Source organism: Mauremys mutica, chromosome 12, assembly GCF_020497125.1.
Source record: "Mauremys mutica isolate MM-2020 ecotype Southern chromosome 12, ASM2049712v1, whole genome shotgun sequence".
Taxonomy (NCBI): domain Eukaryota; kingdom Metazoa; phylum Chordata; order Testudines; family Geoemydidae; genus Mauremys; species Mauremys mutica.
The window spans coordinates 72,581,662-73,158,377 of NC_059083.1; the positions used below are offsets into that span (position 1 = coordinate 72,581,662).

Consider the following 576,716-nt stretch of genomic DNA (forward strand, 5'->3'; position numbering starts at 1 on the left):
GCACACCACTTCTGAAAGGTTGCCGACCCCTGGTGTAGACATACCTTAGTTTTATGTCAGTAGAGTTACTCCTAACTTTAACTAGGGAAGCATGACTAGGGTGAGTGGATGGGTTTGTGTGTAGAGACGTGGGCATTCCTGAAAACGCATGCACATATATCTACTCACATACGTGTTTTTGTTGTTGGTAGTATTATTTGTATTATGCTGGTTCCTCTGCAGGGTTGGAGCTTCTGTGTGTGGAAAACTGTTTTCTTCCAAGAGCAATATTCCCCTCCCATGGTATTCTTCCAGCATCGCCCCCTTTCCTAACGCCTGCTTGCCAATGCAGATGTCATTTTGACATGTTCTGGAGCAAAACAAATGATAAAATCCTTCTGGCAAGCCCCATGTCGTTTTATTTGTCTGACTGTAAACTTCCGTGCACACAGTACTGGTATAGAAATAATAATTTGTAAAATGCAGATCTATTTAAAACTAGACATGCTTTTCACTGAAAATAAATAGATTTCAGCTTTGATCCTGCAAGAGTTTATGCAGGTGAGTAACTGTAGTCGCAGCTTTTTAAGAAAAGGTTGGACAAACACCTGTCAGGAATAGTGTAGGTTGACTTTGTCCTCCCTCAATGCAGGGGGCTGGTATTGGTGACTTCTTGTGGTCCTTTTGAGCCCTACATTTCTATGATTCTATGTGTTGGCTGACTGAATGCAAAGCTGTGCATCTGCATAAATGTTTGCAGGACCGAGGTCTTTGTCATCAAGAATTCAGAAAGCACTAGTGAGGGATCTTGCCAGCATCCTGTCTGCTGACGTCGACTTTCTTCCCTCTCCAGATGCATTGATTTAATTTATGGCACAATATGTTCAAATAGGGTAATGATGAAATAATTTTTCAAGTGTTATGTCCTTATTCCTGTGTCCTGGGTTTAAAGTATTCTGTGCATGCTACATCAAGGACAGAATTAACATGAAGCTTATTTCATTACAGATCTGTCTGTAAGTATTTTCAAATGTGCAGTTATAAGATTTCTACTCAAAACTATTCAACTTTCACCTCTCGTTATTTGATTTTTCTTAGGCAAAATGAGAATGTTTCCATATTTGATTTTCCCCCTCCCCCTCCCATTCTTTTCTTTGAAGAACTAGGGAGGAAAAAAATCAAAGAATGGTCCTTTATGTTATAAAAATTTATTTCTGCCTCCAGTAATCTCCAAGCAAACTGTTTTTAAAATGTTCTAACCAGCTTCTTTAAAAGAGGTAACAGCAAATGCAAAGTATGCTGGGCCAAATTCTGAAGAGTTGAGGGAAGGGGGTCAGTTAGACTTCACCCCCAACGTGCTTTAAAATGGTACGAGACAAAGAAAGTGAGGGTGAGCCTATGACAGCCACAGATTACCTGAGTCTCCTACATCCCAGGGAGATGCCCTAAATCCTGGACAATAAGAGTCGCTCTCTCTCTCTCAAGCTCTCCTTTTTGAACAGTCGTTGGGGGAGAGAGCTGGTGAATCTGCATTTTCCAGTGAAAAATGTTTCATCGGAAAATTGACAACCAGCTCCAGTCCCCAACCATCCGGCCCACGTGCATTCCGAACGTTAGCCATATGACTGGCAGTTTGTAAGCGAGGGATAGCTGTGGTCAGCAGAGGCATTAGCGCTGACTCCCCCGATTATAAAAGAGGAGGCGGCAGGTAGGATATTCTCTGTGAGGGCTCCTGAACGCTTGAACTTGTTCCATCCACTTTAGTCCAAAATAGCCCAGATTTGGTGATGACCTGGGCATGTTGCAAAAGACTTTTGTTTGATAGAAGGCTGACGGTATCTTTCTCATAACTATTAGTGTGGAAAAGAGCTTTCTTGGAGTGGCAGGCTAGCAAACATCCTCTAATTATTTATTGGGAGAGCAGTATGGACTAGCATTAGGGCAGTGGGTAATGGGACTTTGGTAACGGGGGTTTCCTGGCTTTGCCACTGACTTGATGGATGATCTTGGCCAAGTCATTTAACCTCTTTGTGTATCAGTTTCCCCATCTGTAAAATGAGGATCATAATTACTGCCCTCCTTTGTAAAACACTCTAAGAGTGAGTGATGAAAGAGCTAAGTGGTGGTGTTTAATGCTTCTGGGGGTTGGGTTGGTTTTAATTCTAATTATGTGCCAAGCTGCCTAAAATGTTTTAATTATGATTCAAACTGAAATAAATCAATAGGTAGCAGTGGCTGCAGAAAACAGGTGCCCGACATGTAAAGTTCTTTTTTAATTCTACCTTTTTTCTCTCTCTCTGCTTGAAGCAAGTGGGTGGATCTGAAGCAGTGTCAGTGCTTGGGATGACAGCTGCACTGGCACTTTATCCTGTTGTTCTGCCACATTTGTTTACGACCTCAGAGGAGAGCTACAGGAAGGAGTGGAGCTCACTGGTTCGAGCAGGGAGATAAGGCTCAGGATGCCTTGCTTTTTTTTCCTGATTCTGGCACTGACTTGTTGTCTGTGACTTGCTGGGCAATAATTACAGTAAAGAATAATACTTTTAACTTCTCTGTACTTTAGTTTACAATCCTGCCGTCAAATCAGTAGAGCATTCACCTAACCGTATGAGGCTGCTGTGAAATTTTATTAATATTTATAAATTCCTTTGTTGTTTTCTGATAAAAGGGCTATATGCCAGTACAATGGTCATTCCTAACATTTTTTCAGTTGTTCCTTCAGTAGTTCGATAGTCTGACTGCGATATTCTCTAGAGATATCCGGATACCATGGTAACCTCATTTAATTGCATAAACAACTGGAAGATTTTTAAGGATGACTCCTGTAAAAACAGAATAGTGTTATGGCTTGTTCAAATGGTCTGTCTCTCCTTTCAGTGACACCAGAGTTATTTCATGGAAGTCAGTAGTGTTTCAGGCAAAAATATATCATGAAGGTTGAAATTATATGATCTAGTGTTATATGCAGGTAGTAGAAAATTAGAGTAATTTTAAATTCTTATCAACTTCAAATTTAAAAAAAAAAAGGAAAGAAAAGCAAGCTTCCAAATGTAAATTGAACAAACCGATCATGCTGATTGTGTCATGGTTTGTGATGCCTGAGAAATGTCATCCTGAAACACAGTTCTAAAGAAAAGCACAACAATAGGAGCCTGCTTCTGCTTCCCTTAACATAACAGCAGAAGTTCCACTGCGGGCAAGTGAGAGCTCATACAGTACTTTATATGGTATTATTGAATAGAACAATTGGGATTAAAATATTACGTGCACACATTGCTGCTGTTGGTTGGATGTGAGTAGCTCGCATTAGCATCAGATACCTCACTCAGTGGTGATTCCTTTGTGTTTCTCTCTCTTTCTGGCAAAAAAGCAGGCCACGATGATAATTTTTGTTTTATTTATCATTGCTGAGGCTGAAAAATTGTTATATCAATAATTTGCGTAGGCTTCTTTTCTTCCTCTGGACGTGAATCACCCCTCCCAATTAGGTAGATATGTGTATACATTGACACGTTCCAAAAACATTCAAGCTGAGAAAGAGCTGGGAAATTTCAGTCCAAGTGGTTTATTTTGCCAAAGTTACACTGAAAATGACGTCTTATTATGAAACTGTCAGGCAACCTTAATGATAGGCATGGCTACTTCTACTTTCTTTTTTTTTTTTTAAGTCCAAATACCAAGACATCCAGTTATTTTTCTTTCTATGCCACTCTTCAATAGCCCTGATGTAACAGCAAGAGCCATATGACGCAAACTCTTGGCAGTTTCAAATCTTTAGAAATGTAATTGAACAGGTTTGGGAAAGAAAAAGAGAGGGGCCTGTTTCCACCGGCTCTGTGGAGTATTTTTCAAGGGGCTATTTTTTCTTTATTCCATCTGTATCTCAGCAATCGTTCTTGTATTCAGAGCACTCCAGCTCTTCTCATGCCTCTCCTGGTCTCACGCCCAGAACATCCTGTTACTTCAGACATGCTGGGACTTCTCCTCCTAACTAAAGTAGCTTTTTATTTGAAGTTTTCATCCAACTGGATGCCCAATGATATGTGGTGGGGGTTGCGGGAGACTGCCATTCTTATCCCCATGTTTCATTTTATGCAGGCCCGGCCTCCCTGCTCATCATTTTTTAATCTGACCCTGATCTGACCCTGTATAATTCAGCAAGAACATACGCAGCACCTTACTCTGCAGTTCTCCATATGGCACAGTGAGCGAAGGAAGCCTGTGCCAACTTCAAATCCAATTATAGCTTAGAAAGGTTGCTCCATTATTGCATTTCAAACCAGCATTACATTTGCTAACCATGAAAGGGTGCCAAACCTGCCATTTCTTTGGAATGTGGGACATCTGTTAGCCTCAATAGGCTATGTCAAAACTTGCATTAGAATCTGCCGCTTTAAAAAAAAAATCTGCCTGCCGGTAGCTTGTTTTACATTTTTCATTTCTCATTCCCTTTTCCGATCATGACTCTTTACTAAGCATTGGAACACAAGGGTTGGTACAATTAGAATTGGACTAATGTTGTCTCCTTTGTTAACATTCCTCCCCTCAATGCTATCAGAATTAGCAGAATATGCAGAAATTAAAGATACAGTATGTGAGATAGGTGCCAGTGCAGGGTTTCTACTGACAGGCTGTTGAATCACTTAAATTGTGTGGGCCTATTCCTGCGGTCAATGACATTGGGGTGAATCTGGAGAAACTCCATCAACAAACCCTTGTGTAACTGAGGGCAGAATTTCTCTCTATGCAGGGCCATAACTGGGGCAGGGCGAGTGGGGCAGCCGCCCAGGGGACAGAAATATTATGAAAAAAAAATAGTAAGGGGCGCAAAGAGGCTTGCTTGGTTTTGGAAAGTGTAAAAAATGCCTAGTTACGGCTTTGCCCTTGCATCAGATAGTTTGCTTTGTGTGAGCGATGTGTGTTGGACATCCTGGGCCAAAGTGAGCACTGACTTAGTCTCGGTGTAGTCCATTGATTCCAATGGAGTATCGCAAGATGTACATTTTTGCTGAGTTCAGCCCATGCTGAGGCTGCTGAGTGACATGAAGAGAGCTGAAACATCTACATTGTAGTGGAGACCAGTGTGTCTGGTGCTCAGCAAGGTGAGCAAACCGCAGCCACGCAGTGATCTGAGACCTGGGGAGCACAGCAGGGTGGGAAAGTGGCTTCATGGGGACAGATACAGGGCACAGCTGGCATGTAAGAGCTTTAAATGCCATTCAGTGAGCGCAAGTGATGTGAATAGCAGCCGTTTTTAGGATTTTCGGTTTCCCGGCAGGCACAGTGGTGATTGGAGTGCTGTTAAGAGCTGCACTTAGAAGGGACTGAAAGCAGGAGCAGCACCAAGGGCTGGCCAGGGCCATAGAAATGTGTACAAAAAGGTTCTAAAAAATCGGTATCGCTCACAGATGTTCAATGACGTGTGCTGGGCTCCGTGTTGGTGCCAACCCTCTAACCTGTAGCAGCCTTTCCCTTCATCCAGTGCACCGCATTGGGTCAGGACTAGGAATGCCCCATGCTCAGCAGCCCTTCTGGTAGCTCAGTGCCTGCTCTCTCGTTTCTGGAGGACTGAACTCTGTGCTTTGACACCGAATTCTGGTGTCATTTTAAACTTGCTGTGTCTCTCTGTTTTCAATCCTTATTTCACATAGTCCACTTCCATATATTTCATTCCTGCCCCAAGGTTGTTCAGAGCCAGAAAATATGGGCTCTTAAAATGATCGGCAGTTCACCTAATGAAATAGCAAAATACACATAGCAGTCTGATGCATTGGAAATAATGTATTTGATATATATGTTTCAAAACTGGTTTCCTGAGTTAATGTTCCTATTGTTAATATATAGCCTGGTAATGCAAAATGAAAATACAGCAAGTCTATTAGGAAGAAGGCAAGGCTTAGGTAAAATGTGCCTAGAGGATCAATTGCAAAAAGAATGATGTACTCAACCTCTCATTCCCAAGATATAAAGCAGCTGCAAGAAGAGGCACTGAAAATATTAGAAATTAAAATGTGGATTTTATTATTTCATTCAAATAGCAATTGAGAAACTTGTGAGATTTAGGGCTTGAAGCATGTTCATTATGGTGTGTCCTACAAGAAATTCATTTGCTTCTAAATGACAAGTACTAAGGCGCAATGTATTTATACTTGTGTGTTTATAATTATATTTATCGTGCTTCCAAATGTATTTTTCCCCAGCATTTTGCATATAGAAAGATACAATGTAAGGCTTAGTCTACACTTAAAAGTGAAAAAACCACATCCCAACCCACATAGTTATGCCAACAAAACCCCAGTGGAAACACAGGTATGCCAACAGAAGAGCATTTCCGAGAGGTGGTGTTCCTACAGTTGCAAAAAAGCTCATTCAGTCAGTGTAGGATGCATCCACACTAAGACACTATGTCAACATACCTGTGTCAGCGTAGGCTCTATAGTATAGTTTTCGCCATACGGCTTGCGTTCATTTAGTTTGCGGCAAGTTAGACTGTGAATCTACCCCATGCTAGCCAGCTGCAGATCAACTGTCTGGGTGGCCCCTGGTGATGTGTATTGATTCATTAATTCACAATTCACTTTGATCTACTCCTGTTTCAAAGAAGACTAGATCAAAGCACACTAACAAACCATCAATATGCATCAGCAGGGTCCATGTGGGTCCAGGGTCCATGTTAATCCGTGGCAGTCCAGTGGGTAGATTCACATCCCAGCTTGCCATGAATCAGTTGTTCATGTAGTCAAGCCCTAAAACTTTAGAGACTGCAGAACAAACATATTAGTCCTTCTAAGCAATTGTTTGACTGGCAACCTGGAAATGGAGAAAAAGCAGCATCTGGTGGTTTGGAGGCACCAGGCTGGAAGCAAAGCTTTTGTGATTCTGTTTACATCTCTTCCACTGTGACCTTAGGCATGTCACTTAACCTCTGTCTCAGTCTGTTCACTGGCTAAAGGAAATACTAATTACTGCAAGGGTATTATGAGTAGAACCGGTTGAACAGTATTCTGTGAATGTGCAAAACTTGATGAATTTTGGCTTTGTGAATAATTCACAAACCCATGCTGTTGTCCGCATCTCTATTCGGTGTTTGAAAGTATTCAGAGAGTAGCGTAAGCAACCAAATGCCACTCAGTGGATTATTTGTGAATCACTGAATGCTGGAGGTAGGTGGCTACTGCATAGGTCTTCCCTAAATATTGAGCCGGCCACTTCTGCAGCAATTTCAGCCTGAATGGCAGCTCAAGGGCGTGAACGTTCAAAACCTACTCTCAGGAGCATTCCGTACACAGTGGGATCATGAGAGTGTCTGTCTGGAGGATTGGGCCCTCAGGCTCCAAATCAGCAGAGCACTTAAATACATGTGTCAGTTTAAGCGGGTGAGTCATCCCAATCAGTTAGTATGTGAATACTAGTCGGTGAATAAATCAGTGAATCACTCACATTCTTAAAGCACTTGCTTCTATCTATCAAAAGTACTTAGGGCCTATTACCATGGTATCTGGGCACCTTACAACCATCCCATGAGGTAGGGGAGTACTATTGTCCCCATTTTACAGATCAGGAAATGAGGTAGCCACTAAGGCCACATGGGAAATCTGTGATAGAGCAGGGAATTGAACCTGGATCTCCCAAGTCCTTAGCCAGTGCTCTAACCAGCACCCATTCCTCCTCCTACTGCTGCTTAAGAGCTTTGCTGGATCAGAGCTTTGGTGAGCATATGACTCTGACCATAACTTTAAACCTAGACCTGTGATTACTCTCTCTTCTCTTATCACTTCCTTCCAAGATGATAGTTAGAACAGTGAAAATATATTGGGGCCTATGCTATATTTCCACTTAGTGCAGAGACCTAGATCACTGAAAGAATACTGCAAAAGGCACAGAAGTTAAAAGTTTTATTCTCAGTAGCAGCCTCCCCTATCCTTAAATTAGCTAATCTGGGTTTATAACAAAACCTTTGCAACCGATCTTTAATTTACAATAGTTTCAGGTTTCCTTTTCCGCTTTTTTTTTTTTTTTTTTTTTTTGGTAAATATCTTCCTCATGCTCAGGCATACATGTGGATTTTAAGTAGTACGATTCCATGGAGAGAAACACCTATGCTGTAACACCCCAATAGTCAAGCCCTTTGTCCTCTTACTGGGAATGGCTTATTTTGGTGCATTCCAACTGGACTGGACTGAAGGTCTGTCATGGGTCTTTTCGTGTTATTTTGTCTTTTCAGGCATAGCTGTGTGCTCCCAGGCAGATGGAGTGTCCAACTGACCAACTGGAATGGATTATTTTAATCAGGAACAATGATTTGATGCCAATCAGGAATTATTATATGATAAGGGCAGAGTCAGTGTTGTTTGTAACAGATGGAAATCATCTTGCCATTGTTAAAGCTCTGAATACCTTCTTGATGGGCTTATCTTCAAAGCAGACGCTATTATCAAAGGGGATATTCTAATGATCTTGGTGAAAAGCATTACAAATCCACCAATAATTCTGCCTTTTTCCCCCTATTTTGATGATTTTTGTTGTTCTCAGGCCTAGAGTGAAATGTCAGGATGAACCTGCATCCGAACATATTGCAGAGAGTGGGTTTCATTTTATATCTATCATATAAATAGCTGCAAAAATTATAACTTGAGCTTATTAACTTCCTTTGGCTAGTCACTGATTTACCAAGGGTCATGGTGAATTCTCCATGATGGACAATTTTTAAATCAGGACTGGGTGTTTTTGTAAAAAAATCTGCTCTAGGAATTATTTTGGGGAGTTCTATGACCTGTGTTCTACAGGAGGTCAGGCTCGATGATCACAGTGGTACCTTCTGGACTTGGAAGCTATACATTTGCAGCATACATCCTTTAAAGGGGCTTTAATATTGTGTTAAATACCCTGCCATTCCATTGAGACTAGCCAACCCTACCGTCAAGTGGCATATCCCTGGATGTGACTAATGATTATGATTTTTTTTTATTGAGATGGGTTCTTTCTATCCACTCTTTCCCTTCTCACTGCCATAAAAACCCTGTGTTATGGTGACCTCTCGAGAAAAAGATCTGGGCCACAGTTCCCTCTGGAGAACACGCGTGCTGCTCTTTCACTCAACTGGTTAACTAAGGCATTTATCAATAATAATTTCCTGCATTCCTGGAGCATCTTTCATCTGTGAATCTGAAAGTGTTTTACAAGCATGAATTAAGTCTCAACACAGCACTAAGTATTACACCTGCTTTCTAAAGTCTGTGACACAGAAATGGGGTTGTTAGGAAGAATCTTGCTTTGGTAATAGAGATGGACTAGATGACATAATACTGTAGGTCTTTTTAACCTCTAGTTTCATGGACACTTGAAAAGCCACTGTAAGTCTCCTTAACCCCTTTGGCTAGCTTTAAATACTTTGTGTGAAGGAGCCCTGTTTGGTTCACTCCTCTTTTTCCATTTCCAGTAGAGGTTTTATTCTTAACCTCAACTGTGAGCTACTATAGACTAAATGACTCCTCAGACAAGCTGGGCTACATTGTTGATGCCTATATGCCAATGAATGCCCAACCATCTGTTACTTAGATAAGCAGAGATGGTCTCAGCATCTGTGGTATGAGTGAGATGGACCGCTGTGGTCATCAGCAATAACATGTGGTAACTAACGGCAGTTGGCTTGTCCCAGAGCAACATCCACTTCATTACCTATTTTGGGAGGAACTGTCAAAGGAGACAGAAAAGCACAAATAAGAAACTACAACCATTTCTTAGGCATGTGCCTGAAGCAGGCAGCATAAAGCATCACAAACGTTGAGATCCTCTGATGGGCAAGGCATTCGGTTCAGGATAAAGAGCCTGCTGCAGTGTCCTAATTTAAGTCTTTAACTATTAACCAGCACATATATGTTACACAAATAGGCACACCACACTAATAGGTATGATGCATATAGTATTAATATTGTATATAGGCGTTGGGAAGTTGTTAACTGAATGTATTATGCTCTTACAGTAATTCTGTTCACCCACGCTAAGTGTCCTATAACACTCTGCAAAGCTAAAGTCAGATCTGGCACTGGAAAATACAAAACTTGTCAAAGACAAGATACATTGGTACCATGTCCCAGTACAAGCTGGGAGGTACTTTCCCAGGCAACTAGTGCATGAAATGTAGTATCCAAAATAAAGGAAGGTACTGACTGATGTGAAGAAAACAAGACCAAAAAAGGGTGATTGGTGAATATTAGTCCTGGGTGACATACAGAGTGCTTTTTAGCCTGTAAACAGGTCTGCTATAAATATATGTAGTCTCAGAAGCACAGCTTCTGTGTAAGGTGAACTGGCACTGCGAGAGAAGTGCTTCCTGGGAGAACTGGTATGGTATTAACTCCTCCCTTTCTGTATTGTACTGCTTTGTCTTTAGGCAATTTGGCTAAACTTGGTTATTTGGCATCTTGAACATTTTTAATATTGTGTAGTCAAGCAATTGCCTATATGTTAAACAAAAGTAACACACAAGATCTAGACCCTATTTTATTAATTCAAAGGGGACTACATTTGAACTTAATGCGACTAAGGTCTGGTCTACACGTAAACATTCTGCAGGCATAGCTATATAGGTTTGAAGTGTGAAAAAAATCACAGCCCTAACTGACAGCTGTGACAGCAAAAGCCCTGGCATAGATGCAGTTATACTGGTGCGCAAAAAAAAAAAAAAAAAATCCTTGGGCTGATATATCTTATTTTGTACAGGGAACTGGTATAAGCTATGCAGGCATAAACATTCATTTGCCAGTATAAACTGTGTCTCAACTAGGATTGTTTGCCAGCAAATCCATACTGAAATACCTTAACTGGCAAACCCTTTTTAGCGCAGACAAGGCCAAAGGCATCCTGGTAATCCTACCACCACTGCAGAGAGAGATGCGGAGTGTAGTTTCTTTGGAAATTCAATCGACGGGCCTTGGAGAGCCAGCAGCTCAAAAAGAATACACTCTGAGCTGATACACAGCACTGATCTACAACAGCAGGGAAGGACACTGACAATTATTTTTTATGTTGTCGTTTTATTAATAAAACTTTTTATGAGGTGTAAAATAACATGCTAGGCTAACGGCCAGAGAATGGCAAGAAATACAGCCTTGCTCCATGATTAAGGTGCAGGGAAAAAAGAAAACCACCTGCCCTGTCAATATACAGGGTGGATGCTCCCATTCAGCTGGATGTGCCTCATACTTGTGGCATTTCCGCATCATTACTTTACAACCTATTTCTTTACGACTTCTCAAACTGTATTACCAGGAATTTGCACCATTCTGCAAATGTTGACAGGGCTGTGAGGTTAGGATGGCTGTGAGGATAGGCTGTGAGTTTCTTACCCTGACCCTGCACAATTTTAAGAGAGGCATTCATTGTAAAACATCCAAAGCTGACTCCAGCCAAACAAAAACCTGCTTCTGCACAGGGCAAAACACTGCACAATGCTTGAAAGCATTCCAAATGCTTGGGATGTGAAGTACTCGATCTGAATTGTTGAACTACCTTTTACCTATATGTTTCCAAAAGATAATATAATGCTGCTCTTTGCATTTTGCAAGACAGTTGCAATAGGACGGATTCTTCAGAACAGAATCTATAATTCAGTTAGATTGTCAATGGGATGATAAACCAAGGTCAACACTTCTCCTCATGCATTTGAAATATTGAATGTTTTTCTACATTTCAGAGTTCAGAGGAACATTGTTAGGGGACAAAACATGCTCAAACACAGTTGGATGTGAGCTCTGGTACAAGGACATCTTCTAAATTGGTAAAGCTCCGTTATCGTGCTGAAGACCAGGGAGGGATTGTCAGGTGAGCAGCTAATCTCTGCCAGGCATTCTTCTGTTTCTTTAAGGATGTTGAGCAGCTCATGATCCTGAGATGACATTCATCCCATCAGATTAAAGCTGTCTGACTCCTCTGAGCTCCACTGTCAAAGACCTTGTCTCTTAACTTCATTCTCAAACAGAAGAATGTTTCTCTTTAACAGAGGCAATGTAAACACTTTAATATAATAGAACTTCCAACCAGGAGAATAGGCCTTTCTCACATAAAGATAACATGAATTAGTTGTATGAGCATGTCCACCTGTTTAGCTAGCATTTCCTTAGCCTGTCATGACTTTAGCGGGTTTCACTAAATCAACCTTGTCTATAAACCTCAGTATATTACACAACTCAGTTATGACCCTGCATTATCACTTATCTTCTAATGAATACAAACCTCATTTTCTTAGCCTCTTGCCATAACTACAGCACTGTAAGATTCTTTATTGTTCTAGCTGCTGTCTTTATATACTTTTTACCAGTTCTTCCATAACCTTTCTGTCATACATTATGGCATTTTCATATGAGCTGGTGAGGCGCTAATCAAAGGTAGTAAAATGTCTATGGCCAATTCATTTGCACAATTGCAAGGAGGTAAAAATAATGGTCTAATAACATAATCATATTACAATCCTCTGGGGACATTGCAGTCTAGTATTTTTTTCTTGTAGCTTGGACTGCTGCGTGAACAGAAAATAATTTTGTTATAGCTTTATAGAGTTCCTTTCATTCTAATGTGCTTCAAACCACATACAAACAACATGAGGGAAGGTCCTCTCAGGCTCAGAAACTGGTTAAATGATGGGAAACAAAGGGTAGAAATAAATAGTAAGTCTTCACAATGGAAAGTGGAACATAGTGGGGTCCCCCAAACAGGGGCGGCTCTAGAAAATAGGCTGCCCCAAGCAGCCGTGCGCAGCGCCGCCCCTTCCCCGGTCTCGCGGCGGGTCCCCTCTTCCCGCGGCACCTGTTGAGCTCCCGCAGGCATGCCTGCGGCAGGTCAACCGGAGCCCGGGACCAGCGGACCTGCCGCAGGCGTGCCTGCGGGAGCTCAGCCGGAGCCGCGGGAAGAGGGGACCCGCCGCAGTCATGCCTGCGGCAGGTCCGCTCCTCCCGGGCTCCGGTTGACCTGCCGCAGGCACGCCTGCGGGAGCTCAGCCGGAGCCAAATGCCGCCCCCCAGGGAAAGGGCCGCCCCACGCGCCTGCTTGGCGCGCTGGGGTCTAGAGCCGGCCCTGCCCCCAAAGATCGGTATTGGGACCAGTGCTCTTCAACATATTCATAAATGATCGGAAAAGGGGGTAAACAGTGAGGTGGCAACATTTGCAGATGATAGTAAATTACTGAAGATAGTTAAGACTGAAGCTGCCTGTGAGAAATTACAAAGGGATCACACAAAACTGGGCGACCAGGCAACAAAATGACAGATGAAATTCAGAGTTGATAAGTGCAAAGTAATGCATAATGGGGGCAAAAATCCTAACTATACTTACAAAATGTTGGAGTCTAAATTAGGTGTTACCACTCAAGAAAGAGATCTTGGAGTTATCACGGATAGTTCTCTAAAAACATCTGCTCAGTATGCAATGATAGTCAAAAAGGCTAATAGTATGTAAGGAACCATTAGGAAAGTGATAAATATCCTAATACCCCTATATAAATCCATTGTATGCCCACTCCTTGAACACTGCATGCATGGTTGCAGCATCTCAAGCAAAGATATATTGGAAAAGGAGATGGGCAACAAAAATGTTTAGGGGTGTGGAACAGCTTCCATATAAGGAGAGATTAAAAAGCCTGGGACTCTTCAGTTTAGAAGAGAGACAACTAAGGGGATCTATGATAGAGGTCTATAAAATCATGAATGGTGTGGGGAAAGTGAATCGGGAAATGTTATTTGCCCCTCCACATAACACAAAAACCAGGGGTCACCTAATGAAATTAATAGGCAGCAGGTTTAAAACAAATATGAGGAAGTACTTCTTCACACACTGCATGGTCAACGTGTGAAACTCCATGCCAGGGAATGTTCTGAAGGCCAAAAATATAACTGGGTTAAAAAAAAAGATAAATTCATAAAGAATAGCTCCATCAATGGATGGTCAAGGACGCAACCCCATGCTCTGAATATCCCTAAGCCTCTAACTGCCAGAAGCTGGAACTGGACATCAGGCGGTAGATGACTCAATAATTGCCCTGTTCTGTTCATTGCAGCTGAAGCACCCGGCACTGGCCACTGTCAGAAGACAGGATACTAGCGGGTTAGATGGATTATTGGTCTGACTCAGTATGGCCATTTGTATGTTCTTTGAATGAACATACAAACTTCAATGAAGTGCTGTGATGCCTGGAAACGTGGGCAGCCTTTTGGTGTTCAAAGCACACTGAACAACAAAGGGCAGAGGGGAACTTTTGGCCAAAGACCGAGGCAACCAGAACTATTATGAAAAGAACTGTTTTTAAGGTCCCTGTTGAGAAGATAGACACGTGGGTTTTCATCTCTTGTCCATAAGACTTGCACTTAGTAAACTGCAGGAAACTAAACTGATCTACCTCAGAAGGCTGAGATGCAGAATCAGCACTCCCAAGGTTAGATCTGTGGTTCTACCTAGAGAACCAAAGTATTTTAAACCTGGTATATAGCCTGTTAAGACATTACGGCTAGTGCACTGTTACAGACTTTATTGGGTCACATACCACCTATTTAAATAATGATTGTGAAGTAAATTGGTAAAACATCAAGCTCATGTAGCACCAGTAGTACATGTATCACAGTCTGGGAAGCCCTACGTAGAAAGCCCATTTTTCTTACCACGACGGTCATGGGAATAGCAGGTGGCACTAGAGTATGTATCTTCTTAACAGTCCTAAAAACCCCATAGTGAATCAGTTTTTCATTACTTTTAACTGCTAGAATAGCTCAGTCCACTATTCCAAGGGTTGCTTTGGAAAACTCATTCTTCTTGTAATCAGGATGTAATCTCACGGTCCCTTTCCTAAATCACTGTGTGCTAGATGACCAGCACATCCCAAAAAAATGGCCTTCATGGTTTAGCCATCTTGGAACACTGGAACGAAGAAATGAAATTTGTAGTGGCAGCAAGTTCTATCATGGCAGTGGATTTATTACATGAAAATGAACTCTACAAAAATGCTAATTTCTTATACGGCTCTCACACCAACGCCATATTACTTTAAAAAAGTCACTATTAACAGGTCCCTCTAGTTGGAATGTAGCTTTGATTGGCATCTACACAGCAGAAAGATGATCCGCAAAAAATCCTGGAGGAATTGTAGGTGATAAAATGCATCCTCCTTTTTTGGCAGCATCATTACCACATACAAAAAAGCAGTAATTTACCTAAACTGCTGCTCTTCCTAGGAATGAGGGAACTGTTGGGAATATGTTGGATAACTTTGCCTCTCCTTGTAAGACTGCTAATGAGTTGGCCTGAGAAATATTTGGTATGATAAAGTATTTTGAAATCAAGATGCTGTATTTCACACTCAGGCCTAATGAGTCTTTCACCACCAGCCAGTCAAAAAGTAGAGATTTACTACCTCTTAATCACAGCTCCAGGTATGTTTTTTTTCCAGCAAAGCCCAGTCCACGGTGCAGCCCAGTTCATCATGTTTGTTAACTACCTTCAGATGTGGTTGGGGCTGGCTTGTTTTTGTTGCTCTAGTGTCACAGGATGTTAACTGTCAAAGGCAGTCATTATGCTGCCTATACAAGTGTACCAAGTCCCATACGTTGTCTTTGTATGCGCCCCTGAGCCTCCCCCTGCACCCCAACCCCCTGCCCCAACCATCCTCCAAACCCCTCTGTCCCAGCCCAGACCACTCTCCTACACCCCAAACACCTCATCCCCAGCCCCACCGTAGAGCCCTCACCCCCTCCCACATCCCAACCCCAATTTTGTGAGTATTCATGGCCCACTATACAATTTCTATTCTCAGATGTGGCCGTTAGGCCAAAAAGTTTGCCCACCCCTAATTTAGCTGGAGGGTCAAGTCACTGGAGCAACCAAACCAGACTCTGGGTATGTTTAAGAACCTGTGAAAAAGGGAAACTGAGGCAGGGTCACTGCAGGCAGCCACCTGGTAACAGCTTTTAAAAATACCTCTGTAAATTCATTTGATTTTTACCTTAGAATCATAGACTATCAGGGCTGGAAGGGACCTCAGGAGATCATCTAGTCCACCACCCCTGCTCAAAGCAGGCCCAATCCCCAATTAAATAATCCCAACCAATTTTTGCCCCATATCCCTAAAAGGCCCCCTCAAGGGTTGAACTCACAACCCTGGGTTTATCAGGCCAGTGATCAAACCACTGAGCTTTCCCTCCCACCATGTTTCCTTCCATTTTATATCTATCAGCTGTTTTAGTCTGAGCCATTTGATGTTGTGACTGTCTCTGGCCCACAGAGATGAAAACAAGTGAGCAGCAGCAGGAAAAGAACAAAAAAGAGGCCAAAGCAAAAAACGAGGCTTCACAGTTCTTATTGCTTCATTTTACTTATATTTAAGCCAAAACTGATACAGAAAAAAACTAGAGATAGCCTGCCCCGAACCCTGGATGCAGAGCTCAGTTATGGCTAAGACTCTATTATGGGCCTTTGAATAACAGTTCCTGAATTTTGGCCTGTTCAGAATCTAGATATGAGACTGAACGTTGCACCACGCACACATCTGTCTAAAAGTTTAGTGATTCTGATGCATCCAAGCATGTGATGTCCGTGTGTCAGTTTTCCTGGAGCATGCTGCAGTCACCAAAATCCTTCTATTCTGTTGGTCTTTCTCTGTAAGTGACTCCACAGACAGGAAGGAAAATAGGTGAACTCATTGGGAAGAAACACTCTGGGGTCACATGGGATAATGTGGTGACTGCACAACTAATTCTTGGCTCTCTACAGAGAAGAGTTTTTGGCATGACAACAGGTGGAGGAGGGGGGTTGGGATTTTCTAAAGTATTTCTAAGAATAAATGACTTAAGAACATGAATCCTGTGTTCCTAAATCCTTGGAAGCGATCATGCTGGTGCTGTCTGGCTACAGGGAAACGTAGTCATGGATCCATTTATCCTAGCGAGCAAGTCAATGTGTAGTGGTTCAAGTTCTGCAAAATAGCTGCCTGCTTATAATTCCTTTCTAAAGAGATTAGACTCAAAGCAGTGTCGGAGCCAGCAGATAAAAATGGAGTGTTCATAAGAAAAATGAACCTGTATGAATTATGCAGTACTGAATGGTGGCTGTCTTAATGGTTTTTAGCACGGCGATTAAAAACTGGCAGAGATGCTGTAATTAATTGTGCTTAGTTAGCAGTCAATCACTATCTGGTGGAGGGCAGCTACAATGGGTCTTGTTGGCATTAAGGATTTGATCTTTTTTAAAATAACTTTTTAAAAGAAAAAGTTATTCTTCAGTTTATTGCCCTCTCTGTTCAGTGCCACTTGCCCCCTGATGCTGGGAAAATGAAGGGGTACATGGGACCATCAGGTGTCATTGGAATGAAACAGTTGGTAGCTGATAGCTTCACCACTTGGGTTGTGTACTCTGCCAGATTCTCCTCTCTGGGAGCTTGAATTGAATAGAATGAAATGGTGAAAAGGGGAGTTTTGGGGTTGTTGGGTTTTTTGTCCATGTTTGTTTGTTTACCAGTGAGATAGAATGCACTAAACAATGGACCAATGAGACAGTGTGCTAAACAGTGGCCCAATGAGAACATAGGTGGCCAGCTCTTCAGGCGGTGTAAATGGGTGCAGAAGACCCATTGATTTCTGTGTCACTGGAAACTGTAACATCAGTGGAGCTGTACCCATTTATGGTAGTTGAGGCTCATACCCAACATACTCTGTGCCAATGCTCCCTGAAGTAATATAGCACAAACATTATATAGTGATTATAAATACCCCGTATTGTTCCGAGTATAGGCCGCTCCTGATTATAAGCCGCACCCTTAAAGTTTGGTGCTATTTTAAAAAAATTAAATTTTTAACTTTTTTTAACTTAAAGAAAATAACTTTAACTTTTTTTTTTTTTTACTGTTACCCATTGGCAATGAGAGAACAGAAATGAATAGACTTACTGGAGCTTCAGCAGGAATAACTGAATCCTGGTGAACGTGTATACACTTGACTCTCCTAAGTGTAGACTCATATTGGTGGTACATCTGTGAATCTTGGCTAAATGGATTGCTCAGACTTTTGCATTTCATTTATCTGCCTTACCTGGAGAAAAAAATCTGGGGCAAACCAGAACAGATTACCACCCTTAATGCCACATCAAATTACCTTAGAATTAAAATTAACAAAATGAATGAAATCAAGAACTGATCATTAGTCTTCAGACTGATTTTCCAAATAAGGACCTTCTGAGCATTATCATAGTACATTTCTTGGGAGCCCATTAGCACAAGCTACTTTCCCATACTGAATTTCTTTAATTTAATTAGGACAAGCTTTTCAAATGCTCACTACCCTTAACTGGGGCTAGTTTTTCAAAGAGTTCAGTTTCCATTTCAGCACCTAGAATCCGGTCACTTCGGTGCTTAACACCCAGCAACTCTCATTGTTTTCATTCCCAAATAGCTCTTGCTTCATTAGACAGAACTGCATGTTTTTTTCCTAGACCTGTTGATATTCCCAGGATGCTCACAGGGCCGGATTTTCAAGGGTTTAGCCCTGCCTACTGAAATGGGAGAATCACAAATTTTCCCCACTCATTTTCAATTAGCAATACCGCGTGAATTGTTTATTGCATTTTCTGCACCCACGCATATCCTGTCTCTGGAAGAGTAAGCATTGATGGTGTCACTCAAAATGAACTTCTACTGCACACACCAACCTATTTCTGTACAAAGGTCAGAATTGTTGTCTATCAAGATAGCGCAGAATAGTCGAATAATGAGTTGCCTCAATGCACTGGCCTTTTTCCCTTCAGAATGAGCTTCTGCATCAAGCAGAGCAGGCATTGACTGAAAATCATTTGGGGCTGTCTTCTGTAAAGGTCAGAGTCTGAAATACTATACGATAATTTCACCCTAGTTTATAGTGTGGAGCTCTCTCTATCGTGGAAACCCAACTAACACCACTTGTTCAGCTGCCTGGCTCCTTTAGAGATCCAGGTTGTGATGGGAACCAGGAAAGCCTAACTGGTGCTGTCACTGAACTAAATTAATCAAGAAAATACAGGTAACAATAAGGATGCAAATAAAGTCTGGGATGGTTTCCCCTAGTGGGGAAGTTGTCATCGCGTAGAATATTTTTTCTCAAGGCAAGCAACCTGCATCCTGGAAGTTCTAGTGGTGATGTCTTTATTGTCAAAGTGGAGGCATGCCACAGAATGATCATTGGTTGTACATCTTTCCGTGTCTTCCCTTCCAGATGAGGATCAGTTGCTTTCTCTCCCTCTCAGCCTCTAGTTTAAGCAAACTTCCTTTCTGCTTCTAGTTCCAAGGCACTACTGTTTGCACTCACCATTCAGGTAATGGCATTTCTTAAGGCTACAGAGCTATGTTCTGCCACTCGACCCTTGTCTACAATTCCATCTGAAGCCAATGGGAGTTGTGGCGCTATCATCTGATCACAGATATGCCTCACATCATTCTGTTGGCCAGTAATGTTAGCTGTCTTTCCTTTGTTCGCCAGCTGAAGTCAAACACTCAGCAGCTTTGTCACATGTAAGTGGTACAAACGCAGGAACATAAAATCAATACACTCCATTAAACTGTTTAAAAATAAATTACAGCGAGTGGTGTATGAAGCCATCAGGACATAACATTGCAACTTTATCTGTACTGGAAGGGCTCCTTTTACCTCTTAGTATACAAATTAGTATCAGACTTTTGGTAAATGAGGTGTTACATCTTTTTTTTCCTCCCACTTCTGTTTCTTCTCCAGATGTGTAAACATAAGGTTGTGGTCAGTGGTATAAAAAAAATCTGCTGGTAAATTTAGTAAAATCACCATAGACACAAAAGGCCCAATTTCCCTCTCTCTGACACCAGATTTATACTGGTATGACTCCGCTGACTTCAGTAGTTACTCTTGACTTGCACTGGTGTGAGAAGTACAAGCACACTTCTCTCTGTTCATAATTCAAGAAATAAAGTTCAGACAAACTGTGAAATTATTAATAAGCTTAAGGACAAATGGGAGCTTTTCTGTGGACTTCAATGGGCTTTTGATCAGGGCCTAATTGCTCAATTGATGGAAACTCCAAAGGATTCTCAAACCTTAACTCAGAATCTTTTTTTTTTTTAATGCATTAGAAAGGAGACTGACTGGCATTCAAAAGCTTGTGCATCTACTTTCAATGAACTTTTTTGTGAACAAAATGTAATACACAAAGGTTCTATGAAAACAAATGCTGTTAAACGAATTCACTTTAGAATTCACTGGAATATTCATGGGAACATTTTTTTGCAGTATTTACCCAGCTCTGATTGTGATCCTGTTTTAGGCACTCTGTAGGAAGACAGGGTGGCTTCCCTCCGAACCTGAGGGTGAAGAGCCACTCTCTCAGCCTAGGGGGCGGGGCCAGACCCAGCTTACTCCGCCCCCCGGGAGGGGAGGGGTGGAAGAGGAAGTATAAAGGGCAGAGCCCTTAGCCCAGTCAGGGCAGCACCAGGTAGGGAGGCAGATGCAGACCACTGGCTGCTCCCTTCAGACCCTGCTGCTGGTCCAGGGGAGGCCCTGGACCAGGAGAAACCTGACCTGGAGGAAGGACAGGGGCTACCAGGGCTGCCCGCCGCCAAGTACCCGGAGGAACTGGAGGAGCCTGAGGCAGAGGGGGAGCCGGAGCTGCCAGCAGCAGAATACCCGGACGAGCTGGATGGACCAGAGGGACTTGCTCAAGGGACCGGGTAGGAAGGAGCCCAGGGACAGAACTGCACAGTGTGGTGAGTCTATTTGGTCAGCGTGTTGCGGAGGAACCCCACTGACCCGGTGGCGGGACCCTCACCCGTCCCCGCCACTGTCAGGGCCCTGGGCTGGAACACAGTGGAGTTGGGTGGGCCTGTGTTTCCCTCCCCCGGCCAACCCACCTTGGGTAGCAAAATCCCGATAGCCCTATAGACCCTTGCCGGCGCTCCCCTGCCTGAGGGGGGCGCCGTAGACCCTTGCCGGCGCTCCCCTGCCTGAGGGGGGCGCCGTAGACCCTTGCCGGCGCTCCCCTGCCTGAGGGGGGTGCCGTAGACCCTTGCCGGCGCTCCCCTGCCTGAGGGGGGCGCCATAGACCTTTGCCGGCGTCCCTCCCTCTGCTAATTCCCTAGTGACAGACAGCCTGATGCAGGCCAGCCAGTGGGACAGTAGCAACCCACCGCCCCCTAGCGGCTCGGTGGGCCAACCGACACGGGTCACACACTCAGATACCATAATGAAAGGTGCAGAATAAGAATGTAGGTAGATGGCCCTGTATCGGTAATGAGGTTTGGAACAATCACGGTTATACTCTCTGATCACTTGTCAGACTTTGCAGAGATATGCACAGCCTTGAATTACTAGCTCAAATATACAAATATTAGGTACTATTTTTTTTCCACTGTGAAGGGAAACTAAGTATGTACCATCCATTATCTGTATTTTGGATATGAGTTTCAGTGAATGTAATTAATGATTACGCTGTTGTATTTTAAAATATCAGAGAGGTAGCCATGTTAGTCTGTAGCCACAAAAACAACAAGGAGTCCGGTGGCACCTTAAAGACTAACAGATTTATTTGGGCATAAGTGGGTAAAAAACCCACTTCTTCAGATGCATGGAGTGCCAATATAGCTATGCCCGCATCTGTAATTTTCACTCCCTGCATCTGTAGAAGTGGGGTTTTTACCCACAAAAGCTTATGCCCAAATAAATCTGTTATATTTGTGATCTCACCTGGAGTTTAGTTTAATGCTTAACAATTAGCAATGCTTGTTTTAACTCATTAGTGATCTCTGCAAACACAGGGTAATCTGAACCAGCGTTTACGATGGCTGAGTGTTGAGTACCTGTTTATTATCCGATATGTCCTTTATAAGGGAACGACATGCTGCATGGGGGATGGACTCAATGATCCGAGTTTCCTTTTCCATCTTTAACTAACCATGATCTGCTGAGAATATGTGACGCTGGCAAACCAGGTGCCAGCTCATGCTTAGCCCCGCCCTTATCTCAACTGCACACTGACAAATACATAGCTGGAATTAGCCTGGCTCACCTGTCTGTTAATATAGGTATTGGAATTACAAAAATGTGCTTGGTGTTTAGACATTACTGAACGCTTGTAAACTGCTGCGTGCATTTAATCTCACTTATAACATCTGTAGCCCATGTTATAAGGTAATATTTAAGTGTCTGCATTGTCCACCTCTGTAACTGTGTAAATCACCAGACAGGAAAGAGGTATGAACTAGTATGAAATGCTGGCTTCCAAAAGGGAGGTGCCATGTCCTACCCAACTGAGAAGGCCCATTAACACCAAGGTGAACTAGTATGGAATCTTAAAGAGGAAAAAAGACTTTGTTTGCTCTCCCCCAGCACCCATGGAGATGAATTACAAGTAAATGTGCTCATTGGCTGAGAGCACTGAGGGGAACACAATAAAAAGCCCTAACAAGAAGAAACTGGATCTCTTTGCTGCTTGGACTCTAGTGGGGCAAGATTTCTAGGCATAAGCAAGGGATCCCCAGCTTCTTAGCCTGGGTTAGCCCTAGAGGACAGATATAGTTTATCATAAAAACTTCTATGACCTTTTGAAACTTAAGACTGAAACTCATTTGTGTGTGTATATATGCTTTAACCTTGTAAATAATGCTCATTTCTTTTTCCTATGTAATAAATCTTTATACAATTGGCTACAAGCATTGTCTTTGGTCTGAGATCTAAGGTGCAGTTGACCTGAGGTAAGAGACTGGTCCTTTAAATATTGCTCTGATCCTTGGTTTAAGGGACCATCTATCACAAAAGTAAGCTTACCTGGATGGCAAGACAGAGGGAGTACCCCAGGGGTCCATCTGTGACTCCATGTTTCGCTGTTATAGTGCCTAAGGAGTTTACACTTGACAATTGGTCAGTGAAATTTAAGTATAGAATCTGGGGGGTTGAGCCCTGTTTTCAAACAGTCTACCACTTAATGCACTACTGGAAAGTGCTCAGATACTGCAGTGTAAGAACTGATATCAAGTGAAAGGCAGGGGAACGGAAAACTCCATGAACTTCATCACAGTTATTTTAAGAAAAATTGTCCCCCTTGTTGGAGGAGATTTGTGGGGCTACCACATGTGCAGGTGCAATACCTCCCACCTTCACAGATCCATCTGAAGGGCATCCCCAGATCTATGGAGTTGTTCCTCTGTGTACAGCAGCCATCATGTGATAATGTGCTAACCCACCTTCCGCACCATCAGCACACTGCCAACAGGAGTTATGCTTATAGCATATCAGGGTTGGAAGGGACCTCAGGAGGTCATCTAGTCCAACCCCCTGCTTGGTTGATTCCCCCTGCATGGTTGATTCCCCCTGCAACTGCTCAGGAACAGCCTCTGGGGAGGGGGTGGGGAGAATGGTGGGCCCAGCACAGCATCAACTCTTGATCAGATTTTGGAATTGAAATCTACAAGCTTAGCTAGGGGAAGCAGCTGGTTTTTGCTCCATTCCCTCCCCAAACACCACTGAAGCAGCTCTCCAGGGAGTTTGGATGATGCTGCAGAACTGTGGCTGTCTCCTCAGCGTTCCCCGAGAAGAGATTCTTTAAATCAGTGGTTCTCAACCAGGGGTACATGTACCCCTGGGGGTGTACAGAAGCTTTCCAGGGAGTACGTCAACTCATCTAGATATTTGCCTACTTATACAACAAGCTACATAAAAAGCACTAATGAAGTCAGTACGAACTAAAATTTGATGCAGACAATTACTTGTTTATTCTGCTCTATAGACTATACACTGAAATGTAAGTACAATAATTATATTCCAATTGATTTATTTTATAATTATATGGTAAAAATGAAAACATGCAATTTTTCAGTACTAGTGTGCTGCGACACTTCTGTATTTTATGCCTGATTTTGTAAGCAATCAGTTTTTAAGTGAGGTGAAACTTGGGGTACGCAAGACAAATCAGACTGAAAGGGGTACAGTAGTCTGGAAAGGTTGAGAGCCACTGCTTTAGATCTGTCCCTTCTCCTTGGAGATGTGTAGGCCAGCGACATGAGCCATTGTTGCTTGAAACACCTCAAAGGTTGGGTCACAGCTTTACTTGGCCACTTTGAATGGGATTCTGTATTTTCTGCAGCCCAGTTCTGCCTTGTCTTCCATCACCCAGAGAGATGGTGATAGTCGAACATATTACATCTGAAATAAATATTAGCAGAAATAAAATATTAAAACGAAATGTTAGATCCATAATCCCCCGATGAGTCGTGCAGCAATAGAGAGATGTGTGCAGCAGGTAGAATGACCACTTAAAGCAAGAAGTAGAGGGAACTTGCTGACTAGCAGCCTCAAGATTTATTCCACATTATTATATTAAGTTCAGGATTTAAATCTGGCTTTTGTTCCAAGTAGAGCCCTTCAGGGATTGTGGGTAATTTTCAACATATTTAAGAGAGTACACTGAGTCCTCCCAAAAGAGCAGTTTCATTAATTGCTTGGTACTGCTGCTGCTTGGACTCATAATCCTTTTCTTAAATTACAAAGTGCACTTGAGCCAAGACATCTCCCCTACATGCAGCAGCATGAAGGAAAATACCCTCTCCATGGTTCGGCTGCTATTGTTGACATAATGTTCCTCTGTAAATTTCATGGTATTTCTGGAAAGGGATCTGTTTATCTTAATATTAACATGCACATGGTCCCTACCAGCCCTCACCATAATCTTAGTTACATAGCTGAGTTATTAAATAGTAATTCCTAACACTGAAGGAGAATTGTCTACCCGGGAGGGGAAACAGGAAGAGGGAATGTCTAAGGCATTGGCATGATAAAGCTAATTTCAGAAGGATTTATCACAATCAGGAAAAGAGATCATGAGGGACAGATGTGAAATGGTTGGCTAATAATGAACCAGATTCGGCCGCCCTTTGCCATACTGAGTGGTGACTTACTCCGTGAGTAAGGGACTACTCGGAGTGAGTAAGAGTGGCCGAAGCTGGACCCCTGCGTGGGTGCCTCTGAAGGTGGGAACACCTCCCACTTAGGGCTGCCATTGTGACAGATAACTTCCTCCATCCTGACCGATCGCTCCTAGAGCAGTAGACAGAGTGGAATTCAATACCACAAGAAAAGTTTAACACTGAAATAATAATAGGAAGAATAAGAGCATTTCCAAGGTCTGGATGTTTGTAGCAGAGTAACTGACCTTATCTTAGCCTCTGGCCATGTAAACAAGATTTTCTGCATTTCCCAGTTGTACAAGCTATGAATAGAAAAACTGAAGGCAGCAGATGTGGGCTGAGCCCGTGGTTTCTGCTAGGGAAAGGCATATTTGTTCAAAAGAATTCAGCACAGGCCCAGATGTCTTGCTTGTGAATTCTAAATGCCCTTTTGGGGTTCAATTCGGTCCCTTTCTCAATCAGCTCTCGGTGATTCTCTATACATTATTTCTGCGCAGCCTAAGATCAGGTCTCCCTGGACTCTGGAAGGATATGTGTGTGTCACCATAAGTGATGCATATCAGGGAAGCCACTAGCAGACTTCCATCCTGAGCTGAATCTAAAAGTGGTACCAGCATTAGGTAAGAATAGCAGCTATGCCTGGCAAGAGCTGAATTAAAAATTGGGATCAATGTTGGAGCAGGAAAAGAGGATTGGACCATGACAAAATAAGTCATCTGATGTATGTGAGGGTGACGAGGTACTTGGGCAGGTTAATTCTAAACAGGTGGGGCCAGTTCTGCCTCGGGCAGCAAAGTGTGTAATGCACTCTCACACTGTCAAAGATGTGAATCACTGCATCTTCCTAACAAAAAAACAAACAAAACAAAATCCTCTTTGTTCAAGGGGAGCAGGACTAAAAGTTCAGCAAGCAAAACAACATCCCATTCCGGAAGCAGCCCTTTTGGCAAAATAGAACTAACAAGGAGACCTCAGGAACACACATCTTCAGCTGAACCCCGAGCAAATTGAAGCCCAAAATACATTTGGGTGCCAAAGAATTATTCCAATCCCCTCTGCTGCCCATTGGATTGCCGGGAAGGGGGAGAGGCTTCCTTTCTCAGGCTCTAACCAAGAACCCCAATGCTACCAGCTAGCTTTTCATGATTAATCAGGATAATCCTCTAATTAAGAATTTGTTGTATATTTCAATATTTGGCCTGCGATCAAGAAAGGAATTGTTGGGTGACGGCAAAGGGACATCAAGATAAGGCTTGCACCTTGCATCATCCATTAGAGGAGCTGGTATTTTATTTTGGTCCTTAATTTGGAAGGCCAATAGATTTGTCAATAGCTAATGGATGTTATAATAAAAATAAAGTTAATCCGATTAAACGTGAGAGCCGGACACCTTGCCAGTGCTCCTGTCAAAGAAAACTCTACCATCTACTCATTGAAACAGCAGGCTGGGTTCCCATTTGCATTGCTTATGAGATGAGCATTCTTTAGCACTCACAATATTAGCAAGCTGGCAGCCGTGACAAACCTCTGAGCCACTGCGGATAAATCCAAATAGATCAGCCTGTGTTTTTGTATTCCCTTTCGGAAGACAGAAAACCATGGATTCGTCATCTTCTGAGCAAAGAGTTGAAAGGCCTTTGTAATTATGGGGGTGCTTGCTTAAACAAATTCTGCACAAAGCCATTTACTGCTTGCTTGGATGCTCTCTGCAGAGGTTATGTGCCATGAACCCTTTAAAGTAATGGCTGATAAGAGCTCAAAGAATCTTACTGAAAAGAATTTTCTGAATCAAAACGGCAGATGTGATGGTTTAGCAGATGTATCAAGTGAATTAATTGGCTGGGCACTAAACTCTCCCCGAGTTACAGGCATGACCAACCGGTCCATTAAAGGAATGAAGAGACACCACACTAAATGCATTTTAAACGCATTCATTTGCCATGCTCTTCCATCTTCATGCTTTAGATGGTTGTTTTACACTCGCTCGTCAACAGAATAATCACTTAGTAAAGCAGGTGATACATAAAAACCAGCGTAAGGAGAAAGAGCTATTGCAGGCCCCATGTGAAGTTGTGTCAGCAGCGGAAAGTTAGTCAAGCTGGCTAAGACACTGACCGGTAGTTGGACCACAGGACTGGGTGGCGGGAATGCTGGTCTCAGCTCAGCAGTGTACCTCAGACTTTTGGGGGGACTTTGAAAAGTTATTTACACTTTCTGTGCTTTCCTTTGTCCATCTGCACAGTGAGCGGAGCTATAGATCTAAAGTTAGCCCCTCTTTTGCGGAACAAATAATTCACAAATAGATCCTGTTTATTGGTTTTTAATCAGTTCATCATTAATCTTAAGGATACACCAAACCCTTTGGACAAGTAACTGTCAGCCTGTGGGGGGAATGATGGGGTGCACTCAGCTGGTGCAGAGAACTGGCCTCCATGGTGTGTTGGGGATGTATGGACTCCCAGAATCCTGTCACTCTCCCCACTTTTACCCATGTGGGAGCGCAACAGTTGTACGGCAAGTGGGGTTGAGCTTGCAGGGCTGAGAATTATGAAAAAAACCTTTTCAATTTCAAAACATCTTTTTTACTTGTGAACTGGCCCCATTTGGTATGGAGTTAATGAAAAATGGCCAACTTGTGATTCCCCGATGCCTCTTTTGCACAGTTATTTTCCAGTGCAGGATACATTTTAAATAGGGAATAAATGGTGCACAGAGCCTTGTGTGGTGTCTCTGCATGGGGGTGAACTTTATCCACTGAGCACAGGTCGTACAGATCGTATGCAGAGAATGTAGCACATACCTCCTGTGCCATGTGCCTTGGTCAGCCCAGTTCATTTTCACTTTGTCACAACATTTTAGCTGTAGCCCTTGAGGCCACTGGCCTACCCTCTTCCTTTGATCTTCCCTTAACATCTAGCAAGAGGTAGCATGATCCAGTGGGCAGGGCACTGGATTGAGACTTGAGTTATACCTGGCCATGCCGCGGATCAGCATGTGAACGTCACCACGCTGAGCCTCCCTCATGTCCTCCAACCCTTCATCTCTATTTAGACTGTAGGATCTTTGACACAAACAATCTCTTACTTTGCAGAGCACCTAGCAGAATAGGGCAGCTAGGCGTTTCTAGGGGCTACTGTAATACCAATAATACATTCAGCACTTTCCAAATATTCCCCCACTGAGATTTGGTCTTACATGGTTAAATCATCAGAGCATCTTTTATAAGCACTGAGACTAGGGGCTGAAATAAAACATTGGTCAGGTTGCGGCACGATTCAGTTAAACCCTTTTTTTTTTCTTTCAAAAAAAAATAAGAAATGGAAAAGTTCCAACCCACCAAGATCATGATCAGCCCCTCTGATGAATCATGGGAACAAAATCATTTGCTCCAGCTCTTCTCCTCTAAGCCGTACGTTACTTATAGCCCCACTGATTTAGTCATAAATTTTTTTTAATATAAATTGTTGGTCACGGCTGATAAGCAGTTTAGTGGGATTCACACTGTGACTATTCGGCATCCCAGTGTACTTGCTGCTATAAAAACTGCCTTGGTTTAAACTTAAACCCAAGCTGTCAATACAGCCTGCTAGCAGAACAGCCTCCTGGGGATGTGTAGAGAGGGAAAGCACGATGGATTGAAGCAAGTTGATCTGAAATCAAATGGAGGTGCTGCTGGTCTTCATTATGGAATCAAGAGATGGTTCATTTCAGCTTCGAATTCTCAACTTCTCAAGATGTTTCCAACTTGATTTTTCTCCCATTGGTCTTAAATAGTTAACTATTTGGAAGGACTTATCTGTGCAGATCTCTTGTAAATATTTCAGGACAGCTTGGGTTGGGTTTGTGGTGTATCCCAGCTTCGATATGATAAAAATCAGAGCCTAGGAAAATATTAGAACTATGTTTTATGATCCCTTTCCTTCTCCCCTTACATCAAGTCTCCTGCTCAGCACTCCTGCCTTTTCCTCACTGTCTCCACAGTGAAACCCAGAGGCTAAAAGCAGAGGAGAGCCCTACTCTTCTCCTTGGGTTGGGTAAGCTGAGGTCCCCAGCAGGTGGTCCTCCTCTTGGTCGGTGTGGTGAATGCTTCCACTCCTGTTTCAATCTACTTTACCTACTGGCTTAAAACAGCGGTCACCTCTGTGATGATGATGATTTTCTCTTATCTGGCTTCGTAATCTCTCCCCGTTTCTCCCTAGTCAATTTAAAAAATGCAGCTGCTATTCTGTACAGGTTATTGGACTGCCTTTTTCATCATAGCCCCTTCCAGGAGTACTTTATGCAATGTACCTACATCTCTCACAGGTAGTTCTTTCTCTCATCCTTGTGTGGGTAGTGTAGTGTTTTTGTTTTTGTTTTTTATGTGCTGCTCTGTGTTTGTTAGAGAGAGACAAGGTCAAAGAAGTGTACCTTGCACTTGGAGCAGTGGAGGTTTGTGGTAGTCCTTAGTTCCTGTGCGAAGTTGGTCCATACTCTCAGCTCAGCCCCAAACAGCCCTGTCTTGCACAGAGATGCTTTACCCTCTCCCCTCTAGTATCTTCCTCTGCTAACCCCACGGTACATCCCCCTCTTGGTCTGATGTCTCTTATTCAATTCAAGCTCCTTGTCCTTATCGATAAAGTGCTACAGATGCTTGCTCTCACCTAGCTCTGTGCTACCCTTCCCCTATGCTTATGTCTGTTCCCTATACACAATTTCCTAACTACGGGCTGGTCTACACTGGGGCGGGCGGGGGGTGGGTGATCTAAGATACGCAACTTCAGCTATGTAGCTGAAGTCAAAGTGTCTTAGTTCAACTTACCTGGCCATCCTCACAGCGGCAAGTCGACCGCCGTGGCTCCCCTGTCAACTCCGCTTACTCCTCCTGCCAAGGTGGAGTATGGGCGTCGATTCGGGGATCGATTACTACCTGCCAATCCGGTGGGTAGTGTAGACGTGGCCTACTTCTCTTCAGCCATCCCTTCATCTCCTGCTCTGATACACGTCTTCTGCCAGGGGCTTTCCCTGAACAAGCGGCGGCCCTAGTTTGAGAACCACTGATCTGGAGGACTCACTGAGGATCAGGGCCCTTGTGCTAGGCACAGAGTGCAGCTCTTGCCCCTAAATACTTAACAGTCTAATTAAAACAAGACAAACAAGTGTAACCAACAGTCGGAAAGAGTGGGACAAATGTAACCATAATAAGGATGAGTTTCCATAGGGCAGTTGCGTGCACAGCCAAATGGCTTTGAGATGATTACATTTGAAAATCATTTATCATATAAATGAGATACATCTCAGAAATCTCTGTTGGCAGTATACCTAGGGTCTGTCTCTCATATACATTTGTATAACTATCTGTCTTCTAAACTTGCCATCTAAATTGACAAGTCAGACAAAGGGTGGGAAGGGAAAAGGGGCAACAGGCAGAACTGGAAATGGAATCCAGGTCCTGTGAATCCCACTCCAGTGCCCCATCCATTAAACCACGCTGCTCTGCAACACGTGTTGGATTCCTTCGAAATAAGGGGTTTTATTCTCCGGTGCGATATGGTGTATTGACTTGGCTACTGAGATTTCATAGCCAGCAGTCATCTCCTTGGATAAAATTTCATTACAATATCCCAACTTTCTGCCAAGCTGAACGTTCTGGCTACACTCTATAAAACTGTAACACATACAGTACAGTAGGTCAATGATTGCAATTGTGAAATTATTGTTAACTTTCCCAGCTGAAGGTTATCAGCTCTGACAGCATGAGCTGATGTCCGGTGAACCATAAGCCTTATTCTGAGAGTACTTATCAGTCGGCTGACTTATCTGCCAAGGCAATTCACAAGCAGTTTGTGAGGAAGAAATAAGACACAGCACTGAGGGGGACACATGAAACTTTAGAGCAATAAAAGAATTATTAGATAATGCTAACTCATCAGAATAGGCCATGAAATAGGCCATAAAAGAGATGAAAACAATATGAGAGGCTTCATAATGGAAATAACTACAGTATCAGGCAGATATTGATTGGCTCCCAAATCTGTCAGTTTCAAAGCCATTTCACAGCACTTCTCATCCAAAGATCTCCAAGATGTCTCGCAACATGACTGTGAGGGAGATCAGGAGCATTATCTCATTGTACAGATAAGCAAGCTAAGCTATAGAGAAGTAAGTGACTTTCTTGAGATCACAGCAAGCCAGCATCAGATTCCCCAAAAGTTCCAGCTCCCTTCTCCTTGCTCGAGAACCTACACTAAGTAAGTGTGTGTAAGTAAGATCCAGCAGCTATTTTACCAAAGCCCTGGTGAATAACTCTGGTACTAAATATCATCTTTGATTATGAATCAGACATGCCTTTTCTTGGTTGTACAGGTACCTGGTAGCCTATATTTAATAAAACAGGAGGAAGAGGAGGCACTGCTCAGCAGGATAACAGACATGCCAAACCCGCAAAGAAAAACAACGCAGAAATTGGGCTTGTTTTTGGCTTAATTGGCTTGTGAGTTGCTTGTTGGCTAGTTTTTGGCTTACAGCTTGTTTGGCTTGTAGCTTGTTGCTGCTGCTTTTTTTTTTTTTTTTTATCAGCTCCCGGCCAGCAGGCGCAAGGCAGGAGAGAGTCAGGGGTGCACAGCAGGCCCACCACCGTCCCAGACTGCACACAGATCTAGTCACAGAGTGTTGGGGTTCTTAGGGATTGGCTTGTTTTGGCCTTGTTTTTGAAATGGGATTAGCTTGATTTTTGGTTTATTGTGAAAGTCGGGGAGCTTATATACCGCGTGAAAGTTGGCAACTGTGCAGGATAACACAGTTTCTAATGTTTTACCAACAAACCTGCACGAAATACTCGTTAGTAGTCAGTATGTACTGTTCTAATCTTATCTCAATGTTCCATTGTAGGAGTTTAGGGGAGAATGTTTGGGACAATGTCCCAACACTCCAAAGAGTTAAAACAAGAAATTGTTCTTGTGTTACCTCTACTATTGTATGTCCAGGGAAGAAAGAGTCCTGAGCTGAATCCCCACCAGTATTTGCTACTGAAGTAGAACATTGATTACTTCGCCCTTGTATAGTGCCTTCCAGCTGAGAGGCCAAAGGTTTTGGCAACCCCTACTTTGGCCTCACAATACCATCTGTCAGGTAAGTAAAGATAATTACCTGCATTCCACAGCATATTTTGATTGCACGCTCATCATATCAGGGACTATATTCTTCTTTTGTGTCTTGTAGAGTGCGGAGTCCACTGTCAGTCCTTAAAAAAAAAAAATTTAAATTCTAGATGAAGAAATGAGTAGAGCTGGCTGGAAAAAATGTTTTGTTGGAATTTGCCAATTTATCAAAATTAAACTGTATCATGGGAATGGTTTGATTATGACTGTGATGGGTTCCCCCCCGCAGGGTGCCACCTGGAACTGGGGTACCACTGAGCCCCCCTGACCCACCAGCCTAGGCTCCCTTTTACACTGTACTGCTGTGACAAGCTGCCAAGCCCTTTCTAGGCTCCAGTCTGCACTTCCACCAGCACACATACAGGTAGGGACACACCCAGCTGCAGGTACATGTGGACACTCTGACCAGCCCCTGCATGGGAAGGCTCCAGCTAGGGCACCTCCCAGTTCCTAAGCCATACACCCCCTCTGGAGTGTAAATCCAAAATTATACCATCTTGTGCTGCACAGGGAACTGTATAGCATAAGCTCATAAAATTCACCACCACCCCCCTCAATGTGGAGAGGAATATGCAACAGCTTTCTGCCCTGAGTTAGAACTCCCACACACTGGTTTTAGATAAAGCAAAACCAAGTTTAACTGCAAAAGAGATTTTAAGTAATTACAAGGGATAGCAAACAGATCAAGGCAGATTACCTAGCAAATAAACAAAGAACGCAAACTAAGCTTAATATACTACATAGATTGGATATGAATAGCAAATTCTCACCCTAAGTGATGGTATAAGCAGGCTGCAGATTCTTAAGGGGCAAGGTGCACTTGCTTACATCTTGGAATCCCCAGCTCTTCCATTCACAGGCTAAAAATCCCTTTAGCCTGGGTCCAGCACTTCCCCCAGTTCAGTCTCTGTTCCTTAGGTGTTTCCACAAGTCTTCTTGGGTGGGGAGTCAGTGAAGAACCATGATGCTGTCACTCACCTGCCTTATATAGCTTTTGCGTATGGCAGGAATCCTTTGTTTCAAAGCTTGGCTCCCACTCCAGTCAGTGGAAAAATACTGACATCCCAAGATGGAGTCCAGCACCAGGTGAACTGGTCACATGTCCCTGTAGTGTCACAGCAGCCATTACTTGGAGGCTGTCCTCAGGAAAGCTCCCCAGGTGGGAGATAAGCTTCTCCTAAGGTCTATTGTTCTCTCTGATGGCTCATTAATTTGAATTGGCCCTTCCCAGCCAGCCATTTAGACTGAGAGCCTTTTGCCTAGTGGGCACTGCCCAGGAACAGTGACATGTGAAATAGATACATAGTTAATATTCATAACTTTGGAAACACAAATGATACAGGCATACAAACAGGATAATCATAATCCGCAAATCATAACCTTTCCAGTGACATCTCACAATACTTATCTGCATAAAATACAGGAGAATTTAAGCATAATCATATCATAATATCACTGAAGAATTTGGGGTGCAGTGTCCCAATGACCACCTTCTGCTGGATCACAGGCAGGTTGCAAAACTGGTTTCCTGCCAGCTTGCCCACTTGGCTGCTCAACCGCCTGCTAAGCAAGGGACCATAGAGCTTGGGAGCTGGCACTCCCAGGGCATCCAGGCTCCCTTTCAGCCCTCCAGGAGGGCTACCAAAGACCCAGGGCTTCCAGGTTCCCCAGATCCCTGGCAGCCTGCCATGGAACCTGGAACCTCAGGCAGCTGTGGACTGAAATTGACATAATTCCTGTCAGTTTCACTAACCACCACCAATAGCAGCAGCAAAACTGACTAGAACCATGTTAACTTGAGAGCTTCAATGAGCTGCCCAAAGTCAAATAGTGAAGAGCCATGGACCTTCCTTTTATCATTCTGGAATTAAAAATTCCTGGACATAAGGCGCTGTAGTTCTGCACAAGATGTTTGCATCCCTTACAAATATTATTTGTTTTCACTTTGAATTGAAATATGAATCAAAACTACATTCTCTCCCTTGTTAAGCGTTTCTCTCCTGCTGTAGGTGAGAGAGTTTTAAAATCTGCTGTATATTTTCTGCAGGTATTTCTGTAGCAGTGTCCCTCTAGCTTTCAGAAAGTATTTGTTGAAGGTAGCATTTGAATTAGTGATGTGTCACCTGCCACTGCCTTTGCAAGAGTCATATCCTGCCCCCCAAAAAGTCATACCCAAACTGCCTATAGAATGCTAATGAGTACAGGGCAAGATAAGATCTGCCTTGCCTAGCTTATCTTCTCCTATATAATATGAGAACAGGTCTTTGCTGATCCAGGACTCACTCAGACAAGTTCCTCGCTCTTGCCTAATCAGTTATGTCTTTAGCAATATAGTGCAGGAAAAATTGGAAAAGAAATAAACAAGACCAAGTTATTTACATAGCAAGCATTTGAAGGGATAAACCAGTAACATACAGTATGTATAGAAAGTATAAAATAATCTGATGTTTATGCATTAGTTTCCTTTACATTAATGATTTGGTTCTACACTAAAGCTGGTTGGGATTTTTTTGTCAAAATGTTTTTCAACTGAAAATGTGATTTCCAAAATAATGCAATTTTCCATGGGGAAAATGTTGATTGTTGCTGAGTTTTTTTTTTCTAGTTTCCATCATGAAAATAAAAATAAACATGTTTCTTTTTTGGTTGATTCAACATATTCTCTGCAGATGCCTCATGCCCACATTTTCCCCTGTGAATTGGGCTCCCTAGTCAGACTACCACTCCCAGGGTGCAGTCTGGTTGTGTAACTCCCATGATGCACTGCAACAGCTCAGCAAAAGGGAGAGACCACTGTACATCATGGAAAATGTAGTCAAGTCAGGAAGACTGATCCATAGAGGAGAATGGGAACATGAGGCACCTGAACCAAACTCCATTAGGCACTGCTGAAATAGTAGCAGTGAGGGCAGAATTTAAAGTCCTGTTTAGATGTAGAATACAGGTCTATAGCATAGAATATGTGACTGAAATGTGGCACCATGGCTCTGATCTTCCTGGGAAAGTTGTTCTGAAAAACTACAAAACTCCAGTGGAAAATGTGCTTGTCCAAAAACACACCATCAACACACTAAGTTCCCTCTCATAAAACAAATGGCAAAGTAGCAAGCTTTGCTAGCTTTAAAAAAATACAATCAGTCATTCTGGAAAAATGTGTGATTTAAAAATGTAGCTGGAACAGAGAAAATATCACAAGGGATGGCAGATCGACTCTACTGATGGCTAGGTATTAAATATTAACTGTTTTCATAAGACAGGTGGAATTACAAAAGACTTGCCAAACTAGGAATTGCCCAAAATGACTGATTGCATCAAGACATTAAACATCCCCAGGCAAAGAAAACGAGGTACTGGGAAAGGTCAATGATATTCCCTCATAGGGTTTAGTTATTATGATTTGCTATTGAGCTGGTGGTTGAAAAATATTTTTTCAGTATTCATACTTGAAGGTCTTGGTCTGCATTAAACAAAGAGACTTTGAAACATAATTCCCCATAACTGGTGTTTCTGAATGTTAATAGATTTTCAGTATGTTGATTGCAGCATGTTCACAGTTTGTGTGTGTGTGTGCGCGCGCACGCATGCGTGTGAACAGCATATAGATCAAGGATAAAATTTTCAAGAGCACTTAAGTGGCTTCTGAGTCTAACTCCTGTTTAAGAGACTTAAGTGCTTTTGAAAATTTTTCCCAAAGAGAATATTATATGAATCAGAACATGAGATCAGAACACACTTCCACCTCAGAAGTCTGGATCCAAAGTCAGATCCAAATTTTGATGCTTGCCCATCTGACTGTTGTTAAGGCACTACATATTGGCCATTGGTTTTCAGACCTTACTCCCTGCTGTAACCTTAGTTGATATAAATTGGTGTAGTCCAATGAAGCCATGTGGATTTACACCAGCTGAGGATCCAGCCTTGTCTGGTTACCTAGAGTGCATAAATATAAATACAGTACATGTATTGGGCCAGATTTCAAAGCAGACTATGATTAAGAGGCAAAATACCTTTTCTACCTATTAACATGTATAGAGACAATGTGGGGAGGGAGTCCTGTCTGGTTAAAGACATTTTCTTTGTTGCTTTTGCTGAAAATTCCTCTTTCCTCAGTATGTGTAATTACCAGCATGATATATTTTTGACACAGAAGAATTGGTCTTGTGATTATTATTGCCCAGACCTGACATTAGGGCTTCTCTCAGGTGTTCTTAATTGCTTCTCTCATAATAACACCAGTGGCTTTCATCCCAAAGGACCACAGAGTAAATTACAAACTAACTTGCAAATCGTGTTTCCTACCGCTGAGGCCAAGCCAGCTCTTGGATGAAATGCAACAGCTGTTTTTTAACAGCACACAGCAACATAATTCAGAGGTGGAGGGAGTGAAGAGCAATGCCATGTCCAATTAAAAATTCAAGCAAGGTCTAATTACCCAAGGTAGAATTAGATCAGGACACCAATATTACAATCCAGACCCTTCCAAAAAGGGCCATGGAACTTAAGAGACTCTAGCTCTGTCCTGCTGCTTTGGTCCTGTACTGACTTAAAGGTAAGACTGCCACCTAGTGGAACACAACAACACTTCAGCAGCACCCATTAGTTCCTCAGAAAATACTGACCCAGCCTGTCTGCTTTGCTTGTAAAATCTGATGGGACTTGAGCACCGGGTAGGTAAGCTACATATGATCAATTTCTATCTTCCTGTCTACTGTTTTTCTTAAGCTTCTATAATCGCACCCATACTCTTTGCTTACTTACATTTTATTAAGAGATAAAGTGAACTGCTGGCAGCACAACTTATTTTTTTCCGTGAGTATTAAGAGATGGTGATGGAATATAGCTGAGCTGAGATAGGTTATGAGTTATAGTACAGATACCTAGTGTTATCTTAATACTAAAGATGCAGACCAAATTCTGTCATGGCTTGTTAAACAAGTAAGTGGTCCAGATAAGATAAACGCCTGCCTCTATTATTCTTAAAAAAAAAAAATTGTTCAGTAGAATTTTCTCTGGCAACTCATTTCAAAGAAATTATATCTTAGCTGTAACTGATAAAACAATAACAGCAAGTATCGAACACTGAATCTTCTTGGTTCCAATAAAGTCACTGCTGCTTCTAATGCACTGATATAAGGGTTATCGTTCATGAAGTCTGCTGGTGACTTGGGCTGAATTGAATGTTTTCTGCAATAGACTGGGCAACAAAAGCAGCAGGAGTTCAACCAAAGCTCTAGTACCACATTTGAAGGACAGTGATGTGCTGTTAACTCAAAATCAAGAATGAGCACTGGTTGCGGTATATTGCCATTCAAATGAGAAGAGGCCAGTCAAACCAGAATACTGATTTAAAGCTAGTGACCTTGATTTGAATGCGTTGTATTATCAGGTGCAATTGGATACGGATTTGGCTCAATTGAGCCAAATTAAGGATAGGCATGAACTCACAATGAAGAAATTATGAGTAACAAGCCTTTGCCAGAGTCTCTGTGCTCGCAGCCTTGTTCCCCAGGGAATCAGAAAATTGATGATAGATGCACAATATCTTGTTGTCCATGGGTGGTTAGAGAATTCCAGATTGAAAGGGGTAGGGGGTACTTCTGCCTTCCAGATGAAAGGTTAGCTATAGCTCAGTACATTTGTGTGTAGTGGTGGAAAACATGATTTATCTGTGACATCAGGAATAACATTGCTTTGCGTTAACCTTATTGGTGTTATGAGGTTAGGCTCTACTACTGTGTAGATGCATGTACTGCATATTTCTGTGTCTACGTACGGTAACAAAACTACAATAGTTGCTAACTCCTTAAAACCTTGCTAGGAGAAACTTTTAAAAGCCCACCGTAAAAGTTTAGTTTATATTTAAAAAGCTCACTTGGCCCTGGTGAATCTGCATTCTGATAAACCCCAGAATGAGTGAACCAGAGTCTCAGGTAATGTAAACTGGTGTAGCGCTACGTAAATCAATAAGGACAACCCAGTGATTAGGCTGCTAATCTGGGATGTGGGCGACCTAAGTGCAATTTGCTGCACCCCACTGGCTTCTTGGGTGACCATGGGCAAGGTCACTTAGATCTGGCTCCTCCAAGGTATTTAGCTGCCTAACACTAACTAAATAACTTTGAAGATTGGACGTTAGTCTCTAATTCCCTGCATCGCAGGGGTGTTCTGAAGGATAAATACATTAAAGATTATGAGGCACTTGGATACAGCAGTAATGGAGGCCATATAAGTACCGAAGGGAAACAGATGCTCTTATTTATACCCGCTTAGGATCTGGGCCATTGTATGTTTGGAATCTCCAAAGTGTATTAGAAATTAATAAGTGCATTAGAAATTAATAAAGTGGAAAGGTCCCTGTTCTTTGTTTACAACCTACAATCTGATCCACGCAGACAGACCTGTGAAGAGCCCCACTGACTTCAGTGGGAATCTGTAGGGACAGAAAGGTTTGCTGTACAGATCAGACTGCAGAATTGTCACCCTAATAGTCACCAAGCAGATGGGGGAATAGGATGCCATGTAAGTAAGTGACATGATGTTCAGCACTAATCCTGTAGTTCCATATATTAGTAAATGTGTGTGTTTGCAGTGGGGTACAGGACAAGGGATTAATAGGTGTTACGGACGAAGACTAGATCTCGTTCCATTTATAGGACACCATGTGAGGGGATCAAAATAAATGAGAAATCACTAGTGGCCTTTCTTTGGAAAAAGAAGAAATAAACATAAGTAGTACAGTGTCTCTCCATAACATTTCGGAATTCTCACATACAATTCCCATGCTTTGTACTTGTGGGATAAGAAAGTACTCTACGAGAACTGAAAGTCATATGCTTTCTGTTATCCTTGATGTTGAAATCTACTTTCTCCAATCTACTTTTCTTCTAGAGTTTGGGTCTGTATCCAAGGCCAGGAATTGATATTCATTCTAGCTAGCCAGAAATATCTTGTAACATGAAACTTGTAACTTTGAGGAAAGTGTGACAATTTACAGTTGAGTTACTTATTGTCAAATATCTCAAAAGCTCCTCGAAGTAGGACAGCTGCAGGACAAGTTATTTATCAACAGTGAGCTTGTCTGCACAGCACCTTAGTGAAGTCCACACTTCCAGGGGTAAATAGTAAATTCTATTGGGCATCGGTGCGTTGTGCACCATCTGGCCCATGTGGATCCTGCTGATGGGCACTAAAAGTTCCCTTATGTGCATTCATGTAGTCCCTTTTCAAACCATACTGCATTAACCCTTCACAGTGTCAGTGACATTTCAGAAAGCATCAGTGCAAGGCCAAGGAAGATGATCCTTCCAAGCTGAGAAAGGTCAGGAGTAAAGAGTTGCTCTGAGTTGCCTGTTTCTCTCTGAGAACAGGATGCTAGCACGTTTCAATAGTCTGTCTGCTCACAAGACTGAGTAGATAAGCTCAGTAGAGAGAGCGCTGCATGGGTGTGCCTGTGATTGTATGAAGAATGAGTGCCCTGAAACAGTGGGATCACAGGCGCATAAGGGAGGCTGAAGAATTCTAGTGCTCATGTTTAGGCTTAAGCAGGTTGCTTAACTGGTTACAAACTCAGCTAACAGGTCTAGTGAAGACAGATTCTTCACATTGTCAAACTCAGTGCAAAGCAAGCCAACAGATCAAGCAATTCTGATAGGCCCTTGCTCACTACCAACTTCCCAACATACAGTTCAACTAGGGTGACCAGATGTCCTGATTTTATAGGGACAGTCCCGATTTTTGGGTCTTTTTCTTATATAGGCGCCTATTACCCCCCCACCCCTTGTCCCGATTTTTCACCCTTGCTATCTGGTCACCCTACGTTCAACTCATCTTGGTCGTCAATTACTGATCACCGCAAGGTCTTGTATATGCTACTTAGTTTTTCAGCAAAGATTTCCCATGGTTGCTAACACAAGAGATGAGATTTCCAAAGCTGCCTACAGGATCTGGACAAAACCACTAAGGCCCGGTCTACACTGGGGGGGTGGGAATCGATTTAAGTTACATAACTTCAGCTACATGAATAATGTAGCTGAAGTTGACGTACTTAGAACTACTCACCGCGGTGTCTTCATGTAGTGAGTCAACTGCTGCCACTCCCCCGTCTACTCTGGCTGCGCCTCTCGCAGCGCTGGAATACAGGAGTTGATGGGAAAGCGTTCGGGTGTCGATTTATCGTGTCTAGACTAGACATGATAAATCAACCCCCGCTGGATCGATCGCTGCCCGCCGATCCGGTGGGTAGTATAGACATACCCTGAGTAATTGTGGAAATAGCCACCATGTTTCCTGCAGTATTTAACACTGTGCTATTTAGATCTAAGGAGGGTTAGATGACAGAGTTAAAAAATACTGGCAGCCACAGGAGTCTCGTGTATTCCTGCACTCCCTATGTTAATACCCCCCAGGGGGATTGCACTGGTGGGAAATGTTTGCCAAAAACTTTACTGTGGAGAGACAGACAGAGTAGCACATACAGTGTGAGAAATGCACTGAACTGAGAGCCACTGAACCCTCTGCCTTGAATTTCATCACAGCCACAGAAAGTATTTTCTTAGTGCTCTACCCCTAGTATCAGCGCATGGCATCATCTGCAGGTTTCATTCCTCACAGAACTTACTTTGCAAAGGGCTTACACTCAAGAATGCAGGCAGCTGTGCAAACCAGTCAGCTGTATGGATGATACAGGCATCCAGCAAGCTGCAGTGCAAAGTTAGAGGCTGTGTGCACCCTGGGAAATATCTGAGTTCCCCTGCTACAGGCTAGTTCAGGCTTAGCATGTCATGGAAGTGACACTGCCATAAATCTCCATTAAGGTGACATGCATTAATCTATTAACACCAACCCTGTGGAACCCCACAAGCCAGAGTAAAGTGCTGGACAGAGAGAGCGAACAAGGGAGAAATGTGGTCGAAGGAAGATGGAATCCTAATATTTCCTCCCCTATAAAGAATGCTTTGCCCCAAATCTGAACAGACTTTGGTTCTTTGTTTTTTCTAGGAAGCCAGTAGATTAATGGTTGCCTCACTTCGGGAGAGGGGAAGAAGGAAATTCAGTGCCTTTTTTTATCGATGTCACAGTATGAGGTTGCTGCTGCACTCACTTCCTTTGTCTCCTCTGCCGGCGCAGTACAGCAGACAACTGATGGATCAGTCATATAAATACTGGAGAAGAGAGAAGCCTCCAGGCAGCATAGAATCAGAGAAAGGTGGGGCTGGAAGGAGATCCTGTGCTGAGGGAGGACCAAGTGTACCCAAACCATCCCTGACAGGTCTTTGTGTAACCAGGGCTTAAAAATCTCCAGTGAAAGGGATTCCACCACCTCCTTAGGAAGCCTATTCCAGAGCTTAAATACCCTTATGTTTTTTTCTAATATTTAACTTAAATCTCCCTTGCTGCAAACTAAGCCAGTCACTGCTTGTCCTCTCTTTGGTAGACTTGCACTCGGGTTTTTTATATCTGATGGGTCAAGGCGTCAATGGGGTGGGGGCGGACTAAATGTTGTCTATTGTGGGCTGTTCTGGTTAGTCTTTTAAAAGTTCCACAGTGCAGCGTGAACCCAGGTACAGTAACAATGGCCAAAAAATAGATGGCTGATTATTTTGCTTATCTCTGCTCTGTACAAGGTTTTGCAAAACTAAAAGGACCTATGAAAATATTGGAACTTTTTCTTGTCTAGAAGTGAGATGGGCACAAAATTTCAAAAAATACATTGTGGCTCCTTTAAGAGTATAAACTCATGGACCTCTTTATCTTTAAAAAGTGTGTGAGAGAGAATCTATGTTAATATTCTGGATGGCTAGTTAAGCTTGATTTTCTGAAGAAATGTCACCCTGCCCTCTTCTGCGCAGTACACTGAATGGTACGATGTACACTATTCATTTCAGACCAGCTAAACATGCATGAGTTATTTGTTTGATCGTTTCTGAGTTTTTATGCCAGGCACCTGCCTTTTAATTTGCTCCGACCAACCTGAAACATCTGTCAACTTTTTCCCCGTGGATTAATAACTCTGTAATTAAAATCCTGCAGACAGCTCAGCTGAGACTTTTGGTTAATTAGGACAGGATAGAGCCCCTGGAGCTGCAAGGCATTACGTTAACTAGAGAGGGCATGGATTTGAACTGGGGTTCGAAAGGTGACAAGGAGCTACCGGTACGTAACTTAACCACCCAGCTCTCTCGGTTTTGTCAATTTTCTCAAATATCCAATATGATGTTTTCATGGGCAGCCAGAGAATCTGTTTAATGAGGACACAGTGCTTGAGAATTATTTCCCTTAACGTTTCCTTTAAAAAATACTAGTGTGGGTTTTTTTTATTTTCCCAAATCTGACATAAAAAAGACGAGAAATCATTAGTGCTAACCTAAGCTCTTGCCTGGAGCTGCTCTGCAAGGTGGTTGAAGTATTACTGATAGCACCATGACCTTCTCAATATAAGGCCATACCTCCTGCTGCTGTATAGGGTTTATGAGGATTTCAGTCTCTTTCAGGGCTGTTTTCCAAACTGATAATTACAGGGAATATCACAATAATAAAGTCCCTTGTTGGAATTGAAAATTGTATGTAGACTCCTTCAGTTCCTAAAGGTCTTTAGAGGATTCCTAAACTATGTGCTTGGCAAAGGAGTTAACAAAATATTGAAAAAGAGGCAGACAGCTGTATCAGGCTTCAGGAAAACTGTAGATGTCAAGGTCTATCTAAAGACTTCATCTCTGGTCCAGCATAACTGGAATAAAAAGCCATGCTGATTAATAATACAATGTCTCTTTAAGGCTGTTCATGGGAGGTGAGGAAATCTGTACAGCAGCAAGGAATGAGATGTGAAAGGTTTTCATCATTAACTTTAATAGAGCTGACAACCAGATTAAACTAGACTTGTAGCACTTGGAGTTATATATACACCATATGGAATCTTGATGTCTTGCTGTGTGGCCCAGTGGAACTCCTGAGAGAGACTTTGTAGGTGGGATTAGATAAAGCTAGTATAATTTAGAAAGGAGTTCCTCTTTAAATTGGACAATTGCATTTTGTTTAAAATTTTATTTTACCACTGGCCAAATTTACCCAGGATCTCCCTGGAATGAAAACTTTGTAATAGCTTCTAATTTAAAAGGCTCCTTCGCCAATTCAGACGTTCCCTTTGACAATTTAAAAAGGTACCAGTTATCTGCTGTTTTCCTCCACAGACAAGATGACAGAAAAAGGCAAGAACTGTCTGGTATTAGTATTTGCACACTACCTAGTCCAGTGGGGCCATGATCTGGGTTACATCATCTCTGCTACAAATATGCCATCAATGCTTCCCGTCCCTTTCAGGGCTGGTCTACACTAAGGGGAAAAATCGATATAAGATACGCAACTTCAGCTACGTGAATAACGTAGCTGAAGTCGAAGTATCTTATATCGATAACTTACCCGTCCTCACGGCGCGGGATCGATCTCCGGGGCTCTCCATATCGACGCCGCCACCGCCGTTCGCGGTGGTGGAGTTCCGGAATCGATATAAGCGCGTTCGGGGATCGATATATCGCGTCTAGATGAGACGCGATATATCGATCCCTGAAAAATCGATCGCTACCCGCCGATACGGCGGGTAGTGTAGACGTAGCCTCAGTCCCGAAAGACTTCACAGCCCCCAGTGCTGTATTCTGTGCCCTCCCTTACAGAGTGCTTTTTACTGGATAACACTGAGTTCCTTCCTTCCAGCTAGGCAGGCAGCATTTTTGAGGCTCAAGAGCTGTGCCTGAGCCAGAATATTTAAATGATAAACTCCAGCATGCCTGGGATGCGGCTTCCCTACTGGATCCCCTTTTCCGTAAATCAGATGCATCAATAAAGGTGACTAAGTTCAGTTAGTTAAGCAAGACTGCCCTCTACTGGGCATAACTAAACATAACCATCACTTTATCCCACAAAACATTTTGTCCTCTTCCTATACAGCAAATTAAATGTGCCATTAATTAATTTTAAAAATATATTAACAGACAGACACTCAGGGACTGCTCCACAGTCTGAGAGATTGGATCCCAAATCAGACAAACATTAATTTACCCAAAGGCCTCCTGATTAGGCTTGCTATTACCTGAATGCAATGAGCTAATGGAGATTATGCAAAGGGGATTTGATCTAGTCCTTTAGCTGTTTGTTGGAGTTCAGCTACCAGCAGAGACCATAACAAGCCTCTGTCTTAGCTACAGTGAGATTTCTGCTGATCGTATCCTTGTTGCACTTTATAACAAGGAAGAAATAGAAACTGACTTTCAATGAAGACAATGTGGGTAAAGGCTGCTCTTGGGGAGTGGGGTGGGGAATATCTGTGACCCCAGCAAATCTCAGTTTAAAAATGGATCCCTCCCAAAATATCAGGCTTAATCCTGTTGTAAACAGTGCCACAAATCATCCTTGTGATTTATTTATTTTCATATAAAATATCACTAGTTGTTCAAGTAAACAACCTAATGTGTTGGGTTTTTTTTCCCTTTTATCAGGGTTGGAACCTCAGGAGGTCATCTAGTCCAACCCCCTGCTCAAAGTGTGTGTGTGTGTGTAAGCATTTGGGAAGTGGCTTGAAGATTAAATCAGATAAAGGCATTTCTCATTAATTTATTTAAAAATCAGAGATATTATTCTAAACTGCTAGGCCTCGTCTCCACTTGAACCTTTTGTTGACACAGCTCTGTCATTTAGGGGTGTGATTATTTTTACTCACATAGCAATGCCAGTAAAAGCCGAAATGTAAATGCCGTTATACCACCAAAACTGCACATATGCTGGTACAGCTTATGCCAGCTCAGGGAATCGCAATAAACTGTAGCAGCATAAGCACATTTTTGCCAATATAGCTGTGTTCACACACAAGAGTGCTTTACTGATATACTAGCAAAGTACTCCTAGTGTAGACAAGGTCATTTTATCCAGCGACTCTCAACCTTTCCAGACTAATGTACCCCTTTCAGGAGTCTGATTTCTCTTGCGTACCCCAAGTTACACTTAAAAACGATTTGCTTAAAAAAATCAGACAAAAATACAGAAGTGTCACAGCACACTATTACTGAAAAATTGCTGACTTTCTCATTTTTACCATATAATTATAAAATAAATCAACTGGAATATAAATATTGTACTTACATTTCAATGTATAGTATACAGAGCAGTATAAACAAGTCATGTGAAATTTTAGTTTGTACAGACTTCACTAGTGCTTTTTATATCGCCTATTGTAAAACTAGGTAAAAATCTAGATGAGTTGATGTACCTCCTGGAAGGCCTCTGTGTACCCCGAGAGGTACGTGTATGACACTGCACCCTATATTCTTCAGTTATATTATTATGGTATGATTATGGCATAATTATGATGCATTTTGTATAAGATGGGTCATGTAGGATGTCATTGGAAAAGTTATGATTTGCTGAATATTATTATCCTATTTTTATGCATGTTTCATTTTTGTATTTGAAGTTATGAATACTGACTATATCTGTCTTTCAAATGTAGTTATATCTGTGTGACACCCACTAGGCAAGATGCTTTTTTCAGTCTAGATTAGTGGTTCCCAAACTTTAACAACCTGTGAACCCCTTTCACTAAAATGTCAAGTCTTGCAAAGCCCCTCCTAAAAATGAATATTTCCAGGGATTTTCTCCTTTACCTGAGTATAAATTAGAAAAGCAGTGATCTTGGAAATATAACATTTGTTTTTAGGACATGCTTATTACACACTATTTATTATTATTATTTATCTTTACAGTATTTTTATTATATTAAGAAAACAGCAACACTCTTCCAAGATCTCACTTTCGTAGCTTGTATCACTTTGAATAAGCCTGTTATAAAACAAGGCTCTTATGTTTCATCAAGGAGTATCAGATGTGAAACAGCATGAAGGTATTTAAGAACCCAACTCATAGAGTTCCTCCTACAGAAGCATTCAGGTCTTGAGCAGTCCAGGCAAACAACACATGTTACAACAAAGCTTAAATTTGTTCTTCATAATAATTTAAAAAACAATACTAGCTGCCTATTTCATTTTAAAAACAGCAAAAAATAACCACTTCCCTTTCCATTTCTTATAAGAAATCTTGACCCATTCAGTGTCAATTCACTTAAGGGCCACTGGTTAGGTTTAAAATGTTAATGTACATTCTTACTTTGTTCCTAACTCTTGAATACAATTGAAACAACTGTAGAAAAATCCAGATTACTTTCTATCACTTTTTTTTGCAGTTCCTCAAGTTTGAAATGGATCATTTAGCTTTTGGAAACATCCTACTAGGGCAAGCCCCCATGAGTTTATACTGCACCTGCCTGAGGCTCTACGGCTGATACCCCACTACAAATAATAGACTAGAAACTGACTTTAAACAGCAGTGAAACTGACACTTTCAAGTCACTTTAATAGTATTGTGAACCCCAAATGTTCAAAAATCATGAATCAGGATCACCAAAAATCATGAGATTGGCTTTAAAATAATGAGATTATGTAAAAATAATAGATGCGGTGTTCTTTTTATTTGCCTTCTGCTTTTTGAGCCTTTAAGGTGCACTGGGGTCACATTTTGAAGCTTTCACCACAGCCACAAGGACTAGAAAGGTCATTTTTCTTTAAGAATGAAGGCTGAAATCATCACATCTCCACTTGACTCCAGGAGCTGGGGCTTTAAGAAAAACAGTAATTATCATGAGATTCATGACAAAAGGGTGAGAGTTGACAACACTGCTGTTTCACTTCTGTTTAAAAGCTAGTTACTTTCCAGGAGGGTCTTAAAGACAACACTACAGTGATTGGTTTAAAATACTCTCCTGTGAAAACTGCAATTCAAATACCAAGAAAATCCCCACATTTTAAAGTTGAGAAAAAAGCTGAGACTTCTGAGGTATATCAGGGCCACTGCAGGCAGGAAAGGAAAATAAACAGGCCCAGGAGCTCTGGGCAGCTCTCCCTCTTGAAAGAAAGTTGGAGGGTCAAATCTTCTAGCCCTTAATCAAGTAAAACCTTCTATTGCCATCAGTGCCTCCGCTCATAGATATTAACAACCCAGTGAACATCTGATAACATGTGTGGTCAGTAACTATACACTTCAGACTTATACATCTGAGCCATCTTATCCAGAGTTACACATCTTATATCCATAGGTTCAGGGACTACATTTTCTGGCATATTCTGAACAGTGCTGAGCACACAGATGGTGCCCAGTGAATAACATAAATCATGACAATAATGGTTGACTTTGTGGATGCGATTTCTGTTCTTTGTTCTGGAATTGGCCTGAATACAGCTGAAACCCTCAGAATTTGAGGTATAATCACATCTATGCTCATACAACACTTTCTCATTCCTTCCTTTTCTCAAACTCAGAACAAAAAACGACAAAACAAAATGGTTTTCAGTTAAAATCTAAAATTGCACAGCAGCCATTGCTGTACAACCCAGCCTGGGGCAGAACCCGCCACCCCTTGGCGGTTATGTGCTCTCCTGTCACCTGACTCATTCTCTTTCTTTCTTCATCCTTCCTGACCTCTGTGCTGCTTTTGATCCTGTCAACCATGACATCGTTCCCAATCATCTCGGACCAATTGCTGGAGTCTCAGAGAACTGGCCTTCTTGGTTTTGCTCCCATCTAAATCAGAGTTCGCTTTTTTTGCAGCATGCAACAGAGAGAAAGGCTGGCCCAGTGGATGGGGAGCTAGTCCTGAGAGACCTGGGTTCTACTTCCCTGATATGGACTTCTTCTATGACCTCAGGTCAATGCATTAGGGACAGAGTTTCAGAGGTTTTTAGGCACTCAACGATTCAGTTAGGCATCTGGTGGGGTTCACAAAGCACCTAACCTTCTAGGCACTTTTGAAAATCCCACTAGGTGCCTAAATACCTTTGAAAATGTGGCCTTTAGTCTGTGTGTGCCTCAGTGCCCCATCTGTGAAACGGGGATAACAGCACTGCTCTACTTCAGCAAGGGGCTGTGATGTGAGGCCCTCAAATACTAAGGTGACGGGGCCACATAAGTACCACAGGTAGAATGGGAACTTCTCGATCCCACTGGGTTTTGGCCCCTTTTCACCTATGCCCCTCACATCCCCCTCTTTTCTGAATGTAAACTTGGCTCGGAAGGCTTAGCAGTATTTCTTCTGAGTCCCCTACAGACTCAACATCCCCCATCCCCTGCAGTGGGATTCCTGTTTTACAGGTTCATCTAACAACTTCCAGACCCTTAATTTAATTACCAGCCTTTCCGTATCTTAATCACCCCGCCTCTGTTTGTAAACAAAACACTGACTCCCTGCCCCAGGGGCACAGGCTGGGAGAAGCGCCTCGCTGCCGAACTCACATTCCTCACCAATGTGATGTAGCTAAGAGCTCCACCTGGGAGCACACCTCCTGTATGAAACTTGGGGGAGGGAGCCCCGCCCCCCCTTTTCCGGTCATCTCTTATCAGCAGTCACTCTTGCATAGCAAGATAACCACCTACCTTTTCAAAGGGACCATGAAACGTGCCCAGATCATCTCATCTCATCTCATCTCTCTGGCTTGCTTTAAGCATCTGCCCCCTAGCAAGAGTCTATAAACCCACAGTTCCAGGCTGTAGGTATGTGCTAGGAAATGCATCTATGGTGCCACATGGGAGTTGTAGTTTGGGTGCAGTTTGTCCCTACTGTCTATGGACTGAGCTCACTGTCTGCACTACATCTCCCATGATGCTCTACCTCCCCATGGAACAGCCTAGGGCAGTGGTTCTCGATCAGGGGTACATGTACCATTGGGGCTACACAGAGGTTTTCCAGGGGATTCATCAACTCATCTAGATAGTTGCTTAGTTTTACAACAGGCTACATAAAAAGCACTAGAAAAATCAAACTAAAATTGTATACCATGACTTGTTTATAACGCTCTATATGCTATACACTGTACAATATTTATAGTCCAATTGATCTATTTTAAAATTATATGAGAAAAATGAGCAATTTTTCTGTAAGAGTGGGCCATGCCACTTTTGTATTATGTCTGATTTTGTAAGCAATCAGTTTTTAAGTGAGGTGAAACTTGGGGGTATGCAAGACAAATCAGACTCCTGAAAGGGGTACAGTAGTCTCGAAAGGTTGAGAACCACTAGCCTAGGAGATGTAGTCCTCAGGGAGCCCATGGAGGAAGAGAGCAGGAGGCACCTGAACTACAAATCCCGTGAGGCACCACAGCAGCATTTCCAAATTTAATTTTTTCTGCTGAAATTATTTAGTTTTTAGCTGAAATTTTTCATGGGGGAAAAATACACGTTCTGACCAGCTTCACTAGATTCACTGGAAAAGGCCCAATCCTATAAACAGTTGCATACTTAATTGTTCTTGTAAGTAGTTCCATTCATTAACTTCACTGGGATTATGCACATGAGTGACGAGCCTCACATCATATATATTTGGACCATCAGTCTGGGAGTTTACAGGAGCTGCATACTGTGCCCCAACGTGATAGGGAAAACAGTGCAAATATCAGTCTAACCGTATGAACCTATCCTGGCACATGTCATTTTGGGCATAATCTGGAATCAGCTAATTAGTGGCTACCACCCTTGTGGGGGAAAGTAGCACTCTGCCAGCTCGATAGAGTGCTTTGCCCCTTCTCTGATCCCTCACTGAATGAGCAACTGAGATGAGCTGCTTTAGATATAGGGATAATGAAAGAACTTTCCATCAGGTGGCACATTAGGATTAAAGTGACAGACCAGCAACTACCTGGGTAAACTGAGAGGCAGCATGATCAATAAGCAGAGTATTGCCTATGACAAAGGAAACCTGGGGTCCCTGGGTTCTAGTCTTGGCACTGCTGGTGACCCTTTTTCTCTCAGGACCTCTGTTTCCCCCTCACTCTTTGTCCCCCTTATCTATTTACACTGTATAGAGCTGGGTGAGAAACATTTTTCCCATCTCGGAAAAAAATTGAGATTTTGACATTTTTCCCCATCCCTAATTAGGGTAAAGAGTCAAAAATTCAAAAATGTTCAGAAATCCCACAATATTTTGCTTTAGAAACCCCAAAATGTGATGCTTCCAAAATGACATATGCTCTCTGGGATCCTCAGCTTGTCAAACTAACAAGTCTGGTTAGGTTCACCACTGCTATTCAGTGATGGACAGCAGTGAAACTAACACAAATTATGTCAACTTCAGACAGCAGCTGCCAGGTTTTCAGGCTCCCTGGCTCCAGTGTCCTAAATAGCTTGCCTGGGAGCATCAACTCCCGAGCCTGGGGATTCTCGTTCAGCTGGTAGAATCCTGCCTGGGGTCCTTTGGAAGCTCATCAGAATTGAACCAGTCCTGCAAAATGTTCCAAATTCAAATCAGCAAATTTCAAAGAAAAAATGGTTTATCAGAATTCTTCTGATCCTAACATTGTAAGCTTTCCAGGACAAAGTCTAGCTCTTGCTAGCTGTTTGTAAAGGGCCTAGCATAATAAGTTCAGCTGGGGCCTCTAGGAGCTACCATAAATAAAATAAGAAGATCTGAATGAAATTAATGGGCAGCAGGTTTAAAACAAATAAAAGGAACTACTTCTTCACACAACACACAGTCAACCTGTGGAGCTCCTTGCCTAAGGAGGTTGTGAAGGCTAGGACTATAACAGGGTTTAAAAGAGAACTGGATAAATTCATGGAGGTTAAGTCCATTAATGGCTATTAGCCAGGATGGGTAAGGAATGGTGTCCCTAGCCTCTGTTTGTCAGAAGGTGGTGATGGATGGCAGGAGAGAGATCACTTGATCATTACCTGTTAGGTTCAATCCCTCTGGGGCACCTGGCATTGGCCACTGTTGGTAGACAGGATACTGGGCTGGATGGACCTTTGGTCTGTCCCAGTATGGCCATTCTTATGTTCTTATCCTAAATTTGTATTTCAAACAAGGGATCTGTAACTAAGAAATTAAATAAGATTCTATATGATGTTGAGACTCTAAATGAAAAGCCCCCTACATAATCAAACAACAAGTAAAATATAGGTATACAAAATTGGGAATCAACTGATCAACTCTAATCTGGAATGAAATCACAAGGACATGTAATTAGCACCACCCACTTATAATAAATGTGTTGAGGGAGATGCAAACAGCTGGCACGTGATCTCATTAAAAATGTATACAGATAATTTTCAGCAGTAGATCATTCTAGTGACAATAAATCCTACACTTATTTTCTAACAACTATACTTAATGTAATCCATACAGAAAATGTATGCCCTTCTGCAGTCCTCATGTTAAGGTTATCCAGCAGATGGAGCCACCAAGTAACACAAAATGCAAAAAAAAGTCAAATCAGAAGTCTACAGAGATAGCTAGCAATCAGGTCAAGATGGCTTTGTTTATTAATGAAATTCTGATGTCAAGTGAATCATTTATTTGCATATATTATTATATTTTGATGATATGGCTAATTATACCATATTGAAACACTTGTTAATAAAAGAGTGCATATTTATTTTACACTGACATAGCTAGACCTTCCAGTCAGCAAATACAAAGATATTTAGAGTTGACTTTCATTTTGACAAAATTCATCTCACCTTTCTGCCCAAGAATTAAAGAAGTCTGAGTCACAGCTTAGTTTGTGAAGCAGTGACACTACTGTAGCCATCAACAGCAATTGTATCAATCCTAAAGAGAATATCCCTGTCTCTGGAAGAATTTGTGTGGAAAGAGATAGTGGTTGTTACAAAGCACCATGGGATGAGACTACATCTGCAACCCTTGTGCTCTGTTTTGTCTGCCTCTTTTCACTCATACATCTGTTTTCCTTCAAGCCATGGGATATAGAGGGGAACATATGGCCTAAGGAAACATTTCACCTGATTTGGTGTCAAGAATGTCGCAAGAGCAAACAGTAAGTTCCGGTGATTTCACAGTGGTGGAGGCTAAAGTAAACGTTTTAAATTTGACATTCTACAATGCAGCAGAAGCTGACATTCCCATTGTATTTGTTATATTTCTGATTGTATGCAAGGGAAATACAGCAGTACATTTAATTAGCAAGTGTAATTTTAATTTTACTGCATATGAAGGTGCAATTTTCTGTGGCCTTTACCCAGATCAAAGCTCTAGACACTTATCCTGGTAAACCAACTAACACCATAAAGTCAATAAAAGAAAACCAAAGGAAGAAATCAGTAACAGGGCTAGTTTGTCACAGGCTGCTGAATGGGAGACCTTCTAGGTAAGTTCTTATAATCTTTAATGCCTCCTCACTGTAGCTGGTGTTGAAAGGGAAGAGCGATTTATCCTTCCTCCCTGTACAGGTGAAATGGGGACTGAAGTCTAAAGTCCATGAGACAGGAGCCACTGGGAGTTTTGAGCAGAATAACAGGGTGTGGGGATTTGGCCTAATGTGTGTTAATTGATAGTCTCACACAAAAGGTTGTTAAGTAAACTGTGAAATCAGGTGTTGGGAGAGAAAGTCCCCTCCTGTACTAAAGTCTGGTTCAGGAATATGAAAAAGGGAGTGGGAGTAACAGCCTAATTCTCACCATGGAAAACACTGGGGTGTTGGAGTGCTGAGAGCCCAGTATTAGGAATGGAGTTGTTCTGGGTTGATCAGTGACCAAGAGGAGGGTTCAATGCCCAGAGCACTGGAGTGGGACTCAGGAGATGTGTGTGTTTTCTGTTTAGTTACCTTGCTCTTTGGAGCAGGGACTGTCTCTTAACATATGTATGTACAGCACCTAGCACAATCAGGGGCTTCTAGGTGTGACTGTAACATGCAGGTGGGAAACTGATGGATGGCACAAAATGCTCTAGTTTACACCTAGCTGTGAAAAGAGTAACTTTGCCTTCATATTTATCCTCTGGTAGCACCCAGGGTCCTCACCAAGTGGGCAGTGCCATTGTGCTAGGGACCGTGCCTGAAGAGACACATTCCCTGCCCCGATGCTGTGCAGCTGAATCCCCAAGGCTGATGTGGCTCCATCCTTTATTTATAGGGTTGAGAGGCTGGGACCATTGAGAGAAGGAGGTTCAGAAGATCTCTGCTGGAAACACACCTTGTGAAACCCTTCCTCACTGGGGAAGGAAATGTCTAAGCGAGCCAGCCAGTCTGCTCAGCTTTGGCAGATGAGCTCTGCCTTTGGATCCATCCCAGTCTCTCAGGAGAGCTGATTCTTCCCTAAACCTCTCTCCACTCCTGGAGGGAGGGCGCTCAGGTTGCGCTGTGCACGTCCGCCATGGAGCGGAGCAGAGCAGCCCGCTCTCCGTGTGCCCCAGCTGGCAGGGCCGGGCTACAGGCCAGATCCCCCGAGACTGCGGCAAGCAGCTGCTGCTGCTGCTGTGGGTTTGTCTATGGCATTTTCGGTGGCTAGTAGCCCAGGCAGGGCAGGTCTGCTGGCTCCCGGGCGGCACGTGACGCTGGAGCAACGAGCTGCATTGCTCGGTACCTGCAGGCAGCTGGGCAGCTCCTCCCTACGAGCCAGTCACCAGGGCAGGAGGGGAGCTGGCAGCCAGCTCCCTGCTGCGGCCGGGAGTCGCGGGGCGGGGCGGGGCTCCGAGCTCCCCCGGGGGAGGCGGAGGGCGCTTGGCCGGGCCGGGCCGGGGAAGGAAGGAAGGAGCCGGCTTGGCCGGGCTTGGGAGCGCGGAAGCAGCATGGCTTTTGGGAAGAGCCAGAAAGATCCCTTCGGCACAGCCGTGGGGCACCTGATAGGTGAGTACCTGAGACCCCAGCCCACCTGTGCCACCCCGATCTGGGGTGACCCGGGGTGGGGCTGGGAGAGGAACCCGGGGCCCCTCCAACGCCCTCGGAGAGGACAGAGGAGACGCTGGGCTGTTTGCTGGAGGCGGCGACCCCCGACCTGGCTTCCCACAGGGCCACCCAGCGGGGGCCGGCTTTGCAGCCGCAAGTGTGGCCAGCCTGGGGATTAGCCCAAGGTCGCTGCCATCCGATGCATTAATAGATCGGCCATTCAAGGCGGAGGAGCAAAGAGGCCAGGTGAGCACTTTGGACCGGAATAAAGGATTGATCGCTTCTAGCCACCCTGCAGTGCGTGTGATGCAGCGGCTCGGGGAGGAAGTCTCGTAAAGTCACAGCACCCGCCTTTAATGTAGTCTGCAGGTAACTCTGACTTTTTTCCTTCCAGAGAGAGCAACGGTCGGTGTGCTGCCCGCTGAGGAGTGGGGTCAGTTTATGCACATCTGTGACTTTATTAACACAACGGATGAGGGGTAAGTAGGCCAATGCTCGGGAGCCAGGTTTGGAAAGTCATTTACCAGGTGATACAACTGGAACTGGCCGGAGTGGATAACAGAGATCTCAAAAAATGGCTGCAGTGCCTATTTCACTGCTCCGGTTTAAAAGAGCCATGGGGGTGTGTGTGTATGCAGGTGCGGGATAGATGCGTGCACACACTAAAATATCTCTCCTTTTTGTGGCTAATAAAAATAGCCAAAGTTACGCTTTGCTATTCAGAAGTAGGACCAGCTTCTTCAGAGTAGGCCAGTGTTCCTTATAGTTGCATATTCATCATGTCAGCTACTTAAGGTCACATCTAATTAAGTCATTACTAGGGACTGGATCCTTGGGTGACCAGATGTCCCGATTTGATAGGGACAGTCCCAATTTTTGGGTCTTTTTCCTATATAGGCTCCTATTACCCCCCCCTCCCAACCCAATTTTTCACACTTGCTGTCTGCTCACCCTACTGGATCCTGAGGCCCTTAGTCGGTTTTTATTCAGCCTTTTCTCAGGAGAAAGGTTCATTTGAGTTACTGGGAGTCTTGGTTGAGTAAGAAATCAGTGAAGATGTCAAGATTTGACCATTAATTGTAGCAGTTCCTGCTATATAGAGCGGAGAATCCCAAGTTTACAATATTCGAGACATCTGTTAGCTAATGCTACATGACTATGGTTTGGGGTTTATAACTTGACCAGGGTTCCTGATTAGATATTTTTTATGCCCACCTCTATTAAATTTATCATCAGAAAAGTCAAGAGACATCACATTTTGTATCCCAATATATTTTAATGTACCTAGGTAGGACCCCCTTGGGAGGCAGTGTGACCTAGTGGGTAGAGCACTGAAGACCTAGGTTCTAGTCCCATTTTGGCCAAATGCCTGCTGGGTAACCTTGGGCAAGTCACTTCACTTTTCTGTGCCTCCGTTTCCCCATCTGTAAAATGGGATAATGATCCTGATCTTTTTAAAGTCCTTTGAGATCTACTGGTGAAAAATGCTATATAAGACCCTCATGGCATTATTTACCAAAGAGGTTTCAGACCTGAGATGATACATAATGACTGGAAAAAAGTCATCTGTTCTATGCACTTCCATTCCTTGCTCTAACCCCATGCTCTTGTTTATGGCTACAGCCATTTGCCTATAGCTCCATGTCCAGCCATTGGCAAGGGGATGGTTTAGCTATGAACATTGTTTTTTATGTATAGTATCTACCCAGTGCCTCTTTTTTTAGGAAATAACTTTCCCTTGTGAGCAGTTTATTCCATAACTGTCCATTCCAAAACATCTTGTGATTTCCTCTTCAACATCTGCTACTGACCACAGCCTGAGACACAATACTAGGAACAAAGGAATTGCCAAACCTGATCAGATGAGTGGCCCATCTAGCCCGGTATTCTGGCTCTGATAGTGATTAGCCCCTCAGAGGAAGGTCTTAGAAACCCCAAAGTGGGGAATTATGGAATAATTTAACTACAGGGGAATTTTTTTTCCTAATCCCCCTTCTCCTGTTTTAGGCTTTGTCTACACTGACAAGTGAAAGACAAAACTTTTGTTGTTCAGAGGTGTTAAAAAAACACACCCCTGAAAGACAAAAGTTTTGTCCATAGCAAGCCAATACTAATGCCACCTGTTGGGGGTGGAAGTTTTTGTCGGCAGGAGAGCTCTCTCCTGCTGACAAACAGCGGCTACACTGCGCACCTCTTAGCGGCACGGCTGTAGCCGCACAGCCGTGTCGCTAAAAACTGCATAGTGTAGACAAAGCCTTCAATTCTCCACTATTTTGATCTGCTATTGCAATTACTATGTTCACAACTTACAATGGTATTAAAAAAAGAGAGAAATCTTGATCTTAGTGGAGTTTTACAAGACATACATTAGGACAGTCAAGCTACAGTGTTTACAAAGGTGAGCACTGAATTAGGGCTTTATTGGCATTGAATGTTTGTTCCAGTAAGATTTTTTTTTTCTTAACCAAGGTTTTTGATGGATTGCATTAATATAGTGCTAGGTCATCTTGAAGGATATTGGTTTTGTTTATCACATTCACAAGCAGTCCCGGGGCACCGGTTACTGTAATACCTGGGTGCATTATACACAAAGTATGTTAAGAAACAAAACTATTTTCCATATATAATGAGCTAACACCTAATCCCAGCCCTTCACTCCCACACAGCTATATATAGAAATACAGGAAATATATGAAAATCACAATGCCATGATGGATATGCGGAATGCAGTGTCTGTTTACCAGCACACAGCAATTACTAGGGTTGTTTAGAAGCATCCTGCAATTACCAGGATTGAAATTTAACCGGGACACTGATGCCAACACGTCTAGTCTTGCGAAAACTCCCACAAGGTCTCTAATTCCAACGTATTTGAAAAATGGGCTCTAGTTGGCCAATGCATCAAGAGCTATTTAAGCTTTTATATTAATGACAGTTGCACAGGTAACTCTCTCGCATGACGATAAGAGAAAATAATTTTGGAGAGGAAACTCTGCACTGGGGAATTATGTTTATTCATCTACACGGGACTCTGGAGTACAGTCTGTAGTGATGACCCCGGTTCACCACCACATTACTGCAGTTTAATACCAAAGTGACTCTGTTGAAATCAGTGGAACCATCACACTGGTGTGAACCAGCATAAAATTAGAGTAACACTGGGAGCTGATTCATTCCTTATTTCATGTCAGTATTTTCAGATCTTGGATAATTTTTATAAAACAGCCACCCTATTTCATTGGTACCTTTCTCTGTGTAATTTCTTGTTATCACAGGCCTAAAGATGCAGTAAAAGCACTAAAGAAAAGGATTTCCAAAAACTGTAACCATAAGGAGATTAGATTCACCTTATCTGTAAGTACAACTGTACTACTGCTATTCATTAGATACTGAGAAGGAAGCCATATTTTAAGAAATAAGTCAGCGTGTGATTGACATGTAGGTTGTGAGCTCTCTGAGGCACTTTGTTATATATACTAGGTGCACTGCACCTAGTACAATGCAACCTTGATCCTTTACTGCAGTTCCTAAATGCTACTGTAATATAAATAATAATCCTGTGTCACCTTTACACTTAAGGCTTGTCCAAGACGGTTGTCATATGACTCCCATTGGCTGTCCCACAGATTATACCCCACCAATCTCTGAAAGATACAGGGGTTAGAATACTGTACAAAGGCTGAACTCATGACCAATTTTCCTAACAACACGTCTGGTAGCCTTATTACTCATGGCCTGTTACACAGCATGATGGAATGTGTGGTATAAGTTTTGCAAAAGCATGCCTTATTGCCAGCGAGGAAGTCATTAGGGTGAAGACATGACTGATGTTGTTTTGTTTGGAGGTAAGACCTTCAAAGTTCAGCTCTGAATCTAAATTGTTCCAGAGTTTGGGGGTGTTGGGATTTGGTCCCATTACAGATGGTTCTGAGTCTGCCTCTGAACTTTCCCAAGCTGTGGGGCAGTCTGGTTTAGGCCCATTTCTGGGTTTACTGGAGCACAGTTCTCCTCTCTCCTCTGCACTGATATTGTGGGTCAGATTCTGATCTTTTTTACACTGCTAGGTGCGGTGCAGTTCCCAGTGTAACTGAGACCAGGATCAAGGCTCTATATCCTTGTTAGCTGTCCTGGTCTTAAGGTATAAATGATTTCCCTGAGGATTTCATTTTCTTTACTGTTTCCATTATTTGGATGCAGAAATTTCCCTTTATCACGCAAGCATCAACACTGTTAAGTCACAGGACGGCCAGCAGTGCCCAAGTGTCAGCTGGTGAGTTAGGGATGCAGCTAAAGTTATCTAAACACATCAGTTATATGGTTAGCGTGTCCCGTTTCCACTCCCTTATGCTCCCTTCCTTCTTCAGTTACTTAGCTGAGTCACCTTTTTGCTCCACAGGTTTGCATAGCAGAAATGCTCTGCTTCCGCTCTGAGTGCACTCTCTGTATCAGGCTTGCTTTCTCCTCCAGGCCGTTGTTTACCTTAACCCTACACTGAATGTGCAGGCTGGAGTTTTGATAATAAACACTCCCAAAGCTCTGAGCTGTATCTGGAGATTTGCTCTGCAGATATGGCTGGGGTTCTGTTATTGTTCAGCCTTGTAGAAAAAAGACCTTATGTTCATGTTCCTGGTGTGTCCCGGGTGAAACCGGATAACAACACTGACTTGCTGAAAATGGATTCTATTTGCTTGCAGATAGGGCTAATAACCAACCGTTAGGTTTCAGATCCAAGCAGCATGACTGCAAAATAAATGCCATCTCGCCCTTTCCAGGGTTTCAGTTGTGCTCCCAAGCTCCTAGCACTGGCTCATAGTCTCTCATGGATTTCAGCTCCTACCTTCTCCGTCTCTGTTCCCACGTACTCACATGCAACTATAACCTGCTAGGCAATTTCAACCTTTCAGTCCCAGATCTTTTTCTGGGTTTCCAAGCTCTCTCTGCCTCAATTTCCCAACCTTCCTTCATTTGGCAAGCCCTACTCTTTCCGCTAAATCCCCCTTTCTCTCCTCCTCCTCTTCTTTATTCTTTCAGTCTTCTTTCTGCAAGCCTCTTGTGTCTGCCAGTGTCTCTTCCTCTGTTGCTGGCTTCTTTCCATTTTCCAGTACCTCCTGGCCTCAGCTTGCCACTCTCCTTAGCCCCAGTAAAACCTCCCCTGCAATACCTCCAGTGCTAGCCATGTTTAATGTTACTTTCTTGGCTTCCAAAACCACGTAGTCTTGGTGCAAGAGCTGGTTGAATATTTTCTGTCTGTCATTTTGTGACAGGAAAGGGCCTTTTTTGCTGAATGAAAAGTTTCCATGGACAATTTTTGTTTCTTATGAAATAGTTTGGTTTTTTGACAAATCATTCCCCCCGTACTCCCCCCTCTTTTCCTATTTTGCCCCTGGAAAAGAGGGCTGGGGGGAGAGACAAAAATATGAAACACTTCTCAGTTTTTGATAACTTTTTTTCAAATGTCAAGTTTTTAAAAACTCTCCTGCAAAAAGCAGTTGGTGGTTTTGACCAGCTCTTCCCCTTATCTGTCCCCCTCGTGCCAATTACCTTGCTTCTCCGCCACCCGTTGAGAATCTCCATCCAATCCCCTTGCCCGGCTACTTTACATACAGTTAAGAAAAGAACAAATAAAGGAACCACTTTCTTTTATATGTATTTTGCTCTGGTTTCGATTACTCCACCTCATGTCAGTGGACTTAATCTTTGTATACACAAAGCTTAGGTTACTCCTATGAGAAGCATAAGCAGCACTCAGAAAAATGTGCTGAAAGTTCTTGTTTTGCCTTGAACTAGCAGAGTCATACCTGTAGGCCCCAGTCCTGCTGGAGACACTAGCACGCACACAAGTAACTTTACGCACCTAAGTGTTTCCATTGAGTTTTATGGTGCTGCTCGTGTACAGATTTTATCTTGGGTGTAGATTTTGCAGGATCAAGGCCTTAGTTAACTCAGTTGACCTGGCATTAATCAATATGCTAACATTAGAGCACGGCTTTTACTTTATTGCTGTTTCCTTGTGCCTGTTCTGTGTATTTTCCCTGTGTGCGTGTTGATTTAGAGGAACATGGGTGACAATCAGGTGTATAAAACCATCCTGGAAGTGACTTAGTTTCATGCACTCTGGCCTGCTGAAGTCAACTGTTGCTTACAAAGTTACTTGGAGAAGATTTTGCATGCTTGGCCCTGTACTAGTTTCAAAAAGTATCTTTATTAAAGGCAAGAGCTCAGACTCAGCACTGCAAGTTTCACAATCAGATGTCCCGGAGATTATGACTTTTAGGCAGGCAGCCAGCAGTGTGTGTTTGTTACTTGACTCTTTATTATTTGTAGATAGTGGGTGTGTCAAACCTGTTTGCATGCTCCCTTCCTGTTTTTAAAAATGACACCTATTCAGCTTACTAGAACTCGTTAGCTTTTTTTACATTTGTAAATACCAATGTCCCAATTCTTACTGGGGCTTCAGGTTGCAACAGCGGTATTAGGGATGGCCAAAACGTGAAACAATAATTTCACAATAAATGGTTTAAAAAAAAGTGTTTTTTCTATTGTGCAGAATTAAAAATGGGCAGAGGAGGGAGAGAAATTGATTTCTGCATTTTTTTTTCTTAAAATATTTTTGGGAAAAATTAGAAGTTTGAGTAAATTCTGGGATTGGGGTAAAGCTATGGAATTTAAATTGTACTTTTGCAACTTTGAAACTTTTTGCAAAGCTGAGGATTTGGAAAAGTTATGGGATGGAAAAATGAAGAAGTATGTGTGAGAGAGAACCCCGGAACATCATTCTATTGCAATGTAGGGCAAACAAGGCGATGAGAGGTGAAAAAAAGTTGGAGAAGGTGGAGAACTGTGGTTTTGCCTTCCAAAGCAAATGGTGGAACCCCGATCACTGAGGACATTAAAAACTAGACTGTGAAAAACACTAATAAATGTACATAATCCATTCCCAGAATGAATGGCCTAACAGACTCTACGCTGTGACACTTTGGAGAATGCTAAAGCTACAAACTGGTACCCACTGACTGAGATGTATGAGGAGCCAAAATATCTACCCATGATCCTTATCAGCCTCCTGTGGCTAAGGCCTGGTCTACACTGGGATCGATCTAAGTTACGCAACTTCAGCTACGTGAATAACGTAGCTGAAGTCGACGTACTTAGATCGACTTACCGTGGTGTCTTCACCACGGTGGTGTCTTCACCGCGGTGAGTCGACTGCTGCTGCTCCCCCGTCAACTCCGCTTGTGCCTCTCACCGAGCTGGAGTACAGGAATCGATGGGAGAGCACTCTAGATGCGATAAATCGACCCCTGCTGGATCAATCGCTGCCTGCCGATTTGGTGGGTAATGTAGACATACCCTTAGAGGCTTCCGCTGTAAAATGAAACTGTTCGTTCCAACTCTGCGGACCAAATCCCGGTTACCTTCCTCACATTATTAGTCCCACTGAACTTAGTGAATAGAATCTGGCTTTCAATGGAAAATACTTTTCTTTCCTTCTACCACTTTTCCCCTTCCCCCACCCTTTTCTCTTTTCATTTAACATTTTGTAACAATTTTGCTTCTGCCTTTTAACAAAGGGCTGGGGTGCCCTTTTATTAGCTGAGTCTGGTTTGTGAATCTGAGAGCTTGGATTGCACAAACAAACACGCAACTCCCTTCCTGTTGACACGGAACTCCTCCCACCTGGGCTGTAGAAACTGTGCCAGCTTCTAAATTCATCCGATCCCGCCCCCTAATTATGGAAAGTCTAACGGGACAGTTGAAAATACGTTTGCTAATGCTTTGATTTGAACCTTCTCAAGAGCGAGTTTCTGGGGATGTCAGTACAGCAAGCAGGAGATGGGATTGCAGCACAGGGCGGGGGCTACCCGGGCTAGCTTTGATTGAATTAGCTCACTAAAAATAGCAGCGTAGCCGCGGCAGCACAAACAGTGGGATGGGCTAGCTGCCCGAATACAGTCTCACCTGGGATACTAGTCATATTTGGGCTGCAAGCCCAGGCTGCTGCACCTACATTGACTGATCTAGCTCACTAAAAATAGCAAAGCTAGGGCACGTGCTGTCCCGGTTGCAGAGTAGACATACCCTCTGGAATACTTACCCATGCTGGGTAGCACCTTACTTCACCACTATGCCCCATTGATTCCGATGGAACTGCTTAGGGAGGTAGGATACTACTCTCAACAGTCAATAAGGGTATTAGAATCCTAATAAAAGTATAAGTATCAAAGTAGCTCATTCCTGATTGCTCCAGAATTAATCGGGGCCAAGTTCGCCTTGCAGTTGCACTGGAGCACCTCATTCAAGTCAATTGGGTTGCACTGGCATAAATTGAGTGGCGGGTCTGGCCCAGTAGCCACAGTAGCCTTACTCAGAAGGGTAAGCGTTCAGTCTCAGGGTGTGAGGAATTCATAATGGGAGTTGTACACCATGCACTGGGTTGAAAATGTTTTACACAAACCACAGCATTTATTTCCTGGACCCTTTCAAATAGAAAAGTAATTAGTCAAGCTAAGACTCTCTGGTTATTGTCTTTTACTTGGCTTTTTGCACAGCAGTCTGCCTCTTTGTTCCACGCTCGCTTTATTTCTGCAGGTTATTTTCTGCTGCTCTTGTACCTCCCTTCCCGTAAGGCCCTGTTCGCACTAGAGAAAAGTCCCTCTGTCTCCAAGCTAGAAAATGAGTTTTTTAACACACCTTTGTGTAGCCTACACTGAACAGGGAAAGCATGTTTAATCCACTTCAGCTCCATGGGGCAGCTATTGTGGTGCCACTTAGAAGGTTGGTTCTACTTTGAGGAATGTTTCCCAATACTTGTAATGAGGGAATACTGATAGAATTGACAGAGTTTGTAAACTGGTCTAAACTTTTCCCTCCTGTCTGGGTGGGGCTTAGTAAAGAGAGAGACCCTCTTCCCCTCTGCTTGGGGCACCATAGTCAAGGGGTTAGGGCTCCGAAACGTTGAACCAGGAGAGCTGGATTGTAATCCTGCCTGTACCCACAGATGTTCTATGGGCAGGATTCCCTTCAAGCCAATGACAAGACTTTATATTGGCTTGATTTCAATGGATTGGGCCCTCTGGGACAGGTTAATGCTTCTGATTTCCCCATCTGTAGAATGGGGATGAGGAGCACCTGCCTTTGAAAGAGCTTTGAGATCTGTGGGTGAAAATTGTTAGATAACTAGCAAGTATGGGGAGGTTCAATGCTTTGTGGATCTGTCATCTCTTTGAGGCTCTAGCTGCATATCCAAAGCCCACTTTTGAAGGTAGATATTTCATAAAGATGATTCTGATGATCAAAGTAATTGGCCTACTTTATTTCTGGTCTCTGTGTTCCCTGTCTCACAGCTCTCACAACTGGAGAGCTTCAGTTTGGTTTTTGGTTTTGATTACATTTCACTTCTAGGCGATATGAGGAAAAAGAAAATGGTAGCTGTTCCTATTATGATTGATTCATATTGTGACTGTGCCTAGCAGCGCTAGTCATGGACAGGACCCCACTGTGTTAGGTGCTGTACAAACACTACTGTCTAATCTCGTCTTTCCAAGGTGACCATCACAATGCCATCCAGGCATGAATTGAAGTGGGAGAGGGTGGAAGGGCTCAAGTTATTTTTAACCAGTGTGTCATAGAAATGCCTTCTCTGTACAGCTTCTCGACATGTGCATGAAAAACTGTGGCCCCAGCTTCCAGTCTTTAGTTGTGAAGAAAGACTTCTGCAAGGACAAGCTGGTGAAACTGCTGCAGCCAAGATACAATCTGCCAGCTGATACACAGGACAAAATCTTGGCCTTTATCAGGGTAAGTCAACTGTAAATAGAGGGATCTATACATAGTAAATATTTAATGATACAACCTGGTGATGGGCTGGAAGGGGGTGCGTGCAAGCCGCTTGTGAAAATGTCCTTTGACTTTTGCAAGTGCAGCCGGGCGTGGGAGGGAGAGGAGCAGAAAGGGGGCATGGAAAGGCCCCTTTGGATGCCCCCTACCCTGACTGCTGGATGTGTTCCTTCCCTAGCTGCACGGAAGGAGAAAAGTGAAAGGGCGCTTTAGAGCTTTCTCTGTCTTGTTCCCGCTGCTTAGAGTGCAGGCCAGGGGAGGAGGTAGCTCATGTGGAGGGCTTCAGGCGCATGTATCGTAGAACCACCCCTCTAGAAGGAGGTTATTTTCTTCCCTGACCCACTGACATCATCTTCAGCCTTGGAACCAATTCCTCCAACCAACAGAAATCCTGCATTTTTCAAGGAGTCTAGTAGGTGGGTGGACAAGGAAAGGAGAGGCAGCCACCAGGGCCGGCTCCAGGCACCAGCGCAGGAAGCAGATGGTTGGGGCGGCCAATGGAAAGGGGCGACACGTCTGGGTCTTCGGTGGCAATTCGGCAGTGGGTCCCTCAGTCCCTCTCGGAGGGAAGGACCGGCTGCCAAATTGCCACCGAAGAATGAAGTGGGGCAGCAAAAAACCTGGAGCTGGCCCTGGCAGCCACCTGGGGAGTGGAGGTTCAAGCCATGTGGCTTCTCCCAGCGAAGAATTCTGGGTCTCAAACATAAAAACATTTTGATTTCTGTCACCAATGATTTTTCAAAAACAGACCTGGGCCTATGGGTTCCAAGGAACCGTGGATGTGAGTGAAGTGAAGGAAGTGTACCTGGAACTGCTAAAGAAAGGCGTGCAGTTTCCATCCTCTGATGCCAACCCAGAGACACACAAGGTCAGCACAACATTCGTCACTGTTAATCAGAGTTAATGGCGAGAGCTTTATGTACAAAGAAGGTGTGTTGATTGTCATTAGTTATTATGTCTGAAACCACGAAAATCCTGCTCACATACTCAGGAAATCAGTCACACATTCTGCCCTGAAGTGTGTATATATTTTTTTAAATTAGATAATAGTGCTTTTATTATAAAAATCACAGTTTGGGGGATCTGTTGTCTCAGACAGGAAGGATAAATCTCTGAGATTTTTTTAAAGCTAGCTAAGAGATTTGGGCACTCAGTTCCCATCAAAATGCATGGCAATTGAGTGTCCAAATCTCTTAGGCATTTTGGAAAGTCTGAGCCAAAATGTATATGATTAGCATGAAAGCGCCCAATGATTCAGAATGTGAGCATTACCTGGGTTCAATTTGGAATTGGGAGAGGTAGGGATGTCTAATAAAAAGGTCTGTATAAGACTCTACCCACTTGTTTGTACAGTCTACAAAATAATTTGCAACCTTGTGGATAAAGGCTCTGTCTTTACTATTTAAGTTGATCAAAGGTATTGTGTAGATCTGGAAAATGACACTCTGTCGATATGGCTTGAGTAGTCTATACCAGCTCCACTTGCAGCAAGTTTCTTAGATCCATTCCTTCAAATTTCCTATGCCTTGGAAGAGCTTTCACAAGACTTTTGAGACACGTGAAACCATCAGGTGGAACATTGCAGTTATGGATTTAGAATCTTCTAGTCAGCCCAGGCAGAAGTGATTTCAAAACTATTGTGAGTCTGGCCTGATGATTAGATAGTGGAGTATAGGAAAGGCAGTGTGTTTTGACTAAGGCTGCTCAGACGAGGCTGTGTACTGAATCTTTTGACTAGATAATTATTTCTTCCCCCACCCAGATGTAACTGTGGGAATGAATGTCTTCTAAAGCTCTGGTCCTGTGCCCACTGAAGTCAATGGCAAAGCGCCAATGACTTCAATAGTGCAGGAACAGGACCTATATTCAGAATTTGGCCCAGAGTGCCTAAGGTGGAAAGGGCTTAAGCATAGTGTCTGATGCAGGCCTTCAGTTTAACCCAAAATGCACACGAGGCTTCTTGCACCCAGAGCTTTCCAGCTCTAGGATCCAGAAGCACCTATTCCCCTCTCAGCTCATCTCCCAGACAAGGATTCCTAGAGCCTTTCTTCTTACGGCTTCTGCTTTCCTAGTGTGGCGCCATCACCAGCCACACCTAATTCTTTTTTCCCAGAGCAGGGTTCTTGTGCCGTGAGGTCTGACACCTGTTAATTCCTGTTCCAAAGAAAGGAATAGAATTCTCTCACCAAAGATGGGCTGATCTCTGTGCCCAGTCACAGAGGCATAACTCATGCTTCCTCTGATGGATTCATTTGCTAACAAACCAGCTGAAAGGAAACCTGGATCCCAAGTCTGATTTTTATTCCAAAATGGTTATTAGTTTTACTGTAGTGAATGGAACTCACTCAGATAACTCCATCTAAGCCTTCCTCCCTGGTAGCGTTGCAGCACTGATTATGAGGAAGCTAATGCACTGTTGTTTAGTCTGATAATGATGCTTTGTAGTGCTGTCATCTGGACGTCTGTGTCAATTCCCAAGTTAAACCAAAACTCTTTTCATGTTGTATAGCAGCGAGCTTCGTCTTGGCCCTCTGAAAAGGCACCACCTCCTTTTGCTGCCTCTGTGAAAAGTACTCCAGTACCTCGTCCCCCAGCTCCAACAATTACATTGACTCCTGAACAGGTACAGTACGACCTTTCTTTTGAAATATGCTGACTAAGCATCTGTCATCATGATTCCCTGGCCTGTATAGGATATAATATTAGAGGCTGCTGCAAGGAAAATCTCCATTACTTCAAGCAGTATAGGCTTTTGTTGACAGTCCGGGGCTGAATCCCTGCTCCATTACCATAGTGTTTTTATTTTGTTAGAAAATTTGACACATTCATGTGCCAGATCTTAGTAGAGGCCAGGAAAGGAGATTGCACAAGTGCCAGGGAGCTGCTCGTTTGGAAAGTAGAAATCTTTGCTTGAGTATGTGTATTTCTAATGCTCTTACAAGGGTACTGTGGTGCAAATTAGTAAGAAAAGAGTGCAATTCAAAGACAGAAGGAAAGGCTAAAGAGAACTTTTGCATGACACCAGTGTGAAGAAATTATTTTTAAAAGTCAGAAAGAAATGGACAAGCCAGTTCCACACCTGCCTGTGGATAAATGAAAAGTTTGTCTGCTTAATAGTAATAGGACTTAACTGTAAAGGAGAGAAATAGCAGTACTGCACTCCACAGAGCTCAGGTTTGAGACCCACTGCCTTATAGTGATATAAAACTGGATTAACTCCGTTAACGTCCATGGATAGGGCCCTACCAAATTCACTGTCCATTTTGATCAATTTCACAGCCAGGGTTTTAAAATTGGTCAATTTCACATTTTCAGCTGTTTACACCTGAAATTTCATGGTCTTGTAACCGTGGGGGTCCCAACCCAAAAGGTACCCGGAGGTGGGTGTGATCTCTAATCCCATTATTCCACCCCCAGCAGCCCCGCAGAAGGGCAAGTCCTGTCCCTTTTCAGCCCCGTGGGGACTTGCAGCTCGGAGCCCCCTGGCTGGGGGGGGTGGGTTATTTCACGGTCTGTGACACATTTTTTACGTGAAATTGGTAGGACCCTATCCATGGAAAAAGTGACAAAGAGTCCTGTGGCACCTTATCGACTAACAGATGTATTGGAGCATAAGCTTTCGTGGGTGAATACCCACTTCGTCAGATGCATGGAGCTTATGCTCCAGTACAAGCTCCATGTGTCTGATGAAGTGGGCATTCACCCATGAAAGATTATGTTCCAATACATCTGTTAGTCTATAAGGTGCCACAGGACTCTTTGTCGCTTTTGACAGATCCAGACTAACACGGCTCCCCCTCTGATACCTATCCATGGAGTATCATCTGTGTAAGGGCTGGAGTAAGGCAGTGCTGATCAGGTCCATAGTATATCTGATAAAAGAGCAAGCAGGACCATAGATGTGGAAAACATGTTTTCTGTCCTTGCACATATAACATTCCATTCCATTGCACTGAACAGATTGGGAAGCTGTACAGCGAACTGGATATGGCGAAAATGAATACGAAAGTCATGTCAGCGATATTAACGGAAAATGTTCCTGGGTCTGAGAATCTTGACGATATGGAGCTCTTACAGGTGCAGTACAACATTTTTGCTAGGAGTTTGTTGATGGTTTGGTTATGGTTTATTTTAAAAATGTACGTTGTGCCCATTCTTGTTACATCTGGGTTCATATCGCAAAGTGAAAACCAACCTCTGTTTTCAATCTTTGGGGTTGCTCTAGCTTTCTCTTGCCTCTGTTGTCTCCCCCTGCTAGGAAGAAGGGCAGGAAAGGACAAGTTCATCTTGCAGTGAAAACTGTAGCTCTAATGGATTGCTCGGGAATGAATTACAGAGTGGAGGGTCCTCTCTCAAGAATGCCCTGCCACTCAGACCCAGGTGTTCAATTCAGAGAGCAAGAACATGGCGGCTGAATGCAACTGCCCCATGGGAAAACAGATGGTGATACGGTCACTGTAACAGTAGGGTCCCAGGCCTTTCAGGGCTCTGGGTGTCATCGCCAATACTTTGAAGGCAGACCAAGAGCCAGTGCAGAATACGCAGTGCTGGTTTTAAGTGCTCACTTAAAAGATGAACAGTTGTGTTATGCATTAGCTGAAATTACACATAGGTTTCAAGTTCCATTAATCCAGCCTGGAGATGACGAAGCTGATGCATTGTCTCCAGTTTCTTCTTTTCCCAGTACTGGTTTTTCTATGTATACACTGCATTTTTAAATGCTCACTCTAGGAGCAAAATCCTAGTGCCTCAGCAATATAATTATTATCTGCCCATGGAAACTCGTGATTCAGCCATATGTTTCACAAGGATCATGTAAACCTCGTTCTCATGTAGTTCCCCTGTGTTTTAAACTTCTCTTCAAATGCTGGGGTGGGGAAATGTTCTGTCAATGAGACGCCTTCACTAGGTTTGGCTAATCTACCTTCCAGCAACTTGTAGAATGGACATGCCTTAAGCATAGCTTCAGTTGGCCAATGGATAATTCTCCCTAAGCCAAGGGAATCCTCCACTGGTATGGGCTGGTGTACTGACTCTTATGCCACCCTGCCTACCCTTGGCCTCCAGTGCAGGATGCATGGCAGGGAAATAGAGGTCTCTGGCTGCAATATGTTGTACTGGGGAACCAGTTCCAGAATTGGGGGTGACCAAAGTAGTGTAAAGCCACCAGATGCCAGGATGTGGCCTAAATTCATTTAAAAAATTGGAAGAAAATCCACTCAAAGTAAAATCTGTAACAAAGTAATTTCACAACGGCAAAGAGTAGTTCTCCATCTGCTCATTACTGAACTTTTTTTTTAAGTCCCATGTCATATACTTATGCTCTAATATTTATGAGCTGCTACATTCAAACACTAAAACAATATCATTTTTAAAAACTTCACAATTCATTCTGTCCCCAGCACAATAGATTGTGGATTTTTCAAGGTTTGAGTTGCAAGAGAAGCCGTTACAAACCTCTCTGGTAAATAATACACTTTATAAAAAAAAAGGTTGTCTGCCTAAATATTTACTGTACACAATAGACTTAATGGCTTCTCTGAAATGAGGAAGGGTTTAAAAATTCCCTTGGTGTGCATTTTAAAATGATCTTAGTGCACATTGACTGTACGCTGTAATTATGACTGCAAAGCAGCAGAGGACTCTACCCAGTAAATAAGACTCATTTAAAAAATTATCTCAACTTTCATGTTCTTCAAGTTAATTTTCTCCCCCAGCTAACATAAAAATATTGAAAAAAACTTATTTAAAACCAGTGCAAACGGATTGGCTTAGCCTAATAAACACCAGGGATCTGGAGCTAAGTTCTTCACTCATCTTAAGGGAAAACAAAGCAAACGGAAAGAAAGTTGGATAGCCCACAAAAGTATGAGGACTGCAAAACTCTATCAGCAATGGTTTAGGCCTCGAGTCCCTCACTTATTGTACACACAGCAATCTGCACTGGGGTTTTAGCGAGGGTGAAGTGTGGTCTAGGGATACAGCAAGGCAATGAGAGTCAGGCCTTCTGGATTCTCTTCCTGTTTCACCATGAACAAGTAATATGATCTCTCTTTGTGCTTCAGTTTACCCAGCTGCAGAATGGATATTACAATGCTTCCCAGCCTCGCGGGAATGCTGGCTAGACACTTGGGGTACAGCTACAAAGCAAGCAGAAATCCACGTCACAGAGCCCAGGCTTACAGATCGGGGCGTGTCCTACAGTGCTAGAAATAGCTGTCTAGATATTTGGGTTGAGACTGGAGCTTAGGCTCTGAAGCCCATAAGCCCGGCTCTGAGACTCGCTGCTTTGAGTTTCTGCTTGCCGTGTAGACGTACCCTTAGTTCTGCTGCCCTAGAGCTGCAAAGTAGCCTTCCTTCTGGTTTAACCAGCCAGTGGAAGATTTCCTCTGTGCAGGGGAATCCTTGCGTGGCATAGAACAGGCAGCTCCCTTCCTGACCCCAGGTGTGATACATGTTACTGTGGGGAAAGACAATAAAGTCGGGATGTGCCTGAGCCTTGTTGCTTCCTAGCTGCTACAATGGACCTTCAAGGCCAGAGGCAGATGGGTGAGCATTAGACTGGCTCCAGGATCCAGTAAGCACAAAGGTCACCTCTTCACAGAATCCTCCTCTCGAACTGCGTCCACTTAGCTGTTTGGCCTGCGCCCATAATCGAGGCCCTGGTGTCTAATTTAATTCGTTCTTTGAGAACCTTGGGCAAAGACCCCTGCAAAGGATTATTAGAATGTCTCTGCTTATTTTAAATCGATTTCTGGTAGTGGTTTTGAAGTATATTTTGTAAAAGGAAGAATGCCATCACAAAATCTGAGGAAGTGCGAGCAGATCTGCCTGCTGGCACTCAAATAGTTAAATTATTGGTCGGGGTAGGGGCAGGGAGTGAATTTCACTATTCATGAAGAAGTGAGTAGAAGCTCATTCCTTTTATATGTCTTTTATGACTGTATTTTCTGTTCCTTCCTGCAACACCCTGAGATCCTTATCACAGCACAAAGTGGCTAGAGAAACAAATGCGAGTTGCTTTTACAAGAATGAAATATGTTCTTTTCTTTGCATCTCAGCCTAGGTCACTCAGGTCAAGGGACTGTGTCCTTGTACAGTCGTAGTTTCATTGAAATTGGTGTAGAACCGAACCCTTTGCTGAAAGAGCTGCATGCTTTAGGACTTCAAAGGAGATTTTTTTTTTTTAACTATGTGTCACCAGAGATTCAGGCTAGTCAGATTAACTGAAACTTAATAATGGGCAAAGTACAGCAATGCAAGTCCTGGCTTACGCCGGTGTGGCATATCTCCACTCAGGGTTTGCACTTGCGTAGATGCATCTGTGGCTAAAAACCCCATTGTAGACAAGACTAAGACACCTGAAAACAATAACCCCCAAAATATTAAACTGGCTGAAATTAGCAGTAGCAGTAGTAGTAGTAATTAATAGAGCAGTTCAAGTTCTTGTATCAACTCTCGCAGCCAGTAAGAATAGGGAACAAGCAAAGCTACTTGATACAGACCCCTCGTGGGGACACTGGAATGTGAGGCCAATTCCTCAGCTGATGTTAAATGGTCACAGTTCTATTGACATCACTGTTTTTACACCAGCTGATGATCTGGCTCTTGGAATGCATAATAAACAACTCTAGTTTCAAGGTATCAAGAGTGCATGCATCTTTTCCTGAGCAAAATCTGGCAAATTTGTGATTGAGATCAGAAATAAAAAGGGCTGTGTCTAAATTCTTGTCGAATTTCCCTTTGTTAGCAGGTCGAAAATCACCTCTGGGCTGAGACCCTATACATTGATTAGAGCCCAGTTTTCAGGACTTGATTAGAACTTCTGGTGTTGCATCGTACTTGTGCTGCAATTCTGAACAGAGATTAATTCCACCCTGAGAAATGTAGTTGGGTGTACACACTTTTGGAGCAAAAATGGGCCAGTTTTACAACAAAACCCTCCAGACTCCGTTTGGGTACTGGACTATGCCCAGGACTCTAGGCTTCAAAATTTATGCTTCCTGCCTGCAATCCTTCTCGGTTAGCATGGGTGGTTGTTGCTGGCTGAGAAGGATCCCAGGAAGGTGCAGTATCTGCTGTTTGTTCCCCAGCCGTACCCAAGAAGAGTGGGAACTTCGCCTTAGGAAGCCTAATGGAAAAGTGCATGAGGCCACAGCTTGACCCAGGCCAGGGGATCCTCCCCACTTATACGTTGGCCTGACTTAGTAAGGAGTGCACCTCCAAATCAGAAGCAAAGGTGTCTACCCCCACAGATCCCTCGAGGGGTCTTGTTGGGAGAGCAGGGAGCATTCTCATAAGCATGAGGCCAAGTCTTCCTCCAAATGATCTTTGAAGAAGTCAGATCCAGGCCAGCCTAAACTGAGCAGTTGCTCAGCCCAAGAGAACTTAGTATGTCCAGAGTCTCTTAGGGTTAGGGTGTACTTACCAAACCAGCAATCAATGAGCACCATAGTGACTGTTCCCACCAAAGTGATATCAGCCCTGTCATGGTGGAAGAATTCCCGTCAGGTTTGCATCCGTGTTTCCTTTCTTGCTTCTGCACAGACAGGATGATCACTGGCAATGCATCCCTGTTAGGTTGAGGCGCTCACGTGGACAACGGTACATTGCAGGACACCTGGACATCTCAAATGTCCAGGATGTACATCAAGAGCCACGAGCAGTTTGAAGGGCTTGCAAAACCTTTCTCCTGTTCACTCAAGGTCACCATGCCTTCATTATGTCAGACAACATCACAATCGACTCTTACATAATGAACAGGCAGAAGTGTGATCTGTCCCCCTGTGTGCAGAAACGTTGAGTCTGTGGAACTGGTGTGTCAGCAATCAGATTACCCTGTTGGCCGTCTACCTCCCAGGCAACCAGAATGTGCTGAGAATGGCTCTCTCAGCAGCCACTTTGTGGTCAATCATGAGTGGGAGCTTCACGACACTGGTAAACAATATTTTTGCTCTGTGGGGAATGCCCCACCAAAGACCTGTATTTCTCTCAAACAGGAAATGTAACATGTACTGTTCTGGAGGAGCCCTGGGTCACCACTCGCAGAGCAACACTCTACTTCTTCCATGGTCAGATCATCTGAACTATGCCTTCCCTCCACTACCACCCCTACCTCGAGTCTTGTGCAAGATTTGGCACGCATTATTCTCAATGCCCCAACTGGCCCAGACAGTTTAGGTTCCTAAACCTCCTATGCTTGTCATCTCAAGCACCAATCATTATTCCTACATTTCCCAATCTCCTGACTCAAAGGAGCAGCAAAATCAGGCATCCCAACCCATGGGCACTTTATCTCAGAGCCTAGTTTTGTCCTTAGAGCAATTGTGTTCTGAAACTGTATAGAACATCCTTTCTAGTAGTGGGAAGGAGTCCACTAGGAGATGCTATCTAGCCAAGTGCAAACATTTCTCTGTTTGGGTGCATCAAAGGCGTATTTCTCCAGAAGCCACAGATATTCCTCTCATTCTGGATTATATTCTTTCCTTGAAGACAGCAGGCTTGCTCATCAGTTCCTTATGGGTCCACATGGCAGCAATCGGTGCATACCATCTGCCTATACAGGGCTACTCAATCGTCACGCACCCTCTGACTAGCAAATTCTGGAAAGGCCTAATCAGAATTTTTTGCACCTATAAAAAAAGGCCTACTCTTCAATGGGATTTGCACTTCGTTCTCTCACTAGGCCTCCTTTTGAATAATTAACCTCCTGCTCCATGTCTCTCCTATCCATGAAGGTTGCATTCCTGGTAGCCACCGCCTCAACCAGGAAGGCTGATGAGCTTGGGGTGTTGATGGCAGATCCCCCTTACACTATAGTGCATAAGGACAAGATTTCATTATGTTTACACACTAAATTCACCTCCACAGTAGTCTGAGTTTCACCTGAACCAGTCTATCCACTTACCAGTGTTCTTCCCAAATCCTCACCCATCCTCAGAAGAAAGGAGGTTCCATTCTCTTGACATTTGATGAGCCGCAGCCTTTTACCTGCGGACAATGAAAACAGGCGGGAAATACCATAGACTATTTGTCGCCATATTGGAAGGGGTCTGGTTATATCCTCTGAAAGAATCTCAAAATGGATCTGGGGCTGTGTTTTGCTCTGCTAGACGATTAGACAGCTGATCTTTCCACAAGAGATCAAGCAGCGTCTACAGTACTGCTTCAAGGGTTGCCTCTTCTTGATATTTGTGAGACAGCTACATGGAGTTCAGTCCATGTGTTTGTGAGACACTCTGTATTGGTACAGGACTCCTCTACTGCTGCATCTTCTGGAATAGCAGTCCTTCATACAGCTCTGCCATCTATGACCTCACACCCTCCTCCTATTTAAGTACTGCTTGTCAGTCACCCACATTGGAATACACATAGGGACTAGCACTTGAGAAAGTTACTTGCCTTATAGTAACTGGAGGTTCTTGGAGATGTGTGGTTCCTGTCTGTATTCCACTACCTTGACCTCCTTCCACTAAAACAACAAGGAGTCCGGTGGCACCTTAAAGACTAACAGATTTATTTGGGCATAAGCTTTCATGGATAAAAAACCTATTTCTTCAGATGCAAGGGTTTTTTACCCATGAAAGCTTATGCCCAAATAAATCTGTTAATCTAAAAGGTGCCACCAGACTCCTTGTTGTTTTTTGTGGATACAGGCTAACATGGCTACCCCCTGATACTTGACCTCCTTCCACTGCGCTTCAGATCTTCTCTGATTTGCAGTGAAGAAGGAACTGGAGAGGCGATTGGTCTGCCCCACCCTTTATCTCCTCAGTCGAAGGCATGAGTAAGCCAGAGCAGATGTGCAGGCTAATGGACACTGCTTTCAAAATTCTCTGGCTCCAGGCACGTAGAATCCATCCATACCCACAGTGGAACATGAATAGGGACCACACCTCTCGAGGAACCTCCAGTTACTATAAAGTACATTACTTTCTCTTTATGGAGGAGGATGACTTTCCAGAAATGAGGCTGGGTTATGAGTTGGGGTAGGAGTGCTGGTCATGGTGATAGCAATTATCAGCTGCATTTTGTAAGAAGTTGTAGGGGATCAAATATAAGGGATTTGCGGCTCACCCTTTAAACTGTATGTGGTCATGTGAATTAGACAATGCATTATCCTTGTGTCTCCAGCACCCAAAAGTTTTATAATTCTCCTCCCAAACTGACAAGTGTGAGAAACCACAATGATGATGGTTTTGGTTTTTTTCCTGGAAAGAAACTGTACAAGATATGTCGAGTGATGCAGGAGAGGATCGTGGAACTGCTGGTGGCAGTGCAGAATGAAGATGTGATAGCTGAATTAATACAAGTGAATGAAGATCTGAATAACGTCCTCCTGGGCCACGAAAGGTAAATTTATTAGTGAAACCAGAACCTGTCATTTCCACTTTGGTCTCAGTAACAGGTTCTCCTGACTGGGCTGACCAAATCTGTTAAAAAATGTAACACTCGGGTACGATGTTTATGTCATGGTGCAGGGAAGCTGCACCTGTATTCCCCCTCCAAGGTCCAGCAAGGGCGCCCACTCTCAGGCATCCAGCTCCCCAGCGATCATCTCCCTTGGGTGGAAACACATGTCTTTCTCCCTTCTGACCAGTTCCCTGCCTGCCCTGTGAATTCCCCAGCAAGCTCCTAAGACACTTAAACTTAATTCAATTAGGTTTGTCCGGGATATTGCAGGAAATTTTTATATCTATTGCGGTTTAATCTGCTCTTTCAGGGTGAAATTCACCCCTCTGCAGAGGACTAACATGAGGCAAATGGGCCATTTAAGTGCCACTTGAGCTCTAAGGGGCTTAAATGGTCCATCTGACTGGTGCTGGCTGTCTCCAGAGAGATGAATTTCATCCTCCCTCAACAAGAAAGGAACAGCTCTTTCCTTTTTGTGTTGTACTTATATTTGTCTGCTGATCTTGTCTCTCCAGGCACTTGAGAAGCAGCAGACAGGTTAAAATTAGTAGAAGGGTCCCTAGAATACCAGCTTGCAGGGTAAACCAAAGTACTAGCGTAGCTGGGAATAATAAAGCATGAGGAAAGAAACAGGCTCTGAGTCCTTCCGTTAGCATGGGACTCAGATACAGTGGATTTGGCTTCAGTCAATTATGAGCTCTCTTTGTTCCTTTAGTTACCCACATGCTGAGCTTAACTGCAGCGTGCACATGCTCCTAGGGAAGACAGACAGTTTTACTGCCGGCATCAGCCAAAGGGTGGAGTTCCTGCTTCCTTAAAAGGATCACATGCCACTCTCCACAGTAGGAAACAAATACAGGCACAAATATATGTATTATTTCACACAAGGAAATCCTGGATGCTTGTGGTGTTGACATCTGCATTTATTTACTTATTGCTTTCATCAGTGGGATAACTAGGGCTTAGAAAATACCAGAATTTCCGCATTTCCCAAGCAACAAATAACCGAGAACATCCTGGTAGATCAGGATTAGTCTTAGCTGTGAATGGATGGCTTTCCTAACCAGAGGTGAGATGACCGTGTTCTAAAAACCATTCTACAGCACCATGTGGGTTGGGGAACAAATTGAAGCATTGTGCTTCCCACATAGGGAAAATTAAGCCTTTCAAGGAACATTGCACTCCTTGGTTTTGAGTGGAGTGCACTGATGAGACCACACTCTGCTTCATCCATCAGCTCTGAAGTAGATTGTCATCAAGAAGACCAACTTCTCGCGTATTTAACACTGCACAGGACACCACACATTTCTGACAGGCCTTGGAGACATGTTGTCCTGCCACATACTCTGTTCAGTCACTCACTGCTGAGGAACTGGCAAAGGGGGGCATATTAGAGGACAGTGGGGTGACCTGGGAGAAGGAGAGTAGAATAAAGAGGAGTTGCAGTGACCAGGAAAGGGAAGAGGAACAGAGTGGGGGTCAGGGAGGGGAGGAGAGCTCCAATTAATGCCTCGTCCTTGTTTGCCTTCTGTCAGTTCCAGTTTATTTGAGAAGAACGTTGATTAACTTCTTCACGCCACAATCCCTAGCGCTGTAACACTTGGAACGTGGGCTCCAGGCATATATCACAAGATTGGTTTTCCATTGTGTGCCTTTTTGATACAGGAGCAATTTTTGTGGAAACTCTGAGGCTGCTAATAGCATGAAGTGAGAGGCTCTTAAAAGCTGCTTTAGGTGCTGTTAAATCTGTGCAGGTATTGCTGTTCTGTCCCTGTAGTGGGTCTTGGGAAAATCCCAATAAAATGTGTTCCCTCTGGAAAATAACCCTGACCTCTGAGAATTTGCACAGTGAGCTTTTGGTTGTAGCAGGGATGACAGCATATAGACAGTCAGTAGCGGGCATGATGAAACAAAGCTATTAATAAGTAAAATAGATGGACTTTGTTTTTGGGGGGGGAGAAAGAGGGAGTTAAAGACAAAACAAGAACCCATCTGTAATGGCTCAGTCTGGCTTACAATTTTGGCTTTGGGACTCTCATTCAAGTGCCATGAATATGTTTGGTTCTGTGTTTGTACAGCCCCTAGCACAATGGGTTCATGATTGGCATTCCTAGGCACTACTGCTATACAAATAATTATCATAATAACAGTATATATATGTTCAGAATAATAACATAGAAGTTAATGAGCATCGTGTGGCTTGCACTTACAGTTAATACTTCAAAATTCCTTGATTTTCTGGTTTTAATTTGGATTATTATTATTATTGTTTGTTGGTATTATTATTATTTTATCATTAACTGAGTCTATCCAGAAGAATGCCAGAACATTTTTCAGACTACATAATAGCTTCCTTTTTTTTTTTTATACAGTGTTTTTTCATCAGAGGACCAAAGCATTCTGCAGAGATGGGTGACTTTAATTCATCCACCTGAAATACCTATTAGGTGAATCAGTAAATATCATTGTCCCTATGTTTACAGCTGCAGAAACTAGTGTCACTCTGAGTTAGTTTCCCAGACCACAGAAGAGCTCTGTGTAAGCTCAAAAGCTTATCTCTCTCACCAACAGAAGTTGGTCCAATAAAAGATATTCCTTGCCCTCCTTGGCTCATTGATTATAATGGCATTTAGTCAGGGAAGCAGGTTTAGACTCCTGCTGTTGCAAAGAATGCAGTGGGATCTCTCATGATCAGGAGTCAGTACTCCTGTGCAACATCATCTACACTAGCAGTTTCCAGACCTGTAATTTGCATTGGGTGCAACTCCATCAGTGGCAGCCCTGGTGGAAGTTGCGGTGTAGATAGGGGCGGCTCCAGACCCCAGCATGCCAAGCGCGTGCTTGGGGCGGCATGCCACGGGGGGCGCTCTGCCAGTCCCGGGAGGGCGGCAGGCGGCTCCGGTGGACCTCCCGCAGGCACGCCTGCAGGAGGTCCACCGGAGCCGCGGGACCAGGGGACCCTCCACAGGCACGTCCGCGGGACCGGCGACCGACAGAGCACCCCCCGCGGCGTGCCGCCATGCTTGGGGCGGCAAAATGGCTAGAGCCACCCCTGGGTGTAGAAAAGGCTCAGGCAGGTTCAGATATTTTTATCCCTGTGTAATTTAACTTAAAGATTCAAGGATTCCAAGCTTGTTCAATACACCCACTTCTAAATAACAGCGCTGCAGAACACCATCCCAAAGGCCAGAGCAGACTTGTCTCTGTGTCACTGTGGATTTACTGACTTGGAAAAACATGGTGATTTCTACACTGAGCAATTACGGCATCCCTTCAACTGTAGCCTGGGATCTGTCTCAGTTGAAACAAATATTCTGTTATGTATTACACAGCTGCATGATTAATACATACTCACCCCTAGTATGTTTTCTTTTAGGCCTATCCATGAGGGATTGTGAACAGAAAGCTTTGCAATTTTAAAAAATAAAATGTTGCATTAGTGGCATCTGGAAGGTTACGGACTGTATTTTGCACTGACCACTGCTCTGGCAACATCTTAGTTACTATGGCGTATGAAGTAAAGAATGACCACATTAAAAGCAACAACTTACCAATTACATTGCAAGCCTTGTGTCTCCTTCCCACCAGACAACCAGCCTTCAGAGAGTGTTATCACTTTTGCAAATGCTTCAGTGTGTATAACTTGCATTTAGTTTTTGCACAAATGTCTTATCTCTGTCATGCAGATGCTCTAACGAGTGGAACCAGTGGGTATGCAGTAAACAACGACCATCTTGCCCCATCCTTCCTTTTTTTATTTGACCATCAAATCTCTTCCAAACGCTTCAGCCAAACTGTCATTGTATCTTCCCAGTGTCGTTCTAGCAAACTTTCATGCTATTCTTCACAATATTTCATTCAGTTTGATTCGTAAGTTTAGTGTTTGCAGCTGCGGGTTATGTTTTACAATTCACTCTTTAAAGAGGGTTTTTCACTTCTCACCTAAGGAAGTTCGTCGCGTTAGTAAAATACAAATGAGTTTCCCTTTTGGTTTCTGTAAATTCTATTTATCCAAATGTTGACCTAGAATCAGGGGCGGCTCCAGGCCCCAGCATGCCAAGCGCGTGCTTGGGGCGGCATGCCCTGGGGGGCGCTCTGCCGGTCACCGGGAGGGCGGCAGGCAGCTCCGGTGGACCTCCCGCAGGCACGCCTGTGGAGGGTCCGCTGGTCCCACGGCTCCGGTGGTCCACCAAAGCCGCAGGACCAGCAGACCCTCCGCAGGCACGCCTGCGGGAGGTCCACCGAAGCCGCCTGCCGCCCTCCCGGTGACCGGCAGAGCACCCCCCGCGGCATGCCGCCCTGCTTGGGGCGGCAAAATGTCTAGAGCCGCCCCTGCCTAGAATCTTCTTAATACTGACAATTAACATTTTTCTTGGAAAGCTGAAACTTCCCCTTGAATTATGAATAATAGCTTGTGGGTATGGCTCAACAAATCCCCAGTGAAACAGTTCACCCGTTGATTGAAAGGGCAGATAATTGCTCATGGGAGTGTGAAATTGATCAAAGACTGTTTTAGCATTCTCATGCAGTAGTACTGTATCCTTATTTAACTGTCATTTCTGGTTGCAGTTGCATTGTACCTCAAAGCTGCTATACATGTTATTTGCAGTGGTTTCTACTGGCTTGGTTAATATTTGCTACATAAGGATTTATTATTTAGTATAGGAAATCCTCAGTATGCCCTTGAACACACTGGTGTGTGAGATGCTAAACATTATATAGGTATGTTTTAACTAGTTGCAGCTGTTTGCATACATTTGAGTGGCAGTATGACTGCTTTGAGGCAAGTCACATTGCATTTCCTGTATCTGATTATCAACAAAGATTCTGGGCAGAGTCCCGATGAAGTCAAGGACAATGGTCTCTGCGTGTGTAGTCTACTGGCCTGCTGCACGTAACCATGGCTTTAGTGGTTTTGATAACTCTACCATAGTAGTTCTTCCTTATGTCCTGTGACTCAGAGCTGTGGTTCTGGTTCTAATATTCCTACAGAGGACATTAGTGTCTGTATGTGCATTTGGCTGGGGCTTGTTAAATACTTTTCTAGATCCTTTTGTAGGATCAGACCTTTGCAGGAACTGCTGGATTCTTATGAATGACCCTTTTTTTTTGAGTGATGCACCTGAGACGTTTAAGACTCAGTTATTGACAATGTGCCCTTTCCAACAGGTTTTCTCGGAACAGAGTGCGTTTCTTGGAGAATCAGCGAATCCAGCGTGAGCAAGCAGAGGTGAGTAGTTAAGGACAAATCCCATCAACTTCAGGGTAAGAATCTGGCTAAGATTTTATGAACCAGAGCTTTTCCTCTTTTGTTGCAACAAATGTGCTTTTGTGACCTAAGGAATTCTAGTTGCTTGCTATCCTCTGTTGGATTCAATATTCTGTCTCCAACAGAGGATAATGTTGCTCTATTAATTTGCAAGAGTTCCACTTACAGAATCTCATTTTGTAGCACAAGTATCAAATTACCTTCAAATATAACATGGAGAATAGGAAAAGACAACTGAAAAAGAGAGAAAATCTATTCAAATGCAGTTTTATTACCTCTATTGCTGCGTATTAGATTCAATTCTAATCTCTCACATGATGTGAAGAGATTTGTTTCTTTTCATCTATAGTCTTATTTTTCACTTATTGTCTCTAGGGGCGTTTATGAAGCTGGAAAATGAATTTTTAAAGGCTACTTTTCTCCCATCACTGCTCCTATTTTATTAATCATGCTGGCCCTAGTAGTGATACACACGTTTCACCTTGTACAAAGCCAAAATTAACTCCGTTTCCTTTGCATCCTGCATGAGGCTGATTACATTGTGACTGAAATATAGTCCGTAATTATTACAGGAAGGTAGTAATCAATTTGGGTTTTTCGATGAAACACTCCTATAACTGGCTTTTTTTTGTAGTCAGATAGTCCATTTGTAGTTTCTGACTGTTGGATGGGTTAATAGTCCAAAATGATCCAGTCTGCAGATCATGTAGCTCATTCACAAGTCCCCAAGTTTAAAATAAATTTATTTTCGCTAGTGCTAACAAAACACTTTTATATCACCATGTGATATAGTTAATTCCCTTCTGATTTCATTCTTAACTCTATTAAGACACATCTGGGCTTAAATTGCAGCAAGGGAGGTTCAGGTTGGACATTAGGAAAATCTTCCCAAGTGTCAGGAATAAATTGCCTAGGGAGGTTGTGGAATCTCCATCATTGGAGATTTTAGGAGCAGCTTATACAAACACCTGTCAGGGATGGTCTAGATAATACTTAGTCCCACTATGAGTGCAAAGGACTGGACTAGGACATAAAGTGTTTAAAAAAAAAAAAAAATTGGGTCAATCAAAACATTTCAGTTTTATTTTTAAATACTATGAATTAATTAAAATTCTGAAACACAAATTTTGAGCCACTTTTTAATTTTGCAAATGTCAAAATGGGATGTTTTGACAACTGCAGAACTTTTCTTTTTAAAAATTTTCAAAAGGGGAAATTCAAAACCAACTTATTCCTGCAAACAGTTTTGGTTTTGATTAAACTGCCATTTAAAAAAATCATAGAAAAATTCCCGACCAGCTCTACTGGTCACCTTTCCTCAGTAATATTCAGATTCTGATTTCAAATGTTTGTATTAAGTGAAAATAGCAACTTAAGTTTACTTTTTAAACTCTTTTTCTTCTTAGATCTATCGCAAACAACCATCTGCTCCGTCATGTGATCTACTTGACGTCAATTCAAGTTCTTCAATTCCTGTGCCAGCATTGGGGGGAACTGGCATCGAGACGCCTCAGTTTTCAGAATTAAGTGAGTGAAATATTTGTATTTTCTCTGAACTGTTAGGAAGTTTGATATAAAGTAGTTCTAACCTTGTGGAGCTGGAGCCTACGCAGATGGAAATGACAGTATGCTGAGTCACATCACGTGGATGTGGGACTAGGGGGCCTCAAAACTAATGAAGACATTTCTGAAAGTAAGAGTTGCTTGCCCCTGTCCCGCTGCTGCTATGGTTCAAGCGTGTTTCCTCAGATGAATTTCAAATACATGTGGAAGGAAACAAAACGTAGGCCCTGAAGAGAGAGTTTGTGAATGTGCACAGTATCAAACAGAACACTGGCCCCAACACGATACACTATTGCAGGCGTGTACATGTGATGTTGGATAAATGAACTACCATAACAAACCATATAAAGATGAGCTTTTTTGTATACATCTCCTGAACGTCATTTTGGAATGGCTCACAATCAATGAGAGCGGTGTTATTCCTTTGTAGTAGTCTTTCCTAAAACAAAGAACCACTGTGGCCAGAACAAGAAATTCCTTGCAAGAGACAAATGTGTATCCAAATGAAAACAAGAGAGCTCTGATTTGAACCTTTAAGGGAAAGTAGAGCTGATTTACTATTGTATACTTAAGGTACGTTGTACCAAAATCTGTTGATGTGAGAGGTTGTGTATTGAAATAATCTGCCTCCTCTGTTATTAAGTGGGGGATCATTAATAATTTACAAGGAAGCAATCTCAGTCATCCATGCCCAAGAATGTCCATATAACCCTGCACCTACGTAACAGCTCTTGCTGGCACAAGTTGCTTGTTCTGTAGGTTCAGAAGGGAAAGGCATACTTATCCTTTCTGAACTTCCTACAGGTGTTCAAGGAGCCCCTTCAAATCTGCAACATGTTACCTAGGTTGGGAGAAGTAAGAACTCAGAGTAAATGTATTGTTTTCCTATTAGAATAAGAAATGGGTGGTCCTCCCCCCCGCTCCGGGCAATTTAAAATATCAGGCAGAAGTACAATGCATTTCTGAAATCAACTCGACATTTCTTACCACTTCAAATTTACCTCTAAATTGAATAGCAGCATCTTCAGTATGTATTTCAAAGCAATTGCACAACACTGCAACTTCTTCACTGCAACTTTATACCCCCTCCAAAAAAAACAACCCATTGATAAATAATAACCCAGTAAAGACTTAATTGTTTGTCAAATAAGTTATGCAAGTTTTAATACCAGCTTGAATTTTAGATTGCAGATCTACAAGTGCTGCAGATCCAAGCATCCACCATCCTTTGCTCTACCCTCAGCTTGATTTACTAGCTATAGCAAATGCTCAACAGCCCTCGTAAGTAATATGTTACCAAGAAACTGTAGCATAATGTTTTCAGAGATGTTTGTTCTTTATATTCCTGCTCTGCCACATACTTTTGGAAGGATCTGTGAATGATTGGAACTACTTATGATTTGCACACTCGTTCAATAAAGCAGGAATTCCTATCTTTTGCTCTAGATGCATCCTGTCACACTTTAAAAATAGGCTGCTTTTGTAATACCCTTTGACCAATAATTAACACATTCAATAACCCAGCAGCCAAAAGTATTTTTAAGATTTCCTACCCGTCCTCCCAACCCTCCCTGTCCGGGAGAAACACATGAGCCTTGCAGAATGCCTTACAGGTCAATAAACTAAGCCCTGGTCTACACTACGAGTTTAGGTCGAATTTAGCAATGTTACATCGATTTAACCCTGCACCCGTCCACGCGACGAAGCCATTTTTTCAGACTTAAAGGGCTTTTAAAATCGATTTCTGTACTCCTCCCCCGACGAGGGGATTAACGCTGAAATCGACCTTGCAGGGAGAGGGGAGCAAATGAATACAAAACAAATCTGGTCTCTTTCTTGTTTTGATCCACTCCATCTCTCTTATACATCTTAGGCTGGCAGCAGACGGTGCAGTATGACTGCTAGCCATCGTCATCTCCTGGCTGCTTGCCAGAAGACGGTGCAGTATGACTGCAGGCAGGACTGAATCTCCAGGAGACAAAACTTAAAAAGAGAATGACCTGGAGTCACTCCCATTTATGTCCATGTGCCCCTGACAGATCTCACCGAGGTCTGCCAGGAGCACCCATGTCTGCCCAGGCGCCCCTGACCGACCTCACTGAGGTCGGCTAAAAGAGCACCCAGGAGACGACAACAATGGCTACCAATCGTAATGCACCGTCTGCTGCCAAAAGGCAATGAGCTGCTGCTGTGTAGCCATGCAGCACCACGTCTGCCAGCACCCAGGAGTTGTACGGTGACGGTGAGCTGAGCGGGCTCCATGCTTGGCATTGTATGGCATCTGCACGGGTAACCCAGGAAAAAAGGCTTGAAACGATTGTCTGCCATTGCTTTCATGGGGGGATGGGGCTGATTACATGAACCCAGAACCACCCGTGACAATGTTTTTGACCCATCAGGCATTGGGATCTCAACCCAGAATTCCAATGGGCGGCAGAGACTGCAGGAACTGTGGGATAGCTACCACAGTGCAATGCTCCAGAAGTTGACGCTAGCCTCCGTACTGTGGATGCACTCCGCCGAGTTAATGGTCTTAAGTGGGGACACACAGAATTGACTGTATAAAATCGATTTCTAAAAAATCGACTTCTATAAATTCGACTTAATTTCATAGTGTAGCCATACCCTAGAAAGCTTAGGACCTAGGAGATCAAGTTCCAAACCTTGCAGAGACCGTCCTGGCAGCTGTCCCCTATCGGTGACCCTAGTGATCTCAGCTCTGGCACAAGGTGACAGTCAGCCAGTAGAGAAAAAAAATCAAGTTGTATGAGTTCATGTTCTTCTGTTCGTTTCTCAGTGACCACCTATGTGTTAATCGTTACCTAGGTTTGCAACTGAAGCACAAAGCAAAAGCCAAAGCGTCCCTGATGGTCATCTCTATACCAACGTGAGTAACAAGGAGACTCAGAATCGCATTCTTCCAGGGCAAGTGTTAAAACGGAGGTCTCCTCCCTCTTGTTCTGCTAGCTGTCCAGATGGAAGTAAAAGATCCATCCCACAGCACTTTTGCAAGGCAATAGGGAACAACCTCAATGTGCAGGCCTCAATCCCATTCTTGATACAACACGTTCTGTTCTGAAAGGTTGTGTGTGAGATGCGCACTGTGACCAGTTGGGTCACTGCAGTTTGCCTAGGCCTTTACTGTATGAGTAGTATTTAGATAATGGATGTATACTGCGCATTGAGATTGCTGTATCAGAGAGCCACTATTCAGTATGTTTACCCAGCTATAAGTTTCCTGTTGCAGACCATCTAGGCACTGTAAGTTTAAAAAAAAAAAAAAACAACAAAAAAAAAACTTATAAGAAAAGAACCAACCAGCTAAACACAATGTAGGATAAACGGTGTATGGGCAAAATATCCCACCACAAAGGGATGCAGTCTCTGCTTAATATGAGGAATGTGTATGGTGGAGGGAAAGACGATTGGATATAAAAGCAAAGGGATTGGGGACCCAAATAAGCCAAATTAAATAAATGACTTTTGTATCAAACTCTGAAAACAGCCAGAGAGGAGGTTGCTCATCTGTTCTTCAGCAGACCCTTTGGATGGGAGTTCACCATGTCCAAGAAAGACTTGCTGTATTATCTATATTCTAGCAGCACCTAGAGATCAGGGCTATGTCGTGCTAGGTTGAATCTAGTGACTGAGGTGAGATCAACCCTGACCAACCATAGCTGCAAAGCAGGGTTATAAGGAGAGAGGCAGTTAGGAAGTTACTCCTGTGATTCTTGCCAAGATTATGAAGGGCTTTCTGTGATCACATAAGAACTTGCATTGTATTCTTTGCAAGCAGTACAAGTCTTGGGAGGCTGGCATCACCCACTCCTTCACCCCTGCTGTCAAAGAGCAAGTTAACAGCCATGTACAAATCTCACAGCCTCTGGCTCAATGTATCAGAATAGAATATATACAAGTAAATTATACTGATGTACACTACAGTAATAGAAATATGGGCTCTAGCAGTTGCACATGGAGAACAACAGTAGATTGTTTTGTGCTGCCTGACCTGATCTGTAGACTTTGTCTGTTTTTGCCACCTTACGAAATAAACAGTATAAAAACGTTGTCTACCAGCATACAAATTTAAACAATTTTTTGTTTGCACTGCTTGCTTACATACTAACTTGATTATGATTGATTTCCTTAGCTTGCCACTGTTTTAAACCCAGTGCCTTTGCAGACCGTAAACCTCCAACCTGTTAATGCCTCATCACTGAATGAGACAACACCAGGTGCATCACCAGCAGGTAATAAAGTCATTTTACACTTCAGACCTAACCTTCACATTATGCATCTGTTTTCCCGGTGTCCCACAAGGACCTTGCATAGTGGATCTGAAGGATCACAGCGAAAAATCAGTAGCAAAAACTAACATGGTCCAGGGCTCTGTGTGATGACTTTGAGAAGTATGCATATGTTTAATATTTAGAGCGTGAAAATGTATTGGGGATAATCAGTTGTTGTCTTATGTCAATTCAAGATGCAAAAGAAAGCAAACACTCATCAAGCATGTTATTTGCTTACTTTAATATATGTATTAATTTGTCTTTTTCCCCCCACACCTCCTTTCAGACGTATCAAAGAGCAGTTCACAGACACCTCATTATTATGAGATAATGGAATTTGATCCTTTAGCACCAAGCTACAGCACAGAGTGAGTAATTCTGAAAATTACTAATCTGCAGTTTCTCACTGCTTTTTAGTAGTGTATGATGGAATGATTTATTGGACTATCAATTAGCGGCCTTTAATGCGTGTGATTAATGTGGGTTAATCGCAGACCCTCTGGGCGGGAGGGCAGCATGAGCTGCTCCAGAGAACCTGTCTGGTCAGGCACAGTAACAGAAGCCGCCACCAGAGGGTGGGAAGAGAAGAGGCTCTCTTTAGAGTTTAGAGAAAGTAATGTGGTTTTCATCTCGGCGTTTTTAAAGTAAAAACAGGATGGCTAGGGGCTTGCCGGAGTGCCCCTCTCTCCCCCACTTGCAGAGCTGGCCCAAGCCACTCTCCCTATGCCTCCTGGGGCTGCCCCACCCCCATCCTGTGCCACCCGCAGCCGAGGCTGCCGCCCCCCCAGCTCCACACTGCTCACGGTGGGGTGTCCCCGTCTCAGCCCCGTGTTGCCTGCAGCAGGGACTGACCCCCCTCCCCTGTGCTGCCCGAGGCTGAGACTAACCCCCACCCTGAGCTGACCCCCTCCCCCATCCCCTGAGTCCCGTGCTACCCGGGGTTGGGGCTGACCCCCGCCACCTCCCTCCTCCCCGCTCCAGACTGCCCATGACTGGGGCTCAATCCCCCCATCCAGTCCTGTGCCACCCACAGCTGGGGCTAATCTCCACCCCCATCCCCACCCCACAGCTGGGGCTGATCTTTCTCCCCCCTGAGCTCCATGCCTCCCCTGGCTGAAGCTGATCTCTCCCCCCCACCCCAGCTCCGTGCCTCCCCCGCTGAGGGATTCTCCCCCCCCAGCTCTGCGTCTCCCCCAGCTGAGGCTGATTTCTCCCCGACCCCCCTCACTGCAGCTCTGTGCCACCAAGGGGTCAGCTCTGAAGCCAGCACTGCCTGCCAGCAGCAAATTTCCCCACTTTCCTGCTGGTGGGCAGGGGCAATGCTGAGCCGCCTCTCTCTGCTCTGCCTTACAGCCGGGACAAATGCCCAGGTTTGGTGAAAAAGTAGGGCCGGCCGGGACAGAGCTGAAAAAGGACTGTCCTGGCCAAAACGGGATGGATCGGCACCCTAGCCAGCCCGGGCCCTATTGTTCCCAGCTGGCCCCTCACGCCCGGGACCAACCTCCCTATGTCATGTCCCATTGCCCCTAGCTGGCTGCTCACTCCAGGGATACCCCACAGAGAACATGGGTCTGACAAGCTCAGCCTCCCTGCACCAACCTCTCCACCCCTGCAGTATGATGAGTCCCTGAGGTAAAATCCACCCTCCCTTGCAAACAAGGGCTCACTCAGAGGAAGGGAGCCCACCTAGCTCCATAAAAGTAGGTGAGCCTGGTGAGCCCAGTACCAGAAACCACCCTTGCAGAAGCAGCAGCAAGACACCTTCCTCACCCTCCTCCTGCACAGGTTATTGCCTGGTCCTCCCCATTGTCACCCTCTGTCATCCCAGGCCCTCCTCCTGCACAAGTCATTGCTTATTTCCCCTCTCCCCTGTCCTCCCCCAACACTGAATGCTTGAGTGATTGGCTGAACAAGAAGTAGGACTGAATTGACTTGTAGGCTCTAAAGTTTTACATCGTTTCATTGTTAAGTGCAGTTATTCCTTTTTACATAATTCTACATTTACAAGTTCAATTTTCATGATAGAGATTGTGATACAGTACTTCAATGGGGTGAACTGAAGTTTCTTTTATACAGTGCAAATGTTTAATAAAAAATAAACGTAAAGTGAGCACTGTACACTTTGTATTCTGTGTTGTAATTGAAATCAAAATATTTGAAAATGTAGAAAACATCCAAAAGTATTTAAATAAATGATATTCTATTATTAACAGCGCAATTAACAGCGATTAATTTTTTAATCACTTGACAGCCCTACTTTTATTGTATGAAATTAATCAAATTGACGTAGGTATCAGGTGAAGGTGATTAACATTAATAGGAGTGGCTAAATTCTGTGCAGTTCTTTGAACGTTCCTGGGTTAGCTACTTAAGCAATAAACCTGTGGAGGGGGGTTTATTAATAGGTAACTGGAAAAATAGCGAACCACCTATGTGCTGAAAAATAATCTAGTTAACTCTTGTTCAATGGCATGAAAAGCTGAACATACCAGGACTGATCTTGGTGAGGACAGGCCGCTATAGCCTCACAGTATATATTAGCTCAGAACCAAAATCCTATTTCATTCAAAACTGAAAACAAGTTTAGTGGTGTCTCCTAGTGTCCCAGTTGGAGATGTACAGTATCTTCGCAAATTCACCACAATTAGCAGTGTGCTCAATTTTGAATGCTGGCTGTCCTGCCACTTCAGCTGCTGAATAGTAGCTATTTTAAACACTTAAGAGAAATATTCACAATTGAGCAGGATTTCACTGGCAAATTTTTGCTGAATAAAATGAAATGAGCATGACCTAGTATTTACCCTACTCTTCTTCTTCTTCCAGAGCTATTTATGAAGAAATTGATGATTATATCTCCAAATCAGAAGTTAAAAAGCATACAGATTGCTAAGAGTGGAAGGTGAACTCTCTTAATGAACACAAAAGTTATTCTCTGATGCCAACACTAGACTGCTTTCTATAACTGACGAGTGAATACAAGGATAAGTCTTGTTTGCTATTTTGAACATAGCAACAAATAAGCATTGGGGTCTTATGGGTTACCCACTTCCATGTGTTATGTTTGGATCTGCTTTCAATTCTGATCGACACTTTTTATATAAGCGAAGTAAGGCCCCCAAGTCTGCACACACTTATTTTTCAAGGGGACTATTATTGTATGTATTTTTTGCAGGACTGGGGCCTGGAACAGTTTTGTGTGTTTGCAGAATTGGGGCCTGAAACAAACTTGTCTACAGAATAATGCACTCTGACGCTAACTGAAGCAGAACACAAGCAGTCTTCAATTACAGAGGAAATCTTGGCTTCAAAATTAACTAACGTGCTGAACTGCTTTGTTCTTTATGTAGCAAACAAAATTAAACTACTATTCATCTATGGGAACTGAAAAACTCAATCTGTTTTTTAGCATTAGTACTCTTAGTTGGGCAACTCATGTGAGTGACACCATCCAAAAACCTAGGAGAAGTTCTGTATCTAGGATTCTCCTATATTAGATCTATCGACTGTTGTGTGAATATACTCACTGTGGAACCCTTTTGCCTTTATATTTTGACTGCAGATGTTACTTCATTCTAAAACCTGATTGAAGTGTCTATTGTAAAACAAAGGAGGAAAAAACACACCTACATTTTACACAAGCTTTTGTTCAATGCACAAGTTAATGGGTTTTGCCTTAATAAGGACCCGCTCTGAGTTGGAGCCCGAGCTCTTTCTTCCGGGCTTGTCAGAATAGGAAGTTGTTTTTTGTTTTTTAAACCTCTCTGCTTACTTGTATCACACCACATCCTCACTTTTAATGTTAATGTGCCTCTTTAAGAACTGGATATGAACCAATCAAAACTTTCCTAAGTGTTGTTTTTATTTTTCAGTTTTTAATCCTATAAGGAAAAAAAAATACACCTCTACCCCGATATAACGTGACCCGATATAACACGAATTGGGATATAACGTGGTAAAGCAGCACTCTGGGGCGGGGCTGCGCACTGAGGCGGATCAAACCAAGTTTGATATAACGTGGTTTCACCTATAACATGGTAAGATTTTTTGGCTGCCGAGAACAGCATTATATCGAGGTAGAGGTGTATCTGTAGTGATGGAAAAAGAGCAATATGGAAAAGTTACTTTGGTTATCAAATTATTTTAAATAAGTACCTTGAGCATTAAAATGTGCTACTTTTATTAGCAGGGTTAAAGTGCCTTCCATGTTTATGTTGAATGTAAAATTTGCACTTTCATGAAAGACGTAATAGTGCTCTGAATTGAAAGCTGTGATATAAAACTTAAATAGGTTTTTGCGGCTAGCAAGTCAGATTAAGATTTTTTGAATCTGTATGTTTAAAGTTAAAATTTATTATTTTAACTTCCAAAATGTAAGCAATATTAAATTATATTAAGTTCTCTAACTGTTATACTGTCTTTTATAAGACAAAACCAGGGGAAAACCGATTTGTGGAAAACTACCACCTTACCAGACTTCTTACCAGTTGTCATTCATAAAGGGTGAAATACCCATCATGTAACACCACCCCACAAATACTTACACCAGTGGGAATACTTGTGTGTATCAGGTGTCACAGGTACATGGGTGGGGATGAGCCTTCACAATGGCCAACATGCCGAATTGCTCTAGAGACGAACTAAAAAGCTTCTCTCTCACCAACAGAAGTTGGTCCAATAAAAGATATAACCTCATCCACCTTGTCTCGAATATTCTGGGACTGACATGGCTACAACATGCATGTAAGTTGCTCTAGTGCAGACAAAGGCCTTACAGTCAAATCACAGACCCATTAAGAAACATCTTGTCTTTAGCCCGATGTGGTCTACAGCTTCAGAATCAGGAATGATTTACACTTGTTTGTCAGTAATCTGGCCAGAACACAGAATTTCTCTCCCCTGAACATTTTTTCCTGAATTGGGCCAGAGAAACAAAATTTTTCACTAGGCGAAGTCTCAAAATTCCATTTTAGAAGAAATGAAATGGAATTTTCCAGCTTGCTGCTCAACTCACTCCAATGGAAAATTCCCAGCCAACTCGATGCGTGCTTGGATTTTGTTGTTGTTGTTGCAGCATAGCTATGCCAGTAAAAGCCCTAATGTAGATAGTTATATAAGTGCTTTATGGGGGGACATAAACTGGAATAAGCTATACTCATAACTGCATTGATAGTAGGGGTGGGGAGGCTCTGTGGCTTAACTATGCTGGCACAGATAAAATGGCAAATCTTAAGTGTAGACAAGGCTTAAGAGAGGGGATGCATGGCAGAGTGTTCTCGGATAGGGCCCCTATACCTCTGGTATTTGCATGGTATGTAATAGTCTGAGTTCTTTATTTATAAGGCATATATAATGTATCACTGGCCCAGAGAACTGGGTGAAGTTGGTGGAGGACTCAGGGGCAATTTTATTATTGGTATTTATTCAATGTTTGTTTGTGCTGCTATGGCAATATGATCGGAGGGAAAAAAGTGTTTATTTGGAGTTTCTAACAGTCTGTCTAAAGCACCCAGCGCTCCAAAGGAAGCTCGTGTTTGTTATAGTCTATATATTTTGAAGAAATAAGTCAATAGCTACATTTCCATACACTTCTCTGGGGCCAAGATTGGGCCTTCATTCTGGAATTTACAATCCTGCACAGGGCAGGGCTTTGCTCAGACTCTCCACCCCGAGTAAAAATCATTTTATGCAGCAGAACAGTGTAACACTCAGCATAAAACTGTAATATTTTTAATCAGTCTAGTTCAGATTTCACATTGTGTTATTACAAAAGATACACTGGATGCCAGTAAATACAGAGTACAATAATGTTCTTTGTTTTGAAAGAGACTTCCAAAAACAACCAATAATTTGGATATATGTAAGAGATGCACCAAAAATAGAGACAGAGGAACAAGAGCTTCTCTGCATAGCACTGTTCTTAAATCATATGCAAATGTAATTTGCAGAGACCTAAATGAGAGCAATTAGATATTTTGTCATGATTTCTAATGTGCCCCTCATGGTGATGTCTGTACTATGAAACAGTACTTTTGGTATTACTTTTATCACAGTCCATGCACTAACGCGAGGGTAGGAGGGATGGTCTAGGGGGAAAAGGATACTAAAGTAGGATTTGAGTCCCGAGTTCAATGTGTGAGAGAGCTTGGGCATAACACTTCTTCCACCCTTTGCCTCGGTTCCCCCATACATAAAATGGGAATAACTGCCTATGTTACAGGGCTCTTGTGAGAATAAAATCCATTAATGATTAAGATAGCGTGGAAAGCCATATTAATACCTAGATAGAAGGGCAGGTAGGTAAGAACCATTCTGATCTAGTATTTCCTCACAGCTTTTGAGATAAGCTACATCGCTCTTCCTTTGAGAGTCTTCTGTAAACACTTTTGCTACTTTCTTTGGGGCTTAGGTAGAAACCAGCAATGCAAAACATTAAGTTCTGCTTCAAAACTGCTATGTTACAATAAAAAATAACCCATTAAGAGCTTCTATACCATCTTTCATTCAAAGATATCTAAGTACTTCACAAATCAGCCTAATTCTCCTATAAGATATTTATGGAGAAATTATTTTCGTCTACCACCAAAATGCAGTCACATCTGAGGTGAACAGCAGCTCTAACAGTACACAACACTGTACTGCTGTTTACCAAAACTGAACACCAATACCTACTGGAACTGTAAGAGAAATGCTTGTCTAACTAATAGCTTTTTTTTTTTTAAATAACCATAAGTAGTCAGGACCTCTGTTGTGCATAACATCCAAAACACACACTACCTCTAGCAGCAGTGACCATTGGTCTATGTCAGACTATTAATTCAGTACAATCTTCAAAGGGAAAGTCCTAATGAATCATCAATGTCTTTTCCTGTACCACATAAGTATTCTTTAGTGACCCAGACTGATTTTGTTTCCTCTCATCAAGTCTAACAAGATTAAGTAGAATATTTGCTGGTAAGGGGTATTCCTTTTCACCTAAAACACAGGATCAATGAAAGTTGTCTTTCTTCTGAAGTACCATAAGCTCTTAATCATTTTCAGGCATTAACAGTTTTCTTATCCGGTTTCCATCAACAGAGAAGATTATTAACTCCATACGCTCAGAGATTTAGTGGACAAATCTGTTCCTATCAACTGAATGTAAAGCTAAATCTGATAATTGTTTTGAAGATTTCCATTTGCACTTAGCTACAAAGATTTCCCTTTTCCTGTGTGTTCAGACACATCATTGGTCCTTGTATGGAAAGTAGAATAAAATTCACACCTTAAGAGCATCTGTCATGGTTTAATAATTTAAAATACAAATTCATATTGTACAGTAGTTCCATGTGGTGTTTCATATCCTTCTTGTGTCTTTGGAAGAATGTGTTTTGCTGCCAGGTACCAGAGAAACTACTCATTCGTTGTATAGATAGTATATTATTGATAACCTGGGAGTGGCAATTTGTGTCCTCCTTTTGCTTCAAAAAAAGTATAAGAAAGAGTGATCAGATCAACATTGGCCATTCTTGGGTCTTCAGCAAATTCAGGATCTATGAAGAAAAATACAGGCATGTCCACTTCCTCTTGGGGATTAAGCCGCTGTTCTTCAAAACAAAAGCACTGTAAATAGTGGAAAGTGGGAACAATTACAAAACAAATATGTACAGACTGCATGTTAAGAACAGCCTTTAAGTGTACTGTTTTTTCTAGTGCTCCTATTTTGATAAATTTAAATGTCTAATGGACAGCGGCAGCTCCAGGCACCAGCGCTCCAAGAGCGTGCCTGGGGTGGCAAGCCGCGGGGGGGCACCCTGCTGGTCCCTGCAAGGGCGGCAGTCAGGCTGCCTTCGGTGGCTTGCCTGTGGGAGGTCCACCGAAACTGCGGGACTGGCAGACCTCCTGCAGGCAGGCCGCCGCAGGCAGCCTGACTGCCATGCTTGGGACAGCAAAAAAGCTAGAGCCGCCCCTTCTAATGGAACAAGATCTGTGATTGTGATGGGATAGCAGGTTCTCTTTTTTCAATTGTTAAAACAGAGATATGGTCCATGACACAAACTTCTCCCCTATTCGTGATTCATAGATCATCTCCCCTCTCTGGTGAATGAATACCAAGTGGCAATTACAGCAACTGCTTAAATTGAAAAGTTCTATTAGGAAAGTATTTAATAGTTTTGAAGTGAACAATCAATACCTTATGACTATTCAACCCACAAGTAAGTGCCTACAAGATTGTTAGTGGTCCATCTCCTATACTCTGGGAGCCACTCTACTGGGACTTTTAGAACCCGCCTTCTATGATTTAGCCTAGGCTAAATAGATGAATTGATGCAGGCCCATTTGGAAAAGGATAATGTCTGAAATACTGAATTTTGCCAGTCTAGATTGCCTCACGCGCCTTGGAGTTACACACTTCACCTACTTGTATTTTATTGAAATATTGTCCTGCTTCAAATGGAACCACATTATATGTAGAGATTCCAATTACTGGTTTGTCTGTAGAATTCTTTGCTTTGTAAAATGCCAGTGCAGTCTCTCCTGGTACAACCTGTTTAAAAAAACAAAAACTATTATTGTATTTAATTTATGTTCATTACACCACTCTCACAAAGTTCTGTAGGACTTAAGTTGCTAAATTTATTCCAGTGATAATTTTTTTAGCTGCCTTAACTTGCAGTGAATCTGCCGTTATCTATTTCCTATATTTCCAACATTAGTGAATCTGGAAAAGTGATTGTAAATTAAAAACAGTATTGAGAACTAGCTTTAATATCCACACACACAATTAATCATAATACGGATGCATTTTGGATCTTATCCTACAAGATATTGGACTTCAAGGGTATATCTACACAGCCCCTGTGGTAGACTGTGTTTGAAGTTGTCGCTTTGGATGGAACTTGGGCTCTGAAGCCTTTTTCTTGGGGGGGGCGAGGGGGCTCGACTAGAGCCCAAGCTGAAACTTCAAAGTGCCATCTATACAGCATGCTGGGAGCTATGTAGACATACTCCCATTGACTTCAGTAGTTTAGCATCTTTTTGGAGCCTTATGACACCATATAGAATTGGGTCTTTGTAGATGTCAGATTACAGGTCTGTCGCATCTTACCTGCATTTAACATGTGCGAATTCAGCTTTACGCGGTTGGCAAAAACAAAACAAAAAGAAAAAATAATTTAAATACTGTTCCTGTAGTGCGGGCAATTCCGTCTGCCATTCAACTCGATGTAAGTTTGACTATACGCGGTTTTCGCTTTACGCGCTGACCGCGGAACGTAACCCCAGCGTAAGAGACAGACCTGTAATACACTTTGGTATATAAAGTCCAATAACCCCGTTGAAAAAAAATATCAAAACAGTAATTTCAATAATGAATTCAAACAAACTGATCAAGGAACATAACTGACCTCAGAAGAGCCTGTGTTGGTAACTAGTTTTAAACAGTAGCAATATTATTAAAGGTGTAAAAAACAAAAAACAAAAAAAATACAAAAATAAGTGCCCTACTTGACCTAAGCCCCAGTGCTGTAATTTACAATGCGGAGGTGGACTGCTTTGCCCTGCCAGGGTGAGCCCTGCAGACTTCAATGCCCACCTGCACTGTAAATTGCAAGACTGGGTCTCAACTTGCGTTTTTGCCCTTGCTTGCAGCCCGTGCAACTTTTATTAACCTTTTCTAAAACGTTCTAAGAAACTAATCTACAAACCAATGTGTATAGCAGCAACCAAGACAAATATTTGGTAAGTAAAAATATTTCAATCATTGTTTTTGCCCCTTAAATTGAAATAATAAACCTACAATTATTTTTAAAATTGTGCAAAATCCCTTTGACGGTATCCTTTAAATCTGTGGCATTAACATTTATGAATTCAAATGAAAGCTTCAATAATATTATTTGAGTGAGTGCTGAAATGTAAGACTCCCATACTGTAAATACTTGAGTAGTCCATGAATAGGCCTATCTATAGCCTTGATCCCGAAAAGGCTCATATCCATGTTTAAATCTTTTCAAAATCAGAACTAATGTATGTATTAGAAGCTAAATAGAACAAGTTTTAAACAGTTAAGATTTGAAGCCTCAATTTTTCAGTTTTGTAAGGTTTTTTTGTAGCTTTGATAATCATTCTATAATGTCTAACTGAATTGTTGTGAAAGTTTCTTACGTATATTTCTGTTTGCTGAGGTCTAAAATTCCAGTGTAGACTTGCATGCACATCAGCATTGAAAGTGACCTTAATGATACGATCTTTAACAGGTTCCATAGTCTCAATCTGGTCTGAATCATGGCCTGCTACTGCTGACCCACCTAATCCAGTAGCCTTTAGAAAAAGAAAAGTTGTAGTTAGCAGTATTAAAGTTGAAAACTTGATGGTATGTGAGATACCAGAAAGTAAACAATTTCAACCTCTGTAGAAAGAAGGTTAAAGGTAACACTACCCCCTTAAGAACTAGTCAATTTCAGGAAGCACTGAAAGTAGTGTCAGGTAGTACTCTTCCCTAGGAGGCCCCGCTCAAGTTTTTTCTTTTTCATTGATTTTTTTTTCTTTCCCCCTTTAGAAAAGGTTCCACCCAAATACCAGACCATAGTGGGAAAAGTGAAAATTACCATACACACAGTAAACAAACTAGGGCAAAAGGGAACATGTAATTTTGTTACACTGCCCCTTTGAAACAACAAATAAAAATAACCAGGCAGGTGCATAGCAGGGTCTTAGCCACTGACTAGGCTCCTAGGTGCTATGGTAATACAATCAATAAACAACAGCAAGTGGATGGCACTGATTTAAAATATATGGAGCAAAAGGCTGCAGCAAGGAGAGGGAAGTGAGAACCCTGGGCGCAGGTAGAGCCTGATCTTTAGGGTACAGCTATGCTTATGGCAGGGGGAAGAGTATGTAGGCTGTACGCCCACCCGGCCTAGGTCTACCGAACCGTGTAGACAGAGTCAGGGTTTAGGTGGGAGAGGGCCCTGCCCCCCTGAACCCTAGGCTATGCACCCTACACCGATCTCGACATGCCCGCCGCCTCCACACTGGTATTCTGAGCCAGCCTGGCGTCCTGCTGCTCGAGCTTCCCCTGCCGCCAGACCCAGCAGGGACACGGGCGGGCGCGGGCTGCCTGTCCCTGCAGCGCACAGGGACGCGGGCAGTGGGTGAACTCGACACCGCCTGGACGGCAGCCTTAGAACAGAGGCGGGGGAAAGAGGGAAGGGGGCAGCATCCCTAACCCGCTCCGGGCGTCGCTTAGGGGCCCCGGGGGGCGGGGGAGTCCCGGGCGGGGGGTCCCTCGTCCCGGCCCTGACCTGGCAGTAGAGGCGGTAGAGCGGCACGGCCGCGTAGGACATGCCCACCATGCCCACGGCCGCGGCGGCCACGTAGGTCAGGACGGTCCTGTTCCGGCGTCTCCACTCCTGCTGCTGGCCCCGCGTGAAGGGGTTGGGGCGCGCCGCCCCTCGCGCCGGCTGGAGGCCGGGCCAGGGCTGGCGGCGGGGGGCGCTGCCCGGCCCGCGGGGGGGGGGCTCCCCAGCGCCTCGGGCCCAGACACTGAGCAGGCGGGGGCCCGATCCGGCAGCCCCGCCCGGCAGCCGCAGGACCCCGAGGCACCTCCAGCCCCGCCCGCACAGCCCCATCCTCCCCTCTCACGTGATGACCCGGGTCCGTCGGGCAGGGCGGCACTTCACACACGTGATTCGCTATTCTCGCGAGACCCGGGGCTCAGGTGGCTGCGCGGCAGGGACCGGGCAGTCTCCAGACTCGGTGGCGCACAGTCTACGGCGGCCGCAGGGGGTAAGTTCGCGTTCTCGTTGCCCCGCCCCCTCCCGGCCGGGAGCTGCGGGGAGTCCCGTGGGCTGGCGCGTGTGGCTCAGCGCGGTTTCTCTGTCACTTTCATCAGGGCTTTGCCCTGACACCTCGCCCACCTCCTGGGAGGAAAGGGGCCACGGTGCCTCCCCTCGCAGAGCTCCCAGGGGCGGGGGGAGCGCTCCCAATGGGGGCACGGCGGGGGGGGGGCAGCATCCTCACTAGGAGCTTGGTGGGGGAGCATCCTCACTGGGGACAGGGCGGGGGGCGGGGGGAGCGCTCCCAATGGGGGCTTGGTGGGGGGTAGGGGGAGCGCTCCTGTTGGGGGCATGGGGAGTGCTGCCATTGGGGACATGGTAGGGAAGGGGGAGGTCTCCCAATGGGGGCAGGGGTAGTGGGGGCACTGCCAATGGCGACAGCTCAAAGTTGGCAAGAGCACTTCCAATGGGAGCCCTCTGAATGGGGCTGGCCTAGGGGCAGCAGGAGCGCTCTGAATGGGGACATGGCAGTGGGCCTGCTCTCTCAGTGGGGCTGCCCCAGGGAAGGGGAGCAGGCTGCTTCTCCCAAAGGTCTGATCTTGCATTAGTGTCACCCCACAAAACCCTTCTACCCACAGGGTTGTACCCAGCAAAAATGTTTTTTCTCTGCAGGGTCATCCAGTGAAGCACTGTGAGCATTCCCCAGGCTTCCAGGGTGTCCCAGCACAGGGAAGGCTCATAGCCGTTGCTCTAATGTCTAATGCTCTAATGGCCCTTTTGCTGCAGAGACATTTCTTGGGGGCTACATACAATTAGACTCCTGTGGCCTGCAGCGCTTCTGGGGCCATTCAGAACCTCACCATAGCCTCGTGTCAGATTGTTTGCATTGGACCAAGCAAGCAGCCTGCCATGGATTGCCATGCTATGGTTTTAGGGAGTCTTGATGCAGCACAGTCAACGTTATAACATGGCACAACGGTGCTTGGTTGCAGTGTTTCACTGTAGTGCCTTGGTTTTTTAGCCAAGTCCATCCTATTGCATTACAAAACTTTCATGCAGCACACTGGTGTTTTCAGGCAGTGTCCTTCTGTGAAGTCATGCATAACAGAGAGTTGATGAAGTTCAGAGTTGTTGTAATGGCATCTTCATACAGAGTGGTGGATGTAATGATGCAATTCCATTTATTTGAACAAATGCTTGCAAATGGCATGGCCTGGGACGCAAGCCAAATTTTTGAACAGCACATCCCTACGCTGTGTCCTGACCTGATGACTTTTTGCAGTGGGATCAAGTTTGGGTCAGTGGGTTATATTTTGCTGCATTGTCACCCCATTGTATATTGATTTGTCTATATTTTGATAGAGAACATTGACAGGTTATGTAACATGCCAGTGTGACGTTAACAGTAATGATTTCATGGCAATCAAGTTCACACAAATTCACAAAGGTAGCTAATCCTAACTATACTGGCCCCACACACTATAGGTGACAATAGCATTATCAAGAGAAGATGAATGAATAGTGACACCTTGAGCAAAAATTCCTGGGGAAGCTTAGTCTCTCTTTTAAAAAATTTAAATATATAAATATTTTTATTTACTTTTTTGCAAACATATGGACAGAAAGAACAAATTGGACTGTGTCTTTAAAAAGAAACTTTACTTTATACATCCAACAATTGATGGAAAATGTGAAAGTGGTGCAAAGTGTTTGTCATTATTTAGGATGTGTGGTGGGGAATTGGAAGTATCAAACTGTAACATTGGGGGAAGCTATGCTACAATCATTATATTAGTTGATGAGTTTGAAAGAATACCAATACTTTTCACTTTTATGTACAACTTCATCCAAAGAACTCAAGAGTTTTGCAAATGTTATTAGGCTAACTTCAGGACACCTCTTGTGAATGTAGGTACTTATCGCTACTGATTGGTAAATGATGCATGGAGAAGTCAAGTTATTACTCATGCATTTGTTTTCTGAGAATTGGTTTTTGTTTTAGATTTTCAAAAGGCTTCAGAGTTGCAGAACAAGCTCTACCTGATTTTGTTTTTGTAATTACTTGGATTTGTCTAATTTATGAGTTCTTTTTTTACATCGCTTTAAGTCAAAACCCACACAACTGAAACCTTAAGCTTTGGATCCTGTAGTTGGGCTGCATTTTCAGAATGTGTGGCACATCTTGTTTTCATGTGCTGCTCTACAGGGTGACAAGCAACTACACCAAATGAATTTATTGCCTTCTAAAATGAGGTATACCAACCCATCCTTGTAACACTGGTTGCACAAGTCATTGAATGACTCTTGTTACAATCAAGGACCCTTGTTTCTTCAGCCAAAAGGGGTGAAAATAATATTTATAATTCTCCTTGTCAAGAAAAGGGGAAGAGATAGTAAAAGCAAGGGAGGATGAAGTAAGTCATGTACTCATGTTCATTTAAAACCAACATGTTTGAACTAGACGTTAAATGAACTGGTAGGATATTTTCATGCTGGTAATGTTCCAGCAGTTTATCAGATGACTATAACCTAAATACATTCAGGAATGTTTCTCATGGACTTACAGTTTTGGTGAGGCTATTATAAGAGTGACCCTTTTGCATAGTTTCATTAATAATATTTAATTGCACCTTATATCCCATACCTGTATATCTGACTTTCTTAAAGGCTATAAAGCAAGACTGTGCTTTATAGCAAGTCCCAGAATTTGAAAAGCTATGGTATCAGGTCCTTTACTGTATATGAAACAAGATGGGAAAACTCTATAATCAATATTGGAAGAAAATCAGAGTTCATATTCTCTTCTTTAGGATTGTATTGGGGTTCTTCTTACAGAGTAATCATGACTACTGTATTGGGTTTATGGACAGACAAGGGGTCTAAATCTGTGTAAATTTTCAGTAAATCTGGAGGAGCTCCATTTACGCCAGTGGAGTTACTCTGGATTTATAGTAGTAGTACAACAAAGAACTGAGCTGAGGATGTTAGGCTTTTGGTACTTTTCTCCTCAGCAGTCAATTCATGAACCAGTTATGCCCAGAAGTGAACTCTTCCCACTTATCTTCAGGCAAACAGTCTTAAAAAAATTGGTATGGTGAGAATTTAAAAATAAACATGTCTGCAAGTTTCTAAAAGTGATTTCTCCTTTTTTACAGCTATCTTTAATCTTGGTTGTGGGTCTGTCATTTATCTTTCAGAATCTTCTATTCCGACCATTTAACAGTTCATCTAAGAAGATGGCCTTTACAGAGTCCCTACGTTTACATAATAGGTTAGTTTTTGTTTGTTTGGTTTTTTGTTTTAACAAGAATGTAGTAAATGCTGGGTTACTGGATCAAGTTCTTATTGTTAGCATTGGTGGTGATGGTGTGTTGTTTCAATAAGTTCTTAAAGGTAAACACAGTCCAAAGCAGGTTCTTACAAATGTAAATATTTTAATTTTGTTAATTTCTTGTTCACAATGGCCCTAGAGATTGAAGGCCTCTGTCTTTCCATTGAAAAAGCTTCCCCATATCGCCACACAGTCCTGGAGAATAATTCAGTCACCAAGTCCATTCATTCCTCTATCTCCCTACTGAGACTGCCTTAAGGTTGCAAAATAGTACCAACTGTGGTTTTTTTTTTTTTTTTAATGTAGACACATGTTCACTTGGTAGTAGAGGGAGACCACCAAACTCCAAATAAAAACAACTTTTAAATCTTTCAGTCATTTTAACCTGCACTGGTTGCAAACCGATGCCCTTGAGATGAAAAGCTGCATATATTATAATTACAACTAATATTCCCTTGAAAACTTTCCTGTTGTAGAATATCATACTATAAGTTTACTGAAGATGTGTATTTAATGAGCTTCTCTTAGGAATGAGCCAGCTACAATAAGGTCATGCAAAATACGGAGTTTATATGTTATGGCACACTACTTCTCTGCATAATAATGTTTGCATTTGTCTTGTATTTTTCATGCAAAAATCTCAGTGTTCTAGAAACATTAATTAATTAGCTTCCTAACAACTCTGTGTCAGAAGTAAGTGTTATGTTAATTTTACAAGTGGTTATAGTTAAGAGCCTTAAATCAACTGTTACTGAACCTTTGTTATTTAAATCAGCTTCTTACTGAACCAATGGAACCTTTCCATGATTAGCTCAAAATAAATGGTATTCAAGAAGCCTAACTCCCAGATCCTTCTCAAACCACTAGATAACCATGCCAAGCATGTCAGCAAAAATGATAATTTAAAACATACATAAACAGTTTGCAGAATTGAATCATGACTGTTGTGCTCATGCACAACTTGCTGGGTTCTGCTCTCAGTACTGGCAAACTAACTTATCATATTCACAAATTTGTAATGATACTGGCAAAAGATGAGCAAATTAATAGCCATCTTAATTTCAGTTGTAGTGGAAACTGAAAGAAGAAAACAGTATATTTGCCAGATGGAAAAGTACAACATCAGTAAAGAAATCAATTGTCTTCACGTTTCTTACAAACAATTAAAAATTAAAAACAAATGTCCTATGCAGCACTTGGCTGTATCCTTTAAATGGGCCAAAGAAACGTAGCTAAATATTCTTCATAGTTAGCTGCATTGTCACTGATACCAGATCATGGTTCTTCAGAAAGCTTGATTATTATTTTTTTGATCAGTGGGTGTGTACATGAAAAACATGCACACAATTGCATTCCTCATTTGGGTGTGCTGTGCAAGGATGATGGTCGTGCATGACTGGTCATTTGTAGATGTAATTTACCCAGTTTCTCTATGCAAACACAGGCACATGCAAATTAGGCACAATCTTTGTGTGTGAAGCTGCACAATTTTCCAATATATTTAGGTAATATGATATATCAGTAATGCACATGTTCAGGTGCTAATTGAAATTTACAGGAAGTTTAAACACTACATTCCTTGTGTTTAAAATAGCTATGTACAAGGGAATAGAAAAAAACAATTAACATTAACAACGAGGAGTCTGGTGGCACTTTAAAGTCTAACAGATTTGTGTTAGATAATCTATTAGTCTTTAAAATGCCACCGGACTCCTCGTTGTTTTTGTGGATACAGACTAACACGGCTACCCCTCTGATACTTGGTACAATTCACATTGTTGCACTTTGTTGCTTGTGCCTATTTTCTTATATTTTTTCTAAATTAAACAAGTGCCATTTAATGGAATATATGTTTTACTCTTTCCAATGACATAGTCTGTAATTTTTTTAATTAATTACTATTTTATGATATCAAGTATCAGAGGGGTAGCCGTGTTAGTCTGGTTCTGTAGAAGCAGCAAAGAATCCTGTGGCACCTTATAGACTAACAGACATTTTGCAGCATGAAGAAGTGGGCATTCACCCACGAAAGCTCATGCTGCAAAACGTCTGTTAGTCTATAAGGTGCCACAGGATTCTTTGCTGCTATTTTATGATAGACCAGATGAAGTATTTTTCCATATTATATAACAAAGCATTCACCTGGCTAAGGGCCATAACATCTTAATGAATTTTCACCCTTTAAGGTTTTCAACCTGAAAGGTTACTGTTATATAATTGACTTTTGTAGGATTTTTTTTCACGATTTAATTTATCATTGACTTTTTTTTTTTTTATGAAATCATTCCATGATTCTTGCTACCAAGGATTACAGGATTATTTAGCAGATGATAAGTTACCTGAATATTTCTAACCTCAGTTACTAACTGGTAATAAAATATGATTCTAGAAAAGTCATCACATAATGATACCATCATTATAATTTATATCTGTTCAAAGAAGAATCTTAATCTCTTTGTCTAACATGTAGTGTGTTCTTATCTATACATCCTGGAATAACAGGAAACATCTATTGAAATTTCATTTTCCTCAGTATTATCATCATCACTTTATGCATTATTTGTTTGGGGGTAGTGCCCAATTATATGCTAGGTTTTTTCCAGACATACAACAAGGGATGTCATGCCCCGGAGGAGTTTGTCTGAAAGAGAGATGCAGACAGGTAGACAGAGGTTGGGCAAGGGAAGCAACAAAAGAGATTTTCTCTGTTAATCAAAAAGATTCACTAAAGGTGGCAAAAGGGGGACTGAAACGTGGAGAAGGTCAAGCCTTGCAGATGAGTTCAGGGAGGCTGAACAATGCAGAAGTGCTAACTGGAAGAAGGTATGAATGTAATTGTTTGAGAGACTGACAAAAAGATGAACAAGGGTGGGACCAAGTTGATTGTAGGGAACTGTAATGTATTTAATAAACTAAGAATGCTTAAAAGATATACCGGTAAATATTTTCTGATGGAGTTTTTATAGCATGAACCAACTTCTCTGATTTTTAGAAAAGACCTTTCTCCGATTTTTAGGATTAATTTCCACAGAAAAAACCTAAAGGTGAAATTCTTCCTATCTGGTTATATATTACAAGGAAATCTCTTATCTATGGTTAAGAAAAATGGACGTCTGTCTGTGATTTGATTTGATTTTTTTATGAGTACATAAAGCCTTGAATGACATTTTTACTGGTTAAATACAAAACATGACCCTAAATAACAACAAAGCCTTGTCTATACAAGGGATATTTTTGCAGAAAATTCCCACTGTCGAGACAACTGATTCAACTCCATTGGTTTTATTAATATTGGGAGCTTTACTGTAGAAAGCACCATGTCAATTAGACATGGTCTGAGCAAGGTTACATGACATGGTGCTTAAAACACTAACAGCCTGTCTACTGCAAAGCTCCTAATGTTGCTAACAGTGACGGAGCTAAACTGAAATAAGTAAGTCTGTACACTGCCAAATCCAGGTCACTGAAGTTATGAGAGTAGTCTCGTTGACCCCTGTGGAACTCCTCACATGAGTATGGTGGGAGTCAGGAGATCTGGCTTCTGTTTCAGCTCTGCCAGTGATCTTCTGTGTAACCTTGGGCAAGTCACTTTACCTCTCTGAACCCCTATCTCTATTCCCATAATCTCATCATGTCAGGGACTGTTTCTTCATATGTGCTTGTACACAGTGCAGTGCTTACAGTGAATTTTTTTAAAAAAAGTCTTACCTGATAAAGATGAAATATCAGCCGAATGGGTGCACTACAACTTTAAGAAGGAGTACTCGCTGGCATGTGCTCCCATTTCTAGGATAGCCACCACGGCACCCTGCTGTGCAGTTCCAGACATTGGCAGATGCTGTCTTGTCACAGTGCTGTTCCCTACTTGAGAGGGGATTCATTTGCTGTTGAAACAAACCTCTCAGAGGTGAGAGAAACACAGCAACTGAGTATTTCATTTTACAAAGAAACGAAAGACAGGCAAATTAGCTCTTTAGTCAAGTGTTTTATTTTTTTTGTAGGGAAAGGAGGGATGATGCAAATTTACATATTCATTTCCTACCTCCACAAGAAACATTTGTGAAATGTTAAAATGGTATGATATAATATTTTGCCAAAAAATTAGAAGTTCAGTATCTTAAAAATAATACGCGTCTAGCTCTAGACTAGAGAGTATGCCTGATTGCAGACAGGTCTTCTGTTAGACTAAGTACAACAGGTTCCTTCTAGTCCGTTTCCCTCCTTGTAATCCAGATGAGGCTGTTTACATAGTACATTCCTTCAAGTATGCTTGCTGTAGGCCAGTGGTTCTCAAACTCAGGCCGCCACTTGTGTAGGGAAAGCCCTGGGGGTCGTGAGGTTATTACATGGGGGGTCGTGAGCTGTCAACCTCCACCCCAAACCCCGCTTTGCCTCCAGCATTTATAATGGTGTTAAATATATTTTAAAGTGTTTTTAATTCATAAGGAGGGGTCGCTCTCAGAGACTTGTTATGTGAAAGGGGTCACCAATAAAAAAGTTTGAGAGCCACTGAGGTAAACAAACCAGCCCGGCCTGCCAGGGGCTTTCCCTACACTAGCGGCATCCCCAGTTTGAGAACCACTGCTGTAGGCTCATTAGATTTTTATCTAGAGTGGACAGACACTGAAAATATATTTGGCTTTAGTAATTCGTTAAAAGAACCGTCTCAAGATATTGGCACTGAAAATTGTTGGACAGCTTCTGGGAATCCTTTGCATGGTTTTATGAAAGCTCCTCATCTCACTGTTACTTGGTTCTGTAAATTGAGATGTATTCTGACTATTCTGTGGGGATCTCAGTCAGAGACCACCTCTACTCTCTATCAATTTGTCTGTTGCTTTAAGAAAACAAAGTAAAAGGCAGGATTACTAAAATGAATTGGAGAGAAAGAGAGGACTATTGGAAAGAGTGTTTGAGATAGTTTTGAAATGTGACTTAAAAAGGAATTTTATTTTCTGCTTACCTGATCATAGGAAAAAAAGTAAGAACAACAGGAAAATCTTCTTCACATTTTGTTATCAATTTTCCATAGAAAGAGCATACATTAAAATATTATCTACAGCATTTACTTTGGTCTGTATAAAAATAATAAATTGTCAAAGTAATAATCCTGGTTCTGCATTAACCCTTTTCTGCTGTGGATGAAAACACTTTTTTTTTTTAAACTTGGCTTTAAGTCACTGCCATGACTGAGAGTGCACAATAGTTGGTGTAATGAAAACTTCTGATGGTCTGTTTCTTTCATGGGTGGCTTATCTGTCTGTTGCTTAGTTGGCTTTCTTTTTGTGTGTGTAATCCACTCTATTAGGAAGATTGCTTTAAAAAGATCAAAGAGAGGGAGTTAGATGTGTATTGTACTTGACCCTATCTGGAGGATCACAGGGGGTAAATTCTAGGATATGTAAAAAAGATGTATCTTATCAGTGACCTGTCTGCTGCCAGATGGATATGCAGTATCATCATATCATATTTGAGGCTAATGCAAGTAATTTTTATCACATTTGCATTTTATGAGACTTGAAGGTTGCTACAAATTCGTATCCCATACAGGGAAAAAAGTAAACATTGCTTTGATAGGTGAATTAGCCCATGTGACGCACAGGATTTCAGAGGAGATTAAATAGAAAGAGACACCCACCTCAGTCTCTGTCTGTTGAGATTTTTTTAGTTGGTAACAGAAATTGACCTGCATGTAATTGTTGTCCTACTGAATTGGAAATATTGAGTGTCTTTTGGATGCTTTTGTTCTTCTTTTCACTGGTGTCTTGAAGAATGTCCCTGCTTTCACTGATGGATGAAGATGAACCAGAGCATTTTGATGGGCTCTCTCTCTTGTACTGGTATGCCAAATCATTAGGTTTTAATAGCATTTTTATAGTGTATGAACTAACAAAAGTACAGTAAGGGTATTTTAAAAGCTGTGACTCCTTTTGGTTTTGTTTCAGTACACTAGAATATCAAGATTTTAACCCTCCTAAAATATTGTAGGTCACAAAACAACAGAACAAAGTACTCAAGGGTTAGTTTTAATAGCCATTATTAGGCTCTTATCCCAATATTAGCTCTCAGAATCTGTTCTGGCACTAAATATTTTACTTGGAGTGTGAGGTTTTAATGGTTTTTTTTGTTTGTTTGTTTCTTCTGAGAAATTTCAGCATCACTCAATTATACCTATAGCACAGATGTTCTGTTTTCTCACCTGGGTATTACTTGGTGTCAAGAGTCACTATTTTTACTTGCTTTTTCTCAATAAGTAAAACTATTTAATAGTATTTCTGACAAGATTTTGTAGGAGTAAAGAGAATGATATATCAAATATTGTTTGATTTATATTAGTGATCAGATTTCATCTATTTTTTTTTCTTCTGCAAAGTACACTAAAATGTGTTTTTAGTTATTTTTATTACTGCTACTGGTTACTCTTAGCACAGTTCAGGAACCGTTTTTCTTTTCCATATCATTTTACTATTATTGGGCAGGGCACTAACATTTTTAGATGTTAAATAATCAAGGTTAATTGATTATTCCGATGACATGAAAAATACTGGGGGCAAGAATTTCAAAAGCATCTTAAGGCCAGATTCTCAGCTGGTGTGAATAATCATAGATCCATTCTCTTCAGTAGAGCAATGATAATTTACACAAGTTAAGGATCCGGCCCTAAGTGATGCTGAAAGTCAGAAAGTCTTGTACTTCTAGGTCACTTGGAGAACTTTTGAAAATTCCACTCTTAGATTTTTTGAGTCACAAAGTCATTTTAAAATTCATGCATTGCTGAGACTCTTGTGATATGTTAATTGCAAAGATTGTGCTCCGAATTGGCAATAAGTTACATATCATATTAAAATGACAGCCATAATTAATACTCTACAAAGTAATTCATCCAATCTCATTTGTAATTATTGTATTTTGAATTGCCAGCAGTTTTCTTCAGAATTTTATGAGCAATCATTTCCATTCCAACCTTCCCCCATATTTTACGTACCTCAGGGAGACTTCATAAGTTTAGTATTTGTATCCGTTGTGTTACCATGGTTTCAGTACCACATACCCACAGAATAGTTTGGGTAATTTTTAGTGAAAGTAGTACAGAAACAACTCAATGCCCTAATGTTAATTCATATTTTGTGCTGTTCTTGAATCTCAGTCTTACATAATATAGGTTTGCAGATGGCATTATATATATATATATATATATGTGACATCTTATTCTCCTCCCTGCAGAGGGTTGTTTCTTATCCTCGTGTGTATTCTTTTCACTGCAGCAGCATCTTCTTGTAGATCATATAACTCCTTTGAAAAGATGTTTCCAGTATTCAGTTTGCTGTTAGATATTTAAAAGAATATTTTTATTGGAAGTGTCCCATACCAAAGTTAGATTATTCTTTATTATTTTGTAGTGCTGCAATGTGTGTCTTAGGCTCTGTTATTCTTGATGTTACGCTGTTTCCTTTCAATACTGAAAAGTTAGCCTAAATTCCAATCCTGTAAATCCTTATGGAAACAAAATTCCCTTACATAGGAACTTCAGGATTGAACTCCAAAGTTTGTTCTTTCATTTTTATATGCTAATATTTAAAAAATTATTATTGTGGTGAAATTGACTTTAATAATATTCCAGGCTTCTTGTTAATTAAGTTATTTATAACCAAAGACCTGTCTATTGACACAACCAGATTTACCACCTTTCAGCCTATGTTTGGATTAGCATTAAAAGATCAGGAGAAAGTAAGTGTTCTTTATGGCTATTCTAGTGTATTGGAAGCAATTACTTAGAAAAAGATCAAGTGGAGTTCAGATATTTATTCCTTTTTCTTTATTTTTTAGTAAATAAAATACAGAGTGTCTCTGGCTTTGCAATATGTGAAGCAGTGGGTGCTCTGTTACAATTAAAGGTGTTTGAGAGCACTACAGAGCATTATACTATATGTGACTAGTACAAAAAGCCATAAGATGAGAATGTAAAAGGAAAAATGCTCTAACTTGAAAGTGATGTGATTCTTATTTTTTTAGCTTTTCAATGATAAAAACACACATCTAAGGCAGACCTGTAAATGATAATTACTACTCACCTTCTTTATATATTACTTTTCACCTTCTAAGCCCTTTACAAATATTAATTAATGAATCCATTAAGAAAATTCTGTATGGGGAAAAATTGAGAGAGGAGTCATAAAAATGTCTTCTTCCAGAATAAATATTTCCTGGCTTCCCAATTTATCACCATGTAATCATAGTTTTGCTCAATTGTGCACAGCTTACAAAATTTTCAATCAGCAACGCTAGAATAAATTACTCCAACAAATACATTTTCATTTCTGATCATGATAAAATATACTAATTAGGTTTCATAATTTTGTTTGAACTTTCAGAGAAAATACTGGGGTGAAAGTGAGTTCTCAGGAGCATCTGAGGCATAGTTCTTTTAAAAAAAAAAAAAAAAAAAGGTATTCCCTTCTAGTTCCTTCTTGTGACTTGGGGTAAAAGGCCCATTTAGCAAGTTTTAAGGACCTACAAACCAGAGAAAAGCTTGCTTGTCTACTAGGTTGGCTGTCTTTTCTCTCTTGGTGAGTATTTTTTTAAGCTAAGGCTTTCAGGTTACTTAAGGATATGTACCTTGATAGTGCAGACAGACCTCAGTACCACTTATCTTGCATATGACAGCATTATGGGTACTATGAAGTTAATAATTCCTCCTCTTCTGTAGATGCTGAGGCCCCTGACAGCAGAATTGATTCAGTTCTGTTGTGCAAAAAGGAGAGAGCAGAATTTGGAGTGTTGTATTGGATATATACACCCCAGTATGTTCCAGGATGTTACCTTGCACCTGGATTCTTCTGTCCTCCCTCTTTCCTCTGGCTCTTCAGCTTGCCCTGACACCAGCTCCAGCCCTGGCTGAAATACCCAGCATATGGCGTGGTATAGTGGTTGTGTGCTGGCTGGAAGGCTTTGAGTGTGTGTCCTCCACTTTGATCTTCTTTTGCTTCATTGTTCATGTATTGTAGTTGTTCTGCTTCACTTTGCCATCATGATGTAGAAAATAGACGTAATCATCCAATTTAGAACATTATTTATGGCATACCAGAAAATCTAAGCAGTGCTGCTGCTTTCTTGTTTGTTGAGGCTGGCAGATCCTCCCTAAAAATTGAACAACTGAGTGAGGGTGTTTTTGTAATGCAAGTTTGGATTTGTTTCAATAGCCTGCATTTGAATGAAAATATAAATGGATAAATCATGCTTGGCTAGCTAATACCAATTTATACCCAGATTTTTAACGCTTTGTCTGTTAGATTAGCCTTGGAAATATTTTCTCTGGGATTATACATTCAGGTCCCAAGATTATCATTTTATTTTGTGATTTTTTTTCCTTAATTCTTTACATCATGATTTGCAAGAGCATTAAAAAAAAAAATCCTCTGCTGTTTGACAGCTCAGACAGTCTGCCCTTATTCTCACCTCTGGCATTCTGTGTTTGGAGGTGGAGTTAAGAGTGAGGCTTTCATAAATCAAGAGAGAACGAATATTATTTGATGAGAAAAAGAGAGATGATAGGAAGAACACCCCCAACGAACGTCTAGAGAGTTGTGCTCTCTCCCCTTACTTAACTTTGGAAACATTTTCGTGGAGACCACTACAGCCATCAGTATTTTCATCTTAAATACTTTAACAAATCGTTTCCTGGTTGCCAGCTGTCCTGTTCTAAATAGGACCACAGTTTTTTATTATTATTATTAACCCTCTTTTCTGTTATCCTGAGTAAGGACTTCAGGATTTGGTCAGAAATACTTTGTTTAAAAAAAAAAAAAAACCCAAAACCTCCACTGTATTTTAGATAGTACTACTTTACCATCTGTTTTTGATATTCAAATGCCAGAGCATATCATCTTGTCTTTTCATTTTTTCATCTGCCCAGTATTTACAATACCCAGTGAAGAAAATGTTTGCTTTTTTTTTTACTAGAAGTATAATAGCAACTGCTGTAGTTTGCATACATGTATATTTCTCCGAGTGCAGCAGCTCTGATTTTATTTATTTATTTTAGGACTATTATGGGACCTCATGGAATCAATCGAACTGTTCACCGCATTACTTTTTCTGACTGTCAAAATGGATTAGGTAATTAGAGTACATATTTGACTCTACCAGAGCGAAATCTTGAGAGGTGCTGGGCACCTGCTCTGCATTTGCAGTTCACACTGATATCAGTGGGAGTTGAAGTTTCTCAATCTGTTGTGATATTTGACTGAATGTGTTTGGTGCAATGGAGGGAATGACCAGTTTCTTGCTTTTATCTGTTTTTCAACAGGGGTTAAAATTATTGGAGGTTATCGGGAGCAAACTGAAGAAGACTATGGAATTTTCATAAAGAAAATTTTGCCAGGAGGGATGGCTGCCATAGATAGTAAATAATTACTTTTATGTATTCTGTAGAATCCTACATTACACAGGAAGCCTGTCAAGAAAACAAACTGTCTTTTTACATTTTATTTTCAGTATGTACATACAAAGTAATGTTTAGTTCAGCAAAGATTCATCGTTTTCCAAAGGGAGGATGTGGAGGAGTCACAGTAATGGACATCCGTTCAAATCAAGATTAGGCCAGTGTGAAATCAGTTTTTTGATCTGTCCACATTGTCAACTTTCCAAACTGTGAGATGCTGAAAGCTCTCAACTCCCAGTGACTTCAGTGGGAGATAAGGGCATTCAGCACCTCACATGATCAGCTCCTGTGTTTATACATTGTTCTAATTAATTCAGATTAATGTTTATGATCATGTTTTAGGTGATTTATATGGAAGGACCAAACTGTGTTGTGCAGAGAAATTGTGTTGTACAGAGAAATGGGGAAAAAATTCCAGTGTAAACTAGGTCCAACCAGGTTTCTAAACTTGGTCTGGTCTTGTCCACACTAGCCATTGGGGTGGAGGGGGAAACAAAAACAACCTTTACCCAAGTTTGTATTTAAAACTGCTCAGCAAACACATTTCCTACTCTCATGTAGACAGAGCCATTGAGTGGTTCAAACTAAGAACTGTTTTAAAAGCTATTAGAAACATCAAGAAACACAAAATATTTAATGTATATATGATAACCTACATGTAGTCATCCGTTCAAAGCTCAGCTGACAGCTAATTCCACACCTGTGGAGCATAATCCTACAAATATGCACATGGTGTGAATAGCCCCGTTAGGATCAATGGAACTACTCACGATAGTAAAGTTAAGCATATGCTTAAGTGTTTGCACGATCAGGGCCTAAGGTGATGAAATCATTCTTACATTAGATTAGATTAAAGCAAAAGTAATAGCAGTATATTTTCCATTTTTCCCTGTTAATTCATGTAGACTTTTACATTATATTTTGTTAATCTCTTTATCAGGCCGATTGCTCACTGGCGACCTAATTTTAGATGTCAATGGAGAAAACTTAGTTGGTGTAACCAGTGAAAGGTATGTTCATAAAGATGACTAAATGTTTATCTAGTGCTTAGGAAAATGTTACTAATACTGGAGTTATACAGTCAAAGACTTGGACCAAATTAAACCCCTGTTAAAAGGGTATAACTGCACCAAGTCCATGGAGTTGCACCTGCAGATTGTCCCAGAGAGCTCAATATAGCTGTCCTTACTCAACAAAACTATCATTGACATTAATGGGAGTTTTGCCTGCATAAGATCCGATTAAAGAGATTTCATGTTGTTGTGTAGGTTACAGAATGCATGTGTAAATTCATATCAAAATAGTTATTAAGACAGTATAATATTTAACATTACTGTAATTATCATGGTATTTGGCTGGATATCCATTAAAGCAAGTGATTTGGTTATATATTGCTAATAATTGGCACTTCTTGTTCTCTCAGGTGGGGTAGTTAAGGCAGAGAAGTTGCCTGTATTGTTTATGTAGTGTGATATATAGGGTCTGAGGTGGAAACACTGACTATCACTATAGAGCCCAAAACAGTGGTAGAGTTAGGATTTATGTTAAAAATAACCTTCTCCCCCCAAATAAAACTACTATAGTACAGATTAAAAAATAAACAAACCAGAGCGGAATGGTACAAAATTAAAAGCCAACTTCTACCCCATACAAACTTTTTGTGCCGTATGATAACCCAAGACTTAAATGGAATGATGAATCAAAGGTATATTTCCAAAATGGTTTGTCTGTTAAGATAAGAAATTGTTCAGTTTTCTGCCATTTTAATACTGTGTAGTGGATGCAGAGCTCTTGCATTCAAACAGTGAAAATAGGTAGATTTACTTTTTTAATTGTTGTTGGTTTTTTTTTCCCTTCCAGAGCTGTTGACATTTTGCGAATGGCATCAGCGACTAATCACATGTCTTTGCTGATTACTAGAGATGAAGAAGCAAAGTAAGAGAGTTAAAATGTTTATATTAAAATTACCACTACAGCATCCCTCTTCCTCAATAAACCCCAAGACTTTCACTAAAATACGTCATGTGTTAATATACAGATGTTTTATAAATTGGGAATCAGTCATAAGATATCCACAGTGTAATTTGGTTTTGTGTTTTGCTTAAACATTTTTATCGCATAATCCATTTTGTCAGAGTATGATACAGAGTTTTTATGATAATTTCCCCCCAACATATGCACGTGTAGTATACCCCAAGCTATGATACCAAGATTCCTATGAAGAATGATGGCAGCAGTGAATTGAAAGTGCATCAATATATTTTATATCTGACTTTCAGGGCCATGCTGTCTACATTCCATGAATATATGAAAGCTGGTCTATAAATCAAACAGAAAATATTAATCCTGCTCACCATAGTCAAACAATCAGTCCCAGTTAGTTCAGTGGGACTACTCACATTAGTAAAGGCTGCAAGTTCTGACCCATTTATATTTCATGAACAAAGTCTAAATGTTACAATTAATAATACTATAAAGTATTTGCTGTCATCATAAGCATGATTTCCTGACTGTTTGTTGTCTCTTTAAAATATAAGAGAAATGGAATTAAAAAGTGATTAGTATTTGACAGTAGAACTACTTTAACTAGTGCCAGGCATCTGAAAATAAAGCCCTTGCAGTTGTCTTTTTTTCAGAATTGACTTTTCAATCTCTTACTTACGAGCTCTGAATTAGTTGCGATAAGTAGGTTAAACTATTCAGTGCAGCAGATAGTCCAAAATTCCTACAGTATAAGGACAGTTACACTAAAATATCCCTTTAATCTTGTTATCTACAGATAATCATATAAACCGACATTGGCATAAGAAATGTTGGGATGGAAAGAAGCCAGGAAGCCCATCCAGGTCTATCCCCCCCCTTTTGAGTTAGCAGGTGTTTCCGCCAAATATTTATGTAACTATATTTGAAAATCATTGAAGACTTGCTACTCTTGTTGCCTTTCCTAGGCTCTTCCATTTATTAACTGCCTTCTATGTAAAGAAAGTCCACCTCAATTCCTTTAGAACATGGCCTTTCTTAATCTTATGCCTGTGCCTCTTTATTCCTGTATTTGACAGTAGTTCAAATGGCTTTGTAGCTTCTATCCTCTCTCTCTTCTTCAGACTGTTTTAGATATCTCTGAAGTTCACTCTTAATCTGCTTTTATCCAAAGCATACTGACCTAGTTCCTCTAACCTTCTTGAATAATTAAAATCCGTGAGCCCCTTTATCATTCGGGTGGTTTGTCCAGTGACAAGATCTCCATTAGCTATTCTAAATGTGTCCTCACTCCCTAACAGAACTCTCAGTTAATTTCCTACCATTGTACATACTTATTATATTAAATACTTAATTTATACATAAGTTTTTGTGAACGTGACTAGAACCTTGTGATAGATAAGCACCAGTTAAACAAGTGTATTTGTATTGCTATTAAGCAATGTACCAAACTGATTTGAGTCAGGGCCGCCCAGAGGATTCAGGGGGCCTGGGGCAAAGCGGGGGAGCTGTGGCCCTTGTACTCACCTGGCGGTGGTCCGGGTCTTCGGCAGCATTTTGGCGGCAGGGGGCCCTTCAGTCGCTCCGCATCTTCGGCAGCACTGAAGGGCCCCCCCGTCGCCGAAATGCCGGCCGAAGACCCGGACCGCCGCTGGGCCAGGACTTGTGGGGCCCCTTTGGGGCCTGGGACAAATTGCCCCACTTGCCCCCTCCTCTAGGTGGCCCTGTTTTGAGTTGCCCCTGGGTAGTCAGTAGAATTACTCTGGAGTTATGCTGCTGTAACTGATACCACAATCTTGCCATTTATGTTACCTCCACCCTAACTCTGTGATATTAGTTTTCTGGTGTTCGTGGTTAACATCCTTTTAGATATAGGTCTCTCCCCGCCCCCATTTTTTTTCTTTTTTACTTTTACCTTTATTCCTGCGATGATAATAATGACTACATTTTACAATCTGATTTCTCTAAAATGAGGGTATAATCAGTGCTTGATTAGTAGGGATTTTTTTTTAATTGAATAAATAATGTTTAATAATAGATTTGCAGAGTCAGCTTTAATTATTTCTTTGCTAATTAATCCAAGAACTATTTCTGAAACTTCCAGAAAAGTTTGGAAATAGTAATTAGTTGATTTCTACAGAGCCAATCATGTAAATATTTTTAATACAAAGGAGGATTCACAGTTTCATGAGATTCATTCTGCAGTCAGCTGTATATTCAAATTGTGTATCCCTCTAGGGGGGAGAATCCAAAACATACCTGTAGGCCAGGGGTCGGCAACCTTTCAGAAGTGGTGTGCCGAGGCTTCATTTATTCACTCTAATTTAAGGTTTCACGTGCCAGTAATACATTTTAACATTTTTAGAAGGTCTCTTTCTATAAGTCTATAACATATAACTAAACTATTGTTGTATGTAAAGTAAATAAGGTTTTTAAAATGTTTAAGAAGCTTAATTTAAAATTAAAATGCAGAGCTCCCCGGACCAGTGGCCAGGACCCGGGCAGTGCGAGTGCCAATGAAAATCAGCTTGCGTGCCGCCTTCGGCACACGTGCCATAGGTTGCCTACCCCTGCTGTAGGCATATAGCACTAAGTATATGAATCTTGGACACTAATGTCCAGGGTTTGATTTATGAAGTTTCCAAAGAGGAAAGGAGACACACAAAGATGAAGCTGTGGATTGAGCCAGAGGCCTAGATTTTGGGAGCTAACACTGAAAGAGATATGGGGTCATGGTGGATAATCAGCTGAACAAGAGTTTCCAGTGTGATGATGTGTCCAAAAGGGCTAATGCATAAATGTGGCATCTCGAGTAGGAATAAAAAGGTATTTCACCTCTGTATTTGGCACTGATGTAACTGCTGTTGGAATACTGTGTCAGGTTTTGGTATCCACAATTCAAGAAGGATGTTGATAAATTGGAGAGGGTTCAGAGAAGAGCCACAAGCATGATTCAAGGATTAGAAAAAACATGCCTTATAGTGATAGACTTAATGAGCTCAATGTATTAAAGTTTAACAAAGAAAAGGTTTAAAGGGGTAATTTGATTACAGTCTATAAGAACCTACAGGGGGGACAAATATTTGATAATGGGCTCATTGTGGATTCTCTATAACTGGCAATTTTTAAATCAAGATTAGATGTGTTTCTAAATGATCTGCTCTAAGAATTATTGTAGGGAAGTTCTATGGTCTGTATTATACAGGAGGTCAGACAAGATGATCACAATGGTCCCTTCTGGCCTTGGAATTTATGAATCTATGAATTCATAAATGGCCAGTGTTCAGAGGTGTCTCAGGGAGTTTAGGTAGTTACGTGCAGCTCAGTCTATTAAGGCCCAGCACCTTAAAAGAAAGGTATGCTTCTCTCAGAAGAGTGAGGTAAATTGTTTGTGCTGACTGGAAACCAGGACAGAGAACTCTGTGGAAACATAAGATCTATCTTGTGTGATTTCTACTTGCCAAATTTTTTTTTGAATATTCTGCTTATACAACTGCCTGGGACAAAGGCAGCAGGAGACTGTTAGAAAATTGGTGTCAGTTTGAATCCTGAAACCCCAACAAATAATTTCTACCCATTGAGGCTGACTGTGTGGTCAAATCTGTATCTCTGGGAATGTTTTCTTTCTTTTTGGTGCACAAGAGCCCTGAAACAAGGCCATAGAAGGATTTCTGATGCTACCTACATTCTAGATGTAAAGAAAACTCTATCACACATTTGTTCCAAATGCAGTGTCAACTCTCCCTCTTGTGTTCTCATCCTTTGTTGGACTGTGTAAGCAATTTATTAAATTAGACAACTACTTGCTGAATAAGACCATTTCAGTTGCTAATATAATATTGTAGAAAATCGCTACCTTTCCTGTAGTGTCTTTTGTACAAATTGCATCCCGCAATACTCTACAGAATTAATTCAGTTGCAGAGGTAAAAAATTGCAGGAGAAAGAAACTGAAGAGGTGTGTGCAAGGGAGGAAGATATTCAGCTAATATTTGGAGTTAGAGGGAGGAATAAAAACGTCTGCCGAGGGCAGGAGCTGATGTGGAAAAGGATCTTTCACCATCAGTAGCAAGGTTGTATGGTGGGATAGAGAAGAAAGTAGTGCTAGATGAGCAGAAGGGAAAGTAATGTGGGGTATGATTCCCGAGGTGTGGTAGAAGGAGTCCACAGAATGTTTTTAAGTTACCCAATGCAACTTTAACTGGATCCTGAAACAAGTGGAGAGCCAATGACCACTTGGGTGAAGTGGCTCTGCTTCTTTGGACATGTTAGAAGGTGGTCGAAGAGGAAAAAGCAGCACTATTCTTTCTCTGCCAGCTTGCTCTGTTATGACAGGCTTGTTGCAGGAGGGCTGCCCTCCCTCCTTTTTTTAAAACAGGATACATAACAATGTTTGCCCTTATATGAGAACAGAAGCAAGCTGTAGCTGTTAATGGCCAGTGGCTAGCTTTCCTTGTTTGATCTGTGTTTTCAAATAAAATTACCAGAATCTCTCTCAAAAACCCACAAAAAATATTTTGTAAGCTTCACAGGTATCTTTCATCTTTATATGTAGAGAGTTATTAATCAAATGTATAGTGCTGCAACAAAGAGAAAGAAATGGGGACTATCCATTATGTGAAATTTCTTTCCCCTCATTACTGTTGTAGTTTGGAATTAAAGAAAGGGATAGCCTGGAAAGAATTTGAATAGAAAATCTGGGATTGAATCTAATCTTATGCTGTTGTAAATCAGCAATTATTCTGGTGAAGTCAATTACGCTGGTGTAAAACTTGTGAAGGTGAGGTGAGAATTAGGCTCTCTGTTCCTAAATATTTGTAAGACAAATAAGTCAGCTGATATTTAAAACAATGCAGAAAAATAGACATTGTCACATTTCGTGTTTCAAAGTAGTGCACTTGATCAGACAAAATGTTGAGAGCAACAATCAGAAAAGCTAGTAGGAGCTCACTGGCTTTTCCAGTGGAGCAAGCAAAGAAAAGGCTGTCTTTATAATGCAGAATCCCTGAATAGACATGAGAGAATTCAGATATATATAAATCCTATGAATGTAATCTGATTTATTATTGTGCAGGAAAAGCAAAAACAGGTTCCAAGTGCTTTCCATCCTTCTATTATGTATCAAATATTGTGTCTCAAAATAAATAACAAAGCTAGAACAAAAGCTTTCTACCCTTGTGCTATGCATAGAATTTCTGTTAGTGAATAACTCCTTTTGGAATCAAGCAGCACCACTCTCTCATCATCCAGAGGGGTCACTGTTGAGCCGTTCCAGAGGCACTTGCAAACCAGGGTGAATAAAGCTAGTAATTAAACCTCTGTACCTTGTGGTAACCGGCCCATCTTATTTATAGACTGTCATCAGCCTCTGTGCTTGTCCTTCAATATCATGCTACTCTTTCACTTATCTGTTCTCAGTATTTTTATATCTGACAAAAACGTCATTTTTCATCTGGTGTTGAGCCATCTGACCTTTAGTACACTGTGGTCTGGGGAAATTGGGTGTTCAGAGGAAAATGTGAGAGACGCATTCTAAACAAGTGGCATCCTATGTGGTCTCCAAGGGTGCATTTCTAACTGAAGTCAAATAAATAAAAAACAAAGGTATTTTTAATTATTATAGGAAAGAATTTCTAGACCTGATGGATAAATATGGATCATGCAGTAACACAGGCTCTGGAAGATGTTCACCAACACAAGTGCTAGCTGGTGAGGCGTTAAATATTTCTACATTTTGCACTATAAAGAAGTAGTAGAGGATGCTTGATAGCTTGAAATAATGTTGGAGAACACTGTAGTCATCCTTGTATGAAATGTAAATCGGCACTTCAAAGATGTAGGTTTGGGGGGTATGGTTTAGTGAGTAGAGCAGGTGACTAGGAGTTTGGCAGGACTCCTATGTTCATTAATTACTTGAGCATTAACTCACTTTGTGATCTTGGGAAAGTCACTTACCTTCTCCATGTCTATTTCCCCATCTATATTGTATCACCTACCTCAAAGGGTTTTAATTAATGAATGGTTTATAAAATGTTATGAAATTCTCTGATGAAAGGTGTATTAACATTGCAAATTGTTGATACCTGAGAGATTGTAACTCTTCACACTCCATTTGGGGTTGCTGCACCGGTAAGGATGATTTATGTCAGGCCTGCACAACTCGTAAAGCGGCGAGGGCCATATTACTCCAAAGAAAACAGCTGAGGGCTGAAACCCCCCACAGCGCCACTGAACCCCCCCAGCGCCGCCGAAACACACACACACCCAGCACCGCCCAGCCCCCCGAAACACAACCCCTCCCCCAGCACCGCCCGCCCTGCGAAAACAAACCCTCCTTCCCCAGCGCCGCCCCGCCAAAACAGCGGTATTGAACCTTGGTAATATGTTATAGCGAGCCCCTAAGGTAGTATAATTAAGGTAAAAGAAAAATGTCTTTTTGCTAGAAGTAGAATAAGATCTTCCCCCTACTTTGTAACCAATTGCCCTGTTGAATGAATGAGGTGTGACTGAGGAAGGCATGGAAGGCAGCACCTCCAGACAGCTGCAACCCTTGGAGAGGGGCTGGGAGCCAGACCAGATCAGTAGAATAGGTCCTCTCCTCAGCCTCGCTCCCTGCCGCCGGCTCACCCGTCCCCCGCCACTGCCTGCCCGCTCGCCTCCTCAGCCCCCCTCCCTCACCTGCCGCTTGCCTACTCACCCCCCCCCCCGCAGGCCGCACAGTGAGCCCACGCGGGCCGCATATTGTGCAGGCCTGATGCATATATTGCATCTACCTTCTTCTTTAAGAAAGGTAGATACAAGATTATTTTGCTTCACTCACTCTTTTCATTTGAACGGCCAGTCGTCACGTGTCAGCAAGTGATGGCTGTTTCTGAAAACCTGAGTGCTTGGCTTAGCTTCCACTCTGAAGCTGTGTAGCCTCAGGCTTCTTTGTGGGTTTGTTTGTCCTTTTGACAAAAGGTTTCTTTTATGGGCTCCTCTCTAAGGATGGAAACAAGGGAAGTCCGGGAAAGTGGGGTGAAACACATGAGCTGTTGATTTAGGAGTATGAGAGGGCAGAGGGGATAAATTCAGCACTGCAAGGATAAATTATTTTCAGCAGCTGATACAGTGTATTGTATCTGCTCTCAACTCCAGCGTCCTATTGCTCTGATTTTTCAAATCAAGTGCATATGTTATAAAATGAACCTGGGTGCTAAATATTGCCTTCCTAGAGCCAAAAGGAGGGGGTCAGATCACACTCATTCCTTCCCAGGAGTAGGTTTAGAGCCTTCACATCTTTTCCTATTATCCAGAAAGCTGGATATGGCTGATTGCAAGACTTCCAAATGCTGGATCTTGTGACAAGCTGAATATTACACAGAAGCCTGAAATGCTTGCTTGTGGAAGCACTCGATACCACAGACACTTTTATTATATTCAATATCAAAATTAGTAATAAAAGACTTGGTCATAATGGTTCAGTTTACCCGAACTAGAACAGTTTATTAGCTTAAGTTCATGGGGAAAACTCATGCTCCTCTTCCTGACATGTACTGAACTATTTGCCTGAGCAAGACTCGCAGAAATTGATGTTGTATGTCAATGAAACACTTTGCCTTCCCTGAATGTGGTTTTTATTTCTCTTTTCTCACTATTTCTTTCATTAAGGAAAACCTGTTGACAGCCTTTCTTCTGGATCATCCTCAAGGTCACAAAGTCCTCAGCTTCTACGTCCAAAGGAGATTGTCATCAGCTACAATGGAAATAATTCTGTTACCACAACATCCCCGCAACTCTCAAAGTAATTCCTGAAACTGACTCTAGCTATCTTCTCTGAACTCCCTTGGTCAAAAGTAGTTGGGTTTAGGTGCTTATGAATATTTTGGGTGGAGCTCACTAAAGGGCTACCAAGATTGTATTTTTTAAAATCATGTTACTAATCACACCGTTGATTATTAAAACTGAAAGAATTTTTAAAGCTAACTTTTTTTGGCCATTTTGTGCCATTTGTTTACTTTTTGTGTTTTGCTCATTTTGGTGAAATTAGGCTGATCAGATTTACTGTAATTTCTACCCAGCTCCTAGTTAGTTTTTGGTTCTGATTCACGTACACTAGCAGATTGCCACAATGCTTGGGTTGCAAACACTGCAGAAGGGCTGCCAATCCAATAATAATAATTTTTTAGAAAGCCAAAAAAGAGAAAAACATGAAAATATATTTGTTGCCTATTCAGTTGAAGTCACTAGAAGCTAGAAAGGTAGGCATGGCATACATGTCCTAAATTCACAAGCTCAGCACCTTGGAATGCCAGGCCATATTTATTTTGCTGCTTCATTTTAGACATCCAGCTTTGAAAATTTTGGCCAACTTATTCAAGGTCACGCTGTGAGTCAGTGACAGAACCAGGGCTAGAATTCAGGAGTCCTAACACCCAGCACTTTGCTCTAACAACTTTTGAAACAAGTTCTATCTTAATATATATAGAAACAGCTTTATAAAAATGCTTGTGTTGAACTGAGGCAGTTGAAAAATATTTATACCAAGTTTCTGGAAAACCGTAAGCAGTAAAAATGCTGTAAGTTTTGTGGATGGTGTGATAGCACCACCTCCTGGCAGTTCTGGGAATTAGCTCTGCCAGGTCAATGCCCCTTCCAGTGGTTGCACTCCTCTCTTTCTCAGTCTGCAGGCTCCAGGACCTCCTGCTTCCTCTTTATGACTTAGCCTTCTGGCACGTTTCCCCCTTCCGGGATATTAAAACCTTCCAGCTCAAATTGTCCCAGGCTGTCCACTGCCTTGTCTATGAACCTGTTCCCGCCCTCTGATTAATACCTGTTTCCTGGCTGCTCCTCCAGGTACAGCCCAGGCAGTTAATTGGCCTACCTAGCTACTTCACTCCCTTCTGGCCTTATGTGGAGTGGACAGCCCGTCATGGTGTGGGGCGGGAGAGGACTTTAGATGGAATAGACACACAGCAAGACAGCCTTGCAGTTTGATTTACTCAAGAACACAAAATACTTTTATTTAAAGTGATTTTAAAAAGAGAAAGGTGACGTGAAACTTTCCAGATGAATGCATTTTTATGATTACTTTCAGATCCCTAGAAATATAGTTATGTCTCTAATGAAAGTAGAGAATTAGACACACTTTAATTCTATCAGTGTATATAGCACTGCATTAATGCTTAGTTTAACTTGACTTCCTATTTGTAATTGCTTAAATTAGTATTGAAATTAGTAATTTTGTATTGAGTAGAATGTGGACAGTATGATTAAATGTCAGCCATTTATGTCAAACTAATTGTTGCAACACAAGAGAAATATTGCACATGGGTCTTCATTGCTGCTTTATTCAAGCTCCATAGACTGTGTAACTGATCTTTTAATGCTAATTTTCTTTTCTTTTTTTTTTCTCTTAGTGATAGTGCATTTCAGATTATCACTGTTTCCAAGGGAACAGGCCTGGGTTTGAACATTGTGGGAGGAATTAACAGAAATGAAGGTCCCTTGGTATATATCCAAGAAGTTATCCCTGGAGGTGACTGTCATAAGGTGGATATTATAAAGTCCTCTTTTATTCATGGTTCCTTCCCATGCAGCTCTATTTTTTTCTTTATTTATTACCAACCTCAGTATAAATGCTCTCCTACATCAAGACTGATCTACTTTGACTTGCTATGCTAGCAGCACGCCAGATCTAAAAAACAGTGTTCTGATAGGCGACACTAGATTTTTTTTAGACAATGGCATCGCCTTTAGTAGAGCATCCTGTCAAGTGTCAAATCTTGCCTTGTGTTGACGATCCTGTATGGGAAGGAGGAGGCAAGTGTGTGGCTATCTTCTTTCCTTCTCCTCCTCCATGCATCCATGTGGTAGTCAGAAGGCTTACAGGGCACTCAGGAGAAAACTAGGAAAGGAATCCAGTTGTTCCTGCTGGCATGCCACAGCTGGCCCAGGGGTATAGGATTGGGACTAGTTGGTGGCCAAGGTAAAAGTTGGGGCTGGCTGGTGGTCAGGATCCCAGGCAGCTACATACTAGTTGGGAGCATATGCTTGATCTTCTTTAAAGGAGCTTAGTGGTCATAGGCACAAACTTCTGCACTTCTTTCCTTCTCCCATTTCCTATGCCATTTTATATCAGTAGAATGGCCCTTTTAACCATCCTGCACTCATCACCACTGCAGTTGATTGCCACTTAGGTGAACTAAGGTATGATGTACATAGGAATCATTATGCACATCTTCTACATGAGAAGACTGAGACACAGAAAAGTTGTGATTTGCTCACCCAAGGTCACACACGTATGTGGCAGAGCTGCAATTAGAACTCGGATCTCCTGATACCCTATCATTTTCCTTGATCACAAAATCCTATCAGTTTTTTCCCAGTTGAGACTCAAACAGTAGCTATTGCCAGGCCAGAATAAAGGGGATATCCTATAGGCCAGATAATTAAGAGTTATACTAAACTCTTTAAATATATATCTTGCATCACTGAAAGTATGTAATGGACAAGGGGAACTAATAAATCACAAAAAAAATCAGTTTTCAGAGCTAGATTTTCTAAACATAGCCTCTCTTTTTGAACCCAGGGCTATTTATAAGTGTGATATGGGTCATTTTAGAAACAAGGAGGGTGAGGTAATACCTTTTATTGGACCAACATCTGTTGGTATGAGAGATAAGCTTTCGCAGAGCTCTTCTTCAGGTCTGGGAAACTTAGGTCTGGTCTACATTACAGAGTTAGGTCAATGCAAGGCAGCTTATGTTGACCTAACTATGGAAGCATCTACACTTAAATTTTGGTCCAGACAATGTAACTGCCCCACTACGCCAACTTAACTTTACTCCATGAGCAGCGTAGAGTCGAGGCTGATGTGTTTAGGTCAGTGCAGTGTCAGTGTAGACACTACATTGCTTATGTAATTACTGCGGTGGCAGTATGCCGATGTAAGTTAGGTCGACTTCATTTTGTAGTGTAGACACAACCTTAATCAGAATATAACAGCTAAATACCAAGTGGAATAGATTGTTTAGCATAAGTAGTGAACATACATTTCAAGGGACCATTCCAGGTGAACACCCCTCCAGTCATAAGGAGGAACAGAAACGGGTGCGGGGGGAAGCAGTTGGGCGGGAAGGGTTTTTAGTGGCTTATAGATTGTTGTAATAAGTCATAAATCCAGTGCCTCTGCTCAGTCCATGATTTTTAGCGTCTAGCAAAGTTATGAATTTAAGCCCCTGGCTTGTGTTTTGAAAGTGTTCTGCAGGTTTCCTTTCAGAATGAGGATTGAGAGAGTTTTCCAGACCACAAGAAGAGCTTTGTGTAAACTCAAAAGCTTGTCTCTCTCACCAACAGAAGCTGATTCAAAAAAAGATATTATTTCACCTACCTTATCTCTTTAATATCCTGGAACTGACACAGCTACAACACTGTATACAATAGTGGGACATTTTGACATGTAAATATTAATTGTGTCTGCAAAGCAAAGGCATGAATGTTTAACAACATTAATTGCACCTGCAATGATTTGTGCCCTCAAAATTCTGCCTGTGGTTATTTGTGACCACAGATTTGTAGGTACAGAAAGGGAGGGCAGGTTAAGGCCAGACTGCAGATCAGGGAGCAAATTGGAATGCTACCTTAAAACTGCTTATTTATGGATAACAGTGATTTTTCTTTTTTCAGTCTTATTTTGTTATAGCTACCAAAAACATTTTACGGTCTTAACCTATGTAATTTAGTGCCCATTCCTTCACCGTTGTGGTCAGTGGGAGCAAGACTAGGTCATTTATTTTCAAACTGTACTGTAACACTAAAACAGTTCAAACGGTCAACATTGGAGGCTGTATTTAAATCCTCATCTTCTTGAAATTTCTCAATTTAAAATGTGATGTTTGTCATGTGAGCCACCAGAGGGCAGCATTGTAGTTGGTATTTTTGTACACTGGCGGCAAATGAAAAAACAAGCTTTTTTTGTTTGTGGTCAAAGACAAATATTAAACAACACAATATGGTGTGTTATAAAATCATAGTGTTCAAGCAGCTAAACTATAAGTATATGTATATTATAAAATTGTATATATTTGTTCCTTGTCAGGCCAGCATATTTAGGTTTACTATTTTCAAATGTTTATTTTTTCTGGGGATTTTTTATTAAATATTAAAAAATTGAATGAAGGTAGAATTTTGTATTTCAGATCTTCCAAATATTCCATGCAATTAATTACGTATAGATTCAGAAACACAGGTGCATCTTGAATGTATATATATTTTTTGCCATATACTAATGAAATATAGTAATTTTACAATCTATAAGCATAAGCTAGAAAAAAGTATGACAATATATAGAATGATTAATAATTCTCAATTCTCAACTGAATTCTCAACTACGCTGTGATTTATGCCCACTCGAAGGCCCATTTACACAGCCAGAAGAAAGTAAAAAGACCTCAGTGTAAATGAGAATTCAGGCCCCCTTTTTTAAAGTGTTGTCTTATGACTGTCTGTAACAGAAATGTGGTATGTCTCTATGTTTGCAGAAAGTTGCAAATCAATCCACTTCTCCCATCGACATAATACTGCCTCTTGCGGAGATGGAGTTATTAAGCCAACAGGAAAGCTCTCCCCCATCGACTAAGAGCGTCTTCACCAGACGCACTACAGCTGCATAGGTGCATCTGTGCTGATTTAAATTTGTAAACCTGCCCTCAGTATCACAGCTAAATACACGGTGGAAGAGATTGTTTAACATAACTAGTTAACATATATTAGAATGGACAACTCAAGCCGAAGAGGCCCATTAAAACCTCTTCAATAATAGGAGAAAAAAGGGTTAGAGATTGTTGTAATAAGCCATAAACCCAGTGTTTTTATTAAGACCATGATTTTTAGCATCTAGTAAAGTTATGAATTTCAGCACCTAGGCTTGTCTTTTGAAGGTGTTGTGCAGGTTTCCTTTGAGCATGAGGACAGAGAGGTCAGAGTGATCGCTTTGTAAAAAGTGTTCACCCATAGGTGATACGGTGTTTTTGTCTTGTAATTTTTCTGTGACAGTTCATTCAAGAGCATAATGATTGTCTGTTTTCACCCCTTTGTTGGGGCATATAGTGCACTGGCTGAAGTACACCTCATGTTGTGATAGGCATAGGACCCGTGGATCTTGAAAAGCGTGTTGTGGGAGGTATTGATCATTGTAGCAGTGGAGATACATCTACAGGTTTTGTGTTCAGTTATTAGCATTTGTTATTCAGGCAGAGTCTGGTGCTGCTTTGAGTTAGTGTGTCCTGATCTGTGAGGAGCTTGCTTCTGATGATGAGCTTGGAGAGGTTGGGCGGGGCGGGGGGTGTTTGAAGGCCAAAAGAGGGGGTTAGGAAAGATTTCTTGCAGGGTATAGTCCCTCATTGAGTAAGGGCTGGAATTGCTAAATGATACCCTGTATGGGTTTCAGTGTGAGATAGTACGTGACAATTAGGGTTGTGTGATTGGCGAGGGGTTTTTGGGGTTCCCCCCCGATCATAAGTGAAAAGCTAAACAAGTGACTGACTGAGGTTCTCATGCTCACTCAAGCCATCATGGAAATCAGACATATAGTGGCTATGTTATCCTTTGACTTACTTGCATGGTAGCAAAGCAAAAAGTCTGAATCTAAAAACAAACAGCCTGCAGCACAGGCAAACAAATCGGACAGAATGGGGTGGTCGGCTTCTCTCACAACTGAAAAAAATATATATATAAAAATGGAACAGCTAGACCTGTAGAGCTATGCTTGAGATTCCTGTAGGACAGGACAAGAAATAATGGGCTGAAATTGCAGCAAGAGAGATTTAGGTTAGACATTAGGAAAAATTCCTAACTGTAAGGGTAGTTAAGCACAGGAACAAATTGCCTAGGGAGGTTGTGGAATCTGTTACTAGAGGTTTTTAAGAACAGGTTAGACAAAGACCTGTCAAGGATGGTCTAGTTAATATTTAGTTCCCTGCACTGAGGCAGGACTGGACTAGATGACTTTGAATCCTACATTTCTATGATTCTGTGGTTGACAGGCAATTAATAATATAGCGTTTATTAAAAATGAATAGTATATAGTTGAGTGGTTGGAAAAATTGGTCAGCATATTTTTCCCTCAAAGCAGTTATAATAGTGAGTCTGGTGCATTCATACCTTTTCTGCACGGTAACAATTTTTGAATGTTTGATACTGATTTATAGAACCAAATAGTTGAATATAGTATTGATTGTTTCTTTGTGCCTTTTGACATCTAGTACATACAACACGTTCTTTCATTGCATAGTTATTCTACTAAGCAGCAGCACAGAAGATGTATATTACCAATGGAAACTACTAATTTACAGATTAAACATATTGGTCCAGGCAGAAAGTCTGGCCAACCTTGACTGTTTCTTAAATTCATAGGTTCAAAAGTACATGTTAAACTGTTGCAATTAGAAACTTGTTTCAGTTGCATCTTCAGCAACAATCAATACAGAATGCCACACTTGGATTCTTTATTGTTACTGTTAGGATGGACGACTCAAGCCTGGAGACCAGCTTGTATCCATAAACAAGGAGTCAATGATTGGAGTCTCCTATGAAGAAGCAAAAAGTATAATCAACAGAACAAAGCTGAGGTAATTATTGTACTACAACAGCTAAACCCCAAAAGTGAAATTTGTACAAGTTTTCTTTTGAGTAGTTTGAAATATTTTGTGAAACGTGTTTGAAGTAAGAAGACAAGTTCATGCGTCTGAAATATTAAATACTCATTACTATAAAAAAGTTCAAATATGTTACTAATCTAAGTGATGCAAAATTAAGAAAATTTACTAGCTCTGTCACAAATGCTACACACCTGTCCTTCACCGTCATAACTGATTATGAGGAATGAAATAAAAACAAATGTCAAAAAAATTCTCACCCCATGAAGCTTGGACAAGTAGAATTTTGCAAGGCTGCTTTATTATTTTATGAACAGTGTTGCATATAATATATGTAAACCATTTATTTTTAAATTTAGATCTGAATCTGCCTGGGAGATCGCTTTTATCAGACAAAGAGTTTTTCCCAGTTACTTTGAAAATCCTCAAAGTCCTGGCAGTCTCTTGACATCTGCTGGATGTGGACAGCAACAGACACTACTCGCATTTAATCTTCTTTCACCGCCTAATGAGAATCTGACTTCAAAGGTGTCCACACCCTACACTGTGAGTACAGTCTTGTCTTCTTGTTTTAAGAAAAGCCAAATAAGAGATGAATTTTCTAAATTAAAGAAATCCTATTGCAACTTTTTTCCATATTTCAGTATTAGATTAATGGCATGTAGTTACCATTCCAGTATGTAAGTGATTGTATGTAATGGTCTCAAGTTGCAGAGGGGGAGGTTTAGGTTGGATATTAGGAAAAACTTTTTCACTAGTAGGGTGGTGAAGAACTGGAATGGGTTACCTAGGGAGGTAGTGGAATCTCCTTCCTTAGAGGCTTTTAAGGTCAGGCTTGACAAAGCCCTGGCTGGGATGATTTAGTTGGGTTTGGTCCTGCTTTGAGCAGGGGGTTGGACTAGATGACCTCCTGAGGTCCCTTCCAACCCTGAGATTCTATGATTCTATGATTGGACCCCGCCTCAGAACATGAACTTTCCTAGGGTATTCCTGGGAGCTTTCTGGTAGATGTATAAGATCTCTCTAGAATCAACAGTACTGGCCAATGGAATGAGAATATTATCTGAAATCATTAGTTGATCTCACTTCTCAATTAAATCTTAATTGAGATCCTAGGTTGTCAAATTCTTCTTTTGAAAAAATAAACAATATCTAACCATTTCCATTTTATATTTCAGATATGGAGGAGATTTTGAATATTAGTAAATAGTGAAGAATAATAATCTATTATTTAAAGATTTTTTTTACAGTGCTTATTACCATAACATAGGGGTTTATATACAACTTAAACCGCAAAATGAGAATTATGTGACGCCATGTACAATCGTTGAAATTAGAAAACACTGTCATTTTTTCAGGGCTAAAATCAAACAGAAAATAAGCTCCTTACACCATACCAGAACAAAGCCAAAAAACCTAAACCATATAAAAAAAGACTTCAAACCTTGTTCCTTGCTGGGCTGCCAGCTACCTGTGACTATTTGGTTTATTTGCTTTATTTGCACGTATCCTTTCTGGTACATGGTATATCTGTATCGCTTGCTAGTGTGGAGTTGCACACTAACTTGTGTTAGTGGACGTTTCTCCTCTGTGTGAAATGTGTTTCTCTCCCTGACTTTAGGAGACTCTTGACAAGTTCCTTCAATAAAAAAGAAGTTTTTTTAAATAATAAATTTTTACACCTTATGATAATAATAGAGTTTGGAGAGAGAATATAGACTACTATAAAATCTTTGTTTAGAACTATGTTGTTTTATCACACTGAAGGAAAAATATAAACATTTTAATGAATGTAGCACATCGTTAGTGCAGACGAAACTATTTTAGTGTGTGATGGTGTGAAAGTTTTGAAGACCAGGGATAGCTAACTATTTTAGAACAGCCCTCTGTTTTCTGTCTTTTTTTAAAAAATATATTTAATTTATAGTTCTTTTTAGAGGTGAACAAAATATTCTATTTGAATAAACTGGAATTATACATTATAAATATATATATTATTTTTTAGACTATGTAGTCAAAGGAGTTGGTTCCCCTGTGTCCATATTTGAAACCGATGCCTTTGTATTCCTTTTCAGAAACATCCTGTGTAGGGTGCAGCCACACTTTTTTGGTGTTCATTGTCATGGTTATTCTGCAGATAATGAACCTCAGACGCTAGAAAATATTACCACGTTTGTTATATTGCTATTGTGTAATGCTAAATTTGTATACACTTACAGCTCTGCCAGAGGGACAGAGCCTTTCAACTATAGCTTACCAGGTCAAGTTCAGCTGTGGTCCGTAATGACCCACTGTGATTTGATAGTTGTTCAGCAGCCCATACCTAATTACTTTGGTATCAGTCCATTTCCCTGTTCCATTTTGAACTAATGCTCCATCTGCCAATAGTCTTGGCAAAGAGGCAAAAATTGGATACACCATGAAAGACAGTCACTTTTGCAACTTTCACCAGCATTAAAATTCAGATGCAGAAAACAAGATGAGGGGAAAACAAGCCCTGTAAAACAACCAGAGCAAGTTTTTCACTGCTATAGAAGTTATTCTAGTATGTTACATGATTTACAGTATACTGCACCCTATTAAATATGTGGCAAAGTGGCCCTCTTCTGTTTCAGCACTAGGTTTAACACTTTTAATACAAACCTAATCAATAATGATCTATAATAAGTTTTCTAATAGAATGTCTCATTTATGGGCTTTTTATTAAAATATTTATGTAATAAAAATAACACATGCTTTCTGAATTGAAAAATAACTCTTTAAAAGCTGTAAAATCATCAGTGTGGGCTACACCTCAGACAGAGCAAGTTTACATTGGCTTCAATTACTTTTTAAATAGTACCATATAAAAAGTACTCTGTAGTGCTTAGGCACAGTGGGTATGCCACAGTAGCCTTTACATTCTGAATATCATTGCTTTTTATGGTCCCTGTAAGAGTTTAAATGTAACATTGGGTTTTGGCTTCAGTGTTCTTCCAGTATTGTTTTAATCTACTCAGCCACCCATTTTTTTAAAGGTTAACATATGTTTCTAGTCTTGTCTTTGACCTACTTTAGCAAATGTCATTTCATGACTTGTGATTTTCTTTCATAGATGAAAACAGGATTCAAGAAAAGAGAACAATCTCCAATTACTTCTGCAGACAGCAGCCCTGCTAATGTGTCTGCTACTGGTAAATGCTTATTTAATTTTTTTCCCCTTATTTTTTGCAATTACTCTTCCACAGAAAGTAGTACACAATGTGATTTACTAGGCTTTAAGGAAGGGTGTATGGGCCATTTTTCTAGCAGTGAATAAAAAGCTAAGATGAATGGATTGTTCAACAATCCCTGTCAAATATAATTTACGTTGGACAGTTTCTTGGACAAATAGTTGAAACTAAACAAAGACGAATGATCATAACGTTTCAGTACAGCAATAATAATCAATAGATTCAGTTGAAGCCAGGTAATGAAGACTCACATATAAATCAAGACTAGGTTGCCATAGAAACAGGGCTATCTCAGTTTGATAAAATGCTGTAGAAGTATATATACTTCTGGCAGGTTTTTTTTTTTAATTTTAGGAACAAAAATAATTGTTAAAGGGGCTTATATGTAATAACCATATTGATCATATCTCTAGATATATATTTTGGAGGCGCTGAAGGAAAAATAATCAGATCTGATCTTTCACAACAACTATATCTGACTTGACAGTAATAAATCCCTCAGTGAGATTATGTGTGTAGTATTTATGAACAATGAAAATGCACAGGCATGACATACACACTTACATTGGTGTCAAGTATGGCTACACTAATGGTTGTGCTCTGTACTGCTATGCAGTAGACCTGGAGCCCTCTTACCACTCAGTTGGTACAAATGGAAGCAGTATGTTCATTACATCTGCCTCTCTAATTGATCAGTCCACATGACCAAGAACCCCAATCTAATTTGTCAAGAGAGGAAGGACCAACCCAGAGGACCATAGTGTCACTCCACTGACATCAGCTAAATTGCGCTAGGGATTAACGTGGCCCATAATAGATACCCTAATTCCAAATGAAGCAGTCTGATTGGGATCGTGACCAACTTTGCATAAGTAGAGAGATTCCCTAAGGGGTTAACTGGCTGAATAGCAGCTTTTGGAATTGGAGCGGTCACAGTATTTCATACAGCCTGAGTTAAATAATCAGCCCTCTTGATCATCTTGCTCATGAAAACTACCATGACTAGATTAGATCAGAAGCATTACAAGACAAAGGCTCCTCTGACCAACCATTTAGGGCTTCTTATTTAGTTAAAAGGAGGGGGTACATGTGAGCTGAGCCACATCTTTTCAGGATCCAGACTTCTCAAACCAATGTATTTTTAAATGACAGATCTATGTAAGAGACAAAATACAGTGGTTGGGGGCTTAATAGGGATGGAAATATCCCCTTCCCTCCCTGCTTGAAACGGTGGGGCCCTATATCTGTTTTGATCACAGTTAAAGATTTTGGACATATGTGGTAAAGTCATCCTTCCCCTACCCCATTCATACAATATGGGGGGAAAATGCAGCCATCCCAAGGGGTTGGCTTAGTCAGCATAATGAGTAATTATGAGTCGAAGTGCCCATTCTTCAGGATTGACACATGCAGTTTAGTTGTAGCCATGTTGGTCCCAGGATATTAGAGAGACAAGGTGGATGAGATAATCTTTTATCAGATCAACTTCTGTTGGTGAGAGAGACAAGTTTTCGAGTTTACAAAGAACTTCTTCACTGAAGAACAGCCCTGTGGGAGCTTGTCCTCTCACCAGCAGAAGTTGGTTCAGTAAAAGATATTACCTCACCCACTTTGTGGCTCTCTACCATGCAGTTTAGTGAGAGCCAGATGCTCAGCTGGTGAAACTTCATTGGCTTCAATCCACAAATAGAATTGAATTCATTGGATTAGATCAGATGAAGTTAGTGACACTACATCAGTTTATACCAGCTGTGAATCTAGACCTCAGTTTTGGACATTTGTCCCTGTGTCTCCACCACAAAAAATTAATTTGCCAAAGACAGTCCCCGTGGGAACTGATTCCCAATGATATTTTATAAGGGACTAAGACGGCTACAGTGTATTGCAACATAAACAAGGTGGTTCTACCAGTTCTTGTACAATCTATATTATACTATCCTGTATGCTATCTCTGGGCTTCCTTCGTTCCATTCTCATTTGACAACATGTCCTTGACTGAAACTGCTACTTCTGTCACACACCTCTTCTTCAACGCTGACGTGAGGCAAAGATCCAAGCTCTTGGATCGAAAAATCAGCATAACTTTGAGACGTGCTTGAGAAAATTCATGCATAAAGCCAATGACCCAATAGTTTTGTGAGCTTAGTATCCACACACTGACTTCAGGGGAGCTATACCGATTTACTCTAGCTTAGGATGTAGCCTGCTGTCTTTAGAATTTAATATAGCATGCCAACAGTATTAGTGTTACAGGTTTCCAAAAAGATGTTTTGTTGAGCACATATGGAGAATATAAATTAGTTTAAGCTTGGAAACAGATGTTTTGTGAATTACAAAATCCAGTTTTGTTTGTTTGTTTTTTGTTTTGTTTTTGTTTTGATTCTGTGTTTTGGAGATGGTCCCAAGCTGCAGAGTCCTGAGGTTTTCAGATGCACATTTTGGTTTGAGCCCATCTCAGTCTCCTCCTTGATGAAATAATAAAATAGGAAGAACTAATTAAGAACACTAGTTAATATGTGGTTGTTCCTCAGAATTTCAGCCTTTTAATGAGAAGTGTTTTGAATTCCTTTCCAAATTAGGGAATTTAATAACTTCACATTGATGAGCCTGTCCCTCTTTGAACCTGGCCTCTGCAAAAACTCAGCCAGTGGATGTATTGTTTGTTCTATTTTAAATAAAATGTTAGTGCATCTAAAATCTAAGTGAAGCTACAAGTTTGCTGGAGTGCATATACCCAGTAGTCAAAGGCCCTGAAGAGCCTCCTGCTATTTTCCTGGTGTACTGAGATGTTTCTCCAGAGAAAGCCAGAGCACTCTGGCAAAGCTATAGTTGATTTTTCCTGTATTGTTTTCCCTGCAAAAGAAATCTGTAGGTGTGAAATCTTTTGTGTTGGCTGCTTATAATTTTGGACTCAGTTTTCCCCAGAATTTATAATTTGCACGTAAGAGAAAATAAACAACTGCATCCAAATCTTAATGTATTAAGGCATTGCTTAAATTATGGAAAATTGTTACACTCTTATCTGAAAGGAGGGGCACAGTGGGTGGACAGGCCCTGGAGAAGAGGACTTTCCCATTCCCACTTAGGCAAGAGGAGAAGCCAGAAGGGATTCACTCCAGGCAAGATCCCTAATTCACCTCTGCCCCTCAGTGTCAAGAGATAATCCCTCCTCTTGACACAGTGCCTCCTGCTATTTCCTCAGAACCGACCAGTTCCTTAAATTAAACACCTGGAATTGACAGTTGTGGAAAAGCTAACAAATGAGTGACATCTCTGAATTAATAAATGTTTTTCCCAACCTATTTCCAAAAGCACTCTGTATGTATTCCATGACAGAAGGTAGTGTCAGCCATGTTTTTCTGTTCCGACATGACCTCATGCTACATACTTTTGTTAATCTTCGCTCTCATTGTGATGATAATTATAAAATGGCTTAACAGTGTCTATATTTCCCCTTTTGGGTATTTAATGAATATTTTAGTAATGTATCTTTTAGCATTTAAGAAAAACATCATAATAAACATTAGAGTTCATTCCTGCAATCAGGTGATTAGCTGGAATTATTTTGAACAGCAGGACTTCAGAATACATTCTTCAAAGGGAAAAATCCAATTAAAATTCCAGTGAATGTACAATCTACTGTCTCTTAGCTGTTGCTTACAACTGGACTGAAAATTATGGACCTCAAGAAAGGAAGATTTCTCTGAACCCCACTGTTCGTCTCAAAGCAGAGAAACTGGAGATGGTAAATAGCGCTTAATATTGTTTTCCATTTTTTCCATAATCGGTGAATGTAAAAAGTCTAAAGAAAATGTCTAGCTTGACTACTGCATAAATAGGTAAAAAAGAACTGATAACTTCGCAAACGTATAGCTCTTTCAGGCTCTGTATACATATCTGACTTTACTTATTGGGCAAATAGTTAAATGGCTGGTTGGGTCAACCCATTTAATTTTTAACCCATTTAATTTTTAACTGCATTATTTGCTGAGCATCCTTTTGAAAGAGGATATTGAAAAGGAATTTCACTCATTTCTATCCATCCTTCCTTCCTTAGGGTTTTATACTGCCACCCATCCCTGTAGTTTCTGAGTGCCTCCCACATAAAATTGATAGCAATAGCAAAGTCCCTAGTGAACTTTGTGGAGTCTCTGGCACAAAATTGTAGCCAAAACATTAAGAATATAAACAGTGTGAAATAAAAGCTAGGTACGGAGGAAAGAACAAAGTGCCAAAGGCTCATAAATAGAAAAAATAAATGCATACATAAGTCTTTTTTATTATTATTATTATTATTATTATTATTATTATTTTAAAAAGGCAGGGAGCTAAAATTTAAGGAGAGAAATACTGAGATACCCACAAGGGTACATGAAGATATGATAGATGAAAGAAGCCAAAGAAATTGTGCCTACAGAGAAGTAACATCCTGGAGAAGATTCATGTGGGAAAAGTAAAAAAACAGATGAGCGGGATGCAGAAGGAAATAAGATGCACAGAAGTACTGTGGAAGGGCAGATTGCAGTTACATACATTTTTGCTGAAACATGCAGTACATATTTAAATGGATTCTTTCATTTTCCCTAGCACTGTCAGCATGCAATAGTTTGATCTATCATTTTTATTTATCTTTCTTGCATGACATAGTATATTTCAGAAGGAAATACAAATGGGCATATTTTTACGAACATTTTTATTTGTTTCTTGTTTTGATCATAAAAAACAAGTGTCAATAAGGGGGTAAAAGATAAGGAACAGTGTTCAAAGTAACAAAAAGATCTTCTAATTATTGTTTGGAGTTCATTTGAGAATGCGAGACTGCATTATAAGTTCAGTTGATCCCTTTCAACATTCCATGAGAGACTGCAGTAGAGGAGTCTGCAGTGTTTAGCATTACTTTATCTTAAATAATACTCAGGTCATTGGAGCAAGAGGATCTAAGTGTGAGTTGGAGGAAGTGTAGCTATACAGTGAAAACTGTCTTCAGGTGATCAGCCAGGAGACCATTAAAATCATCTAGCTAATAATACATGGTAAAGATGAGGGGGAAAAAATCTCTTGGGTCCTCTTGTCCATGTCTCTACCACTGCAGAATTGAAGTTGATAGGTCAATATTAAGTGCATAAGTAGGTCCTATTGATACGCTTAAAGTTAAGCACCTGCCTAGACATCTGGTACCCTGGCCTTTGAAGTGGAGCGCCATCTTGCATGTTTCCCATATAAATTGATGGCCAGTTGACAGCTTGTAATTTATGCATCAAGTTGAAAGATAACAGATTATAAGGATGAAGTGCATGAGTCTTCCTTATTCCAACCAACCTCTCTCCCTGTTTTAGTCTCTCTTCCATTTAAAGATGCCTGATCCATCTTCTGTCTCAGGGGTGGGCAAACTTTTTGGCCCGAGGGCCACATCGGGGTTGCAAAACGGTATGGAGGGTCGGGTAGGGAAGGCTGTGCCCCCCCAAACAGCCCGCCCTCTGCCCCCTCCCATTTCCTGCCCCGCGAACATGGGCGGAGACTCAGGAGGAGCAGGGGCAGCCGTACAGCCGGAGAGTAGCGACGGTTTCCCCTTCAAAACACCGCTTCTCTCTGGCCGGCTGCGCAGCTGCCCAGTGCTCCTCCTGAGTCCTCCGCCTGCGTTCCCCATGCTCCCGCCACCCACACCGCCTGCTCCCCTGCCCTCGCAGTGCAGCCCCTCCCCCCTGCGGGGGGTGCGCCAGTGCTGAGTTGCCTGAGTGCCTGGCCCTGGGTCCCCCTGTTGTTGGAGGGCCTGTGTCAGGGCACCCTCTGTTCACTGGTAAATCTCCCCCTGAGCTGCGCCGCATGGCTGGAGGCAGCCATGCGAGCTGAGGCTGCGGGGGAGAGAGGACAGCAGGGGAGGGGCCAGGGCCAGCCGGGAGCTCAGGGGCCAGGCAGGACGGCCCCATGTGCCGGATGTGGCCCGCAGGCCGTAGTTTACCCACCTCTGTTCTCTCTTATCCCTCCATACCTGAAAATATTCTGGAGAAATGAACGTGTGATGAATGTGGAAGTGCTCAGTAATAATTATTGGCCTGTAACGCAAAATCTGATTATATGCCCCAAGTTAGATGGCATGCTAAAATGGTGTGATAGATTTCCACTACTAGAAGAGTTCCAGATGGTTTCAACACTCTCACCTATAGGGGGAGACAGTAAGCAGACAAGGGATTACAAGCCATTGAGACAGAATGGGTCTACCTACCAAACAAGGAAGTAGCTGTCAAACAGTCTGAGGCCAAAGGAAAACTTCATACATGGATTCTGAAACAAAGAAATTATCAAGCAATATAGAAATTGAACCCATGCACACAGAGAGTAGGTGGGGACGTTTAAAAACGCGCTGCCCTAGAGAGAAAAATCTGAAACAGTCCCAAGGCAGGTGGTCTGAGAAAAGCAGTGAGGCATGCTGTCATTTGAAAGTTCCACTTTGGTCCTCAGTCCAGCCAGAGCACTTACATGCATTTTTTACTTTAAGCACAAGCACAAGAAGTCCCTTTTTTATGCAGTAGGATTGCTCGCATGTTTAAAGTATGCATGATCTTGAGTGTATTGTTGGGCCAGGCTTTAACCAGCAGGTTTTTTTCTTGAGCATTTTGCTTTTATCATAAATTATTGTCTTGTGCTACTATCCAGAAACTATTTCCATGGTATTTACTTTATCTCAGCGATTTTTAATAACATTTAAAGGAAAACAAGTATGAGCAATGGGCTGTCCATTTAATGATGATTTATGATGATAAACATCTTTGTGTGCAATATTCAAAAATTTTGAAGAAATGTCTTTAGAATATGAGATTTTTTTTATCATTCATTAATTGAGAAGTCCAAGCTTCAGTACAATCTAAAGGATTTAACTGATTATATTTCTGTCTTGAAAAAATAGTCACTCGTTTTCATGTTTTGAAACCGGTATGTCTTTTTGGTTCAGTTAACTACTTCTGCATATAACTTAATTTACATTAATATTTGGTTCTTTATTGCATAGTTTGTCTTTGATACAGCATTTGTAGACTGTTTACATGCCATTGAATGGTTTGTTTTGCAAATTATTATATTTATATGCAATTTTCAGGTGTACTCTACCACTCCATTATGTTTAGTCCTCCCTACTTCCATTAGCACTATAAAGAAACCATTACCAGTTATATATATCGGCATTATCTTGTATGCTGTGTAATGTGTGCTGGGTTATTTACTTCTTTTTATTAAACTCAGTCTTGTAAAAGCTATTTGAGGTACACAAACTAATAATTCCGCATGACTCAAAAATACTAGCACCAGATTTCATTTAACTTGACAAAAAATAAATAAATACAAAAATCTGTGAGTGAAAGCAAATGCTGAAACTTGATATGAAATAATTCTTTGTGCTGAAGAGCCGAGTGAGTCAAAATAGGGATATTGTGTGGAACCATGGGCATAAGTGTGGCAATTGATTCCCGTTTTCCTTCATAGTCAAAGTTTCTTCAGCGTCAGGTAGCTTCTGATAGTTTTGTAAACCAACACTCACATACGATGGTGATGACAATAATATAAACGTGGTGATAGTTCTAACCTTAATGTTTTCAGTCCAAAATATGATGATCATGGAAAAATTGTACTGAGCCACAAGTAGTATATATTAATAAAGACAGCTACACCCGGGAGTCACCAGAGCCCATTCTGTCATCTTTCTTATTTATCTGTCTTTGAGGAAGTTAAAGAAACAGTGACCACACAAGACACAACTTGTTAGTGAAGGAGAGCTATAATGAAAAGGCCTTTTTCCCCATTTGAGGCAGAGATGCCTAATCCCCATTTAAAAAAACAAAAACAAAAAAAAACACCTCTTTGTCTTCTAGGCATTAAATTATCTTGGGATTCAGCCCACAGACGAACAGCAGCGAGTCCTGAGGCACCAACTACAGAAAGATTCTAAAGGGACAGTGTCTTTTGGAGGTAACCTTTTGCAGAGTGCCCTGGAAAGTAATGTAACATAGAAGCAGAGAGCTTATAATATCAATTATAATATCCTTCCCATCAATGTGAGTTATTACTATAATAAAAACAATTATCCGTGGTGAGGCAAGATCGTGATTCTACTATTTAACAATGAACTTGCAATTCTGGAACTAGCCATCTGTAATGGAAATCAGATTTCTCCTTTATGAAGAGCAGTTTTAGCTCACTAGCCCTTAAGTGCACTGTGCTCTCACTTATACTAATGAATTTTCAACTTTGCCTTGAAAATAGGGTATTATTATTAAGTCTGAGGGTTTTTTTAAATGAAAATGGTCTTAGTCTTTAAGAAATCACTGCTTTCTTTAAAAAATAAAAGCACAAAGTATCTATAGCAAATTCATTTTTACAGACTACTTAATTCTAAACAATATTTCTTGTACAATAGTTTCCTAAGAAATAGTCATGAGATTGAAGCATGCAGTGTCATTTTAGCTGCTACTAATTTAGGCATCACAAACCTTAGAAGTTAACCATTTTTCTTCTCTAAATTTCTTAAAAATTAAAGTGGGCTTCAAATCAATAAATAAAAATATAGGTATACATTTCTTTATTTTTAAATTGCATAATAAATCAAAGGAATTCTGTGTCAGGTCTCCAGTTTATGTCATCCAGCTGTTCTATAAAATGATCTCTTGAAGAACCTAAAACAAAATTAGTTTCTTTCTAATTCTTGATCTCAGCAACTGAATTGTAGAATTTCTAGTATCTTATTTATTTAATATTTGTCCAATCCATGGGACTGAAACTAAACCACAAGTCGAGAAAATAGTAGCAAGTTCCTGGCTACCTCATCCTGGTTAAGATTTTCCAGTTAAGATTTGGAGAGAGTGGTGTCACTTATAATTAATGTCACTTGCTACCAGCAACTAGAGAGCTCAGAAGTTGTCCACGCATTTACCCGGCCTATTTTGTGTAGCTCATGAGAACTGAGAGCAGTAGGGCCGAAGGCTACAATGAGAGACTCCACATGAAGACCTTCCCCTGCCCCATTGAAGGCTCAACATGATGTAGCTTCTGACCAAAGCTAATTCTAGCAGAGGCGGGTGAGCTCATCAAATTGATAGTATCAGTCACCCACTGTGAGAGGCTTGATATTTGTTATGGTGAAAATTCATGTTTTTTACGGAATTGGTGAAAACAACAAAAAAGATGTTTTTGTGCTAAATTTTTCTCTATAGTGAAAGTCCCCCCCTCCCCCGCCTTAGCCATCCAAAAACCGTACAAGTTCTGAGTTTGACAGACCAACTTTTCTTTGACTTCCTTTATGTTCCCAAATCCCGGGAAGTTTTATATGGTGTCATCTCAGTTGTTGGTATGGTTTGGACAGAACTGAACTACAGTTCAGTTACTGAACTCCAGTAACCATTGCAACAGTGAACTCTGTTTTTTCATTCTGGCTAAACAGATAGCTCAGAGAAAGGTCATTGATACTGCAGTGACTTTTGTGTTTCAGCTCCATCCTAGGTAGACAGCTGGCCAAAAAACATGCAACAGAATATGTGCAGTACCCCATCAGGGGTTTGGGAGCTTACATAGAAAAAGGTAAAACTCAGAGTGGTACAAAGCTTTGCCCTTTTCCTGTAGCGTCAGTGTATCTGGCCCCTGAAGGATCAGTCTCCTCCAGAGGTGATCCTTTGCTGGTATAGTATGAGTATAGGCTGCTCTAATTTACACCAGGGACCTTCCAAGCATAAATCATCTCTAGAATTGGGAACAGCAGAGATGTGGTTTACATCACCTTTTTCTCCCTCCCCAACAAAACTTTCCCAATTGCAGTTCAGTCACATACCAAGGCCTCAGCATATGTTTTTAAAACTCCATTTTCTGATTTTGTTTACAAACTTCTTCAAAAGAACTTTGTGCTGATATAAGAAGCTGCAGACAAAATTGCAGGTAGATTGTTTCATCTTTCAGGAAGTTAATGGAGGAGTTGAAAATTCATACTTAAAGGGGAGCTCAACAGTGAATATGGAGAGGCTGCTGCTACTCCATAATTTAGGCTGTCAGACCAGCACCTTACACAAACACTGCATTCATTTTTAATAGTAGTTGCAAGCAGTTTTAAACTAGGGGAAAACAAACTGACTCCTATAAAATTGGTGCCACAGACTACAGTAACTAAACTCTGTTTTAGATTTTGTTCAGGTTGCAAGAAATCTGTTCTGTTTGCAGTTGGATGAAGCAGGTGGTGGCCAAAGACCTATAACATTTGGTGCCAGTGAAATTGCCAATTTATTAGATTCACAGGTAAAGTATCTGCTGGAGCTCAGTAGTATTTATCTATTGTGAAGAATAAGTTAACAAAGGTTAATATACTTAAAACTATTCCAATCCTTGGACAAATTTTTGAAAAAGTTTCATATCATGGTTTTCTTTAAAGTAACCTAGTTCCTAAGAAGCCTTGTTAAAGCAACCTAGTTTGCAGGAAGCAATTCACATAAATATGTTGTGAATTGGTATGAGTGGATAACAGTCTTTTATTGACGAGACTGCTGATTGCTTCCTGCAGTGTGAGTAATAAACAGTTATGTGGCACGGTGATTTGGACCTCTATTGCACTTGGAAATCACTTTATTTTAGAGGTAATTTTAAAGAATGAAGGCCTACATATAACCCCGATGGGATAGAAATACTGAATGTCATTTATTCCTTATCTGAGATAAAATAGGAGGGGAAGGTAGTCAGATTTATTGACACTGTTTTCTCAGAAATTTTTGTGGATAATTTTTGTTAATCCATTTTAGCAAAGCAAGTTATTATTTTTCATTGCTGGAAAACCTGTGACTAGAGCTGGTCAGAAAATGTCAGTTAAAAATTATTATTTTTTTTGTTCCAAACTGAAAGTTTTCATATTTGGTTGCCGAAAACCTACAATATTTTGGAGAAACAAATTGCATTGTCATTAATTTTTAATGGCTAAAAAAAGTTCATCAATTCTACTTGTGATTTTCTTTTAACAAGACTGTGTTGTTAAAGAGATCAAGCATTGTGATAGATGCATTTAACCAAATATTAGTTTCTATTAATTTGCCCCTTTTTTCATATTTTAATTCATACAGCTTGTATCCTGTGATTCTTTGGAAATGGATGATGTGGAAAGACTTAAAAGAGAAAGAAATGAAGCTTTAAAAGAAATAAGTAAATTGAAGGTAATATTTAATTCTGATCACTTTAAAAAAATGAAATAATCCATTTAAGGAAAGATAGCATTTAACCTGAATTTGAATTGTATGGGTATAGCATAAAAAGTATCGGTACAAGAGAGAATCGTATTCACGGTATCCATAGAGCATATGCATATAATGTGTTTATACAGAAATTGACTTTTACTCCCTATACTGAATGCCTGTGCTTTTTTTCTAGCCTGAATGTCAGGGGAAATTAGACTAGAGACATTTCACAGAGGTACATTGTGTGTATGTGATTTATCTGATCTATTTAGAAATTTATGTGGCCCCAGTCATCACAATATCTGATCACCTTTTAGTTTTTATAAAATATGCCAGATTGGCAGAACTGGAGACTTAAAGTCATCTATCCTCAAAACAAATACAGCAAAGAGGCAGTAGCAGTGCAAACTTCCCCCAGTCATGACCTGCCAGTATACCTTAACCTAACCTGGAAATCCCATCTGTGCAGTAAAAGACAAGGTCAATCTCCATACTCATTCTCAGTTATGACTACTATATAGTGTGACAACTAGTGCGAGTTGTGGTGGTTTTTGTGATGTAGACAAATGTCCATTGGTAAGTGAACCAGACTCATTCCACATAGGACAATGAGCATTTCTCAATTTGTAGCCACTAGTTACTTGACCTGGATTGGAATTAGCAATCTAAGAATATAGAGAATCTTTCAAGCTATCCAAATGCCATAACACCATATTTCTTAAATATGTGAACATTTTTTCTAATCTCTCAATAAAAGTCTGTGTCAACAAATAAAAAGCCCTCACTTATCAGATGAACAAGTAATTTATGTTTATTTTGGTTTTAAGTCTTAGATTGAATCAGTACAAAGTAAATAATGTTTTGGAGATTTATCATTCAGGCTTCAGGTCAAGAAAGCATTCCCATTCCTGCCAGCATATAAGCATGTGCTTAACTTCCATTGAAGTCAATGGGATTTAAGCACATACTTCAAGAAAAATATGTGCTTAAGAGTTTTCCTGAATCAAGGCATGTGCTAGCATTACCAGCTTTCCTTCTAAAACCAGCAGGTGTTGAGTGCTACCCTTAATCAGTCATCCAAAACTCACCTAGCATTTGATCCTGAATGATACCAAGGACTTCTTGGGATGGGAGCTGAGGATTCTCAGTGCCTTACAGGAATCTCTCAGCACCTTACCCTTTTAGTGCGAAGATCTTCAGATTTGTTTGACTGTCATGTCACCCTCACTTGCCTCCCACACATACACACCATAAAATAATTCATCACATTACTAAATTAATCTTAAAGCTGTTTGTTTGTTCCATTCTCTTCTATTTGTTGTGTTTAACCTCAGCCTTAAAAGGCTTTTTGTGGTAGCAAGATGGCACCTTACGTCAAAATTTATCTTATTTGATCATCTCTGGAAGCGCTTTGCTCTTCTTCCTATTTAATTAGTCTAAAAATGAAATACCTGTCTGGGATGTCATCATCTCTATTTTTAAAAATAGGTGGTGCTCATTTTAGCATATGTATTAGCTGGAAATAATTTTTGTTTTGCTATTTCTATAATATTCCGTTTTTAAAGGTATGTCAAGGGCACACAGAGCTTTATTTTAGACCAAAATAAAAATAAATAAATAACATAAATTTGAAATAGCCAGTCTGTTCGGGAAGCACATTCCTCTTTTAATCCAGTTTAATCAACAGATCTTATTTCCTAGATACTAAGGATATAAGTAACTGAGCAATACTTGAGATATTTTCATTTCTAATCTTAAATCAGCATTAAAAAAAAAACCTACCGTTAATTGTTTCTTACTGTGAACTTTTATTGGCATATTGTTTCCCATTCAGTAATTTAAATTTCAGTATTTCCCAGCCAACCTGGTAGTATAATTGATGTTCCTGAATGACTGACAGTGAGTAGTCTTAATTTGCTCAATAATAGGCAACATACTGCTGATGTCCCTTTTAGAACATTAGACATAAAGTGTCCCCTGGACTTCTACAATCAATTCCTGAGTTATTGTCTTTACTGTATACTAATACTCTGGTATTTTAATTTGTCTCTCTAACTGGTTTCAACCTTTGTAATTTTTTCAATTTAGTTACACTCATGTTGGATACTACAGAAAAGTTCGGATTGGGTATACTTAAGAGAAAATACTCAGATGGTTACAGATTCTTAGAAATCAGAGAAAGAAATTAACTCTAGTATTTAGGATACCATCCTACAAAGTGCTGAGTGTTTTTAACTGCCCATTAACTTCTGTGTTGAAGGCACTCAGCAAGTTGTAGTATCCCAGATATTCAGCATATATTCTCCTTTTCTTAAAAAAAAAAATCTTGATTATTCTTAGTAATACCACTTTTTTGCACTAATAATCCCTCTTCCTTCAAGTATTTATAGACTGTTATGATATCCCCACCCCCCACTAAATTGTTAGTTTTTTTAATCTTTACTCAATGCCAGTCTCCCCGGGTTTTTGATAATTTTTGCTACCTTTTTCAGGTTCAGTTAGTGATCTGATTTTTCATATATGCTGAGTCACAGTACTGTGGAATTCAGTGGGATGGGAAGGATGTTCTAATGGTTAGGACTCTGAACTGGAACTCATGAAACCAGAGTTCAGTTCCCAGCTTGGCTACAGAATTCCTGTGTGACTTTGGACAAACACTTAGTCTGCCCTGTGACTCAGTTCTCCATCTGGAAAATGGAGATTATCCCTTCCTACTTCAGAGTTGTGTTGTGAGGATAAAATCCATTAATGATTGCGAGGCATTTTGTTATGATGATGGCCATACAAATAGTTAGATTTTGAAGATCCTCATCTCTGAAAATCAGTCCGTTTACCTTGCTTGTAATGAGGTGCCCACAATTACAGGTGTGGCTTCAGTGGGAGTTCTGTGCACAAACGGTTTGCTGGACCAGGCCCCATGTTTACTACTTTTAATAACTTCTGCCATGATTTCCATATTGTTGCCATTACTCTTCCACAACTTTCCATGACAAAACTACTGTCCTCGTTATTCCACTAGGGGCCTGATCCTGAGAGGTGCCAAGTACTTGAAATTCATTTAGGAAGTCTCACATTGGGAGTTACAAATGCTCAATATCTCTGAGGGTCATTTCCCATCTGTAAAATGGGGATAATACTACACACAAAATGGGAGGGTGGTATGTTGCCTCATTAGAAAGACACTGTAAGTTCTACAGTGCTTAGTACGTTGGACCCCTGTCCCATTTGATGCTTATTGGTGCTACCAGCTACCACAATACAGAAAATATTATAATAGAACACACACTTTTTTAAAACAGATTTGAATGAAGTTTTTGAAAGCTTTCCATCAGGATGATGTCAGGCTATTAGCATATAGTTTTTAGATGTCAGTGGGCAGGAACGACAACCAAAGAAACCATTGTCCTTGAAGTGTTGGCCTCATTTGTAAGATTGTGCAGTAAACTAGGTCTGTTTAATATTTATTCATTTGACCGCCACATAAATGAAATGCAAAGAAGGTACTAATAGCTAAAGGGTTTCCTGAAGGGGGAAAGAGAGGCATTTCAGTGTATATTCATCATAGGCGTTACAGGCTATACAGTATGTGACTACTACTACTAAAAATACGTAATGTTCTAACCACTTCATTTTATTTCTTCTTTTTAATTATTTTAAGTGCACCACTGCATGTGGAAGGTGCTCTATTGGCAGCCCAAGAGACTGAAGTTCTGGCACTGTATAGGAAGTGACCTCATCCTTGTTTGTGGGGACCACTGGTAGGCTAGAAAAAGTGGATCGTTCTCTTTGCTGAACCTACCAATGCCTGCTAATTTGAAGACAGATTTTTTTTATGACAGGCACCGTGCAATAGGAACTGAGTGGAACTACCAGTTCGTTTCCCACAAGCCACATAAAAACTGTCAGATAGGACCAAATCTCATTACTTACTTATCTGATCTGAATTTCAACCAGTTAGCTATAGGCCAATCAATTAGTAGCCTGATAGCAGTCTCCTGAATCATCTGTTCTTGCTCACCTTACCTTTTCAAGTGTTTCTGTGCGATCCCAGATAAAACTTTGTGTGTATAGGCCAGTTCCTCACTGGTGTAAATCATCATAGTTCTATTAACTTTATTGGAGCAAAACTGATTTACGCTAACCCAGGATCTTATAGCCATCATGGCTCAACACCGAAAATTATTAAGAGTCTGAATAATAGTCCATTTGGTCAGTAAATGAATGGAAGACTTCTGTGAGCTTTGGATCATGCCCTTAGCTACTCCCTTTGGTGCATTGCAGACATTACTAGATCTCTGTACACTTACCACTGTCCTTTAAAAGAGAATTTTTTATTAAGTACAAGTTGAGGTGAATTTCTACTAACACTTTTCAAATTCAATATTCAATCTCACATGGGAAAACTCAAAAGTGTTTAATTCACAGTACAGACAAATATTAAAAACATTTGGATACAAAAACAAATCTATACAGGAAAAGATTTAATTTCTACTGATGCATTAGGTTCCTTCCATTTCTTACCACATTTTTTACAGATTACCACATAGTTATATAACAGCTGCTATTATTAGATAATGGAAAAATGCCTCCATTAGAGGATTTTTTGAGATGTTTGCTGATGATAATAAGGGCATCTTTCAGGCTACATATACCTATGGCTTAATATTTATGATAAAGAATGTTGATTTATATATATATTATCGGCAAAAGAATATTGGGTAAAGATATGGCAGAATATCAGAAATATATCCAGCTCATCATCTTTATGATTTCTACACAACAAAGTCTTTAAAAGATTTTACCTGACACCAGAGTGCCTACAGAAAAGCTGTTTTTGCTAACCATAGCAAATGCTGGAGATACACAAATTACAGTTAATATTGGTGCAATATATCCAAAGGTCTCTTCACAGTTCTGAACACAAAGATATGTTCATCTGCAAAAATCTCTCTACTGGAATTGGTAGAAGAACAGTTTCACTGAGAAAAGCAAGAAAATGGAGACTGACATCTCTGTTAGTGGCAAAACATCTAATTCTCTGAAAATGGAAATCTAACACACCTCCAGTGTTTTCAGAATGGTTGAAAAAATGGTCAAAGATTTAATGGAAAAATAACTTTACATATATTACACAATAGTGGTAAATGAAGTAAAATTTGAAGGATGTTTGTATTGTTTTCTTGAAAAATTAAATAGAGTTTTAAAACAATGTCTACAAATTAATACAATAAATTACATTGTGTTTTCTAAATATAGTCTTATGCCTCACAGAGGTTTGCCAAAGCTATAAAAAAAACATTGTCTAAAAGAATAAATGAACAACAAAATCACTAGACTATCTAAAAAATTAACCTCTAGAGCGGTGATACTCAATTAGATCTACCCGTAGGCCAATTTTAGATTTTTTGGCATAGAAGGCTAACAAAATAAAAAATTCAGTTGCTACTCAATAAAGGACTGATTGCAACATAAGTATTAGTGTTTCTATCTTTTAACAAAGTTTTTAAATCAACATTATTACCTGTGCTTTGGTTTCCAAATGGGCAGGGGACATGGGAGAGCAGCGCTGCCCCCCCAACTATCTCCATTGTTCTCTTGGTGCCAGTGCGATGGGGAGAGTGTTAATTTTCTCCCCTGCCTGAAGCATCATTGCTCCTGTACAAAGAGGAGGTGATCCCTACCATCTGAACCTGGATCGCTCTGCTCTATGCCCAGGTTGGGGTACCTGCCTGACTGGAATCCCGGGGGGTGGGGGAGAGCACCCCACCCTCCATGGAAGGGGGTCCAGGATCAAGGTCAGTTCTCACCTCCTCCTGGGACAGGTCCACTGCATGGGACAGAATAAGCAGGGGGCTGCAGCAGCTGGGATCGCAGGCATCATGGCGGGGTCAGCACCCTCTGGCCGGAGCGCAGAGCTGATGCATCTTGAGCACCCCACTCAGACTGCTCTGTGCACCTGATCTGCCTCCCATGGTGGAGCTCTGCCAGAGGGCCTGGCCTCCCTTCTGCCCCAGTGCCCAGGTCTCCCTGCTGTGCCCTGGCTGCACAGTCACTTCCCCAGTTCCTGATGCCTCACCTCTCTCCTCGCTGCCAGGAATGGGGAGTCTCTGGGCCTTCCAGGGCACTGTGGATTTCTCATGGGAGCCCCCCAAGGAGCCAAGTGGGCACTGCCAGGTGGTGGTGGCCCCAACCCCAAAGGACTCACTGCCCAGGAAGCAGGAGCTCAGCTTGTGCCTGTTTAGCCATAGCTGCACCCGCTGGTCATTGGGCAGGCTCAGCATGCCGCTGGCCTTGCACAAGGGCATAGCGAAGCAGGGGTGCTGGAGCGTGTGGGTGAAGCAGCTGCAGCCCCAGCACTGAAAGGCTGCACTGTGGTCAGCATGAGTCTCCTGCAGCCCACGCCAGGAGCGGTAACTGATGCATCAAGCCCAGATGTGCCAGGACTATGAACTGCCAAGCCCCAGTGCAAATTAAGCACTGTCTGGTGGGCCCACATAGGAAGGCTTGGTGGGCCATATTTGGCCCATGGGGCCACCTGTTCTGGATCGCTGCTCTAGAGATTAAGATTTGGTCTGGTCCCAGCCTTTACTAAGGTAGTCGTTTATTTGTGTTGAATGTTGTAGCTAGAACATAGTACCTGTCCATATTCCATGGATATCATTTTGCTGCTGCATAACTAATTAGTCACTGTTTTTATTAACAGGAAGAATTATCTGAATCTGTAGGTCTACGAAAGCAGTTAACAGAGGAGCTACAAACTGTTAAACAAGTATGTTGTGGGATTTTCTAATGTGATTCTGAAGAGGTTTTTTTTTAAATAATAGCTTCTTTTTTGTGCAGGGGAGAGGGTGGAATTCTTTGTGCACTTTATGGTTTTCCCCTCTGCTACACTGATTTCACTTCATTGGAGTTGCACTAACATAAAAGTAATACGATTGAGTGAAGAATCAGCCCCTGTAGATGGAAATATTTTTGCCTGAGCAAATGAGGGATACTGGGGCAGATTTTCACAGCACATCTCCCATTATCTTCAAATAGTGATTGAGCAGGTAATTCCCAGAGTGTCACACTGAGTATTAGCCCTTTATGTTTTCGATCTGCTTTTTCATGAACTTTGGTGAAGATAGTTAAAATGTAATTTAAAGTGCAGCAAAAATTCCACTGGTCAACGCCACATTAATTCCCTCTGATTTATATATGAGATTTGCTCAGTTTTCTCAAGTTATAAAATAATCTCTAATTGCAAGTGCTAAATATTCAACCTGAGGTATGAAAATCCAGCTATATTTTTGTGAGTCGTACAGACGATTGTTAGTAGAAATAAGAATTCTGCAATGAGAACTTTGGTCATCATAAAAAGCAAAATTGTAAGCTAAGCCAGAAAGAACCCTCTCCCATAGCTGTATTGATTCTTCAGTGGTAGCAGTAATGACAAAATTTTCATAAAATACAAAAATAGACTCAGAAGCGTAGAGGGTTACGTTGGCTTAAAAGGTGCTGTCCTTCAAACGTCTGAACATAGCCTTTCTTCAAGTGATCTTATCCTTTCTTGCTAATGCTGTACAAATAAAAATCTTAAGTACGGTACTGTTAAAAATCTTGTAGGTAAACATGATTAATATGTACATTATTGCAAAAGGAAGTGTTTGTGTTTAGGTGTAGCTTTTGAATCTGCTAAAATGAATGTAAATGTTTCTCATTCTGCCATCAGACCTCTGCTTTTAATTATGGGTGGGAGTGTGTGTGGAGAAAGACCATTTCTTAATTGATTTAGTCTTTTCATTCCTCTTAAAATAAATTATGTTTTAAATTCACATTTGTACATAAAACAATTACTCTGATGGAATTTTTTTACAAATTTATTTTATTGCATTCAAATAATTTATATACAGTACTATCATGAATTTATGTGAATTTTTATAACCGCACGGTCATGTTCTGTACTGTTCTTTTTGGGAGGCTGAGGAGAGAAGATGATTCTGAGGCAGGGAGGGGACAGATGTAGCTTTATACCACCTTTTGTTCCTCCCAGATTCTGGGCTGTTGTGGACTGCTCTACAGGCCTGAATACCTGGAGTTCATAGTGCTTCAGCCACTCTCTCTCCCACCGTACTGCTACACCAGAGTGTAAATGCGAGGGACAACTCATGGCTACATACACATAAAGGGGCCATAGTGAAGACCAGCATCTTGCCCAAAGTGTAAGAAGATCTCTACCCCAAGAGCATACAAAAAATAAGACATTGCACAAAGTCCAGCCAAGGGAGAATGCGGAGGGCGTGACAGGTGGGAGGAGAACAAGATAGGAAAGGTTCTGTGGTCTGCAGTGTGCAGGTGGTCAAACTTAGATGATTACAGTGGTCCCTTCTGACCTTAAAGTCTATGAGATTCCTGGAAAGACCCAATGTTTAAGGAGGGAGATAATGAGGAGAGAGAGAGGAGGCCCTGGTAGCCACGTACAGGCAATGCAAAGACATGCACAGTGCTGAGCAAAGTGAGCAAAACTCTGCTCACACATGAGCACTGATGTGTAGGGGACAGATGGGCAGGGAGGTCATGGCTAGGCCATAGCTACTCCAGTGAACTCTGGTGATGCCGTTTTTAGGATTTCTAGTACTGCTGTTTCCAGTTAGAAGTACTGACTCCTGGACCTTGCTTATATTGACATTTAGGGAAATCTCTCTGTTGCTGCAGCACTCGTGCTAGCAACAGTGAAAGTTCTACTGTGGACATGCCACTGGCATCCTTACCTTCATAGCATCTAAGAGAATGTCTATGTTGCAGCTGTGAATGAGTCTCCCAGCCCAAGTAGGCAGACTTGAACTAGTGGGGCTCGAGCTAGCACGCTAGAAATAGCAATGTGGATGTTTCAGCTCGGGTGGAAATTTGGGCTCTCAAGCCCATCAGACGCTCTAGGCTTTAGAGCCAGAGCTGGAATGTCCACATTAGCTCAAGCCCTACTACTGCTAGCTCTAGCCCTTCTAGTGCGAGTCTCTATGTGTGATCTGGGAGTAGGGTGACCAGCCAGCAAGTGTGAAAAATCAGGACGGGGGTGCGGGCTAATAGGAGCCTATATAACAAAAAGACCCAAAAATCGGGACTGTCCCTATAAAATCGGGACATCTGGTCACCCTATTGGGGAGGCTTGCTCACAGCTATCCGTGTAAACCAATGGTTCTCAACCTGTGGTCCAATCAGCACAGAGCTGCGGCCCACGTGACATCCTCAGGCCATACTGCTTACTTGCATGCTGCTTGCATGCCTGCTGACTGCAGCAGATGTTCTGTTCCAAATGCCAAATGAAGAGTTTAAACCTTTCTCTTCTGTTCTTATTTTGAGATTAGATTTATACTTTTGACTTTACTATTTGTTAGGGTTTTTTGTTTGTTTGTTTTAGTGCTACCCTTCAGTACTCAGTTAGAATATAATTGCTATTTCTGGTATTGCTATGTTGCTATACTTTACATGACAATCATTGTTCAATTAAGGCATTGTGTACAAGCTACAGAAATGCATGTGCTTGGTATTTTTAGTGATAGCAATGCCCATTGCCACCACATGAGGCCCTCATGTATTTATTTCTCTGTCTGCATTGTCATCATGTAATTTTGAAGGTCAGCTTTGCAGTGAAAAGTTCAGGCCTCCTGGTGCTGAACAATAGGGTTTTCCCAGCTGTACTTTAAGTAATGACTACTGAAAAGGACACAGCTAGTGAAATCAAAGAGCAATAATTAAATCATGGAAAGTTTCAACATATTTGAAATATTTACTTACAGAAATGTTTACTTCTGTTTATATTTTATATTATTTTATGTATTTTTCCATTATATGTATTCTAAGCAAACACACGGATGTGCATTTCAATTAATATTGAGATTCATTGTTTGAGATTCACTGAGACCCACACTGTAAAAAACCAGGCTACTCACAGATCTGGTTAACACTCTGTTCAACCTTCACTTTTGGACTTTGTAGCTGAGTACCCAAATTGATGCTTACCCATCTAAACATGTATTTGGATGCTTAAGTGTCTGATCCTGCAAGCTGCAGAATACTTTCTGACCCTAAATCAGCAAAGCACTTAGTGCATGCTTAACTTTAAGTATGCGTTTAGGTGCTTTGCTGAATACAGATGGACTTAAGCATGTGGTTGAGTGCTTTGCTGAATCAAGGCGCTTATGAGGTATTGTGCAGTGAGGATGCTCAGAACTTCACAAGAGGTGCTCAGTATGTTTTAGGACTGGGCGGGCTCTAACTAACAATTTGAACACTGAAATGTACAATTTGGATGCCAGATTTAAGTGCAGAAGATTGAAAACTAAGCACCCACCCTAGAACTCTATGGCGAGGTCTTCAGTGGGGAAAAAAGGTGTGAGGTATCTTGATGTAAAACGATCTCGAGATAGCTTTTTAAATGTAAAATCCTATTGGAGCCAATGGACACAGGCACTTTGTACCTTGATGTAATTAATCGAGGTCAACCCTCTACTCTTCATCTGGTTTTCACCTTGAAGTAAACACATTGAAGTAAACCTAGGGTGCCTTGTCTTCACTAGGATTTTACATCAAGAAACACATCTTTTTTGAAATGAAGCCATAGTCTAAAAATGCTGCATAGTTTAGGCTTATCAGTTGGGTATTATCAATTCAACATGAGACTCCTGCAATAGGTAGCTACAAAGGGATTATAAAGGAAGGTGTTTCCATATTATAATGAAATCTATGTATCTTTAAAAAAAAAAGTCACAACTTGAATGCTCATTAAGCATTTGGTGTGTGTCCATTTCCTTTTGTCAAAGGCAACTAAAGAACAGTCCCTAGCTATTAAACCATTCTTAGCATATGAGCTGTGTATGTATATATTTAAGGACTTCTAAAAATCCGTGAGATGTGGCAGCTTTTCCCTTGACCTTTTGGTCTGTTATGCCCTCCAAAGTTTTTCAGTCAACAAGCTCAAAGAGCAATAATTAAACGATGGAAACCCTGATGTTCAGAGAAATGCTATTGTCTTAAATCATCGATGTAATCGGTGTTCAGTTGAGCTGGTCATTTATCATAAAGAATATACCTAAAACATACCTCATTAATTGCCTCCCTGGCTGAGGGAAGGCTCCGATATTCAGTTATTCTGTATCTGTATATAGAATGTTTGTGTGTAGCACAGAATGACTGAAGATTATAGTTTTCCTATAGATAATATAAGATTAGAGTCTTCCTATAATATCTTTCCATGAATAAATAAAACATCACAGTTGTGGGTATAGATGCTATAAATGCTTGCCTACGGTTAAGTAGTGCCCTGGTGAGTATATATAATTTGGGAGCACTGAGAATAGCCATCCAGATACTTAAATTAATTATTTTCAGAAACAGGTATTTAGCAGGCAGGTCTCTGTGCTATCACAACTACCTTTGATCTTTCACTTGCTAAAACTTTCTCCCAGGCTGAGTTTATAAAAGTTATTTTAAGCATCGTTAAAAGTTCAGTGTTATGACCTGAAACAGTAAAGTAGTGATCAATCCAAAACTGAAATGTTTTAACCTGTCTTGGCCAATCGTTGACTTGTAGGAGGACGGCAAATCATTCACTTGAGTAAATTCTAGGCTATCATAATACCTGATTATCCTCTGGGTGCAGGTATAGATAATTGTACCAGTATGTATCAGGTGTTAGAAGAGACATTGTAGATAGAATACCAGTGTTGGAAGGGACCTCAGGAGGTCATCTAGTCCAGCCCCCTGCTCAAAGCAGGGCCAATCCTCAGACACATTTTTGCCCCAGATCCCTAAATGGCCCCCTCAAGGATTGAACTCACAACCCTGGGTTTAGCAGGCCAATGCTCAAACCACTGAGACTTTTTGATTTTTTGTAAAATATATTTTCAAACCCTTTTCTTCTGGGCACTTAAAAAAATCTTTTAACAGTTGAATCATTACATCTGCCCCTTATCACCTTTTGTTCCTTATTGCTAACCAAGCTATTTCAAACCCCTGCCATCTGAAGATGTTAATCAGAGGCTGCAGGGCAGAAAAGGAGCTTTTAACTGTACCCATTGAGCTGTGTAGGGAAATAAGGGCAGCTTTTATTGATTCAAGAATCGCCCTCTTTGCAGTGTGTTACTGCCTTTATAGAATTGCTTATTACTCTCATTTTTAAAAACAAGAAGGAAAACAAGTTTTTCTTATTTTTACTGTTGAGAACTTAAATAGTTATTTTCTGAGGAAAACCAAGGAATTTTGAAATGTTTAAATTGTTAAAACTTGTTCCCAAACTTTTAATGATAGAACTTTTGATGTATTTTAATGTACGTTAGTTATTGGCTAAGAAAGGCCTGACTCCAGTTAAAGTGACAGGTTTAAAGTGGTAGCTGTGTGAGTCTGTATCAGCAAAAAGGATGAGGAGTACTTGTGGCACCTTAGAGACTCCTTATTAATTATGCTAATATCCATATGTCTATATATGTAAAGACGTAGGGATGAGATTAAAGCACAGCATAGAACTGATAGCCCAGTGGGAGAGGGAGGTAACGTGCCTTTAAGTTGCCATTATGCCCTTCTGATCCCAATTTGCTTCAAGGGCTCCGGAAACTCTCCAGGATAATTTAGACAGCCCTAGAGGCCTGTGTAAATTATGGCAATCTGTCCTTTGCTGTCCCACAGCCCTTAATGCTGTTTGGAATCTGAGTACTATATGCTGCAACCCTACTCCTGACACTTCCCCTTCTGCACACGGCTCCAGCATACCCAGGGCTTGTGAAGGGATGGAAGCCATACGGTTATCTTCAACATAATCCTCACCCCTCCCATCAGAAATGTGGCTTTAGGGCTACGTTATGCCATGCTGGCCCTTTTACATGTGTAAAGGGGTTGGAGCCGTAGTGAGGATCTCACCCTAAATAGTTAATGTACATCAACATAGCTCCATGGGGTTCAGTGGAACTGTCATAACTTATACTCGCTGAGGACCTGGGCCAGTATAGTACAATACATAAAAAGTATCTAAAAGGGAGCTGCCTCTAGGATTCTGACTTTCAAGCCACACAGTAGCAAAAAACTCTGTGAACTTTGTAAACAGCCCCAAAAGGTCCAGGTATATATGTATATACAAACATCAGCAGTGCTTGTGAGTACAGAAACAAGCACTGCCCTGAAGTTGCCAGACCTGTAATATAATTCTGATTACTGGCAGCCAGATGAACACATCAGCTACTTAAAAGTCCTAATTCCAGTGTTCACTGATCAAATAATTAGCTTTTTAAACTGGGTTAAGATTTACCCAGGCCAACGTGGCTATGTTTTACGTTGCTAGGTCTGCTTATCGTCATTCGGGAAGGTGGCTTGGTATAGATTAAGTTGGTTATACAGTCAAACCCATGCTGGTCTGAAAATTGGGCGGGGGATTGCAAGGATGCAGAAACTTACCGGAAAACTTTTTTCCAGTGCCACTAACCAAGGCATAAGGACCCATCACGGGGTTTCAGAGCTCAGGCTCCAGCCTGAGCCTGAACATCTACACAGCAATGTTTAGCCCCACAGTCCGAGCCCTGTGAACCTGACCTGGTACAACCTGGTACAAACTCTGCTGCGAGTTTTTTATTCCAGTTTGGACATACCCTTAATGGCCTGGGACCTACCTGCCTGAGGGACCACATCTTTCACGGTGATATGTTGCCGCAGTTGAGAAAGCAGAGGCACTTAAGCTGGCGCACCCTCGGTAGATGAGAGGGTTGACAGCTTGTTCTCTATGACTGCCCTCAGTTCTGGAATTTTGTCCAAAATGGACCAGATTTGGCATGCTGCAAAGCTCTTGTCTTTTCCTGGGCAGGGTGGTGGTGCTTTGAAGGTTGGGACTTGTGTGCCTGAGATTTGGGAGCTGGGACATGATTTATTTTCCCCCCTGTCTTCAAGGAAGTTGTTGGGTTTATTTTTGTTTTCATTAGTGTTTGTATTTTTAATGCATGACAAAAAAGACTAAAGACGTGTATAGATGCTTTTTTGTGTATGATTTGTATAAAGCCAAATAAATAAACAAACATACTTGAATATTATCTGCCAGCTTTTTATTGAATCACATTTGTAGTTAGATTAGAGGAACATCTTCCTTTTACAAGGAAGAGTGTTCAGTGTTAGTTATACTGTTTTTGGAAGCTGGAGTACTAAACAGATTAATTCAGCTGTCAAACAGGAAGATTTTATCTAAGGAAGAAATAGAACATGGTTCACAATGTTGTCAGGCCACTTCACCTTGGCAACTACAATATCAGAAGCCTACGTGCTCCCTCTTCACCATGCACCTCATTAATTGGTCAGCATAGCTTGTTACCAGAAACTGATGTTACCATGCTAGAACCAAAATGTAAATACTTGCAAGCTGTGAATATGCAAACAGTGGACAGAATACAGTATATACAAAAAGACATTGGACCAAATTCTATGCCCTGCTACTTCCTCTTTGCACTGCTGTGATGGCACAAAGGGGTTGGAAATTGCCAAGTCTTCCCTGAAAGAAATCTCCCAGGCACTGGGGAGACACCAGCAGCTGTAGAGTCAGATGTAGATTCTCCCTTCCTTCACAAAACCAACTCAGGAGCCAGGAGAAGGGGTGACTAGAGCAAGCTGCTCTCCAGTTATCCCCATCATTGGGGACCACTGCCAGAAGCACCGGTTAAAGCAGCTCCAAAGATGCTCTAATCTGCACTGTGGTGGATATAGAATTGGGAAGATAGTGAGCTACTTGATGGCACTGCAAAGTAATGGGATTTGGAGCACTGTGTTGTCAAAAGGTGCTATCTGCACATATTGCTTTGCAGGATTTGGGCCTCACAGAGCAAATACAGTCCCCATTGCATGTAGTAGAGAAGGGTTTTTGCTAGGTGAACCTTTAAGGTACTGAGCTAAGCATCCTAGATAAATGTTTCTTTGAAGAATTTTTACCTGGATGTCTTAATTTAAAAAGCAGGGAAAGTATTCTAGTGGTTCTGACCTTTAATAAGGGTGTTCAGTAAATGCATATAAATTGGGAATATTTTCCAGATTAATAAGAAGCTAAGGAGAACTATGGGTGGCTGCTTTGGTTCAAGTGAACCACAAAATACAGTGTATATCTTTCTTTTTGATCAGCAACTTATTTGATCTAAAGCTGACACTTTGAAGGATATACTGACTAACCTGGGAGTTCTAAAACGTAAGGGAGCAGATTAACTGATGTAGATAACGGTGTGTTGAACTAATTAGAAACTTGTCTCTGATAAAACTGCATGTTTCTTTCTTTCTCTGGGAGTGTCTGTTTTGTTATGAAACTTAGAAGGAAGTTAAAATTTTTAAGTTTTAACGGCATTGGTATAGCACGGTGAATGCCATTTGCTTGTTTTTGTTTTTTAATTCTACTGACAGCTGTACAAAGAATTTGGGGAAGAGCATTGCAATATCTTCAGTAAATTTCATTACATTAAGGTCCACTATACCAGTGATGCTGCATATATATATAATATATATAATATAAAGTATCATTTGATACATATTTTTGTAGGAGGAGGTTCTTCAAGAAGAATTTTCAGAGGAATTAGAGCATTCAATGGGAATTTCATCCCAAAGCCCGTTGCAGACTGATCCACAGATTAATATTCTCATAGAAGTCAATGAGAAAACTCCAGCAGAAATAGAACTCAGATCTTGTACTGTATAATATATTGGAATCTATTTACTCACCACTGTGGTGGGAAGGATCATGGCTGATGAATAGTCCACAGCAACACAGCACAGCAGTTTAGGATTGGAAGTGAAGAAGAGTATTGAATCCACTTGAAAAGTCATAGAAACTTTTTGATGGAATACTATTATTGCCATAAACAGGACACCAAGGTTTACACAACTATTTTGCACCAGATTTAGCCACAAAACTAGATATAGATTTACAATCTCCTCTCTCTCTCTCTCTCTCTGATTTATCCCTTTTGTTATATCTGTATTTTTGTAAAGCTGGTTTACTTTAAATGAAGAGCTAATGTATATATTTAGCTAGGTAATTTTTGTTCTGAATATGATTCACTGAACTGCCTATTTCATCTACACATGCTGCACAAAATGCTCAAGTTTAATTAGGAACAGCCCACAACAGCATGAAATTCTTCATTGCATTTGAAGGCTTGATTCAGTAGCAGACTACATCTGTGGCCACTGATCTGTGAAGTGAACATCAGACAATCACAGAGTTAATCCTAATTCCTTAAGGGAAATTTTCAAGGATTCACTCATTGGAAGCCTCAAAATACCACATTGGATGTTTCATTTTTTGTTTACAGCACAAAAACTGTGATTCTGCCAACTTGATTGAGAATGGGGGACTGAGGGTCTGATCCAGCTCCCATGGAACTCAGTGGAAAGGCCTGGATCTGGTTCTAAAAAGGGACTCCTTTGAGAGAGCTTTGACTCTGAATGGAATCTTCATTTATTACCTCACCAGTTTGTTCCTGGCCTCAGCCAGAAAGATAGACACAGAGCCTGATTCTTTTCTCACTGACCATGGTTTTCATGTTGGTGTAGCTCCAATCACTTCAGTGTAACTGCTGATTTCCACCAATATAAGAGGAGAAGAGGGTTTGTGGTTCTATGGGGTGGTGGCGAATATAGAAAAAAATGTTTAAATACTTAGGGGCCACATTAATGTATAATTTGTAAATTAGGGCACAATCCTTCAAACAGTTAATCATGTGAGTACGAAAGTAGTCCCGCTCAAGTCTGAAAGGCTACTTGCATGAGTAAAGATTTGCAGGATCAGGCCCTTAATTTAACAATACTCAATTTACAAATTAACAGACGTTAATGCGAATTAATATTCAGTGACAAACTTAACTGAGAATCTCCACACTTTTCTCTGTGTTTAAGTTTTGTAACTGTTACATTCTTTCACAGCTGTTTTTGTAAGCAGGGAATAATTTATCTACCTTGATTTTAAAAAGTTCACAAATGTTTTTTATTTGGAAAAATACCATAAAATTTCCCTTGCCTTCTCCTATGTCTACTTTCCTCTTTTTTCCTATGGCTCCTATATAGAAAGCTCTCCTTAAATAATACAGGAGTAAAGAGTTGAATACAAGAACTGGAAGGAAACAACAAGCAATACATTTTTAAAGGAATTTAATTTGGCCAGGACACCAAGGTTAATAATTCATACAAAAAATGCTGTGGAAACTGTGGGCTGATTCATTGGATTCAGGCAATAATAAGAAAGCCAGATACCTGTAATTAATTGGAGGCTTTCCTCTGGTGTGGAGATGGTGGGCTTCATTATGAATGTCAGATATGCTGGTGTTAAATCACTTTCACCTCCATTGGATTTATATCAGTGTACTAGAACTCAGAACCTGGTTTGGTGGTCATGATTTCTTTAGATTTTGTTGGTCTCCTTTGCTGTAGAAACTGAACATTATTTTTTGTTGAATACAGTCCATTAAAATGTTAAATGTCAAGGAAAGGGCTGTCTTACTTTACAGTTGTTAAAATTCTCTCTTTTTTAAAAAAAAAAAATCTTTTCCCCTTATTTTCACACCACAAATTTTAAAAAGAAAAAAATGGAACTTTCTAATCATCAGTCCCAAAATTTAAGTCCTATGCCAAAAGCAACATTTTACCTAAATCAGAGAATTGTTCACTTTGTCTGTATTTTATAGGAAGCCAAGGCAGCAGTGGAAGAGGCAAGAGCCCTGCGAAGTAGGATTCATCTTGCAGAAGCTGCACAGAGGCAGGCTCGTGGAATGGAGATGGATTATGAAGAAATAATCCGCCTATTAGAGGCTGAAATTACAGAGCTGAAGGCTCAGCTCACTGATCATTCTGGCCAAAATAAAGTAAGCGGAACAGTCATCTCTCATAGTTACCATGGTTTCCTTGCTGTTGTCATGTATCCTGTTTTCATTTTCTTTTCATCTGCTCTTCTAAAGTAGGTCACTGTTTTGCCTTGTATTATTCAATAACTGGAATGATGCGTAGTGAAGGGGGCAATGTGAAGGCTACGAGCCTTCCTTTATCTAGATATCTTTAGGTTGGAAAAACAAGAGCCAGCAGCTTATTTGGGTCATTGGTCAATATGGCACATCTCAAGCCTTAAAGTATAAAACACTGAATATTTTGGTTTTCTGTTTTGTTTTAAAATTTACTAATATATGTCCTAAAAGTTGAGGCAAAGAAAAATCATTTTTGTGGTTGATTAGAACTTTCAAGGAAGTGTGAGAGATTGAAAGATATTTTAGATTCCTAAGCAAATTCACACATGTTCAGTTTCAGCTTTTGCCTGGTTTCTGTTTTAAATCAGTGCAGATGTATCTTCAGTGAGTGTGTTTGTTGTTTACACTTGGCGTATTGTTAGTATTTCTAACCTGTTTCTCAGTGATGCACAAATAATAAAATAAAAGTCAGGACTATTCTTGAATACATTCAGATTTACTCAAGTTAATTATTTGAAAGAGACAAACAACATTAGTGTGACCTAAATCTGATTATTTTTTTAAATGAAAAAGGTTATACAAATGAGCCTCACACTCGAGGCCACCATATTATGATTTTTAGAGACCAATTTAGAATAAAACAGTTTGGGACAATTTTTAATGAACCTCCATAACTGGGAATCCATTTTTCATGCTGACATATATTGTGCATTGTTTTTTTGTACTTCCCTGTTGTCTGTCTATATCCATCTCGTCTCTCTTTTCTTGAACTTAGATTGTAAGCTCTTTGGGACAGAGGCTTCCTTTTTGTTCTGTTTATTCGTTCAGCTCCTAGAACAGTGGTGTCCTGGACCATGAGTAGGGCTCTTAGGCTTTACAATAATACAGATTAAAAACCAGTAACAATAATAATTGGAATTTGTGTGTGTGTGTGTGTGTAGTTACCTAGTTTACCCATGGAAAAATGGATATGCCCAATAATTTAAAATAAGGGTGGCCTGCTGAAATTTTCAGTGTGAAAATTAGTTCAGTATTAAAAAAGCAAAACCTGTGTTACAAGAGCTATAAAGTGCATGGACCTAATACTTCACTGCTTTGTGCACTCTTTGTGTGATCACTTAGGCCCAGATTTTCAAAAGAGCGCAGCTCCCATTTAAGCACAAAATCAGTGTCCAGATTTTCAGTTACGCTCAGCACATTGATGCATGTTGGGTGCTAAACTTTCGTGAAAATCTGGTCACAGACATGAATGCTTGAAAATCTGGACTTGAGTGCTTTCAAAAATCTGACCTGGGACCTGATCCTCACCCATCTTGTTTAGTGGTAACACTCCCATTGACTGCAACAGGTGCAGGATTAAACCCTTGTACTTGTGCGAAGTTGGAAGCTCTTCAGGGCTGGGACTGTCTACTAGTCTGTTTTGGTACAGTACCTAGCACAAGTAAGCCTCATTCTTGGCTGGTCCTTAGGCATTACCATAATAAACCTGATCGATTTAAAAAAATAAGTTGGTGTAAAATGTTACTATTCCAGTTTGGTAGCCTTTTACTCCCACTTTGTGTGAGTGGTTGTACAGCAGCAAGGCAGTAGAGAATAAGGCCTCTTAAGTAGCATACTTTGAAGTGCTCTTCTAAATTTAATTTATGCAACTGGTAGTGTAAGCAAGAGATATTGATCAGTTCACCTTGTTTCTTTAGGTACAGTACATGAAGAAGAGGTTTGCTCCACTTTGCCTATTGATAACATCTGTAAGCCAGGGAAACCAAAACTGTATTTAGTAAAGCAGCAACAGTTGGCTGTATTTAATAAAATCCTCCCTAAGTAGGCTTAGCATCTCCTTTTCCAGTAGTGAACAGTGTGATATACATTACAGAAAAGAAACTTTCTAATCAAGCAGACTTTCTGATAGTCAGAATAATGGGGATTCTGCCACATAAAACTGTGTGTGTGTGTGTGTGTTTGCTTTTAATAAAGATATAGTTATTAGTAACAGCACTTTTTAGTAGTTGCATATCTTATAGTAGGTTGTATTCAGGTGATGGGCTTCAAGAGAAGTGCACCTACAGTAATGTCAACCGTTGTCTTTGTAGAGATTGGCATTTTCTTTCCCTTTTACTGGGAGGTATTTTGTGCCTAATCCTCTGCCTAGCACACAGATCAAGCAAACAAATGTGCCCATGTATACATAGTGGCCTCCATCTTGTCCAACACCACCAGAGACTGAACACTTTCGAGCTAAAGAGCCAGCCTCTGTTGATGGGGCTGTACCAGACTCTCATCCTCTGTGGATCAGGCACAAAGGGGGACATGTAACAAATACTGAACGATGGGTTACACATACGCATGTAGAAAAATCTGAGCGGTTTAACTCTATTCAAGACCTGCCACAGAGTTACTAGTTGCTTTGGTGAGATCCTAATGTAGTAATTAAACATTGAACAAAAAACTATGTAATTCAGAGTTCTAAAATAATTCAAAAAAGGAATGGAGACCTGGGCTTCCCACCATGATCAAATCAGCACTGTGGACTGCTGGGGGATCCAGCCCCAGGCTGATGCCCTTTCTAAAAGAACAAAAAAAAAAAGTTGTAAAAAGAGAAGTGGTGGCTGCAGTCTGTTGACAGCACCTCGATCGCAGCAGGAGCCTGATTCCCAACATGCATGTCCCATGAACAACTGAACCAGATGAAGGATATGGCTGCACTTGCAGCTGTACAGCACTGCCGCGGGAGCGCTCCCGTGGCATAGATAAGCCCTCAGTTACTTGGACATGGAGGAGATAAAGAGTGCTAGGCTAGGGATGCAAGGAAAGCATTGCTGAGATGACATTTTAAAATCTACAGTATCTCTCAAGTTCTGAATTCAGATTTTATTTTAAACATCATGTGCATTTTTAAAGCAATATTAGGGCCTTCAAGATCCTTTTGGTAAAACAGTATTTGCTTCCTCTTCCCTTAAAATTTGGAGAGAGAACCCCCATCACCTTCACTGTTCACTCAAAAAGTTTGAAAAATAACAAATAGGATAAATAAAATTAAGTCTTGAAATGAATTAGATAGTGTTAACTGAATTTCTTCCACAGGATAGTGTTCAAGATTTAAGAAAGAGAATTACTGTGCTTGACTGCCAGCTGCGGAAATCAGAATCGGCTAGGAAAACCTTTGAGGTGGCCACTGCAAAACTGCTGCAGTTTGTAGAGGTAACTTTTTTGCACTGTTGTTCCCAGCAGCGTTTTATTTGGGAAAAGATGTGTGTTGTTATATCTAAGGAAATAGGATAAATTAAGCATGAACGTGTAAAACTGTAGTTTGAAAAAAACATTCACAGCTTATACAACCTGCTGAAATACGGGTTAAGGCAGAATTTCATGTCGGGATTTTTGAGTCCTTCGATTGTTGCTGTGTGCCTAATTGTAACAAACGTTCTTTTGTTTGTGCATTAAAACCTATGATCTTAGCATTTAGAGATCAAGTTTCTTTATCTGGAAATGGTAAAATTAATGCCCATTTGCAAAATTAAGAGGCAGATATACATCGGTAAACAGAGGTTATGTTGAAAACGTTAAAAAAAACAGAATTTTAGGTTGCTGTATGCTTAATCCAACTCAGCCTGTTCTGCACCATTTTATACTGAGCCAGTTAGTCAGTGTTGCTGTGTCACTTTATACTAGCTGAGGATATGGTCTACTCATATATTTATTTCACATAGTAGAAAGGTTTATAACATGGACGTATAGATCATAAACACACAACACGGATGTGTTTTAATTAATTTTGTCCAATTCGTGTTTGTCTCCTCCATATGGTGGACCTCAGTTGCTCCTTGCTGTGAAAATAGGGTGATTTTGTATGTTATAATTTTCAAGCAGCTTAAAATTGTTGTTGCTTCTTCCCCTATGCTGACTGCCAATATAAGAAAATCTCCCAGACTTTGTTTTTGAATGTCAGATATGGGGGAAAGGTATCGCAGGCTTATACAAAAGAGTTCCTTGGGGGGGAAATTATGTCATTTGAAGTGTTATCTTTTATATCTCAGCAATATACCTTATTTGCCTCTACAATTTTACTTCCATGGAGACTGAGAAATTTCTCATTTTATAATCCTTACATTATGGGCTGCCCATAGGAAAATGTTTTTTGATTTAGCAAACTAGCCTTTCTGCAAGAAGATCTGTGGCTAGGGAGATAGAGTAAAATCCATATGAAAAGTGTCTTACAATATATTGTTCATATTTGCATAAATTTTGCTGAGATGCTTTGGGTTGATAGAATATTGTCCACATGAAAAATTATTTAGGGTCCATTAGAAGAAAACTGAGACCCCAGCTCATTCCCTGTGGCTAGGAATACAAATTGTGTGTACAAAGTTTTCAGGGAGACAGAAGATCTTTAAGTAGATGCCAAAGCAACAAAAATAGTATGTGAAGCTTATAAAACATTAACTATTCATTTCTTTGATTGTTTGCCAACAGGTTGTGCATGAAGTACTAGCAGACAACTCCATCCCCTTGTCAAATTTAAGGTAAGAAAACCTAAACTTAACTTGTTTTATTGAAGGTAATGTGGTGAAATGATTGACAAAGCCCTGGCTGGGATGATTTAGTTGGGGATTGGTCCTGCTTTCAGCAGGGGGTTGGACTAGATGACCTCCTGAGGTCCCTTCCAACCCTGATATTCTATGATTCTATGAATACATGTTATCATTGAAAACATTTTGTGACAGGGTTAGAAGCGCCAAACAACTCACCCTAAGTCTTAGCTGTTTTCTTTCTATACTCCCATGCGTTTCTGAATGCCACTTTTATGAACAGTGGAAATAAAACCACAACACTGGTTTCAGGGCTGCAAATTACATTAACAATTTGAAGATAAAACAATTAACCAGCACAGACCCAGCACACCTGTGGGCATCTCCATGCTTCCATCAACCAAAGACACTATATCCCTTGGTACAGCTTTCCACCTTATTCTTTCCCCATGCAAAGAGTAAGGCTCTTTGGTAGAGACTGCCTCTCGCCTATGTCCAGTAAGAAGTAGCATCACCACTGTTAGTACCACCAACATTTATCTAGTTCCGTTTCTTCTGAGAGTTTAAATTTTGGTTAGGAGGACTTTCAAGGTTACTTCCTGCACCATTTATGTGGTGAACGACCCTGCCAACAAAGGTGGAATAAAAGAAAAATGTGCATATTCGCATATGTCAGAACATCATCAAACCACCCCCAACAGGGCTATGGAGAAAACGCTTGGCCCACTGCATCAAACAGCTTACGAATGAGATAATCAGCTACCTGCCACATAGTGCCTGAAATAAGGGAGAGGGAATAGCCTCTTGCCACTGGCTAGGGCTGTCTGCCAGAGGGAAAAATTCCTTCCTGAGCCTAAATATGGCAACTGGTATAACCTTGTGTACCATGAGGATTGTACTAGCAAACTCCAGTAGCACTACCTGCTTTTATTACACAGCAAGAAGCATTCAAGCCTGTAATCAGAGAAACCATATTTATCTAAACTGTATGAAAGTAAACTCAATTACGTTAATTAAAAAATGCTGCAGCTCAGATATATTTAACAGGATTTAGAGAAGTCTTTGGCCTCTTAAAATACCAATAAAATTCTATCCTGTCTCACAAAGCAGATTTCTCCTTGTTCATGTTCAAGACTAGGACCCTATCCTGAAAACCTTATTCACGCAAAATTCCTAGTAAAATCAGATCTGTTTAACTGAAATTATCAGGGGTTTTGTCTCACTGACAGTTTCAGGATCAAGCTCTGAGGCTGTAATGGATGCCTGTTAAGTAGCAAACAAATTCTACCCTTATGTATTTATGCATTAATCCCAGTCAGGTCAATGGGAATTGTATTTGACTAACAGAGATAGTAACATTTCATTCTTTACAAAGTTGATATACCCTGTTTTCATAGGAGATTCTGAGTACAGAAGCCAGTATAATCTTTGGGTAAGTGTAACACACTGCTGGGGATATCCAGAGCTGTGAACCACTGTTTTAACTCTGCCTCAGCTAGAGTGAGCTTTGCTAGAGATTAGACTGTGTGTCAGCTCCCTACCATATCACTCTGTCTTCCTCACCAGTCAAAATTCTCAAGGCTCCACTGGTCCAAACCTTGCCTAGCTGATAACAATCAGTGAATTCAAGCTTCCGAGCTCTTCAGAGATGTTTCCCTGTACTCAAAGCCCCTACCACTGTGCATTCACAGAAGATATTAAGTTTGCTGCTCTTTTAAAGAGACAGTACATTACAGCTTATTAACTTAACTGGGTAAACATACCCTTCCCTTCAAACACAGCACTGAGACATTTTATAGTAAAAATAAAACAAATTTATTAACAAAAGGGCACAAGTTAAGTGATACCACATAAAAGGGATAAAGGTAGAAATGGCGACAAGCAAATAAAAGTCAAAACATGCATCTAAATGACTAAAACTTAATCTAGTAAAATACAGTCTTTGTTAAAGATGATTTCTCTGACCCAGGTCTCCTTTCCAACTTTTACTGGTCAGGATCCATCACAAGATCACATTGCTTAGTTTCTTTGTCTCCTAAGGTGAAGCATAACATAAAGGTGCTTTACTCTCTCTTTTATAGTTCAATGAACCTTTGAAACATATTCTTCTGAAGGGTGCACCACCAGATAAAGTTCATGCCAAGTAAAGGAGTCATGGGTCTGGAGGATAAGACTCCGACTGGTGATTGCTACAATGCAAGTTGCTCTGTTCCTGCAACCTCCGATATACAAATGAATAACCCATTGATTATGATTGCACCTGGATGGAGGCTTCAGCCTTTCCTTTGTCTGGGAAAAACCTGTGTACCAAGTCCCCATTTGTCTGATTTGAAAACATTTTAGTCCCATATTTCCAGCACAACTGTGTGGTCCTTTGTGGTTTACCGTACATACACTATGCAAGAATATTAACAGTCAGTGTGTTATTAGTTTTCCAATGATACCTGACCCTACAGCTGTTAGATATAGATTATGACATTAGTGAGTTGGGGTACACTGAATTGTTCTGCTGAAACTCACAGCTAGATACTGGGGAGCTCCTTGCCCTCTGACACTGGGGTGCTGTTAGGGTCACAGTAAGTCTCCTGAATTTGGTAGCATAATTCTTTTTGTTTGTTTGTTACTGGAATGAGACTAAAATCAACCAAGAGATGTGTTCTACAAGGTGAAAGGATGCCTGTTTTATTTTATTAAAAGGAACATTTTCCCTTGTAATCTTAGACAATTGATCTCTTTGCTGTGTGTTCCTTCCAGTGACCAAAGAGGCACATTATCTACCAAAACACTCCTGGCACGACTGGGGAGGAATGGACGTACTGTCACAGCAACCCTTGCAGCAGAAGCCAAAGATCTTACTAAATCTGTCCGTGCCATTCTGGAAGTAGATTGTGAGTGTGTATATATATATATATTCTACCCGCCACTCCCGCTCTCCCTTTCACCTTTTGACTGGCAATTCAGAGTGGAATATTTCAGCAGTTATCAACTGAACAATAAATCTAATCAGTCATTACCGTAGGTTCATCAGAAGAAAGCACATTTGAGCATAACAGCCACTAGGAAAAGCCTCAGTGTAGTTCAGATAGTTGTAGCATTTACACTTAGTCTAGAATCATGAGCTGGAAGGGTGATTTAGGTTTATGATTTATGAGGTTTATTATCAGCCCTTATCCAGGCACCTTTATTAATGTGCCAAACCCATATTTCATAATGGCAACTAACCTACACTGCGGGTATGGTTCCAGGAAAACACTAATTACACCTCTACCCCAATATAACGTGACCTGATATAACACAAATTTGGATATAACGTGGTAAAGCAGTGCTTTGGGGGGGGGGGGCTGCACACTCCGGTGGATCAAAGCAAGTTCGATATAACGCGGTTTCACCTATAACGCGGTAAGATTTTTTGGCTCCCGAGGACAGCATTGTATCGGGGTAGAGGTGTATAATACTGACAGTCAGGTGGTAGGAAGAAAAAGGGACCTTTTAACAAGCAGGTCTCAGAAACAGACTCCTACAGCCTGCTTCCTATTCTAGTCCGGAAAGAAAGGCAATTCACAGAGTCCAGCCTGTGAACAATGTAAGCATATTGGTCCTGATTTTTCTATCAATTGCACTGATACAAATTGATATGCATAATCATCAAAAGAGTTACACTGGTGTAAAACTGAAGTGAAAGGAGAATCAGATCGAATGTAAAGATAAAAGAAAAAATTACAATCCATCAGAAAGCTTTGCTTTTTCTTTGACCAAAATGAGATTTGGATTTTTTTTTCAGATCATTATATCATTTTGTAGTTGGAATGATCTGTCTTTTCAGAATGGACTAGAAAGAATTTTATGGATTAAGAAATGAGCATTGGCCAATATTACATTACAACTGTCTGAAAGAAAAGCCTGTCAGCCAGCAGTTTTACAAATGCTATAATCAGTTAACACAACAGCTGGTTAATTGGTCATTTCACAAGAAGGGTTCATATACTAATGCAATCCTTCTGGAGTCTTTTCATTAACATTATACCAGTATGTTTAATATCTCAGTTCACAATTAACTGTCATGATTCAAGGAACCCAGAATTGTAAGTGAACACAGAGTTCGGGTAGCAGAGACAAGGTATTTGATGGCAGAGGACAGAGCTGACTGTATCACTCCTTCCCAATTATAATTTATGAAGAAGTCATCAAGGAGTCTACAGTCCTGTTTCCCATTTACACTTAAGGTCCCTTTACACTTCTCTGGTACTGCAAAAGTCATCTTCAGCAACAGCATGATATAATTAGATGAAAATATTATTCAGATCAGTAGCCAAGGAGCACATAGCACAGCTCAAAGGAGCAAAAATAGTTTGAAGCATGGTTATTTTTCTCAGAGTCTCTTCTCTCCCCCATACGCTCTGCACCAGGAGCAGAGAGGGGATGGCATAGATGCCAGTTCTGTGAATTGGTACCACTTAAAGGTTTCCCTGAGCTGAGAGAATCATCAAGGGCTGGTTAAGTCAGCTTTATGGCTACTTTTTAATCATCAGAGCAGCACAGAGCTCCTGGAGTAGAGGCCAGGGTCTGGCCCAGATTGGGGAGTCAGGAATCTTCTGCATAGTAATCCCAGCTCTGCTGCTGATTTGACCTCTGCCCTCTGCCTCATTTCCCCCTTTTCTAAAAGGAGACTAATGCCTGCCTTACATGTGGGTCCTCCCAAGGATTAACTAGTTGTTTGTACAGGACTTTGAACTTGTACAGGACTTTGTAGTGTGATGTGAGTAAAATTTTTGAAAGTGCCTAAGGGCCAGATTTAGACACCTAGTGGGATTTTCAAAACCACCTGGGTGCCTATTTTCCATTGATTTCAGTGAGATTTCACTTCAGCTCTCACTTGTAAATCTTTGCACAAAGAAGGTTATGCAGTTGGAGGCTAGGGGGTCTGATCCTGAAATGTTTTTATGAATGTGAGTTGGTGCACTGATGACAGTAGACCTACTCACATGAGTAGGGGCTGCAAGTCCAGGGCCTGATAGAAAATTATCACGTTTCTACTCTGTTAAACTGATTTGGAGAATTTTTAGTGCTGTTTGTTACTATATCCACTCTTCTGTTTATTTCACTGTCTAGAGTACCTATCCTGAGCAGTACTGAGCACTCTCCATTCTGGCTGCTCAGGAGGTGCTCAGTATCTCATAGGACTGGGGCATAGATAATTATATCTTCAGAGCAAGAAGCTAGTTTCTGCCTTTAAAATTAGCAGTGTTTTTCCTTTCCTGGTGCACTCATAATAGTAATTATCTATCTCCTTAGCTTTAGGCAGATATGCCAGAATAGTTTATTACATACATATTCCACTGTTCACTGAGAGAAATAATAATTGATCTCAGTTATGTGGCTGGGATGTGTTCTCCAATTAATTGAATGTCCTGTAATAAATCATAGCTAGCCTTTTACAGAATGCTTGTAGGCTACATGAAACAATCCCTTATTACTGCCAATATTTTGAATTAAAACTAGGCCATAGAAGAATGTGACCACTAATATTCCCTTATGAAAATTAATTAGCTATTGCCTTGAATTATTTCTAACAAAATGTTATTTTCAGTTTGGAATTTCTGACATCTGTATTAACCTAAAGAGAGAGAGAGAACCTGCTGTCCCTTTTCTCCTAGCTAGACCAGCTTTCATTCACAGCATAGCAGTTTAATAAACAAAGAAAATATTTCTTCTGAGGTTTAAACTAGCAACATGTAGACATTTCTGATCAGTACGTCGCATTCTTCAAATGTTTGCTGGGCAAATAAGTGCCTTGAAAGTTTCTTACATTAGATGCCTGTAATGAAGTGCAGCAAAACGAGAGTATTATAGTGGTGATTGCAGCAATTTGGTGCCACGCAGCAAATCATTTAAAGAGCTGCAGTGGTATCTAAGGGACCAAGTTTCTCATTTTAGTTTTGTACGTCCACCTTCCCTTCTCTTTTGCACACTGCCTTTCCTCCTAGGTGGTTCATGAGCAGGCACTCCAATGCCAAAGAGATCATGAAGGTAGAAAATGCCAGTTTAGTACATGGAAATTATTTTAATCCTGTTCAGTAATATCCATCACTCTTCTTAAAACACATGCCAGGGACTTCAGATAATTTGACTGCCCTAGCCTGTGAAAGTACAGGAGGACAAGCTCAATTACTCAGACTGAAGTACCATAGGGATTCCAGAAAGTTGGGGTACTCCTTTCACTAGGCCTGAACCACAGCTCACTGAAGTCGAGCTTTAAGGACTCGAGTACTTATGCCACACTGTCCCAGTTTTTCCATCCAAGATGCCAAAGTTCCATCAGAATGGGTGTGTGTTCTTTAAGATCTTTGAATATTGTCTTTCATAATTTTTAATCTGTAGTGATTAAGTGATATAATGTCTAAGGGAACAAATGCTCTACAAGCTTCTAAATCTATTAGCAGTCCATCATAGGAGCATGGGGGTGTTTTATTTAATACTGACTCTCAGCTGGTGAAAGGGAACCATTAGTGGGGCAGTTGTACCAGAGACTATTTTGGTTTGATACTATATAAAACGCATCCTAAATCTCTAATATGTTTTTATTTATGGAGAGACAGACACTCAACTATTGTTAAGGCTTAAACTAGTTTTCTCTTATAAGCCCCTGTAGGCGTGCGGGGCTCACCCCTGCGGCGCCTCCTGCTGGTTGTCTTGGGAATTAGCTTTTTCAGCCTCTGGAGTGCCTTCTGCAGGCCAGTGTCCCACTGCCACTGGCCCCCCGTGTACCTCCCAGGACCCGGTGCCCCTTTACCATGGGGCTGCCCCCTGGCAATAACCCCACCAGTCTCTATGGGTCTCCCCTCTCTGGGAAACCCCCAACCCTCTATCCCCACCTTGCCTCCGTCTATGGGCCACTGCCAATCACCATCTAGCCCCCTTTCACTGGGCCGACTGCAGTCTGTGTAAGCCAGTCATCACAGGCAAGGGAGGTTTTGACCTGCTTCCTTTCCCTGCAACCCAGTGCCTCCAGGGCCTTGGACCAGGCCCTGCAGCCTGGGGAGTTGCCAGCCTGGAGCTCCCCAGTGCCTCTGGCCTTCCCCAGCCCTGCTTCACTCCAGTACCCGTTAGCACTCAGGCAGCTAGGCCCATCTCTCTCCTCAGCTAGAGGGAGACTCTTGGGCCTCTGGCTCCCAGCCTTGTTATACAGGCCAGCTGTGGCCTGATTGGGGCGTGGCCCAGCTGTGGCTCCTTCCCCAATCAGCCCAGCTTTTCCCCTTCCACAGCCCTCTCCCAGGGCTGTTTTAAGACCTTCAGGGCAGGAGCGGTGTAACCACCCCGCTACAGCCCCATTTGACTATTCAAACACACCTTTGTTAAAGTACAATCAATGCACCTGATATGTCACAGTTGTGAATTTATCCGAGGATAGAACTTGCCAGGACAGTTCAAGGCAGATTGGATGAGGAATTTAGGTGTTTTAGAGGTTCCGGAATTGCATAAAATGAGCTGAATTTCCTAACTTTATAATGCATTACTTTTATGTAATTTACTGTGATATATTTTTTGCATCTTAATCCCATGTTAATGAAGGGGTTGTTGTGGTTTTTTTGTTAGTGTTGCTAGGGAATGAGCATAGACTAGTTGTATTCTTGAGATAAATTTAACAAGTTTTACAATATTTGTGTATTTCTAGGTTGCCTCTGTAAATCCATTGATACCTGACGTCTCTGTCCAAATGCAAAAGTCTTTCCAGTTTGACTAGAGATTGTACTAGACTGCACGAGAGTGCAAAGCTAAGAGATTATGGTGGTTTATGACAGGATCCTCAGTAGAGAGCATCCAAATGGCTGTCTATTTTGATCAGATGTACCTATAGTTGAGGGGATGTGTCAATGATAATCTAGGTCAGCTAATTTAACTTTTAAAAATAAAACAAAAATGGCCCTACAGATACATTACAGGATTTTTTCGTTTGCCTTTTCATCCCTTTATGGAAAACATGAAGAATTTTGGTGGGAACAGCCATTACAACAAACATTTATTTTGTCTGTCTGCTACCTGCCTTTTAGACTGGTACTAAATAAGTTTCTTTGGCCGGGTTATGTTTCATGTACATACATTCATGTGAATGCTTACATTGTCAGGAACTGAAAACCTCTTCTCCTACCTTCTCTATACAGGAGTGCATAAAATGTTGTGTGAGAAAGGCTTCTGAATAAGTAGATACTGAAATTGCACAAAATTGCTGTGAGAGCTGGAATTAGAGTAGCTGAAATAGGGGAGCAGAATAATTGTGACGGGCTCATTTGATTTATCATAGCATTATTTATTGTTGCAAAGCCATGGTATGTTGCATGTTAAATAATTGTATCTAATTTATATTTATGGTCTAAATCGAGCTACCAATAATGTCTCTTTCAGCAAGCAAAAATATTGTCCGACAAGTAAAGATTTGGGGGGGGAGGAATGTTGGGGGAGGGAGAATCAGGTTGCACCATTGGGGATGGAAATGTTGTGTCACATTAAATTATTTCTGTCAGACTACACAGGAAATCATGCAAGAGAAACCTTTAGACCTAAATGCAATTGAAGACTAACATCTGGTTGTGTCAAATATAATAGGTAGGATTCAGTTAGAAAGCTCTAGAGCCATAGTATGGATCCGTTTTGTGAACCTGAGAGTTAAAAATAGCTCTGCAGAGAAGGATTTAAAGATTGAACGTCATCCTTCTGAGTTCATTCTGATTTGGAGAGCATTACAGATAGACTCAGGCTCTGCTGAGTTTGTATATGAGATTAAAGCATTAAAGCTCTCCAAGCTTAACAAAAAAAAAAAAACAGGCACAAAGTAAATATTCAACAGTACTCAGCAGTCCTCTGAACCAGATTTTCACAGAATGTTTCCCACGTGTTCTACCAGAGTGGTTGATTTAAAGAGGGACATTAGTGCCTGCACCAGTTCATAAAAGGTGTACCAAAGAATAATGTTTAGTGAATGTTGCAGTGAAGAGTGAGTGGTTTTACTCTTTTCAGCATGAAGCATCCCACATAGTAGTTTGTTAATGATATATTTTTAGAGTTGAAGCAAAAATTGCTGAGTTGATAACTTCGATATTCATTTTGCATACGATGTAGTTGAAGAAACATACCCAGATTGAAACTGTTTTTCTGAAGAAGGCTATTAATTTACTTATAAGAAATGTGTCATGAAAGTCTAACTTTGTGAACTCTGCTTTGTGAAGAGCTGTTTCAGAAGAATCTTGATAAAACAGGATGGCATCCAGAAAGTATGGATTTATCCCCACAAAGAGCTGTCTTCCTGCATGGGGAAGATAATTTAAAAAAAAATGTATTCCTCACAATCTCCCAGCACGCGCTGCCTCCTCTCTGATGGTATTGCAAATCCATGATTGTGTAGGTGGTACTGCTGCTGAAGGACAGTGCCCTGCAGAGGAGAATAGGGCCCCAGTGAAATACTAAAACATTTGAAAGTAGTCTGCTGGCTGCACTTACTAACTCATATGATGAAAATCACGTTGGTAGTGTTCAGGAAATCATAATCCTCTCTTCCAATATAAGCAAACTTAAAAAAATCCAGCTAGACATTGGCGATGTCCAAAATCCAGTTATCCTTTGGAACATGCTTATCTCGTCATGGTATAGTGATCCTTAGGCACTGAGTTATCAAGTTTTCTGACTCTTTATTTCACACTCCACCTCCCAGGTATCTACCCAAAATACAGTCCTACTATTGTTGATGTAATCCCATTATGTCAGTAGTAAACCATTAAACGTTATGAAGTCTGCTCCTCTGCACAGCAGGAAACTTCGAAATGCATCCTAAAACATTTTCTCACTCATAGATTTCAGGGCCAGAAGAGATCATTGTGATCATGAAGTCTGACTTCCTGCATAATACCGGTCACAGAACTTCCCCGGAATAATTCCTAGAGCATAGTTTTTAGACACCGTGTGTCTTTAATCTGAAATTTGACATATGGCAGTCATGCTGAAGTTTACTAAAAGCTTCTTTCCAAATAACTATATCTCCTCTAAAAGGACCTGTTCACCTAATAAAACGTTGCAGCCTTCTAGATGCTGCCAGTCACCATGCATAAATATGTTTTCTTGGGATAGTCCTACAGGCAAAAGTTTAGCAGACCAAGTGTTGCTTGTGTTTGTTTCAAAGTAATTTTGATTGTCTATTGTGTTGTATGTATCACATCACTACTACATTTTTGGCCTGATCCTGAGAGGTGCTGAGTACCCACAACTCCAGATGAAGTCAGAGAACATTGCAGATGCTCAGCACTAGTCAGCCCCGTCTCTCTTGACAATCTACAAAGTGCTGATTTAGACCAATTCTGTGCTCCAGAAGTCTCTGACAACTGACAGACTCTTTACCAGCTGAAATATGGAGACAACACTTTTTTCAGTTTCACTTGTCTTCACTCCTTTATGGTAACTTCCTGTATAGCTACCCTGTACTCTTAGGGTTGTCGGCTATCTAATCTAATCTAATAATTGGAGATATACCAATCTCCTAGAACTGGAAGGGACCTTGAAAGGTCATCGAGTCCAGCCCCCTGCCTTCACTAGCAGGACCAATTTTTGCCCCAGATCCCTAAGTGGCCCCCTCAAGGATTGAACTCACAACCCTGGGTTTAGCAGGCCAATGCGCAAACCACTGAGCTATCCCATCCCTCCGTCTGCCAATCAGTACTACAAGTACGAGACCCTAAGACAGACAAGGCAGCAATTCTCCCCAAGTAACAGATTTGATGCCTGAGCCTGCATGCTCTTGTCTACATCAAGGGTCAATAGTATCACTCCCCAGAGAAAAAGAAGGAAGCACATTTGTTGAATTTCAGCAAACTTGCAAAAAGCATGAAGATTTATTAGCACAAACCATTATCAGTAACATGATCTAGACAGGGAAAAAAACGTCAAGTATGTTGCAGAGATTAGACATTACATTGACCCATGTACCGCATCATTACCACCTTTGCAATAAAACACAATTGGAAGATGAAATGCAAATGTTGTAGATCTTAATTAGAAGATTTGGGCTTTTTAAGAATCGGAATCGTAATTGCCACTATTGGAAGCTTGGGTGGGGCTCAGGGAACAAACTAGAAGCTGACCTTCAGCATGTAAAGGAATGTGTGAAGATATGTGGTATATTAACATCTCTTTATCCTAATGGCTAAAAGAAATGTGTGATAATATTCAGCAACTGAATGATCAGTTTAATTTCTTTAACAGTTAACGAGGACAAATTAACAAAACTAAAGGCAGAACAGGAGTATCAGGTGCAAGATCACTGGAAAACAAGTTTGCCCTGATATTTTTTAACGTTGATTATAAAATACAATGAATTACTATTGCACATTTGGGGGAGGGGTTGGTTACTTTTGGTCATTTGGTGAAGAAAGAAATTATGTTACCCTGCACTGAGAAAGAATATAAATTCTTCGGTTGAATTGTTCAGAAAGGTTTGTCCTCATAGTGATTTCGTTAATGAATTGTTTAAATTGGAAAAAGGTTTTATGTTGACCTGTCCTAGTCTCTTAGCACAGTTATTCAGAACGTGATCCAGTGGTTCCCAGAGCAGCTACTGAGGGGTCTATGGAATACTGGCTGGTCAGATAAGACCTGATCTGAAGCCCATTGAAATCAGTGGAGAGATTCCCATTGTTTTCAATGGGCTTTGGATCAAACCTATACTGGTAGCATCTCTCCTTGATTTCAGCTGCTACACTGCATAAAAGACAGCTTAAAAATACAGTGAATTCTTTCCTAATGTTACTTATTCATGTAAGCAATTGATAGCTGCCTGGATCCAAAAGGATCCGACTGGCAGGGCTTTTTGGACAGGCCTGAGGCTATGCTTCCTATAATAATGAGGAGGCTGGAAAAACGTAGGTGTCTGGTTGGCTGAATTCCTGTTGAATGATTATTTTAATGCTGCTGGGATTTTTATTGTAGTATTAATTATGTATTAGGGTCTCTAGAGCTTTGTGTAGGCATCTTTTTATTATTTAAATCTAAAATAGTTCTTACAAAGATGTGATCACAAATGGTAGGGAAGGTGGCTTGCATAATTATGATTGAGAGCTGACTGAATAATTGATTTTTTTCAGTTCGGTAGCTGACTCAAAAAAATGGAAAAAAAAATTCATTCATTTTGAACCCAAACTTATTATTTTTTTTATTTTGGGGGTGTGGAGATTGGGGGGGTGGGCAGGAGAGGGAAGAGTTCTTACCAAAATTAAAAACTGTGTCTGGGGGGAGGGGGATTGTTTTGAGTCAAAGGAAATGTTTCATTCGACCCAAAACAAATTTCTTTTGTTTACATGAGGTGTATTTTACCCTTTTCATTTTAAAAAAAAAAATCTAGCTAAATTTCAAAACAAAATGTCATTTTGAAACAAAATAGTCAAAACATATTGTTTCCAAAATGTCAGACTGAACTGTTTTGATTTTTTTCAAATTTTTTGAGTTCAGCTGAAGCTATTCACCAAGTTCAACCCACATTCAAATAGATTTGATTGCTCCAAAGCTGCATGTTTTGGTGAATATAGCATCCAATAGAAAAATGTCACCGTGCTCCAATGAGGCTGTCCGCAAGACAAATCTTTATGACAGGTTCAAACAGTAGGATAAGTTTGAGAACCTTCCTCAGCTCAGTCGATATACTACAGCTCCATTCCATATTCAACCAGGCTATATAATTTCTGCTGTACTCTAGAAGAGAAACCTATGTCATTATCTCTGTTTATACATACAGCTTACCTAGAGTGCACAGATTTATAGAAGTTGAATGAGTATGCTTCAAGGTTAGTTTAAAAAGTAGCTGAAAGAACATGCAGGTCAGTTCATTGTATTCTGTTTTCGAGAAATGTCTCCCTTAAGAATGACAGAGACAAGACTGAGAAGGTGAATGGAATTTGTTTTATTTCCTGGGGTCAGGCTCCATCACAGTCACAGCTTGTTGCTGAAAGACATAATATAGTGTACCTTAAATATTTACAGCCACATGTACATAAATATGTAAGCACAGAGGTGCTCTGTGCTTTAGGTGTCGATCTTCCTCCCACTGACACGCGTGTACATTGTTTTTCCCACTCCATTCTGTTGTACTATTGTATTACACAGGTTCATTTATTAAACATCTGAGCAGTTCTGCCAATTAACTGTAACAGAGATCTGTATGGCATTACACCACTAATACTGAGGTATTTGTTATACTTAATATTATATGGATTTATATTTGTTAATCGTTTCTATGGGTTTTTTTAATAATAGAATTTTGTATATGTGTGAATTTTATGCTGATGAAAAGTGCCGGACTGACATTCCTGGAAGCAAGTCCTCTCATAATCCCCAGGATAGTTGCAGCAGAAGCAGCAATAACATAAGCTTCCCCTCATTACCCTGGCAACATACCTCATACGTAACCAGCACAGGAGGCCAAAGTGGTTTTATGAATCTTCTCAGTGGGTTTGATTATGCTCTCATTGAAGTCAGTGGCAAAACTGTCATTGATTTCAATGGGACTGGGATTGGATCCCATGCATATTCAATCCTTGGCTTTTCTGGTGAGACTGTTAATTAGGGTACAAATTAGTGACAATGGGAGCGGGGTATTATTATGTGGATGCTCATCCACTAAGAACTGGACTGAGACCAGCAAACTAATTTCACACAAATAGCCATGAAATGAAAATGAAGTACAGCCATGCTGACTTGGGCCAGATTTGGACTAGTGACCCACTTTTCTTTATTAATTTATTTCTAATCTTGCCCAGTTCCCTTTATATTTTTCTCTGCCAGCTTTATATATTTTTCTCTGCCAGATGATCCACTGTGGGCTTTCATTCAAGTCATGTGTGCTGCTTCTTGGGAGATAGTCAAGGTTTATAAATGCCTGAAACTTGGTAAGATGGCAGAGAATAATACTGAGGTCTGAGGGTAGATTGCTATTGTATCTGCCCGAGATTTATCTCATAGTGATGTAATTATTTTCGATGATTTTTTTATGGCAGTGTCTCAACATGACTCAGACTTTAGGTATTATTCTTACTGGACATGAGAGACACACAATTCCAAGACTTGATTGTAATCTGTAACTTCTGTATCATTCACAACTATGATCTAAAATGAAAATTTTAGAGGAAGATTATTATAAAGGTGCTGATTAGGCCTGGATCCTCACCTATGAAGAGGCAGCAAGCAGTTATCTTTGTGCTGGGCCAGTATCCTGGTGAAACATAAAGCACCCCGAGGACCATTCTGATTTATGCTGGCTGCCAGTGGTACCACCCAGGCCTACTTTTCCCAGACCTGGCCTTCTACACTAACAGCAGGGTGGGGGCTGGCCCAGGAGCTGCAGTTGTCTTTCCAATGTTGGCTGTGCATCGAAGTGGCCACTCCACCCCACAAAATCTGGGCCTAATTTTATAGTTAAAGAACATTCAGTAACTTTTTAATTTTAACTGGCAAATTGTTGTTCCTGTGGATCCACCTCTTGGTTTTTCGGAACATGTGAGCAAAATGATTGACATAAAGGTCTAAACTGAGCAAAGAGAAACTTTTTAGGTTGATGTATCCAGAGGTTTTCAACTTTAAAAATATAGAAAGATAAATTCATCTCTGGTGTAAAGTCATTGAACCAGCAGGGATGAATTTGTCCCTGTCTTTTTTTATTGAGTAGATTTTCATACTGCTGGAATATCCTTGTGGAAACTATACAAGTGCTGTATTAATATATAACTGTCTTGAAAGTCTAGAATAATCATTTAGTTGCTGCACTTGTGTATCAGGATGGAGAACTGATATAGAACCCCCTTGAGTATGAATGAATAAATGGAATTGCATGCATGTGACATAAAACCAAGACCTATCACAAGGTAACTGAGAATTCAGCTCTTCAAATTAAGCTGAATTCCTGAGTTAGGACTGCTATCGGATTGTAACAGAGCTATACTGCTTCAGCTTTCTTCTAAGATTCTTGAGTACTTTATCCACATTTCCCCCTTTAGGTTCAATGCAGATTCCTCTCAGGAAGCAGCATAGCATTGACCGGTAGACCAGTCTAGCTCTCTTAGAAGGCAGATTTATTATTATCCTTCTCTGTCCTTGTTGTGACTTTTATTTTTGCATTCCTTGCTTAGCTAGCATGTGAGATAAATGTCTGTTTTCATGTTAAAGCAGCAAAGAATCCTGTGGCACCTTATAGACTAACAGCCGTTTTGCAGCATGAGCTTTGGTGGGTGAATACCCACTTCGTCGGATGCAAGTCATGTTTTCATGTTCAGTCTTAACACCTATCAGTTATCTGCAGCATATAATATTCACTATAATAACACTGTTGAGATGATCCTGGGTTTAAAAATTGTCAAATTTCATCATCTTAGTGGGCAAAGGCTGTAGTAATAACTGAATGGAGGGCTATGTAAATAAATCTCATAACCTCATGTTAACCAGTTTAAAGTGATGACTTATTCCTCAGACCAAGAACTCTAAGTGCATATGTTAGGGATAAATCTGATGTGAGTAGTATCAACAACCCACACTGTTAGTACCAATCTCCTTAATGGCAGAGCTTAGCTTCTAACTTTTGCTAGCAATTCATTGTTGTGCTAAACTGAAAACACCAAACAGTAGCAAGCTACGGGTATTATTGTGATGGCATCAAGGTCCAAAGGATGCATTTCTATACATGAGTATTTTATCAGTTGAGATGATAAAGCAAGCAACCTACTTTAAAACATGAGCTTTTAGGTGAAGTTTTGTGTGTCAATAAATCAAAAATAAGAATTCAGTTGTATTAATTGAAATCATGTTGACAAGATACAAATGTTGATATAGATCAGAGGTCGGCAACCTTCAGCACGCAGCTCACCAGGGTAAGCACATCCTTCGGCCCACACCGCTTCCCGCCGCCCCCATTGGCCTGGAGCGGTGAACCGCAGCCAGTGAGAGCCATGATTGGCCAAACCTGCAGACGCAGCAGGTAAACAAACCGGCCCGGCCCGCCAGGGTGCTTACCCTGGCGAGCCACGTGCCAAAGGTTGCCGACCCCTGATATAGATAAACGTACCGTAAGACCAAGAGTGCATGAAATATGGAAAATGAAGCAAGCATGTAGAATGCTTAATAGGCATTTGCCATTTCGCAGAGCAGAGTTACATTGTTAAGCATTACATTCCTTTCTTGAAATACTGCACCTTTGATTTTTTTATTCTTACAACAGAATTATTAAAGCTGTTTATATAGCACATTACGCTTGCAAGGCTAGTTTAAAAAGCATTCATCTGGGGGTTCTGAAGAAGCAGATGCTTAAGAGTGAGCTTCTAGCCCATTTTACAGGATGCAGCATGTGCTCTACCATACCTGCTGGCTTCTGTAAGGAATGGAGGCCAGGGGGGTACCCCTTTAAAGAGTCTCTCATCAGTGCTAGGCTAGCTCAGTGCTTGTAATCCCTGGTGCTAGGCTAGCTCAATGCTTGTAATCGCTGGTACAAGTAGGATGAGGGAGATCTTGCAAAATCTGATCCAGGCCAGCTACAAATTGGCCAGTAGATTAAGACCAAGCATATTCCTTGCCCTGAAAAGTTTACAATCTGAGGCCCCAATCCTGCAAAGATTTAAAGTTAAGTACATTCATAAGTCTGTGCAGGGTCAGAGCCTGGGATAGACAGGACAGTATGCACAAGACAAAAATTCAGGGAAGGTGAGGGTAAGGAAGGGTTTCTCATAGTGCGGGGGGGAAAAAAAGGAAAGATTTCTGAAATAATTGGGGTTTAAAGATAACAGGAAGAGGTGAACGAGGAATGTTGGCTGTAGAGCTCACAAACTGTCTGAAACATGGATAGGGGGAAGAGCACGATAGAAGGCGTTAAGTTGGAATAAATGATCGGAAGTCATCATAGAAATATTGGGAGGTAAGTATATCCCATAAAATAATAAGCTGGTTAAAGCTTCCTAAAAGTGTTTCAGTATTGTTACTGACATAGGGACTTCGTGCTTAAAAATATGTAAGTACAATCATTGTAGTCTTATCAAAAAAGAAAAAAACACCACTGTTTTGGGTTTTCGTTCATTGGCTGTGCAACATCTGGTTATATGTCTGGGTCTGCTCTGCCAAAACTTTTATTAAACTTGCTGACACATACTAATATTATGCCATTCACATAATATAAAAACAACCTCAGGCCCTCTATTTTAGTCCAGTTACTCTCGAAGTATATATCAGTCAAGCTGTACTGGCAAAGGTTAAGATGTTCTGATTTTGTTGTACAGGTGGGTTAGAAAAAAACTGTTTCAGCAATTGCTAATTTCCTAAGGACTGTTCTTCACTGGTTAATCACACTTAGGTGAAACCCATGCATTCAGCCATCTCTCATTCATCACTCACTTGAGGGGGTCAGCTTTTCTCACTTGGAATTATACCTGTGAATTTAATTCCCTGTTGGAAGCTTGTGCCAACTCTTGAACAACAGATTAAGTTTACTGATGACTTACAAACCACAAATACATCCTTTAGCCTGCATGAAAGAAATCTGAGACTTTTATATGTTGGCTCTAATCAATATAATATTTAATTCTTGATAAGGACTACAGTACTAACAAACTGGAGGAAAGCTTATAAGTGGCAAAATATCAGAAATTTTATCTCTGCATCCCATCCTGAGGTTCCCAGTCAATGTGGAGATAGTTAAATTCCCTCATTATTTTTGGATTTTCTAATTTTGTAGCCTCGCTAATCCTCCTGAGAATTTCACAGTTGCTGGCTCATTGGGGGAACAGCCTGGGGCCACCACGAGTGCTGGGGAGGGGCAGCCCGTGGCCCGGACCCCTGCTGGTGCTGGGGGGAGGGCGGTGGCGGGGGCTGGCGGGGCTGGCAGGGTCCCTACCTGCCTCCACCCCGAGCGCCAGCTCCTCAGCTCTCATTGGCTGGGAACCACGGCCAGTGGGAGTTGCAGGATGGTGCTTGTGGGCAGAGGCAGCGTGCAGAGCTGCCTGCTAGGAGCTGGGGTGCGGGGGATGTCACCACTTCCAGGGAGCCCCCTGAGGCAAGCACCACCCAGAGCCCTCACCCCCTCCCATGCCCCAACCCCCTGCCCTGAGCCCCCTCCCACATCCAAACTCCTGCTGCAGCTGGGGCAGAGGGGCACAGTGGCCTGAGATTGCCCCAGCAGTGGCTGATGCGGCTGGCCCAGGGGTGCCCAAGCTGCTCAGGTGGCCTCCAGGCCAGCCGCACCAGCCCCTGCAGAAGTCATGGAGGTCCTGGAAAGTCACCAGTGATGCCTTTTATATCAATATCCTCATTTTATACCAGACACTCAAGTTCACTAATCTTAGTATTTAGACTTCTTGCATTTGTATACAAGCACTTAGAAATTTGACATTATTGAGTTGTCTGCCTGCATTTATGTAATTGAATGGGACTCTATCATTGGACGGTTTCTCTTCAGTTCCTACCTGTACTTTATCAACTTCTATCCTCTTCTTTTTACTAGGATATAGTGTATCCCTTATCATAAATCCTCCCAAAATGACCGTGTGCACCAGGTGCTCCTAATTATGTTCACCAAAAAAGAGGTCTGGTTTGAAATATGAGACCACGTTCTTTTGAGCTAGCAAAATATCCAGCAATATATCCAGCTGCCTTATCTTTTCACTATCAGAAGGAAAATATAATTTCTTCCAAGGGTTAGGGGCCATGTCTTCATTAGGAAAAATGTATATTTTTTTACTATATGTTAGCTAATGTGTTAAAAATGCAATTTTTCCTAGTGTAAAAATGACTTGGGAAGGAGCAGCATGATGATAGCTACAATTATAGTTTTGTGTATTCATTGGCCTAGTAAATCCATGAACAATTGAGTCAATCATTGAAATCAAATATTACATTACGTAGTGCAACACCTGCCAATTGGTATAGCTGCCTTTTAAAAAGATCTCAAACAAAAGCAGCAAAAATCTACAAACATACTGTATCATACTGTATCATTTATGGATCGTGAGTGTATAAACTACAAAATGAGCTTTTTTCCTGTTAGATTTTTTTTCTCTGAACCAGTAGAGCATGTTAAAATGCAATTTGGAAGATCAGAATTCAGATTCTGAAGTCCAAGGTATAACCTAATTCCGTATAAAATGCTAAATTCTGTTATATTCTACTTCACTAATCTCATTTTGTGCCACAACTTTTGCCACATTACTGTTTACACTCCACTTCCCCATAGGCCTGTGATTGCTATGAGAGCAGTGCTTCATAGAAAATCAAGTAAAATATTAAATTGTATATAATTGTAAATTGTTCAAGAATTGATTTAAGTGAGCAATAGTACTTAGGTAATTTTTGTCTGAATCGACAATGGATCCACACTTCCGTACTGCTGTGACAGTAGCACAGAGTTAATGGTTAAAGCTAGCTGATGTAGCAAAATAATGCTCATTAGGAGTTAAATTCAAACCTTGGGTTTGATTCTCCTCACACACTTATACTGATGTAAATCAAGAATAACTCTATTTATTTCATTTGAGTTGCACTGGTATAAAATGGGTGTGAAAGGAGAATCAGGCTCCTTATGTCCATGAAATGTGGGCATCATTGAATTGCTGCCTTAAACTGAAAAGAATAATATTATTTATAAAACCACCTCCTCAACCCTGGGGCACTGTACAGCATAACAGAAAACAATCTACAAGCAGTAAAATTGTGATGAAGAACAGTCTATCCTTTCGGAATGATTGTGTAATCCTAGATGGAAGCTGAAAATTCAAGGCTAGATCCTAAGCTGGTGTAAATCAGTGTAGCTCTAGTGATTTTTAATGGCATTAGCCATAATGATTTTTCCAGAGATATGTGTCATCTTAAAGAGCTACAATCTTTCATTTGGAAAGGACAAAATAATTACAATTTAAAATAAAATTTTAAATGCATCTTCTTTAATAATTCAGGTCAAATTCTGATTGCAGTTATTCTTCTGGAAATCTGGAGTAACTTCACTGAAATAAAGTTACTTCAGGTTTCCACCAGTGTTTCCGAGTGCATAATTTGTCTCTTTTCTGTAAACTTATAAAATATGGAAATAAATTAAGCCTTTTAATCACATTTTAAATCATGTTTATTTTTTGTACATAATATAACCAGGGTTTACTGAGGCATGTGAGTAAAGGCAGTTAATAAATTAATAATAATACTTAAACTTTGTCTTTTGCTACTAATTTGCACACATAATTGATACCTTGTTTGTATTCATTAGGTACACTGAACACCAGGTCATAACAACAAAGCCAGAGGGGAACAGCGTCTACTTTTTTATTTATAGAAAAACAAATAACTCAAAATTACAAGTCGAACCACAATAACATTAGAGATAAAAACAGTAGTTTCCTCGGTCTTCAGGATAAATTCAAATATTATTATCTGTATTTTTATAGGGAGATAGCATAGAAACTGCAAGCATGTTTTTGCATGTCTGATTGTTGAACCAAGACTTCAGTTAAATATTTATGGGAAATTAAGTGCTCATTGAGTTAATACTGACACACATCTTGAGAATTGGGCCAGATCCTAGGTAAGTGGTGGATATTCAGTACAAACACAGTGTTAGATTATTCAAGCTATGCTGTGATGCTCATCACACATCACAGGATAAAACCTGATCTGATGTCTCTATGGTGTTGTCTAGTTGGGCAAATTTTAGTAATTGTTGCACTGTTTTGCTACCATCAGTGCAGCTCCACCTGTGTGCAGGGTGGGTTGTGGAGCTCCACTGTAGGTGTCAGTTGGAGATTTGGAGATTTTAGATAGTAATGTCAGTTCAGCCCACACATGCGCGCTCCCTCCCTCATGGTCTGCCTTGAGGCTATCTAGCACAGTGCAGGTGAACCCTCTCTCCCCCACTCAGTTCCTTCTTTTTGCAGAGCCCATTATGGAGCCCTCTGAAATAGAGGGGAGGAGGGTGGGTTGTGGACCATCCATAGGGGGACACATCTCGAAGAACTATCATTACTGCACAAGGTGAGTAACTTCCTCTTAAACATCAAATTAGAACAACTGTAACATCATCATGGTTCAATAAACAGCTGAATGTGCCAAGAAAACCTTTTATTTTTGGCCAGGATTTTAATTGATTTTAAAATAGGGAATTAGGAATGGAAGGACATGGGGTTGTTTGAAATACAGGGAGGTTCTAATTAATTGCTTCAATCGATGTAAGGCTCATATGTGCTTTGGAAATTGGAAGCAGTAGAAACTTCTAGGTAAATTCAATACATTCATGTGAAAGTTAACAAAAACAAAGCTCAAGTAATACCCTGTCACCATATCAACGTCAAGCTTTGATCCCAACAGGTCTCATAAGGTAATTGGGGTTAGCCAGAGCCAGATTGTACCTTCCCACAAGAGGACTCCATGGGAGAAGGAGGGAGGGAAACTTTCCAATGTTCCCCTCCTAAAGTTTCCTCCAAATTCTTCCATGGAGGTTAGGATTCTTCTCTCCCATCTCCTTCCTATAGAGGGATAGGCTATTTGACTCCCAAATACTACAGACCACATCATAGTCCAGATCACCCGAGTGAACCGTCTTTGTTTGAATCTGTTTTAGTCTTTATGGAATGGGAGGGGGAGTCATTCACCTCTATGGCATCATCTTCCCTCTTCTTGGACCTTGTGGTGCTATGGTCCATACTCAGCAAGGGAGATGGAACTGGATAGACCTGAGACAGGGGAGAGGAGGCCAGATTTGGAAGGGGTAGTCTGGGAGGACACATTAAGACTGCTGCATGGAACCAGGTATGGTCCGTATTGTCTGTCTGCACAGCTACCCCTTTAAGCTGGAAGCAGCTGCAGTCAGGTTAAGTGGCACTGCCAGGGATTAGAGGGGGGGACAAGAATTATTGCATATGTGTGAGCCCCCACCTCCAAATGGTTCTGGTACTGTAGGACTTTCCTGAGCTACTATTGACTTTGGGTCAGAACTAGGGCTCATTCCGTGTGTGTGTTGGGGAGTTGAGGGGGAAAGCAATAACAGCCTGTCAGCTGAATGATTGTGGAGAGCCTCATATGTTGTTGTTGTTTTTCCCTTTTTTTTTGTACCAGATTGTTCCTCTGGGTATTCCCACAGGAGCTGGGCATCAGGCCCATACATTTGATTTCACCTCTGAGATTCAGAAAATAAATTCTGTTAGGGATGCACAAAGTAGGGAAGCTGGATAAATGGTCAAAGATATAGATAAACAGAATCATTTTATATTAAGCTAATCAAGGAGTTGCTTAATTTCAGTTAAGTATACACTAATTGATTGATGCTTAAACATGTTTGTTTTTCCTCGTTTCACAGCAAGGAAAAGAAAATTCAGTATTTAAATCCCATGTGTGATGGGAGAGTTCTCTATTGTGACCTAGATTTCAAATCTCTGTATTGTCACCTGTAGAAACCCATTTACTCCCTCTCCATTCAGCTCCCTCTAATATGAAAGATGAGTCAGCTATTGAGCAGGCATTGTCTGTACTGAGTTTTTAATCAAAACATTTTAATAATGAACTCCATGTACATGAAGTTATTATACCTTAAAATGCAGATGAGCAAATAAGAGTAGTACAGATTGGTTAGCTGCTTTTTCAGCGTTCTGGTAGAAGAGTTTATTAAAGAACAGACTTTTAAAAGCCTAAAGTCAAATCCTGAGGATTTTATTCAGTTTTTATTCTGTCCTTACTGTAGTAAAATTAGACCGACTTTGTGAAACTTCCCCTGAAAGCTGTGCTTGTTCTTGGTAACTATGGAAACAGAAATTCACAGTCCATAAACTCAGCAATGCAAGCTTCCTACGCTGTCCTTGTTATTAATTTATATTGTGCTAGTGCCTAGGAGGCCCCAGCTGAGATCAAGGTCCCTTTGTGCTAGGTGCTAATAAAAAAGGTAATAATTGGAGATATACCAATCTCCTAGAACTGGAAGGGACCTTGAAAGGTCATCAAGTCCACTCTATAGAATATAGTATGAGAGTCCCTGCCCCAACGAGCGTACAGTCTAAATAAATGAGATATACCCAGGGTAGGGGAAAGGAAGTATTATCTGCATTTTGCAGAGAGGGAGATGAGCCACAGAAACTATGAATTGTCCAGTCACATAGGAAGCCTATAGCAGAGGCAGGACTTGAACCCAGTTCTCATTAGTGTCAGGCCACTGCCTTAACAACAAGATCATTCTTCCAGGAATATCATGCCAACCTGGTTTAGCCATGGCCTCAGGAGGCAAGAAAGTAGCTCTCTGTCTAAGGCATTCAGTGCTCATTTTGGATAAAAGGGATTGTATGTTCCTTCTGCCATTTACTTCATATGTCACTTTTTTCACCTTTTTTTCAATAGGTAAGAGTGAGACACTAAGGACTGTCACTCAGACCCATGCGATGCACATGTACGATAGTTCAGAGGCAAAGCAGTTAAAGAAAGCTGGTTGAGGAGAGCAAAGTAGGAAAGCTTTAAAAGCAGTATGTTTAAAGAGGGATTTGGAGAAGGAAAGTGGCAATGTCTTAGGCACAAGAAGGAGGCCTTACATGGAATTTAAATGGGTCATAGATGCTGTGCTAACTCTCTGCACAGGACTGAATTTTACACAATAGTGTAAAACATAAATAAGTGAATATTAATGAGGGTTTTTTCCTCACATCCCTGACTGCTATTAGTATTTAATTTGACCCTTTTAATTAAATTGGGAAGTAACTATGCTGAGACATTTGTGTCTGGAATGAAATTGTAATGCAGACACTGTTTTTATTTTTATTTAGATTTATAAGACAAAAAAATTTAAAGCGTGTCTCCTGGACTCTAAGCACCTTTGACATAATTTTAAAAATAGGTTATTAGAAAAAGCATGTCTACATGTAAATCACACCCTTATTGACCCTTTAGATGCAGCTACAGAAGCTTTTTTCATAGCCTCCAGGGATATTTTGTGTTTGTGCATTTTAAAAAAGATGTACATTCTTGTATCAAATGAAAAACAACAAAAACTGATATTATGCATTAAGCTGTGTGCTGGGCATGAAATGAACTCCAATGATGGCCTGTATCTTTTCAGTGTAGGTGGTTCACTCCAGTCCTAGGCACTGAATTTAATGTCACTCCAGGCATGAAAGGAAGGTTTTACTTAGAGAGCAAGGCATATCATTTAATGCTATTACTGTTAAAATCTCAGTCAGTTTCTGCTCAATTCTAATTTTAGACCCAGTCATTTTGATTAGTTGCCAATAAATGCTTTTTAATTAAACTTATATTTAACAGTCACATGCGTCAGTGAGGCTGTGCGCTGACAGTGATGGAAGTGGGTGGATAGCACAGTTGAATGTGACAAGAGAAGTGGATCCACTAAAGAAAGGAGACTACTGAATTCCAAGATAGAGACAGCAATCAAGGGAACACGAGAGAACAGGAAAAATGAGACTTGTAGTTTAGGAGCTCAGTTTAAGACTTAGTGTGTATGGAATACATGTTTAGGTTTCTCCAGTTATGGATTATTCAGATTTCACTTCATTTTCCTGCTACTCTACAATACAGAATGTGTTCCCTGCCTTCCAGCTTCCCCCCATCCCACCCCCATTTTGACAAGACTGATAGCTTTAACCAAAATAAAATTTCAAATTCACCCATGGAAGTACTCTCAGAAACCACATTTTAAATTTCCATATATGAATATCACAGTTGCCAACTTTCACGCGGTAAATAAGCACCCCGACTTTCATAATAAGCCAAAAATCAAGCTCATCCCATTTCAAAACAAGCCGGTCCCTAAGAACCCCAACATTCTATGTGACTAGATCCCCCCAACATGCAGTCTGGGACTGTGGTGGGCCCACTGTGCACCCCTGACTCTCTCTCTCCCCCCTTGCCCCTGCTTTGCCGGGAGCCAATCAAAAAAAAGAAGCAACAAGCTACAAGCCAGTTAAGCCAAAAACAAGCCCAATTTCTGCATTTTTTTCACGGGTTTGACGTCTGATGAATATATATGCCAAAAGGCCTTGCACGTTTATCCAATCAGAAACACAAACAGTAGTGTGCAACTTCCCTGACCAATCACAAAAAGTCATCTGCCGTTTGAACAACAAATATTGACCGCTTGCAATTCACAGACTCAAAGGAAAAATCACAAAAAATGTTGTGACTGTGAATAGCACCAGGCCCAGATTAACCAATGCGCACTTGGTGCATTTTTACAGGTCCCCCTTTTCAGGGGGGAAAAACAAACACCACCCCCATACACACACACACACAAAATCAACTTGGGGCAAAGAAGGGGGAGGGGCATCACGTGGAGGGCCCCATCTGCACGCTGTGGCAAGAGCCAAAGGGGTGGAGCAGGGAGCCGGGCCAATCTGCAGGATAGGAAATGCTGCAGGGTAAGTGTGAGGTAGGTTCACTGTACAGCGCATATCCCTGGGGCCTCCTACTCTCCTCCATGGGCAGGGAAGATGGGGGAGCCCTCAATTGCCATAGTGCACAGGGCCCCAAAATTCTTTAATTCAGCACAGAATAGCACATACATTTGAAGAAATCTCCCAGTATAGAGTGTGCCTTATAGCTGTTCTCAAGAGTTCAGCATAGGGCACTGCTAGCTACATGGTCCCAGAGAACCACAGTTGTCTCCGTGAGAGGCTGTTTCTGGTGTAGCTGTTGAGGGCCTGGAATTGGCAGCCTTAGGGAGATGCAAGCCTGTGGAGGATGAGGAGCACTGATATGATATGGTCTTTGCAGCTTTCCCTGTGAAAGAGGCAGGTTTCTATGTTCCGCCGAAATCTGATGTTCCGGGTTGTATCCACTTTTAGCTCAAGTTTTTTTTCCGACTGAAACATCTGTAGAAAAGGTATAAAAAAGGGCTGTTTGCTATACTGTTATCGTACCTCCGCTGGAAAGCCAGCAGCACTTGAGTACGAAGCAGTGTAAATTAAAACCACAAGAAATAATTCTCAAACAATTGGTTTCTTAAATGCAGTTCCAGAAGGAAATATTAATTGCCAAATTGACCCAGCAAAATTCCATATTTGTTCAGAATAAGCTGAGAATCTCTGGCTTTACGTTTCTCTCTGCTTTAAGTATTCTGCATCTATCTGACAGCTTATATTTGAACAATTTACTGGCAGAGTTTAGGTATACCACTCGCCACCAGCTATCCACAGCTTTGATGGAAATATTACTACGCTCTTAGGCTCATCCTTCCCAGAACTGCGTGTTGAAACTGGCAACTGTTTCACAAATACCTGGTACTTTAAAAGACAATGCAAGCTAAAGTATTGATGGCAACCTAAAAATGCTTATATGATATACTTTACCCTCCTATTATAGCATGTTAATATTTGATTTTTTTTTCCTCTAAAGACTAAGGGCTTGTCTACACTACAACTTAAGTCAATGTAACTTACATCACTAATAGGATTTAATATTTATTAACCTGTTGTTAACAAATGCTTGAATTACTTATGCCATGTACTTCAGAAGGAGAGCAACTCTGTTTGGCAACAGAAACAATATGGTAGTTAATTTACATTCTGCTCTTCCCTTAAAATATAGTCAGAATGTTTTATAGCAGTATTATTTTTAAGTACACTCGGCAAGCTCTGTTGACTTCAGCTATTTGTGGGTAATTAGTTAGACACATTTGATTGCCATCAGCTAAGCAAGAGAAGGTGTTTTATTGCTCAGATTCAGTGTAGTGTGTTTATTTCTTTCTTCCACTACTAAATTCCTGCTTGAGTAAAAACGAATCTCAGCTGAGCTTTTCCCTTCTGATTTTAATAACCGATCAGAGCAATGAAGATTGTCTGTGATCTTATAGTATGAAAAGCTTTTATCTGAAATTACCATATCAATATTTTATCACTAATAGAATTGTATATTCTCTTCCAATAGTTTTCCAGAGGTGTTTTTCAGAACACTAGAGTTATCACTGAAAGTTATATATTTCTCTAAAAAATAAACCAGTATTTTATGAGGTGACATCTTTACCAGTCTTTGCCATTCAGAGGACCAAATTCAGTCCTTGGGTAGATGCATGCAACTCCCATTAACTGCTGAAGGACTTTAGTGTACATACAAATGTAGTCAAGAGTTTGGTCTAAATGTGGATTTCTTCATTTTATAAGTTTGGAGAACAAAGGGCTGCTGAAATCTGTGATGACTAGCGTAATCACATGTACTATTCAGATTATTATGTCACTAGATAAATCAGCTGGTTGAGCAGTTCTATTAATATATTTCAATTTGCTGTTTTTGAGTACTTAATTTCAGCAAGCTATTCCCAGACCAGTATTAGAGTAAGGTGAATTGGAGAATGTTAGCTGTAACATTCATAATTTATAAATGGTAATAAAAGACTTTAAAATGTATCACTGTCAGATGGTCTAACAAATCCAGATCTCTCCCCAACCCCACACCCCCAAAAAGTTTTTTTTTCCGTTGAGTTGATAGGTTTTGTATCTTTTTTTATACCAATCTTTATCAACTGTGCAATAGTTGTTTAACTGGCTGATAGGACGCGAATGAGATTGTTCTCTAACATGGTTGGATCAAATTAATATCTTATCATTAATCATAGAAATGTCGAGCTACTAGGGACCTCGAGAAGTTCTCAAGTCCAGCCCCTGCACAGAGGAAGGCCCAAGTAAACCTAGAGCATCCCTGACAGGTGTTTGCCCAACGTGTTCTTAAAAACCTTCAGTGATGGGGATTTCACAACCTCCTTTGGAAGCCTATTCTAGAGCTTAACAACACTTGTAGTTAGAAATGGGAAGATATGTGAGACATGTTCGTGAGCCCTGACCATTAGAAGTAAGGAAAACAGCCTGAAGCGCAGTTTCTAGGAACCGAAATATGTGGAGAGAAAAGCAAGCGGAAAAGCCAGCCATACTGTAAGTTAACACAAGCTTCTGTTGATTTTATTTGACTGATTCCGTCTCTGTTTTATTAAATCAACAACAAGAGAAGATCCAGTCCTTAGAATGGAATTTGATTTGTAGAAGATAGGAATGGAATGTCCCCTTAGCAGAGCATTATTCATAAGATGAAAACACATAGTTGTTTCTGGGGCGAGCCTTGAGAGAGCCTAAAGAATGGAGTGGCACACAAACACATTCATTTCTGAAAGCTATTTCTTTCTACCTACATTTTACAGTCAGTTCAGGCATTAGCAATAGACAATACGATATATATGCTGAGAGCATCAAAAAATAAATGGCCAGTTCCCCGGGTATGCTGACCTCTGCTTGGCACACATGAGGATAAGGTACATGCCTCAAGCTATGCCAGCTTGTACAGCCCTTAGGGGTCTGTTCTGCCAGCCCTGAGTCACCATAGCACATTTCACTATGTATGACTGGCATGTCCCCATCACTCATTAGTTATCAAGGTCCAGAACCAGGTTGCATCGAGCCATCAAATGGAATATCCAGCTCTTCTTCTCTTCCACTGTGCCAGAATGGCATAAAGGGAGAATGAGCAGGGACTGAGGATCTGATCCAAAGATTTTAATCTTGTTGACAAATGAATTTTGGATGCATAGGTCATGTTGAGAAGGTATAACAGCTGATAATAGCATGCATGGATATATCACATGCATTGGTGGATGTTGAGATGAGCTCTATTCAAAACCTCTTTTATTAAAAGAATTTGATGTTTAGGGCCCTGTTTTCCAACACGCATTAACAATACTTTTAGATCATGAATTTGGACAATTACTTAAGCATGTCTAGGTCCTGACCCAAAGCCCATTGAAGTCAATGAAGATTCCCACTGACTTCAGTGGGCTGTGGATCAGGGCCTTATTGATTTAGAGCTAGATTGTGAACACTTCAGTCCCAGTCGTGAGCAATTACTCCTGACGAGTCCTTTTGAATTCAGTGAGACTATTTATTGCAGTAACTGCTCACCAGTGGGAGTAAGAGGTTCACCTTAACCCACAATCCAGCAAAGCACTTAAGGCCATGCTTAACTTTAAGCAGGTAAGTATTCCCCCCTGTGGTCAAATGAAGTCTAGACTGGGGCCTTTGTGAATTGTAAATTAAATTTGGTACTAAATAGTTTTATGCGCCAAGGGGAAGTTGGTGTGTCCAGATACGGGATTTGGAAGATCTATAAATGTCCCCACATTTGAAAATTGAGGGCAAGGCATTGAACACTGTGGACTGATCCAGCAAAGATATTGAGCCATGTGCTAAACTTTAAGCACATGAATACAGCAATTGACAAGTGGTGCTAGGTTGGGGCCATTGCCTCTCTTTAGTTACTGAACACTAGAAGCATTCAGCAAATGATTAAATGAGTGTCTAGAATCCACTAGACTGTACCCAAACCACAAGGTACGAAATAAAACAATATTCACACTCCAGTTAACGTTAATTGCATTTTATTTTTTTATTTTAATTCTCATTCAGCAGTAGGCCATAGAAAGAACTTCACAAGCTCTGCAGTCTATCGGATTGTCAACGGGACTGCTCATGTGCTTAAAGTTAAGCATGAGCTTAAGAACTTCCCCGGATGAAGCCGAAGTGTTCAGGGCCTTGCATCACTGAGCCCTTCAGTTTTCAAATGTAAGACCCTGTTTAGGACATCCAAATCCCATAACGGAACACAGACTTCCCCCCTATATACATAAGACTATTTTGTGCCTAAGATGCTATTCACGAAGGCCCCAATCTAGACTTGACCACAGTGGAACTACTCACATGTTTAAAGTTGAGCCATGTGCTTAAGTGGTTTGCTGGATTGTGACTTAAGGGCCAGACTCTGTGTCCCTTACTCCCATTGGGAAAATGTGTCAGAATATATGAAAAATGGGACGACTTGGGCCTAGATTTGTTGTATTTAGCCCTTATTCAGGCAAATCAGTGGCAGTTTTGCTTGAGCATAAACTGAATAAGAACTTAGTTTGGTATCCTGCATGTATATCTGATCAGCAATTCTATTGCATCTCTATTTTGAAAATATTTTTGAAAATATTTTTTTAAATTAATTTATTTGAAAAGAGCTGCATTACTTAGCTATTTTTAGGTCATGATGACTGCCCCGTGAAACTAGGCACTTTTCTACATAAGGAAACACAATCAAGACCAAAGATCAAGTGTAGTACCTGTTCTTATCAGTTTAATTACTGAGGCAGAAACTATACCTTCTAGAAGACTCGACCTCCTATTCTGAAGAAGACTACTGCTTTGAAGATGGATTCTACTGCTTCAAAAGAAAATCTTCATGCTGCTTTGGAGGTTCCAGGATAGACGAAGAAGATGATAGCTCCCTCGCTGATTCTACAGAAATCTTCAACTGCTGATCAGACCACTGCTGCTGCATGGAACACCCATGGGGAAACAGCCTCTAAGAAGATCCTCAGCTCTTCCAGGACATTGCAGATGAGCAGCATCAATGGGACAAGCAGCGCTTCCTTGAAGAAAACCCATGGAGATGCTGCTGCAGGGATATTTGCACCTCAAGGACAACCTTCTGGGACATCACAGCCAGGACAAACATCATCTCGACCATTTTTCCGGAGAAGGATGCTACAGGGAGAACTTCTTCCATCTCCTCTATTTCCCAGGATCCTGATGATGATGATTGTTCTACTGTACAAGAAGGTACCTCAGCAAGCAGGACCAGCCTCTCCTCAAAGACTGGCCTCTCCTTAGCGGGACCTCAACACCTCACTAGAGGCTTGCTCCATTGGACCTCTCTATAGTTGAACCATCTAGCAAGTCCACTGATACGACTGAAGCCCATCCAGCAGAGGGAGAAGAAAAGGAGAATGATTGCATCTACCTCCAGTATCCCCTCCCTACGGACATCCTCCTCTGCCCCTTCTTCTATCTGGCCGAGGATTCCAGTACTTTGACGGTCTCAGCAGACACCTCAAAAAAATCCATAGCAAACAGATCACCTTCCGGTGTGCCCTCTGTGACTTGCCTTTGAGACGCAGAAGAAACATAAGTTGCATCAAGTACCTGCAAAGGACTTCTCACACCAGAAGAGTTAAACTTTACCAGTCTGTGTTGCCGACACCCCATCTCTGCTCTGAATGCAGAAACACCACATGCTCCAGCTCTGGCTGCACAAATACTCCGGCCACTGCATCCCAGACAACTCCTCCAGAGCCACAGCACGAAAAGGTAGTCCAACAATCTACTGAGGGAAGGACAACTCCTGTCCCCGGGATCACCCAACAAGATACTGCCATTGAAAGAGTATGTGCTGCCTCAAATATCCCTAAGCTGGACCCTGCCAAGAGTAGGATTGACACTCCCTTGTAGTTTATACAAGGCAATGCCATCTCCAGACAACTTAGTTCTTCCTCACAGAACGACCAGCACGGTGCCATCATCAGAAGGGTCAGTGCCCCCCCACAGGTAACTTCACAGGACCCTGTCCTCAGAAGAGCTAGTGTCACTGCACAGCTACCCAGCAAGACCCAGACAGTGGAGGAGCTATTGCTGCTGTTAGGACCACGCAACAGGCCTCACCCCTAGGCGGACCAGCATGGCCTCCAAAACCACCCAACGGGATCTTGCCCCAAGAAGGTCTCATACTACATCAAAGATGCACACACACCCCCACCCCACCCCAGACAGAACTCACCCACAGAAGGACCAGCATCTCTCTGGAAACTCCCAAGCAAGACCACATCCTTAAAATGGCCAGCACCGCTGCCTCAAAAACTGTCCTTCCAAAAAGCACAAGTGCTGCCCTAAAATCTGTAAGGGAAGACACTTCCCTCGTTCCAGAGATCATTCCTCAAGAGCCAGTCAAACAGAATAATCAACACAGGGAGGAAAATAGGCAACAGGCTAATCCCACAGCAATTTTCCAGCCTGAACCTGTGGAGATTAAGCAACCAGAGAAGCAGCAGCCCACAGCGAGGGCCGCCACACCATGGCAAGCCGCTTGGATAGAGGAGATGGCGAGGACAGCCTCCTTCGATGACTTTGACCTCTTTGTAGACGGACTCACTAAAGACCTGTCTGCAGAAGAATCGTATCTGGGAGGAAGGGAACTCAGGAGAACACATCAACTGTTCACAGAACTCCTGCATGGAGACACAACCACCACCACCACCACCACAGGAGAGAAGCCATCAGTTGCTGGTATGACCCAGCAGCAGCTTCTTGGATCCAGAAGCTCTACCAGTCAAACGGCCCTATGGCTATGAGAGAGATCCTCAACGGGCCCTCATTTTACTGTGCAATCCCATCCGAGAGACTATTCTCATACTTCAAGGGTGTGTTTGAGCATCTAGATCAGAACGACACGCCTAATTCTCAATTACAATTACTGAGGGACAGTCTCCACTCATTGATATATTTTGCTTTCCACAACCAACTTTCTGTACAACTCTTCATGAGTGATGTACCTGAGTATTTGGATTCTAATATCTAAATTGTATTGTTAAATTTATTCTCCTAACTTTGGGTTATTGCTGTTTATGTACTCTATGTATCATATGACTTTTAAAAACAAACTCTGTATTTGTGGATAATCTGAGCACTATACCCAGATGTACAGGCACTCTTTTCTCAACCTATGTAGAACATAATTTTTTTAACATTAGCTTTAATAAAAAATTTAAATCTCTCCTAGGTCTAATTTCTAATATGTCCTCTATCGAAACGATTCTGCTACAATGAGGAGTTCACTAAATCATAAAATAGGTCTTTTCCAACTGTAGGTACCATTATGCTACTCTACTTTTATTTGGAAACTTCAAATATATGTAACAAAAAATCAGCACAGTACTGCATTTTGTTTGCTGCAAAGAAATTCATCTTTGAACTACTGTATGTATTTTATTTTTTTGAAAGAGGGAATTTGCAGCCACCCACAACCAAGATGTATTATTTATGCAATTCCACAAATGAATATAGCGCTTTACAAAGCAAATAGGAAACGCATAAGAAGTATAAGACTCAGTGAGTTTATACTATGTAGGCCAGATTATGTGGGTTGCAGAACACAGTCCTGAGTGTCATCGAGCACCTTCAACTCCCATTAACAATTGGAAATGGAAGTGCTTAATGAGTTTCAGCCATATATGGGGCAACAGTTCTGACCCAAGAGGGTGTGGAGATAGCACTGGTAAGTAGATCAGCTTATGAATGATTCCATGTAACAAGTGGGTTTGAAGGAGATGAACGCTATATCCAGGGGCAATGGATGCAAAGGAAACAACTAACAAGACATGGGAGCTCTTTTCTAACAGCCGGAGCAATGAGAAAAGGAAGCACAAAACTGAGGGCTGGTCAATACTAGAAAATTGGGTTGACATAATTACATTCCTTGGGAGTGTGAAAAATCCACTCCCCTGAGTGGCATAGTTAAGTACTCATGTAGACAGCACCAGGTCAACAGAAGAAATCGTCCATCGCCCTAGCTACCACCTCTCCTGGACAGGGCTGGCTCCAGGGGTTTTGTCGCCCCAAGCAGCCAAAAAGAAAAAAAGCCATGATTGCGATCTGCGGCGATTCAGCGGGAGGTCCTTCGCTCCAACCGGGAGTGAGGGACCCTCCGCCAAATAGCTGGACATGCCGCCCCTCTCCGAAGTGGCCGCCCCAAGCACCTGCTTGGTAAGCTGGTGCCTGGAGCCGGCCCTTCTCCGGGAGATAGATTACCTATGCTGATGGGAGAACTCTTCCTGGTAGTGTCTGCACTGAAGTGCAGTACTGACACAGCTGCATCAGCGCTGTTGTAGCGTTTTAAGTGTAGACAAAGCCCCAAGAGTGGAGAAAAAGAATAAAGGGGGCAGTAACAACAGAGGAATCAGAGGAGATTAAGGAGCTAAAAGGTGAAAAATAGGAAATGAAACTAGCAGTGCTGGGTTAAGAGGAGCTTTAACCTGATGCAGTAGAAGTCAGGAAGCCAAATTAGAATAGATTGCTACAGCAATAGCAAATGTCTCAAAAGCTTCTTTTACAAGTGACATGCAATCATAAATAATGATAATTAATGCTCAAGTGCTCCCTTGTCAAGAATTTTCTTCATTAAAACTTTATGGTTTCTTTAAAATTTTGAATAAGTCACCTGCTTATAATTTTCATTTACAAGAATGAAATGAAACAGCTTGGTCAAACCCCCAGTGTATCAGACAAAATCCAGTTCTTGGAGTTTGCATTCCTTTGCTGTAATCAAAAATATCATAGTTATAAATGGCATTAAGACAGAAAGGGGGGTGGAGAGGCTCTGCAAATTTGTGAAGTTCAATTTCTCTTCAATTTGCTTCTTATGCTTGGCTGACCAGAGATCTTAAGAATTCTGAACATTCTGTCATGAAGGCAACTGCTTGTATCTAAACAGAGAGGTTGTCACTGACAAATGAAGAGGTTGACATAGAGGACTTTAAAAAGTGTGAAAGTAAATCCATCACTGACGTTTCATCAGTGATTGTGCAGAAACTTTTTATCTAATGTTCGAGCAGACACGTGAAGGGTCAGAGAAGGCAGAAGTACATAAGGGATGAAATCCTGGACTCACTGATTTCAGTGGGGCCAAGATTTTTCCTTTAGTATCACAAGGGCTCTATCTTTTCTGGTTTTGTTTAGATCACACTAGTCCCGGAGAAAGATTGTCTCTCTCAAAAACTTACTCTGATTTCAGAAAATGATTCTCCATATTTAAAAACAATAGTATGACTACAGTTTTAAGGAACTATATAGAGAGGTTAGAATTTCATCCTTATTCCTCCTCACAAGCTATAATATGTGTAATAAACTATTCTCAAAGAAAATTTGGAAGATTAATATGTACAAATTTTATATGTATAAAATGTATAATACTTATAAATTTTCAACCAGTTTATAATCAGATGTTCACAGAAGGACTGAATCTACTTCCTCTCACAATAGTTGAACGCCAGGGTAAATTCACTGACAACACGTTAATAACTTACTACAGCCTTCTCTTCCCCCCCTCCTTTATGGGAGTCAGATTCTGGAGGCTGTCATGCATCAATAACCCTCTATAGGGATGTTTTTGTTTTCCCCCATGAATAGTATGTGAAATTGTTTTTAGGTGTGGATTGTGAGGATTTATAATAGATACAATGGGCATATGGGTAGTGCCATATGCAATTCCAAATCTCAGAGAGATTGCTAGTTAGAGCTGGTTGGAAAATGTCCATCAGAACTTTTCTTTAGTTAAAGCTCTCCTAAATAGCACTGAGGCCACTGGGGTTGTTCAGCATATGCCAACTCAGGACTTCTCTTCACCAGCTCTGTAGTTTCTGCCCAGCCAGTGGCACACCTTGTTGCTTTTCTGTTGTGTTCTGTTAGTTGCATTTGGGCCTCAGATATGTCCAAAAAAATCATTTACACCTGCAGCCTCAGTTACACCCTTTGAAAGCAGTGCCTCTGCAGGTGCAAAGAACGCTGGTCCTGCCTGAGAACTCAAGGCTAGAGCTGGTTGACAATTTTTTACAGGAAAATACCGATTTCTCAAAACCAGAACTTTTAATGGAAACGTTATCGTTTTTGTCAGGAAGGTTTCTCAGGTCCAGGATGACATTTTTGCAAAGAGCGAGCATGTGCACCCTCACCTGGGGTATGGGAGACCCGAGTTTAAGTCTATGATCTACCTGATTCAGAGCATAGCCTTGAACCTGCATTTCCCATATCCCAGGTGAGTGCCCAGAACATCAGGCAGTAGAGTCCACCCCCCAAAGAATAGTTATTTATACAAAGCGAATCAGCTCCAATAGGAGAGATTGGGCGGCTTCCCATCCCAGATAGCTAAGCAGAAACACTGGAAGCCTTTGGAATGAAGGAATGGCAAAGCTAGAGATCCTGTTGGATTGCTGTCCTGGGTAGGCTTGTGGGAGGAAGAAAGCTGGACGTGTTAGGGGAAGGGTATCTAATGCCTGTGCTCTTGCGGCCTGCCTTGGTATGGAGAATTTCTCAGACACTGTATGCTGCGTGCATTCCAGCAAGCTCACAGATAGTTCTGATGAGCTGCTTTTTGAGATACTGTGGGGCTTGAACAAAAACATTTTAATTCCTAGCTCGCTAAGATTCCAGATCCCTTCCAAATCCAAGCGCACACAGAACAATATACATGCTTGTCTGTATGCCTCCAATCTCCAAAGGGTTGTTTCTCAGGTCCTTACACTTTGATTTATCTAAGTTAGTATAAACTACTGCTCAAACGCAGGATCACCTTTGCATACTGACTTTTGCTACTTTCTCCAGCATTTTTCAGTGTCTACTAAGAGCGTGATCCTGGCTTTAATCCACATCATCTATTGCTATGGCATTTTTTTCCTTAACTTTTCCTTTATCCACTGAATTTTCAAAGAGAAAAAGAGAAGTGTAGCGCAGCACAAGTAAAAGTCAAGTTGAAAAGCTTTCCTGAAACATCTCACCCACATCAACAGTCTTTCACACAGGGTCACATTCAAAATAAAACCCAGTATTTATAGCCAAAGTTCTGTCTCAGAAAGTAGTGCTTCTAATAATTACCTGTGGAGAAAAGAGCAGGTAGCTTAGTTATTATATATAACAACTCCATCTTCTCAGAAGTTTTCTTTCACTATGTTAAGTGCTATGGCATTAAGTCCGTGACTCCCATTGACTAGTCGCACATCTGAAAACTCCATGTAGCACTTTGTAAATTGTACTTAGCATGGAAACATCTATACCTTTTCTCTGAAGCTAGCTCTTAGTGTCTCAGAAAGGTTTGCTAGTAAATTTCCAAGGAGTTTCAGGGTTGTAAAGGCCACAAAAAGCCTGATTCTGCTCAGCTTCCCGCCTGGTGGAGTCACTTACACCTGTGCAAAGTAGGTGTCAAACACTAGCAAATCAGAGTGGTTGTTTTTACACTTTTGCCTATGTGTAAATGATAACACAAAGTTCAAGCCTGTTAAGAATCAGACCCTAAAATTCTACCAGACTATCAGTTTACTTGCAAATAAGACTAATAATGATTCAGGTTTTAGTTAACTGGTAATACTTTTGTGACATAGTTTTTTTTTATATATATAATACAGTAATACTTATGTCCAATGAAGCTTAATGGTTTTAAACTAACAGGCTTTTGAAAGTAATATTTGTATGCCCTGATTGAAGGCTATAGTATTCTAATCATTACCATACCAAAATGTAATTTCATGGGTCTTCCAAGCTTTGGGAGTAATTTTATTTCTTTATTTCACCTTAGGCTTACCTTATGGATGGGAAGAAGCTTACACAGCAGATGGAATCAAGTACTTTATCAAGTGAGTACCGGCATCAAAGCTATGTAAGCAGTTTCTATCACATCTGGAGGATGATAGGGAAAGAGTCAGATAATCGGGGTAAAAAGATCTAAACTTTCTAGGAGGAACATTAAAATCAGTAACATGACAAGAAACATCATCCCTCTTATATACAGCTTGTTAGTGACATCATTTACAGACTTTTTAGGGACAAACATATAATGAGACTGGACTTTTCAAAGAATTCCAAGGGAATTAGGTACCCAAATCCTATTGAAATTCACTGGTAGTCAGGTGACTAACTTCCAACCTCATCTTGTTTTGGTTACTTCAAAAGTCTTTGAGCCTTTGAGTGTTGCGAATAGGCAGGGCTGGCTCTAGACCCCAGCGCGCCAAGCGCGCGCTTGGGGTGGCGTCCCGCGGGAGGGCGGCAGGCGTCTCCGGTGGACCGCCCGCAGGCATGCCTGCGGAGGGTCCGCTGGTCCCACGGCTCCGGTGGAGCATCCGCAGGTGGGACCAGCGGACCCTCCCCAGGCACGTCTGCAGGAGGTCCACCGGAGACGCGGGACCGGCAACCGCCAGAGCGCCCCCCGCGGCCTGCCGCCCTGCTTGGGGCGGCGCAAATCCTAGAGCCGCCCCTGCGAATAGGAATGAGAAAATCCCAACCCCTAAAAAGTTCACGGGCCCGAACATTCAAATGCTAAAATGAAAAAATCAGTGTTAAAACTGGTTGGGAGCCTCAATGCTGGGGAACCATGAGACAGTACTCAGTGCTTTGGGAGCTGTAGCTCTGGCTCCGACCCTAGGAGCTCTTCCCGTAGTAATACACAAATCTGAGGGCTCTCTAGATGCACTGACACCTTTGTTGAATCTGGGATATGGCACCTGTGCCCCATACATTACTTAAGCAAAACTCCAGAATCCTTTGCACTGTCTGCCGTTTTTCCTGGGCAGCCAGATAGACAACTCAGGGACACAGCTTGGTGTCTGTGCATCATTTTATTCTAGTCTGAGCAGATAGTATCTGAGCACCTCCCAGTAATACTTTTTTTTCATCTCTTTTTATGGTTTCCTTTTTAGCGTTTCTATTCTTTTTTTTCCCTCTCCCCTCCCTTTTTGCTCTTTTTGTCTTCCTTTATCATCTTGTCCTCTGTCATCTATACATATTGGCACCCATCACAGTTTCTATAGGGCCAGAAAGCTTTGCACATGCAGAAAGCAGAGGAAAATGAATAGGATGCTAATCAGTTTCCTTCTGCAGTCTCTTCTTTGTGTAAAGTCTTCAATCCACTATGTAGACCAGTCAGTTACCTTCTGTATCTTGTACTTCGTCAAGAACTGGCTGTGAAGGAGTACTGGCTAGCTTGGTACAAAACTAATAAGTTTTTCTTTGTATCCAGACAAGTGTTAAAGAGCCTAGATGCTGACAGACACTGACTAAACCTAATCAACTTCCATCTGCAATCTTTTCACCCAGAAAACTGCACAAGGAAAAGGACTAACGTGTTAGTTTCTCTTTGTAACTAGTCCCAGCAGAATGTCTTTTACCATGTGATTACCCTCTGTAGCTGCCCAGTCAGACTATATCTAAAACCATTCCTGTTGTGTCAGAAAGTCATGTTCTTGTTTTGTAGAAAATGGATTTTGTAGCCAGCTTTGTATCTGGAATTAGGTAATAATTGGAGATATACCAATCTCCTAGAACTGGAAGGGACCTTGAAAGGTCATTGAGTCCAGCGCCCTGCCTTCACTAGCAGGACCAATTTTTGCCCCAGATCCCTAAGTGGCCCCCTCAAGGATTGAACTCACAACCCTGGGTTTAGCAGGCCAATGCTCAAACCACTGAGCTATCCCTCCCTAAGTTGTTCTGTTGTTGTAATGGGTTGAAGGAGCAGAGTGGTAGGCATTTCATCATAATTATAAAGTAAACAAGAGACTCCCAAGTTTCCTGCCATTGATTTAAAAGAGAAGTTATTACTTGCTAAGCTTTCCACTTAAGATGTTAATCATAGGGTCACTAACTTAAAATCACAGAGTTCTGACAAGTCAAATTTTCACTGCCTTTAGGTTAGCCTACCCTTACTCAGTGAATATTGCCATTGAAATTGGGCCTGTTACCAAGATCTTTTGTCATATTCTTTGTGCATTTCAGTGCTTGTCCATGCAAATATTTTAGCTATACTAAAAACTTCTGCTGTCAGTATGCATCTTGAGTATTTTAAGCCAAAGAAAAATAAATAATCTGATTCAATTTCTGTTGTTTTAAGAAAAATACATATATGGCTATCTCCTCACTGTCATGTTTTGCTCTGTGTATAGTAAAACTACCATTGTCTCAACAGCCAAGGTGCTTGTCATCTCAGTTGTATTAGTGTTACCAAAGATGAGAGGAGATTGGGGAAAAAAAAATGTGCTCCTGGTGATTACTGGTTAGTTAAATCTATTCATTATGTTAGTCAGTAATGCATCATCATTTCAGCATGTGCAGTATAGCGTAGATGTTATAATAGCAAACAAACTTATGTCACCAAAAATAATATTAAGGAAAAATCTGTGTGGCCAAATGTCACCTGCAGTTGAATGAATTTTCTGACAACCCTCCCAAGACTAGAGGAGAGGTGACATTGAGATGATACAATAAAATGCGGTATAAATTACAATGACAAGCTCTACAAAGCTTTAAAAGTAATCACCCTCAGGGGGGAGACTAGAAAATACAAAGCACTAAGATCAGGCCCTTTTTGTCATGTGCTCTTGGGTTTTTCTTAATTAAAGGATTTCCTTCATAATTTTTTTCTGAAAGATTTAAAGAAAAAAGTCAGCAGTGCAAGTTCAATATTTTCAACAAATGAAGGAAAGGTGATAATATCTTTAAACTTAAGGCGAAAGCATCCAGTATGATACATATACAGATGCATGGCACAGAGAAAGAATTACAAAATACCTTCTAGATCTAGGATACCAGCATGATTATAAACCATCTGAACCTGAGCCAAAGCCCATCGATGTTAATGGAAAGATTTCCACTGATGTTAAAGTGGGCTTTGGATCAAGACCCCCCTGTCTTGTTGTTTGTACCCTAATATATAAAGGTCTGCTTTTTGCTGTGAAAGATCATGGCTGATTATTTAAGACTGACCTGCCTGCCAGCAGGGGTTTGTGAGTTTGATTTATGTTTGCAAAGTGTTTTGAGATCTTTCGGTGGAAGACACTAGCAAGCAAAGTTAGCATTATTATGAAACAGTTGAGTTGTTGTTATATTGAGTCTGAATGAGAACTGAGCATCCAAATACCCCTGCACTCTGTAAGACTTCGGATCCAGTTTTAGATGCAAACTTTGCATCCCCAGGCCCGTCTCTAGTAACTCTTTATTTAGTTAATATCAGGTATCCCTTACACCTGTATTCTCATTATTTTCTAAAATGCTGTAAAGTCAAACAGCAGGGAACAGTCACGTGTCAGATATGCCCTGTGGAGAGCAATGTGTAATATGCTCCTTGTGTCTATGAATATTTTATTGTTGACCTACCTGAGTTAAGGTCTGATCCTGCTCTGTTGAAGTTAATAGCCAGAGTTTCATTGATTTTAATGGGAGCAACATTGACCCCCAAAAGTAAAAACTCAGTTTTATCTGTTCACTACCTGCACAAAGTGAGATACTGATGCATGTAATTTGGGGTTCAGGCAAAGAAACCTTAGGGTGAGTGAAGGTTCCTAGGTATCAGAATAAGATATAGTGCCTCCAGATTCCCTTGCCTAGAGAAGTCTCTGTGTAATCAGTTAAGCTGGCTCTTGGGCTCCTGTGTGTTGCTGCAGTGGCACAAAGCAGCCTTATCACGGAACAGGATCCAGTTCACCATCTTTTATACTAGAGTGATCTTGAAAATGGAATTGTTACTTCTGAGGGAATTCAAATGGGCAGTGAAATGAACATAAAGTTGCTTGATATCCTGCGAGTAGCTAGACATATATTGTTCATGTAAATCATTCCTATTCATTCACATTGCAGTGCTGTACCTGTTATTTTATAGGACAAGCAAATTGCTCTTAATCCTGACCCAAATGAGAAGATACTGTATATCTGCAAAGTGCTAAGTACTCTGGTCCTGATCCAGCTGAGCACTTAGGCACGTGGTTAACGTTAAGCCCAAGAGCAGGCCCATTGTATAATCGAACTATTCATGTGCCTAAAGTTAAGTACATACTTAAGTGCTCTGCTGGGTCAGGGCCAGAGTGCTTAGTACCTGACAGGATCAAGCCCAGTATTCTTACTATATTCATCATACTGGGATAGAATCCATGTATTTACTGTGCAAAGCATAGTGGCCCTACCTGTGCAACCCTTATTCGTGGTAATTACCACTTACTCATTCGCCACCCCCCACTGACAACTAGTATGAGTAAATGTTCCCCAATCTGAGTGAGAGTTGCACAGTTCAGATCGATGCTTTTGAACTGGTACTGTGGACACCCTGGACTCAAATCCCAGACACACTCGAAGCCAGCTTTAGTTAGACTTAAACTTGCAATTCCCTATCCATCACATTTTGTTCATATCTGTAAACTTTTCATTGAAGCTGGATGGAAATTTGTTGTTCTGCCTAAGCCTGTCAAGGCTGCTGTTCACGTATGAACCATGTTATCTAGAAAATGGCATATGGGGGCAAGTTGTGTTGTATTTCCCTTGCCTTCCTGGTCTAATCAGCTGAGATGCCTCCTTGTGATCGGATTCCACTTGATTTCTCAGTGAGTGACAGCAAGATTATGTTTTAGCTGAATTCTCTGATCCTATTGGAAAAATCTAGGAAAAGCAAACAGTTTAGTGTGTGTGTGTGTGTCACTTTGTCAGGAAGTGATTTAAATTAGCATATTATTCTTCCATCAGGTGGGTGAAACACAGCTGTGTTAATATTAAGGGCTTATTCACAGAGCAACATTATCTTGCCTCTTACCAGTTAGGAGAACAGTCAGCTAAAAGTATGGTTGATGCCCATTCAGTACATTGTTAAGTTAATAACCAGTGAATCTTAATCATGTGCTGCTTCTGCTAGCTGGCTAATCTGGCAAATTGTTCAATTCCTATGAGTGATTAGGCACACATTATTTTGCTTGTGGAGAGGACTTCCACAAAGGCACATAAGAGATGAAGAGGGTGGTGAGTGAGGCCTCTGCAGTGGGGTGAAAATGATTTTCCCCTGGACCGTTGTGGAAGTTATATGTAAAGTAGTGTATTTAACTTTCTGTGCCAGCCAGCAAAAGCAAGAACTTTTTTTTTTTACTTACTACTACATTGTCTTTAATTCATCGCTGGTGCCTGCAGCTAGATATATTAGAGCTGACACAGTATTCTCACAGTGATTCAGAACATACCATATATGCTGCAGCACTCAAGTTCTGCTTGAGCCATTGTGTTTAATATGCTGATTATTTTCAGATGTAGGTTACTGCAGGAGATGTATACCAAGGAATGTGGTGAAGAAAAAACTTAGGAGATTAAAACAAGTAGTGTTTTCCAATACAATTTTACATACGCTGCAGTTTCCGCAAATAAAACCAATAAAGTAAAAGACTCATTTTGTGGAGATGTACGCAAATTGAATTTTACATGAAACATTGAAAATAGGGTATTGCCACTTTTGGCCTATAAATGAATTGGTTGGTTTGCTCAGTCAGTCAGGCTGAAGCAAGGTTCTGTTCCGTGTAAATCTGAGGTCCTTGCTCCATTTGCTACAGTCTTGTTACCCTGCATTTATACCAGTGTGACTGAAAGCCAAACCGGGGCCTAAAGAAATGACAACAGCTGTAGCAGCTGGCAAAATCCATGGTTGCTTAAATATCTATAATAGCAACAAAACAACTGGTCTCACACAGTAGAAAAAATGTCACATTTCACTGTTCATCTAATTTCTTTTCATTTGGGTTCTGTGACCAGTAGAAAGTCACAAATGCAGCTTCTCGTTTATCTTGCTGCCTCAGTGAAATGCTGGACCTGCTGAATATGCTTGAGAGGATTCTATTGAGAGCTGCACTTTGAAGTTAAACTTTTGCTGATGTGGTAATAAGGTGCAGATCAGTAGAGGATGAACCTCCTGTGGCAGGAGTTCAGCAGAGAAAAAGCCTCAGATGTTCAGCTGCTTTCCACACCATCCTCACTGGTTGAGTGTGCAAATTTGGGCTGGAAATCTCACAAGAACAGGCTTTCTTATGAGATTTTCCACACTTCCAATCCTTATCTAGAAATCAACAATGGCAGCTGTTTCTTAATACAGTCCTTACCCAGGATGCTAGGGCCTCTGGATCTCTATCATCACAACCCCCTGTGGCATATCCCAGACTCCATTGTCCACATCTGCCTTTGCAAGATTGGCATAGAGACACCCTCCTTGATATGTGAAGGAAAAGAGTGCAAAGTTCCCGGGCATGACCGCTGTCTGAAATCTCTCACTCTCAAGAGCTCCCCCCACTACTGGGATTAAAGTGGTGCAACGGTTCTTGCTCCAGATGTAATTGGATATTGTTTCTTGTGGACAAAGTCAGACTTTGCTTATACCATTGGCTCCAAGGAGCTTGCACAGAGTGCAAGCCTGCCCAAAACTGGCTCTTTGCAGGACAGCCTTATAAGAGAATGGTGAAGCCCTTTGTGTAAAGTCAATCTGAAAGTTAACTATTCACAGCAAGAAGCAAGTGCCACAGAAGTCCCCTACCTCTAACAAAGTGTGATACAAATTTCCAGAAGAGTTTACATAAGGTTAAAAGGTATCCTTTTCTGGAAGGAACATACCCTGAGGTGCTTCTAATCAGCTGATCCTGTTCAGTAGGATTTAATCTAATTGTTGTATGTTTAAATAGGGATTATGCTTGGTACTTAGAGCACTAGCACTAATTCTGTAGCCCTCTTGTACTGTTTGGCTGTGAATTTCAATCCTTTCTTTCTCTTTGGTATTTAGAACAGCTAAAGTCCTGAGGTACTCAGAACTATTTTACCACTCCAGTGGGTACAACCAGACATTGAAACATGGCTTGGTTGTCATGACAGTTGTAATTCCCCAAATGTTGTCACATGTAAACTCACCTTAAATTTGAATTCCATCATCTTCTTAACATGTTGTTAAGCTGTGGAGTGAACAGAAACTACAATGACTATGTTTGAATTAATTAAGATTTTACAGTTTGTTAAAGATAATTATTTTTAATTAATAAGCTGCTTCACATGCAAGGTACTTTATTGGGCTGTCAGGTAGTTGGGGCTCTTAATTCTATCTCTTGTGGATCTCATGCAATAAACACACTCCAGGACGGAAGCTGAATATCACATAACATTGAGGTAGCTTGCTGTGAAATTTCTATAAATATCTTTGAAGGGGGGTGAAACAGTATGAAGTGCATGAGAAATCAGAGTTTAAAAGAAGTAAACCAGCTGGCTTCTGTTACATACTACAGTGAAACCCACTTATATGAATAACTGACACAAATAAAACATGTACATGGATGTATTTTTGTATACATGTCATTGAGAGTTAGAGCTGGAACATGAATAAAATGTTTGAGAATTTTTTTAATCTCCCCCATTAGGGCACTTTAGTGCCTCGTTTATTCATTTTTGATCAGCCACATTGTTAAGCATCCAATGGTCAAGCACGAGCAAGCATGGAGAAATTACCTTCCAAACTTCAGTAGGGCCTCATGATTGGAGCTGAAGCTGTTATAGGCAGTAAGGCCATGTCTGCGGGGTATTTGGTTGCCGGGAAAAGTTCAGAAGTGATGTAAATGGTGCTGTGGGTTACACACTAGGACGCTGGTGGAAAAAGTGAGCATAATTCGCACTGACTTGACTTTCAGGGGTCTAAAATGAATATAAATCCTACCAATAGAGTGGTGAGTGGGGGTCAGATAGGGTCCCTGACATACGTGAGTGTGCCTCCAGCTGATCTCAGTGAGGGCTGAACTTGGTCCCAAGAGAGTCTGAAGTAATATGATGCAACTTCAAGTAATGTGAAGGGAAAGTTTAATTTTATCTTTTACCTTCCTGCTACAACCAACAAAGTCATGTAAGTGGCACTCATTTTTCATAACCGCTGGTACAGATTGCACTGCTTTGCCACTGACACTCATTTTCTGACCAATTTAACCTGATATGTAAGTAGTGGGGTAACCTACATCCGTGAATTTGGTCCAGTGGTTTCTGAAAAGTTTTACCAACTTACTCTAGGTGACGCTTAGTTGATGCTTTGGCCCATGTGTCTTAGCAGCCAAGAGCACTTCAGGAGCATTTGGGAGTTTCCTACATAACAGAATACAGAATTGGGTATTGAAAACCCTTTTCCCTTCTATATGATTAGATCCATAATTCTCCTCTCAGTGCTGTGGAAGGAGAAGGGAATGGCCTTTACTTCCCAACTGATAAAGGTTCAGAGATCTCTAAGGCACGTAAACACTGGCATTTTTAAAAGCAATCCCATAAGAAGTTTCCAACCTGGCTGGCACATACGTAAATACCTTCTCTTTTTTTTCTGAATTCATGGCATATCTTCAGATCTTCTGGTACTTAGGAGAAGATGGTTCGGGCTTTTAAAAATTGTGCCCGTCATCTGCCGTTTACGGTGTATGGTGAATTGATCACCTTCAGAGAGGAGGTGGCATCTCTGCACTACAGTCTAAAAGCAGTGCAGCAGTTAATGCTATTTGGCAAGAAGCAGGAGTATGGAAGCTTCTCTCACAGGCCTCTCTGCAATTCAGACCCCAGGTGACTTAATCTTGTTCCCCAGCAGTTCAGCCTATCTGATACATTCACCTTGTTGCCATTTTTGAGGGGAATAAAAAATCCTGTGCAGGACGTGATTCAGCATCAATCTGGTTATGAGCATGAGAAATCCAATTACTCAGATTCCAAAAGGATTTATAATTCCCCCATGGGAATTTCCTCTCTGAAACCTAGGGCCTTGGGCGCAGTTCATGTGATCTCATGGGAGCCATCACATGCATTCAGAAATGCGTATATAGTGATCAGTTGGGAGACATTCATATGGAAATACCATTTCATCTTGATAAGAGCAAGTTCACTTTCAACCACTCTTGATAGTTAGACACATGGGACAAATTCTGCCCAGATTTTCTTCAGATGCAATCCCCATTGACCTAATTGGGGGTTGTAACTAATGTAAATCGGGGCATAATTTGACGCAGTCATATGATCTGGCAGTAAAAGACTTCAGAGGAGAGTCATAGCATTCCGTTAGTACAGCCTGTGAGACAATACATGCTTTCATTGGCAGGCTGTATTTTGATGCCATGTAATATCCCATTAGTTGCTGTTGCTTGGGAAGAATCATAGTGGAAGAACAACATAGAAAAGGACATTAATTTTCTTCAAAAGCAACCTACTCCAGTTAATCTCCTCTGTCTTCCTACTTTGTTTCACCTTTAACATATGGAAGCTCTGCATCATGGGACTAGCACCTAAAATTAGGTATGGCCTTGCTATTCTCCCTCCCACTGCCACCCACTTCTTGCATATGTGTAAAATTTGTAAGTAGCAGCTGGGGATTTTGCCCCCTATAAACACCATTTTCTTGCCGCTTAACAGAAGCAAGTTCCTACGCTTTGACATACGCTATATTCTGTCTTAGACAGTGAAAGCACAACTTGTACTTTAAATAAGTCTTTCCTGGAGAACAGGATGTGAATTCCCAAATATTTCAATCTTCTGGAATGCTTAGGTAGACTGAGGCCAGTGTTTGTTTGTCTATTTTATGGCAAAGGAAGGGATAGTACTTCTATTTTTTTTCCCATAATTCACCCAAGAACCAGAAGTTTTCCTTGTGTGCTTAAATGCCCTAGAGTGCTGCCAAGGAAGAATATTTCCTATTGCTGTAACGGCAAAAGGTTTTGTGAATACGTTGAGACATTAGTCTCTTTTTGTCCACCCCATTGCTCTGTAAACCTATTCTGTTCCATCTATCAGTGGTTCTGTAGCAAATACATGCAGGAGTAGAGACAGCTCACAGGCAGAATGCTAAGATATTTTAAAGACTTCTTAGTACTTTCTGACACCTTAAAAGCAGTAAAAATCGCTCAAACCATTTAAAAATCAAAAGACAAGGATATTTATCTAAAAGATCTGCTCTAGTTCAAATAGGATTGAATTTAGGGAATTCCTATGGCCTGTGTTATGCAAGAGGTCGGATAAGATGATCACAATGGTTCCGGCTGGCCCTATAATCTATGAATCGGACCAGCCTGCTTTTTGACATTTGAAGGAACTAATATCTTGTGAACTGAGACATCCTTTTAAAAATCCCTCTCTGTCGTGCAATGAGGAGAAAATGGTGGGAACAGATGGCTGAGGCCTGTCACATTCTCTTTGACCATTCATTGTATCTGTAGGAAACAATAGAGACACATGAGTCTATGCCCACTATGAGTCTATGTCCTGCTGTCTTTTATACCATCGTAAATACCGAGAGACTTCATGGAAGGCAGTGTAGTTACTCCGAATATCCACCAGTGTAGCTGAGAAGAGAAGGTGCTCTATGGTAGGTAACCAAGTAGTCTGCGATAATACTCAGAAAAACAGACAGACCATTAAAGCACAGAAAAAATGTTATAGTGGGTTTTGTAATCAAGCTGCTAAATCATGCATCCACCTTGAAAGCATGGCTTGTCACACCCTTTAGAGTCCTATAATTAATGGGTGACATCAAATAGATCATAAATGTTCAGTATATTTGTGTCTGGGGGGAGGAAGAACCACAACTGATTTTATTGAAAGCTGGATATTTACAGAAATCTATTTATGATCTAATGACTGAATTTAAGAATAACAAAGCACTGATCATAGCTGGACAACCTCTATAGCAGGGGTAGCCAACCTGAGCCTGAGAAGGAGCCAATGTACATTGCCAAAGAGCCCCAGTAATACGTCAGCAGTCCCCCTGCTCCCAGCACCTCCCACCCACCGGCAGCCCCACCAATCAGCACCTCCCTCCTCCCTCCCCGCACCTCCCAAACAGCTGTTTTGTGGGGTGCAGGAGGCTGTAGGGGAAACGGGGAGGAACGAGGGCACGGCAGACTCAGGGGAGGGGGCGGGAAGGGGTGGAGTGGGGGCAGAGCCAGGGGTTGAGCAGTGAGCACCCCTTGGCACATTGGAAAGTTGGTGCCTGTAGCTCCAGCCCTGGAGTCGGTGCCTATACAAGGAGCCGCATATTAACTTCTGAAGAGCCACATGTCACTCCGGAGCCACAGGTTGGCCACCCCTGTTCTATAGTATAAATGTAAATGTTTACAGCAGTAGGGCTAAATGTATCATCTTAAAAGGAAAACAAATGTCACTTGCATTTACCTACTGAATGCTAAATAGAAACTGTAAAGCTATAGGCTGACCAAGCCTACCCCTACACATTTCCACTCCATTACAAAGTTGGAACTCTTCTTAGTTCCTTAGACCCAGATCCTGCTCCATCCCTTCGTGGATTCAGAGGCCTCTGAGCACAGCTGCACCTTTGCAGTACCACTGCATATGGTGGGTGGCAGAAAGGATCCGCATCTTGTATTTTATAATCGGCAGGTTATTTTGATACTAGCCACAGTGTCTAAATGTCTGTGAAATCTTCTTTCTAGTTCAAATCTTAGTAAATCCATGGTAGTTCTCATTAGGAGTAGACTTCTACACTCAACATCAAGGCTCCTGTTTAAGTGAGTTCACAGTGGTATAATGAGAGACAGCACGATCTGCTGGATTGAGTTTGGCATTTGCAATCCAGTATCTCCTGAACCGGTCTCCCTGTATAACTTAGGACAAGGCATTTACACCATAATTTTCAAACTGTCGTCAGTTTTTGAGTGCTGAATTTAGCATCTACCAGTAGGGCTGATTTTCATAGGTGCTGAGTACTGAGCCCAGTTGGAGTTGCTAGTGCTCAGCACCTCTGAAAATCATGCCTTTGTCATAAATTTGGCACTCAAAATTAGAGGCCACTTTTGAAAATATTTGCTTTAATGTCTCATCCTCAATTTTTCCATCTGTAAAATACAAATAATAATAGCTACATAGTTCACACAGGTGTTGTAAGAGTTTGTCAGGTAAGGTTGGTAGAGGACTGTATGTGCTAAGTATCGTTGCTATAAAGCCTTTCATTCAAAGGGTTTAGCAAACTTAAACTAACAATGGTCAGATCAAGATTTTCAAGTGACCCATAATTTTGAGTTCTTATTTTTTTTTGACCCAATTTGAGACATCTTCAATGTGTCTGATTTTCTGAAAGTGCTATGGGGCAGCTCTCTGAAACTCAGGCCCCTTAGAGGTGTCTCATGTTGGACAGTTAAAAATGGAGGCACCTAGAATCACTTGTCACTTCTGAAAATCATGTCCAGAGATTACTTGCATCTACCAATGGCACAGAGTGAGGTGGGGCTTCTGATTAACAGCACACAACAACAGTTTAGCATGGGACATGGAGAATACTTTTGCCAATGGAAACTACATGAAGAAGTCTGGATAAGCAGAATGGAATTACTTGAAAAATGAAAAATATATTAAAGTTTTTAAAATAGTTCAACTCCCAGCATATGTGGTTACAGTGAATTCATCTGTTCTGATTTTCAGTGAATTCATTTTGTATTGTTGTAAGGGAAATGACCTTAGAGGTAATACAAGGGAACTTGGCACTGGCTTTTATGATAACATGAGTTTGTAATACAAGAATGTTAAGACTTTAAGCAGCTTCTGGCTGGGTTGGAGCTTTTTTGAAGGGGGTGGGGCAGGAAATTTTTTTTTTTCCAATATCAGGCACCAGAATGCAGAAACATTCTTTTGTCCTCTGCAGAAACTGTGCTTCCCAATCAGGTTCTGGCATAGCAAGTCATGTACCAGTTTACATTTCCTCCCTGTGAGCAGAACCCTAGAGCTAAATTCTCTCTCCCTTATATTTGCATCCGAAGAAGCGGGTATTCACCCACGAAAGCTCATGCTGCAAAACGTCTGTTAGTCTATAAGGTGCCACAGGATTCTTTGCTGCTCTCCCTTATATGCTCATCAATCCCACCAAAGTGACTGGAACTAGTTCTGATCTCTGTTTACTGCAGTAGAGTTACTCCAGCTTTACACCGGTGTGACTGAGGGCCAAATTCTCCACTACTGGGTCATTTCCATGTAGGGACTGGAAACTTGGTGAGTTCAAAATCCTGTTAATTCTTCCATTCTTGGAGCAGGGTTTGCCACTTTGTGGAAGAGGCCACTACTCATCTTTACAGTCCTTGGTGTCTGCTGAGACTGTCAAGAAGTTACCACACAGGAAGTTGTTTTTTTGTGATGTAGTCACATGTCCACTGGGAACCTCTGACCCCTTGCACGCAGGCTACTGAACTACCCTCACATGGTGGTAACACTCAATCACTTCTGACCCAGGGAGATTTGAATTGTAAGTGAATGATCATGTACCCCATCACCAATTCCAAGTGTTTACTCAGCACCGGGTCAGTTTACTCAGCACTGGATCCCACTATTATTATTGTTGTTTTGTTTCCAGACCAGGCCATTTGTGTATTGCTGCACCTTCTTATTAATACCACTAGTAGTACCACTATCTGGACAAAGAAAAGATCTTTTCAGTGATGGTTACCTCTTATGAACCTGCCCCTAGACTTTTAATACACTGCTGTTTAATGGGTGTAATCAAGGAATAAATTGGACTCTCTTGGGCTTTCATTTTATATTATTTAACTACTAAACCCACAGCCCCTTCAGAGAAACACAGCAAGATTGGGGGTTTTGTGTGTCACAATGGGACCAGAGCTGGGAAGGTGATCAGTGCCCTCAGTCTCACTGAAGCCAATGGGCACTAAGGGCACTAACCATCTTCCAGAAGCTGCTCAGCACCTCAGGTCCTTAATCTGCAACTCCTATGCGATGCGCCTTCCCTACAGGTGTTTCTTATAAAATGTAATCCTGGGAGAGAGTCAAGCAGCTAAAAACTAAACAGAAGTTATTTTTAAAAAATGTTTATTTTAAGTTCAGATCATCCGGTTTTGATGAATACAAAACACGTTATTTCCCAAAGTGCTTGTAGGTTCTGAGTTCTGGAAATTGTCTTCACCAGCTGTTCTCAAGATTGATTTACTATACTTACCCAGTTTTACCCAATTACTTCTTTGATCTAATCCCCCTATAAAGTTGAACAATTGAGAATAATTCCCTCTTTGCAGATCTCATCAACACTAGCGTAAGCATAAGATGGCAACGGCATGTTTTCAGCTTCATTCGGTTAACTGAGAATCTCCATATAATTAACATCTGGCTTCCAAATACTGACATTTTAAAAGAGGCTACAGAAGCATATAGGATGGTTTTTGAGTCAGAAATCTTGACTGGGTCAGCGGTGTACAATGGCCACAAGAGTTGATGGCCACACTGCTGTTTCATCATAATCAGAGCTGATTTCACTGAAAAGACAAAGCCAAGGTTAAGTCAAAATGATAAGAGCAGAGGGGTAAAAGTGCTGTCTCCTAAAAGCCAAGGGATAGTTTTGATCTCATAAAATGTGATCATAGATATATAAAAGTGGGTGCGGGCTGCATTATTTTACTGCACCATTAACTATACATTGGCTGCAACCTGTATGTTGGCTTTGTGAAATACTCCATACGTGCCATATTCTGCACAGCCTTCCAGGCAATAGAACTGATACAATCTGCTGCACAGGGGATCCCAACCACCAGGGGCGGCTCTAGGATTTGTGCCGCCCCAAGCAGGGCGGCACGCCGCGGGGGACGCTCTGGTGGTCGCCGGTCCCGCGGCTCCCGTGGACCTCCTGCAGATGTGCCTGCGGAGGGTCCGCTGGTCCCGTGGCTCTGGTGGACCTCTCGCAGGTACGCCTGCGGATGCTCCACTGGAGCCACAGGACCAGCGGACCCTCCGCAGGCACGTCTGCGGGATGTCCAGCGGAGCCCCGGGACCAGCGGACCCTCCGCAGCCATGCCTGCGGGAGGTCCGCCGGAGCCGCCTGCCGCCCTCCCGCGGGACGCCACCCCAAGCGCGCACTTGGCGCGCTGGGGTCTGGAGCCGGACCTGCCAACCACAAAGCACTGCAGCATGGGATTTCTCTCTGTGCCACCATGCAAGGAGTGAACTGGGCCATAGCCAGTAAATCTACAGTTACTGGATCCACTGGCCAAAAGTTCTGGTCCTGGGGAATTCAGAAACAATAGATTCTTCTGCAGTTGTAAGAGTCTTTGGTTCCTTTGCTACTCCGCTGCCACCCGGTGGTAGGGGGAAGGATCCCACATCTCACCACCAGCACCACTGCAAAGCAAAAGTCATGGTTACTCTGGCTTTGTGCAGGACTCCTGTTATTATTTATTATTACCCAGCCCTTTACAAAACACTTAAAGACAGTATTGATCGAGGTCCAAGGGACTTGAAGAGAAACTCAGAGAAACAGGAAATACAGGGAAGCAGTTGGATGCAAGGAGGCAAAGAGAGGCATTGTGGTTGAGCAGTTAGAAGGCTTCCTGAAAGAAGTGGGTTTAAAGGAGAAGGGAAGTGTTGGGTGCATGGAAAGCAAAAGGCCATTCAAAGCATTAGGGGAAGCATGAAAGGAAGAGGCAGAGCAAGAGACAAAGGAGCAGTTAGGGCAAATCCTACAAAGCTGTGGGCAGCTCAGCAAACAGGGCTGTGCACTGAAATTCCATGCAGGAGAAAGGGAAAGGACTTGTATTGGGGCTAGGGTTGCCAACCCTCCAGGATTGTCCTGGAGTCTCCAGGAATTAAAGATTACTCTTTAATTAAAGATTATGTCATGTGATGAAACCTCCAGGAACACGTTCAGCCAAAATTGGCAACCCTAACTGGGGCTTGGGTTCCTGTTAGGGTTCCTGAACCTTCACCCTATGCAGGACAATCCACCTAATATTGAATCCACAGGCCCCAGCTCCACTTCTCCCATAGCCTGGCCCTACCCCACCTCCAAGCCCCCACTGAATGGCAGTGCACAGGAAGTCCCCACAGTGATTTCCTCCTGGCAGGTGGTGTGCACCCTGCGTGGCATCCCTAATTCATCTGGGGATCTCTGCACCCAGGTGTTTCTGCAGCTAGAGGGGGAGAATGGCAGGATTTGCGCCTGGGAGCATACGAGTATGTAAAGGGACCTAGTATAAAATATGGGGGAAGAAAATCAGTGTAACATGACAGGTGTATTACTGGTGTAGCCATAAGGTGTATTACTGGGTGTAGCCTTGTGATCATGCAGTTGCTGCTAGCAACAACTTTTGCTACATCCTGTTTTCGTTGCAGGCTGTTTCAGCAGCAACATTGAAAGTACAAAAGGTTACAGTTTTGATAGTAAGGGATTTGACATCCTCAGTCCTTTGCCTTAAAGCAGTCAGCAAAAGTTAGTGATTTTTGCAATAATTTTCATTTATGCACAGATCATTTAAAGTTTTATTAAGCACCAATAATCTTGAATTAAGCATTATTGTATTTCGCATTGCCAGTTAGATTTGGGAGATCCAAAATCAAGGATACAAAAAATTAACAGCTCAGTAAAATGACTGATGCAAGTTCAACAGAGTAGGTTGCTAGGATATCAGTTTAGAAAAACCCCAGCTACCATCGTCATTGCATTTGTGCATTTGATTTTAAATGTGACACATTCTGCCTTCTCTTACATTGTGTACAACATCACTCTATTCAGAGGGTCAGCACAGGCTTCACATGAGGTCAGAACCTGGCTTTCTTTATTCAAATAGGGCTGAATCCTGGTCCCATTGAAGTCAATAGCAGAACTCTTTTGGCCCATAATGAATCTTTATATGGTGGGAGTTTGGTTGATTATTGGTTTGGAGAGACATCCAGACTCCCCCAAAAATCTCAAACAGGACTTGCACAGGATTTCTTCTCTTGCAAGTTGCAGGTCACTCATACAATCATGCAGTGGAGAATTTTGGCCAGTTAATCCACGGGAAATGGCCCCGGTTCACATTGGCCACGCCCATTCAGTCTCCCAGCACAATAGCATGGAAAAAACCTCCATGGGGCATTACATGGACTCTGTGCAAAAGGGGAAACCCTACAAAGTGACCTGCACCAGTTCTGCTGCCCACAAGGCTTTCCATGACTCTCTGTGAGGTTACAGAACTTGGCTCTGTACAAATTAATGTAATGTAAATGGGAGATTTTTTATCACTTAAAGTGAAAAACACAATTTGCCAATTCTCAAAATCTAGCAAAGATGTGCAAGCTATTTTTCATCAGGTTATCCCTCTGTCTTTGAACCATTCTTTCCTTAAGATAATGTCCTAAATTCTCTTATTGAAATAAACCATTTTGCATGCTAGGAAGTAAGAACCATAAGGAGAGTAATTATAATAGGATTTAAATAATTCGCTACTGTTTCTTTGCCAATAAAATAAAGACTATGTTCTCTTGTTTTGTTTGTACAAGCAATAAAATTTGTCTTATAATTTACAACTCTTTAAAAAAAAAAAAAAGCAAACAACAACAAAATGCTGACATATTCCCAGCTCAAATATTTGTTTTCCAACAATAAACTTGGCTATCTTCCAATAACGCGGACTTGTTTGTAAACTAAAAAGCTTTAAATATAGCTAACACATAGTTGATTGCTCCTAAAATGTGGTCAAATGAATCGTTTCCACAAGAACATTTGCCAAGGGATGCTGCACAGTTGAAATGGAAAATGTTTTGCAGTTATGAATTTGTGTTGTGTTGCTGCCTTTTCAAAACTCTGCAATATTGGCAGTAGTGTCTCACTTTAAAAAAACATGGTCCTTCAGTTAAACAAAGCCTAGAGGTAGATTTGAACTCTTTCTTACTTCTATTGATGCCCCTACCACACAAATCATAGAGGATGTATTTCTAATACGAGAATGTTCCGCAAATCAGTAAATCTGGGATTATCTCATTGGACTGATTATGTCCAAGCTCTTTAGCCACAGCACTTGATGAGGACTAAAAATAAATAGCAGGGCAGCATACAATTATTTTGTCCCTAAATAATCTGTGCTTATTGTTTGTGTCTTTCTCTGATGTGAGACGCAGTATCTGGACTTAATGTTTATTTGTCAGAGTTCTTCTAATAAGGGTGTTTGGAAAAGGGTTGTAGAGAGAAAATGGCCCATTGCACTTATCAGTTGTAAGGGGCAAAGCCTGCTCTTACACCAGTGCAAATCCAGCATCACTCCATCGAAGTCAGTGGAATTTATTCCAGATGCACGCTAGCCCAGAATTTGGCCTCAAGTACTTTAAAATGGAGGGGCCTGATTCTGTTCTTCCTTATACCATTTTTTCCACCAGTGTAACTCCACTGATGTCAGATTTTACTGCTGACTGAAGGCCTGATCCTGCACTGTGGGAATTTTTGCATTGACTGCACTATAGAAGCAGAATCAAGCGCTCATAGTGGTAGGGGAAAATCAGATCCACTGTTAGTTGTTCCCCAGCTCTAAAGTTTATAGAAAAAGGCAACTTATTAAAATAGATAAATAAATAGAAAATGAAGTCTATGTTGGGTGGGGGTAGGGTAGGCCCACCCTATCACCTGTGGACCTTTATTCACATCATCGTTAAACCAGCCCACAATTTGTTCTAATTCACATGTTTGGCAGCGTGTGCTCATGGTTCATAGATTCATTGATTATAAGGCCACTGTGGTTATGTCTGACTCCCTGTACAATGTAGGCCATAGAACTTTCCTGAATTAATTCCTGTTTGAACTGGAGCAGATCTGTTAGAAAAAACATCCAATCTTGCTTGAAAAATTACCACTGATGGAAAATCCACCACAGCCCTTGGTAAGTTGTTCCAATGAATAATTACCCTCGCTGTTAAAAATTTGCAGCTTATTTCCACTCTGATTTTGTCTAGCTTCAGTTTCCAGCCATAGGATTTAGTTATACCTTTGGCTGCTAGCTCAGACTTGATATAGCTTTGTGATAGATCAGGATTTAGGCATGTTGGACAGGACTGTGCAGGGACACAAGTAAAAATGTTTCCATTATTAATTAAAGTCAGTAAGGGAAAAATGGATGACTGTGTAAAACTAGGCAGAACAAAGTACTTCAGACAGTGCTGTAGGAAACAAATACTGTATTAGCAGGGTGAGACATCTGACGCCATGATTCTACAGGTAATCGAAATCAGGTAAGTAATTCAGAAAATGTACTAAATAATCAACATGTTTAAGGTTCAGTCCTTCAGCCGTTACACAGGCAAGTGGAATTTCAGGCCACAGAATTTTAGAGGTTGATAGACAGTTTTAAAACACAGTGATTTAACTTGTCAACTAGAGAAAAAAGTCTCTTTGGGGAGCTACTAACAGCTCCGAAAACTTATTTTAGAAAATACGGCAAATATTTTTTTCTGTTGAAAACTAGATTTGTAAATATATAAACACACACATACTTGATATGTAATGTATATACACACATCTATAATTTAATATATATCATTTTAACAGTGAGTAGCTTGATTTGTTAAATTGTCATGTTATTCATAAATCCCATATAAAAAGTGATATTAGAACTCTCTTTTCAGTGTCTGTGCATGATAGCTATAAAACTGTTCCCTTTGAAATGTGCACACATGTTACTCTAATAATTAAAGAGCTCACTGAAGGCTCAATTTGCGTCTCCTATTCTTGTAAATCGTCCCATGGCTTAACTGGGGCTATTTGTGAGCATAAAGGTTGCTAAATCTATATGCCAAATCTTGCTGTTCTTACTCAGTCCGTCTACAGGCATCAGCCCATTGAAGGATTTGGCCATGTACTAAGTAATGGATACATTGACAGGCTACCAGCTCAGAAGATGGAGGTAATCTAGTTAAAGCAGCTCAAGTTTTAACTTAAATTAGCTTTGTGGTCCAGCTTTACCTCATGATTGGCAGCAGTACAGTCCTCATCACACTTTATTTAGTGCTAGCTCAGTACATCCGAGTAAAAGGCGTGAGTATGAGGTAACGGCATAGCTCATTCATCTCATCAGAACAGCATAATCCCTGTACCAGTAAGCCAGTGCTGCGAGACACTGACGCAAAACCTAACCTTCAGGTATTAAAATGAGACCACAATCAAATGGTGCAGGAAAAGAAAGAGCAAAATTTGCTCCCACTTACAGTGGTTTAACTCCAGAGTGGCCCCATTGTTCACTCAGAAGTTAGAACTGAGCTGAAATTGCACCCGAGTTTAGGCTGCAGCTCTGTGTTAGAACAAGGCATGAGACTTACTGTAAATAATGTAGCTGCATTATATCTGTGTTCTAGCCCACAAACATGGCCTTGTTCCACAAGGCATTGTAAAGGTGAGTGAGTGTAATTACAGTCACAGGGACTGTGGGCCAGTACCTCAGCTGGTGTAAATTGGCCTAGTTCTGTTGGTTTCCATGGAGCTCTCCCAATTCAGGCCAGTCGAGGATCTGGCCTTATGTTTATTGCTGCATAAGCCAACTGTACTTGAAGAAACTGTTCAGAGACTGCTCAGCAGACAGCGTGCAATGCAAATACATGGAGGGCAGGGCGGGAATAGAGAAGGAGCAAAGCTGCAGCAGGTATTAAGAGAAGAGAATGAAGTGAAGGGGAAAAATCTAGATGAGAAATGTCTTATATGAAGATCTTTATACACTAATAAAACTTAGTCAGATTCAACCCACACTTACACCCCATGAAATCAGTGGGTCAGATTCTGCTCTGTGTTCCACCTGTGTAAATGCAGAATGTGTCCATTAACTTCCATAGAATTACAGTCGTTTACCTGGGAAAAACTGAGCGGTGAATTTGGCCCAGTGGATTTGCAAAACGAAGTGTAAACCAGGCCAGCAATGGGGCAGATGCTTTTCCCTCTAGCCACGAGGTAATACTCCCTATTTATGGGACCACTGACCCCAGAGCTGTGTTTTTAAATTCACTTCTGAATACATATTCACACTCCTTTTTGCTGTGTATGCTACACCACAGCTCATAACTAACTGAAGAATAAAACCACTCACCTTATTACTAGGCTTGGCAGGATTTGATTTAAATCACTAGTCATCGGTAAACATTAATTACATCAGATACACAGAAATAGATGCCAAAAATATCCATTGCTTGCAGTCGGCAAGTGCAGCCTGCCCTGCACCTAGCACCCTCAGGCATCTAGATCTCAGGAGGCACCAGGTGTGGGGAAGACTGCGATCCTGGTGGGGCAGAGCAGAGATCCCAGCCAGGACCACAAGGAGAATGACGAGTTCCCAGCTGCAGGGCTCCTGCCCCGGGACAGTCCCTGCTTTTGCAGTAGGTGAAGTGAGTGGGGCAGTGATGGCAGGAATGCAGGGGCTCCCTTCGTGGACTTGGGGTTGTTGACAGTGGGGTGGCTTCCCCTGTGGCCAGGGGCTTGTCCTCCTCCTTGCATTCCTGGCCAGGGATCTCTGCTCTGCCCTGCCAGAACCGCAGCCTCCATGCACCTTGCGCCTGCAGCCTGCAGGGTTTGGGTGTCACTAAATAATTGTGTTCTCTCTCTCTCGCTCTCACACACACACACACACACACACACACAAACACACACTCAATTTTGCACAACTGTGAAAATTCAAATAGAAAAAAATGTTAAAAAGGGCTTTAAAAACCCATAATCTCACTCAACCAAAAACATTAAATCGATAAAAATCGGTATCTGAGTGAAACAACAAAATGAAAATCAAATTCTCCCAAAACTACTACTTATACATTCCACCCTTGTTGTTTCTTTCCTATGAACTTTTTCTGTTGTGGAGTGGCTTGCATTATGTATGTTATTTGCAGTGTTGTAGCCATGTTGGCTCCAGGATTTTAAAGAGACAAGGTAGGTGAGGAAATATCTTTTATGGGACCAACGTCTTTTGGTGGCAGGGACAAACTTTCAAGCTTCATAGAGCTCTTCCTCAGGTCTGGAGAAGGTAACCAGAGTGTCACAGCTAAATACAAGGTGGGACAGATGGTTAAGCATAAGGGGTTCACACATGCTGTTGGAGACCACTTAAAATGAAGGGGTCTTGAATGTACTCACACAGAAAAATGATAAAAGACAAAAATACCCTTTCACCCATGGGTGAACACTTTTCACCCGCTCCATCTCTGACCTCTCTGGGCTTGTCCTCAAAGGAAACCTGCACAACACCTTCCCAAGATGAGCCTCAGAACTTAAATTCATAACTTTGCTGGACTTAACATAAAAAACATGAGACACACTGGTTTTATAGCTCATTACAACAATTTGTAATGCTGCTGTCTGCTAACCCTTAATTGCCCACTTAGGTGGTCTCCTACAGCATGTTTGAACACTTTATGCTTAACAATCTGTCCCACCTTGTATTCAGCTTGGAGACGCTGATTACCTCCTCCAGACCTGAGAAAGAGCTCTGTGACGCTTGTCCCTTCAACCAACAGAAGTTGGTCCAATAAAAGATATTCTCACTTGCTTTGTCGCTCTCATTATGTACACAAGTTTACAGTATTCTCAGCCTGACCCATTTGTCTGCACTCACTAAATCTGAGAAACTTTCAGAGCAGAGTCTTTTTAGCCATTCATATTGTTGGGAATGCAGTTAGTGATAGCAGACCAGGATGATGCAAGCAGCTTAGGGTGGTATTTCAAACGCAGGGCCTGAGCCTGTAACCCTTACACAAGTAGGGGCGACTCACGTGAGTCAGGTTAGTTGCATGAGCACCGGACGCCTAGAATTTGTCCCAGAGGACGACTAAGAATACTCCCGTTTGGGTTTATGTACCTTTCTCACCTTCAAGAGGAGAAGCCTCTTAATGATTCTACACCTCTGTAGTCCATGCTCTAGTATCTGAGCATGGGACTGTGAACCAGAATCTCCTGGGTCCAGCTCTGGCTGATTCCTTCTCTGACCTCATCAGGTCACTTGGCCACTCTGCTCTCAGCTTGCTGGAAGGTTGGGAGACTTAGTTCATTCCGTTTGTAGGGTGTTGCTGTATTAGTGGCCAGTAACCGTGGTCATTCATGAGACACCACCTCCAGGGTATTTTCAGTATACCAAGATTCCTTTGCTGCAAGAGCACTTTTTTTCTTAGCTTTCAATTAAATCAAGGGGGACTGTTTGAGGCAGGGAACTTGACTTGGGGTTCTCACATCCTAAAGGTACCTCCTTTTGCCTACAGAATGGGAAATAAATGTATGTGAAGTTTCATGTTTAATGAAAGAGACACGCCTATGCTGGAAATATTTTAATGAACAGTTCTTAGGCTCTGATCCTGTGAGACACTGGGGACCTCCAGAGAGGGGCTAAGCATCCTTAGGACTTTGCCTGTTTTTATGATCTGAAATAAGCCCTTTGGGGATGGTAATGGCATTTCTTGTTTCCATTTAGCCATGTAACACAGACGACATCATGGATCCATCCAGTGACCAGTGCACTGAACTTGTCCTGCTCCGAGGAGAATGAGGAAGACCACACCAGAGAGCTTCCAGACCCCAAAAGCTGAGACTGGCCAGTGGTGGAGAGTAGTTTCAGTCTCATTTCTGCACCAGAATAAGAAGATGTACACCTTCCAATAGTTGAATGTAATAGCGCCTGATCTTACGCCCACTGACGTCAATAGGAGCTTTGCCACTGATTTAGGTAGGATCATTTTCAAGGCTGAAGTTCACCCTGGCAAAATTTCCACTTAAAACCTTAAGAACTTAGGTGGTGCACAGGACCTGGATAAGTCCTGTGCACAGGGGTCACTCTCATCCTCGTACCTTAGGATTTGATCCTGACCTTTCACCATTTATACACTGGTATAACTTCATTGGCTGGAATGGAGTTAATCCTGCTCCTAGTATGAGAACAGAATTGGGCCTAGTGGGTGTAATTCTCACAGTGGCTTCAAGCTGCTTGTAGAGCCATAACGTACAAGCTGAGCTTTTTTACCAGTGCTAGTAGTTGTAATAGAGATGCCTTTTCTGTAATTACTGAGTTAGTCTATTTTTATAGCAGAAACGTTCAGTGTATTTTGCTAGCAAAAGTTTATGACAATTTGTTATAAGTATTGCAGCCTAGATGACTTTTTTACAACTATTTTAAGATGAATGATTAGGCCTTAGGAAGACACGGCCTTGATGAGTTGTCAAGTATAAAGACACAATTTTGGTTGAGAAAGCCATACTCTGTCAGCATAATCATGCAATGAAGATGATTTCCCTTTTGTACTTTGCTAAACCTATAGACACATGCAAATATTTCAGTAGAAGCTGTGAAGTTTCAAGTACGATGAAACCTGTGAAAGCACCTCTGGGATCAGCAGAATTCGGTCACCTCCTAGAAGTAGGTCTTTACGTAGATGCAAAACAAAATCATCTGGAGACCTTGAGGATGTTTTAAAGGGGTTACTCAAAATGAGGCGCTGCTGAGGCCCTACAAACAGGTTTCACTGTGCATCAGCAGCATGCGATATTTAAGATAATGTTACACTCAGCACAAAAGCTGACTTCTGCTTTGAGTGCCTGATTCTACAATAGGTCACTTTTCTTTTTTTTATCTGTGACGGTGACAGGTATTGACCAATGAATGAAATAAGGAACACTAGAAGCACTGATGAATATGCCAAAGAAAAACAGTGGTTCAGACCTTTAGGACCGGGCATGACAAACCGCCATCCCTTACGGTAATTATTAGTTGATTTATGGTAGTGCCCAGAGGTCCAACTTGCAACTGAGGACCCACATTGTGCTACACACTGTACAACCACAGAGTGAGACACAGGCCTGGCCCCAAAGACCCTTACACAAGTAGGGGCGACTCACGTGAGTCAGGTTAGTTGCATGAGCTACCGCCTGAATTCCTTTTGGGAGCATAGGAGTGTGACGCTCTGAAAAGATCCAGCTTAGCTCCACTGGTCAATTCAAAGCCAGTTCCCCATCCCTGACACCCTCAATGGGGAGTCTCTGACAAGTGGTGCGCTAGGTTTACAAGCCTTTGTACTAGAGAAAAAGGACCTGACTTGTTTACAGCTCCTATGCCTGCTGAAACTCTCCCTGCCGCCTTCCCCTCACACCCGGTGCAGAGCCAGGCACAGGGGAGCTCTTAGGCCTTCAACGTTTCATTTGCTTTACAGAGCAAAACTCCGAGGAAGTCTCCTTTCTGAGTCACAGGATGGTCCTTTATCACACATGCTCTGTGTGTGATAGTGTCACACCCGGGATAGCCCCTCCCAGGGAATCTGTACTGCGGCACAGAGAAGTTAGTTTTGCCCAGTCTCTCCTGGAAGCAGATGTCATTCCTAGTGCTGGACAATGTCGTACTCACTCGGGAGGCTGGTAGGAGACTTTGTTGTGTTCTTTTAACTGGGTCAGGGCCAATTATCCATGCATGTGGAGTCCGTGCCCCTTCATGTAGCTGGTAGAGGGAGGACGTTATGGAAGGAGCTTGACCAGCAGATCCACTGAACAAACCCTCCATATGACAGCAGCCCGGAAAGCTCCCATGCTGCAGCCATGATCTACAATGGCCTCAGAGGGAGGATTTTGCCCCCATCCCTCAAACCACCACAAAGAACCACTGAGCAAAACCCATTAGCAGGGGCTTTGTGTCGAGCTATAATGATGCCGTTCTTCTCTAAACGCCTTTAAAAACTGGCACAGACTCCTGCTGCATGCAGGACCTTGTACGGGGGTTTTTCTGAAGTTTCCTTAGTCCTAGGAGTCATGTAAGTGCTTTGTTTATTACAGAGCCAAGGTGGGTGAGGTAATTTCTTTTCTTGGACCAACTTTTGCTTTCTTTCCAGTGTGTGGGAGTTACATGATGGTATCTTGTTTGAGATGGTCCCTTCTGGAGTATGTGATGTTTATTCCAGGAACTTTCCAGCTCTAATCAGGGATTTCCAAGAATTCTGTTTAGTTAGGGCATATATAGACTGTGCCACTCTGATTTCTTTGTGAGAGAGTTGAATCAGATGGTGGCTACGCTATCCTCCCAGGGCTTGATTCAGCCATGGGTTATGCTATCTCAAAGTAAAGACAGGTGGTCACAACTCCACTCTGCCAGTAGCTTCCAGCCAGCCAGCCCAACCCTGAAAGTTGGAGATGGCGGGGGAGAACCCAAGATAAAATGTTGGCATTCTGCCTGCCGTGCTTGCTTGGAGAATGTTGCTCTTTTATTTTGACTTGATAATTAAAGACTTCTTAGAAACAGAGCATTGCATTCATCTAGTTTCTTCTCTATTCTAGTGTTGTCTCATCAGTCAGGTAAGCTACTATAGCTCATATTCTCCAGCACTGAGACTGTTTTGAAACCTGGGATCTCCAAATGTTCTCATCTATTTTTGTAAGTTGGCATACTTGTTTCCTAGGTTATTTTTTTTTCTCTCACTGAAGCAGTTTGCAAAACAATTTTGATTACACTGAATCCTGTAAAGTGGGAAAATGGCTCTGGAATAACGTAATGAGACTTTGTAAAGAGCAGTTGTCAAAACACGCAACTCTGTAATGGCTGCTTTACATTTTTACTGCACAACGAAATGTACCAAGTGGAAGAGCAATGGCAGTACAACTTTGTAGCCGTTAAGAGAACGAAACAAAAGCGTTGCCAGAAAACAGATACTGGAGCCCTTTGTTCAGTTGACACCATTATAAATAGACTTCTGCAACACTCCGGTGTTTACCTTTGCAATAGGACCTGTAGTACACTGCACCCTTCGAATTGGCAATACTGCAAGTACCAGTGTTAGCAGCTCAGGTGTTTCAGTGACTGGAATAAACAGGCAGATTAGACACAAAGATATTCAGGCGCCTAAAACTCTTACTGACTTCAGTGGGAGTTAGGCACCTAAATACTTCTGAGGCTGTGGGTCAAACTGCAGCTGCGAAGTGTCTTCCTTTTAATGCAGCCCAATGTATCACTTAAAAAAAACCAGGGTAGAGCTCTCCCCACACCACACTCACACAGAGAAACTACCCTGAGCATCCCACTGTATGTTTAAATAAGTCACTACAGATGCTTGTTTCACACCCTCTGACATACCACACAAAACCATCCTTCTTTAGCGTGAACCCACCAACACAAGGCCTATGCACCACTCAGGCCCTCCAGGGCCCAATTCTGCAGGACTAAAGTCCGTGGGAATTTTGCTATAGATTTCAGTGGGAGCCTTGAGGGTAGAAGTGGGATTGAAGTGGTGCATAGCCCTTGTGTTGTCCTCTACACAGGGCTGAATTTCACTATAACATCTTACTTAAGTAAAGCCGTTTTCAAAGGATGACCCTGCTCACACTTGGCTTTAGAAAGCCCTTTGTACTATCCTAATCTTATGGCGTGAATGGCCACTCCTCCTTGTATTTAAAAAAACACCTAAAGTGATGTAAAGCTCTGATGCGCCTTTCACAATAAAGATCTCAGTGATAAAAATCACTTGTGTCTCTTTTATCATTAACACCCGCAGCTTTGTGATATTATCCACGACAGATTATGCAGCTGATCGAATCCAGGTCTCGCGCATGTTATAGAATTGTAATGAATTAAATCTTTTAGACTAGAAAAGGGGGTAAATCCTGTCCCATTACTTTAACCTTCTTTTTACAAAGGTGACTCAAAATGCACCTTTGGAAAGGAATCTAGAAAACAGACAGGCCTTTCGAAAAAGCAAATCCTGTGTTCCAACCCTACAATGATTTCCACACACACTCCCCCCCTCCCCCCCCCAACCTCCCATGGAGCTCCAGTGACTTCCTTCAGGGTCCACTCACAAAGATTCAATTGCAGAGTGAGGCTCATGTTTGTAGTCACCTGCTTACAAGGAGGCAGCCTAGTACAGTAGGGCATTGGCCCAGGCGTCCTGTTCCCAGCTCTGCCGCTGACCTGCAAGATCCTGGGCAAGTCACCTCAGCCCAGATCCTCAAAGGTATTTAGGCATCTAGCCCCCACCGATTTCAATGGCACTTAAATACCTGGGAGGATCTGCACCTCTCTATGCATCCGTTTCCCATCCCACCCTCTAGCTGTCTTGTTCGTTTAGACTGGAGGGTCTTTGGGGCCAGGCCTGTGTCTCACTCTGTGGTTGTACAGTGTGTAGCACAATGTGGGTCCTCAGTTGCAAGTTGGACCTCTGGGCACTACCATAAATCAACTAATAATTACCATAAGGGATGGCGGTTTGTCATGCCCTGAAACACACACGCCATTGCTGCCGGGGCGTGTGCATTAGCTGGTTTACTTCAGAGTGTGTTTGGCTCATGGGAGCTATGTATTGCCTGGCTACATCTACGCCACAGGCCCAGGCCTTGTCTCCTAGGTAACCATGCCTGCCGGAGAGCGTGTATTGCTATTATAGAATGGGTCTTTGCTGGGGGGAAACGGCAACCTTATTTTGCTAGGGAAGGATAAATGTGTCAGGCCAGTGATGAGAGGCCAGTTCGAGCTAAGCAGCTCATGCTGATCCACCCCGTGTAATGTTCACCAGCCCTTCAGTGCTTCTCGTGCCAAGTAGTTTTATAACTCAAGCAAGCGATTTCTTATTTTACATTAAGCCAGTTTCTGACAGACAAAAGTAGGGGGGGAAGGTCAGTCGTCGCTGAGGTGGGGAAAACCCTCATCTGGAAGATCGTTAGTGAGTCAGTTAATATGAGCAGCAAATAGGAGAAGCATCAAGATTATGCTGTGAGAGGCCAATGAAAAGAAAGTTGGTCTCGTTGTCTATCCCATACTTAAGACAGAGCCAAGTTCTGTTCTCACACCCTTAACTCTTCCCTCTTCCGGGTGATGGTTGTAGCCATATTACTAGGGTTGCTCAACACTCAGAACTGCAGATGAAACTACTCAGCACCCCTCGGTGTCCCTCATTGGGCATCCAAAATCGGTGGCCCCCTGCCTTTGAAAATGTTGGCCTATGTGGCTTGTCCAACATGACACACTGACTCAGTGGCAACATTTGGTGTAGACCCAAGAATCCTTATTCTAAATCCTATGGTCTAACCCCAAGACAACTCCTTCTTCCCAGATCATTTACCCACCAGGTAATTTTGAGTAGCATGTTGTTCTGATGCTTCAGAGCCAGAGCCCTGTCTGGTGTAACTGCATTGGGTTAAATGGAGATACACAGATCTACAGGAGCTAAGGATCTGGAGCAAGCTTCACAGAAGTATTTAGACATCTAAAGATGCAGACTAAGTCAATGGAAGTTAGGTGCCTAATCTATTTCAGTGCGTTTGAAAAGCCAACTGAGCACCTAGCTGCACCTTTAGGTGCTGTGGCCTGGTCTTAACCGTCAGATGGGTGGAATGATACTATGCCAAAAATTAAATGTCAGTGAATGAAGCCTAACCACTGTTCTCAATAACCAGCTTTTTGTTTTCATGTAATGCTGAAAATGCCGGCCATTTAACAGGTTGTACAATCCAGATTCTTTTTCATATTTTTTGCAGTTTGATCTTTTGCCACTTACTCAGGATTCTTCTCCAAACACAGGCTGAAGCTGCCACTGATTTAATAAGTTGACTTTTTTTTTCTTTTACATTATTTTGGGAGGACCTGCTTTATTACACAATAAAGATATTGACGTTTCTACTAAAATTTGATCAGACAGAATTTTTCATCACTTACCAGACAGCCAAGTGCTTTAACATAAATGGCTCTAAAGACACAGAAATGATACTGTTAATTTTTAATCAGTTACAAATCAAAATAGACCCACATCAGACCCCTCACTCTTCCCCCATGCCCATGAACATTGGTGTACAGTTTGGAAATGAATCTGTCCTACTGTATTTTCCACTGCATGCATCCAATGAAGTGGGTTTTAGCCCACAAAAGCTTATGCTGAAATAAATTTGTTAGTCTCTCAGGTGCCACAAGGACTCCTCGTTCTTTTTGCAGATACAGACTGACATGGCTACCGCTCTGAAACCTGTCACCAGGAGCCTGGATTTGGGTCAGAGCCGAACAATAAAGTGCTTGTTTTTGTGACGATTTCAAAACAAACTATTACTGAGGTTTGAGCATCAGCTTCTCCAAATGCTAACTCTGGATTGAGCTTGGACCTCAGCCCAAACCCACCGTAGCGCTCAGCACCAGTTCAGCTACCTGGCCTGTGTCTAGTTCCAAGTCTAAGGATTAATCAACTCTAAATAAGCGTATGCTTAAGTGCAGCCTGAACAGTGATGATTTCCTGAATCAGGCCCTGAGTCTCCTATCTCTACACGTGCAGCCGTCATTCACCTTAGGGGAGGGAATGGCAATGTAGGCAAGGGTTAGAGAAGGAAGCTCGGAGTCAAGACTTTGGGACGCTATTCCTGGCTCTGCCACTGACTTGCTACATGACCTAGGGCAAGCTCCTTAATAGCCATGTTCTGTAGTTTGCTCATTTGTAAAATGGACCTGGTGCATAAGCCCATCTTTTAAAAGTTTTTAGTGTCAAAGCTGATCCACCTTCCAAGTTAGTCAGGAAAGTGTTTACTAGGAAAATAAAAGTCACATCAGCAGAGAATTTGGCCCAGCGTCTTCCCCAAATGTGAAACATTCCATTTTTTGTCTTGACAATTACAGGAAGCTAAGAATGCTGCAACACTGGACAATTGTGCTTAGGTGACAACACATTACTCATTGGGGGAACTTCGGTTTATGGGACTGAACTGACAGGAAGCTTCTATTGACGTGAATGATGAGGGGAGTTGTATGATGATTGATTGTGACTAGAGAGAGACTGGATATTACTGGGTTGTGTTTAGGTTGAATTTGCCTGGAGACGTGCAGCTTCTGTCGCCTCTGAAGGGAAAACTTGATGCCAGAGTTGAGACATGAGATCACTTTTCAATCATCCTGAATCCCTCGTTCAGTTTTACTGCCTAGAGGTCACAGGGTTTGCTCACTCCAACATGGGCGATTATTTTCCAGTTCAAAGGGAGACTGTAAAGTCTTCACTAATGGCATCACAGACGAGTTGGTACAGACTGAAACAGCTGGGATCCCTTAGACTGTGGGATTTGTGTTGGGGGGGAGGCAATCTGCTGCTGAAAAAAGCGAACCCTGTAGCTGCTAACTAACACATGAGGCACTGGGTGTTTTTTAAACTCCCACCATGCTGGGAAAAAACATCAGTGCAGGAATGATCTAGAGTGAAATCCGCCCCCGAAATCAACAGTTTTGCCACTGATTTCAAAGTGGCCAGGATTTCATCCTCTGGCCTCCTGAGCTGTAAAAGGATCAGCAACAGTGTGCTATGCTGGTTCGCTGTTATGGCACAAACACCTCCAGCTGCTCTGGCTTTCTTCAGAAACGAGTCTGTGGTCATCAACTTTGCTGATGCACAAATGCCAGCCAGAACATTACAGAGCTTGTTAAGATGCATGTGATTTTAAGGGACAAGAAGCAAAATGGCCATCAGGTGTAACACCGTAAGAGTGCAGGGATGTGGAGCAGGGGCTTGGAAAGCCGGAGGGTTGAGATTCTTTTTACCATGAGCCTAATGGGAGGAGTCTTAATCCAGAAAATTGAAAAAACATTCCAGCTACTTTCCAATCCCCTTGGCAAGATAAAGCCAAGAGCATTGAGCCCTCCAGGAATAGTAAAGGAGTCAGTCTCCAAACACCATGCTGAGCTGCATTTATTAAGCGCTATTCCATGTCACTGTGGACTATTAGGTACTGTAATTAGTCACCATGGGAGTTATACATCCCAAGTCAAAGGCAACTGTACATAATTGATCTCATGGTCTATTACTAGGGGCAGACAAGCCCATTAAGAAGGCAGCCTGTTGCTCTCAGAACTTATTACCTGAGGGGGGAAAAGGTAATTTGAAATTAATAAAACTTGATCTAATAGAATAGGAAATAGGACACAAAACAGAGAGAGGCAGAGTACAGTGAAATTGCTACTTGGCTAATGAAAGCTGAGCCCAAAAAGGGACAATATTATCATTAAAGAAGGCAGCGTAAGTGTAATTAACTTCATCTTAATCATGTCTCCATCTGTTTGTCTGGGTGCATGCACTCTAGTCAGATTTCAATGGAGGTAGGTGCCTAAATAGCTTTGAGCCCTATGGATCCTACTTACCTGGGCCTTGGTGGTCTCACGTTAACCATTTGGATCCCCTCCCCCTGAAAATGGGCAGGTTTCAAACCAAACTAGCTAATTACTAGTAAGTCTGCAACAGGACCCAATCCTTTCCAGCTCTGAAATCTAGGATTGTTTGGCACTGAACTCGTACTTATGCCTGTTTCAAGCCTGGTTTGTTATAACTGCTTGCCCTGAGTGTGTATTATTCACAGACCAGTGCTGCTACTGAGAGGGACGGCGGGTACCAAGAGGTGGACTGGAAGGCCCCAGTTGTTTCTCTGCATTCCAGTGAACTCCTTGTAAGGGAACTAGGGGTTATTGTCCCATTAGAGGGAAGTTTTGTTGCAACGTAAGTGGGTTTCACAGGACTAATCCTCTAGGCCGGGAGCAATTATCAGCTCCTGGAGAGGTGTTAAATACAACCAAGGAGGGTGATTAGCACTTTGGTCTCCTCCTCCAAGGTGGCTGAGCAAAGGTTACTCCGAGGGAGGTGAGCGGAAATGGCCGGCTCCCTGTCCTGCTACAGCCAGAGGGAAGAGAAGCTGGAGTTGGTCCCAGGCAGTGTGTCTCACAGTTACAGGGGATGAGCTGTGCCCCTGCCCCCACTCCCACAGTAGGGGAGGAGAAGGAGATTTCACCAGGTAAGCTCTCCCCTCCTCCCCTCAAACTCTGCTGAAATTCAGTTTATTGTGAAGTTTGATGGTGACAAACAACTGAAACCAGGACAGGAGTCCTCCTGTTCTTTTGGCGGATACAGACTAACACAGCTACTACTCTGAAACCTGTTAACTGGAACCATTTCACTCCTCTGTGTAAACTGTGATCCACCCCAGCCCTGGGTAGGGCAGATGAAGGGAGATATTTTTCCCCCCAGAACTGCTTATAATATATAACAAAAAAAGTGCTACACCTCCTCTAGGGGCTCTGCCTTGTGGCAGTGGTGGGCTAGGGTAGCTATTCCTACATATGCCCATCTTGTTTCTAATTGGTCTCTTACCTATCCCCAGGTTAGTTAGTCTCTCATTTCAAGTTCTTGCATATACATCCTGCTGCCTATGGGTCCCTGCCCCCACTCCCCCAATTATTGCTCTCTTCCTCCAGGTAAGGAGGGGACAGAAGCTGTGAAACCGCCACAGCACAAGCAGATGAATTAGCAAACTCAGCCCCATCACAGCCAGGCTAGAAGCCTCTGTGACAGGGAGGGACAGGCACAGGTGAGGAAGTGAGGCTGCTGGAGCCTCTATAGGTCTATCCTGTGAGAAACAATCTGCCACACTGACCCTGGGTCAGTTGGCTTGGGATTATGGGGTTTGGGCTGTGGGGCTAGAAACTGCAATGTAGGGTTGGGCTCTGAGACACACAATCCTCTCCCCCCACCCTCCCATGGGGGTTTAAAATCCAGACTCCAGCCTGAATATCTACACTGCAGTTTTTAGCCCTGTGAGCCTGAGTCAGCTGACCTGGACCAGCCGTGGCCAGGCTGCTGGTCTTTTATTGCAGTGTAGACATACCCCCTGTGTCACCTCGCGTAGCCCTGCCGGAGCCAGGACCGGTGTTTGGTTGGCTGCACAAAAGCAAATTAAACCTCAGGAAGCTTCAAACAAAATCCTCAAAGGAAACCTCAGCCCCAAAACAAGCAACCGATCCAGAGCTCAGGAATCCTTGGTGAGTTAAACCCCAAAACCAAACTCCACTGTTATGAAGCCGCTGGAAGCAAAGCTACCAAAATGGTATGTGGAGGGTTCCTGCACAATGCAAAAAACCCCCCCCACACACACACATTCTGCCCCCGCCCAGTTACGGAGAAGAAAGCTGAGACTGGCTAGAACAGGATTTGCAGCCAGAGGCAGATCCTCTGCTGGTGTAACGTGTCCTAGCACCGCTGAAGTCAGATCTACAGAGCTTGATGTCAACAGGGCTATGACAATGTACAATAACTGAAGATCTGCCCCCAGGCTTTGCTAGGGGGGAGGGGATATTTAAACAGTGACCATGACGTAGAAATCTTGAGCAGAGAAACTTGGATTAAAAGACCATCAGCATTAAATAATGATTATTAATACTTAGCATCTTCTTAGCAGCAGATCTGAAAGAGCTTTAGAAAGATGGTTAAACATTATTATCCCCATTTTACAGAGAGGAAAAACTGAAGTGCAGAGGCCCAGATCCTGAAAGGTATTTAGGCTCCTACCTTCCACTGAAATCAATGAAAGTTAGGAATCTAAATACCCTCTGAGAGCTGGCCAGAAGAGTTTACATGACTGGCACAGTTCCATGGGTAGTCTACAGCAGAGAGGGGGAAAATAAGCCTGCTAATTCTCCTTCGGGTGCCCTCCCCCCATTAGGCCACATTGCTCTAAACCTGTACAGTTCAGTCACTAGAATGAATTTGCATCAGTTGAACCAGTTTTGAACATTGATATAAGAGGGGAAAGTGGTGTCTGGTAAGAGGGAAGGTCCCAAAGCTCAGTTTCCTTCCAATCTGAATGTTGTCTACACAGCCATTTTAAGCTCCCCAGCCTGAGTCTACTATGGCCAGGCCATGCATCCCTTATCCCTGTGTAGACATACCCAAAGGCTGCTGGGATTTATACAAGACAGGGTGCTGAGAAAATAAAGAGGCTGTTCGAAGATCTCTTGCTGGAGCTACCAGCTGCTTGGCAGCTGGATTAGTGCAAGGTCCTCTGCGATGCCTCTGCCACTTGCATGATTTGGCTGCCATTAATGAAAGGTAGTCATTTCTCAGCCCTATAGCTCTCAAAGTGGGTGAGCAGCATTATCCCTATTGACAGATGGGGATTGCTGAGATACTGAGAGGAGGGGAAGTGACTTGCCAAAGGTGAGCTGAGTCAGAGCGAGGAACAGGAATCAAAACAGCTGGGGTGAAATCCTCCTAGCTCTCTAGAATGAACTGAATGGCTCTCTTGCCACTGGTTTCCTTGAGGCCAGGATTTCACCCCTGATTTCCCAGTCCAGTCCCCTCAATCACAATTGGCAGCTATAAAATTTCAGCTGAAGCATGATTAGAAGAGAAATGTGGGCTTAGCCTCTCTGTGTGGAATTGGCAAAACAAATTAATGCTGTGTGCCTGGGGAACTCGGCTGACGTCTCCTGGTGTAACAGGAGATGACAAAGGTTATCAGAGCAGAAGAAACACATTTGGGTGAAAGTAAATACACCTGGTAGGGAAAACTATTTTAAATAGCTCCCAGTGACCTTTGACAATTTGCCTCCCTAGTGTAACAGCAACTGAGGATGGCTAATGACAGTTTATCAAAGAGCTGTCCATTTTCTGTGTTCAGTTTTCTGCTTTCTCTTCCCCCAGGAATTAGAGAGTCATACTAATAACGTATGTTATATTGGCGGGGAAAGTAATCTCTGGAATCTCAGTAACAAAATCCTGGTAGATTGAAGTCAAAGGGCTCTTACTGCTTAATGAGAGGTGACTGCAATGTACATATTCAATTCAAGGCAGGCTGGGCCCCCCATTATCTGTACAACATCTAGCGCAATAAACGGCAGTCCTTGCCCCAAAGACCTTACAGTCAAAAAGACAAGACCTCCTGGGGGTGTGGGGCTAAATGTGGCCGGGATTGGGACAGAAAGGGTAACTACAATAAAACCATGTGTGAGATTCTTAGCCAGCTGGGATCAGAGATTACGATTTGTTATCTGGATTAATTAGAGCAGGTGATAGTTTTGGATTTCTCACCACGATTAATGTTTTGTGACCCTTCCAAGTTTGTTTTAGAATAAGTGGGTTGTATTTTGATTTTTCTGCTTATATAGGGATGCTAGGTGCTAACAGTGACCTCCTAGCAAAATTCCAACTCTCTGGTAATTATCTTTCACCTAGCTAAACACTTGTGGTTTCAATTAAATAAAATACCTTCACTTCATATCATAAACCATTGGGCATTGTTGTTAAGCAGCTGCCACACTTCCCCCGGAGTTAGCTGCATTTCAGTAGTAAGATCAGGCGATCCCTTTGTATATTTTGGCATCTTTGTAAAGCTCTTTAAGATGAAAAGCGTTAAATCAATTTAAGATTGCAGTACTTCAATGAGCAAGATGATGAGTTACTCCTGTGCTAGTCACCGGCCAATCCACAAGCCAGGAACTGGTCTGGTGACTTTCAGGGCAGGTATATAAGTCTCACAGGTAGCCCAGAAGCTCAGTTTGCTCCAGGTCACCTGAGGGCTTGAAACTCCCTGTGGCCTGATAGTGCCAACAGAATCACCAAGCCTTGGCCTGCTCCTGCTCCAGCCTTGTTCTAACACCGGCCTTGCTCCAATCCTGCTCTGGACGCCTGATTCCGGCTCTGACCAGCCCTATCACAGTTTCTGACCGTATTGAAAGAAGTGTCCAAAAAAAAAAAAGAGTAAGCTATTCAAACCTCAAAATCACCGTGATCTTCCCATTGTAGCCCAGTAGAGGTTTGAAATTTAACATGTGTTCTTAATCAATGATAACTTTCCCCTGCCATTCTGTAGATTGGTTTATTATTGTCGGGTTGCACGTAGGTGCTGAAATGTGTGCAATAATGTTGCTTTGTGGGGAAGGGGGTTCTTAATCATATACAAAGCTACTAGTACTTCAAAACACACATGCCTGCCTGAAGTTGCAAACACCACTGGTTCGGGGGCTTGAGCCAAAGCCTTCTGGAGTCAATGAGGCACTCAGTAATAAGCAATATGCCAATTCAGACCCCAAGGGAACACCTTACAGAGGTATTTGTAACACAGCGTCTCTTACTGTAAAGCAAATACAGTAGGTCAGTGTAGCTCTGCGTTGTCTGAGGGCTCTCTAGCGAGCAAAGTGTTACTGCACCTTTAAGTGCATGCTAATACGTGAGTTGGGGAACCTCTGAACTCCGGCAGGTCTGTCTCTTGGCTTAAGTTAAAAGCAATTTAAGGTGAAAGAGAACTTAATTTTAACAAACTGAATTTTAATCAAAACTCTGTCTTCACGGAAAAGCCAAATGCATTTAAAAAATGGGCCTCGTTCTGATCTCACTTACATCAGTTTTACAGTGGGTTAATTAACTCCACTGATTTCATTGTAGTTACTCTTGTGATTTATCCCATTGTGAGATCAGAATCGGGCCCCACGGGAGTGATCTATTGTACACAACAAACTGCATTATTTCAGGAGCGATTATCCTGAGAGCACTTTAAAGACTTCTGAGTTATTTATCTTGGCATAGTAGAGCCTTGGCATAATTTCTAAACGATGAGCTGTATCTTAGACTGCAGTGAAATCTGTAAGTAAACGAGGCCTTTTCAGTTGTTAGGACAAGAAAATGCCTATGTGTGAGATGACCCCATGCACAGATTTACTGCACAACCAGACCACAACGCTACAGGCTTAATCCTGCACAGTGCTGAGTGCTCTCAAATCCTACTGCCATCATGAGGGCTTGAGCATGCTCGGCAACTGGTAGGATCAGGCCCTTAAAATCTAATTAGAATCCAAGGAGTGTGTTCATTGCTCGTTTACAAGGTCCTCTCAAATCACTGCTAACACAAACTACATGGATCTGTAATGACCATAATCAATATTGACTTAGTTATTAGACAAAGGCTGTTTTCCCCAATCTCTCAGTATCGCAATAAGGAGGTTTGCAAGAGGAAAGGTTTTAAAATGTATATTTGCAACTACAGAATATATTACAGGAAAATATAGTTCCAGGCTGTCAGGTGCAGGAGACGTACAATCCTTCAAAACTCTAAGAGAACAAAGCACTTCATTATATGTAAATCATTGACAGGTAAACACTTTAGCTGGGGCTAGTGGATTTGTTTAATTTGTTAGCTGAAAAATCAAAGGATGAGGTTCAAGGGAGGGGGAAGGGAGAAATGTACAGGAACTGATGTCTGGATTTCAAGCAGTGAATAATTTACAACAGAACTATGGCCCAATTCTGCAATGTTAACTCAAGCGAATAGTCCCATTGGCTTTGGGGGAGCTATTCCTGTTATCCCTGTCACTGTCCTGAAGAGCTTGCAACCTAGATATGCAAGACGCACACAGGGTGGGAGAGAAAACGGAAGGAAAGAAGTAATTTTGTCCAAGGTCACACAGGAGATGAATGACATCAACAGACCTCCTGACTCCCAGCTTCGTGCCTTCCCCGCTGGATACGCTATGTCTTGGTAAATGAAGGATGTGGGATTGGGCCCCAAGTATCCAAATCTAAATATGACGCCTACAAGAGAAACAGTCCTACAAATGGATGTTATGAAACACAAAGGTTCAATACTTGCCCTCCCGATGGTACCAAAGGAAGGAGTCCGTTTCCAGTAACGAAACCTCTTGTACTAGAAATAGGGTGGTAACCCGGAGTTTGATTCTGGGTTGTACCTTTAAGAGAGTCAGCCAGGAACTCCCATCCCAAGGGGAAGGGACCCAATGGTGGCTTTAAGCCATCCTTTGTGCCCTTCCCATCCTGTTGTACTACCTGGGATTTCCACAGGGCTGTGGCCCTGTCTCCATCACACCCCTTCCTTGCCCTGCCAGTCCCCCATCCCCCTGGAGCTGGTGAAGTGGTCCTCAGAAGTCAGCCTTTTAGGACCCCTTTACACTCTCCCACTCATCACAAGCTATCTTCTTCAATTGTCTCAACAACCGTATGAAATTAACGCTAAGAAACGACTCGGAATTTTGCGACTAGCCTGGATCCGGTCTCTACAATGGCCCATCTCACAGTATGGAGCCGTCAACGGGAGCAGCTTTTCCAAGGAAGAATGAATAGCCTTCCAAGCTGACAAGTCAGTTAGTCCATGCCCAGAATAACGATGTTGGTCAGATGTGCAAGGCACCAGAGATGTCATCAAGATGGCTTCTCTAGCAGAGTGTGGATACAGTAGCGGATTTCTTTTATCGTGTACTGAAGCTGTCCAGCTGTGGAAGTGTATCCAATGATGGTTGGCTTGGCTGGAATTGTTGCCTGGATGGTGATGGAGTGCCCAAAGGAATAAAGTTGGCTGTACAACCACAAGAGATCATGAAAAGCCCATTGTACTTAATGGAGTCAGTGGATGAAATGCGGTATCTGATGGAATCTAAGAAAATGACTCGTGTCACTGTTATAAACACCAGCCCACTTTCTAGGGAACTTATTCTCCTGGGATCTGCATTTGCATTGAATTTGCACCAGGCATCCTCACACCCAAGACTCCAACCCCTTCTCAGCCTCAAGGATACACCGTGCCTGACCTACCCTCTACTCCAGAACAGCAAGGGGGAGCCCATAATGAGGCCAGCTATCACCCACCGTAGTTCTCCTCTTCCTTTTTCCAGTGCACAGCAACACAGCATGCAAGCCTGACGCTCTAGCTATTGAACGCATAGCTTGTAGGTTTCTCTTGCCTGAGACATCCTAGTACATCACTGCGAGAAATGAGGAAGTGGAGCTGGCATTCCTCACTCATATGAGGAGAAATGACATCTTCCCGTCAAATCTTAGAGGAACATCGTACCATGGAAGCTGCAACTCCAGGCTTACGCTCTGGGAAAAAAAGCAAGTGAGTGTGATGCCATCTGGAAAGAAGCGTAGCTGATAAATGAAAGAAATGTTTTAAAAAAGAGCTGTGTTCCATGCCGACTTATTGTTCATGGGCAGTCAGACGCTCTATGCTATATTTGATTAAAATAATAAAAATGAGTTCTGTTGGGAGGAAGAGAGGGAAAGCATAATTAAGAGACATCAGTACAAACTCAAGTGTAAATCTGAAGTAATTCCACTGATTCAGTGAGTGCCTCAGTTTATGAAGGTGGAAATGGGTATAATTTGTCCCACTGGGAAAAATGACGCGCCCTACTGAAAACAGAGGTCCTGATCCTGCTCCCATTGAAGCCAATGCAGAGAGACTTCCACTGGCCTCCAGAGGCATTGGATAAGACTGATCAGTTACAAATGGGCACAGAGCATGAATTCCCTTCTTGCTTCAGGAATGGCCTTTCTGGGCAAGAGCTGAAGGACAGTGGTAAATCAGTGAGGGGAAATATGAGCAGCAGCAGCAGCTGCTCATTTATACCTGTTCTGTGGCTGGCGCTCTTTAGGGATATCAGTTTTGCACTCTTCCCCAGTACTGAAGTCTTACCCATTTTAAAAGTGACTTGTTAATTCTCCAGGCAAGTCTAATACCCTTGTCATTACAGTCGTTTTTCACTTTCAATTAAAAATGTGTTAGCTGGGAGAAGAAGAGCAGAGGTTAGGAAGTGGGACTGGTTCAAGTGTGAAGGGAAAAGAATGAAAAGCTTTTGAAAGAACAGCTTGTATGAAACCCACTGGTGAGATCCAGATTCTGCGTCCTGTGTGTAGCTCTCACAGGACTGATAAAATCAGATTGTTTTGATACTTTTACCAGTATAAAAATGTCTTTAATTCCATTTTTATAAGCACTGAGATCTTTGCAAGACTGAAGTCTCACGAAGATTGATTTCAGCAACCTTTTTTTAAATTATTTTTGCACCATATTCCCACACCCCCTCCACAGATGACTGATTTACAACAAGTCTATTAAATTCCAGATTAAACTAACCTAGGAGTAGATGACAAATGTAGAGCACAAGGTGGTTCAAGAGACAAGCTACAAGCAGACAATGTTCATCCGTGAACCAGAACATCAGTTCCAAGTTGCCAAGACGCCAACTGAAAAAAAAATATTTCCACTGTAAAACAACCAAACAATCGTCCTGAGTGTTGCAACAGATGTAAAAGATTCTGGCTCAACCAGCCCTGTGGCTTGGCTTTTGTTTACAATGGCTCAGAACGTATTTATTTACACATTTCAAGGAATACACACTTAAGCATATTTACAATTTGTCTAATGTTCAAAGTCCAAGGTCATGTGATATGCTACTTTAACCACATCTGCTCCTATTTAGCATAAATTCTATCCACAGCTGGCCAGATCCGTAGTGATATATTTCTCAATTGCATAGTGTGTGGGGGTGTGGTTTATTCGCCTTCTTTAAATTAGGAGAGATTAGATCAGTCTTGTTCCCACTCAACAGGTACAAATGCTTAGTGCTCAAACTCATCCTCACTAGTGTTTCTGGTTCTCACATTCATTCTATTTTTCCTTCAGAAAGGGATCCATTATATGCAATTTTCTCTATCCCTCAAGAAACTGATACCGTCAGAGAGAATACCAGTGGTCCTTGGGGAAACAATGGGGAAGCTAATAACTGGGGAATGGCCCTGGCTGGCAAGGTTTACTCTTCCCAGACCTGAGCCCAGGATCAAAGGGGAAAGACCCTTAAAAGATGCTGGCCTATGGAGGGATTGCATAGCTTGTCAGCAGCAGCTGGTGGTTAGCCTACTTGCTGTGCTGCAGGTTGTGTCTGTCTTTCTCCCAGCCCACAGACTAAGGTAACTGGGCTGAATGGCACTTACTGAAGCTTGCAGGGGAAGATTAAGTCTTAGGTTAGGCATATAGACTTTTTTTGTTTTATCCCTTTAGTTTGGAAGAAGCTGTTCTTGAGTCACTTTAACTTCTATCACAGGCTCCTGGATGAAAAGCACTTTCAGGCATGGAACACAGTGGGTCTCTTGGGTTAATATGGTTGGTAAATAGCACTGCACCCAGTGATCCAATCTGAGTGGTAGGATTATATGGTTACACCCAGAGAGGGTGAAAGGAGTGAAACCTGCATTCAAGAGGGAATGAAAGGAGTCTAAAGTGTAACTCACTTTGTAACCATGACAGTGATGTATATTGGGTTTGCGCCTTGTGATCCCCATTAGTCAATGGGAGTTGTGGCCTCACTTGAAATGTTTACTCTTCAGAGATCCAAACCGAATTACAAAAACATAGGTCCCTGTTTTCTAAAGGCACTTTGTTCATTAAGGCATAAAAGTCAAAAGTCTGCATATATTAAAAAGAGAATGTTTTGTTTTGAATTTCCTCTGATAAAGAAATTCAGATTCTACATAAGAGAGACTGTGTGTTTATTCCCTTTTATGGCACAGTATGTTTGCTTTGTATACTGTTAATTGGGCCTAAATTAGGCCTCAAAAGAAAAACTCTCATTAAAATTCTGAGTAGTGATGTTGGCAAGCAGCTATTGAGAAGGCCCTTTCTTCCTTTGATAAGGTTTGAAACAGCAATAACAAATAGTAAAAATAAGATCACAGCCTGTTTTCCCTTGCCAATCAAAATAATGTATTCTCCAGGTTAAGGCCCTAAAATACAGAAAGACCCATCTTGTAATGACAACTGTCTCTATGTCTCAGAGGTCTACAAACATGCACAAGTGTTTATGCTCTAATGATAAAAGCTGACTATAAAAAAAAAAAGGTTTGTGTTCTCAAAGAGACCCTTACATACAGATTCTCCCAGTCAGTTCACTAGTTTTACAGTAAGAATAAAAATGTGAGAAATTAATGGCACTAGAAGTATAGTCATAGCTAAGTTAACAGTCAAGTCCTGATCCTGCAAATACTTAAACACAGGAATACCTTTACCAATATAAGTAGTCCTATTAAAGTCACTTGCATATACCCAATTAAGTATGTGCATATAGGTGCTATTCATTTAGGTGTCTGACTGCAACTTCAGGTGCTGAAGCCCAATGCAGCACACATGGCATTCACAAAATCCCTGCTCATCTGCCACCCAATTCTGTAGGTCCCTAAGTTTCCACTCTTTAAATCCCTTAAATTTCAGCTGTTTGGCATGTGCGCAGCCCCTTAAGTCCTGACACCACCTCGCAGCTCAGGGTCTAAATCAGTGGTGCCCAACCTTTTCCAGGTGGCGGGCTCTGGACAACGAGCCACCGAGGACCGTGGCTGGCGGACAAGCATCCGCCAAAATGCCGCCAAGAAGCGGCAACGTCAAGAGGTGTTGCTGCCAAAATTCCACCTAAGTAGCGTCATCAAGAGGCATTGCTGCCAAAAATCAGCAGCTTTTCGGTGGCGGCGCCTCTTGACAACACCGCTTTTTGGTGGCATTTCGGTGGATGCTTGTCTGCGTTGGGGACCACTGGTCTAAATCATACCACAGCTAACCCCCAGAATTCACAGGCAGGGAACACCTCGTTTATCTTGCCCCAACCCCCAGCCCTGATCCCCCTCCCACCCTCCGAAACCCTCGGTCCTACACCCCAAACACCTCATCCCCAGCCCCACCCCAGAGCCCTCGCCCCCTCCCGCACCCCAACCCCAATTTTGTGAGTATTCATGGCTCACCATACAATTTCTAATCCCAGAAGTTTGCCCACCCCTGGTCTAGATAATACTTAGTCCTGCCACAAGTGCAGGGAACTGGACTAGATGGCCTCTCAAGGTCCCTTCCAGTTCTGATTTCTATGAATGAGATTTGATAAATGCAAAACTTGAGCCAATTAGATGTCATGTAACTGACAAAAGGACCTAAATAAACAAACTCCAAGCACAGGCAGACTTCCTTTGAAGAGTCTGAACCTGGGTGTTGAAGTCCAACTGAATGTGAGGGAGAATGTAGTTGTTCAATAGCAAGCCTTAAATGCTCAGTTGCAGCATCTTATGCAGGCAAACCTCCCTTTGGGCTAACTTCTGCTCTGACCTCCACCCGCTGTGCAATCTTGCTGAATACCTCACTCTGAAGTTAGTAGAATTTGGGTTATCAACTGCCATGGGGATTATGCTTGCCTGAGAGTGATGTGGTTAGGTCCTACAGCTTTCACTTCTCTGCAACTGCTTTAGTATGGCCCTGATCCAGGATGGGGATTTCTGTAACTAATTTGGGTTGGGTTTGTTTGGGGAGAGTGGTCTTTTGTCTCTTTACAGGGTCCCTGTAAAAAAAGCCTATCAATTTAGCATTCTGTCATCCCACTTCACTGGCAATACTCCAGTTTTACTCCTGGATCCAAATAGCACCTCTGCTAATTCCACACAGTGGTGGAGGACACTGAAGATTTAGTGTCCTTACTCCACTTTGCTCTCTAATAGGTCAGTTACTGGTTTACAGGGTTAGGCATCGTGCCAGTAAGGGGCTACCTCAGAAGAATAGCATGGCAGTAGTTTTTTAAAACTTTCTTGCTCTGCATCATTATTGCTCAGTTCAAATCAGGTCAGCCACCCCCATGCAAATACATGTCCTCACTTTACTGTTGTGTCAAGGGCTGCCTGTAAACTTTGGCAGAGAAAACATTAATCTTTCAACACATAGGCATTTAAGCAATGATTAGTACTACCTATTTTTCTGAGAACTGGAATGCCATTTGGAACTGGCCCAGATCTCTTAAGAGAAGTCCCTCTGCCATCACCTAGGAGCAGGTCCAAACCTGTCTCTCCTGCACTCAATCAATCCTAAATATAGGTGAGGCAGGGCATGGTTCATTCAACAAACATTTTTCTTCTTGTGAGAAATCGTGTCAGTTTGCTCACTTGCGTGCCAAGTGGAAAACCAAGTATCAATTAAAATGTAATCCAAGGCTGTCAGTAAGGACTTTCACTTCAAAAGCCAAGCTATGACTAGTTCCAGGATTTCTGCCAGGGCAAGGGGAGACTCCATCCCAGATGCACCTCCACTGCTTTGCACTGCGAGGGTCTGATCATCTAAACATATGGCTTCAAAATTAGAGTTAGGCAAAACATTTTGGACAAAATTGTCTTGTCAAAAAATGCAGATTTGGGCCGACCAAAACATTTCATGAATTCTTGTCTATTTTGGCAAACTGTTTCAGTCAAAATGAAAAGTTTTGAATTATCAAAACAATTTTTTTTCAGGCTAGATTCACAAGGAGAATTAAGCACCACTGTCAAACATGGTGGATGCCTCTTATAACCTTTAGCCCAGTGATTTAAGCATTTACCTGGGGTGTGGGAAATCCATACTCCAATCCCCACTATGGAGCTGGGACTGGAACCCCAATGATGGCCCTAACTCTGGCTATAGAGTCACTGTCTCTCTCACGCATGCACGCCCCAGCGACTACTCAGGTACTTTAAGCAAAGTGGAACAGCTTCAACGGGAGACAGTGAGAAAGACCTGCCTCAGAATACCCCCCAGCCTGCAGGTTAAGGAACTCTTCCAGGAAACAGGAGACCCAAATTTAAATTATGCTTCAGGTTAAAGCACACCTAGATGAGTGCACTACCTGGAGGGGGTAGCTCAGTGGTTTGAGCCTGCTAAACCCAGGGTTGTGAGTTCAATCCTTAAGGGGGCCAGTTAGGGATCTGGGGCAAAAATTGGTCCTGCTAGTGAAGGCAGGGGGCTGGACTCAATGACCTTTCAAGGTCCCTTCCAGTTCTAGGAGATTGGTATATCTCCAATTATTATTTAACCACTTGGCTACTGGTTAAGGGAACATCCTCCTTTGCCCGTGTAGAGCTTCTTTTGAGCAGAAACAACTTTGTCAAAGAGCACAACTCCTCTGGCTTTTTCACTCACCAAAATATTTCAGTTTGGGTCAAACCAAGTGTTTGTCTCTCTTGTTTTTTTGTTTGGAACTGCCATCAAACTGAAAATCAGTTATGCGCCCAGCTCTACTGAAAAACCACCAGCAGGCTGGCATTTGGCGACTTAAATGCACCTCTGAACTATGCCTGGCTATAACGGCCTCACTTATTATAGTCCCAAATTTGCCTCCACTCCATGCTGACCTGGCAGCTTCTCTGGTTCTTGTCATATCAGAAGTAAACATTAATCATGAAGTGATTTGAAACTTATCTCCCAGCTTCCTCCTCTTCTAGTTCACTCTGGAACAGAGACTGCAAATGAGGTGAACATTTGGCTCTTGGAGGGCAGAGAGACTGAGGTGGAGATAAGGCTATAAACCCATATATATTTGTTAACTTGTTTGGAAATCAGCATCTGCTTTTCCATCCTGCACTTTACCTTGACTCATAATCTAGTTCTCCTGGGTTTTTAAGTGTCACCTCCCTTCATTTGGTGGCCTGTCATTTTCCCACTTTGCACCCAACCCATCCTTTCCCAAGACAGCATGGAAGACAAATGAGGAAAAAAATGCTTTTTAAAAAAGAGAACGTGAGATATGGACAGCCCATCTGTGCTCATCTATGCATATTTGATCATTGGGAGAGCTCCATCTGAACATGAAAAGCTTGTCCATGTCAGTGTTGTAGCTACTTTCTTGTATGAACCTGAATAAAATGACATGGTCAGATAAATTAATTTAGCAGTTAGGTCTTGTAAAAATAACTGTTAGCCTGGTTCTCCTATGACATGGTTATGGTTAACTTGGGCTGTCTTATAGCCTAGACAGGACCACATCATGTTTCCAGCAGCACCCACAACAGTGCTAAATCCTGTTCCCGGCTTAGTTGCTTCACCTTAGCAAGGCTTGTCCTAACTATAGCCAGGAACCAACTGTTATGAACAGGTCCCCTGACAGGTATTTTGACCGTGTAGATGTGCCTGAAAGGTGTGTGTGATCGCTAAAACAGGAAGAAAAAAATATATCCTTGAATTTCCCTAGCACCTTTCATGTCATAGAGTCCCAAAGATCGTCATTACTAAGTAAATGTAAAACCACTGAAACAGTCACCTCTTGGGCACAACGGTGTCAGGAGAGCAAACTGTGGCAAGACAGCAGAGGAAAGCCCTATTCATAAGAAGAGTACCAAGGGATTTTTAATGTCCATAAAGAGCTAGCAGGACTGTCTGTTCTTAAATATTTAGAAATACTTTCACTGAAAAATCTGTAGTTTATTACAAAATCATCCTATGGGTAGGGGGAGCTTTAGAAATACGGTTAGAATAATCAGAATTGATCTATGACAAGGAAAAAATGTAAATAGCAATTCAAATTGTTCCTCTATCAGCAGTTCTCAAATGCTGGGTTGGGACCCCAAAATGGGTTGCTAGCCTGTTTTAATGGGGTTGCCAGGACTGGCATTAGATTTGCTGGGGCCCGAGGGTTTCAGTCCTATGTGGTGGGGCTCAGGGTTACAGGCCCTCTGCCTGGGGCGGAAGCCCTTGGGCTTTGGCCCCCTCACTCAGGGCGGTGGGCCTCTGGCAGGCTCAGGCTTCAGCCCCCCCCCTTCCTCCTGGGGTCATGTAATATTTTTTGTTGTCAGAAGAGGGTTGCAGTACAATGAAGTTTGAGAACCCCTCTAACTGGAAGACAGGAAAAGAACCTAAAGCCAATTTTTTTTTTGAAACCCGTCTATTTAACATAAGCTGCTTAATTTTCAAAGATGGTGGATACCCCAAATCCACAAACCACCCTGGGGGGGGGCATCCCAAAACATAGGAATTGCTGTACAATTACTGACCCCTGCTGCATCTATTCCAGTATCCTCTCGCCAACAGCAGCCAGCACTAGATATAATACTTCAGGGGAGCCCACCACAGCTGGTAGACACAACAAATATTGGTGGAAAATAGTTTAAACTTTTTTTTTAAACTTTAAACTGGGTAACTTTTTTAAAATAAGCATATTCTGTAGTGGCTTCCTTCTCATTCCTAACATGGAATGCAGTATTCCACATTCATATTATGTTTTATCAAGCCCAAAATCACTGAGTACCTGAACAGAGTTTGCAAAAATTAGGCAAGTGTAAATACTGTAACTATACATTAAGTGGTACAACACCACATAGGGGTGTGATAGAAGCAAATATTGGTATGGAATCAGGGACAGACTTGCTATCTTTTCCTGTTTTATCCTACAGGACTCCAATTAAGATTTTGTAAAAGTCATCACAATTTTGCAAAGTTGATTCCCTTCCCTGAAGTGAATTCCACATTTTTCCCCCAATCAAACATGCCCTTAACTTTTGGGCAGGTGACAATTATATGGGAATGCTTCAAAATGCATATGGGGTGGGGGGAGTTGCTAGGCAACAGGTCCATAATGCTATAAAAGGAGCTCAGGAATAAGTGATCTCCCCCTCCAGTCCCAGTGCTAGAGGGGGAGGCTGGGTTGTATTGTGTGTTGCTGTCAGTACAGGATTGCAGAACCCCCCCCCAGCCCCATTTCAATATGGACACATAGCCCTGCCTGTTACAGAGCATGAGCTGTGGGGAGGGGGAAAGCACAAGCTACAGAAGAAGCCAAGACCTAATGCTTTGCTTTGAACCATTGCTCCCATTAGAGGTACAGGTGCTTGGCCTGAGTTCTGGAGCCGGTGCCCTGGCAACACCTCGTTCTCACTGCAATGTGCCTGGTTGTGACTAGTTGCTTTTCTGAGCTTAAGTAAGGGCAGCCCCCTCTCCCAAAAGCCATCCCCACTTTCACCAGCCCCTTCCTCCCCCAATGCCATCCTCTGCTGTTGCCTAGAGCCCCCCTCCTCCCCAGACCTCTGGAACCTCTCCTGCTCCCTAAACGCCAACCATTGCTGTCCCCGGCCTCCAAGCACCTACCCCTGCTGCCCCCCAAACATCATCCCTGGCTGTCCCCTGGAACCCCCTGCTCCCCAAACACCATCCCCCCGCTGTACCCCTGCTCCCCAAACATCTACCCCTGCTGCCCCCCTGCCCCCGAAACATCATCCCTGGCTGTCCCCTATCCCCAACACCATCTCCCCGCTGTCCCCTGGAACCCCCATCTCCCCAAACACTTACCCCTGCTACTCCCCCTGCCCCCCAAACACCATCTTCCCGCTGTCCCCTGGAACCCTCATCTCCCCAAACACCATCCCCCTGCTGTCCCTCCTTCCCCCCAAACACCATCCCCCTGCTGTCCCCTGGAACTCCCATCTCCCCAAACACCATCCCCGCTGTTCCCTGCTCCCCAAACACCATCCCCCTGCTGACCCCTGGACCCCCCTTCCCCCCAAACACCATCCCCCTGCTGACTCCCCTTGCCCCCAAACACCATCCTCCCGCTGTCCCCTGCCCCCCAAACACTATCCCCCCGCTGTCCCCTGGAACCCCCTGCTCCCCAAACACCATCCCCCCGCTGTACCCCTGCTCCCCAAACATCATCCCTGGCTGTCCCCTACCCCAACACCATCTCCTCGCTGTCCCCTGGAACCCCCATCTCCCCAAACACTTACCCTTGCTACTCCCCCTGCCCCCCAAACACCATCTTCCCGCTGTCCCCTGGAACCCCACCGCTGTCCCCTACTCCGCAGCCCCCCCACGCCAGGCTGGAACCCTCCCCCCGCCGCGTTGGAGTTTCCCCCCCTCGGGGGCCCCCCGCAGACGAGCGCAGCCCCGACCGGGCCCCTCGCCATTGGCCCAAAGTAGGTCACTGCGCGCTCCCACGTGATCCCTGCCGAGCGCCGCCGCCTGGACGCAGGCGGGGCTCCAATGTGACGGGGGCGCGCGCGGGCGCGGGCTGGGCTGGCAACCAGAGCGCGACTCTCGGGTTCGCCTCTGCCCGAGCCGGTCCAACGTGCTTCGGGCGGGTAGCTGCGAGCAGCCTGGTGGGAAGGCTAACTTCCTGCTCCTGCAGGAATCCTGCCTCCACCAGCCAGCGGGGTCCCCTGCCCCGGGACCCCCCTCAACGCTCAGTGGTCTCCCTTCCTCCATGGGAGCGTCAGATACTGATTTCATTTCTAATTCGGACATGCATCCAATGAAGTGGGTATTCACCCACGAAAGCTCATGCTCCCAAACGTCTGTTAGTCTATAAGGTGCCACAGGACTCTTTGCTGCATTTACAGATCCAGACTAACACGGCTACCCCTCTGATACTTGACACTTCTAATTATCTAGGGGCTTTGCAGGGTGGGTAAAGAAACATCAGCCCGTCTAATTCTATGGCCACCAATGACATTGCCCTTGTTTCACGAGAGACGAAGGCTTGCGTCTCAAGTGTGTCCGCTTTCACTTTGACAGTAAGGTGGTGGGCTGCTGCAACCTCGTGACTTTTTAAAGAGACACTCAGGACCCAGCATTTACTGAATTATTAGTGTCAGGCCTGCTAGGTAGAATTAGGTGTATCTGCATTTGGAAATGAGTAATGTGGTATTTGTATAACCTGAGCTGTTGAAAGACACGTCTATTGAGAGCGAAAGCAAAGGCCAAATAGGTTTGACTCTGGAACATCGTCTAGTTATTGCAGAAGATACGAAATCCTGGTGGTCAACTCAGGCAACCTGTTCACACCAGGCTGTTGCCCAGCTCGATCTCCGCAGCCTCTCTTCAGCTTTGTGGTGGAAGACGGCACCAGTTTGTCCAGCAAAGACTCAGGATTTCAGCCGCCAGCTGCAAGAGCAGTTGTATCAGTGGGATGCTCATTTCAAGACACTCCTTGATTGTCTGCTGCCAAGTATCCCTCTGCCGCTCGAAGTGGGGCAAGAAATTCCGGCAGAGTCACTTTCCTTCAACCAAGAAGAGACTCATATCGTGGTCTGTGAGTTGAAGTCTGGGAAAGGGCCCCCGAGTTGCTGAAGTCAGGGGAAAGTATTGTGATAGGACAGCTGCACGGGCTCTTCCAGACCATCTGCTGCATTAGTGTAATCTGTTATGACAGGAGGAAGGATGTTATTCTGCTTGCGTTCAAAAAGGCCAATAAGGCCGAATATAGCAACCACAGAGGTATTATGCTCCTTTCAGTCCCTGCCCTGGGATACTCTTCTCTTCCATGTTCCATGTTCGTATCTTGAATCAGTGAAAAGCCAGGCTAGTCAGTGCAGCCTTAGTACTGATCAGTCCAGTTTCAACCAGATCTTCGCCTTGAGACAGCTTTTTGAGAAGATGGCTGTATTCAAGAAGCCACGCACAACACTTTTTATCGAGTTCTTTGATTCAGTGCATCAAGCAAGCTTGTAGGATCTGATAAGGCAACCTGGTGTCCCTGGGAAGCTTGTGTTATTGATAGAACAGCTCTGTAATGGAATGGAAAGCTGTGTTTTGAGTTAATGGTAGATACAAGGCATGGTTTTCTATTTCCGTGGGAATTTGGCAAGATTGCATCTTGTCACCATCATTCAATATTGGCACTGGTTGGCTGATGGATAAACTTGAGGAGGCATCCGTCAGTATTGAGCTGAGCACCATATTGCTTCAAGATCTTGAATATGCCAATGATATTGTCTTGTTGGCTCAGTCTGGTAAATCATTGCAGCTGAGGGCCAGTATGTTCAGGCAAGAAACAGCCTGCATTAGTCTGGTTATTAATCCCGATAAAACGAAATCCCTGGCTATTACCATCAAGCAACTGCCAACTCTAGAATACAACCAGCTCAGCATTAATCTATCCAGATGGTCACTGTCAAATACTTGATAAGTGTCATAGCCAGTTTTGAGAATGATCAAAGGAAGTAGACACTTGTATAGCAGCAGCTGCTGCCACGGTCCAGGCCTTTTATTGGCCTCTGTGGAGATGACCTGACATCATGTTTACTCCAAAGCTTTGGATCTATAGAACAATGGTTGATTTACTTACTTATGCCTCTTCATTCCAGACAGAACATAGGGCCTTTCACCACTGCCTTCCATCTTTGACAGGCTCTCGCTGCTTCTGCCCATGTCATTTTGGTAGCCTTCAGTTCCACTGTTATTTTGCATTTCCTTGTTAACCTTGGTCTTTCTGATCACCTCTTGCCCAGGAGATTCCAGTCCAGTGCTTGTCTTGTTATGTTATTCAGGTTTTTCCTCCCTCTATGTTCTAGCCATCTCCATTTTCATTCCGTAATTTTCTGTCCTATCGGTTTCAGTTTTATCCTCCTCCAGAGTCCTTTGTTTGTGATTTTCTTCTGGCCATCTATATTTAGGATTTGTCTATGGGAGCTGTTTATGAAAACTGGTTGTTTAGATAGTAAGGTCTTAATAAGTCTCCAAGTTTCAGCCCCATATAGTAAGACAGACTTTACAATGGTTTTATATATTCAAAGGTTAGTTTTGGAGGGCAAATTTTCTGTTTCTCCAGAGAAGCTTTACTGTTGTCAAGGCATGTCTGGCTTTTGTGCCTTCATCTGTTCCACCGTTTTACTTACAGTGCTGCCAAGATATGTGAAATATCAGACCTCTTCTGTGTCAGTCCCGGAAAGTGTTATTGGTGTTTTCTGTTGTATGTTGATTCCCATGGTTTTAGTTTTCTTGGTGTTGACTTTCAACCCTATTTATTGTGCCTAGGCCGGAAGATCATTTGGTCTGGTCTGCATGTCTCTATAGGTATGGGATTGGATAGCAAGCTGATGTCATCTGCAAAGTCAAGGTCTTCCAACTTCTGCATGACACTCTACTGTATGCCCCTGGGTTGTTCTGTGATCTTTCTCATTACCCAATTTACTACCAGTAAAAAGATCATGGGTGACATAAGACATCCTTATCTGATGCCAGTAGTAACCTTGAACAGCTTAATCAGTTCAGTTTTTATGTATTATTTGGAATGTCATATTTTCATAGAAGCTCTGAAGGAGGTTCACACATTTCTGGGGAATTCCAAAGTGGTGTAACAAGTTCCATGACATAAAAAGCTTTTTTTAAATCTATACCATTTGTGTAAAGTGGTGACTGCCATTCAATCAACAGTTCGGGGTTGATTCATAGGGTTACTATGTGATCTATACAGGATTTATCCTGTCTGAACCTTCGTCTATTCTTGTCTAACCTTGAATCTACTGCTTTTTTTATTCTGTAAAGAATAATGCAAACTTTACTTGGGACTGACGTCATTTGAATGCCCCTCCAGTTTGTGCACTGACTGAGGTCTCCTTTCTTTGGCAGATTCACTATATGACCCTTTTCCCACTCATTTGGTTTTTTTTTTTCCTTCTTCCCATATCTTTTGTAAGAGGCCTATCAAAATGTCTATTGTGTTCTTCAAGTCTGGCTTGAGAACCTCCACTGGGATGTTACCTGGACATTGTGCCTTTCCACTGCCCTCTCTACTTCTACTCTGGGGATAAATCTTAGTTTGACATCCAGATCTTCTCCTCCTTCTGTGTCTGGGGGATTGACCACTGGCTTGCCATTCAATAGTTGACAAATATTCTCCCCATATATTTAATTGTCCTTCTTGTCTTGGGCTGGTCGTTTGGTATTTGTTTTTCTTCCAGAAAGTATGCATTATTCAATGTTATGCTCGAACAAATCAAGCTAGCCAAAAGGGAAAAGAAAACTTCTTTTTTCGGGATGTCATCTACTATACTGTGTAGCTGCTCAAAGAAGTCTTCCTAGTAATGGAAGGCATAAATGCTAAAGTCGGGAGCTACTACACTGGCAGGAAGAAATTATGGGGAAACAAGGCCATGGTGAAATTAACAAAAATGGTGTACTGATTGATGACTCTTGTGGCATGAATGATCTGGGCATTGGAGGAAATATCTTCCCTCAACATACTAATTATAAGATAACCTGGAGGTGATCAGATCACACAACTGAGATCCAAATTGATCACATTACAATTCAGCACAAATGGAGAAGAACTTTAGATGTACATAACAGGAACAGGGCAGATGTGGACCACACTAGCGAGAACGAAATTGAGAATAAAAATAAGAACAAAAAAGAGATCTGAACAACAGAGATGCCCATGTTATAACATCAGCAAGCTAAACCAGATGACAATACAACAAGAGTTTAGAATTGTGCAAGCAAATAGATATCAGGTACAAAAGATGAAGATTATGGAACAGTAGACAGCAAATTAAAACAGGTAAAGGAAGCTCTCACCGAAACTTGCAAAGAAGTGCTGGGATTCAGGAAGAAACACCATAAGGAATGGTTATCTGAGGATACACAGCCGAAAATAGATGAAAGATGCAAAATTAAACTGAAAGTAAATCAAGCAAGAACAAGAACACACAGTGACTCCAGGAGGAAAATGCTGTAAAGAACAAAGAGGTCCCAAAAAGTGCTAGGGAAGACGAATGAGAATGTATGGACAAAACTGCAATGGATGCACAGACCTCAGCAGCATAGAATGACACAAAGACATTGTACAACATCATTGGACAGTTTGTCAGGAAGAAAAACAAATACCAACCAAGCAGAACCATAGCTACTGTACCATATTCATTGTATGGCAGTGAAACATGGGCACTGAGGAATGCTGAAGAGCCGCATTGACATTTTCAATTCTTCTTGTCTTTGTCAACAGCTCTGTATTAAGTGGCAGGACAAGAGCAGCAATGAGGATTTTCATAGCTGACCCCAGCAACTGCCTCCAGGTTTGGCAGCTCTCAGAGTATGGATATATTAGTATGGAAGACAAACAACTCTCAAAGCGCATTTACAAAGGAACACCGCTAAATGGCTAGCGAGCACATGGTCATGGAAAAACTTTGGTGGCACAATAAGATAGTCTCCTCAGCTCAGGTACAAAGAACAGTGTATGTGAAGATATTACTGAAGCATTGAGTATTATGCTCGACCATATTAGGATTGGAAATGGGCCTTACTTTTATTATCATCAGAGACAAATCCTAAAGAGATTTAGCCTTTTTGCAGGTCAAATGGCACCTGGATCAATCTCTAGCTAGGTCCTTAGTCTGAACAGTAAGACTATCGCCCGTTTCTGATTGCTCCTGTTCTTACCACGAATTAATGGTGACAGAGACAGCAGACAGATACAGAAAGAAGAGGAAATAACAGAGGGCATTTCCACCAGGAGGAATATGGGGAGAAAGGTGAACAGAATCAAACTCTGGACCAGAAACTGTGGAACTGGAAATGTCTACATGTAAAATCCTGTTGATACTGCAGCGTTTAGTCCATGTAAAGTGGATAATGTGGTTTGCAAGATTTTAAAATGGCTACAGATTTATTAGAACCCATTTACACTAACACCTGTATGGGGCCTTGTCTAGCACAGGTAAAATAATCTGTGTTCTGAGATGTTGGTATAGTAGTTGGGAGTTACAGGATTGTGTTATAACTTAGGTCATTAGTCCTCAGCACAGGTCTATAGCTATGTTGTCCCACCTACATGCAAAAGAAAACCTTAGGTTAAAAGCTGGCCGTGTCTTAGGTGTGAACTGGTATGGTTAGACGTGTAGTATAGATGGGTTCTTCGTGAGAAGTGGAAAGCTTCATGTGTTTAATTTTTTCAAATCGCCTAAATGAGAGAAGGGAAAGAGTTATCAGAAAGCAGAGCATGAAAAAAATATGGATTTATACTAACTTGGCTGGAGTCAGTTTGAAAAATAGCATCCTTGAACACTTCTATGCTGACCCAAGATTTTGTGATGCAAACACCTGGAAAAGGAACATAAACATTCACTAACTGAGTTAATTTTTACCTGGGAAGCAAACAAAGTTTTCTATATGGAAAAATAGTGATCTGCCGTGGTCTTCTGTCATTACGTACAAATAAGTTTTTTTTCTCTTGGTGACTCTGGTAGGAATAAATATTCAAAACAAGCTGCCTTTTGACTGTATGTAGAATGCAGAAATCCAGCTAGCTTATTGCATAATTAGTTTTAAAGCTTCCTATGCAGCATCTGGCAATAACCACTGTTGGAAATAGGATATGGTCTGACTAGAGATGAACTATAGCTGGTAAGCATGTGGCAACTTCTGCGTACCTATGACCCTTACTGAATAATTCTGAAAAGCATCTCAGTGTTTTGGCAGTGTAAGGAGGCTGTCTGTGCGATATAAATAACCTTTGTGGCAGAACTGTTGCTTTAAGTTATTACCTTTGTTAAGATACATCTACACGATGAGCTAGGGCTGTGATTCCTGGTTCGTGTGGCCATATTCTCACTAGCTCTCATCTGAGCTAGCATACTAAAAAGAGTAGCATAGCCGCAGTAGCCCGGCAGTGGCAGCCTGGGCTAACCATCCCGAGTACAAACCCACCTGAACTGCATGGGTGTATATTTGGAGTGACTAGCCCGTGCCACTGCTGCCCGTGGTACTGTGGCTTCACTACTATTTATACCATGCTAGCTCAGCTGAGAGCTAGCACAAGTATAGCTATGCAAGCTTGGAATTGCACCCCTCGCTTGGAGCGTAGACATATCCTAAAACAGGGGAGAAGATTATTTATCTGGAAGCACAGGACGAAGTGCTACATACTTGTGCAGCATGTTTTCCCTGAATGCTGGCCCAGCTCTGCTGGCAAGTCCATAGATGGGAGGGAATGACTTTTCCCTTCCCCTGTCCCTTTGAGTTAATTTCCAGTCCCTGCATGCTGGGAACTCAAAGACTGGGATTATACATGGCCCCTGGACCGTTTTGTTGCTACTCTTTGTCCTACACGTATGCAGGTCCAGACACAATTTGTTCCTAGGAGTTTTTCACGCTTCATGATGTCAAATAATGAAAGAGACAAGCTTGGGTCTTATTATATTGAATTCAATATCCTATTTCATCAGATTTTACTGAGTATATTTTGCACTTGGTGGATAATAACCATAACAAGTTCAATAGATTTTCTCTTCCTTTTTGACCTTTTATATCCTAATTCCAAATGAATATTGTCTGTTATTGGTGGTTCCCAGTTTCTCCATTACCTTTGCATCTTATATTTCTGTCTATCCTCATTGTTGCTTAATACCAAATCTCATAAAGGTTCCCTTTCTTATTTATGCACATACTGAATAGAAAATCATTCCTGTACCAGATATATGCATGCAACACTGCCAATCATTTCCCTCCTCTTAATGTCATTTACTCTGTACATATGTAATTAAAGTCTCCAGTAACTAGCAATTTGGCCATTTTACGCACTAGTGCCATGTGTGCAATCATTTAATAATCCAGTCGTTCTGTCTCGTTGGGTGGCCTGTAATATGCTGTGCTGCTATTATCATGTTACTCCTTAAAACATCTCTAATCTCAGACCGTGGCTTTGTGCCATGTCATGGTTCTTTCATATCCTCTTTTTAATTGTTTTCCTTGATTATGTTAATGCTACACTTTCTCTTTCTCTGAAACACCAGACGATCACTTTAAATCCCTAGGTTTTGTCTAGGCCAATGCTCTCATACTCTTGGTTCAAGGTTGAGATTTATTGAGAGCTTGTGGGTTACTGCTAATTTTAGCTGGACTGTTTGTATAAATACCCATCAAAGTGCCTAGAGTAATAGATAGACACCCATTTAATAGGTTTTTTTAAATAATGGCCATTCAAAAGCAAAGAGGTTATGAAAATGTGATGTGTAAATCTTTAAAAGCAGCAAAGAGTCATGTGGCACCTTATAGACTAACAGACGTTTTGGAGCATGAGCTTTCGTGGGTGAATACCCACTTCGTCGGATGCATGTAGTGGAAATTTCCAGGGGCAGGTATATATATGCAAGCAAGAAGCAGGCTAGAGATGTGTAAATCTTTGTAAAGAAATGACTAGATCAGGGCGAATATATTTTTTATTTTTTTAGGTATATAACAAATGTGAAATAATTAAGGGACTGAGTCTGAGGAAAGTTTAATAGAGCTAAATAAGGGAAAGTACAACTTGTCTAAGTGATAATCAACCAGGATGAGATATAAAAGATATAAGTGATTACAGGTATTTGAAGGGTATAAACACCAAGGGTGGAGTGGAACTGTTTAAAAGGGGCAAACATAGTGAGTGCTCTGATCCAGTGATGAGGGGGGAAAACCTACGTGGGCAAAAACAAGGGGGGGGGTATGTAACCAGGGCCGACGAGAGGGGGTACAAATTACCAGGACCCGGCGGTCCGGAAGGGGGCCCGGCTTCCCTGGCCCTGTTTAGCCAGTCCGCCCTTGCTGGGGGGCCCGAACCCACTCTCGGTGGCCCTGTATGTAACTGAGAGTAGGATCACAGAAATTAAAGATGGAAAAGCCCCATCAGGAAAATATAGATAGGAGATCAAGAAACCTTCCTAATGGTGAAATCTGTGGACTAGTCTTCCACGGTATGTGCTGTAAGTAGCAATCCTTTACTGGCAGCCAGATGAACTAAAAGATCTGTTAGGTTTCTTTCATCTCTAATTATATGAAAGCTACAAAATAAAAAAGCTGTAGTGTGAAACTGTGAAGCTAGATACCATGGTTAGTACCTAGATACCAGAATGATTTGGGTGCTTCATAAATAGACTAGATAAATATAATGTCACTTCACCCACACCTCCCCTAGTATTTTCTTGTGTCATCAAAATGAGGCCCCAGGGCAAAAAATATTGGGGTTTTTTGGGGGGGAGGGAGGAAGGGGTGGTGTTCACTGTAAAAATGTATTTCAGTCCATTGACCTAAACTTTGTTACAAACAAGAACTTTTAGGTTTGTTACTGACTTTGGGGTGGAGGGAGGGACTCGCTTAGCTGCACAGACAGAATTCGAAGGTGCTGTTATACTGGCAACTGCCAAGAGCTAGATATACTTGCTTCTTCAAATTCCCCAACCAGGAGTGAAGCCCTGGTTGGAGTGTGAACCAACCGGTACAAGAATGTTCCCAGGTAGGAATAATTCATGACAAAGGAATCACCTGCTTCCAAATCAGCAGCATTTTGTTCTGTCCCAGCTATGAGCTGATCTCATCTGCAACTGCTCCAGATGCTTTCACTTATCTTTTCATGTTTCCAGCTCTTTCAGTGGTCTCCTGAGTCCTGCAATATTTGCTATTTTTCCTTTCGTGTTGCAGATAAAAGCTTGGAGGAAAAAAAAAAGACCCTAACAAAAACCTAGACAAATAAAGAGTATCCAAAATGTATTTTTAAGCTCATAAATTTTAAGCCTCCTGTTGTTTTTGTTTGGGTATTTCTGGTAGCCTGACTCATGATTTTTGGATGCTTGGGGTTGACAATACTATATATTTTTCTCTTTGAATGCAGTGGAAGTAGAGTGACCAGATGTCCCGATTTTGGGGACGTTTTCTTATCTAGGCTCCTATTACCCACCACCCCACCCTGTCTCGATTTTTCACACTTGCAGTCTGGTCACCCTAAGTGGAAGCTTGGGGAAGGAGGGTGTCAACACCTCATGGGATAGGAACCTAAATAATCCTCTGACCCTTGTCTGATTAGTCCCATTGCAATGTTGATATTTGCATTGAAGCTTCTGTGCGCGGGTGAAAGTTTGTTGTTGTTGTTCCAGGTGCGCTCTGGGCATGTTCTGATGCACCCGGATAGGTCAAACTCATTCAAACGCTGGTTACTGTGGAAACTAACTGAGCACCCGCTTGAACCCCAGAGAGTCACAAAGTAATAAACAGCCGGTGGGCTGGAGGTAACATTATTGCAGCCCCGGGGCGCTCTCCCTGCTGCAGCCGCAGCAAGCGGGGCATGGCCCGCGGGAGGGGTGTTGTCCTGGTGTCCCCGCGAGCAGACCCGGGCTCGACGCCCCCTCAACAAGCACAGCGCGGTTCGCGCACACGCGTGGAAACGGCATCAAGGTGGTGACAGGAAACGCAATTCCATGGCCACGCTCCGCGGGGACTCAGCGGGCAGCTCCTCCCCCGGGCGCTGACGTCATTCTTGCCCGGGTCTGCACATGGCTGCGCGAGTGAGCTGAGCGGAGCGGAGCAGAGCGGGGCTGGGCGGAGGACGCGGCTGCCTGGTTCGTGGTGGTGCTTGGGTCGGTGTGGGGGCGAGGGGAGCTCCGGCCAGACCTGACCGAGCGCGCTCAGCTGGCTCCAGCTTCACGGAGGAGTCCAGGAGATTTTTTATTATTATTATTATTATTATTATTATTATTTTAAGCGATAGAGAAAATGGCTCGACCTCTCCCTTTGAACCCAACTTTCCTACCTCCGACTTACGGGGTGCTGAAATCCCTGCTGGAAAACCCTCTCAAGCTGCCGCTAAATCACGAAGACGGTGAGGCGCAGAAAGTTGCTGATCTATAAATTTGGGGGGGGGTGCGAGTCGAATGAATGTTAAATGCAACTTAATATTGTAACGGGTTAGTCCCAAGCAGGGTGACCAGACAGCAAGTGTGAAAAATCGGGATGGGGTGGGGGATTATAGGAGCCTATATAAGAAAAAGACCCCAAAATCGGGACTGTCCCTATAGAATCAGGACATCTGGTCACCCTAGTCCCAAGTGCATGCATATCAGGATGATTGTACCAAACCGCTGCCTTTCCAGTGCAGAATTCCACTCTTTCATCTGTTCAATACATTTCCCTTGAGTGTTCTGCAGAGTTAGAAAAGCAGATATAAATAGGAAGAAAACTGCCTGCTGTTCAGCTGTGAACCCCAGCAAAATTTAGCTTTTGCAAGACTCGAATACTTTTATTCTTTAGATACAGACAGTATGATACGAACGATAAACATGATCAATAAGTAATGAAAGACAACTGTCTTTCTTTTGAATCAATGCATAGCAATCACTTTCTAGTTAGGCGATGGGTACTAAACAGCGTTTCTTCAGAAAATAAATAAATTCCATCTGTACTGAATGAAGATGGACTTATTAGGAAAGAGCAGGCAGCACATCTTCAAAATTTCCTTCCAGAAATGAGTATAAATTCTGGGTGACTGAAGTTTGAGCATTTTTTTTTTTTTTTGGTTTTGTGGCAATTTTACTTCCTGATTTTGCACCCTTTTTTTTTTAATGAACATGTGTAAAACGTATTTGGGTGAATGGTAACTAATAAGAATTTTAAAGCTGAAAAATTGCAACTTACACTTTTGGGGGATGATAAGATAATGCAATCATAATAGGATTTTAACAGGTGTGTTTTTATTACAAAAATGTGTGTTACTTAGAAAACATACAAACTTCCTGCAACATCTATGGATTCTGTTCATAATGGTAATATAACTAGGAAAAAAAACTATAATAATTTAGACTCTAGCAAATCAAGGGGCTAAATCTTCTTAAAATGCATGGTATAATTGTGTCTTGTTAATTTTTAGTAGGAGTTAAAGCGTTTTCCTAAGTAAGAGTGAATAAGAGCACTTTAAGTTGTTTAACAATTAGTGGATTCTTAATATTTTAGTCTGGGCATTTTTCTTAATTTTTTTACCTGTTTTTACATCTCCTGAGTATATTTATCCCAAAATATTTTAATCTTTATTGTAAACATATACAGCAGAAAATGAAGTAGCTTAACGTTATTTTTAATTCTACAGATTATAGATATACGGTGTTATTACTTATTATGGGCCCGATTCTGCCACCTCAAAGCAAGCAAAACAACTTAAGCTCAATAGCTGATTTGTTGTTTAAGGACTGCAAGATCGGGTCCTTTTATTTAATAATGTTAAGGTATTTGGGGTTTTTAGATGACAACTGTTCCTTTCAAACTCAATAAAATACCTGGCAACATCTGCCCCATAACTTGCTTGGTCGATTAGTTCAGACATTCTCAAGAAATCTGTGAGCATTTATTTAAAGCCGCAGTGAATGCTGCTGAATTAACTAAAAATAGACAGAACTGATGAAAATATGCCTACATTCAGTTCATGGTCACTTGGTTGGACCTTTTAATTCTGTGCCAGATGAAAAGAATCAAAGGACTTATGTATGTGATGAGATGTTAGGCTCTTACAATAGGAGAAAGTGGAAAATATCTTCTTGAAAATAATAAGTATTAACTACTCAGCACTTACATCTTTATTGTGTTTTTTACAAGCATTTGGTAAAGAAAAAGACAAAGAAAAGAAGCTAGATGATGACAGCACCAGCACCTCAGTCCCCCAGTCAGCTTTCTTGGGGCCAACGTTATGGGACAAGACGCTGCCATATGATGGAGACACTTTCCAGTTGGAATACATGGACCTGGAAGAATTCCTCTCGGAAAATGGAATTCCACCCAGCCCAGCCCAACATGACCACAGTCCACACCAGCCAAATCTCCAGCAGGCTACCTCAGCAGCACCCTCTGTCATGGACCTCAGCAGCAGGGCGTCTACATCAGTCCATCCGGGCATGGTGTCTCAAAACTGCATGCAGAGCCCAGTCAGACCAGGTAATCAGCCATAAGACCTTCCCTGGAGGTTCTTAAATGAGCCCCGCAAACAAATGAAAGAAGTAGATAATTATTTCTGACTGGCAACATAGAGAAGTCCAACTTGAAGCAAGTCATTGGCAGGGCCAATAATAATAATGAGGGCTGTCACGTGATTAAAAAAATTAATCATGATTAATTGCACGATTAAAAAGATTAATCGCTTGATTAATCACACTGTTAAACAATAATAGAATACCATTTATTTAAATATTTTTGGATGTTTTCTACATTTTCAAATATTTTGATTTCATTTACAACACAGAATACAATGTGTACAGTGCTCACCTTATATTTATTTTTGCTTACAAGTATTTGCACTGTAAAAAAACAAAATAAATAGTATTTTTCAGTTCACCTAATACAAGTACTGTAGTGCAATGTCTTTATGATGAAAGTTGAACTTACAAATGTAGAATTACGTTTAAAAAAAAAAAACCAAACTGCATTCAAAAATAAAACAATGTAAAATTTTAGAGCCTGGAAGTCCACTCAGTCCTACTTCTTGTTCAGCCAATCACTCAAACAAACAAGTTTGTTTACATTTCCAGGAGATAATGCTACCCGCTTCTTGTTTATAATGTCACCTGAAAGTGAGAACAGGCGTTCTCATGGCACTGTTGTAGCCGGCATCGCAAGATATTAGGTGCCAGGTGTGCTAAAGATTCATATGTCCCTTTATGCTTCAGCCACCAATCCAGGGTACATGCGTCTATGCTGATGACGGGTTCTGCTCAATAACAGTCCAAAGCAGTGAGGTCCGACAGATGTTCATTTTCATTATCTGAGTCAGATGCCACCCACAGAAGGTTGATTTTCTTTATTGGTGCTTCGGGTTTTGAAGTTTCAGCATTGGAGCGTTGCTCTTTTAAGACTTCTGAAAACATGCTCCACACCTCATCCCTCTCAGATTTTGGGAGGCACTTCAGATTCTTAAACCTTGGGTCGAGTGCCATAGCTGTCTTTAGAAATCTCACATTGGTACCTTCTTTGTGTTTTTTGTGAAATCTGCAGTGAAAGTGTTCTTAAAATGAACAACGTGTGCTGAGTCATCATCCGAGACTGCTATAAGATGAAATATGTGACAAAATGCAGGTAAAATAGAGAAGGGGATATACAATTCTCCCCCAAGGAGTTCAGTCACAAATGTAATTAACACATTATTTTTTTTAATGAGCATCATCAGCATGTCCTCTGCAATGGTGGCCGAAGCATTAAGGGGCATGCGCATGTTTAGCATATCTGTCGAGTAAATACCTTGCAGTGCCGGCTACAAAATTGCCATGCAAATGCCTGTTCTCACTTTCTGGTGACATTGTAAATAAGAAGCAGGCAGCATTATCTCCTGTAAATGTAAACAAACATGTTTCTTTTAGCGACTGGCTGAACAAGAAATAGGACTGAGTGGACTTGTAGGTGCTGAAGTTTTACATTGTTTTGTTTTTGAGTGCAGTTATGTAACAAACAAAAATCTACATTTGTAAGTTACACTTTCACAGTAGAGATTGCAATACAGTACTTGTATGAAGTGAATTGAAAAATACTATTTCTTTTGTTTATCGTTTTTACAGTGCAAATATTTGTAATAAAAAATAATATACACTTTGATTTCAATTACAACACAGAATACAATATATAGGAAAATGCAGAAAAACATCCAAAATATGTAATACATTTCAATTGGTATTCTATTTTGTTTAACAGTATGATTAAAACTGATTAATTTCAATTATTTTTTTTTAGTTGAGTTAACCGCGATTAATCGACAGTTCTAATAATAATCTGGAGAAATGCTAACCAGCTCTGCAGGAATTTTTGCTTAAATCGTGTCAAGAATCTGTTGGAATTCCATGGAAAATTGCCTGTCATCTTTTTCCTACTGGTAACCTAGCTATTAACAGGCTAAAACTACAAACAGAAGTAAAAATAGTAATACACAGATGCCACAATGTAAAATGATCAGGGGAAGAAAAAGGGAGAAAGCGCGAAAGAGAATTCGTACAGTCAACAGGACCATATTCTTTAAGACAGATGAGAATTCAGGGCCCCAGCTGTCATTTCAGTGGTAATAGTAGGGAGGAAGGTTCTTGTTTGTAATGTTGGCCGTATCATTGTATGTCCTATAACCCTGTAACATACCAGGCAAAAAGCACACACAATAAAAACGGAGAAGTAATAGTTAAACATCAGGCAAGAAATAAAACTCAAAAATTTACATCAGATTCTGATCTGTTACACTAGTGTAAACCCAGAGTATAATTATTGACTTCAGTTGAGTTACATGAGACTCAAAGCTACAGAAGAACAGCCATACTGGGTCAGACCAGTGGCCCATCTAGACCAGTATCCTGTCTTCCGACCCTGGCCAATGCCAGGTGCTTCAGCGGGAATGAACAGAACAGGCAATCATCAAGTGATCCATCCCCTGTCATCCACTCCCAGCTTCTGGCAAAAAGAGGCTAGGGATATTCAGAGCATGGGGTTGCATTCCTGCCCATCCTGGTTAATAGTCATTGATGGACCTATCCTCTATGAACTTATCTAATTCTGCCCTAAGCAATAGGCAGAGGAGGAAACACCTTAAGGCCGGATTTTGATCATAGAGCCTAATTCAAAACCATTTGATGCCAATGGGAATTTTTCACTGAGTTCAGGGGACTTTAAATCAGTCCCTTAGTATCTCTAATGGAGTTATGCCAGTGTCCGAGATGATAACCCTGTGCATAATATCAACAGTTTGGCAGAAACGGAGCAATAAGAAACCTTATGCTTTCAAATAAAGGGGCATATTCTTACTAAACTTTGATTGTGACCCTACACTCATACAACATTTGAGAAAGCAAACTTTGCAGCTGGGAGCAGGAAACCACTCCTCTCCCCTCTGGTTGATCACTTGCCATGCACAGCATGTAATGCCATTGTCAGAACCATTTGATAAAGAAGCAAAATAAATAAATAGAATGACAATAGTTAGGGAGGAAAAATAATGTGCAAAAATCACATGAATTGGCAAAATTCATTTATTTAAAAAAATATAAAGCTATGAACAGTGTTTTGGGCCCAAGCTGGGAAGTTATTCTGTGATTTTTTTATTTACTCGCCTTGACACTGGCTAGTTCTTGTGAAACTGTTTTTTCCCTCAGTTTTAAGGGGCCTCAGAGTTTAGAGTGAACAGTAATTGATACCATTCTCCCAAATTAAATAACACTTCGAGTTGGCAAGAGGAAAAAACACCCCTACTTTTCTTGAGATATTTTTAACAAGCCATTGTGCACATATGTGATTCTCTATCTCTCTCTCTCTCTCTCTCACACGTGCGCGCACACAAAATTAAGATGTGATTTTCCCTTGCCATTCTTTTTTCAGAAGCTCCTGAAAGGGAGCCAGCCTTTTAATGATCACCTGTCAGAATGTATTTGTAATCTGAGTTATGGGGTCAGCTGTTTGCATGTTTTTTGCAGCCCATTGATTTTTAGTGTTTTTTTTTCCCTGAGCTGTTTGCAACATTCTTGGGGCTCATAACCTTTTTTCACAAATGCAGTTATACTTTTTTTTACTGTTGCAAAAGAAATCCAGATCTCGATGTGTGGGGTGGAAAGGGGGAAATAGCCGTGAGTGCAGTTTTTAAAATTTCATGGCACCTTCTATTGCCGAACAATCATGTAGTTTATTTTTCTCTAGATGAAGAGTTGAGTTCATGTTTGTAAGTCACAATATTTTTTCTGTGCTATAACTGGATGCAGAGTAAAACCAAGAAAATTTTTAAGCAGCAACTTTCTTAAAGACAGTGCAAATTCACTGTGTCAATAGATTTTAACATGCATCATTTTATAAATATCTCTATTTTCACGCACTCTGTTTTGAGGGAACATCAGAATTCCAACATGGACTTTAGTATTTGATCTACTTTTAAAATCAGACTGCAAATATATTTTAAACATATCAAACTCCTTAATATTTAAAAAATAGCAATTAAAACTGCTATGAAAAGACTTAAACAAATGTCCCGTTCTGAAATATAGAAGACATGAGCTGCAGCTAAATTATTATTCATAATGTAAAAAAGCATTACAGTGGAGGCATGCTATTTACACATTCCATGTGGATTTTATAGTCTGTTTTAAAAATTGTGCCTTGAGAAAGAAGTCTTGGTTTGATAGTTGTGGGTTTCCTTTTTTAAGTTACCAAAACGACTTCTGCTTGGTTGTCATGATTTATTTTATTATGCCAAGGCACAGAACCAATTAGAATTCAAAAAAGTATTACAATACCAATACAAATGCGATTCATATGGGCTTATTAGTGTTGGCAAAATTAAGATGCCAGGGTGATGACTCTATCGCAGTTATAGTAAAATGTTTGTATTCTTTTGTGTTCAGCATGCATCCTCTGAGTTTCATCCTGCTTAATGTTACTAGTGCTGCCTGTCTTGCCGTGTGGCAGTTAATATATATAGGACCAAATCTTGCTCACCTCCCATCAGATGGTATTGGTTTAAGTGGGTCTGTTCCCATGAATAAGACAAACGGAATGTGGCCCATAGTATGTGATACATTGATGTTAAAATTATGTGCATGCATACGTGTGTGAGTACTGTGTGTGTGTGTGGGGGGGGGATATATACATGTTTGTGTGGTGCAACAGGGGCTCAGAGACGTGTATGTTTACAACTAGGGTGACCAGACAGCAAGTGTGAAAAATCAGGACAGGGGGTGGGGGGTAATAGGAGCCTATATAAGAAAAAGACCCCAAAATCAGGACTGTCCCTATAAAATTGGGACATCTGGTCACCCTATTTACAACATTCATATGCAAGCAACCTAAAATGCATTGTTGAAATTATGATATTGCATATCACACGTATGTGTACTGAAATTTACCCATTGTTTGAATGACACAATTAGCTCCTAAGTACTAACTTATTTTACCACTACTGGAAATTATCCAGAAACATGCAGTGACATTTGCTCAGCAAAGCTAATCTGGCCTGAATTGTAAATATGACATTACAGAATTATAATGGATTGGTTTTCCTTTAGGAAAAATGCCCCCTTCCCCTCTCCCCCCTTTTTTTTGTATTGGACTGTATCGTTACATTGTGGTTGACAAAAAGATAGGTTCATCAATTTATCATTTGTTCTTTGAGTGAAGAATGAATAAAATAATATACCACTCAGAGTAAGTGGAGGCTGGATATAACAGATACAGATTTTATTTGGATCAAGAGCTATCCAATATAGCGAGTGCTGCAAGATTAGATTCTGGTTGTGATTTTGTTTAATAATGAGGCATAGTGACTGTTCAACTCACCAGTGCAATGTTACATCCTTCGCTAATGTGTAGATGGACTTGGAAATGTTTTCTCTTTGCTATCAGGAGCACTTACCTCCGATTAGTTGGTTTAAATCCATAGTCATCTTAAGGAAAATGTTTCACAAAGTTAGTTTTTTAAATTAACTTGTTCACTATGAACGCATTTTGTTGATGCTCCATATTATGTGTTTTCCATCTTTGCAGACCTTGTGTTGTCTTTGTCTGTTCTGCAGTAGGAACACAGACCTGGATTTGGCTATGGAGCTCGTTAAAGAATCTTTCACTGCACTTTGCTGTTTTTGTGTGACGAATGTTGAGTGTAATACTTTGCCGTCATCAAATGATACCTAGTTGGTGATCGCAGGCATCTGTTTAACATCTGGCTTTTTATCCGTCATCTTCGTAATTTAAATGGATAGTGCAGCTGTCATGACAGAGAGTGGGAAGGGCCACGGGGGCTCAGTTGAAGCTGGGGTAGGAAGAATTTCCTTACATTTTGCTCATTCGGGGTATGAATACAGCAGGAGTGGAGTGCTGTCCTGCACAGTGCATGACATAGTTCTTCCCCTTTATTTGCCAAAAAGATCCTGAACCGAACTGAGAGAAATGAGTTACCACTGGGAATTTTCCAGTTCTTCCTCGGGGCTTTGGATCCGGCCCGCAGGATTGCCCCCCGTGGCGCTGTGGGCCCCGGGCCACTCTCAGAAGCGGCCGGCATCATGTCCCTGTGGCCCCCGGGCAGGGGGGGCAGAGGGCTCCGTGTGTTGCCCTTGCCTCCAGGCACCGCCCCCCATGGCTCCCATTGGCCGGGAACAGGGAACCACGGCCAGTGGGAGCTTCGGGGGAGGTACCGGGAGGCGCAGAAAGGGCAGCGCACGCGGAGCCCTCCTCCCCCAGGGGCCGCAGCGCTTCCTGGAGCGGCGCGGGGCAGGGGACAGGGCAGGCATGCAGGGAGCCTGGCCCTAGCCCCGGTGCACGCTGCTGCCACCCTGGAGCCGCTTTAGGCAAGCGGCGCCGGGCCGGAGCCTGATCCCCTCCTGCACCCCACCCCCCCAGCTCCCTGCCCTAAGCCTCCTTGTACACCCCAACCCCATGCCCTGAGCCCCCTGCACCTCTCCTGCACCCCTCCTGCACCCCTGCCCTGAGCCCCCTCCTGCACTCTGCACCCCAACCCCCTTCCCTGAGCCCCCTCATACACCCCACTCCCCTCCTCTGCCCCAACCCCTTGCCCTGAGCCCATTCCTGCACACCCCACACTCCCTCCCACACCCTCTCCCAACCCCCTGCCCTGGCCCTGCATACAATTTCCCCACCCAGATGAGGCCCTCGGCCCAAAAAGTTTGCCCACCCCTGATCTAGCCTCTCAGCACCATATACAGAGTGACTTAATCTGTGGCCTAGTCCAAGGAGGGGTGTGTTTTAACACCCCTTAATTCTGGTTTGCCTTTTCCCTCCCATATATCTTAATATTCCCCCCTCTTCCAGAACAATTTTCACAATCCAAGGACTTGCGTATTCCCAGCAGCCAGATATGCACGCAAACTCCTCCTAAGCTGTAATGCTTCCTTCAAGCAACTACTAGGTGCATGGTCCATGCCATGGTCCATGCCTCTTACTGAGAGGCTGAGGACACCACCTCCCTGTGGATTTCTTGAACCTTGGACTGCCACGTGGAAGTGACCAGCAGAGCCATCAAGCAGGCCCATACCGAGTGCTGCTGCTTCACATTGACTCTCCCGTGAAGGCTCCTCTGAGTGGCTGTTGCCTGCAAGACCATGTGTTTTAGGCACGTGGCACTGCCCTGTGCAGCCTGCTCAGCATGACTTTTGCTAGAACAGCAGCAAGCACACGTTGGGCTGTTTGTTCCTGCCATGACCAACTGATAGTGAAATCACAGCGAAATGGAAAGGTTTAACTGCCTGGGCTTCATGTGCCAGGGAAATGTGATATGCAGAAGCTCCTCACCAAACTGTGTTTTGGATCAAAGAAAAAAGATACAGAGTATGTTTTGGCCAGTATAAAAATAGACTCTCTTGCATTACAAGGAAAAAAAAAAAAGGAAAGTTCTAAATGCACAAGCGTAGCTAATGCTGGAAGCAAGCACATTGTGTACCCTCCTCACTCAGTAGATTTAGTTTTAATATTTGCTGTTAAATTGTAATTATTGGTTAATAGATTCTTTTTTATGTGACCAAGCAATTTAACATATTTAGAGGTTAAAAAGTAAACAAGAAAGATGTTCTCCTTTTTGTGTGATAATTTGGCAATATACAGGGCCGGATTCGGCAAACCTCACATGGAGTAGCTTTTACCAAATGAATGAGACCACTTGGGTGAGTAAGTGCGACTCGAGGTGGTAGGTAAGAGTTGCCCAGTGGGCAACAAGGGTGATTTACTTCTGGAGAGACGTTTCAAGGGTGAGCAACCTGTATGTGTCATGATCATCTGAGTAAGGAGCTGTGGTGAAGTTCTAAGAGCCTTCTTTCACATCTCTAAATGTGGGGCCGTGTTTGACTAGTTCAGTTATTTGACCGTTTAAGAAGCCGGGGTATCCTGAAGTCTTCACATTTTGTTTCATGATATGGTTAGGAGAGGGGACACCATCAGCTATACGCGAAGGAGACATGGATGTCTGTTTAGATGGAGCTCCGAGTAAACATTAAATTGTTCAATTTTCATTTATTTATTTGGCAGTAGACTGGCAAAGTGGGAGATAGCTATGGCCAGATTCTGCCCAGTTAATCACACTGATGAATAGTTCACTCCTCAAGTAATCCTATTGATGTCGATGAGGCCATGTATAGTGACATAGCTATGGCCCTGTAGCTGTGCTGGCATAACCTCATAGGGTAGTGTAGCCTACAGCGACAGAAGGGGTATTTTCCATCACTGTAGGAACACCACCTCACTGAGCAGTGGGCGACAGAAACATTCTTCCACCAACCTAGCTGTGTCCACACTGGGGGTGAGTTCAGCCTGACTATGGCACGTATGGGTGTGGATTTTTCATGCCCTTGAGTGCCGTAGCTATTGCAATCTAAGTTTTAAGTGTAGACCAGGCCTGAGGTGCTGCACCGCAGGAGAAAGAGGTTGAGCAATCTAGAACTTTGTTTGACCCCGATCAACTCTAAGGGGTGTGGGAGAATGGAAGGGTTCTCCTGTCTTCCTGGATTTTCTGAGAGGTGGTAGCCAATGGTAATTTCTCTATGTGAAAAGACACTCATGCTCAGGGGGGTGGGATAGCTCAGTGGTTTGAGCATTGGCCTGCTAAATCCAGGATTGTGAGTTCAGTCCTTGAGGGGGCCATTTAGGGATCTGGGGCAAAATCAGTAGTTGGTCCTGCTAGTGAAGGCAGGGAGCTGGACTTGATGACCTTTCAAGGTCCTTTCCAGTTCTATGGGATAGGTATATCTCCATATATTATATTATTAAAGAGTGCTTTGGAGCATTGTATAATCAGAAGCTCTCATTGGCTGGTGGTGCCTTGCCAGGGATATATTTAACAGGCATATTAGTAACTAAAAATGATGTTTTTAAAAAATAAACATTTCATTAAAACGGTCTCACTTTCATCAGTGGTTAAAATGTTATGAGTTCCAGACAAGTTCCAGAAAAGCCTGGGATGGATAGAAAAGCAGCATTTTAGCCAACCAGTACCCGAAGACACACATGCTGTGATCTTTAGCATATAAAATATTTTGGACAGTGCAAGAGCTGGAAAACCACAAATTGAAAAATATTCAGTGCATCAGCTTCAGTGGTGTTCAGTGGAGTAAATTACACTTTACTTCTATTGGTTGTTTTTCCTACTGGATTCCGCTCTTTGTCATGGAATTTACAATATGCCCATTGAATTCCAGATTGGTGCAAATTACATATTTTGCCACTTACTCCCGTGGTCTGCCAAATGTACACCCTGGTTGACATCACCGCTGTTACTGGCCCAGAGCCATCACAGGAGTTGCACCTGTTACTCTGGGCTGCATTTGAGCCAAAAATTTGAAGGGCCAAATTCTGCCTGGACTTACATCACGTGCGAACCCATTGTTTAGCCGGTTTGACACTGAGCCCTCTTCCATTGCATCAGGTTTCCATTCGTAGCTGTGTCTTAATCTTTTGCTTTTAAAGTTGTTAATTTCATCCAAACAGAAGAACATTTCATTTACTATTCACAAGCATACCGGAGCGGTAGCATTTGCTCATATGCTACCATTTGTGATTTTTTTTTCCTGTTTAGAATGGTAAAACCCCAATCTTAATAGGGCCAGGGAAAAATCTCTTAGATCTTCAGTGCTTAATTGGAGATGAAACACAGATAATTACTGAAACAAAATGTACCCGGTGCCTACAAATCAGCATGTTCCTTCAATTAGTGTACATTTGTCATAAACAGATGCCAGAATGAGCTACAGCAGTAAATCATCTGTGACAAAATGACCTCCTAAAAATGTATATGCATAAATGGACAGGCACAAATATATTGTTTGGCTCAGGTTTGGTAGTAGGGATGGCAATGACTTCTTTTCCAATTAGCCATAGGGATCTCAGTCTGCAATAAATTCTTTATTCGGGAACACAGCTGTGGACAATAGGTCGGAGATTAAGTAGTTCATTGCAAAATTGGTTGGTGCTCCTGAATTTACTAAACAAATAGATAAACATGTCTCTTAATTCATAGCAAATCCATTACTTCGTATGGCATGCATTGGACCACATGCTTTCTAAAGTGCTCAAAGGCTCCACTACTGGTTCAGTACCTGCCTATGAAAATGACTGTATTTTACATAGCGTGGTCACTCTGTAATTGCAATACAGATGAAAACATTAAAACCAAACACCAAGTGCTGTCTAAACAGAATCCCAGTAGTGATTGCTTTCATGGTTTTATTTTCTAAGGGGGAAAAGAGACTGTAACTCTTTTTTCCTCCCCTTTTTTTTCCAAATGGAAGAAACAAACATGATGTGAAACAGATTCTAAACATAGCATAGCTCATTTGCAGGGCTGCCCAGAGGATTCCAGGGGCCCGGGGTCTTCGGCGGCGGGGGGCCCTTCTGTTCCAGGACCCGCCGCCGAAGTGCCCCGAAGACCCGCGGTGGGGCCCCCCGCCGCCGAATTACCGCCGAAGCGGGACCCGCCACTGAAGTGGAGCCCCGTCATAGGCGGGTATTAGGCGGCAGGGGGGGGGGCCCCCCCCCGGGGCTTCGGGGCACTTCGGCGGCAGGTCCCGGAACGGAAGGGGCCCCCCGCCGCCGAAGACCGGGCTGCGCTTCGGCGGCGGGTCCCGCTTCCCCCCCGCCCCGGCCCCAGCCTCTTACCCCCGGCTCCCTCCTCACCCGGAGTCTCAGTGCCTCGCCGGAACAGCCGCAGCGTGTCCCTGGTGGGGCCTGAGCTCCGTCCCGCTCAGAGCCGCATGGTGGGGGGGCGGGGCTGGGAGCTCCACGCCGAGCGGAGGGAGCGGAGCTCCCAGCCCCGCCCCCTCACCACGCGGCTCTGAGCAGGGCGGGGCTCAGGGGCTCCGCCGGAGACATCAAGCGCTGAGGCTCCAGGAGAGGGGCGGAGGCGGGAGCCTCCGCTGTTCTCTTGGGGGCCCCTGCGGAGCCCGGGGCAAATTGCCCCCTTTGCCCCCCCCCCTCTGGGCGGCCCTGCTCATTTGAAGGAGTAGCCGATGAAGTTACCAAAGTCATAGTGCTCAATCCTCCAAGAGCAGAATGTTGCACTGGCCTTCGAAATGTATAATACAGAGAGTCAGTCAAAAAAGAAAAAGAGAGAGAGAGAGAGGAGAAATCTTGAAATAGTTTGATCTTAAATTCTGCAACATGCAATTTCAAGATCTCACGTCTAACAATGTGCAAAAGAGTAACACCAGGTGTAAGTATGACAGAGGTAAATGTGGGTCTCAAATGAGTGATGCAGCATCGAGAAGTGCAATGATAAAATCAAGCGATTAAATTCTAACTCTTGCTACATATGAGCTAGCACTTCCTAAGGGTAAATCCTGTTCCTTGTCAAAGCTGGGGTGGTAACTGGCGTAGTTCCAGGGACAATTCAGGGATCAGACAAATGGAATATTCCCTCTTTCAGCTGTTACTGAGGTCTCAAGGAGTCTGTCTCTACAGCTGCTGTACCTCCATGCAAGAGGGGTATTTGATGTACACAGTGTTGCTAACTCTTGCAATCCTATCACAAGTTTCACGGTATATGGTGGTGGTTTGTTTGTTTTTTTTCCTCCTGGAGTCTTGTGATGATATGAGAATCTTGGCTTCCTTTTTTAAATGTCAGTTTCTAGTCCTCGTGGCTGTGGAGAAAATCTTCAAAACATTGAACTCTAAAAGCTAAAAAGATCCCAACACTTTTTTTTTTTTAAAGTCTCATTGTTTTCAAGCCAACTGCATGACTTCTTGAGGCCTGACTCACAGTTTATAATGCTTTGAAGTGGCAATATTGTCCACATATTGTAAGATTCAGCAGCTGCAGCTTGTCCTGTCTCCCCTCTGCACTCGGGCAGCGGGAGCCCTTACATAGGATAGCTTTGGCCTGTCTACACAGGCTTTTTGCATCCTGTTTCCTGCTTTGTGAAGCAGAACCACCCCAGTTCTGTAGTCAAGGGCACCTTGCTGAAATGGCTCTGTTCTCAGCCATGTCCCATTTCAGTTTGGTGCCTGCGATCTTGAGCACCTCATCTTATCACAGCCGTTGCAATATCAGTTGTGGGGAAATGTTGGCAGGGAGGTGTCTGAGTGACCTTGTGTATACGTCTTGCCATCCAATCTCCAAAGTATACGTCTACCAGCCCTTTCCACCTTATGCAGCATGTTTTAATCAATGTAACTTTCCGTTCATAGGCTGGGGCATGGAGGGGATCAGTTAGGAATCAATAAGAAACATGGTGGAAGTGGGCTAGGAACAGTCAGGGATTGAGGAAAGCTAAGTTTTTAGGGGGATAAAGTAGAGAGGAGAGAGAGAGATTTGTTTTCTTGTGGGTTTTAAGAAATTGAGTAATTGAAGGATTGGATTAACCTGATATGACTTTTTGTTTTTTCTGCCAGATTAGATATGTTGAGTTTCTTGGCATGGTGCATTGTACAGTACATCGTGTGCTGTAAATATGGGTGTGTCGGTAGAAAGCTTTAATGACACAACCGCCTTGCAGCATAATGTAGTACATCAGTATAGTACTGGGCAGATTTTTTTTTTTCCTCTTGCTTGCTAATCTACTCTGTATTACGTTTCCAACGTATAATAAAGTGACTTGAAGACCACCTTTTGACATAAAAAAAATCTTTGGATCTAGTGATGGTATCATAAAAGGGCATGTGAAGTGAGGAAGACTGGTGTATAAAAAGTAATGCTTTGAAAGAGAGTTGGGACTGTTCCATGGACACTAAGCTACAGTTTACTGGGAAATGTGAATGTTTGTTTTTTGTTTTTATAATTGTGTCTTAAGATGTTGCCTACTCCCGGGGGAATTCTGCACCAAAAAATTAAAAATTCTGTGCACAGTATTTTAAAATTCTGCAAAATTCTGCATATTTTATTCGTTAAAATAACGCAGTATAACCTCGCTGATTTCAATTATTTTGGTAATTTATTTATGCTGCAATACAATGAATGATGAATGGGGAGCACTGGAGGAAATCCCCCTCTGTCTAATAGTAATGTAGCTAGTATTGACCCTTACTTCGAGTTATTTAGTCAACAAATATATGCTCAGTGTTACATCGTAGGCAACTGAAGAGCAGGCGAGGGCTAGGGACTCAAACTCACAATTTATATTGGCTACTGCCCATCTCCAGAAAGTTCAGTAGCAAAGAGTTCATGGAGCACATTTTGTTTTCAGTCCAAAAATTTAGACCAGTTCTAATCACTAAAGCACCATAAGCATTTATAAGGCTACAGAGTGTGACACTGTGACAGTGTGTGTTTGACACAGATAATCCAAGCACCCGCATTCTGAAAAGGTTCAGCTGAAAACTTTCAAAAGTGTTTCAAAAGCGTTTAAAAGAGTACTGGATAAATTCATGGTGGTTAAGTCCATAAATGGCTATTAGCCAGGATGCGTAAGGAATGGTGTCCCTAGCCTTTGTTTGTCAGAGGATAGAGATGGATGGTAGGAGAGAGATCACTTGATCATTGCCTGTTAGGTTCACTCCCTCTGGGGCACCTGGCATTGGCCACTGTTGGTAGACAGGATACTGGGCTAGATGGACCTTTGGTCTGACCCAGTACGGCCGTTCTTATGTTCTTAAAAGTGGCCACGGATGTTGGGTGCCTGTATTTTGGGTGCCAGCTTGAAACACCTCAGGCCTTGGTGCTGATTGGAGTTGTTTGGCCCATCTGAAAACCAGACCACAGGTGTCACAACGAAGGGACCCCCAAAACTGAGGCACCCAGAAGTCAGTGGTCACTTTTGAAAAAAACAGGCCTTTCTACTGTATTGGGCCCCTACTGCAGTTTTTGCTGTGTTAGAAAACGTTTGGAAAACTGTCTGGTCACTCAGTTGTGTCAGCCACAAGGCTGTTAAAAACCATTCTCAAGACTAGTAGTCTCCGGCAGTCATGTCATCCTTGGGTCCTGCCTGCACCCACTCATCAATTAGGGTTGTAAATGGTTTGCTTGCTAAAAAGACTGAGCCAAGACATTTTCAATATCCATTGTCGAAAGCCCTGCTAGTTTTCCAGGATAGAACCTAGGCAGTATCTAGTCTCAAAAAAGTTTTTTGTTTTGTTTTTAAACAAACTTATGACCCATAACACTAGTTGGGAAAACTGTGTTAGCAGAAACCATATTAAAAAAAATGTTTCCCAAGGGGGAAAACTGCTGGTTAGATGGGGCTTTGATAACAGATTTTGTGGATTTTCAGTTCCAGAATAGTTAATCTGATTCCTAGAAGGACATTAAAAATTTGAGTAGTCTATACAAAACAGCACAGAGAGATGAAACACATGCTTCGTACTCTGTCAAATCCCATTGGAAGTTTGCTTGAGTGAGGTTTGCAAAATTAAGTCATCTATATAGTTTAACGTATGAAATCATAAAAAAAATTAAATGTGCAAATGGGTCACTAATATGGAAAGATTCCCCCCTTTTTATAAAAAAAAAGTCCCATCTTCAGGGTTGTTTTTACTTGTCTAAATGCATCAGATTTTGCATTAGATGACTCACGTGTGGCTAAAGCTGGCAGTGGTTCTGTGGTTGCTCAATGCATTTTGTTTTCTGATCTAAAAATCAGCAATCACAATGTAAATATCTTTTCATAGTAAAGTTTTATGAGTTAGAAAAAGCTGATAATTCCACTTCTCATGGCTTAATTCCTTGCACGCATCCAAGGAGACAAGAAAACCAAAAGAGTAAGTGCACTCCATTAACTACTGAGAGAAAATCAAACACGTGAAAAGGAATCATCGGTCAAATAAAAGGAGAGAACTTGCCCATGTCTTTCTGTGATTTCAGGAGCTTCTGCACGTGTCTTGATTATCCTCTCATTTCTGTAGTAAGTAAACAGATATATTTTCATTCTGTACCCCTGCTTCTGTTTTATCCTTCGTCGTCATTCTCTGCAGCAGGGATATATTTCCTGTGCTCTGGTGCTGGAGGCTTTCTGTTGTCTTATACCTGTAACATGCTCTCAGGTGTAAGAGAGTGAATCAGTCACATGCTGATATGGATACTGGCAGTGGCTGCCCCTTGTTGTTACTTAGGTCCATTAGTTAAATGCATTACTGCCATTAATATCATCATAACAATAGGACCTTACATTTGTAGCATCGTTTATCCTAGGGGGGGTTAAATTGTGCCCCGCTTACTTTGTGAGTAGTCTCCTATATTTCAGTGCGGCTGCTTGGGGACGACTTTAAGGAAAGGTATTGGAACTGTGAGCCATGTGGCCCATCATCAGATATGGACTTTTATCATTCTTATACTGGGCCAGATCCTGAGAGGTGATGGGCACTTTTAGCTCTCGCTGACTTTGGGATTTGAGGGCACTCAGCACTTTGCAAGATTGAGTCCATTTTTAGTCCACTCCTGTGAGGTGCTCAGAATCCTCGTCCGTTGGCAGTTCTCAGTCCCTTTCAGGATTAGAGCCTGTGTGCTGGTGTGACGGTCCCAAGCCCGAGAGGTGCTGATCATCTGTAACTCCCATTTAAATCCATGAGAGTGAATGGTGCTCGGCACACTTCACAGGACTGGACCTAGCTAATCTACAGTTCAGCAAACCCCTAAACAATTTCTGAAGTTGCTTCTCCTTTTTCTGCTGCATGCCAGGTCATAGCCTCTGGCTTGTTCTTTCCCACTTTCTCACGTTTTCCCAGAGCCGCTGCTGTGTACAGTCTGAAGATCACATTTAACCAACACAAGGAAATCGGCTTCGCCGTCACGTGGATTAGAATGTGTTCACTCTGTTCTGCCAGATTGTGGCTAGCTGAGCAAAATACAGCAAAGTGCTGGGCTCCTGGCCAAGCTTTTATTTCAGTTTGGAGCACGCAATCACACATATGCTGTTTGGCAGGACATCCACGCTAGGGTATATTTGGATAGTAATCAGTCTCTCTTTCCTTCTTTCTTTCCATCATATAACACCACCACTGGTGTTTAGCCAGCCGACTTGAGAGTCCCAGTTCAGTGTTTACACTCTATATACATGTTCAGAACATGTTACAGCCATGACATGGGATGCATTTAGGATGAGGCTATAATTCTACAGCTTGAAAACCAAACTTCTTAACTACGCCCCCACCCTCCCCACTGCCAGGGTGCTGATGACACAGTTACGCTGTTACTCTTTCAGAGATCAAAAGCTTCTCCAGGATGGATTGAAGGCCAAATATGGAAGGAAGTAGCTTTGCTGGAGCTCTGAAAATAGCAAGACTTGTTAAACTAATAAAGTCTGTCCTTGTCGCTAATCTTTTAACCTTTTTTTAAAGTTTATTGTTTGTGCCTCCAGCTATAAGTGGAAAATACAGATTGTCAGTGAAAATATTAGTAAATGTCTTGGGAAATAGGAGGGTGCAGTTAGAATTTTGGAGATGGATGCTTGTTCCTCTTAAGGTCTCTCTCTCCTGCCCCCAACTTGCCTGCCTCTGAAGCTGTTTGCATGCAATCTGACTCACCCATGAAAATAAAGCTGGATTTGATTTTAGCAGTCTAGGAGGCTTTTGGATTCTTGGGAGATAAATGAGTTTGCATCATAAAGCCTTTATTTCTCTGTGAATCCAAAATTGACTTTTCAAAATCCAGTGTGTGTTTTGGAAAGTTGGCATTGTGGTCAAAACCCCAACATTTCTGATGATGCCCTTATTAAAAAAAATACCACAGCCATCCAAAACATGGGTTGGTAGCACTGCTCTGGCATTTGGGGCTGCTATGAGAGAACTCTGTAGTATTTTATAAGGGACTATTTCTTGTGATGTGTTTTTTTTTAATATATACATAAAAAATAGTTGTCCTAGACAACTTTTGTGATTGCTTTATGTGAAACTATAGGCTGTGTCTGAATAGATCAACAGACTGAAATAGCTAGTCCCACAATAGCTATTTAGCAGCCTTTCTAAAATCTATGTAGAGGGGTCTTGAGAATATATAGCAACCGTCACCTCTGTTGGACTCTCCTAAGTTCACAAATGTGTAGAAGAAAGGAAATAGTGGGCCAGACCCTCAGCTGATGTAAATCAGCAAAATTGTATTCAAGTCAGTGGAGCTACGCTGCTATACACTAAGGACACAGCAGCATGGTAGGAGCCCCTCCAGCTCTAGAGATCTCAGAAAATGGGCCTTCTTTGTAAGGTCAGATTTAGGTTAAAATACTATGTCAAGCTGTGTCGCTACAGATCACCTACAATACATGTGGTATCTCCATGTCTTCTAGTGATTTATGGTTTGTTTAGTGTATGGTGGGAAAGCCTTGAAGCCTTAAATTCACTGTCATTAGAAGCATTTCAGGTGTGTTTACTTAAAAATCAGGGGTTCACAGCCTGTTCCACAAAAAATCAGAGCCTCCCACTGACTTCATCAGACCTTTGATGGAGTGATGGAGAGGGTCAGGGTTGGCCCTTTCTAAACTCATTAAATTTCACTGAACTTGAAATTTCAAGAATTGACTTTCAAAGGGTCACCCCCTCTTTATAACACGTCCTATTCAATCCTGTGTGTATTGAGAAGTGTCTGTTCCTGGTCCACCAAGCCCAAGTAAAAGAGTTTGGAGCAAAGGTTGGGGCAGCTGGAATTCCCGTCCTGGAGACTGTATGCAGAGCAGCTGCACAGCACCATTGTAGTCTCCAGACAGCAAGTTATCCTCTATGGGAGGGTTTTGTTCAGAGGATCTGGGTTCCCTGGACCCACTCTGGACACAGTCTGTAGCTTAGCCTGATTCGCTGCACCTGCTTCTCAGTGTCTTTACAACCCAGCACTGCAGGGGCTAAACTATGTTCCCGTTCCTACCAATGATGAATTTCACTTAATTACATTCACTTTGGTGGAGCTCGTACAGATTGAAACTAGAGGAGGTTTTGGTCCCAAAAAGCCCTCAAGGATTCAGTTGCTTTTTCAGGTCTTGCAAGCCTGTGCAAGGGTCTGGGCTGGATTTGGCTCCTAAACTGGTTCATTATGGGGTGGGCAATAATCACCTCTGATCTGATTATAAGTACATGGAACGACGCCTATTACAACTGGGCTATGTACTGTGATTTTGATTTTAAAACGCATGTGCTCACACACACGCGCGCACTTAAGGGCTTTAAAGATTCAGGTTGAGATTTCTACAGGAATTAGGTGTGCACTGAATTTTAAGAGGATCTAGGCACCTTACTTCCTTAGCTGCTTTTTGAGAGATCCCAGTTGTAAACAGTAATCTTAGAGAGCTGCGGGCCACTGGTGGCAGTTAGCAGCTTCAGCCCTTCTCAAAAGTGCCCTCAGATGATCTCCTGGAGCTGCTGAAACTCACCAGACAGGTTCTTGTTAAACCATTAGCCAGTTAAGCAGAAAGAGTAATGGTGTGTCTCCTCTCCTGAGATTAATTTTTCCTTTGCAATTCCCAGCCTTCAGGAATTGTGTACATTTGCCCGCATTGACAAACAGCAATGGGACATTAGGGTGGTAAGAAAGGTGTTGCTCTTACGAACTTATTAATTGGTACCATGGGACCACTCGTGTGTAAAGACTGATGACATGAGTAAGGGCATGCAGGCTCACAGGTGTGTAGCTTGAGTTCTCGCATCCTTGGCCTGCCTACAAGCTTCACCCTGTTCCTCAGCTAATGTTTTGTACTGTTCAAAGTTTTTCCTTTTAAAGAAATCTTTGCAAAATCCAAGTGATGTTTCATTGCTGCCAGTGCGAGCAGATGATTCTGCAGTACAGATGCCGTGCCTTGGAAGGGAGACGCCAATATGTAGTTACTTAAATGCTTTGTAGGCACTTGAAGGTAATGTCAAAAATTTCAGTTGAAATGAAACTGTTTTTACTACGTTCTGTAAGAGCCTGCCCAGTGCCCCATTGTTGTACAGTAACTGTAATCTGGGGTCAGGGTTGCTTGTTTTGGGCAGAGTCTGGAAATCCTTCATAAGAAACAGCTATACATACGTTTGACTTGAGCTGCGGCAAAGACCTGGCAATAAATCTGAGCTTTGGCTGCAGCTGACTTGTTTGTAAGATCACCTTTGGTGGTAGGCAGGTCTTTCTCCAGTTTCCTGAGTAACCTGAAATGAATTACAGAGAGAGAGAGAGAGAGTGTGTGTGTGTGTGTGTGTGTGTGTGTGTGTAAAAAGAAATAACAAGGAAAAAGCTAAATGCAAGAACCAGATGGTAAGATAGTCAGTGCTGCTCTTTTCTCCTGAGCTGTATGATGATGTGTGTTAATAACAACCACGCCTTCTTTCATTTATAGATATCACCGTGTTTTACAAACAGCAATTTAATGAGACTTTAGCAGGAGGTATTATACCCATTTTACGGATCACAAAGCTGAGGCACAGAGAGTTAAACCAACTTACTAGGCTCACACAGCAAGTAAGCGGCAAAGCCAAAATTAGCTGTCCTCATTTCTAGCCATTAGAACAAACACTCGAAATAGGTGTGAAGATATTGTCTCTTATTTCAATAGAATTATTTTTAGAATGCAAGTTAGGTCAGTGAAGTATGCCAGACAAACAAAGCGAACCGTGAATGTGCAGTATTGTTTGGGGGAGTGTATGCACATAAATAGATCTGGGTATGAGGAAGCATACTTTTTTCACCACTAAATAGATTATTAAGGTGTACCAGAACACTGAATTGTATTCTTTGTAAAGCCCAAATAAACAGTGGCACAGAATACCTTCCTCATCGTGAGACAGACTCCTAATAGATCTCATTACGCTGTAACTCCTTAAGTCTGTTCAGTGCAGTTTTCATTGTTCCTTATTCATTTGTAAAATGAAGATTAAGAAAAAAATGTGGCATAAGCCTAGCCATTAAAAAATAAACACCATTTTAAATTAAGCCTCTTCGTTACCCACATTTTCTTATATCCAAAACGCAGAGGACATTTAAAAACATGAAAATCCATGTGCCTGAATTTACAAAAAAAAAAAAAAAATTATCTTAATGTCAGACTGCAGAAGTGATCTGATATGACAGTTGCTGTGGCAACACCACCTACTTCATGAAAATTGGAGTTAATAGGAGTGTAAAAGGTAAAACCCACATAATTTTCCAAGCACATGAATTTTCACTGCCCTCAGCTGCAGGGCTTTCCAAACCGTCAGACGTTTCTTCTCCTGTTTGGGGGGTGCACGTACCTGTTTCCTCAGGGTCAAATATGGAGGCTTCACTCTAGGAATGTCTGTCGATAAGATTTGGTCCTATAAGTATGGACTATCTGATTAGAAGCATACACAACTCCTGCACTGAAAGGGGCTGAACCAAGATGAACAGTAGCCAGGTGCACAAGAGCCTTAATTTACTGTGGTCACCGTTAAAAACTTGTCAGTTGCCTTAGGTAGCTAAATACCCGTATCTCTGTATTTACAGTGTCCCCTACAGAATATATAAGGACAGGTGCAACTAGGGCCCAATCCAGTCAACTGAAAGACTCCCATTGATTTTGGAGCAGGCTCATACTAAGAAAATATCCAAGTATGTAAATCAAATATTTGAGGGTGATCACTAGTGTAGAAATTGATAAAACTCTTAAAGAAAAATACATGGTCACTTTTTGGCCTCATTAATGATCCCAAAGCAGTGGTGTTGCATAGCGATGATTAACTGTACGGTTAGCTGAGGCTAGGAAAATATATTGTTTTCTAATCGGAGCAACATTTAGCTTGTTTTGGATGTTGGGAAGTACAGAGTAAAATGCACCACACAACATTTTGATCGTTTTAAATTGGTATGGTAGATATATTGAACTGTGTTCTGAAAGGTTTCAGTGGTTTTTGGTATCAGCCAAAAAACCGAGGAGTCCTTGTGGCACCTAAGGCCATGGCTACACTTGCAAATTTGCAGCGCTTTGAAGCGCTAAGTGTAGTCAAAGCGCCAGCGCTGGGAGAGAGCTCTCCCAGCGCTGTCCGTACTCCACCTCCCTGTGGGGAATAACGTACAGCGCTGGGAGCCGCGCTCCCAGTGCTGGGGCTTTGACCACACTGGCGCTTTGCAGCACCGTAATTTGCAGCGCTGGAGAGGGTGTGTTTTCACACCCTGCTGCAGCGCTGCAAATTTTTAAGTGTAGCCATGGCCTTAGTCTCTAAGGTGCCACAAGGACTCCTTGGTTTTGTGTGTGTGTGTGTGTGTGTGTGTGTGTTCTGAAAGGTGTTCTTTCAAACATCTGGCTGGGTGATTTATTTTGAGATCCCCAGCTCTGATTGGTTGGAGAAAAGTGACATTAAAGTACACCTCCAGCTGGTGACCGACATTTTCTTTATTTCTCAGTGAACAAAGTCATACATGCCTGTGTATGTCTGTATGATGCAGGCATTTGTGTTTAAAAGCGCCTAAGCTCAATGAATGGATAATGACCTTTGCTAATTACAGCTGGCCTGATAATCATCAATTATGGTATAATAGAACCTCAGAGTTACGAACACCAGAGTTACGAACTAACCAGTCAACGACACACCTCATTTGGAACCAGAAGTATGCAATCAGGCAGCAGCAGAGACCCCCCCCTCCCCCCAAAGCAAATACAGTACAGTATTGTTTTAAACATAAACTACTAAAAAAAATGGGAAAGCAGCATTTTTCTTCTGCATAGTAAAGTTTCAAAGCTATATTAAGTCAGTTGTAAACTTTTGAAAGAACAACCATAACGTTACGTTCAGCGTGGTAAACATTTCAGAGGTGTTTGTAACTCTGAGGTTCTATTGTGTTCAGTTTGCTAATCTCTTTTTGGCAGCTATGTGGGGGAGGGTGGCAAGATTTGAGTGTGTAGCTTCTACTCGCCTACTTGTACTTTTTAAAGAAAGCAAGCTTTAATGGTAATCATAAGCAATTCCCATCCGCTGTGACACTTCCTGAGGGCATCATGATAAATAAACTTTTACTAATAGACAGAAGGGGAATTACACACTGAGTAGACTCTTTAATCTCAACATTCAATAAGCGGTGTGTATGTTATATGCCATGTATGTACTAACACATGGGTTCTCAACATGGGGTCGTGAACAGGTTTCAGAGGATTGGAACTACACCACTGCCCCAATATAACGCGACCTGCTATAACACGAATTCGGATATAATGTGGTAAAGCAGTGCTCTGGGGGGGGCGGGGCTGCGCACTCAGGTGGATCAAAGCAAGCTCGCTATAACGTGGTAAGATTTTTTTGGCTCCCGAGGGCAGCTTTGTATCGGGGTAGAGGTGTATCTTCATTTTCTTCAGTTAGACATGAAGAGGGCCCCACAACTTTCTTCTGGTATATTATGAGGTTGCAATGTAGAAAAGGTTGAGAATGAACATGAACAGTGGGATTTGCTCAAGAAATAATTCCACAGGCATGTGGATTTTTGGATTTTTCTACCTTTTTAAAGATGATGCCTCAAACTGAGAAGAACACAAAATTTCAACACAAGTGCCTTTATTTGCATTATTAATTTTAATTGGAATTTTTGTTGCTCTGCTAAACATGATTTTTAAGTGCAGCAGAAACCACTGGCCCTTGTTACTGTTTCTTAAAAGCCTTTAATCCAAAACATGGTATGTCTTCACACTTTTGATGCTAGATGGCTCTTCCAGTAGGAGAAAGAGGGAATGTCTCCCCCAATATTCAGTAACATAGTAGTTCCTTTTTCTTAGACTTCCTGTGTATGGCTGCCCATTTTCTTCTGCATTTGATGTACCATCAAGGTCCACATTAAGCAGCCACGTGCGGAATAATTTCTTTCTGGAACAGTCTGGTTTTTTGGAATTTGGCCTAAACATCATTATGTGTTCCAGCTAATCCCAAACCCCTCTCAGCCTACTGTGCTATTAACGCACTTGTGTAAATTGTGGGCAAAGACAGAGAGATACTAGATACATACCCTCTCTCATGCTTTGCTTACAAAGTGCAAAATAAGAATATACGGACAAATTCTGCTTCTCCAGCTATCCTGTGGGATGTAATTGGTGGCAGAATTTGGCCCATTACAAATATATATTTTTTTCTACGCATCAGCAGCCCTTAATTTAAATGGGAGGAAATGAAATTTACTGAGCCACAGATTATTCATTATTTGGAAGATATGTGATCACCACTATTTACTCCTTTTGTAATTTGATAACCATTTCTTACAAATAATCGTGTGTAAAGTATCTATTTGTTTATGGCAATGTAACAAACACACTATGTTTTAATGAATAACAATCCTTAAACTAAAGCCAGAACGGTTGCTAATAGTTAGATGTGCAGATCAAGGAAAGGAAAGGAAAGGTCTGCAGGGATTTGTCATTCTCTACAGTGGTTCCCCCTTGCTTAAAGGACTCTCCGGTACAGCATCTCTTAGCAACTGTCAGTGATTTTAAGAAGGGGATGGAAAATGCGCTCATTTTGTTGGCTTTGCCATAGTGACCGTGTGGGGTTTTTCCATGTCGCTGGACATCTCACGCTGCAGACTGTCGAGCACACGCAGCTAGTGAGATGACAAGATGGGCTTGGGTACCATGATTCGGGAATAGACACATGAGGCAGGGGCAGCACATGCTGTCTTTGCATGAGATGTGTTGCTCCGTGCGAGACACCTGTCCTGGATGTTCATTAGCCAGTCACTGCAATTAGACACCCGCGGCTGGCCCGTGCCAGTTGATTCGAACTCTCGGGGCTTGGGCTGTGGGGCTGCTGAATTACCATGTAGACGTTCAGGCTTGGGCTGGAGACCAGGCTGTAGGACCCTGCGAGGGGGGAGGGTCTCAGAGCTGGGGCTGGGGCCGAAGACGGAACATCTACACCACAATTAAACAGCCCGGAGAGCTCGAATCAACTGGCACAGGCCAGCCACGGGTGTCTGCTTGCAGTTCAGACTCCCCACGGCAGGGTTTTCTTTCTAGTGTAAACATAGACTTTGAGGCCTCAATCAATGAACAGCGCCCCATTCAGCCAAGTACTGTATATGCACATAATAAAAAGACAGTGGGTAAGATTTTCAGACGTGCCTAATCCCCTTTTTCAAAAGTAATTTAGGACTCCAAGTCTAAGTGAAAGCCAGTGGGGCTTAGGCTGATAAGTCACCTGGGCATTTTCGAGAATTTTATCTCGTCGCGGTCCCTAAAAGCTTACAGTCTATGTGAAACGCCTTGTACATGTGCCTGGGATGTTCTTTTGCAAGGCAATGTCGTATAGTATAGGCATAGTGTATATATACTACACACACACTGTTAAAAGAACACTATTAAGCTTACAAAGTCAAGCACTCAAAAGTGAAGTTGCCTCTTGGAGCCTATAGAGTAATGTTTGCTTATGCTAATTGAAAATGTGCTGAACTGCAAGTAGGGAGTAGGCCTTTAGGCCTACAGTTTAAGCTTTGCATTAGCTAAAGCTCCGTTTGCTAGCATGAGTGAATGAGGTATTAATAGGAATGAAGCAAAGCACAATCTTGGGTCATGTATTAAATATGTTTGTGTTTTCACTGCTGTTAGCAGGTATTGTAGGGGAACAATATTGGTAATCACAGACTTTGCATTGACGCAAATGATAATTGGAATGACGTTTGACATTAATAGCCAATAAATGATATTTGGGTTTTGGGATTAAATCTGGTAGCAGAAATACAGATATGGTAAAAGGTAAATTTAAGTAAATAAGGGGTATTATTATAAGTGATTATAAAAAGGGTAGTATGCCAATTTTAGATTAGCGTGTCATTCACCATCAAGGTACCATTAGAGAAAGGGTTATACACCCATTCTTCTCATCCAGGGACTAATCACCCCTGAATGCACCATTTCATCTTGGAGTGTGAGTATAGATGCAGTGTGTGGCATAATGCCGGTTTGCTTTAACTAATATTTTATTTTATGTTTTATTTTGAATAGTCTTTAAATCTATCATGCATGTCATTCCCAGTCCTCCAGGCAATTACATGATCTGTAAGTGCTCTGGAGGCTCAACCCTTAAAGAGTTCAGTTTATGGCTGTTCCTTATACTTGAACTATTAATTGGGAACACAAAAATCAAAGTTTGATTCAGTCCCCACCCCACCCCCCCGCCTTATGCTATGAATTATTGTACAATATTTTCATACAGGGCCCAAGCAGGAATGCCCACAATGTCTGGAGACGAAACATCCTGTCTGGTGATTCCTTTAGAACTCAAATGCAATTTATAAACAATACTTTTGTCTTAAGGCTTTTTTGTTTTGTTTTGTTTTTTTTAACTCACCAGTCTTTTATCATAATGCTTTAGGAGCCATTAATTTACCAGAGCGGTTGCATTGGCCATTCAAAGATATTCTTCCTTCAGAAAATTTGACTGCTCAGCCCACAAATGCGTATTATAGAATCCAGTTTGTATAGGACTGGGACATAAAAACGGCCACACTGGATCAGACTAATGGTCCAGATACACTGGTCTCCTGTCACTGACAATTGCCAGCATCAGATGTTCCAGAGGAAACTATAAAATCCCGATCATAATTATTTGCAATAACACACCCAAGGGTGAAGTTTCTTCCTAACCCCAGCAGCTAGTGGTTGGTATTGTCCTGAAGTATAAAGGTTGATATCTCATATACTGTGTGTTTTTATTCTGTTTTAGTGTAAGCACAGGTTATGTTCTTAGTCTCCACATAATTGTCTCCATTTCAGTAAAGCACTATTAGTGCTAATAATGTAAATGTGAAGATAAAGTTTAGTTTCTGTTAACATAATCACATTTCTAGCTAGCAGTTGCATTAGTTAGTGGGAGATTGCCCTAAAATAATTACCAAGCTCTTACGAGCTCCTTTTACTTCCCCTCTACATTCTGCCAGTCTACTAGCTTTGTCCTGATTGCTGCGCTGGTGATCTGTGCACAGATGTGCTTATCTGGATGAAAGAGTTAATGTAAAAGTAGATCACAGATTAGGCAGGGACTGTCTGTGATTTTTGGGTCAGAGAACTACCCCCAATGGCTAAACAGCTGCCAAAGGGAAAGACTTGGAAAGCATATTGACACTGCAGTGTTGTTTTCTAGGGCAACTCTGGGAGAAGATTGTATGTCAGTTTAACTGACAGACTGTATTAGAATTGACAAACCTGAAGTACATTTTAGTTTGCATAAGAAAGTTCGTTAACTGACAGTACATAATCTGTTTCTGCTGGGCTCCTAACAATTGCATCAAACCCCGTGTACAAATGTACAAAAACTACTAGATCAACAGAAAAAAAAATTCAAGACAATGTTCTCCCCTCCCCTCCCTGTCATTTTTGTGTACATTTTTCAATCAGTTTTAGACCGAGGTGAAAAATGGGGATGGGAAGAGAGAATTTCCAGGAAACGAAGTGAATTTATTTTTGATTGATTGCAAATTTGAATTATATAAAATTTTCTGACCAGCTGTACCAACGTAATTCAGCATCCTGGTCCTGCTTGGGACCTAGGGGCTCGACTCCATCACCAAGAGACACCTCTGAAAAGGTTCTTGTGTATAATGCTGGTAGTAAATGTTTCTTAGTGGTTAGACAAGGGGCCTGTGACTCAGGACACTTGTTACTGAGTCACATTGTGACCATGAGCGTTGCACATTATCATTTTTGGCCTCAGTTTCCCACTCTCTAAAATGGGGGTATAAAAATACTCTCCTGTCTGACGGGTTTGTGAAGCTTCATTAATGTTGGCAGTGACAAAAGTTGTTGCTTTTGAACACCTGTTTGGTGACGTAGGTGACATAAGTTGCTGGCCTAGGTCCAGTTCTCAGTGTACAAGTATCCGCGTTGCCACCACATTTGCTTTCCTACTGGCAACCGTAGCAGAGAGGCTAAGGGCCAAACAGCTCATGACTGCTGATCTGTTCACCTGCTCCCAAGCCTACCACCCGCCTACCATTGCCAACACCTGGTATGGCAACATCAGAAGCATTAATGAAGACAAGGGCCACTATAGGTGTGCGTCATGTGTGGACCTGCTGGGAGCAAGATGCCATGGTTAAAAGGCCAGGAGCCACCCGGAGCCCTGTTTACACTAGCACGTTGAGTGGGGCTCTGTACGAGCGGGAAGGCTGACCCAGTTCTTTTCCTTTTAGGTCAGGGTTGAGGCACGTCGCTTGGGCTGCATACAGGGAAACTTCCGCAGCTTCCTTTAACCGCTGTCCCCAGCTTGCGTCCGTCATAGGGCTGGATTTCCGAGCCGTCAGTGCTCCTCAGCTCCCATTTATGAAGCTGCTTGATTTTCCAAAACACTCCGGACCCCCACTGACAACAAAAGCTGGGCGTGTGTGAGAACCTGGCCACTTCACTGAGGTGCCCAAACGGAAGCTGATGTTCTTTTTTGAAATTTGGCCCCAGTTGCCAGTGCTGAGTGCTTAAAAAAAAGACTCTGGCTCCTCATGTCCAACAGCGAGATGCCTTATGGTTGCCCGGCCTTTGCAACAGGTACCATTGGCTTTCTTCGTGCACCACAGCCTCTCTGGTCTGTTGACCGACGCTCTCGCTGGATGTTGTGACAGCTGCAGAGCTCGCTGAGGCGGAGATTAGCTGGCCACTAGGCACGTGACCTTTCGATCGCTGTTCTCTATTGACCTGTCCCTGATTGGGAGGAATTTAGTGCATAAAAATAGCACCCTGCACAAACTCTGCAGAAGGAGCTAAGTCTCAAGTGCTGAACAAATAGAGACAAGAAGGTTGTAATGACAAGGTAATATGAGCCCACTTACAGTAATATCTGCACTGGATCCAAAGCTGCCCACGCGATCGTGTTAGGTTACAACAAGTTCCAGCACTGCGTAGCTGCAATGGCCATTAGCCAGTCAACTAACAAAGACAGGTTGCTGGCTAATGTTATTGGCAACAGCAGACAGAATAAATACAAAGATGCAGAGCGCCAAGAGTTGCCTAATATTGGACAAAGAAGAATAGATTTTCTTCTCTCTTGCACATTCCTGTTCATTCCATTGACTTCAGTGGTGTTACTAATTTACACCAAATGTAAGGGAGTGCAGAACAGGGTCCTATGTAGTGGTAAACATTTCAAAAGCAAGTGGCCTGTGGGATCTTAGATGATTTATGGACATCTAAGGGCATCTGGACAGCTTTATGAATGAGCTGTGCATTGACACATGCGTCCACCTGTGTGAAGTTGAAGGATCAGGGCCTTGGTGTTTGGATCCTCTGGATCAATTTGTGTGTGTGTGTGTGTGTGTGTGTGTGTGTGTAAGCAGAGAGGAAGTAGCTTAACTCAAGCTGGTCTAAAAGGTTTTTTTGTCCCATGAAGTTTTCACCTCAAAATGTTGAATGAAAGCCAAACTTTTTGGCCACAATATTTTGATGAAAAAGCTAAATTTTCTGTGAAACCCAGACACTTCTTGCAAAATAATTCATTTTGTCAAAACCCCATTTTTTTCTGCTGAAAAACAATTTTGATGGGAAAAATATTTACTTGTGTGTCACAACAACACATAAGGAATTTTATTTTATTTATTCACACGATGTTTCCAAATCTCTGCTAGAATTATGTGGGGTTATTATCAAATATATGCATTATAAACATAGAGAAATACATTTTTTATATGAGAGATTTGTTAAGGAAGGTCCAGTGATTCAGATGCCAACCTGGGACATTGGATATTCAGCTTCAGTTCCCTGCTCTGCCACAGATTCCTATGTGACCTTGGTCAAGTAATTTAATCTCTGTGCCTCAGTTCCCCATCTGTAAAATGGGGGCAAATAGCACTGGAGTGCTGTGAGTTTAAGACTAGGAGACGCTTAGATGCTATGGTAATGGAGTCTATACAAGTACCACAGATAGATATCAATCTTTAATCCAGATATTGAACATTTCAGAGTTCAGAATTATTGAGAACCAGGTTTTTGGTTCAGATCCATTAGAAAGCGAGGGGCCATTTTCAAAATCCACTCTGTTCTTTGAACACCCCTCTTCCCCACAAAAAATAAATATGTAAGAATATTCACAGCTATGGTTTTGCTTCGTTTCTACCCTTAATATAAAATTTACAAGATCTATTAGTGTGTGTTAGAAAATATCTGGCAGCTCTGTTCTGACAGATACAAATGTACTAACATCAAAGGAAGATGCCTCTATTTAATCATTTAAATGGGCCTGTTTCTGCCCCCACCTCATATAGCTGAAATGAGATTAGCCATCCATTTACAATAAAACTACAAACAATTGCCTTTGGTTTACTGAGTTCATAAGCTGGCTTTTTTCCCCCACCTTAAAAAAGATATAAAATGTGTTAGGCACAAATGATTTCATCAAAGCTGTTTCAAACTACATCCGGTGTGTCCAGGGGAACGGAACATCTTTTTTCATGCAATTCTTTCAAGCAGACAAAAAAACTAGTGTGCCTTGTTTCTTCCATTAAGCTTTCAACTTCATTTTGCTTCACTTGCTAAAATACATCTGACTTGCGTTTTCATTGCTATGTAAAGTATAAAGAGATCTACTAACCATGCATCACAGTGAAAAGTCAACTACCAATGGCGTTCTGAAACAGAATAGGTAACTTCTCCATAGCAGCATGCATGCTGCGTGCGCCCCCTCAGGATTTTCACACTGTAACTGCAGTTATTACTGGTAGATATGTCTGCTAGGTTACTGTCACCCATGTGGTTATGTGCTGGGATAAATTCTTTTTTCTGGTTTTGTTAATGAACCACAACAGGAAATGTCCAGTTTTTAACAATGGGATCTTGGCAGCAGCGTGCCACATCCTGAGGGAGAAAAGGAAACACTCCACTGTTGGTACAACACTAGTAACTGAATTGTCTCAGATTTCTTTTTCTTTTTTTGGGGAAAAACATTACTTTGATCCACCTTTTTCTTCTCCTGCATCCGTCCCAGCCTTTCCTAGAATCTGATGTTATTGGTGCTATTTTAAAATGGGTGTTACTGAAGCCATGATTTCTGAGACCAAAACCTTGTCTTATGCAATTTCCCCACAATGTTGTTTATCTAGAATAATAAAAAACGATGCTTCAGATAAATCCCTTGAGTTGCAGTTAGAAACAACCTTTAAAATAGTGATGATTTTAGGTATTAATTTGCACAGTAAACATTACAATTGTGTATAGAAATATGAAGATGTTATGAAAAGTAACAGTATGTTAGTAAAGTTATTATGAAAGCCATCGAATCTCTAAAGTGATAATGAACTTACTGCCATAGTAAGTGTAATAATGATGGCCAACATTTTCTAAAATAGAAGTCCCTTAAATTAGGCTAAGTCTGAAATCAATGAGACTTGCATTCCTAAATCACTGAGGTGCGTGTGAAAAATCTTACCCATAGCACCTAAACATTTTTGGAAACATTGGCCTGTGTTATTAAAATAGATTTCAATAGGAATACTGCCCAGGTGGTGACTGCAAGATTGGCCCAGGATGAACGGAAGTCCATAACATTTCTTTTTGCATGTGTAATAGTTTTCATATTAGTAAAAGATGTGGACAAATTGGAGAAAGGCCAGAAAAGAGCAACAAAAATTATTAAAGGTCTAGGAAACATGACCTGTGAGGGAAGATTGAAAAAATTGGGTTTGTTTAGTCTGGAGAAGAGAAGACTGAGAAGGGACATAACAGCTTTCAAGTACATAAAAGGTTGTTACAAGGAGGAGGGAGAAAAATTGTTCTCATTTACCTCTGAGGATAGTTCAAGAAGCAATGGGCTTAAATTGCAGCAGGGACGGTTTAAGTTGGACATTTGGAAAAAATTCCTAATTGTCAGAGTAGTTAAGTGCTGGAATAAATTGCCTAAGGAGGTTGTGGAATCTCCATCATTGGAGATTTTTAAGAGCAGGTTAGACAAACACCTCTTAGGGATGGTCTAGATAATACGTAGTCCTGCCAGAAGTGCAGAGGACTGGATAGAGACCTCTCTAAGTCCCTTCCAGTCCTATGATTCTATAAAAATGCAGTTTACACCTGTACAGTTCCATTGGTGTGGCTACAGTGGTGCAAATTTCCCTAATCTAAATAGAACTGAAGAGAATGAAACCCAAGCAGTGGAAATGGGAAAAGATTTTTTCAGTCAGATTGTTTAAAACTCTGTTTTTTATACCTATTAAACGCCATAAAAACACTTGGGAGGAAAAACCTCTTTCTGTTAAAGATTCAGGCATTCCCCTACACCTCTGCAAAGAAGCAGTTATCTGGTTCTCAGAGAAGCCATCAAAAACAGGGAAGATGAGAATCACTATTTACTAAGATAAAAACAAGAAGTTAAAACCTCTGTTGGGTACAGGCCCTTTTCATACATTATAAAACCATAAAAAGGGCATAAACCCATGTTCTTTCCCCTTTGCAGGTTCTTTTTAAGCGGTCGCCATAGTTCTTAATATTTCTAGTTACTTGCAGTGTCTTTCAGAATATCACTAATAGAATTTCATGATGGAAGTAGAATTTGCACAGTCGTATTTTGCGCTCATGGATGAGGTATTTTAACAAAGCAAAATAGCTTTTACACCAGTCATTGTATGTGCTGCTGGAAACATGATATATTGTTTGATTCCAAATCAAGTTTACCCTTTACTTAAAAGCGGCACGTAAACAAATGTGTTTATAAGAAGAGTGAGGAAGACTGTTTAGTCAAGTGCATAGAGCAGGGGACTGGTAGTCAGAGGCTATGGTTCTATTTCTAATTCTGTGACCTTGGCTAAGTAACATAGGCCAACGTGTTCAATGTCCATACATTTTAGGAACCTTAAATTTTATGTCCTCAACTTGAGATGTCTCTCTGGGGCTATATAACCCTCTTTAAAATGGATAGTCTTATGCTTAATAAACAGAGTTCCTCTCAGGTGTGTTTGGATGCTTAATGAATTATTGCTTGTAATGTATTTTGAGACCCTCTAAAATCCAAATGCAAAGAGCCTGCTTGCTTTTTATTTTATAACACATCTTGAACCCATCTTCTATTGCTATAGGTCAGATCTTGCCAACAAATCGTAACACACCAAGTCCCATCGACCCTGAGACAATCCAAGTTCCCGTGGGTTATGAACCTGACCCTGCAGATCTTGCTCTCTCCAGCATTCCTGGCCAGGAGATGTTTGACCCTCGTAAACGCAAGTTCTCAGAGGAAGAGCTCAAACCACAGCCGATGATTAAAAAAGCCCGTAAAGTCTTCATTCCAGAAGATCTGAAGGTAAATTGGAACTGGTGACCAGGCGGTTAGGGAAAAAAATGCGGAAGCTCTTTTCTCAAATGAAGATTTGGAGTCTGAATCTATTCTCATACACTGACTTAAATCAGGAGTGACTCCTTTGACGCCAGTGGAAATAGGCAAATGAAAAAATTGGTGTGAGATTGGGATCTGATCAGGTCTGAGGGGAAGGAAGTCTTTATGGTTAAGGCACCAGGCTGAAATTTAGGAGATCAGGATACCATTCCCCAGATCTGTCAGAAACTTCCTGTGTGACCTTGAACAAGTCTCTTTTCACTCTCTGAGCCTCATTTTCCCTGTATAAAATGAGCTAATGATGTTTCCTTTCTCCTTTCCTCCCTGTCTGTCTATCTTGTCTACTTAAATTGTAATCACTTTGAGGCACAAACCATCTCTTACTGTAAATCTGTACAATGTCTAATCCGGTGAGGTCCCTGTTCTCAGTTGGGATCTCCATTATTCTTTATTCCCATAAGGGGGAATTGATCCCATGACAGAGGCACGAGGCACTACATATTCCCCACTAATCCCTTAAGTAAGTGTGGCATAAAGCTACCTGCGCCTGGATGAAATTCACCCAGAATGAATGAATACTGAGCAGTTATCTGATAGATGATGAGTGAAGCTCTCTCTGCGGTGCACCAGTTATTTGTACAATGCAGCTTCCGTGAGGACATAGCGCCGTGCAGCATTGCATGGCATTGAGCTGCTGCTCTTTCCCCTGAGACAGATCCTTAGCCAAGTGACGTTAATGGGAATCTTTCCAACGACTGCAGTGGGCTTTGGATAAGGCCCCATGTAGACAGAGAACTGGTATGTGTTTACAGTAGGCTGATGGCAGTAGAGGACAAGTCTGTCATCATTTGCTATTTTTATCTCTCAGGAAAGTGTTGTCAGGAGCAGGTGTCATCATAGTCAAAGTGTAAAAAAAAATAAGTCACATGTCAAGTGGTAACCAAATGATTTGTTACTGTCTTTCTCCATAGTATCCCCGGCCTTCCTTTATACATATTTCCTGATAACATGTGATTACTACGCCAAATTCTGCTTGTGGGGACACCCTTAAAAGTCCACTGAGATCACTCATGTTTGGGCTGAGGGGGCCTCTCTATGTAAAAGGTGCTCAAAATCAAAAGGGTTACCAGATGTAAGGAAAGTGGGAATTTGACCCAGGTTTGTGTTATCTCCAAAGAATCGTTATGTGCCAGGTTATATTTACAGTATATGGAGGAAGAAAAGAAAATTATCAGCGGAGGTGCTCTTGGAGTATTTCATATCAACAACTGAAGGCTGGTCTACACTAAGGGGAAAAATCGATATAAGATACGCAACTTCAGCTACGTGAATAACGTAGCTGAAGTCGAAGTATCTTATATCGATAACTTACCCGTCCTCACGGCGCGGGATCGATCTCCGGGGCTCTCCATATCGACGCCGCCACCGCCGTTCGCGGTGGTGGAGTTCCGGAATCGATATAAGCGCGTTCGGGGATCGATATATCGCGTCTAGATGAGACGCGATATATCGATCCCTGAAAAATCGATCGCTACCCGCCGATACGGCGGGTAGTGTAGACGTAGCCTGTAAACGTAGTATCCTCTATGCATGGAGGCTTTGTGTTTTCAGAGTGTGATTGAATGGGGACTCAGGGTCCTGGTTCCCATCTAAGATAATCACATTTGGTCGCCCTTGGCTGTTAACTGAGTGCTTGACCCAAGCTCTGTTTCTGTCCTGGCGTGAGGATTGGCTGTTGGGAAGGGAAGGGTAAACGGATTAGGCCAGTCAATTGTCTCTGGACTGCACGTGTTTCTGAAACGCCAGCCTGGCCTCTCTCAGGCTGGATTAAGGGATTTGCCATTGCAGTTTGTTAAAATAAAGATGCATGAGGTCTAGATGGCACAATAATAAATTGGCTAAAGCTGATTTTTGTGGAGAGGAATGAGATGGGAAATTGTAAACCAAGATTTAGGATCGTGGCTTTTTGCTTTTTTTAAGGGGCTTTTTGGGGGTCCCATCTAAGAACAGGTGAATGGAGATTTTGATACACCGGGCCCAACTTACCCTTGCCCTGCACTTGGTATAGTCACTTACACCAGTGCAAAGTGAATGTAATGGGGGTATAAAATGCAACCAAACAAAATGGGAAGTGTTTTCCTCTTGCTTTGCACTATTGTGTTACAAGGTGCAGAACAGCCGTACAGCAGGCCTAGTGTGCTGACTGATGGCGGAGGGCAATTGCAGTGTTTCAAATATTTGCCTCTTCTGTTTCCAACCATCGGAATTTGGGAGAAAATATTTCATAAGAGGTACCTGAATAGTTCAATGCAGCCTAAGGACAGAATTCGCCTCTCAGCGTAAAGCTCGGGACTGATACGCTATTCTGCTCCCAATTTGTGTGCAATGGGGAATCCACCCTTGGAAGGGAGGCAGAACATGAGAGCTGATATGGGCTGTGTGGATCTGAGAGAATTTTGACCGACATTGTTCTTGCCAGGCGGTATTCTGAGTGTGGCATAATTAGCGTACAGGCCTTGTGCTGCAGATGCATGAAGTTCACTTTTTGGACCCTGTCAGCATGTGGCCAGAGGCGTGCTTCCAATTTGCAAAGATCAAAGTAACGCCAAAACTACCAAATGCTTATTTCATTGAAGTCTGTTTAACACTAAAGTGAGGGGAAAAATCCAGTACAATTAATTGATCATTTGTCTCCTTTGATGCCCAACAAGGCTGAACTCCTGAAGGCAACACAAGTTCTATGAATAATACTTTTAGTACATGTTAACCTAGGAAACCTACTGAGGCACTTTGGGACAAATGCTGGCAGGCATTCTGCATAGGCACGTGACTAAAAGCGTATGTGCAGTTGTGAGGCAAAAGCAGTCCACCCCTAGTCCCCCGCTCCCCCCCCGTCTCAAACCCAGCACAGTGGCCTCTCCAAGGACATCTGTTCCAGGGGCCTAGTATTATTACTTGTATTTTGGAAGTGCCTTAGAGGCCGGTGACTGATAACTGGGCTTCATTGTGCTAGGCATTGTGTATACAGAGTAGAAGAGAGTCATTGCCCTGTAGCGTTTACAATCTGATTAGACAAGATAGACAAATGGTAGGGGAAGGAGATGCACCATACGAGCGGATCGAACAATGTGATGGCAAACCACATGTGAGTGCCAGGGTTCCGTGACTACTAATATTTTTTTAAAGGAGGAGGGTAATAAGCTAAACAAAAGGCAAAGGAAGGGAGAAGCGGCAAGTTGGATAGGGGTGTGGAGGGAAGGGTGGAGAGCAAGTGAAGTGAGGCTGAGGAGTAGAAACTCTGGCTCAGACAGCCAATCGGCACAGGGGAGAGCACGCCCAGCCAGGGTGGGGCATTCCAGGCCAGGGCACGTGCTTCACAAATGGATATGCTCTAGGACCTGATCTTCCTCCATTGAAGTCAATGGAGATTTGGTCTTTGCTTTCATTGGATCAGGTTTTGTCCCTTAGCTCCAGTGAAATCCCCAGTTACTTCAGTGGAAGTGGGTTGGGGCCCTTAATCCCTTGACTTGGCAATGACTCCCATACATAGTCCCCATTTCAGATTGATTCTGCTCCTCACTGGGGTAATCAGGGTGAGTGGTATCCTGCTGCCAGTGAGGCTGCAGGTGCTTATTAATTATTCTTTGGAAATCTTCAGAACCAAGATATCATGATGGTGAGCTTAGTGCAGACATTTAGCTAAATAGGCAGGCCTACATGTATGCCCATTTGAGAGGCTATTGCACATAGATTTAGTAGTTGCCCCAAGAATTTCGGATATTGTCACTGTTCAGTGGGATGTGCAAATGAAAGCAGCAGTGGCCAGTGAAATATCAAAGTTAAAGTCCCCTCGGAGCTGAGAGACAGCAGCGTGGTTAACAGCGAAACCTTGTGCCTTAAGGAGTTCTTAGTTTACTGAAATCTAATATCTTGTCTCTTTCTTTATGTACTTAATGAGCAGGATGACAAATACTGGGCAAGACGTAGAAAGAACAATATGGCTGCCAAGCGATCGAGAGACGCCCGGAGGCTGAAGGAAAACCAGATTGCCATCCGCGCCTCTTTCCTGGAGAAAGAGAACTCAGCCCTCCGCCAAGAGGTGGCTGACTTACGGAAAGAGCTGGGCAAATGCAAGAACGTGCTGGCGAAGTATGAAGCTCGTCATGGGCCCCTGTAAATGGCGATTTTTATTCCTTCTTTTTTGTTGTGGGTTGGCATTTTAATAGATGGACAATGTGTTTCCTGTTTGATAGCACCACACCCAAACCAACCTGTCTGTCATCAGCACTTTACCCGAAGCAGAAACAAAACTGACTTACTATTATTATTTTTCATTTGTGTATGCGTGTGCGTGCACATCTCAGCACTTCCCGTTTTTATGAAACCTTCTTCAAAGGGTGACACATTTTTACCTGGACTATTAAGAACTGCCATAGTACGCTTTTCATTTTTTTGTTGTTGTCAGTGCTGCTTCTGATTTGGATTTTTATGTTGTTCTAAACAGTTTCATCCTCACCATTTACTTGCAAAGATCCCAGTAAAAATAAACCATAACAATTAAAAAAAGGTAGATCTCAGTTTTCAAGAGTAACAAGCTATTGTTTAATTATGTCTAATCAGAAAAGTTAACATGCTAATGAAGTGCACAAACAATAATTCAGTACAACACTACAGAAATATTAATTTATAGATTGCTTTTGTTGTATTTTAAGTTTTGGTGATAGCTGTCGTCAGATTTAAAGTGCTGTTAGACTGAGTTAGCTCTGCTCGTTATAGATCCCATTATGACTTATCTATATCTACTAAGCTTCCTTTTATTTCCACAAACACCAGATAGATAGGAATACTATTAATAGAATACAGAGTGTGTATTTTGCACTGTCTGTACCTAAAGCAATAATCCTATTGTACACTAGCGCATGCTGCCTGGGTGTTCCTAGTGGACGTAGGATGACTTCCCTACTTAATACGAGTTTTAATGTCTTATAAATAAAAGACCCATTGATATGAGCATGGTGAAAGCATCCCTCGAACAGAATGTGTGTATGAAAGAGAGAGGACAATTAGTCGATACAAGAACAAAATTAAAAAGTATCAAATCAGATTTGATGTTGAAATTAGAGGAGTTTTTCTTTTAGTTCTCATTTAATTTTGAATTGCGTAGAGTCCCATTTTGTGATTAATTAACTATTCATTTTTCCACTTTTTGTAATATATTTTCTGAGGATTGTATCTTGCTGTTTTTAAAATCATTTTTATTCAGTTAGAAGAGTCAGTGTTTTGCAAACCCCACTTTTTCTGGTGATGCTATTTTGAGCATGTCTTGAACTGATTGTTCTGAACTTTATTCTGTTTTCTCTCTACCTGCTTTTGAACATATGTTCTGTTACAAAGTGGACTTCTGAAAACGAATGTAAGAAACACTGGTGAATTTCAGAAGGCAATGGTGTTGTCATATACTGTGGTTAATCCAATCAATTTGTATGTTTACTATAGACCAAAAGAATAGATATTATAAAATGTATAAAGTTTATACAGAATAATTATAGTATGGGGTGTTTTGTACAGTATTTTTCAAATACAAATACTGACAGTGTATTTTGAAAGACATATTATATATAGCAAAGAAAAAGAAAAAGCTATTCCATGTTTAAAATATATAGCAAAGATATATATTCACCAATATTGTACAGAGAGGAAGTGATGTAGGTTTTTTGAGGTCTTTAATATTTTAAACCTACCACTGACACATCAGCATATGTTGTGCTTTAAATTAAAATTTTCTGAAGGTAATATGGCTTGACAGGGTGATTCATATAACTAAAATATTAAAAGGCTTTATAATTTTCCATCAGAAACATATAAAGAATGTGTTTGACACAGACAAAGCACAACATGGAGTTTAGGCAAATATATATTGGACAATGCAATATTTTGTAGAGGCAGAAAAATAATGTAGACTACAAAAAAACTCACACTCATTTCAAATCTGCTGCTGCTAGAATTTGTTTCCATCTGAAATCTTAATAAATAGCCTTGGTCATTTATACACTTTTATGTATTGCATACATTTATTTACCTGTGAGGAAAATACGGTGCTACATGTCTGGCTCACACAGTTTTCTAGGGTTTTGTGCCCCATTTTTTTTTTTTAAATAAAAATGGTTGTTCATTCCAGTAAATCATATTACTGCATAAGGAAGTTGTTACAAAGGACTAAACATTTTTTTCTACATTAAGCATATTCTTTCATCAATGGGATTTTTCCATTTTGTTCCCCTTCAAAATCCACAGGGTCCCTTAATACTCAGTAGTTTCCTGTGGACCATTAATTCTGTGGATTGCATGTGCATGAGCTTCAGGAAGGGTCAGAGCATAGAAAGTCAATTATTGTCCAGTATAACCCAGATGGGCTGTGTGAAATATGTATTGGTTGGATACATGTTAATATAGCCACTGACCAGAAAACAAACTGATGTTTTAAAAAAGTTCTTTGGTAGTGGCAGGGTTCTAGAAGATGCCAGTAACGTGGACACAAAGTGGCAAATTGCAACAGTGTTGGAATGCCATCTTTTGTGACATCCTGCAGCTGAAGTTTGAAATAGCAGAAACCGTGGGTTGCAAATTCAGCTGGGAATTATTAGTAGTTTGCATTGTTGTCACAATCATTCATCCAAATGTACACAGACAGCTGAAACAATTTATAAATGAGCACTTTTGACATTTTTTTTTAGTGGGGTAAAGGGGTGAGTAGACACACTTGTTTTTGTAGGGTGGCTATCTCAGACTTATTTATTGGGGGGGTGGGGGAGAAGGAACAAGGTAGGCTTTCCACCGTGTTCCAGCAGAGGTTTCTAGCAGCTACCTCATCCACCATCACAAACACTTCTGAGTCTGTTCAGGTGCCTTATATCTATAGGTCATGCATACTGTTGTCATGGTATGAAGGTTTGACAAATGCACCCTGCACAACAAAACCAAACCATGTTGTTTGACTTGGAGAGACTCAGAATAATTAGGAAGGGCTGTGGAAGTCCAGTAGCTAATAATATTAAAGTAACGCCCAGGAGCGCTGCTATCTAGAGTTGTGTCAACTTTTCCATAAAAGCCACCATTGGCGCCATCATTTTTAGGGGTTTATAACTAGGGCCTTTATGCTAGGATTGTCTGAGGCACCTAAAGGAGTCAAGGACTCCTCTCTTACAGTGGGATTTGGGTACCTAACTCATTTAAAATAACGATCTGGGATAAACCTTGAAATAGAAATTCTCAGCCTAAGACACTTTCCCAAAAGAAAAACAATTTTTAAAACATTCTTTTACCTTGTATTCAACTTCTAAGGACACTGTATCAGGGATACTCAAGATTCTGAGGGGCCTTATTGACTCTAAAAGAATTCTTAGGTCTGTCAAATTATATGGCCCTTAATAAGGATCTAACAATGTATTTACATGATAATCCACTGAAATCTAATAAGTAAACAATAAGCATTGGCTAAATGTTTGCTTTATGGTAGCCCTTAAGTCAATTATTTCAACTTTAAAAAATAATACCACTGTTTAAAAAATAAATCATTTTCAATTTCAATTCTAGGTTTTATTGCCTTAGGAATCGGGGGTCTTTTGATGCTGTTGGCACTTAAATAACCAGCATCATGGAATGAAAGTGCTGACTTTAATCCACAAAAGCAAGGAATTCAGAGCTACAGGACAACATTCTGGGCTCACATTTCACACTTAATTCATTCTGCTGTGCCTATCCATTGCAGCGTCAATATGCTACATAACATCACAGACACTGAGGCCGCTGCAAAATGGGATGAATTAAGGATTGAATTATCTTGCCTTTGTGGGTTTGTCAGCTATTAATGTCACTTTAAAAATGATTGTTGTGTGTGGTTTATTGGAGAGAGAAGCGTGGTTTAATTTTTGTTTTTTAAAACTTGGAAAAAAATATTTAAAAATTACAAGTGATCAACCATTGTATTTTGGGCAACACCACAAGACAGCATCTGTTTAAATACAAGTTTATAAGATCAAATTAAATGTACGTCATGAATTGGATTGCATCCTGTATGCTGTTCAGCCCAGATCTTTTTGTCTGTTCTTCTTAATGTTTAATAAACTTTTAAATTTTTCTGCTCTCAGCTGTATATTTGCTTTAGTGGGTCAGAGAGTAGGAAGGTCTTTTCTCAGCCCATACACTTGAAGGTCTATTAGTAGTTATCATTAGGCCTGAAGAAACGACCCATAATATAGCACATCTCTGAGGGCCCCTCTTCAGTTAGTCTCAGGTCCATACCCCAAGTAAATCACATGAAAATACCCCTGTCCATAAAACACTTGCCGCTGCAATTACGTAATACCAGACTACCTTTGCTCATGAAGCTACTTTCCAAAACACCCAATTTTTACAGGGGACTGAAAGTTACTTAAATAAAGCCATCAGTTCCTGGGTGCTCTAATGAAGTAGATACACATCCTAAGTTCTTTGTGTTCCTCAGTATGGCTCCTAACACTCGCTCCCTGCTGCCCCCGGGAAAAACAAACAGGCCTGGTAGACTGCAAACTGTTTATAACCCCTATAGTTTCCACTGTCCCAGTCGTAGTACAATCAACAAATAAAAAAATGTCCCTCTTGCCATGACAGACTGAGGAAAAAGCTAAGGGAGCCTTACTAATCTCCTTACTATATGTTCCATTCTATGCATTTGAAGAAGTGGGCTGGAGCCCACAAAACTTATGCTCAGATAAATTTGTTAGTCTCTAAGGTGCCACACATACTCTTGTTCTTTTTAAGGGAGCCTAGTTTTCTTCCTTATCTTAGTATATCTGTTCTTTCTCATCTACAATAGTGATCAAATTACCATGACTTGCAAGCCTAGGGGCCTAAGGAGACAGCTTTGCAGATGACCAGTAACTTATGGATTGAGCAACAGCTAGAAGGTTTAGGGACAGGACTTAACGCACCCATGTGCTACTCCTTTACAATAGAGGCCCTGATAAGCAAGCTACTGTCTACTGGCAACATGGTCGCAGCAGCTCTGGTTCACTTTAGATGGCAGTAGATACATGGGATGTGCTTCAGATCTCACACCGGTTTTCAGACTAGTTTAAATGCATTGTTTTCACCCTGCTCTACATTCTGCTCTCACGCTGGGGTAAATGCTGAGTACCTCCACTGACGCCATCAGCATCACACGGGGGTAAAATTATAGGTGAAGATACCACAAGGCCCTTCAAGTCTGTGCAAATGCACAGGGAGAAACGATTATCATTCAATATTTTGAAAAGATATTAGGGGTTTGGGGTTCCAAATTGGCCACTATAAAAGGGCTTGATTTTCAGTGGGCAGATGCTCGGTGTGGTCTGAAAATTGTGCTCCTAAATATTAAGGCATCGGTCACTTTTTTGGGGGGAGGGGGGGAACCTTACCTCACCTCATAACCTTTGAGTCCACAGTCGCATGGTGGTGACGTGAGAACATTAGCGCGTAACAAGCTACGTCTACATTTCCTGGGAAAGACCAGCACTAGAGTGGGTGGGTCACTGTTCGACCACACTTGCCAATCTGTTGCAACCAAAAATGTTTATGGAAACAGGTCATGTGCAACAAACCTTTTGTCTGGGAAGGTTTCTGAGGTCCAGGATGGAATCGGGAGAGGAGGGGAAGGAGCGGAAGGAAAAGAGCAAATGGAATAGCGAATAGCCTGGTGATTAGAGCACTCACCTGGGACCTGCTTGACTCAGAGCAGCAAATTGACCCTGGTCACCTGCATTCCAAGTGAGTGGCCTAACCAGGAAGCTATTGGCTATAATGGTTCGCGCTCTTGCTTCGCCATGACAAATTTCAAAAGGTCTCAGTTTCAGCCCCATGCAGACCAAGATCAATTTGTGAAAGCTTGAAAATTTCCAGCAAATCTGTTTCCAGCCAGCCATACCCAGGGCATACATTGTACTGACTGCTCTCATGGCTTTTGAAATGCACTCTTAGGTCAATGAGAAAGAATTTGGGTTTTGTCCCTTCCCCAGCAACTTATAGCAAGGCTAGATTTGAAGAGGACAGACTAGGCCATGGAATTTTATTGAGCCTGGCAAGCCAAAGACTAATAATTTAAAATTACTAAATAATTTTAAAAAGTGTGCTCATCCGGGCAGGGACTGTCAGCTATTCTACGTTTGTACCGTGCCTAGCACTGTGCATTCTAGACCTGTATGAGCCCTCTGGGTCCTACCACACTATATGTTATAGGGAGAAATAAACCAGCTAAAAAGATGATTTTTAATCAGGAATTTGGAGTTACATAATGGGAAAGCAGAGCCACTCATTTAGGGTGTGGAAACACTCTTGCATTCTTGTGACTCAGAAGTGGTGTATGACATAAACCTAAATTCCAGGCTGTCTGTTTTCATTTACATCATCTACTGCTCACTGCTAGACATACCATGGATGACAGCCACAACTAGAAACTGCTTCTGTTTTGCTGAGTCAGCACTAAACATGCACAACCCCCAACGTCATCCCTACCGTTAGAACCATGGTTCTGTTCCGATTTTGCCGTCCTACCACTGGGGGCGAGCCAGGCGGCTCACGTGCCCAGGCTGGTGGAGCCATTCAGTTTTGGGGCATACGAGGAGTAGGTCACCTTTCCCTACAACAGGGGGTTCCCCAAACGTTTCCTCTCAAACCCCGCCCTGTGTACCAGGAATAGACTGTGTCCCTGCCCCCGCACCACAGGCCAGTAGTGGAGCCGCAGCCATGAGCAGAACCATGGCTGAGAGCGGGGCCTGGACCTGGGCCAGAGCCAGGAGCAGGGCTGGGAGGTGCACTAGCCCTTGCCCCTCCTGGGGGGGGTAATGCCCCCCCCCCACAGTTTGGGGCCCACTGCCCTAGAATGGTGGTTTCAACATTTTTTTAAATTTGTGGCACCCCCTGCCTCCCCCCCATGTCAAATGGCAGCATGGACACACACATCCCCCTTTGGAAATCTTAGACATGGGCTGCAGCCCCCCTTCAAGGGGGGTGGTGGTCTGCAAAGCACAGGCTGTAAACTACTGCCCTAGAACAACTGTTAGGGAAACGCAGGGGTGCGCTATACCTGGGTCAGCGTCAGCATCCTAAAGGCCCATTGCGCAGTACCTTATTCTGCAGCTACTCAGCCCAACCGCTGAGTCGCGATGGGGCTGGGTGGCAGACCCTGCTCCATGGTGTGGCAGGGGATTTGAGAATTATACTGAGCACGTTTTCCCAAGAGTTATGCATGGATGGAAGCTGTATAATCTTTGTTAAGGGTTGGCCCAGCCGTTACCTTTCTAACAGTTATGCAGCACCTAGTATCACAGCAGCTCAACATGCTTCATTAAAAACGGCATCCAGCAATTCCAACTCGTGACCATATAAACTGTCCCAATGAAGTCACTGGGACGCCTCATATGTGCACTATGCTTATGAATAAGGGTTGAGCCGGCTAATTTATTAAATTGCTGCACACCAATGAGACAGGTATTATGTCCATTTTACAGATGGAAAAACTGAAGCACAAGAGTGGTTAAATGACACATCCAAGGTTTCAGCCAAAGCTTATTAAAGTCAATGGAAGCTTTTCCATTGAGGGTAATTGGACATGGGCTCAGAGCACTCCTGAAATAGTGGCAGGGCTGGATCTGGACTTAGGTGTCCTGGCCTCCAGCTGTGACCCTTGGGGAAGAAATGGCTTGGCAATGAGTGGAAGAGCCAGCATTGGAGGCCTGTCTCTCTCATTCAATTTAATCACACACTAGAAAATAGCCTTTTCTGTCAATAACTGTTTTACCCGCAGCGAACATTGAAAGACACTTAGTGAGAAAAGGTGGGCGAGGGAATATCTTTTATTGAACCAACTTATGTTGGTGAGCGATACACAGTTGGCATTCAGTAATTTCATTCCCCCCCCCCAAGCAAAAGTCTTTGCCTTTCAAAGACTTGCTTGCTGTCTTAAAAAAACAGCATGTCCTTGACATCGATTTAGCTGTTCACGCTCTTGCTTGTTCAAATAATGTCCTTGATCAGCTACACTAGCTTAACAACTTACCGTGCTTCCAGTATACCACTGTAGCTGTCGCTTTAGCGAGCATATGGCAATTTAAGTCACCGTGTCTTGATTTGTTTGAGCGTTACCATTTAAGAGGGATGAAACGTTGCCTCTAGTGTGCGCTGGATGAGGTTAATTGCTACAGCATGGGCCATTTGATTTGTAGCCAGGGCCTCCCTTTCAGGTTGCAAGCTGAAAGCCTGTTGAGACTGTGTAGTTTCAGTGGAGATAGCTGATTCTTTGTGAAATTAGCATTGGGGGGTCCCTGGGTATCGTCTGTCTGTGGGTGACAGGACATCAATTGGCAGTCAAAATACTGTCTTCACAGAAGCACTATGGCAAAGGTAAATGCTTCTTACTGGCTTAAGTCCAAGAGAGGTTGCCACCACGCCTAAAACCGTTAGCCCTTCGCTTTTGATGTGCAATTAATGCTGAATGTACAGTACATAGCTACATGTCTGCAACTGGGGTGTTCTTTTCTCGCCCATAACTGTTACCAGTCCTCTTCTGCCTGCAAGCTAGAGAAAGTCATCTGATTGCAGCCTGCCTCCCTGCTGATTAACCCAGCTCTGTGGTATGGTCGGTGCCTTACAGCAGCACATGTTTTTGCAGGTTTCTTCTAATGGGCATTAAGACGGCTCGTTCCTGCATGCAAAAATAAATAAATAAATCCCAACGCCATCATATTAACAACAGAAGCTGCTACTTCATTTCCAGCTAAATGGAGGGATGATCAAGGCCGAGAAAAGCTGTAATTCTTGAGCCACTGCAGCTGCAAATAAAAGCCAAAAGTGGTTGCTTTAAAATGAAAGTGGAAAGGGATTTAAAAGTCCTTTGGAAGCACAGACTTTTAAAATGGTGCCATAGGGCTAGAGCGTGCCTTGGACAGTGGACTACATGCCAGCACAGGGAAGTAAGAAATATCTTAGGATTTACTTAGCCTGTAGCTTTAGACGTGCATGGGTAAATGGGTGCCATCAACAGAGGAAGTGGGCAGAGTGTGGAGGGGCTGAACCTGAACGCCACCGTTAGCATCCATAATATGCCTGTCTGTTAGACAGCCACAGACTGGTGAATGGGCTGATGTTATTTTTCCATGAGGTTGGAATTAAGGTTTCGCATTAGAGAGAGAGAGAGTGTTGTGTTGTTTTACTGTACGTGCTGGATACGGATGGGACTTGTTGACAGAGGGTAGTGTCTGAGTGCACATTGTAAAAGTGCTGTAGTGGGCAGGGCATCGTTCAGGTGCCTGCTTACCGTAATTGCCCATTTTCCTGCTCGTGTGGATTGCTGTGGATGGATGGTCCCCTGAAGCACGTGGGACTACACATACACACGTCTGTATGTTGTATGTCGTTCCCCTACCCTCTATCTGTCTTTAGCCTGTGATCCCGTTGGGCCAGGAGTGTGAGGTCGCACTTTGGAGAGTTTGGGCTCTATCAGAAACAGACATATTATAACAAGTTGTGCTGTTCTGGGCTGTAGTTACTCTGCCTTTGCAGCATGTCCTGTGCAGGGTCTGTCTTGGCGAGACCCAGCTGTGCAATGAAGTGCCCCATCCGGGGGAACGCAGCCAACGTGGAAGAAGGAAGAGGCAGGGGAATCCATCAGCGTTTCACCTTCACCTCCCAGTCTCTCCTGGCCCAGAAGTCTCTCCCCAAATTGCACTGGCTATTTTCACTGCCACATCTCACGTCTGACTTATGTATACTTTCCTATCAGCCCCTCTTGTACTGGTAAAATATTACATTGCACTGTATAATCGGATTTGCAAACTCCTGAGTTGTTAGTAGCTTTGCCATTAGCTCAGTATTCTGTATGTAACCCACATTAATTCTGTATAGCTCTTTGTCCCCCTCTAGTGGCTACACCATGACTAAAGTTTTATTTATGCTTCAGATCAAGAGGTTCTGGACTCTCTTCTGGTTCCTGCAGACCACTCAGCCCTTGGGGTATCGTTAGAAGAATCAGCCACCAACCCACCTTTCCTGCCCCAAACTAAATAGGGTAGTGTTACATGCACACAGAGTACAATAAAACATTTTGTAGCACTATCTTCTAAGAAGACTAATCGGCACTGAGATTTGCCTGCAAGCAATACTTGTCTTGGGTATGCAGCAATCACACGTTTGCTCAGCAGCCACTGGTCCCTCGAAAGCTGTTCAATGTGTAATTGTGAGTCTTAGATACTGGAATATCCCATGACATGCCACAGTTTCCTCTTAGTTATTCTCTCCCATTACTGGAAGGCAAAGGAACTACTGAAAGGGCCGATAGCAACAATTGGCTGTGCTGGCTGAGTAGCTCACAAGAGACACTGAATCCCAGAAGGAACTCATGTGAAATTCATGCTAACTGGCCATCACATGATTCTGTGATAATGGTATTATCACAGTGGTCATTTGATGGCTAGATGTAGTGGCAGTCCCAGTCCAGGCTAAACTTCATGTAAGTTATGTTGTAAGTACAGCAGCTTGTTGCACAAAGAGAAACAGCAAAAAGTGCATGTTAGCCCATAAGTGAAGTCAAAGTGACAGGCCTACAACATGATCAGCTGCTGTGGATCTGCTCTTACGACCAAACAGGCTGAGCGACTGGCCTGGGCTGGGTGACTTAACTGAATCTTCAATGAAATGTGCCAACGTAGCTGCTTTCAGTACCATTGTTTGAGCGTATCTATGTTTCAGTCACTGTTGTCCTTGCACTAATGCAAACCCCAAGTTCAGGCACAATTTATACAAGTGTACGCTGGTCTTCACCAGTGTCGTTTACCTTCTTTTCAAACAGGGCCAGCTGCACTGGCTCCGATCACACTGCCGCAGTGTAAATCATGGCTACACCATTGCAGCTTAAGTCCTACATTTCGCCCTACTGCAGTGCCAGAGGGAATGGTCTGCAAAGTGGGTGAGCCAATGCAAAATAGGCACCTAAATACCTTTCAGTATCTGGTCCTTAGTCTCTCTGTGACTCTGTCTTCCCTCTGTAAAATGAGATTAGCACTGCCCTACCTCACAGGGGTGCTGGGAGGATGGCTACATTAAAGACTGTGAGATGCAGAGATATTACATGGAGGGTCCCTACAATAGAGGCAGCAGACCTACTGGCTTTGGGAGAGGTGTAATTTGCACTCTTTGCACCAGCCCATACTAGTAATTTGGAAAAGCCCTGTACACCTCTGCCCTTTGCGCTTGTATCTACTAGTTGGAAACGTATTTTCTATATAAACACCACCCATCCACCTTAGGCAGCAGCTCCAAGTAGAACTGGTTACCGATGCCAACCCGTAATGCAGCAAGCAGGAACGTAATTTTCAATTATGTTTTCCAGCTGCCTTCCTGGAAATCAGCAGCAGGCTCCAGGCTTGTCAACACACCTCAGGCTTCCTGTTGATACTGGCTTCTAGCAAACCTTTTCTGGTTTAATTTTTAAGTTGGTCAGTAGTTATTTACACTCAGTTTCTTCTTCTGTAAACCCAGATCTTTCAAATTAGCATGTTACTTACTAAATATGCAAAGCAGCGGCAATCCCAAAATACTTGTGAGTTTTATTAACATCTGCCGCCTCTTATTTTATTTATCTATTTCAGGGCAGGGAGGAGAAAAGGAAAGGTGGATTTTGTTTTAATGGATTCATTTTTGCCACAAGTATTTGAAACACCTCTGTGGCAAAGCCCTTTTGGGTTGAGTTTTAATTAGAAAAGTGGCAGCTTTTCAATTATATTTTATTGCTTTTACTTGCATGCGGAGGCTGCGGATTGAATGAGAACTCATAGGAGGTTTGAGCCAATGTTTGTAATGGGTTTGGTTTGTAAAGGAAAATAGCCACAAACTGGTTTATGATCCTCCAAGGCATTTAGACAGTGAACAATAAAAGTCCCCTGGGTTTAAGCAGATGGCCAAATTCTGTTCCAAATGTTGCTAGTGTATGTCTGGACTAACTCCACTGGCATCGATGGAAAGATTCCAGATTTACATCTGTATAACTGAAAGCAGAATTTGGCCCAGCATGTGACGACAAACTTTTTACAATTTAGGGAACCAAAACTGTGATCTTGTAAGGAACAGACGAGCCCCTTCAGAGCGTATTAAAGATGACATGTGATTTCATTCATAAACCTCCCAATAGCTAGCACTACAGGCTGCTGTTTGGAGTGCACAGGCATTAGCACAGCAAGCTGGACACTCTTCAGATTTTCAAAGCTACACAGGTCCTTGTCCAAGTCAGGAATTGTCCAGGGGCCTGCAGGGTAGTGGCACGGGTGGTGCAGTAGGGGGCAGTCTTTGCTCAGAGTCAGTATTGAACGGTGTCTGTTCTGTTCCCTGGTTTTCCCTCTGCTCTGGTACACCTGGGCTGGGTTAGTCCACAGTAGGCTGACCAGATGTCCCAATTTCATAGGGACAGTCCCGATTTTTGGGTCTTTTTCTTATATAGGCTCCTATTACCCCCCACCCTCTGTCCCGATTTTTCACATTTGCTGTCTGGTCACCCTGTTCCACAGCTGTGGAGGGGACTGAAAGGGAGCCTAACTTGCTTCAAGCTGTTTTACCTACCACCACACAGACATCTGGGGACTGTGCCACTGAACGTGGGTGGGTGCCTGCTCTCACACCCCAGCGAAGTCCCCGCCAACAGGGCTGGCTTTATGAATGGCGGGGCCCGATTCGAATACCCAGCGGTGGTCCAGGGCTTTGGCGGCGGGGGTGGGGTCCGCTCCGGGTCTTCCGCGGCACTGAAGGAACCCCCGCCATGGAAATGCCGCCGAAGACCCGGAGCAGACACACACACACACACACCCGCCGCCGAAATGCCTCCGAAGACCCGGAGCGGACACACACACACACCCCCGCTGCCAAAATGCCGCCGAAGACCCGGAGCGGACACACACACACACCCGCTGCCAAAATGCCACCGAAGACCCGGAGTGGACACACACACACATACACACCCGCCGCCGAAATGCCTCCGAAGACCCGGAGCGGACACACACACATCCGCTGCCGAAATGCCGCCGAAGACCCAGAGCGGACACACACACACACACACACACACACACACCCGCCGCCGAAATGCTGCCGAAGACCCGGAGCGGACACACACACACATACACACCTGCCGCCGAAATGCCGCCGAAGACCCGGAGCAGATACACACAACACACACACACCCGCTGCCGAAATGCCGCCGAAGACCCGGAGCGGACACACACACACACCCGCTGCCAAAATGCCACCGAAGACCCGGAGTGGACACACACACACATACACACCTGCCGCCGAAATGCCGCCGAAGACCCGGAGCAGATACACACAACACACACACACCCGCTGCCGAAATGCCGCCGAAGACCCGGAGCGGACCCCGCCCTCCGCTGCCGGGTGAGTAAAAAAAATTTAAAAGACGCCTAAGGCGCAGGGCCATCCTAGGCGCGGGTGCGGGGCCCTCTTAGGCGTGGGGCCCAATTCTGGGGAATCGGGGGGTTCGGCTTAAAGCCGGCCCTGCCCTCCATGCAAACCTCCACTTCCAACTGTGCTAGGCCCCCAGTATGTATGTCCACGGTGGCCCATACTCACCAATACTCTAGGGGGCGCTGTATACTAGTGGCCTAAACATTACCACAATAAACCCAACAGCATCAGAACCACACCCCTAAAGCTACAAATTAAAAAGATCTGATTGACCAGAATTGTACCCAGGAAGAAAGGGGAATAAGGATGGGCGAGACACTGGCAGAGAGAAAGGCTGACCTTGTGGGTAAGGCATTGGACTGTTGCTCTGCCTCAGACTCCGTATGAGAGTTTGGACCAGTCACGCATCTCTCTAGTCTTCAGTTCCATATCAGTATAATAGGAAAATAACCCTTCCCTTCCCTGGCTTAACAGCTGTAAGCTCTTTGGGGAAGGGTTTGCCTCTTACTATCTGTATGTACAGTGCCTAGCACTCTGGGCCTTCTTGGCACTCCTGTAATTTAAACAATGATTTATAGACAGTCCATTCTTACAAGCTTTGGCACTCTGTCAAGCTTTTAGCTCCGCAAGGCCGCAGTTCAATTCCTGGGGTGTCCGCCGAGATGACAGCCATCACACCAAAATATAAGGGGCTGTTTCAAAAGGAGAAAAACTTCCACTCCTGTTCCTAGTTTGACTTCTCATTGGTCAGCAGCACACAGAGACGTCGGTGGGAGCAGAAGTTCGGCCAACACCAAGCGTTTTCAAGATGCCACCTTTACACATGTGCTTCTCTTTACACATGTGAGCTTCAACAGGGCTCCTTTTATGAGTCAGGTTAAGTGCGTGTGCAAACTCTGTAGGGTCGGGTCCTTGGAGGATAAGGAAACCGACATTCCCTTTCTTTGCCTCCTTTCCCAGTCTTCCTTCCCATTAATCATTGACATTAACTTGCCTGTCTTAGTGCAACCCCCTTCAGGTTATAGTCATCGCAGGAGAAATGCTGATACTTAATTGAATCCTATTGTCAGTTGCTAGGCAGGAAATACACGACACAGTTTGCTTCACAATGGCAAGGTTATTTCTCAGCACATGTAACACTTCTGTCAGATACTGCGGAGAGCAAAAAGGGCTGGGTCCAGTTTTTTAGGGATTCCTTTCAAAAACTTAAACAACACTGGCTGGAGCCCGCACCCAGAAACCTGGGAAACTATAGACACTGCCCTGGGCACCCTGGATGGGCTTCTCCACTCGCAAGCACTGAGTCCAAGGGTTTGAACAAAGAGACAACAAAATAAACTTGGACAATCCAGCAATTAATCCATCTATCTACTAGGTACGATGCCAACCGCCAGGGTTATCTTACGACCTCTGTCATCGTCCTGCAGTTGTGAGTATTCTAGACACTTCCCTCTTTCCCAGATCCCCATTCATACTTTGTTGTCCAGGGTCGGTGAAGTCCAAGGATTCTTTCTGGCAGCTCAGTTTCCAGCCCCTAAGGAAAGTGCTGGGAGGCTTTACCACCTTTATTTCAGCTTTGATTGCTGGTGAGGGAGAAGTGCACTAGAATCCTGCAGGTAGGCAGTTAGTTACTCTCTGTGGCTTCAGCCCTAGTTACTTCAGTGTCATCCACTGCCAGCCTAGACGCCACATCAGCTCAGCTTCACCTCTTAGGTAGGCTAGTCTATCCGCTCACTCAACACTGTGTCTGTGCTGAGTCTTTGGAGAAGAATCAGTCTTGCAGTGGATCTTTGCAGGATTTCTCCTGCCTTAACCTTGTCCAGGCGCCCTTACCCAGCTTTGCCATCTCAGTCAGGGAGACCCCTCATCCCAGTCACATTAGATGTAGTTCTCATGTCCCGTCATTTCCAAACAGGCATAATAGCACTTTAATGTGCACAAACTCAAAACGTACCTATCTTTGAACCAGAAATGACCCAAACTGCCACATAACTGAAATGCAAATGAGGCCCAGCCCATTCACTCATTTCCCTTTGCACACCAAGAGGTGCCAGCAGAGGGCTCCCTCCTCTCTGGACCCCCCTGTCTATCTGAAGTTCTCAAACAGGACTGGGCCGCTTTTGTCCGTGTTCACCTACAGGAGTCAATGGGGAGTGAGCTCCCCACTTAAAGGCTTCAGGCCCCAGGAGTTACACATGGACAGTCTGTAGATTGCACTTGGACAAGCTAGTAATGGCCCATAGCCAATCTGAGTGCAGTGTAGTGACAGTATGGTGATGTCACAATAGCCGAATGCTCATTATGAAAATACCTCCACTCTGGCTCCTGCTCACAGAACTCCCTGGCCACATGCCCACAACAGACAGAGCTCACTCCCCACTCCCTTCTTACTCTTTGACCATTTGCCAAATAGTGAGCTGAATCCCCCCCACCCCCAATATGCACACACGTCTGTTGCAGACAATAGTAGTTTACCTTAGTCTGGAATGAGTGAAAAGTGAGTGGGAGTCTAAGGGCTTGGGAAGCTATTTGGATCATCGTTTCTCTTTTTGTTTTCTAGTATTCCTGGGAGATGGTGCCCTCTTGTGGCAAATGGTCACTCTGCTGCGATTATGTGTATATCACTAATATCAGTGGCCCTAGGCTCTCCTTCCAGCTAGAGGGGATTAAGGTGAAGGAAATTTCCATGAGGTTATCCTTGGGGCTCTTTCCCCATGACCGTTTTTTTATATGGTACTTCTCTAGCAGAACAGGGCTGTTGGGCTACCCACAATCTCTTGGGATCGTGCAGGGAGGGGGATGATAAATGAGCAGGGAAGCCACAGTTCTCCTACAATGACCATATATCCCAGTTTTACTGGGGCAGGCCCAGTTATTCATATAGCATGCCCGGAACTTCTTCTGGGACTCCTGGAATAACCTGGGTTTTCACTGAATCAGTCAAACCATTCTGGGTTTTTTATACCTGCAAAATATTGATTCAAGATGTGTCATTATACTGAAGGCCAATGGTCAGGAAGGAAGGGCTGCCTAGGAGTTGGGGTACTAACCTAGAACTCAGGAGATGTGGGTTCAATTCCCTGCTCCACTGTGAGGCTCCGTCTGTGACTTTGGTCAAGTCAGTCTGAGCCTCTGCCCGCTACCGGTAAAATGAGCCTAACAATACCTCACAGAGGTGTAGTAAGATTTAAATGCACTGGAGATTGTGAGGCGCTCGGAAATCACAGCAGTTGGGACCTCAGGGGTACCTAGGAACAAACAGTCCATTGGAAGGCACGTTCAGGTTGCTGAACAGCCTTTGGGATGAAGAGAAACGTCAAATGGCACAGATATAGTCAGAGCTGTTCTTTCACTGCCAGTGAAGGTTACAGACAGTTGTTTAGAGTTCTGTGATAGACTTAATTACTGGAAGAAATCCCCCATACTGAGAAACAGGACCATGTTGCTGCTGAATCGGAAGCTGGTGGTAACCGGCGCATGTTTATGAAGTGGAGAGGGCTAGGCAGGGCCGGCTCCAGACCCCAGCGCGCCAAGCAGGCGCGTGGGGCGGCATTGTCCTGGCAGGGCGGCATTTGGCTCCGGCGGACCTTCCGCAGTCATGCCTGCCGGAGGTCCACAGGAGCCCCGGGAGGAGCGGACCTGCCGCAGGCATGACTGTGGATGCTCCCCCGGAGCCGCGGGACCACGGGACCGTCCGCAGGCACTTCTGCCCCGGCCGCGGGACCGGGGAAGGGCGGCGCAAGCGGCGCGGCGCGCTGCCCTGCTTGGGGCGGCGGAATTTCTAGAGCCGCCCCTGGGGCTAGGGTAGCTGCAGGGGATGATGTCTAATGCCCATTTGTTAACTGTAGTGGTTGCTAGGGCCCAGTGGAAAGGAGTCACGTGGTTCCCAGAGGCAGGGGCAGACTCCCGATTGGCTCCTGTATGACTCTTGAGGCACCATCAAATCGGCTGCCCCTGGAAGATGGGCATCTCTTGGAGAACCTGGGCTTCTTTCTTTGAGAGTGCTCTTGTTGTGAGCCCTGGGAGTAGGACAGTGCCCTCTCCTGGGGCTGATACTTGTATGATTTTCTTCATGGGCTGGTGTCTAAATCCCTCAGGACTTGAGGGTTATGGTACTATCCTTGAGGGAAAAGCTTTGTCTGTCATGTGGCTGAAGAACTCCATTACCTCCAAGGGCAAGTCCACCAGTGCCCCTTGAGCATGTTGTCAGCTCTCCTGAAAGCTTGGCGCCTGATTGTAGAACATTTTCTGAATAAACACAACATGAGGCTTCCCATCTGCACTATAACTCCCCAAGGCCTTTTTTCATTCTTTTATTCTTTAATTTTGTCATTTTACGGCAGGGTTCTCAAACTGGGGGTGAGGACCCCTCAAAGGGTTGCAAGGTTATTACATGGGGGGTTGCGAGCTGTCAGCCTCCACCCCAAAGCCCGCTTTGCCTCCAGCATTTATAATGGTGTTAACTATATTTAAAAGTGTTTTTAATTTATAAGAGGGGTCGGACTCAGAGGATTGCTCTGTGAAATGGGTCATCAGTACAAAAGTTTGAGAACCACTGTTCTACAGTGACTGACCGTCCTGCTGTGCCGGACAGGATTCTTGCTACATTTCAGAACTGCTGAGCTGAATTGTTACTAGAACTAGGAACCATAACTTCAGATCTAGAGGCCCTAGCACACTGGGGGATGTTAGTATTTGGATCCTTTGCTTCTTAAACTTTCCTTAAAAATCTATGCCGCCAGTGAGATGGCTTTTTCAGAGTTTTGAGTGTGCTAAGAATGTTGCAGTGTCAGCACTTTAATGTCCCAGAGGCAAAGTAATGAACTCTTAAGTGGAAACAAATCCCAATTTTATGCAAACAGAATAGTTCTCAAATCCCAGAAACTATCTGGCTGAATAGGCATGGAGACTGATGTGCCTTAAAAAGGTCTGTATGAATTAAGGTGGGGGCACACTGAATCAATGAGGAGAAGAAGGTAGCAGTGACACTGCCCAATCTGTACATATTGTGTGGATTAAGCACATGAATACTCGCACTGGAATAAATGCGCCTATTCGTGTGCTTATGTATATAGACCTCAATCCTGTAAGTGCCTAACAGAAGCTGTCAGATTTTGAGCTGTCAGTCAAGCATTTTGCAGGAGTCCAAAACTGACTGAAAAAGCACAAAATAAAAAGAATGAACAAATGAATACTTTGGCATTGCATCCATCATCTCTGAAAGAAGCGTAGGGGAAAATCCTTCAGGCAAGATAACAGAGCTGTAAATCTCTGGAGAGACTGAGAGAGGCCTTATTCTTCCTTAATAAAGGATAACATGCATTATTACAGTCTTGGACCTGGTTATATTTATAGTTTAACTCCTGTTCTTATCAAGCCAAACAATCATGCATAGAGGAGTTCATTCATCCACTTGATTTATAACTGGAATATGAGCCATATTTTGGCACATCATTTTCCGGTTGGGAACTGCTTAGGTACCAGTCCATGAGCGCCATCACCTGGACAGGATCCAGCCAAACATCTGGTATCCATGAAGCTTGGAAATTCTGGGCTCTAGCCACCAAAAAATAGTGCTAGAAGTTCCCTGTCAGACTCCTCCCCGAGCTGAAGAGGGACATCCTCAGAATATATATAGGATATGGCCATTATTGATTGCATCAACAAATTCCCCTCAATCCAAGTACATAATTTGTTCAGGGTGTTGCATACTCTGGCTGACTGGCAGTTAGCCTTTTAGGCCCTTAGGAACATTTGAAAATCCTATGCGATAACATAGTTGTGCATTGAAGAGTAAGGAAGGACATTGAAAGAGAATAAAATGGATTGGCACACTGGAAGGGCTTATGGTCATGAACAATGAAACAAACGAAAAACCCATGTAGATCCCAAGTATGTGTCTTTTAAAATATAAGTACATTAATGATGATAGTGTTTCTTTCTTTTTTTCAATGGGCAATTTTAGTCACAGACACTGAACACAGGTCAAAAGTTTAACTCTCTTGAGATTCTTATATGGCTCATTAGTCTAGTATCTGCGTGCACATTATAACTACTGCTTGCACTCATTTGTATTGTACACTCTGTGCACATATGATTCATTGTTTGTATCATAGCTAGATGGATACTTGTATCTATCTCATACATGAACCTTCTAAAACAAGGGATAATGTAAGAACTACTTTAATAAGTATTATCTGCGTATATATGTAGATTATATATTTTTGTACTGATGTAGAGAGACTAATCAGAACTGTATCACAGTAGGCACTGTTTGAACACAACAAAAAATTTCTACAGCACCTATTCATGATTGTATTTTGGAACCTTATCCTTATCTTTACAGTGTAAATTTACAGAGTACCTGCAGCAATGGATACGTGTTTTGCAAAATGGTACTTAAAATAGCACTTGCATAACATCTTTTGGTTAGACAGGAGACTTGCTTTTATGGCTGGATCACTGGGTACACATCCAAATTTCATATGTATATTTCATGCTTAAATGCTGCGTGATGTGTGTGAGAAATATGTGAGATTTATCCCTCTAGCTGTCTGTCGATAATATGGGAACACACAAAGTTAGATGTTTACGTATGTGAAGATGGGTATACTACCATCCATTTAGATAACTAGAGAGGAAACTATACATAAATCAATACTGGTATACCTGCATAGATATATGTAAACTTCTTTGTGTGTATAGATATATATGAGTGGACTGACAGAGAGATGAGAGTTTCATGTATATAGTTCATCTCACATCAAAGTATTATATATGTATTTAGTGAGATTATCTCCAATGATCGAACCATGGCTGCAAACCTGTCTTCAAACACCAGAGGTCATACTAGAGTTACTTTTATAAGTATCATCTTGATCCTTCAGTTGAACGTGTAACCTGTCACTCCTCCCCCCCCCCCCACCCCATTATTATTATCGTATTAAGCTTCAACCAGAAGGAAGACACCCAGAGAGGACGTTTTAGCTCAGATGTTAATGTTACTACTACAGGTGGTTGGAAATGTGTGTCCGAAAGCGCTGAGACCACAGAATGGTTGCTGAGGAGACAACACCCACATAACTAATAACTCTGCAAAGCTTGCCAGGGTTGACAGTTCAAGCAATGTAAAGACCAGGAGTGATATGATCTTTTGGAACAGATCAAGGTTTCCATTTCCTTTCTAACTACCCTTCCAGCTTGTGCTATGGTATCACCGTGGATCTGCTGTGTTTAAATTCTTCTGTGCCGATGCAGGAGCAAAGAACATAATTTGGCCTTGAGGGGCTAACGGGCAGTTGGTTTGTTTCATGGTAAACTGAGTTTTTGTTAACCAGTCATACTAAGGTGATAGCCAAAGCGATAGCCAAATTTAGCCCTGGACAGTTTCATCGACTTCAGCAGAGTTTCCCTAATGATGGATTTGCCTTTTTATCTGTAATTAAAACTCTATTTAAAAGCTACTTCACTGTCCTTAATCCACAATAGTCTCAAACCAGGGATTTTTATTGCATTATAACGGAACGCTCCATCATTCACCATAGCTGATGGAACCTGGCTGATGCACTTTGGAACCTGACACAGCACCTACTCTTGAGAACAACAATGGTACAGTCTATAAAAACAAATCACTCTGAACCCATCTGTGTGCAGAGAAGCTAGGTGGGCAATAGATAGATATCTCTGAGCCTACGTTTCTCCCATGAATCTGTATCTTAAAAACAGATCCAGGGGTATAAACTGGGTACTCCCAAGACGACTGTGTGATGCTGGAAGAGCTACAGTTGGATTAATTAAAACCGGTGTATTTGGAAAGTTAGTCCCATAGGTTCCTGCTTCCAGACTATATGTTCCCACATGAAAAAGCTTCATGCATTGTGGGTTCAGTTTGCTTGACTGCATATACCCCACCCTCCATGCAAATAATAAAAAGCAAGGAAAAAAGCAGTTGCTCACCAACTCATCCACACCCCACTCACCAGCAACCCTTCTCAACCTCAGCTCTCTCCCCTTCCACCATCCACAACCCTCATGTCTCCAACCTCCTCCTGAACAATCAGCATGACACCTTGACTCTGACCATGGCTGCTGGTTACATGTCCCTGAGATTCAGTAATTAATACAGACTTTGGCATGTTTCCCAATTACACAATAGGTGTTTTTGAACTGGTGGGTGTGAGGCAGTGTCAGATGGTATATGATGATAATGCAATATAGATTCTGCTGTGTTCAGGAAAGGTCTCATAAATGGGTGATCTACATCAGGGATCGTTCTGCATTCGGCAGTAGTTTTTGTTTACAGAGCAGAAATCTGCATGTGTGGGCGCACTGGTATTTCTGATCTATGGATGAGGTCCAGCCAAATTGGGTCTATAGAGACAGGATGGTGTGGTGGTTAGAGCAGGGAGACCTGAGTTTTGTTGCTAACTCTGCCAGTGACTTACTGTGTCACCTTGGGCAAGTCATTTAACTTTTCTGTGTGCAGGTTCCTCATCTGTAAATCAGGGCATTGCTAGGACTTACACAGCTTTGTAAAAGATTTTGAGATCCCTGGGGGAAAAGGGAAATTTGAACATTCTTCTTATTTGCACGTGGAAAATAAGTCCCTTTGGTTGAGGGCTCTTTGCGCGTATGCAAGGGCAGGGAAGGAGCCAGGCACATCAATTCCTTAATAAAAGGCCTAGGATTAATCAATAAAAAGAGTTAAGGCATCAAAGTCCAGGTCCCGTTAGAATCTCTCCACTGCCTCCTGAGGGAGCATTTTATTAAAGATACTATTTCATGGTTTACAGAGAGAGTCAATGAATCAGTCCTAGGCATTACAAAACAGGATCGTAGGGTAGAATCAAATATAAACTAATATTAAGGGGATAAAACAACCGTGTGACAGTGAAATGGGTTATTATAAACACACCAGAAGGCAACTCACCTTTTGATCTAAATATAAACGAGTGGTTTGACAAGTGTATCAAAGCCAAGACAATGATGGTTAATAATAACCACAAGGCAGCCTAATAGAGACAACAAGATAGAAAGAGGCAATTCCTGTACTGACAGATGTAACCATGGGAAACTGTAAGCAAACAGGCCCCTGGAAAGAAAGATGAATGTTTCTGGAACTGACCGGGCTATACAATGGGGTAAGTGTGACTCAGTGCCAGCTGCCAATTTCTCTCTCTTTAGAAAGAGCAACAATGCACTGCGTGTATCTGAAGCTAAGGGCCAGATCCCCTCTCCCTGCTGCATGAAACGACTGGCAAAGCTCTCACTGACTTTCTGGGTGCAGGATGTGACCCAAACTGGTACAGAATGGCAAGTGTCTACATTAGTCAGTGCCTCTCTGTACCACTCTGTGTTAACTGCCAACATCTCTCCCTCTTTGAGTCACCAGGACAGAGAGCCCAGGAGCTTGCAGATGCTTTTGCGCTGAGGAAAACTGACCTTTTTTTAAATGGAAGAAATTACCGTAGACTAATAAGAGATGTGGTGAGAGCATTCAGACACTCGGTGTCAGAAATTCTGTACAGGAGACAGACACACTATAGGGTTACTGGACCCCATCATGGTGGAGGGGACGACAGGGTGTGAGCTTCATGGGAACTTCTCTGGCCTTGTGTAGGCTGCGACCGAGAGCAGCTAGAGGCAGCCTAGAGCTATTTGGGTCCAATATGTCACAGGTATGTTATGAAAATGGCCATTTCTGAAGTGATCCTAAGACAGAGGGCGCTAGAATAGTGCCAAATGCAGCACTGGAATCGTACAGACATTTCATTAAAATACACATTAAAAACGTTACCTCAGAAAATGTTAGTAAAGGGGAGGAAAGGAGTTTCTGGAGAAATAAGGAGTTGTTCTGCGTTGGGGAATATTTCAGGGAGTGATGGGTGGGGTAGGAAATTGTTGGAGGCAGGTTTCCCTCTCTCTTTACCCAATTTACAGCAAACTGTTTACCTGGACAAAGGTCCCCTTTTTAAGCACAACGGTAACTGTCCAGAACATTGCAGGGCCACTGCTGTAGAACGTAGGGTCTGAGATTCTCACTTTAGTATTGTTTAAAACAGGAAAGAAATGCAGTCATTGCTCCGGATCCTGGGCCCTAGGCTGCCCAGTGGTTTGAAGGGACTGGAGCAATCCCTGAGGGAATTCTCTCCACATAGGGCTGGTGCAGCACAGAATCTGGCCTCAAACATTGAAACGATCATGAGTTTTTGTAGGCTTTGTTGGCTGCATCGGGGGCCCAGCTAATTATTATTGCAAAGCCCCATCTCTGCACCGGGGGCAAGCAGGAATTCTGATCAGGTCTGGCCTTGTTGCAACAATTTCACCCCAAGTCAGCAGACTGGGAGAGTGAATGAGAAAGAAAAGCTGCTTGCTGATGGGCTGTGGCACCCAAGGCATTATTGGTGCCACAGTAAGGATGGAGTATGGCTAAATACAGATACACCCAAACTCCAGGATGTTTATGAGAAGACTCTCTCCTGCATGGACTGACTTCCTCTCTACCTAACGCCTTCAAAATCAGAGAATCTGCCACCAAACCCTCAGAAGGGACCCACATCATCTGCCCAGCCCAGGAGCAGGTGGCTGACTTGCCCTCCACAGCTGTGCACAGCTCCACTGTCCATTGCTCAAGCAATTCCCATTGAAACAAATATCCCTCGGACTATAGGCCCTGGATCAAAAGGATGCTGGCTTCAGACCTTAATCCCCCATTTCCTGTGTCCATACTTCACATTTCCAACAAGAGATCACTTGGCCCTTATTTATCTGAGACAGTTGATCCATCTTCTTCTGGTCTTAGCGAGTTCCCCATCCAAACAGCAGCACTTCTCCTCACAGTAATAACTGTGGTAGCTTAAGCGAATACCTTGCCACTGATATTTAGACACCTGCTAAAGCCTGGTAGTGGCTACTGCTTATGATAATTTCTTATATGAAATACATTCCATGGGTGATGTCAATTCATGGTCAATAATAATTATGACTAAAAAGCTGTTTCGCTTTCCCAAGGTCTAAAGGGTTATTTGCATGGGGGCTTGAGATGCAATGAAAGGACAACAACTCAATAAGTCTTTCAAACTTCAGTTGCCAACTTGCTCCATCTTGCTCACTTTGAACTCAACAGGGGTTTTGCCACTGACGCCAGTTGGAACAGGATAAAGGGCCCTATGCTGCTCTATAAATTGTATGTCCATATAACAGAAGCTGCCATGTTAATTGGCCACGTGGTTGGCAGTTTTAGTAAAAGAGCCAAGGACTGAATAATCATGGGAGATTGAACCCTTCTCTAATATAAACTAGGGACCCTTGTGCTTCCAAGCTCTGTGCTGAAAACAAATCATTGTTCCCCACCACTAAATTCATTTGCAAAGTGTATCTGACGTGGAGCACACCTCGTTTAACACAAGGGCTGCGCGTGCACTCCAATGACCTACATTATCCACTTTACAAGACTAATGTTTTCGTCATTCTTAGGAAAAGGTGGGAGGTGGGTGTTCTAGAAAGAGGCGGGATGTTGCTAGAAAAGGATCCTTGAAATTAATAGGTGAATTAAAGTTCAAGCAATAATGCTTCAGTGTGACTGAGGAAATGAACTCTAGGGCCCAAGCGAAAGGAAAAGGAAAGCTAAAGTCACGTAGAAAACAAATCTTAATCTAAAGCACATCAGATACCCTGCGGTGAATGACTTCCAAGCTACACAAATGCTGGCTGAGATAAGCAATGATCCACAGTGCTAAGAAACCTGACCCCGCACTCGGGCTCAACTCTCAAAGCCTTCAATAGTTGTTTTGCCCAAGACAGGACTTAATGTTTGTTCCTGATGAATGATAAATATGATCCACCTTGAGTATTAGGCTCAGGTCATTAAGCTACCCCTTACTGTAGGCAACACCAACTCTCATTACGACTCGCCTCCTTTGCGGAGTTAGGGAGCTGTTTGTACGTGAAACGCATAAGCAGTAAATTTTGACAACTATTCAAGAAGACTCCATAGAACTCTATGGAGATGGGGACTAAAATAAATGTAAGTCCTTGCGTGAGGCAGAATGTGGAGGGTAAAAGGAAAATGTGGGATGTTCCAAAGGCTTAAATAGAAGGACAGTGGGCACTGAAAAAATACCAGACAAAAAACTTTCAATATCCAAGAGGATGGAAATGCTCTTTTGTGAAGTTATTTATAGACAATATTAAGTCACAAAGAGTAGCATTTTGAGAGGAACCTAAGGTAGTTAGGCACCTGAATCCCACTGAAATTCAGTGGGAGTTGGGCACTATCTTAAAATGCTTTGAGAGTCCCAGTTCAAATCCATCTTGAAATGGATATTGGGATTAGATTTTGGCTGCAGCTGGCTTCCATATTAACCAGGTATTTCTTTACATCTTTCCCCTCCACTTCCTTCCCTCTCTCTTCATGGAAACATTTATAACTACAACTCCAAATGCAAAGGCCACATTTTAAGAAGGGGCCTTAATCTAGCCTCTAATTTTGCAGTTTTAATTAAATGTGGCCACAGATAGTAGCATCGAAGCAGTTCACTACCCGATTGCTCCCACAAACAGGAAATCTCTACCAGTTTTCACACAGAAATGTGTGTGTGTGTGAATCAGACCACCAAGTTTGGCCTTGACTGAGACATAACTCATTTGAGAACATGCCCAACATGTCAGTGATAGCGTTTCTAGGTTCAAGAGAAGCAATGTTAACATTTGTGAAGAGATGATATGAAGATGATTATACAGTCTAATAGCAGATGGCTATAAAGCTACTGGACATTCTGTAAACACCTGCTGCCTATATTTTAACCCAAGTTTTCCTCAGCTAGACTCATGGACAGCAGAGAAAAAGATGAGACCCCAAACCCTACTCTCAAACACACACACGCCCCACTGGGTTTCTGCCAAAGTTGGAAGGACAGCTCTCAAATCAGAATTAAGTTAATTAAAGAAGCTATACCCAAGATCGTCAGAGTAATACTCCAAAATTCCCAGCCACTCTTCACAGGGTTAACACATCCAATCTTTTTACATCAGCACAAAGCATAATTATTTAAAAACACATTAGGAGGCCAGTTTGCAATTAAGGTGAAATACTATAATTGCTTATTGATCTCTGCAAATATGAGCATACCCCATCAAACCTGAAATTTGATTATCCTTATCTTAATCCAGCCACAGTGCATGACACAATCTTATGTGGTGCTGAGTTCTACATACAGACATCATGCTAACCAAAGTACTATTACCATGTATTTAGATACATATTGTCTTTATTAAGCTTGACTTAACACTAGGCCAACTTTCTAACACATCTGTTGATGGGGGAGAGGGACGAATGTGGTAAACTTTTGCTCTGATTAGCTGTGATTATTTCTGAGGTAATTTTATTTACAAACCCCTCCCTCAAACTAAGCCAGGCAACAACAAAAACACCCATTTTGCTATATTAGTGAAACAGCTGACTTCTGAAAGGGGCACACATTTAAGGACACTACATTTTTTTTTTTTTTTTTTTTACAAAAGCTAAACTTACTTAATATGAAGGTTTTGATTTCTTGTGCAAAAATATTCAGTGAAAACCCTGGCCCTGAATTTGTAACATTTCCCTGAAAGTTTGATACTACTAGCCCGGGGGTAGGCAATCTATGGCACGCGAGGCGGCATGCGAGCTGATTTTCAGTGGCACTCACACTGCCCATGTCCTGGCCACTGGTCCGGGATGCTCTACATTTTAATTTAAATTTTAAATGAAGCTTCTTAAATATTTTAAAAAACCTTATTTACTTTATATACAACAATAGTTTAGTTATATATTATAGACTTAGAGAAAGAGACCTTCTAAAAATGTTACAATGTATTACTGGCATGCGAAACCTTAAATTAGAGTGAATAAATGAAAACTCAGCACACCACTTCTGAAAGGTAGCCGACCCCTGCACTAGCCCTTAGTCACTGCAAGGGAATCCAAAACTGAAACTGACCCAATTAATGTTGACTAGGTTATTTTCATTTCTCAAGCCGAGTGAAATGCCAAAAAACCAAAAAGGATCACAGTGAAAAACGTTATCTAATTTTAAAATTTTTGTTTTAATACATATACATTCTAGTAACATGTAAAGAATTTAGGTTTTGTAAGTTTGTGATTTTTAGCGAAATGACCTTTTAAACTCCGAGAGCAAGAAATTTCAGTGATTTAAGCTTGCATTGTATACTTACTGTGCCCATGTATTATATGATACATTCTAAGATCATCACACTATTTAAAAGCAGGAAGCAGCGCATGATTGTTGGAATAAGCCCCATACTAAATTTCTTGCTTTTGTGGGTTTGAGTCTAGTGTTATTTTAACATCGTGATGAATAAGCACAAACCTTTTTCCAGCCAAGCTTCCTGTGATCGGGTTTGAACTTCCTGTCTGACATGAGGCTGGGCTGTCGGTTGACATTGGTAACACCGCTCACGTCAGGGAAGCTTCAAGAAGGTCAGCATCTGTTATAACATTCTGGCAGATCAATAGCTTTATACCCTGCTACCCAAACTTGTGCGTCATTGTTCTTAAAATTGAACAGGATGCATAAGAAAGCAAGAACTCTTTTTCAGGAACTAAAGCCTCAGTAATTTAGTGGACTAGGGTCAATGACTTTTTGGTTATATATATATAAAAAGAAAACTTGAGAGAAATTTGCAAATCACTCCTGCACGATTTAAGAACACAAATCCTATTAACTTGTGCTCCTAATTCATTGAGGCACATGTGAAAATATTCCCATAAGTGCATACAGCTCTAGGGTAAAGACAACGGCAAACCTTCCACGGCTTCACTGGATTTTACCCCCTAAACTTTTGTAAGAGGACTCTCGTTTCCTCTGGTTTATCCTTAGTCATAGTAACAAGCATCCTTATTTCACAAAAGAAATATGCAATACTCTTGTATTCAACATAAACTGATGACAGAGATACATCGCTCAGAGAGAAGGCTAGTTTCTATGCCAATTATCTTAGCAAATAGCATTCAGGTCACTAATGGGAATATGAACTTTGTGCCTGCCTACTAGAGAATAGTATCTCAATAGAAACTCAGCAAAGAGTCCTGTGGCACCTTATAGGCTAACAGACCTATTGGCGCATGAGCTTTCGTGGGTGAATACCCACTTCGTCAGACGCATGCATGTATTCACCCACGAAAGCTCCTGCTCCGTCTGTTAGTCTATGAGGTGCCACAGGACACTCTGCTGCTTTTACAGATCCAGACTAACATGGCTATCCCTCTGATAATAGAAACTCAGAAACCACTACTCCCATCAGAGCCCCTCCCCTGAGGCGAGGCTCACAAGACCTAATGTTTGGATTAGCTGACTAAGGTTCCAATCTTCTGAGATGTGTCCTAAACAGCAATGGAGTTGCCTGCTCAGCACCTTGCAGCTCTGGGGTCTACATGACCACTTAACTTCCCTCCTAACCAAAAGGAGTGGTGATTCCAGCCGTGGGAAAGAGAAATACATTGTGGAGTGGTTTTGGGGGTGGGCGGGGGGAGAAATGAGGGTGGTACCATAGGCCTGAATGTATTTCAAGTAATTGTATGGCATGAATTACAAGTGATTTGTAATTTATGCAGTGTATAAAGTTTATTTACTAGCACATTAAACAAATATGAATGAGTTACAAACTCATAAGATTTTACTTCATGAGGATAGAGGCTCTTAATAGATCTAAAGCTGGAACAGCTGCAGGTTAAGTGACCTGCTCAACCCTAAACGAGGCTGACATAGGGATTTAATAAAAAGGCTCCTATACCAAGTAGGAAAGTGTTCATCCTGGGCATTCTTCTGATAACAAGAAATTCTAACTATTTTTAGCTTTACTCTTACTACACCTCTCACTACTCAAAGCAATTATCTAGCATAAACTAGCATCCTGTATTCTTTTAAAAATAGCAAAGCCCTGAGAAAAGGACGTAGTTAAGCACATGACGTCAACATGACGGCCACAGTCACTGGATTCCTCTGGAGGCTAAAATAACCCAGACCTAAAGAAAGAATCCTGGAGGCATCTCATAGAAAAATGTTCCACACAGAGGTAAAAGTACAACTCCTGTATGCTACAGTGCCTGAAAGAATATTAAACATTAAATTTTAAACCAAACTTGTGCAAATATCCTCAGCAATTTCACTTAATTCCCTCACCGATTACTATGGTGAAACAACTTCTAAAACAAATGTGTATTATAATTCAAGTACTGCTTTCAGCATTCAAATTATTGGCTACAAAAAGCAACCAGGTTAAGGAACCAAAATTCTGAATAAAGAGGACAGTCCAAAGTGGATCCATGCGGCAGGATTATCCATCTGTTGTGTCTTGTCTTACACTGTAAGCTCCTTGGGGCGGGGACTGTCTTGGTCTGTATATTTTGGACTAGTGTTTTAGGGCATGTCTACACTGCAGCACAAGCTGGCACACCCACACTGGCTTTGGCGCTTCATTTGGGTACAAAAAAAACCCAACACACCATGAAGTTTCCAAATTCACAAAATATTTATTTTTTTAATAGTCTAGTACATTCAAATTCATGTAGACTAGAATACAGTCATTCAAAATATTTTTGGCGAGTTCCAATTTTTAAAAACCATTTTCACCATTAAATACTCCAAACAACTGGCCATGAAAATTAACTAAAGATAATGGAACAAATCCAAGCAAAAATTTCATTTTTGACAAAAAAGCAAACATTTACATCAATTTTAGTGGTTTTAACAGTGCTCCATTTGAACAGAATAGATGAACCCACAGAAGTGAAAAACATTAAAAACAGACATGTTAAAAAACTGCAGGCATCCGCATGTTTAAGACTGTCATACAAAGGATTGTCTGCCCAGATGTTCCATTTTTATGCTTTTTTAGAGATTTAACTAGTGGTACACGACTAGTGTAGTGGTGCCGTTTTCCAGTCACCAGCTAACACTGTATGGCAACTCATTTCCACGCCTTGATTTTTTTTTTTTTTTTTTAAATAAAGTGTCCCTTCCTGGAAATTGTATAGAAATGTACAGATTCTGTAATATGCAAACAACCCACTGGCAAGTTCAGATGAAATATTAAATAGTACCTTGAAAAACATCCCTATTGTACTAGTCTATTGTTTGAAGACAGGCAATATCCAGAACAAAATCTGAAAAAGGCAACAGGTTTGTTTTTTTTAGTTTTTAAAACACTGACATGAAAAACTGAGTAAATTAGAAAAAAGGATCAAGTCAATCTTAATATAAGACATTGATAATGTAGTGGGACAGATACAATAACTGGACACACAGCATTACAGTGAGGCATCTACATCTAGATATTTAATGCACGTGTTCTACAATCATGCCTTGCTACATTTCGTTTTCCTGTACAGAAAATAGCAATATGCTAAGCCCAGTTTTGCTCTTCTTAAGGTCCCAAATTGATGAGAGATTCTATCAAGTTCTTCAGGCTCTCTTCACTAGAAGGCCATGTGTGTGAAGAACCAGTAACCATAAAATACTCTACGTTATCAGCAATCGCAATATACCAGTTTTGGCTGGGATTCTGAAGGAGCCTAAGGGAGTTAGACATACAACGCCCACTCAAAGCCAGGGGTTGCCGGTATCCAACTCCGCTGAGATCCTTTTGATATTGTAGCCTTAATGTTTCAGCACCAATATATATTAACTCTTCTGGACAATTACTGATGCTTCCTCATTGTCATTTGGATACTGGAATATTTAATAGCTGGCCACCTGCATTGCTACTGCCAAGTTTTGAAAAGTCCGCTCTCATCAATTCAACTGTCTCTATAGATGGCATGTGAGGAGGTGTCTTAAAATGTTTGACTGGTATTAACTACTTGTCTGAAACACTTTGTTTCTTTCATTGATAAGCCATACTAAGAGGTTGTCTACATGGTGCGGTAATGTGGACTACGGGGGTATGCTGCACATTAATTGGTTGATACAGACCATGCTGGTGTGCACTAAAGGCTCCCTAGTGCACTTTAACATAATACTGTTTCAAATAGCACTACATTAAAGTGCATTAGAGAGCCTTTGCAGCATCTGGGCCCATAAGGACAATGTAGCATGTTAGTGCACGTTACAAATCACACCCTGTAATCTGCATTATTCCACCATGTAGACAAGCCCGAAGTAACTAAATGTATTATAGTGAGCAGCATGTTTTCACACTCAAGCTTGGCAGAACCACGTTTTGAAATTCATAATTTTTAAAAACTTGTAGTTACAACCACACTTGTAATAAAACTTTTGGAAGAGGTATAATGTTTGCTTGTCAGTACAGTATGTGGAATGTAAGTTTCTTGTTAAGAGTTTGCAATATGAATAACTGCATAGATGACAGTTGTGTGTTTTCATTTAAATAAATGTACTTTTAAAATTTACAAAAAAAAAAGTTTAAAATTTCTATAAAAGTCATATTATGCCAAGATGACGTGCGGTAAAACTAGATCTATCCCTCCATGATTTATGTTTATTAAATGGCTAGTGAAAAAACAGTAGAAACCAATTTTAAAACAAAAGAAGTTACATCTTTGCTATTGCACTGACTTTCACAATTTGAATCACTAATTTAGAAAAATTCATATAGTAAAAACTGTAAAATTAATCTAGAATACAAAAATTCTGGTTAGTAAACATCAGGAACCCAGTTCTACTAGTGTGGAATGGACTATCAGTACTGTACTTTAGTGTCCTGATTATTTACAGTACTTGCTGTATGAAGGGCAATTCCAGGACACATTATTTAACATCTGTTCACAGTAAATGCATTCAGAGAACTATCTATGTCAGTGCAGATTTTCCTGTGCAATTTCTCAATTCCCCAGAATTCCTTACATCAAATAATACTGTTATGGAGGCCTAGTGCAGATTTTTTTTAAAAAAATCATAAGTGACGGATAATGTCTGCAGGGCTTCTGTAAAGGTACTTCCAAATGGCATAGTAATGAACTGCAGCTGCAATAGCTACAAACATGTGCCAGATGGCATGGGCAAATGGAATGATTCCATCGCTCTTGAAGAACACCACTCCCATGCAATAAATTAAGCCTCCCCAGGCAACTTCTTGAAGTCCATCGGTGTTGTTCTGTTAATTAACAAGGAGACAAAAAAAAAAGTTAGCCTTCAGAATTTAAAACTGGAACAGAAAGTTAATAAGTCTCCAGGCCTTGTTATTGGGGCGGGGAGATGGGATGGATGACTTATTTAATGACATTTAAGAGGCCACATAATATTATTCTGAGACATCACTTTGGAGTACATAGTATATCGATCCTAATTGTGGGTGAGTTTCTAAACCTTGTCATGTGACAGCTAATATGAACAGATCAAACAGGGCAGCCAATCCTAAATGCTTCCAGTTCAGCTTGGAGTTTCAGACTCAGCTTGTTTGAACACTGGCCTGGTGTTGTGATCATTATAAGATGTTTCGCCACATGTGTAAAGTTAGAGGGTCGCTGTTTCTGCTATTATTTTGTTTCAGATTTATCACTTCACCGTTCTAGCAGTCTGAGCAACAAGCTGTAATGTACTTAAATATTTACAATATAACGGCTATTCTTGATTGTGTGTGTGTGTGTGGTGATGTGTTTCACAGGTTACTATTATCAAAGCAATATCAGGTGACATGATCAGAGTTGAGCAGGTCTGACATTCTATCCAGCTGAGAGCGGAGTACACACATGGGAGACCACAAACACGTAAAAATGGATGTAAAGGGGAAAAAAAATACATGATTGTATGCAGCTTATCTCCAGGAGTTAAGAACGTTCAGCTCTAAAACTACAAGTGATGTTTGAGTTATCACCCCGTACATACAAAATCTGACTCTACCAGAAAATGTATCTACAACTGCTCATAATAATAGAGGGGAACTAGCCACCACACTCCAGATTTATAACCTTCTGGACAAATCACATCTTTTCTCTCAAGTACTTGGGAGAGATGATCGAATTTGAAGCATACTTTATGGCTTGTATTCAGTTTTGCTGCAAGAACAGCGATTATAGTTATGTATACTGCAAAAAGTTGATAAGCAATTCTGAATGTGCTTTGGCTGTTGTGTCTATTGCTATTGTCAAGACTTCTGAGCTGAAAATGGGTAATTTTGATAATTTTCAAGCTATACTGAACAGATTAAGAGGATGTAATGATTTAACCAAAAGAAACCAGAACACACATTTCCCAGTGGCATGGTATAATGGTCACTAAATAATAAATTCTTGTAGAGAAAAGTTAATTAGTTCGCTAGAGGTGGTTCTGAGTAGTGACACCTGTGATTAAATTTTTAACACATTATATCCATTCATCTGGAGATGCCTCTAATGGGAAAAGTCAGACTATTCTCCAGCCTTCTTCTTAAGGCAGAGGTGTGCAAACTATGGTCCACGGGCCACACCTGGCCAGCGGGACCCTCCTGCCTGGCCCCTGAGCTCCTGGCCCAGGAGGCTACCCCCGCCCCGAAGCCTCAGCTCATTGCACAGCCAGTGCAATGCTCTGGGCAGCTGGGCAGCCCAGCTGCCAAGCCACGGTCTGATCCGGTGCTCTGGATGGCGCTCCAGGCAGCACAGTAAGAGGGCAGGGGAGTTCGGGGTGGTGGTCAGAGGGCAGGGAACAGGGGTGGTGGAAATCCAGGACCAGTCAGGAGGGGTTGGATGGGGTAGGAGTCCTGGAGGGGCCATTCAACCCAAACAGATGGTTAAATACTTTCAATGCTTCTACAACTAGCATTTATAACAGTGCGTTGAACTGAAATTTACAGCTATACAGACAAAAATGGAACTTCACTGGAGCTCCCTTTTAAACTACTTATAAAAGGAAAGGTATTTATTACATTAACAGCATATTCCTTACCATGGATATCACTACCAGAGCAGGAGAAAATCCCATTGCTAAATAGAAAAGGAGTTCAACAATCTTATACCTAAAGGAATAATTTAAGGAAAGGTACAAGATGAATTTTAATGCACATTTAATATTTCCTTAAAAGACAAAACAGCTAATGTATGACTTTTTAAACTAACAGATGCCCATCAACCACCTAAAGACTTTGTCTACAGATACATCACATTGAAGTTTTATTTACATAACAGAGGGCTGCTAGACACATTGCCTACACACTTTCTATGTATGGCTAAATACGTAGATTTTTCCTCCATACTTTTGAGATGTACCTGTAACTACTACTTTGAGTCTCCCACCAAGTGGGTCAATGCATATTGTTTCAACCCTTCTTTCTTAATAGGTGGGGAAAGACTTATGAAGATTAGTCGCTCGTTCCTTGGGAATGGGGTATGTGATGAGAGGCAGTCACACAGGCTGAAGAAAACAGTAGTGTAAACTAAATAGACTGAGCTCTCCAAACAGCTCAACAGGGGCATTGTAGAAATTTCCTGGGTTAGTAACCTCTCCATGTGCAACTTACATTATATTGCACTGTAATTCTATAAGGAATGTTGTATCAATTAGTTAGCATAGTATAATATGGAAGCAATGAAGGCATCTTGATTGTCTAGGCATTTCTCTCAACTCCCATCAAGAGATTTGACCGTACAGATCAACTACTGAATGAAGTCAATAAAGATACTCCTCCTCTCCTTGCCTACTTTCCACCAGCAAGATTTATGTATTTATTGGACTGTGTCTTAGTTTTCCACAGAAGACATAAGAGCATTTATAAATTTGTTCTAAATGTGAGATATACAAGTTACTGTAAATTTGTATGTGATAAAGTGGGTGCAAATAGCCGTTCACAAGATACAAGCTTGCATCCTTCTATTTATGTATTTCTGCTATTTTGAAGTTCTTAAGTCAATATGCAAGACAAGCTGACATTTTATTATAGCAGTATTTAAAAAGCAGCAAGTTCAAATGCAGTTTAGAGTTTAATGCAGATTAGAATTCTTACTTTTCATGGTAGAGAAATACATAAATGGTTCCTCCAGCTGCCATTAGCCAGATAAACCAACGCATATGAGATGCCAGAGGTCCAAGCTCACGAAGATTTAACCTGAAAATGTGAAGATTACAATAGACAACAGAAGTGATGAATGAATGGAACTTACTGACATAAAAATCTTTGTATTTGTTTAAAAACAATATGAGCTACACTTTGTTTAGAAAACGGGAAGGGGAAATCTTGGGATTTCTTGGAGAGGTAAGAAAACTTATTTGCGAACCTAAACTAAGTCGTGTCTAGGTGTGCTGGGACAGATGTGAGGAAGAGAGAGCACTTTTTTCTATTTCCAAATCCCTTTCTACCATCCCTTTTTAGGGATAATGTTCCGATTATTTTCAATAACAAGTTAAGTTGAAGTAGAGTATTTGGCTTATGACAGTAGAATAGAGAAAAAGACAACTGCAATACTTGAATAATTTAGCAATTGCTCAGTCGAAAGGAGTATCACTATCAGCTAGCTCCCTTTCTTCTTCAGTCCAAATTTTAAAACTCAAGGTTACAAAAAAAAAAAAAAAGAGGAGCCCTGTTACATTCCTTACATAAACCTGATGTCCCACTGAAGTCAGTTTGAATTTTGGATAAGCAGGAATGCAGGTTAAGGCCCATAATTTCTAGTCACGTAGCTCAGAATTCAAAGAGTGACAAAAACAATTTGTTCTTCTTGTAATACAAAAGCGGGAGGAGGCAGCCAAGTTAAATCCCAAGGGATTAGGCCATATTCCATTTCCCAGTTCAATAATGTTGTCAACTACTTCCCAACACCTTTACAAAAGTTATCTGGAAATCATATTGATAAAACAGTGTAGGAAGTTTTAATCCCTTGAAAATATACATTCGATTTCTTACCATGGTGCATATGATGCTGCAATAAAGACATAGATCACCATTCTGTCACACATGTGAAAACAATGTTCCATTGTCCTAACAAAGAAAAAACAAGCTGCTAAAATACAAGTTTTGGAAAAATGTCAATTCCTCTCTGTCAAGAAAAAGCATTAGCACTTTTAGTGTTCAACATGAAAGTTCTCAAATTTTAAATGCTTTCCATGTACAATAGTAAAGCTTCTTGGTCTTTGAGACACTAGAGTAGGGACCAAGTGCTCAGATCTGGCTCTGTGCTCCCTCATTTCAGGGCTGGCTATGCCTTCAGCCTGCAGCAGCCTCCAGGATGATCTACGTTGGGTTGGCTCAAGCAACCCAGAGCACAGCAGTACTCCTTGTCATGTCTTTTCCCCAGCCATGACCCCATGTTAGGGCAAGATAGCATGGAGTTGCTACACATGCTCTGCATCACCCAACGACAGGCACTACGCAGAGGGAATCCTTAAAGAGGCTGTTTAAGGCAACTTTGTGACCCCAGAGGAATCATAGCAGGAGCAAGAATCTGGCCCTAGTTCTGCTATTAGAGACTAACTTTGAAACAGAACCTTTGTCTGGTCAACTGTGTATTATACTGTAAGACACTTAGCAGGTTCTGTGTCGAGCTCAATGTGTGGTAGAATGCGAAACATCCAGCCAGCAATCACATTTCTATACTGAGATAAAAATCCACCTCACTTTTAATCTAGCAATTTTCTTCTACAGAATAATGTTGAGTTGCTTGTGACATACGTTAACTGCAACAGTTAATGCCAGCATAAATTGTGTGGTTTTGTTGTGTTGCTCTGTCCTGTACATATATAGTTAAAGTGATTCAGAGTCTTGTGATAGAAGGCAGTATATGCTATTATTTTAATAAAGACGTAGTCAGGAACATGCTAGTGATTCATTATGTTCTGCCTATAGAAAGTGATCAGAAATAATGGTAGGTGTAAGATTAGCAGAAGACCAATTTATTTTTGGTTCAGTGTCTTATTAAATATTGAGCTTAGACTTCATAGAAGTCAACTCATATTTGAATATGCCATGCAGGAACATAGAAATGTGACACAAAGCTACATTTTGTTCAGTATTCTAATGTTCTTTAAATAGTGCATCTAGTTTTCTCTGGCATAATTCTTCCCAACAGAGTATATGGTTACTTTAGTGATCCAACCTTGCAAGCCAATCATCTGCACTGATAGAATGAAGGTTTCCTGGAGAATCTCTTACACAGCACAGAAGGCACCCATCACAATGCTCTGCAAAAGCGGAAAAAAAGTGTTCCTTGGTCTGCTTAGTCAGGGTAATTGAATCTGACCACTTCAGAAGCAGCATGAAAAACATTATGGTCAGTGAGTGTTCTGTGGATACCTTAAGTGACTCTTTTTCCAGGAAACAATGTGAAACACCGTGGAAACAATGAAGAGTGCACAGAGGCCCATGCCATACATCCATGCGGTTATCTTTTCCCATCGATCATCAGAGAGCCGGTGGAGGAGGGCACTACCCACAATGGCTGGAAAAATGAGGAACTAAGGAAACAATAATAAGAACATAGATGTTATTCTCTATCCCCAGCCACTGTGTAGAATCACCCACCCATTCCAGAACTATGGATTTCTCTGGTCACAATACACAAGCAACAGCAAACAGACCCAATTATAAATAGCATATTGTCTATTGCAATAAGTAAGTGTGTGCTTGTCCATCTTCGCACAACCTCTTTTCACTGAAATAAAGTAAGACCTGATTAGCTGTTTAGGGAGCTGCCATCAGTCTGTGCAACACAAATGATACAAAACCTAATATCACCAATGTCTAAATATTTCAAAGGTTACTCCTAGTAGATTTATATATCAATTCTACCTCTTCCTCACATTAGTGTTTGTGATTAATCATTAGCCTCTTCAGTCATAAAGAACCAGGGATACAGACACTCAGCACAGCTCTTCACTTAGTAGGCTACTTAAAATACAAAGATTTTGAAGGAGATCTTTGGTCTTCACAACTGCTTTGCAAAGCCCAAACTAATTTCAGATTAAAACCCAATATGGTATATTTACCTAGCTGGAAGTAATGCAAACTGAGGGCCAACTTCTGCCTTCAGATGCATGCACAGTGTCCACTGGAGGCTAAGAGAGAGTCCCACCCTGTGCATGCATCCATGAGCAAAAAAGTTCTCTTTTTAGTATAACGACTGAGAAGTCTAAAGAGAAATCTTTAAAGGAAACTTAAAGCCTCAATTCAGAAAAGCACTAAAGCAGGTGTTTTAGCCTCACTGAAGTCTAAATTCTGTTGACATGTGCTTTGCTGAACTGAGGATTTAAGTACTGACTGTATTGGCATAGTCAAAGTAGTACAACATCCCCCTAGTGTGGAGGAAGATTTATACAGGTATAAATGCCTTTATACCAGTATAACTTATTCCTGAAGGGAATGGGAATAATCTATACTAGTATAAGTATCAGAGGGGTAGCCGTGTTAGTCTGGATCTGTAAAAGCAGCAAAGAGTCTTGTGGCACCTTATAGACTAACAGACGTTTTGGAGCATGAGCTTTCATGGGTGAATACCCACTTCATCGGACGCATGTACATCCGACGAAGTGGGTATTCACCCACGAAAGCTCATGCTCCAAAAGGTCTGTTAGTCTATAGACTAACTCTTTGCTGCTTATACTAGTATAAGGCACCTTTAATTTGGTATAATTGGGTCCACATTGGGGATTGTACCAGCATAACTATTTCACTAAAATCCCACCTCCAAAGCAAAATGGTTATAATGATACAAAAATCAGTGAGTAGAGAGGCCTAAATAAGAGCAGGAGGAAATTCTCATGTACGTACTGAGCATTTAAATGGTGTTTTTCTGTACTCTTGATAACAGAACAAGGATCTGTTAAGGCCACTGCAGAGTAACATTTAGAAAATAATCCCAATTCACAACCCAAACATAACCTATATCACTTTTAGGCTTGAAGTAGCATTCTGAATACCTGAGTTACCTTTAAGTCTTAGTGGTAAAAATATGCTACATGAAATCCAAAGAAGTAATAAAAAAAATAAAGTAAAAAGTGGTTGTGTGAATTTTATATAATTATAATGAAGAAAATTTAAAATGTGCCACTTTGGTTTAGATTTTAATAGTGGCAGTTCAAAGATCTTTATCACCTGCTATTTGTGTGTGTGTGTGTGTGTGTGTGTGTGTGACTGTAGGTCTGACAAATTGGTAACAGTGATAAAAAGTGCTCAGATGAGGTCTGTTTAGGTCATAAGAAACATTTCAACCTGCCCCCTTCAAACAACAGAAAATATACATCTAAGTATTTTTAACATAGCAGTTTTCTGTAGCCAAAAGAAGTATTCTACTGGTCCTGATATAGATTTTTCAGGCTTTATTGAAAAAAATGAAATATTAATTTAACCAATGAAATTATTGGTACAGCCCAAAGTGGGAAAACACAGGTCTTTCGTGATAAACACTGCATCCTGGAATTTGACAATGCTTCACCATTTTAAAAGTCTGTAATGCAAGACAGAATTACAGGATGCAAAGTTCTTCCTTGATCTACACTGTAGATATACTGTACTTTATCCACATGCAAAACTCCCTGTAGCATAAATGGAAATTCTGAGCATGGCTACAATAGATATCATTCAAGAAAAGTCTGCAATGTGGATTGAAAAACAGTTTGCAACTTGAACACTAGAGTTCACAAACCAATTTAAAAGCACAGAACTAGTGCCTTTTTTTTTTGTTTAAAATAAAACCTCCAGGAGATAAATGCATGTACTGATCCTTAAACACACACAGAATGCAACAATTGCATTTCTGTGATGCCTTTGCCTTCCATTCACAGACCTCAAGATCCTTTTACAAAGATTAGAATATATTAGCTAACTGCAGAGCTGTAAAAACATGTTGAGTACTGCGCTGTTAGTACCACAGCAAGTGGACCAATGCACGAGACATGTTTACCTTTTAATTTGAAGTTCACACTGAATGCAGTTTAGTCTTCTCCATCCTCAGATTTAATGGAATACACATAAACCCCAAAGAATACCTTAGCCTAGAAGTATATTACTCATAAGACACCTTAAGCACTGGTGGTCGCCATTAAAAAGTAAACTTTTACACAATTAAGAAACAGTGCATTTAAGATACCAGATATTTTTGACAAGGCGGGGGTCTAACTTTTATAAAGACCACCGTAGTTCAAGTTATAGCAGGGTGAAGCAAATCAGTTTATTTTACCATCTCTTCCTTCATGTCTTTAGAGGATGAATACAGATACAAATCAATACAGATTTCAATCAAATGTTATTTTATTTCTGCCATTTTCCTGGCTTTTATTCTGAGCTCCAAATAAAAAATTCCACTCCTGCTATGGAAGAATTATAAACTCTACATTTCTCTTTTCTTCTAAGTGGCCCATTTGGCAAATAGCATGCCTTGCCTATATGCCACCAAAAGCATCATGGGAACAGTTAACTAAACAAAAGGTGTTTCATTACTTCCAGGGTGTTTGCTTTCAATCTAGCCATTTTATGTCAGACCAGAAGAGAAATTTTGCTGTCTGCTTACCTACTGGCAAACAGAATTCTCTACTACACTAATTACACTTGACACAATATAGGTTCTAATAAAAATAAGACGCATATAAAAATGGACTTCTCATCCACCTTTTAAAAAGCAAGATATAGCTTTAGTCTTAGAGCAGTGATAAGCAATACAAGTTTTTTACTCAAACTTTTCATAGATACAAAGATTTCCAGGCCAGAAGGGTCCATCTATAATACAGGCTATACAACTTTCCCAAAATAATTCCTGGAGCAGATCTTTTAGAAATTTAAAACTTCAAAAATTGCACGACAAATACAGTATCAGTTCTCAAAAGGGGAAAGTCCTGACAGTACCTTTAGGGGTGATATTTACTAACAAACTGAGGGAATGGATCTATTTTGACAGAATCATAAAATGCTGAGTTGTCACAATATAATGTAACAGTGCTAAACTGCCAGACAATGTCTTGTTCTTGGTATTCAAATTTGCTGAAATTTACACCTTCGTTCCTTGTGTAAGCAAAACTATATTAACAGGAGAGACTGTACCAGGGTGCTAATTCCGTGTGCCAAATCCACTGCTTTATAAATAGCCCAACTGAAACAAAAGCCAGCATTAAAATAAAGTAAATCAATTTAGAGAGAATTCCATTTCGTAGTTCAAGGTTAGCAATTACTTTGAGCACCTTAGCCAAAGCGTACTTGCTAAATTAGAGGAAGTGAGCAGTGAACTTTGGAGAGGCGGAGGGAGGGAGGTGGTGGTCAGGGAACTGACAGTATTTTAGAGGCGATGTAGCAGAACTGCTGCCTAGTTCTTCCAATTTTACCAAGATATTTTAGAATACATTTGAGAAACTTGTCTGAGCATCATTTGCTTTACTTTCTATTAAGGAAAGGACAGGAAGGAGTTAAGATGCATTAACAGTTTATGCAGTTTATTTCTATGGGCTGGGATTATCAAATGAGCCTGTTGAATGAGGAGCTGAATGTTCATTGAAACTGGCTGGGATTTAGGCACCTAACTCTGTTAGAGCCTTGGAAAAATCCTAATCATTCAGTTATGAGAAAGTCGCAGTTACTGCTGGCAGGAATATCTGCTGAAGGAACTGAAAGATGGCAAATACACTGGGGAAAGTCCATAGCACTTCCCTATTACTACACATAACAGCAACTTTAATTAGGGCCCACAGCAGAATGAATGATGCAGAAACAATAAGCCCTAAAGCTGTTTGGAGAAGAAGTTTTGATGGAATCATGTGCCATCGGAACATGCAGAGCTGTTGAAATCTTGGCACTCTGTGAAATCCTGTCATGCCCCTGGAATTTCCTTTTGGAAGAAAACCAGAAGAAAATGTTTAACAGTGTAAGAACATTCTGTCTGGACATTTTCAGAATTTTTTTTTTTATTTTTTGTTTTGAAACCAACTTTCCATTTGGAAGTTTTAAAAATGTGTACCATCTCAAATTAGAATGCAAAATAAGACTGTCAAAATCAAAATGAAATGTTTCAATTTTGCTGAAACAAAACATTTCAACTAAACAAACAATTTTTTTTAGAAGTTTCTTTCAGCTTCGAAATTTTTCAGTTTGTTTAAATTTGGAATGAAGCCAAATTAAAAAAAAAAACCCACAACAAAACCCACAAACAACAACAAAAACTTGAAGTCCTTCGTGAAACATAACTGCATCCTCCACACAATTCTAATAAGCTTCTTGCAGCACAAAATGAAGCCCACAGAACTTATATGTAAGGTAACCACTGAAAACTTATATATTGCAACACCAACGTGCTGTTTGCTGTCAAACTGTGGCAGAACAGTATAAACTTCCCGTCATTTTCGCAGTTTACTAGGGTGGTATAGACTCTACTTTACCTCAACTTGTTCCACATTTCATACTGTTTACGTAGCACCATTTTGGTCTTTGTACAGTAGCTACACCAGTTAGATCGTGTTGGCTTATGCACAAAGTGCAGGCAAGTTGTGTGTTAAGTTACTACTCTTTTTGTTGCACAGACCACAACAACACAATGTAAAGTTATTCTCTTGGATAAGTTTTCCATGTGAGAGGCAAAAGCGTGCAAAACCTCAATGCTTGCTCTGTGTATGGAGACAAGTGGAAAGACTATGTAAAGCAGGTAGCACTATGTGGAACTTGAGTATTCACAGGGAAGCATGCAGCAGTCCCAGCCTCAACACTGAAGATCTTGAGGCATTCAGTTTGATTGCCTGTCCCTGTACATGGCTTTCAGAGATGACTTCTCCACTGGCAGTACAGCATGATCATTGGCCATGCCACATTGTCTACACACCCATACACTGTTTCTCTCTGTACTCCCCAACAGTGGCTGGAGAGAAACAGGGCCCTCTCTCCATTAGCTCTTTCACAATCTGCACTGTTGAGGATCCTCCTCCAAGGAGCTGACAAGCTCTCCACTGCTCCCTTCCGGGAATACTTGCAGTCCTCTGCTCCCCACTGCATGATGCAGCATTGGGGAATATAGACCAGGACTCATTTTGAAATACAGAAAGAAGAGAGCCCCTTGAAAGCAAGTGGGAAGGGACTTTTAAAATTGTTGCAAAGACAAGTTGTTCACATTTTGCTCATTTTAGTTCACTATTGTACAGCACGTGCTCTCGACACAGGTATAAAACGCCTCGATTTTGGATAATTTCAGATTGACCCCTCCACTCCCATATCAAATGGAGTTTATTTTACAGCAACTTAACTGTAAATGTCTCCCAGCTTCACTCATAGGCACGGTTTCTTTCCTGATCCTGCAGCTACAAAAAGAGCAGACTCGAGTGTCGCTACATTCATCCGCTAGCTGCCCTTCCTGCATCTCACAGTTAGTGCACTCAACTGAGAGAGTGGCAGATCCAAATTCAAGTCCCTGCTCCAAATCAAAGAGTGAGTGGATTTGAACCTGGGCCTCCCACATCCTGGATGAGTGCAGTAACCACTGGGTTGGAGGATCAAAAGGCATTCCACCACCACCAGGCTGAAGAGCAATCAAGTTCCCTGGTAAATCTAGCCTGAACATTTCCCCCCCACCCCAAAACTACTTGCCAAATTAGGGTCAAATTCACAAATAGTTTTAGTTGACCTGAGACTGCATTTTTGGGTGAATAAACTAGTCACTCAACATTTTTTTGGTCCAGGATAACATGTGGATATTTATATTCAGATACTTAGAGTTTATACTCACCTTAACTGTTAGTGTCTAAAAATGTCTAGACTTCTCTCAAATCTTCTCTTTCTAAATTGTTTAATCATTGCAAAGCTGTTCAGTTTTATTTCTATCCTAAAATGTAGCCTATGCCGCAACTTTGTATTTAAAGGCTCAAAAGTTTTTAAACTGTTAAATCTTCCTTGTTCTTCCTGTACTGAACAATAATCTGTCTAAAAGGATTATAGTAATCATTAGCCTATAGAGATCCATTTTCATGATGCTTTAGTCACCCTTTGATTGGGCAGAAGGGAAATAGATGGGTCAAAACCTTTAACCTGCAGGACTTTTCCAAAATATGACTCCTTGGATCCTTCTGCGCTCACGGAACATGTGTTTATGATCACTACTTGTATTTACTACTACTTTCTAGTAATAGTATACCATCAGATTGATTTTAGAAGTTGCAAACAAATACATTTAGGAATTCAAAGCTAAAAGAAATGTAGGATTCCAATACCATAAAGGGTTTCACTGAAAGAACTGGTCAAATAATGAATTTACTTACTGCGTGTGTATAACAGTTAGCAGCATGTTCATAGCAAGTGGGTTTGTAGCGGCTGTTTGCTGGAGCTGGGTGGTTCATGAACCTGTTCAGATAATCATGGAATACTTTTAGAAAAGTTAACACACACTACCACACACAGTAGCATCTAACTTAAATCTGTTAACATGTTAAAAATATAAGCAAAGCGATGTTTTTCTTACAGATATTTTAAGCCATCTTAAAGATATAATATACAATTGAAAGCTGACCTAATGAAGAAATTCATTAAATAATTTTTTCTATGTCCCAGTGTATAGAAGACCAATCCCCTACACATGGAAGACTCTTAATTTAGTAGTAGTTGCATGCAAGATCAGACCTTAGTTTTTCCCCATGGCTTGTTCTGTTTTCTTTAAACATACACAGGGTGGCAGCTCTGAGGAATGGCCATGACTCTAGGGAATAAATGTTAAAATAGGAGTAACACTAGGACCAAGATTTCTTTTATCTAAAGTTAGAACTAGAGAAAACTGTTATATCTAGATACTAGAGACTAATCCTTTGGATTATGACAGCTGAGATATTGGTGTTTCTGTTCCTCTAAGGGGCCTCAACAATTGTGAGTGTGCCTAGTCTTTTAACCAACTGTTTTAGCTAAGGTCAAGACTTTGGGTCTGCCATCCAAGTCTAAGACATATTTTTCTTTTTTGACTGACTGTTTCACCACAGTCTCTTCCCCAGGCCATATGGACCCATAGTATTCAGAACATCCTGGAGGAAAATTGGGTTTTATTCCAAATTAAGATTAGATTCAGAGGAGAGGGAGCATGGCTGAACTCTCTCAACTTTTCCGATAGAGCATATTACTTCAATAGTAGCTTCAGAGAAGTGAGAGCCAAAGGGGATATCAAAGTTCTCACTGTTCATGAACTACTGTTAATCTAGTTCTGATGAAAAATGTTTCCCCATATTTTTTCCAGTCTAACTTCTAAGCAAAAATGTAGCACCAGGACACTAAAATAAATCATTTCCAGCTGGTGTTTAAAAATATGGCAATTTATACCATTTATTAGACAGTCCAGACAACTGAGATGTTCAACTTGCCCTTCCATGCTGCACTACATGTTTCAATACCAAGCAATTAAAGGAATATTTTGCTAGCTCTAGAATGAGATGCATTATTTTAAAAAAGTCAAAAATTTTATCTACATTATAAATGTAGAAATAGTTTTGAATACCAAAAATGAGTAGTATTTTTATAGAGCTAGAGCTCCTTTATAGGTAGCCTAATAAGACCAATGAACCCATTTCTAAAGACTTTTCCTTTAAGACTATACATCATCTTCTGCCCGCTTAGCACTGCATTCAGATCACAATGGTTTCAAGGTCAAACATACATCTAGGTAACATTTCAATATGTTGTGGCAAATATCCTATTGTTTATTTAGGAATTGCGAAGGATTGCATAGAGCAAGAATAGGTGGTCCTTTGGAAGTGGATGGGAGTATAAATCTAAAATAAATAATGCATTTTAATTCTGCTTGAACCAAGAGTCAATCACAAGAGGCTCGTGAATAGAATCAATTGAGAAAACGTAAGAGAATGTTAGAAAAAACTTGCCAGCATAAGCTATATTCTTCTGAGAACAGCTGGAAAAACCCTGTGTCACATAAAACTGCAGACACAGGCAACAAGACCAGAACCAATATGCAAATATTCCCTGTATCATTCTAAAACTTTTTTTTTTTAAAGCTATACACAAATAGGGAAAATTAATGTTCAAGAAGAAACGTCATACTAACTTACTCCCCCGTCGGTCTATATCCATCTCTTGTTTTAAACTTACACTAAGTCCCTTGGGACAGGGATCCTCTTTGTTCAGTGCCTAGCACAGCGGGGTTCTGGTATGGGGCCCCTAGGTACTACAGTAATACAAAATAATAGTTAATAATTATTCCAAGTAGATCATTTTGTACCAATAACCAGCAATACCCAACTGGGTTTCTCATAGGCTTTCACTGGTACCCAGCAGGGAACAGAATCATAAATGCACAGTCCCATCCTCTCTCCCCCCCCCCCCCCGCCACTTCCCAACAGGTGCTTATATGTTCAGAGCTCAAAACTGCTTCATAACACAAGTCCTGTTTATAATGCAAGAACTTTGTTTTTCCTGGTTAGGTTTCTTAAGTCAAGAGCCCTATTTAAATACCATCAATTTACTGTGCTGTGACGTCAGACCAGGCCAATCTTAGCAGCTGAAGATGTGACATTTGGAAGCTAATTCTTTTGACCAAATATAGAGTCCTATTTGTGAAACAGAAAATAGTGACAAATATTTTTATCTATTCATAACTGACAATCAGCGCAAGTTAACATTGAAACTCTGGGTGCTAATGTTTTTTATTCATGTATACTAAACTGCAGGATTCCTTATTTATCAAAGACTGATAAATTGAGCAGGATATCAAAATTAAACTCCCCTTCTAAACTGGTCCACTAACAAATACAATCTCTATATAAAGTTGCATTTTCTGGGTTCCCTGTAGAGGCATAACAAAATGTAATGTTTATTCACACACCAGTGAATACTGAACATTTATGCCTAACTGCAGTGAACTCCACTAAATCCTAAAACAATGAGGAATTTAGCAGACTTATACCTGTTCTTAGTCTCTAGAACAACCGTAGGATTGCAATCAGAGGTAAACAGATTTCCAGGACATTTGGAAAATGGAATTAATGCCTGGTTGCCTCTCTTTATTTATTCAACAACTGTTAAAGATTATCTGAAAGTTGTCTAGAGGGAGCCAAACAGTTCACTCAGTTTTGTTTCCAAGTTGGGAAAATAGTTAAAAATAAAGCATCTGTTGGGTTATTCTAGTGTTCAGGATTAGATTGCTCCTGCACAGTTAAGTGGATTCAAAACCACAGGAGACGTCTTTCCATTGATTACATCTGGGATGATTTTACAAAATTTCTCCATGGACCACAGTGGTACCTTTGAGGCCTTATTATATGTAGAAACAAAAAGGGATAATTATATCTTGAGAGTAAACTTTAAAGTTTTGCTTATTTCAAGATTCGGATGTTTTGAACTATTCATGATTTACAAGAAAGTTTAAGATGGTTAATGGGATAGTTCATTGCAGTACAAGTTTAAATTAAATTATATTCTAATTTTATATCTAAATGAAAACAAAGATCATCATCTGCACAGGAGATGGGTGAATGCATTGCCAGATCCTCTAAGGACTGGATGAACTTAAATGACTTTAATAGGACTGGGTTAGATGCAGACTTTCACTAAAGTCCCCATCTCCAAAAGAGTTGGCTGGTATACCATACACCAGTGGAGACTCCCCACTGATATAAGCAATACCAGTCTAGACATCTTATAGCAGCAAAAGAGTTCTTTTGGCAGTATAGTTTATACTAATTTACCAAATGAAATCAGCTATACCAGCAAAAAACTTTTTTGCTGGTATAAACTGCATCTATACTAATGCTTTCTGCTGGTATAAATGTGTTGTAAAGAATCACACCGCTAACCAACATAATTACACTGGCTAAAAGCCCTGTTGTAGAACAGTTTGGAGATCTTCACAAACATGGAGTCTGTTTCTTTAGACAAGATTCTAGAAGCTTGTTTGAAGGTTTCCACTTGGTTAACACATTGACAGCACAGTCAGGGGCGGCTCTAGGCCCCAGCACGCCAAGCACGTGCTTGGGGTGGCAAGCCACAGGGGGCGCTCTGCCGGTCCCTGCAAGGGCGGCAGGCAGGTTGCCTTCGGCGGCATGCCTGCGGAGGGGCTGCTGGTCCCGTGGCTTCGGCGGACCTCCTGCAGGCTGCCGCCAAATCCGCAGGACTGGGGACCTCCCGCAGGCAAGCCGCCGAAGGCAGCCTAGAGTTGCCCCTGAGCACAGTAGAGAATTTCAGTGCTCTTTAGCAAGAATCTTATTGGAAGAGCAGCATTACTGAGCTACTAAATGGAAACTGAGCCCTGCCCTTTTTCTACCATAGATGATTGTCTCGCAGAATTGTGTTTTTAGGGAGGGGCTCATCCATAGAGTGACAGAGATCCTAGTTTGTCTACAAATGCTTTGTTTAAACAAATCAAGACAGAGAAATTAGTTTGGGGATAATACACGAGTGCTCCCCTTTGGATCTTGGAAGAGTTCTAAAAATTTGCACTTCTACTGTGCCTTTAATGGGAAGATTTCAAAGCACTGTATCACCTATTAGCTTTAGGTGTGACCCCCCCCCCATACGTCCTTTGTGAAAAAAATTCATGCCTCACTGACACCACAATAGTTACTAGGTCACACTGACTCCCATTCTAGATTTCCAAGAAGACCAACATTTACAAGTACACTGGATCCTCGCTAGAAGACGCATCTATATAGCATGAATTTGCATATAACACGGTCACGCCCATGGATCCCAAATTTAATTACTTTAATTGTAATTCATTTTAACACGGTCCCCGCTATAACACAGTCTCAAATCCCACGTTCTAGCAAGGGTCTGGTGTATTTCTTTACACTTATCAAACATAGTAAAAAAATATTCCAAGAAACACACAAACCAAATGTTAGTGTAAAGCTAATTTGAAGAAAATGGTGAAATATTTTTTTCTACAACAGAAGACTAGTGCCTTAGGAGCACTAGGCAAGGTACAGCAGCTAGTATAATTTTGTTTATAAGGAGGAATTTATTGGAAAAGTCTAGGTTTTTTTAATCTAGTAGATTTAATGTTTTTATATCGTACGCAGATCAGCCACTTCCCTTCATGACAAGAATCTCCTCCAACTCCCAAAGTGGAGTGAAATGTGGACACTTCCTTATTGGGCAACCTTCTGTCTTGTATCCACAAGCATCTACAATTGTATCAGGTACAGGTATGCTCCACACTGACAGACTGCATTTCTTAAACAGCTAGTTTGTTGGTCCCTTAAGTGGTCATTCAAGACAGGTCATGCTCTACAGCAATTTTGTTGTGGCACATATGGCTTTTTGTTTTTTTTGCCCCTGAGAAGTGCTCATAATTATCCAATCTTGAACTGAGAGTTTGTTGCCATTTGCAAGTTTCATTATGTGTTGAGAAAGTTCTGCTATTTATTTTGGTTCAGTGTAGGAAGAAACTGAGCCAAAGAGAGAAAAGGTTACTTTTAAAGATTACCTACTCAAAAACAAACACATGGTTTTGACATCTACTGTGAAAGATCAGCTCAGACAACTATTCTTGTATGTGAAAGTTAAAACTATACTGTAGCACTGAGACAGAGAGAAGAATTGATTTCCTGACCCAATATGCCATGTTAAAAGGTGATTTTGAGATGCTTGTTCCTTAAGTCAGTCTGGGCTGGGAACATCACGCACAAGATTGCTCTGCTTCGCCTGTGGGAATGCTGCTGCTTTTTGTTCCCTAAAAAATCATGAATGTTGCAGTGATGATGGTACGGGTTTTCCTGCTAACCCAATATTAGAGATAATGTGCCACTTTAAATAAATAAATAAATAATAAGTACTGTAGTGGCAAAAGGGATTCAGATTTAAAGAGGGAGAATAAATGAAAAGTTGATAGTCTGAATACAGCCTAAGTCGTATGTTAAAAAGTGAGGGTCGGGAGGTTTGAATCTACAAATTTACTCTTAGGAGAAACTTTCCTAGGCTATATCTACACTGCACACTTTACAGCAGCACAGCTGTGCCATTACCGCAGTGCTGCTCTATGGTACGCAGCGTAACTGCTCTTTGTCTCTCCTGCCGACAAAACAACTGCCCGCCCCCCAAACGAGGGGCGGTAACTTTATCAGCAGGACTGGAACACGTGACTTATGAGGAGAGGCTGAGGGAACTAGGCTTGTTTAGTCTGCAGAAGAGAAGAATGAGGGGAGATTTGATAGCTTCTTTCAACTACCTGAAAGGGGGGTTCCAAAGAGGATGGAGCTAGGCTGTTCTCAGTGATGGCAGATGACAGAACAAGGAGCAATGGTCTCAAGCTGCAGTTGGGGAGGTCTAGGTTAGATATTAGGGAAAAAAAACTTTCACTAGGAGGGTGGTGAAGCACTGGAATGGGTTACCTAGGGAGGATGTGGAATCTCCATCCTTAGAGGTTTGTAAGGTCAGGCTTGACAAGGCCCTGGCTGAGATGATTTAGTTGGGAACTGGTCCTGCTTGGAGCAGGGGGTTGGACTAGATGACCTCCTGAGCTCCCTTCCAACCCTGATATTCTATTATTCTAGGACAGCATCTCCCACCAACATAGCGCTGTCCACCTGTCCGCACTGATGCTTTTCATCGGCAAAACTTGTCAGTCAGGGCGTATTTTTTCCCCCACACCAATGACCCACGAAAGTTTTACTGACAAAAGTGCAATGTAGACATAGCCTTAAGCTGAACAATTAGACCTCAAAATATAAATAAAACCCTGAAAATAAAAATAATGAATATTCCAGGCAGATGAAAAAAAATCACGGAATGCACAGTAATAGCTTACAAGAAAACCCAGTTAGTTTTAGTTATCCAAGAGAATCCATAAACGTTTTCCAGTGTAAGACTCTTGAACAGTGAAGATATACTGTTCTTATACTAGTTCTTTCATTATAGAGTCAATATAGATAAGATTGTAAAACAAACAGTTTCCAGGATAGGACACCAGGGCGCTGCTTAGGCACGTGCACACATACACACACACTTGTCTATGCTACCAAACTTTGCTAATGTAAGTTACGCCAGTGTAAAGCCACTGCAGTTAAGATATGGCTTGTGCATGTGCCTACTGAGTTCCTTGCACCAGCACTGCACACACTCATCAGGAGCGCTTGTGTTGATGCACAGTGTGGTGCACCATGGGCAGATACCTCAGTGTGTAACTTGCCATTGTGCAGCCTCTTTTGGGAAATTCAGGCACTGCATGGTTGGGCAGAAATGAGTCACGTAAGGGAGTCTGGGAGTGAAGGATCAAGTTCTGATCATGCAACTTTCTCCATCCCACTATGCCATTTCTATCCCATAACATTCGTGCCTTTTGTAAAAATCCCACAAACCCATGCAGTACTAGTCATTGTCCCTGCTTCTGTCAGAGATAGTGGAGTTCACATAGCTCTGCGCTACTGTCATGAGCATTCTGTGTTTGCAACGCACGGTCCTCTGGTGTTTGCAGAGCCACAAAAAGAACCATAGCTGCGAGCAATGTGATAATTTCATGGAGGACATCTTGCTGTGGGGCTTAGCAAAACCAAGTCAAGGTTGGTGGAGGTGTTCATGAAGCAGCTACAGATGGTTTAGTGTGGCTTCTGGACCTGAGGGAACAAGTAGGATTGAATCCTAATGCAGGTTTGGGATAACAAGTAGAGGCTGGAGAACTTTTGAGTTGTGAAAGGCCACATTCTTGGATCTGTATGCCGAGCTTACCCTGGCCCTCCAGCACAGGGACACCAGAATGAAAGTTGCAAGGACAGTTGAGAACTGAATGGCAATCACACTGGGGAAGGCTGCAATGATCACACTGGGGAAGTCTGCAATGTTGAATTGCTCCTGATACATGGGAAATCATTTTGGAGTTGGAAAATTCACCATGGGGGCTGATGTTCTTCAAGTGTTCAATTTTGCAGTGCTTGTTGTACCTTCGTAATTATTATGGTGTTTGTCACTGATCCCATGAGTTCTGTTGCCCTGTACAATAACTAATAGTGGGTGCTTTCAGTTGTGCTAGGCACTATGTTGTGAAATAATAAAAGATACATTATGTTCTCAAAAAGATTTTATTGGGTACCAAAGCCAGTACATAGAAATTATATGCAATTAAAAAAAACATTTCTTTTGATAAGTTTAAAGGAACTAAACATGGGGAAAGAACATTCATGTCCATTTCAGCGACACAGACAACAATCATGGCTCCCACAGGCCAGGATGTGAAACTGTGGTTGTCCTTATTGTCTCCCAGTGTGGAGTGGCAGGAGTAGGGATGCAGCCCTGATGCCATGTGGAACACTGGAGAGCATAGAGGGATGCACAAGAACGCCATTTTAGCACCTCCCATTGACTGCAAAGGGAGGCAAATCCAGGCTTGTTGATCCTGCAGGCCCACCAGATGGTTTGCAGCATCTGTGTTTTGTGCTGAAATGGCCTCATTATGCCCTGGTGCATCTGCCTCTTCTTTTCCTGATGGGCCTGTCTCCTGTCTACCCTTTCCTTCTCCACAGAGTCTCTTCTTTCCTCTTCCTTATCTAGCTCAAGCATTCCACAGGTGTGCAGGTGGACCCCTGAAGGCCACAATGGTAAGCGCTACAGCTAACACACACAGAGGTATCATTGCAAATATAGTCAAAATAGAAAGTTTACGTGGGCTGCCAGAGGCGGAGGGAAGAGAAATGAGGAGGGAATTGTTTGGTTGCGTGAAGCGATACAAGTATAGGGCAATGGCAGTGAATACGGGCAACATTTTTCACAGGCAGTAGTGATTTTAGCTGAACTCTCCTCTGAGGGTAACGAAAAGGCTCAGAGAGCACAGCTGCGGCTGGTGACCCGAAACCACCCAGACCTGTATGTTGCAAGCTGTCAACTGCAAAGATACCTGCCAAAGTCCTCGCAGAGTGGAGTGGGAATGTGTCCTACCACAGAGGAAGAAATAAGGTGATCATACCCAGAAACCTGCAGGAGAGGATTGCAGAGCAGCTCCATGGAGCAGCTCAAGATCTTTCAGGACGATTCAAAGGACATCCATGTGTATGTAAACAAAATGCTCCACAGGTCCCCTACCCTCTGCCTATCTCTAGTGAGGAATGAAAAGCTGATAACTACCTTTTCGTTGTACCACTACTACTTCTAGTATGAGGAAGATAAGTCAATAGATGGGTCCTGCTACATTGGGATCAGGCACCATCAGTAGATTTAAAGATTGTAATGGGAAATACATTCACACACTTACCCTGCAGCAGGCTCCCCTGTGCTTGACGGCCTGGACTGTGGCATCTCAAACAGGTCCTGGCTTTCAGCATGGCTGGACTCCTTGGTCACATGTTACCTAACCTCCTCCTCCTCCTCTCTGTTCAGGCAGAGATCTGTGTCTCCAGTTCCTTGGAGGTGCCCATGGTGCTCTGTGGGGTGCTAGTGGGGTGTCCGCAAAGTATGGCATGCAGGTCATTTTAAAAGCGGCATGTCTGTGGCTCAGCACTGGATTGACTGCTGGCCTCACGGTATGCCTGCTGTAGTTCCTTCACCGTAATGCGGCTCTGTTGCTGATCCCGGTTGTTCCCCTTCGCCCACATCCCCTATGCAATCTGCTTGCAGACGTCGATGTTTCTATGACTGCTGTATAACTGTGCCTGCACAGCCTCTTTCCCCCCCCCCCCCCCATGAGCCCAGGAAACCCATTACCTCCCATCTACTCCAGGCAGCAGCCCATCTACAGTGTGTAGACGGTGTGGTCAGTTGCACCCCAGGGGAAGCTGCTAGCTGTGCTCACCAAGCTAGGCAATCAGGAAGAAGTATTTCAAAATGGTGAAGGGTTTTTAAAGTGTGCGCGTGCGGGGGGGTGACTTGCATTCTCTGTGGACCCTTGGGAAGCAGAGCTCACAATTGTGACCAGAGTGGTCAGCGTCAGGCATCACGGGACAGTTGCTGGCAGACTGTTAGGGTCGACATGAGTCACACAGTGTCTACACTGACACTGCATGGCTCTCAGTACATAGACGATAGCTCAGCGCTGTTCGAGAAGACGGTGTAACGGGGTGCTTACATTGACCAGAGACAAAGTTTAAAATGTAGACATATGCAACTAGGCAGCTTATGTTGACCTAACTTTGTAGCGTAGACCAAGCCCAAGTCATTCAGGTCCATCAGGTAAACACATGACTTGAAAAAGGAGTTGCAGGAGAGAATTTGTACCATGTTTATATGATCAACACTAACTGCTATTTTAGGGATTTTACAGCCCATTAGGAAAAAGACACATAGGGTTTCTGGTTTTCTTGATTTGTTGGTGTATTAGACCTTAGTGTATATGAAAGTAATTGACTAATAATGCTAATTAGAAACAGAGATTGTGCAGATTGGGCTAGGGAAACTTCCCCCAGTTAGCTCTGCTGAAGAAAATCAATTTTGACACGAGACTCCCTTAGATCTGTTACCAGTCAATTGTATCAAGGCAATGTGAAAGCATTGCAATATGTATAAAATATGTTTGAAGGCAACCAAGCTTTAAAATGAATTATTCATCAAACTACAATGGCCTTGGACCAAAGGCAAACCAAGTCCTTTACATCTTCAATGCAGAATCCCACATGAGGGCAAACATCTTCATCTCACAGACAGGGAAAGTAATGAACAGGGGGGCAAGTGGCTTGGGCAATTCACCCAAACCCACACCTTTAAATCACTTGAACTTTCTGCCTAAAGTATCTGACAGTCTTTTAAATAAAAAACAGAGTAACCTATGAGATTAGCAAAAGGACAGAACTCATGTAAAAGTTTTTAATGTAATTTCTTGTTCATTTCCCATAAGACTGCCTTGTTCACTGTGTTCTGTATTTCAAATGTGAATTATATAGAATTAACTAGTCCTATGTTATGGGAAATACAGTTTAAAAAAAAAAAACTCATGGACCACGAGTTTGGAAGACAGTATAAGCACTGTTGTAGCCAAGACACTACTTCACAATTCAATCTTATTTTTTCTGTAATCAGACCAGTGGCCCATCTAATTGTACACTCAATATCTCTAGCCTGCTTCTTGCTTGCATATATATACCTGCCCCTGGAAATTTCCACTACTTGCATCCGACGAAGTGGGTATTCACCCACGAAAGCTCATGCTGCAAAACATCTGTTAGTCTATAAGGTGCCACAGGATTCTTTGTTGCTTTTACAGATCCAGACTAACACGGCTACCCCTCTGATACTCAATATTGTGTTGAACACTGGGTTACATCCAAAGCTTTAGTAAGAAAAACATCCACAAGAAACCTGCCCATTTTGCAACATATTCTTGACTTCATCTAGTGATCAACATCAGCTTTGAAACACGAAGCAATAGCCCTTAGCTAAGTAACTCTGTATGATGTTATTCACACAATGGTCCAGTTTTGTAATCTTTTAGAGGCAAATATTTTGCAGTATTTAGTTTCATAGAGTAAGTTACTTTAAGCCCCAGGTATTTCCTTTCATCCATTTAAAAAGTGTTGCCTTTTTGTTTTACTTGGTGCCCTTCTGTTTTTGCATAACTGGCAAGCCCAAGTAGGAGGTCTGAATGGCCTTTTATAAAATAAATAAATCCATGATTGACAGAGTACGAGAAAATACACTGGCAGGAACAAACCAGCATTAGCAGGGGAATCAATTAAATGGAATTCCACATTTAGATACCAAGGTAATAGGTTTAAGGAACTAAAGAGACTAGACAACACGGGGCGGGGGAGAGGAGGAAGAGTGATTTCCATTGTTCCATTCATTGTTTTATTTTTCTCTAAATAAAAGGTACAAATAAAAATTTTAAAATTTAAAAAAAAAAAATCAGTTCTGCATCAAGCTTGATATTCATAGTCTACCTGGCAGCTATTTCTACTTTCCTCCATATTTTCCCAGAATAAAGAGAATAAATGAAATCCCTTCACAAAATAAAATGACCACACTGATCATTAACTGTGTGAGATGTTATGGACTCCCACACAGAATTATTTTAGAGGCAATAGAATTCAAAATGCTTCAAAACGTGTATCAGTACAAAATTAGATTGCTTCCATTTGTCACATTCAACATTAGATTAAATAAATAACACCGTTCACAAGTAGTATGAACTCTGAAGCCAACATAACGAGGCCGTCAAGTCTTCTTGAAATAAGCGAATGCTGAAAGTTAACCCAAGCCCACCATATGCTCACAATCTCTATTATAAAAATAGAGGCCTGCTGTTTTATATTTCCCTATGGCCTAATCTAAAATTCATTACTATACGTGCCTCGATATCCCCAGATTTCTGGAAATTGTGAAGTAAAGGCATGTTAAGGTGGCAGAGCTCAAAATGAGAAGAAAATAATGGGGCTTGGGCTGGGAAAGGATAGATGACACTCATGTAATGCTGCAGCACACGTCTGAGCTGGGGAGCCTAACAAAACAAGAATGTCAAAACCGGCATGGGCAATGTAGACAAGGTCTCTCCCCTGATGTCTACTTTAGGTTTGATTTCTTTGATCTTTCAATCTTTGCCTTTTGGTTTGCTTGCTCAGAAGTAAAAAGTTATTGCAATTCTGCAAGAGACTGAGACGGTGTACCTCCTTGCGGGGGGAGGGGGGGAATCCTTGGTAGGCTCACTGTCATTCAAAACTTCACCTTCATTGTATCAGATGTTAGAATATTTGGGTTTTCAGGTGCTTCATTACTTATGTAAGTACTGGGTTCTATTGTTCCTGGAGCTGACCCATTTTTGGAAGGGAGGGGACAAGAACAAGGAATGAGGCCAGCATTCTAATTCTGTCTGCTAATGGGCATCTTACTTGTTGTATGCAGTGTAGTGATACCTGTGCTGGTCCCAGGATATTAGAGGCACAATAAGGGTGAGGTAATTTCTTTTATTGGACCAACATCTGTTGGCGAGAGAGACAAGTTTTGGAGCCACCCAGAAGCTCTTCTTCAGGTATGAGCGACTAATGTGGCTTAAAAACTTCTCTCACCAACAGATGTTGATCCAATAAAAGAAAGATATTACCTCACCCTCCCTGTTTCTCTAAGGGACATCTAAAGAAGCCGGCATGGATTGAAAATATCCCCATATACTTAAGGCTCCTCAACCACATCAGAGCACAAAAGACCACACTCTCTGCTTGTCCCTTGCCAACCCTTCTCCTCCTACCAACCGTTCTGGATCGTAAAGCAGCCAAAACAAACAGCCAGACATAATACTCCCCAAGCACCCTATACCCTACAGACCCCAGGGCCAAGTCATTCACGAGACCAGATCATGTCTAGGTTGGAAATTCCCCTGCCAGCGGTTGCACACGCAGGGAGAGCTGGCTGAGTCCAACCAAAGATGAACCTGTGACAAACCATCCCACCGGATGCCTGACCCTTCACCCACTTAAAAACGGGGGGGAGGGAGAATCTCATCTCTGCCTGCGATCTAGTGCCTTTCTGGAGACACGCTGGCTCCTCTCTCCTGCCAGCCGGCACAGCCCGGGGCCCTTCCCCCAGGAGGGAAGGGACTGGCGCCCCAGTGACAACAGATGCAGCCCATGGGGGGCTGGCGGGGCTTTGCATGCAGCTATGGGGGGGGGGGGTTTCTAGCCCTGGAATTTAAACCCCTCCAAACAGCCCCTGGTCCCCGCAAAGCCTTCAGCAATGGGCCCCCCGCCCCGCCCATGGTCCAGTATTTGGGGGTGGGAGAGGCAGGGGTCAGACCCCCAGGAAGGGGCGCACACACCCGAGGAGGGTAGGGCGGGGGGGGGGCTGCGGGCACCAGCCCCGGGGGCGGCGTGGGGAGCCCCGGGTCCCCCCGGGGATGGGCGCTCGGCCCCCGGCTCACCTCCGCAGCCTCTCCTGGAGCAGCCGCATGGGTCCTGGGCGGGGGGTCGGGCCGGGGGGCTGCGGGCGGCTCCGGCGGCGGCGAGGGCCGGGGTCCGGGCCCTCATTGGCTTGCGAGCCCCGCGGCCCGGAGCGCCGGCAGCGGCGTGCGCGGGAGAGACGGAGCCGGCGGCACACGGGGAGGGGGAGGCGCTCGGAGCCGCCGCTTTATCCGGCCCCTCGGCCCGGGCTTCCCTCCGCCCCATCCCCGCCCACGGCGGCGGCACCGCCCCGCCCCGCCCCTCTGGGCGCCGGGCCGGGGAGGCCGCGAAGGCGGAGACGCGGCCGGGGCCGGGGGATCCTCGCCCGGCTCCAGCGCCCGTCCGGGGGCCGAGCCGCCCAGCTCCGCGGGGGCTGCAGCCGGGGGCCGCAGCGGCCCCGTGCCCGACACGAGCTCTGGGCGGGGGACGGGACATAAAGGGCTCCCGGGGGGGGCAGCGCCTCCCCTGGTCCAATGGAAACCCCACGCGGGGCCGCCCGCGGGAGTCCCCCGCCGAGGTGGCAAATCAGCCCCTGTTTTAGTCCAGCGGCCGGGGGGACGCTGCTCTGTAACACGAATAAGCACATCCTGGTAGCAAGCCGGGTTTCCTTTGTCAGCCTGAAAGGAGAAGAAGAAAACCCTTGTTCGGGCTGACCCGTGGAATTCCCTTCGCGTGTGTGTAGACACTGACTCTCTGTCTCTGTTACAAAGAAAGCCGGGCTGGACCTGAGCACAGTTGTTTCTTAGGTGAGGAGAGAAGCAGGCATGCAGGAACTAGAGGTACTGCAGCACCCCCTGGCTCAAAGTGGTTTCCAGCATATACAGGATTTCGTTTTGTTCAATGGTTCTCTGCACCCCCCACTATAACATGGTTTTAGTGCCACTAGAGAGAAGGCAGAACGTAAAAGGAGGGGGAAATGTAAGCTAGGAGACGTTCGGATACTCGGGTGCTGGAGGAAGAGCCTAAACAGAACAGTTGGAAGGGCGGAAGAAGGAATTGAAGGGGAAAGTAAAAGAGGAGAGCTAGGACAGGCAGCTGAAAAAGAGGCCAGGGCTGAATCAGAAAGGATAGTGGGTTCAGTCCCTTTGTTTTCATTTAGTTGCCCCAGGAAGCAGTGACCTTAAAAAGATGAATCTTCCTGACCCTAAGAACAATGTACTTGTCTATAAAAAGGTGAGATACCTTCACCATAACAGAAACAAGGGAGAGAAGATAGCTTGGCCTCGGGCATGGTGCACTGGATGCTGCGCCCAGAGCAGTTTGGCTTTTGTTCTCAGCTCTGCTACAGAGCTGCTGTGTGACACTGGGCAGGTTGCTTCACTTTTCTGTACCTCTGTTTTCCCTCCCACTCTTTGTCTTGTCTATTGTGACTACAGCCTTTTCCAAGCAGGGATTGCCTCTAAATGTGTTTGTACACTACTTATGTTGGAGACAGTAGGCAATGCTGTTACGGAAAACACACCATTCCATTTAAGACGTACCAAATACCAGGGCTTGAAGTGGGATGCTGTACCACCTCTCACAAGCTCCCGTCTTCCATTAAAGAATCTAAGGCCTTGTTTATGGTTGGGATTGTATGGAAAGTGACCACGGCCAGCCACTGATGTAAACACCTAAGCTATGATGCAGTTTATCCTACTTTCAAACTGGAGTGAGCTGCAGTGGTGCAGATCACACCTTTCTCATTTACAGCAAGGGTTTTCATCATGGCAGGTACACAAATTCCCGGTGTGGATGGACAACACCTAAGCTTTCATTAAAAAAAAGGGGGAAGGGAGAGGAATGGCAAATTTATCCCTTGTACTTGAAAAGAAAACCTTCAAACTGCCAAATGGGTTTAGCCACTGCAGATTAATTTTCCTGTGTTTGCAGAGAGCCTAAAATAATTTCAAGATGGCCTCTATTAATCTCAGGTTTTAACAATGTTAACATTTAATTTGGACATGAATTAACTATTTCACTACAAATCAAAGCATATAAGAAAAGAGATAGAGGTTCATAGTATGAAAATCTACCCAATTTACATGTGTGACACTGGGCAAGTTGCTTCACTTTTCTGTACCTCTGTTTTCCCTCCCAACTTCTTTTTCTACTAATCAAAAAGAAGCAAAGGCGAAGGAGCACAGCAAGGCATTGCGAGCTCCAGAACGGGAGTGCTAAACCCAAGAGCCTATCAGAATACATGGTCATATTTTGAATACCCGCATAGTCTAAGCAGCACTGCCTTCCCGCACAACACCCTACCGTCTGTGGTGGTTTTCCTCTGTTGCTCCCATAGTAAGTTTGCTTACTGAAAGTATGAAGAAAGTACAGGAAACTGTCATGACACTGCTGCATCATCAGACTGTGGCTGTGAGCAGAGCACAATGTGTGGAGCCCAAGGAGGGTAAAGCAGAAAGCATGTGTGAATGGTATATAATGTATCCAGTCAGACCCTCAAATCTCTCTTGGTAGGACAGTCAGACTATTCTGCCTACATGCTCTCTATTCCTCTTCTTAGCTGCTGCTTCTTTTGTCATCTCCTCTTATAGTCTCTGCTTCATTTTTTCCCTGCTGCCTCCTTATATTTGAACTAGCCTTCTAGACTCCCCATGTGGCACACTGACTTCCTGTCTTTCTTCAAGGTTCTCAAAACTGATTTCTCCCACAAACTCTTGTAGCAGCCTCCTTATTCCACGTTGGCCTTATTTACTGTAGCACACTGACTGCCCAATCCTCTGGGTGCTAAACATTGAACAAACATAGACCCCCAAAGAGCATACAATGACTTGTGAAGGGTGGAGAACAGTGGCTTAGGGAGAAGTAAACCACCAAATATAAACATTTTTAATGCATGTTATCTATTTGTAGTTAAAAAATTGCAAAAGTGCACTTCAACCTTTGATTGCCTGATTTGTGTGTTGCAGGTGCACTGGAGTTTTTGTATAATTTTATACCAATTCATTACTTTAGCTGATAATCTCTTTATGGGAGAACTTCCATCCTGCAAAGATTTACTCTTAGGCTTAATTGTATAGAGCCATTGAATTAAGTAAAACAGTGCACAAAAAGTAAGTAATGTACATAAGTCTTTGCAGGATTTATGCATGCACATGTGTCTTTGTTCAGTACATTCTAGCTATTTCACAGTGCATAGTACACTTACAATTAAAAATCATGTAGTATAGCAGATTTCCATGATCCCACATAAATTTAATTCGGTCAAATTTTCACACAAGACTCCCAGGGAATATTTGTAGAATGTAGCTATTAAAATACAGTATTTCAGTATTGCCCACCCTGAACAGTTAAAAAAAAATCATGAATCAGGCTCTCAAAATCATGAGAGTGGCTTAAAATAATGAGATTTTAAAAAATATTAAGTTTTGGGTTCCTTTTATTTGCCTTCTGCTGCATGAGCACTGGGATTCACATTTTCAAGTTTTTCTTTGGAATCATGAGGATTAGAAACTTACTTCTGTGTTTTAATGAAAAGCTGACAGGCTCAGAGAATAACCTGATTGCAGCATCTGGGGCTTTAAGAAAAGAAAAAAAATCACATGACTTGTGATAAAAATCGTAAGATTTTGTGATGCTGATGTTGAGTCAAATATGTATATTTCTTTTTGCAATGAAAGTAAGTTATTCAGCACTCACATTTAAGAGCCTGATTCTGAACAATACCATACTTAGCACTTACCACTCACACAGAAATCCCATCTCTAATTGCATTTCATGTTTTAATGACTCAGACATTTTATTGTATTTTGTAAATATCAGAAGAGCTCAGACCTTTTTATGGTCTCAGGAGCTACAGATTAATTAAAAAAAACCGGCATCAAGCACAAAACTGCAGAAACTAAATCCTCCCAGGTCTTCCAAATGCCACTCTTTTTATTACACTCTTATACTTTACAAATTAAAAAAAACTAAGATGCTATTTCATTGCTTTATTACAAAGTGCTCCTGGCACTAGAAACATGTTGCCTCGCTTTAGCTAGGAGTGCATTTTTCGATGTGTCAGGTTTGCTTAAACAAAATTGCCAATGGTTTCTTAAGGGATGAAACCCTAGCTGCTACAATGTCTTTGTCCACCTAGAAACAAAATGGCTGCATGCCGATGGTGGATGGCCCAGGCGACTGCTAATAAGATACAGAAGCTTTCACCTCTAATTTAGCGGATTGAATACACCTCCGCTCGACAATAATGGAAATTTGTTAGATGGGTGATGTGAAATGAGCCTGATAGTTTCAGTCTAGTTCCTAATAGGCAGGTGTCCACACAGCAAACCTGCTGCTAATTGCCATGCTTAGTGGCAGGCTCATCACAGAGAACAACGAGTGGCTGGGCCACATGGAATGACCTATTCTTTCATTGCTCTTTCAGGTTTGACACATGAGAGGAGCTGGAGGACATGCAAAGCTTGCCCTGCCATTGTTCTGTGGATCAAGAAATTCATTCTCCCGAGCAGTTCATTAATCATTTTTCATGAGCTCAGTTCACACATATATATCATTTCTTCTTTTTGGCACAGACATCAAGAACCATGGGGAGATTATACTAACAGGGACAGAAAGATGGGATCTTTATGACAAGCTGCCATTTTCACTCTACCTCACAGCACACGCAGAACCTACATATGATGGTTGGCATAGGCAAAACACACCCCATGGCCAAGGCTAAATTGTAGTGTCCCACAAGAAGTCTGTGTAGACGTCCTACTAACAAAATTAAATCTCTCAGATAGAAGCTGAATCTCTTCTTGTCACGTTGACAACGTAGGAATTATTGTCATTAGTATGTATGTCAGACATACATGATGTACCCAGCCTTGTCATTTGTCAGATCAAGAGAATAACAAACATTTAGAATAAGGAGCTGCAATTGTTTCTGGAGTGTGCTTTGGTAGTCACCAAACGCTTACACAGTAATAGCTAATGTTTTCCTTACTGACTGATTTACATTCCTGGATCCTTGTCTGAGTCTTCAGAGGTCACAGGTACACAGCTAAGGTGGCCAGTTTCCTTCTATGACTCTGGGAGCCATCATCCATTTTAACATAGCAGAGAATAGCTTAGGTCTCTTTATGAGGCAAGAGGAGACAAGTTTAACTGGTGGAACTCCTTTGCTCTCCAGGTATTGATGGGTTGGACTTATCAGGAGGGGTGGGGTAAGTCAGGATGAAAAAAAGCATTGAACAGAATCCAGCTTTCCAGTAGAGGAGGAGCTAGATGACTGCTCTGGTAGGAGGGAATAATTTGGCCTGTTGCTTAGGCAGACAAACCAGCAACACTGAAAGTGTGCTGCTAACAAGAAGAGATACAGCGAAGGATTCATGCGAATGGAAGGGAGTGTGGATAGCTGACCTTGGCTCTGGGTTTCTGTGAGTTTCTTGTTGGAAGCTGCTTTGCTGATAAGAAGAAATTATGAATTCTTTGCTGTTGCTAGGGATTTTTTTGACCCATTAGGGGTTATGTGCTTTGTTTTGAGCTATCTATAAAAGAGATTTGTTAGAGTGTGCACTTTGGAGAAGTTCTGAAATAGATTTCAATGAGCTAAAAGACTGACACCAAACTCCGCAGTGGCTTGGAGAAAGGTTGGCCACTGGAAACCCTGCTGCTGACTACTCGATACATCTCAAACTTTGGGTAACTATAACTGGGTTGCTCTAGATGAGACTATTGCTATTGTAGATGTGTGCTTTGTACTTAATCAAAACAAGGATTTGGGGGTGAAAGCACTCTTGTGTGTACCAATTGTTTATCAGATGGAGGTGCTGTGTTCCCCACTGATTTATTTCCTGTTGCCACCTGGAAAACCGAGACTAGTTACCATGGATTTGGGTTCAGAAAACCTCGGGTAACATAGTGACTTAAAGCAGAAGGCCAAACCCTCTGTATTGGGATGCATTTAACCAAATGTTAATAAGTACAATTCATACTGCATGATGTTGTATTCTGCCACAAGGAAGTCTCCACTAGTAGATAAAAAACTAACAGTTCTTGGGTTTATAACAATACATAGTATAATTAGCTCAACAGACTCTTCGTGAATCTGAGTCTTCTACCTTCTCCTCCTCTCTTGCTGATTGCTTTCAGTCTTATCCTACTATGAGGGAGACATTCGCTATTAACACCTCCCCCTATAGGATACTGCTGATAGAAAAATAGTCACCATTTGTTGATTTGTGGTGTTAGGTTCTTGCATGAGCAACAAATAGAGTTTGTGGGAGGACATGAGGTCAGAACCTCAGCTGCGGCCATGGAATGCTCAGCACATGCAAAGGTGGGTTGTTTGCTCTCCCGAACATGGGCTTCTGTCTGCTGGCCTGTGCCTATAACACAGATGAGAAGAACCAGAACCTCCTATTCCTACTAGTGATTAGGACCTCTTAAAAAATCCACAAATTTCCTGACCACTATCATCTTGTACATTCATATACTGTAATTTAAATAACATGACATTTGAAAGCCACCCCACTTTCCACTTAAAAATACAGCATTTCATAGATCAAATGCTCAGCTTGTTGGTTGTCTGGATGGTCATCAGGGCACTGATTATCTCTACAATCTGTATCATCTCTGGAGCTGGATGGTTCCCAGATAAATTGGGACAACTCAATCATCTGCCCTAATGTACAACATTATACAGATAAAGGGCAGGTTGTAATATCCTTACTCACACTGAGTGGTGTTTTACGCCACTTACACTTGGTGAAAGGTGTTATTCAGCGTGAATAAAGATATCACAGTCTGGCCGAAGATACCAATCGGTTCTCTCCTCTGCAGAGCAGAAAGGTCCTTCCAAGCCAGGGTTGATGGTCCTGACACTCCAGCATGGGAGAATGACCATGCAGAGAAGTAGCTGATGTAATACATGAGAAAGTTGATAACTTCAGTTGTCAGTATGATGAGTCCTTAATTCTTCAGCCCATTAAGTGTAGGTTTTTCACAAGGTTCTGTAGCTTTTCCTGGCAATGTTCCATTCACTCAGAATAACTCATTCTTCTTGGCACTGATATTTGATCAATATTTTACCTTCTATATTGTCAAAAAAAGTATGGGATTTTCACATTTGTGCCAGCATCCATTATATAATTAATACACCTGCAAGTCCCTCTTCAGTAACAAAGCAGAACTAGTCTGGATTGGTAAAGCAGACACCTACATGTAAAGACTTCTCTCTCATTTCCTCCCAAACCTCAGATTTTTTCCCTTTGGGAACACACTGATGATGAGCCAGATTCTGCCATCCTTATTCACACTAAGGAATACCTTCCTTTGACATTGCAATGAATGGGACTACTTGGCGGAGTAAGGTTAATGGGTCTGATCTAAAGCCATGATCTATCGTCGAGAAGACAATAGAAAGACTTTGGATAAGGCCTTCAGTAAATAAAGATCACAGAATCTGGCCCTTCATATTTACAGATTTTAACATACATTGTTTCCTAACTGAAGGAAAAAAATTGCAGTTTCCTAATATACAGTTAAACATGGCAGAGGTTTTATTCCAAGTGGGTATTGTCTAGATTTAGGATGAGAAGCAGCTGATTTTGTTATTTTTATATGATTGTGTTTTTAAAATACAAAGATACCTAAAGTCCTTTTGTTATACTTTTTTTTATAAAGAGAAATAAACAGAAAATAGATAAATAAAAATCTCAGGACAGATTTTTCTCTCATGTCTAGTGATGTAAATCAAGAAGAATTCCATTGGAGTTTATGGAATCAAAATGGTGTAAGTGGGACTAGAAGCAGGTCTATTGTGTTTACATGACAAGTTATCTCTTGTTTAGTATTGGGACCAGACCCAGGATTTGCTTAGAGCTGAGGAGTCATTCATTTAAGATCACAGACCACTCTGACAGCATTATGCTAGTTATTTGTTAAAATGGTTTTCATTAGGTTGTTTGAATAATAAATTTGGAATCGGAGAACCCAAATATAGACTGAGAAGCACACTTTCAAACTTGAAATAAACATCTCCATTCTTTTACTTTTGAGAAATAGATTTTAATAAAATCAAGAATCAAGGTCTCCTCCGGCCCTCTGTTAATGGCAAAAGTCATTGAGAAGTGAAGTGAAGCTATCATATATAAATCCAAATCCAAAGTAGAGGGTGGTGAAGCACTGGAATGGGTTACCTAGGGAGGTGGTGGAATCTCCTTTCTTAGAGGTTTTTAAGGCCCGGCTTGACAAAGCCCTGGTTGGGATGATTTAGTTGGTGTTGGTCCTGCCTTGACCTCCTGAGATCTCTTCCAACCCTAATCTTCTATGATTCTATGAATGTACTCACCAGTTACTGTTTTATCATGTGTGTTGGAAACTAGAACTCCTTTCAATAACATGTGGGGTTTCTTTCATTAATGTTTAGGTTCAAACCTGATTAGGAAATATTTTAGAACATGTGAATCTATGGATGAGCCATCTTATTATTTGTATTATAGTAGCACCCAGAGGTCCCAAATGAGATCAGGGCCCCACTGTGCTAGGCTCTGTAGAAACACTTAAAAGAGACAGTTCCTATCCCAAATTGCTTATTGACCTATAGAATGAAGTCAGGGAGATTTGAAAGTGCACATCACCTTCCAGGACTGGCTCCATAGATATGTTTCATTGTGGAAAAGGCAGCTACCTGGCTTTAGGAACATGGCATTTCTTTTTCCAATCGGTCCCTCTCAACTGTTTTCACTGGATTTGTATTAATTATCTGTACTTGGTAGCACTGCGGAGTCTCAGTCATGGACTGGGATCCTATTGTACAGGGCGCTATACAAACTCAGAACGAACAGGAAGTTCCTGCTGACAATCTAAGTATTGTTTAACTTTAAAATAAAATATTACCCGCATTGGAAGTGGGGAGGAAGAGCATGAGAACAGTCATGATGTAATCATCTCATGTCATTACTGATGAGGTAGCTCTTTCCACTCAACCTACGGAACAATTTGTGGCGCTCAACGGGGACCTTGGCACTGGGACAAAATAATAACCATACTTGATGCTTTTATAGTGCTTGTCATCTGAATCAATTGATCCTCACAACATCCCTTCAGCAAGGTAGCAAAGTATTGTTACATGCAATTTACTAAAGAGCAAACTGAATCAATGAGAGGTTACGTCATTTGCCAAAGGTTGCACAGTCAGCGGCAAAGAGATATCAAGAGATCAATTGCCTGTCTCACTGTTCTAACTACAGTAGTAGCCAAACACTGAGTGACTCCCAGACAGATGCTACTACTATTAATAATGACACTTACCAGCACTTCTTATCTTTGCCATCTAGTTAAGTCTCACAACAGCCTTGCGAGGGTGGTATTACCTAACCGTCATCTTTTATAGATGAAGAAACGTGGGAGGGGGAAAGAGAGGATAAGGGGTAAGTTTTCAGAAAGGCTGAGGCCTGGCTTCCCTTTTTGTGGGGAATAAACCGAAGCAGAAATCTGAATACCTGTGCCTCACTGCCTGCCTGATTTGTACCCACAAGTGGATCCAGGGGCCAGATCCTCAACTGGTTTAAATCAGTGTGGTTCTGTTGACTTCAGCTGGACTGCATTGACTTACACTAGCTGAGGACCTGACTCATGGTATAAATTCCAGGAATGACGGTTCCACCCACACGGTTCTTATTTGGAGGATTGGGACTTTAGACTGCAAAGTCTCTTCCTCAGGACTGAATCTTGAGGTTAGGGTGCAGTGATTACAACAAGATAAAATCATTCAACGTAGACTGAAAATAAACAGACAAACTCCCTAGAGGAAAGTTCAGGTCAGTTGTATGATACCTGGGTGTGGATGGAGCAAAGCCATTGACTCTTTCTCTCTTATTTCTACAGCACTTTCCTCTGGTTACCCGAGGAAGGGCATAGAGAAGCTGATCAGGAGTTACCTGGTCCCCAGTGAATTGGGAATTAGTTTCCTTGCACTCTATGACTTGTGGATGCAAAAGATGCAGCTACATTTTTGGGGAGTGCAACTTGCAGCCTCAGAACAGAGCCCACCCTTTGAAAATGTGCTTCTCAGTGACTTTCTCACAGCCCAAAGATCATCAGTACTGGAGATAGATCAGACTTCAAGAATTCCTGCCTCTCATTTTAACCACACCTCCTGAGTTTAGGCCACACCTTTCTCTTTCTTCTGTTTCTTTTAGCATGATCTCGCTCATAAAATATAATTTTATCGACAGTATATAGCATAAATGTTTCAATCACCCTTACATTTAACGCTGGCCTCTGCAGTATTGCCAACTCTTGCAATGTTAGTGTGAGTCTTGTGATATCTGGTATTTTTCTTAAACTCTCAGTTTTCATTACAAACCAAACCAAACCCCAGCACTAAGATTCTAGCTGTCTTGGTTTTGGATAAATGCTGGAAAATTTGAACCCTAACGGTACAAAAGCTAGATGGCAAATAAAAAAGACTCCAAAGGAATTATTTTAAAATCTCATGATTTTTTTTAAGACAGCCTCATGATTTTGGGCCTGATTCATGAGTTCTGAATTCTTTGAATTGGCAATATTGTGTCTGTTGAATGTACTCTAAATCAGTTTCATGATAATCCAAAGCACCAATATGATAGGATACTGTTACTGTGAATAATTTATTTCTGGACATCTCTGGGTATGTCTACACTGCAATGTAAGCCCAGGGTAAGTAGAAGTCAAATCAGCAGCTCCTGGGTTTGTTAGGGCTTGAGCATCTACATTTATTTGTAACTCCAGGTTAGGAATAGTTGAACCCTGGGTCCCAACCTGGGGCTCCAGTGTCTACACTGCATTATGCAGGCCTGAGTCAAACCACCCACGTCTCAGACTTCCTAGCACCCTCCCCAAATGTGGCTGCTCTAGTCCTTTGTTCGTGGTGTTGATGGGAAAACTTGACAGTTCACCAAACTTGACTGTCCAGGGGACAAAGAAAGTCAGTCTGTGGGATTGTGGGATATTAGTGGCGGACTGCCAGAGTATGTCTACACTGCAATAAAACGCCCGTGACTGGCTTGTGTCAGGCTGGGGGCTATAAAACTACAGTGTAGACATTCAGGCTCCAGCTGGAGCCCAGGTCCTGGGTGCCCAGGAATGGGGAGGTTCCCAGAACTTGGGCTGTAGCCTGATCCCAAATGTCTACCCTGCCATTTTATAGATATGCAGCATGAGACCCAGAAGCCAAAGTCAGCTGACCCAGGCTGGCTAGCCACAGGTATTTTATTGCAGTGTAGACATACCCCCAGAACATGAGTCCAGTGGTCTACGTCTACACTGCAAATCAGTGACTCTGGTTTGGACCCTGCACTCTCATGGAGTCTGGGGACACTGGGTCTGAATCCTGGGTTAGTGCAATGTGTGTGTAGATGGGAAGAGGGTTAGGTATGAGCCCAAGTTTGCCCCCTAGGTTTACACTGCAGTGTAGACATACTCTTAGTGGTTAAGGTATAAAGATATTATAGGCCTAATCTGCAGTTGTTGTAAATTGGAAGAATTTACCTAGTCACATGGTGGAACCTCAATCACATGAAGTCTTTAAATTGATATTGAATATCTTTCTAAAAGAGATGTTATTGCTCAAAAATAAGTTATGGATTAGATGCAGAAATTACTGAGTGAGGTTCAGTAGCCCATGGTATGCACAGTTTAGATGACTGTAATACTTTAGTCTAATCCAGGCAATTAGTCTCATTAAAGGGGAATAGTAGTCTGTGATGTGCAGAAGGTCAAACAAGATGACCTGGTGATCCTTTCTGGCCTTAAAATCTATTAAGAGGATTGATATCAATGGATCTTCACCCATTTACGTCAACTGAGGGCCTGGGCCTATGAATCCTCCTTTACATTAGCCAGCAAGTAAGTAACCTACTAGATCTCAAATGGATACAGGCAGCTAACTAGCACTGAGCTTTGTCTAACACAACTCTTTGTAGAAGCTCCTGAAATAGAAACTAAGAGAAATGAATTATTGATGTGACCTGGAACAAATGGATAAATTAAACCCATAAGGACCAATGTTAATAATCGGTCAGAGTCAATTTAATAAGGAGAAGCCAGACTGACAACAGCACTTAAATTTATACCCCTACTTAGTAGGTCTTCAATTCCGTAACAGAGCAGCCTCAAGGAATAATAGTAATAATAATAATAAACCTTAACGTGGGTTTAGGCTTGTACTAGCGTGCTCTTTGTGACTGTCTCACACTATTTTCTCCCTTAAAGAAAGAATACTTAGAAATTGTCTTTCAGTTAAGGGGCTATGGAACATTCTTCACAGGGAAGTAGTAAAAAAGCCCCATCATTTTACATATTGAAGATACAACTGGACAAAACAGGAGAAAACATATTGTAGGAAATATATTGTAGGCTTGCCCTTTTTGGACCTGAATGGCTAGTCCAAAATATTGGCTGATAAACAATTTTTGGGGGTCTAAAAACCAAATATTTCAGTTCAGATATGCCACCATGGTGCCTCATGGGACTTGTAGTTTAGGTGCTTCAGGCTCCCCGCCTCCTCGGAGTGGGATCCCTGGTTGGAGTACATCTCCCATGATGCACCATGAACTCTCCGCTTGGTGAGCCACTATGGAAGTCCTAGGGCTGTGGTGCATCACAGGAGATATTCCAGCTGAAGAGTCTGGCTTATAGAGGAGAATTGAAGCCTGAAGAATTGACTCCTTTGGTGCCATTTCCAAACTGAAGTTTTTGACCAAATGTTTTCTGTTTTGGGCAAAAACCTAAAAACTTTTCAGATATTTGATTTTTTAACAAAAAATTAAACTTGTCTGTGGAAAGCAGACTTTTTCGTGAAAACTTTTGAGTCAGAACTCCAATTTTCCATTGAAAAACAGTTTTGCTGGAAAATTTCCAAGGAGTCTTATAGATCACAGTTTTGGAAATCTCCATGTATCTCTCCATCCACACAGCAAGAAGACATTTCCTGATGTCAGCCAGAGGAGTATTAGACTCTAGGGGTCTGCTTCATTACTGAACCACACTTTGTGTAATCATTTACACTAATGCAAAGTGATTTGATAGTTTACTCCTACCTCTTACTCACGTTGCATTAGTGTCAATTTCCTACTCACGTTGCATTAGTGCAAATCACTACCCAAAGCGCAGGGCAATACTATACCAGGTCTTCATTCCTATTCTTGAAAAATAGAAAGCTAAAGTAAAAGGTCCCAGGAACACTGGGTACTGATGTACAGTTTGTGCTGCTCTTAGTCATCAATACACTGCTATTTAAGGGTGACTGATCCTCTTAAAGCTCCAGATTATACATGCTATAAGAATACCTTGCCTTTGTTTGAGATTTCATGCTACGATGCAGACACCTCCACAATTAAATATGCTCTTGAACCTTCTGTCTCCAGCTAAATAGACAGTAATGAGGAAGTTATTAAGATAATTAGGTAACTTTACTTGGGATCTCAGAAATCTTCTTGTACTTAAGCCTCACAAAGTTAATATTAAACTACATTAATGATACTGGTCTGATATGTAGCCAGAAGAGGAAATTAAAGCTAAAATCCTAACTCAGGGTGTGCTTTTAACTCACACAGGACTAAATAACCATCAAGGGCATCACTCTCAAGTATATTGTTATCATTTGTATTACAGTAGCTCATAAAGCCCCCCAAAAAGATCAGGGCCTCATTTTGCTCAGGTCATACCATAGATATAACCACACACAAAAAACAACAGTAAAAGAACATGATTAATGTTGCAAAATGTCCAGCACTCAAAAGTTAGGATTACAGTTGCCCAGGGAACCTTAATTCAGCCTCCTTGTGCCTATATATCATGATACAGTCTTTAGTACATGCTATTTTTTCTACACACCCCCTGCCTTATTCAGTGCCCAGGATGGGGGGTGCTCACTTAATGAGCAGCTACTCAAAACCGTGTTTTCTCATTATTGTTCAATGGGTGGCCCGAGGGTTTATTTTCCACATACTATTCAAACTCAGCTCTAAAGACGGAGTTATTCATTTCCTCCTGGGATTTCCTATGGTGCTCATTGCTAGAGCATCTGAGTGTTTTGCAAATATGAGGCGAGGGGGTGTCATTATCCGCATTTTACAGAAGGGGAACCGAGGCACAGAGATTAAAGTAAAAAGTTTCCACTAATTTTGGGTGTCCATTCTGAGGCCACTCAGACCTGATTTTTCAGCGTATTTAGCATGACGTAGCACTTTAGATAAAGGTAATAAAGGTAATAATTGGAGATATACCAATCTCCTAGAGCTGGAAGGGACCTCGAACGGTCATCGAGTCCAGCCCCCTGCCTTCACTAGCAGGACCAATTTTTGCCCCAGATCCCTAACTGGCCTCCTCAAGGATTGAACTTGATGTTCAAAGCACAGCGTCCATTGACTTCAGCTGCCAATGAGCAGCGCTTCTGCACGTCAGACCCCAGGGTATCAAGTTGGGCATCCAGAAAATGAGGAACACAACCTGTGAAAAGTTTGGTTTAAGTGACTTGCTCAGCATCACATAGGAGCTCCGTGGGAGTGATAGAATCCCATTTTCCAGGGTGACATTCAACTGCCTTACCCACGAGATCGTGCTTTCTATTCCTGCAGCCCCCTGCTCATTCACGACACACCTTCCCCGCTCCAAAGAGCTTATCATTTAAACAAGATAACGTGAGAGGAAGTGACACAGGGACCAAGCCATGCAGCAGAGCTGGGAACAGAACCTCAGTCTCACAATGCTCAGCCCAGCAGCCAAGACACGGGACTACCCTCTCTCTCCTTTGGTGCTATGGCCATTTTTGAAGTGACCAACTAGAAGGCCTTAAAGGTCCCATTCCAATGTCAGTGCTTGTGCACAAAATCCTAATCAAGTCACAGCCCATTCTCCCACGTGCACTGGCCAGCAGAGGTGGGTTGTTATGCGGAGGAGCACACTGCTGCTCTCTTTCAAGGGCATGGCTAGTCAGACTCAATCCTACTCTACTGAAGGCTGTTGCTCAGAGCCCCAGTGAAGTCTTGTAAGCAAAGTGACGTGTATATAGAATCACTGGGGAATAACAAATCAAGGGCCCCAAATCCTGCAGATGGACTTTGGCCCCAGAGGTCTGTGCTTGGGCTCCAGTGTCTACCCATGCAGATTTGATGGAAGGGTTGGAGGACATGAATCCTCAGTGGTGCCATTCAGATTTGGAAAACCTGACCTATGCAGAAAGGATGAAAAAGCTGGGCATGTTTAATCTGGAGAAAAGACCAGCGAGGGGGGACCTGATCATCTTCAAATAGCTTAAGGGCTCCTCTAAAGAGGATGGTGACCAGTTGTCCATCAGGTCCACTAAAGATAGGACAAGTAGTAATCAGCTTAATCTGCAGCAATGGAGATTTAGGTTAGATATTAGGAAAAAACTCTATCTCTAGGGGTAGTTAGCTCTGGAATAGGCTTCCAAAAGAGGTTGTGGAATCCCCTTCATTGGAAGTTTTCAAGAACAGATTAGACAAAAATCTATCAGGGACAGTCTAGGTTTACTTGGTCCTGCCTCAGTGCAGGGGGCTAGACTAGGTAACCTCTCAAGGTCCCTTTGCGCCCTCTATTGCTATGATTCTTTACAGTCACTGGCTGGAGAACAACTGCACTTTCCGTAGAAGGAGAGATCTTGCTAAAACTGGTTAGCAAAAATATTTGAATAAGAAGAAGGAAGAAGCTAGTGCTTTTCACAGCTAGGGGTATAGTTTCCATTGTTCAGATGTCGTTGTTATAGAACTGTAGCGAAAGAACTGACTGGCACTGGTTTCCAAGCCACTGCTTTTAAAGTATTACTTAATCCTTGTTCCTGCAGAAAGCAAAACAGGAGGTCTGTAATGAAAGCAAAACTGGCTTGAATTGATGAGTTTTTGTAACTAGTGAACGGAACCTTAAATGGAGCTCTTGAGCGTACTCATCCCTTTGCTGCTAAGGAGCAGAGTGCAAATATTTATACAGCAATGTGTGTGTATCCAGTTCCCATAAAACCTCCTCTCCAATCTACAATGAAAGGTTGCCAAAAAGGTTTAGTGCCTGTTAAACATTGCTGCATGTGAGAAGGTTCCTATTAAATATGCTCAGTTAAAAGGTACTAAATCCGGCATGAAAGAGAGAAAACTCATTGACCTTAACTTAGTGAGGCAGCTGGGATAAACGGACACTGCTGACTTCAATGGAGCTGTGACAATTTACACCAGCTGAGGATCTGCCCTAGGTTTACCACTGAAATATTTTTTTTACTCAATTTTTTTTAAAATGGGATAGATTCTCTACTGCAGCCAAGATCCACCCAGTGGAACTCGGGCTTAGGGTGCAGACGGGGGTGGGGTGGGAGGACTGGCGTTGGGAGGGCAGCAGGAAGCTAGTTACAGATATATATTTTTTTCTACCCAGCCCTACCCTAGCCTTAGCTCCATCATCGGTTAGAGCAGCCTGGATAGTGCTCTAAACTATGCATCTGACAACAGGGCCCAAGGGAGTTTGGTGCCGTATGGCCATGCCCCAGTAAGTTTCCCCCTTAATGCCAACCCGTATGCCAAGGCTGCTGCAAGGGGAGCTGGTGAAGGTGTTGGGCCTATGTCAGCTCTAGGCCAGCTGTGCTGCCTGTACAAACGGTGTCATGAATCGTCTGCTCCTGTACGTGTGTGTGAATGTCAACAGGCCTGGCAATGGGAGACTTGAGCCAAGCACATCGGAATGCAGGCAGCCACGAGGCATGCTTCCCTGGCAAGGTTCTGCCAATTCAGCTTCAGCCCTAAGCTGTCTGAAACACCCCAGTTCCTGCACCCAAGGCCATGTTTGAGCAGAGACTGCCAGGTATGCCAAAATCTATCGTAGTTCTGTAACGTGGCCAGGGGGAAATCACAGTCTCATTTTTCTTTTTCTTGTTGGGGATGTAGGCCAGGAGGCAAAGGATAAACAGGGTGGACTAGATTTTCTGATCTGAGGAGTGCAAACAAGTGGCCCTAAAGCTGTTTAACAAACCTAGTGGAGAATTCTGCTCTGGGTAGAGGATTCTATGAGTCAGGCAGAGACACTCATGTGGCTCCCCTGTGTCACCCATGTTCTGGGACATAGTGCAGTGCAGGCCTGGTCAAAAGAAATCTCTCCACCCTGGGAACCCTCTAACAGCTGCTCTCTGCAGCGGTCTCTGAAATGCTGATGGACATTGTTTCTCTTTGGCTCCATCGGCAGCTAAATTGGGTTCCGTAACCTCCATTGTCAGCAATGGGTAAATGGATTAGAGAAGCAATGAAGAAAAGGTTCTCTCTTGAAGCTCTGTTTTTATTCCACATTCAAAGTGACTCCCTCTTTGCAGATAAACTCTGGTAAGCTATGTATGGAATGTATGTCCTGTGCACACATTTACCACTTCTAAAACAGAATAAACTGCCTTTCCTAGAGATTCACAGTAACACATCAGCTTCCATTATCACCCACGTAACATGAACACAAGAAGGAAAAAGTTTGCAATTACAGCCTTTTGCAAACCCAGCTCTTTCCCAAGCTTTGTGTTTTGCATTTGAATCAATATGTGTGCAAGATAAAGTACACAGACACTGCTACAGAAAGCCATTATTTACATAAAGTCTAAACCAATAGTACATTCTGATGTATTAGACCTGTTCCACACTGCAAACATTTCCATAAGCCGGAGGATCACAGTGCATCCCCTCTTGTTTTCATTTTTGAAAAAGATCAATAGAATGTGTGTGCAAAAAAGCCTCCATGGTGTAGACTATTAGAGTATGGGATAGAAATGACACTGTCAGTCACAACTACTTTATTTCTGGAGGTAAACATTAATCCAAGCCAAACATAGGTTATATAGTAAGAGAGCGTTTTCAAAGGCACAGAAGGCAGTTAGGGGCCCAACTCCCATTGGAAGTCAATGAGAATTAGGTGCCTAACTCTTATTAATGCCTTTGAACATCTATGCTAAAAATCAGCTGAATTTTCGGTCACTGAGAAATGTATTACTTTCTTTTACAGACTCGTACACCTTGGGACCCAACGTAACTAATCAATACTCCTTCAAAGATAGCCATTCATCTGTTTTGAAGGAATTGGTCATTCTGTACTGCAAACAGAAGTGAGGTGTAAGGAGGTGTAATTTAGAATCGTGTATACTCATGCAGATGCCCCTTAACCTCCTTCCAGCTGAGCTACACATATGCCTTTAAGCGGGGGTTTGTCTACACTTGAAACACTACAGCAGCATCGCTATAGCGCGTCAGTGTAGACACTACCTACTCCAACAGGAGAGGTTCTCCAGTGGGCATAGGCAATCCATCTCCCTGAGAAGTGGTAGGTAGGTCCACAGAAGAATTCTGCCATTAATATAGCTCTGTCTACACCAGAGGTTAGGTCAGCTTAACTATGTTTCTCAGGGGTGTGGATTTTTCACACCCCTGAGTGATGTAGCTATGCTGATATAAATTCCCAGTGTAGACCAGCCCTGAGTTGATTTAAGTTTACATGCCAAAGAATTGGAACAAATTACAAGTTCAAGTAAGGCAGGGTGGATAAAAATCAATGATTTAAAAAAAAACAGATTTTTTTATTTAAACCAGATTTTTTTGATAAAATGCTTTTTGAGGAAAAACCCAATCTAAAGATAGTTTTAATTAAGACACATTATAGCTCAAAGATATCTTTAGGGATTATAAATTCTTATTCTATAGTATGAGACAATATATTCATGTAATGTTTAAGAACAGTTTTGTTAATGAGTTCTTATAGTTCATGGATTAGGGACCCAATCGTTCATGGTGTTCCAGGTGCTTCTATATAGATTAACCTAAATAATCTTTCTATCTACCCAATAGGACTCAGTTCTAAGTCTAGAAGATACCATCAGAGATACTTAATTTTGTAGTTCTCAAACTGTGGATTTGTGTCTCCAGAGATAACATGCTTGTTAACAGCAAAAATGTTTTAAAATAAAGAAATAATATAATATATAGAGGTGAGAAATAACAGACCTCAACCCTATTGTCCCTCTGCAAATTTGTGTACACACAATCAGTCTCTAAACCTCTCTCTAAAAGTGCAAAGTTTTAAAAAGTTCAACGAATAGAAGATTGTTGGGGGCGGAATAGCTCTGGACAAGAAGAAGTCTGGAGATAAATGTGAGAAGGGAGGGACAGGCAATAGAAACAAAAGTGAAACTGTTTGAGCAGCATATTCCAGAAGTCTTGAGGTCTTTCTGAGTGTAGCCTTCATTGATCTGAGATCTACCATACCATTCTCACGCTCGAAGGGAAAACCTGTAACGGCAGCAGGCCATAAAAGAGATCCAGTTTGGGTCTCATCTATCTCGGAGTTTTGAAGAATATGTATTAAGGTTATAACAACCAACAAGAATGCACTTTTATGTAGAAATCCATGATTAAATCGAGTCTTCCTGACTGGTGATTTAAATCAAATCCACCCTGAAGTAAGGTGAGGGTTACTTAACATTCATCTTCTTCTTGTTGGGTCCTCAACAAATTTCCACTGACTTCAAAGTTCATTGGATCAGGCCCAATTTGGGATAAACCAGCTTAGGTCTGGTCTACACCTAAAATTTAGATTGACCTAGTTATGTTGCTCAGGTGTGTGAAAAATTCACACTATTCAGAGACATAGTTAAACCAACCTAAGCCCTGCTGTAGACAGCGCTTGGTTGATGGAACATGTCAAAACAATGAGAACAGGTCCTATTGACTTCAACTGGAGAAGCAGATACAAATGAGTATGTGTGTTAGAGAAAGGAGGTCTAAGTTAATGTGAGCAGGGTCTAACACACACCAGCTTCTGTATGATTTCTGAATTTGTCTCTCACCACACCACTGACCTGGGATAATTCTGCCCCTGTGTTTTTGTTATTTAATAAGAATTAATATATATGCACATAACACAAGTTTTATTAAATGATATATTTTGAAAAGTCTCTTTCCCTTATTTTAAATATAATTATTCCCCTCTGAATTTTTTGGCATTAGCATTGACTTGTTTTACACAGCTGGCTGGACCTGTTAGCATTTGTCCAGAATTCTTTTTGAAACAATAGCCAATTCCTAATTACTGCCGATCATAAAGAACATGCAGTGTGGTGAACCCAAAGGGCCGTAGATGAGCTCTGACAGACACTGTGACCACCCAGATTTCTGCATGACTGAAATGGAAAGAAAAATAATAAGGTAGGTCATCAAGGGAATGGCAGATATACTCTTCTTGTTTATCTGCTTCTGATTACATGCAAATTCCTTGCATGTATCTTCTGTTTTTATGATAGGTGCAGGGAAGTTGTGGGTGGAGATGGCTTGCTTCCTGGCAGTCTTTTTATTATTATTATGTTTGCTTGATGGCCAGCTGTTCTGACCCTTTCTGTGTAGTAAGCTTGTTCGGCTCTTTCTTTGAATACAGAATTTGATTTGGAAGGTTGAGAGGCAATTGAGATGGTATTGGGTTGTTTTGTCATTCTAAGGGGATGAGTTAGTAGGGTTCATACATGAGGTCCTCCCCCCTCTCTGCCTTCATTCTTCTTTCCATCTGTATCACTCAACAAACACCACATGAGTTATTCCAACTGGCATGGAATTCACAGCAGATTCACAGGGCCAGCCAGAGTCCATACCTCTCTCGGAGCATTTAATTTCCTTTCTGTTGCATCCACAGCAACATCTGAATACAGTGGACACATAAGACACCAGACTAAAGAACACTGATTGGTGCTAGCTTGAATTTATATGTTATTGACACGGCTATAGCACATCGTTCTGGATCCATCATCAATAGTGTGCTCTGACTCCAGGCTTCACTTTTTAAGTTTGTATGTTAGATTTCAACATACAAATGGCTGAGTCACAAATTTGGATTCAGAGTGTCAATTCTCCAAATACCTTGCATTTATCTTCCGATTTTATAACAAATCCAGGGTCATTCATAACCCAGGTTTTGTCTAGACTTGTCCCAAATACAGGCGTGTAGTTTTCTAGGTCTGGATTTTTTAAAACACTCCTATAACGCTGAAGTGCTACTACCTAAATGCATTTAGTACTATTTCTTGAAAGAACTTTAACAGGGCATAGAAAGTTATTCTTCAGGCACAGAGCTACAGCTGGGAATCTCCTGAAGTTTTCATGTTGATTTAGTCATTGATCTCTAAAGAGATGAATTCACTGACGTCGTACTCTGCAAGAGTTGTTATCCCTAATGCCAAGAATTCAGAGATGCTAGCAAGGGCTCAGGAACTTCCAAACAAGGGGAACTGCTGTGATAACGGAAAACCTACTTTGAAAATGCCCAGGCTGTTTCTTGCTCCCCAGCTTGGCAGAGGTTCAAGGTGCTAGGTAGGGGGTTCATTCCCAGCCCTCAGCTGAAGAGGGAGTGTATTGTGCAATTGAGAAATTATGCCATCGGCCAACTAACTCTCCTGGTGACATAGTGGATTCTGAAAGAGGCTGTAAACCTGGCACAGATGCAGCAAGGAACTTCAGAGCTAGAGAAACCAAGTGTGTGTGTTTAGGAAATAGGGGCCTCCTAACCATGCTGGCATGCAGGTGGAAGATCCTCAGAGAGCTAGAGAAAGGGGAGTACAACAGGGCTGCTATTTACTGAGCATCCCTCCTGGCCAGAGATCCCCAGCAGAGCTCTCCCTCTGTTCTCCCTCTTCAGGAGTTACTCTTCCTTCTACCCACCTTTCTAAACTATACATTTAGTTATTATGGCCCTTATTCTGTAAAGCACATACGTCTAACCATATTCAGTAGGTGCTGAAGTGTCTTTGAAGTCAATGAGATTTAAGCTTGAGCTTAAAGGTAGCTTTGGAGAGGCAGGAAGTATCTGCAGAGCAAGGGCTGTGCTCCAGACCAGGGGCAGATGCAAGAATCAGATTACACTTGCTTGGGAGGGAGAGGGGGAAAGGACACACTTTCCATAAAAATTCACAAAACACGTATTTTCCCAACAGAAAATTTGACATTTGCCAACCAGCTCTTGTTCAGATGGGTCTGAGTTGGATGCACATGGAAATAGAGAAAGGCGTTCCTCTTCTGGTTGGACAAATAAGTAAAGTGCCCAATCTAGCCCTAGGTTATTTTGTTTCATTCTTTCATCAAATCTTCCCTTCCTTAGACATTGTCCTTTGCTCAGCACAAACTGTTCAGTACTTTGAAAGTGGCATTGGGCCTGTCTCTACAATCTTTGTTTGTTACTTTTCACACTAGGGTTATCCTGTACACTTTCCAGCAAATGGAGCCCAGAAAAATCACAGTCACAAAACCCATCCTCCCAGTCCATGCAGCTATTAAAATGACAAAAGAAGAAATAATGGAGGTTCTAAATTGGGACCCCTGTTTTGAGGTTCTGCTTTTGTAGGATGTGCCTATGTAGGTTTTAATAGGCAAGACTTGATCCATCTTCTGTTGGAACCTTTTTCTGGCCTTCTTGCAGAGAGATTGTCATCTCTTCTATCATGTATATGTAGGTTTTCAAAATCCTCTGCACACTTTATTGTCTATGTTTTATGTTTTACAATACTCTCTACTCTGAAACCTATAAAGAAGTAAAATAACAGGAGTTCACTTTGATAGAAATTCACTCGAGCAGAGAATGTATATAATGTTTTTTCCATAAAGGGGATGAAAGGAGATGCAAACCCATCTTTACTACCTACACTCAATAATAAGTTCAGTGATACCATCTTAGACCTTCCCAATGATCGGTTCTACAACTGGAGCTGGAAAATGTCTCTCTGCCCCTGGAAAATTTCTAGCATTTGTTTTTCTTCATTTTCAGCAGATAACTGTCTTTTAATTGATTTTTTCCCCCCAGTTTTTGTGCATTCAGTTTTCTGATGAAAAATTAATTAAAAAAAAAAAGAAAACAGACACTTTCCAGGAACATTTTGGGTTTTTTAAAAACCAAAATTTCTGTCCCCCTCAAAAAAAGTTTAGACCGAAACATTCCAACCAGCCCTAACTACAGCCCTGCCTTTCCTCATACACAGTATATATGTCACATACACGTGTTACTGACCCCAGGATTTATGTCACTTCCTAATTCACCCCAACACATTTAAAATAGACTAAGGGCCAACCTGAAGGACCACGTTGGGTCTATTCTAGGCGTGAGGTACCCACTCTGAGTAAGGGCATCAGAGTCTGGCTCCCTGACGTAGGGGTGCAGGAACAGTTTGTATAGTGGGGGTGCTGAGAGTCATTGAACCGAACTGTAAACCCTGTATATGATGGAAGCCACTTCAAGCCAGGGAGTGCAGCAGCCCTCCTAGTTCCACCCCCTATGTCTCTGTTTAATTTTTGAGATGGTAATATTGATGGTTGAGCAGGTGTGCTTGCAACGTGAAGGAAACCTGATTCTTTGGGGTGTTGTAAATGTGGGGAAACAGAATTACCATGTACAAAGGAACCCCTTGTCTTTACAGATTTAAAGAGAGAAAGATACAATATCACTGTGTGCCTGTGCAGGCAAAGCAATAATGCCAAGACAATTGCAAAATGAGAAATCCACAAAGGAAACTTAACAATGGCAAGACAGAATCTTTCTTCCCAGTCCAGTTTGTGGCCCTGATTTTGCAAGCAACTCCTTTCAGGGGGTCTGGCATGTAGCAGTAATATAAAATCATAAGCCTCAATCCTTCCAAGAGATCCCTGAATGCAGGCGCTGACATCATGTCAACGTTTCACAACTCCGACTTATTTCCCCCCCGAATCCAGAATGACTTATGGTTGCCTTGGAACTCCTGGCGTTGTCCTGTCTGCATCGTTACATTAATTCTCTCCAGCTAGCCATTCTTCACATGTCCAGAGTTGGTGTTGGGATTCATGCCAAAACCAAAACCAAAGCTCATCCCATTGCTAAAGAGTTGGCCTCTATTTGCGTCTGACTAAGGGGGTATTCACCCACGAAAGCTCATGCTCCAATACATCTGTTAGTCTATAAGATGCCACAGGACTCTTTGTCGCTTTTTACAGATCCAGACTAACACAGCTACCCCTCTGATACTTGGCTTCTATTTGATACCTCACGGACAAAACACCAATACTCGCAAGCATTTCCTCTATTTTCAGCTAGGCTGATTTATACATATATTCCTCTGTACTTATATAATGTCTTATCTACACTAGAAAAGTTTTGCTGATACAGCTACGCCAGCAAATCCTCCCAGTGTAGATGCAGTTATATCAACAAAAGAGAGCTTTTGCCAGAATAGCTTATCCTGGTTTGGCAAGTGAAAAGCTATACTCCTCTTTGGCCCTAACAATTTTATGAATTTTTTGGAGGCCAGTCTGAGACTGGAATGAACTCCCCCCAAGAACAGAGCACCATCACAAGCCTCATCTTCCACTCCAGGTGCAAAGTGCTTTCCTTTGGGCCTGGCCTAACACAAACACACAGCGACGTGTATGTTAAAAGTGAACAACATTACCAAAACAAGACATCTCACTGCATATACTTCTTCACCGGGGGGGGCCAGGATGAGAGAATAACCAGATGTCAGTCACATTGCTTAATACACTATTAGAAGTGATCAGATACTATGGTGATGAGCACGATATAAGAACTTATATAGAACTAAATATGAATCAGCTGCAATAAGCCCTATTAATATTCATCCATCAAATACTACCTATCTTTATCTGGCTGCCCTTTGGATTAAGTGGGAAATCCTATGTTCTTTAATAATCCTGATTGTAAAGACATTTCGATCATTTGTTGTGTTGCTACAGATGGATTTTTTTTTTAAAAAAAAGAAGCTACCATACTAATGTTTATTACATTTGATTTCTCTAACATTATGAATATCGAAACATCAATAGCAGTTTGGAGGCAGCTCATATTAATTCTTCAATGGCATGAAAATTGCTTGAGTAATGTCATTTGGAAGAACACATATCTGGGGACATTATGGAATCAGACTCTAATGCTTCCTTATCTTTCTTAGGAAACAGTCACTGTTCAGATGCTTATGCCAAGAATATAAATGTCTTTGTTGGCTTTGTTTTTAAATTTAACTACACTAAATTTTCCAGTTCCAATTCAAAACAATATCACCAATAGAAGTTGTGATGGGTATTGATCCTCTCTTTCTTGCACACTTGAAACTCCTAATGAATGAATGACACTGGGTTCAGTGAGATTTTTGGGTGCACTAGGGATATATGATCTGGCATGATAAGTTGCAACATTATACAGTTCAGTTTTGAAAGGTGGGTGCCTAAATATGACATCCAAATCCAACTTCAAGGCATGAAATGGACATGAATAAATAATCACAGTAATCATTAATACCTTGTGCTTCTATAGTTCCTCGCACAAAAGGGATCTCAAATCACTTTATAAATATTAAGCATCACAACATCCCAAGGATATAAGTATTATTATCACCATTTAACAGATTGAGAAATGGGGGTGCAGATTGGTCACCGGCACAGAACATCTGTTGCAGGGCTGGGAACAGACTGACCCACCCACAGGCTGGGCTGAATGATCAAATGCTGGAGTTCGGTGCCCTATTAAGGTATCTGCATTTGAAAACTTGCCCTTCCCCCAGTGTCAGATTGGTATGGAAATGCCTTTTTGAAAGGTTAATGTTAAATACTGGAAATATAAGGGGGTGGACCTCAGGGATGGACAGGTCTGGGGAAACTAATACATGCAAGAAAGCACAACGCAAGAAGACAAGAAAAGAAAAATAGAGTTGATGACAGTTATGGTTTCCAAATTTTGGACATTTATGCTATATTTGTGTTTCATTAAATTACTAGTAACAGCTCTTTACTCTTCAGTAGCACCTTTCAGCTGAGAATTTCAACACGATTTACCAACAGCTCATTTAGCTGCACACCACTCGTGTGGTAGGGAAGAACGATGAAGGGATGCCATCGTCCACCACTGAAATGCAGCCATGTGTATTCTCTATCAGCACAGATAATTGTGGGACGGAGTCAGAGAGGTGCCAAGTGCCTGCACCTGGTATTGACTTCAGCACAACACTGCAAAACCAGTTTAGGACACGTAGTGTAAAACGTTGGGGGAAGGGAGGAGGGGCAGAATGTAATTACTTGAATTGGAATATGCCCAGGAGACCAGAGTTAACATCGTTATTCTTACAAAAAGTGCCCCAATATCTTTACCACAAGTGGTCCTAATCTCACTTTTATATCTTGCCCAAAAGATGGTACTGTACCTCCAGCGGTGCAGCGCCCCCCTAGTGCCATGGAAGAGGAGTGGCTCATTAGTCAGAAGCAAGAGACCCTCCCATTAAATAACCAACATCACTTTTACTACCTCGGTAGTTTAGAAAAGGCCATGCAAATATTGCAGTGGTACTATGACCCTTGCTGTGTCTTTGTCAGCTCAGTTGCATGAGTGAGCGATACGTGCAGAGACAGAGATTTCCAAGGCTATGGCTAGATGGCGGAAATCCTCATTCAAGTACTGGTCCAACTTCATGATGCTTATTTTGTGAGAGCTGAATAGCTCACAGCACAAGGTGAGGTGATGGTAGGCAATAGCAATAATTCTCCCATGCTAGTTGCAGATATCTTTTCACAACCAGGGCCTTTTGTCTGGGATGAATCTATGTTTCTGTATTTAGAAATATCAACAGATGATGATTTGCTGTAAGAGAACAGGGCACTAATAAAATTGGTGAAGACACAGCACATTCAAAATTGCAAAGTTCAAAACACTAATTCTATGGGCTGGGATTCTTCTGCTTTTGTGAGGGAGGTTTAGTCTGTCTGAACTAATCCTATATTCATATACAGCGGCTTATCAGGGATTTTAGAAAATCTTATGGCTTTACAGTAGCACTGGCACATGGTAAAGCTATATTTCCTTGCCATAGGGAGTTTAACTACACATTTGATTTGAATTAACGTAAAAATCTAGCAAGTGAAATGCTAACACTTTTTTGTTGCTGTTTCTATGGAAACCCTTGAATTAAGGCTTCTCAGCAAGCAACAATATGTAGCTTTAACAAAAGGTAATACAGCCTAATAAACAGGAGTTGGTATAGAATGAAGTCCTACCCCAACTCAGAACAAATTCCTATCCCTCCCCCCTTCAAAACATGCAGCCACAAAATGCTAGCTAGCAATTATGAATGTCAGCCCATTTAAGCAAGTTTTCAGAAAGGGCTTTTAGAGCCTGTGATTGCCATGTATTTACTATAGTTTGTTCATTTAGCCTACTCCTCCCCCTTTTAAATGCTTTTAAAACACTGGGAGGTGTGTTTTGTTTTTTGAGTCAATTGAGGACTTCTGTGCAGTTCATTAAGGGTGAAATTCACTTTAGTTCAGAGGACCCCTCTAAGGCCCAGTGCATAATGTAAGCATATACAATATTTATACCGGAGCACTGCCCACGGTTTCCAACCAAGATAAGGGCCCCATTGTGCACTGTACAAACACATTGTAAGAGAGAGTCTCTCTCTCTCTCCCCTTTGAGGTGCCTTCAGTCTAAATAGACAAGACTAATGGGAGTGGGAAACAGAGTCACTTCCTCAGGATCATGCAGTGAGTCGGTGGCAGAGCTAGAAATAGAATTCTGGTCTCCCATCATCTATCACCCCATCTACTTTTCTATCCCCCAGACCACACTGCCACTCCAAACTGCACTCTGCCTCCCAGTCAGGGTTAAATGATGCAGTTTTTCCTCAGACCTTTGTTCACAAAGGGAACTTACTGCCATTGCTAAGTATCAAGATGAGGGCGTAAAACACTGCTGAAGCTAGAATGTAACAAACATACCCCACAGCTGCGACTTAGCAAGGCACATACCCATTATCAACAGGGTAGCAATTTGAAAGCAAGATAAGTGGAGTATGTGCAAAGAGCTACATGGCTGTTACTTTAATATGTTGGAGATCTCTGGGCCATTGTGGTCTGTTTCTTTCCCACGGGAATAGGGAGAGTGGCGTCAGAACAAACTCCCCCACGCCACTAACTTGTTGAAGGGCATAACTGCAGGAAAATGAGAGCTCAGCCTAAAAGGCTTATTCAGTCTTTGGTTTCTCAACTGAACCTACCAGCCGGAGAGCCAATGAACACCAGATGAAATGGGGGATTATGGGTGAAGCAGGCAGCTGCCCACTGGGAACAGGACGGAGGTCAAACCTTGGAATGTACAGAGAATATTTAAAAGGAAGTTATCAAGGTATTTTATGTCATCTTCAAAAATTCCGTTAAGCGCTTCTATTTTGTTTAATCCTCAGTAGCAATAAGCAAGGCCCCTTTCACAACCTGTTACCAGTTGAACTATTTAAGTGAGAGGTGTGTTTCACACATTCAGCCCAGCCAATGGGACATCTCACAAAGAAAGCTCACCTTAATTTTACAGCAGGAAATTGATATTTAACTCAAGATGGCCACAACATAAGACAACAATCTTTTGTTGGTCCAACCAAAAACATGCGGTCAGAGTTAGACTCCTGACCAAGCCAGGTTTCTTGGGTTAAGACAGGATGAAATCCTTTCCCCCCCCTGCCCCAGCTTCACCCAGAACTGGTCCCTGAAAGAAGCAGCAGCCAGCCCTGTTATCTTGCCTGTTGGGCCTGATTGGTTTCTGCCTAGTCCCACCCCTTTTAGCTCCTGGAGGACCAATCCTTGTTGGTTCCACCAGCAGCTAATCCTGGATGACCTCTCTAGGCACCTCCTGGAGGTCTGAGCTTGCTGCTCTTTTTTCCAGAAGGACATCTTCTTTGGACAGACAGAACCCAGGGGGCGGGGCCTCTATTAACAGGCAGCAAACACCTGGCACACCTCATCAAAGAGTGATTTTAAATCTGTGAACCCCTAGTGTGGGCTGGCCATACTTGTATAAAGACATTCATACCAGTGTAGCTTATTCCCTTCCTGTATGGGAATAGCTATATTGGTATTAGCACCATCATACCAGTATAACTGCATCCATACTAGGGGATTTGTACTGCTTTAATTATACTGGTATAATTGTCCATGCTAGAAAGTTGTACAGTTTTAACTATACTGGTATAGATAAAGTAGTAGAGTTCAGTACAGTACTGGACAAAATACCAGTATAGTTAAAGCCGTACAACTTTCTAGCACAGACAAGTGCTAAGAAATTTTTTTATCGGCCATGGGTACTTGATACGCATTTAATCTTTCATTTACTGTAAGCAGAATTGTACATACTCTGTGGGAAACTACTATCAGTGTCAAGTGATTATTTACTGCTCATAGCTCCACATGTCAGGGCAGAGTCCATAAACGGTGCTGCAGTTGATTACTTCCTTCAGATCTGAACACTGTGCTTCTATAAACTGTTATCATAAAAACCTCAGGGACATATTCTGCTTTGAGTTATCCCATTCAATCCTTGATGTCACTGGAGGCCTGTAAGAGTGAGGACACAATCTGACCTACTTCTCTCTAATATTTAGGGGTGAAATCCTTCCTTGACTGAAGGCAATAGGCATTTTGCCATTGACTTCATGGAGCCAGGATTTCACTCTAGGGGCTGAAGTGCCAATCAAACAAAATCTACACAAGTTATAGGAAAATGTATTGCTGACAGATTTCTGCCCTCTAAGAATATTTACTGCCATAATCTTGCAAGTCTTTATCTCTGCATGTATAATTACTCTATATCAATGAGCTAATAGAGATACAGTGAGTGTGTCATAGTACCATTAAAATATTTCCACAACCTTTTCTAAACAGCTACAGATCTGCTATTTTGCCTACAGCCTGGCATTTCATATGGCACCTCAAAAACAGCAAAGAAATGTCCTGTGATCACACTCTCTGTCCTATGTAGTTCTTTCTCTATTTTTAGGTTTTCCCCCAAATCTATTCCCAGCAAAGCTTAAAATACCTTATTCAGGGTGGTTATTACTTGCAGTTAATTGATTTTGGAATAACTTAATTTTTCTTCTACTGAAAATCAAAACAAAAGAAACACTAAAAAAAGAATGATTTCAGTGGGGACTACTTGCAGAGCACAGTGCTGCTAGGTCTAATGACTGTATTGCAAGTCTTGCACTGTTTCGTGTTTTATTTAAATTCCCAACTTTTGGAGAGAAGTGATTATATGAGAATCTGTGTTTTCATTTTAAAAACAGGTATAGTCCTATCCCTCACGGTTGCAAAGGAAAGCCTGAAAAAGTGACCCAAGTGCACCCTAAGAGCTCCGAAAACAGAAGACAAACAAAAAGAGCCCAACATACCATATATACTCATTCATAAGCTGAATATTTTTGGTAAAAAAGTGACGCATCAAAGAGCAGGGGTCGGCTTATAAACGGGTCTACACCAAAATTTGATGATTTTAAACTCTAGGGAATCATTGAATTGAATATCTAATACATTGTCATTTTGTTTACCTGGAGCGTCTGCAGGCATGGAGCCCCTCAGTTCCCTGTAGCCGTCTCCATGAGGCCTATAATTTTTCATATTTAGAACCACCTTCAGAGTACCCAGGGGCACAAGTCACCAGGCTGTAGTATGTGAAAGGTGGCATGTGCTTCTGCCAGAGAAGCAGAAATAAGCATAACATTTTAAGTGAGGGTAATTACCCATTGGAACAATTACCAAGGGATGTTGGTGGATTCTCTGTCACTTGAAGTCTTTAAATTAAGACTGGATGCTTTTCTAAAAGAGATGCTGTAGCTCAAACAGAAGTTATAGGCTGGTTGCAGAGATTACTGGGTGGGGCTCTCAGGCCTATGCTATAAGCGGTTAGACTAAGATTTTCATAAAGATCCTTTCTGGCCTTAAAAGCAATGAAAATCTGGTCCCTTGGAATTCAGGGTAGCATCAGCAGGTGGATAGGGGGATAATGATCTTCATGGCTTCTTGATTTTCATTCCCGGGCTCAGATTCTGATGCCCTGACTTATGAGGAATAGAACCTTACTCACTGAAGTCAGTGGGACTGTTTGAAGAGTAAGGAGATACCCAGCATGACTAAGGGTATCAGAATCTGTCCAATAGGCTTAGGCATCACATCTGCTCTACATCAGCTGCCTTGTGTCCATTAGCAAACATTCTTTGTAGCATTTGTTGCTATTTACTTCAGGGTCTTTGTCAGATCCTGTTAATACCAAAGCACTGTGCTCTCTCAAGAACTCCTCCGTTAGATATCCCTGTTCCATTCTTTTCAGAGTCATCACCAGAGCAGTGGAATGTCTTCCAAAGTGCAGTAAGCTACATGATTAATAGTTGTCATGTTCATGGTTCTTTTGTTTGTTTCAAACATGAGGTTCTTTCTTCCTTTCCCCAATCTGAACGTGTGTGGGTTTCTTAAAAAAAACAAAACAATGTATGATATGTACCCTGGTCTAAGTGTTTACATGAGCAAAAGCAAGGTCGAAGATGTAGGCCTTGAGCTTGGAATGGAAGGTAGTGAGGTTTGTGGTCTCCTCTTCACTGCCAGCTTAACCTTTGAAATGTTCTATATTTATTTACTTTCACTTCTGCTCTGCAGGACCTTGGTTACGTAGCACCTAACAAGAGCTGGGTGAATTTTTTTTTGTCTGAAACTTATTTTTCAGCAGGTTTTGGGCTATCACAACACTCTGGAATGCTGTAGGAGTAATTTTTAATGGGGCTAAAATATTTGTTTTGTTGTACATTTAACACCTTCCCTTGATCTCTTTCCAGTGTAATTTTGGTGCAACTCAAGTGGGGGTTGGGGGGAGGAAGAAAAGGGGAATAACACGGGTGTTGTATGTGAATGGTGGCTAGATGCCACAATTTTATTGCCGCTTTGGAGGAACGCAAACAATGGTGACCATTACAACCCATCAGAAAGGAAAGCTCTATACTCACTTCAGGTTTCCATTCAAGAGTACAGCACTCTCTTTTATGAGCATAGTGACCCTTGTTCCTTAATACCTGTAAGTTGGGATCCACAATCAATCTGTACCCTTAGCATAAAAACTCAAGCAATCTACATACAGAGGCAGAGGAATCTATGGTTGGGGCACTAGTCTAGGACTTGGGAGACCTAGGGTCAATTTTCTGCTCCACCACAGACTTGCTGTGTAGCCTTGGGCAATTTAGTCTCTCTGTGCCTCAGTTTGCCATCTGTAAAATGGAGATAATGGCACTTCCTTACCCTCACAACACCTCTATGAGCTAAGTACATTAAAGATTGTGAAGTGCTCAGATACTAAGGTAATGGGGGGTTATGTAAACACGATAGATAGGAAGGTTTTCATTGATGAAGAAGGCTCTTAATGTATAGTCTTCTTGCATTTGTTTGGAGATCATGCTGTTACTGTAGATACTAGAAATCTTGACTGTACAAATGCTACAGACAGAGATCAACCTCTACAATTTAATACAGCAAAAGGAAAGCTCTGGTGAGAAAGGCCAGGGAAATTTGCATATATAAATGCATGTATGCAAATAGAACTTGATTGCACTTGCTATAAAGGATCATGCAATACATTTCTCAATAGTGAGAACATTGATTATGACTCATTCTTTCTGCATTAATGAAAACTTAAACCAGGATAAAGCTTTCATAATGAATGAAGGTATCACACCCAGCCCAGAACTATCTTAGATCCGCGTATAATATTCAGTGGAAGACGGTAACACAGAAAGGTGCACTCAGAACCAATTTACAGCAGTGGTTAACGATCATATTGTATCTGATACAAAACAGGCTTGATTCTGCCAGCTCCGAGGAGCCTACAAATGACATCATAAACGTTACACTCTGATAGCAGCCGCAGCAGGCTCAAATCAGACACACCTCATCTATATGCTTGTAAAATCCCCAAGGATTTCTTTTTCCACTTGGGAAATACACAGCCTATCAAGGTCAGTTGCAGTCTGGCTGATAGAAGCCCTACGCAGACATCCCGTTATCGTACAGCTGAGTCCTGCAGGGGTGGGTTTCATTGAACAATGCTGTGTGCCTGTAAAAATAAAGACACGGAGCTCAAATCTCATTGATACAAAGGCCCCTTTCCAGTGCAGCAGTGGGGTAGGGGTCATGTCTACACAGCAAAGAAAAACCCATGGCAGCCAGCTCGGGCTCACAGGGCTCGAGCTGTGGGGCTGTTTCATTGCTGTGTGGCTTTCTGGGTTCAGGCTGGAGTCCAGGCTCTAGGACCCTGCGAGGTGGGAGGTCCCAGAGCTCAGGCTCCAGCCAAAGCCCAGAAGTCTACACTGCAATGAAACGGCCCCGCAGCCCGAGCCTGAGTCAGCTGTCATGGGCCAGCCACGGGTTTTCCTTTGCTGTGTAGACATACCCTTCGTGCCAATAAAAATTAGGCCCTCTCTCTCTTATGGCCTGACTGGTGGGACTGCAAGTCTCTAGGATGGTATGAACACAGAACAAAGCCAGACACAAAATAACTCACTCGGTGACACCACCACATCAAATCAGTCAGTGTTTCGACTTACCTTGCTGGTGCATTATCCATTTGCAAACGGAAAGTAAGCATGGCAGATGAGGAAACCTTATCCATAGATACTAGAGCTCAGAAGCAACTGGGGGCCCCCTAAACCACAGTAGTTCTTTTCCCTGGGAGATCAGAAGAATTTTCATAAGCAGAGACAAGTCCTTTTGCCCAGCGGGTACCAGGGCAGTTCTGTTGCATCACCACCAACCGGATTGGAGGCTGGGAATCCGTAGGAACCTCAGGAGCATATTCCTTACTGGGATCTATCCCCCTACAGTCATACAGCACGCAAGAAATCAGGAACACCAAAAGCAGAATAACATAACTAGCTACTAGGATGATCAAGTTCAAGGTTACAGGGTCAATTTCCAAGTAAAAATCCATTTCATTCCATACTATTAACTGAGAACTCAGAGAATGAAGCTTCATACACACTAGTGAGCAATGGCTAGCTGATCAGAATAAATGTATTGGCTTTGCGGTAAAAATACATTAAGCCTCAGCACTCCTGCAGCAATGGATTTTCCTGAACTGGATGATTAAAGCTGCTCAGTTTAATAACTTAAGCTCCTTCTTTTAATACCATGTTGGCTACATTGGCAGAAGCTAAATTTGATTCCTTTACTAACAGCAGACTATCCATCTTGCTATTAGAACCCATCTTTCTTTTTTCTTGGCGGGCACGCATCAAACAATGCATTTGTTTTATTTACTCAGCTCCAGAGATGGCTTCATGCACCAGGGCGAGTTATTATGACTATCAGAAGGTTTTACTGAAGGCCACAGATAACAAAACATTAGCTGTACAAAGCTGCAAATAAGTGGGGAGCTGAATGAGGGGGAAAAAGATGAAACAAGGCAGAACTTGGACAGAAGATTATTCCAAGTGGGATTTATAGTATTTCACACATGACTCTATAGACTAACAAGACATTTTTTCACTGGGAAATGTTCTTAAAATGTAATGAGCTTGATTCTCATTTATGCTATGGGACCTCTGTACTGCCCTGGTAGTATAAAGGGGCCTTAATGTGTAAATTATTATTTATTTATATTGGTAGTGCCTAGGAGCCCCAGACATGGACCACGACCGCATCGTGCAAGGTGCTGTACAAATACAGAAGACAAAGGCAGTCCCTGCCCCAAAGAGTTTACAATCTAAATATAAGACAATAGGAGGATACAGACAGATGGGGAAGCACAAGGATACAATGAGACTGTATTGGTCAACATGAGAGGCAATGGTCTCATCACACCAGTGGCCTTACCCTTGTCTAGTTTTTTGTAGGCATCTCAGCAAAGGAGAGATTTAAGAAGGGAGTAGGAAGTTATGGCTCTTGGCATTGCCAGAACTATGGAAAGGGCTTTAACGTAAATGAGAATCAGGCCCCTGGTGTTTACGTTGTGAAGAGGAAATATATAATCAGGCCATACCCTTGAAACATACTTCATTTCAAAGGATGCCACTCATTTGAGACCCACCTCATCTATGTTCCACATAAATCCAGGGTTCTCTCTTGCTTTAACTGTCACAAAATTATTTACACCAAAAAGTAAAGAACCATGAACTTGAAGTTGCAGAACGAGTCGTTTCCTCTCAAGGAAGGAATCCCACAGCAATTTAAAATGTTGGCATAAACCACGTTTGTGCAACCTTCATTTTGGATCTGTCACAGGCTCTGTGGCAGGCATCAAGTATTGCAGAAACCGTTTGTGTTTTATTAGAGATCAAGGCTGAGATTTTTTCCACGTCTGGCTGAGCCGTTTGGGCACACAATTCCCATGAAAAGTAAGGGAAATTGGGGTCAAATTCAAAGTGTCACTTCTGCTCCTGAGTCACATTGAAGCTTGGCTACACACTGAAATAGCTATGTCAGTTTTATTCCACACCTTTTATATCTCAGTGCAAGTCTGTGTGAGGACACTTTTATTTCAAACTGAGAGGGGGGTCATTTTGATTTGGTTTAAGTTGGTAAGGCATGGACAAGGTGATCCTGAACATCTTAGCCTGAGTTCTGAAGTTACAGTACTGTTCCTGCACAAGAAAGTTTCTGGAATTCTTAGTTGCTTCTTGGTGCCAAATGGCTTTGGCAAAAATGAGAGAAGTTGGATGAGAAATATTTCAGCACTGACAGTTCACTTTCAGATGTCTTTCTAAAAGCTGCTATTCAATTCTTAAAACGTTTTATAGTTTAGATGTGGGGCTTTTAATGGGGACTTTTCAAAAGGCTAAAATCCATTACTAGCTTCATGGCAAAATGTTAGGTCTCCCAGCCTTGATGAGTATCTTATGTGGAACAAAACATATCAGTTAATGCTGACTCTCCTTGCTGTAAATTAGACCCTATTGATCTTTCAAGAAGTATTTTGAAAATGTAATATACTTGAGTTCGAGGGAAGAATTTTCAAAACAGCATAGTAACTTAGGAACCTAAGTCCCATTGGTTTTCGTGAAATTAACGCTCCTAAGTCCCTAAATCACTGTTGAAAATGGGACTTGGGCATTTTTCAAAATTTTGCCTCTAATCTACGTCCATATTTCTCAAGGCTCAGAATTTTCTTCAACAATTCAGAAGTGCAGAAACAGTGGTTTCTTTTCCATTTCTTGTCTGATGAAATAACACTGGGTTATGAATGAGCCCCTAAATAGAATGCATTGCAGTTGTTTTCAAGGGCTGTCAGTACATACTATATAGTCTTAAACAAACCCTGACTTGCATCCGACGAAGTGGGTATTCACCCACAAAAGCTCATGCTCCAAAACGTCTGTTAGTCTATAAGGTGCCACAAGATTCTTTGCTGCTTTTACAGATCCAGACTAACACGGCTACCCCTCTGATACTTGACAAACAAACCCTAGTTAATCACTAATCAAATGATCTATATTTTGGCTTCACTGACAGATTGGAAGGGCTGTTGATATTGTTGCTTATCAGAGAGAAATTGCTACCAAGTACTGCTTTATGTCCGTACATGACGCTTGAAATATATCATGTGCTGCCCAGCTGAAATGCTTTTTAGATAGTTTACTCTGAGGCCACCTAGTGGCAAGAGATGAGGCTGTAGGGCACCTGGTGAATTTACTCTGGGGGACAAATTTTCATCTGTGTTCTCAAATTTTGCCTGTGCAAATGTATCCAGCTCCCTGGCTTGAGTGTGAAAACATCTGTTCGCATGCCCTGAGCAGCAGCACGTGTGTTTTTGTGCAAGAAATCAGAGGCTAAATATGAAGGTTTCCAGTTCTTCCTATAAAAGATTAGTTCCTGTTCTCTTGGTTATTCCTCATATTAAAGTCCTATAAACAGTAACATTAACAAAGCTAGTAGGGTTCTACAGATATTTAATACAGTCTATAGAAATTAACTCTATGGGGAGCATAGTCTAATGGGTAGAGAGCACAGAGTGGGATTGGGTTCTATTCTGGGGCCTGCTAATAACCTAATCTGTGACCTGAATGAAGTCACTTGCCTCTTTGTTCCTTCATTTCCTCTCCTACTCTTTGTCCCTCTATACTGCAAGCTCTTTGGGGCAGGGCCTGTCTTTTACTGTGTGTATATATATAGTGACTAACACAATAGGGCCATAATCCCAACTGTAGGCACCACTTTAATAAAATAATAACCCATCTAATAGCAAATGAGATCTTCCCTATCATTTCTTTTTAAATCCATTATATCAGATTCCATAGCAGGGATATAATTCCACACATGGGTTAAAAAACAAAACAAAACCTTGAGAAAGTTTATAACAAGACTTTCCTGAAAGGGATGATTGTATTATGGGCAGTTATATGGGTCAGTAAATTAGTTTGGTCGCTAGTGATCTGAATCCAGTGCATAAAAACCTTCACACTGGGAGACACAGAAGTAACAGCCTGTGGGCTGGTATAGCAACCACAGAGGGACTTCTTAACTGTCTTGTCTGACCTGCAGATTGATTCCACTGCACTGAAATCTTGCATGGTTCCCTCACAGAAATCCCATTGATTCCAACTGTGTGTCAGGCGATGGGAGTGAATTTCACCCAGAGGAAACATGCAAGATCATAACTGACGTGACTTGCATCTAACTTCAGCAGGACTCACAAGAAAAGGAATTACTGGACAAAGATTAAAGAAGTCTAGCTAGGACTAAAATTGAAAATATAAGGAGGGTAAGGATGGAGCCTGGAGTTTTAGATCAGAGTTGATTAGGTAGGAGATGGCCACAAGAATAATACTCACCTTAAAATGAAAGCAGTGGGTACTGATTATGAAGGAAGAAGTGACAGCTAAGAATGGTTCATTCATTTGGAGTAGCTGCAATCCATCCTTCAAAGAAAGAGGAAGTAATTGCTGCAGTGAAATCAGTATTGAAGAAAAAAATGATACTAATGAGGAAGAAAGGTGAGAAAGCTGGAATATCATTGCCAGTGGCCTGACTGTGACCAGCACTCCTGTGAGGACACAAGGGAAGGAGAGAGAGCTCTGGGATCCTTCCCCCCAGCATAGGAGCTTGTGACAATAATGGCTCTTATTCTTTCTTGAGCACAAGAATTGCTCCCTGCAGAGCTGCTGGAACTAACATGCTGGAGGGGCTGCCGCACTCCCAGCTTGAAGTGGTTTCCATCGTATACAGGGTTTACAGTTTGATTCAATGACTCTCAGCACCCCCACTACACAAATTGTTCCAGCACCCCGGCTCCCTGCTAGCACCATCTGGGCACTAGTCTGTTTAAAAGGCACCTGGTGGCCATGTCCCAACCCTCCCACATCTACTGCAGCCAACTAAAGGGCTATGCAGCGGCTGCATTCCCCACAAGTTCAGTTATTATCATTTGCAGCATGGTAGCATTTCAGAGCCCCCGTCATGGACAAGGGGCCTGATGTTAGGACCTAGGTCTCAAATCCTGGTCACCCACACCCACTGGGTTTTTGGGAAGTAGTCTTGGCCATCACACAACACCAACTCATCCAATTACCAGAGAATTCACAGACTTGGGTGGGCCAGCTTCCAGGGTTCTGTGACCTGCTTCCTGATTGGCTACTTGCTCTTGGCCCTGATTGGCTGGTGTCCATATATAAATTTCCTGCTAGTTGCCACTTGGATCCAGCTTGACCCCGCCAGCTGCCTTGCTATGCACTCCCCTTGGATTGGATCTCCTGGTTATTAAACCTCTTGTGTGAACTCTGACCACTGATCTGGATCTGCCTTCAACCTGCATGCACTCACTGTGCTAGGAGCGGTACAAACACAGAACAGAAAGACGGTCCCTGTTTTAAGCCTAAAACAAGACACAATAGGTGGAGACAGACAGTAAAACACCAGGCAACAATGAAACAACACTGTTCAAGTACGCGAAGTTCCAGAAATGCCAACAGCGTGCCACTCCAAACTTAAGGTTTGTGCCTCAGTGACACAATCTAGATTAGTAACTCTCAGGTGTTATAGTAGTCTGGAAGCATATTGGGTCCTGCAAAAGGAATTCACCATACAGCTCAGGCTTTTTGTTAAATAATTGAAGGAGGAAGCAGTTTCCACCCATGTCACTCACCAGAATTGAATCCTGATAGCCGGTGGCACAAACAGAGCCTCAAACAGAACTGAAAATAGCTTCTCAAAAGCCAAGCATCACTCTATGGATGCCAGCTGGTTACACCATGAAAGCTAACTGACACACTGATTGTCATCATTATTAACAAGCTAGGTTGATTGGTTTAACTGCTTGTTCTGTCAGAGAACAGAGTCATTGCTAAGAATAGCCCTAGGATAAATAAACCCCTTTAATCTTAGTCTGAAGTGGAAGAGGAGGGAAGTGGAGATGCCAGCAATCCCAGTGTATGATGTAGAACACAAATAGAGGACTGAGATCAGGTGTAGAATAGGATGGGATTAGTTGATGGATATATCCTGTTCTGTATTGCTGTTTTTGCAGCTGAAGAAAATGGATGCTTACAGTGGCAGGATTGAGGTCTATGGCTGTAAAATCTGCCTGCTCTCATTTTCACATGGCCATAGCCCAGCCATGAAAGCTGTGAATAATATAACAGCACAGGAACAAACGTGCTGCAATGATTATTCAAACTGTAGTTAGTTCACAAACCCTGATCTAAGCCTCAACTGTACAGAACATATTCTATAGTGGCAGGGTACATTATGCACATTACGAATGTTAGAAGCTGGAGATTAAATCCCCTAAACATGCCCCATTCTCGCTCCTCCCACATGCTGTGAAACAGTTGACTGCAGCGGGCAGGAGGTGCTGGGAGGTACTGATCGGCAGGGCCTCTGGTGGTCAGGAGATGCTGGGGGGGGGAGGAGGAGGACCACCTGCCAGGGGGCTGACCAATGGGTGCTCAGCACCCACTTTTTTTTTCTGTGCGTGCTCCAGCCCCATAGCACCCACAGAGTCGCCACCTATGGATGCAGTCCTGTTTATTTACAGGGATTCTACAAAGTCCTGCTTCTCTGCATGCAGGAGGTGGGATTTCTTGGTTTAGAGCCCCCACCCTCTTTAGCCAACACCAGATCAAAAACTCTCTCTCGCTTCCCTAGGATCAGACCATGTTCCTAGGCTGCTGCTTGGCTTCCTGGCTTTTTGCCTTTGTCTCTGTTCTGCGTGCGCGCGCGCGCACACACACACACACACAAATCAATACTCAGTTGAACCCTCCTCCCACATAGAACTAGTTTCTGGGCAGACCTTATTAAGCCTTGTTTTAGGTGTGTTCCCTTGCAACTATCTTAAGGGAGGGCCTGTTCACACATCAGTTTTAACGAGGTTTTCACTCAACTTGTAACAAGGTGTCACTCAGCTCATAACAACAAGTGAAGTTTAGGAAGTTTAGGTTAAAAAGGAATAAACTGGCACAACATCTCTATTGTGCATGTATTTCATTTAACTGAATGGATGGTCTTGGTTTCAAGGTGCTGGACTGAGAATCAGGAGAGCTGGGTTGAATTCCTGGAATTGCACAGGTTTATTGTGTGAGATTGGGCAAGTGACGCAGGGTCAGATTTTTAAAGGATTAGATGCCTAAAGATGCACGTAGGTGCCTAGTGGGATTTTCAGAAGCTAGTTTAAATATTGGACACGAGTCAGGAGGGATGGAGGGTAAGAGCCTGATAGCACCTCCTGCTGCCTGACTCCTAGACAGCAGGAGGATGATATTCACCTAGTGAATGTTCCCTGAGAACAAGTTAATGCGGCTTTTCTCCAATGTCAGGACAGAAGAAAATGAGTGAGAGTTAGGCACCTCGGAGAAAATCCCATACCCCTCTCTGGAGCGTTAGAGGCCTAAATACTTGGCCCTAGTGTCTCTGTGCTTCAGTTTCCCCTGTGTAATATGGAATGAAGATTTTTTTTTTCTTTCTCCCACTTCTCTGTGTGTCTGAGCTAATTAGCTTGTACGCTTTTTGGATTGGAGACTGTCTTACTATGCATATGAGAGAGACAATGTGTATGTACAGCACCTAGCACAATGGGGCTCTGAGCTCGGTTGGGGCATCTAGGTGCTACTGAAATAGAAGAAATAAGAGACGGAGAGAGATCAGTTCTAACTGCAGCACAAAGACACAGTATAACTCAGTCAGGGTCCAGTGGGCAGAGGACACTAGTAAACAGTGGTATCTTGGTGGGCAAAGATTTAGGCCAGCGGGGGAAGGTGTTTGTCCCATCACCTCCTGCTGCCCAAAGCAGGATCTTTTAATTTAGAGGGGTTAGGTGAGCTCATACATTACAGCCATGTATAAATGTAGGCTGGACACTTAGTAAATGCAGCACCTAAGGCAATAGACTTAATCCAGGATAGGGGGAGTGAAGCAACAGCTCTCCTTTCTAGCTTTTCCCCAGTGGGCAGAGCCATTGCAAGGGAGCGAGGCTGGACTGGGGTCTGTTTGTGCAGTGCGGTCCATGTCTGGGGTTCCAGCGTGCTAGCACAGGGGTGGGCAAACTTTTTGGCCTGAGGGCCGCATCGGGTTTTGGAAATTGTATGGAGGGACGGTTAGTGGAGGGGGGCATGGCCCGGCCCCCACTCCCTATCCACCCCCCCGCTTCTCGCCCCCTGACGGTCCACCCCCGGGACTCCTGTCCCACCCAACCCCCCCTGTTCCCTGATGGGTCCCCCGGTACCCTTGCCCAATCCACGCCCCCCCGCTCCCTGTCAGCCCCTGGAACCCCTACCCCTGAATGCCCCCTGCCGCCCCATCCAACCCCCCTTCCTGACTGCCCCCAGAGCCCTGCCCCCATTCAACCCCCCCCGTTCCCTGCCCTCTGACCACCCCGACTCCTATCCACATGCTCACCCCCTGAACTCCCCTTCCCTCTATCCAGCCACCCCTGCTCTGTGCCCCTTTACCATGCTGCCTGGAGCACCAGTGGCTGGCGGCACTACAGCCATGCACCGCGCAGCACAGAGCACCAGGTCAGGCTGAGCTCTGCAGCGGCGCTGCCCCCGGAGCTCGCAGCCCCACCACCCAGAGCATTGTACCAGCGGCGGGGTGAGCGGAGGCTGCAGGGGAGGGGGAACAGCAGGGGAGGGGCCGGGGGCGAGCCTCCAGGGGCAGGAGCTCAGGGGCCGGGCAGGAGGGTCCCGCAGGCCACATCTGGCCTGTGGGTGGTAGTTTGCCCACCTCTGTGCTAGCGCAATACAAATGCATAATAATAATTTGTTGTAACAATAAGGATCTACTGTGCACTTCTATCGCACCTTGAATCTGAGGATTTCAAAGCACTTTCCCACTGTTAATTCATTATGTCACTCAACAGCCCCACTATTGTCAATCCTCAAGCATGAGACAGGCCTCAAAGTGTTATGAAACTGGCTTATAAACCATGTATGGTGACCAGATGCCCTGATTTTATAGGGACAGTCATGATTTTTGGGCCTTTTTCTTATATAGGCTCCTATTACCCCTCACCCCCATCCCGATTTTTCACATTTGCTGTCCGGTCACCCTAAAACCATGAAATGTTAAAAGTTGATACCTTTTGGGTTCTCTCTTTTCCTTCTGCTGTTGGAGCTTCTAGGGTTGAGGTTTCCAAGCTTTTCTCCACTAGTAACTTTCCTTTTTAAAAATAAAAGTTAAGAGTCTCAGGGTTTCACCAGACTCCAGGAGCTGGGGCTTGGAGAAAAATGCCAAATATCATGAGACCTGTGATAAAATTGTGAGAACTGGCAATACTGTACCCTTATGAGGTAGATATTATTACTCCAACTTTGAAGATGGGTAAAATGAGGCATAGGGCGGGTAAAGTTAGTTGTGCTATGACACACAATGAGTTAATTTCCAAGCGTATCTCTAGATCTCCATGTATCCATCTAGGTTTTTATAAGGATGTCCATTGCCCTGGTGTCTGAGTGCCTAATACCCATTTGTGTTTCTTATGTACTACTACTTTTCCTATAAAGGATATGAAAATTCTCAATATTACCAATTTGGAAACAGGAAATTTTTCAGAATTTCTTCCATGGACCGGATAGAATTCCTCTGTGTGATGCTGCACTGTACCTCCTTGTCCAGTAGATGGCATTAAAAGATCATGTGCATTTGGAAATCCCAACTGCTTTCTTGTAAGTTCCCTTAAACGTTAGAAACATACACATTCTTGATTAGGAGGGAGACCTCTATTTTTTCAGACTCTTTTAGTCCATACTGTCATTCCCATTCTGAAGAGAGAAACAATTTTCCACTGTTATTGTTCATGGTTTATGCTATACTCTCTCCTCTCAGGAAATGTTTAAGTGCAGTAGTTAAACCATTTCCTGCTTTAGAGGTGCATTTTTATCCATTTGATCTGCACTACATGAGGAAAATATAGCTATTAAAACAATCACTAATAAAGAAGGAATATAAACTTGGGGTGAAAGATGAAAAGGAAAAACAAGTAGCCTAGTTGTTGGATGCACCTACTCCACCAAATAGTATTATTTATTTGCACTGTGGTTTCTTCTAGCAGCCCCAGTTCAGCAAGGCTGAGGTTAAGATTGTTCACATGCTTAAAGTTAGGCACTTTACTGAATCAAGGCTACAGGACCAAATCAGGGATCTAGGTCCCATTGTGTTAGGTGCTGTACACACACACAATGAAAAGTTGGTCCCTGCCCCAAAGAGCTTACAATCCTAAATCCAGTGTTTTGGTTTTACTCATCTGCCATCCCCATCATGCCTGCAACTGCCAGAGCATGGTACTGAGTTACATCTAACTGTCTTTATCTGTGACTCAGCTAAAAGGGAAGTCGTAGATAAAGAAATTGGTAATTTAGGTGTAAAAGGTGTAATTTAGTCCTCAGTGAAACCAGACTAGTTACCATCATGTGGCATATTACGATCAGCTGTTTTCTCTTCCCTGGGGGGCTGTATCTATTCTTGGATTTGTCACAGACCTGCTGTGTGACTTGTTTTCAGTGCTGTCCTCTCTGGGTGTCACAGGACTAGGCCCATAGCCAGCATATGCTAAAGGAGAGTGTGTGTGTGGTGGTGGTGGGGGAAATGTCTGACCACAGCAAGGTGGAAGGAACAGTACTGACGTAGCCATGCGGGAGTTACACACTTTCCTGGAAGAGTCAAGTGCACAAGTTGTGCAAGGGAGGCTCTAAGTCTGGGGCCAACAGATGGAGGGTGGGTACCCAAAGGTTTCAGAGACCTTGGCAGTGCTGGGTGTCAGTCTTTACTGTAGGACGAGAAGCTGTTGAACAGGTTCCCTGCTCTATTTGGCACAAATACTACATGCCGTTCTTCAGCATTGGATATGCACGGCTGCCTCTCCCTTCATTTTCCTGGAACAAACATGTTTGCTATGGGCAGCATAAGGAATACACTATTCCCGATGAATGTTTGAATTCCCTTGAGGGAACGTTACTGTATCTGTGGGCAATAAATCAGGACAGAGTCTTGCTTCTGAACGCAGGACTATTTGTTCTGGATCTGAATTCAAGATTCCACTGCCTTAGGAGAGGTGGCAGAGTAGAGGTGCCTTCCCTGTCGTCCGTGCATTTTTATGGGCATTCATTCATGCGCTATGACTTCCCCATCATACCGGAGCCTTTGAAGAGACTGCTCAGAGGCTGCTGGTCCAGGAGTCTACGGTCTCGCCCAGAGAAGAAATGAGAAGGTAGCAGAGTTTAGGGACCACCCATGCGCGTAGACCAGGCTGGAGACAATTGTTCCACGTTGTTCTGTGAAACCAACTGTTCTTCAACCCAGAATGCGCCTTTGCTGGATGCCGTGTAACAGGAAGAGGTTGCAGGCAGATTAGGTGGATGATAGGAGGTGGGGGACTTCAAAACGAAAACAGCCTGAGCCGATCGCTGGCTTGAAAGATGCTGCAGAACACGCCACTCATCCAATAGTGGCTCAATGTCCTACCCAACAGAGGATAGGAATGGGAAGGAAAAGTAAAAGCAACGAAGGCTCCTAGGGTAGATGATTTTGTTTTATTTTTTTTCCCAGGCCCATTGCTAGGAGCTCTACTGAGCCCAGACCACTCTTAGTTTTTCCACCAGGCAGGCCAGCTAACTGGTAAAATATTTACTAGTCTTCCCAGTGGTGGAAGTTCAAGAGTGTATTCACTTTAATGGCATTACAGTGGCTGCAACTGGGGTCCCCGATGTATCAGAAAGTAAATTAGAAGGATACTAATATTCCCCTACTGGAATCTGAGAAAAAAAAAAAAGCATCACAAAGACTGAGTCACGTCTTGTGTTTGAAGGCACTGGAGAAATCGAAATCTGTTTGGGTTCAGCTGTTTGTAGCAGTTTGCAGGGATTAGCAACCCCCCAAAGACGGAGACTTACGTACAAACCAAACACCTAGTCAACAAGCCCAGCTAGTCACAGCTGTTCTTTCCATCTCTCGTTTCATTGTTTGCAGAACACAATGAAGCAATCGAGCGCTGAGAGGGTTGAACGGACAAAAAGCGCCCACGTGCCCAGCTCTGGAGCACTTTGTAAAACCCAGATAACTGGAAAAATAGATCAAGTCTGGACATCAACAGGAAATTGAAAAATTACTTCAGTGGAAGTGGAGAAACATAGATGTCAATCATTTGGCTATAGGCATCATGGTAGAACAGAGCTGATCACATACAGGATGGTTTCCAAACTCCGCATTCAAGTTATTATGCACTGGTTATATAGAAGGTAATGGTCTACTTTTACTCAAGTATCAGAGGGGTAGCCGTGTTAGTCTGGATCTGTAAAAGCAGCAAAGAGTCTTGTGGCACCTTATAGACTAACAGATGTTTGGGAGCATGAGCTATCGTGGGTGAATACCCACTTCGTCGGATGCATGCAACTTTTACTCACACATTCTCTCTCTCTCTCTCTCTCTCTCTCTCACACACACACACACACACACACACACACACACACACACACACACACACACACACACACACACACACACACTTTGCCTAATGATCTCTAGGAACAAACCTTCTGAAAAACAGGAATAAGATCCATTCTACGACCTCTGGTTCTAAATCAGCAAAGCTGCAAAGACTTTGGTTCTTGTGGATGCAATGATCACAAAATCCATGATTTCACAAAAAATGGAAGAGTAGGCTTATGCCTAGAACAGAGCAGTGGCATTCAGACCTGTCTGAGTTAGCAGCCAAAGAAATGAACAGCAACTATATGAAGTTGAAGAAATTTGGACCCCATTTCTCAATACATTTGGATAGAAATGTTGAGATGGCTCATGGAATACCAGACCTCCATTCCACCTAACCCCTCCTCTTCACCCCCCCCCAATGCCTTTCCTTCCCTCATGTTATGTCTATTGTCTGGTTTTATACTGTCTGGGCTTGCAGCTTTGACAAGTTATAAATTTGGGTAATTCCATAATTTTACTGGCGATCCTGTGAAGTATTTGGAACCATACACAAGCTGTAAGTCATTTAGCTTTTTTTTGTACTTTTCATTGTCTGTTTCTCTATGAAAATCAACGAACAATTAATCCCCCAAGCCACATGCTTAAATCCATCTCTATTCAGCAACACACTTTAAAATCAATGGGACTTAATCAGGTGCCTACAGTTCAATGCTCTGTTGAATACGGGTGAACCCCTGAGAATTGCCCCATAGTCCTCTTTTCCGGTACTCAGTCTGTCACTCTCTTTTTTCCATCCCTCAGTGTGACCCCAAAATACACTAATTTTATTGGTTGATTAATTGACTTGGATTTATACAATAATAGAAAGGAGGGGACCTTTGCAAGGATCCAGACACCCCTGCTGGCAGAACAAAGATTAAATTTAAATAGCATCTTACTTCTGGGAGAGCCAGCAAAATTTAAGCCAGAGCTCCCATCCCCTATGCAGATTCAACCCCCATCAAACACTGCCCCTTGCAGCAGCGGGTGCACACAGAGCTGAATCTTGCAGCCTGCCTTGAAGGTCAGACTGTGGCTATTTTGAACCATAGGGAAGCTTGGTTCCTCATAGAAACCACTTTGCTGCCAGCACCTCTTTACAAGCAACCCTATTTTACGCACAGGGTATAAACTCTTCAGGGCAGGGATTTTGTCTCCCTGGGTGAGGGAGAGAGCTGCCAAAATCCAAATAGTAATAATAAATACTCACCGCTGCCCAGTTTCCCTCTCTTCACTCTACTTCAGGCACTCACTCCTGTACTGTACCCCTTCAGTCCCGTTTCGCAGGAGGCAAGTTTCTCTCTCTCTTTCTTACTCGCCTACCTTTTTATTTTGTATTCGGTGGTGATGGGACAAAATTAACACCCCAGATCTGCCAAGGACCCTATTGCCTAGGAGTCTGAGGCAGAGACAGGGGTGAAATGAGGAAAGACACATGGTGGATTTTAACCGCAACTTCTACTAAGCTTAAATACAGGGGAGGGCCGCTACCCACCCATCACCCACTCTACTATACCAGCCATTTAATTGGTTCCAGTGTGGGGGTTACACGAGGCTCCTACCATATAACCCATAACTGGGGTAGGCCCTCTTCAGCCTACCTCCCAAGACTCAGCTCGCTCTGCGTCCTACCCCTCCCTCCGCAAGGGGGTCAGAGGGTGCAGAAGGGTAGGGACCTCAGCCATGACAGTCACAAGGTCTGACCCCATTCCATGAGTCCCAGGCCCATCACCAACATCCCAGGTTTTTTACTTCTGGGAACTGTTCTTCTGATTGCAACTCAGCCAAATACCTCAGTTAAGTGCCAAGCACCTTCCTACTTAACCCACTGTGGATTGAAGGTGCGGTGAGGAAGGCAAAACAACTCCTCTCTCCCTCTGTCAATTGGCCCACAGGGGGGAAAAAAGTTCCTTCCTGACCCCCAAACCAGTGATCAGCTAAACCTGCAGCAGCTGTCAGGCTGGTTTTTTATTCACAGGAGGTAGGATGGGACTGGTGGAATGGAGCCAAAAGGGATTCCACATGGCCCCCACCCCAGGTTAAATCCTGGGAGCTGGGAAATGCTGGCCAATCAACACCTCCCCTCCCCAACTGGCCAATGGGTGTCAGAGACTGTGTGAAGGGGAGGAGCTACATGGTGTCCCTCAGTGACTGTCTCCCTCAGTGACTGTCCCTCAAGTTCCCCACCTGTTGAGGCAGGTGAGTGGCATTTCTCCTATCCTGCAGCAGGTGTACTGGACCCTTAAGCATTGGGGCAGTTTGGAAGTGGATCTGAAATCTGCTGCTCAGCCTCGTTCAAACTGCTCCATTCTTAATTCAGACACTTCCTATTATGTTGTTCTCAAGCCTCCCCCACTCCTGATTTTTCTATCTTGGCATTGTCACAACATTCTATTTTGAATTTAGTCCCCATCATTTTTGCAGTGTGACCTTTCAGTGCTTTCTTATCAGTATTGTATTGTTCCTTTGGGGCTTCATATCATGTTCATCTCTCTCTCTCTCTCTCTCTCTCTCTCCTGGTCTTTGTGTGTAGCATTAGAGTCTTGGCTTCAGTCATATTGTTTCCATGTCATTCCATTTGGACTCAAGATATGTTTCTTTCATAACATTCAGGTTCAGTTCTAGTTCTGTCAGTTCATAATGATTTATCTTAGTGCAAACTCAACTGATCTCAAATCAATATAGCCTTCAGCTGCTTGGCGAGGAAAGAGAAACTGACGTGGAAACAGATTGTGAGATGGTGACCCATGTTCACAATGAAACCTCGCCTGACCTGACCTTTCATGAGACCCACAGAATTTGGCCCAGGCTCATTCAAAAGGCTTGCTGTGCTTCTTTTGAATGAGCTTGTGACAATTGCTTGTCCTGTTTTGAAATCATGCAACATTCATGGCTTCATTCATGGGTTTTGATGAGGAGTTAGTTGAACATCAATAGTTCTGCATTGACATTTTGGGTCATCAACCTATTAATAGTAATGCATTTATATGTTAATATTGCCCAAATGTCCCATATCAGAATCTTTCAATCCTAAAATTTAAGGTGAAACTCAGACCAAAATAAAAGAAGACCCTGATCCTGCAAACACTTATGTACATGCATAACTTTACTTCTATAGACTTCAGTGGGAGTATTGATAGGAGTAAAGTCATAAATGTTTGCAGGACAGATGCCTGTATTAGTACATGAATCCTTACATATCATCCCTCCCCCGAGGTTCGCACTGCTCTGGTGCAAACATGAAGGAGTGAGGGGGCTTCTTTAGGGTAGTAGGAGGGGACATAATAAGGAGGGTGGGACAAAAATCAGGAAAGAAAAATTTAGGTTGACTATCAGAGAAAGCTTTCCAAACAGTCTCCCAAGGGAATGCACCAGCAATTGGCACATTTAAAAGCAGAAAGGAGAGGATATGCTGTAGAAACAAACAATCCCTCATTGGCTAGGGTGCTGGCTTATGGTCTGATCATCCTTGACTTCTACAATTCATGTCTTTCCCTGTGTTCTGTCCAGCAGCAAGCCTACAGACAGCTCACACTAAATCAGGACGGCGACAGCAACAATTTGGCAGGGCCTTACCCCAACTCCATCCAGAGCCCAGTATTTACCAGAGGTGTCAGAGCACAGCTTCCAAAATCCCCAGCGCATCCCAGCTCTCTTTTGTGCACTCTCTTCACACCAGGGAGAAAAGGAGGAAACTCACTCAAGCAGTTTCTTTGAGCTGAGTGGCTGGCTTTATCCACCCAAGTGATCTGTCCTGGGTTTAGTTTCCTCTTTTGGGTGTGGTCCCAAAGTGACACCATGGGACCATTGGCTCATCCATCACTTGTCAAACCCAGAAGGAGGCTCAATGTGTGATGATAGAACTCTGCCCTTTGAACCATTTCTTGCGCCAAGTTGCACAATCTAGCAAAGTTATGAAGTGTTTGTGGCTGAGGCTCCCTGATGGAAAAAAGGGGCAGGGAGGCCACTTTCAGTGTCCATTGGTCCAGCTGTGGATTGTTGTCTGCCACGGTACTAGCCTGATGATCAGTCTGGTTGTGACCTGTGTTCATTTCTTCTCTCCAGACAACAGTTTTATTGGTGTCACCCCTCCTACCTCCAGGTTATTCATTACGGCCCTGATTTACAAGATACTTTCCCCAAAGCTGACTCTCTTTGAGATTAGAGAGGATCCACTAGAATTCTTAGGAGAAGGCCACTGCCAGCCAACTGCCAGCTCCTCTCACTTCAGTCAGTAACCTTGTTGTTCTCGCTGTCTGAAACACAGTTTCCTGCAAGTCTGTACCCTCTTCAGGCAAAGAGGCAGCAAATCAAAGAGAAAATCCTCTGAAGAGTAGCAAGTAGAAGGGGCCAGATCAGTCACTGGTGTCACTCAGCTGCCTGCACTTCAGTTACACTGGTTTGAATTTGGTCTCTGATGACCACACATACCCCAAGGAGATAAAACCACTCCAACCCACAGGCTGCAGTTGTCCACATTTGGGCTGTATTACAGCAAACTAAGTGCAACCTGGTGTTGTTTTCATTCTTAGCCCGATGGATCATCTAATTAGAGAGCAAAATAACATTCTTATGCTTGGCAGATCCTTTAGACGTAGAAAATCTCTTTCCTTTATTATTTTTTTTATAGACAACATGGAGACAGTGCTAAATGGCAAACACTAAATTTAATATCCTATTTCAAACAGCTGGCTTTGGGTCTGGAAGTACTTCAATTGATTGCCCTGGTTCAAAGAAGTAGGAATGATTTCACTTTGAATAAAACAATGTTTTTCTAGCATATTGGCTGCCCTGTGCTGGATCATAACCTCTAAAGCTGCACGTACCTACGTATGTTTGAAAACAAGGTTGATTTCTTACCTCCTCAAATAGACAATCAGGTTTCTAAATAGCGGCAGAGGGAGGGAGTTGTTCTTTTCCGTTTGAAAAGGTGGGAGAAAGGAAAATCATTCTTCTGTGCTGTTTATGAATGGGCTGATTCCCACACTGTCAGGCCCCAATCCTAGAAGCACTTGGACATGTACTTCATTTTAGGCACGAGTGATCCCATAAGTAAGTGACACTGCTCATATGCAAAGGGAAGCATGTGTATAAGGCTTGGGGTTTAAGTGTCCAAAACTCACCCGCTTCATGAGATTTAAATTTATGGGTAACTGAAAAAAAGCAATAACATAAAATAAAGTAAGCTTGGCTGGTCTTAGAATTCCCGTGCCCCCCACCAGACTCCCTCTATCCTCCCATTCCCCCCCCCCATTACAGATTTTCTTTGTATCCACTTCACTTTTTATCTGGGTCAAAGCCAATTATTATGACAGCTGTAGCCACCCTGCATCTTAATATAGGGTTTTAGCACCTGAGCCTTGTGTGACCCAACAGGATAGCCCTACCTTATCATTCACCAAGGCAACATTAGTCTTCTACTCAGTTATGCTGACGTATCGGTAAATGCAGGGACTGAGTTTGCAGTAGCAGTTCTGATTGTTCCAACCTCCCTGAATGTGCCTGGACCCAAGCACAAAGAAGCAAAAGATGAAGCTCTACAAGAAGTAGAAAACATATGGGAACTGAATTGGGATGTAAAGGCTAGATTAATGTGGAACATGTATAACGATGTATCTTTCCCACAGATCCGTCTGTAAGGCAGATTGCTTACCACCAATGCCCACCTCCACCCGCCCTGCCGCATGCAAAAACCCCTTCGGCTGGTTCTGCAGTTGGTGTGGTGTTTTTGTGGAACACTATCTCTGCCCATGGTGATGAACTTGGTTTTGGGAAGTGTCTGTCTCTAAAGGAGACTACATATTAGGCTCTTTCCTCTGAGGAGCAGAGAGAGTCTTCTCTAAAAAGGGCTGAGAAAAGTCTTCAGCAGGAGCGGGTCCTGTGATCTGGGCTACAAGATCCATCCCGAGGTTGGCTGGGGAAGGGTTAGCAGTCTCTCCTGGAGTAGTACCACCCCCAGAGTGCAGAGACTCTGTGCAGAGGGCAGTGGAACTCAGCCGGCTGTAATGAATGAGATTATTCCCCCAGTGCACTGTAAGAGGGTTGTGTTTGGAGGGCCTTGGCTGGCTGTTAGCACTACATCCTTGGGCTGGGGTAATGTTGTTGTTTGCAAGATTTAGACCCTGACTGCACAAAGCCATCCCCTTTGGTCTGGATTCATTTAGAAGCCAGGCTGAAGGAAGCCAGGCTGAACTCAATTTAAAACCCATGAGCAGTCTCTTTGTTTCCACTGACCAGGTGATGTGCAGGGCCTCTCTTCCTCTGCTATGAGTCCTTCACCCTCATGAGAGCCAAAGGAACCTAAACCCTCTTCTTAAACAACAACCAAAACAAAGGAGCATATGCCTTAGGGCGAAGTCCTAGGGGCTGGCAGCAGAGCAGTAACAGGAGATAAATAAGTTGCCTGGGTCTTTAAGGGAGACATTTGTGTTCAGGGCTGTGGTAAGTTTCACAAGGTCCATTGTGAGACACAGACTCCATGTGGACCACCCAATTGCTTGGCAAGAAACCCATCTTTCTCATGGTTTCTGATGCCGCTTTGACAGCTCTCTTGTTTTCCCAGCTGTTCTGTATGCCCAAGATCAGGTCACTAACAGCAAAAGGGCCAGCTTCAGAATAAAACAAAAACTCTTCAAAATAAAAATATACCTGCAGGGGTCCCCTTCCCACTGAAGGGGGCCATCTCCAAGCATTCAGTATTGAAGTGGCTTGTGTGTGTTACTAGTGAGTGCATGAGCATTTCTCCATCCCATGCAAAAAAAGAACCACAGAGAGAGAGAGAGAGACTGAAACAATTGAGAAAATGCAGCATCATCTGCAATGGAAAAATCATGCAGGATTGAAAAGGAGAGAGCAAACCCCCTCCTCATTGACAGCTAGAAGGGAAAATGAAGACACCATAACAGGCCTATTACAGAAAGGATGGATGACCTAGTGGGTAAGGCACTGGGCCGGGATTCAGAAGATGTGAGTTCAATTTTCATTTCAGTCCCAGACTTCCTGTGTCACCTTGAGCAAGACTTTGGTGTTTTGAGGATAAAATCCAGCAGTGACTGTGTTGTGATCAGACCTATAAGAAAGGGAAAGAGCCCACAAATCACAACACCCTCCCTTGAGCAGTTCAATTAATGTCTGGGGGGTGGGGGAGGGATCCTCTCACATGTCTTTCTCCTTGGAAAGTGTAAGGTCAGGGTTTTGCACCCCAGTTTAAAAAATAGCACATTAACAGCCCTGTGAAGGGCTTATAAATATAGGATTCTGTGATGAACCAGGCTGCAAAACTTTGGGAAATATTCTGTAAGCAAGGCTTAAAATAATGAATCAAAATTGTTAGAAGAAATAAAATTTGCACAGCAGTGGATATGTGAAAATTTCTCTCATAATCCATGTACAAACTGGTCTGTCTAGATTGATAACTGTATACAATGTGTACACACACACACACACACACAGAGGTATACCTATCTACAGTGCCACAACCTGGCTAGTGTGTATGTATACCACTGCCCTCTAATGGATAGAATCAGCACTTTGCTGCTGTGTACCAGAGATCCCGTATTGCTAACATTTCTTCTCTCAGGCATTTGTGTTTTCGGAACAGTAGAATCTGGATCCCATCCCTGCTGAGGCAGTGAAGTTTCATATGGCCATGGGAGTGCAATATAAGGACAAATGTGAAGTCCCAGGTGTCAGCCGATTTGTGATAGCTTGGGCAATATTTTATCAAAAGGAGGATCTTGAACAACTGCCTGTGTCTAAAAGAGAGATGGCAGAGGTTTTTATTTTATGTAGACGAGCCTATTCTATCAACTCCTTCCTGTCAATCTCCCCATCCCAAGGAAATGGGTCAAATTCTGCTCCGAGTGACACCCTCTAGATGCTTCTGCATCATCCTTGAGTGTGGGGCGAACAAATAGGACCTCAGCATTGGCTGTTGAGTAATGTAAAGCGTTCTCTCCCATTGAGGGGCTGAAGGGACTGTCCATGTATCGCTTGCCCAGTGAGCCAGAGACCAGGAGTAGTGAAATCTAGCTGCTCAGAGCATAGTCTGTGGGATGGCCAGCTCAGCCCCCAAATTGCAGAAAGCCGTGCACACGTGAGATGTCTTATTGGTGGCATCACTCATTTTGTTACCAGCAGAAGTAGATGTATTTTAGGTCTGCTGCATGTGCCATGTTCCCTTGGGTAGATGATTCAGACACAGAGAACAAGAGCATCGTCCTCTGGCACTTGCTAGAGTAAGCTCATGTTGTCAAGTTCTGTGCTTTGGCACTGAAAGTCTGACATTTGGTACCTGCTGATCTGGGGTTTATAATGTATGTTTTCAATTTTACCCATGGACTAGATCTCTGAAAGACACTATTGTCAAGCCCATTCAATAATCCCTTTTTCTTGAGTCCTGACAGTAAAAAACAGCTTCCCCAGCAGAAACAGGCTGACTGGTGAGAGCTCAGAATTTCAGGCTTTGGATGGGTCAGAATTGCTGGAGAAAATCTGTGGGGAAAAATAATAAAACATGGAAAAGTCTTACTAGAAAAGCCACAAAATTCCAGTGAAACTGCTGCATAAATAAGTCATGTGTATTCCGATTCCCTTATATTTTATGTGCACTGTTAAAAGACACTCTAGATTTTTAAACAACTCTACAGGAATAAGGATTTTGTTCTCATGGAAGCTATTTTTTTTTATTACACTCCTAAAACCTAATCCCAAGTCTTCCAAGTGTATTTTGGACCGGGGCCATTTTGTGCATGTGTTGTAGGAAGCTGCAACTCCCAGCAAAATGTGAGAACTGGGTCAGAATCCATAGACTTCTGTGATACTCGACACAATACACAAGAAAAGGCGGCATCATCCCTGCAACAGAGGAAAGGGCAAGAAGCAGTGACTTAAGTTGCAGTGAAGGAGCTGGTGTTAGAGAGAAGGAGCAGGGAAGCAACACATGCAGAAAAACACATGGAAGAACGAGCTACTTTGGTAGCCTTAATATCACACTCAGGAGAAACTTCCTGGCTTCATATTTTCCATATAAACACTCCACCAGTGGATAATGTTAATGGTTCCCTGACTGCAGTGCAGAAGGGCTTGATCAGTTCAATTGACGTCACAGCTTGAGTGTTTTAATGAAATGGGCTGCGCTTTCTCCCATTTATACGTTTGACCCTAACCTTTACCAGATGTTCCTCTCAGACTCGCACACAGAAAGTGAAGTGTTGTGTTTTGGAGGCTCTGAGAAATCTGTGCCGAAGTGGAAATAAAATCCTCTGACATCAACTCTTTTGTTTTAGCTGGGCCCCCACCCACCAGTTAAGTTATTGATGCACTCAGGGCTTCATTCTGCCGCCACTTACACTGAAGTGGAGCCATGTAAGAGTTGGCAAATTTGGTCCTCAAGTGCGAGGCTGGGCCCTGGACTGTTTGCCTGTACAGGAGCATAGGGGTGTGTGACAGGGCTGGGCTTACTGGTGGTACAGCCTAGTGGTTAGGGCCCTGGGTCACAACTTTTCCCCCATCTTTAGTGGTCCCTGCCTGTGGTGGCTCCAGCACTGTGATGGTAGATAGTAACTCAGCCCTCTGGCCAGCTCCCCACTGAAGCCCACCCCTTTCTGAGGTAACAGTCTAGCAAAGAATAGAAGGCCGACATCCCCTCCCCCCCACACACAAGGAGCTTGTGGCCCAGCTCTGCACCCCCCAAAGGCCTCACCCCCTTACTTCAGGGCTTACAAGGTTTTTATCCCCCTTATCCCAAAAGATGGCTATGCCACCCTCATAGCTGGATGGCAGGGGAGCCCAGGCACTCCCTCTCTGCCAGGCTCCAGCCGAGGGCCATATATATGGCAGCATTGTCAAGCACCCAGGAGTGCTCCGGAGCTGCTTCCCTGGGACACTTCCTACCACTTCCTTTCCCAGTCAGGGCATGTCACAGCTTCACAAACAATCCAAGAAAAGACAGAGCCACCTGCTCTTTAATCCTTACCGACTGGCTAGTCCCTCCTCCAGGTCCTGGGAGAGCTGTGGCTTGCAGACCACCCCCCTCCCACTTCCCCACAGCAAGGATTCCTACCAGGCCCTGACTCAGGAGCTCTGCAGATAGGACATGGGGATGGACTTACCTACTACCCCCCTCTCTGAGCTGTCTGGCCTCTTTTAAACTCTCATCCGGCTGGAGCAGGCTCTGCAGGTGCAGTGGGGTTCCTTGGACCCAGAACTACTCCTTAGTCCCTTTTATCCCTGTGTGGGGTTTCAATACCCCATCACAGGGGGTAAGAACTCTCCTTCCACTGACTAGACGCAAGCTCTCATCTATCCTGCTCCATTACCTTAACCATCAAACAATGCCTCTGATCTCATAGAAGAAGGGTGGTCTTGTAGCTAAGGAACTGGACTAGGACTTAGAAAAATTGAATTTGGTATTGGCCTAGTGGCTAAAGTCCTAGCCTATGATAGGGAAGAAATAGGTTCAGCTTATCTCCTCTTCCACAGATGTTCTGCCTGATCTTGGGTCAATCACTTAGTCTCTCAGTTTCCCATTTGTAAAATAGGGACAATACCTCCTTTGTCTGTTTAGATTATAAACTCTTTGTCCCTTATATGTTTGTACAGAGCTGAACATAATGGGGCTCTGATCTTGGTTGGAGCCTGTAGTTGCTATTATAATACAAATACAGAAAATCCTCTTTATTCAGCCATAAATGAGTAATTATCACAGTAATAGGTACAGGTAATTCTGATCTTACCTATGCTGGTGCAAATCGAGAGTAACTCCACTGAAGCCCGAGCCTATTTTGAGCATTTACACATTCCCAAAACAATTTATGGTCGGTTTCCACAAGAGGTGGAACCGACTTGAAAGTTATTGTACTCAGGAAAACAACCCACATCCTCTCACCTTCCAGCACGATTTAAAAGCAGAGAGGAAATTTTATGATAACAATCCCCACCCCCACTCTTGAGTTTAGATATTCCAAGTTAGGAGAGACACTGCCTTTGGCAGCGTTTTGATCCGTAACCACTAGTGATAAGGAAAAGTGCCATGACTGAATTCCCACTTCTGCACCACAGCTTCAGCGTTTTGCATGTGTACATAGATACAGTTTTGCAAAGCGATGACAGTGTTGTCTGTGAGATGCCCTGATTGCTCTGAGCCAAGAGCTCCTGGCAGGCCCCTGGTACTCACATAGTTCAGATAGTTGGGCCTTCTGTGGTTTCACACCTATTCAGAAACTCAGGCCTGTCAAACCACCTCAACCCAACTGCCATGTTATTTGCCAATAATGAAAGCACAGCTTCTTTAGCCCAAACCGCTCGTCTTTTCTCTACCACCCATAACCCTGACAGCACAGTCCCCAGGGTATTTCTGATCTCTGGGGGAGTCCACAGTAGATATCCAGGAGTGTTTACAATGAGTGTTATACTCCCTATTACTTGTTTTGTGCTGTTTGTAATACAGGGTCAAATGACCGTGCTGGACATTTGGAGTAACCCCATTGCTGTTAGTAGATTTACTCTGGATAGACAAAGGTTTACGTGAGAGCAAAATCTGGCCCATGTAGTGCAGCTTAGTTTCCATTTGTGTGCTCCCCTCCCTAAAAGTATTAGATATTGTTTTCCATTGAATATTAGCTTCATTTGTTATTGTTTTACACTTTTTTCAAAGCACCAAAGTTTAAATCCTTTTTGTTTTTTTTGCTTCAAGTTAGAGATGTGCCACATGGGTAATCATGGGTACCAATGACAGCACCAGACACAGGGATCCCCTCACAAATTATTGATGTAGTCAGCAGCTCCCATTTCAGCACTGAAATAAGTGTCCAGATTTTCAAAAGCCCATTTAGGCCCCGTGAAAGAACGTGGCCTAATTTTCAGCACCTAGCAACTCTCACTGAGAGCAAGAAGAGTCCCTGCATGCTGAATCCTTTTGGAAATCAGGCCCTGTGTTATTAATATGTAGTACCATGGACCAGGACCCCTTTGTGCCAGGTGCTGTACAAACACAGAACAAAAAGACAGTCCCTGCCTCGAAGACCTTTCAATCTAAATCACATCTTCCCATCTCCGCAAGGTGAAGAACTGATGCATCACAATCCTTCTGAGCCAATATATTGTTAAAGGTAGAGCATCAAAACAAAATATAAGAGACTTAACAAGGATGATTTTTTAAGGGAATTTTGTTTTTGCACATATTTTGTTACCAGAAAGTCTGACTATCAGCAAACATAGTACAGAACCCTAGAGATTAGTAGGAATGAGAGCTAGTTCAGAATCCTAGAGATTAGTAGGAATGAGAGTTAATTATCTCACGATATTGTAGAACTCTGGTTTTTATATGCCGTGCACTTGATGACTTAAGTTTTCCTCTTGAGGCTACGGCTATCATTTGTCTCTTAGAAAGCAGAAAATGTTAAGTTAGTTGCTTAGGGCCTGATCCATTGCACACTGACTTCAAGAGGTGCAAGTTCAGGGCCTAAAAAATGGTGGACCCAGTGATGCACTGCTCCTGAGCAGAGCTCAAAGTCAGTGGACGTGGGTTCTGATAAGGTACCGATTGCAGGTCCATGATTCTCAGCTGCTCCTCCTGGTGTGATCTGAAGGGGGCAGCTTTAAATTTAAATTTAAAATGGAAGAATAGGGCACAATGGAGCCTTGCTGCTCCATGGACATAATCTTTTTCTCTCCTCCTCATGACACCCCTTCCTCCCTGTCCCCAGCACATGCCCTGCCTCTCCTGACATCATGAAGCACATGTCCTGCACAAGAGTCAGTGGAGTTGGACAGCAGAGCTGGCACAGGAGGTGGCTATCAGAAGCTCTGTGCTGCCGTGTGTAGAGGGAGTTCTCGGGTGCACATCTCCTCCCACTTTAAGTTTACTTCATGTTACCTAAGCACGAAGTGAATTGGGCAGACCAGAGAATCTGGCCCTGTATCTTATTTTTTCTGTAAAACCCATTGGTGGACCATCAGTCTGACTCGCTGAGTTAGCAACTGCTCACCAATGTGAGCAAGGGGTTGATAATCTGGCTCTCAGTACATATCAATATTTAAAGCCTTGCGGACCATTCTCCACTAGACCAAAACCTTTTAAAGGCAAGTTAAAAGTTAATTGCGTTCCTTTAATTACTAGGAGTCAATACAATGAGAGGAAGCTCAAACTAAAATCCTCAGATCTGACCCCACAAACATGGAGAAATCTGGATCTGGGCTTCCTCTAATAAAAAACTTGCACCTAAGAAGGAAGGAGGGGAGCTAAGAGACGCCTTTACCATTTCATACTTTTACAGGGATGGCACAGTAGGGTTTGATGGTATTTGAAGCCCATCAAGAGAAGCCGTCTGCAAGCTCTTTCTTGTAGGGGAAGATGTGATGGTTGAACAAGAGAGGGTTAAAACCTGAATCTTAATCCAAACCCTCAACTTCAGGTTCAGATACTTTGATGTTAGATAAATTGGAACCTGGATCCAAGTCACCCTTCATTTTGGATTTGGATTCACAAACTGATAGCCCCCTCTGACCAAGTTTTGCAAAATTGAAACCCATATCCTCTTTGGCCAAACTACCCTGGAGCAAAAATAAATGAGTCATTTCCTAAAATGCAAGAAAACATCTGAATTAAACAACCATAAATAGCGAGCGGAAATGCATCAAATTCTGTGTACTCTGAATGTACTCACTCTACCTTGTAAAGGCTAAACAGGAGGCACCGGCCCTTTAAAACAGACTAGACAATAGCAATGTTTGGGAGGCAATTGGCCAATCGGAAATAAGGCTTTTCTTCAGTAATTCAACACATATCAATTAGTATAATCTATGTGAGGCAAAATAGGGTTTACATGGGTGTTAGGTAAAATATAATCCCAAACATTGGCAATTTCCACTTGGCTGTGACTAGCGCAACTACAACTTTGGGGTTTGCCATGACAGCCTACGACTTAATCAAATTCAAGCTGGACAGTGACGACTGTTATTGTAACCATAATGCCTAGGAGCACCAGTCCTGGACCAGAACCCCTGTACAAACACAGAACAAAAAGAAAATCCTTGCCCCAGAGATGTGCACAGTCTAAAACAAGAGAGAACAGATGGATACAGAGCGGCTGACGGAGGAGTACAAGGAAACAGTGAGTATGATAGGCTGGGTATCAGCCTTCCATGTCGCCAAGTTGTTTAAGAGGATTAAGCTAAATCAGGAAAAGGTATCCTTATTCTGGAATAAGGTCTGTGTCCACACATCGAGTTACTCCACTTTAAATTCATACCCTCCCTTAATCCAGAACAACTTTCATGTGTAAACAAGCCCTGGCCATCAATTATGCTCTTAAAATTACAGCTGGCAGCCCATTCTAATTAAAAAGGAAATCTTCCTCCAGCCTGTCCAAAAGTCAAAGTCCATTATCGTCCCCTCCCTGTAAACACACAGATATTCGTCATATGGAACGTATTAAGAGGAGATTTTCAAACCTAATGTCCACCCACATACGGCTGACCTTAGAACAGCACACACTGCCCAGTGAGCAGGATATTTTAGGAACCATGACATGCTTCAGACCCAGCCTTTTATGTGGGTTAACATTTATTTTGTTGTCTGATGTGAGCCAATTGCTTCAAGGAGACGGCAGCAGGACAGGTTAGAAATATCGGGACTTCCCTCAGTGGAACTTAGTGGGAAATTTAGCATTGGTCAGGGAATACAAAGGTTGAGGTCATAGGGCCGGATCCTTAGCTGGTGTAAATTGTCCCAACACCTCCTGCTGAGGATATGCTCCATACAGCATTTGACTCTGGAGTGGCTGGAATAATAGGAGCTGATTAGCTTGGGTGTGTCACATGATTTTTACACGAGTGGGGCTTCATTCATTCAGGGCCTGATCCAAAGCCCATTGATATCAATGGAAGGAGTCCCATCCGACCATCATTAGGGTAAGAACATTCCTCGCGACATTCTGAAAGACAGTTTTTGGGGTGGCTATTCTTTCTGCAGAACGCTCTGTGCGCAGATGGCTTTGTGAGGAATAATACACGCTCATCACGCAGACCAGAACCTATTAGAATGACTTCTGCCCTATGATTTGTTTGGCCAGATGATTTATGAGGCGGAAGGGAAGCAGACTCGGAAATAAAAAAGCATGAGGCCAGCAGGGAGTGTATAAAAATGCCGGGTTTGTTAATGCACTTGTCTCAATGGGCAGAACTGATCTTGACGCAGATACTGATATGTAGCCATTCTTTTTTGTGTTCAAAGGGGAAAACAGATGCTGTATGGGGCTCAGTTGAGGCTGACCCCATTCTCAATTAATATGTACTAGTTAGGAACCCCAAGGCCTGTTATAGGACTATAGCCTATAGTCCAAATTTTAGGACTAAGGTCAACCCTATTACTCAAAAAGCAGGTTTTCCAGGCACCTGGTGGACTGGTGCCACCCACAGGATGAAAACTGTAATTCAGATGAAGAGCCAATACAGAATTATTTGTAATGTCCTCCATCTCATATAAAAGTTTGGAAGTGGCGAGTGCTGTATTTGTCTTTACATAGGAAGTATCATTATTTGTTACATTTTATAGATGGGGAAACTGAAGCACAACGCAGTGACATGACTTGCCTAGGGTCACCCAGCAGGCTAGTGGAAGAACCAGAAATAGAACCCTTCTGAGGCCCAATCCAGTGTCCTGTCCACTAGACCGCCCTGCCTACCCTAGAACAGGTGCAAGTCAAAGCAGGGGGACATACTGGTGGAGATTTTCCAAGCCAGCTAGATGATTTAGCCACACAAATCCCATTGATTCTGGTAGGAATCGTGTAGCCAAATCTCCGAGTCAGTTTGGAAAACATGAACTTTTTAGTAAAAGGTGCCCAGTGTACTCCTGATTATCCAATTAGCATGGGGTACAAGGAGTTTGGCTGGGTAATCGGGAGTTCGGATAATTGAGAGGATGGGAGTGGCAGTGGAAGGAGCCCTCTGTATCTCCTCTGTCATGGCCCTGCTCACTCCCTCCTTTGACTGATGAGGCTGCAGCGGGTTCCCTGCACTGCCATTCTGCAGCAGGGTGACTTCCCCCAGGGGTCTCTTCTCTATTATCTGAACCTCGGCATTATCCAAATCCCTTTCTTATCTGAAGGGATTTGGTTAATGCCCAGGTTCAGATAATAAGGATTCAGAAAATCAGGAGTCTGGTGTATGAAGATTTTGTTGTTGTTTTTAATCAGTTCATCCCATTTGACCCGTTTTCCCTCCAGTTACTGGCAATCAATTGCTCCATTTCTCTGATTTTGGTCCATGCTCTTTCTTTGGAAGAAATTTGGGTTGGTTTTTTTTGTAACCACAGTGATGGCCTACATTTAGGCAGGGCTTTTCCAGAGAGTTCAGCAGTATCAGTGAGTCAGTTGTCAGGAGCAGAGATAGGCCCATGCTGAGCACTTTTGAAAATCTCAGCCTTCGTGGCTGCAATCAAAGAATTTCTCACCTGAATATACATCTCGGTTCACAACAGGAAAAGGTGTATGGACTGTAGGTAACATTCTGGCCCCACTAAAATCAATGGAAGCTTTGCCATTGACTTTCATGAGGCCTGGATTTCACCCTACGCCTCTTTTCCAAGGCAGAAATCCTGCTTCCACCCTGAGCATCTTGGCTGGACCCTTGAAGACTCTGCTGGGACAAAGAGACTCTAGCCAGGGGTAACAGCAAATCCACTCTGTGGCTGCTACTCCAGGCATCCAGTGTCTTGGAGTTTGCAGCACCTTTTTGTGCTTGGGGAGATAAAGACTAGGAAATCCACATAGTTCTTCCCACCTCCAAGGAGCATGGATCTGGAGGGAGCTCCCATGGTGCACATAGGGTGTGGAAACCTGAGCACCCATTGGACCTGCCTGGCTGTGCTGTAAGGTGGGGAGTTGAGTTGAACTCATAGGGTATATCTGCTCTGCAGCTGGTTAAAACATTTGGTGTGTGGTGTTTCTCTGCTCACTTTGCAGTCTCTCAGCTCATGCATGAGGCACAGCAGGCAGGATTTGTGTCTTACGGACCCATCTAAATTCATCTTCCCTTTCCAGAAGAAACCAGGGAAATAATCTTGCCTCGAAAGGCTGCCCTTGCAAATTTCAATCGTGGCTTAATTTAAAGCAATCTAACATGATCCTTCTTCTGGACTGGAAAAGCTAATTCAAGTGGGGCTTTCGATAAGACATCTCTATAGTGGCAGAGGTACAGACAGCAAGAAGAGCATGACCTCCAAATACTGCAATCAGCAGACTTGCATATTTGGAATCTGTTTTGCTTTGGATCTCGGTCAGCATTTCCTGATTTATTTTTTCTGGGTATTAAAATGCTTAAAGCAATAATCTATAAAACCCAAACTGGCAAGATCACATATGAGACTGCTGTTACAATTAAAGCTCCGTTCTGCTTACAGCACCGTCGTCACATATCGCCTAAATCTAATTGCAAAAGGGAATTGTCTCAAGAGAAGGAGAGTGGAGCCAACTAACAAAATTGAATAATAATTGTGTAGGCTTTTTCTGTTTACACAATGGGGCGGGGAAGACTGACAACTCTGATTTATAGTTTGGGTTTATGGTTTTTGTTGTCTCCTAGCAGTTGTTCTCAAAGACCAGGGAGCCAAGAACACTCATGCTGGGGGAAAAAACTGCTTGGAGTATATTAGTGAAATTAATCAGACTTAATGCAATATCTTGGAGGAAAGCACATTTATCATTTGCTCTTCAGATGTGAAATTAAAATCCCATTTCTCTCTTGCTAGAACCTTCTTAGTTAGCTGATGTAGTTTACACATGCAGTTTGGATAAGCATTCATCAATCCCAAGGCTTCTCTGAATCCCTTGAGTTTGCAGAATTGGGCTGGAACTCTCATGAGTAAAGGCTCTGTCTAAAGATTTTGTCTAATGCTTCCACTCTGAGTTCTGGCCAAATCACAGAAGAATGCTAAGGTTCATGAAGAAGAAGAAAAGAGAGGAAAAAGGGCAGACAGAACTTTTGCAGGCCTCTAACGAGGTTTGAGCTTGAGGAGTGGAAGACCCCGAGGCCAAGAGCCTAAAAGGTATTTAGTCACCTAACTCCCATTGGTTCAAATCAATTTGAAATCAGTGGGCATTAGGTGACTAAACTGAGGCAGGGACTGTCTTTTTATTTGTTCTGTTTGTACAGCACCTTGCGCATCAGTCCTAGTCCATGACTGGGACTCTTAGGCACTATGATAATACATGTAATAAACAAATAGATACATAAATTAGATAATAAATACTGCTGAGGATCTGGGCCCAAATGACCTCTCTGGAGTTCTGCTTGGCTGCTAGATTTGTGAGTCCCAGTACTGGCTCTGGATAGAAGATCAAAGCTCCCAAGTTAACTTGCTTTAACAAGGGTATCCTGAGGAGCAGGATTTTTCCAAAATGGCCTGCTCAGAAGAGTGGAGGTAAGTGGATGGTACAGTATGTTCACCAATCAAAGTAAGAGCAGGTCTAGGGATGATTATGGGCTTATAATGCCAGCCTTGAGAGTGTTCCTTTAACCATAGTACTTCCTGATGGGCTAGTTTGGTTGATAAGACTTTGGATTAGCTCCAACATGGCTCCCATGGGAGGAAAATTTCCCTATTTTGAATGAGCAGCATTGGCTCATAGTCAAACACATTGATTTGAAGATGCTTGTCCTTGGATATGATCCTGATCTTGCCAAAGTTCATGGGACTTCTACCATTGATACCAGTGGGAATAAGAATGATTGGCTCTCTGACTTGTAAAGATGCACATGGTTTTGGTCCAGTGTACTTCATTAGTATTCTTGTTTCTGATTCAGCAGTGCACTTAAGAAGCTGCTTAACTTTCAGCATGTGCTTAAGTGCTTTGCTGCATCCAGACCCTTATTTACTAGTCTACAAATCTTTTCTGAAAAGCCCATTGAAGTCAATGGGAATCCTAACAATGATTTCAATGGATTCTGGATCAGGCCCTATCTGTCAAGGGTTATATATGCACATGTATAATACAAAACAGATAGGGACACTTAAGGTTACATCACTTTGTTGATCAGTTTTTAAACGGTGCATTCATTCACTGAGATAGTTATGTTACGTTGTGTTAGTCTCTGGTGTACCATAGCAACAATGTTCCTCCTGCCAACACTGATGCTTTCCAGACTGCCAATCAAAACAGCGCTTAGGAGAGGGCACGTGTTTGTAAAATGAACACTGATTCATGTACCTGGCCTTTTCTAGACACACATGCCCTCTCAAAGCAGTGGTTTTTTTGCTGGCAATCTGCAAAATTGTCATGTAACCGTACGGGTGAGCAGATTTAAAAAAAACGGATCACAGAGTAACCTAATTCTAAGGGTTTGGCTTTAATCTTGAATGTCCTGGCTGGTCTGGGTTTTATGCACCAACAGACAAGCGCCCTGTAATTTTGTACTGCATTTTCCCTGGTTAGTTCAGAGAGTAGAGAAGCTGCAAGCATAAGATGCTGAAGCTAGGGGGTGCTGGAGGTGCTGGAGCACCCCCTGGCTTGAAGTGGTTTCCATCATATACAGGGTTAAAAGTTTGGTTCAATAGCTCTCAGCACCCCCACTATACAAATTGTTCCAGCACCCCTGGCTGCAAGGAAATTTCTAGAGACTTGATTCAGTTCAGAGCTGGTGATATACTCCTGTTAACACAACAAATCATGTCCAATTACTCTGGCATTGCTCAGGAACTAGCATCCAGCTAATGGCCAGGCAGAGGCCAATCAAGTTTAATGACAGGCCTACTTGACTGGAAAACCTAAGGAAAGACCAGATATACTGAAGCTCTCAGGGCCGAGCTAAATTGTTGCAGTCTGTGTCTTTTCCTCTTCTTGCCAGAATGGAGCCTCCCGCTTTGGGGGTAGGGGGAACAGGGTGGAGCTCCCAACACACACATGCCTTTTCCTCACTCAGTTGCGTGGCCTGTTGTATTACTTTAGATGGACTAAAGGGGGCCAAAGGTATTAACATAACCCAGTCACTGTCTAACATTAAACAGTGTTAAATGAGATTTGGGGTTTGGTATACAGAGACCTCAGTCTGCTTAGTACCATGGCAAACACAACAGTAAAAATCCTTTAATCCTTTTATTAAAGATAAGAAGGAAAAACAGTTAAAGGATTTGAAATGTAAAGTGTTAAATCGGGCTTTCATTTTAACAACCTCCCTTGTTCCCTTTCTCTTTAGCTGGAGAGAGCTTTAGAAGGAAAAAACCCATGTTTGACAGTCTCTTAGATGGTATCAAAGATGGCAATAACTGTCTTTTGGGGGGAAAGAGAAGTTGTTAAATGAAATGGGCTGGAGCTGTTGTAAAAGTCCAATCCCATTTCATCTCAGCTGGTGTTTGGGAATCAGCTGGGGCTGGAACGGGCGGCGATGTCACCTGGGTCCCTCTGTCTGGCCCGATCTGATCAGGACATCCCTCAGGATTAGGATGAAGCAGACTATTGGAGTGGCAGCCATGATAGTGAAGCTTGCTCCAGTAGCCTCGGTCTGTTCTTCCCTATTTTCCCCCCTAAAGTCTTTCTTTAAGGCCTTTTTTGTTAGGACTAATTTAGTCTCTCTGCCTAGACCTCTTGCATCTGTTTATAACATTCATTATTGAAAAGAACTTTTGACCTATTTTCCAGCAACGTTTGTTATAGTAACATCTTATGAACTTTCATATAGTTCTTACACCTGAGCTTACAATTAGGGTGAACTCGTAGGCCCGGTTATCCCAACAGGCCCTGCATGCTGTATAAATTATAGGGGGACCAGGTGTCAGCGATGCTGCGGAGCTGAGGCAGGCTAGTCCCTACCTGTCCTGGGGCACTGCGCTGTGCCCTGGAAGCGGCCAGCAGGTCCGGCTCCTAGGCGGGGGGGCCACAGGGCTCCGCGCACTGCCCAAGCACTGGCTCAACACTCCTAGCTGGGGGGGCTGGTACCTGCTGGTGAGAGTAGCGTGTGCCGCGGAGCCTCCTGCCCCCTCCCCGCCACCTAGGAGCTGGACCTGCTGGCCACTTCCAGGGCGCATCGCAATTGGTCTCTCATTTACTTTTCCTTCTCTTAGCTGTTTAATAACATGGTAGTGAGACAGAGGTATGTGTTTGGTGGAACATGGAACTATGACGTTGCCTGTATCTGGCGCGAGGCTCCCATTGAAGGATGGTAGCAAGGAGCAGTGTGTGTGTGTGTGTGTGTGTGTGTGTGTGTGGTTCCCTAACTCTGCTGGAGATCATGCCTCTTTGATGGGGCTTGGATATCGGGCTTATGAAGATACTTCTGATAAGCAAGCTTTTGTGCCACCCAGAGCATTCCAAATGGCAAATGTTCTCAAAGACTGTCAGAGACCAGGACATGGGTGGTCATGTCTAGTGACTGGAACTGGTAGCCAGAAATAGGAGCCCAGAGTCAGAGTCAGAGGCCAGTGTCAAGAGACAGAGCTGACTCTTTCCTCCAATCAGGCAATGTAGCCAATCAGGCAACCTACAACAGGCCAGCTGTGTTTGTTAGGGCCCACAGACTGGCTCTGCCGCAAGGCCTGATTCCTGACACTATCTTCAGAGAGTACAACCCTCCATCCCATGACAAGGGCAGTTTAGCCACAGGCTGATCAGTGGGCTGGTAGAAATCCCTGCAGGAAGTAGTATCCAGCAGTACATTTGGTTATTGCCTTAGTCTCTGGCAAGAAGTACAGCACCCCAGAGTGTGTTCCTGTCATAGGGGAACATGTTCTTTGAGAACAGAGGGCTCAGTTCTGCAGAAGAAAGGAATATCTCACTTGGACATGGCTCATTTGAATCATCATCAAAAGTGGATCTTTGGCTTAAGTTATCTGTTCTTCTGAGCACCAAATAAAATCATTAGTCAAGACTTTGTTACCAGCTGATCTGTCCCATTTAGCACTGAACAGTCGGAAGCAACCTCATTTATTTAATGTATTTGTTCCAATTTATAGGAGTGCTGCAATGGCATCCATCCATATACTCTAGATGCCCTTGACATAATTTAAAAACACAAGTTGCGGCCATTTAAGATAACCATGAAGCCTCTTCTTCCCGAACCATTTCCAACCCATACAATTACCTTTATCATACCATAATGTAACAGCTTTATTTCACTTTGCATTTTTGATACAAATTGTATCACAGAACTCTTTATGTATTTTTATATATGTATTTGAATATCACAGTTAAGACTTTTTTTTCCCTCTCCCATTCTTATTAACTTGTACAGGGCTGAGGGGAAAAGATCTGGTTCCAAACTTTTCAGTAGGGAGTTGGGGCGGGTCTTCACTAGCAACGTTAAAGCGCTGCCACGGCAGCTCTCTCCCAGTGCTGTAAAAAACCACCCCCATGAGGGGAGTAGCTACAAGTGCTACTTGCAGCGCTTGGAGGGGTGTGTGTGTGTGTGTGTTTTCACACCCCTGAGCGAGAAAGTTGCAGCGCTGCAAAGTGGCAGTGTAGACAAGGCCTTAGAGAAAGCAGATAATAAATGTAATAACAGCTAGCTCTCATACAGCACTTTTCATCAGTAGATCTCAAATTGTTTTAAAAAGGAGGCCAGTATCCTTATCCCCATTTTACAGATGAAACGACTTGCCCAAGGTCACCCAGGAGGCTGGTGGCAGAGCCAGGAATAAGAATCCAGGAGTCCTGAGACCCAGGCTAGTGCTCTATCCAATACACCACAGGAGAAACATAAGAAAAGGTGCTAATAATCAGCAGTGGTGAGACTGTATGGCGTGAGAGAGCAGAGGCTGGAGATAGATGAGTGGAAGGTGGTAGGGAGGGGAGCAGAGGTAGAAAATGAGCCTAGTTCAGTACTGCTGTAAGTGGATACAACTCCATTGACTGGAATGGGCATAAGTATCACAGTGGTAGCTGCTGGGCGCTGAGCAGTTAGAAAATCTGGACTTTGTTTAAATGCTTAAATCAGAGCCAAAGTCTTATGAAAATGTGGCCCCAGTTGTGAAGAGGGAGCACCTGAAGGTCTGGCCCTGAGCTCTTTTGAAAATTTAGCTCCACAGCCTTGATTCTGACCTTGTGTAATGCAGGTGGAACTCCACTGAAGTCACTGGAGGTACCCCAGTGTTAGTGGGATCAGAATCAGCCTCTAAATCTTCTGCCACCATCACCCAAAGAGCCCCTCATGGACACAGGTAACTCCTAGGAAATAAAGTGAGATTAGAATGCACTAGAGGCAACCAGGACTCCTGGGGCTTTCTTGGCTCTGCCACTGATTTGTGTGATCTTAGTCAAGTCACCTAAACTCTCCATGTTTCCATTTTACAGAAAGAAACTGAAATAGTGATATTCACCCATCACTCAGGATGTCATGAGGCTTAATTAACTAGAACCTGATTCTGCAACCCTTATGTTGAATAATTGCTCACACGAATGGTCCCACTGAGTTGAGTGGGAGTAAGCATTACTTATTACTTGTTACTTGTTCTTAGAGTTCATAAGCAACAATGTGTACAAATCAGCAGAGCAAGGACAACTTAAATAGAAAGTTGTTAACAAAGGGACATTAAGTGAATCTCTCTGTCAATGGCCATCATCTTAGCTTCCTCTCATCTCTCTTCCCTCCCCTCAGTGAACCTTGGCAGCAGGTTGAAACTCTCCCAGAGAGGAAACAAAAGCTTCCAACAGGTGATAGGTGTAGAAATCTCACAGGGTATGTCTACACTGCAATTAAACACCTGCTGCTGGCCTCCGTCAGCTGGCTTGGGCTCATGGGGCTTGAGCTGTAAAATTGTGGTGTAAACATTTGGGCTGGAGCCCGGGCTCTGAGACCCTCCTCCATTGCAGGGTCCCAGAGCTCAGGCTCCAGCCCAAGCGTCTACACCACACTTTTACAGCCTGAGACCATGAGCCCCAGGCCAGCTGTGGGTGTTTAACTGCGGCGTAGACATACGTACAGCAGCCTCTCCATGTAGCGACAGCAGAGGGCTAACTCTAAGCTCATGCCTCTGGTTTTCTAATTGCAAACACAGTAGCGGCTTTTTTGAATATTTGTACTGAAATACAAGAAAAAAACATATTTCCAAATGAGGCTGATTATATGTGGGACTTGTATGGTCCCCATTATCACAGCCCCACAGTCTTTTAAAGCCTTTATCTTCTCAGCACCCCTGCAAGGTAGGGCAGTGCTGTTATCCTTATTTTACCGATGAGGAACTGAAGCACAGAGCATCTGAGAGTCTTGCCCAAGGTCACACACAGGAGTATCCACCAACCCATTTCTGCCAAGGCCTAGCCTAGTGCTCTAATCACGGGACCATCCTTCCTTAATTACCTGATCCCAGTGGGTTGCACTGGAAGACAGGCTTTGGCACTTTGGGTGGGATCCACAAAATTACTTAGGGGCCTAAACCCCTGACATAGATGTCTAATTCCCAGTTTTGGCTCCTTGAGACCCACAAAATGCCCACTGATCCCTGTAGGCCCCTAAACTTACCCAGTGCCTAAGTTTTTAGGGTAAAAGATTCCCCCACCCAGGAAGTTGGAGACTCTAGGTCCAGTCCCCCTGCTCCAATCATTCTTTCTCCAGAGTGCAACAGCTTCAACAGGAGAGCCTGAGGGAGCTCCACCTCAGAATATCCCATAGCTACGTGGTTAGCATATTTGCCTCAGAGATGGGAGACCCTTGTTCCAGTGCTTTCTCCCCCTTGGCAGAGAGGAGGCAGTTGAACCTGGTCTTCCTACCACACAGCTCTAACCACACAGCTAAAAGTTATAAGGTGGGCCCCAGCACCTCCTTGTTGGGCTGTTTTGTGTGGAGCGAGGCAGGCACCTAACTCATTCCTACAAGAAATGCTTTAGGCACCAAAGCTGTCTGACTCCAGATGGCCAGTTCCCATTCATGGGTCCCTAAACAGAGCTAGGCACCTCCCTGCAGCCTGGACTTAGGTGCTTATCTCTGAGACAGCGTGGGGCTTATGACACATCCTTGTCACCAGCATTTCCCCATTGGCTAGCTTAGGTGGCTCCCCACCCAGTGTGCTGGCTTTTGTGTATCACGTTCTAAGGCACCTCTCTCTCTCTCCCCATTCACCCAAGCATCTAACTCAGTTTCTGTGAATTGCAGCGTTGTTCCTGTGATTTTCTAGGAGCCAGGACACCTAGCATTGCAAGATCTAAGTCCCCCCCGCCGATCCCACCCGCTGTCTCTAGAGTCGTTAACATTTCTGCTGAGCCAGGAGCCAGAATAGAATCCAGCTCACTCTCCCACAGCTGTGACTGATTTGCAGGGCTAACCGGAGTTAAAAGCAATAGCGATTTATTTGGATCACTAACGTAGGGAGATCATACTCTGAATCCACCCAGGGAGCAGCTCTGAGGCAAGAGAAGGTGCCAAATGCAGCCAGTTTTCAGAGTAAGGGTGATTTTTAAACAAATGTTACCATATGCTCCTTTTCTTTTCTGTATTACTGGGTAATGCATTAAAATTTGCCATTGTGGCAAGGAGGATGAAATCTGCTTCATTCTCAACTTGGAATATTCGCCTTGGGAGGGTTTAGGCTTTTAAACCTAAAAATGAATTCCTGCTGTTTTGCTTCCTTTCTTTGCAGCATGTGTTCCACAGCTGGGACAGACATTGGAGTGATTACAAAAGCTGGGGAGGAAATTAGCGGTACTGCAGTACTTTCTGCATAACTTTTGTCTGTTTGTCTTGATGCTTTTTTGGATCAGCAGCCTTCTTCTCAAACAAATTCTACATCATTAAGCCTTCCCCCCTCTCTCCAAGAAACTGCTAGGGAAAACCAATTTCCCTGCTCCTTATTACAAGTAGTAAATATTTATATTATGGGCACATCCAAAGGCCTCAAGTGGGACAAGGCCCCATTTGTGCAGGGTGTTTTATAAACAGAGAGACATCCCTGCCTGGAGGACTTGGAGTTTAAAGACTCAAACAGAAAAAGGCTAGGGGACTGGGATATAACATACAAACAAATTAATATGGTGAAGAATTGGCACAGCTTTTAGTTACGTATATTAGATTACACTCCCCACCCAAAGCCGGGAACAGAACCCAGGCGTCCTGCCTTCCAGCCCTTCCTTTGATGTTTTCCCAGGCTCACAGACCCCTCAGCATTGTGTGTGTGTGGGGGCAGTTCCTGACCTCCCCCTGCTTCCTGTCCCTCCTAGTCGCCTCCCCCCCCCAAAAAAATTCACACACCCATAGCCAAGGGTGAAGTCACCCACAGTCAACTCTGCATGTGCAGTTCTTGTGCTACTGACATCTGTGGCATCTACTAATGTTTATCTGTTTTAAAGATTCTGTCTTCAGTTATAGTCAAGCCTTTGAATAAGTCACAGTGAAAAGAGTGATCAAAAACCAAAGGCTTCCCACTAACTATAGTTAGAGTATAATATCCTCCCCCAGGCAGAGTTTATACCCCCAAAGTAAGAAGTACCAGAGATTTCATAGAGTCCATTAGGTATCAATTTTGATTGATATTGGTATCAATTGGTATCAATTTTATGAGAGGTGCTCAGATACTGGGGTGATGGGCTGAAATATAAAACCTTAAGGTAGATGAAAATTAATAAAATTAATTTTATTTAATTAAATAAATTAAATTATTTATTTAATTAAATAAATAAATATAAAATAAATGAGCTCAGCATTTTCTCCTGCTTAAATACTTCTTATTTAGAGATAACTAGAGGACACCATTTATGCAGAATAGCAGCTTTGTGCTTAATTTGCATTGTTCAATTGGTTTGTGCTCTTCAGATGAAAGACATTATGTGAAAAAATGTTATCATCACTATTAATAGATAACTTACTTTAAGATCTGTGAATGTTAGTACAAAAAGCCCGTACTTCTTGAAATACAACAAATGTTCAGAAGTTAAAATTATATATATAAATATATTTGTATATTATATATATAAAACCCTTGAGAAACTTGGAGTATTTTTAAGGAAGTGCAGGACATACTGTATATTGCAATGGATGGCAATTGAAACTGGAAACCAAATTTTTCCCCCAAACTAAAGATTTTCTGGTTCTGGCCAGAAACTTTTCTATCTTCAGTTGATCACTGTTTACTGACATTTTTCACTCTAGCTTCTTATAATTATAGATCCAATAAAGTTTAAATATAATGTAACCCTAGCTAGTGATAAGCTTTGGTGGGAGCTCCCTTCTCTGCTAGGTTGTTCCAGACTCTTGCAACCTTTAGGGAGGCAGGAATTCCGCCCAGAATGACAATTGACATATCTGCCCCAATGCCTTTATTAGCATGTGGCTAATGGCTTAAGTGTGGTGCGGGCTAGTTGTTAACTATGCACTCAGGTTGTTCTCTGGGTCTGTTCCCCAGTCCCAAGCTCAAACTCTCTGCCTGCTGTGTCCCAGCAAAGGGCATATGCCATTTCCTGCAGCCCATGCCATCCCTGCTACAAAATTCCAAACCTATCCTCCTGTGTCGGAGGAGAGCTGGCCGCAGGAAGTAGAGGCGGGATTTCCTGTCAGTTTTCTAGCCAACCATGGCTCTGAGAAATGGAGAGGCCAGCTTCTCTGCTCTGCTCATCCCCAGCCGGCCAAAGCTCCAGAGGCTGGACCAGCCTTCCCAGCACTGCTGCTGGTTTGTAGAGTCAGGACTCCACATGCTCCTTGAACTTGACTATGAAGCTTGATAGGTCACATAGCTCTATGGGCTATTCCCCACAGTCCAATCCTTCTGCCACTGAATTCTGCAGGTGCTTTGACGTTGACTTTGATTACAGCCGTTCCAGGCCTATAGCTAGTTTGTTGCTAAACGTGCTAAGGGACAAGTGCTGCTAAGGGATTTCTACAATGCTTCCCTAGCCCTGGAGTGGAGTATTCTACACATACAGTGCTCAAAGCTTCATTGCCCTAATTGGAGCCAGGACCCATTTAGCAGTGCTGAAATTGACTTAGTTGGGGCTAATTATATGCCATTTCCCCAAGGAGCACTATATCTATTTTGGAACTCTTGGTGGGGTAGGACTTAAACAGCACATTAAGTAGCATTACTGCTGGGTTTTGTACCAAATTTAGAACTACTACAGCTTTTCAGCGCTGGCTCCCTCACTGTGATGATACTGGAGCCGCCAGATGGGAAGTGGCATTTTGCTTTGTGTCTCTTCCATGGGGCTGCTTAACTGTATATTTAACTCTCTGGTGATGTCTCAGAAAATCATGCCACTGGGACCTATTATCCTGTCCCGCTGGCTGTTACTTGCCATTATTGGTGGCGATTCTAAAAGTTGTCGAAAGCAATTTTCAATGAATTTTACAACCTTGCTGCTTCTTTCTCATTTACAGCATAATAGCGATCATAGGATGGGCAAAGCATTTATATAGGCAATGATCCAGTTATCTCGTTGGTAGACATTACCCCACCTTTGATCCCAGCTTATCCTTAGGAGAACCAGATTGCCTCGTAAAAGAGCATCCCCTTCTGTTATTGCTGAAATAAACTAGTATATCAGCCTCTTGCATTGCAGAATTGTTCTTGACAGAGGCATCTGAATCCTTGGGCAGGAAACAAAGTTTATTTTCTCCATCTTTGAATTCTGCATGTAAAATAATGCCTGGTTTTATGGTACCTTATCTTCCTTTTTTGTGTGTTTGTGAGTCTAACAGGACCAATAAGGTGAAATAATTCAAACCTGTAATATTACACAAATACCTCAGATCGGTGCATTAGAGGAAATAGTTTGTCCTACTATGTTTACCAAAGGATAATAATGCAACTTATAGAGAAATTGACTGTCCGGCTGTGATGTTATTTGAAGGCAAAGTTTTCAGTGTGCAGAGGCTTCTTGGCACAAGTGAATAAAAAGCAACCCCCGCCCCCCAAAAAACGGTGCACTTATTTGCATGTGCATTTGCCGCAGTTGTGTGATTATATTTACATGTAGGTTTACCACAACTAGGAGTGTAAATAAGTACATGTACATTTAAATATTCATTACCATGCAATTTTCCTGTGCGGTCGTGGCAAAAGCATGCCCAATTACACTGAAAATGTAGATTTCAATGTATAAAACTAGGAAACGTGTTTAGAGGGGCCAAGAACTTTGGCTTTCCCATCCCCTTTTATACCTACAAATAAATCACTGCTTTTGCAGTGCAGTTTTGGTTCTTTTCACTTTGACTAGCCATTCCCTTCAGAACGTAAAGAGCAAACTGGCACATAATCTCAGACAGGATATCCTCTTGGGAAAAGACTCCATGCTATATACAAACAATAGATTTCTGCCTTTTGAATCAGACGCAGCTTTTTAAAGGATATATGGTATGCCCATTCTTTATCTCTCTGTCCCTTGTATATTTTGTATATGTCTATTATCCACATAACAGCCATCAGCACAGTATCAGATCCAGGGCATCATTTGCTTCCTGTAGGACGTGAGTAATTCCCATCCACTTTCGAGGGGCTCCAGCTTTGAATGCCTGAATGATCCTTTTCAAATAATTTGGGGTGAAATTCACTACTCCGCTATGAGGCAGTCCAAGGCCCATGCGTGACTCTGCACAGGGGCATATTTCACGTTTGATCTTGTATTCAGAAAATCAAGTAAGAGATGAACAATGTACTGATATTTGCAGGGGTATTGTAGCCATGTTGGTCCCAGGATATTAGAGAGTCAAGAAAGGTGAGGTAATAGCAAATCGAGGACTGTAGAATCTTCCTCACTCCTGTTCTATTTGGCTTGGTTCCTGTCCTTAGACCAACAGATTTTTTTCTCCCTGTGAAATACTTCTGGATTTGGAAACATACTTCCCCAAAGCTCCATAGTGAGTGTTCAGACCTAGATTTTAAGTGCGGGTCCATGTAAAAACAAAGACAGTCTCTATATGCCACAATATATTATTAAAACTTGAAGAGGTTATATCATCTGTTTCACTTCTGCCTTTCTGTTTTTGGCACTTCAGCTTGGACTTGTTTATTGTAGGTGGGTTTGACCCTGCACACATTGAACTCAATAGCAAAACTCCTCTTCAGTTCATTGGACGCAGGATTGGGCCCTTGATGTCAAAATGCATATTGTTCATATGCTGAGTTCAGGCCAATAGTTTTGCTGTCTGACACTTTTCCCAGAGAGATTAAAGAACCAGCGAGTCCTTCTAGAGTTCCTGTCATAGGTCTTGTGCCAGAATTACTTACTGCTTCTTTGGTGTCAAGACACTTGCAGATGTGCAGTGGTATCGTACTGAAACTCTTCCAAAAGTACTAAAAAGGCCTCTTGAAGAATTTTTGGATCACCTGAAGCACCAGGTGGTGTAGCAATTTGTTCAAAGTAATAACCATAAAATCCTAGGAGATTCCAGCCACCCATGCAGTATATATTGAACATGAAACAATGCATGTTAAAGACTGTTCATATTCTGCTCTTGGTTATGCTAGTGTAAAACTGGTGTAACTCAGTTGACTTCAGTGGAGATGCCAGTATAAATTAGGAGTAATGTCACTGATTGTAATGGTGTTACTATATATTTACTCCAATGTAATGAAAAGTAGGATTTGGCTTGCTCTCTGGATTCATACTGCTCTAATGTAGAGCAGATCTGAACCTTGGGCTCATTAGCATCTTCATCTATAAAGTAAGAGAAAAATTATTGAAAATCTAGTCCTCACTGGGTACATGTTTCCCAAGCATGTTTTGAACTATGGTGCTGGAAGCCGTTTGACATTTACAGATTAGCATGCGGTTTGTCTACATTTACAGATTAGCATGCGGTTCCTGGATCCCAGAGTCCACAGGTCCATAGGAGGAGGGCAGTGCAACTCCCTGGGCCCAAGGGGAGTGACTTTATTTCAAGTTTATTTGAATTTAATAAAGCAGAACCCCAGCAGAGGAATTTTGGATTGTGTGGAGTTGTTGAGGGCCCTGAGAGAAGGGAAACCGAGGTAGAGAGTGCCTGCAGCACCACACTAAGTCAGCCCAGGGCGCTATAGAGCTGACGTAGTTTGTGACGCAGATCAACTGTGGTCTGACATCCATTCTTACCAATGGGCTACTTTTGTAGTGTAGAAAAGACTTAAGTTTGTCTGACAAGGCACAGGAGAGAGATTCCTTTAGGAAGCCTTCTCGGTGTTAAAACAAAGTGTCAAAATGCAGTTTATGTGCCCAATGGAAATCAATGGGAATTTTGCCATTGACTTCCACGGACTCAGAACTTGGCCTGGAGTTAGCAAGCAAGTCTAGGATGGTAATAATTCACTCAGCAGCACGGGATGATGAATTTAAAGAATTGTAGTGATTTTTCTTGGACATGATTTACTCACATTTTATCTTTATGGTAAGTTCATTAGAACTGATTTGTTGACCTACCCATCTGAGCAAAGCCTGTTTACACTGCATTTTGGAAAGAAAATCATTAGTAGAAATCCATGCTACTGTGAGTCGGTTCCATGCAAACCCAGATGTCTTTTCTCTGGCGAATGTTGTGTTATTTTTGGTGTGCCCTTCCCTGCAATGAAAACGGAGCCACTCACAGGCTTTACTAATATGAAGATAAACGATATTTAGTCCAATAGCAGAGAAACAGGAATAGGAAAACGATACCATTTGTCTCACAGCCAAAGTAACACCAGAGTATTAGAAAAGAGGTGGTACTGTTAGCTGCTTGAAAAAGCAGAAGATTAAGGGCTGGGAAGGATGGTCTAGTGGTTCAAATGCTAACCGGGGTTGTAGGAGACCTGGGTTCACCTTCCTATCACAGACTCTGTATGACTGGGAATAAATCACTAATGCCATGTCTATGCTGTGCGGCTTTGTCAACATAAGTCCCCTGATGTTGCCCTCAACTAATGAGGTGTATGCACTGCAATGCTTCTCCTGCTGCTTTAACTTGCCTGCTAGGCCAACATAATGAAACCACCTCAATGGGAGGCTCAGAGTGACACTATATCAGTGTAAACACTGCATTGACCTAAGTGGCCTCCAGGAGGTATCCTGTTGTGTCCACTCTGGTCACTGTTTTGAACTCCACTGCTCTGCAGCCAGGTATTCAGGTGAAAGCCCCTGTCCCTGTTAAAGCCCTGGGAAGTTTTGAACTTTCTCTTCCTGTTTGCTCGGTGTGGAGCGCTCACATAGCAACTGCCCAGCTGAGCATGCCAGCTCCACGCAGCAAACATGCTCCTGCCTGGAGTACAAGAGAGAAGGAGGATCTCCTGGGTCTGTGGGGAGAGGGGGCTTTGCAGGCACGGCGCCGTTCCAGCCACAGGAACTTGCCTGGGGAATGGAGGGGAAAGGCTGTGATAGGGACATGCAGCAGTGCCGTGTAAAACTCAGAGATCTGCGGCAGGCATAGCAGAATACAATGGCCTCTGGTGTGCAGCCGCAGACGTGCTGCTCCTACAAGGAGAGGGCTGCAGTCAGAGTGGTGGTGAATAGCCCCTCCCCCTTTGAGCTCCTCTTATAGCCTTGTGTTCATAACGTGTAGCACAATATTGAAGAGCAGTGCAGGATCCATGCTTTTTGACAAACCAAGCTGAAAGGTCATATCATGTAGGGTCCTGCAGGGATCCATCCTGGGTCCAGTTCTATTCAATATCTTCATAAATTATTTGGATAAGGGCATACAGAAAACACTTATAAACCTTGCAAACGATACCAAGCTGGGAGGGGTTGCAAGCACTTTGGTGGACAGGATTAGAATTCAAAATGACCTTTACAAACGGGAGAAATGGTCTGAAATAAATAGGATGAAATTCAATAAAGATAAATGCAGACTTCTACACTTAGGAAGGAATAATCAATTGCACAAATACAAAATAAGAAATGACTGCCTAGGAAGGAGTACTGCGGAAAGGATCTTGGGGTTATAGTGGATCACAAACTAAATATGAGGTAACAATGCAACTATGTTGAAAAAAAGAAAAAAAGCAAACAACATTCTGGGATGTATTTGTAGGTGTATTGTAAGCAAGACACGAGATGTAATTCTAGCACTCTATTCAGCACTGATACGGCCTCAGCTAGAACCCTGCCTCAGTGCAGGGGACTAGTCTAGACGACCTACCGAGGTCCCTTCCAGTCCTACTCTTCTATGATTCTGTCCCTGGGTTCTGTTCCTAGCTCCATCTCCAACTTGTTTAGCGTCAGGGTTTTGACACCCTTGCTCATGATGAGGAGTACTTTACTCTGCATTTAGGCCCACTGGCTTCAATGGAACTACTCAGAGAAAGGTAGTTGTCAATGGGCCATTTCGCAAGCTGGTGTAAACCTCAGCTGAGGACCTGGCTTCTAGAGAGTCCAGGTGTTAGGCCCTGACTCTTTGTGATCCTGGGTCTTCCCTGAAGTCAGTGGAGCTATGATAGTTTACACCAGTTGAGGATGTGCCCTGGTGTGCCTCAATTTACCTATCTTTGCAGTGGGCTACTATACCCATTTTGTCTAAGTATATTAATTAATTGAAAAGCACTTTGAGATCCTTAGATGAAAGAAACTATAGAAATGAAAAGTCCAAGGAGGAGACCCAGCAAAAGGCAATTTACAAATAATACATCATAGGTAGAATACTGTAAGTGTATCATTTATCTTTCTGGGAAGTTTACTGGAATTGCAATTTGCATGAAACCTATATCAAAACCCCTCAAATGCAATCACAGCACATTGAAACTAATTGCATTTCACGTTGATAGGAATGTTAGGTCCCAAGAGGAAATGACCACGTCAGTGTGCAGTTACTCTAGTGGGTACATTTATTTCATTTTTCCTCTGGCAGCCACTGCAGCATTTGCAAGCATTTAATAATTCTAAGAACAAGCGCATTATAATCGCAGAGCAAAGGGAAAGCACTTTTCCTGCCAATTGCGCATTTTATTGTCAAAATCCTATTGTTGTAGTCACACTCACCAGCCTTCAAAGCGGTTAATGGATAAATCAGATTTTTGTGTGTGGCATGTCTGTAGGTGGCGTCTACTCCCATCCTTATCTAAGCAGCTGATCTTTCCCAGCAAAAACCTGGTGCCAGGGTGTCCCATAACTCACTAACTGCTGGAAGCCCACTTCAGAACAAACAAATTGAATTACCAGGAGGATATTTACAATTGCTGACCAACCCAATTTCCTTGGTAAGCCTCACAAGACAATGCAATTCAAGCATTGGCCTCCAATTGTACTGTCACAAATTGATCCAGGCCCAAGAATGGGAAAATACTGTGTTTAGCTTTGTGATACGCAAGCAAAACAAGGGAGCAGAGTTTCTTGAGGGCTCTTTTGCTTTGTGTTTGTTTGTTTTTGTAATGATATCATTTGTCGATGTGAGCTCAGAGCTTCTCCTCCTTAAACATCCTGCCCAGTCTGTGGACAACAACTTATGCAGCATGCTTTGAGAGCTGGCAATAGACTGTGATTTCCCAACTAATTAGAAAGCTGGGAGGGGCGCGGTTCTTTCAGCATAATCCTGTATATCACGTAGTGTGCTGGGTGGAATTCATGATCTCTAGGCTGAAACTTTAATTCCTATATAGTTCTCATTAAAATGTAGTTCCTCATGTGTTCCGGGGGTTGGAAAGCAAGCTCCAGTTCCATTGTGTGCTAGCTTTGTGATACAAGAATGTAAAGGAACTTTCACCTCTTTTTGGAAGTATGGCGCTATGCTTGCTACAGAGATGGGCCCGGCTCCTGTGGGATGCTGAGCAATGCTGATCAGCTGTGGGAACTGCAGGCAAGGCACTTTGAACTCACAGAACCAGGAACAGGATGAACATCCCTGTGTCTGTCAGGTCCAATTCCAGACGTACATGACGAGTTAGGTTTTACGATGATCAAGGGTACAATTCTCCTCTGGGTCCAGGATATGAAAAGGAGGGTGAAAGGCAACTGTACAGATAGCAAAATAAGGCTTTGCTCAATGGAACTGATTTGGACATATTATTAATAGAGGTCCCTTTGAAAATTCCATCCATAAGCAGTGAAGCGGAAATCGCTTTTTCATTGTCTTTCTCTATGGGCAAATAGAGCATAGGGGATAACACTTCAGTGGTCTTCATGCCATTCTCATTCAATTTGCCCTTGAACAACTGTTGTTATTCAGGTGGCTAACAATGGATATGAAACAGCATTTGGAAAACGTTAAGCAATATACTGTATAGCAGTACAGACCCAACACTTACTTTAGTACCTGCTCTTGCTCCCACGGGGAGAATTTTCCATTGACTTCAGTGGTACAGAATCAGGCCCTTAGCTCTCAGGGTTGGTATAGCCAACTGTGTGTATTGCATCAATGGAGCTGATTCACTTCATAAAAAACACCTGGAGAGTTAAGGTGTTTGAGTCAAAATCGGCCATTACTGCTGTTTTTAAAACCAAAATTCTGAATCGGAATAATCCTTCATCATGGATTTTATTATGAAAATGCTACTGATAATAAAAGACCACTCATTAAACAGGGAGAAAAATCTATCCCTGCCAAACAGTCTCCCACACTGGAATGAAGTATGTTGGAGGTTTTATATAGATACTCAGGGCCTGAGTGTCATTTACGTTTAAAGTTACTCCACACTACCCTGGCAGCACAGCAAGGCCATAAGGTAGGTGTGAGTTATGTTTCCACTCACTTTAAGGCACCTTTACACCGCCAGAGTGATCTCAAGTGATCTTATTGTCAATGAGAATCAGACCCTCAATTTCACTCTTGAAAATGTCAGTGTTGAATGAAAGTTTTAGTTATAGGCTGGAGCTATTGTTTTATTTAGACTATTCAAAGACTGAACATCATTACTCCTAGGGGAATTCTGCGCCACCGTGCATGCTCAGAATTTATGTCCCCCGCAGATTTCTTTGCTTCCTCACAGAAAAATGACTTTCTGACGGGGAAGCAAAGGCAGCCACAAGAGTGGTCACACAACCCTCCCCAGCAGTATGTTTCAGGTGCCCAGGGTAGCTGGCAGAGAGATAAATCACTGTGGGGCAGGAGGTTGGGTGGGGAAGACCTGGCTGGCAGCTCCTACACTGCAGCAGGCTCAGCTGCTAGTCCTGTCCTCCCTAGCCCAGCTGGGACTTCCTCTTCCCCTGCACAGCATCCAGGGCTGAGTCAGACCCTCCTCTGGCTGCGGGAAGGTCTGCAAAGTCCCGCCTCCCACTTCCAGCACCTATCGCTCCTCAGCTGCAGGGGGAGGGATCCCTGTACAGGGAGCTGTTCCCCTGTCCGCCCAACCCCCATGCATCCAGATCCCCTCATGCCTTGATCCTCCTGCTGCACCTCACCCCCCACACTCAGAACCCGGCCCCCAGCAAGCCCCACTCCTTCTGCACCTGGACCACCCAATGAGCCACCTGCACCCAGAACCCCACCCCACTGAGCCCCAACCAGCTGCACCTGGATCACCACCCCACTGAGCTCCACTCCCCCAGCATCTGGACCCCGCACTGAACCCCCCACACCCAACTCCCCTTCCGAGCTCTACCCCCCCCCCCACACCCACTCAGACTCTACTTCACTGAGCCCCAATTGCCTTCCCCTGGACCCCCTTGCAGAGTCCCATTACTGTTACACCCAGAACCCCACAACAAGCCCCCATGCATCCAGATCCCCCTTGCACCCAGATCTCCCAGTGAGCTACCTGCACCCAAACTGCCCCACACAGAACCCTCTCAACCCACACCTGGATCCCCCCCACTAAGCCCTTCCACACTTGGATCCTGCCTTGCTGAGCCTGCCTGCCCACACCTGGTGCACCTGGCACAGATGGGTAAGGCACTCACCTGAGTCTAAAAGTCCCTCGCCCAGCCTTGCAGGAGGAACCACTGGACCCGGGATCCACCTGAATATGGGGGACAACTAAGGAATAACAGGGACGGGAGTGAAGGTCACAGGTTCAAAACCAGGGATCCAGAGCGGGGAACAGATGGGCAAGGCCCTGGGATATTGCTGGGGCAAGCCTGGTCCTTGCACTGTGTCAGAGTTGGGTGCAGCCTCACTGCTGAGTCCGTGTCCCAGGGGGAACTGCAAAGTGATCACTCATCTCTGTGCTCCACAATGCCATGCTGGAGCATTCGCATTTATTTGACAAATAAAATGTGTAGAATTTTGCAGAATTTTAAAATATTGTGTGCAGAAATTTTAATTTTTTTGGCGCATAATTTTTAATTTTTCAGCGCAGGGTGCCCTCAGGCATATCCTTCCATGTTATGGACATATTTATCACTTCTGTCTCACGGGGGGCCCAGATTCTGCATAGTTAAGCTGGTGTAAATCTGGAGTAACGCCATTAAAACCAGTTACTCCAGACTTACACTGGTGTAACACAGTAGAATTTGACCCATTGCGGTCTCATTTTCATTTCAGTAGTGTCCCTAGGTCAAATTCTGCTGTTCTTTACACCAATCTAAATCTGGAGTGACTGCACTGAAGAAAGTTACTTAAGTTTACACCAGTGTAAAGGAGACCCAAATTTGGCTCTACATCTTAAGTGTTAATAACTCACCCTGTACTCACTGCCAACACAGTAATGACTTCCAGCAGTACAAATCTCTCTCCAAAATCTTGGTAAACCTTCCCTCATAGGTTATACAGGGATCAAGGTCTTAATGTGGAAAATTTGTAAAACAGACAAGCTGTGCAAGATGTGAGTTTTGTGTAGCACAGATTTTCTTATCACTGTACTCATTTGTTTGCTTGAAAGCCTCCATGGATCATTTAATAGATTAAGAAAAATTCGCCAAAAGAGAGGCAGACGGCCAGATTCTGATCTTAGTCAGGTGCCAATTCAGCAAAGCACTTGGATTCAGATTTGTAAATGATGAATTGGGGCCTTAAACCAGTCCAGAATAACTTCTCTAATTTCAATGATTTTCAGAAGAGTTATTCCATATTTACACCAAGGTGAAATCAAATTCTGGCCCCAAAAGAGAGAGTAAATAATCCATTTAATGAGATCTGGCTGGATTCTGTAGGAATCATATACTCTACTTTTTCCTTGCTCTCTTAATTAACTGCAGGCAACCCAGACTAATAACTAAGACATATGACAGACACATTGTGTGTTTTTATACTGGTTTATGTTGTAATCTCCATCAGGGTATGACCCAGCCGACATCACTCAACAGACGTACTCTATCATAATCTGGCCTGTTTCCTTGTGCAATTATAATATATACAGTGCTTTTCAAATGACTGTTACTGCACGTTTGAAAAATGAGAGGAGAGAAACTGGCTACATGAAATCAGTCTTGCAGGCTCTATGCAGATGTACCGTTGGTTAGGGGTTCCTGCAAACATTTATTGGCCTGGAGTACAGACAGACAATTGTTCCCCATCGCCAATAATGGCATCTTCAGATCATGCCTGGAAGTTTTGAGCATTCACGGCTGCTTCACTTTCCATGCCTGGTGAATTACACATATCTCAAAGCCTGGGTAATTCATCATTTTGACCATCGCAAAAGATCATGCAAAGAGATTAGAGCGGAAGTAAAATCAGGTTATATTGTGGGTGGAAATCTGATTGTGAAGGAATAACAAAACATCCTCTAACATTATTTCAGCTTTCCTAATGCCTTAAAACAGCTTGTACACATGGTCCTCTGCGGTGGAGGCTGTTAAGGTCAATTTACATATGCTTAGAATTGCTTAAAAATCATGGGAAAGATTCTGACCTTATTTCTAAGACCAGATCCTCAGATGGTGTAAACTGGCATAGTTACATTGCCAGTGTGAATCTGGAGTAACTCCCCAACTTCAACAGTTACTCCAGATTCACACTGGTGTAATCAAGAGCAGAATCTTGCAACCTATTAGTACATTAGGGAGGCAGAATGAAGTAGTGGACAAGTCACTGGACCGGGAGTCAGGATGGAGTCTTAGATTCTCTTCTCGTTCTGCTACTGACCTGTTGTGTGACTTGTGGCAAGTTACTCCAACCCTCTGTGCCTCTGTTTCCCCTCTGGCTCTGCCTGCCATGTCTATTTAGATTGTAAGCTGTTTGAGGCAGGGACTAGGGGTATATACATGTAAAATGGGGCCCTCAGATTGGCTGGAGCTTCTAGGAGCTGGCATAAGGTAAGTAAAATCTTGAAGCAATTTTTTTTCTTTCACTAGTTCAAGTGTTGTTTGTTTGTTTGTGTGTGTGTGTTGAAACCAAGAAAATCAATGAACCACTGGAATTCACACTGGAGTGGCCCCATTTTCTGACTCAATGTTAGTTAAACATTTTCAATTCCAGTTACTGGGATTACTGTAGCTGTTGAGGAAGGAAGGCCCAGGAGTGGGACAAGGAAGGAGAAATACTTGTTGTGGAGTTTAACAAATTACAAACGTTGGCCCAAATCCTCTACTAGTATCAAAGGAACTAGCCTGATTTACACCAACTGAGGATCTGGCCCAAGATGTAAAGGCCAAAATTCATGGCCCTTAGTTGAGGTGGGGGGAATCCCCATTGACTTCAGTTAAGGACCTTGGAAACTGTCCCTAACTACTTGGGTGCTGATTGTCTCCTAGAAGATGATCCAAGCCCCCTCACCTCCCGATTTCTTAAACAGGAAGTGAGGGAGCTGAGCACTTTGCAGGTTCTATGGTGCTAGTCCCAAAACAGAGCTCCTTCCATCCTTCCCAAGAACTAGGTTGTTTATAGGATTGGGCCCCCAAGAAGCACACAAGGGAGCAGAGATTTTTAAAAGGCGATCAGCTCAGAGATACTGAGTCATGATTTTATAACAGCCAGGCTTGGTTATGAACATTTTTTCTCTCTTCTGGATTTCCTGCTAAGATTGTTTATAGGCTGCTCCTATAAAATGCAGCTGAAAGGCTTTCTGCCAACCTAGTGGGCCCTGACCTAGATGGAACACCCCAAGGGGTGAGAAGATAGGTCAGCCAGTCTGAGAAAGGGTATCACCAGAAATAATTCTTTCAGCAAGTAAGGCAGGAGATGGATTATTTGAGGGTAACTCCTGACAAGGATTCAGGTGTCACACCCAGCTGGGGGCAGCTGAGCCTAATCAGGTGATGCAAAGAGAAGCTGGGTTAGGCCTAGAGAAGCCAGAGTGTTGGGATCTTGCTGACTATGCTCCAGGGGTGGGAGCTTTGTTTGTGTGTTTGATTTAGCTCTAGAAATGGAATGCAACTAGCAGAAACTTGCCAAGTTTGTGTTATGCGGGTAAAAGAAAACTTCTGAAGCAAGCCCCAGTAACAGGCTTTTGTCTTTACCCTGGAGCCTCCTATGATCTCTCTCTAGACTCCTCCCTGGCCTTGCATGCTGCCTTTCTGCCAACAAAGGTATTTTCTGCTTGTTTATTTAACATGAACATTTGTGCGAGAAGATATAGACTGAGCGCACCATTCATTTCATAAGGGACTCTGAACAGCTGTTGCATTATGTCTGGCCCACCCAGTGCCTTAGAACTATGGGGGCCTGAAGTTTGGGACACTGATGAAAGAGATGAGTTGTGGCCAGCTAGAGCGGGGTGATGACGTCAAAGATACTAGAGAGCAGGAAACAATAAGAGTGAGCATAGAATGTGACCGGTGGTCTACTGCCTTAGCCATTGGGATGGAAGCAAAGGGTTGAATTGTGGAGATGTTGATGCAAGACATAACAGGGCTTGGTCTTACTAATATCTCAGAAGCTGCTGTCTCCCTTGTGGCTGCTAATCCCTCAGCTTGACCCTTCACCTGACCATGGAATTGAAGATCTTGGAGTGTAGGACTAGGAAGAAATTCTTTTTATATATAAACAGATGGAGCCTATCACACACTAGCCACCTCCATCTCTGCTGTGTGCCTGGTTGTGTGCTATCATAAATACATGTGTGTGTGTGTGTGTGTGTGTCTGTGGAAGTTGCTCTACTCCTCTGTGTGTTTTCTCTGCCTGCCAGAGGTGGCTTCTATGGTGGGAATGCAGAGAACCCTTGAAAATGCCAAGAATGTTGCACTAGAAATTGATCAGCTGGTGCATGAAAGGGTTTTAGGCTCTTGACATTTTGCCAAAACCAGATGTCCAGGTGAGATGAATTAGCAAATTTTCTCTCTCACAGTTTTACTTTCACCCAGCCCCACTCTGAAGTGCTTTAACTCAACTTGCTTTTTGGCTTCCCTTCCTTATTATCTGTAACCATTGTAAAGGACTCTGTCCCAGATCCTCATAGGTATTTAAATCCCTTACTCCCCGTGAGGATCTGGGCCTTAGTCCCCCATCCTTCATACATTTAAGCATGTTGTCAGAGGGTGAACTGACCCTTTAAGAGTCCGCCTGAAGCCAGGGCGTTCTGGGACTTGTGGTTCCCAGGTAGTAAAGGAACTAGGCACAGCAAGATAAGCCAGGAGAGCTCCCAGAGGGGTTAGTAGAAGCAATCTTAGTGCAGAACAGTTAGGAATTTGAGGAGGGTCTTAGTGTCTCCTCAGGCAGAGATGCTGGAAATGGCTTAGAGGAATGTTTTTAAAGGACTGGAAAGATCTCTCAGCAAGAGGTGGTGTTTTGATCTCAAAAGATGGAGACTGAGGAGACCTGTAGCAGCGTGTAGATCACAACCAGAAGGCATTGGAGAAAATCCAATGATAAATATTTGAGCACCACTCCTTGTGGTAAGGGGAAAAAGTTATCAGAACTTCTGCTAGGTTCCTTAGAACTCCTGGAAGAAGAGGGGAGCTTTGTTCTTTAGCTGATGGGTGAAGCTACCCACCCATTGAAAGGAAACTCTGCAGCGACTATATATCATGCCTGGCCAGATAAGTTACCATTACACATGCACGTAACTCTCTTCATGTGAGTGAAATGAATGAGATTGCTGGATATGAGTGATGTTTATGGATGTACTTCAGTGTTTGCAATACTAGGGACAGCTGTGTGTGTGTGTCATGTGGGGGGCGCAAGGCCGGCCCAGGGGAGGTGAGGTGTGTGTGGTGGGGGGGCTAGGCTGGCCTGGAGAGCTACCGGGGAGCCTGGTGCTGGCAGTGGAAGTCAGGCCTGCACTCACTGGTGGGAAGCGGCAGCAGGAACCCTGCTCTGCCCCACCGTCTCTGTGTTGCTCGGGAGAGGGGGCGAAGCTGGAAAGAGGCAGGGCAGAGGTTTGGGGGAAGAGGTGGAGTGGGGGCGGAGAAGAACCTACATAAAATAGACCAATAACTCTCAACCTTTCCAGACTCCTGTACCCCTTTCAGGAGTCTGATTTGTCTTGTGTACCCCAAGTTTCACCTCACTTAAACTTACAAAATCAGACAAAAATACAAAAGTGCCCCAGCGCACTATTACTGAAAAATTGCTCACTTTCTCATTTTTACCATATAATTATAAAATCAATTGGAATATAAATACTGTACTCGCATTTCAACGTATAGTATAAACAAGTCATTGTCTGTATGAAATTTTAGTTTGTACTGACTTCGCTAGTGTTTTTATGTAGCCTGTTGTAAAACTAGGCAAATATTTAGATGAGCTGATGTACCCCCCGGAAGACCTTTGCATATGTGTATCCCACTGATGTGATCCACTATGGCTATAATCGGCCCATCAGAAGTCAGATTTCTGAGTCATCTAGCATTTAGCTAATCTAATGGTGCTTCAAAGAATGAAAAATGAAGCGGTGTGAGATGCAGAGAAGAACTAGGATATAAAAATTGAAAAGGCACCTAAGTGACACAATTTGGATCCAGATGAGGGTGTTTGGATCTGAATGTCTTGGGTCAGGCCCATTTTTAAAAGAAACTAGACCCAATGGGGCTGTATCAGAATTTACTTCCATAATCAAAAGTGTGCTGTGTAATGCTGCTGATTGCCTTTAACAGCCCAGCTTCAGCCAAGAAACAGTAACTTATTCATGTTTACTCTCCTAGAATTGGAAAACCTCTTATTCAAACACCACACTATAAATTCCAGCTGCCTAAAATGGTGTCATTCTTATTCAGGTCAGTACTGCTGACTTCTTATGCTTGTGCAATTCTCAGGACAACTTAAGCCTGTAGCAACTCCAAAGATTGCAGTTTTCCATACTGTTGCTATGTGATATAATGTTGATTTCTGAGGCAGTATTTTCTTCAGTGTCCTTCAATCAATATCTAATAACAGGAGAAAGGAAAGTAATCTAGTTGTGGATGTGTATTTTCTCTTTCTGAATACTTATTCAGTTGTTCTCCTTTAACATCCTCTGCTGACTCTTGCACCCTAAGAGCTGCATGGAGTTAAAGTCCCATTTTTGTAACCTTTGCACTAAGTAGCACTAATCTGAAGTAAACAGGTTTAATCATACAATGGAGTGGTACAAAATGAAATATATACTGGTAAAATAGCTGGACTTCAAAGTCAGTTGTATATGCCATTTAAATACAATAACCCTTCGACTAGCTTCTTGGAAAACCAATGTTATACATGCAAACTACATCTCAGAATGGCAACAAGTGCTGCTTTTCAACCACTGAACTATCTATGATGTAACACGGGTAATAGCTTTTACACAAAACTTAAATGACTGCATGGTAAGTTACATTACTAGAAAGTCTTGTAACGTTCCAGAGTCCTGGAGCTGGAGAAGTGGCACCCATAAATGAATTAACTTGAGAGAGACAGCTTTCAGAAGCTGTTAACCTCTACAGGGCTTTCCCCTAAGGCTAATATGGATCGAATCAACAGGGTTCTATAGGAGTTAATTTGTGTTCCATAAGAATTCTTCTAAAAGCGCAAAGAATGTAATAAAGAATTACATCTCTTCTATAGACTTTCTAAACCATCCTGTAGGACTTAATAGAGAATCATATCAACTCTACTGAATTCTAGAGGCTGGCTTAAAAGTTGTATAGACAGGCTATTGCTTTCATTTCTCTAGGACTTTCCCGTAAGGGAACAATTACATGTTGTTAATGATCCATTGACATCTGGTTGGTGACTCTGCAAAGTGGAATACTGGAGCTGCTCACAATATTCTCTCTGCCATACGCAGTTCACTTACTCTGATCCAGCAAAGCCATGTGCATAATTTTAAACACAAATTGACTTATTGAAGTTGGTACAATTATTAACATTCTTTAGGTTACATATGTGCTTACGCAGCTTGTGAATGAGGGTCTTAATTCCCTTAAATCATCTGTTTTCCTAGATCTTAATTACGCCTACTCTGAGCCTAATACAAACTCACCACGCTTATTTGCTTTTAAAAGTGAAGGCAGTTACTGGTCATTTGAATGCTTATTCCCTCTTGAACATGTTAGGATTTAAAAACTACAAAGCAGTAGAGTTGGCTGAAAAATGTATGCCTGTGTGTGGGGGTGAGGGGGTTGATGAATATGATATACAAGACATGGTCTGACTGCTGCTAAAAATTATTTCCTAAGTTAAAATTTTAGTAAACTGATGTAGAGAACCACAACAATGTTGCCCAATGTTTTCCTGTAAATACCGCATCTCTCTTAAAAGGAACTGTGTTTATTTTTCATTGACCTTTTCCACAGGCACTGTGCCAGTGCAAATCTGGAGAAACTGGATTTTTTTTCTCTTTTCTTTGGAAATGCTTCAGAGATAAATATGTTTTTCGAAATGGCTGTAGAAACAGCATCTTACATGTATACCAGAACAATAGGCTGTGTGGTACCTCTAGTATCAACAGTGAAATAGCTTGCAGTTAGCTTATTGGAAAGAAGGGCCTTCTGCCTAGGTGTGAGCCATTTGAGTACAAAAGGCTTCAGCATTCATCAGTGGAAATATCTTTGTGCAACAGAGTAACATGCACTTAAATGAGTACTCTCTTAGTTCAAAAGCTCTTCCTTGTGGCAGGTAGCACTACGTTACGTACTGATGGTTTCCTGCCCCAGTGTACAATGCCATACGTGGACTGAACTTGTGTCTTTATTGGAAATATTTCTTCACCTAGACACTTTTTTTTTTTCACATCCACAGTTGTTGTTATGCAAGAGTCTTCCGGTCAGATCTGACATCCCAGCCCAAAGGCTATGCTAAAAACCATTCTGGTGTTGTAATGAACTGAGCTGTCATGGTGTGTACTGCTAGTGCAGACACAAAGTACTATGAGACGCACTATTGGTACCATAATGCCTGTATTTATCTGGGCACCCTTGTTACTGGCTGACTAACACTGTATTCATAGCCACTACTATGTGTAGAAAGGAAGGATGGTCTTGCAGTTAAGGTACCTGACTTGGACTCAAGAAATCAAAGTTCAGTTCCAAACTCTATCACAGGTTCTATATGGAGGAGGAAGGGGAGAAGGCAAAATTGGTTTATTCTCTGTTGCTAAGCTCCTCATGTGAAAAATGAGGGGTTAATATTTTAATGCCTTACATGAGTTTTGAGTATCGAGTCATTAATGTTTGCAAGGTGATCAGCTATTACTGTGATATGGGACATACAAATACTTAAGGATAAAACCAATGCCATCTAACAAATATCTCATAATGGCACAATGGATGAAACGTAAGACTATTCCTGTGTTCAATAAATGGTCTAAAATGAGTGAGCCAATTTGGTAGTTCTTAAAATCGTAAAGGTCTGGTTCAGATTCCTCAAAGTGTTAACACACAAGTTTTCTGGGAGCATTTTTCCATGGAACCTGGGGATGTTATAACACCTGTTTTATAAACACTGCAAATCCAAAATTAGCAGGGATAAGTGGAGGAATCATTTATCATCTTCTGGCCTCCTGAACCATCTTTTAAAAATGTCACAGATACATTGACACTTCTGCTGATGATTTAAATAGCAACCACCATCCAGCATCAACTGCTTTCTGAGCAGGCCAATACGTAGTTTCTGTCTCTGACTTCTTCTATATCAGATGACTCATCAGCATGCCTGAGAAACTCCCTGAGACTACAGACTCCAGTAGCAACCTCACAACAAACACTTGTCTAGGGCTTTTGATAGTATATGGGGTTTAGGACATAATCCTCTGGTTGCTCAGAGAATTACTGCTAAACTTGATGAGATAATAGTTCTTGTTGGCCAGCTTTTACAGGTGTCCTGTGACTAAACCACTGGATTAGGTCTTGGGTAATCTAGGTTGAATTCCCAACTTTACCACAACTTCCTGTGTGACCTCAGGTAAGTCACTCAAATTGGTTTGCCCAATTTCGCCATCAGTAAAATGAGGATAGCAAAATTTCCTTTGCTTGGCTTGTCTGTTTAGATCCTAAATTCCTCAGAGGAGGGACGGTCTCTTACTAGGCATATGTATTGTGCCCAACAATAGGGCTTGCTATTGTAACTCATCTAGGGCCTCTAATTGCTATTCAATCTATCCCTTTTAGATACTTAAAAGGGACCCCAACTACCATAGCAACTGTTTCATAATCTTTTAAAGGCCGTATCCTCACAACACACCTGTGAGATGTCAAAATACTATTTACTTATTTGATGGCTAGGAAACTGAGTCACAGGGAGTCTGACAGAGCAGAGACTTGAACCCTGGTCTCCAGTGTTACAGATAAGTGCCCTAACCACCAGGCAATTCTTCCCCTCTATTGGAATGCTCAGTACGCTGTGGGCTGGCTCAATATACCCTTATGGCTTGGGCCCTTACATTGTGCTGAAGTTTTGTTTGATAGTATTACAATGTTGTCTTTCTATATCACAGCACCCATCAAATAAAAATACACTCACCGGTAGACCACTGTGGTACATTTGTATTGTCAAAGTGCCCCTTGATGTGCCCTAAAGAGATGGAAACAACTTTTATTCTAGTCCAGTTTAAAAAAAGGAAACTAGACACAAAAGGCTGCATTAAAATAACATTAAGGTTCTGACTCTAACTGGGAGAGGAAGGAAATTCAGTGTTAAGGCTGTCACACTTGGGCCTGCGTTCCCGGTTGTGCTGTGGTGTTCTGGTAAGAAATATGAAACGCTGATCCGCTACCCTTATGGTTCCTAGGCACAGAAGGGTCAGCTAAGAAGAGTGGCAGAATTAACTCTGAATGGCTTTATTTCAGTCAGATTGAGACTGACTCTTCGGATGATTGTCTTGATATTTAATACATGATAATATTTAGTCCTCTTCTCTTGTAGAAATTAAAGCATTGTGCAAAATGAGTAAACATTTCCTGCTCTTTAAAAGATGGGGAAAGCAAGGCTTGGAGACGACAGGTGACTCTCTCCAGTTATACTCACAAAGTTATGAATAAAATCCAGATTTCTGAAGTGCCAGTCCAGTGCTCTATTCATTAGACAACAGTTTGTCACATGCCTATTGTCAGATGGCTCAACAAGAGGTTTTATGAAGACCCTTCATTCTCAATGCTAACACACAGGTTGGCAGAGTGATAAATAATGAGCATAGGGCCATCGTTTGGAGCCATCTTGACCAGTTGGTTAAGTTGGGCGTATTCAAATAACATGCATGTTAACACAGCCAAATGCAAGGTCTTGCATCTGGGAACAAAGAACACAGAACCTATGGAATGAGTGACTGCAGTTACTCTGAAAAGGATTTAGGGGTTATAGTGGCCAAGCAACTGAACACAAGATCTCAACATCCTGCTGTGGCAAAAAGATCTAACGCAATCCTTGGATGTATAATCAGAGGAGTTGGAGTAGGGGGGTGACTTGTTATTTATTTTACCTCTGTATACAGCATTGGTGAGACTGAGACTGGAAAACTGCATGCAGTTCTGGTGTTACCCTGTTAACAAGGCTGTTAGAAAAAATTGGAGAGGGGGCAAAATAGAACCACTCAATAAACAAATTAAAGAGCTGAGGCTGGAGAGAAAGCTTTGCAGTGAGTGACAACAAAGGTTGTTTGTAGGATCAGGCCCCAAATTCTTTAAATTAGCAGGATCATTTTAGTGCACCGATAAAACATTTTTTTCCAGCTATTAAAATATCAGGCATTTCTGAGCACTAGTAGGAAAAAAACTGTATTGATTCATTCATTAGGACAGTGAAGCTCTACTAGATGAATAATTTCATATTCTGTACAAATTGGCATCCCGTCAGTTTTATATAAACCCTAAAGAAGCATTTACTTCCTTCTGGCCTTAAAATCCTTGAATTAATATTTAATGTGGGACCCAATGCGTAGAAAAGCAATACTTTTTAATTTTTCTCTGAAAATGAGCTCTGTCCTACTCAAGGCATACGTCCTGTTTGGATGTTTGCCAATGGCATAACTACAGGATTAGAAGAGAACTTTTTTGATTTTGTTCTCAAGCAGTTGAAGTAGCTGTTTGTAGAACCACAGTTACCGCTAGCACTATTTTCTTTAGTATGGCTCACCACCACCAATATTTCATTGGAATCCTCTGTCAATCCTGTATTTTCAAATGCAGGATACAAAGTTCCTAAAATGAACTTGGCAAATACTCTCCCACCCACACTATCAAGTGTAGGAGCTTTGGTTATGGGAGTTCCAATTCTCCCTCCTAAATGCTGATAGCAAAACTTATGACTCTGCCTTTACCCAGCTCTGGGGAGGACACTCCTAAACAAACATTTCTCTCATTTAGACAAAGAGAAACTACAGAACTTCTCATTACATCACTTAACCATTCTGTGACCCTCTGCAGCTGCATCACGCACCTTAGGATTGCTTTTACAGAAATACAACACCCTGAACCTACGAACCTTTACACTCCAGTAGTCTGTGCTCATATATGTAGTTTCACTGGCTTTAGTGGAGCTATAGGTTTGAGTAAGACAACAATGGAGTAAGGTTGTTTGTAGGATCAGGCCCCAAATTCTTTAAATTAGCAGGATCATTTTAGTGCACTGATAAAACATTTTTTTCCAGCTATTAAAATATCAGGCATTTCTGAGCACTAGTAGGAAAAAAACTGTATTGATTCATTCATTAGGACAGTGAAGCTCTACTAGATGAATAATTTCATATTCTGTACAAATTGGCATCCCGTCAGTTTTATATAAACCCTAAAGAAGCATTTACTTCTGGTGCTCCCAGTTTATATAAACTTGATGTAATAGGTACCCACGATAATTTATCAAAATGAAAATGTAGCTAGTCTCTCGGAATAGGAAATCAACTTCCTGGAGTAAAGACAACACTAAACCCTCATTTTCCAGTTCCCAGAACATAACACCCAGACCAAATACAGCACTCTCTCTTTTTTAAACACTATAAAGAGTTTGTCTTCCATGGAGACTGTTTAAAAAAAAAAGGAGTGGGGGGGGGGCAAGGATTCAGCTGAAGTTTGATGAAAAATTTCTTCCAAAAAATCTGAAATTAAAACAGTTTCCATTTCGAACTCATTTGTCTTCTTGACAAGTGCTAAAGCTCACCAAAACGTTTTGGATTTTTCTTTAAATTGTCCAAAATTTGGAAGAAAAAAATTAAAAATTTGAAAAAAGTGTTTGCAGGAACTGACCCTTGGCTTGTAATTTGAAGAGGTACATAAGGGAGGGGTGAAAGGGTATGGAGATACCAATTGAGATATAGTCAGAATAAGTAGAAAGGATAAATCCAGTCCAGATCTCTGTGTTAGCCTTTAGCACCCATTCAAAGTACCAACAATAATGTTTGGTTCTAATAAAGATGGACTAGAATCAGGGGTGGCTCCAGGCCCCAGCACGCTAAGCGCATGCTCAGGGCGGCATGCTGCGGGGGGCGCTCTGCCGGTCGCCGGGAGGGCGGCCGGCAGCCAGCCTTCGGCGGCATGCCTGCGGAGGGTCCGCTGGTCCCGCAGCTCCGCCGAAGCCACGGGACCAGCGGACCCTCCGCAGGCACACCTGCAGGAGGTCCACCGGAGCCACGGGACCGGCGACCGGCAGAGCGCCCCCCGCGGCATGACGCCGTGCTTGGGGCGGCGAAATGTCTAGAGCCGCCCTTGACTAGAATTGTATTTAATATGGTGTAGTGACGCGGTGTGGCTCCCTGCCGCCCCGGAGCGGGACTAGCCCATCCGGAGGCTGGAGTGGGCGGAGCTAGGGAGCTCTGAGCCCGCCCCTCAGAGGGTCAGGTGGCGACCTGGAAGTATAAAGGCTCGCCCTCAAAACTCAGTAGGGCCCCAGCCGCCGCGGAGGCCAGATGTCTCCAGCCTAGCCCGCAACTGGGAAACCCCCGTGGCCCAAGGTGCCTGCCAGGATTGGCTGGCCCGGCCCTGCGCCCGCCACCCGGAGGAGCTGCCGGCCTGGGCCAGCCCTGCGCCCGCTACTCCAAGGAACCCCTGGTGCTGGACCCCCCGGAGGACACCACCGTGACTCGGGTACCACGAGAGAGGGAGTCCGGAAGTAGCCTGGGGGGCAGCTGACCCTAGTCTGGCTGCAGCACCGCCAGAGCCCATGTCGGTGTGTTGTGGCCGGGATCCCCACCGACGCAGCAGCGGGTCGTCGGCTGCTGCTAGGGCCCCGGGCTGGGACGCAGTGGAGTGGGGGGGGCTGCGTCCCCCCTGGTGGGTGGCCGTCTCCCCCTCTCCCAGGCCTTGGAGGCTTGGGCCTACTGTTATTGCTCAGCCCTGCCTGAGCCCCTGACTCACTGCTGCCCTGCCCTGCCCCAGGGCCTGGGCTTATTGCTACTGTTTATACTGCCAGTGCTCAGTTCCTGCCGACGGGGCCTGAGTGTCTGACTCCTTGCTGCTCTGTCCTGACTCTGGGCCTGGGCTCGTTGCTCCTACTGTACTGTCACTGCTCAGCCCTGCCTGAGCACCTGACTCATTGTTGCCACGCCCTGACCCAGGGCTTACGGTGCTTATTCCAGTTACTGCAAGGGCCGCCAGGAAAGACTCCCGCGGTCGGACTAATTCTCCAAACCTCAGCAGTGTGTAGTGAACCGGTGTGGCTCCCCACCACCCTGGAGAGGGCCAAGCCTCGGCCAGCACTTCTACATATGGGCACAATCCTGCAACAGTTATTCCTGAGTATCCCCTTAACAACAGTAGGACTGTCTTGCCTGCCACTAGGTGCACTTTTGAGTGATCTGTTAGGTCAGAAGGGTGCTCTACAAGGGGTGCGTTCTCATACAGGTTGCAGTCTCATACAACTTGCTATTGAACGCTGTCTTTGGAGCCAATACCCTGAGTTACAAAGTGAGCCTACATTGCTGAGAACAACACTACAACGACTAGTATTGCTAACTTCTAACTACTGTAGTATATGCCCGTGTTTATAAACAGGAGTGGATGCTCCTTATTACCCCAAGAACTAGAACTACTTTCAGTACTTGATGTGGAATTAATTGGTCTCGTGTATTCAACAGACACTAAGTTAAGTCTTTGTGTACATTCAGATGGATTTTTGGTTAGCAGCCCCTTCCTAGTACCATCTATTATACAGTGTTTATCGGGACTTGCAGCTCACTTCCTCCTTTAAGAAAAATATTGAAATTTGTGCAATAAACAACTTGCCCAGTAAACAAATCCATATGCTCCTGTTTTGGGAAGTCCTCAGCCTTTCTTTCAAAGCAAACAAAACCTGATTTTACTTATTCAATAGCAGTGGCTTGGGTGGGCTGTTTTTTTAGGGTACTGCAGGAATCTTGCCTGAAGTCTTAAAAGGTCATCTACCCTGACGTCTTGCAGTGTTGTGGGGCCTGAATGTGATGGACGTGTGTGTTTGAGATCTCTCTCGGTGTATCATTTCTTTTTATCCCCCCTGAAGCTAGGGGTTGCCCTCACCAGACCTCAAAGTTTAAAACAAAGTCAGTTTTTAAAAAGCCAAACACTCTCTGCTCCCAAGCGTACTCTATAGAAAACCAGCAGCCCACTGGAGCAAGTATTTCCATTTTTCAGAAAACCTCTTTGTCTTAATGTCCATGTGCTTCCCTTCGTAATAGATTTGCTGTGGTACCTCAGCACTGTGAACTAAGTAAAAGTCTCAGTCCTGCAATGTGATGAGGGCAGTCAGTGAAGACACTGTACGGGCTCAGGAGTCATGTGTATCACATTGTGGACTCACGTGTTTCCCTGAAACAGTGTCCTGCAGCTCCTACTCACTAGGTCTTGCATTATTCTTAAGGTGCATGTGCTTACCATCACTGTCACTTAAACAACCATTAAAGTGATTAGTCTGACAATTTCTCAAATGGCTGTTGTAAAATTGAATTTTGCTTATGAAAATACCAACCTAGGTTTTGTGTTTTATTTCTCATGTGAATTCTACTACATGGAAACTCAATACAGCTTTAATGTCAATTACAGTAAAGTTATGGATGTGGGTAATGTCACTGCAACTAGCAATATGCGAAAATGTCTATTTTTAATGGGGGTTGACATTTGTACTTCTGTGCAAGGATTACAACCAATGTCCCAATTAAGTAGTGTATCTTCTTGCTCTGAGCCTCTGCAAAAGGGTGCATTAGAAAGAGCCTTCCTGTAGCCTTTCAGCAATACTGAAGTGATGTGTAGCTGCTTTGTTGACTTTGGATCTGACCTGGCCAGGTACTGAGTAGCTCCTAGGAAATCTGCCACAGTCTAAAGTTACAAACCTACGATGTCTCTCCCCATTATATATGCCATTTAAGCCTGTATACAGTGTGGAAACAAAGAACCAGCTGCATGTGTCTTGTCATAGTAAGCAGTTGCCAAAATATTTTTTTGGTTTTGGCAAGAAGAGAGAAATCTAATTATTTCTTAGCTTTCAGTCTTCAGTACCTCAAGGCTTTTGGAGCTTAATGTATATACACTACAGGTGAGATCCTCAGCTGGTGCAAATTGGTGTACTTCAGTTGGCTACAATGGACTCGGGCCAGTTTACACCAGCTCAGGATCTGGCTCCAAGTTTTTAGCATCAGAATGAACCTTCATAAAGCTATTACATGGGCAGAGATGCATAATACTTTGGATGAAAGATGACTTCTAAAGTAGCATCTTTCTGTTGGATTTGGGCATCACATGGGCTATTTAACCTTGTACAGAAAGAGACTCATTGGTAATGGATTTTCAGCAAACCATCATCAAATCAACTTCCCCCTCCCCCCCTTTCCTGGGTGCAGATAATTGCAGGCATAGGCATGGACTTCCTGGGGGAAGTCCCAGGCCCTGCCCCCACTCTGCCCTATTCCACCCCTCCCCCACCTCTTCCTGCCCTGCTCCTTTCCCTCCCACCCAGCACCTCCTGCACACTGCGGAACAACTGATTACCACTGTGTGGGAGCTGCTGGGGGGATGAGGAAGGAGCTGATCGACAAGGCCACTAGTGGGTGCTGAACTCCCACTATTTTTTTCCATGGGTGCTCCAGCCCTAGAGCACCCATGGAGTCGGCTCCTATGATGGCAGGTGAATTTTATAGGCTCTCGATGGTTAACTATGTGGCTTGTAGGTGCATTCAGGGAGCTAGATGTCTCCGAGCTATACAGTGAGCTTGCAATTATTTGTACCTCTTCGGCACTGGATGAGAAGTCTACAGGTACCGGTAAACCTCAGAAGTGACATTGTCTCCTGTATTACCCACACAAAACCACAAAGAGAAAACACCCAAATAAGTGCTTGGTACTCTACAAGAGAAGCTTTTTCAAAATAGGTCTTCAGACATAGCAACAACCCTTGGAACATAAGAGAAGATTTGTAATGGGCTTTGAAATTTTTCAACAAAAGACACTATAGATCTGAATGTGTTAAGTGAGCAATAAAATGATTATGATTAAGCACCTGGAGGTTGTTAATGTCCTCTACATGAAAGGAGAGAGAATTTCCTTTCTTCTTTTCTTGATAGCACAAATTAAAAACAAAGCCAGCTGTTCCGTCTAAAATGACTTTAGTTTAAATCTTTCTTGCTCAATAATCTTTTCATTATACGCTTCCTGCTGGGATAATTTTGAGCCAACCCATTGCTACTGAACATGCAGTACAGTCTCTCAGCAGCGAGGATGTGCCCAGTTAGTTCAGAATCTACTCTTCCCCTCCCCCCACCCCCCTTGAATCATTAAAATTTCTTTGTCCGTCTGACAAGGCAGAGCAGAGATTTTTATTTTTATGTTTTTTATTTATTTAAATCAAGAAACAAACCACTCTTCATGAGAGGCTAATCATGTGCTGGACACTTGTGTAACATTCTGAAGGGGAGTCACGAATAGGACAAACAGAGAGAAGCCCACAGTGAGAAGCATACGGATCCAGATGTGTAACAGGCTCTGCCCGTTATCCTGAACTGGGTTACACTTCTAACACAGGCCCTTCCAGCCCTACATTTCTATGACTCTATAGGCTTTCAAACTGCAGTAAGTCTCTACCATCTATGAGCCTGGTCCAAAGCTCATTGAAGGCAATGGGGAAATGCCCAATGACCTGAATGAGCTTTGGAGCAAGCTCTATACAGGGTGTGTGGAGAGGGGGGAGTAATATGAAACCTATCAATCAAGAGGCCCAAGTAACAAATCTTAGATCCAGATGAGCATCTGACCCTCCAAAGTCCGAGAGGGAGATCGGGTGGTTCTACACTTGATGGCCCAGTGTGGGTAACCAAAATTGTGACAAGCAAGTCCGGCTAGAATAACAGGCTCGCTGGCTCATGTTCTTTCAGGGAGAAGTTGTTTCAGCTGAATGGGGTGACTGAAATGTGGCTACGCAGGATGCAAAAATGAGTTGGCAGGATCATTTTATTTCTAGCTATTGAACTACTTTTGCATTTTGTTACTTTTGCATTATTAATGTCAAAGAATTCCTTTCTGTGTCAAGAATGACGACTAAATGCTCATAACTCCCACATCTGGATCTTTAATGTGGCTGCCACTGTTTTTCATTGCAAAAGATTCACTTGCAAAAAATGACAGATTTCACTCTGGATACTCTTTTGAATAACCACAGTCTCAAAGCCCTGGTCTGTGGCAATCTGTATTTATTGAGACATTGTCTGTGTGAGATACTGCCATTTTCTTTGTTCTGCACCACCAGGACCACTAGGATGGTGTGTTGGGTCATATACAGTTCTCTTTGGATTCTATAATCTCATCTAAAGTAGAGCTGGGTGAATAATGGAAAATACATTCCATTTATATTCATTCCACTTTGAAACTCGCTTCCTCTTTTACAGCCATTTTGTGCATGAATGTTTCATTTGGCTTTTCACAAACATTCTAGTGAATTGCTAAATGAGTGAGAAACCAGAAAATGTTAAGTGAATATTCATGAAAAACACCCTTTGAGTTGACAACTACCAGATGCCATGGGCCAGGTCAGAATGGAAGTATATTTGCTCTGCACTTGCTACATATTGGTGTAAATGAATACACAAAGTGCAGGACAAACCTGAAACTGGCCTGATAAGTCATGCTTAAAAAGAACCACACCATGAGATATGAAGAGCTATAGCCACCAAAGACCAGATCTACAAAGCCGTTTATGCTCCTAACTTCCATTGTGACCCAAATGACTTGGTAAATTTCAAATAAGAATTCCAACCTGTTCAGACAAATAGCATAATCCATTGGAAAAATGGTTTAAATGATTCACCAACCTCTAATCTAAACACAGAGTACTCCAGATAACTTTTAATTTATATTAGTTATAACAATTGTTAGTGATGGGTTATACATCTGAATTCTGTAATTCCCCAAACTGCCTTTTATATGACTTGTTTCTGAATTACTTGGTATTTTCAAGTGTGATTACTAAAGGTCAAATTTTTAACTTTTGACCTCAGTGGGAGTTAGGCAACTACATAGCTTTAAAAATCTGGCCCTTAACCAATAAAGACTGGGAGTGGATGGGCCATTATACAAAGCAAAAGTATTTCCCCATGCTTTTCTTCCCATTCCCCAGTTCCTTATCTCCTTGTCAAGTGCTGGAAACGGGCCATTTTCATTACCACTACAAACAGTTATTTTTCTCTCCTGCTGACAACAGCTCACCTTAACTCATCACTCTCCTTATAATGTGTATGGTAACACCCATTGTTTCATTTTGTGTGTGTGTGTGTGTGTGTGTGTGTCTTCCTTCTGTATTTTCCACTACACGCACCCGATGAAGTGAGCTGTAGCCCATGAAAGCTTATGCTACAATAAATTTGTTAGTCTCTAAGGTGCCACAAGTACTCCTATTCTTTTTGCAGATACAGACTAACATGGCTACTACTCTGAAACCTGTTATTTAACTGTGTATCTGCATGTTACTTTATAAATACCATATAACCAAGATACCCATGTATTTGGCCTTTTAGAATAAAGTAATTGAAAGAATGATAATGTAATTCCAGGGTAACTTGATGCAGATGAGCATGGACATGTTATCATAAGCCCTGACTGGGGCAGCAGTGTCTTAGAAAACTCCATCTTCTGACTATGTTGCTGGAGGACTCTTTCTGTGTAAAAGGGGTCTCTCATTGTCTGAAGTCCATTGATAGATTACATGTAGAGAAGTCAGCTGTGCCCAGATCTTGCAATAAATTGTTCTGCCATAACTTCCCCCTATGGATTTGTCATGGTATGTTGTTATATTAAAGAAACTTCAGATGCTAGTGAAGCAAACAAATGATTGGTGCTAATTTTCTGGCCTTTCTCCTGCCCCAGAGAGCTCTAATTGAGATTCCTCAGCTGATTGCTGGTAGGTCCTTTGTTTCAAGACGTGTAGTAGAAATGTTTTACAGTGCATCAGAAAACACTTTTTATGTCACAAAACACCCCCTTTTAATTACAACAGTGGCTTAGGAGAATTAGTTCAATCATTTCAGATAACCAATTTCAAAGAAAATTGACATCTCAATTTCCCATATTTTAGAGGGTTTTTTCCAAATATTACTCAACACAAATAGATTTGCCTTTTTGCACTAGCTCAGTTGGTTGTCCCTTAACAATGCATGAAAATGAATTGAATAGGCTTGTACTGTAGGGTGGGGAGACAGAAGATTGTTTCACTAAGAACTTTGGACGTGACTCAGATGTATAGTTCTTAGAGACCCCAATGGAAAGCACAGTTAAATCCTCAAGCAGGTTTTGTTTTATTACTTTCAGGGAGAGGAAGTGTTCCTAGTCACATTATGTGCAAGAAATATGATGTAAAGTGTAATTCTTTGACGTTGTTGCACCTCAGAGTGTCTAATTATAGCAGGAATCTGTGATCACCCAAGGCCCCACAACATCATATCCTCACTGTGCTTCCAAACATAAAAGGGACCAGGATGCCAGGAAAAAAAAAAGTGCTGACCAATCAGCTAACTCCAAACCAGTTGCAAAATTGTGATGGGACTGAAGCTACATTTGGGGGAAAGCTTGCTTTAGCAATAGAATATATAAGTGTATCAAAACAGCTTTTCTTGCCCGAGAACCTTACGTCCTTTGTATCGCAAATAGTTCTAAATCAACTCTTCTGCAAGTTGAGGTACGAAGCATCAGACAATGGCCAATTGCAAATGATCATGTTCACTACTCAAGCAGCTTGCACACAGGGGTTTTCATAAACTGATCAGCACTTTAACCATGAAATGCCAAATCTACTGTGCTATAACCATGTAACCTTATTGCCTACAGTGGCATGTGCTCTCAATTACACTCATGCAACAAAGTTGTTTGTGTTTTTGTTTTGTTTGTTTAAATGCTTTTGGACCCAAACAAGTGGATGAAATCAGGGAAATTCCTATTGGTCCCCATGAAAATGACTGAGGTATTTACGTTCAAGAAGGCTCAGTACATTTTCATTCCTAAAGCCGTTACTTTCTCCCTCTTGATTGGACGCTTTTGGTACAGTTGCTGCAATGCTGCCATGCCTGATGTCTGCTGACCTAACTGACTGGACCACAGAGGAGTTTTCCCACACACGCAGTCTAACAGGCTGACTGTGTTTGGATTCCTTGGGGGCTTATATACAGTACAGCAGACCTCACAGAGAGCTGAATGTGGTTCTGCCGTTCATAGATCAATCGGTGGTGGTGGTGGTGGCGGCTGACGTATTTTAACCTAAGAGTTTAAATAAAATCCTCCAGCTCATTCATTTAACATAGTAATGAAAATGTTCCCTTTTAAAAAATGTGTGCTGCTCAACAGTACAAGACTGACTAATATTTAGGTGGACTAACAAGAGTGGGATTCCACTGTGTAACTGAGATGAGACACTCTGGAAAACATTATCCCAAATGCTAAATCCCCATGAATTTTGGTACACTTTCCTACACTGTAAGAGACCATTATAATAATCTAGTCAGACCCCTGCATAATAGAGGCCACAAAAATCTTACCCAGTAATTTCTGCATCATGCCAGTGACCTTATGGCTGAGCTAGAGCATATCTTTTAGGCTTCATCTTGTTTATAAGACTTCAAGTGATAGAAAACACATCAAATCCCATGTCTTTAAGGGCAAAACATCCATTTACTGAAGTACTCCTGTGTAGGGGTTCTGCTTTTAGCAGAGTGTGACAGGGCACTCACCCCACATTGGATTGGCAAAGGTTAACCCTACATTGTGGGCTGAGGAAGCCATGCCCCCTAAACCCTACTGGGCATGCGCCAATGCACCAGTATAAAAGGGAGCAGCTTAGCTCAGTTGAGGCTGATTGCCGGAGAGGAAGGACACATGCTGCTGGCTCCAGCCAGGGATCAGCCGAAACCAGAAGCCATGGGAGCCAGAGACACTGCAACCCAGGCAGACATCAGGCTACCCACAGAGGCCTCAGAGTCCGGAGTCGCCGGGGACAGCGCAGCCTGCGGAACCCAGAAGCAGCCGAGATGCTCAGACCGCAGCAGCGAGAAACACAGTAGGCAGCAACCCAAGGGAAACAGATAGTGGCCCAGTTAGTGAACCAGAACATTGAGTCAGCATGTTTCAGTTGGACCTGCCCCCCCCAACTAATTCAGGGGCATATGCTTCTGCCACTACTTGGGCTGGGGTCCGGTGGAGAGGGAGGGCCCAGGCCCCCCTACCCGGGCTGCCACTACCCCTCTTTCTGGGCATGGTGGCCCCCTTCCCTGAATGAGGCTGCAAGGCCTTATTGCCCTGCGAACAGGGATGAATCCAGCGACTGTGGCCACTGGGCCGTACTGCCCGGCGAACAGGGACAAATCCATGGATTTTGAGCACTAGCCCTTACTACCCTGCCAACTGGGCCGGTTCTAATTGACTTTGGCCACGAGGCCCTACTGCCCTGCTAAGAGGGGCCAACCTATTGACTCTGACCCCTGTGCTGGACTTCTCTGCTAACAGGGGCAGATACAGTGCAAGGTCTGGAAACCAAAGTCAGCCCAGCAAACTGGGGTGAATCCATTGAGGCCTCACTGCCCTGCCAAGAGAGGGGATTTATTGACTCTGGCCATTAGGCCATACTGCCCCACAAAACAGAGCTAATACGTTGACTTTGGCCATTAGGCCTCATTACCCCACTAACAGAGGTGACTATTGACTCTGGTTACAGAGATATAGACTCAAGTGACACATACTCTGCGCCTATGCGCTAAGGGAGATGGGTCCCCCCCACAACCCTGTCACACTGAGCTGAACTAAAATTGAAATAAAAAATACAAATTTTTGACCACGTCTAGTAAAGCTATGTACAAGCAAAATAAATAGTACAACTATAAAGCAGAAAAAGTTGCCTCCAAAGTTCAATAGTTCTTCATGACATTATTACTATTACATACGCAGTTAAATCATCAAAATCTGCCAAAGAGATGTTATCACACACCTTAGTCAGATGCAGATCATAGCCCATAGAGAACAGCTGTGTTTTCTGGAAATGACTTCATATTTCTGCATGTTGTCTACCACACTGAATCTAACACTTTCAACAGCAAATAAAGCTCTTCCTTTCACCCCCATATTCCATTTCCTCAATGTAGTAAAGGTGGTAGATAATTGTTAACTAACTATGCACTGAAATATTTTGGCTGCCTTTCTCCAAAACATTCTTTGCAAAGGTTAAGTAGCTGCAAACCATGTAAGTATGTGAAGTTTCCTCCCTGACTGGAACAGAGGCTATGCACACTGGGTCTGATTTGCCTCCAATTTGCACCAGTTGTGCTCTGGTGCAAGGCCTTTGATTTCAGCAGAGCTATTCCTGATGCAGGGGTGACAAACTGTAAACCTTGTATATAATGGCAACCATTTCAAGTCAGGGGGCGCTGCAGCACCCCCTGCACCCCTAGTTCCAGCACCTATGCACTGATGGAAGTAAAAGGGGAATCAACCCCACTTTTCCCTTCTTGAGGTTTGGCTTTATTAATAACTCAAGCAACAGACCATAAACCACACATTTAGGCTTTTTTTCCGAAGCATGATTGGTCCTAAGATTACCCTGTAGGCTCTTCTTTATCCCAGAGCAATGCTCAGCCCCAATTAGCTTCTGTTCAAGGCTAGCATGATCAGCCTGCCAGCTTGAGTCAGCAGTAATTACTCTGCATCTGTTCTGGTTTCTAGGACCCGGATTTAGGGTAATTCGGGAAGGGAACTTTGCATTCCTGCCACTTTATCACAGTCCTTTTCTTCTTAGACCCTTTCAGGTTGTAGTGCACACACAATGTCAGCTCGTGTATATCTTTTATCACAGCTGCACCAGCGAGATGTTTTGTAGTTGGAATTCCGCATTCACTTCCATCTGTCAGACTGAACGGGCTGCTGAAGTGTATGCTAGAGCTGTGATGGACACCTGCGGAAAGGACATCCATGTGATCCTGTCAGTAGAGATCATAGCTGATGCACAGCTGTGAAAGCTTGACGATTCTACCCAGCTAGCAAATTCCATTTGTGTAAGTAGTGGCTATATCAACTGTTGAGGGGCTATTTAGCTAATGACAGGGGAAGATAGAATAATACTAATGCTGTAGCTACCTGGCAAGAAGTGAAAGTAGCGGGGCTAATCTCATTGACTCCTGTTACGGTGAGGGGGAAAGAACAGGTATAATTAAAAGCAGCATTTGTCCTGGCTTCAGCTAGTTGACGACTCTGCAGCTTTCCAGATAGAACACATTTGGTTTGTGCCAAGATATATCAATGGCGGGTGCTGTATATGAATCCACAAAGCTAGCGCTGCTGAATGTATTGTGCACTTCATTAATTTCAATGTAACACTAATAGAGAGCAACTGTGAAACAATTACTATCCTATAGACATTATCTCTGATGAATGGCACAGCTGAGTCCCACTCCATCCTTGGTATAGACGTGTAACCTATTCTTCAGTCCGGTCAGTGATGGTAAACTGTGTATGAAGGACCAAAGGCTCAGGTCTAGCCCGACTGCATTTTCTGCATCCTTGCTCTTCGGGGCCAATTCAGCCCCTGGTGTAACTTGGAGTAATTATATCAACTGGAATAGTTCCCTAGGAGCCACCTTGTTGGTCCAGGATTGATGGAAGTAGGCACATACCCTAACCCACCCTAGAGTATCCCCAGCTCAAGGGGAATCCCTAACTACTGCTCAGGACAGTTTTCCACATGCTTTGCACTGCCTGCACCCTCCTCCAACCAACTGACCCCATTTTCCCAAGCCCCACTATCAATTCCTAGCCTGAGGGTAAAATTTCTGCCCTTCTCCTTCCTGTTACAGAGGTGCGTGCCCACACACACAATTGCCACAGAACCACAAACTAGACTCTGCGGTGTGGATGGTTAAGGACTTCCCCTTGAGATTCCCAAATCTTCCTTCCACTCAGCAGCCATTCTCTTGCTGGTGGAGCCTGCATAGTCACTGTGGAGATGGCCATATTTTCTCCTTTACACTTTGTTATAAGCACAACTAGTATAAATTCAGCCTTGAAAACCCAGGTCTGTGGGACCCTGGCTTGGGAACTCAGCATTTCCAAGCCCAAACGTGAATGTCCACACTGCAATGTAAACATGGCCTTACAATTGCTGGACCTGGGTCTCCTAACCATGCTAATGCATCCATACTGCACTATGCAGACCTTCCGACTTGTGTCTGTGGCGTGAACTGCATCCACACTGCAAAATGACAGGGCTTGGACCTGAGTCCCAGATGGACTCGGGCTCTGAATCTTCCCCTTAGCAAGGTCCTAGGACCTAGGTCCTGAGCCTTGGTGACCCAAGTCAGACTGATTTGTGCGTGGATTACAGGGGGGCTTAGGCGCCAATTTGAGTCAGTGCCCAGACTTAGTGTGCAGTGTAGACATGTCCACAGATGTTAGTGTGACGCACTGCCTGGAGTCAAGGGCAGAACTTAGCTTTAGTCTCCCTGCATCATTCTTCTCATGCCTTGTTTGATGATCTGTTCCTTTTCAACCTCCTAGTTGCAAACAGGAACTGAAAATGACTTCTCTGTTCTTTCTGCTAGCTTATGCGGGAGAAATGAATATGAATAAATATTGCTTTAAATGAAGCTATCTCCTGAGCAAACTGCTGCCTCATACTTGGCATTCTGTCTCCTCAGATGGCCATTAACCTGGAAGACAGCTGGATCCCTGTGAAAGCCAAATGGATTTGTGATGAACGGAGATTTTCGAAGAGTTCAAGGAATGTTGTACAGAATACACAGTAGCTTATCTGCAGGATTTACCCTGGGCTGCTACTAATCATCTACACTGGGTATTAAACCAATGGATTCTGAGATCTGTATTATTTCCAGTTCAGTGCATGCTGGTCTTTATTCTGTCCCCCAACCTTTCTAAGAGGACAATTGTCATGAGTTCTAAGAGGCAATTACCCTTCTGCCTGAGTTTACTGAAGGCTAATTAGTTCTGTGTGATATTCACCTCTACCTGGGAGCAATAGAAGTTAATTCAAATTTCATTTTTTTTTACCCACTTACACTGGAACAAATCTGGAATATTAGGACTTGAAAAGCCCTCAGCTGTTCTAACTCAACTGATTTTGCTCCCCCCTCGCTGCCCCAGCTCTCATACCTATTAGATCCAATGGACCCTAAAGTTGCCTAAGGGGCATATTTTTCCAGGCATTTTCAAGGTAAACTATCAACAGGAAATAGTGTCTAGTGAGATTTTTCAAAGGCATCTAGGTGCCTATCTGCATCTTTAGGCACCTATGTTTAACAAATCTGGCCCTTTGTGACTTTGGAGCCCAAAGCTCATCAACTTGCAATGTGTTTATGCTCCTAACACACGTAAGTACTGGAAATCCCACCCTAAACCTTCACATTTGCCTTGTGATACCTTGTGTAGAATGATGCACTAGTTAATTATTAAACAACACATTAATCTGTCCCACATACTATATCAGAGACATGCAGAAAGGACACTACAGAGAACATCTTGTACAAGTATATGCTCTATCTAGTTTAAAAACTAAGGATGGCAATGGGAAGGAAAGTCCGCACCCACAGAGTAGGAAACACTGGAAGGATGGATAATAGAAAAGATCTACTGATCCTGCCACCCTAACTATCATGATTAGTCTTAAGGAAATTATTTGCATAAGACTACTGAAGGGTTTGCAGAATGGAGACCCTAGATACTTGTAAGGTACTTCATCCCAGTGTGATGGGGTGACCTGATCTCTCAGTAGTGCTGACCTCCTACTGAAGTCAATAGTTGTGTCCACTCAAAACCTCTGAAAAAGCAGGCTATAAGCACCTCAGTAGAATAAATCCCTGTTAAAGGGTGTATTCCCCAAGTATCCAAACAATCATTGGAAGGTTTGCATTCACAGATGCTATTACAAAGTGGAAATAAAGCTCATGCATCATTTAAATGCTGAGCACTTTAGAAACAGAAAATAAAATATTTATGCTCAAGAGCACAAAGATAGCAAGTCTTGACATTGTTTCAGATGCGCAAACTCACTTTATTGCTTTAAAAGCAGCAAAGAATCCTGTGGCACCTTATAGACTAACAGACGTTTTGCAGCATGAGCTTTCGTGGGTGAATACCCACTTCTTCAGATGCACTTCTTCTTCTTGCATCTGAAGAAGTGGGTATTCACCCACGAAAGCTCATGCTGCAAAACGTCTGTTAGTCTATAAGGTGCCACAGGATTCTTTGCTGCTTTTACAGAACCAGACTAACACGGCTACCCCTCTGATACTTTATTGCTTTAGTTTGCTAAGCAGTTGAAAAGTCAGTTAGTTGTCCACTGTAATCTCTCCCTCTAGGCTCACCTAATGTAGATGCCCTCCAGTTTACATCCATAGTAACAGTCCTAGTGCTGATAGCGAGGATGTAGAAGTCCAAGCTCAGACGGTCTTATCGGAGACCGGTGTTCCGTTTGCTCCTATTGGTTGGCACTATATGTCTAGTCCACCACAACTTCCTCGTCTTCCTTTGAAAGCAGAGCCAGACAAGAGTACAATTATTTGCTTAAAATAAGTTCATTATACTTAACATTTTGTTTCTCACCCCCACCCCAATCTTTGCAAGGGATTTTAAATAAAAAACGTTGGGTCCGATCCAGTTGTGATGTAACATAGCATAGCACTCTTGACTCAGTGGAGCATTCTACTTGCCTTTGAACCTCTTGATGATGATCTACTTCAGAGTTTGTCCAAATGATTGGAATAACAGTAGATCAGGATTCTGGTATATCTAAATGCTGGAGTATTATATGAACTTGTCTATTTATGTGGCACAAGGAATTTTTTCAAAAATGGCTAAGTGACTTGGGAGCCTCATCTCTGGTTTTAGTGACCAAGGATAGGGTCTTGAATTGAAAAATATACATGTGAAATGCTCCTGGCCAAGAAGCAAGATAAACAAGGAAGTGGTCAGGAATTGGGGCTGGCTGGGTATATTTTAGTTATCTAAGGTATTAACTAACCCAAAGGGCTTATTTTTCCTGTTTTAAATAAACAGATACAGTAAAATAAAGGTCAGCAGGGGAGTTGGTTACATTCACATTTCTCTGATATATGATTGTTGTACAAGATCTAGTCCTCTCCAAAACATTTTCAGGATGTGTTTTACCTCCAAATACTTCTGCATCAATCCATGATCCTGGCTACACAAGTCTCAGGGAGAGATGCACATTGTAGATACAAGATTTACAGTGCAACCTGGAGAGTAGTACTATGGTATTTAAAGAATGCAACGTGGAGGTCTAATCCTACAATGTGATGAAAAGGTATGGCAGAGTTAACTATGGACATCAAAGCTGATTGCCTAGTACTGTACAATACTCCTGTACATTTCTAGTGATCCTGGAATGGGAATTTTCTGTTATGGAAAGATCTTATTGATTAGTGGTTTTCTGTACCAGGGAACATGTGAACTGGAAAATAATCTAAAATTGAATGTAACAACTGCTCATTGAACACAGACAAAATTGATTATTGCTTGGGCTTAGTAACAAGAAATATGTAATAATACTCAAGTCTTCAGATGAACGATTCTTGAAGAGACTGCAAATAATGGAATAAAAAAATCAGTCGGACTTCCACAGCTATGGGAAGTCTGGGACGCCAAACATGAAATCTTTCTTTTAAAATACAAACTGAACGCTCCCTCTTCCCCATTATCATAAAACCCACATGTTGCAAAATATTTTTGATGGCTTATTCTGGTCCAGGAATTTCAAAACATATATGGAGACTCTCCAAATCTTCCTCGAAGGGCAGGAGATGAGAGTGCACTCACATTAGTTTGGAAACAATATTCTAATCCTATGCCAATTCCTTTTGTAGCCAATGGGGGAAAATGTTATGGTCCACCCTTGAATTAGAAGGTTTAACTGAAAAATATCTGATCTGTAATTTAGTATATATCTCAAATGTATAACCAAAACTATTTTCTCTTGTCTGCATGACTGGTTGTGGTATCCTATCACTAAATGATGAAGGTATGAGCATCAGGACAGGTTTTATTTCAGGGGTCTCAAAGTCCCAGCCTGCGGGCCATCTGCGGCCCGAGAACCTCCTCACTGTGGCCCGCGGAGGAGAGACGCATGCTGCCAGCAATGTCTGCTGCAGGCGGTGCCCCCTGCAGCTCCCATTGGCTGGGGGAGAGGGACGGAGATACCATCACTAGTCACCAGGCAGAGTCAGCCATGGAGGCAGGGTCACTTTTTTCCACAGTGAATATAAACAAGTCAAAATACCAAACACAACTCTCTGATGCACACCTTGCTGCAATCCTGAAGGTTTCCACTGCTCAGTCACTGAGGCCAAACATCAGCAAACTGACAGAACTGAAGCATTGCCAGGTGTCTGGTAAACACTAAAAACTCTCTGGCAGGCAAAGAATTGTAGAAAGTTGAATGACAGTTTTATTGTTTCTAAGAAATTAGAAATAAAAAATAAACGTTTTCTTTTCCGAACACCATCTTCAGTGACATGATTGGCCCGCTGGGAGGATTTGAGGACTGGCCCTGGCCATAAGGTAAATTGCGTTTGAGACCCCTGTTTTATTTGGATGTAATATGCACTTGCTTAAGCCTTGATCCAGCAAAGCACTTGCTTAACTTTAAGCATCTGAGTATTGTAGGCTGACTCTGGGATTAAAGCATCATGATTTCCCAACGTTCAAGTCCTATAATGTCTTTTATCTGAACCAAATGCATTCCACAGTTTCCAGACCAAATACATAGACCAGGGAAAAAGGGGGTTTGGTGTCAAATTTAATTCTGGTTGTGTAAATATGAAAATAAGGTATCACTGGTACCCCAGAGTGCCCTCTATCTGTATAAGAAAATAAACCTCTTCAGGGAGACTGCTTGATGCATGATAGATTTTTAAACAAATTATGGGTTCAGTTAACAAAATCTCCGGGTTGTGCTGATATGTTAGCAATTATCACAGAGGAAGTTTGTCTGGGATCAGGCCCAGCTGTCCCCAAACTGGATTTGTAAACAGTCTGGAAGTTGATTTTCCTATTGGTGATAGAAAGATTGACGTTTAACAGCAGGCTTTTCTTCAGCAACGACAAGCGTGATTGTTCTGCAGTTTCACCAAGTGTGTGGTGTGATTAGATTGTGGTTTTACAGGAGGTTGGATTTTTCGATTGATACATGGCCAAAACCCAAAGGATTTTCTGCATGGGAACAATCTGTATGGATTGTATTTTTTTAGTGTCTGTATCAAAAGAGCTTCCTATTTTTATATACACTTTGGACCTGATCCAAGTCAAGGGGAGGACTCCTATTTATTGCAGTGGACACTGGATCAGGCACTTGAGTGGATATACATAAGATCTGTATTACTTAATTTTTTCAACTGGTATGTGAGAAACAATTTCTCTACTTTGATAAGGAAATTTGGAAGACTGTTGAAATTTCCTTTTCTAAGTGCCCTAGAATAGCCATGAACATCAGATGTCTCTTGTAAAGATAAAGACCATTGGTGTCCACAGGAAAAAATATAGTAGATGAAATCGTGCCTCCATGGAAGTCAATGGGAGTTTTGCAGTTAACTTCAGTGGGGCCAGGATTTCCACCCATCAGCCTTGTGTGTGACAGAAAGACCAGCCACGCTACTTTACATCATACGTAATGTAAAGAACAATTCATCTAAGGCATGTTTCCAGACTTTGAGAGTTAAGATGCTCAACCCATTTAGCTTATTGAAGAAAAAATTGAGGTGACATGATCATGGAGTGTTAGCACCTATCGAGAGAGACGATTATCCTTCATTTAGTAGAAAAGGGCACTAAAAAGACCCAAGAGTTGGAAGCGAAAGTTAGAAATACCCAGACTGGAAATAAGGTGCAAGCGTCTAACAAATCTGTTTTTAATTATGTAAATGCTTGAGCAATAGACACATGTTTGGCAAACTTATTAAAATGTTCTATCATCTTGTTATGAAATTGTTATATCGGGGGGGAACCAGAGTGTGGGATGGCTGTCTATGTATGTTTTGTATTGCAAATAAATACAAATAAGGACTAAGGGAAAATACTAAAGTGGAAAAAGATCTGGGAAAAAATGCAATTTCCAGTCTTCAGAACTGCGGGTGACTTGTAGAGGAGGCAGATACAGGGAGTGAGCTCCAGTCATATACTAGAGTGAAAGCTCTGCACTGGAAATGTGATCCAATGTTTTGTCCCCACCTTAACCCCCGTTTCCAGCGTCTTTGAACGTTCTTCAAACAGAATTTTAACTAGAAAAAAACCATACTCTGGATGAATGCGTTACTATTTTTTTAGTAGATTTTAAAATCCCTTTAAATATTCTCCACAGTGGAAATGGTTAATGACTTAAAACATTCCTTCTTCATGAGGTCTTGATGGTTTCTCTCCAATTCATGGCTATCAGCTGCCACCTACATTATTACCTTCTTGTAATCCCACTCATTCTAGCAGCCCTTAACGAATGCTTGCCAGTACTTTAACATACTCCTCCCCAAGTGCTTCTCCCGAAGACAGTTGTCAGATGGCTGTGACTCCTGAGTTGTGATACAGTTCACGTGGCCAAGGAATGTGACTTTGTGCATGCAGGTCTCTGAACTGAAAGTTCCGAGTTTTGACTTCATGGTACTTCCTTCCTTCCATATCAAACTTTGCTTCAATGACATCCTTTATTTTGAGGTCCCCATGCTACGTTAGCCCGAGGGAAATATCATTATGGGGTTGCATTTGAAACCTCGCCCTTAAAATGAACCAAAATTCAGCTTAATTAAAAAAAAAATTGGTTGTAGCCTCTTTATTTACACTTTTGGTGATTATTGACTTTTTAAAGTCATTCTTCTTCAGTAATAGTTGACAAGAGCCTTGGTTTTATGCCTGACTTATAATCACACTATGCTGGATCCACTGCACACATGATCTCTTACTGACAGTCAGTCAGGTATAAATGAGGGCTACTTCTCCTTGTAGGTTTGCAATACTCATGCTCCACATATGGATGACTGAGACAGAGAGAGAAGAGGAATCTATGGCAGAGCCAGGAACTGAACATAAATATCCGAAGTCCCCCTCATCTAGTGTCTTGACCATAAAACCACCCTTGTGTTACCAGTGTTCCAGCTGGAGAGACAGTGAAGTAGCTGGGATGAGAGGAATGTGATGAGTGTCTCGGCAAGCAATATGGCCTTTCAAATTGCTCATACTGCCAGGTCCTTAGGTTTAGAATTGTGACTGAACTATGGCTGGAAACAGTTAGCACTAGCCAATCAATTAAAACCGGCATGATAGAGCGAGATGGGAGTAATGAATTGCCCACAGAGGGCAGATTGGAAGTTGATTAATCTGAATTACCTGGCCTCTCCTTTGTTCTGATAAAAACTGGCTAGACATGGGCTGGCTGCTGCTGACTGTATCAAATCCGACAATTTCCCTGTTGCCTTCTCCCCGCCCCCCAATTTGTTTTTTGGTCTCAATTTGCTGCCTCTTACCATATGTTTTAAATTGTAAGCTCTCTGGAACAGTTCTATTATGATATATGTACAGTGCATACCACCATGGGAGGCTGATTGGGGCCTCTAGCTGCTACCAAAATACTAACAAATAGGTCCAAAAATGTGTGGTTTTTATTCCTTTCCAAATGACAGATAAATAGAAGAAAAAGCTCTGTCAAATTAACCTGCAAAACTGCTGCTGGTTATATTTGCAGAGTTCTAGTGTTAAACTAGGTGCATGAACCACACCTGGAGACAATACCACTATCCAGCCAAAGACCTGAGACAGCCACACTTACAAATCTATATGCCAGATGTACATGTTGTTACTTTTACTAGAGTTCTTTTGTACGTCTTGCCCGGCGGCCTGCGATGTGTGTCTCTCTGAAAGCTTGCAACACCAGTAAAAGAAAACAAACCAAAAGGAAAAAGTACAAAAGATTTGCCTCAGCCACAGGAAACTGAAACTGCCAACACTCTACTTCAGTGAAATGAGTGACATAGTCAGAATCAGGGTTTTAGCAAAGTGTCAACAGTGTGTGCATAGATATTGATCAGAGTGGGTCATTTCCTGGGTCAGGTTATTTTTTTTCCTGCCAGGGCAAATTGACTGGGTGAATAGATGCAAAGGAATAATGGTGAGCGCTAGACCCCTGTCCTGTGGGAAATTCTGAGATTTTGAAACGCTGCTTCAGCCCAAATTGGGACAAAAGGTCAAAATTTCAGCTCTTTTTGCAAAACTAAATATTCTTGATTTTTATGGTTTTGACATGAAACGTGACATTAACGTAAAACTCTGAATGATAACATTGAAACATTTCAACCTTCTCTAAATTTCCCATGATTTTTTTTTTCACAAAATCGATTGTTTCTACAAAACATCTAGATTTTAATCACATCACCATTTTCCAATGGAACCTTGGTCAGTCAGAAAAATGTCAACCAGTTCTAATAATGACACTCAGAAAGCTCCTTTTCCCCAAGGATATCCAAGTACTTTAGGAGGGTTTAACTAATACCCTCAACCTCCTGTCTGAGGGCAGTAAATAGCAGTCGTTTTATATTACAATTGGGAAAATTGAGTTTGTCTGTTTGTTTGTTTGTTTGTTTGTTTGTTTTTCAGAAGTGCTCCCTCATTTATATGTGCTCCACTTTTTGGTTGCCCAGCTTCAATGCCTAAAATTTGGCGTCCAAAATGAATGGAGACTTTTTTGAAAGTGTAAGACGGACTTGGCACCATTGCACAGGGAGTCAACGCATGAGGGGGCATGTGGGGTCATGTGCCCACCAGATCTGCTGCTTTGCGTATACTGAGCATGGTCACATGGACTGAGCATACTCAGTAACACTACTGAAGCTGGCTGCCCTCATTCTGTTCCTCCCACCCCATGACCCTAAGGATGTGCATGTGAGTGACAGACAGCAGAAAAGGACTGACCATATTGGAATTCCTGATCTTCTTCTCCTCCCCCACATCAACCCCTCCTCCCACTTGAAATCCTTTGTCCCTGTTGCAGGAGTGCTCTATAAAAGAGAGATGCAAGAATATGCAGCGTTGTCCTTGCATTTAGTAGGACCACTAGAACTTCTTGTGTGTAGCTCTTTATGTGCAGCTGCAGCTCATATAGACATCACTGAGAATCAGGGGAATGCTGCTAGTAGCAGAACGTAGCCCTACATACCTTGTGATGAAAATATCTCTAGTTCCAATGCGTATGAAGCAGGTATTGCTGGGGGGGGTGTGTGTGCCAAAGTTTTGTGAACATAGGTGTGTCTCTATGCCATGTATGGATGTTTAAGGCATTCTAGTGAAACAGGTGGGCAGCCCAAAATATTCAGTTCAGGTTTCTGTTCTGGACCCAAACATTAGCAAATTCTGATTCAAAGGGGTTCAGCTCATTGCAATGTAGGCTCAGTAGGGATTCTTCAACAGAAAAGCAAATAGTTTCACTATTACCAAGGGAATTTTATTTTTATATTTTATTTACGCAAGTTAACTGTAAGACTAGATGGAAAGTTGATACCTCTTTGAGTCACTGTTTCGTGGCCTATGCGCCCAGTTCCTATTGGAGAGGTGGCCACAGCATAAAAGCAGCCACCACAATTGGCACTAGCAAATATGCATTGTGATTTAGCCAGGCCGCACAAGACGTCTAGCAAAGCTATGCATAGAAACCAGATCTCCTGACTCAGTCATGTGCTTTATACAAAAGTAAAACAAAGCCTTTGCTCTATCCATGGATCAGGGACATCATGAGCAGCAGGGCTGCAGGCCTCTCCAAGCTGTCTGCCAGTGTGTTAAGCCATACTCCAGGACCGTCACTTTGCTGTAGCAGTGTCCACACAGTGAGTTAATGCGCAGCAATCTGGTGACCTGTAGATTCACACCCTGGCTCGCTGCATGCTAACTCACCATGCAGACAAGCCCTCAGTCCTGACCTGGATGTTTCATTCATGAGTTAAGAAGATAGTCTCTGTGCCCATTCATTTCCTGCTGAGACTGAACTATAGTCTCATCCCATAGATGAAAACTTCAGGTCAGAACTGAGGTCTTCCTCTACCTTTGATGGCAGTAGGAAAGAGGAGAGCTTCCACCAGGAATGAGTTATTCCATAAGGCTTTAACATGGAAGATATTCCTCTGACTGGAACTTCCCCACCCACATTGCTTTAACCATTAGGCAACACTGTCCCAGCGAGTACATCTTTGTTGTCCATGCCTCAAAGATGTTTGAAAGAAGAACTGCAAAAACTTTGCACAGGGTAGTGTGTTTGTATGTTCATTTGTTTTTAAATTGTTTTTTGTAAACACCCCAAATCATTTGCAGAATTTTAAAAGCTGTAAACATATATTAAAACAAGTAGCTAGGGGGAAAATCTGTCCTTCCTCCCCGTTAAGACCTGAACTCAGGGCTCTGTGCTTCTCCTCAGCAGTTCTTCATTTTACAACCACTTGACAATTCAAGTGGATTTTTGAGCGTCCTGGGGTATTCGCCTCTATTCCTATCCAGGATGTCAGAACAACCAAAGAAAGAGGCTGACCACAGAGATCCTATCTGACACTTTACTTCACTCTGTGCATGCTGGGCTAGGACTTTAGTCAGCACTGTGTGAATACTCTTAGAGTGCCAGAGAGCTTTCAGTTTATGTATCTCACAATCCTTGATTTAAGAGGCTCCTGGTAATCAGGGCACAATAGCTATGGTGTGATCAGCTATTGCAAAGCAAAGACTGAGCTCTGGACTCAAGTGCTGGCAAGTAGAGGGGGAAGTTAATTTTCTAGGATTTTATTTTAAAAGAAAAATTGAGATGTTTATCTTCTAAAACTTTGGAGCTGATCTAACAAACAACTGAAATGTTACCAATGATGTGTCTAATCTTACAGTCACTGCCTCGAACAGTTTTGCCTGCATTAGGTTGAAGGGTAGGGGGTGATTTAACTGTCTATTTCTAGCATGGATTTTATTAACCCTTTTTCATGTGGTAATCTAGCTGCACCAGTTTCGTTTCCGGATCAGGAAGCAATCGATCCAATCGTTGGAATTTCTTACGAAAACTGTCTATTTATAGTTAAGTGGCTATGACAGCAGGATGTCTATTTACAAACTGATTTCAATGAGCCAGAATGATGACTGAAAGGCCTTTCTGCTTGCATGATGGATACAGATAACAGATATTTAACTTAACAGAAAAACTAAGCTTACTTTTCTTTTTAAAGGGCCAGATTCCCATCTGATGTAAATTGGCATAGTTTCATTGACCCCAATGGAACAACATCAGTTTGCACCAATGAGAGATCTGGCCCCAAGTGTTCTAAAACAATAAGCTCTTCTCTTGAGCTAAGTAATTGGAAATTGTCAGAGATCTCTGCTCTGCCATTACGTGAGGAGCAGCACCTCTATAACCCTAACAGCAAGATATAGAGCAATGCAAAACTTGTCAGTTTCAGCTTGTATGGGTTTTTGGATTAACTTTTTCTCAATCCATTTTGCTTTAGGTTTCAGGTTCATTAAATCCAGTTTGATGGAACAGACATGTTTGCTTAAGCCTTGTGAGTTGTAGAGATGGGTAAGCTACTTTCCTGGTTAGAGGCAGCTTATTAAATTGGAGCACTGATAAGTAACAGTGAGGTACCTTGCTATGACATAGCAGATGCTGCCTCTCAAAGAGAAAGTCAGAGGAATGGACTGGATGGGCATGGAAACTCAGTGAGGTGTAAGTCCTGGAGATCCCTGCACATTGCCTGCACAAGAGGAATATGGGATGGAGGAGCCACATCTGATCCCCTCTACTAATTTTCCCAGGTCTGCATGGACCAGTCTTGCGTCTGTACTGCTGCAATGGCACCTTCACCACTCTGGGGCCCCTTCTAGCTGTGTGTGGCCTGGATTCCCAGTGGGAGTGAAGCCTTACTAATTCCTTGCCAGACTGTCATAGGAAATCTGATGGATTTTCAGGAGAAGGCACTGCAGATCAGGCCCAGTGCCTGCCTGCCTCTTTCTGCCCTCAGCCTCAACCACAAGGCCATGGAGACCCAAACACAGCAGAGGGGAACCTCTTGGTTGCTAGACAGCACTTCTCTGTGGGCATGGAGGAGAATCCTGCATGGAAGGTGAATCTCCACTGCATTAGAACTTCAGATCTTCTGTAAAGTCTTCCTCTGATCATGTGACCTTCACTCGCCTCAAGATGTAAAGCAATACTAACAATATTTTTAAACTAGCTGACAGTTGCCTTTTCCTCCTTTCTTGGGAGACTGCACTCTTCTGGGGCTATTATGAACCTTGTTTTAAACGAGAAGTAAATCTAGTTGGTTGCACAAGGGATGGGGTGGGCTTGCAAAGATTGATTCAGCTCAGACGACCTACAGTGCGACCAGCAGTCATAGGTTTTGTTATGAAACTAAGAAACCTAATCTCAGAAATGTCACGCCTGTTGGGAGACAGTAAAAAGTTTTGCTTTGCTTTTCAAGTCATGTTGTGGGGTGGTGAATCCATAAAAGTTGAGCATGAAACTCTCTTGGGTTAGTTCCAGGTGGTTTGGTAGCTTTGAGATGAGAGGCTGGCACTATTCTAGCAGCACAGGGAAAGCTATTGCCACTGGATTCCTTTGGGCAGAAATCTCATTGAAAGTGACCAGGAATTTTGCCAGAGGAGGGCCAGTGGGATCAGCTAGGCTAAAAGAGGGAGGATGATTGCTTGCTTACAAACAAAGAGTTTCCTTTCAGCTGCAATCCCAGCATGCCATTCCAGCGCGTCTTCTGGCTCCCATCCACCAGCCCCGGAAATGAGGGTTCTTTTTTCCGTAGCACTGTTGTACATTTCAATTATTAGAGTTACCAGGCTCGGCTATTTGCTCCTCTGTGTAACCAGGGGAGCATGTTGTTTTTATTCAGCATCTGAGGGCTCAAGATTTTCCAAAGTGACGTGACTTTTGGATGCCAGAATGAGATGCCTTTATAGAGGCCTGATCCTCAGAGGGCTGGTGCTCAGAAGACCCTCTGAAAAACCAGAATCCTTCAAGGTATCCGAAGTCAGGCACCCACTAACTGTGGCACCTCAAATCAGAGGCCAGTTTGGACCATTTGGTTGTGTGCTCCAGCTTTCTGATCTTAGGGCTCTGGGGTGCCACACTGGGGAGTTGTTACAGAAGAACGCAGATAGTGCCCTGCTCTACACAGGGACAGAAAGCACAAAGAGCATTCCTGCTGCCTTGTGAAAGGACTTTGTCTAAACCCGTCGGGGCACTGTTCCCTGTTAGCTCCCTGGCCTGACGGACGCTAGCTTGCCAGTGAGGCATAGCAGCGCTGGCCAAGCATGGAAGAATGCACACTGCAGTGCGCACACTGAAAGGGCCGGAGAGCTGCCTCTGCAGCATGCTGTCTCCAGTAGCAATTCCTTCCTTGGCCTTTCCTATAGCATTCCCTGAACCACACTCCAGCAACAGCTGCAGCTTCGAAACCACAATCTGGTCCTAAATCTCCCTTGCAGGATGGCTTTCATTTCTCCCAGGAAACTATTAAAGCTACCAATGACATCTGTTGCACTGGTACAGTTTAAGTTACCAGATCGATGACCCTTTCGTCTAACAGCTATAAAATAGAAAATAATGGGTCTGAAAACAATCTCTGGCTGTAAGGGGTTTTTTGTTTTGTTTTTGTCTTTCACCACGTTTGAGATATTTCTTCATCCACTGGAAAACTGGATCTTAACGGTGGAAATTGTTAGCTGCAGTGTTAGGCTTATCATTGAGAATTTTAGCTAATTCAGACTCTGATGGACCAGAAATTAGTATTTTTGGTCTTGTTTTAACTAGCCGTTGTATAACTCCCTGCCTGTGAGAGGGCAGGCAAAAGAACAAAGAGCTGCATTACAGTAATAGCCAGAGATAATGCACCATTGTCTCTTCCCAGACTGCGGTTTCTGTGACCCAGCCGGCTGGATGTTATTTTAATAGCTGTGCATCCCACCCATACTTTTCTGTGGGCCCAGAAGCCAATCCGCTGTGACGCCTTGCAAGCTCGAAACTTATTCATGTTCAGGAATGGGAGGGTCAGGGCCACTGACACACACCGGTATCCTGCTGCCTATTATTTCCTGCCAGTGCTGGCATTGCACCAAGCACTAACATGACAGGTGGATGGAGTTCACAAGGAAATAATGTCATGGGCCAGTTTTCCAGGAAAGCTGTTAACTCGATTCACAAACCTGGGACCTTAGACTGAAGGGTAGCATGGCTGGGCCGAGCACTGGTGGCCTTTAAAAAAAAAAAAAAAAAAAAAAGGCTGTTAATTGTTTTACTGTATAAAGTGGCTCTGACTCTTGGAGATTAAACTGCAGTTTAGCTATGGCCATGTGTCTATTTCACTAGAACCTGGGAGTTCTTTGTGAGTTTCAAAGAGCCCTATGCTTGATTGTAATGAATTCACCTAGCCAGGGTGGTGGTTACATGATGGTAGCACATTAAACATATTATGATGGAATGACTCTAGTGATTGGGGGTGGAGGGGTGGTTGGGAAATGGAACAGTGGAAAGGGGGGAGCAGATCTTAAGCTGGTGTAAATGGTGAAGCTTCATTAACTTCATTGGAGTTGAGCTGATTGGGCCAGATCACCAGCTGGTGTAAATGTGTCTTATAAACAAGACTTTATCTTCCATAAACTGTTAAATTTATTTTCTCCAGCTGGGCAATCTACACACACTTTTAAAGCTACGGTATCTTTCCATATTCTTACATATGGTGTAGATATTCTATATAAAATCAGAGCATCAATATAATCCCTACAGAGCCATATTTTTAAGATGGTTTTACACAGTTTTGAGCTTTTACTGCACAAAGCACTGGAGCATTAACTGAATCAACATCTGAAAGGCGCTTTGTGTAACAGAAATGCAAATCTTCCCATAGGAAATCTTTAGATGCATTGGCTAGCACACTAGGATTTCAATTACCCTCACATGAGAGAGGTGATCGGTCCTCAGTTGTGTTAATAGTGATATTAATTATCTCAATAAGAGCCTAAAATTCAAATCGATGCTGCAGTTTAAGCAGCAATTTCTGCCCTGTCTATGTACTCTTGTCTATAAAGGCTGGTCTGCACACAGGTCTGCTGTCAGTTAGGGATGTGTATGCAGTGGTTGTGTAGCTGAGTTGGTCCAAAGATATTAGAGAGACAAGGTGGGTGAGGTAATATGTTTTATTGGACCAGCTTCTGTTTGGTGAGAGAGACAAGCTTTCACGCTTACACAATTCTTCAGGTCTGGGAAGTGTATTCTTGTCACAGCTAAATACAAGGTGGAACAAATAGTTGAGCATAAGTATTTAACACACATTTCAAAAGACAATTCAAGGTGAAGTAGCCAGTTAACATCTCTCCATTCAGGGGGAAAGGAAAGAAAAAAAAAAGTGGGGTGGGATGTTTAGTGAGTTATAGATTGTTGTAATAAACCATAAATCCAGTGTTTTCATTAAGACCATGGTTTTTAGTGTCTGGCAAAGTTATGAACTTAAGCTCTCAGGCTTGTCTTTTGAAAGTTTTGTGCAGGTTTCCTTTGAGGATGAGGACTGATAAGTCAGATATAGAGTGATTGCTTTGTGAGAAGTGTTCACCCACAGGTAATATGGTGTTTTTGTCGTTTATCATTTTTCTGCGCGAGTTGACCTGAGAGCGTAGTGATTGTCTCGTTTAACCCACATAGTTGTTGTTAGGGAATTTAGTGCATCGGGTGAGGTATGCCACATGTTGTGATAGGAATGCGTAGGACCCAGGGATCTTGAAATTTGAGTTGTGGTGGGTGTTGATCATCGTAGAAGTGAAGATATGTCTATACATTTTTCATCTGTTGTTCTGGTAGCGTCTGGTGTTGCTTTGAGTTGGTGTGTCCTGGTCTGTGGAGAGCTTGCTTCTGATGATGAGCTTGGACAAGTTGAGGGGTTATTTAAAGGCCAGAAGAGGGGTGCAAGAATGATTTATTTCAGGATGTGGTCTCTATCAAGCATGGGCTGTAATCATAGGCGCTGACTCCGTGGGTGCTCTGGGGCTGGAGCACTCATGGGGAAAGATTGGTGGGTGCTGAGCACCCACCGGCAGCTCCCTGCCCCGCCGCCTCCTCCCTGAGCGCGCTGCTGCTCCCTCTAACTCCCAGCTCTTCTTGCCGTGAAACAACTGTTTTGCGGCGGCAAGTGCTGGGAGGGAGGAGTAGGAGGAACATGGCGCACTTGGGGAAGAGGTAGGGCTGGGGTGGGAATTTGGGGAAGGAGTTGGAATGGGGGCAGGGCAGGGGTGGAGTTGGGGTGTGCCAGGAGGGTGCAAGCACCCACCGGTGCTGGGAAAAATTTGTGCCTATGGCTGTAATTATACCCTGTAGGGGTTCCAGTATACCTATCTAATAGAACTGGAAGGGACCCTGAAAGGTCATCAGGTCCAGCCCCCTGCCCTCACTAGCAGGACCAAGTACTGATTTCCCTCCAGATCTCTAAGTGGCCCCCCCTCAAGGATTGAACTCACAACCCTGGGTTTAGCAGGCCAATGCTCAAACCAGTGAGCTATCCCTCCCCCCTACTATGAGATAGTAGGTGACAACTAGGGGTGTGTGGCTGGAGGGGAGTTTTATTTCCATATTGAAACAGGTTCTCTTGGGCTATTTGGGTGGCCCATTCTATGATGTGATCTACTTTTCTGGTGGAGTGTCCTTGTTTGGTGAAGGTGGTTTTGTGTATTAAACTGTATGTCCTGGACTTTCTCCTCAGAGCATATTCTACGGAATCTGATTGCCTGGCTAGAGATAACAGATTTATTGGTGTGTTTGGGGTAGTCACTGGATCTGTGAAGGGAGGGGTGGTGATCCATAGATTTCTTGTATATAGTCCTCTGTAAGGTTCCATTGCTGAAGCTGATTGTGGTGTCCAGAAAGTTGATGGTACTGTGGGAATGTTCTAGAGAGAGTTTAATAGATGGCAGTGGTTGCTGAAGTTGCGGTGGAAATCTGAGGTAGTTTAGGTCACCTGTCCAGAGGATGAAAATATCATTGATGTATCTCAGGTATATCATTCGTTTCATGGTGCATTTGTCCACATTCAGGGAGGTGATTGATTACAGGTATAACTATATTGGCAAAAATTAAAGCCCTAGTGTGGATGCTGTTAAACTAGAATAAAGTGATCTTATACCAGTGTAGTTTATTTCAGCTCCCAAACCGGAATAACCTATGGCATTATAAGCACTTTTATACCAGGGTAATTGCATCCAAATAGGGGGTTGTGCTGCTTTATTTATGGCAATGCTGTTAAAGTGGCGAAGTCCTAAGATGATAAATCACCTGGAGTCTCCAGGCTATAACAGGCGTTATGTACAATAGCAATACAGGGTGTAGTTAAAGACACAATTCCTGTACTTAGATTTTTAAATTATTATTTAAGATCCCCATAGTGTTTGCCTGGTGCACCAGAGCAATTCCCCATTAGATAATTTTCTATCCATGTGAAGGCAACTTTTTTCTTGTGCGACGCTGCCAGAGCTTTCAGGAAGGGAGAGACAAGCAGTTGAGACAATAAAATTTGCATTAACTCCAACACAACCTCACCCAAAACTGAAGTATCATTTGTTGCATTCAACATCTTTTCATACAAGAAGGGAAGGCATTTTAACTGGAAACTAATGTTGATCTCCGAGAGGGCTCCACCCTGAGTTCTGGATTTCTAATGAAAAATGCCAAGTGGAATTCAGTGGAAATTGTTGAGTTTCAAATGGTTTTGATGCAAAACCACGGGGACTGCATGACTTTGGCATGACACCATACATCAAATCCTGATTAGCTCAAAGGGCTCATGGACCTCAGCAATGGTTCTGTCACACATAGGCTGAGTTTTGTGTTTGCAGCTTCCTGGCTTGCGGGGGTTCACTTATTACAGATTTGGTTTCATCACAGAAGTTCAGATCTACTTGAATGTGGTATCCTCATTTTCTGGTATAGTGAAAGTAATAACACCACTGTGGCCTTCCCTAGCCCTTGCCACAGAGGGCCCTCACAGCCCTTTGAACAGCATCAGTTATTCGAGTATTGCAACTTGTAGTGGGTAGGTATCATCTCCATTTTACAGAGGGGTAGCAAGCATAGAGGGAGGCTGAGGATAAGCTTTTCAAAAGTGGTCACATGCTTGTGTGCCTTTATCTTTGGGCGTGCAATGTGCGTTACTGACACATGCCTCAAACTGCCCCAAAACCGAGGCACCCAAAACCAACAGCCACTTTTTGGCAAAGGGTGGGCTAATCTCTAGGCCAATGGCACACAGCGTGTCCGTGATGAAACAGGGAAGAGAACCTAGAACTTCCAGGCAACAGGAGTCCTCGGACCAATCCCCTGATAAACTCTGTCTCACTTCTGAATGAGACCAGGCTAAGGGGCTTGTTTTTCCAGGGTATTATCATTTTGCTTGCCTAAAGTAAGGAGAAATAGGGAAGAAACCATACCCTGTAATCATGCTCCAAAGCATTAGATACGCTTCCTCGCGCCAGATGCTGCTATGCACCTTCTCACACTGCCTGGGCGATTGCTGAGTTCTGCAGATGGAGCTGCAGTAGTCTCTCATGCCGATACCTCTTCCGGCCTCAGTGTTTCTCTTCTGGGGGACACCCCTTTGGTATGAGAACCTATGCTGCACATGTACTGGTGCACATCAGAGGGACTGGTCCTCGTATGCTGAAGGTTGGAAATGCTGTCCACCATTGTCTCCCAAAAGGCTAAGGTCTAACTGCCCCTCTTAGCAATGCAGACAGCGGCACAAGCAGCCGGCTCCCGCCCTGCAGGTGCAGATCTCCCATTGACATCCGTGGGAATTACTCACACGGGAGAGAATAGAATAGGCAGTAGAGGTTTGCCAGGCTGATCACAGAGGAAAATTCTGCCTCTGTATAAACTCCTATGGTCAATACGTGCCCTCACTTACCCCCATCCAGCCCCCTTCATTTAAACATCATTTAATTTGGCCTTTTATGGTCTTGGGTCCTAGCCTAGTTTGCATTTCTAATTTGCTTTCATCCCCTGTGTGTCACATGCAAGCTCACTTGTTGATACTTTAGTGTCTCCAAGAGAGAATCTATACCTTGAAAGAACTCTGCTGCCGAGGGTGAGATACATGGGTCTCTTCATGCACCAGTTCAATAACTGCGCTTTGCCAGATTTCAGTGCAAAAGCTGCTGAGTTACCCTAATGACCCATACTCCAGCTGAAGCCATTCCCTTCACTGCAGTCCACAAAAATCCGCTTTCAAAAAAGAGGCAGAAAAATGATTTTCTTTCCCAGGACACCCACTTGGCAAGCCTATTAGAGCTGTGTTTGACCAGGCCTCTCCAGCTGCGCTGATGTCAATCACTTTTCTCATTTTTAACCAGGAAAGACACTTCTTGAATGCACCTGTTCAATTATTTAGCATGCTATGTGTTTCCTGTTAATTGTCACTCATGCAAAGGCTTTATATTGTAAGGGGACACCCTAATATTTTTTAATGACCTTAAGCAAAGTGATTGACATTGGACACCAGTGTCAGATGTTCGGGTGACGCAACATGTTCTCCCAGTAGCAGGAAAGCTTCCTGCCGTGATTAAGTTGGTGCTATGAAAGTGCTAAAATGTGTTGTCAGCTTTCCTCTGATGCAAGCAGTTTTATTATCGTGTCAAGTAACCACGGAGTGTAGCAACGCAAATACTGACTCCAAACATCCCCTCCCGCATGTACAGCCTGCTCTATTTAAAACACAACGTGCGCTTCACAAGTCCCCAGATCAGTTAGGGAGTTTGGAAGCATAAGCCCTGCTGGAGAGGAGGGGAAGAAAGCACTCAAGCCACAGTGCCTGGGTGGTATCAAGCCATGATCACTCCCAGGCCAGAGAGTGCCTGGGGAGGGATTCTCCTTACTGCACCTGTTCAACCGCTGTAGTCGGTGCTCCTATCTATGAAGCCATCCTGGCATGCAGGGAGATGAGGCTACGTGGGAAGGAATGGGATGATGCCAGGCCCTTGTGCAGATGCATTTGAGGGGGAAAGGCCTGCCTACAAACTCTCTCCTCTTTAGCAAGTAGATTGAGGCACTAGTTCAGTTACAGCCCAATGACTTTAATGGGATTTTAGCAGAATTTAGCCCATTATGTTGATTACAGTGAGCAGGGGCTGGGTGAGAAGGGTGGTCACCCTGGCCTCCAACGGCTAGGGGTGCCATTCTGTTGTGCTGCTTGGCTGCTGTCAGGCAGTGAGAGGGCACTGAAAACATTCTCCACCCTTGCCTTCAAAACACCTAGGGCCATCCCTGGTAGTGCCTCTGACCCTGTCGTTTCCCCATCCCAATATTTGCAATGTCTGCCTTTGTCTTGACCTCCAGTCCTAGCTAACTTCGGGTTGTCATTTTCAAGCCCATTTCAGCCTCTTGGGTCTCACAAAAAGAAATGAAAATTCGGCCCATTGAACTGTAAGTGCCTGATACTGCAACCTGGCTTTCAGGCAAACAGAACTGCCATTAGCTTCAAGAGAAGATGTGGATAAGGGCTCTCGCGTTGGCCCTAGATGGAAAGTCATCTGCATTTATCTTTCATGCTATCACTTGAGAATGTTTTGTTTTGCTTTCCTTTTGGATCAACCCACCCAACTAACCAATGGAGCAAGACAGCCTTGGAAGATAAAGCATTTCAGAGCACAGAGCTGTGCCAGCAGGACAACTGCACCAGAAATGGGCTCTTGTTCCATCCAGTTTTGAACAGAAAATGATTTTGTGTAACCTGAGCCTGTAGTTGATGGCAGATCTTGCCAGTTATAGGTAATTGAGTTGCCAGTGTTTGCCTGCCATGAATAATGACCAAAAAATTGTTTGCAAGGCTACAGCCTGTAAAAATATTCTATTAACTCAGAAGGGACAGCGTGCCAAATAAAAACTGACTGCAGAGTCTTTACTTACTGCTGCAAAAACAGTATAGTCTTCAGTTACAATCCTGTTTTGCTTCAGTCTTTTCAGCAGTGCAAGCTGTTTTTTAAAGCAGTAGATTGCACTTCTATCTCCTTTCTTGCCAAAGGCCTTGGATCTCGATGCACATTTAAGGTTAGAGGGCTGACCAAAGGGACTGTGTAAAAATGGCAACTTCTTAGTCCACAAATCTGCTCACTGTGTGTAGTCAGTCAAATCTGAGGGAGGGAGCGATAGCTCAGTGGTTTGAGCATTGGCCTGCTAAACCCAAGATTATGAGTTCAATCCTTGAGGGATTGGTCCTGCTTTGAGCAGGGGGTTGGACTAGATGATCTCTTGAGGTCCCTTCCAACCTTAATAATCTAGGATTTTCCTCATTTTTGAAAGCATTTAAGCTTGTGCATAAGTCCAACTCTATTCAGGACAGTATTTAAATGTGTGCTTAAATGCAGTACTGAATAGGGGTGCTTTTCTAAATCAGGGACCTACCCTAACTTTACTAGATGTTGTCCATACAACTGTAAAATATAGAAACCTCTTTTTTTCCCCTCTACATCCACACGCATCTGGAGAAATGCAAGATAATGTAAAAGGGTGTTTTGTTTTAATTCTGAGCCCCACTGCACAGTATTAGGGACTGTGCCTTTAAGGACTGAGCATCCCAGACAGAGTCTGGGCAGGATTGAGTGAAGCTCCTGTTATGGACACCCAGTTGGGACCAGACACTGAATAAAGCAGAGCTCTTGCAAGCACCTTAAGCACTGAGTGACCATAGAATACCACTCATCGTGCAAACTGTCCCAGGTGCCGTGCTTGCTACTGTGAGCAGATCCAATGACACCAATGGATCTACTTGTGGTGATGAGCACTACACCTGATATTGAGTATCTGCAGGACTGGGCCCTATGTATCAAAACAGAGTGGTAATTATGAGACTGATCCTGCATATATTTATGTACATGAGTAACCCCATCAACGTCATAGTACAAATACTATTGCAGACATACATAAGTCTTCGTAGGACTGAGCCTTATAATTTTGATGTAGCTCCAGCTTTACTGAAGATGTAAATAAGGAAAACTCCTCAGATCACGCATAGGCTTTGTAAGTATAGAGGAGACAGGGCACTCTGTGTTCAAAATTATTAGCACAACTATTGCTCTACAAAGGGATGTTGTGAAAAGAAGATCGTAAAGCTCCGGGATCGAAGCTGAAAGGACAAGTTGTCCCGATAACAATGAAAAATGCTAGACTTTCTAAAGATCTAGCAGCACTGAATGTTTATTATTTTAAATGAAATGTACATTTTTCATCTTTTTTTATCAAAATCAAAGTGCTAAATCCGACCACTTTAATTTACAAAAAAAACCTCACTTTTTTAAGCTATACTCATACCTCGTTATTTATGTTGGACAAATATAATTACAAATAGCTACCTACCTCTATTCAATAGTAAAAACAAGTTTAATATTACTGTTTTTTTAAAAAGTACCACTGATAACTCATAGGAACAAACCAAAATGACCTGCCATCCTCACATCAGCTTATTGAGCAATCACAGTTGTTGTTGTTTTTTCCTGTTTGCCTTTGACTTAGGTTGTTCTAGGGAAAAACAATCTAGCCACAAGGTTTTTGGGTTTGTTTTTTTTGTCATCTGTTCAAATGCTACAACTCCTCCCTTGGTCAGACCTCACAGTGCGTATTATTTTTAAGCAGGTTTCTGGCACATCAGATCAGGTTAAGTTATTTTCTTGGTTGTTCACCGGGCTCCCTTTCCAATAGTATCTGAGTGTTAACTGCAGTCGAAAGTCATGACACATTTTTTTTCTGTGAAGAAAAAAAAAATCCACCTTTTTTCCCCCTCTGTCTTGGAAGAAATATCACTGTCTGTAAGTCTGTGAAAAGACAGATACTAACAATTCCAAAGATGCTCCTAGAGTCTCTCAATCCAACCCATTTTCATTCCAATCCAGTCAAAGACTTCCTGCGGTCTGACTTATCAAAAAATAGTCAAATTGACTTACAAGGGAGCTCTCTTCTGTTCGCGGTTTTCCTGGTAGTCTCTAACCAAACAAGCTTCTCTGATTCGCCACAAGCGCTGTCTGACTCTCCCGCCTTTTGGCTTTCTTGTGCTGTTGCCTGATTTTCCAGCACAAGGCGCTAGAAGCCAGCAAGAGGAGTCCAGATGACAAGAGGACCAGTCCAAACACTGAGATGATTGAGCCGTGGGAATTGAAGCTGTACGCCACAGCGGTGACCACCACTCCAGCTATAAGAATGACCACGCCAAAGGGGATAGTGCAACGGTAACAGGACAGCTCCGCTCCTCCGGTTGCTGCAGTCAGCTGGCACTCACTGACCAAAGGGACAGTGGTTACCACGCAGTCGTTGTTATTGCTCTTCTCCATCGTTACAGGTTCAGGATGCTTTGGAGCTCCCAGAATCTCTTTAATGGGCTCGTCTGTCATCTTGTGCTTCTGGACTTTCTAGGCAAATTCTTAGGCTAGACCAGGTTCTGCTGAATATGCCTTACACTGTGGAAAGAAGATGCAAGCATTCAGCTGATAAGTCTTTAACTATTACGCACATTTATGGTACACAGAAAGGTCCCAGTCCGGATCAGGGCCCAGTTGTGCTAGAGGCTGCACAAACATAGCATCTTTGATCGGGCAAAGATTTATGTCTGGGCTTAACTTTCAGCATGAGTGTATTTCCTGTTGATTGATTGCAGTGAACTGGAGTTGATTTGAAATGGGGCTACTCCCAGGCCTGACGCTAAGCACATGCATAAGTCTTTGAAGGAACTGAGCCACAGAGCTAGACAAACGCTTGCCCTGAAGGGTCTTGGGCCAAATCTTGTCAGCTATATCTGTACAACCTAAAGCCAATGAGCTGGTGCAAAATAGGTGCGACTTCTTAGACTTCAGTGGAATTGCACCTGCTTATGTTACGGAATTTGGCACAGTGAGTTTGCTTGTGCGAGAGAGCAGAATTTGGCTAGTCTCATCACATTTTTAATATATAGGCATTGCTCATCACTACGGCATCTACACTTAGGCCCCGATCCTGGAAAGACTCAAGCACCCATTTAACGCTAAGCTTCTGAATAGTCCCACTGAGTTCAATGAGGCTAGTCACCTACTTAAAGTTAGGCACATTAGTAAGTCTTGAAGGCTTGGGGCTTTAAAAGAAGGGGGAGGGTCTGATGCATTTTCACCCAAAGTACATGAAGCATCTAGGCAGTTTAAAATAAAAATATAAACTAGCAAACAGTAATATAACAGCTTGATCCTGGGAGATTGTTTTTTTATTTTTATAACAATTATCAGCTCTTCCTTCTATTATTTTATTTATACATATAAATAAAACCAGGAAGCTTTTTACAATAATAAGTCTGATCTCTATTAATTGTTTATAAGTTATTAGATTCCACATCCTTTGTACTTTTCTTGAGTCTTTCTTCTCAATTCATAAATAGCACATCACTGACTCTAGATCACCGGATATCACCTGTCAGTAGGGAATGTGTCAAATAAGCAATACTACGTATTTATTTAGTTTCATAACAGTGTTGCAACTTCCATAACTGTACTTAACTTGCATTCCTCCTGAGAGATTCCATGGGTATTGCCTCTCGGAATCATTTTATTACAGCTTCTTTGAAAGCAAATCATGACAAGCATTAAAAAAAAAAGGCCAGATTCTGCCCCCTTTACTCACACTGAGTAATAACTGAGTAGCCCCATTGAGCTAAGTAAGACTTTACTGACTTCCTGTCTGCATCTAGGCCCTGATTCAGCAAACAGTGATACCATCTATCAATTTTTAATGGGAATTGGACATCCAAATCCCTAGGCGCCACTGAAAATCTCAACCTAAATATATCTACAGTATAAATGCACAGTTTTGATCAAACCTATTTTGACGGTTCTAATATCGATTTCAATTTCCAGCCTTGGGTTGGAAGATGAGTTTGAAGCTGTCCATGAAATGAATGACTAATTCAGAGAATAAACTTCTCATTCGATAGATAAAAAATTTTGCTTTTTGGTTCATTTAAAAAAAAAGTTACTTCTTTCTTTTAGGCTCTGCCACAGACGACAAGTAGAACTGCTTGTGTGAGTAACATTCAGTGCATGTGTAAACTGGTACATGCTCAGGGCCTTATAAATATTTAAACGCATCTGGGATTTTCAAAAGAAAATAAGGGAATTAGGTGCCCAAATGGGATTTGAGCACCTAACTCCTACAGGCTCAGTTGAAAATCCTGGGCTGTGGTCTCTCTGGAGCAGGAACTGCCCTTGATTTATATCTGCATGAGACCTAGCACAACAAGGCTCTCAGCTCATCCTTGATCAGGGTTCCTAGACACTACGGCCATGCAGTAACGTGCAGGGTACCCAGCACCGTGGAATCCAAGCGCTGGGAAATACCAACGGCTGCTTTATTTTAAACGATTCCAACTCTCCCCTTTCATCCAGACTCTCTCAACACCCCAGCCCCCAGATCTCTGCTTGTTTTGTCTATTTGACAGCTCACATTTCTCACCCCGAGGCTGGGTCTGTCCTCTATTGGCACTGAACAATAAGCTCTCTCTCAAGTTAAGGATTATTTAGAGAAAGGGCAGCCGACGAAGTGGGTATTCACCCCCGAAAGCTCATGCTCCAATACGTCTGTTAGTCTATAAGGTGCCACAGGACTCTTTGCTGCTTTTACAAATCCAGACTAACACAGCTACCCCTCTGATACTTAAAGAAAGGGGTTTGGGTTGAATGTTTCTAAAAAACTGCAAATGCGCCTGTATCGGGGAGGGCTCGTTCTATGCTCTAATGTTGCCGTTTCAATACATCAGGCCTGGGATTGTCAAAGGGATTTAAGTTCCCACTGAATTTCAAACTCCCGTAGGCTTCTTTGAAAACTCCAGCCTAAAGCTGTTAAGGCTGTTAAACTGCCCAATTGACCACTACAGCAATCCTTAATGGGACACACTTTGGCTGCGTCTACACTTGCAGCAAAGGGGTGCGATTCCCAGCTCCCGTAGACACACTCATGCTAGCTCTCATTGAGTGAGTGTGCCAAAAATAGCATAGCCACAGTAGCATGGGCAGCAGTGAGCGGTGACCCGGGCTAGCAGCCTCCCCGTGACAAACCCCATGGCTACGTACGCAAGGCTGCCGCTCACTGGTGATCATGCTACTGCAACTACATACTATTCATAGTGCACTAGCTCGATGGGAGCTAGTACATACCCCCATCTCACAATCACACCCCCAGCTTCAAGCATAGAAGTAGCCTTAGAGGACTCCAGGGATTGCGATAAATCTGGAGATAAAGTGTGCTCCAATTAATAATGAATTGCATTATACGCAGGCATTTTCAGACATTTATACCCTGGGTACAAATGCCCCTTCTTTTGTTTAATGAACGTATAGTTTCAGGCCCTACACCTGTCCCTGTGCGCCCCCTGCCAGTTTTGTTGGGTTAACAATCAGATTTGCCTGTTTCGATTACAATGTGTTTTCTTTCCTGAGCTCATGTGGCAAAATTTTACACCGCACACCCTTCTGCCCTGCAGTGAGCATGGCTTGGGCTGATCCCCACGGACCTCCACAGTCTTTCTGACCATTCAGGTGCATCTGACTAGACAACATCTGGGACTGTCAAAGGAGGCCATCGGAGTTTGGTGTGCACATCCAATTTGCTTGGAAGGACAAGCTGAAGGAATGGAGAAACACCCACTTTTCCCTTGAATCTTGCTGTTATAATTCTCTTAGGTCAGGGGTTCTCAAACTGGGGGTCAGGACCGCTCAGGGGGTTGTGAGGTTATTACATGGGGGGGTTGCGAACTGTCAACCTCCACCCGAAACCCCGCTTTGCTTCCAGCATTTATAATGGGTTATAAATTAAAAACTCTTTTTATATATTTAAGGGGGGGGGTCATCACACTCAGAGGCTTGCTATATGAAAGGGGTCACCAGTACAAAAGTTTGAGAACCACTGTCTTAAGTGTTACTAAAAATTGCCAGCAAGAAGTCCTGGGTCTGATCCTCTGTTGCTCTACCCTGTGAGCCGTGACTTACATCCATGTAAAGATGTGAAATGCTACTGAGTCAGAATGGTGCCAGTGTATATTCAATATGTACCCTTGTAAGTCACTACAGGAGGGGCGGGGCAATGGAGAACACAACTCCGAATGCTGTTTTTTAGCTTTGCTAGTGGGTCAAAACCTTTGTGTTATTTTAACTCTATTTCTCTCATCTTAAACTTCCCAGACATTATAAAAATACATTATTTACCACATCTCCCACAATAACGATTTAGCACATTTGGATTTTATCCATAGCCCACTGACATCAGCAGGGAAGTTCCCATTCACTTCAACAGGCTTTTCGATCAGGCCCATAATAAACTTGTTTATTTTCCAAAAACATTCATTGTACCTCTCCTTTAGATGCCTGTTGCTGACTACCTAGCGTCCCTGTCCCTCTGCTTCCGTCAGTCTGTTATGTACATTCCTAATAAGCATTGTATCACCCTGGTGTATAGTCTCAAACTTCACAAAGTTAGGACAAATATATGCATCCTAAAAATATTATGGGAAGAAGCTAACTTGCCTGCCCAGTAAGCAATCTCTGTGTCAAACAACAAAAATGAACAATATGAAACATAAAATCCTCCTAAAAAAAGTACCCAAATCACCTACAGCCTGACCCCATCCAACTCCTTGGCAAAACTCCCATTTGACTTCAAAGGGGCAGGATCCGTCTCTACATTAGAGTGTAAGTGCACAAATATCCATTTACAAAAATATGCTAAGCCACCTTGAGTTACTGGAACAGAAATAAATAAAGTCTTCTAAATGCATGTAGTAAACATACACACTCCTGGAAAAGCAAGGGCCAGATCCTCAGCCTGTGTACACTGATGAAGATCAAGTGAAGTCAATTCCAATTGCCATCACCTGGGCAACATGGTTATAAAGTAGGAACTTCTAGGAAGGGCACACTTACAATACCAACAGGATTATGCCATTTAGTTTGCTTTTAGTGAATACACGTTTCTTTGTATTCAGTTTTTTTTCCAAGCAGCTATTTTTACTTGGGCAAAAGGTGTTACAGTTGTTGTTCTATAGGTAAAGCTATAACAGGGGTAGAGGAATGTTTTACTTTAGTATCCAGTAATAAATGTAAGATGAGATTTACTTAAAAGAGCTGAAACAAGATCCAGCTGTGTGCACCTACCATGTCCATCTGAAATCCATCACAGCAAATCACTTGGTAAGTGGCTGGGATGGGGGGCAGGGGAGCTGGTTTTAAAAAGCCTCCTCTGTCAATTTGAGGCAAAGTCAGGCAGCAGAAAGAGCAGCTCCGGGCTTTGAGGTGTTTGTTGTTGCTGGATTGGATGTGATATGGCTCTAGCATAGAGGTTTCCTACAAGAAAAGAGTTTGGGTAAAATCAGCCCTTCAGAACAAAGCTCCTGCAAGGAAATAAGGGTCTGCTCTGCACTGGCTTCTGACAGGCTGGGGGACTTTCCACCTCCCTCACTCTGCTCTTTAGTGCCTATTTCCTTGGCGGCAGCAGCCTCTTGCTTTTGACCTGGCGTTTTTCCTCTGACAGTGTGCCACCTTCATCGATGAGCATTGGAACCCAACCCAGGACATCCTCCTCCATTAAAGCATCCGGCAAAAGAGCCTGAGGGGAGATGGAGTGGAATCTTATTTGGCTGAATCTCTACTGCCCAATGTAACCCTTAACCCCTCATCCTCAGGAGATGTGGGTTCTAGGCTCAGCTTTTCTGCTGGGTGACTTGGGTATGTCACTTCACTGCTCAGTGCCTCCGTTTCCCTTCATGTAAACTGTGGATAATGATACAGACCCCACCCCCTTTGTAAAGCGCTTTAAGATCTACTGATAGTGTCCTGCTATTATATAGCTTTATTACACTGAAAAGATCCCTTTTTATCCAGTCGAACTGAAGCCTGTGTCCCAGTCTGATAAACACTGTTCCATTGTATTTAATATCAGGCTGTCATTTTCTTTTTTGAATTTTTTAAATAAGATTTCTAAGGGCTCAGAACCTGGAGCAGTTCAAGGGGACAGTTTTGAGACAGGCAGAGTGATGGAAACTTATCAACGGCAGTAACAGCTGTGAGATCACCAGGCAGCTGGGTTACCTCACGAAACGGCAAAGATTTATGTTACTAGGCTTATTCACCATTGTGTGTGTGTGTGTGTGTGTAGGTGGTAAATTGTTAGGATCATTTTAACTCTGCAGTGGGGCCTTTGAGGATGGCAATAAATACTTGGAATAATAAAACTGAAGTTATTTTTAAATATCCCATAAATGCAGTGTGCATTTACACAAATAACTTCTGTTATTCTCCAGATCCTCAAGGTAATATGCCCATGAATACAGTATCTAAAATACATTTAGCTGATCACTGACATAAATAAGATCTCCTTTCTTATCCTCTTGAATAAGTTGTTGTGCCTGATGCCTAACAAAGTTACTAGCCGAACTTTAGACACACCCTGCCCCCCCCAAAACCTTTAATTAGTTATAGCAGGGGTAGGCAACCTATGGCATAGGTGCCGAAGGCGGCACGCGAGCTGATTTTCAGTGGCACTCACACTGCCTGGGTCCTGGCCACCGGTCCGGGGGGCTCTGCATTTTAATTTAATTTTAAATGAAGCTTCTTAAACATTTTAAAATCCTTATTTACTTTACATACAACAATAGTTTAGTTATATATTATAGACTTAGAGAAAGAGACCATCTAAAAATGTTAAAATGTGTTACTGGCACGCGAAACCTTAACTTAGAGTGAATAAATGAAGATTTGGCACACCACTTCTGAAAGGTTGCCGACCCCTGAGTTATAGCATAGTCCTGCTGCAGGAACAAGAAGGGAATATGCTGAATTACCTTCAAGTACACAGTAGGTAGTTATTTTAAAAAAAAGTTTTTGCCATCCACTGTATTCATTTTATAAAGGAAATCTATTCAAAAACCTCTAACTAAGATGTTTGTGCTAAACAAACCACTGTGTCTGCGACATGCTTAGAAATAGATATGCTGGTCTGTGAGTGATCTGCATTTACCCTTGAATATGTTGCAGTGAAATAGCAGTGCCTGCCACAAAACTGAATCCACATAGCAAACTTATTTCTCCCCCCCAATCAAAGTAGAAAAGTTGAGAGATGAAATCTCTAAATCAAGTCTCATGTTCAAACTCCGAAAGGTTCCAATGTGATGCTCTCTCAGGAGGTCAGCTCCATGCCAAATACCATTGGAGAAGTGCAAATAGATAGTGTGCACCAGCTGCCACAGCCTTTGCACCTTTTTGCTTTTTATGCAATAGTGGAGGAAGGTGATTAAGACTTTTGCATAGATGTTCTGGGCCTGATTGTTGTCCTGCACCTTCTGTGGTTCTTTGTAGACACTTTGCACTTACTCACAGGAGTAAGCCTGTAGGATCAGGATAAAAAAAAGGTAGCAGAGGTACATGTAATATACATGCAGGCTGCATCCTAGTGTGGATGGGGGTGCTGATATTGGTTGCTACACAAAATTCCTGCATGCAAGAATTACAAAAAGTTTATTGTACTTTTTCATTTCTCAGCCATAATCTTGGGAAGGTGGGGGAAGAATCAGCACTGTATGCGATTTAGCCATTGAAAAATTGTCAGGAGGGAGACTTTACAATATGCCATGCACCCCTAAGGCACTGTGAACTAATAACAGTCATGTCTAGAGTCAAATATGAGAGACGCGGCATGACCAGGCACAAAAAGGTTTACACTTGCTGTCATACACTCCACTGTTAGAGAAAAGAAGCAACTCTCTCCAAGCACAGGAGTGTTGGCACCAGGAATTCATACACCACCTTAAAGTTAAGAAGAAGAACTACATGCACTACACGCTGTACCTTTATGGGGAAAGGTCCGCTTGAAGGTAACAAGGATTAAACCAACAGACATTGAATAGGGTTCTTTAGAAATGACCACGGCAGGATTTATTAGAGACCGAAATCCCTTCTTTGGTTCACCCCCCACCCTCCATCCCTTGTTTGACCCACCCCATGGAACGTTACAACAGGTAGCCGAGTTCTCTGCTAACCGCAGCAGAAGGGATCAAACCCACCTCGCCCACGTGGAGCTGGTCAATTACAGCCGGGCGGACTGATTGTTCCGCACCCCTGTACCTGCCTGCAGGCCAGTGACCGCTACCCAGCACAGCGGAGAGCCGCATCCCTCGCGATTCCCTTCGGACCCAGAAAATCCCTCTCGGCAACGCGCTCATGCTGCGCGGCTCCCTCTCCTCCAGACACTCGCCCGAGCCGGCTGCGGCGGCGAAAAGCCCCTGCGCGGTGCCCAGCGGGCTTGAACTTCGGGCACCACGTCGGTGCCGCTGGGTGCCCGGGCTGCCCGAGCCCGGAGCCGGGGCGCGCCGCTTACCTTCGCCTCGGCCGGAGTGGAAGTGGGGCCGCCAGCCCCTTGCACCGCGCACACAGCGGCCAGGGGGGACGCACATCGCAGCGCAAGGGAGTGTGAGCAAAGTGCTGAGCCAGGCTGGAAGACCGTTAAGGGACCGGGGGAAAGTCGCGGCTGGGAAGGGCTGAGCCGGTTGGCAGCAGGCGGGCCGGAGTTGGAAAAGCTGCTTGCTCGGTTTCCCCTCTGGCGTCCTTCTCTCCGCTGGGCAGGAGGGGCGCAGGCTCGGCCGTCCAGCCCCCCGCCCCCCCAGGCCTGAGCAAACCTGCCCCTGCGGAGCTCCCAGACTGGCCTTTGGGTGCTAGGGGAATAGAAATAACAATACGCCCTCCTCATCCACCCTCCCCAACACGGAATCCCCCTTTCAGGTCCTCTGAAATGCACTCAGAGCCCGTGGCGATGGGCACCGTATATCAACCTAGATACCACAAGCCTGGGGAAACAGGTGCATTTTACAGCAGCGCCTGATATCTGACAAACCCAGAGGGTGACACAAGCAAATCACCCCCACCCTCCCTTGTATGAAGGTTAATTGAAATGTGGTGTAAGACGCTGATCCTGCTCCAAGTGGCAGGACTGCTGAGCCCTATAGACTTCAAGGGTGGGGGGGTCTGCTCGAGTGGAGTTCATGGCAGGATCAGTGTCTTGTGGTTTTTTAAAAGCTCTGCCGGAGCAAAGTGCGCTTTGAAATCCAGAGGGGCTCCTAACTGGCTGAAAAATAACGTTGGAAGGAATGTGGCTTGCGTCAGATTTAGAACTATGTTCTTAATGCAACAAAGTTTGAGGGTGTTTCTCAATCTTATTTAAAAACATTTAAAAGGAATGTCTAGGCTTCAATCTATCCGTTAATATAATATCAATAATTTAGTTGTTTTTAATATTGTGGTTTCCTTTGTTTACCTTAGATATAAGCAGGAACATTTGCCTTAAATGTTGGGGGAAGGGTCTGTTTGGTTTTTGTGGCTAAGTTTACCCACAGCTTACATTTAATTACATTTAAGGCACTATTTAATCAATGCTTGATAGATCAGCAATGCACCAGATGCTTTTAAGCAGCCTCTGTTGCTGAGAATGTTCATGTACTTTTGAGACTCCTTTCTGGGGTGAAATCCTGGTCCCAGTGAAGTCAATGGAAATCTTGCCAAATCTAATTTTTCTGAGGCCAGGATTTCACCCTCTTCCTGTTGTGTTAACTTCTTTCTGGTGGTGGAGATGCAGTCCCTTAAGTTATCCCACCATGGGTTCTGTCTCCTTCAGTCAAAGTCAGGCCAGAGGTGTTCTGGAGAATTGCCACTACTTTATACAAGAAGTCCGCTATTTTCACCTTTTGTCTAGCATTCCTTTCTGATGCTTATGTTTGCAGCACCTTTCATCCGCCCCAAAAGACAGGCCAGCTCCCTCAGAATGGAATCTAATGTAAATGGAGCTAAGTGTATGAGACCTGGGGTGTATTTCACCCTAATATTTTAGGCCAATGCTTTAATAGCCCCTGTATGAATATAGCACAAAGCAATGGTAGCTCTACCTAACTTGGTCACTGGTAGAATGCCTGATGACATGACTGCAGGACAGTCACTGGAGTCCTTGACAGACCTCAGGACCCCTGTCCTCTTCTCCAGATCTCAGCTATTTCATCCTGAAAACTCATCTCACCCGAGGTGTCCCTCTTTAGCGGGGCTGTCTGGTGTGAGCAAGATTCCCCCTGTAGCTTCTCCTCCCACCGACAAGGGGCTACTTGGGTTGAGCAGGCAACCAAGGCTGCTTCCTCTTCCTCCATCTCCTTCTCCCAGCTTACTATCGCAGTGAGTTAGAGATGGGGGAGAAGGAGACCGTAGGCACTGGTTGCCCCACACACTCTCATCACCCCCTTTGCTCAGCATAGGGGAGGCTGATGGGAGTTCCGTATGCATATCTGGTAAAGAGAATTAACACCTGAGGAGGGAACAATGGTAGATGGAGATGAGTGGGGAAACAGGATGCAGAGATTTGGGGAAGGAGACAGAGCAGAGAGAGAACTGCATGGCTGGCAAAGGACTGCAGTGGGAGGGGACCGGTGAAGGAGGGGAAAGAAAGACCAGGTGACAGGCAGAGAAAGAGAGACAGTGGCAGAGAATAAAAAGCGACAGGCGAGACTGGGACAGAGATAAAAAGGAGGAAACACTGTAGGCAAATATAAAGGAAAGGTGGGTTTGTGGCTAATATAAAGGAATTGGTGCCAGAACTCCTGGTTTCTATTCCTGACTCTGCTAGAGATTCACTGGACAACCTTGGGTGAGTTACTTCACCTTTCTGTGCCTCAGTTTCCCTATCAGTGAGATACTGTGATGGTGCCCCCTGTAAGGCTTTATGGAATATGCTTATGAATGTATATATGACATAACTAGAATATTTTTATGCTACATATGCCATGTGACATATCTCTGTAAAGGTTATGATATACTGAATCTATTAATCCTATTTGTATGTATGTATCATTTTTGTACATAAAGTTAGGAATATTGGCTGTATACTTGCTTGATTTCTGTTGAGAAAGGAATGTGCAAATTAAATGCCCAATCAAGAACTATTTAAGCCAACAATGAACTCAAAGATGCCAATCCAATCGGAGTTTTCCCAGGAATGTGGCTTGGTGGGCAAGAAACTCAGTCATGCATGGACATGTGATTGCCCATGTGACTCCAAAACTCCATCTTGGAGCTGGACTTTGCATAGGAGAGAGGAGGGAGTCTCCCCCCACAAGAGAAAGTCAGTTCAAGCCTGTGGGAGACCCCTGCATTTTGACTTCAGCTGGCTAAAGAGAGAGCCTCTCCACCCCCAAGAATACCTGAAAGAAACTGGAACAAAGGACAATGACTGCGGGGGTGTGAGTGATTGCTGGACCCAGACTATAAGGAGACTAGTCTGTAAAAGGAAGCTGCATGAGGTTTTTATCTGTATTCAGTTTCTTAGACATAGTCTTGCGTGTTCTATTTTATTTTACTTGGTAATTCACTTTGTTCTGTCTCTTACTACTTGGAACCACTTAGATCCTACTTTCTGTATTTAATAAAATCACTTTTTACTTCTTAATTACCCCAGAGTATGTATTAATACCTGGGGGGAGGAGGGGCAAACAGCTGTGCATATCTCTCTATCAGTGTTATAGAGGGTGAACAATGTATGAGTTTACCCTGTGTAAGCTTTATACAGGCTAAAATGGATTTATTGGGGGTTTGGACCCCATTGGGAGTTGGACATCTGAGTGTTAAAGACAGGAACACTTTTGTAAATTGCTTTCAGTTAAGCCTACAGCTGTTAGGGGGCGTGGTTCAGACCTGGGTCTGGGTTTGCAGCAGGCTAGGGGGTCTGGCTCAACCCAGGCAGAGCACTGAGGTCCTAAGCTGTCAGGGCAGGAAATCAGGGGCAGAAGTAGCCTTGGCACATCAGCTGGCAGCCCCAAGGAGGTTTCTGTGATCCAACCCATCACAGATACTTACCAACCTCACTGATCTTTGGATGGAAGGTATTATGTAAATGCCGGGTGCAGCCATTCCTATATTATAATTATTAGACAAGGGGAGACCAGCTGAATCAGAAAAACCTAGTCACAGCTGTGAACAGGTCACTGGAGGAAGGAGTTAGGCTCCCATTCTGGTAGCTAGGGGTACTGCGGAGCCACACGGACAGCAGCGTGAATTCTTCATGGACAACTCCTCTCCACCCTATTCCAGCCTGACTTCAGCCTAGGCTGTCTCTGGAGTGGCTAGGAGGAAACTAGGGGATTAGAAATGGAATGGCTGGGAAATGACAAGCCCCTGTCTGGCCTACCTTTGCGCTTACACAGCTGCTTTGGGGAGGTGCAGCCTGCTGTTGCTGGAACAACAGGCGAGGAAACATCATGCGCAAGTGTTTGAAGTCCTCCCAGTGTAAACTCTCATGGGCTTTTGAAAAAGCAGAGGGAGGCACCCCTAAATTGAGCAACGCTGTTTCTCCACTTATTAAATGATGCACTTGCAATGCTTTGTGGCTGCCTTTGAGCTTCTGACTGCATATTAACCGCCTCCCAGGCTCTGGGCCACAGCAAAGCAGGAAGTGATTCATTTATCTAGCAAAGTATGACCATTATGGGCTCCATATTCAATCACCTCAATTCTTCCCTTTTCCCCACCCTCCGCTGCTTTTTTCCTTTTGTGGGTCTCCACCCTCCTCTGCCCCAGTTGATTTTGCTTTCTGGAACTTTTGGAGACTGATCTTTGATTTTAATGTATTTAAATATGTTTTAAGTTGTCCTTATGCTGCTGTTGAATGTGAGTGCTGTGGGATGGAAAAGTAGTGATTCATAAAGTCAATTAATATTATGGGCTGGATCCTCACATGGGACAAATCAGCACAGCTCCACTGAAGTTAAAGCTGCTTCATCAGTTTGCACCAGTTGAGAATCTGGCCTTGTTCATTAATGTCTGCATGAACCACCTATTTTATATGTCATCACACCAGCAATGAAATTGATGAGCTGCTAATTATAAAAGGATGCACCCTGGGATGACAGCAATATGTTAAGGACTTTTCTTCATCTCCCTTAGATGAGGTATTCCATTAACTTCAATGTACACAAGTGCTTTGCAGGACTAGGGTGTTCATTTCTGCCTTTTTTGACTTCCACTTGCTCCTCTTGATGCGCTGGGAAGCACAGGGCCCTTCATCTGGAACTGCACGTGATTATTCTTATGCCTTTTATAATTACATAAATTCACATTGGAAGAGCTGCATTCCTAGTGTGTACATTTGCCTTTAGTTAGCAAGGGCTGCATGTGAGCTACCAGAAGCTAAATCCAAAACCTTGTTGAAGTAGGTTGCAGAACATTCTGACTCTTTCACTTCCATTGCAGCTCTCCAGGTGGTGGCGTTAATTGAGCACAAGTATGATGACAAACATGCAGATTACATGATTTCAGTGCATTTTCTATGCTGGTGTAAATTATTTTACTGTACTACAGTACAGCCTAGAGGTTTCAGGTGAGATTAGGGCCTCACCATGCCATTGCTGTAAACAAACAAACAAACCAAGCCACATAGTAAGAGACTGAGCCCGGCCTGAAAAGTTTACAAGACAGACAAAATGTGGGAAGGGAACAGCAGCACAAGGAGATGAAGTGAGTTGCTCAAGGTCACACAGCAGGTCAGTGACAGACCTGGGAATAGAACTCACGTATTTTAGCTCCCAGACTGCTACCCTATCCAATATGAATAATAAGATTGGTCCCTAAATGATAAAAATGTGTGAGAACTCACGCTTCTTCAGGACATAATCCAATCACTAATTACCTGGATTAAGGAAGAAACTTCCCTGACAGACATTATATTACAAAATTGTCCATAATAGATTGGTCCCTAAATGATAAAAATGTGTGAGGGATGTTATACTCACGCTTCTTCAGGACATAATCCAATCATTAATTACCTGGATTAAGGAAGAAATTTCCCTGACGGACATTATATTACAAAATTGTCCATAATAGAGGCTTTACATTTTTCTCTGAAGCATCTGGCCACTGTCAAAGATTAAATGAATAAACTCTGGCTGTTCCTATGTTCCTAGAGGCTGACAGAAGGTCTGCTGTAGAAATCCTGTGTGCTAAGTAACAGCATTTTGGTGGTGTGTGAGAGCAGCAAAGGCTATTGATACATACGGTAGATTCATAGATTTACGGCCAGAAGAGACGATCATATCTTTTAGTCTGACCTCTTGTATAACACAGGCTACAGAATTTCATCCAGTTACGCCTGTGTTGATCTCAATAACTTGTATTTGGCTAAAGGTATCTAGTCTTGATTTGTAGAATCCAGCACTTCCCTGGTAGTTTGTCCTAATAGTTAGTCAATCCACGCTGTTAAAAATATGTGCCTTATTTCTAATTTGAAGATGTCTGGCTTTAACTTCCACCCATTGGTACCCATTATGGCTTTCTCCTGTAGTTCCACTGGTGAACACAACCCCGGACAGGATCCGTCAGAATGAACAGGCACACTTTCTATAGTTCAAAAGGAAACTTTTCCTGTACTTAATGTGTTGTCTATGTAAACAGTCAAATGCTCAACACAAGGAAAGCCTTTTAGAGCAAAAAGAATTGTTTTAGCAGAACACAGGGCTTCACATATGTTTGTTCAGAACCCTATCACATGCTAAAGGAAATGTTTAGAAATCTTTCTCCATCCATTTCAAAGTCTTTGATGGTTCTAGGATGTGGAGCGGGAAAGAGAAGCATCTGTCAAACTAAATCAAGATCTAAATTGACTTGTTTATCTTTTGGCTATATGGCTTTGGACAAGAAAGAATACTTTTAATCCTTTCTTTCCTTGCCCTAACTTTTAAAGTGAGTGACCCTCCTCTCCATCAAGTGGCTTGCTCCTCATAGGCTCCTGTTTATTTACCCATTAAAGGAAGCACACAGGAAGTGAACATTATTTTCTTTTGAGTCTTTGAAAAAGCACGTCACAAATTAGTGCCCACAGTGAAAGAGAGAAACCCCTACACATGCAGTTCAGAAAATGAAAGCCTCCAGTAGAGACAGAAATATTAGTACTAAGAGGCAGCAGCTAGTCAGTTTGAGCTAGAGTGCAGGTCAGGTCCTGATTCTGCACTGAGCTCTGTGCAGAAGGATCGCTATCTGTATGGAACCCCACTGAAGTTAGATACTTAAATATGGATTTAGGATGATATTCACTCCTGTGTAGTATTATGCATCACTTAAATTCCACTTAAAACCTATTTTAAGGGCTTAAATGGTACAAAAGCTTTCTGCTGGCTTTCTGCAAAGAAGTGAAATTCACGCTCAGGTGCTTAAATGTAGGCGACCTCTCTGTCTATGTGAAATGGACATGGTCTCAATCCAATACTTAGTGGATAGGCATCTGCATCACAACTGCCACTACTTGCTTCTCTTGATGACAATCCCAGCAGAGAAGGCAGTGACTGAATGGGCCATGGTGATTAAATGACACATTCGCTCTTAGAAGTGGTACCTTGGGAGCAGGGTGTAGTCCGTGTGGGGAAGGCTGCACTACTGACTTTTCTGCAGGACTTTGGTCTTTCTGGTAATTTGCAAGAAGTCATAAAAGAGTCCACAAAACTATTTTCTATAAACGTCCTGAAAAAACACCTCTAAAGTTCCAACCACGCCCCAAACTCTTGTACATGGGAATCTCACGCGTTTCAGTGGATGGCACTGTCTATCAATCAACCTGCTTATAGATCCAGAAGCGGCACCGCTTTTCACAGCACAATAAACTCCATTTTCTTTCATCTTTACAAACATTTGCTTATTATTATAAATGATTAAATTGCTACATAAGGGAACAGTATAGTTACTGTTTCTGAGTATGATGTAGATTTGCAATATATACAAATTTTAATCCCACTCCCTTTCCTATTCAATTGATTTAGTGAATGTGTTGCTCATGAAAGGTGCCAGAACGGGGGAATAAGAACTTTGCCAAGATTTTCAGTAGTGACTAGTCACTTGGGATGCCTCAGGTTTTGGATTCCCTACTGGAGCTGATTTACAGCGGCTGGGTGCTCAGCACTTTCTGAAAATCAGGCCCTTTTAAGGTGTCTCAATCTGGGCATCCAAAAATTGATACCCTCCCAAAAAAACATGTCCCCAATCACTAGTTACTCTTTAAAATTTAAACCCACCACCCTCAATTTAGTCATAGACTATTGTAGGTACAGCACAGACAGCCGTGAAGTATGGTCCCTTCCCAAACTGTCCCATCAACATGCCTCAATCCTGTGTAGACCAACTGTCTCTAGGGTTGAGAGGATAATTCAGTCTCAGATCCATTAAAATCTTTACCTCTTTGGGGGAATGCCAGCAAGGATACCATTTATTGCTGTTGTTTTTTGTTTTATTTTGGTCATGTTTTGTACCAATGGGACTGAGGCCAGCAGCTCATTTTACAAAAGCCACCAAAGAACAATCAGGCAGTAACATCTGTCAGGAAATACCAGCATGGGTTAGATTCAAACTGGTGACTTAGAGATGAAAGTTTCCATAGCTCATCTACACTTCTCCATTCCTATGTATATAAGAAGGCCACCATAAAGAGGCAAACGGCGGGAGCAGCTATCTATTAACGTCTTCTAAACCTGGAAGGGATTGACATGGTCACAGAAGGGATGGTGAATGTATGAGACTGATCTATTCCCTCACACAGAACAACCCAAAGCTAACCATTAGCAGGACTCCCCAGCGTCTTACTGGGTGGACATAAAAAAATCAGATGATGACTTCCGGGGGTCCCAGTCTGCAAACAAGGGGAATGTTCCTGAGAGATGGTGAGCACTCAGAATTCCCCTTGACATCAATAGGAATTGAGAGGGTGCAGCACCTCACAAAACTGTCCATATCAAACCTATGATGATGTAGCCCTCAGTATGGAGCATGATCAGCTAGAAAGGCCATGGGGTTGTGTAAGAAAGTTTTATAGTTCATGCAATCAACAAATACAATAGCAACAATAGATTTTAATTCCTAAAGACTCCACTTTGTATATTTAGATACCAACATACATACTGTAGGTATGATGAGTGTTTAGGGCCATACAACACTTTTCCAGACTTTTTGTATGAATTGAATACAACAGAATTGAAGATGGTATGTACATGAATGCATAATCATTGAATCCAGTAAAATCCCAAATCTTTATTTATTGTCATGAATTTCTCAAGATGCATCAGTGCCACACTGACACAGAACGCAGGATAGCTGACAGTTTTCTCTCAGCTATGGAAATGGTGTACAAGACAAACAACACTGAAATGTATCAGGAAAAGATCAAGGATTGTGTTTGCTCATGTTTTCAACCTTGTCGGGTTTTGTCCTCATATGAGTTCCTGATGGAGGAGGCTCTTCTCATCTCCAAGTTATTAGTTCCATTCCGCACCACTGAGGTCAATGGCAGATTTCCATTGACTTCACTGGGAGTAGGATCACAGTGTGATTTTTAATCAGGTAATTTACATTGTGAATATCAGATGGGATTTTCAAGCACATCTTAGTGATTTAGGAGCATAAGTCCCAAGTCAACGGGATCTGTGCTCCTAAATCAGTTAGGCACTATTGAAACCCCATCCACAATCCACGTAATAGTGACCCACTGTTTTTAATTAGTTAGTTCTTTGCAGATGGATTTGTTTCTTCTTGTAACATTAAGAAAATAAACTCCTCTCTGAACAGCGCCTACCACAGTAGGGCCTGATCCATGACTGGGTCTCCTAGGCACTAGTGCAATACAAATAATAAATCATTTGATAAAAGTGAACAGAACTTAACCCAGTAGAGCATATCAGCTCCTTTCAGAAGTGCTTGCGCCCATGTTTATTTATAATCACCACCCCACATGGCCACAGATGTACACTGCGAGTTTATTTAAAAGTTTTGCTTGCTGGAATAACCTTGTGAGACAAACAGCTCGTTTCCGTGAGGGTGCTGGAGCGGTGGCAGCTGTAGAGTCATACAACAGCCATTTCAGTGTTATCCAGACAATATAATGAAGAATGCTTAGGCCCAGATCTACAAAGGTATTTAGCCTCCAAATGTCCATTGATTTCCATGGATGTTAGAAGTCTAACTATCTTCATGGATCTGGGTTTTACTGTATAGTAGCAGGCAACATTAAGCAGTCCCCATATTAACCATTTATACTGCCATGGCTTTTTAAGAGAAGAGATCATGTAATCCATCAAAGTCATTTAGAGGCATTTATTCTTGCTGCATGTTAACCTTCATCCTTGACTCACTGCCTGATTATGGACCAATTAGCTAGAACTAGGAGGGATATCTGACATCACTGGACTCTTTGTCAAAGAAGCCCGCAATCAGGCAGGGAAACTAGAGAGAACTAATATTTTCTAAGCTTGCATTTAGTGACCCATCCATGGGATGGTGATGATAATGGTGTTGTGAGACTGATTCTTTGTCCACCGTTAGTAGCTCAGGGTTGCTGGAATCTTTCTTAACCAAGGGATACTGTGTCCAAGCAGGGGAATCTAGGAGGAGCTGTGTGAGCAGAACAATATTTAATATAGCAGTACAGCCTATGGAGACTATTCCACATGCACTGCCCAATTTTGCTCCCCTGGCTGCTGTGGCTGTCTGTGACAGGCTGCCATAGCAACATGTCCATTGTATTTATATTGCTTTTCATCCCGAGAGACCCCAAAGCACTTTACAAACTGGGGGCTAAATTCAGAGGAGAAGGCAGTGCCCCACCACCAGCAGCACAGAAGTAGCGTGGAAATACCATACCATGCCACTCTTACTTCTGTGCTGCTGCTGGTGGCGGCTCTGCCTTCAGAGCTGGGCTCCCGGACAGCAGCGACTGCTCTCCAGTTGCCCAGCTCTGAAGGCAGCGCCACAGCGAGCACCAGTGCAGAAGTAAGGAGAGCAGTACTGCAACCCCCCCTACAATAACTTTGCAACCCCCCCAAAACTCCTTTTAGGGTCAGAATCCTTGTAATTACAACACTGTGAAATTTCAGATTTAAATAGCTAAAATCATGAAATTTACAATTTTAAAAATCTTGTGACTGTGAAATTGACCAAAATGGACTGTGAATTTGGTAGGGCTCTACTTATACCCCTTTGATTTCTAAACCATAGCACTGCATTGACACCATTTGCACTTATTCCTAGAAATTGCACCACAGACAGAATGTGGTAACTGTTTAACAGACAAAGCAATGCTACAGTGTCCCCGCTATACATGTGGAGGGAGACAGTTACCATACAAATGGCCCATGAGGGAGATTGCTCCTATATATGTGGGGTGGCAGTGTTATACATGTTTCAGAGGCTCAAATAAATTTGTTAGTCTCTAAGGTGCCATAAGAGTTATACATGGGGTTGGGAGGGTGTGACCCTATACACAAACTGGGATGGGGCAGGACCCTATATGGCAGGGAGGAAGAGAATGCCCCACAATACATTGGATGGGGGAACGGATAATATCCCCTATATATGTAAGTCCCCCCATATATGCTGAGGGAAGTAGTCCCTCTACACATGGGCAGGGAATGTCCCATATGTACGCTGGAGCAAGTGCCTGGAAGGAGGAGGGTGTTCCCCAATATACCTTGGGGGATGCGTCCCGTATGTATGTTGAGGCAGTGCTTGGAGCAGGGGGGTGTTCCCCTATATACCTTGGGGGAAGTGTCCCATATGTATGCTGGAGGACGGTCCTGGAAGGAGGGGGAGTGTTCCCTGATATCCATTGGGGGAAGCCCAATATACCGTACATGGGCAGGGAATGCCCCCTCTGTGCCTGCCTAGGGCTGCCCCCTATATACCCCCCCCCGCTAGGGTGACCAGATGTCCCGATTTTATAGGGACAGCCCCGAATTTTGGGTCTTTTCTTACACAGGCTCCTATTACCCCCATTCCCCACACTCGCTGTGTGGTCCCCCCCGCCCCCTAGGGGCATAGGCCCCGCCGGCGGAGAGCCTAACGCGCTGCGGGCAAGGGAGCAGACCCCGCCCCACGCCGCGGCAAGCCCGGGGCTCGGCGCTTCCTCCTCCCGGAACCCGGAACGAGCCGAGCGCCGGGGGCCCGCGATTGGCCGCCGCCGCCCCGGCCGGGGCTATCCCATGGCGCGCCGGGCCCGGCCCCCACAGGCGGGCGATGGAGGCGCAGCGGGGCTTCTCCGAGGAGCAGTTCCAGGCCGCCGGCCGGGAGCTGAGCCAGCCGGCGCCGGCGGCAGGGGGAGCCTGGCAGCTCCTGGTGGAGACGATGGGCATCAGTATCCACCGGCTCTACCACGAGGTACCCTGCAGGGGGCTCGCGTGGCGGCCCCACGCACACGGGGGGAAGGGGGACGGTGTCCCTTGTGTCCGAGGGGGAGGGGCGTTCAGTCAGTCAGTCATTCACCATCTGTGGGGTTTGGTGTGGTGTCCTCTGCGAGAGGAGGGGCACATGGAGGGCCCCTATTTTGGGGGCCTTCACTGGAGACACGGGGAAGTGGGGGCACCCCCCCTATATTCATGGCGGGAAGGGACAAACTTGAGCTCAACGAAGAAGTGCTCCTTGTGTCTGCGGAGCAAAGGGCGAAAGTCCATACAGGAGAGCTGTACAGGGAGTTATACCCACACCTGTCTATGTGGGGCAAGGTGGCCTGCCCTATGCAGTGGGCATTCTCATTACATACGGGAAAGGGGGAAGGACCCCATTATTTGGCAGAGGGGAGCACTTCATATATATAAATAAAACATGGTCATTTCCTCTATATATGGGGAACATTCACAATACATAAGCTATATCCAGTTCCCGCATCTATGCTGGGTAGGGGCATTCCCTATATAAATGGGGAAGGTATCTATATATCGGGTGATGGCTCCCTTATATTCAGGGGAGAGGGGGAAGTGCTTATCCCTTGTCTATGCGTGCATATCTATAGCTACAGCAGGTGAATACCGGGTATCCCCTATATCTAGGGAGAAACAGTCCCCCTGTATATTGATGGGAGGCAGGAATGATTGTCATCAGTATAACTGAATCGAAGTAGGATTGACTGCTAGCTGGAGACAGTTTATCGCCTAAAAACTCCTCTGTAGAGGAGTATCCATGTTCTTGGTGGAAGGGGCTTGTGTATTTATCTAGATATTAAAAAGTGGGGAGATGTTCTGCTGATCAGCTAGAAAGGCTGAAATGCCCTCCTGTGCCACACACCTCTCTGTCATCTGTTTGAGCTCTAACACCACTTGCTCAATGTCTCCTGGGTCACAGAAAGCAGCTTTCAGGCTAATGCCATTACCTGCTGATAGGGAAAGCTGCCCCTGTTTCTCTAAAAGCTGCTGCAGGAGCCTGCAGATTACCGAGAGTTTAAAGTTTAGCCACACTTGGTAATTTGGAAACTCCTGATGGAGGGCTCTGCTTGGTGAGAGGAAGTCTTTTAGTCTGAAGGAAGCAGTTTACTGATTTCAGTGGGAAATACCTGTCTTCCCCCTTCCTCTTCCCTCCAATACAAATCTATTTCAGGGGAGAATGACAGTGGCTCCCTTAAGGAGGAAAGGTAGGGGACTTATTACTCCATCTATTCCTGATCTTAGAATCTTTAATAACTTTCCAAGTACATGTCCTGTCTCCATCGCCTTCTCTTTTTAGCTCATGATGATGTTTACTGCTGGCTGCATCATCAAGATCCTGGCCCTAAATCAAGGAGAGCTTCAGAAAATTCTGTAATAAATCCCCTATCAGCATTAAAATCTTCACTTCTTGGTTTTGAGGGAAGATTATGGCTGAGATGTCCAAAACTGTCTAAGTTGGTTTTGCTCCAGAATCTCATTAATTGTAATGGAACTGGGCATCAAAATCCCATTTTAAATGTTCAAGGCTAGAATCTATCTTTAAAATTAGCTTGCAGTTGATTTTCAATTAGTGGCAGGTGATTCTTTATTGTTACTTGGTAACTAATCCATTTTCCTGACTTATTAAAAAATTAGGTTCAAATACGGTTTCAAAATGTCTTCATTTTTGTAGTTTTAGTTACTCTTCTTATCGCATACTTAGCAGGTCAGGGCTATTGTTGCACTGGAATTAAACACTATGATGCTTTGTGGAGTGAAGCTTTACAGAATCTAGTATTGGTATAAAATTGTTCATCGACTTATTTTTAAAAAGTCCGTGGAAGCAGTTTTGTTTCCTGCTGTCTCTGCAATCTGAATATTGCAATGTTTTGGTAGTGCACAAGAATGGGAAAGAGAAATTGGCTTGAAACTGACCGAAACAAAGCCAACTAGCCTGTTTTCTTTTTTAAAACTTAAAATAAAATAAAATAAAAAGTAAATGGCATAAATAATCAAAAATAAATGACACTTTAAAAGTTAAATAGATTTTAATAATCGATGCTATCAGTAATTCAGGTAAAGATAGCTTTTAAATATGATTTTCTAGCTTCAGTGGCCTCTTAATTGCAACTTGTATCATTCAGCATGCTCTAAGAGCTATTAAAAATGCAGAATTAATCAAATTGTATGTCACTGTAGATCAAATGTGGACTAATTCTCAAAACAAATTATCTTGAACTATGAAAGGTAGACTTAGCTAAACTGAATTAGGAAATATATTTACATTAGCAGTTACACTTAATCAGATTTAAAACAGTCCAGGTTTGGTTAGATCCAAATAGCTTGCTAGGTGTAGGTAAGCTGAACTGAAATGGAAGGACTAGAAATATGGTCAGAGGCTGTCACAACAGTAACAGAGAATTGATTCATGACTACCTACCAATATATAACGTTTATACTTTCTCAGTGAGCTGCTTTGTAACTTGATTCCCTGAACATTGGTGGCAGTGAAGGCCTCTTCCCCATTTCTCCCCTTTGCTGGCTCCTATGGCTATGAAACTTGGTATATTTGGTTATTAAATTGGGCTTTAAAAAACCCTCTAGTCTAAGGAGTGGCAGCCTGATGGTCATATCAGGCTGGGCCAGTTTGAAGTTCTAGCAGGCCTTTTTCCTAAATTGCCTGAGCTGACCTGCTGAGGACTAGCATTCATTTTCTCTATAAAGAGCCATCATCAGCACTCTTGCAATCTCCACTTCAGGATTGGGTTGAAAGCCTTTTAGAGGATCACTTTGGTCTCTGCTCACAGCCACTGTAGTCGTCTTCTCGTATTTCTCACTGCTTATTGTTGCTGAAGAAAGTTGTTGCTAATAAAGCTGTTCCAACTGCTCAGTGCTCCTGTCCTTGGAACTCTGGTCTTATCAGAACTAGCAGAGAGTGTACCCTGCTAATCCAGTAGACCTTGATCTTACTCATAAAGATCTTACTCATACTGGCACAGTTCGATGACAAAGGCACTTGGCCAGCTTTATTTCCCCCAAGGCACAGTGCTAGCATTCCATGGGAGCTACAGGTACACTAACACATGAGTGCCCAGTGGCAAGGAGCAGCTCAGTCAGCGGCGGGAGTTTCTGCTGTCCCCTTGGTCCCACAAAGGGTTAAGGTGAGGTACCTCAACATTTATAGACTGAGACAAACAACTGGGATAAACAGTTTACGTACCACCTTACATGTTTCATGACATCTGTGGTGGGTTTGTTTTTTTTTTAAAAACCTCCCCTTGTTCCTGATATTTCGGACAAAACATCCCTATTCATTATTCTGTCAAACCGTCTTCTCTTGTACTAGATTGGGATGTATCTGTACTAGCCTTCTGGAATGAATTTCCATAAATATCTAGTGCCTAGTATGCTAGCAACAACGTTGCCAAGTTAATGTATGACAAAGTGAACTTGTAAGGATCTGTTTAATACACAGCCTGACTTTGGTTCATAGCCTCTGGTTCAGGCCTCAAATCTTGCACCAGGCCCAGTGCTCCAGGATTTCTTTAGCCTGGTCTACATGTGGGAGGGAGATGAGTTAAGTCGGTCTAAGATACGCAACTTCAGCTATGAAAATAGCATAGCTGAAGTCGCCGTACTTAGAGCTACTTACCACGGTGTCTTCACTGCAGTAGGTTGACTGCTGCCGCTCCCCCGTCGACTCCGCCTACGCTTCTGACTCTGGTACTGGAGTCAACTGGTAGTCGATTTATTGCATCTAGCGAAGATGTGATAAATCGACTCCTGCTGGATCGATCGTGTCGGAGGTAAGTGTAAACATGCCCTTTCTCTCCTACGCTTGTGGCAGGCATTTATTTATTTGGGAATAAAGATGTTCCACAACAGATGGCACTAGAGAGCAACGCCCTGGCCACAGCTATAAAGGGCTTCGGGCAACGAGGTCTAGTATTGGAGGAAATCTCTCTGTATTTGGCATACGCAACATCCTTAGCTTGGCTTGAGGGTTAGGTACAGTATTAGAGTCAACAACATCTGGAATTAATGGGAGCCTCCCCCATTTATTCATGAGTCCCTTGGTCCTTTTCCCTTTCCAACTCCCCCTGGGCTTTCTCTCACTTGGGGATGGCTGCCGTTCCTCGTCAACATTAAATATCTTCTGCTGGTCTGTCTTTTTCCAAGAACAGGCCTCCCTGATGTGCAAAATTCAGCTTCCCCTTCCTGCCTCTGCACTTGAGTGGAGGCTGCCAAGCAAAGCACAGTGAGGAAGAACCTGGGGAACAGCTTATGGAGACCTCCTGCTAACAGCCTGTAACGCAAGTCGACCTTGAGTCCCCTGCAGTGTGCTTGAGTACCAAAAGCCACCATTCCGGGACGCTTCTTGGGAATAATACGATGGCACTTTTGATTCTGCTATTTTTTTTCTTTTTCTCCCCCCCTTCCATGTGAGTGCTGCAAAAACTTCGCTTGAGGTGCAGGAAGAAGTGATGAGTGTGCTATGGTAGCAAAGTTGGCAGTTGGGCTGGGAGGAAACCTAGCCTGATCAGCTGGGACAGTGTGGGAGTATCCAATGACAATGTGATCAGTAGCTGGGCAGGATGCTTTTGAAGCGCTCCGGCAGATCTCTTTGCACTACCTGTTAGTAAGGCCAGAGGAAGGGGCAGTGATGGGGCTCTCATGTTGTGAGCATCCTTAGGAAGGGGAGCTGCAGACTTCTGAAATAGTTCACGTACCTCTTGATTCTGGCAGATTTTCAGCAGGGGAAGCTGTTCGCGTTCTGTCTCCCGCCAGAGGTTGTGATTGATTGAACCTCGTGACCGCCCAGAGAGAGAGAGGTGGATAGTTACTCAGATCCCATTGTAGAATCTCACTGATATCAATGCAGCATGGTAGAGCTTCCAGAAGCTGCCTATTGGATCTCATTGCATGATTAAGGCCTAAGAAATTGAACAGTTCTTTAGTTCACCAGTCTACGAAATGGGGATCATATTTGTTCCACAGAGACACTGCTGTCCCCAAATTAATTTGTTTTGGAGGCATGGCAGATGAAAGATGGTTTAGGGTTAGACAAACAAAATATTCCAGTTATAGGTTCAAACATAGTGTCCTCAGCATTGGAACATCCTGCTCAGCTACACATAAATATACATGTTTCCCCCTAAATTCTGAAAGGTTTCTCTAAGGAATAGTGAGATCAAAACGTGGAAGTCTTGTAATTGCTTTTTAAGAAGTAAAAAATACAAATTAAGGGATTAAAGGGTTCAGGAAACACCACCTCTTGACTCTGGTGGTTTAGGTGCCCTGTTTCTTGGGATGTTCTTTCCTAAAAGGAAAACATAAAGGAGAAAGCAAACAAATAGGTCGTCCGGGTCCCTGTGAAAGGGGAAGGGTGGCTGGGGAAAGTCTGATTCATTCCCATTACAAGAAATAGAGTTGTCACTTCAGGGTAATCTGTTTTTCTTCTGTCACTGTGTGGTAATGTATCCCCCTATTTATAGTATGGGAGTGGTAACCTGTAGTACCGAAATGAAAGCATGTCAGTGTGTGGCGTACACACAGTAAATAGGTAGGTAATGAGGTTTGTCAGGTACTTGAAAGAGGTATAATATAAGCAGTGTTTTTGGTGGAATCTATGGGGAGGATAGAAGTGTGGGGAAACGCATTGTCTGAGTAGCTGGGTACCGCATAGTAGCTGCCAGTAAAGTTGGTAATAAAATATTAGTTGTTTCTGAGGAGAAACTTTAAATTTTCTCTTGAAATTTTGTTTTTTCAACATCTCTCTTTCTCTTCACACTTTCCCTTCCCCCTCCCTGATAATTGCCAATTGAAAAAGGGGAAGGAGAGAGGGTGGGGAACCTCCCAAAGCTTGCTTTTTGTTGTTGGGGGGGGAAAACAAGTGAAAATTCTTAAATGGTTTTGAAAAAAATGCCATTTCCCATTTTATGATTTTTATATATCTTTTTAATAGGAAAAAATATACCACTTCAAATTGTCATGAAAATCAATTATAGTGCAATGGTGCAGAATCTCAACATAGTCTGATAACTGTGGGTGGATAACTCTTAACTGGGTGGTATAAGTCACTAAAAATGGACACTTTCAAACGAATTCAATAGAACTCCTGCTGACTATTATCTAACTTGACCCTCACCAGTACGCTATTTTAAAGTCCTGACTCAACAGGCTGTGCTATGCTATGAAGCTTGCTAAACACTCTTCTTCCCCCCCCCCCCCTCCGGTTGACCCTGGATGGAACTAGGCCTGCATTCAATCTACTATCTCACTAGGCATGCGCTACTGCAGACACATCAAGAGCACTGGGCCCTTATTGACTTACCTCTGGAGGAATCATGAGAGAATAAAAAAAAAATGTTTTCCCTTTGAAAAATATTTTGAAGATGAAAATTCTTAAATATTGAAAATGGGGGCTCTGGTGTATCTTTGACCAGCAGGAACCCCCACCTTTACTTTAAGGGTCTGATCTAAAGTCATTTGATTTCTCTTGTACCTCAGTTCCCCATCTGCAAAATAGGGAACTTTTATTATCCCCACCTTGTAGGGCTGTTTCTGAGGATAAATTTGTGTGTGGGTATGTGTGAGAGAGAGAGAATCGTTCAGTGAAATTCTAGACTGGGTCATGCAGAAGATCAGACTACATTCTAATGGTCTCATCTGACCTTAAAATGTATGAAGGAAAAATAAAATAAAAGGTACTTGGAGAATTTTTTCATAATCTTGCATTTCATAATGACATTTGTTGCAGATGCAAGAATAACCCTCCAATATCAAACTGAAATCGAGGTGTGAATAGGGGGGTTGTTGGGAAGGGATGACTAGGATTCTCCATGTTTGCCCAGAAATGGATAAACTTTGGGGGGTGGGATTGGAAATGTAGGCTGTACTTAAAGGAATTGCGGGTACACGTCAACAAAACAATGATCGTCACGCAGATGATCTTTTACACCTGTGAATTTTCTCCTTTTAGATTTTATTGTAGGATTGTGCTGAGTGCCTAAAACTTAGGGAAAGGATGATTGGTCAAAATCCATTTCCACTCTGCAGATGAAAGTATGTAACATTTTCTGGCTGATGTGGCATCAGTTTAGTTCTCTAACTAGCTCTTGCTAATGGCTGCAGTTCTATGAAAATGCCTGATATTTTGCATAGAGTTAGCAAGATCATAATGGAACTTGTACCCGGGTATAATGTTTTAGTGTGGATAGAATGTCTTATAGGTTACATCAGAAGAAGCAGAACTGGGAGTACAATGTAAACTATCCAAACAACTGAGGATGGCATAACTAGGGGAAACAGGCTCAGTGGGCTTTAAGTCTGTGCTGGGCTAAGACTGGGCCAAATTTGGCTGGTACTCTGGATTTCAGCTGATTAGCTCCAGTGTTTCCAATGGACTAAAGCTGAAACTGAATTGGCGTACCTGAGAGAGCAGGCTTCAAAGCCTGCTGAGTTGAATGTAGACGGCTTGGCAGTTGGCAGTGAATCCTGGGAGAAGGGACAAATGCAGCCACAATTATCTAAATGTAGCTTCTCTGAATCTCTGGGGAGACATGACAAGTGTTTGGATAGTTGAGGTTGGATTGTATACAAAGGTCATGTTTTGAAAAAAGATAATAAAGATGCTAAGTTTAGTCTGGTTGTACAGTGTACCTAAATATTTAGCTGGTGCGTGACTCTGAAATCTTGAGTTTCTGTCTTCAGGCTCTTTTAGCCTTGAACTCATTATAAATTCCTGTCTCTCAGCATGTCTCTTGCATACACATCTACTGTAGCATAGGGTGATCCTCCATTTCCCTTGCGAAACCTGATCTAATAATTTAAACCTTAGTAAGCAATTTGAGAAAATCCAATAATTTGGCAAGTACCCTTGGTTATTGTAGCATAGAGCTGTGCAAATGTTTGCTTGCTGGCAGTTGCAAAGAGTAAAAGAAAATTAGGATTGAGTTGAATAGAAAGTAAAAGTTTTCTGACTTTGATTCACTGAAAATTCAAAATTTGGTTTTGTGCTGAATGAAATGTTTTGTTTGGACATTTCTGACTTTAAAAATAAATAAATAAAAGCAAACAAAATAAAGGGCTTGAATCACAGAACGGAGGGGATGGGGTGGGGTCATCCTCACTTACACCCAGTAGCTAAGTGGTTAAAACGCTCACCTGGGATGTGGGAGATCCAGGTTTGAACCCAGGGTGCCCCTCCCTCCCAGACGAGTGCTGCTGTGACTATCAGGCCTAAAAAATGGCCCCAGTTGTAGCTCATATGTAAAACAAGATGTACAAGTTCATAACAGCTCACAATAATTTTCAAGCAGGAAAAAAGGTTATAAGTTAATCATGGAAAATAAGTCAAGTTGTTTGTCAATGATGAATGTTACGAGCAAGTGCAAGAGACCCAGACGCACAAACTGGATTAGTCCAAACCAAAAGGGCCCGCTGATAAGGTTCAAGAACTGTTGAAATCATGCTTAGTAAAAATGGAAGACATGGAGCCAGAAATGAATGAAACAAAATTGGTGTGGTGGCTATTCGGTGGACAGAATAATGAGGGGATTAACTATGCTACACGCATTTCCCTTTTGGGGTTTAAAAAGAAACTAGGGAGGGAAAATCATCACTGTCTTCCCAGGGCATCTTCCACTCACCTCATCTTCCCTGAGCCTGAGACAGCAGGAGCAGAGCAGATCAAAATACTTTCTTCCTCAGAGGGAGGCCATTAGGCCTTGTTTTTGTTCAAGGAACTTTGTTTCTCACTTGAGTCCTTAAAATCATCATGACATCCTGTCCTTACCCATCTGGGGGGATGTGTGTGGGGGGGATACCTAACAGCCAGCCAGCATAGCAGAGGCATATAAGATCCTGTTCTGTCCCCCCTACCTCTTTCTCTTGGCTTTTCATCAAATCGTAAAATCACCTGCCCTGCATCTGCACAGCAAGATGAGATGACCACAGCCCTGCCCCGTCTAAGGAGAAGAGACTCAACCAGGTGACATCCCTGACTGGAATGTGAACCAGGATCCGAGCAACAGGTGCTGTGGTTGGCCTAACAGCCAAAGCATCCATCTGTGACTGACCAGCTGTCCAGTGTTCCAGAAACATCAACAAAAGCCATATGTCCCTCGCCTTTTCCATTCCATCTCTCCTCCGTCATCAATCTGCCTGTCCATTAGAAACAGGCGAAATGAGTACCCTTTACACATCTGGACTGAGGGTAAAATTAACCCTTCACATCAAAAGGTTAGTTTTGAAAATAAGACTGATCTCCAAAAGGAAAGAGACTTTAAGTTTGTTTTGCATAATCACTCAATTCCAGTTTCAGTATAAATGCTTGTTTTAATTTCTTGTGTTTGATCAATAAACTTTCAACTTGAGAATGAACGCTTTGGGGGGTTTGCCGAGGAGCGAAATAAAACCAAGGCCTCTGTAGAAGAAAACCCCTGAACCTAAGTATTACTGTTTTTAATGTTGGACAGTGAAAGAGTTTATAAACACCTTAAAATCAACACAACGTCGCCCTAGTCCAGAGGCTATGGGATATTCTGTGGTGGGTCTCTCTGTCTGTCCTCTGGAAGCTGTTCCGCAGGGGAGAGAGCGAACATACTTTCTAGCTCTGAGGTAGGGCACTAAACCTGGGCCTCCCAAGTTCTAGGGAAGTGCCCTAACTGCTGGACTACTAGATACAAGGCGGTGCTGCCACTACCACCTGTTTTGTGAATGGTGCCTAAATCCCCTTGTGCATCTAGCCTTAAATATCAAAACGGTTTATGTTGGTAATATTAGAACGATTCATTTCAGCTCATCGGCAGGTTTTTTTCATTTTGACTGAAGCAGTCAGTCGAAATTAACATTTAATTCACAAAACGTTATGATTGACCTGCATCTTTGGGAGGGACAATATCAAACCAACTGGTCTCTCCACTTTCTGCCCTTACATAGCATTCTGAACCTTCATACAGCATCTTAACCAGTGATTCTATATTTTTGGGAAGCCCAGATTGTCCTCTTGCATAATGAATGCAGTTGAAGGCTTTGATGAAATCTCTGATGTTTAAGACTAAGCTTCTCTGGTAAGCAAACCCTTTCTCAATTCAGGTAGTAATGCAATGGGGATACAGCTACTCTGTGCTGCTTGAATGTTATTTTGCAGTGTAGTCCCTCTCAAGCTCCTTCATGCGTGCTAATTGACACAGATTCTTGTCTGGGGGGTTGTTTTCGTAACTAGGAAATTTTTTACATGGACAGGTAGTTAGTCGGACTCTCAACTGTAGACCCACAGCTCCTTATTGGTTATATGCGGATCAGGCTATGCTATGTATCAGGTTCTCTCATCTGTCACCCAAGGGGCACATCTGGTAGTTTAGGATGGCCCAAGTGAGTGGGAGTGGCTCCATAGTGAAATAACACTCAGTCAGCACAGAGTGACTTCATTAGCAGCACAAAGTAGCTCTGTCCCCATTGTATTGTTAGCTCAAGCATTGGCAGCACTTGAGATTCGACCCGCCTCCATAATAGGCCAGCTGGCTCCTGTTTAAAGCACCACCAAATTCAAACTAGAGAGGGTAGTGTGAATGGGAGTCAGGTTGGGGCAACACTTGAGTTATACCTCAAGATAACACTGTAGTGAAGACAAGCTGGGAGAGAGGGAAGAAGTGTGTAAACAGCACTGGATTTAGAATGTGTGGATGCTGCCATTGTAAGCTTAAATGAGAAGGAAGTGCTGTGTGGCTTTTGTTTTCCCAAGCAGATAAACAGTAGGGGGATAAAGGGTTCAGTGAGAGAAACTTTTTTTATCTTGCTCTACTATCTAGTAGCTTAAGTTATGGATGTTGACGGCAGGATTATAGTTTTCAGCAGGCTCAGTTTGTTGGTTGTCAAGAGACACTAAGAAACTGGAAGGGATCCAGCAAAAGAATAATAAAGATGACTCTCTTCCTGCAACAGAATAGCAATGAGCTATTATACGAGAGACAAAGGGAATACAATTAATGTTTCCTAGCCCATTAGTGGGATTAGGGAAATGTGATTGATTATCCTGCCTTGTATTTTTTATAATGTAAATGCAGATAAACTGTTTAAATGGAAGAAAATCTTCAACCCCACATTGCATTTGACCGTGGATAGTTACCTCTCAAAACTGTAAATTTGAAAGTCTGTCCAATGAAGTAGTGCGTATGCTTGGTACGGTGAAAGTTAGGGTCAGTTCTGCACTGCGTCTGGATAGACATGCCTATAGCTCTGATCCACAGTCTGTTGAAGTCAATGTGATTCTTTCGCCTGTTGTCAGTTGCCTTTGCGTCACACTCTGGATGAGGAGTTGTCAGCAAGCTTTCAGCATTTCATCATTGCCAAAGGCATGTTGGCAAGTCGAGATCTTTCATTGCATACAATGAAAAGAGCAGTTATAGGGCATCTCCTCGCTTTTGTAAGTTGATCATAAACTTAGCGTGATAGTGGAGTTTAACTGTACTACTTGTGGAAATATAATTGTTAATTGGAGGGGCATTTACTTAACTTTTGGGATTTGATTAGTCTAAAGTAATTTACACTGATATAGCTACTCCAGTGTAAATGCTTAACACAGACACACACTGCTGGTTCAATGTGCTCCAGTAGTTTACTGGGATAAATTAGAGTGGTACAAGCCTCAACTGGGACCAATGCCGCTCACATTGGGAGTTTGCACTCCCTCATTGTAAATTAAACAGGTATTGAGGGGAAGGAGGGACAGAACAACCCAGAGTAGACAGAGCCTTAGTTGTGTGTGCTTTAAAATAATGATGGTGATTATATACTCTCTCTCTCTCTTTAACAAAAGATGATTCATGGGCATGCCCTACCACTGTTCTCCATAATGTCATATTATTTCATCTGATCAGGATCAGATACAGAAGATTCCATTACGAGTTCAGTAGCATTGATCACCTTTGGTAGTGTGTTTGCAGGGAATCCTGATCCTGTGAAAGTGTCCCTACATTTTTATTTGCTCTTATGAGTAATAGAGGAACCAAATTTACGAGAGGGGGAAATAGCGGAAAAATACACCATGCTGTCGGAATGTATCAAATGTTGGCTTCCTCTTGTATATAAAAAGGAGTTGGCAAATTGTTGGTGACCAAATAAGGGAGGCTCGTGCTGCCATCTTCACTGGACTGGAAAAACACCCGTCAGACTAAGGGTGTAGACTGGTTATTTTGTTGTCTCTTGTCAGTGGAAAGACAGGGTAAGGGTCAGGAATGTCTTTGTTACGTGTGGGTTTTTTGTTTTGTTTTTGTTTTTAATATTTAACAACACGGACAGCTCCTGAATCCTGTGGCTTTTTTCATGACCTTTTATGAACACAATGGAACCTGTCACGTAAGAACTCATTCTAACGTCCAAAAGTTACATAACCCTCTCCCAAAGGGTAGGGTGGGGTGGGGGTGGGTGGAGAGGAAGTTACTGGTAAAATTTAAAATTAGGGAGAGTGTTTGGAATCCTTGTAGGAATAAGGAAAAATATCCTCTTACCTGATACTAATCCCTTTATTTATTAAAATATCCTTTTAATATCCAAACTAGGAGATGTATATAATTAGATTCAATCATTAAAACCTCTTTCAGTGCTTCTCTTGTAAAGCTAACTACTGTACATACTGTAGGGTGAAAGATGTAACTTATTTTTCAGGATGCATCTCTGAGGACCAGATGGTCCCTAAATTTGCACATTAAGTTGAATATACCAAATTGTGTGTTAAGCTGAATACACTCAGGTCCCAATCCTGCAGACTCTTACATGTGTGACTGACTTTCACAGGTGTCAATGATACCATTAAGTACAATGCCACTGCTTACATTTGTGAAACCACACACACAGAGGTATTCTAGCAAGATTGGGACTGTAGGTTTGTTTCAGGAAGAAATGTAGGCATGGTTGGAAAAACCTGAAATAACTGACAAGGTCAACTGCAAGGTCTTCCATAGAGGGATGGGATATTTTGAAATGCACAAAATTACATGTCATCAGCTTCCCAACTTGCTTCTTTTTAGTCTTAAAATCTATTTCTAAAGCCGCTGCCATTGGATAACTGTAGATTCAGTGTATCATTCCTATTAGCTGTCTGCAAGGGACTTACTTGGATGTCGGCTTGGTGAAGTGTACCATTTTGCCAAAATTAGCCTGAGACAGTCTTGTAAAAATGGAAATAGTAATACTGCCTTATTACAAATGTAATCACGCTGTATCTTTTTTAAAATATTTCCTTCTCTTTAAATATTGTGCATATAAAAGGCTGAGCTGGCGACACTGGCACCCAGGAATGAAGTGTTAACCATAGAATAGGCTACATTCAGGGTAACAGAAGTAAGACTATCCCAAATGGGCTCTGAGTCACTTTGTCCAACTCCATTAAAGTCAATGGGATTACCCAGGCTGTTAGGATTGGAACTAGTGGGCCAGATTGTGATCTCAGTTACACTCTTCAGGGAACAGGCAACTCTCAGGATGAGGGTGCTGAAACTACATGTCCATCCATTATTTGTCGCTTGGTGTATTGAACGTTCTAATTCCAGTGGTGGATTTGTCGTGTGGACAGGTAGGCCCCGAACAAAGACCAACAATTCTTTTCACACAGACCATTGTATAGCCATAACATTCCCCACCCCCTTGGGATTGCTCGATCTTATAGTTGACACTTAAAAAATATTATTCTCATTGTTTTAATTAGTACTGACGTAGTAGTAACAATAGTGTAAACGCTGCTCCATATGTGCAGATGGAATTTCCATATGTTATGTGAAACTTTAAAAGCATTAACACACGAAATTGTGTGCTAGGGGAATTGAGGGCTGGGATTCAGGATGCTTGCAGAAGGAAAACAGCTAATATCCAAGACTCTCAAAATATATGACTCACTCATAGGTATAGCCTGTGTTACAACCAAACATCAAAATTTGGAATAAGGTTTCCACGGTATTTAACCTTTTACAGCAGTAGTGATTACCGTGGGTCATGCATTACCTAGTCATGTTTCACAACAAAACCTATTTATAGGTCAGATTGTGATACCTTGATCCTGTGCCACTGAAGTCAATGGGAACAGGATCATTCCTATCCTTTATAATGCCATTTACCTCAAGTAGTCCCACTGAGTTCCTGGGAACTATTTGTGGAGTAACGCACTGGTTGATGTGAGTAAAAGAATTATTATGAAGCGCCTCTGTGTGAAGGCGTCTGACTGTTACACTTCCATATACAAACATTAAAAACAAGGCCATATTGCAAAAAGATTGCATCGGGGATTGTTTTTAAAAGGATTTGCTTTCCCAGCTTACGTAGGTTTGCAATAAGTGCCCCACCTTGCTTCCTTCAGCTGCTTTCAATGCAGTAGAATGTTTCCCTTTCCTGTGTGATGCCTTTTTTCGTCTGTTCCGTTTCCACAGCAATCAGGACTTTATGAGTATAAAATCTTTGGTGGCCTTGCCGATTGTCCCCCAGAGTTGCTTGCAGATGTCTATATGGATTTAGACTACAGAAAACAATGGGATCAATATGTTAAAGGTGAGTAAATCAAATTACTTTTTTAAAGCTTAAAAATAAGCTCTATCTTTAACTTTTTTTTTTTCCCCCCAGGAAGGCTTTCTAAAATTTGTCTCTTCTCTTAGGGCCATGTTCCCCAAAGTACTCGAGGTCACATTTTCAGGTGCTCAGCATTTACAGTTGAGGCCAGATTATCCAAAGCGCTCATCACCTAATGTTATACCAATAAGTAAAAATGTGGCATATAAGAGAGAAATTCTTGCCTAGTCACAGCCAAACTTCACATATCAAGAGAGAGCACCCCACAGCATCAGTCCTTGCCACTCTGAAGTACTTACATGGCCCTCATTACCACAGGATCCAAGTGCCTAACCATTGCAAGTGTCTTAATCCTCACAGCACCCAGGGAGGTGGAAGTGGTATTATTCCCATTTTACAGCTGGGCAAAACTCAGGCACAAAGAAGCTAAGTGACTTGCCTAAGGTGTCAGAAGTCTGAGAAGAGTTGAGCCCAGGTCTCCCAAGGGGTAGGTTGGCACCTAAACCATTACTCTGCAGTGGCGATGGGGGAACATCTTTCCCTGGTGAGACTGTCCCCAGAAAGCCTGAGTGACAGTGCTGGTGCTCACATTCTCATCCATCTGCGTTGTCACTTGGAGGCTGGGTCAACACAAGCTTTGAACTATAACATTAGATGGCCTAATTGACATCAGATGCTCAGAATAGCGGTCAACGCGGTGGTAGTTTGGGGGGCCCGTTTGACAGTGGTGAGGTCAGGGTTAGCTGTCATATGCCGCACTTTTATTTATGTCTTTGTTTTGGGGGAGGAGGCATTGGCAACCATCCCACCTTCTTGGGTGCTTACAAAAATAGTGACCATCCAACTGAAAAACCTAGAACACCTACAATGGCCTCCCCAGAAATAACAGTACACCTCCAAAACAATAACTCTTCAGCTATCGTTATCCACACAACAAACTCCCATGCCCTCAGCACATCTAGTTCTGCAAACACCTGGAGGAGGTGGAGGGAGGGTGAGAGGAGTTTGCAGTGCCTGGAAGACTAACAGACCTGGACTCTAGAGGGGCGAGGACTCAAGCACTTGCTTACACTGAAGTCAATAGAACTTACACGAAGTATTTTCCTGAATGGGGCCCAGAGGAGCAAGTTTGAAAGCCAAGGAAAATCCTGCCAGATGCCCTCTCTTATTTTTAAACCGTGGGGGCTCTAGCCTGAATGGTTCTGTTGATTGCACCTTGGGCAGTATTGTGGAGAGCTGCTTAACCTATGGAAAACGAGGGATTGATCTCAGTCAGCCTGTAGCTTCGCTAGTAGAATGGGTGTGAGCTAACACACGATAGCTATTTCACTGTAAAAGGCACTCACCTTTTCTACTAGCAAAGACATACCCCAAAGAAGCTTAAAGTGGAACCTTAATTCGTTCACGGTATCGTACACGAAGACACATAGCAACCGATCGTTCTAATTTTTCCATTTAAATGACTTCATCAGATTCTGGTTTGTAAAACACATAGCTAAGGCAACTACAACCTACAGTGTCTGAAGCCAACATGCCGATATCTTTTTATAATGCCTTTTTTATTCTAAGAGAATGGAAAGGAAGCAGTTGGGAAGTTACACCCTTTAAATTCTAAAATGTAGATAATGTTGCAGGGTTGGCCTCTACACCCTCATTGACTAGGGGAAAAAGTCTGGCTCCCTGAACTGGTATCCAGAACTTGTGTATGTTTGAAACAACGATTTGATACAAGTTTGAGAATTGCTGCCTTAATGATATTTCATACTCCAAGGTTGGACAAGTTAACTCCCTGTTGGCAGAAGGCTTACTTTAGTGCTTCTTTTTAAAGTACTCTGGATAGATAGCAGAAAACTGGAGCCATTAAATATGCCCTTTGTTTCAAAGGGTGCTAGCACTGATATCAGTGATGCTTTAAATATCGACACTCTTAACAATTTTACTGCTCATCAAAGCATGTAAGAAAGCAAGCGCCATATTATGAATCTTACACAATCTATTCTAAGTGATAGCTCATTTTTTGGCTAGGCCTGTAACAACACATGGCAGGGTTGAAGGTGGTTTTGCTTTCCTGAAAAGTGGGCTGAGCTTTCAAAAGACTGGGATACGCAGAGCATTGCTACGTTGGGTCTGATTCAGGCCTCATCCTACAGTGATCTCCATCTCAACATCGAGACTTTGGACTATATGGGTATGTCTACACTACCCGCCGGATCGGTGGGTAGTGATTGATCTATCAGAGATCGATATATCGCGTCTCATCTAGTCGTGATACATTGATCCCCGAATGCGCTCCCCATCGACTCTGGAACTCCCCACGGGGGAGCGGCACCCTTCGATCCCGTGCCGCGAGGACGTGAAGAAAGTCAATCTGAGTCAATCTACGATGCGTCGACTTCAGCTATGCTATTCTTGTAGCTGAAGTGGCATATCTTAGCTCGATTTCTCCCCCCCCCCCCCCAAAGTGTAGACCAGGCCTAAGCTGTAGATTTGCCTTTGTCTATAAAGGACCACACACTCCTATGGCGCAGTGTAATAATTCACATGCTCATGGCTCATATACAGAAATCAGCCATTCTTCGCTACAGCATTTTATTAAAATTTTGCAGTGAAACGAGGTCCATTACCAACATGTCCCCGCGTTAGCAAGCTGAGCTACCCAACGTTTACGTTCTGTATTATAAACAAAACTGAACAGTGTTGTGGACTAAGCGAAGTACATTTTGTAATATAGCCTTGGTGGGTTTTTTGTTTGGAAAAAATAATAAAATGGAATGCTGCATTTTAGCAAGTGTGACATTATTATGCTGAAAATTGATCTCTTGGGCTCTTCAGAATGGATTAATGAAGTTCTGTTTGGTCATTCTGTCCAATGCCTTCTCTGCTTGGCCAGTTTTGACCAGCCTGTCCTCTGGAATAGACTGAAAGGGAGCACGGGTGTATATGGCTTTCGTAAGTACCATTGTGCGAAGTTTAACTCTTAGGAAAGAAACACAGCAAGTTTTAAAATAATCTCTCCAGGTATTTGAATGCAGATCTCAAATTGACACCTCTTTTGAAAAAGAGGGAGACTCATTTGTTAGCATTTTAGCTAAGAAAAATTCAACTAAAGCATTAGTTAAAAGGCGACAAATTAATACTCCAGTGACCTCTGGTGGAAAACGCGATACTGTGTGGTTTGTCATTGCATTGCAGGGACTGCAGCATATTGTGTGCACATCTTAAATGTTAGTGAAATTACAAGTGGGCTAGGGAATGGAAATGGGATTTTTTGTGTGGAATACCTGGTACATACATATGCACTGGGTATAGTGATAACTCTACTCTTTTTAGATGCACCATTACCCCCTTCCTCTTTAATTTTCTTTCCCATATGAAAGCCACCCTCCCCATTCTTTGTTCATTTGGAAGGGTAAATGCATGGCTTTGAAAGTAGCACAGGAGGAAAAACCATTTTGTAAACAGGCCCAAGAAGCTGTGCATGAGCATGACACTGTATGTATCATTCAAATGCTACCTTGGGTTGGGAGTGGGAGTTCCTAGGAGACAGCGGAATGGTTCCAGCATGAAATATTACAGTGGTTGCTTCTTTTGATACGAGAACACACTAGTGTCATAACCCTGTTGGTGCTAACTCACTGGTACTGTTAACATCTGTGGCCACAATCTGGCCACACATAACTTATACTGACTGCTCTTTGTGTGTCCTTCATCTTGTCTTTTTCAGGGGCATCAGTGGACATAGTTGCCTTCCTGGTCAGATAGGAAATGCCATCGTGGCTCAGACCCAGGATCCTTGTAGTCCAGTCTTCTGCCTTTGACAATGGCCAGTATTGGCCGCATCAGAAGAAAACCCTACAGTGGACAGTTGGGGCGGGGGATAACTTACTCCATGGAAAGCTTCCTTCTAACCTCCAATGATTAGAGTTTGGCTTAAGCTCCCTCACTTTCTCCTTCCCGCTACTGTCTTCCCATCTGATCTCCTTAGTGAGTCATCTTGTCCCTTGAACTCTGATTCTGTTCCCAGGCTCTCCCACTCGGATTGCCTCCTATTTCAGCTTCCAGTATGCAGAGCAAACGTTGGTGCTTGCTGGTAACTCTCTGGAACAGAGTTAACTTATCACTTGCCAACGAATGACAAAAATGGTATTTTTAAAAGAGTAACTTCTCTTCTCCCTCCACCCCGCTCAATTTTGTTCATCACTCGCTTTAATTGGGAGTCTTTTACACTTGCCACGTGTTCTAATTCCATGTTAGGTTGGACTGGCTCTCAAGGATATAAAGTCATTACCTGTTTTGTTTCAAATGCATGTTCAACAACAGAGCTGTTCTGAACTTCTAGCTGCACAAGGTGCATTTAAAGGAACAGATGCTTATGCACAGGTGGGACAGGCTTTGAATGAACTCTGGGAGGGAGTTTGACTCATTCCTGAATGGAACTGTCTACAGTGGAAACAAACTTTTCTCTTGACCTGGCTAAACTAGACCTAGCATATCTCAGTATAACTGCGCTGAGATGCAACCAGTTTTTTAAATTCTTGCTACTGCTAGTCTAAGCCGTGTTTTGGTATTGTATATGTATAAATGTTACAGCTGGAATTAACTCAGTGATGGCCAACACTTTTTCCCCTCTTTGCCAATTGTAGAGCTGAGTGAGAAGATTTATGATGGGAAGAGAATAATCTACTGGGAAGTGAAGTACCCTTTCCCTTTGTCAAACAGAGATGTATCCTTTCAAATCTTTGTCCGGGTGGCAAAGCAACGTATTCAAGAGTCCAGATGCAGGCAGCTGTAAGAGTTTTGCTTGTCTGTTACTGTGGGAGTTGAAGTGTAGAAGAGCCAAACCTGAGAAGAGAAGGAAGGGTTTAAAAGCTTGATCCTGCAGTCCTTATTCGTGCTTGTGCAACATGAATCACTCACCTGGGTATCATGTTGACTTCAATGAAATGCATGTTTGAGTGCGAGAGTCTGCAGGATCAGACCCTACAATAATGCAAACACTAAGATTCATTTAATAGACCGAAGTGAAACGTGGATTGAAAGAGGTCAGGGACTGCCTTTTTGTTGTGTTCAGTGTCTGTCACGATGGGGCTGCTGGATGCTACTGTAATACAAGTTAATAATAATATAATGAAACCGATCATAGTTGTATAAGAACGTAATGGCCACACTGGGTCAGACCAATGGTCCATTCGCCCAGTATCCTGTCTTTCAAAAGTGGCTAGTGCCAGATGTTTCAGAGGGAGTGAACAGAACAGGGCAATTTATTGAGTGATAAACCCCATGTCCTCCAATCCCAGCTTCTAACAGTCAGAGGTTTAGGGACACCCAGAGAATGGAGTTGCATATATGACCATCTTGGCTAATAGCCATTGATTAACCTATCCTCCATGGACTTATCTACTTTGTTGGACCCAGTTATACTCTTTTTTGCATCTTTCTTCATCTTTAGGTATCTTTCTTAACTTGCAATACAGTATGTGTATCTTCGTGAACGTCGTGATATGGAGGTTGATGGGCAGAAGATCTGGGTTATGCTGGCTAAAAGTGTGTCTCTTCCTCAGTGTCCAGAAAAATCTGGGATTATCAGAGTAAATAGTTATGTGCAAAGTCTGGTGCTTGCCAGTGATGGCAAGACCGGATCCAAAGGTAAGAAATATTACTTACTACAGCTAAGTAAAGTAGAGCAAGCTTTCAAATTTTATTCTGCATTTATTAAGAAAATGAAATGTAAAATCTCAGATACCATCAAAGCAGGCAAGGCTAAGGACTTGAAGTTACATGCAAAGGATATGGTAAAGACGTATATCAAGAGTTCTATAATCAGCAAAAATCCATTCTGAAAGAAGCGTGTCTGGGAATGTTACGTGGGACTTCATGTGTTGGGTAACACCACTGGACTTGCACAATTAAGAATAGTCCACTCCGTCATTTCCCTTCTCTAAATGAAGAACAGATGTCATTCATTTGAACTTTGGATATTGGTGGTTATATTTTGATCATTGCTAGCAACTGGAAAGTGGGCAACCCAGTGAACAATTCATTCATTGAAAAGTCACCTTTGAATCTCTGTGGACTTGATTTTGAAGTTGTTATAAATAGACTGAAGGATGTTTTGGGACAAAGTTGATCGTTAAGAAAAAAACGTTTTATTTGGTAACTATATGTGTATGTAACAGGGCTAAATCCTGCATTCCATAGTCAGGCAAAAACTGTAGTTGTAATCAATATAGCTGCAGCCAAGCAAGTAAACTGCTAATTATTGTGTTGTTATAATAATCTCTGTTCCCTTCCATTTCTGTCTCCCTTTAAGTTTACATGTATTACTTTGATAATCCTGGTGGCATGATTCCGTCATGGCTCATTAACTGGGCAGCCAAGGTAAGCAGGAAGCTGGGGGCAATATCTTCCTTTGTGCTGTTTAACTTATTCCTGAGAATCCACCCACTGGATCCAAATCTGGCCTCCATAAATCAGACAAGATCAGCCAATCTTCATCTGAAGTCGTCTTCCCTCTTGGCCACTCTACTATCTTGTCTTTCAGGCCTCCATTCTGATAGCCGTCTCTTCTTTTTCTGTCTCTCTAACTGTTCCTTTCCCCACACCTCAAGAAAGCTCACTCTTTATACTAAACTCACCAGAGTTGTTTCTGCACCACTGTGGACAGACACACTCGTGTTTCAGAGTATGAGCAGACAGATTCAGTAACGTTGCAAACTCCTGAAATACGGTGTGATGTTCTAAGAACAAATACAGAATTTACTGCTTTGTAGTAAATTTAATCTTTTTGTTGGAAACACTGTCTTCTGTTATCTCTTGAAATATTTGTAGTGTAAAATGATGTCTATATACAGCTTTTGTCTGCAGTGTCTTTGACCATCATCAGAGAATAACCACTCTACACTTTTTTTTCCTTCAAAACAGAGTGGAGTACCTGCTTTCCTCAAAGACCTGCAGAAGGCTTGCCTTAATTATTGCAAGAAAACCTGAGTTGCTGCCTCGAGTCTTTCTCTGAATTGTTTATTGATTTGATTCCCAAAATTGGATGCTTCCAAGGACTACTATTGTGAAAACATTGTTGGATGAAATTACCTCCTGAGATCTACTACTCCATTATAGTTAGGTTCCATTGGCATATGCCTTCAAAGTTGCCAAGCCTTTATTTTTTCATTTGCCACCTGTTGTGCTCTTCAGCTAGATAGCTGGCCAGCCTTGCTTCAACTGCTGATGCAATTATTACCTGCTTTTCAAATGGTTTCCTTTCTTTTTATCACATTCTCCCCCACCCACACCCTGCTCATATTCGGTATGCTTTCTACCATAGGCCCATTAGGGGAACTCTGGCTTATGTTAAATCTTCAACAGAGAGTAGAGCCTGTTACTCCTTGTTGGAGGAGAATACTCTAAAATGGCAGCTTTTTAAAGTAAATTTTGATTCTTGTGGTGAATCATGTCTCTGTACACATTAGGTAACCGGTTCTGGCAGGTGTTGCCTTGCTAATGAAGTCCTTCTGGCAAAACTGGCTGCTGCTTGAAGGCGCTCTCAAGTCTAATGTACTGGATACGTTCCATGATCCTAAGTGTGTTTCTTTATCCCTCCTTTTCCTAAATTTTATCCTGTATTTATTTGGAGCTGAGATTCATTGATCAGAAATGCACATCCTGCTTGCCTGCCATACATGTGGAGGATATTTGCTATACGAGTTGATAAATAACCCACAGCCTGCACTGGGACTCATGCTATTACAGGGTATAGTTAAGAGTTTTGCTATGATCAAGTCTTTCATTTGCATTTAAACAGGCATTTGGCTAAGTCCCAATACTGGCATCTTTGCATCTATCATGTAGCTACCATGCTTTTGCCACATCCACTTAGTTGAGGGGAGGATGGATGGGATGTACATGTAATAAGTAAAGTTGTGATGAAATAAGACCAAATGAGTCAGTTCCTTGTTCTGCTCTAATGAAAACCAATTAGTGTACTAAAAGCCTATCAAGCCCTTACCTGGAAGACCTCTGTGAGGAAACACAGCTCAGATATCAACTATAACTTAAAATCCTTTTAGTCCCAATATCAGGTGTTATCAGGGGACCTCCTAAATGTCATGCTAGGGACTAATGTTAAGGTTCTGCTTCCTTGTTCTTGATTCTGACATGGAGATCAATGGCTCTTTCCAAGTCTGATACAAGGAGAGAAGGCCAAGAACCAAACTTTCCAGCTGATGCTATAACTTAAGAAATCCCAGTAAAAGAGGAAAAAAATCACATGTCGCACCTCCATGTGGGTGTGTCTGTGTGGGGAGAATATTGAGGGAAAACACTTTCACAAAGGTGATGATCTCAGGGACATAGCCCATGCTGTTAATCTAGCCAGATGCACAGCCTTTGGTGGAATGGCAAAGCTTAACAAGACCTCTCAGCATTTCTGTATATACAAGTAATGATGTAAGTTATTTGCCTTTATACCTTATATGCTCTGAATGGTAGTTGATTGATGAATTAAAAATGAAACCTTGCAATTACAGATTTGTATGAGTGGCTTTTAAAAAAATCTTTGCTATAAAGGTTTTGCTCCTTAATCATTTGCACTTGTAGCCATCTTAATGCTGTCTAATGGACATGGCAGATCATCAGTTGCACTTCAGCATGAACACTGAGATGGTGTGACTTTTTTTTTTTTTTTTTGAAAGGCCTGAGTAAATTGATTAATCAGCTTGATTATTTTTTTATGTTGTAAACAGTAATCCTTGTCAGCTATGACTTCAGAGCTTCTCCACTAGGCGAAGCTGAAAATGCCATAATATAAAATATATTGGAACTGATTCTCAGGTGCTGTAAAGCAGCAAATTTATCACACCTGAGAATCTGTCCCTGGTTTTGTAAACAGTTACTCCATCAGTCTAACTAGTGCCTTTGATGCAAAACAAAATGCAAGTTAACAGGCTTGAAGGTTAGTCAAACACACGTGGCATCATATAGTGAAGTTCACTTCTCTCTAGACTTAGGTCAGTGCAGATACACTAGTGACTAATTTGACCCACTGATAGGAATATTGATCCAGTTTTGATTGGGCGTTCTCTGCCCTGTGCTGATTGGCTGCTTTGCTCTACTCCTCTCCCTCCACCTCCCTCACAATCTCTTCACCTCAGCTTCACTTCACATGGGCCCCTCTCACCCCATATTTCCCCTACCGTGGCCCCCTCAGCCTCCTTCCTTTTTTCCATTCTGCTTATCCCTGCCCAAGTGAACCCACCCAAAAATCAAACTAACGTGACGTTTTCTGCCCTTGTGTTGTTCACTCGGCTTGTTCGTTCTGCCCATTTCTCTCCCACCCTGCGTATGTCTTGTCTATTTAGAGTGTAAGTGTTTCACAGCAGGGACTGTCTGTCCATGTCTGAACAGTGCCTAGCACAATGGGGTCACGTTCTTGGTTGGTGCTTAGGCTCCACCATAATAAACACGACGTTGCCTGACTGAAATTCTGCGCTGGGCCTCTCAGAGGCACTGGACAGGGACATGGACAGAAGTGGCTGTAAACCACCTCTATGCCCTCAATGGAGTGTATGGAAGTTCTGAGGCCACTAGTAAAATTTTTCCACCTTTTTGGTAACTATAACATAGGTAAAATGCAGCATTTTGATCTCATTAAAACATCATTCGCTTTGCATTATATTATTCAAACTATCTGAGTCGGTCACAACTGTCAGAGCATCAGCCTTATTTTCATTTACAGATACAATTTGCTGCATACAATGACTTATACTCCAGGAATTAATTTTGCAAAAAATATTTGCATGCAGTGCTATGACTAGTAAAATAAAAAATCACAAGATAAGGGCTTGAGGCAGGAATTCCTTGGTGAAATTCTATGGCCTGGGTTCTTTTATGCAAGTCCGCCTAAATGATGAGGTAATGGTCTCTTCTGGCCTTAATCACAGATTCACAGAATTTAATTTATAATGGACTGAAACTTTTCCCCGGTCGTCTTGCAAAGAGTCGAGGAGGAAACTGGTGAGATCCTATATATTTATCTCTGGTGGCACTTTAGTAACTTTTTATAAGATGATGATTAGGAGCCTAAATAATGTATAAAGAAATTCCCTCTAGTTCTTCAGACTGTATCTCTGTGTGCTTCATGCATACTGCAGGAGGCTTTAAAATAAACAATTTCCTCATAGCACTGCTGTAAGGAGAAAACAGCATTGTGTGAATTTTGCTTTAGGTTTTTACAGAATGGCTTTTTGGAGGGGGTGGGTGGGAAGGGTGTTAATTTAAAATGCTGCTGCCTTCAAAACTGTTCCTTCATTTCAAATGTTGCTAAGTACTGTACTTCTTCCTTCCCTCTGTATGGTAATCAGTGGTGTGTTTTATTAATGTGTGCCTTATTTGTGATGTGCACGTAACATAGGAAAGTGGTTAAGACATTTAAAGGGTCTATGCTGTTGTGTGCATAACTTTGGAATATTCAATTTAGCCTTTGAAATCAGATCTCTGGATCAGTTAGCCTCATATCTTGCTTCTGGATGGGGCCAATAGCTTTGTCTTCAGAGGAAGACTTAAAAAAACACCCCATAATGCATCTAGCACTGAGCAATTCTGCACAATAAAATCCTTCCCCTTGCAGACAACCATCTTTCATTGAAGCATAAGGCTTGATTACCCTTATTATCCAGGCTTGACCTGTTCCCAATGGTTTTTAAAGGTCATACAATTTCTGAGTCCCTTTTAAATCCACAGTATGTCTCTACCTCCGGTGTTGCTAAATTTCACAGCTTGACTGTTCAGTTCATAAAGCACTAAACCTTTTATTCCCTTTTAATTTTTATCAAGTGTCCCCTTGTTCCCACATTATATAACAAGGTCTGTGAAAGGCGGTGATACACTTCAGTATACCTTTGTCTCCAGTGATAGCTGTGCATGCAAATAGACAGAACGGCCCTGAGTGTCTGCAAGGTTGTTTCCTGCTAAAACAATGTACTATGCTGCTGATTGTGTTCATCTGTTTTATAGAGTGTTTTAATTTCCACACTCCATCCTTAATATTATTTCCACAGGCTTGTAGCTTTTCTACATTTTCCTCTGGTTCTAAGGTAATGAAGTGAAATAAATACTTCATAAAAGAGAAGGGTCATTTGACATTTCTGTACCTATTGTAGCAAACAGTGGGTGTTTGACAGAGAAGCTGGGGTTCTAGTGTGTGTTCTCCAGCCTCCTCTGCAATTTCAGTCACATAATTCCCATAATGAGCCCATATACTAAGGTTTTAAATGCACAGCGGTGGTGTGGTCTTAATAAATTGTTCAAAAGCAACCTTGGGAAAGCCAGGAACACCAAAGAGAAGGCTGATTTGGAGTGTTCAGTCGGGTCTTTCTGTTCTGATTAGCAAGGGGAGTACACATCTACTGGCTTAAAAAAAAATAGAGAGAACTGGCTGCCTGTTGTGGCCAATTGCTCCTATGAATGCAGCTATGATAGCTGTGGAGCTGCTCTGCAGTGTCTGAATACTGTGTGTTGAGCTGGTTATTGGGACATTTACTGCATAAATCTATTGAATTAGCTTAATACAGGGTCTGCAAGGAAAAACACGCAGGAGGTGGATGGCTCAAAATAGCCGCCTCTCAGCAAATACATGAGGGATGTTAATGGACAATGGCAGAGCCATTGGCTTTGAGGCCTCTGGCTTGGCCTCTTGCTGAGTATCCAGGGCTGGTTCTGCCCAGGAACAGAGAATAACAAATACTATAGTGGTTTAAAAGGGAGCTGTCTCTTGGGAGGGAGAAAAGAGTTTGGGGAACCAGGCTGAGAGAGAGGCATCTGCTGGGGCATCTGAAGAAGTTAGGCCTGCCTAGGTTACCATCAGGGGATGATCAGCTTTTTAATAAGATAAGTCTGTGTTTGTCTTTGTTTTTTTAAAATTGTGGAATTCCATCCCAGGAGAGGTATAGGCCGCAGGATTGGCATAAACGGGCAGAGGTGCAGCTAGCCCTCTAGCCGTGGCAAGAGGTATTGCATACATGAGTGCATCTGTAAATGTTGTAGGTGTAACATAGGGTATGTCTGCACGGCAATTGAAGGTGTGACTGCTGCTCCAGTAGGCCTGCCAGAGCTTGCTTTAATCTAGTTCGCACACTAATAAGTAGTAGTGAAGATGGAGCGGCACAGGTTACCAGAGTTCCCAGTGGGCTTGTACAGCCCATGCTGCTGCATGTTCACTCTGATTTTGAGCAGGAGATTGCTGCTCAGGCAGGCATCCCCACCCTAGAATTAATCACATCCCCACCCTAGAATTAATCACTGCAGTGTAGACATACCCTTAGGTCCGCATTCCCTTTTGCCTCCCTGAGGTGACAAGATGCAAATGAAGAGGAAGCAACAGGAGAATGATGGAAAAAGCCTCCTTTTGGTGTTAGATCAAACTAGCCACATAAGGAGTGGGAGGAGAGGGCGTTCCAGGCCACTGTAGTGGAAATGGCCATTTCACTGATCACATGAGTCAGGATCATACCAACATACCAGTGTCGTCTTCCCAGCAGGTATTCTATTGACCTTAAGGTCATGAAATTGAATTACACTTTATATTACACAGCACTTAAGGAGTTGGTTTGGGCCGTGCCTAGTACGGTAGATAGTTCCTCCTTAGACAACAGACACTTTAAATAGAGGGGAAATGATTTTCCCAGGGTCCCAGAGTAAGGAATAGAACCCAAGTCTTCCGGCTGCTACTCCAGGTCCATAGCCACGAGACATGTTGCAACTTTCTCCAGTGCAAGCAATGGCAGTAAGGACAGGGTGGGAGAACTGACTCAATGTGAAAGGTACATGGCCGTTAGGGGTGTGATTCCCGTTTGTTGTGATGAGTTGCACAGGGCAGTTGGGAGGCCATCTCGTAAGGTGCGTGTTAATACCTATATTCAAAGCAGTTCAGGATAATACCGCTGCTTATGGCCAGTTCCCCTGTGATGGATATTCACAGAATTCACTTTTAAATACTGGTTGCCACTCTTTAAATGGAAAAAATTTTTTTTATTTCCAATGTTCCTATCCCGCAGCAGGAGTCTTGATCCATTTCCCTAATTTGGATATCCAGCCCCAGATATTTGATAGATAAGCTTACACTTGAGTTGGCAGAAGACAAAGTACTGTACTAAACTATGGGGTTGGGAGGGAAGACTGTTTGTTTGTTTTTCCTCTCTTTTAGCATTTCATTTGTATTTCTCATTACTACATACAGTGGAATTTAGAGCAGCCTAGAAATCCTTGTCTGTAACATCCATTTTAGCTATCTCCCAGCTCAGGCCTCTTCCTAAATCTCCCTACAGCTATTAGCAAAAGTGGTGTGAAATGTCTGCAATGAACACTGAAATTCCTCTGACTCATTTGTTCCAGTAGTATCCCTTTAAATAGCTTGGGAGTCCTTTCGTGGTGCTCACCGTTCTGTGATTTAGGAGCTACCCCAAACCAGTCGGATCAGCAGCATGTTTGTAACTAAGCTGTGCAGGTTTGTGTTTGCCTTCATATTGCTGTGTAAAGAACAAAAGACACAATGGTGTCATATACCAAATGGAGTTTGACTTTGAATTTATTGGTCGAGACTCCACATGAAACTGGGGCAGTGATGAGAACCTGACTTGACTTGCTCTGGGCGGATCAAAACCGGAAAACCTGTGCACATGATTGCAAAGTGAGGCCACCAAGTTTCACTTCCAGTATTAGCCAGTCTCCACAAACTGTGTCGTCAATAATCATTTTGAGATAGAGCTATGTTGATTTGCCTGCTGGTAAAGCCTCGCCTTCATATTTATCTGGTGCTTCTCTTCCTCCAATTTTCTGTTATGAGGTGGGGAAAGCAAAGACAGTGTCTGAAGGTTTGATGAACTGGCATCTGTTAGTGGCTCTGTGGTAGGAAGAAACTCAGGAAGCCGATATCTGCAGTACAGTAGCAGACAGGACTGTTAACTTTTCTTGTATACAGCGGGAAGCAAGCTTGTGCTGGCTGAAGAGAAGATTATGCTCAGCTTAAACAGAGTAGCCCATCATTGACGCTGGTGTGTGTGTGTGTGTAATTCTAACACAGGAGAAAGTAATGGTGAGGGTGGCTAGGAGATATTAATGAACATTGGATCAACTGCTTGCTTGATTTCATTTGAGTGTGAAAGCTGTGGCATCCAGTTATAGAGGGAAGGAGATGGTTAAATCCCTTTGTTGAAAAATTCTAAAATATTCTGTCTTCTCCTGCAGTGTTTCCTAGCTAGTTTGTTAGGTCTCTTAGCTATTTTCTTGTAACTGGTGGACTCCTTCTGCCTGAATGCTATCTTGGAAGTCTCCAGATTCTCCCCCTGCTACTGCATAGATAACCCATTGCAGCAGCTTTTAGCTTTGTAAACAGTATAGGTTTTCCATTGCAAGCTAGAAAATGTGACTGTATGCTGTGGCAGTGAGCAGTCCCCGGAGAAGCAGTAAAAGGGAGGACATTTCCTCACATCTCTTATTTTTTATTTTTTTTCAGCCTGTAGCTGCCCACTAGGCAGAATAATATCAGCGGGCTATACCCCTCTCTTCCCACACTTTTTTGTTCCACTAAGTTATAAAACAGCCAATGACCTGCTTGAGAATTGAAGTATCCACCAGATGTTTCCTGAGCAAAGACAGCTAGTGTTTCCCTTTGCACATCATCTTGTGAGAGGCAGTTCTACAATGAGCACATGTCTGACATCATTCAGTATGTTGACATTAGTCTAGTGGGAATCTTTCTCTTACCCTACCTTCCAACTCAAATACAGTATCTTTGCAGGAAGATTATATAGACAGAACAGGCTCATAAAGAACTCAAATAGATACAGTGCAGAGGAAGAGGCCTTGCTGTAGCAAAGTGTGTGTACAAGCCAAGCCAGTTGCTGTCAATCTGTCAAACATTAAATCATTTTTAATACTATTTTTTTCTCAGATACGTTTTAGGGGCTTGGAAAAGTTGATCTCCATTATCCTGCACTCCCTCTCTTGCGTTGGATGGAAAGCAGGGATGGATGGATGGATAAGATTAATTATTTCCCCAACCCACCTGTTGTGTATTTGGTTGTCATGGTTTTTGTTGCTATGGCAACTGAGTTAGATTATTATGGGTTAGCTCAACCGGTTTCAACCGGCTGAGTGAGCTCTCTGTATATCTGTAAATAAAATGGAGGTTTTGGTTAGCTGCCTGCTCTCTGGCCTCAAGTGATTGCTTCCTACACCGGCTGCCCCAAGGATATAACACCACCCCCCACCCCCTCCAAAAAAAACCAGCACTAATTCTTTTCTGCAGAGCAAAACTCTCATTAAGCCTTGTCAGAGGTTTGGAAAAGTTTGGTTAACTTTTAAATCAAAATAGAGTTTTGTGCACTTGGAATCTGATCCAATGCCCAGTAAAGTTTAGTAGAAAGTCTCTGATTAGTGAGCTTTGCATCAGGCCCATGCCCTTTTTCAGGAATTGCCCGGGCTTTCCAGTCCAACTGGGACCAGTATAAGTAGCACTGGCAAGCTCCGAGGCAGCCTGTGCTCCTTTTGGTTTGAAGCTCAATTTTAGCAATTTAGGAGCTTGGCATAAAGTTCTGATAAGCTTCTGAGTGTTCATCCAAACCCAACCTTTCCAAGTTTCCTTACCGTTAATGGAAATGTGTAAGATCTTGGTATTGAGCATCTGTATTGTCTACCGGACTTTTCGTTTCTGATTCTGAACTAAATAGTTTTCCCCCATCTTTAATTTTATTCATATCTAAGTCCAGAGTGACATTTTGGTGTGTTCCAGAAAGAAAGAGGACAACTTGGGGAGAAAGAAACTAATCTTCAGGGTTGACCGAGGTGGGGGGAGGGCAAGTGGGGCAATTTGCCCTGGGCCCCACAGGGGCCTCCACGAGAATATAGTATTCTATAGTATTGCAACTTTTTTTTTATGGAAGGGGCCCCTGAAATTGCTTTGCCCCAGGTCTCCTGAATCCTCTGGGAGGCTTTTAAACTTGCACTGGAATTCAAAAGTTCACATCATTAGAGCATAGATAATCTCTATTTTTGTATTGCTGGTCTTTGTTGCTATACATGGGCTATTTCCATGTTGGTTATATTGACTGTGTGGTCTTGGCATCTGAGTCTCCTTCCTCTTTGGATTATAGAAAGCTATTCCTGGGGAAGAATGGTGGCAGGGCCAGCTTAAGGCGTAGGCACTATCAGCCCATATCTAAGGCCCCAGCTCTTGGAGTCTGGTGATTATATTAGAATTTCATCTCAGGCCTTGTCTGCACTGGAAAGGGTTTGCCAGTATAGCTATCTTGGCAGGCCTCCTAGCAGAGATGCACAAGAATTCTTTGGTCTCGTATCACTTACCAGTTCCCTCATGAAATAAGCTGCACCAGCAAACAGACTTTTTGCTAGTATAACTGCCTCTACGTTAGGGATTTTGCTGCATAGCTAGATGGTGTGTGTGCCTTTTTTCTTTTTTTTTCTTTCCCTTCTACCATTTCAGGGCTTGTGTAGACAAACAGTGCACAGCCAGCTGGGGTGTAAATCTACCCTGAGCTAGTGAGCTGTGCACAGATTGTCCATATGGATCTTGCTGCTGAGCACGAGAAGTTTCTCTTACGCACCCTGACCTATTCCCGTTAGTTCCTGAGTATGCTTTGAGTAGATCAGCGGCCACATCCCAGCTTGCCACACGCTCACTGTTCACCTAGACAAGCCCTCAGCTTCCCAACTGGCAAAACTAAAGTGTAAACTAGGTCTTACATTTGTAAAGAAATACCCAGCCATCATCGTTGTGGGGAGGAAAGAACCCATGACTTAAGTGTAACTGACGCAGACAGCCTGACAAAAATTGCTCTGGGTGGTGTCAGTTGCACCATTTATCTTAATTTAGTATTAACGCTGCTGTGTGACTTGCCAGTATCACCCAAGAAGAGGACGCTGTAGCAGGAGAAGCATTGCAATAGGCCTGGCCCAGATACCCAAACAGATACACCCCTGCTGTTAATACTCCAAGTGGGAGATGGGGCTAAACATGAAGATGAGATGTGTAGGTTTCAGGGAGCCCCTGTGGTATGGTGTTCCTGAGGGGCCTTGACTGCCCAGCTGGGGAGTGGCAGCAGCTGTGAATCTATGCTATGGTGTAGTTTAGCTTTATTATCATCAAGGGCAGGGTCTGGCTTAATCTAATTCCCTCTGGTACCACGTTCCTCAGCCAGATCCTCTCTGCCAAAAATGCCTTCTCCCAGGATCTCTATGGCTGTGGTGCCAGGGCTCCCAGAACATAGGGCTCCATTATGGGTATCTCATTTCCAAAACGCTACTGCTAAATGGAAGACGTTCCGAGAATATATAAAACATTCAGGGAGCTGGAGTGACCGACTTAGGTTAGTGAGAGTTCTGCATAGTGCAGCTCGCTCTAAATTAGAAGCATCTATGGGAGGGGCATTAACAATCAGCAAAGCAAAATGTCAAGGTCCCAGTCCTCTAGCTGCTGACTCTCAAAGAAATCTACTGGTGCAAGCAGTGCCTTTGACTTCAGTGGGATTACTCACTTGAGTAAAGTTGCATGCATCATTGTTTGCAGAATCAGGCCCTTCCAGGATAAATGCTAAGGAGGGAGTGACATTATTTAGGGTGGTTCGAGGGTAACTTGGAGTGACAGTCAGCCAAAATTTCATCCTATCAGGAAGTCTTCATGCCATTGGCACCTATTATGGAATGGTCTCCTAAGGAAAGTAGTGGAAGTCACATGACGCAGGATACTTAACACCAGACTAGACAATGCACTCGTATGTTGGTCTCAACCTTTCCAGACTACTGTACCCCTTTCAGGAGTCTGAGGCCCAAGCCTCGCTGCCCAGGGCTGAAGCACGTAACTTAGTTTCATGTGGCCCTCTGTGGTGTGGGGCCCCAGGCAATTGCCCTGAATGTGTGAGCCCCCTCATCGCCCCCCCTCAAACCTGTCCCACCAGGCTGAGAAACACTGATCTAGATGAGTTGATGTACTCCCTGGAAGACCTCTGTGTACCCCCAGGGGTACATGCACCCTGGTTGAGAACCACTGCATTAGTAGATGTGCCATAGAGAATGAAGCTACATTAGCAGAGGAAAGTGCTAAAAGCCCTACCTTCTCAGGCCAGGCTCAGGGAGGGCAGTTGTAGGCTCTATATGACTTACCAGTATTTTTCTTTTATCCATCTAACGTCTGTGCTACCCCGCCCATAATACAGGGTGACTTATGCCCTGCACAAAGGGGGAATTTTTGTTCAAGTTGTCCGGAAAAATTCACATGACCCTCATGTAATTTACACAAGATCAATATTTATCAGTCATGAATAGAGCTCTAAGATGCTTTATGAATAAGGCTCTCGCATTCAAAAACTGAACGATACTGAAGTATTTTTTCTAGTTGTAGTCTCTGATTAAAACAAGCAGTTGCCATACACATACATACAATGGCTTTTTGTTCCCTGGTAATATGAGATAGGTGTAATTTTACTTCAGACCTAATATTCCAGGTCTTTAAAAATAAACCAAATGCAATGTCATTGCATATTTATGTCACTATGGAAGCTGATGGAGAGCTAAGTTTAATAGAAACATCTGATGTTGTATTCATCACACATCACTGTTTAGTTGCTTGTGGAAAGAAGGGAAAAAATCTGTTTTCAGTAGCTACTGTGTAATCAAATTCTTGGTTTAATTTGGAAAGTTGTGACGGGAACAATAAACGGCCTGTCTGAAGGGTTTTAATATGGATACAAGGGCAGCAATCACCCCATTTTCTGAGACTGTTAGTGTGAGGTCTTAAGGAAATTGTGATTCCAGCTGGATTGACAATGGATCCATTCAGCCTTTCTAAAAATTATTTAAATGTTTATTTTTTGATGTTTCAGCATAGCCCAAACAAATACCCGCTGTGTCTCAATGGAAGATATCCAGAGAGATGATAAAGATGCAATAAGAAAGAGAATTATGGGTATAAAATGGTTTCCTGCCTCTTCAAGTATGAACACTACCATTTTAAGATGGTGGCGATGAACAAAACACATGGCCTAGTTGGGAAGAATGTCTCATTTGTGAGTAAGTGAAAATCACGGATACAGATGAGTTGCAATTGTTCTCTATGCACAGGGCTAACTTAAGGCCTAGCCACTCCCTGTGACTCACTTACATTCTATTTTGAGGATTTCAGTTAGCGTAAGCCCCCATGCGCCACTTAAGGCTAGGTCGATTACAGCTCGGTCTCTCTCTGTGCCATTGCAGTACAAGTCCTTGGTGTATCATCTACTTTAGTTGTAAATACCACCTTACTCCTACCCGTCTCCATCCTGTATTCCATCCCCTTTGCCCTGGCAACTTCAACAGGTGCTCAGCTATCTCAGGGAGGAGAGTAGCATAAGAACTTCCACAAACCCTCCCTAACAAGCGGATCCAAAGCCCCCTGAACTGAATGGAAAGCTTCCAGTTGACTTCAGTGGATGTTTGTTTGGGCCCTAAGAAAAGATACAGGCTTGATAGTTTAACTGGTAGGTTAACAATCCAGGCTGTCACCATGGGGCGGAATGAATGCCACAATGAGGACCCTTGAGAAAAAAATTTTACCAGAAGAAATCTTAAAATGATTGTATGTTAACACATGTCCTGTTTGTCACTGTGGCGGTTTTGCACACTAAACAGCCATCTGCTTATGTCACCTCTGAAAATACCACCTACCTATAGAAGGGTTGGTTTGACCATTCAGACTTTCTAATAATAAGAAACATAGCAGAAGCTTTCCACACTTGTGCAGCTGGAAGGCTCCAGTACCATCCACAATCCTCTTTCGAGCAGCTTGAATAAGCCAAATTCTCATTTTGTGCCGTGAGAGTCAGTGCTGGGGATCTTGTGAATATGATCCACGTTAAAAGCCTGCCAAGAACAAGACAATTCTGTGACTGTGTGCAAATGTTGTCAGAGGCACTGCATTGTTTTCTTTAGTTTGGGATCTAGTGGAAAAGTCTAAAAACTTGATTTAATGAAAGCAAAATTTCAGATCTCTGCTGCACAAGCTTAATATGAATAATAACCTCTCCTGCCACTATCTAGAAGGATAATGTTATAACTGCCTCTGGGAAAGGATAGTGGAACAGCAGCAGCAGACAAACCAGGTTTGTGTTGCAGAGTCAAACAAGTTACTGACAACAGCGTCTATTGTTCGTTTCCTGTCACATCTAGCAGCTGTAGCTCATGTTCAGAAGGGTAAAGCTGAGGGGGAAACCAGGTTTGGATGAATTGAATAGATCTGGATGCCACCTAGGATGATAAATGTAGAAACCAGAAATTCAAGCATTGCACAAAACTTAACAAGTTTAACCTGCGTCTTCCTGGCAAGTATTTTAAGCAGACAACACACTGATCGGTATAGCAAGGAGCCATGACAGGGTGGGTTAGTAAATTACTGGTTCAAATCCATAGTTTAATATGTTGGGATTCTGTCAGACGGGGACAGTTATTCCTTAAAACTAGAAGTCGGGCTTTCCTGGCACCACCCTTCCAGTTTAGCCAGCAACCTCTAGTGCTGGCAGATTAATAAATTGTGTTGATTCCATATTGGAATCTTCCTTTGTGGCACAAATTAATTTCTTAAATCAATGCTTAGCGGTCATCACAGCACCTCACTCTCAGATGCTACTACCTCTCCCTTCCCCCTTCAATATTGTACTGTAAGTGTCAGCATTTGGTATGAACCCAAATCCCAGCATGTGACCTGAACTTGTGACCTTCCAGCCCAGCATGCTACCAAACTAGTCACACTTCCTGCTGCGGTGAGTAAAGTGTATAAATTATTCTAAGCATCTTCCTCTAGCCACCTACTTATTTTGGGTTCAGTGAGTTCTAATGTAGTGTGTAAAAACTTTTTTTTTTTAAAAGCCTCATTTTTGGTTTTTGGTTTTCCTTCTCAAAATATTTATTTAGTGGCTGAATGAATTTTGTATAGTTTGATTTACACTAGTAGGCAATGATTATATATTTTGAGACTGATGCTTGTGTGTGTTAGGAGCAAATGGAAAAGCTGAGAATATGCTGTACTAAAAAAGACAGACCTAATCTACTCAGTGATAATCACTGTAAGCAAGTATAACATTTGTGTTTCAAGGGATCTAATAAAATAACTTGCTTTACCAGACTATTTCCATGAGAGCACATTTCACAAATCTGAATAGCAGAACAGATCAAACCCAAGAATAGTATTTCATGTATTTTCTTCCTTTTTTTTGTCAAAATTTTACACATTTTGAAATGTGCCTGTTTTTGACCAGCTGAATAGTTTTGTCCAAAAAAGGGATCTGTTTTACTTTTTTGTTGAAGTTTGAAATATCAACTAAAATGTCAATTGCAAAGATTGACAATTTTTTGATCAGCCTCCTTCATAACCACACCATAGTGTTATGTAGTGTGAGAGAGCCCTTTAACACATTTGTGTCCTCTGCTTTGTGAATTATAAAGCCTGGGTTCATGTGCAATCATAATGCTGCATTAATAATACCCAGTTCTTGTAGTACTTTGTATCAGCATATCTCAAAGCACTTTACATGAGAGGGCAGTATCTCATTCCTCATTTTATATATGGGGAAACTGAGGCACAGACAGGCCACTTCCTAATTAAGCCTCACAACGTACCTGTGTGGTCAGTAAGACACATACACATATAGTAGAGCTGGTTGAAATTCTTCATTTCAAACTTTTTTTGAAGAAAAAATTAGAAATATTCCTGGATACTTTTTTTTTTAAAAAGAATAAATACTAAAATTGTAAATGTGGTTTTCTCTTTTGCTGGTGAACAGAGGAGGGAAGAGCGAGCAGGCTGGGGGGAAGTGAGTAATGGGACGAATAAATAAAAACCTTAAAAGTTGTTTGGGAGATGCTGTGGAAAAAAAATTAAAATCACAGAAAATTTTCGAAAAAACCACAATTTTGGATCTGTTTTAATGGTTAACATCACACGCCACTGAAATCCAGACCAGCTGAAGTGGAATACCACGGCTGCTTAAGAGCAACATGTGCTGGATTTTGGGGTAGGAAGTGAGGCAGGACACTGTACCTAACTAAAACTGCAGTTTGATACCACAAACAAACTGCTGCACCTCTCCAGCAATGCAGTATCCCCAGCACCGCAATGGGATATGGATTTAGTATTGATCCATTGTAAGTGGCACCCTCTGCCTATTGACAACATCACTGCACTGTCTTGCTGTTTTTTGAAGACTCCCATTCACCTTGTGAGCCAGTTTGATTCTGCTTAGCTGATAGACCTGAGGAGAATCACAGCACAAGGTGGCATAGCCACAACTTAAAAGTCCTAAGTGAGCTTTTGATGCTCAACATAGATTTTAGTGCAACACCTTTTTTAGTCTCTGCGTGGAAATGCCCAATAAAAATCCCAGCCAATGTCTTCCTCCTCTTCCCCCCCCTTCCCAAAGCTGTCTCCAAATAAAACAAACCAACCCCATGTGCTGCTTCAAGAAATGGGGATCAAAAACATCCCCCAAAGCTCAAGAAAACAAAGGGGCTTTGCAGCCTGATAATGAATACGTTAGTCATAAATGTGACCTTTGATTCTGCACAGAGCTTTACCGAAGCAATCTCCTCCGCATGGGAGAAGAGATCTTCATTGATTAGTGGAGTGAAGGGCTTCAGCTGCCAGCATGTTACCCTGAGACAGCCCAGAAACAAAAACCATGCGTACTAGCCAGCTGGATGGTAGTTCTAACTCAGCAGTCTCGTTGTCTCGTTTGGAAGCCTCATTCTAGAATGACCCGGTATGCTCACGTGGGTGAGTAAACGGGCAGAGGGCACAAGGCTGGACTTTTTGGAGTCTGAAATGTGGAGGGTGAAGGAACACAGACATACCCGTGCACAGAAAGGCATGTATGTGCAGCGAGCCAGGGCACTGTTGCACCTGGAAAAGAGCACCAAAATAGAGCTGACCAGTGAGGAAAGGCTCCAGGAAGCCGGGTACCAGAACACAGTAGGCCAGGAAGGAGGATCAAAGGCTTCAGGTAGAATAAAACAAACCAGGGCACTACAGGGCACGGACTGCTCCCGGCGCTGTGCAGACACTAACGTCAACGGGGGCTTGGAAATAGAAGCAACCCAGACACAGTGGGGTTCTTTTATCTGAGAAGTCACATCAGCACTTGGTTTCCTTTTCCTGACACTTTCCTGACGTTTCGCCAGTGATTGGAAGAAAACCAGAAAAGATGGGGGTGGGAAATGATTTGGCTTAAAAAAAAATGAACACGAGGGGGATTTTGCTAATTCAGCCTGTAGGGAGGCAAAATTATACCTCTCTTGGGGAGAGGAAGCTTGAGGTAGCCATGAAATCCAGGGGATGAGCCCTGGTTCAGTAAGTGTCTGTGGCAACTTCTGAGAGGAGCATGTTGGGTACCAGAAAGGGCTCTCTCCTTGGTGGGTGCACACAGGAATTTTAACACCTCTTAACTAACATGATTGTAAATTCTATTGCAGATGCCTCCAGGGCATGTGCCCCTGCAGTAGTGCCAACACTAATCGTTCAAAAATAACGAGTCAGGTGCCCAAACCCAGGCAACTTAAAAAATAACAATGCTGGGTTAGTTTTATTTGTTTTCTGGCATTAGAGACTTTGGGATTCACATTTTTAAGCTTTTCTCTGCAGCCAGAGGGCTAGAAACTTACTTTGCAAACAAACAAGCACAGCCGAGATTCTTATGTAATAACATGATTCCAGCAGCTGGGAGGTTTTAAGGATACGTCTACACAGCCTGTGTCAGTGGGGCAACAGACTCGGGCTCATGCGGTGGTGTTGAAAATAGCTATGTAGACATTCCAGCTCGGGCACTGAAGCCCTCCCCGCCCCCTGGGGTCTCAAATAGGAATGTACTCAGGGCAACTAGCCCCTCTCACAGCTTGTGCTGCCTTAATGACGCTCACAGTAGCTCAAGGGAAGCTAGCACTGGTATGTCTCTCTGAGCTGCGAATCACACCCTCAGCTTGAAGTGTAGACGTATCCTTAGACTTCCTGGTACTTCATCATCCAGCGCTGAGGAACAGAGTCCTCTCACTCCTTGCTGGCTATTTATAGAGCACGGGGAGAGTATTTTGGTGAATTACAAAAGCTCAGGACCAAGATTTTCAAAAGCCACTAGTGATATTTAACTATCCAAAGAGGCACAGTGTAAAGGGGTCAGCGTTTCAGAAACAGCAGCGCAGCCCCAGTGTTTGAAGTCCTGTGACTTTTAGCATGAGTCTGATCATACTTGGTGACTTCCTAAAAGCTCTATCTCCTAAAGTAATGCAAATACGTGAGAATTTCAGGGGTTTGTTTTTTTTTTAAATGAAAATTTCTGCCCCTGAGGCTATGGAAAAAAGCTTGAAAAGATGACCTGACTGTAACCCTATAGTTCAAAACCCAGAACCTAAACACAAACAAACCCATACGTGATTTTTAAAAAAAAAACTTCATGATTTTTAAATTTGCTCAAAATTTTTTGGGACCTGCCACATGATTTTTGACTACTTGGGCTTGGCAACAGCACATCTACCCTCTGGAAATCAGGCTCCCTCTTCAAGTATTTCAAGCTGGACACCCAAAATCGCTAGGCTTCTTTAAAAACCTTAGCCATGATTCCTGGTCTGAAGAACTCACCCTTTAACTTTCTCAAATCTATAGACTTTTATTCTCTTTCACAACAAACTGCCTCAGTCACCTGGCAGCTCATTTGTCAGCCGGGTTACCATAACAGTACAAAGAGCAACATCAGAAATCTTTGCTCCCTAAAGAAAATCTCCCTAAAGAACACTGTATGTGGGAACCTCATGCTGTACTGTGTGAATGACTATCATGCAGATTCAGATCATAAATACAGAGCTAAGTGACAAAGAAATTCCTTTCATTTCTGCAGAACAAGAGCCTGATTTTAAAATCCAGCCTCCAACACTGCACCCCCAATTGCCTGCTGCCACAATTAATTGCAGCTGCAGGTTACCATCTGTGTACATACTTGATTGTGGTCTCAAAAATATGGAGCTATTTTTAAAAATCAGCCTAATATGCCTATTGCAGGGAAGGGGAGTGTTTAGTGTCATATCCTCAGCTGATGTAAATCTGCATAGCTCCCCGTTAGCTAAGGAGTTACACCAGCTGTGGATGCAATCCAGCATCTGCTAGTGAGGCTAGGACTCAGGACTGTGGGGTTATTTTCCCAGCTCTGCCACTGACTTGCTATGTCACCTTAGGAAAGTCACTTTTATCTGTGTGCCTCCACTTTGTTATCTGTCAAATAAAGGCTGATGATCACACAGGAGATTGACGTTTGCAAAGCATTTTGACATCCCTGGATGGAACATGTTATAGATGTGCAAAGAATGATCATGGAAGAGGGATTTCTAAGCCTTGTGATGTTTGCTTCATTCCTGGCTGAGAATATTATGTGATCCACTGAAAGAAATTACTCCTCCAGTCATGTACTACTAAAAAGGTAAGTGATAAAAGGGCAAGTAAAGACACATTTAGCAGCAGATTCAGGCCATTTAACCATTTTTGCTCCTCAAAGTAAATGATCACAAGTGGCCTCGGGTGGGTTTTCTTTCTCTACTTTTCTTTTTTGTCATATTGCACAGTGATTTACATTCCATATCCAGTTCTAACCTCAATCGGCAAAGGTGATACTGCACTATCAAAAGTCAAAGTATTCTCTTTTGTCTCCTGGTATCTAACCAAATGCATTAATAATATGTTCATCACAGCAAGGGAACGGGAGATTAGAATGTTGTTTCCTACCTCCTGGGGATTGGTAGATGCTAACTGCCACATCTCAGCAGCTCTGTAGCCAGGATTAACATATCAGCAACACCTGTAGCCTGCCATTGGTGCCGATCACAGATGGCAATCAGCAAAGCAGTGCACTAAATGGCACTGTGCTATTTTGCCTTTGTAAGAAAAGTGAGGGTTTTGCCAGCTGCTGAAGGCAATTCACAAAGAGCACAATATGCTGGGAATTCCAAGAAACTGAATTTGATCTGTTTGACATTTGGGGTGTTACGGTGCCAGTGAGCCCCATTAGATTTGTAAAAGCCAATTGACAATTTGGGGGAGGGGATAAAGGGAAACGGTTTAAATTACTGCTGTTCTAGGCAAAATAAAGAGTGCACAGGTAGTGGCACATTTTAGGTTATTTATTTATTTAGATGCTAAATAAAAAGCACTTATCCAAGCCTTTAGGGTCCTGATCCCTTGACATCAGTGGGTTTTGGGAGCCCTTCCGTTGACTTCTGTCAGCTTTGGATCAGACCCTAAATGCTTTTACATATTATCTGTACCTAGGAGGTACCACTAAAAATCTGCAATGTGGAACAATGTCAATTCTGTGCAAAACCAGGCTTGCTTCTCCAACTATATAAATCATCTTTTTAATCAGCCCATCTTAAATAATACCTTCTTCCCGCATCAGACTATCTCAGATCCTCTAACCTGCCCTTTCAGCAAAAGCTCCTTCTGAACCAAGAAGATGGCACAATTTATCTGTTTTCTGCTTTAAATCAAACTGATATATGGCACTGGGGCAGAGGGGATCTGTTCATGAACATTCATTTGCCCCTCCTGCACTACTGTATTAGGGACTATTAGAGCCAATGGAAAGCTTGACATAGTCTTCAGTGGGAGCAGAGATGGGTTCTTTAATGGGAGGCAGTGTGATCTAGTGCAGTGGTTCTCAAAGCTGGGCTGCCGCTTGTTCAGGGAAAGCCCCTGGGCCAGTTTGTTTACCTGCCGCGTCCACAGGTTCAGCCGATCGCGGCTCCCACTGGCTGTGGTTTGCTGCTCCAGGCCAATGAGAGCTGAGGGGAAGTGGCATGGGCCGAGGGATGTGCTGACCGTCCTTCCCGCAGCCCCCATTGGCTTGGAGCGGTGAACCGCGGCCAGTGGGAGCCGGGATCAGCCGAACTTGTGGACGTGGCAGGTAAACAAACCGGCCTGGCCCGCCAGGGGCTTTCCCTGAACAAGCGGCAGACTGGCTTTGAGAACCGCTGATCTAGTGGATAGAGTTCAGGAGATCTGGGTTCTGTTTCTGGCTCTGCCTGCTGAATGACCTTGGGCAAGTCAGTTCACCTCTTTGTTCCTCAGTTTCCCTATCTGTAAAATGGGGTTGGTGATCCTGATCCTCTTTATAAAGTGCTTTGAGATTGATGGATTATTATTTATTTATTTATTTATTTATTATGTATTCTCAATCACTTTGGGCTAGCCTCTGATCCTTTTAGTGCTGATGAATGATACCTTGCTCCATGAAGAGCTGCTCCAAAGTTGATGGAACTTCTCATGGAGAAAAGTGCCAGTCAGCAATGAGCAAGTGCATCAGAATCTGCCCTTGTGATTTCCGTTACATTAAAGAAAAATATAGTTCCTGTTAATGCAACACAAGGAGGATTTTAAGGAAGTTCCCTGCAGTTTATTAGAGTAGTGAGGCTGAAATAATAGGATACCACTGAATTCTAGGAAACTGGAGATTGATGGTAATCAGTACACTGTTGGCTCCAGAATAAGAGAGTTTGTTGTCAGGCTAAGGAGGAATGATGATGATCGATCGATCGATCGATCTATCTAATCTCCAACCCTGATGGATTCATGTTATGGGGAGAAGGACCCTGCCCCAAAGAGCTTCCAATCTAAATAGAAAAAGCAAATACAAGGGTCAGGCAGGAAGACATGGTGTGAAAGCAAAGTCACTGAGCGGTTGTGTTTGGCAAACACCTTGCAGTCACTAAAACTCTTTTCGAAGAACATGTTGATTTTGCACTGGGTGCTGATTAAAGGATTATAGAGTGAGGCATGAGCCCAAAGGGTGGGATGGAAACCTCAGTCTGGTTAACACAGAATGAGATGACCTGTCTTTTAATAATAGTAGATGATAAAAGCTGGCTCTTAGAGAGAGTTCTTTATCAGTATATCTAAAAGTGCTCTCCAAAGTAGGTCAGTATCATTATCTTTTATAGAGATGGGGAAAATGAGGCCCCAAATGAAATGATTTGCCAAAGGAATAGAATCTAGTCTCCTGGATTCCAGTCCAGTGCTAGAACAGCTCTGGCTTCCAGAGTTTTGGCTAAAAATACCCAAACCCTCCGCCTCCCAAGGCAGGAGTGGGGAAGAGTGAACTGAATAAAACAATCTCCCAATATAAGAGCTGGTCAAACATTAAAAAACTCTTGTTGTAGGGGGAAAGTTTACATTTCAAAGTACTTTTCCTTTCAAAGGATTCCTTTGGGTGGGTGGGTTTTTTCAATCCCCCCCCAAAGTTTTTATGAAAAATATTATAGAAATTGTTATGGGAAAATGCTTACTGAAACCCAAGTTTCCGGTGAATAAAAAAAAAGTATCTATTTTTTTGTTTTTTTTCATACATATTTCCCTCCAAAAATAGTTTTTTGTCATCTTTGTTATGGTGAAAAACATTGACAATGTCAATATTTTTTTTTCCTGAAAAATTTCTTGTTTGGAAAAAGGAAAAAAAAATTACTTGCAAAATATTGTGTAGCTCTAGTGAATATCGGCCCCCCACTCAGGAATAATTGTTTGCACACAATAATCATGAACATTTTTAGTTCAGAAAATTCAGTTTCCCATCCTTGTCCCCATACTCCTCCCCTTCCCATGGAGACCAACACCCTGTCCCTTCCTCCACACCTCATACTGCCCTCAGGATCCTGTAGCCCACCAGCTCTTTAAGGTCGTGTCTACATAGCAACTAGACACCTGTGGTGCGCATGTGCCAGCTGACTTGGGCTCGGGCTACGGGGCTGTTTCATTGCTGTGTAGACTTCTGGGCTCAGGCTGGAGCCTGAGCTCTGGGACCTCCCACCTCGCAGGGTCCAGCCCGAGCCCAAACATCTACCCAGCAATGAAACAGCCCTGCAGTCTGAGCCCCGGGAGCCTGAGTCGGCTGGCACAGGCCAGCCGCAGGTGTTTAGTTGCTTGTAGAGAGACCCTACATCTCTTGCCCATGGGTCTTCTCCAGAACCCCCACTCCTCGGCAAGCTCATTGTTCCCTGTGGCAGTTGAGCTCTCTCCCAGGTTCCTTTCTGAGTCTAACTCTCTCTAGTCCCTGGTACTGCTCTTCAGGTCCAGCAACAGGGCAGTGATGGGGAGCAGCCATCCAGATCCCTGCTCAGGAGTGCCGTGTCTGTCTGCCCTAAAGCAAGTCTGAGGAAAGGGAAGGCTAGTCACTCCCTTTTCTGCTGGGCTCCCTAGCAGTCTCCAGTATCCTCTCTTCTTGGGCAACCATCCCCTTTAGATCTGTGGCCAGCGTCATCTGTTTTAAGCTGCCCTTCTCCAAGCACAGCATGCTCTACAGATGTGTCTAACTGGCACTGCCCGAGTGCAAGGCTGCTCATTAGACTTGCTGTCAGCAGCATGGGGGTGGGTCCCATCAGAGACCCCCATCTTCATTTGAAAGTTGTCCTGTGACCTGTAAGCATACGTCTACACTGCACGGTCTTTACTGTGGCATGTAGAGTACATACAGTGCAAGCCTCCTTAGCATGAGTATAAATAGTGAAGCGGGTGAGGTACAGTTTTTAGACGAGTAGAGTAAAAACACCTCTGAATCCGTAGGGTATGTACCCTACATGGCTCTTGACACGCCCAAGCAATGCCTCTCCCATCTACACAGTGTAGTGTCCTGTTCCGCAGTGTAGTTCAGTCCCACAGTATAGTGTCCCCACTTCAAGGAAAGGCTCTGTCACCAGGGAAAGCCTCCAGCAGCCTCCCGGCACTGCCATGTGTAGCTACACACTGCAGTGTGGACACAGTCTGCTTTTCACATATATCCTACATGCCACCATCAGTGGGACCCTAAGTCCCTCTCCCTCTCAGCTCTTTGTCTCAAACCGAGGTGAGCGCCTCATCTTCTCTTCAATGGCTCTAGGTGGCTGTTCCCTTAATCTTGAACCATCAGAGGAAGCAAATTCTCCTCTCTTAGCCTGAGGCTAGGAGTTAAGACATGTTCCTTGGAGCATCACAGAAGACTTAACGTAGAAGGTGAGGTGTTTTGGTGTAGGCGAGAGGAAGCTATATATATTTTGGGGGTCTGGCTATTCCTTGAGTAATACAAATATCAGCTGGAAATGTGCACGTTCCACAATGCACCTCTCCAGCCACGCAATGGTAGGCATTTAGCAGCTCACAGCAATGCCAGCCAGCTGCTTAGGACAGCAAGAATACTGTGTTTCAATGGAGCAACATCAATTTACACCCGCTGAGGATGTGGCTCAGTGAGCCGCTGTTGTGTACAGGTTTTACATCTATTTACCAATTAATGTCAATGATGATGACAGGTTTGGCTAGACGTGAAGTGTATAAATCCCTGTTTAATTTTTGCCATTGCCTGAGATAACAGGAACCCGTTTTCTTGGCAAAGGCACAAAAGAACCTGATCAGCTGTCCCTTGCAGTGCAGTATACTGCATGTAGCATGAGAAATGACTTTTTGTGGTTTAGCTTAAATCAACTTCATACCGTAGACCAAAACAAACTTAAAAAAAATCTGTTTCTATTTTGCACTTAGTTTATAGTTCCCAACACAGATGACTAATGACACGCAAAAATTGGATGAGTTCATTGGAAAATGTAATGTGACTGCCATCTAGTGCTGTACAATGGTCTTTCAACTCTTGTCATGCAACTAAAAGAAAGTGTGGTACTTTTCAGCACTGGGACAAAGGGGTTACCTGTCCTACCAGCTGATCTATAAAACTGAGAATACATCTGAGCAACATTTTGATATTTGGTCTGCTCCAGTGAATCAGTCCTCTCTCTGTTCATGTTTTCAGAGTATACTGAACTCAGATATCATGAGGGAAAAGATCTGAGACAAGATCAGAAGGAAACCAGCACATAGACAGAGTCCCGAATGAATACTATTAGCTTGTAGGACAGTGATGACCAGGCAACCCAGTGATCCATTAACCTGTGGGTTGGATAGACCAAGGCCTATAGCAACATTAAGTAAAAAACAACTTTTTCAGTTGGTCTGCAGATGATTTCTCATCAAGCTTATCCCCTCTTTATGTTGATTTGACTCAGCTGTGTGTTGGCTCATGACTCCTTTGGAGAGCGATGGTAGGAATTTGTCAAAATTCAAAACGTTGTCAAATTCTCTTGAACAAAATTTAGAATTTTGACCAAAACAAGGGAAGAATATTTTACAATTTTTTTTCCCCCATTTTTTTTCAACCTGCCCAATTTTTGGATGTTCCTAGGTCACTGGGATGCTATGTATTTACAATGGGTGGGAGCAGTGTTGGGAGCACCGTATAAGACCAACCATATTTTAACCCCTATGTCATGTAGACCTGTCCTGTGCATTGTTAAATGACAGAGGGGTTAAAATATCTGTGCCTGTCTACACTAGCTCTTCCATGATTATCAAAATCTGAAGGAAAAACATTAGTGTAGAAACATCCCAAGAGCCTGATCAAAAGCCCAATGGCATCAATGCGAGTCTTCAGTCGACTTTCACAGGTTTGGGGTCAGGCCTTAAATATGCAAACAGAGCTCTAAACGTGCATTGTATCTGGTGTGAATGATGTAGTGCTCAGAACTACAGACAGTTACAGTCTTTACAGAAAGTCTGGTCGGGGCCTATGCTGGATACCTCATTCAGGTAACGCTCCTATTACTGTTCCTCTGCGTTTAGATACTCTTCAGAAGTTGGAGAGGTCATGAGAAATGATTCACTAATTCTGGCAGGGAATGCAAAAGTGCCTCCTGATACTGTTCCTCCATTTAATATATTTCCACAGCATGGTGATAAACTGGACATAAGTGATAGCGATGAGCTTGACTTAATGCCCAGTGAAGTTATGCCCAGTTGATTTCAGTAGCCATTTAATTGGGCAAAATATAAGGCTGAAATGACACCCTAGCATTTCAAAGACCCCAAGGATTCATTTGTCTCAAATTAATTTACCACAGGTCAAGGTAAAAATACAGCAAATGCCATACTGGATTAAACCCTAATATTGGACCAAATCCTGAAGTCCTTACATGCTCCCTTTTACTGAAACTACTGCACAGTAACTTCAGGGTTTGTGCCACTGAGGCTAAATGACTTAATAAATTATACATTGCATCCAACAAACATGCCATTACATCTGCTGTTCTGCAGAGCCAAAGGATGAAATCCCAGTCCAGCTGCTGACAAGCGCTCTAAAATGCAGGCCTTTCATTGTGTGGATGTTGCCTGGTGCAGTTAGTCATGTTCTTCATTAGAGGTTTAGGCCTGCCTATGAGAATAATCCTTTTCTACACAATTTAGCTTGTCAGCTCTAAAGTTCTTCCTGTTTTTTTTCTAAGCTTGTGTGGCGAAAGCCCATTACAAAGTCATCCTATGCTAGTTAATAAAATGGCATTGCTATTGCCTACAAATGGAGCAAGATTAATTCTTCATAGTAATTTCTGAGAGAGCAATTTGGGATGTCTCCTGTCATCGAGCAATGTTGGTGGTATAGGGACAATCCTATCCTATTTCTAGCTGCTTTCTACCTTGCAATATACAATAATCCTACAACAGCAGCTATCAAAACACAAGTCAAATTATAGCTTATATTGGCTGGAACGCTACAAGCAGCAAGGTCCAAGCCAAGTTTTTAGCTTTGCTTGGATTTTTCCATAAAGGTAGAAGGTATGCTTGTGAGATCTATAATTAGGACCTTTGTACTATAAAAAGCAAAGTCTAGATGAAGTGCCTTGTTCCCATTGTCCTGCACTTACATAATCCTATAGTGTAAAATGGGTGTACACCGCTATTAAACCAGAATAGTATTACACGTGCGCTTTTGCACTCGCGCAACTATCTGTCCAGGATGTGAGCCAGTGGAGAATTCAACTCAAACTGGTAGCTTTTGGTAAGGATGTATTTTCCCCAATTCATGAGGTTTTGCAGTCCTCTTCCTGTCCAGCAGCTAATGTTCTGGTTTTACCATGCACTCTGCCCACCCTCCTCATTCTATGGGCTCATCGAGCCTCCATCCCATTAGCATACGACAGAGCAATAATGTATATAGCAAGTTCTGTAATATACCTATTTGTGATTCATCTGAATCAAAGACCTATAATTTTTGGTCTTCTAAAGTCTGAGGGTGTTCAGATATAGGGTTTGGGGATGGCCCTCCTTCTCTAAATATCATTGCTTGTATGAGTCCAGCTCTCTTTTGTCTTCATCACAAAACCGGGACCAATCTTACAAGGTACTGAGCACCCTCGAGTGCTGTTGACCTTGAGAGTTCTCAGCACCTCAAAGCTGGTCTTCAGCTCCTCATAGGATGAACACCTCCTAGCGTCTGACCCTGCTCACGATGGGTCAGAATTGAAATGCAGGGCATGCTGCAGGCTAGGAATGAGGCACTGCATTGGTAGAGCAGCTGTGAGGGGAGTCTTGCACAGCACTTGCCCACGCTACTGCTAGCTCAAATCTGTATTGTAAATCCTTTGCTTTCATGAACAATAAATTCACCCATAAGCTACCAAAGAAGAAAGAGAGACTCCAGAAAACCTGCCCATTAGCAATGAATAGAACCCCAAACAATGGTAAATATAGTTATTGCTCACTGAAGGGAGACTTTATTTCCTTTCCTTACTTTATGATCAAAACAGGCTTGATGTGCATTGACAAATCAATATTCCTTTCAAGGTGAACAATCTCCCATTGTTGCCACCAAGGCAACAGAAAAGGAACAGAGTATCAGAAGCAACAACACCGGGAGCTGTTAATGATAGATCTGGAACAGTTTTTGTTCGGCAAGCTTAATGATAGGCGGGATACAACGAGAAAAGCTGCTGCAAGTATGTAGGGAGCAACCCTCCTCACCAATCGGATTTGCTGAAAATTCCGCATCCAGGGAAAAGATTTGAGAGGGCAAGTCAGGTTGCAAGATGAAAGGGAAGGCTGTTTTATCTGCTCCAGCGGCATAGTGGAGATCAGGTCCTGAAGCCTGGAAGAGAGATGACTTCAACGCTCAGATACCGTACCATGGGATTTTTGTTTCCTTTGGTACAAAGACCAACGTTTCTCTCTTATGGTGTGATTCCCAGTCTCCAAAGGGTACATTAAGCAGGTTAAGAAGATCTGCAGATTTCAAGCATCACACTTGCATAAATGGAATACGTTTGACAAGACAACTCAGTAAGGATCTTAGCTACAAAAATGACACTGCTGGTCTAAAATGGGAAATAGCGGGTCTAAAATGTGAGACAGCAGCCAGGAGAATCATAGTTAATGCTTCTTTCTCTAGTAAATTCTACTGATTAAACATGATGCACATGTGTTCCTCTCTGAGCTTGCAAAAATGTGTTGTGTTCTGATGATTGCATGTCCTTCCATCACATTTATATGTGAATAGTAGATGGGAATTACTAACAGCATGGGAAAGTTTGCTCTAATCACAAGGGATTGGAAGTATGGGCAAAGCTACTAAAAAGGCAAGCAGGGATTATCCCTGGGGTCAAGATTCTCCCGGTTGAGATGTCAGACTAATTTTGTAGGCAGAATTAGGTTTTCCGATGGGCGTTTATTATTTTCCTTTTCCCTTGAAAAATTCCATGTCTTTCTTGTTATGTGTTTCAGATGTTCTGGATGAATGAAGCCCAACAGTCTTTTGTTGACAAAAAGCCAGCACCAGAGAAGATAAACTCACCATTGCTGTAAGTAAATTCACCAAACAGAAAATTATTGTAAACTGATGAAAATGCTCTGCTCCTATATGCTACCCAGAATAAATATCATGCTTTAAAGCGAGTCCTTCATGTTTCTGGCATCAAGCCGTATGGTTTAATGCATATTTCTCTCAAATTAGAAAGTCACTTCTGAGTAGTCTGTAGACGCGAAATATTTACTGTATGGTTGTATCTGCTAGGAAGGCTGTTTTGCATGGGAAATTGATTGCAATTTATTTTTATGCTGCACATACAACTGGCTTCTCACAGCGTTTGTTTTATATTAATTAGTGTTTTCCTACTAGGATTTGCTCCCAATTTGTATAGCAGATTGGTTCTGCTGCACTGAATGATAGTAATAGTTTTAGCATATCAGATATGATTAAAGTAGGAGTTTGCATTCTGTGGGGTTTTATTACCTATTATGCTTCTTGTCAAGTGATTCCATGGAGAATATCAACTCTTTTGGTTTAATGTAATTGTTTACTTCATCGTGTTAATGCTTTCATTCACAGAGAAGGATGCTAGAAATCAGTTATTAAATCCACACAGATGTAAGACTCTCTCTCTCTCTCTCTCTCTGCATGTGAAATCCTAGGCATCTTCAGGACTGACATATGAGCAATACAGCCATATGTACTGCATCCAAAACCTGGGTACAAAATTAAATATTTGTGGGTAGTGATATTGGAGCGGTGCCATGGGAATGTTGGGTCGGAGATTCAGGAGTTGGTGCTAATATTATTAGATCTATGAGCTGCCTTCCATTGTTGGTGAGATGTTGTTACCTCTCCTGTGGACCTTTTGCAGAGATTTTTTTCTCTGTGAGAGATTGCAACAGGTAATTGTGGGCAATTGATCTACTTACCCAAATGCAGGGTGCCTCAGGGTTCTGTTTTGTCACACATACACCCCCAACCCCACTACTATTCAACATGGATAGGAGGCAACTAGAAGGGTTAATGAAGAGGCAGGAGGCAAGGTGTTTTCAGTATGCAGGTCCCACATGGAAGGTCAGAATGCTGTTTTCCATTTGCTAGAAGGAACGAGATCTTGGAGAACAGTGTATCCCTGGCACACTCCTAACTCAGTGGTGATGTGGGACAACGGCGAATGACATGTGTCACAGACCCACTATGCCCCCGCTTTTAAACACTTTCTTGGGGGAACCCCATTTGTGTGTTAGAGCTGGCCATGCAGCCATACCACCTCTGAGATGGAGCCTCTGGGCTCCAGCACTCCTGCTTCATGCCATGAGCTCTGCCCAGCCAGTCCAGCTGAGATACCCTCCTGGTGAGGGACTTGGATACTCTTCAGGACTAATGTACACCAGCAAGTGTAACCCACACACCTCCCGGGTGCGGCGTTCTATCCCATCTAGTGGCATCGAGACCACTTAGAGAGAGAGTTAAATGAGTCTGCGCTACAGCCTTAGCTAACAGCCAGTTGGCTTTTAGCTCATGCGGTAGAGGCTCATGCACCAAGCTCCAGAGGTTCCCAGTTCAATCCTGCCTGCTGACGACCAGGGTCTGTTGTTACACAAGTATTTGCAGTGACACAGAGCTGTGTTTTCAAAACAGAGCAGGATTTATTAGTCAATTGGAACAGAGCACTGGAAGTTAGTTTAGCACAGAGAAATGGGGGTTAAAATATAGTCCATCTGGCCATGTGAGAACAATCCATCAGCCAAGCCAGAATGATCCATTGGCCAAGCTGCAATGGATTCCATCTCAGGCTCTGTCTCTGACTCTCTAGTCAGTCCCAGAAGAAAGCAGCCCAGTCTCTTCCAGAAGCCCATACTTTATTTCCTGCTGGTCACCTCCCAGTCCTTTATCACCAGGCAGGGCCATGCTGAGTTCACAACCCCACCTGCCCGAGCTGCTCACGGCTGAGTGTCAATTTGTGGAGTTGCTGGGGGCTTCCGTTTCCCCTCTGGACCCCTTGTTGATCTGGGTCGGTTTCAACCAGTTCCTTAGCAACCCTACTGGTTGTGGCCTAGAAGAGCAAAGCAACACGCTTCATATCCTGGACTGCCCCCCATGAGCAGACTTAACCCTTTTGTGCCCTCTGGGTAGCAATGCCAAGTTCAGAGGAAAACTGAGGCACACATAGGACTCATAAAAATATTACAGAAATCTCCCACTTCTTCATGACATGCACCTATACTGATCGTCCTTTAACTCTGTGAAGGGGGCATGCAGGAGGGCATGGGCAGTTACCACAGAGCAACTATACAGCAGTTCCATGACCTGCCCTTAGGTTGAGGGTAGAATTTCTTCCATCCTTTTACCCCAATCAATTAATTATAGGTACAAAGCCCATTTACCATTGCCTTAGCCTTGGCATTGCCCATGTGATCTCTTTTCAATGGCATGTAGCACAATCTAAGAACCAAGATAGATGGATTCTGAACTCTTCTGACCTTCCCTTTCTTGCTTTTTCCATTAACATATCTGGACTCCAATGCTTTACGCTATAACAGATGCCGAGAGCCATGAAATTGAAGGATTGTTCAGCAATGAAATTCTAAAACATCATCTTGATAGTTTTTGAATAGGAGAGATGATTTAAAAGAAAGAACCTTGAAGTTCTTGAGCCAGACCTTTAGCTGGTGTAAATCAGCATCGCTCCACTGAAGTTAATGGAGCGATGCTGATTTCCTCCAGCTGTGGATAAGGCCTTTTATGAGGTAGTGCGGGGGAGGTAATCACATTATGATACATTCTCAAAGAATGGATGCTTTCATTTGGACTGTACCCTTCCTCTGCTATATCACAGGACAATGGGCATGTAATAGGCTATTTCCTACCTTTTTAACTGGGGGTGGGGGAAGGGTTAAATGAAAAATGTCAACCTAGAGCTATTTTAAACAATGTAGATACATTACTCTTCACTAAAACTAGAGATGACTCATTTTACAGCCAAGTTCTTGATGTCTCTGCCATCTTACCTTGGCCCATTATCTTTCAAGAATAGAACCAGACCTGGTTAGTAGCTGGCTAGAAGACCTTCAAGCAAAGCCCCTCCTGAAATTGGTGGTCCTGGTGCTATTGAGGACACTCTTCCCTGAATCAGTGCCTACCTGTGGTGTTAGTGGTTCTATACCATTGGAGCGACCAGCTTTTGGATAAGCAATAATAGTAGTGTATGTTAACTGTGGAGTCTTGGATAACTGCTAGACCCAGTCGGGAATTTTTCAATTACATGTTTATTGGAAATGCCCATTTGTCACAACCAAAACTTTTTGCAGAAACATATTGTTTTAATGAAAATTTCTCAGGTCCAGGAATAGGACAGAGAGGAACTGATTCCATAGTCTAGTGGTCAGGGCACTCCCCTGGGATGTGGGACATGCAGATTCAAGTCCCTGTTCTTTCTGATTCATAGTTGGGACTTGAACCTGGGTCTCCCACGTCCTGTGTGTGTGCCCTAAATCAGGCTATTAGCTGTTCTGGGTTAGAGGTCTCTCTCTGAGCTTTTCATAACATGTTTTGAAAGGTCTCATTTTCATTCCAATGCAGGATGAAAACAAATTTCAAACCCTCAATTTTTTTCATAAAATGGAAATCTTGTTTTCTGATCATCTCTAATCATTAAATGTTTCTTGCCTGAATTTCCCCCTGCATTTCAGCTGGAGAAGTTATTCTTTGTTTCACCTTCTAAATACTATTGTATTTTGTGTCTGGTACAGAATTTCTCTCATTTTTTTCCTCCAGAGATGACTGCATTGTAATAGTGGGTGGGTGCTCTCTGTCAATGGTCTGCGAAGTACTTTGCATTCAAATCGGGCATTACTATATAATTGTAAGTTGTTATTATTGCACCACTACATACTAAAGATGATGCCAAGTGTCAGAAATTGTTTACCTGGTGATAAGTTTGTGGAGGCGGGGCAATCACTTCCTGCAGGGAAGGCTTTTTCTGAATTATGCAGTGCCTGCCATTTCCTCTATCGGAGCTTAGCATTAAAGAAATGATGACAGTGATTATGGGTTTCTTAGTTACTGAAAGCAGAGAACAAAACATCCCTTAAGAGAGATTTCACATCTCATCATGTACTCTTACAATTTGCCTGTCTGATTTGCAGTATTTAAATCTTTGTAACATTACAATGTGTACAAGGGAAGGAAGTTGGGGAAACCAACGTCAACTGGTGTAAATGGAGCTACAGAAATCTACTGCAGCCGAGGATCTGTCTCATAGATCCTAAACTCTTCCAGACGTGGCAATTTCATCTAGTTCTTTGTACTGATTCTTCTATATAAATACTTTTTCAAAACAAAGTGAATATCAGTTTTGACAGCCCTCTGATTTGAGGTTTGCAGGTATGTCTTGACAAAATCCAGAGTTTTTCACTCATGGGACATTCACAATATATTGTTTCTACCTGCTTTATCCCTCCCCCAAAGAGTGGAAATATCAGTATATTTGTTAGGGGGCTGAAAATGTGTTCAACATTGTCCAGGATACACAAGAAGATGTTGTCCCTATCCTGAAGAACTTATAAACCGAAGTCTGAATTTGACTTCCGAATTCAAACAATGGAAGTGTATGGAACTCCGTCTACCTCCAGCTTCCAATGGGTTTGAAACCGAACCCCAGGTTTCTTGGATGAAAAGCTCGTCCCCTTTCGTATACCAGTCCCGCCCCTCTCCATCCCATTTCTATTTAAGTTACTGGGCAAGATCCTTATCGGATGGAAATTAGCTGGTGTCAAAGGCCAAGCAACAACTAAGCAATTTAGCCTAGTGACTTCTCATTGAAACTATCCTTCTTTCCCCTGGCTTTTTCCCAGCCATTACTGGAGATTTTATTTTTGTTCAGGCCATCTTAGAACATCATCAACAGCAGTAGATTGAGATGCTGTTGCATTATGCAACTCAATTTTTTATGTCTCTCTGCCTTTCTCCTCTACCATATGTGATTTCATTAACCTCAGTCAGGGTTTCATTGTGGATTTACAGGGTGACATCTCTCCTCATCTCACTGAAATGATCTTTCTGACTCTTGTGTATGAACCCGATTACAGGACTCTTTCAGATACAGATACAGCTTACCCTCTCTCCCTGAGGTGAGTGTCGGGGCTTTTCTTTCTGCAAATGCATCATCCACGATACTGGCTCCTGGCATCAAAGTGATTTTATTATTTGTACCATGCGTCGGAGCTCTTTGTCTCTCCTCACCGCGCACTCAGGGGGTTCCCTCTGCACACAGCAGCAGGATGCTCTTTGCTCACCCTGTCTTATTTTCTTTAGCACCTCTTTGTTCTTCTCTCTGGCAAATTGAACAGGCGTGGTTGGTAGGAGAGTTTAATTCATTTCTGGTGATTCTTAAACTTTGTGAGCTGTATCTGTTAGTGCTATAGGCTTGGAGCTTGAAATTCCACCTGTTCCACAGACAGAGGAGTGCCCCCTTTTAGTTACTCAATGGAGATCACCCCCACAAGCCAGGAAGCACCTGATACTACAGGGTTAATTTCAGGGATCCAGAACTGTAGCTAGAACACCAACTACTAGTATGGAACTTGTCATGTAGTTTAACAGGGTGCAAAACTGTGCAGCTAAAAAGTTCTGTAGCTATCCAACAATTAGGGCACTAGCCTGAGAGTCAGGAGACCTGGGTTCAATTCCCTGCTCCACTACAGACTTCCCGTGTGACCTTGGGCAAGTCATTTAGTCTCAGAGCCTCAGTTCCTCACCTGTAAAATGGGAATCATAGCCTTGCCCTCCCTCACCAGGGATCTCTTATCTGGACCTTTCACACGGCTTTAGCCTGCAATAATGGCACCATGTTCCATGCATTTCCCAATTATTTGTTTACCTGCCCATCTTGCTTTGATGTTTGTTCAAAGGGCTCTTGCAAATAGACAGGATTAGAATGTAAATCCTTCTGTAGTCATTTTTTTCTTCAGTTCACCCAGTGAATGATTCCGCAAGCTTAATATCAAAGCCGAGTGGCCTTTGGCTCTGACCTTTTGCCTCCTAGTTTTGTGGCTATGACAACACAGCATGACTGACTGGCAGATAAAGCAGCTTGGTCTTACTCTGGTGTGCCTGACTACGGACTCTGAAGATATAATTACTACCATTGAAACAAAAGCATCCCATAAAAGACAAGGGTATGTAACTGTTGGGGGCAGCAGGAACCCTGCATGAGTTTGATCACAGCCTGAGCCAGGTAATTTTAATCACAGGGTCTACAAGGAAACCAACCCTGCAAGTTCTTTCTCTTGGAGGTTCATGTTTGAGGAATTCAGGACCCTAAAGGGAACTCCCCTAGAGCTGACCCTTTAGTGCCCCCCACAAACAATACCCGGGCAAAAATTTCTTACCCTAGTTGTTATTTTTAAGGGCAGCCTGGCTCTTGCTGGTGGAGGTGAGATGTCTGCTAGGGCTGGACGCAAGTGAGGGTTGGCTTGGAAGAGGAGGTTGACCAGCTTTCAGGCTGTGCAGAGAATTTCCATCCTTTCCAGAAACAAGTGTCGTGGTTCATGGCCATAGCAACTGCCAACCCAAGGCTGAGTCTGAGGAGGCTTAAAACTTGGTGCAAATATTTCTCAGAACAGCTCTAGCTTTGGGAACTGATCCAAGTATGTCTGGTTCCTTTTAGTTATTGCAGACTATTCTCATTGTGAAGGACAAATTATGGAAGCGGATCCAGTGTCTCGTTGTCTCAGCCCTGTGATGGGATGGACTAGGCCTTGAGGCCCCCTGCTGGAGGCCTTGTGGCCCTGCCACACTTCACCCCAGAAAAGGGCAGTAAAGAGGTCCTCCAAGCTGCCTAGAGTGGCTGTGTGGGAAGCAACCAATCAGGGCCCAGCTGGCTAGTATAAGAAGAGCTGCAGGCCTAGACTAAAATCAGTTCCTTGCTAGAGCTGGAGGAGTGTGGATGGTCCTGTGGTCTGGCTGCTGGGACATCACCAGGACAAGGCTCTGAGGTAAGGGCGAAGAGTGTGCTGGAACCACCAGGAAGTGGCCCATGGGATTGTAGCAGCAACACAGTTTGTTTAAAGGGACATGGTAGATGGCTACTATCTATAGGGTCCCTGGGCTGGGACCCGGTGTAGAGGGCGGGCCACTCTCAGCCACTGGGAAAATGGCCTGGACTTTGAGGTACCCCAGAAAGGGGCCCAGCTGGACAGCTGTGGCCAGAAAGGCCCTGAGAGGGCGAAGACATTGCCTCCAGAGAGGGAGCCCTGGGGCATCGCTCTATACTGGAGCACAGACAACTTGAGAGCGACATTACAAAGGGCACTGAGAGAGGTTCCTATTGGACTTGTACCCTGGAAGGGGTTTGCTTTGTTTTTATTTCACATATAGACTGTGTGTGCCTCAGCTGGCGGGCTGAGTCAGCAAAGACCCACCACAAACAGGTAGACAGTGTGTAGGCACACACACTTAAGGTGCAGATTGCGATACCTTTGCTCACATTGAAAAGTACCTGATGCTTAAGTCAATGGGGCTGCTTGTACAGTATGGTGTTGCTGAGTGTGACCCAGCATATGGCAGTCTGGCCCTCAGGTGGCGGCGTGTGTGAATATGAGTTTGGCATGGGCAGAATTCCCCAATTGCTCCTGCTGTTGGGTCCCTCCTCGCGTGCTGTAACTGGTACCGTGTCACAGAGGGGAGTTAAAGATCCTGCCCAGGAGTGTAACTGGCCCTCTGCGGAGCTACCACCCTGGCTCATGAGCATATTTTTTTCCTCAGTGATGGAGTAGCACAATGGTGTTGTCTGAGTGACTGTGAATTTGTAATCTAGCCACTGCTCCTTAAGTGATAAGGGAGATTTCCTTTAGCTCCTGTGGTAGAGGACTGCATTAATGGAGCTAGTGTGCCCTGGCTGTGCTCAAGGCCTATGGGTGATTGATATAGTGATTTGATCTGTTGCCTGCAACATATGGATTTATTACAGCAGGTCGAGCAACTGGAGACTTCCTACCAATACTTCTGCTTTTATGACCACTGACCCAAACCCTTGAGCTGTCATGCAGGAGCGACTCCAGTACGGATGTGTACACAGAGGGCCGCCTCCTGCTTCCACAGGAGTTTTTCCATTGACTTCAAGGGGACTAAGATCTGGCCCTGAATCTCTACTGAGTAACACAACAGCATCAAAATGAGAGCAAGCAGCTGGGCTGCTTTTTATACAGCAGCTCTGAAGTTTGGCACCTGTTGTTCATTGCTGATGGTAAGGACTGGTCTACTAAGTGGTCCATAAACCTACAAGAACCAGTCCCTGCCCTAAGAAGCTTACAATCTAGGTCTGACGTGGAAAAAACCCCAGTGCAGATATGTGCAATGTACCAGGAGACTGTGCAAGCTCAAAACAGTGGAGAGATCTTGCAGAGTTCATCAATGAAAGGCTTTTTTTGCGTGTGGCAAGTTCCAGCAACTAGGAAAAACTAATAGCATTGGCTTCATGAGGCCAGACATACTGTAGGGAGGCACTGTGCAGTTCTCCCCACCGCCCTGTCAAGGCTCCTCAGTTCTTGCCCTCAACACTCCTATTATTCCCCTGTGAATGCTGCCAGTTGGCCTGATGATGTGGGCGTACATAAAGAGCCAAATTCTTCCCTCCGTTGCCCTTGGCACTATGATAGACTTCAGGGGCGCTGCACGGGTGTTACTGAGGGCAGGGTTTGGCAGCCAGCTTCCAGTACGAAGTAGGTCAAGGCCACCAAATGCATTTTATCCCGGACGTTTGAATCCAGACCTCTAGCGATAGAAATCAAACACATTTAAACAACATTGTGTTGCCTGCCCCGTTAGCTGGATGCAAGGCGACGTTGCACACAAAGCTTTACCCTTGTGCCAGGGTGAATGGAAATAACAGCATTTTCCTTTCACCGGAAGTTATATGCGGTGGAAGAAGTGCTTGAATCCCCTTACCTACATCACTGAATCATGCAGTATGTGGTGTGCCATCTAAAGGATCCAGGCAGAAACTGTGCTTTGCTTTAACTCTGTATTTTTATTGAACAAAACTAAGCTGAGAATCCTATAGCTGGGGCAGTATATTTTCTTGCTCCTGTAATTTATGACATATTGAGACACTATGGGCTGTTAAATTCACCAAAGTGCTGCACTGTAACGCCCCTGTGTGGACATTGCAGGCATGAACCCCACAAGGCTCCTAGTTCGCATTAATATCATCTTCTTTAAACAGGACTACGTTAACAAGAACTAGGAACCTTTTAGTTCGTGTCCGCAGCATCCATTCTGGGCGAGTTACACTGTAGCACTTTGCTGCACACTGCTATTCACACTCCCATAATCTGAACTGTGAGGCAGTGTAGGTGTGGGTTTCCTCACAATAAAATGAAGTAGGATGGTATCTACCTGTTCTCTCTTTTGGTGAATCCAGCCCAGTGTTTCCAGATGAGAACGCCTATCAATAATACACTTTATCGTCTGTGTTTTCTAAGTAAAACACTAAGGATACAGTGCAGTATAATGGTGTTGAGGTGGCAGTTACCCGGTAAGCAAAGAGGGATAGCAGATTGAGTCCTGTAAATCTCTCCCAAATGCATGAGCTGTCACTGTACTCCAGAGGGCAGTATGGTAATACCTATGATACCAATCATATCAACAACGATTCCTCCAAATCTTCTTAATTAGACTATTTATATTAGATATTAACATGAACAATTTCGCTGATAGGATACAGAAACCATCAGGTTCATGAAAACAACATCAGATGACATACCTTAGTTAAAATGCTCATTATCAGTTCATAAGAACCTGACTTGCAAGGGTTTATAAGGATAAGGGGTTGAAGTTTCACTGTCAGTCTAGCTGTATAGTCTTTTTTTAATTTTTAAAATGGTTTATTCTTAAGCTATTTTCAAGCAAGACAGGAAGGCAAATAAAAACTGGCCTTTTTTGTTTGTTTCATATGCTTTATGTAGCAAGCTAGCACTTTTTGAAAGGAAAAACAAAACAAATGAACAAAATTATGTTTTTACTGGCAGTTAATCTTTAATGTGGACTGGAACTGTTTAGTAATAATATATATATATTTCTGAAATCCAATGTATGTACTTTAGAAAAGTACCTACTAAGGATGCCAAGTAGTTACTTTTTCATCTAGGTTTTTTTTTTTCCTGCTCAGTACATTATAAGTCAAAGTTCAAAATGATTTGCTTCAAAAAACCATCCAAAAGGTTGGCCACGTATCCATAGTCCATCTACTGGTGTTCTCATGTACTGCAATCTATAGCATTCTTGGGTAATGTTCTTGTTTGTTACTTTTACTCAAGGATGGGTCTGAACCAAAATCATGGATCTGGTAACCCAACAAACTTTGGAGTATTCAAACTCTGGGTCCAAAGTTTTCCATCTTGGATCCATCAGTAGTTATTTGCTTTGAACTAGTTGGCTCACTCCCCATTATTAAAGCTGTGCAAAACTAGCTGAGCCAGGTTCTCTATGGTTCACAAATCTGGGCTGAGTTTCAGATTAATCTGAGCTGACTTAACTATCTAGCTAAACTAGTTGTAGGGTGCCAGTAACATAAGTAATACGGTTTTGTGGTTGCAGGCCATGTAAAGATGGAGACTTTGGATGGTTTTGAGCCAAAACCAAGTTGTTTGTTTGGGTTGTTATATTTTTGTTACAATATCTGTATTGCATTACATCTAAATGCCACAGTATACTAGGCGCTGTACAAACATATAGTAAAAGAAGAGCTCTGCCCTGTGTAAGGATTGGGAGGAGTAGAACTCAGGTCTGCGGGTCTTCAGGTTACTGAAATTTCTTCACTGCCATGGGAAAACTATGATCAATGCACTATAAATCCTGGGAAACTAAGCATCATAGGAAGTGCCACCCATGGAAGACCTGATTGGCGGCATCCTCTGTGACCACTGATTGATTGGTCCACATGCACTATTTAAGAATGATGATCCAGGAAGCTGTCTGTCTGTACAACTCAGCAGTCCCTGGCCTGATGTGACAACAGATCCCACTATCGCTCCCTGCTTTGGACCCCGGCTCTGTTTTTCAACTTTGACCCTTGGCTTGACTCTGGATTTCTGACTCTAGTTCTGACCTTTGGCTAGACCCGTGACTCCAGTTCTGACCACTAGGCCTGACTCCTGGTCCTATCTGCTATGCCAGACCACTTGCATACTGGTTGTGACACCCTGAGAGGGTCACAGTCTAAATAGAAAAGACAGGCAAACAGTGTGAGAAAGGAAGTACCATTGTCCCCATTTTATAGATGGGACATTGAGGCACAGAGAGATTAAGTGAAGTGTCTAGGAAGCCTGCAGCAGAGCTGGGAACTATACCCACAACTCCTGAGTCCCAGTCCAGTGCCTTGGCCACAAGAGCATCCACCTTGTTTGAACAGGTAAATCTGAACCTCAGGTGGAGGGAAACCCCATGAACTGATACTCAAGTGAGATTTGCATGAACCCCTGTAAACCCAAACTCCAGTTTCAGTCAAGTTTAATAATGACTGCATCTAATTTTCACTGTGCCTTTTACAGGCTTTCATTCCTAGCTAGATTTTTCAGACTGTGTTTGCTCTGGTAGAATATTTCAGCTCCATGAACACTCTCCAGAATGGATGGACCCATGACTGGTGTTGCTCAACTTTTGCACATTGTTTTGACTCATCACGTCTGGCTTTAGGTTAATACTACTACTCTGTGTCACTGTAACAGGGCGGTGGTCTGTCCTTTTAAGGCCAGGAGGCCTGGGGATTTTCAACCCTGTTCAATTAGCCCTGCCTGCTACACCTGCGCTGGCTGAAGGCATAAGGGGAGGGAAGCCCAGCAGAGGAGACCTAGTTGGAGGGGAGAGCGGAAGGCTGAGGAGAATCCTGAGAAGAGCACAAGGCGGACAAAGGCCTGTGAAAGACTCCTGGCGGGAAGGCCTAGCAGTGGCTATTCAAGAAAGAGCAGGGAGCAAGCCAAAAGAGCCCAAGAGGGGCTGAGGGGAGAGATGGAAAAGAGCCTGGGAAGAATGAATGCTGAGCCCAAAGGGTGAGTGGAAGAACACTTGAATTAGAGGAGAGAAGACAGACCCATTGGGAAGGAGGGACTGGGCCCAGTTTAAGATTGAGGCAAAGACAGGGTGTTTTGTTTGGATTTAGATTCCCTGGGGAGGATGGATTTAGCTGGAGGGCCAAGTTGCTGCAGCGTCACATCTTTGCCTGAAGTAGGCTCCAGATGGTTGTGGGGACGCTGAGGTGGTGCAGCTGCAATGTCACACTATGCTGCAAGGGGACACTCTGAGCCAGTGAGCTTTGTAACCGACCCTTTCAGCGAGTGAGCTGTACAAATGGGATCTCCCTCCAGTTCTGATCGCAGTTAAGCAACCAGTCACTGGACACAGATTTGCATCAGTTTGCTCAAGTTGGTCCCACCCTTCAAGATGCTGAGTGTCTCCCGAGAAAGCCTTTGCACTGTACGCTGTCTGAATCAGATTCATGGCAATGTAGGGACAGAGAGGAGGTTGTTTGTCTATCATCTATTTAGCAGCTATGAGGGTGGCTCCAGCATCTGGGTGTGGGCTGCCCTGAATTGCACACCTGTTTCAGTGACCTCATGTGCAGAATAACTGCAAGGATCCTGCTGCCCCTGGCTTGCTGACACCCCACTTCTGCTCCACTCCCAGGTCACCCTGGAATGAACATGAGCCCAGGAGTGCAACATAGGCAGCTCAGAGGTGACTTTCCTCCAGGGTGTTTTGGGCATCTAATCTGGGGCACCTCCCCTGCAACTCCTTCGTGCCAGCCTAGTTGGCCTAGAGAAGTCTCAGGGCTACACAGAATAGGACTTTGTTTATGTGGTTCAGAGTTTCACAAAGTTGGTTGGGCCCATCCCTTAGAATTTCTTGATTGGGTTGTTTAGGGGGATTGTAAAAGCTTGAGGCCTAGGGGGATTAAAGTATTTGACTTGGTTTTACTTTCAAGCTAAAATTTAGAATCCACCCTAGTTCTTTCTTCAGAGCTTCCAGCGTTAGCATGGCAAGTGGCCAGACCTCAATTCAAGCTCATCTATATGCTATAACGCCGAAGAGTTCCGGACGGCGAGCCATCCCTGCAGTAAGGATGGAAAACTCTTCCTTTAAAACATTATATGAATCAAACCAGGATCATATTGCCATTGTTACAATAAAATGACCAAAATATGAGGCTTGTTTAGCCATAAAAATCTGAAATTGGATCCTGACCTACAGGCTGTATTAGGCCCTATGTAAATACTGCCAGCATGAAAAATAGAAATCTCTACATACTGTAACCATAATAAGCTGTCGCTTCTCCTTCTCGCCGAGTGTTGCTTCACTTTTTGTGGATTTTTTATCAGGGTTTTGTTGAGTGAAGCAGAGAGTAAACTAAATACACATGGCCTAGAAACCACTTACGACTACTGTGTATAGATGGAACAGACTATACTGAGATTGCAAGCTGGTGACTTGTATTTCAAAACAAGTTTAGTCCTTCTTTCTGTGGTTGTGGAGATCCTTGTACGTGTCTCTTTACATTACCTCAGCAATGAGAAGTGAGGAGGGCAAAGAATGTGTCTGGATCAAATTTGTTATGGTTTTGGTTCTCACGAGATGAATACAATAAAATATTATGGGACCATACTTCTACCTTTCCTCGGATGGTTAGGCATGCGACTGAGATCATTCCTGATGGACTGATCCAATGCCCATGAAGCTAATGGGTGCCCTTTGAATCAGACCTTGTATATCATCTTTCAGCTTTTACCATTCTGTAAAGCTTCCCTGTATGCTTTAAGGAAAATGTGGCAGGAGAGATGAGATGCCTGACAGGTGGTTATTTTTTTTTTTTTCATGTTCAGCCCTGGCAGTGAAATGAGCATTGGTGGTCTCAGTCTATCTTCTTCCAAGTGTAAATTTGCTCCATTTCCCAAGCTTAGAAAAACCTGGTCATTCCAAAGGGAAGCTGATATGTCAGGCTCTGGTATAAATAGCAGCAGGGTTCCCCCACCTCTTATATAGCTGGCTTTGTTGTCATTTAATATTGGAAGCACTGTGGATTCAACATCCATTCCCTTGAGTCTGGTTTGGATGCAGAGATCTCGGAGGTTCCAATTAGGCGATAGAATCGTAGAATATTAGGGTTGGAAGAGACCTCAGGAGGTTCTAGTCCAGCCCCCTGCTCAAAGCAGGACCAATCCCAACTAAATCATCCCACCCAGGGCTTTGTCAAGCCGGGCCCTAAAAACCTCTAAGGATGGCGATTCCACCACCTCCCTAGGTAACCCATTCCAGTGCTTCACCACCCTCCTAGTGAAATAGTGTTTCCTAATATTCAACCTAGACCTCTTTAAATAGAATTATTATCTATTCGTGTTTTGGTGTGCGCCTAAAAGCCCCAGTCATGGTCTAGGCTTACAAAAAGAAAATCTCTGCCCCAGAGCTTACAATCTATGTAGAAGACAAGAGACAACAGGTGGATCCTGAGAGAGCCCAAGGAAACAATGAGACAGATGGGCTAGGAGAGATGACGGACAGTAATCTAATTTAATAAGACTACAACTATTATAGAAGAGCTCTGAGTTTTCCAAGAGCATTGCAGAAAAGGACTGTTCTATCCTACATGGTCTGATTTTTTTCAATCCAAATGCACATCCTCAGGTAGCGTAAAGCAGCATGGCTCCATTGGCTTCAGTGAAGCCACACCACTTTAAACCAGTGCAAGGTCTAGCCTGCCTCCTTTTAAGCATAATAGGATGGATGCCTTCCCATTTTCACATGGGGAAGCTGCCTAATTAAAATAGAAAAGCCTCTTGCTGGCGAGCCTGCGGATGCAGGTATTGCAATTTTTGGACTGAGACAGCAGCGAATTTCCAGAAACCAACTTCTGATAAATGATTAGAGGTGGCTGTGGATAAATGGAATTATCTGCATTGTAAATTCCAGCCAAGGTGCTAGGTTCAGAAGCAGCCAGAGAATGCAAGCATGAAATCTGAGAAGACTAAGATACCTGCGGACTGTGAAAGTTGTTCACTTGTTGTCCAGTTATCTATCTGTGTCAAGAAGAGTTATTGAGTGAAACCCGGAAGTACAGCTTCCTGGGGTGACCTATTCCTGCAGGTTTTTGTCTGTGTGACCGTTTGAAAGCAGCTTCTCTTAGAACTTGCTTTATTTATTTGGGGGAGGAGGGGATTTTGCTTTTAGTGTGAAACATTTATAGGACTATAAAGCCTATTACTTTGTTAAGAATAGTAATGACTAGCGCCTTGCTAACTACAGCAATACAAAAAGCTGTGGAATCACTCATAAAAATTCAGTTTTCATTTTAAATGGTCTAGGTCACTAAGTGAATCGTCTTGGCTAAGATGTAAAATAGAGTCCTGAGCCTGTCTGGTTTATTAAAGGTCTCATTTTGCCTCCAGAAGAGTTAGCAATATCCTTTTCATTATAATATTATCAACTTTTTTTTTTTAAAGGGATGCTGATCAGTTTCCTTCACTTGGTTTTGTTTGCAAGGTATTTGTGCATCTGTAGCTCCTTTTATGAATTCTTATTCCCCCCACAGGGAATCAACAGACTTGCCAAAATAATGATTGTAGTTGGACAAACCTCTGCAAAGCAGGAATTCTCTGTTTGCTGTCATTGTTTATTTTTGCAGAGGAATTTGGCAAGTGTCTGGAAAGCAAGGAGACTGTGTGAGTGACACAATCAGGTTGAGTTGTGGAATGCAGATTACCTGCAAAATTCATTTAAAACTTCTTGGTTCACAGGAAGTTTTTCTCTTCCTCAATTTTCTAAACTGCTATAATACTTTCAGCAGCATCTTAACAGAAAATAGTGTAAATTCCTGACCTTAATAAAGCTTACTGGATTAGACATGTTCTCATGCTGTGACCAGGGGTGCTGGAACAACTTGTGTAGTGGGGGGGTGCTGAGATCCATTGAACCACATTGTAAACCCTGTATATGATGGAAACCACTTCCAGCTCGGGGGTATGGCAGCACCCCCAGCACCCCTGGTTCCAGCACCTATGGCTGTGACCTTCAATTCTATGTTCTCCCCAACTAGCAACATGACCTACATTATTGGATTAGAGTATTGCCAACCTCATCTGTTGGAAAAAGTCTGAGCCTGCCCCCCAAAATGATCAAATTGCCTTAAAAATCATGATTTAAAAAAAATCTTATTTGCCTTTTGGTTTCTGAGCCTATACACTGTACTTGGGTCACATTTTCAGAGTTTTCTCTGCAACCCGGACGGCTAGAAACTTACTTCTTAAAAAAAGGAAAACTGAGAATCTCATATAATTACAGGACGCCAGGATCTGTGGCTCTAAGAAAAACACCTTCATGAGACTCATGATACAATCATAAAAGTTGGCAACATCGGGGTATAATCAAGAAGTAGGTTAGCCACCGTGGACAGTTAAGGCGCTAAAGGAGCACTCACAGAAGACAAGGCAGTTTCAGAGACGCTAAATAAATTCTTTGCATCAGTCTTGACTGCAGAGGATGTGAGGGAGATTCCCACGCTTGAGCCATCCTTTCTAGGTGACAAATCTGATGCCCAAATAAATTTGTTAGTCTCTAAGGTGCCACAAGGACTCCTCATTGTTATTGCTGATACAGACTAACATGGCTACTACTCTGAAACTGTCCCAGACTGAGGTGTCAATAGAAGAGGTTTTGGAACAAATTTGATAAACTAAACAGTAATAAGGCACCAGGACCAGATGGTATTCACTCCAAAGTTTTGAAGGAACTCAAATATGAAATTGCAAAACTACTAACTATGGTATGTAACCTATCACTAAAGTTAGCCTCTGTATTAGATGACTGAAGGATAGCTAATGTCACATCAATTTTTAAAAAGGGCTCCAGAGGTGATCCTGGCAGTTACAGACCTATTTCTTTGATCCTAAAGATAGAATTTCAATATGAATGATCTTCATCCCTTGGATAGGTCCACTATATTAAGTTTAAATACAATTAGGATTAGTTCAACCTGTCTATTTTTTTTAAAAAGCTACAAACTGTACACTGTAGTCCAGAAAGTATATGCTACACATAAACCAATAAACCCCGAATCTCAACAGAACAAACCTCTATTGTACATACCATCAAATTATAAGTGGATGAAGTAATGCAGGTAACTGGCAATATATATTTCTGTTATGCTGAACCTGCCTGAGCTTGCCAGTACACTATTCAAGGTTCATACCTGCTTTTCTATATGATGGATATCCCACAAGAAAAATCGTTACAAATAGATTGTATTAAAATAGATTTTGCCTCTTTGTGTGAGAAGACAAGTCTTTATTGAACATGTCACCCAGATTAGTAACATGATTAAATGCAATCTGTGATAATGATGGGGGAGGGGCAGGGAAGCAGCTATATATCAAACAGAACAAACTCCTAGGGTAAAATTTTTCAGTGTGACTTAAGACCCTCAGTCCCATTTTTGGCGTTTCGGCATCTAGGTCTCATTGAACGTCAATGGGATTTAAGCTTCTAAGTCCCTTTTGAAAACGGGACTTAACCTAAGACACAAAGGTGCTCTGAAAATTTTACCCTTAGGCAAGTAAATCAGGGATTTTGGTTGTGATCCCTCAAGGGTGACGCCATTCGGTCTGTGCACGACTGGGGCCCTACTAAGGAATCTGTATTTGGAACATACTTGAGAAATACATACTTTAATTACACGAATGCACTTTGCACTAGTAAGGTCAGACTGGTTGATAAAATAGAAGGAGCATTATTCTTTCTCTTACCATGCCATATGGAGCCAGGTGTGGTAGGGTTACAGCTTAGAAGAATTTTGAATCAGGTTTTCAAGCAGAACTTTGAGACTGAAATTGGCCATATAACATCTGTTTGTTCTGCACTGATTACCAGAAGGCACTGAGCATGGTTCATTGTTCAGACATGGGGCTGTTAAGACTTTGTGTGACACCAATGACGGAGGCTGCTGGATTGCTCTACAATGGAGAGTGCTGCTGGAAAAAATGCAATAACTAGTTTTCTGATGCTGCTGTGAGGTTGTTCCCAGTCACAGGAGAAATATATAATAACAGTGCACCTAAATGGACACACTCAGGGCTATGACTGTGGTTATAAGTCACTATATCTATTTATATATGCACTTGACAGGAAGTTCCTCCCCCCCCGAATTGTTTTGCCACACAGGTGATTTGCATATTCATTTATATGGGTTTGCTTGATTTGTCATCACCAGAGGGAATGAATGAGCTCCTCTGGCTAGCTGGATTCCATCTTTCCCTATCTGGACACCGTATTTCAATGGCGGTTATTCCCAACCATAGCCCTGGATAATGTGCAGAAATGTAAAGTGTGTCTTCCCCCGAGGAGCAGCATGAGATTGTTCTGCGGACGTGTGTTGACGAATCCATGCCTGGAAGCAGAAGCTGGACTTCCAATGGATTCCCTTCCCTTCTGCTGGGGGAGGAGGAGCTGGCCGTCATCACACCATTGCTAATGGTGGCTCAGCTCCATCAGTGTCTGCAGCATTGGGACCTTTATTCTAGATGGGCAGCTGGCTCAGTGCAGGTGTAATCAACATGGTGATAGGGGCCAGATGCCCATCTACATTACAGCATTGTGAGATAGGGGGCTCAGAAGGCCAGGCATCCTAGTAGTTAACACACCTGACTTCTGGCCCCTGGCTTCTCTGTTCCTGATCCTAAGCATGGAATCTTCAGCTTTCCACTTGCACCTGGGCCTTGGCCCTGAAGTGGGACATAGTAGGGGACCCCAGG

General features: G+C 42.5%; 8 protein-coding genes and 2 long non-coding RNA genes across 27 annotated transcripts; 5 read left to right on the plus strand and 5 right to left on the minus strand.

Annotated features, from left to right (window-relative positions):
• Positions 1-23,892: 23,892 nt before the first annotated feature.
• On the minus strand, positions 23,893-48,623 carry LOC123345100. Of its 2 annotated transcripts, none has more exons than XR_006572719.1 (3): positions 48,514-48,623; positions 32,036-32,129; positions 23,893-24,146 (listed from the first exon to the last, which is right to left on the minus strand). It is a non-coding gene; the product is annotated as an uncharacterized LOC123345100 (long non-coding RNA). The 2 variants fall into 2 exon arrangements; XR_006572720.1 differs by lacking the exon at positions 48,514-48,623 and adding an exon at positions 32,817-33,083.
• Positions 48,624-52,145: 3,522 nt separating this feature from the next.
• TOM1L1 (target of myb1 like 1 membrane trafficking protein) lies at positions 52,146-90,494 on the plus strand. 3 transcript variants are annotated; one of them, XM_044981743.1, is made up of 15 exons: positions 52,146-52,238; positions 54,148-54,232; positions 57,029-57,107; positions 63,402-63,551; positions 64,339-64,458; positions 66,100-66,213; positions 67,551-67,667; positions 74,809-74,942; positions 80,172-80,232; positions 81,678-81,798; positions 83,019-83,115; positions 84,661-84,721; positions 85,985-86,084; positions 86,410-86,491; positions 88,947-90,494. In XM_044981743.1, the coding sequence occupies exons 1-15, from the start codon at positions 52,223-52,225 to the stop codon at positions 89,011-89,013; spliced, it is 1,404 nt and encodes a 467-aa protein (XP_044837678.1). In that variant the 5' UTR covers positions 52,146-52,222; the 3' UTR covers positions 89,014-90,494. The 3 variants fall into 3 exon arrangements, with proteins under 3 accessions (XP_044837678.1, XP_044837676.1, XP_044837677.1); XM_044981741.1 differs by lacking the exon at positions 52,146-52,238 and adding an exon at positions 53,574-53,714; XM_044981742.1 differs by lacking the exon at positions 52,146-52,238 and adding an exon at positions 53,574-53,714 and having other exon boundaries at positions 66,103-66,213.
• A 1,348-nt stretch (positions 90,495-91,842) lies between these two features.
• On the minus strand, positions 91,843-97,736 carry LOC123345681 (cytochrome c oxidase assembly protein COX11, mitochondrial). Its single transcript, XM_044982669.1, has 4 exons — positions 97,403-97,736; positions 96,264-96,419; positions 94,522-94,647; positions 91,843-93,722 (listed from the first exon to the last, which is right to left on the minus strand). The coding sequence occupies exons 1-4, from the start codon at positions 97,727-97,729 to the stop codon at positions 93,540-93,542; spliced, it is 792 nt and encodes a 263-aa protein (XP_044838604.1). The 5' UTR covers positions 97,730-97,736; the 3' UTR covers positions 91,843-93,539.
• Positions 97,737-97,749: 13 nt separating this feature from the next.
• STXBP4 (syntaxin binding protein 4) lies at positions 97,750-226,956 on the plus strand. Of its 5 annotated transcripts, XR_006572851.1 has the most exons (24): positions 97,750-97,886; positions 101,074-101,147; positions 111,250-111,323; positions 111,514-111,609; positions 112,589-112,658; positions 113,509-113,583; positions 119,250-119,335; positions 121,277-121,409; positions 123,025-123,157; positions 128,129-128,235; positions 128,622-128,808; positions 131,357-131,435; positions 135,125-135,219; positions 139,337-139,433; positions 141,631-141,743; positions 142,556-142,645; positions 149,370-149,435; positions 160,336-160,512; positions 163,690-163,806; positions 165,079-165,128; positions 167,889-168,022; positions 202,305-202,362; positions 225,700-225,951; positions 226,868-226,956. XR_006572851.1 is itself a non-coding variant. In XM_044982666.1 (23 exons), exons 2-23 carry the CDS (start codon positions 101,113-101,115, stop codon positions 225,812-225,814), a joined length of 2,187 nt encoding a protein of 728 aa, XP_044838601.1. In that variant the 5' UTR covers positions 97,750-97,886; positions 101,074-101,112; the 3' UTR covers positions 225,815-226,950. The 5 variants fall into 5 exon arrangements, 4 of the variants coding, with proteins under 4 accessions (XP_044838601.1, XP_044838599.1, XP_044838602.1 ...); XM_044982666.1 differs by having other exon boundaries at positions 225,700-226,950; XM_044982664.1 differs by lacking the exons at positions 225,700-225,951; positions 226,868-226,956 and adding an exon at positions 208,579-209,036 and having other exon boundaries at positions 97,758-97,886.
• A 7,866-nt stretch (positions 226,957-234,822) lies between these two features.
• Positions 234,823-304,289, plus strand: HLF (HLF transcription factor, PAR bZIP family member). 5 transcript variants are annotated; one of them, XM_044983465.1, is made up of 6 exons: positions 234,872-234,998; positions 261,212-261,343; positions 261,817-261,933; positions 263,697-264,032; positions 295,900-296,120; positions 300,112-304,289. In XM_044983465.1, exons 3-6 carry the CDS (start codon positions 261,828-261,830, stop codon positions 300,328-300,330), a joined length of 882 nt encoding a protein of 293 aa, XP_044839400.1. In that variant the 5' UTR covers positions 234,872-234,998; positions 261,212-261,343; positions 261,817-261,827; the 3' UTR covers positions 300,331-304,289. The 5 variants fall into 5 exon arrangements, with proteins under 5 accessions (XP_044839398.1, XP_044839399.1, XP_044839401.1 ...); XM_044983463.1 differs by lacking the exon at positions 261,212-261,343 and having other exon boundaries at positions 234,823-234,998; XM_044983464.1 differs by lacking the exon at positions 261,212-261,343 and having other exon boundaries at positions 234,823-234,998; positions 300,115-304,289.
• Positions 304,290-330,139: 25,850 nt separating this feature from the next.
• Positions 330,140-358,452, minus strand: MMD (monocyte to macrophage differentiation associated). The gene is made up of 7 exons (XM_044982743.1): positions 358,270-358,452; positions 344,771-344,852; positions 337,845-338,005; positions 336,459-336,533; positions 335,562-335,663; positions 334,508-334,577; positions 330,140-332,741 (listed from the first exon to the last, which is right to left on the minus strand). Exons 1-7 carry the CDS (start codon positions 358,296-358,298, stop codon positions 332,541-332,543), a joined length of 720 nt encoding a protein of 239 aa, XP_044838678.1. The 5' UTR covers positions 358,299-358,452; the 3' UTR covers positions 330,140-332,540.
• A 33,286-nt stretch (positions 358,453-391,738) lies between these two features.
• LOC123345095 (small integral membrane protein 36-like) lies at positions 391,739-392,023 on the minus strand. Its single transcript, XM_044981738.1, has one exon. The coding sequence runs from the start codon at positions 392,021-392,023 to the stop codon at positions 391,739-391,741; it is 285 nt and encodes a 94-aa protein (XP_044837673.1).
• A 37,268-nt stretch (positions 392,024-429,291) lies between these two features.
• LOC123345096 lies at positions 429,292-466,276 on the plus strand. Of its 3 annotated transcripts, XR_006572715.1 has the most exons (4): positions 443,818-444,188; positions 446,742-446,813; positions 464,263-464,461; positions 466,100-466,276. It is a non-coding gene; the product is annotated as an uncharacterized LOC123345096 (long non-coding RNA). The 3 variants fall into 3 exon arrangements; XR_006572716.1 differs by lacking the exons at positions 443,818-444,188; positions 446,742-446,813 and adding an exon at positions 429,292-429,360; XR_006572717.1 differs by lacking the exon at positions 446,742-446,813.
• Positions 466,277-488,007: 21,731 nt separating this feature from the next.
• Positions 488,008-497,534, minus strand: TMEM100 (transmembrane protein 100). 5 transcript variants are annotated; one of them, XM_044983856.1, is made up of 3 exons: positions 496,852-497,534; positions 493,635-493,823; positions 488,008-488,927 (listed from the first exon to the last, which is right to left on the minus strand). In XM_044983856.1, exon 3 carries the CDS (start codon positions 488,859-488,861, stop codon positions 488,457-488,459), a length of 405 nt encoding a protein of 134 aa, XP_044839791.1. In that variant the 5' UTR covers positions 488,862-488,927; positions 493,635-493,823; positions 496,852-497,534; the 3' UTR covers positions 488,008-488,456. The 5 variants fall into 5 exon arrangements, with proteins under 5 accessions (XP_044839791.1, XP_044839792.1, XP_044839790.1 ...); XM_044983857.1 differs by lacking the exon at positions 496,852-497,534 and adding an exon at positions 496,538-496,845; XM_044983855.1 differs by lacking the exon at positions 493,635-493,823.
• Positions 497,535-508,435: 10,901 nt separating this feature from the next.
• LOC123346252 (phosphatidylcholine transfer protein) lies at positions 508,436-531,783 on the plus strand. The gene is made up of 6 exons (XM_044983547.1): positions 508,436-508,685; positions 523,129-523,246; positions 527,908-527,987; positions 528,739-528,910; positions 529,575-529,642; positions 530,186-531,783. The coding sequence occupies exons 1-6, from the start codon at positions 508,545-508,547 to the stop codon at positions 530,249-530,251; spliced, it is 645 nt and encodes a 214-aa protein (XP_044839482.1). The 5' UTR covers positions 508,436-508,544; the 3' UTR covers positions 530,252-531,783.
• The last annotated feature ends 44,933 nt before the right edge of the window (positions 531,784-576,716 follow it).

Coding starts and splice junctions, on each gene's coding strand:
- MMD (XM_044982743.1), bottom strand. CDS start 358,298: ATGCGGCTGCTCCAGGAGAGGCTGCGGAG. Junction 335,664..336,458: donor GCAGCATCATATGCACCATG/GTAAGAAATCGA, acceptor TCACATTTTCAG/GTTAAATCTTCGTGAGCTTG. Junction 334,578..335,561: donor GTATTTCTCTACCATGAAAA/GTAAGAATTCTA, acceptor TTATTCCTTTAG/GTATAAGATTGTTGAACTCC.
- LOC123345681 (XM_044982669.1), bottom strand. CDS start 97,729: ATGGGGCTGTGCGGGCGGGGCTGGAGGTGCCTCGGGGTCCTGCGGCTG. Junction 94,648..96,263: donor CTCAGCAAACAGAAATATAC/GTAAGAAACTTT, acceptor TTTTTTAAACAG/GTTGTACCAGGAGAGACTGC. Junction 93,723..94,521: donor AATATTTCAATAAAATACAA/GTAGGTGAAGTG, acceptor CACTATTTACAG/TGCTTTTGTTTTGAAGAACA.
- HLF (XM_044983463.1), top strand. CDS start 234,941: ATGAGCTGTGCCCCTGCCCCCACTCCCACAGTAGGGGAGGAGAAGGAG. Junction 234,999..261,816: donor GGAGAAGGAGATTTCACCAG/GTAAGCTCTCCC, acceptor TATTATTTTAAG/CGATAGAGAAAATGGCTCGA. Junction 264,033..295,899: donor GCAGAGCCCAGTCAGACCAG/GTAATCAGCCAT, acceptor CTATTGCTATAG/GTCAGATCTTGCCAACAAAT.
- LOC123345095 (XM_044981738.1), bottom strand. CDS start 392,023: ATGGATTTTTACTTGGAAATTGACCCTGTAACCTTGAACTTGATCATC.
- STXBP4 (XM_044982664.1), top strand. CDS start 101,113: ATGGCCTTTACAGAGTCCCTACGTTTACATAATAG. Junction 113,584..119,249: donor ACTAGAGATGAAGAAGCAAA/GTAAGAGAGTTA, acceptor TAATTATTATAG/GAAAGAATTTCTAGACCTGA. Junction 163,807..165,078: donor AACTGCTGCAGTTTGTAGAG/GTAACTTTTTTG, acceptor GTTTGCCAACAG/GTTGTGCATGAAGTACTAGC.
- TMEM100 (XM_044983855.1), bottom strand. CDS start 488,861: ATGACAGACGAGCCCATTAAAGAGATTCTGGGAGCTCCAAAGCATCCT.
- LOC123346252 (XM_044983547.1), top strand. CDS start 508,545: ATGGAGGCGCAGCGGGGCTTCTCCGAGGAGCAGTTCCAGGCCGCCGGC. Junction 523,247..527,907: donor ATGGGATCAATATGTTAAAG/GTGAGTAAATCA, acceptor TGCCAATTGTAG/AGCTGAGTGAGAAGATTTAT. Junction 528,911..529,574: donor TGGCAAGACCGGATCCAAAG/GTAAGAAATATT, acceptor TCTCCCTTTAAG/TTTACATGTATTACTTTGAT.
- TOM1L1 (XM_044981741.1), top strand. CDS start 53,657: ATGGCTTTTGGGAAGAGCCAGAAAGATCCCTTCGGCACAGCCGTGGGG. Junction 53,715..54,147: donor AGCCGTGGGGCACCTGATAG/GTGAGTACCTGA, acceptor TTTTCCTTCCAG/AGAGAGCAACGGTCGGTGTG. Junction 83,116..84,660: donor GCAAATGCTCAACAGCCCTC/GTAAGTAATATG, acceptor ATCGTTACCTAG/GTTTGCAACTGAAGCACAAA.